This window comes from Corvus moneduloides, chromosome 1, assembly GCF_009650955.1.
Source record: "Corvus moneduloides isolate bCorMon1 chromosome 1, bCorMon1.pri, whole genome shotgun sequence".
Lineage (NCBI taxonomy): Eukaryota > Metazoa > Chordata > Aves > Passeriformes > Corvidae > Corvus > Corvus moneduloides.
Genome location: NC_045476.1, coordinates 9,842,749 through 10,383,528, shown reverse-complemented (window position 1 = coordinate 10,383,528; position 540,780 = coordinate 9,842,749). Strand labels below are relative to the sequence as shown.

Here is a 540,780-nt window from a genome sequence, read left to right as displayed (position 1 = left end):
CTATTTGTTTGCCCAGCAAAACTGGGCAGTGTCCCCTTTGTGCTGGTGTTCCTCAATAAAAAGTGATGTTCGGTGATGGCTGCAGCAATGTTCATGCTGAACACATGGTTTTGTGTCCTCTTGGGCATGATGAGAAAGAGTGAATGTAGGAAATTATGCGCAATTTGAGCATCCAAAGGTTACTTATTTGTCACAGAAACTGTGATTCATTACGCTTTCATCCTAAGGCTTCTTTAGAAAATAAGATTTCATGAAGTTTTAAGTTTTCTAATATGCTTATACTTCACAAACCTTTAAGCTAAAACCACCTGTTCCGGTATAGCTGAGTTTTTATGACTGCAACCATTTAAGTCAGGGAAGTGATTGAATTTCAAATTTTGCTGGTGTATAGATGAAAGCAATGTTATGCACTTCATCTCTGCTTTTGAGAGAATGAGCTCCATAACAGCCTGGTGCCATCTGGTTACGGTAGCTCGGTTACTGCATCCTCCTCTCATCATGGATATATCTTGGCAGATATTTCAATGCCCAACATAAATTGATCAGGTAGAAATTTAACTCCTGTGGAAGTGGCACATGGAATACAGTTCCTGAGCTGTTGTGCCGAATAAGCACAGAAATCCTGCAAAGAGGCTGGTTGGCCTCAGCTGTGCCATCCATCCTGCCTGTGTGCTCCCTCACATCTGCACCCTTGATGGTCTGAAAAGTACCAAGAAAGAGGAGGGTCTGGAATAGGTCAGGAGCTGTTGTACCAGCAGTAGAGTGGAAAAAGGAACAGGAGTACAGTTGATGCCCAGATAAGACTGGCGTGGTGATGGTCCTGGCAGGAACACTGTATTACAATCAGCCAAAGTAAACTGACTGTTGGTACAATTGGCTTATGATAAATGGAAGGCAAAAATCTTGGCTTAGATGTTGCCTTGCTCCCTCCAGCCTATGTGCCTCCAGTCATCAAGTTTGGTCATTTTTGAGCTTTTTTCTCACAATGGAGAGGAGAAAAGGTCCAGTTTCTTCTTTAGTGTTTTTGGCTATTATGTACAAGCTGTAGATGTGCTAAATCTTAGATCTCTCTCATGATACATTAAAGGTCTCTGTGCATCTTGTCACAACTGGTTTGGGAACAGTTCACTATTTTGCAAAATGGAGGGCAAAAGGGGTGGGTATATGCTGGGGAAGGGAGTCAAAGATAAATATCACTCCCTAATTTTTCTTAAATTCCCATCAGTTTGAGGAGCAAATTGCCCTCTGTGTGCTTGTGTTACGCACGTAGGGTGTGGAAGCCATCCTTGCAGCCTGATGGCTTCACATCCCATTTGCTGGAGGCAGACAGCGTCTGCAGAGCAGTAAATCTACCGTGGCTAAGGGTGCTCTGAGGGAGGAGGGATAAATGTAAGGATTTAGAGTTGCAAAACATGCCAAAGCTGGGCAGATCTAAGAAGTCTACATGGGTGGAATTACTGATAAAATGAAATGTGTCTAATGTCTTCCAAAACAAAGTCACATGCACGCTCTCCGTGCAGTTTGAGATGTCAGCCCAGGTAGAAGCATGAGTGAGATTCAGCAGGTCCAGCCTGTCACCTCCAAGGCTCTGGGGTCTTTTCCAGGAACACACAGTTCATAGGCTGTGGCTCATACCAGAAACTTTCACCACTTTTGCTCTTTTGTCTCTGACTCCAATGTACTTAGCTCGAGTTTATGGTGTCAGCATGGAGTGGAGACAGCTCTGCACGGCAGCGGCTTGCAGCTCTGACAAGCCAGCCCTGTGTGGGGTGGGAGGCAGCTGGTGCCTCTTCAGCAGGAGGGTAGCAGGATGCACTTCGTGATGGGAACAGAGGTGGGCAGTTAAATAAACTTGGGGTGGGGGGAGAAGGCCTTTTTCCTAAATGGAACTTCTTGGGATTGTGGTGTCTGTGGCTGGCCTGACCTATACAGTCTCTTACTCAAGGCTCTTGTTCACCTTTAGAAATGGGCTGTGTAAAATTCATAGTAATAATTTTCCTTCTCGTGGTATATTCTCCTTTTCATCTCTAATGATTCAGTGCTCTCTCTTCTTGGGAGCTGCATCGCTTGTGGTAGGTGGCAGATCCCTGCTCCTAAGAGTTGCACCTGTTTTCAGAAATAAAATAGACTCAGCATTTTGAAGTGTTTCAGTTTGCTGGAGTTTTATGTTTTGTCCCACTCATTAAAGCAAATTTGGTACTCGGAGGAGGATTATCTAGGTACATGTCCAAAACTACAATGTATACAATAAATTCAAAAAAGTATGCTCTGTCTTTGAATATTTACAGTTGTTGCTGGGTTTATGGTATTTGTCTGATATTTTCTTCATTTCAATGTTTGCTGGAGTCTGTGTCCTTCCTACATACTGGCAACACGTCCATCTCCTCTGGGATGACTCATGCTGGTGCTGAGGGAGGATTCCTGCCTTGAAGCCATGGCAAGTAAGTGCTGGAGTGACCTGTTGATTCAGACAGTGGACACTGAAGTGACAGATTTGCTAGAGTGATTTTCTTAGTGGATTTTACTGCTTGAAGTGCCAAACAAATGCTTCCTTGGTAGCAAAATCCGTTTCAGATAAACCTTTTTATTTTGCTTGTCATTTGAACTAGTGATTCCCATGGAGACAGAAGCTCAGCCGGGCTGGCTGCCGTCCTGACTGTTGATCCATGCTTTCATCCCAGCCTAGGAAATCTGAAGGCAGTCACATTGGTTGGACACATGGAAGTTATGTGCCGGATCTAATGTACACTGAGTTTGAAAATTAAAAAAAAAAGGCAAGAAATGCTCTGTGGAACTCTTTTTTAGTTCTGACATGGAGAAGGTGATATAGGTACCACAAGTGGTTCTGGAACAGGAAGGCAGGGAAGTACAGCAGAGCTGGACTTGGCAATACACCTCATGCAGGCAGCACACCTCATGCTTCACTGTTCAGCCTCAGCAGGTGCTGCTGTCTCAGTGGTTCTGACAACCCAGGATGCAGCAGACATTAGCACTGATTTGGTGGGAAAAGTCACTACTTTGTTTCTGCATCAAATTACGTAGAATTGCCTGAAATCAGGTGTACAATCCCCTTTTCCTGTAACTTCAAGCTGTAATTTCTATTGAGGGTTGCTCTTTAACTGCAAAGGGGTGAGTTGCTGATCATCTACTGTGTTGCTGGCCATGTTTATCAAAGATTGGTTTTGTTGGATGTTGTAGACTTGGTGACCTCGACAAGGCTGGAGAAATGGGCCAACGGAAATCTTACAAAATCCAGCAAAGGGAAATGCCAAATCCTGCACCTCCTGGTGCAGGAACAACCCCACATACAAGCTGGGGTGGTGGAAAACAGCTGGAAAAACTGCTTTGTAGAATAGGATCTGGAGGCACTGGGTGGGCAGGAAGTTGGACGGGAGACAGCAATGTGCCCTTAGAGTACAGAAGGCCAGTGGCATCCTGGGCAGCCCTCAGAGCATTGCCAGCAGGTCAGGGGACAGTGATCCTTCTCCTCTGCTCAGCACTGGTGAGGCCACACCTGGGCTGCTGAGTCCAGCATCTGGCTCCCCTGTCCAAAAAAATTCATGGACACATTGGAGTGAGTGCAGTGATGGGCTGTGAAGATGATTAAGGCATTTGGAGCATCTGTCACACAAGGAGAGTGTGAGAGCTGGGACTGCTCATCCTGGAAAAGAGCTCAGGGAGATCTTGTCCTGTGTACAAATACCTGATGAGGGGAGGAAAGGTGACGGAGACCTATTCTTCCCAGTGGTGCTCAGTGATAGGACAAGAGACTGTGCACAAACTGGAACAGGGAATTCTGTTCAGGCAGAAGAAACCCCTTTGGTTTTTTTCTAAGGATAATTGAACACTGGTGCAAGTTGCCTAGAGAGGATGTCTCCATTTGTGGAGATACTAATTCTCAACAGAGACAGCCTCACCTGATCCACAGACACCTTCAGGTGTTTGGCAGCATTTCCAGGGACATCTAAATGTTTTCTGACTTGATTCCATTTCTCTGAGAAGCGGTGATTTAAAAATTCCTGTGGACCAGGAAGAGAACAGCAGGCTGAGCCAGATGACTTGGGGATTTCTCATGCTCCATGGAGCCTTGGGCACCGTGTGTGCAAGACATTTCCCCATTCAGATGTATAAAATAGTGTTGGTCTCCTCTGCTTCTTACAGTTGTCTTCCCATCCCTTGCCCACAACTGCCAAGACAGACTGAGCTCAGCATGGTAAAAACTCCCCAAGCAAATGACACTACATTTGACTTGTAAGCTCTTAAATGGGGGGTTGTGTCAGGCTGTTGTCTGCTAATACAGCATAAAAGAGAAAGGGACGTGTATATAATACACAGAAATTAAGTTACAGATTACCAGGCAGAGGTTGGGACTCAGCTTACAGATGTACACAAATTGAATTGTCTGCTTGGTCCATGGAGATTGGATCAATAAGCAATGGAGCCTGGAGAGCTGTTCTTCTGCATCTTGATCAGCTGAATTTTGATTCTGTGTCTTGGATGTGCTCAAGTAGCTCTTCAGCTCTGTTGAAGTATGAAGGCACACATTTACACAGCTTGTGTAGACACCTGTAGCTCAAAGGCTTGAGCTGTGAACTCCATTTCATATATGCAAATGACCAAGTGATGCAGTATTTAGTAATATAAAAACGTGTAGCAGGTTTTTAACAACCTCAATGACAGTCTTTGTTAGGAGATGGCTGCAACTCATAGAATGGTCTTCTATTTGCTATTAAACATTTCCCCATTCAGCACAAACTATAGAAACATAGAGCAGTTCTGATCTGAAGGGATCTCATGAGGTACATGGTGCTAATAATGCCAAAGAAGTGGTTTCAATCCCCTCATGGGCATTTCACTGAGAGGTGGACTTGATGCTCCTTGTGAGTCCCTTCGAACTCAGAATATTGATTCTGAGGTCTTTGGTTCAACATCTTGCTCAAAGGAGGATCAGAGCTTGTTTCTTAGGGGATGGTCCATCTGGGCTTTGAAAGTCTCCAAGGATGGAGACTGCACAACCTCTCTGGGCAATCTGCTCTGATGTTTGACTGCCCTTTTGGGGAAGGATTTTTTCCTTAAACCCTTGTGCCTGTTTCCTCTTGTTCTCCCTCTGTCCTGCAGTGCAGATCCCAGCTCTGTTTCCCAGATAGCTCCCCACAGGTATAGGTAGGTAAGTTTCCCCAAAGTAATCCCACCTCAGTGCTGACCAGCACCAGCTCCCTCAGCCTCCCTGCCCAGGGCGAGTGCTCCAGCTCCAACCACCTTGGTGATCTCTTCTGGACTGGCTCCAGTTTGTTGTTTTTATTGGCCCAAAACTGGAGCCAGTACTTGAGCTGCAGTCTGCCTTCCAGAACTTTTCCATGTAAAGGAGAATTATTCTAGTTGCCTTTCGCCTTTGCGTAACTGGAGACATGAAAAATTTCAGAATTTTGCTTCCCCTAAGAGGTTGTGTAATACTTGACAAAGTCTGAAGCGAGACAAAGAGGCTGCTTATAACCCTGATCACTGCTCCTCTGGGTTGATAATTACTTGTTGTTTGGGTTTTTTCTAGTACCCAGTGGCTGCTATTATGAGACAGTAAATTTTTGAAAGTATGGACTGCTCAGTATAATAGGGAATGAAGTCTAGAAAGGCCTTCAGAAAATGAATCTGTTGCCTTCCTTTTGTTCCCTTAATGCCAGACAGATTATTTGTTGTGTTCATTTTGTTTCCACAATGGAAACTACCCTCCCAAGCAGTCTAGTCCAGTGTTGTCCTGACCTTACCCTGTTCCCAGCCTCCTTCCTTGTCCAACTTCAGCCAACCATCCTGGCCCTTCTCTCTGCTCCTTTAGGGTATGGGGAGGGAGTCTGAACTAGGAATGAGCAGGAGCAAAGGAAGGGACAGTCGGGGAAAAGCTGAATAAAGCTACAGCTCCTCAGAATTAGGAGGGTGAGGAGGGTTTTGGTGCTCTGTACAGCCCCGTGTGCCAGCAGGGCCATGGCCAGCGATGGAGGGAGGCTGCACAGCCTGGCTGGTTGCCCTGGCCCCACCAGCCCAGCCCTGCTGGCACCAATATGGTACATTTATTTGGAATGTCTCTCCCAGACAGAGCTGGCTCAAGTGAAATGCTTTGCTGGCATTCAAGTAAGAGGATCATTCCCTGCTGGAATTTTACAATCCACTTCATAAAAAATAGTGTTGTAGTTCTGGTTTGCGTTGCAGCTGCTATTTAATCTGGTCAAAGAGAAAAAAGCCGAGAACTTGTACAACATGATTTATGATGTTGTCAGTGTTTTGGCACTTATTTCAGCTGTATGAGTTATAAAAACCAAAGACCATGTCTCTGCAACCTGAAGAGTGACTCTTTGCCAAAGCTGTATCATAGTAAACTAATGCTCTGAACACCTTTTTGACTGCATCTGAGAATACTTTGCTAGATGGAGCAGTTGCTTTCCCAAAGTGTTCTTCTTCAAGGACTAGGAAATTAGCCCTGCCTTATAAGTACACTTCTAGTGCATTAAACCATTGACAAATGCAGTGTAGCCATTTGTCGTGGTTTAACCCCAGTGATCTACCCAGCCCCACACAGCCACTTGCTCACTCCCCACCAGCGGGAATGGGGAGAGAATAAGGAGGGTGAAAGCTGGAAAACTCATGGGTTGAGATAAGGACAATTTAACAGCTTAAACAAACACCACACACAAGCAAAGCAAAACCAAGGAACTAATTGACTGCTTCCCCCAGCAGGCAGATGTTCAGCCATTCCCAGGAGGGCAGGGCTCCATCACATGCAGCCGTGACTTCTGAAGACAAACCCCATCACTCCAAACTTTCCCCCTTCCTCCTTCTTCCCCCCACTTTATATACTGAGCATGATGCCACATGGTCTGGAAGGTCCCTTTGGTCATTTGGGGTCACCTGTCCCAGCTCTGTCTCCTCCCACCCTCCCAGGCACCCCCAGCCTCCTCACCAGCACGGCCATATGAAAAGCAGAAAAGGCCTTGGCTCTGTGTGAGCCCTGCTCAGCAATAACAAAAACATTTCCATGTTATCAACCCATGTTCAGCACAAATCCAAAACACAGCCCTATGCTAGCAACTGTGAAGAAAATTAACTCCACCCCAGCTGAAACCAGCACACCATTCTAAACTTGTCTGAAGTGGGCATCTGATGGCTCAGTTTATCTGAACTTAGTCATCTGGATGTGGCTCAGCTGCTCTGTTCAAAGTAAATCATCTGGATGCATCTGCTGTTCCATCCTCCCAGCACTGGACTGTGCAAAAGTGGGCAGAGCTACCTCAGCCACAGCATCATGGAATGGATTGGGGTTGGGAGGGACCTTAAAGACCATATTGTTCCAAACCCCTGCCATGGGTAGGAACATCTTTCACCAGCCCAGGCTGCCCAAAGCCACATCCAGCCTGGCCTTGAACACTTCCAGGGATGGAGCAGCCACAACTTCTCTGGGCGTTCCAGTAGCTCATTTTATCCTCACAGTAAATGTGTGTTCCAGTAACTCATTACCTTCACATTACCCTTCCTAATATCTAACCTAGATCTGCCCTCTTCCAGTTTAAGACTGTTACCCTTATCCTATCACTACACTCCCTGATGAAGAGTCGCTCCCCATCTTTCCTGTAGACCCCCTTTAGGTACTGAAAGGTGCTCTAAGGTCTCCCTGGAGCCTTCTCTTCTCCAGGCTGAACAACCCCAGCTCTTTCAGCCTGTCTGCACACAGGATGTTGTGTGGGAGAGTGTCAAATGCTCTGCACAAATCCAGGTAGATGACATCAGTTGCTCTTCCATTATCCACCAGTGCTGTGGTGGATATCCACCAACTCCATCTTAGAAGACAATTGCATTTTTCAGGCATGATTTGTGCTTAGTGAAACCCTGTTGACTTACTAGACACCTTATTATTTTCCATGTGCCTTAGCATAATTTCCAGAAGAATCTGCTCCATGATCTGGCCAGGTGCCACGGTGAGATTGACTGGCATGTAGTTTCCCAGTCTTCCTTTTTTTTCCTTTCAAAAAATGGGGTTGTGTTTCCCCTTTTCCATTCAGCTGGAACTTCCCCAGACTGCCATGACTTCCCCAATATGACAGAGAGTGGCTTAACCACTTTATCCAACAGTTCCCGTAGGTCCCACAGATGCAGCTCATCAGCCTCAATGGACTTGTGCTCCTTCAGGAACCTCTTGGATTGCTTATGCCCTGCCATGTTGCCCCTCCAGCAGGTACTGGGGTGGTAGAAGTCCCCCATGAGGAGCAGGGCTTGTGAGGCTGCTCCTACCTATCTGTAGAGGGCCTCATTTGCTTGGTCTTCTGTTGGAGCAGCCTGTAGCAAACCCCCCCTTATAGGGGTTACCTGTCCCTGCCCTCCCTTTAACCCTGACCCATGAGCTCTCCTCCATCCCCAGGCAAAGCTCCAGGCACTCCAACATTGACATAGAGGGCAACACCCCCTCCTCATATCCCTTGCCTGTCCTTCCTAAAAAGCCTCTATCCTTCTATTCAAACTCCAGTCACAGGAGCCATCCCTCCATGTCTCCATGATGCTGATAACATCATGGCCCTGCTGGCCTGTGCGCATCTCTAACTTGTGATAAGCTCGTATTTGACAGAGACAAAGAACACACGTGGGGCTGATTACTGCACATTGCCTTCTGGTGACTGTGAGTCTCAGCCCAGAGGTCTGGAGAGAAAGCAGCATCCTTTTAGGGGAGTGTCTCTCAAAAGAATTAGTCACCAGTGTTGCTAAATCAACTAAGTGTCTCTCAACCACTCTACTCATACTTAAATCCATCGTTGGAAAAAGGGATTTGCCATAGATAGCATATTACTATGCTATTTAAGAGTACATTAAGTCTTAAAATTACCAAGATGTGGCATTAAATACTGAATTAGCAGTGTCAATTCTCTTTGACCATAAGTAATGTGGTTTCCACTAAGCAAGAAATCTGCAGATAAAGATTTGTAGGATCCTCTTTATATTTTACAGTACTTAAGAGATTGTCCAATTTCACAGATATCCTCGGACAGAAATTTCCTGGCAGCCTGGCACACCAGCCTTCTCCCACCAGCTCGCAGTGGAGAGCTCAACATGTTGTTTCTTGGTGTTTCTGTCCCCGGGTGGCCCAAGCGAACCACCCACACAATGTCAGTTCCACACAGGGAGATGCTGAAGCCCTTTGTGAAACAGTCCACAAAACGGCTTTTTGCTTCAGAGAGGTGCCTGCAGTATTTTCTCGTGTGTAGATACCTAAATGAACACCATGCATCACGCTGTCTTTTGCTGGAGAGTTAGCCAGTGCTGGGGAAGCTTTAGTGATGTTTTAAAAACAAAGCACCAATTCCTTGATTGTTTTAACAAAAACAAAGAAAATAAATGCTTTCGTGCACATTTAAAATGAGTTTGCATCCCTTAGCTTCTCTTGCCCTTTATTCAGTCAGGTAACAGGTGGATTAAACCACCCCCCTCAAACCCCACCTCAGGCTCTGGGGTAAAGGTTAGACCTGTGCTGCTGGGCTGCAGCTTTGGGTATTTTCTGACACCAAGGAGGGAATTCCCAGAACTTTACAGGCTAATGTTATTGTTGGTGATCAGGGCTATAATTAGGTTTTTGAGAAGACTTGCTGGGAGATTTGTCTTGAGCTAGTCAGGGCAAGCTTATTGACAGAGCCAAATAAGAATCTACTGGCTATGGCTGTGGGAAGAGGAGGCTTCACTCCTCCCTGCATCTGGCAGTGCTCCTGCAAGGTGGGATTAAAATGCATACTTGTGGGACACCACGCAGAGCTAGGATTGGGCAAATACCCCTCTGTTGTTGTGTACACCTTGGCTGGGAATAGAACATAGCAGGCTTCCATCTAGGTTGAGGGGTTTTAGGTTCTTCAGTCTCCTGAGGCTGAGGAATGGTGATGATGTTTTCAGGTTGGGTGAAATGAGAGCTTTTTGGTGGCAGGAAGAAAGCTGCATCTGTGCTTATGGAGGCACAGCACCCCAGGATAGAGTGTCTTTGGGGTGACCTGAGTCAGGGGCTGGATGCCCTGGTGGAATCTGTTCCTGCTGCCTTGGTGCTTATAGCTTCTCCCAACAGTGTTTGGGCAGGCATCAGCAGGAGGTTCCCATCACACAGCTTTGGGTTTATGCCAGGGATGAGTTCCAGCACAGTACAGGTCCTGGGTATTTTAGCTCTCCCTGAGGGGACAGGTGTTGATATTCACTGAAAAAAAACCATTTAGGAATGTCAATATATTTTATGGAATGGAATTATTTTCTAATTAAACTGTGCAAGCTTAAAATGCTACGTTTGTGTACTTGTGCCTGAATAACTGCTCTTCTCACAAGACTGTGGTCTTCCCAAATCTGGTCTTTAAGATTTCCAAACCTTAGCTGTCCTCTCCCCGTGTAGTTATATATTTTCATAGTACAAAAAAATATTTTAATTAGTGTCACTCAGAAAAAAAAAAAAGGCAGGAAGGCTGGGTCTGCACTGGTTAGGGATAGAGCACGGAGTGATGGAGGACTTGCTGTGGGCACTGCTGCCTGGTTGTCTACAGCACTTATTATGTACAGATATAGATCATGCTGGTTCTTTCTGGCCTTCAGTCTACAAATCTCTGCAGAAACCCCCCCTGCCCCACACTCTCTCAGGCAGATGGTGAGGCAGATGAAGAGCAGAGAGGCACCACTTCAGCAGGTGCCTTGTTGGTGCCAGAAATTTAAAAAAGCAAGTTGGGGGAAGGAAAATGTGCAACAGCATGGGCTGAAACTTCCCAGTGAGGAGCTCTGTGCTGCAAGGACACACAGGATGGTGTCTGGGGGGGAATGGGGACTGTGGATCAGTGAATTGACTCTAACTGGAGGGAAAAAAGGAAAGGAGGGAAAAGTGCGACCCTGAGGTGCAAAGGGCTGGGATGGTCTTTTTCATCTTGAGCACGTTGTTCATCTCTCACTAGCATGGGGAATGGGGAGTTTGTACTGCTTCCCTGTGTTAGGTGAGGATAACAACATCCCTTGAGAATCCCTGTAAACACTGTGGCAACACAAAGGACACAAACATCTCAGAAAAGTGCAAATTTTGACATGCCAGGTGAGAAAATTAAAATGACAGAGAAGGCATCTGAGAAGAGGGTTGGTACCTGGGATCACAGTGATTTTAGCAATGTCTAAATGAGAAGGAAGGATACTGACAGGTCGGGGAAGAATCAAGGATATGGGGAGTGGCTCATCAGCTGAGAAAGAGGAAAGGCCTCTCTAAGTGCTGTAGATCTGGTTTTCCCATGGATTTGGGAGGCTGGTGACATACAGCTGGTCCTCGAGGTCTGTGCAGCAGGAGAGGTGATGTCTTGCCCAAGACACCTTCAGCACTTTAAACCCAAGTTCATTAATAAATACCACAACACTGTACATATTCTGCTGTTTATTGGCGGGAGGAGAGACGTGACCTTTTTGTGTTCTTTCCCTCTCCCTGGGAGCCTGATGGGCTTTGATAACCCACTTAATGGGTGCGTGGGCAGCGGGTGATGGCGTCAGAGTGACGAGAGGGAAGCGGTTCATTCCATATCCTCAGTACTACAACACTCTAAAAATAAACACGTCTCACGTCGGGAGTCTCTGGCTGTGCCTTGGCTCCTCTCGGCTGTTCCTCTCCCTGGTGTGTCTGTCAGCGCTGCTCTGCAGCAGCTGATGCACTGTGCTGCCTCTGAAGCATCTGAGTCACCAGGGACCGCACTGCGGGGTGGTTTTGCATGGCTGGGAGCACAGAGGAGCCGTGGAGCAGTCATCAGGCCTCACTGCTGGAATTTCAGGGACCAGTGCACCCGCAGCAAACAGCTCCTCTGGGTGCCAAGCTGTGAAGCAGAGATTTGGCCTCACCCCAAATCTACACCAGCGGCAATGAATGGAGAGTGGGTTTAACACAACACACCTGGGACAGGTCGGCAGAACTGTGCTGGAGGAATGGAGCATCTTTGCTGAAGAGCAGGGGCAGGCAGGCAGCTGAGCTGGCTCGGGTAGGAGGATGTCACAGGCAGGGCCTGACCAAGGATGGTACCAGAGGTGGTGGAAGCAGTGGAAGAGGGGATCTATCCCCATGGGTCATGTCAGAACCCTGCAGTACTCACCACTCATGCTCTGAGCAAACATAGCAGCCCGGTCCCGTGGTGCAGCTTGGACTGGCAGTGCCCTCAAACACCTCACCATGAGCTGTAGCAGCAGAGGGCATGACATGGAGCTTGGGCACATGCTCAGCTTGGGACAGGAAGGCTTGTCTGGAGAAGCAACACTTTGACAGGTGACATATTTACACACAGCAACTGTAGGATGGTTGCTGCAAACACAAACATGAGAAATAAAACCCTGGAGGACCCTGTTGCTGTAAGAAAAACACAAGTGCCATCACTGTAAGAAAAGAACATCCACCATTGTCCCCCTTCCTTTCCTTGCATGTCAGACGTGGGCTCAGTGCATCACCCACCTGGGACAATTCAGGCCAGTGCCCATGGGCCCTCACTGGAGCAGACTGGGCTGGGCTGGGCTGGGAAGAGGTTGTGTTTGGGCTGTGATGTTTGTGCCACCAGTGAGACCAGCAGCTGCTTAGTGGCACCTGCTTTTGATGAGATCCTCCTCACCCTGCCCATGGAGCTGTCACTGGCTCTTCAGCCATCTCCTATATCATTCCTGCTTCATCTTTTCTCCAGTGCTGAGCTGGGACTCTCCAGCCTGGAGAAGACAAACTGCAGAGGGATCTTTTCTGTGTACTGAGGGGAGTCAGGATCTCCTCAGGGTATCCAGAGAATGGATGACAGGCAGTGGACACAAACCAAAACACAGGAAGGTACATCGAAATATAAGGAAAAGCTGTTTTATGGTGAGGAAGGTCAAACACTGGATCAGGTTCCCCAGAGGTTGTGGAGGATCCATTTTTGGATGTACTCAAACCTGATAATACCCATCAATGAGAAGCTGCTCTGGCTGACACTGCTTGGACAGAGGGTTGGACTGGATGATCTCAAGAGGTCTCTGGTGTTTCCAGCCAATGTGTAGTTTGGTGGTCCTGCTCCTTCATCCCTCCCCCAGCTCCTGCTGGACATGTGACCTGAGGCACAGCCATGCACAGTTTTCAGCAAGCTGTTTCTGGTGCTGTCTTCCTCCCCATGAAGCCCCTGGGTCCTCCCCTTACAGAGCAGCATCAGGAGAGGTGGATTCCTCATCTTCACTAAAGCTCAATAAAGTGGCGCATTATCTCTGGACTGAAGGAGATTGAGTGGTAGGTGAGGGAGAAGGGAGCTTCTCTTCTCTTTTTAATTGCATGTGTGACATGAAGGCAAAACCTGTGGCTTCCATCATTGCTCTCCTGAGCTGCTTTTTCTCAGAGTTTTTTCCTAAGATGTTAACCAGAAGAGGCTAGGATTCTTTTTAAAATAATATAAAAAAGGCTTAAACTGGTAGCAGGTCAAAGACTTTAGCATTATTTCAGGCTGAGATGGCATTAGAATGTAGCAGCTTACTGAGGAGATGGGGATCAGTCTCAGGCTGCTGTGGCACTCCTTTGGCCAGGCAGATTAGTGATGAATGGGAACTGGCTGGGCTGGGGTCAGTGCAGGCAGCTGTCCTGGCACAGCACTGGTGGAGCTGGGCCTCCATCTCATGGGGAGGAAACAGAACACTGACTTATCCCTCAGCACCCTCCAGTGTGATCCTGTGACTGTTCCTGTCAAAAGCAGCAGCCTGAACCACATCTGAAATGTTCTTGTGCAAGTGTAAGGAGCACACACACGTGTGTGTACCTGTACTGCTCTTTATGGCACCCGGGAGTTGTCCAACCATCCTGAGAACTGTTTCCATAAAGAGGAGAAAATTATGTCAGAAACCTCATTTTCTGTGATCCTACCGTGTTTATTGACAAAGAACATGTAAAGTGTAACTGCATCACTGGAGTGACTGAAGTGAAGCTAAGTTTCAACCTCTGATGGGCAGAGATGAACCTCAGAAGTGCTGTCCCCCAGCTTTTCCATCCAAGCTTGCCTGTACCAGATGCCTTTTCTGTGTCCTCTTCCAGTTTTTAACCTCTGTGTCACTACCTTCAGACAACCCCCCCGTACCTTGTTTGTGCTGTGTTTTCAAGTGAATTCAGGTCTTGGCATTTAGCTGTGGAATTATGATGATTTTCACAACCTGAAAATGTAAAAGGAGGCTGGGGCTTCCCACAACTAGCTGGAAAAGGGAGCAGTGAGCACGTACTGTGCTTACAGCATGCTTTGTGGGGGCCGTAACTTTCCTGGAATGCCCTCCTCTACCAGCCTGCAGCAGCTGGTAGATATAAGAAATAAGAAGTTTCCATTTTCCATAGTTTCTTCCTACAGAGTCTATGTCAGATGTTAAGTCCATGAGAAAAGTAGGGAGCAGAAGAAAAAAGAAAGACAACTGATGTCCTCCTGAAATCCCAGTTTTGATTTTGGAGGAAAGACCGCAGCAGACCCTGATTAAGTGTAGGATTTGTCCTGTTATCTTTTCTTCAGTAGCAACATCACATCTCACTCCTTGCATCTTACCTGAAGCTGCTCTGCTGTTCTACCCTGCATCTCCTCAGTTGCAGATCCCCCTGGATCCTCTTTTTGGCAAGGCACACCAAAATGTGCCTTTCCTGAAGAACTTTCCTGGCACCTTGCACTGCTTGTGCCCTATATGAGCAGGAATCCTGTTTGTAGACAGATACCAGGAACTAATTGAAAGATAAACAGACTGAGAGAAGCAGAAATTCAAATCAGTTTTCCTTTCTGTGTGACACTGAACAGCTCATCACCTTGCAGAGCATCGAGCTGAGAGGGTAACACACTGAAAAATTCATGTCAAAGTTCTGAAACATCCTGATTTGGAGGCACAAGAGAAATAGATCAGAAACAAGAATAAGCATTTTGAAATTGAGTAGTTAGGCAAAATGTATATAATCACAACTTGCTGTCTCAAAGGGAGGATGTGGCTTAAAACTCTTTGTTTTGTCAGGCAGCAAAGACAAGAGGGAAAACTTACTTCTGATCACTTCTCTTAATTTCTTCCTCTGTGACTGTACAGAGGAGGAAAAGGTGGGGGGGGAACTGTGGGTAACATGGCATTTTCAGGGTGTTGTTGGTGCCCATGGCAACTCGAAGGGAGCCCAAGGCAATGTCTTTTCAGAGGGATGAGCAGTTGGTCAGGAACCCCCATTTGGTGTGTTGCCTCAAGGAAGGACATTAGGCCTTCTAAACTGCAGTCTGAAGGGAGGCGAGGCCAGTGTGACACTGCTCCATGGTTCGGAGAGCTCTGCCTCTCCTCCTGTGGGCCTCTTTCCCATTTGGTAGCCAAGCCTGTTAGTCCTCATTAGGCTGCCTTGGCACTGGTCACCTAGGGGCAGCTGAGTCCCAGCCCTACACACTGGTTTACCGGGATCTCAGCATCATCCTCGGGCTGCATCAGTCGGCCCTGTTGAGCCTGGACCAGTCCTTCATCTCCCTTTCACATCATCTCCCATTCCTGTTTGTACCTGGGATGTCCTGGAGCTCTCACCTACTGTTGGCAGCTCAAAGAGCAGGTGACAGCTCCTCTGTTTTACAGAAGCTGCTGAAATTACAGCAGCATGGCTTTTCCCTTACACTTTGTTGAACAAAATGCTGTCAAGTACAGGTGCACACAAAAGTGAACGCTGGCACCGGGAGTGCTCCTCAGCTCAGCCACCTTTCCCACCACATTTTTGGGAGAGAGTTGTCAGGGTAACAGGTCTGACTCAGCCTGACAAGGTGGTGTTCAGAGGCAGAGACTAAGAGCAAGTGTGAATTAAATGAGGTTCGAAGTGTTCAACAGCAGGCACTTCCCCAGTGTAAACATTCTGTCTGGAAGCTTTGTCAGGTTTTAGTCTAAAGGAAGCAGCGAGGCTGGAGCAGACACATCTTTGGTGGAGATACACCTGTCCCAACCTGTGGCACGAGGCCGTGAGCTCCTGCCTTACCCCTGAGTCTCCTGCTCTTGGCAGGTCTGGGTGCAGTTTAACAGCAGAAGCAATACCACCGTGTCCTGTCCCCAGCTCGCCCTCTGCAGTGTCACGTCTGGCTCCCAAAAGGCACAACAAATCCTGCTGACAGTGGCTCTTGTGGCACCACTTTTCCCGGCATGCTTTACCTAAACCAAAGCATACAGATACAAACAGTGTTTTCTCCCTCCTCTTCTACTTATCCAGCGCATTTCAGGAACGAAATTGCAGGCTCCTTTCCTGACATTTAATTTTTCTCTCCGGCACTAGAGGGCAGACGGAAGGGCGGTGGAGCCGTGCAACCCTGACCCGTCTCAGCAGCTATGCGAGGGTGCAGAAATAAATCTGGCTTGAAAGGCTTTTCCCTTCGCCCATTACGAGCGCTCATCAAGAGTTGCATGCCCCAGCCTCTTTAGCGCTATTAAAGTTTAATAGTTCGATGCTGCGTTTCAGATGTAACACAACGCGAACCCCGCTTGCTCCTGGGCAGGCCCCCCCGTCTGCTCTGGACATAAAGCGGGCAGCTGTGCTTTTTGTAGTTTGGGAAATGACTTTGTGTGATGGAGAACTTGCTTCTTCCCTCGTGGCCAGGCTGCCTGCCCGCCCTAAGCAACCCTTTCCTCTTGTCCCCCCGCCCAGTGCTTGTGGGAGGGTGTTCCGCGGCTCCACAGCAGGGCAGCGGGGAGGAAAGCGGGATGTACAGGGCGCGATGTGCCTGGGGATGGTGATGGAGCCGCATCACAAGCCAGGAAATACCAGCTCTCAACAGGCTCGGAGGATTTCTCATTAAACTCCCCGAAGGCAGGGGCGCTTTCATGGGGCGCACAGGCGGATGCCTCATCACATGCTTGTTCTCTCTGCCAGGGAAGCCCTGTCTGAGAGGCACCAGGGCTGCGGCACGGAGGATTACACCCCGCCGGGATGCCCCGGCTCCCAGACTGCCTTTGTGGGGAGGAGAAAGGAGCATGTGAGCGGGAGCACCGCTTGTGCCGGCCCCGTGGGATGTTTGCTCCTGTCCCTGGATAAGGAGGAGACCTCTTGCGAAAGGCACGGTGGGTTTAACGCCGGGGTTGCTCTGGGATGAGGCAAAGCAGAAACCAAGTGAACCAGCTCCTCCTGCTCCCCCAGCTGCTGCTATTCGATGGCTGAAGGGCGAGGGGCAGATGGCAGCCGACAGCAACTCCTGTTGAACTAATTCATTTTATTCTTAGTCAGATTTTTGCAACGCCTGTAATTAGCACGCATGATATAAGTAATTATTTAATCGACAAATAAGACTAAAAATATTCTTCCTTTTGATTTTTCATTCAGTTCATCTCCTCAGCATATCCCTTACTAGGATGAAATTATCTGACATTTGTGGGTAATGGAGAGAAACTAAATTTCTTACATTCAAGTGAAACTGCACTGAAAAGGGTTTTCACAGTCTGCCACACCTTTTGAGTTAAGAATTTTTGTTCTGTTTTCTACCCAGGAAAAGGAATCTCTTGTATCCTGGCAGTAAAATGGACACCAAAAGAGCTAGTGGATACTCCACTGGTCAGGACACTTAATTTGTGGAAGAGCTGACACTGGGTTTATTGTCTTCTCATTCTCATCTCTTATGCACAGTTTTTCAAGAAAAGCTTTGTTCTTTCAAACAAAATTTTGTTTTCAACAGGTCAGCATTTCCTGAGTGGAGAGAACAACTGTCAAATCTCCTGACACATCCCACCACAGGAGCTCTGAATGCTGAGGGAAGCTGGGACCAAACCCAGCGCTGCCTTGCCTCACCTCATGCTGCAGCAGCACCTGGGAAGGAGTGATGTCCTGGGTCCCAGCTGTGCTGAAGCTCTGTGCAGACCCACCACAACACTGGTCATTGCCTGGGCTATCTTGCAGTGTCAGGATGCTGATATATGCATCCTGGAGTTAATTTAGCAGCTCAGTTTTGTTCATGGTCTAATGCATTGCTCTTCATTCCTGGCCTGTAAAGGTCCATGCTGCTGACCCTCAGGAGCCACTGCAAAGTCCAGCTCCTTCTCCTGGCCCTAGGGGAGATGAATGGAAGGACAGTACCCAGGAAGAGGTGTCTGTTGGACCTGAATTCTTCTTTATGTTTGGATAGTCGACACTTCTGCAGTGAGACCTCATGGCTGAATTAGAATTTGGTAACTCAAGGACTACTGTCCTTCTGAAAACAAACCTCAGAAACTGGTTAATAGATGATACACAGATTTTCAGGTGAATAAGTAATCCATTGGCTGAAATGGATTTGTAAGGGTTGCTTAGCAAGTAACACATACCGTGATGGCAGTGAGGTTTATTTCCCAAATAACATGCAAACCCAAAAATGTTTGCCATAGACTGTGAATAAAGAGCAATTGAACAAACCAGAGCAAAATGTGTGCAAAGGGTGTCCAGGCTGTTGTTTCTCTGTAATGTTGGCAAACTTTCAGGGGGCTGAACAAATCATTGTGTGTTTTACCCAGGATAACATTCGGAAGATGTCAGGAATATATGTCCATAAACACAAAGATGTGGGACAGGCACAGGAAATGATCCCTACTCAGAGGGAATGAGACTTATCACTTCTCCAGTGGAAACAACCACTTTCAGGCAAAAGGTGTTTGTGTTCAGTGCTGTTGGCCTTAAACAGCTGCTGAGCACTCCGCTCTGTTCCTTAATGAATGTGTCTAAGGGTCTCATGGATAGGAAACTTGAGTTTTACCTCTGATACTATTTCTGTATAGCATAAAAAGTACCCACTACTTCAAAATCCCTGCAGGAGAACAACTAACAGCATGTCTGTCTCATGAGATCACTCTGTGGGAGAGGTACTCATCCTTCCAAAATTTCTAGAGTCCAAGCACCACCAGGTCCTCTTACTGCTTGTCAGAATAAACCAAGGCTTGGCAGGTCATAGACTGCTCCATTAAATATTTTGGTTAATAGAACATTTGCATATTTCTGCCCTATCCTTTTGCTTCAGCTGGAAGCTCTTTAGGGCAGAGACTTAATTCCTTCATCTTCACCTAAGGGGACTCCTAATAAGGTAAAAACATGAAGGAGGGTGGCACAGGCTGCTGTTGTTTGAACTGCCTATGGAACTGGTTAACTCCCCAAATTGTTTTGTGATACTGTGCAAGTGTTTCCCAGGCACCATGGCAAAGGATGAGCATAGTCCTGGATAACAAAGGCTTCCTCCAGCCCTGGGTGTCAGTCTAGGGCTCCATCCTAACTCAGCTGTGTCATCTCTAGCACACAAAAGGCATCATTGTCGTTTGTAGTAAAACTGTGCACTCAAGACAGCTAGAGAAATGCAATCTGAATAACTAGTGTATGTTTGCTGAGGAAAGGGATAAAAGGAAGCAAAGAGGATTTCTGTGAGCTTCCCTGTTGCAGGGTGTGATACCACAGCTCTGCTGCTCTGACTAGTATTTAGGAAGTGAGGAGAGCACTTCCAGCACAATTCACAATGGCAGCCAGGGCACAGAGTGGCTGTTGGCTTGGCAGGAGCTGCCCCAGGGCACAGGAGATCCCAGCCTGTCCCTCCATCTCTCACACACCATCGCAGCAGATGGCCACCTCCACAGAGTGGTACCTGCCACTTCTCCACCTGCCCACTCTGCTCTCAAAGCCTGCCTGTCAAAGCCTCTGCCAAAAATATTCAAGTAAAAAAGTGTGTAATTTAAATTACTAGAGGAGGGTTTGGGATGAGCTGCAATCCATGCCAGCAGTCCCAGTGGTGGCATTCCCCAGAGAGGGGACACGGCAGCCCAACCCTGCCTGACCGCACCGCAGTTGACAGCTCAGTCACGTAGACCTGAGGGGACACCAAGAAACCTTTCCAGGTGTTTATCACCTTCATGGCTTCAGAGACCAAGGGGGCTGTTGGCAGAGCAAGGGGGTGCTGGTGGCCCAAAAGGGCTTCTCTACTCTCGTGTACTTCAGCACCCTTATGCTGGGAGCTCCTTCTGTGTAAGAGGGGAAGGGGAGGAGAATCTGTATCTCTGAGCAACCGTCACTGTTTCTTCTTCTTAAAGCCTAAAGATAGACCCCATATGGGCTCTGTGCAGCGCAGGCACCATACATACGGTGGATTTTTCTCTTGGCATTTTTTCAGGCAGCAATAGACCGATGGTGAGAGGCATCCCAGTGGTGGAGCCCACTCTTCCAAGAGCCTTGATAATGAATGCATTGGAGAATGGCTTTTCTGCCAGGTCAGAACAATAAAATACACCTCTATTTTGTCAACTATACCTTGCTAATATGACAAATATGACATGATATTGCATAATGATCTCACCAGCCTAGAGAGGAGAGATGCACACAGGAAGGGAAAGCAGGAAGGGTTTGTTTCCCACAGCACCTGGGATAGATGCAGAGGAGAATGTCAAAGCTGGTCCTGCTGCCCAGCAGGACATGGCTGGGCTCACTGAGACAGCCCCAGTTTCTTGCATAATGCAGCAGCACAGACAGCCCCTTTCCTCTTCCTCTCCACAAGGAGAGAGACAAAGCTGAGGGAGGTCTGGAGCTCATGGGAGGGGAAGGAAACACTAAGGTCTGATGGCAGTGTCCCCTACATGGGGAGATAAGCACAGGTGATGCTGGTGCCCAGCACCACTGCCCTGCCCCTCCTGCAGTGCCTCTCCTGCAGTCCCAGAGCCCTCCGTGCAAGCCCCATCCCTCAGATCTGTCCTGAGGGAACTTGTGGCACACGGCATCCCTGTGTGGCAGAGGGACCATGCTGCTGCTGAGGGCTGTGATACCCAGTGGGTTGGCCTGTGTCTGGCATGTTTTCCAGTCACAGCCCCCGCCTCATCCATTTCTGGGGGTTACTTACCCAAAAACACACAGTCACTGCATGATAGAAGTGCAGGGCTTCCTCTGTGGGGAGATGAAAGTGGGGATTGCTGAGTAGCTCTTATCTCAGTTTGAAAAGCCAAAAGAGATAAAAAAATAGATCACTTTCATGTGGTTTTGCAGATGTGGTTCTGTTAGCACAACTTGTATCATTCGTACTGTGGTTACAGAAAATAACCAATTCCTAGTGACTATTGCCATTTCCACAACGGTTTTTCAATAGCCTTTGGCATCTTCAGACTTCTACTGAAATGACTTCTGCAGTGATGGAGAGAGGAAAATTGTTCCAGGGAATGATGGACACCAGACCAGAAGCTTTGTTTCTGTTTTGACTCGTTTTACCTTGACGTTTCTGTACCTCAGGTGTGCAGCCAGCATGCAGACCTATGGAAAGGTGCTCTACAGCCACCTCTAGGAACCCAACACCCTGGAGGTTTTTGCATGATCCAGGCATGGAAATTAGAGCAAACACTGGGGCTGAAGCAGGAGACTTAGCCAGGAAGCAGTGTTTGCAGGGCTCGATCTCCCACTGCTGTGGTTTGGTTTCTGTTCATTGCACTCCCTGCTCAGCAGGCACAGGGCAGGAGGGGAAAGCTGGTCCTATGGAAAAACCCGGGGCAAACATGCAAACCAGTGGAAAAATGCAAAACACAGAATCCAAGCATGGAGGCTCCCTCCTCTGATCATGCATAGCATGGTATGGCATTTTTTAGGGAAATAACCTGTCGTGGCTTATGTGCACCTGGAGACACAACAGCTCCAAGACATAACTTTGCTTTTCCCTGTGTATCTGTAATAGCTCCCTGTGGTTTTGGATCTCAAAGAACCTCTTCCAGTGGGAATCACTACCCAGCAAAGAGGAGTTTCTCAGTGGTTGCAGTGTACAAGCAGGATGTTTGCTCCTGTTGCACATTTGATGTGCACATAAAGGTGCCTGTTCTGGGGACAGCTACCTGCACACAGCCATTTTCCACTGCTCATTTTCTTTTCCCCTACCTACTGAGCTGTGAATTCCCTCATGCACTGATGGAGCTACTGCTCATTAAAACTAATCAGCTGAGCAGATGCTGAAGAAAATAATGGGCCGGGAATAAAGAGAACATTGGTCATACACCGCCAAAAATCTCTGCAACAGGCTTTTGTAGTTCACTGAGTTTTCATTCTATTCCAAATCAACATGCAAACCAGCTCCACCAGGAGGAGAGCAGTTCAATGAGGAAAGGGAACTTCAAATTATGAAGGATTGATTGCCAAATGCTACAGAAGGGACCCATTATATGGAATATTCTGCACCGAACAAAACCTGCAACGCAGTAATGGATGTAAGTGCAAGTCAATCTCATCCAACTGCCACCACAGCCATAATTGGCAAAATGGAAACTCCCTGCCCATGCCCTGAACATCTCCCTGTGATACTGGAAGCTAAGAAGGATGATCTCGCTTTCAGTAAGTTGATACATGATGCAGAGTGGAACTGAGCTCAGAAAATGTCCTACATTAAGTTAATATTCAGGTTTACAAATAACTTAGGGCCAAAATTAGCCTTCAGTTGCATTAGTGTAAATGCAGCACAGCATCCCTGGGTGGATGGGATTTTCTGGACTGTAAATGGAGGGAGGATTTGGCCCTTGGAAGGCTGTAACAGGAAGAAGGGAGAGTGCATCCCATTATCTGGCTTTGCAGGGGAATTGATAGTGGTTTCTGTGCAAGTGTGATGCTCCAGACGGCTGGTGAGAGCGCTGCCAGCAGCACAGGCGAGGCTCAGGTACAGCCTGCAATGCAGGAGCCCATAGGGGAGACTGGAAAAACACAGCAACAAAAGGTGGGGAGGCAAAGCCCTGTTTGCTAAGGAAATTTGTTCTAACGATTCCGATTAAAAGTCAACATAAGCACATTTCTAGCATGTCAAACATACCTGCTGTTTTCCTGGCAGGCATGCATGAGGGGCTTCATATTTCATCTGTTTACCTTGGTGATGCTGCCTGATGCTCTCTTGCATCAGATGTCCAGATAAACACATTTTCACACCTAACAAAATTTTCTCTTTTTTCTTTATAATTTTAATTTGTAATAAAAAGCATGGAATCTCTTTAGCTTATGATTCACATTGACAACTTTTTGAAATGTTGTATTTGTGATCAGTATTGGATTTAGATGCAGAACAGAAGAAATACTTGGTAAGGTTTTATTTGAATACAGCAAATATTTTTGGTGACATTATTATCAAACTAGCTCACACATCTTCCAGAATCCATTTCCTCTTTCTCCCTTTTCTTGTTTTTTTTGCATGTTCCTGAATTTTTTCTTTCTCCTTGATTTTGTTTGCATACTTTTGAAATCATGTTTATAACCAAGAGCTCAAACGATTCACCATTAGAGCTGTACAAATGGCAAATTTTCCAGTTTAGTGGCCAAGCTGGAAAATGAAGGGTGAGTGAACTACGTGCATTTGGAGCTAATTTGAAATACAATATTTCTTCACTAGCTAATTTTTACCACCTTTAAGAAGTCAGCTCAGCATCAAACAAGAAAACGCTGCACTTCGCAAGGTCATGAATCCATCTCTCCTGATGTTTTTTTGTTGTCTGAAAACCTTCGCTGGGCTTCATTCCCCAAACCTGCATTCTGTGGAGGTGAATGAAAGAGTGCTGGAAGGAGAGAGGATAATAGCACAGGATAAGGAAGAGACACTTTCTTGGAAACAGATTTCCTGGGGCTGTAAATTGGGAGTGAAGCCAGGCTGGGGGATTAAGGTCTGAGTGTCCTCATGCGTTTTGTGAGTTCATCCAGATTTCCACGCTGGGGATATGTCCTTCTGTAATTAGTGGGCCTTAAGCTCAAGTCTGAATAGGAAGCTTGTGAACAACCCTTCCTGGAGCCAGGCTTTTGTAGCCTTGGGACTCAACTCTACTCCGTCTCAGTGTTGCTAAAAGCGAGTTGTTCTTTTTGTGGAGCTGCCAAGAGGAAGCACTTGGGACTGTTGGGAGAATTGAGTTCCCAATGCAATCTTAGAACAAAGACTTTAAATACCCAAATGCCCAAAATTCTACATGTCCTCTCTTTTCTGCTTCTCACCTCCCTCTACATATTCCTCTCTCTGGCTCTTTTGGTTTCCTCCTTTTGCCCATGAGAGCCTTGGTTTACTCCCTCAAGCTCGGTGGATGGAGCAGCTCCTTCCCTCCTGTGCAGCCAGCAGAGGGGGTGGTGTGGGTCCCCTTTGCTTTTTATATGAGTGGTACAAAGGTCACATAGGAACATCTGTTTCCTAAATAATTATTATTCCCAATGAGGATCAAATTCACAATGCATATGTGCTGCAGATTTTAGTGGTGTCCCGGTGGCTCCTGAAGCAGATCACAGCGAGGTCAGATGGCCAGCACATGGGTGGCTTAAGAAGACAGGGTCTGATTCTCACATCCTACAGAAGTCTTGGGCTGATCCCTTTTTCTCATCCGTAGTATCTTGCCCAGGCTTTTCTTCACCACCCCATTCACTGTCATATCCCATATCTACTGCATTTCTCTTTCTCCTATCAGCAGCTCTTTTTTCTTTTCTAAGCCTATTTCTTTCTGTTTACTTCCCTTCATCATTCCTGCTCGTCTTTACAATTTTTTTAATGTTTTGCCACCTTTTCTCTGTTTATATTTTCAGTAACCTCAATCCTGTGATGGGGGAGAAGGAATAAAAATAACAACAAAATCCCTTAGTCTTTTCATTTTTTAGATCAAAGATGACTGAGCGACCAAGGAGGAGAATTCAGGGCAGCCTTTGATGCACATTATTGATGTTGGCTTAGCATGAAAATCTCCTTGTGCTATATTTGGGCCAATTATCAGAGGTCCACACAATTAACCTGAGACACACTAGCCCCATGTGAAGCAATGAAATTTAAGGACTAGGGAGGTTAATTCAAATCTTAGATGTTTCTGTCATAGGAGATTACTTACCCCGTTCCTTTGTATTTGTTGGGAATCTTGTGCTGAAGGTTTTGATATTGCATTGAAGCTGTGCTTGGAGCCTGGCTCTCACTGATACCCCTGACTGCCTGCCTGCTCCACTGGGCTCTGAGCATTAGAGGTGCTTTGGCTCTCACACATTCCAGCTTCCCATGGGAAACGCTTCACTGGCATCTGAGCTTCTGCAGCACCCTTCACAGCACTGAAACACCACCTAACCTCCACAGCCACCTGCTTATATTGTTTGGGTTTTTTTCCTTTTTCCTCTTTGTACACAGTTTCTGATGACCAAATTTGGGTCAAGACAAGATGTCACACTGCAGAGACAGGAATCTTGAAGACCCACAGTTTTGTGTCCAGTGGGTGCCGGGGTTTTCTGACTCCTCAGATAACTCCGTATTAGCTGTAGCTATGCATATAATCCTTCTTCTCCATGCAGGACTTCTGAAACTGCACTGGTGTCCAACCTGGCACTCCCCAGGACAAGACAGAGGCACAGTGGAGTGGAAAGCTACCAAAACAGTCAGGGAGACCTTTCTTTTTTTTTAATTCTCAGGCCCCAGTGCGTAATTTCATTCTGTTAAGATATGTCTCAGATGCACAAAATGATGTATCCAGCTGCCTGGGTCTCTTTGGGATCATTCACTCAGAGCTGCTGTGAAAAAAGACTCCTCTGGGGCTTGCTTCCTTGGAGCTGGCTGGTGTTTCCACCAGAGCAGGTGTGTGTACACCTGGAAGATGGCTCCCCCCTCCCTCAGACCATCCTGTTCCAGTGCTTCCTTCTCCACAGCTGGCTCTTCCTGCTCAGAGGCAGGACAACCAACCTCCTGCCTCTTTCTCCCCTTGTCCTTGAGAGCAGAGCTGGTCCCATTCATCTGTGCTGTGGCACTGGTTCAGTGCTAAAAGCCAGCCTGAGGTGCACCAGCCAGTCTCCAGAGGAATGGTCTGGGGTTACAGTCCAGCAAGAAGGTTTGTCTTGCAGGTGTCCCAAAACTTCTCCTGGAAGAGCACAGAGAAGGTCTGGATTGCATCAGAGCCATACCCTCTACTCACTCCCTCTCCAGGGGCTGTGGAAACTTCTCTTATTACTTGTAGTCTGGCATGGAGCCTTCTGGCATACCCAGCCATCCTCCCCTTTTGTGGCCTCTGACAGAGGCAACTTGACAGAGCTCTTACCTACACCTGACAGGTCAATAATCAGACAGCACTGGGCAGCTGATGTGGTTTCCTACAAGGACCTTCTCAGGAGCTGAAATTAGCTTCTGCAATCAGGTTTCTTCTGATGGAGAAGGAAACATTCCTTTGCACCCCTGGGCATAATCCCATATTTCAGTCATGGACGCACCGTTTGTGGGCTGGGGGCTCCTTATCTCTTATTCCTTTTTTACACCCCCACGTTATGATGAGAACTTTGTCAGCACTTCTAAGTGTTGTCCTTCTTCCCTATTTGTACAGTCCATTGTTTACCAGCTGGTGTGATCCCACTCTGATGCCATGAAGATTTTTGCCTTTTCTTTTATACCCCTGTTATACCCCTGTTATACCTTTTTACAGCTTCTGTATTCCTAGTGCTTTTTGCCTACATTCTTGGACTTGTTTGTTAAGCTAAGAGACTAAACATTTTAGAAGCTTCGTAGCTAGGGATCAGTGTGCCCCAGACCCCAAGGTCCTCTCCAGAACACATTCTGTAAACCAAGATAGAACCATCCAGGGGAAGGTTCCTTGGGGAGGGGGGCTCACTTGAGCCTCTCATTGGGGAATCTTTGATAGATATGCTAATTAGTAAGACCTATAATGTTATACCCAATGTTGGAGGGGATCGACACACATGGGAGAAGAGAGACACAGAGACACAGGGAAAGACTCGGTGGGGTACATCTCGATGCATATGACCTGAACGTGTACACCTAAGGATCCTTAAGAATAAATACCAAGGTAAAATCCCTTTTCCCCTTCTAACCGTGTATGCCTCTTGATTTTAAGACCAGGAAAAGGCATCACTCTGCCTTGAAGAGAGCAACCTCTGTTTTAGGTGGACTCAGATCCCTTTTGAGATGTCTGATTGCCATTCTCAGCAATGAGTTAAGTCATGGTGAACGGCTGCAGTTCAGACTTTTGCTGCACTCATGGTAATGAACTCACCTCAAACTAAACAGATTTGCCTTCTGTCTTGGAACAAAAAGGCATAAAGAGAATTTTTACCTGTTTGTGCCTTGGCATATGGCAGCTATGGTTTTCCTTAGCCCTTTTTTTGTTTATTATATAGGTTTTTGTTTTATGTTTAACTTTGATGGTATGGACAGAGATCCATCAGCTTATTTATCTGCAAAGCACTTTCCTTTCACACTGACTGGGCTCAACAACTCTGGAGTGTTTCAGAAGACTGGATGGCTCGTTACTTACAGGATCATCAAAGTGGGAGACAGATAACAAAAAATAGTCCATTAAATCATCCAGCCCCACCCGTGTCAATAACTGATTTTCTTTTTTACTTGTCACTGGACTGTTGAACCAGTTCAAACCCACCTGCCAGCAGAATTTGTGGAGATGAGCAAGCAGCAGCCCTGCCAGCTGGGGGAGAGCTGGGTCTCTGCCTCGGCTCACACACTGTGTGTCACCTTCACGGCACATCCTAGCAGGAACACCCAGGGCTGCAGGGAAGGGTAGCAAAGCAAACCAGTCCCCCTCGGGGTCAGGAGCTCCATGCCAGGGCTCAGGCAGTCACAGGAGCTGCCTGTAACAGGAGCTTGGTAAATTTGTCACTTCTTATTCTAATGCAGTTTTGCAGATGAAAAGAAGATTTGAGTCCCCAAGGCTCTCCATCTGGCACCTTTCATGAGCACTAAATAATTTAGTAAAGAAAGTCTTTACATGTTCAATCCTCCCTTCCTATATCTGGCATGGCTCAGTCAAAGCCCTCTTGAAAATAAAAATGCCAGAAAACAATGCTTTCTGAACATAGTCTGAAAACCAAATATTGTTAGAGTTGAATTCATCTGACCTTTGGTCGCTGTTCTTTGTTAATGTCAAATCTACAGAGTCTTAAAACCAGACTTACACCCATTGTAATAGCTTTGTCTTTGCTAATTGCCTATGCTGCAGTTTGGATATCTTAGCAGGTACTGCAAAAATTCCTTTCTTTGTCAAGAAGTTCCTTATTTCTTTTTAGATTCTACAATTTTCTCAAGCATGGTTTCTAACTGCAGTTTTCCTGTGCAAGATAGTTTCTTTCTTTCCCCCTATTCCTTGTGTTCTTTCAGTTTTGTATAGAGAAAGAACAGCCTGCCTGAGTTTCACGTCCTAAATGCTCAAAAAAAATGGTCAATGTGTCTGGACAACTAATTTGAGAAGTCTTCAGAGAAAATTGATTTGAAAGCTAGGGGTGCTCAATACTTGCTGAAAAGAACCCTGAAAACCAGAGAACAAAACACATGCCATTGCCCAGGTATTTCGAGCAGGGGATCTATGGCCACCAGTGTTTCTGAAAGCTTTTATTCTCCTTTCCTTTTGTCTTCTCCAGGCACAAAGGATACAAAGGAAAAATTATATGACTACTACTTCTAAATACTCATAGATTTTCCAGTGTGCCTGCAACAGTGGTGTCTGGGAAGCAGTGATGGGATGCCTGTTTTTTGGGGCCTGCCAAGAGGTGTGAGGTTGTTCTTCCTGGAAGCCAGAGGAGGCTCCATGCTGTGGGAAGGGAGGTTACTGAAATGGGGGGATGTGAAGCCCTGCTGAGAGGGGCCCTCCCTGGTGAAGGGGACCTTCTCCCAGATAAAAATACATTTATATTCAAGGAAAGGTGTTGGACAGATTGTATTGTGTGGGAGAAAGGGACAGCACTGACTGCAGATGTTCAGAGGAGCCTTGGGGAAAACCATTTTTAATGAGCCACAAGACGCACTTTTTGAACCTGGAAGAGTTTCTTATTCCTCTGTCCAATTTTAATACGAGTATATTTACTCCAGTTAAAAGCCCTATTCAGCAGGTCCTTACAGCCTGTTAGAGTCCCTAGGAGCTGAACACATGCTGCAGTGCTTCCAAAGCCATGGATTTTAATTTCCACCCCCCCCCCCCCCCCCCCCAGTTTCTGTGTTCCTCAGACACTGTTTTGTGCATGTACCAAAGCAACACCAACCAGTCAGTAGAGCTGCTCTCAGATCACAGCCCTCCATCCCGTTCGTTTGAAACCTGCAGCCTCTGCCAACTCAAATCTCACCAAAAGCCGCAAGGAAATAATATTTGCCTGTGAAAGACACAAAAAACGGGTCTTCAAAGGCTCGGTGGTGCGTTCAGTCAGCAGACACTCACTCCCAATGTGTCTGGGGAGGGTCCCAGGCTGGCAGAGCCTGGCAGACGGAGCGCGGCGGGAGCAGCGGCGCCGGCTGAGCTGCACGGGAAAGGCTCCACAGAGAGACGTGTGTCCCACCAGGGTGACCGACCCAGGCCTGGTGGGAGCAGTCAGCTGGCATGTCACCTGGCCCCACATCCGAATTCTGACCTTGCCAGCTGCCCTTCTCACAAGTACTATCTACTCTGCAGAAATTGTCCCCGTCCACAAGGCAAAAATTTTAAGGAGGCATCATCTTGTCCCTCTGTCCATGTGTGCACTGCATGGTAGAACCAGCTTACCTACAGCCTAAAGATCTGCATCTCTAAGAAACCATTTGTCCAGAACCTTTGGTAGGGATGTGCTGGATAAATCCTGCCATGTCCTAGTGGGTTAGAAAATGGTATTGTATCCTTGGAGCAGGAACTGCCTCTCGATTGAGCTCACTGCCCCACCAGGAGCAGTTGTATTTAGAAACCAAGATCCACGTTTGGTGCTATGGCAGTCAGAACATAATGTGGGTGAATCAGGCTGCGCAGGGAATTAGAGGTATATTTATACAGCTCACCTCCCCACACGTCAAATTCCCTCTCTGAAGGAGAAGCTCCAGTTTTCTGGCACACAGACCATTTCAGAGACAATGCTAGGAATACTGTAGGCTTACTGGGAGACACGATACTCCCAGCATTTCCCAAGCTCATCAGCGAGCAAATGGAAAACAATAGCTTCTGGAAATGCACGTTTTGGGAGCTAGGAGCAGCAGAGCAGGGCAAGTGAAACCCAGAAGTTTTGCAGGGCCTTTTGGGAGCCCAGGTAAAAGCTATGGTATTGAAAGATTGCTGGAAAGAGAAAATTCTTGTATATTAACATAATTGCACATAATTACACCTTTGATCTTGTCCATCTTTATGAAATAGTGAATGGGGGACCCTGAAGGAATTCAAGGAAGAAATTGCCTTATTGAACCCTGCCTGTAAACTGAGGTCCACTGTAAATCATGTTCCTCTGCTTCCAGTGCCTCACCAGAAGGGCTGAACTGCCCTCAGTGCTCCCAGCCCCATTAATGTCAGCTCTGCAATGAGCTCTGCCAGGCCAGTGCTCACAGGGAAAGCAGCATAATCTGACTGCTTGGACTGCACAGGTCTAGTGACAGGGGCTAAATTTTTCTTGTGTCTCTGCATCCCATAATACTAATCCCTGACTGTGATTTACCTAGGATAACAGACACTGCTCCACTAGCTGTTCTTACAATTACATGTATGAAAATTAAGAATAAAACCATATCATTCAAGATTTAAAAATAAGGCCTTTTAATTTTATCTTTGATTTCCTGGAGAGCTGGAATGCAACTGCTTGTATAACTCTCTTATTGCAACATGAAATGTTTGTTATCCTGATCTGTGTTTTGAGAACACCAGGGGCAGTTTTACTATACAAATAAACAAACAGAGGGATGAATGGAAATTCTGTTCAATTGAGAGTCCCTCATTGATAAAATACCTGTCACATACTTCTGCCTGAAGCACACAGACACGCTTGTATAGCAATGTGGCAAGTGGTACACTAATCATATTCCAAGTAAGTCCTAAAAAGGAAAATTCCTACAATCTTCAAACCTATAGAGGAGCAGATGGATGATGGCAAACTAAGTGCTTTACTGGCTGCCTGCCTGCCATCCTCTGAACAAGGGCTAATAATAATACCACTTAAAAGAGCCGCTGAAAGGTTAGATTAGTTTCACTGCTGCAATTTGCAAATAATCCAATATGTGAGTTTACTACATCCTTTGCTTTGACCATGGTCAACAAATTCCTGGGTGCAGTATGTTTGCTCACTGATAAGGGCTCATGCTTACCTTTCAGCAAGAAGAAATCAATAGATTGGATCTGGGTCCTTGTGAACTCACTGACAAAATACAAAGAAGTTTCAACAACCATTTCTTTTTACAACTCCCTGTTTATTCAATCATGGACCAGGGATGAAAGCCTGCTCCCACTCACCTTCTGGCTTTTTCTGCAGATTTTTCAGCCTTTCTTGACAGGAGTTTGGAGCCTTAAGTGTTGCATGTGAATTGAGGGAAGCATTGTCTCACCTTGAACTCCTGGGCAGGCATGTGGTAAATCCTGGAGTGGTTTGCACAGCTCTGCCACAATGCACAGCCTGTTCTGCCATGGCCAGGGACAATGGAGACCTTCGCTGCAACCACACTCCACCCATGGGGATTCGGCCTTCATGCTGCCCCTGGCCTGGCCAAAATACTGCAGCCATTCTCATCACCAAAAAACAGTCCTGCTCTGAAGGAGGCAAGTGTGGGGTCAGCAGTAAATGCAATGAACTCTCTCTCATCAGGCACCAAATAGAGACAGGGCTACTGAAATTAAATAGCTGGCAAATAACTCTGGATTTATGGGCTCCAAAACGAGGAAGTTTGGTTTCTCTCTCTTCTGTTCTCCTTCATTTCTTACATGATGAGGTCTGTGAACCTTTATGTCCAGAGCCATGAACTCCCATTGCCCTTCCTCTCTCTGATGGTTAATAATCTCAGATTTGGATTTTGTTAGCATAGAGGGAAGGCCATGTTTTTACGTGAAACCGTCACTACAGAAGCTACATCAGGAAACAAAATTATCTTGGAATGACGTAATATTGTGGATAACCCCAGCTGGCAGCTCAGTCCCACACATCTCTTTCACAGGCCCCAGTGGGATGGGGGAGAGAATCAGAGGTGTAAAAGTGAGAAAGCTCATGGGTTGAGATAAAGAGAGTTTAGCAGATAAAGCAGAAGTTGCACACACAAGCAAAACAAACCAAGGAATTCACTCATCACTTCCCCTTGCCAGGCAGTTGTTCAGTCATCTCCAGGACAGCAGGGCTCCATCATCTGTAGTGGTGACTTGGGAAGGCCAACACCATCCAAGCATCCCCCCTTTCCTCCACCTTCCCTCAGCTGTTACTGCTGGGCATGGTGTCATACGGTGTGGGACATCCTTGAGCCAGCTGTCCTGGCTGTGTCCCCTCCCAGCTCCTTGTGCACCCCCAGACTCCTCACTGCTGGGGCAGTACAAGAAGCAGGAAAGGCCTTGGCTCTGTGTAAGCACTGCTCAGCAGTAACCAAAACACCCCTGTGTTATCGGCACTGTTTCCAGCACAAATCCAAAACACAGCCCCACCTCGCTACTTTGAATAAAACTTACTCTATCCCGACCAAACCCAGCTCATTTTAATTCCAAATAAATGTCTGAAGACAAGAAAGAAGAGGCTTGGCACCTAGAAAAATGACCGTGGCACTTGGATCTGTTCAAATTGACCAGTGTGGCAAGGAAAGCACTTGCTTCCTGAACATGACATCTCCATGAGTCTAAATGGCCCATTCTGCTCATTCTGTTAATTTCTTCACTTGTTTTCCTCTCTCTAATCAGCTCTTTAGAAATGGTAATTTCTTCCATTTTAATTGTGAGTAAGCAGGAGCCATCCCAGCTGCACCCTCCTTGCCAGCTCCTGCTCAGACCATTGACTTTCTTGGTGAGAGGAGCAGGTTTGGCCCATTTGACAGGAGTTTGGTGGCCATATGACTCCTACAATCTCCTGGGCAGGACAGGCAGGCTGTGATGCTCTTGCCACTGGATGATGTTACTAGCAGGCTTTCAATCCTCTTGGTCATCTTACTTTTTGATACCGATGTGACATCTCTGCCAAGCAATCCAAGCAACACAGGCAGGGCAGGTATTTACTGTACAAGGACCTTCTTATACTAAATGGAAACAAAACAAATCACAAACCCCACCCATCACGCTACACTTTGCAGACCCATACTCTGCAGAGTCAATGAATATTTTTTTCCCTTGCAAGAACTGCCAGCCCTCCCTAGGGAACCACATCGGGCTGACACATCTCACTGCACTCTGGTTTCCACAGCAGTCAAGGCTGATGCAGAAGGGACACCCAGCAGCACACAGACACCCAGTGACATCCCCACACACAGCCCAAGGAACCACAGCAATCCCATGCTGACCTGGGAACTGAACCCAGCATCACCAAACAGACTGATGCAGGACTGTGTTATTGCCACTGCTGTCAATACTAACCCATCTGTTTGGACCATTTAATACTTTCTGTCACTGAGAGGTTCTGCATTGCTGGTGCTTGCAGCCAGCCTTTGAAATGTTGCAGAAGGAATCCCTGGAGCTATGGAAATGCATTTTCTTTTCCATAACAATTCACCTAGATTTTGCTGAGTTATGAATTTTGAAAATGGCAATTTCTCTTCTGTCCTTTCATGTTTCCCCTAGAAAAAGTTAGTAGTGGATTTTCAGGCTAATTGATCCTGACTGTTCTTGTGCCCCAAAGCACGTCTACAGAGCAGGGCTGGGAGTGCTGGGAGGGGCTGCTCCAGACCCACGGACTGGACAAGCTCGTCCAGCAAGGGCACGGACAGAGCCTCCAAGTTAGGAGAGCAAGGGTGAGCTGGGGTGGCCTCAGCTGCCTTGTGAGCCCCTTCCAGGTCTGATAAGCAGCTCTGGCTGGGCAGGATGTTTTGCAAACATGGAAAGAGACACTTGGCTTCTTCAATCATCCCCTCTCCTCCTGTTTCTGGGTTTGTGACTCCTCATCCTGTCAGCAGCTTTGCACAAGCACCACGTGGTGTGACCAGACCTGGGCAGAGGTGGCCAAGGTGGTGGCAATGCCCAGGAGTCAGTGTGCCCTCAGCAGTAACACTGTGTATTGAATGCACACACAAAAAGACAAGAGCAGACATAAAATAATTCCGGTTTTACCTCTTTTTTTAAAAATTAGACAGAAAGTGACACTTAGCAATACATTAAAAGAATTCTATTTAAGCTTCAAAGTCATGCATTGGAGATGAAAGAAAGGGGTGATTAGTGTGCAATATTATTCTGTCCCCTATCTGCATTATGCTACAGAATTTAATTGTTGAATCACTTGTGCCTTGGGGACAGTCCAAAATGGGAGTTCAAGAGGCAGAATCAAGACAATTTTAATGCAGCATTAGTTTCTCAACATTGCAGTACACAGGTTTTGCATCCTGAGTAGCTTTTTTGAATGTAATTTAAAAATTAAGAAAAAAAATGTCTGCAGGAAAGGAAGTAAGGAAGTACAATTATTTATGAATGGGAAACTGAGATGTGGAGCAATTAAGAAAGCTGTTCAGCGTCACATAAAAAAATGGCAGTGGAGAGGAAATTAAACCTAGTTTCCCAGCAGAGTTTTTGACTGCAGGAAGCTGACCCATGGTAGAATACTTCTGTGTAAATCTTGTTTAAAATAAGATGGTTTTTATAAACAACTTTTATCTGAGATGCCTGTGTTTTTAAAGTGTTGGACTGTCTCCTGTACTTTAAAAGAAAAATGTCCACGTCCTAAATCATGTGTAACAATGACTTGAATAATATAGGAATGTCCTTTCCGTATTTTCTATTATCCAACTTATTGCATTCATTTTCTTTACTGCAAGGAGAGTTAAGAAAATGATGGCACTGGCACAAGCCTTTCCCACAGGCCACTCTTCCCTCCACACTGCCCTCCTGGTCATGGGGGCTCTGCAGAATGTGGAAGTCTTTCTGTGCTTCTGGTAAGTGATGCTCAGCACTACTTTCCAGGAAAAGTAATTGTCCATTAGTTTTCCATCTCTGCCTGTGTGCACACAGTGAAGGCGAGCCTGGCAGCATCAGCTGACCCTGGTGAGGAAGGAGCAAGGTGCTGCAATGCAGCCCACACCAGGACCCCACCGGTGCCCCTGGCTGACCGGGAGAGACATGATCAAGGAAACAACAGCATCTGGAAAGCAGTTGTGGGGTCTGCTTGTCTCAAAAATCCTTCTCAGTAGGGAAAGGCTTTTGTGGTGTGTTGGGTATCCTCTCTGAGACCTTTCCATGGCTGAGGAGCTGCTGTGAAGCAGCTCTGACAGCTGAGCGTGAAGCCTTGGCCTCACTCGTGAGGAAGCTCAATGGTGGGGTCTCAGCTGCTTCAGCAGAAATGTTCTCATGGTTACAACTCTCTTTGGTCCTTCCTCTGCTCATTTGCAAAATGCCCCATCCAGGTACCCTGTGCCCACCACAGCACCTGTAGCCTCCAGGGAAGGACAGCATAGGAGGGCAAACAAAATGTGCATTTCCCTTCTGCCAGGGTGGAAGGGATCCTAAGAGGCACATTGCCCCCACCACTTTTTCCCCAGCCTGTTTTCAGCTCACAGCTCACAGAGCACAGCTGCTTTTCCCTGCAGCCCTCTGAGTTCAGGATCTTCCTCTCCTTCCCTCCCTCTGCCAAGTGCCCAGTCCTGATCTCTTTGTGTACAGCAGCACCCAGGTAACTCTGCCCAGGGCCCACATACCTGGGCACCCTCTGGTGATGAAACAGAGCTGGGAGCCAGGGCAGGCCTGCCAACGGGACCTCCCTGCCATTAATCTAACCTCCTCCAGGACTGCAGCCCTGTAACTGCATCCAGCTTTCCCTAGGAAATGACTGCGAGCTTTGGGGATTTTGTTCCATCCCGGGATACAGTTATGCAGCCTTTGTTTGTTTGCACAGATTTGTCTGCCATCAGCTTTGTGCTTTGTGCAAGCAGCCAGGCAGCACAGCTGATGGCAGGCGCCGAGGTTCCTGGGCTCCCACAGAGGTACAGCTCTGTGTTTATGAGGGCTAACGCTGGAAGGGTTAAGATGTATGTCTGAGCCAGCAGGGATAAATCAAAAAAATCTTCTCTCTTCAGCTTCTCTTCATCTACATATATGGCCTTCAGCTCAGTCTCCCACCAGATTACAAACGCATCCTCACAGCTCCCTGTGAAAGAGCCAGGGCTTGACTGAATCTCTCAGAATACTTTAGGTACAAGATCATCCTCCCCTTAGCTGGAACCCTGAATAAAACCATCCTGATGCCCAGAAAGCATCACTTAATCAGTGCTTCTTTTTTTTCTGCTTTACTCATTTCTGCCACCAGGACACCTGGTATGCACAAAAGCCTTTATTTACTATGAGGGATTTATGGCACAGCCAGAAATGGAACAGAATGCTACTTGATGCCTTGAGATCACTTTGCAGCTCCCATCCCACACAACCACCTTGGAAACTGTGAACTGCTTTGTGGCCCCTTTTGCAGAAAAAAATCCATCTTTCCCAGACTTTCCAGGTCACACTCTCTTTTTCAGCCTCCTGCAGCTGTATTCCCCTCACAGGCACCGATGAGTAACTGCAGAAAACTGGAGACCCCGGTCAGTACTGTTGGGTAAAGGAGAGGTGAGGAAATGAGGAAAGCTGAGAGAGAGTTCTGTGGAGGTCTCTGCAGTGCCTCAGATGTTTTCCTGAAGTTCAGGACAAGTTCACTGAAGTGACTGGGATGTTCAGCAGAGGAAGAGGATCAATCCTTTTATTTCCTCCTAGAGTTGTGTCTCACTCTTGGAGAGGTGCTGACCATGGCTTTCTCTTCATGGCAGACAATGGGTGAGAGGAGTGATGCAACCCTCAGCAGGAATAGACACAGACCTCTGAAGTGACCAGCACCCATAACAACTGGATTCAGGCTTTGATTTTGCAGCTCGTCCCAAAGGGAGTCAGGGGCTGATTTGTATGGTGAGAATCAGCCATGGGCTCATACCCAGAACAACAAGCTGGACTCACCCCAGCACTCATCATCCCATTGGGATGGATGGATGGATGGATGGATCCCAGCAGTACATCAGACAACAGGGAGATGAGGAAGATGAAGGTTCCAGTTAGCTCCATTTGACACTGTGGATTAAGGTCTGAATGTCTCCCTGCTAAAGCTGTACCAAAGGCACTGCTGAACTTCCTTGTGTCTCTCATGTTGTTCCCTCTCCATGACCAAATGAAAGTTGGACAGTTTAGTCATAAACTCCTGGGAATCTGTGGAAGTCAATGACAAATTCCAGCCAGTTTGTAACATAATTAATGAGCAGTTAATTATCTTGGATGGGAGAGCGTCCCTACAGGACTGCAGTTTGGAGAGACAATGTACTCTGCAAAAAAAAAAAAAAAAAAAAAAAAAAAAAAAAAAGATAAAACTGTGATATTAAAAAAGAGCTTGTTTTCAGTGAAACAGATGCTAAAATATTACAAATACTCTGACAGACTAAGCAAAGCTACAAGCTGAAAAGGAATCCTGTGTGTTAAAAACAGGCTTTAACACATCTTTCTGAACTGCTTCTTCACCAACTGTCTTGCCCCAGCAGTGGGATATCTGAGCTGGGCTATGGTCTCTTCAAGGGTGTAGTGCAACCTGTGACACAGAAAATAATTCCTGCCCAGCACCGAGCCCAGACAGGTATTTTTGCTTTTTTAGCAGTGTCCCACACTGACTGCAGCAGGGCATCAGCTCAGCACCAGCCTGGAATCCCACCACCTGTGCTCATGCTCCCCCAGGAGACTGGTGATGCTTCATCACCAATACCAACCCAGGGCCATCTCTGCCCTCACCCAGGGGCGGACTCTAACCCTGCAGTGTCATCCTGTGGCTTACAGTGCAGTGTCTAGGTTGGAGGCTCCAGGCTGGAGGGGATACCCTGAGGCTCAGGAGTATCTTCTGGCCATTTTTGCTCAATCCACTGTTTTTATTTGGATGATCTCCATGCCAGGGTCTGCTGTGGTTTGTATGCGGGGAATAGCAGTTGAAACACACCTTGGTCACTTTGTCTATCTCCTGGGCCTGCCTTAAGGCTGGATGTGGTGACATTTCCATGTTATCCAAATTAGACCCAACCTCATCAGATCCCAACTGCTTCCAAGAAAGTGCAACATCACTTCTGCTTCCTGCAATCTCCCAGGCACATGTGACCAGAGAGGATTTTTCCTACCACAGCTTACAAGATCTGGTTCTCACTGCAGTTTACCCCAGGCATGCTTGCTATTCTATTTTGTTCCCATCTTGTAGTCTATATTTAGGACTGTTTGCTGGGTGTGCCATCATACACCTGCTTCAATGAGATGCAGGCAACTCCATTCTTACTCTTGTTTCATTGCTAAATCACTAATTCATTTTACATCAAAATGTCAGACAGGATTTTGAGAGCCTTACTGACAAGCATGAGCATTTATTCATATAAATGAACTTCCTTATGTTATGGGTGTGCTTCCATGCCCATTCAATGAATAAAGGAGTATGACCTCTCAGTCATGCTCTAATTTTGGTTCTACCCATTCCAGATTCTCTCAAGACTTCCAGAAAGTCACATCTAGACCTGATTCTTTCTGAGACTGACTGGAAGCATGTAGAAACACAGGCAAAGAGCTCAGTGCCAAGGTACAATCTTGAAAGTACACACATAAGGAAAGAGGGAATGTTGTAGGTTGTTGGGCCAATTTGTCCTTCACATCAGATGCGGGACAGATTTAACCCTTCAGAGTGTCACGAAGAACACAATATATGATGGTTGACTATAATTTGAAGAGAGGACATAATATTTTCTTAGGACTTTCTCAAAGTCTGAGGAATCTGAGAAAAACTATGAGGTTAAAAACAGGGGGCAAAGCAATTATGGCTAACTCGCAGCCTCGTATTTCTGTGGAAGATCTAAGTAACCCATGTACTACAGGAAAGACTAATTCCCAGTGCAGTGTTTCTTACCATTTCTGCAAATGTTACTCCCTCCTTGGTTTAAAGTAGTTTTTTCTGTACAAATCACTCTTCCAATACCTTATATTGACATACGTTTCCATCTCCCATATATATATATGTATAGATATACATATATTTTTACATATATATGTTCAATCCAGATGTATCAGTCCCATCTCCTCTTTTAATATCAGTCTTGGTTTATGACCTCAAGTAATTTGCAAGAGAAATAAAGCTTGTAGTTCTGAGCTTCTCATTTTGGTTTTAAGGCCACAAAACAAAACCTAAACTAAAACTTCTTGAAAGGATTTTAGGATTTTTCAGTCATTAAAAAGATGGTACCTCTTTCCAAGGCACATTTTGCTAGCCGTGATAGTCACATGTTGTACCAGCATGTATCTCCTCTTCTGATTTATTGGTGATGGATGTTAAATAAATTTGTTCTAGGAATTAAGTTGGAAAGCAGACAGACCAGCCTTATTGCATTTTAACTTGTAACTCTGACACTGCCCCTCTTTTCTATGTTTGAGCAACTTGAACAACTTTGTTTTAATAGTTTGCATACAAAACATATACTGGCATGTCGTCATTTTAAGTAGAGTTACATTTTGACAGCAGGGTGGTACAGCGAATGAGGTGAGACGAAAGAGTCCTTGGTTAAGCTCTACATAACTGACTAATGCTCAGATTTTAGGTTCCCACTTACCTTTCACTGGCTGGAAGTAACCGAGTGGGTCAATTAATCCTCATAACAGAAAGCAATTGCATTGCTGTTCCAATCCAGGCTCCAGAGAAAAAAAACCCACTGTGTTGTTTTCAAAGAAAGCAACTGCTGTACCAAGCCAGGGTCTTGGACAATTTATTTAGTGTCAATTTGTGACAGCCCCCAAGATCTGTGCTGCCATGTCTGTGCATTTAATGTCATGGACCTGGACATAATTGCTTGTCATGAATGTTGCAAAGTCCATTAAAGAGCTTTTTCCCTTCAGGGGAGAGCAGAGCTGCACCTGTGATCCGTGTGGCAATGGCTTCGTGTGCAGAGACCTGAGGCAGGACTTGCACATCCTTTGTTCCATGGCCCATCAGATATCAGATATATTATATATATATATATGATATATTATATATCATATACTCCTATCACCTTAAGCAGCTGACAGATTTGCCCTGGTGGCCTTTTGAGGGGTGTGCTCACATGGTGGGCAGGTATTTTATGGTTCATTATCTCTATTGCAAGAATGGTCACATGCATTGTACACTGAAAACTGTTAATACTCTGCTCTAACAAGAAAAGATTATTAGATAGGAATTATTAGATAGCAGATTTCCTCATTAGTCTTCCCATTATGCTCACCACCACCTGAGGTCTATAGCTGAAAGAGGAGGTATGAACACACTGGGTGTGGTGGTGCCTGGCTTTAGACAATGAGCAGACTGAAGATGTTTCCTACCCACAGGTAGGAGCTGGATAACTCCTGGGTACCTAGGAGGTGAGGGGAGATAAAGGTGTAATTCGAATTTTTTCCTCAGATTGTGTTGCCTTCTTGTCCTAAGTCCCCTCCAGGAAAAAGTGAGGACTAAGCACTGCAAAAAAAAGATTGTTACATATGCTTTTTTCTTTTCAAAGAGGAGGCAGTTCTCATTATAGCCAGTAATACAATGAATGGAGCATTTGCCCAGGATGTAGGTGATAGGTTAAATTCCTTTCTATTACTGTGGAAATGTCCCACTGATTTCACACATATTATCAGTTCTTCTTTGATGCAGTGAATGTGCACAGAGATCAGATTGTGTGTGCTCCTCGCACACTGTCCATTTTTGCCGGCTTTAGCTCCTTCTTCCCATGTAGACTTTGCATCATATCTTGTCTTTGAAAGTATTAATAGTTTCTTTGCCACTACCTTGACGCTGGGAAGCAACATTAGACCCCAAAATAAATCTGTTCAGGATTCATTTAGACAGTGTCTTGTTTCATTTTCTGTTTTATTTAAACAAGCCATCTTTTACATATGTAAGTTGCTCTGTATGAACCTTTATATATGTGGGCCTATGAGTAATGCCTCAGCATCATGTAAGTCCCTGAGGTTTGTTTCCCAGCATCTTTCCCTGTTGGAGGCAAGAGGAGTTGGCCACTGAGTAGCATTAGAGAAAAGAGAGATCAATTCCCATGGCAGCTGCCTGGAGAGAGGAAGGGCAGGGCGTGTGGCTGGCGTTTTATTGATTGCAATGCAGGCACACACCTTCCTATGATGCAGTGCCACTCCAGACTGACATGGGAGAGCTTCTCTGATGGGCTCTGAAGGGTTGATGGCCTCGTACCTGCTGAACATCAGCTGTCTTGCTTTAGTGAGCGTGTAACTGGGAAGCTGCAGGTGCAAAGCTTGCGGGATTACTTTTGAGGTACGGATGTAGAAAGACTCTTCACAATACAAGTAACAACACACAGGTGGAGGTGGGTTTGTTACGAATTCATGTCTTTTTCAGAGGCCAGATTGCCATTCCTCAATCATGACTGCAGTGTGGCTCCAGCACAGGACACAGAATCACTGCAGGTTAAGCACAGGACACAGCATTCCTGCAGGTTAGGCACAGGCCCTCTGCCACAGATTCACCACTTTCATACACATTTCACCTGCATAGAATCCTACATCCCATGGCAGGGACAAGGGCTTTTGCTTGGTGTGTGAAGCAACAGGAAACAAGACTGCTCTGGATCCGTCTTGATAAAATTCCCAGTTTTGCTGTAACTTCAATTGCTTGCCATCTAATTAGCCAGCACACTTACCAATGCTCATTCAGATATGACTGATCTGGGGGAAAGCTGGTGCTTCTAACCCATCATTTGCAACTGTATGAGATTGCAACTGTATCAGATGTCCCTTATGAATATGACTGACAAAGTTTAATAATTAATGTTTCAAAAAAAATGAGCTGATGAGGCAAACAATACTCATTTCCTTCAGTGAAAAATCAGCCTTTCTGCTTAATTCATAATCATCTGCCTTGAATTATAACACAACAAAAATTATTTCTTCCAGTCTTCTATATAGAAATAGGAAAAGAAATAATTATCGTGTGATGACGGAACTGCAAAGGGTATCTTTAGTTCAACCATGTAGTCTGCTACACTAGCCACATGTGAATTCAATATTTTGATTTCAAATGAGAGCACTTACTACATTCCTCATTGTATAAATGATTTTGCCGCCATTGATAAATAGGATTATGTAAAGGCCTGACTCATGGGATGCTGTATTAAAAAGTACAAATTGATGGGGAACATCCCATGAAAGGCCTCAACATTTCTGCAGATTGAATAAAATTATCAAGAAATTGCAATCACAAGTTTTTCTAGAATATTTTCCTTTTAATACTGAATGACAGACTCCCTTAAAGTAGCATGAAAGGAAAAAATTCAAAATAAAAGAGTCTGTTATCCTAAATTGACCCTTAAGTCCTGTTTAGCAAAAAAAATATTAGGAGGAAGGGAAAAACAGGGCTTCCAGGAAAACAATCTTATCAAATTCCTGACTAGTAATTGTATGATGAATTGTATGGTAGACCATAATCTCTGAGAGTGGCTCTTTAGAATTATATATCCAATTCTTATCAGGAGTGGTTCAGAAGAAAAACTTTATGCAAAGCTGATACTGCTATTTGTCAAATCCAAGGTTTCAGTGGGAAACATCATTGCTTTTTGACTACTATGAAATGAAGAAGAAATGTTATTGTTGGTGTTCCTGCTTTGTCTATTATCTTTATAATGAAGGAATGATATCCAACTCAAATACACTTTAGTTCAATCACTGATAAATCAGGAGTCCCTCCCATACTCCCATCAAAGATTCTTGAACATCTGCAGAATCTGAGCTTTGGTTTTTAAACAAAATCATTTCTAATCTCTGTGCTTGAAGAGGAAAATACTTCAACTTTCAAATATGAACCGAGTGCAAACTGATGCTATTCTCTGTTATGAGCTGAGATAGTAAATCAATAGCCATATGAAAGATGAAATCCCTCCCCATCTCCCACCTTTCATTTCAGGAGGCTGAAGACTCTGAAGATTGTCTCTGAAGGGTGGTTTTAGTGTCAATGTTGTTATCAATTTATTTTTCTGACAAAGGCTGTGAGGAACCTGGATATAGGACTGAGAGATCCTTCTGGGTCACAGAATTGACCTTCCTGCCACGGCAGCCCTACAACACACAGCTCTCTCCAAAAATGGACAGTGCTACTTTTTTTAATCTAACTTGGTTTTTTGGCCCACACTATTCTGATTAAAGGCTTCACTGCTTCAGGGTAGCAGGTACTTTCTTCTAAAACCAAGGCCAAGTCTATTCAAGATCAGCTTATACCCATTTGAGAGTGTGCCAGCATCACTCTGAAGTGTAAATAGTTCTTCCCCTTTCTTGATGTTAACCCCACGATGCATTTAGCAGTGATCACACCCCCCTCTCAGTCTTCACTAGCCAGACTAAACAAGTGAAGGTCTGTAAGTCTCCTTGGAGCTGGGGGCCACTTCCCTGATCCTGCTGGAATTGTGTAGGCTATTCCCAGTAAGACTCACCAGTAACGTTATGTAAGTGGCAATAATATTATCCTGGTTTTGTTGGGGAAAGTCTCCTGAGAATCTTTCCTTTTTTTTTTTTTTTTTAATGCTGGCAGGTCTGAGAAGAAGAAATTAATAAGAATTATCCAGACTGATGAGGTTATTTAAAACATGCCTGTGAGCACCCAGCTAACAGAGTGCCAACTCTTTTGACCACTGAGACAGAACTGGTGAGTCTGAGGTCTCCAGGCATCTCAGAGCACACAGAGTCTGGAAAGAAAAAGAGGAACAAGGAGCATTAGTTATTATTTCTTAAGTATTTGTTTTTGTAATACATTTTTTTAAAGCCCAAATTCTCTTATCATATTCATTTTTCCTGCCCTGGTGGTGGCACTCTTTGCTTCACAAGAGAAACCAGTAAGAAAAGCCAGGAACTGCACAGAGCAAGGAGGAGGCTGGTGCATGAGAGGATCTGGTAAGCCTGGCAGGGAGGAGAAGGAGCTGGCAGAGAGCAATCCATCCCAAGGACACTCCTTGTCACAACTGTGCCACTGCAGGGTGCTCCTGTCAGCCCAGCACTCTATATCATCTATCTGAATGGTTGGCTTATGACATGGCAATGTCCCCACCATGATGGGAACTTTCAGGAAAGATACATGACAATAAAATGCAAATAGTGTATTGTCTCTGAAAATGCCCATAGCTGAGTGGGCAGCATAATGAGATTAATTCAAGCTTCTAAACAATATCACTGCTATTGGTATTGATCTGGCACCCATAATTGGTATTAATGGGCTGTATGCACAGTTTAGTTACTCCCTTCTAAAATATCACCTTGAAATTTTCCACTGCTGATAGCACGCAGGGGTGGGTCCCTTTCCAGAACAGGTAATTGAAACGTGGCCAGAGACAAAGGAATGGAAAGCAGCAGAGATGGAGACAGAACAGCTATGCAAGAGTGTCTGTAATAAAAGAGGAGAAGAAAGACAGAGGATACAAGGGTACTGAGATGGCCCATACTAGGGACTGGCTATATTTGTATAGAACGATCATGTCACTTGCTGGGGACTTCTCAGTTACACAGATGCAGGATAACAATTAGCTTTTGCAATCAGCTTGGCCCAAGAGAAGTGCGCTGGTCCTCTCGCTAAGGTGAGGCTCCAGCAGCAGGAAAAGGGCCAAGCAGGCTTTGTGCCTCGACTCACACAGACCCGAAACTGCCCAACCTGCTTTTGTTGGTGGGCAGAAACATCGCCGAGGGGAGCAACCCCGAGCTGCGCTGCTGGGAACACCCAGCCACCACTAGAGAGAGCACTTCAGGTCTTGTCTCAGGCAACACGGAGCTTGCACTCAAGTACTGAGGTGAGAACGTCTCCTTGTGATCCACTCAGACCTGCTCCACTAGCGAAAGGTTTAACTTTGACCCACATGTAAAGCACGGCGTCTGCTGGGTTGGGCCGGTGGAGATGCAATTCAAGTTCTATTATGGCCAAGTCCATAAAGACGCCTTAGCCTGTATTTAAAAGCACTTCCAATAATCTCCCATCCTTACAAATTCTAGATTAAGCTAAAAACACAAGCTGTGTGGTCTGATCACTGAGAGTGGGCACTCAGAACCTCTTTCCCAGTGTTTCATATTGGTCTAGGGGCAGGTAGAAGCACCAAGCCTTGATCTTGGGGAAATGAGTGCTGTAACTCAAGCTTAAGTAAAGAAACATTTCCATTGCAGTATCTTTCCCAACCTTATGAAGAAAATTCACATGCTTGCTTCCCCAGATTTTCCACAATTGGTTTTCCTACCCTTTTTTTCTGACTGTTTATTTTCTCCACCTGTGCTAGCTTGAATCTATAATTGCAAAGCTCATCTTCCAGTGTCTTCCAGTCTTCCAGTGCCTGCATTCCACAGCTATCGATCTTATTGAAGATGACAGGGTTTGCTGTCCTCATAAACCTCCCAGAATGTCCGATAGATACACAGCACTCTGGAAAATTTGCTGACAACCTGCAATCTTCAAGAATCCCATAGCAAAAGTAATTAATGTAACCAGAAATAAGAAGGAGAGATGCATGTTATCTGAATGTAATTCCAGCGTCCTCAGAACAAATTCCTTGAAGTGCTTGAAAGAAATCTGATGGGGTGCAAGAGTTGTAGAGTTTTCTCACTGCCCAGGAAACATGGTGCTGCTTTTACTGGGCTTTGCCTGTTAATTCTGTGCAGTACCACTGATAATACTCAGACAGTTCTTACTGTGTGGGTAGGACTAATGCAAGATGGTGCTGATGCAAATATAGCTTGCTTGCTGAAAGTGAGCTGGAAAATTGTTTCACGTGTTCACTAAGCTATACCCCGTGAGGCACATAGCAAAATGCATTCAGAAGTGGATGTTATTTCTGTGCATCAAGAACATAAATTAGAATCCAGGTTTCATAAAAACAGCAACAGATGTATCTACCAGAATGGAGAGAACATAGGTTAAGACAAACAATTGAATTTCCCCAGTTTAGTGAGTCGTCAGAGACCACCTGAGCCACTGCCCCTAATCATGTACATGTCCTTCCCCTCTGGTAAATGTGAAGTAAAACACTGAGCAGAACTGATTTACAAGCTGGCAGGAGTGACCAAGTGCTCCATGACACTGGCCCAGCTGATGTCCAGTAGTGTGTCCAACCAGGACTCACATCCTTCTCTGCAAGGTGGACACTTAACTTTTTCTGGTTCAAACTCAGGAAAATCAGCTGCTACCAGCACCCTCAAGCTCCAGTTCTGGGAGAGAAGGAGCACGTGCCACTGTTCACTGAGGGGCTGCCAGCCCCTCTGCTGGCAGCTCAGTTGCTTTGTAGAGACATGGATCTCCAAAGGTCTTTAAAGGTTGCTCTGATCTGTAGTGGTGCTGAATACAGACTCTTGCTGTGGATTTAATGGGATCCAGAAAAGCTCAGCATTCTTGGAAAACAGTCTGCTTAAATCTGTTGGCATTAAATATTCTCAAGGGGTTTTTTTCTTGTACTAATTGCCTAAGGTGTTGAGTCAGCATTTCAGTGCTGGGATAGTAGACAACAAAGCATTTCTACCTCTGTCTGCACTGAACCAGTCACCCTTTTCATGCAGTGACAAAGACAAAAGATAATCACAGTCAGGGTACACTGTTCCTAACTTACACATGCAGCACTGGATATCTCAAGAGCTCTCATTACCTATTCACTGAACAATACAATGATTTTTATTCTCCAAAGAAAGATGTGTAACTTGCTAGATGGATGCTCCTGTGGATTTAGAAATCCCCTTGAGTACCAGCAAGCCCAGATGCTGAAGAACACTCAAGTTTCAGGGCTTCTTCCTTTCCTCAGGACCTCTTGCATATTACTGAGCATGGTGTGATTTTTGTATGAAAAAAAAAAAACAAATAATAGCCTACATCCACTGTTTGCAAGAGGCATGGCTGAGTACCCAAGTGCTCTACATACTAAACTCTGTGTTAAGGTTTGTGGTGAGCTCCATTCCATGTTCTCATTTTAACCATTATTGCATCCCAATTTCCTGACCCTGTACGTCCTACACCGTCTCCCAACATGAACTGCACTGGGTATGATTTCATTAAAGACAGAAACCATCTCACTACATATCTTAAAGATACTTCTGCATCAAAAACTACATTCTATCTTTCTCTCTGAAGTAATTTCTATTTGAGGCATCTAAGTCTTGATTAATGCACATATATATCTGATGCAATGTGTCAAGTATTCTTCTCTGTAGCCTTTTACAGCATGATTTGACAACAAAATGTCTTTGAATATTCATATGAGTACTAGAAAGCCTATTAATGGTTACAGTTTGGGAACACTTTAAACCAATGAGATGAAGGTCAGATTGGATGGGACTTTGAGTAACCTGGTCTGGTGGGTGTCCCTGCCCATGTGCTAGATGATCTTTAAGGTCCCTTCCAATAAAAATAATTCCATGACTACATGATTTTTCCACACATCAGTAGCTTTTACTCATGTATCAACCCTTTTGGCATTGGCTATAATCTTCTAGTTTTTTGACTGTAAGTGACCTACAAAGAGGAAAAAACCTTTAAGTTCCTTTTTTTCTGTTCAATTTTTTTAAATAAACATGACTTCTTGCCTTTATCCCTTTCTGCTGAACTTGTCAGAGGAGAAAAAGACACTGGAGTCATGCAAACTTTTTGGAAGTGGATGGTGGGCTGAGGAAGGAGACCTCAATTACTGACCCAGAGAGAAGGGCCATGGGTCAAGCCCAGGTGTGCTGAGGTGTAGGGCCTAGCTATGGGGACTGAGCACTGAGAAGGAAAGGGTTGAAACCCCCACTCCTTCATTAGAGTTGGAAGGCAGGGAAAAGGTGTCTCTCTCTCTTGCCCTCCATCAGGGAAAGCCAAATGTAACAATTCTGATATATATTTACCATAAAAAAGCAGAGTAAAGAAAAATTGTACATTTTTAATCTTGTGTTTGAGCAAAAAGGACACAAATCCAAAACAAGCAAAATTCTCACTAGTTATCCAGTACATCTCTCCACAACCTATGTAACTCCAGTTGAAAGCAGGAGGTATTTATTCTGTCTCCCTAAGAAAAACTAAGGCTCTTAATACACTACCAATTAGAGTTAGAATTATGTATGGATTGTTTTAATGGTTTATTGACGTGCTAGTGGACTAAGTACCTTGCTTTATTAGTATCATTTAAGTCTGTACTAGAAAAGACATTTTAGAATTTCATTCCTAATAGCAATAATAATAACAATCTAGATTTTTGAAGGAAAGGCAAAACTATCTATCTGTCAATTCCACAGTACAACCACAAAACAAGCAATGATCCTAAAAGCATACGGAACTCTGAGTTGATCACAGAAGTGATAGCAGAATAACTCAGGAGTTTCTAAATGCCACTTTGTCCACAGTGGTAATTTAACATTTATGTGATATCCCTAAAATAATCAATCATATCTGCATTATACAGAGCATTTTTTTCTGATGTATGCCTTTCCATGAACTTAGCCATCACATTTGTGCCCCAGCATTACCCCTTTCACTAAAGTGTAAGTAGATTCCAATCAAAAAATTGTCCATGAGTGGCTACACTGTTACATACAAAAAAAAGGAAGGCTATTTTGTTGAAAAGTATCCATTACATACAATAACAGTGATTTGTTTTGCAACATCTATTTTATGCTTTCAAGCTACATAAAAAGAACACTTTTCCTATTGCACTTAAAAACACAACACAGAAGGGTATTTACTTCCCTTTCTGTAACAGAAATAAGCACGAAGGGACAAAACTTTGTCTCATCCTTTAAGGTGCCTGGAGAAAGCTGAAATAGTGGGGCAGGTGGTGAGCCATTCCTGTGTAACTAGCAAAGCCATTCAGGTGTCACTAGCAGGGGGTGAGCACGTGCCACCAGGTCTTGCCATTAATGTTACCTGGGAAGGTGAGTAAACAGCAGTTCCTAGGAACAGGAGCATTTCACATTCCTTGCTTGCTCCGAGCCTAAGACCCCACAGCTCTGTCCTCACTCACCTTCAGCACCTCCTTCAACACCACTCCTGAGGGACCACCCCCACAGGCTCTCTCCTGCTTGCCACTTCAAGGTCCTAGAATATTCAGTTGTCCCAGCCCAGGCTGATCCCTCATCCAGGCTGAGCAGGAGGTGCAAACAAGCCCCTGGGACTGATGCACCCTGCCCAAAGCTTTGGGTCAGAGAGGGCCTTTGCAGAAGCAAAGTCTCAAAGAGCACGAAGTCCCCAGTTTGGTGGCTGGGGTCCCAGGTTCCAAGGGAATGTGAGGAGTGTGGATTATGAGCGGCAGCGAAGTCAGAGACATCTGGCTTTAGAATTGAAAGATGAAGTTGGGGATCTGAGACAGTTGTCCCTGGTGTGTTCAGAAACCAAGGACTTTGCCAAATGAAAACATTACATGAAAGTATATATCAAATTCATGTGATCTGCATTTTCATCCTGCAAATGCACTCAAGCAAGATATCAACTGGTTATTCTGGCTAAAGACATAACAATGTCCTCTTCCCTTGTATGTGTGAAATAGTCACATCAGGACTTTTTTCAAAGTAAATCCCAGAAAACATTCTATAAATATCTGGAGTTAGCTCACCTGTGCTGAACCAATACCACAGCTCAGAGAGGGGTGAAATCTTGAAAAAACTATGAATCAAATTCTTTCCTGCAATACAAACTCTTTTATTATTATTTTCCAGAGGAACTACGTATAAGAAGACCAAGGACCCAAGTTAACTCCAATGGGAAGAAGTTTTTCTTACCAATAACAAAAGATGACAAAGCATCAGGACATTTAACAAACTTTCTATGCAAAGAAGGTTGAGGAAAATGAAGTAATTACTTGAAATCTGCCCCTGGGCAGAATTTCATCTGCATAAATTATTTCAACAGTGCATGACACTAAGTCCTCTCTATTACAGACAGTCACACCAATTTAGCTGGTGTAACCATTCTGACTTTGGATTAATGGCAATTTTACTTAATCTTGGTTTTGATTTGTTCCCAACTGATGCAAGGTAACTGATATAATCTTGGGGTCTCCTCCCCCGCCGTGTAGCCCTGGGAGAGGGGCCCTGAGGGCACAGACACGGGGTTTCCCTGCCTTGTTCCCCGTTGGTTGGTTTGTGTTCCCTGCGCGGGCAGAAGGACCCTTGGTCCCGTGACTGGAACAGTTCCTCGGCAGAGCCCGGCCATGCGGCTGGAGAAATAAACATCTCTGAAACAGCTAGCAAGAATCTGTCTGTCCATATATATTTCCTTTCCACGGGACTCCTGGTTTGATATATGTATGTTGCAGTATCCCCACTGCAACATAATGGTGGAGAATTGTGAGCAGAACGATCCCCGATCCCTAAGCGACTGATTTGTGTGAGTAAACCCTGGAAACTTTGGATTCCTCTTCTTGGTTTTGCTTTGCTATTCCATATCTAAACTATGGAGGAACCGTGGGAAGACTCTTGGCTCTCAGAGCCGCATATGGACATTTATCTTAAACTTAAAATGATTCTTGAACAACGATTTATAAATTTTAGCTTGATTCAAGCTCAAAAAGAACTGAAACACTTCCTGGCATGGTTGTTTAAGAACTTTTTCTATGTTTCTTGGGATTTAATTCTTACCAAGGGCTTTTGGAAAACTGTTTGGACACAGTTAATACTGGAGTCAAAATATATGCCGATGGAAGAATATTTTCGTGAATATTATTTAGTTACCGAGACGGTTGAGCAATGTCAGCTGTGTCCTGGCGAAGGGAAGCCTGGCGCGGGGACCGTGCAGCCCAGGCCACGTGCACCGAGCGCTATGCGAGCAGCAGCGAGGCAGTTCCCGTGCGCGGGCGGAGCCACGCGAGCCGCAGTGTCGGTGGCGGAGCGAGGCACGGCGGGACCCGGCAGTGCCCACCCGGCCCCGCACAGCGTGTGGTGGAGCGAGCCCCGTGAACGCCCGACTGAGAGGGGCGGTGCGCGGGCGGCGGCTGGCGGCGGTGGCGGTGGAACGGAGCCGCGCCCAGCCGAGACGTGCGCTGGAGCAGGGCGCGGGGGAGTCGTCGCTCGGGGGCCCGGCCGAGACGTGGGTACAGCGCCCGGCAGCGGCAGCGAAGCTGCGACCAGAGGAGGCGACGCACGGAGAACTGAGCAGCGCGGCCCGGCCCGGCCCGCGCAGCCCCGAACGCAACCCCGGGAAGAGCGCGCAGGCACCAGCAGCCCCGACAATTCCAACACGGGAGCGACCGAAGGAGAGAGCAAAGACGCAGCGAGACAGAAAACAGCAGCCACTCGGAAAAAGATCATAGTAACTAAGACCTTAGGGATAGTAAAATGGTATAATGTTAAGCAAAATTATGGTTTTATAACAAGGTGTGACAACCAGCAAGACATATTCGTGCATAGAACTGCTATTAAAAAGAATAACCCTGAAAAATGCATCCCAAGCTTGGGAGATGGAGAGGTGGTGGAATTCAAAATTATACAAGGTAGAAAAGGGTTACAAGCATCGCAGGTCACTGGGCCTGATGGTGTTCCTGTAAAAGGCAGTATATATGCTAAAAATCGTAGTCATGTTAGACAGTATCTCCATTGTAAGTCCCCCCTACAGTCTCCCTTTCCTAATTCCACCTTTCCCTTTTACCCTATGTCCTATTACTCCCAGTGTATTCCCAATCCGTTTTTTCATCCATGGTTTCCCTCACAAAACCGTGCTTTTGCCAATTGTTTCCCCAAAAATCCCTTTCCAATGCCGAATGGGGGATGAAAAGGGGGAGGGAAGAAATTAAACCCTCTCCTGCCTCAGTTTCCCCACAAAGCATGCTCAGAGAATTCTGTCTCCCTTCTGTCAGCCCTAAGATGTTCCACAGAATCTGTTTGGACATTTAAAGACTCAGGAGGGTGGCTTGTTTTGTTTTGAAACTGTTCTTGTTATGTTTATCCAGTTGTTTTCATTCTCCCTTTATTAAAATAAAACGGGCGAGGTGTTGGGGTCCCTCCCCCGCCATGTAGCCCTGGGAGAGGGGCCCTGAGGACACAGACACGGGGCTTCCCTGCCCCTGCTCAGCCTCGTTCCCATTGGTTGGTTTGTGTTCCCTGCGCGGGCAGAAGGACCCTTGGTCCCGTGACTGGAACAGTTCCTCGGCAGAGCTCCCGCCATGCGGCTGGAGAAATAAACACCTCTGAAACATCTAGCAAGAATCTGTCTGTCCATATATATTTCCTTTCCACGGGACTCCTGGTTTGATATATGCGTGTTGCAGGATCCCCACTGCAACAATATAACTTCAGTTCAATTTGAAACAAAAGTGGTTTAGATAGTTTTTAACTAAAACTGCTTAGAAGCAATCTGTAATCCACTCCCATGTGACCTGGAAGCCTCACATCAAAATAAAGATGCTCATATACCAAAAATAAACAAAGGTTTGAATTTCATCCCATCTATTTTTTTCCCTGCTTATTATTACCCAGACAAACCCAAGGTGAGGTACTCAGTTGCTCCCAGTGGTTCAGCAATTCATACATCTGATAACATTGCAAGGCAAGGCAAGAGTTCTCCTGAAGTGATGCTGGAGAGGTTTTAAAGGTCAGTAAACAGATCAGCTAAAAATCAGACCAAGAAACAGTAGCAACAAAGCAAGAAAAGAGAATAAAGGAAGATCAAGGTATGTGATTGAAAGACTACCTGCTCTTGGATGCAGGGTTGCCCTGTTTGGGGAGTACTAAGCTCTCCTGCTTTCTTCAAAAGGCAAGATTTAAATCCCAGAAATTGAAAACCTATCCCTCTTAACTGTGGTGGAAGGGCATTTTTGTAAAATATCAAGGACAGTCTTAAAACCAGAAGGAAATACTGGAGGCATTTTTATGCATAGGAATTGTCTCAGTTCTTAAGTAAAATTGCTTTCTTACACTGCTAAAAAAAATGTTTAATGTTAAATAAATATGTTATCTGTGGAATTCATGGCATTCCCTGGAGAAACACATAAGTACTATTAAATAAGTGGTCCTCACAGCACCTGATGACATAAGTAAGTGTTATTCTGTTTCTACACAGCTAGATGTTACCCCCTTCTCTGGATGATAACCCCAAAAATTAAATTATTTTACTGTTAGCTCCAATGCTTCTGGAAGCCAACAGACCTTAGACAGGTGTCTGTACTTAAAAGCATTAAGAAGATGAAGAAATAAGTAATTTTACACTTTGGACCAGAAGTTTCCAGCTGTCAATCCTGACCTGAATTTCCCGGACTATTTAAAGCATAAATGTAAAAGCTTGTCACTGAAAGTTAAACAGTATAAAGATGATTAATCTGAGCTTCTGACGTGGGGTTGTAGGCCAGTGATGTTGTGTTTGTGGACTTTTAGTATTTCCTGGTAAGAATAGCTCCCCGGGCCAGAGAGAAGAGGGGGCAGGAAGCAATGTCTACTGTTATTAAAATGGTCTACTGAGCTCATGCCTTTAAGGAGGCTCAGCCAAATAAGTAGTCAAACATTAACCTTTTTAGCTTAGAAAGGAAAGAAAAAAGTCCATGCACAATGAAAATCCATACTGTGGTAAGCCCTGTCTGCAGCCCTGATGCTGCCCAGCTGTTTGGTACCCCTCTGCTGCCAGATGTGGCTGCTCACAGTGGTGCTCACCATGGGGTGCATTTGTTCACACACTGGGGACACTGAGCCCTGGTTTCTCATTTGAGAAGTACATAATAATTCAAAGAATAAGAGTCATTTAGTCTAGAAAAGACCTTTAAGATCAAGTCCAACCATAATTCATTAATTTGCTGTGTAAGCAAGGTGAAGACTAAATCGATGACCTAACATTTGCACAGAGCACACAGAAATGAAAACAACTGCTGGTTAGTCCTGTTTCCAGAACTGAACTCAACTTCCACGTAATTATTTAACAAAAATTGACATAAATTCACAAGTAAGGAATTCGTCTTCTATGCCTCCCTGAGGCAGTGATAGATCATGCACCTTAAATAACAAGTGGGGGGGTGTGGCTTCATGTTGGAGTCTTTGCCTGCAGAACCAGGTTAGTGCAGTATTCTGGGTTTTGCACTCGTGAATCAAGTAAGGAAACATCATGCAAAGAAGGAAACTTCTGGCCTGTTTCATTGATGGCCATGTAAACAGCAAACACTCTCCATTTAAAGTCTGGCAGGATTTTTTTTGCAAATGGCCAGTGAGAATTTTTTCAGGATAAAGTTTTGAAAGACAATGGCAAGCCAGATCTTCCAGAAAAAGTATTTCTATGAAGAAGCTTGAGTATAGTTCTCTTTAAATGTTCTTCAGGTCTCAGCAAGTCCTAAAAGACTTTAGCTCATAGAGAAGTTGGTAATGCAAACTTTAGTATAGAGAAACGTTGAAGACATCTGTCAGAACCTCATGGTAATGTTAGAAGGAATAAACTCCCTTAAATAAAGTATGGGAGTTTTGGGACAGGACCAAATTAGACAATTTTCTCAAAAAAAAAAAAAAAAAAAAATTAGCTTGCCTATGGAAATTGCTCAGAGGCGAAGAGCCTGGCCAGAAGGAAACAAAGGTCTCTGGACAGCTGGGAGGAATGAGTGTTGACTTCCCAGAGGGCATCCCTAAGGTTGAACTATGTTTGCTGGAGGCTGACCAAAATGTGTACTTGGTTTTTGGGAGCAAGTATCTAGAACCAGTTGAGCCCGTACCAAAGTGCACAGACTAAAAGGTGATAAAGAGCTAAGACTGAGTACTAGTTATTTGGATTTATCTGAGTTACATTCTTACATGGATTGTGATGGTGAAAGTGATGATGACAGCAGTATTTTCTCAAATGTAAAGTTACTGCCTCAGAAATGCAAAAGCTTTCTACTTTCAGAAAGACAGAAGAAATCAGTTGATGCAGGTAAGTAGTGAGATCAGTAATTGCCATACGTTTACTGCCATTTGTGCAAAATTGCTAATGGTGGATGTGAGATGCAGGACAGTATGTAATTGGAGCAGATCGTAAAGATAATCATAGCACACTTCTCAGATTACAATTCAAGCTTTTTTTTTTTTTGGTTACTAAGTAAGAAAAGATTGAAAATGAAAAGGTGGTGCCACAGACATTGTGAAAGTGTATGAGAATATTTCCACTGTTGTTCAGATGGGCACTATTTTTGCTTCCAAGAGTCACTGATAATTCAGGTTCTACGTCTTGTTGGCATAAATGCTTGAAGTCTTAACATAATAAACTAGCTCCCATGTCAGCTGGGAAAACAAGTAAGAAAAGATTGAGAGGAGTGTATTTTTTCTGTGACCAGTTAATATTTAAGTCACAGAGTTACTGAAATGCTTTGGATGTACATCTGTTACTCTGCACTAACAAAGAGTAACCTATCATCCTGATTATTTTCAAGAAAGCATGAAACTCTGCTAGGACTACCCCAAAATATCAAAAACATTCAAAAGTGGAATGTTTTGAATTTTTAGAATGCATCATCACTGCAGATGGTAATCTTAATCCTAATTTTGTGTGATAATAATCAAATTGAAATGGAGTTAATCTACCTCATGTAGTAGAAATTGGGCAAGATGGTCAATGGTTAAAATATCCTTTTATTTTTATAGAAAAATAAGTATTTTTTCCTCATTTCCTGAATAATTTCCCATTTCTAAGGATATTTCTTCTTGTCTGTTGTGTATCCACAAAAATATTAAGGCATGTTCAAACAAGAGTTTATCCATGTCAGTAGAAAGAATCTTAAGATATTTTCTGGGTATTAAGAGTTATTTTAATACATTAATTGAACATTAACCTGTTTTAATTTTCATGTTCTTTAGGTAAGGTAAAGATGGGCATCTCAGAGAGGCATATTAGATAACAGAATATTACTTATATTGGTTTTACAATGTGTCAACAGTTTTGTATGACATCTTAAAGCACCAATCTGCCTTTTTGTTGCTAAAAATATGATAGAATGAATTAACTTGAGGGCAAGCTATTAAAAATCACTAGTTCCTTTTTCATCTATGAATGTTTTCCTTAAAAACTTTACAGAAAAAACCCCAGAAAAATGGAAAGGAATTGACTCCAGGAAATTTGCTCTCCTATACTCAACTTCATGTTTCTATTTCAGTAGATCGAAAAAATCACTAAGAAGTTTAAAAATTTTGTTGAAGAAAAGCTGGTGGCTTTTCCAAAAACTGTAAGCATCACTGAAGCTTCAAACCTTGATGAAAGGGTGAACAGCTATTATTCCTGTAAGACCCGTGGTGTGAAGAGAGACCAGCTGTGCATGTGTGTGTTGGGATCTTTTACTATATTACAGAATATTCTCATGGAATATTCTCATAGAATTTAGGGGCATTTCCTATCTCCAGATGCCAGTTCCCTCAATTTGTCTGAACTTGTGAAATGTGTTGTCAATTCCTACCTCAAATAGAGCAGTGGGGAGGATCTTTATTTTGTGTAAACAGGCTTTGCCAGACTGCAGGAGCCTAATAAACATGTCTTATGTGCGACTAACTTTCAAACCAAAGTTAATTTAAACTATGCCAAGAAAACCTTTTTATTAGATTTTTGCTTTTAATAAAAAGAACTATGTATGAAAATTAATAAAATGCACAAAATACCACTGTAAAAAATACCTTAAAAATGAAAATAATCAAATAGTTCCTTTATGAACAATGGAAATGCAGCATGGAGAGAGAACTATCTAATAAATTAAAGGAAAATATATTTCCCAAGGTTTCCTTTTCCTTCATTTTTCTGTGCAGTACCTCACATTTAGCCAAGAAAGTTCCCTTTTATGCATCTTAGCTCAAATCCAGTTTCATCAGCTTATGAGATAATATGCCAAACTATGTGCAGAAAGAGCTCAGGCATGAATTCATGTTCCCTGCTGCCAGCTGTGCTACGAGGCCAGTAAGCTCTGGCACAGGGACAGGAGGAGAAAGGAACTTCACAGTTCCCCCACTACCAGTGGCATAAAGGAAGAAAATGACTGAAGGTTATGAAGTTTCCTCTCAGCTGTCCAGGGCTTGCTGCACACTTTCCTGTACAATGAGGTAGATCAGTATATCCACAGTATTCATTTGGCTTTCCTTGGATTCACTTTCATAAACCGCAGTGAATTAAGAGAGGGACATCTACATTATTTCAAAGTATTAAGGCAAATAATCAAATGCCCATATATGCAACAATTTACATCTGCCACATGCCCATGGTAATTAAATGGATCTGAGGTGTCTAAACAGCTTGGAGAAATGGAACATTGTACTTGCTCAAGTGGCACAACAGAGAATGAAAATCATATGTGAGAAAGGCTGAGTGGCTTTCCTTCCCTTTACCTTTCCTTTCCCCTTCCCCTTCCCCTTCCCCTTCCCCTTCCCCTTCCCCTTCTCCCTTCCCCAGGAGAAAAATTAGAAGAAATGATTGGATGTAATTTTTAACTGTGAAAAGAAATTTGAACCCAACTTGGAAATAATTATGGAACCCTTTGCATGCCATTCACGGGAAACTTGATTAATTTATCTAACTAATTAATTCTTTTGCTATTTACAGTTGGCATCAGGTAGCCATCCAAACACATTTTTGGTAGATACAGCAAAAGAATAATACATTTCATGATTTGTTTATAAGATACAAGCAGACAGATGAAAATAGAGGGAATGGAAGTGGAGAGGTGAAGGGGAAAAAATAAATTGACTTCAATAGAGAAAAAGAAAAGCAGTATGTCTTTGCATAAGCAATGCCAGACAAGCATGTTCATCCCATCCCACAGTAGGATTATTTCCTACAGCATATTCACGATTGCTTTGTCTACTCTGGTTTTAATGTTTCAAATTATGGGGATTCCACCATTTCCTTTGAGAGCCTCCTCTGCAGTCTAATGCTGCTCATCCCTTGGAAGCTCTCCCTGATACATGTTTCACTGCCTTTCTTATTTCCATTACATTATTCAGTTATATCCTCTTTGCTCTGCTTTTTTCCCCACTTCAACTTCCTTGGTGCTTCCGCCTGTCAAGCCATCACTGGCAGCTGTTTGGGCCATCTCTTGCTGATGCTTCAAAAGCTGAGTAAGCGTTTCTGTAATCTCTTCTTATAACCCAGTCCCTCCAGGCAGCTGATTATTTTGGTTGTTTTTCTGTGAATACCTCCTGCTTTTGACTACTTTTTTTTGGTTACATTGGCCAAATCCCCACTCCCCCCTTCCTCAGACTGAAGAGAAGCTGACCATTCATTCACAGACACATTCCTCTTCCTTTTGCTAAGGCGTGCAGGAGACACACACATCATTTTAGGTGCTTTAAGTTAAGGTGAGAGCATCTACACAAGAGTTCTTTCCTTTCCTTAAATGTTTCTATTGCCTTGTCCCCTTCCTAAAGTTGTGATGCTGGGAATGTTTTCTAGTATAGACCTGGCTTTGTGCTAAATCTGCAAAATGGATACTTCTTTTTTTGTGAGAGAACCAGGAAAAAAATTTTACCTAGGCAAGGTCAATTCTATGTGGTCCCTCAGAGGTTTCACTCAGCTACCAATACCATAAGGTGATTCATAGTCACCAGTAGGATTTGACCACTACATAAGTATTGTTAAGTAAAAATACACTTCTTTCTGACCATGCTAACTAATCACTGCATCTGAAATGCAAATAGTATCCGGCTCTTCTTGGAGTCTGGAACTTTCCCACCTCACAACCTCTTACTTATAAACCTAAAAGGATCCATGAATAAAGATGAACTAGGTCAAATCTCCTGACTTGCTTCTTTTTCATTGTGGTATCAGTGTTTCATCAAAATCATTGTGCAAATTTATATGCTTGAGATTTCCTTCCTGGAGTCTGGGCTCTGATACTTTGCATAAGTAAGAAATCTCTCCTCTCGAGATCAGCTCCAGGGGAACAAATGGGCTTTCCAAAGGAGGCTGCCATGGCCCCATGCTCATCCCCATGCTGAGGCTTGGCTGTTGGAGCCTCAGGCCAAGGCTCTCATAGCACTCACCTCTGTCTGTAGCCTGCCCCAGCTGATGGGGTGGCCCTGCCTGCCCAGGGGGCCCTGTAAACCCCAAGACCCTCCACAGGAGCCAACACACAGGACATTGTCTCGGCTGAGTGTTCGCTGAATTCAGCCATTTCCATTTCTGCTGGATGACATCCAGACCCAAGTGATTGCTCTTCCTTTCAAAGCACCCAACAGCTGAAACCCTGGGCTTGTCATGGAAGAGCCAAGAAAATTCAGTCACAGTAATATGAAAGCTCAACTATTTCTCTTTAGGTCCCTTTATATAGCTTCATGAAAGGAAAAATTTGGAAAGTAGTATAAACACCAGCAGTACAGACTCTGTAATGATCAGGTAATGAGTTAAATAATCATATTGTACCAGGACTGGGGAAGTAAAGTTGCAACTCAGAGACACACATAGGCCAAGGAAGCTGGACCACCACAAAGCCTTCCCTTGCCTTCCTCTTGACTGCCTCCCTCATACTTGAAAAAGCCCCTTCTGCAGAAGGGTGATACTTTCAGCGTATTTCATCCCACATAACACAACAAACAAACAAAACTCAGATAGTCAGGTAGAAACCCTGGAGCATATTTGGATTTAATTGCTTTTCTTTGTTTAGATCTGGATGTAGTAAACAAAAAAGACCTGGATAATTTTTTGAATGTCTGTATTTGAAACATGCAGTGCTCAACAAAGGGCAAAAATTCTTATTCCTGTGTAGCACAGTGCTGGGGGAGAGGCATTTGTATAGTCCTAAATAATGTGTGTCACCATGCTTCTGAAAGCAATGGCCCTGCTCAAGGGAGGCTGACCAGGTGGATTTCCTCCTCACTGCATTGAAGAGAAACCCAGGAAAGGTTACTAGAAAACAACATATCTGACAATAAAACAAACAGCAGCACCACAAAATTAAGGGACTTCGTGTGCTCAAGCCTTGCTTACAGCAGGCAAACTCACCAAAGTATCCCAACCAGTTCTGCTGCTGGTCTGGCTGGAGTGATGCTGGCATGGGCCATGGCTGGGTGTGAACAGCTCTCCAGTCTGGGGCTGGTAACCCGTAAAAACACTGGAAACCACCAGCCCTGCACACTCTGCAGGAATCACTCCAGTGCTGATGCCTGTACAGCACAGGTGGTAACATGATGTAATTTGGTTTCGTTCCACAACGTAATAAAAAACTACTTTGTTTAGTATAGTCGCAGCCTCAGCTTTATCTTTTGAAGAAACTCCTACATCCTTTTCTTTCACTGACTAGAACAGTAAACTGGTAAGTCAAGGCTGATCTGGGGATGATTATGACTTTTCCTTCCTGCTAACATCGTGTACCACAATGTACCAAAGACCTGTTCTACCTTTGGGACTCCCAAGGATTTTTGAAACCATAGGTGTTGTGGTGTCTTGCTCTTTCTTGTGAGGGATTAAAAAAACTCACCAAACCCAAACCAAACTACTAACCCCCAGCCCAAACAAAAAAAAAAAAAAAAAAAAAAAAAAAAGAGGAAGAAAATATGTACAAAGGAAAAAAAGGAAGATGTTCCTTGTGGAATATAATTGTTGATTTGAAAGGTAGTTTTCTTAAATGTTTTCAAAACATTCCTTCTCATGTTGGAGCGGTGTAATTGAGAGTCCTCAGTCCTTTTTACCCTGTTCCCCAAATACTGGCTCAGCGTCAGCTGGTACACGTGTCAACTTTGTTCTTTTCCATCATATTACATTTGCTACTATTCACGGCAACATGCACCCATGGTTTAGTGATATACACACCAGAATTGCCACGGCTTGTTTGGAATAGAATAGAATTAGGATTAGAATAGAATAGAATAGAATAGAATATTTTGGGTTGGGAAAGACCCCTGAGATCATAGAGTCCCACTGTTAACCTGACACTACGTAGTCCTCCACTGGCTGTATGCAGAGAACAGGAGTGAAAATAGGGGTAGGCTGGAAGTTGTTCGGCAGGTGGAGAAGGAAAAAGGGGCACAGGGCGTCGGAGTCGAATCTCCGCCTGCCTCGAGCACATCACTCCTTCCCCGCCTTCATCGGCAAAACGGGGACCTGCAGTCCCTCTCCCGGGAGGCGGGCGGAGCGCAGGCGGGCGCAGCCCCGCTCGCCCCGAGCCCCGGCCCCGCTCGCCCCGAGCCCCGGCCCCGCTCGCCCCGGCGGCAGCGGCGGCCCCGGTGGGGCGGGCGGGGCCCGAGCGGCGCGGGGCGCCCCCTGCGGGCGGCGGCGGGGCCCGCGGTCACGTGGATGTGACAGCGGCAGTGCCCGGCCAGCCCCAGTCGCGGCAGCGGCACCGCAGCGCCAGCGCCGCCGCCAGCCCGAGCCGGGCGGGGACAGCGGGGCCGGGGCCGGGGCGAGGCCAGGGGGGGAGCCGCCGCCGCGGTGCCGGGCGGCGGCGGGCGGGGGGTGGGCCGGGCGCGGCGAGGAGCCGATGCGGAGCGATCGCGGGCGGGCGGCGGGAGCAGCCATGGCGGGGCCCCGCTGAAGGAGGCGGCGAAGGAGGAGGAGGAGGAGGAGAGGGGAGGAGAGGAGAAACCTCCGCATTCCCTCCCTCCGCGCCCCGTCCCCCCGCGCGGACCGCCCGCCCGCCCGCCTCCCCCCTGCATGCCCGGCTGAGACCGCGGGGAGGACTCAGCCACCCGCCGCGGCCCCGCCGCCTTCCCGCGCCCCGCCAGCCGCGGACAAAGGGGGAGAGCGGGCAGCCAGAGGAGGGGAGAGCCCGTCCCCACCGCGCGAGCATGGCGGACCGCAGCCTGGAGAGCGTGTCCCTGCCGCTGGAGGTGCGGGCCCGGCTGGCCGAGCTGGAGCTGGAGCTCTCCGAAGGTAAAGGCGCGGCGGGGCGGGCGGCGGTGGGCGCGGGCGGCGCGGCAGCGGCGCGGCACCCCCGGCCCGCTCCCCCATCGCACACCCTCCGCCCTGCGGCCCTGCGGTGCCGGCCCCGGCCCGATGGCGCCCGGGGGGCTCCCTTGACGGCCCCTGCCGCTGGCGGGGAACGCGGCGCGGGGGTTTTGTTCTACCTGCGAGCCCCCCGCGCTCCGCCGCGGCGCGGGCGGGGGCGGCAGGGGGGCTCTGGCGGCGGGGCTTGGCCGCGCACGCGGTGGTGCGGGAGCTGGAAAAATCCGTAGGGATGCCTTGGAGGGGCTCCTGCCCTACCAGGGAAACGCAGCTTCACGGAAACGTGCCGTGTACCTGCGTGGCCGCATCGAGAGACTCCCCCGGAGTCCACGCAGCGTGTGTGTGTCGGCTGCAACAAAACACCCCCTGATAAGGTCGTTTTGGACAATACCAGTGAAGTCACTCAGACGAAACGATATATATTTTTTATAATTGCGGGATTTTTTTGAAATGTATAATTGAAAGCTTGTGGTGGCTTCTTGGCGTGGTTGGTTGTGATGCTCCGCCGGTCCCCGGGCTGGGAAGGCGCGCACGCAGCCCGAGCTGTTGCCGTGGCAGGGAGGATGAGCAGGAGCCCCAGCCCGCCCTCCGCTCCTCAGCCCGGCTCCCGCTCCCCGCTTCCATGTGTGTCAGCGCCCGGGCAGGAGCGAGAGGCAGGCAGCGAGGAGTGCCTGTCAGTGTCCTCGCTGATGGGCACTGAGCGACCAGCGTCGTGGAGGCGATTTTAGTGTATCAGATGTAATCGGTGCCTCCCGGAGGAAGAGAGTGGGGAGTATTTATTTATATATACCAATGCTAGCGTTGGCTCTTTCCTGAAATGCAAATCTGCTATTAGCTGCCCCCTCTTTTTTGTTTTTTTTAATAATGCCCCCAAATATCAGGGTTCATTCACCACCAAGAGGGTACAGCATTTCATAGAAGGGACAAATGACCCAGCGTGTCCCAAATTAGTTATTGGAAGTGGTCGATATATTGAGCTGGCTGTCTGTCTTCTGTCTTTTTGTAACGGTTTGTAAGGGCTCCGAGCCAGAAAGTAAAATGCGCTGGAGCCAGTTTCATCAGCAGGGAGGAGCTGATGTTGACATTGTATTTTCCTTTTAACGCTTTGAGGGTGGAGAGAATGAGCTACTGAGATTGCTTGTGGCTCTCATTTCTGTGCCTCCCCCTCCCTGAGGGTGCCCTGTAAACTTGAAGTAAGATGAGTTAAATACAATATTGCCTTTCTGTGATGCACTGCCAGTCCATTGGCCCTCATCTGTGGTAGTGAGGGTGGGAAGAGCCGTTTATATATCATGGTACATGTAATGTTGTCGCTTTATGCAGAAAATGCTTCTTGGTGTGTGTCACATCATTGTCTACACACCAATGAGATACTAATTAAAACAGCTGTTAGTAAATGCTTATAAAAAACCCCAAATCAAACAGGCATAGACCTTCAATAAATATGCTAATGCAGTGTACCAAAGTTGTAATACAGTTTTACGGTGCAGTTTCTGTTGCTGTAAGCATAATCCAAGAAAGCTCTGAGGAAGTGGGACATGGTTTGAAATTGGGCATCTGTATCTGCACTGCTGTAAATTCTCTGCAGCTAGATCTGGAATGAGTTTAGCCCACTGACAATATCTTTCCTTATTTAACTGGTGTTACACCCGGCGGACGGGGTGGCTCGTGTTCTGACTGTGGCAGCCTAAAGGATCAGTTGGAACTGGGAGGCAGGTAAAGAACAGGCAACATCACATTTTCTTTGTCTTCCCCCAGGCTGCTCTTGGTGTGTTCTTAGTCAAGAACATGACAGTGTTCAGTGCCTGAGAAAATGAAATAATTTACTGCTTAAAGCTCCTACCTTTAGGCAAGGTGCAACTGCTGGCCTGTTCTCAAAATTAGTCCCTACCGAGAGTGGGATCAGTAATTTGTACAGTTTTATTGTGCTGTAGAAGTCTTCTCATACTCTGGCCATGCTACTCTTGAGTTAGATGGTTTTCAAGGCAACTTTGTGTCTCTTTACACCCTGAGCGTGCAGTATCTTATGCTTGTGCTTTGCTCGAGCGTAATGAGCCGAACCACTGCCTTCATTCACTGAGATACATTTAGGCAAGTCCATAAAAGTTCACAAGATTGAGGTTTTACCACGTGTTCTGCTCATGATGTGTTAGGGTGTCTCTGCTGCCTTTGTGAAGCAGGAGACTTTTGAAGGCAATAGGCAACTGCATGCTTAAATATGTATTTGGGTCTCATCGATAACATTGGGAGCAGAGTGACTGCTGTAATTTATGCCCCTTTTAAAGTGCTTTCCCGAGTCTGACTTGCTAGGAAGATGTTTTTTCAAGTGCTGCATTTCTGAAACGTATTTGTTGTATTGAGTGTGAGTTTTTTATTTTTGCATGCTGTGGGTCTTCGAGCTGCTGCTTGCACCCAAGCCACGTGGTTCTCTGGTGCCAAATCCTGCTATGGACAGTGAAGCTTTAGGAACAGCTTCTGAAAGAGAGCTGCTGCTTTGTAGGAGAGAGAGGAGCACCAGCAGGATTATTGCGTGGTTATTCCTCGGCTGTGAGCTAAAGCTGTCTCCTTCCTAGCTCTAGGAAGTGTGATAGCGTGGGTCCTACCCACGCAGTGCATCTTGAAACTGAACATAAGATAGCTGGCGTCCCTGTGCCCAGACCTGGTTACTGTGCCACTAGCACAGCAGGCACTGTGCAGGTGTTGTAATCAGTCCTCGCTGGTAGTCATCATCACACATTTCAATTTGGCCGTGGTATTTTTCCCCCCCCGGTGTAGCCAAAATCTGAGTTCCTTGTTCAGCTGCACACTGGCACTCGGCATAGCCTCACTGGCAGCAGGGATGTGGCAGGAGAGCCTCAGGAAGTGTCTGCTGGGCAGATAGCACGTGCTTTGTAACCCATGGAGCAAAGTGCCATTTTTTTTTTTTTTTTTTTAAAGCAGCTGGCACTGCTTGTTTGTTGAAAGGGAGGAGGAAGGTCAAGAAGGCATTTAATGGTGTTCTGCAAAGTTTGTGACAATAGTAACCTGTTGGTTATTGTGGGCAAGCCACATGCCTTCCACCTCCCCTTTGCTGTGGTCTGAATAGGCTTTTTTTCGGTTTAAACAATGCTATTTAAAAGGTACTATGGATGCAAACGAGAATAACCATGTTAGATTTTATTAGTTTCTTTAGTATGGCTTGGAAGGTGAAGATCAGCCAGCTCAGAAATACTTTGCAGGTTCCTCTGTGTCTGTGTGCAGGTTGCCTGCCCCACAAGGAGCGAGTGCCAGAGGTAGCCTGACACTCTGAAGAGTGTTGAGAATGACGTTCATGGTGATGTGGTGGTGTGTAGTGTTATATATATTCAGCTTAAAGCATCAACAGCACACTTCTTGTTGGTGTTTTCACTTCATTTTGGGAAGGGGAAATTGCTGCTGTGCTTCTCAGGACATAGGGTCTCAACAGCACTTTAAATTTTATAAATATTGGAAGTTGTGGAATCATCCTTGATCCCAGATGTTCTGGAGACATTTGTTTTGATGTGTTTGAGTGAATGTGCTTGATGCTGGTATGTTACATACATGTTCTTTGACACTCTGGTAGTTTCCCTGAGCTACTAAAGCTTGCATTGAGCAGAAGTAGCCCTTCTAGGCTGATGCAATCAACATGTCACTCTGCAGTAGCTGTTCTTCAGGGCTGCTTAGGATTTTACGAGGTTTTAGTTTTCTAACGATGTATAAAATTGTACTGGGTAGAAATAGATGAATCATCCTGTTTTTTAGAATAGCTTGGGGGCTGTTAACTGAAGAACTGATTAAATAAAACCAGGAGTCCTGAAGTTTGCTGTCTTATTAAAAAAAAAAAAGTAATTCTACAACCCCTCCATTCTTAAAAATACTTAAGAATTAAAAAAATGCCCCCTCCCCCTTTTCTCATTTTGCCCTCAATTTAAGGGTGTACAAGGTTAAATTACCCTTCCAATTATTTTGTGAACCAAAATTAATTGGAGAAAGATGCTCTATATTTCTTCCAGTATTTTATCCAAGTGCCAGATAACATAGCAGAAACACTTAAAGAACCACAGACACCGCATGGAAAATGTGAAAACCATCCTGTTCAGAAACTATTCTCCCTAAATTCCTTATTATACTTCCAGTCCTCCTTCTTTTTAAACATGTGAGGTATAGCAGGTTTCTTGTTTTGAAAGTCTCAACTTTTCTCCAAAGAGCACTTTCAAAAATAGTCTCTGCAGATCTTTAATAAGTGATTACTTATTCCCAAAGGCTCTGGACGTGCAGTCACCTAATTAATTTGGTCCTCTGCTTTCACTGTATTGACTGGCTCAATTATATTTGGTAATATTGCTTGGGTTGATTGAGTTACTCTCTGGCCAGGTTTATTATTTTATTAGGTATTAGTTATGTCTTTTGTTGTCTGCATGTAGTTGCTGGGTTGGGACCAGAGATGTGTAGTTAACTTCTCCAGTTATTATTTCTCCCTAACATTTGCCAGCTGAGTCTTCACTCGCAGAGAGGTTTTAAAGTGTGAAAATTTCAATAACTAGCACACCTCTGTGATTTGGGACACAAAGTCATCCTTTTAATTCACTCCTTGAGAGATAGTGCTCTGCTTAGCAAGTGAGTATCACCTGTGAAATGACAGAGTGTTAATACTTCCTGAGTTTAGGTGAGAAATGAACTAAGAAATTCAATACTCACATTTACTTCTCGTTGTTTTTTGAGCTGTTAGGATGCAGCTGGCTCATGTCAGTTATTTTTTCTGACACAGAGAGGACTAATTTACGCAAAATACATAAGGCTGAAATTTTCATGTAAGTTATATGGAAGACTAGGGCTTTAAGAAAATATACTGGATATCATGTGAATTATGATGAAATCAAGAGCACTGTCAACAGAAACCTTTTTTTGTAAGATGAAGCTCCTCTCGTCAGCTATTTTGTTTCTCTGATCATGCTCAAGTTGGAGAGGGACAATAACTTGATGATTTTAAAAACAGATTCAATTCATTAATGAGTTAACCATTTGTATTTTAAGGCACTGGAATTTGAAGAATTCCTTTTTTAATTTAAAATATTTTTTATTTGCCTCTTTCACTGTGCTATTTGGACTTAAGGGCTTTTAGTGGGTGTCAAAAGAATTCTCAGCCACTCATTCAGTTGAAGTACATGGTAATGCCTTGTAAAACAGTCTATGCAAATCTCCAGGATGTTCCCAGAACAGCTGTCCTGAAGGCATGCTGTAAATATACCTTCACTGCCAGCTGATGTTGAGCAGCACTGATGCCCAAGGGTTACACTTAATAGATCATGCAGATGATCTTTACTGTATTACACAACTGACATACTCTAAACACTTTTCCCAGGGATGTGTGAAAGTTGCCAAGGGGGTGTCAGTTTTATAGGCAAAGCGGGGAGTAAGCAATGTGTTTCTAACGAGAACACACACTGCAAGGAGCTGCCCTTTGCAGCTCTAGGGTACGTCTGTGTGGTTGGGCTGCACAGAGCAGGGAGCAGGAGCCAGCACTGCTTCCCTTTGCCAAACCTGTGTACACCTATGGCTTCGAGTCAATGTGCTGCCTTTCCCTGGAAGGGTGTTGACCTGCTTTTGTTTTCCATCAGAAGGGGAATGCAGTCATTCTCATTCCAGCAAACCAAATATCCTTTGGTATCAGAGGAATTCAGGTTTAGCACACCTCTTTCCTTTGTATTTAATTTTTCTCCAGTTAAAGCATTTGCATGCCGTATTAAAGCAGAGATAATAAACTAATTTTTGATGCAGGGTTTGGATTAGGAACAGCAAAAAGATCACTATTTCTCTGAAGGGATATCAGCAGATTCCTTTAGGTCTTCCTAGCTCAGAATGGATGTTTGTGGTATCATATAGAGAATCCTAAATGTACCATAGCTCTCCTATACTTAAAAATGCATTGATTGCGCTTTAATTTTTTAAGAGGCTATTTGTATAACGCGTCAAGCAGGACATATAATTTTTTAAAAATAACTGCTTTAATTCCCCAGCAACTGTCAGACAAGATGAGTCACTGCAGTGTAAGAATTCACCACAGCGCATCACAGATTTGACACAAACTCTTAATCCATGTAAAATTATTCATGTATATTCCCCTATCTTCCCAGTGGGTGAGCTTCATTTTTGCCAAACTCATGATGATCCTATTCTGCCTTCTTTCTTCCCCAGCCTCCTTTTTTTTTTTCTCCTTTTCTTCTTGAGAACCTCCTTGCAGTCAGTAGCCACAGCATGGGGTCTGGATGGAGCAGTCTTTTCCTGGCTTATGAGGAGCCCTTCCTGATTGTTAACCACAGCTCCTGGTTCTCTCCTTGACTGTGGTGGTGCGGGGGCATTTCCAAAACATGATTGCTCTCTGCAGAATTCTGGTCTTTCCCTGTATTACTAGGATAAACATACACTAAAAAATGGGAACTGGTTTTATTTAACTCCACTTGGTGCAGTGCATTGGAGAATTGCTCATTTTAGACCTGTGTAAATAAATATTTTTTTTTGGTTTTTTTTTCTGCCCAGTAATCTTAGCTAGGGCTTCTAATTGCTAGCCAGTATTATTTATCACTAGGATTAAGTACAACTTCAAAACAGGTATAAAACATACCGGGGACACCATCATATTCTGCAATAAACCAGCAAATATAGGAGTAGAAATACTTAAAGCAATACAGCTTGAGACAGATGCTGGGAAGACCGTGGCCATGGCTTTAGCGGGAGCCTCTTGCCACAGAAGAGGAGGTTTCTGCCTTAAAGCCATGTGAAATCCTAGCAGGGCTCTCTGTGCATGGCTCTCAGGGGATGGAGGGAGGTGCTTCTTGCAGTCCCTTTTTGGAGAGCAGAGTCATTTGCTGGTTCCTGGCAGTTTGGTAGGCGTAGTCTATTTGACGCATAACCTGCAGTGCTTAGAGCGGCATCGAGTGCTGGGGTGTGGATAATTCCACATTATTTTACAACACAAGTTGATGTTGAAAAGTATATGATGTCTCAGTGATCTCTTTTTAAGACTATTGTGTTAAGTGGTTAGATAACTAGAGAAAGGACTCTCACGAAGGATCTTGATAACTTGGAAGAGAAGGTGTTTCCTCTGACTTTTGATGGGGCTGTTTGATTTCCAAAGACTGGATCATACGTATACTGTCATTTAGGATGCTTAAGGGGGTTTTTGCTTTTATGTGCATGGCTGGGTCTGCAGAATGATGGCAGTGGAGGGGACAGAGGGATTCTTCAAGTGTTGTCTGCTTATGTAAGTAAAAATGGATGTTAGGACTTGTTTGGTCCTATTTCTTTCTAGATCCAGAGTCCATATCTCCAAACTGTGACATCTGCAGTTTCTTCATTCAAATCTTGGCTTGCTCTGTATGTAGGATTAAAATATCAAAAAAAGATCTTGTAAGCCTGGTCTGGTAAGAGCTGCTCAGAAGCCAGAAAAATGTTTCTTAATGAACTCTGTGACAAATACTGAAGTGTAAGTAATGGAGCCTGATTTTTCACTGGTGGGCTGGTGGTTGAAAGTTTGCCTAGACCAGCAAAAGTTCAGAGACTTTTGGTTGGTGTAGGGACCCAAACAAACCCTTTTTCCTACTGTGTGGATGTCCATGTGTCCATAAACAGCCTGGCAAAATAGAGAGACCGTAGCAACAGTCTCCTGAGAGAAAGCAGCCCTGGACTATTCCATCTGCGTGGACCCTCCAGAAGGAGTTGAGTGTTCACAGGATGGCCACAGGGCTGTTGCATCTATCACTGCCATTAATGGGAAAACGGGCCGACCTGGTCTTTGGACTTCTTGTATCACACTACAGAACCGTTCTGGAATTGTACAGAAAATTTCCTTCTGGTAATAGCGAATAATAAAACTTCACCTTTTTTCTTTTGAGGGGATATCTTTAGTTGTATTAAGTCATATTTTTTGTTGTTATAATTGCAAGGAGAATGAGCAAAATTTAGAATTTTGTGTGTCATGCCTCTTATCCTTATTGAAAGAGATATTCAAATAATCAAGTATTTTTGGTGAATAATTGAACAATTATAATTGTCATTGTGGTGACATGCAAGCAGTTCAAATTTAGTGAAGAATCTTGAAATAAAAATTGTGTTTGAAATGCTAGATTTCTTTGACAGATGCCTGAGGATGAACAAACAACATTTACCTAGTGAAACACCACAATGTAGGAATATCCCTGCTCTTCCCTGAGTGATGATAATGGCAAACCCCCTTGCTGAATTTGCTGGAAGAGCTTAGTTTCATTTGCTATATTTTTTAAGTCTGAAAAAATAATGATTATATTCTCTAGAAAATGCTGTAGGTTTTCTGAGTGTTGTGAAATGAAGGGTTAACCTTTTTTAGGAAAAAGTGCTGTTGGGCTGTGAGTGATTTTTACTTGTGAGAGGGAAAATAACAGGCAGTACTTTTAATTTACTCTACTTTAAATTGGCTCCATGTTGTAATAGAAAAATTTGATTTGTTGTGTTGAGAAACAATGGGACTATTGGCAGGTAAATTTAATCTTTTTTTTTTTTTAATGATGAAGAAAAGTCTTGTGTTTTATGTTTATGAATTTTATGCTGTTAAAGTTTGACACATCCCAGTCACAAGGTTATATCCTTGTCTCTTACAAACTGGCTGACTCTTACAAGCTGACTTTAGTCATCTGAGTATCCATACCACAGACTTGGGAGAATTGGACAAGCAGTTCAGAAGAGATCTGGAGGAGTGACCAAGAATAGAGGCTTGGACTCTGAGGATTAAAGCAGTCTTAATAAACACTGTTTACCAGGAGAAAAATTGGAGTTTATTTTGATTATTTGAGAAGCCTTGTGTTGGGGATGGAGGAATACTTTCTCGTACCACAAAGCATTAGCAGTCCAAAACACGAGAAGATTGAACTCCTAGGAATGGAAATTAGACAAATGGAGGTTGAAGATAAGACAGAAAATATTAATAGTGCTAGATAAACACCGAAACGCTTGCATAGAAGAGAAGACTCAACAGCTTTCTAAAAAAAAATCTACCCACAAGCAGAACTGATGGAAGGCTCCTTCCTAAGACATAATAAATGTAAGAAGTTTGTGTGTGTACATAGGTATGTAAACCACAGAAGCTACCCTTGACCAGAAATATACTGGTTTAAGTACTTTTGTAGTGGCATTTTATAAATGTTTTAGTCCAATATTATGATATATGTTTTCCTGGTAACTCCAAAAGGCACTGCAACGTCTTAGAATTTCAGGTTTAGTATGTTTTCAGTATTTTACTAGAGATGACTTGACATTTACTTGCAGGAGTAGTTTGTTTTAAGTCAATATTGAACACTGTAAGGATGTGCATACATTACAGTTTGAGAGGGTATCAAAGGCAACCGCTGTGATAATACTTGCTTAAATACTGGCTACTCATATATTTGCCTGTAGCTCAGGGGACTTCTGTATAAGCAAGAAGTGGCAGAAAAATAACATTTTTAAAAGCTTCTAAAGTTTATTGTACTTTGCGTAATCATTGGTTTTTATGTAAAGGTATTGTCCATTGTAATAATTTGGATAAAAAATGAAACTACTCACTTCCTCTGAAGATTAATTCTTCTTGCATTCTGTTCCTAGGGTTGCTGTTTGATCTGATGCCTTTGCTTCTGCCTCAGTGGCTGACTGTGGTAACTTGTATTTGCTCTTCATTGCAGTGATAGGTGAAGGGTGTAGGAGCAGCAAAAGTGACTCTGTGCCTTTGTGCTGGCACCTGAACGTCTGTGTTTTGTTTATTGGGAGTTTCACAAAGCTGGTATCTTTGACCTCCAGCAGTCACTTCTGGAGCAAGGTGAAACAGAGAACGTATTCCTTTGTTTGCAGTGGGAGAAGATATTTGCTGTCGCTTAGCCCTGACACTGTTCTTCCTGAGCACAATCATGCTGTGGCTGGTAGTGTCTGCTGGTGGTGCTTCTGAGGAAGATGAGGGCTCCTGGCAAGTCTGATATTTCTTCCTTGGCTTTGAAGGTCAGCCTCCTGTCTGTTTTTTGTTCTACAAAAGATGCAGTGTGGCCGAGCCAGGTGACTGGGGTCACCTTGTGAAAAGTGAGGAAGCTGTGTGTGGGATACATTGAGCCAGAAATAGCCAGAGCGATGTTAAATTTCATCTTTGACTGCTGGACCTTTCAGAGACATTTGGTAACTTGTGGAAACCTAGGCTGTTAGAGCTTTCTCTCCATAGGATACCTTTCAAACAAGTATAGGAAGCTTGGACCCTTTCTCATCAGTGCCAGTTTTTCTCTCCTGGGAGGAATCCCAGCTGGTTCATATACCAACTCTTTGTACTATTCAAGAAATACTCTGGGCTCTTTTCTGTCCTGAAGATCATCCAAAAACCACAGCATCTCTGAAACATAAAGTCCTCTTCCTCTGTAATGCTATTAGTCATTCCTTGGTGCTGGTCTGGCTTTGGCTGACCTGCGAAGTGCTTTCCTGTGTATTTTGATAAGGTAATATCACCTGCAATGTTACGTCTATTGCACATCATTCAAAATGTGAAATTGCACATGTATGTTTCTTCAAATGCACATTGGCTCTTCAGTACTGTAATTAGTTACTTCTGGTAAATAACAAATATAGTTTCAGATTTGACTTTCTTTATGAGCCATTCCAGTGCTGGATATATGCTAGAAATAATTGCATGCCTCATCTGCCAACTTGATTCTTTGTACCTTCTTAGGGCCAAAGCAAATTGAGTATTTAGGACTAGATTAGACTGAAATTGGGAAGAAGAAGCCACCTCTTCTTTAGAGTGAGCTTTCAAAGCATGAACAGCTTTGTGTTCTGAATTTTAGTGTTTTTTTACTCTGTAATAAATCTGCTCTAACTCAGACACCCAAAGAAGTCTCCCCTGACTTTTCCCTAGAATAAAAGGTTCGTTTTGCTAATGGGGATCTTGTAAAACGTGATAGCATCTACCAGCTACCATTTTCAAACTACCTAAATGTCTTACTTAAGTACTAGTGAAACATATTATGTATCCTTGTCCCTCAAAAATTGCTCACATAGTTGTGTTAGAGTTAAGAGAGGATAAAGCATCAAAGTGGCTGCATCCTTCTGAAATACTGTGGCACCTGTTCTTCTCCAGGCTCTTTTTGAGAATATAGTATGACTGTTGTCATGGGCTGGGTTACCCACCTCACTGGTTTCTGCATTCCACCCCTGAGCCCAGCACGGACAATATAGCAAGCACACCTCACAGAGCTGAGTTCCTAGGAGAGCACAGTAGGAGTTACAATAAAATTACAATAGGAATTACAGATGAAAGGTGATTGAAGTCTCCCCAAAATAGCAGTGTGGAAGTACTTCCAATGTACAGGCTGAAGCTTCATTTTCAGGGGCTCGAATAAGGAGGGAGTATAAGTTTTTCCAAAATAAATTCTTGTATTTATTTTTTCACTCAGAATGAAGTCCAGTTCACCTAAAAATAAATGGCAAAAGCTATGCTGGCATCAGGACTGCACTAATGGGTGTACTTCCCTTAAAGCTATGTCTGTGAATAGTCAGAAGCAGTCTGTGATATTTAAGGATCTGTGCTCGGGTGTGTGGCAGAAAGAAACAGATACTTTTTCTTCACTTTGTGTGTAGTCATTGGTGGTACTATGAGAACATTTTGCGTTTGGGACAGAGCAGTTACTTATATGGAGCAACAGGCAATGATGTACTCCCACTGGAAAGATGGGGACCTCATTCAGGCCTGGGAAACCAGTCCATATTTAGAGAATTTGTTACCTGTTTGCTGGAAGGCACTCGTAGCATTTCTGGTCCTTTGTGAAAGGTAATACATGGTTGGTATCACCTGTTTGTGTGTGACAGAGAGAGAAAGCCAGCATATGTGCCTTTTACTTTTGCTTTTAGCTTCTTTTCACCTTTCTGTCTGTTTTCCCCCCATTGTTTACTTTCTGGCTTTCTTCTCTCTAAAGGCATCTGGCTGTGGTGTGGCCTGTCAGGGTCATTCGACCATCCTGCCCCACCTTCCTTGGTCATCTCTCTTTTCACCACTACTTAAACAGTAGACTTGGTGCAGGATCACCACGTAGGTAATTCATGTGATGCCCCTTTTTGCAACTGCTTCTTTTTTTCACATGTGAAAGATTGCTCTTGAGGCATGTCAGGGCCAACATGTTGCAAACTGAAATCTTTTATTCTGAAGTTGATTTCAAACAAATTTTTGTCTTGGAGTAACAAACTTGTTAACTGCTGAAACTCACAGTCTGTAGAGACACTAACTTAGTTATGTGTTCTGTTAGTCATGCTTGATGTTTGCTTTTTTGGTTATTGATGTTTAGTTCTACTTTGTCATGTTTGCTTAGAGCTAGATTTGGATATCCTCCATGCAGTGCAAGGCATTTATGGAAAATGTGCATCTTAAATTTCTTGAAATCTGATCTGGAGCTAAGTCATGACATCTATTTTCCATCTAAAAATGCATTTCTCTTAATTATATCCCCATTCAGTGTGGGTGGGGTTTTTTTCCCCTCAATTCACGTGGAACCCACACTAAGCAAAAATACAGCTAATAGAGCCTAAGATTGTAAAGAAACTACTTGCAAAGAGCTGGCAATGCTGTCTACATGATGAAAGTAATTTGAATTGTTCAGGCATAAAACATGGATTAGAAACTGTATCTTCAAATCATCTTTGCATATTTATGAGTACACCTGTTATATAAGCAGTGGAAAGTGCTGAGATTCCTCCAGCCCTCTGCCACGGTATGCAGGGTGAAGGAAAACAAGATCATTTGTCAGTTTAAGTCTTTCAAATCCAAAGTGGAGCCTTATCTGCCTAATAGCCTAATACCAGAGAAAGATACTGTTTGTGTTCAGCAGGGCTGTGTTCATGTGACTGTCAGGGGCTGAATTACTGCTCCCAGTGCTATATAAAGATTCCTGCTCCCACCCTGCCCCTCCCCGGCACTGTCATTTAGCACAATGTGCAGCATGGCTGTAATACATCCCTGACATACTGAAGCGTGTCTCCTTTCACACTTGTATGTGGAAAAGAAGAAAAAAAATAAAGGGCCTTCTTCTTGGCTTCTGTTAACTTCCTAGCTGCGGAGGGTTCAGCGCCAACTGGGGCAGAGTCATGTTACTTGCACCTATTTTCCAGCACCAGGCCTGTATTGAGGGGAAGAGTTGGGTTGTGTGATCGCTGTATCCTGCACCTCTTCTCTGCTCAGTGCAAGTGCTGTGCCCACTTTAGCCTTTGGTGTTAATATGAGTACCCACAAAATACAGCTTCCTGGGGACCCAGACTTGGAGCAACAGGACTGAGGGTGCTGTATGATGTGGTGTGAAGCTGGATTTTGAAAGTCCTTTTCCCTGTCACTGCTGCCTTGTTGCTGTTTGCAGGTGGGTTATGATTCCAGTGATGTCTGGGTTTACAAACAAAAAACAAAAGCAAAAGAAACAAGAAAACTAGAAAAGGAAGAAAATATCATGGACTTTGTTTGTTTTTCCTTTCCCTGAGTAAGTTTATTTTTGTAGCATTTTAAAGTTGGATCAATTCAACAGTCTGCTATAAAGTGCAACTTCAGAAGTAACTGCACTCTGCTGAGAACAGGGCTCTGAACAGTATGCATGGAGGAAAAGATGGATGCATTGGGAAAGGGTGCATGTATAGAAACATCTAAATCCAGTTTTTCTGCTGAATAAAATAATTTATATAACTACACTGAACATAAGGAGAACATTTTGTTACTGTGAGGCACTGTTACAGCTTGCACAGCATGGTTGTGGACTCCCTATCCTTTGAGATGCTCAGAAGCTGTCTGGACGTGGTTCTGGGCAGCATGTTCTAGGTGGCCCTGCTTGACAGGGAGAGTTGGACAAGGTGACCTCTAGAGGCTCTTTCCATCCTCAGCCATTCCATGATACGCCCTGAAATTTCCACCCTTTCACATATGTAATTGTAATTTCACATAAGTAATTGATAAGTAATTTTGTGCTTCCCAGCATGTTTCTCGTGGATCACAAGCTGTATGTGGCTCTTGGAATGGTGTACTTGGCCTCTTCTGCAGTGTGTTCATACCTGAGATCTGCTGCAACACCAGGTTTTAAAATTCTGGGATGTAATTATGCCTTGTGCACTTTAGTGATAGTCAGCAAAAATACACCACATGAGAGGTGAAGCACAATGCATTAAACAGGTATTTGGAAATTGTTTCCTTTAAAATAATGTTACTGGTTTTTGTATGCAAAACTTGATAATGGCAGTAAATTTACATCTTATGTAAATGAACTAGAATCCAAGCATGGGTAAGGGTGCTTGTGATGATTTTAATACTGTCATTATGATCATCACTCAGGTATATGACTGTCAATTAAACAATTCCTGTTTTTTTTCGGTATGATGGAAGTATATGCTTGTTTATATCTGTGGAAAAGTATTTCCTTTGGTTCTGTCAGGAGCAGGGAAATGAGCAGGATTGAATGGCTTTGAAAATAATTTTGTTCAATTACTTATTAACACTGATTTTAGATATGAAAATACCTTGAATGTTGATGAGATCTTTTATTATTTTTATTGAAATCTGTTTTGAGAGTTGTATGCAGCTGTAATCATGCAGTTAAATACTGCATATTTTTTCAAAGTTTCACGTCAGTAATGCACTAATGAATCCCCCTGGCAGAGGTAGAAATCAGTCACCAATACTTTGGCATTGTAGAACAACCCCCAGTAAAAAGCCTTCTTCTGAAAGCGGTTTGGTGGCTGTGGTCCTCAGCTGAATGTTTGGCCTCAAGCTATTAATGCTTTCCCAGCCACCAGGCTTTCTTCTCTTCTCTATAAAAAGTGAAACTGGACTGTATTTTTTGGAGTATGAAGACAGCTTTTAAATATGGAAGAACTCCCATATCCACATTGTTTCCTGACTATTCAGTGAGCAGCTGGACATAGCTTTTGTGAGAGAAAGTTATGTAGAGTATGGTCCCAGTTCAGCAAGGCATTTTAGGCATGTGCTTCAGTCTCATTGATACTGCCAGTTTAACTTAAACCAAATTGTCACACATGGAGAGAGATATTTGTCTCCTGCATGGAAAAAAGAAAATTGCTGGCATCTTCATTGCTTGCTTAAAAAAGAGAGTCAGTGTTAAATCAAGGGATCAACAGTCTTTCTTTTGGATTACTGAGTAAATGGAAAGGGATCTTCAAGCATTTTTTGTTTAAATGATGCTTCACTATATGTTTAAGGTCAGGTCATTAGATGAAGAACAAAACTGACCATACCTGTGTCTCATTTTCTGTGCTTCCTCGGTGCTTTATTGAATTTGTAACAAAAAGAGAGTAACTCCATGAGGGTGCGTGTCGGCTGAAGAATTCAATCATACAATACATGTTCTGGTGAAGGATACACTCAGCAGCTTGTCAGAAGCCACATGTCATGGAGAGGGGCCTCCTGTCTGCAGCCAAATGTGTGAAATCACCTTAGGATCACAAGGCAGGTCCTTGCCTTCAAGACAGTGAGGAAACAAGGGAATACAGTGATTACCTTTCCTCCTAAATACAAGTTGATCTAAGCAGCCATTTTCTGGAAAATGATTTGAAGCTGTTTCTCTTTACCTTTTGCTGCAAGGCAAGAATCATGAGGAAGCAAGGAAGAATTGCTCCAGCCTTGCTCCTTCTGCTTTTTCTAGTACTGCCTTAACAAAAGTGGTTCATAGCCCAATTACTGTAATCACCAGCCAAAGACAAAAATGCCTATCTCCTGCTTTCCAGGGTTGAGTTTGCAGCTCAAGGATCTGAAAAATCTGGATTCAACAGGGTAATTTCCTGAAGACTGTATTCAAGCCATTCTCTTATGGGAAAAAGAGGCAGTTGAGGGATGGGTGAGAAGATGCTTTTAATTTCATTGCAGGATTTTCAAAAACAGAATGGCAGAGGCCAAGGGATAGGTGTCTCTTTCTTTGTCCTTTGATGTTGTATGGCAAAGGCATGAATTGTTTCTGTTTTAGGAATTTGAGAGTGTATTGCTGTGTTCAACATGTGAGATAAAAGGTTCTGTTCAGGACCATGCAATACATTTATGACTATTTTTTTATTTTCATCTTCCTTTTACCATCCATCATGATGTTTTCCTAGTGTACTTGGAATCTACTGAACCTGGTCTGAAGCCTTATGGTTTTCCCACTGAGTTAGTTTTGCTTCATTAAACTGTATGAAAATGTAGTTGATTCAAAGAGCTTGGTCCTCTTGCAATATCCAGCATTTATGGTGGTTTAGTCCTCTGTGTTTCATAAGATCTGAAACAGAAGCTTTTGATTGTTTGTGTAGTGAAAGGAATGGCCTGCAAAGTCAAGTACACAGTTGTTTCTACCCAGTGCTACGGGGTGAGGAGGGTAAGAAGTTAGTCTGTCACTGATAGAACAATTAAAATTTAGACATAAAGATGTAGACAAGGACTATGTATTCCATTAAAGGCTAAATGTGACACATTAAGGAACTTAAGAATTTAGCTGTGGAAACATCTCTTTAGGCAATGATTTATTTTCAGTGATATTTAAGGAAGTAACTTTTGAAATGTAAAAACCTGTACACAGACGTCATTATTTTTGCAAGCAGTGTGTGCGTGTATGTAGGCATATTTAAAGATATAAAGGAATATACATTCATAGAAGAAGGGGAAGGAAAAACCTCGCACACTGACTCTTCAAATGAACAAATCTTCCCACTTAAGGGAATGTTATGGGAGGCAGCAGCTCCCTTAGGGATAGGCATGCGCAAGTTACCCCGTTCTGAGTCACGGATTTTTCCGCAGCTTTGTGGCTCAGATGTGCAAGCCCCTTCCCCACCATGCTCCCAATTCCTTAAATAGCAGCTGAGGTCAAGAAGGACAAGGGACAGATCACTGTCACTAGGAGGCCTTCTAAATCACACCAGGGTATGTGGGGTTTCTTGATGCTCAGTCAGCTGTCTGGTGCAAGAAGATAATTTTAATCCCATTATATTTATTGCTTCTCAGTAGTGTTTTGGCTTTTATACTGACTCACACCCTTTCAAAGGAGTCACCGATGCTCTTATTGTTAGACTTAGAAGATATCTTTATTACAGTTAGTTTTGTGATGTCTATTTCTATTCATTCACGTGAAATGAATTACAAGCTGCAGTTGCTGAATTTGCAACAATGTCTTTTGGCTTGGAACAATCAACCATTATGACCTTTGATACCTCAAAATACACAGTTAATAAAGTACAACTCTATTGTATATATCTTGAGGTTTTCCTTAATATGTTGTGCCTTTCCATTTGTGGTGTCTGGAGATGTGTAGGGGCTCTGGGTCTCACTGAACTGGAGCAAATTCAGACCTGTATAATTGGCTGGGAAAATAATGAGAGAGGGAAGATCAGTTTTGCAGACAGGGCCACAGACATACAAAAAGTTTTGGGTTGGAAGCAAAAGAGCTTTGAAATCCAAAGCTGGGTCAAAGACTTGCCCAGCAGCTTGAGGCAGAGGTGGATGCTGCTTCTGAGCCAGTCCTTCCTTTGTCCTTGGGCTGGTGGCTGGAGGTGCGTGCTCAGACCTCCATCAGTGGCAGAGGTAGTGCTGTGCCCTTCTCAGAGCCTCAGCAGGGCAGGCAGCAAAGCTGCAGTGGGTTCACATCTGACAGCTTAATTTGCTGATGTCCATGACCAGTTCTCCTGAAACATCTCTAGATGAGTATGTGCCCTTAAAGTTAAGTCCCCAAACAACATGTCATTAAGTGCTCCAGAATATAAATAATATATACCAGTAGCTCAAGACATTGAGCAGTGATTACCCCTGTACCCCGCCTTTTTTTTTTTCCTGTGATATCTCAAGGATTCATAAGTTGAGAGCTGTTTTGTTTGAGTTTTTCTTTCAGGTCATAAGAAATTCAAATGTCTGCTGATCACACACGGACATGAAAAAGTTCTCCTGGTATTTTGTACCTGATGTCTAATGTCTTGTGGATGAACTACAGTTCTTCTTAGATGCCATTCTTTCCTGTCCTGCAGGAAAAACTGTACTTTGTTTCCAGATGGTAGTTCTCCAGTGATGATTTATCTTTAGGTTTAGAACAGGCCCTTATGTTTGGGAAACTAATACTGTATATGTGTTCTTAGAACAGTATTAGATTCAGACATGAAGTTATGTATTATTGACAAACCTGAGGTGGATGCAACATAGTGCATTGAGGTTGGACACCATTATACTTTCAGAAATGGAATTGCTACTCTGGGAGCACTGTGCTACTACTTAAAGCCAAGAGCAAGTGTTACATTTTTCTCTACAGTCTAATATAAAAAGCTGTGGGGCATTTTATTGTGGATTGTCCTGTGAAAAACTGACTGGACTGGAAATTGCCGTGTGACATTCACATAGAAGAAATTTTTATTGGAATAGTGTTATAAAGTTGTGCAACTGTGGATTATTTTGTTTGCTTATGGAAATATGTAGGTACAAACATAGTTGTATGGGACATAGTTCTTTTATTATGGGTTTAAGTCGTATTGAAACCAATTGGAGCTGAAAGACTGAATATAAGTGGGCATATACACGATTAAGGACTCTGTTGTCCAGGGACAGATTGCCAAACTGGAACTAGAAGAAGAAAACATCCAAAAAGGGGATGTAAAAAGAAAGGATACCTGGATGATCCTAACAGAGTTCAACTGTTGATGTAAGGGATTCTGTACGAGAAAGACTATACAGGACATCTCAGCCATTTTGGGAGACTACACTGTGTTCAGCATTTTTTGCTCCAATAGAACTGAAGTGAACACAAAACCTCCTTCTGCTGCTATTTTTAATCCCCACAATCTTTCCAGTATTGACGTGTTATTGAGTTCTTTTGCCTCAAAGACTTTCACATCTGGAATAAATTTGTTCATTTTTAAAATCATCTAGACAATACTTGATTATAATACTGTAGTATTGTACACTGCAAGAGGAGTCCTAAAGAAGGAATAAGCTTGATGGTCCTTTAATTTTTTTTCTTCTACTGGACTAAATGCTTCCACTTTTAAAGCTGGATAAATAGTATTCTGGATGTCACTATAACTTTTTAAAAATGTTCTTTTAATAGGCAGGCACTACAGTCTTGGAAACACATGTTTCTTCTTATTCCCTCCTGCCCTTTTTTTATATCTGGCACAGGCAATGAAGGAAAAACAGTAATAGTGTCCAGTGGACAATGGGAAAAATACAGTATTGGACCATTTCATCAGTGGAGCTGCAAGCATCTGTTCTTCAGCACCAAGGCTTTGTTTGCCTTCAGACAGACTGTGTTGTTCAGTGGGATTCCCTCCGGTGGCATTGCCCCGGCCTCTGCACTGTCCCTGTGCTTGTGGGTGGAGCTGAGACAGCTGAGGATGTGTCTGGTACCCAACTGCACCAGTGCTTAGTTCTGTGCATTCGTTAATATTGTGATTATTATGCTGGGCTGTGAATTGAAGGACCTGCTAGCACTCATTCGCTCCTGCCACGTTTGCTGTGGCTTTCGTGGCTGCAGTCAGAGGGAAACAGTGGCAGCTGGATCCCAGCAAGAATGAGAGCATGCCTCTGCAATTAAACTTTACCAAAAAAAGATGCAACAGGATTGGAAATGTTCGGGTTGGTGTTCCAAAATACTTATTTGACTTTCCCACTCTGTTCCTCAGGGATTTTAAAGCCTGTGTCTAGTGTAAAAATAATTTTGAGGGTTATTTTTTTCATGTCGGTTATAATATTGAAAAAAAAAAGTTTGATTTTCAAGGTTTAATTGTGGTATTTTATCACGTGTTTTTTTCATGGCTCAGAAACATCTAGCGTTTGTAGCTTTTTAGATTTTTTCTGTTAATAAAAAAACCTCATCTGAGTCTGGAGTATGTTGAAGAGGATGAAGGATAGTTCAGACCCTGGAGGCAGCCAATGAGATGTCCACATCAGCCAACTATGAGTAATTAGTATCTGAAAATCAGGCATCAGTTTACACAAACAGCATTTGATTTCTGTCGCAGAGCTCAGGCTGGCATTATATGTGCAATATACACCTAAGCAATTCTTTAGACCATTTTCTCCACAATTTCTCATCATTAAGATTTGATATGTGAAATAAGAGTTCAATCAATCTGTTGTCTTTCCTACACAGAATTTGTGTATTTGTGTGTGTGTGTTGTAAAAGTAGCACCTGAAATCCTAAGCCCTCATTTGTCAGGACTGCCCTTGAAAATCACCCCAGGCCAGGGACGGGTCTCAGGTGCTGTGGTTGGGTGGCCCAGGCTGGCTCACATGTGGGTGTCTGAACCTTCTCTCAGCATTTGGTCATACCCAAAGTGTGTGAACAGTCTGTAATATGTGCTGCTCCCTGTGCCTGGGCATTCATTATCTGGGACAGTGATGGCTGTCGTGGGCCAAAACTGTGTCAGTGAGAGCACCAGCTGCCAAACAGAAACATGGGGCTGTGCTTGTGCTGTGCCCTGGCCCAGTTGTATTTCTTGGGTATCTCACTCACAAAGGAGAACCATTGTTTTTGAGCAGACAACATGATAGCAGCCTCAGAACTGAAGCTCTTGGCAAAGAAATGCAAGTCAATGGAAGAATGCAAGCCAGCCTGAGTACTATCCTACAGCAGCCCCATTTGCCTTGCTTTTTTCCCAAGGGGTAACTAAATAGAGCACTCACATTTCCTAGAAATTATCTGTTTAACAGATGGATAAGACACGATAAAATAACCTTGCCTTGAGAAGTGGAGGTTTCAGGTGTTCGCATTCACATTTTTTTTTAAATGAGAAGAGGGGGTATCACACAAAGGATTACTGCAGCTTCTGCTGAATACTGTGTGGTGCCAGTGCTGAGTTTATGAGCCTGTAGTTGGTGACCTGGCATGAAGGTGACTGCTTGGCTTCCTTATGAGGAGAGGTCATCAGAAGCAGGAAGAAGAGAATAAAACTGACAGAAAAATAGTTTCTGAATTGAAAGCATCTGGTTTTAATCAGAGATGCTAATAAATGCTTTTTCTTAGTTTTGACATTTTGGTCAAACTTTTTTTCCCTTTTTTTTTTTTTCCCCCATGAGCTGGTGTTATCACTGGATCCACCATGCAGTTTCAGAACTATTGCTTTTGATTGCATCATAGTGTTAAAACTTCTCGGTTTTAACCCAGGATATCTTCCTTAGAAGCGTCTGCAGATGACCCATTTGAATAAAATCTTGTAAATTTTAAGCAATGTAGATTGTAGAACCAAAAGCAAGTTGGATCAAGCTGTTTGTGACTTCAGTGGGTCCTTTTTTAGAATTTCACACTTGTATTGAGTGTATTTTCGAAGTCATGGGAATACGGAAAAACATTGATTAAAAAAGGCTGTCTCTTCTTGATTTTTATTTCCCGTTTCCTCCCTTGTCACATCTATGAAAATACATGAAAGAAGTCCCTTCAGGCCATATTCTTGTATACTTACCTCTCAGAGGACGAAGTTATGCTCAGGGGGAAGGAATTGACTCAGATATGTGACTTAACAATGGAAGTTTGCTATCAAGAAGGTATGAAGTCTTATTTACAGCTGTTTAAAACAGAATAATAACCAGTTATCAGTAAATGACAGTAATGACTGTCATAAAAAGGTGCAGTAATTCCATATTTAAGAGATTTTTTGTTACAGTCTTTTAATCTAAGAAGTAATAATGTTAACATTTGTGGATATGTAAAATATTTCTCTCCTCATTACAATGATGCATTCTTCAGTCTTAGTGTGTCCCATCTTAAAAGAAGTGAGGTTGTCTGTCAATGTGCTTCAGAGTAACTGGACTCCAGCTATTGGTGTCAAGGAGAATTTGTAATACCTGAAACTACTTGGGCTAGCATTTTTATTTTTGCTGTATTTTCAGTAAGGCCAAAAAGGGAAGGGGCAAAGGCAGTTTTGGAAGTCCAGTTATGTCAGGAAATCTGTGAAAGATGGTGTTGGTATTGCCACATACCATTTCTTCTTTCCTTTGACTGTGACATGATTTAAGAAAATGCTCCATTATGAGCTTATGTTAACCTGTAAGAAGGACAGTATTTGTAATAAATAAAATAAAAGTTGTCCTAAATATGGATGCTTTTTTCTTAATCAAAACATTTTAGCAAACATAGTATTTTCTGTCTTAGCAAAATGAAAAACAAACAACAGTGGAATAGCATGCCTGATTTCTATTCTTGTCCTGAATTTATACGAATTTGCTGTATTAATCTAGCTCCATTTGCTCATGTTGGATCTCTGTGTAGAAGACTGGTTTTTTTGGCTCTGTTGCTTCTTCTAAATGGGTGCCACTTAGTGCAACAATGTGCCTAATGGAGTCTAATTCTGTGATCTGCAGTTTTGGGGGTTTATTATTATTAATGTGTGGTTTCAGTGTTCTGGATATTTGTTTTTATGAATTGTTACAGTTTACTTTGTAAAATGATAAATAAAGTTAATAATTGACCGTGTTCTGCCAAGAATTTGTGTGTGTTTTGATTTTGGTTGAGTGACAAACTAAGCAGCCCCTGTGTATATCCCTGAATTTTCTTTTGCTGTTCCAGCCATAGATGGGTGGGGTTGCCTCTCAAGCATTTTGGTGGTACCATGCCACATCAGTGAATATCCTTGTGCCACATCTTCTTACGTGCACTGGCAAAAATTTCTTCCATGTGTACAAAAATAATTCAGCATTAAAAAATACCTTTGAAGCAGTGGCACTGTTAAGAACAGTGTGTATCCTGATACGTGTTTCGTGTTTCGTACTAATTCGTAGCTCATTCTGTGTGGATATCATCCTGGAATGAAAATTGTTGGCCTAGCTGTGATGATGAAAATGTAAGTTAGTTAATTTGCCATAAAGACCATAGAAACAGTATGGTCAGATGACATAATCCCAAATCTCATTATTAAATCACTTACGTCTTGCAAAGGAATGTTCTTACCACATATTAATTTTCAGTGGACAGTGTTTCTTCTTGTGCTTGAAATAGTGCATTGTGTTGCAGAAAACAGTGTCACACAGTATCAGGCCAGAAATACAGATGGAAAAAAATTCTTATTAACATTCATGTTTTCTGCACTAGTTCTGGGCAGCATTATCTTCCTTTGGCTTCTCTATAAAGATCTGCTGTGACAACATTTCATATCATCCTTCCTATTTCAGCACGTCTTCAAAATAATAACAGTGTTACAGATACACCTTCTAATTTCTATGTTAGTATTTTCCCTTCCTCTATAGATTCTGTGTAGGGCATATCCTCAGTGTACATTTAGCTGTGTCCTAGCTCTGCTGACAGCCACAGGTTTAAATGTCAGTGTTCTAATTGGCGTTGTTTTGATGCAGAAAGTATCAAAGATATTCTTGAATTCCTTGGAAGAGCATTCTGCCTGCACCCCTGGCAACAGTGGAAGAATTTCAATACCTTCTGCATCTGCTCACTCATGTTGTAACTGCAAGGTTTAAAGGAATGATCCCTAAAATTTGGGATTAGTTGGCATTATTTGGTGTTTCCTCTAAGTCCTTTTTAGTCAAAGATGATTGACTTGTGGAAAGTGTGAATTTGCTTGTTTATATTAAAAAAACCATGTTATTAAAATTTTTAACAGCACACATGCCCATTTTATCAGTTTCATCTTCAAAAACAACCTAGAAGCTTAATGTGATTTGAACATTTTTGGACATAGTGTAGGCTCTGCAAACTGAATATAAAAGGTGCCTGAGGGTTTTGGAGTCACCTGGCTGAGACCAGTCAGAATGGTCTGATCCCTCAGATGCATGACTGCACCTCTGAGCATGAACAGGGCTTTGCTGAAGGCATGAGGGTGTCCTGACATCACACCTAGGCCATTTTTCGTGGATTTCACGTGACTGTTCTTGTGAAAACCTGCTGCTGTAGTAGCACTATTGGCTGTCCATGGAGGGCAGTTGGGTGCAGAGAGCTTGGAACACCTACACTCGTTTGCCATCTTACCTGGAGTGTTGGTAAGGTCTTTGGTAATGGTTGACTGGGGAGCCCAGGGTTTGAGATTGAATGTTTACATCAGCTACTACAACCCCCCCACTTCCCTTAAGTTATTTTTCCCTGCATCCTTTTTCCTTGGAGACAAATCATCCCATCCTCAAAGCAAAGCCAGGCTGTTTGCTCACGAGGTGTGGGGTGACCCATGTGTGACACCGCGTCTTAGCCGCAAAGAGCTGCTATTCTTGGTCTTGCACTGTGCCTTATGGAGTTGTCTGCTCCCTAAATAACCACTGCAGTTACTCGAGGTCTAGAGATGCAAAAAACCCCTTCACAGTGCAAAGGTAAACTGGCCTACATTGCCAGGAAATTGCTTACAGCGTGAAATGCTATATTTCTGTCACTCAGGCTAAAAGATTTGAGGCTTTTTATAAGGTTGCAATCAGTTTTATATGTCTTATTGATTTTAGAAGCCTTCTATGACTCTGTTGGCTTAAAAAGCTGTTTGACCTTCAGATAGTATATCTAGTTCACATTTGTGAATTTTGTTAGAAGGATTGAGAAGTATGGGGAAATTTTAATTGTATTTTTAAATTATATCATATTTATACTTTTAATCCAGGTCTGTAGGACACAAATTAATATCGTAGACAAATGGTAACTTATTGCAAACCACTTCTAAGCAGATTGAACATCAATGTCTGTTTTCAGTCTTGCTCCAAAAGTATTATGGTCTGATGACTTGAGAAATGGAGACTAAAGTTGATCCAATATTATATCAACAGGAAGCTTAAAAAGATGCTGATTTTGTCCAGTGTGAAACAAAATCAGACATCAAATTGTCATATTCCTAGATAATACCTCTGGATATGCGAGGAAATGATGTGGTTTCTCTTTTCTTACTCTTTGTGTGATAGCTCAACGTGAAGCTTTCAAAATTTGTGCAGTGGAGACTGACCTATTTTTCTTTCATTATTCTTGTTGGGAGCATCCTTGCTTTTGGTGAGTGCAAGGCTCAGTCACAATATGGAATGATGTAAATACATCCTGTATCCCTTGAAGACAAAATTTATAGACCACATTTTCTCCAGCTGAAACTTCTGAGTGAGTCCTAGCTCAGACAAAGTCAAGGCAGAGGTTTCATCTGTTCCTTCATCTGTTCCCTTGGAGCCTGGGTTTAGTCCCAGTGGTGGGGTGGGTATCAGCAGAGGAATGGGTGTGATTCCATCCTTGCCAGGTTCACTGCTGCTGGCACAGACATTTCTCCACAGCAGCCTGGGAGCCATGCAGGGCTTTGTGTGCACTGTAATGTGTACAGCACCAGTGTTCAAATGCAAGAGCATTTGCTCGTGTTAGAATATGAGTCTTACTAAATCTCAACTGAATATTCTAGAAAAGTGAGTGTTCTTTTAACAAAATGTCAATTTCTTCGACACTTGGACACTCAGAGCAAATGCTTACTTGTTTTACTATCAATTTTTAATCAACTAAAAATGTCAAAATCACAGAAGCATATCAATGTGAGAGTATCACTGAATGGATTATTATTCTAGAGATGTTATTCGTGCTGCCTTATGATACAGACGGAATTATAATGCATTTGTTTGTGAGGATGAATACATCAACAGCACTGGTATGTCTCTCTCTGCTTGCTCATTCTATATTTTTACTCCAGGGTTTAGACTGCAGAGGAGACTTAAGAAAGTATTACAAACATTTTACAGATCTCAGTCTCTAAACATCAGTTGCAGTAAATGTCTGCTACTGAGCATGAAGACAAAGCCTCGAAAATCTGTTTTTCTGTTTGTTTTTTTTTTTTTTCTTAAAATTACTAGAGCTATAAAAAACTGTCCTTTCCTGGATTGGCTGCCTGGTTGCTGGCATGGCCTTCTCTGTAAGAGAGGACTGGAACTGTGTCAGTGGGTAGCTTGTGCCTTGGCTGACAAGTAGCTTAAGAACTCCTAACGAGTGGCTATTAGTAGGCAGATTGAGTGATGTGAATAAAATCATACTGAAAGGTACCATAAAAGCACTTGAAATATGCAATAGAAGTAGTTGAGTAATATGTCTTTGATATAACTGATGATGTTATTAGTCTTAAAAAGTCCTGCTAAGATAATTTTGGAAAGTGCTAAATACATACATAGAAAAATAAAGGCAGTGCAGAACTCTGCAGTACAAGTTCCAGCTGTTCCTTTTTGTTATGACATGCTTTTCGGCCAGATGGAGATTGTGACCTTACTGTTTGTTAAGTAGTACATAGCTCCTCTTTTTTTATGTGAAGTGTGACTACTTTTTTTAATACCATGGATTTTTAGCAGTAATCATTGAAGTGGTGGTGGGCATGACGTGTGTGCATGCTGCTTAAATACGTATGGCCAATTAATTATGAGTGCAGAATCATTTGTATGGAGAAAGGAAATGTTAAGTAAAATAAAAGTAAATTTATAGTTAACATGCTATAAACTTCTGTCTGTTACACTGTCTGTGCAAGGAGGTGTGCAGCTTCTGAATAGTGTTGTAGCTTGATAGTATTTGCTGTCTACAAATTGCAAAAGCAAATGGAAATCCTGTGTTGCATAGAGCAGTATTTCACACACTGTGTGCCCCAAAAGCACGTGAACAACACAACACAATATTGTACAATAAATAAGAACAATATAAAGATAATTGGAACAGAGACCTAATAAAAGAGAAAAGTTGTTAAATAGACTCTACAGGAGTCTGAAACTGTATCCATATTCAAAACAGGAGTGGAAAACTTAATACTGTTGCACAGTGGCAGGCTTTGCTTGACGCAGCAGTTGTCTCGGGAAACTCAAGATCTGTTTATAGGGTAGTTTATAGCTTGTACTGCTTTTAAAAGCTGCAGGGGAGAAAAGAGTTAATGTCTGTAACAATTATTTATGGCCTTTTCTTTGTTACTTTCTCACTTCCAGGAAACAAAGCTTTAAACAAGGACAAGCTGTTGAAGGGATGCTCTAGATCCTTGGTAGTAACAAGGGCCTTGCTATTGCTACTTTAAAAATTACCAAATTCTGATATCAGAGCGTTCTCACTCTCTTCTTTTCACTTCATTATCATCTGTTGAACTTGACAGAGACTAATTCATCATTGCTGCAGTGAGGTGTGGAGAGGAGCTACAGTCAGGATGCTGTTGTGCAAGGGCTGCACAAGTACCAGCTCCTGCTCTGAAGGGCCCAGAGCAAACAGGCAGCAGAGGGTTGGGTCTGCAGTGGGAACAGAAACTAAAAATCGAGGGCTGACTTCCTTACTGGCCTGGTACCCTGTGAGTGCTTGTTGGTTGCCAGATTCTCTGCTGTCCCATCAGCTTGGAGACTGTCCTCCAGAATCATGGATTTGCTCTGCATAATGTGCCTGGCTCTTCCCATCATAGCCTTTTTCTCAGGGTTCAGCCAGTGCTGGTAGTGAGCTGACACCTCTCCTTTTCCCATGTTCTTCTTATTTTCATCTGGTGCCCTGCACAGGGCCACTCTGCTGCTGGGAAGGCTCTTCTCAGGAACAGACCAAGGCTGCAGCTGTGAAGAATGGAGGAACTGCTTAGAAATCTCCCTGGGCATCATTTGGTAAGAAAGCAAATGCTACTTTATATTTACTGCCAGGCTTTAACCTGAAGGGTCCTTCTTCCCAACTATTGCCAGTAAAGGTAAGTTGTACCCTCTTTTCCTTGCTGATTTTCCCCACTGAAGTTAGATCCTGCGTATCTTTCACATGAGCTCTTCTGCTTTCATGTGATGTTAGTCAGAGATCTCCCCCAGGAGATCTGGCGGTGCTCTGTGTGAGGCTGGCACATGGAAAATGTGGGCAAACCACTTCCATGGCTGTACGTGATCACTCTCATCAAAAGGAGGATTCTGCAGTACCTCTTAAAGGGTTTTCAGCATTTTCAGCTTAAAGAACTTAAATATAATTTTGTTGAGAAAATATTTCATCGCTTTCACAAATAGCTTTTATTGATACAGCTGTTTTTCTTTAAAGAAAGCACTCTCTATGCCCTCATTTCCATATTAATGGGATCAAAGAATGCCCTTTGTAGCTTTTGGATGCTGCAGGAATGCTGACGTTCTGATAGCAAGTAGTCAGACTTGCAGTCATCTTTCCATTTAAAAAGGTAACAATATCTGGAAATGGTTCTAAAGGAAAATCTCTCTGTCTTCAAAAAAAAAAAAAAAAAAAGAGTTTTTGTCTTCTGGGTTGGACTGTAGTTGTCTTGTGGTGTGCTCTAACTCCAGCTCATTTGTTTCCACTTCTGTTTTGGATATTTTCCAAAATGAGCTTGATTAGAAGAGATCATGGAAATGCCATGCTTGGATATATTTAAGCCATATAAATACATACAAATACAGTGAAGAAACTTGCTCAGTGTTCAGACCAATTCTCAGATGCTGCCAGGACTAATGAAGGACTTACCATGAAATCCTTTTCAGTCCTACTTCCCCCTCTCCTAGTGCTTATAATTCTGCATGCTGCAAGTCTGGGGCTGTGGGTGAGACCTTATCCTGTTCCCAAAGCTACATGCAAATCTGTTGATTCTTACGGTGTGCTTTGAAGTAGTATCATGTCCTGTCTAGATGATCTGTTTGTTTTTCAAGAGATATGCATTCTGTACAAGGACAGTTTTACCCAGTATTCAGGCAAAGTAAAAGGCCTGTTGGGAAATGCATGGAAATGGGTTTTAACACAACCCAACTTCTTTTTCCTAATCAAAGCCCGAATCTTAGAGAGAAGCTTTCGGTTACATCACAGTGGTACTTTTGGTGCTTCATCAGATAGCAGCAGGTGGAGGAAAAGGGATCTTTTTGACAATGTGAAGTGTCTGCCATTCAAATTCTAACAAGCAGAATCACTTGTATTATGATGAAGATTACTATAATAGTAATAATTATTATTATTGTTATTATTATTATGACAAGAGGAGAATATGGTAGTGATCACACTATGTGATAATGCTGTACACAGTGTCTTTGCATTTTAGCAATGATGAAATGTATTTAGTAGATGTTAAAAATACAGCTCCCTAGCTGGGAAGTGACAGCATGACATTCTGGAGACTGTGTTCAGGTATTCCAAGGTCATTTAACTTCATTTTGTGCGTTGGTTTCAAAATGGGCAAGCATCCTCAAAGTACTGTGTACTGGGTATGTGGCTTCATAGTGGGATGTGCTCTTACAAGTGGCAGTGTGCCTTTTTTACATTCTGTTGCTGTAGCTAGCGAACAGTGGCTTACTGTTTAGAAACCCATGGTACTGTAATTTCAAGTGTGCAGAGGGAATGTAATCTTTGAAAGAACGGAAGTTTTTTTGAACCTTTAATGGATTTTTTTAACAGAGAGAAGACCATTTCAGGCTGTGGCTGAAATGCATTGCTGGAAAATTCTCTCTCTTGAAAACTTTTTCTCACCTTAGCTCCCTACTCTCCAGAGACATCAGTAGAAAAGTCCCCTGAGGCTCTGAACAGCAACTAAATTTTCATTTTCATTTGTTCTCCTTCAGAGTGTCCTTGGGGCTTCAGAAACTTAGAGGATGAGAGAAGAGAGATGCATCTGATCTGAAGTGATAATTCTCATGGCATTTTGGGATATGATTCTACAAGACTCTAGCAGAAAAATTCTGCCCACATTGGATCTATACTATCGCATCATCTTTATTGAGTAGTAGAGATTAAAATCTAAGACAATATTTAGTTAACACATTTCGAATTTAAACTCAGGTGTGCTATTAAAAAAAAAAATCAAATCTAAATCCACCAAAGGCAAATGATTAAACTTTGGAGAAAAAGAAGTATTTCTGTGTGTTAAAGCACATACAGAATGGCACACTATTTAAGTGCAATGCATTTGGTTTCCATGACGTCTTATCCTAGCAACACATTTCCATGTTTTGTTATTTTCTGTTCTGCCTGCGTTTTGCTGCAGAAGATACAGAATGCAGCGTGTCAGTTGAGGTCTCTGGGTGATACTATTGTAGGAGGATTAGATAATTCTAACAACAAAATATGTAGCTAGGATGGTACCTTCCACTTTGATGTGTAGACTTCTTTAAAGCGAGAGTGCAACAATGTTAAATATATTAAATCTTAAAATACTGCAATTTATCCATGGACACAATTTAATTCTAATTTATTTTGAGTATCCACAGAATTTTCTTGTGTATTTTATTGATTTTTGTATAAAATTTCCTGTGATCTGATGTTGTCAGTCAGCACTGACTTTAGAGAGACGTAAGATTTGCACAGCTTCTGTGGAGGTGAGTTTTGGAAGTGAAATTAGAGTTGTGTGGTGGGAGTTATGAATTTGTCTGTGTTTTGACACTGTGTGCCAAAGGGCTTGAAATGAGATGGCGTTGTCCTTCCTGTCCTTAGTAATTCCATGTAAGGATTGAAGAAACATGTAGTTCTTCAACTAAAAAGAGGTCAAATACTTGGTGTTTCCTAGCCTGGCTGGCCAGTTGCTGGACCCTGAAGCTGTGCTGTGTAATTGGAGTCCTCTGTAGTCCCTTGTTTCTGCTTTTCTGCCCCCAAGACTGCTGGTGGTAATGAGTAGGCTCAGATGGGATCCAGCATTCCATGAGCTCAATCCAAAGCCTTTGGAAGTGGTTCTGAATCTTTCCACTGATTTCAGTGGCACTTGAAACCAGGGCCTGTGTTATTATCTGAAATCTGAAAGCAGGCTCCCTGCCTTGAGGGTCACATTTAATTTAAACAAATAATTTAAATTACCTTGTAGGACAGGGATCTACTCTGTTCAGGCTGTTGAATCAGTAAGACATGCATTTTCTGTGTGAATAACTGCTCCATACTATGATTCATGGCCCAAGCAATGCTTAGCATTGCAGTTTTGCCATTGAGCATTGTGAATGAGACTGGAGAGGGTATAAAAGCAGACTCCTTACACTGTAGCAAGATACTTGAAACCACCAATTTAAAGACTATCAGCTTCCGCTCTCTCGCAGACCCTTTGCTGGGTCGCCTCCATTTCAGCTGAAATTCTGTTTGTGAATAAATAGGGAGTTGTAATGGTTGTAAAGATGGTGTGACTGAGCTGAGGCTTGACCCAGTGGAATTCCTTCTCCCTCTGTTTTGAATCCAGTTTGAATTTTTTCATATAACTTCCTCAGGAAAAAGCAAATAAAATGAGCATTTGAAATTTCCACCCAGGTCTGGCTGGTCCCAGTGCCTGTGTGTTGTGGTACAGCAATGCTCTGTAGCAGTTTTGCATTTAGGATGTGGATGTAACAGTAAAGTTTTAGCTGAGGTTCTGGTCATCCCAGCTCAACCAGAGTGTCCTCGGCTTTTGAACTCTACTCAAGTTCAAACACATGCAGCATCTCAAGTAAAAATTCCAACTCTGATATAATATTGTAGTGCCTTCGAGGTGACAGTGTTTTATATATAAAATAAAACCTACTCAAATTTATTTGCATTATAAAATGTTCTTTTGAACATGTATATAAAATGTATTTTGAGATTGCTGTGTGGATTATGCTATGCAGCAAAGAAGGTTTGTTGACAGTTTGATTAGCCTGTACCACTAGATTTCTAGTTCCTTTATTTTCTGTAAATACATAATAACATACCAGTTAGTTTGAGCTCCAAGGAATATCATTAAATCAATGTAGATCAAAACTGAGTCAGACTGTGTAATGGTTTCGTAATCTGGGAATTTTTCACTAATTCAGTTTTTAACAGGAATTCTTTAAAAAAAGACTTTTCATCTCATCCATCATCAGTTTACGTATGCACAGAAATAAATGGTTATTTGGATATGTATTAGTATGAATAACATGAGAATATGCCTGTCCAGATTTCATCTGTTTTCACTTCCATCTCTTTAAGAAACAAAATGTGTAAGTTATCAAGCTTTAAAATCTGGCATTGAGACACGGCGTTTTAATATAAGTTATTGGGACAGAGATTTGACCTCCACATGTCACTGCTAGCAAAGTGCTGAGTGAGACTTGGAGGATGAGGAACTCCAGGTGAGAGTTGCCAGTGCTGCCAGGTGGGGAACGGTGGTCATGGAAAGAACTCTGGGAGGGTGGGAGTAGGGAGAGCCCAGCCTAGGGCTGCAGTTCAGTGATAAACCAGCTTTCTGCAGTGATTCCTGCTGCTCCCTTTTCCTGGGCACTTGCTGGTGTGCCATCCCTGCTTCTCTGTGCCAGGGGATTGATCTGGCTTGAAAACTGCAGAATTGTGTGGCTGGGTCAGTTTTGATCCAGTCAGCAGCGAGGCTCTTCAGAGAGTGTATCAGTGCAGTGCTGGAGGAGCAGGAGCTGTAGGAGTGGCAGAGGTGGGAAGCCCTTGTTAAACCATGGCAAGTGCAAAACCAGAAGCTGCTGGTGAAGCAGGAGGTGTGCTAACAGCAAGAGGAGGAAAAAGGGAGGAGAAATGGAAGCCTGTGGGGAATGCAAGAGAGATGTGAGAAGGGTGGTTAGCACCTGCAGGAGGTAAGTGGGATCATAGGCTCAGAGTGTGAGGTTAATACACATGGTCAGTTGGTAAGTGGCTAATGAAAGACTTTGCTCGTCTTCCATCACATACTTGTCTGTGTCCTTTGTCTGATTGAAATGGGAGTGAGAGAAACACAGAGACATGTTTTGTATATGTGAAAGTATCCACAGGAGATGCAAAGGCATTTCACCTCACTTTCAGGAGGCTTTGTTTTGCTCCTTGAATTAAGGAAAAAACCCCTACAGCACACAAGTGGATGTTGATTGGTGGGTTTGGCCATCAGTGGAGTACACATGCATTGATCTGATCTTTTCCTTCCAACATGCAAAGATATTCTAAGGTAAATATTGTCTATTTCTGAACACTGTTCCACTTCTCTTTGAGACCACAGTCATTTAAAAGACTGTTTTATTTATCTTTATTTCATACTATTTACAGATATGTTTATCGACATAATTTACAACCTCCAGCTCTGTATTCTCTTGAATTTTTGCAATACCTTATTGGAAGAGCACAAGGTGAAATAGAATGTGTATTATTTAATATTCTATGTTTCTTACTAACAATGGTTAAGAGTTGTTGAGGTGGACAAGTTAACTCCTGAGACACATTTAGCAGTCGCTTTTTAAGATGGGTGTCATGGAGCACAAGTGCTGATTTCTCCATCCCTTGCTGTACTGGGCTTTTGTTTCTCTGGAGATGCATTTCAGTGGGTGTGGAGAGATCTGAATTCATGCACATGCACTTTGTACCACATTCCTGCCTTAATTTAGAACCTCTTGGAGACCAGCTGCAGCCTTATTTAAAAAGAGGAGAGGGTGGGTGGTTAGCGATGGAAGTGTCCTGTGGAGTCGGAACAGTCAGTTACAGTTGTGAATGGAAGTGCTTTTTATCTTGTCTTCAAACTGTGTGGTATATATCTTAATTTTTCAAATTCAACACTGCCTTGGAAAACGAAAGCTACCATTTCTAAAAAATTATACCAAGCAAGAAACCTCTAATGAGATAAAATAGAGAGAGATGGGTGCCAGTCACAAGATATATTAGAATTTTACTAATGTCTATTAAATTTAATAGCCTGTTCAGTAGAAGTAGAGGTGGTTATTAAAATGGCAGGTGTTAAGTGCAATGTTTGGCTACTGGTTCTTTTAGAACTGCCCTGCCAATATTTAATATGAAGAAACTATTTCTATAGTATAATTGTTACAAAGAAATGGAACTTGTAGGATGTACCATTGGTGCACTTTTCCTCAAGAAAACAGTGGCAGAGGGATTAATGAGGTGGTGCTGGGAACTTGCTCATCTTTTGAAAACAACCTTTTAGTCAAAACATGATAAGCATGTAAGGGCAGGGGAGAGAGGTCACTGTATTTGCCAGTTTGTTTCTAAACAAGCTTGTCAATTAAGGCAAAGCAAGCCTGGACCCCATGACTTTACCTGCTGCTTTTACCCTCTGAGTTCTCTCTCTGGCTGCCAGCATTGTGTGAAACCATCCTGATTTGTTTGGAACTGTTCATTGTTGCTGTTTATTTTTTTGTCTTCTCCAGTGTTATCGCCTGGTATGTGACTAACCAGTTCAAACAAAACAGTGCAGAAATCCTTCCCCCAGCAAGAGGGAAATAGAGTTGGCTTTTAGTACCAAATTTAAGGTTTATTTCCACAGAGTTGGAATTGATTTTATTGGGCAGATCTTCAGGGGCTTTAAACTTCTTCATAGGTGCAGCCTCCTGTGGAGATGGAGAGGCCTCTCCCTCCCTGGGTAGAGCTGTTCTCTGCCGGAGCTGCTGACTGACCCAGCTGGGGGCTGGAGCCCCTTCTGCTCTCCCTGCGTCCAAAACTCTGCAGTTGTCAACCAGGTTCTTGCCACCCTGCAGTCTGAAACAGTCTGGTGTCACTGCCCTAGTGCCAAGCATATCTTCAGCGATCAGAATTACAGGTCTATGCATTTCTGCAGCTAAGGCTGCAACCTGGTAATTAAGTGATTTTCCTTTCTTAAGTAATGGGCTTACTTTGCACCTGTCCTCATCCTTGGGCTTGTGGCTTGGGAGAGGGTTCTTATAAGAACAAGGGAAGGTGAAGGCTTCTAAAAATGCAGTAGATAGTTGTGACATGTTTGAGGAAGCTGATTAGCCGTAGCGTGAAATGACAACTAGGTTAAAATTACAGGATTTCAGATACACTTGTCAGGTTCCATACTGTGCTTTGGCTGTAAGCTGCAGCAGTGCCTTACCAGTAACTTCAAACACTTAATTCAGGTGCCTAAAACCAACGGTGTAATGTGTCTGCTGTGTAGCATTCAAACCTGATGCTTCAGAACTGGTGTTCTTGTGAACATGGCATAACTAAAGCAATATTTGTTTTATCTGAAGTAAGAAGATGCCATGAAATGTAATTTTGAAGGTGCCACTTCCCATAAAAATTGATTGACGTTTTGCAGTAGTCAGACTTGAAGGGCTGGATTGTGCCACTGTGTAAAAGGAGGTGGGGCAGGAGATTAATCTTCTCTGGGTGCCCTACAAAGAGCTAGGCACATTCAGACTGTAATAATGCATTTTCGTTAAACTGGGATTTCATTCACTAATAAACTCCAATCAGCTCCTGTGGCCAAGGTCTTATACCTTGTCTTTCATTTTCTCTGCTTTTCTCTTGACTCCGCCAAGCTCATTTTAAATTCTATCTTCATTCTTTTGGTTCCTTTTTAGATAACTTTGGTTTAAATGATAACTTGGTTATTTGATCTGTTTAATCTTAAATTGTGTCTTTTGGGCCACTCTTGTCAGGTTTTGTTTTTTTCTTTGTTGCTTATTGTTCCTTAATTAGAACCTCATTTAACTTTTAAGGCTGGTGAGTAAATAGGTGCTTTTTTCAAGAAAAGACCAAGAACAGTATTTGCATTCATGTAACAATTTCCATCCTAATTCCCAAGCTGCAAGCCCTATGGCTTTGCTGAATTGCAGCCACCTCAGAGGACTGTAGCAGCCAAGTAAAATGAGGCAGGAATCTGTTTTTTTTCCAAAAAGCCCCAAGCTATCTTCTTTGTCCAAGGCAGGCACAGAGGGTATGGATATTTAAGGTCTCATCTGAAGGATGCAAATGAGCAGACTGCTATGAGTTAGAGGTAATTAAAACCACATATTGAGATAATCAGCCAATTCAATTCTTGCTTTATTGCAGTCTGTTTTCTAATCCAAGGGACTTGTTTTTCACAGTGTTAAATTTTCCATACACTGACCAGTGCACAGAAAAGGTAGCTGCAGGTAGCCTGCTTGCGCCAGCAGAAAAGAAATGTGTTTGTGAGCACGAATGATTGGCATGCCAGTGTTTGCAGGGTGCATTTTTGTGAAGTTGTGTATGGACAAATGGGGAACACATGAAAATCTGCTCTCAGATATTTTGTTCCTCATGAAATATGGAGCAGAGCTGAGCCGTTAGAGTCTTTGGTCACTTGGAAATGCTCAGGGAGAGGATTCTTTACACCAAAAACTATAATACCATCTTGTCTTTCTTATGCCCGAGGAAGTGAGTAATTTTCAGTGGCTGGTGGTGGTGAGTGTAGTTAAATCCTTGAGAGGCGGGAGGGTAACAACGGCCTTTTCCAGCAATGGGGCTGTGTAAAACAGTTCCTGTTTTAATGTGCACGTTGCTGTCTGTTGTAGTTTTGAACTAACGCTTCTCACGGTTCTTGAGAACATTTTCGTAGGCAGTGTAAGGTGAACTGATAATGATTTTCGTCTCTGAAAATTGGGCCGTTTTTCTTTCATTTTTTTCTCTGAGTTTGTGATGGTGACTGTCCCATCCTTCTGCACTGTACAAATGCCATGGACTGTGAACTCCTCTTGCTGGAGCAGCAGCTCCAGCCTAACGCTCCCTCTCAAGCCCAAGTGTGGGACCAGGGCTCGGCTACACACTGTCCCCTCTGCAGCAGAGCTGCCCCAGCTGCATCCGAGCTGGAGGGGTCATTTTTCCAACACGGACAACAACTGCTGCCAGGATGAGTCCTTAACAGGCATTTATTGCACTCCTATTTTTGAAGCTCCTTCTGTTACTTCATTCACTACAGATGACATGGTCCAAATGCTGGTCTAAGCTTCATTTGTATTTACCTCATGAATGAAGTCCCTTTTGCTTTGTCTGAACTTCTTTAATGAATAGCTGCTTTTAGGAAAGCTGGACCTTGGGTTGGAGAGGAATTAACCCAGAAGCAAGAACAGGAGCAGTAATTGATGCCACTGTTAATGGCTTTGCTTGATGTGGATAGCACTTCAGTATACCCTCTTCCAGGACTGGGGAAATGAAGGTGAAGTGAGCTAGAACAGTATTATTTCAGTCTTCTGAATAATGAGAGATAATGTGATGGCCATACACAAAGGATTAATTTTTGCCCAGCAAATTTAATTAATAACTTGCAGGAAGTCAATTTCTGCCTCCAGTCAAACGGGTGAAGGACAGAAGATCAGTTTTCCATCTGCATCTGGTTTCTGGCAGGTTTAAGACTTCAGGGGTCCTTTTTCTTCCCAGTGCTCACTACATTTGGAGGCACTTCCTTCTAAATATGTGATTGAGCCAGAGCAGGGCAACAGGTGGAACTGATTTTGTTAAATCTTATCTCTGTTCATTAATCTCAAATAGTGCTATGCCAAAGTGTCTGTATAAAAGCAATTATCACAACCTATCTTTCCAAATCTGTATGCAACAGCTAATATTTTGGCTTCCTTCCCTCTGATGCTGTCACGCTCTGGTGCATCCCGTGTTTTTGCCTTGTAAGACTTCATCCCAGAAGAAAACTCTGGAGGATGTTTCAGTTTTTCTTACACCTTGTGGCAACTTCCCACCCCAATAATGGATTAAATCTATTTAACTGGGTTAATTGGTGTTCGCTAGAAAATAAATCTGTTCTGGCAAAGGGGTTGAATTGCAAACTGAAGTGACCTGTGTTATCTAGAGATCTTAACCCTCAGATAACATGATGCAAGGGACTTTGTGTATTACTGTAACAGGTCTCCTTAACAAGGAGGGATTTTCCGTGCCTAGGGAGTTAGCCTAGGAGGTAGAAAGCCTCAGGTTGAGTTTCTGCTGCAAACAGCTCTGACACCGCTTCCTGGTGTGCAGAATGGGAATGAGGTACCTCCCTGGCCCTCAGCAGCCTTGCCAGGTGTTTGCAATATTGGTGTGATTTGTGCATTGGTGAGAGAGGAAGGTCTATTTAAATGAGGATCATGTAAATAGGAAATGGGTTAGTGGATAGGAAATGGGTCAGTGGTTCATTGAATGCACGGGATTATCTTCTCTTTATTGTAGAGCTGAACTTTCTTCCTAACTTCACAAATCTCGGCTTTGATACCTCTTTATACTCTAAGGAGAAATCAGGCATTTGAATTACTGCTCTTTCTATGATTCTTTTTCTTATTTTTGGATGAAATTGAGTTATTAGTTTACTCTTTAGCATTTGCTACAGACATAAGTGATAATATTTAATATTGACTTACTGTCTGACAAAAGGAAAGCTCTGGGAGTTGCATTGTAATGCTTAAAATTATTATTAGTAGTGAAGTTGTCTTCAGGGTTGAGCTCCATTTTCCCAACTTGCTTCTTTCACAAAATAAGCAAAGGACGTAATATGACATCTTTTCCTAAAAGGCTGTTCCCCACGAATAATGTGAGTGAGACTGGCACTATTTTAGTTACTTTGAAGCTTTCCGTGAGAATCCTCTGCCTTGTGTTTAGGAATCCTATTGCAATTCACCATTCCCTCATCTTGGTGGCCTTGGGTTTGTGTGTGGTGTCATGGTGGGTTATTAATGAAACTTAACTTCTTCAGTAGAATTTATGTGGAAGTTTGTATTTCAGAGACTAGGACCTTGAAGGTCCTGCCCTATAGCTCGTTTGGTTATTTCTGATGACTGTGAAAGCATACTCAGTTCATTTAGGTGCAGTACCTTTTGTGACTAAACTAAGAAATCAATCAATAGGCAAAAAGTAGATTCTTTAATTATCTTCCTCTGTACATTGCACAGTGATGAATTAGCTTACTATGCAATTTCTTAGATCATGAGGTATAGTAGTTAGGAAAAACTAAGTTCATTATTTACGAACAGGCATTGAGGCCATTACCAATTACTTGCAGATTCCTAGTTACAGGCTTTCTGAAGGGAGAATACAATTCTGTAAAGGTTCCAAGTAAAACTTTCAGGGATTATTCTGTAAAAAGTCCTTAGCCTTTCACACCTGAGGTGTGAAAATTCCTTCAGTTTGTTATCTTAATTAGTCATTAAGTGTATGATAATTTTTTTTTCCTGATTTCTTTTTCTGTGGAAAATGTACGTGGCTTCTACTTAAAAATAATTTCAGAGTGACAAAATGTCCTGTGTCTTAGGAACTCTCAGCAGGTCAAAACAGATAGGCAGAATAAGCTCTTGGATTTCTCTTGATGTACTTTACTGAAGCTGTCATTTCTTTCTGAGCATGACATCCTCATGGAATATAGAGCATAAACAGGAATCACATATTTCATAAAAAGATTGTGTTTCTAGAAAGGTTATGTGGACAGAAAGTCTTCATAAACATGTTCTCAGTTCTTGCCTGAGCCACAGAATTCCTTTAGGAGCTGGGCTTGTTCTGTTTGTAGTGTTTGTTTCCATTTGCTAGCTCAGTGTTATATTGTAAGTAGAAATTCCACTAATGGCTACTGTTTTCAGATACTGTGGAGGTGTGGATTTGGTAACTATTTTATTGGTAAGGTATCAGTGATACTTTCTAGAGTTAGTAGTGAAATGCTCTAAGAGATGCTTATTCAGGATCACAGTGCAGTAAGAAACTCGTTATGGAAATTTTAAATTGAAGCTTTGCCTGTCAGAGTGAGAAGATTTCTGTCCGTAGGTGCTCAAATGTTCATATCCAGATGTTCTAAGGGAAGGCAAAGTGATTGAAGTAATTGTGGGCAATATCAACAGTGTATTTCTTTGTCAAGTTGTTAAGAACTGTATCAAGATGTGTGTTACTGTCATAAATCTTTTCACCCAGCAGAAATCAAAAGCCTGAAAAAGCAGTTTTTGGATGGTATAATCACAGTGGCTGGATTGGGTGGAACCAAGGTGCTTGATTCAGTTGTTGCTTTGCCTCCTCTGCAGATGCAGTAAGATACATTCAATTACTCTAAAACAAACACCAGTCACAAACACTTAAGTATTTTTTTGTAGTGCCCCTAGAAAACTGTGTACTAGTCCAGAAGAAGTCTTAAAATTGTCAGCAGCTGTGCTCTCTGGTTGGTAGCAAAAGAGGAATCACCATGTTGTAGCAAAACCACCCTGGTGGAGGCATGGTCATCACTGCTAAAAGAACTGTTGTGGTTCAGGTTCTGACTCTTCTTGCAGTGGCAAAGGAACACTCACACTCAAACCAGACTGATGAAGGTTTGGAAGCTCCTTTGGGCTTCCTTGAGAGAACTTTGGTTGATGTTGTGTATTGCTTCTTCCATAAAAGGTAGTAAGGGGACAATATTTCATTCTCCTCCTCATTTCATTACTGTTAGGAGGCAGAATTAGTAGCAGTTCTGAAGTCAAATGGGAAGAGCAAACCTGGCAGTCTTTTTTTTTTTTTTTTCTTAAAAGTAAAATTGATTTCTGTGGAGAATTGGTTATAATGTGTTTCCACCTTTTTTTTTGAATGAACCTGGTGATTAATGATACTGCACTGTTTAAGTAATATTTTCCCTGTTTCATATTTTCTTTCTTTTCAAAAATAAAAAGGCTGTATTTTTCTCTTCTTACACCTACACTTGAAGTACATTTTGGCAGGATATATGGATTTGAAATATGAAGCAAGTTTTCTGAACTGTGTGGCTAGCTAATAGTAATGCAAATTGGTTACCTAATGAGGAAAAACATCAGAAGATTTTTGTTGAAGGGTCTACTGAAAGAAAAGCATCATTCTAAATCGCAGCAGGGTCAGCCTAAATTCATCTTACAGCATGTCTGTTCTCTGCAGGATCTTGAGCTATTTAGCTCAGGAGATCAGAGAGAGATGCTTTGAATTTTTGTTTTCCTCTCTTATTTGTTTTCAGTGTGTACTTGACACCATATTAGGGTTAATTTTATGAATGGCTTGGAAGGGCAGGCCTCATTGATTTCCTGTGGTAATGGAGCTTGTAAAGCATTAGTCCCTTCTGGAAGTGTTCCCTGTTGGTGGGGTGTCTGCAGCGCTTCCCCAGCACGGCCAGCGCGGCTCTGCCTCCACGGAGAGGTTTGGCTGCGGCTGCCTCGTGCTGAGAGGGGAGAGGCTGCTCTGGTTCGTGCCCTCCAAGGCATGGCAGGGGACTAGGCTGCAGCACTGGCAGCTTGCTGTGCTGGGTTCTGCCCTTCAAATGATGCTGTGCTGCTTCTCTGCTCTCTGCTGAGATGCCCCAAACACAGTGAAGGAATTAGTATGGTGGTAATCGCATGGGCTTGTGTCTCAGGATTCCTCTCAGCTGAGAAGGCTCATCAGCTGCTCCTTCAGGACCAGTTTTAAGGTGATTCCTAATATAACACAGGATTTTTTCCTGTGTTAAGGCACCATTTTATTTTGGGGTGAGGCAGTTTCATCCCAACTGTAAGTTTCTTAGGGAAGGAGTGCTTGTCTCGGGACAACAAACTGTACTCCCACCAAGATACTGCCTCCTCACCTCCAGGTCTTCAGCATAAGTCCTTGGGAAGCCCAGCACAGGGCTGGAGTCGCAGGTAGTCCTTCTCCCTGCTTCATCTACCATGTGGCAGAGAGAAGAAGGCAGAGATCCTGCCTTTTGGCGCAGAAAGCAAGTAACTTCCCAAGTTTGTGGAAATCCAATACCTTCCCATCTTAGGTCCTACCTACTCTGTAGACTTAATTACATTTATTTTTTAGCATCTTCCTTACTAGTGCAAATGTGGTGCTTTCATCCTGAAAGTGATGCTGATTTATCTGTCTGTTAGCAAATCCTCCTGTGTTCCCCACTCCAGAGGGAGGAGAGACAGGTTCTAATCTTGTATCTTTAATCTACCCATCTAGGAATGCATCTCCATTTGTTCCTTAAATATGAACAAATAATTATTTATGTATTTCTCTAGAGCTGGTAGTTTCAAGGTATCTCTATCCACTGGCTAACATAAAACCTGTTGTGCACTTATGATAAACTGTGATGAACAGTCTGAGATGTAAGCTCTTCCAAACTATAAACTCTGAATATTAAATATTTCATCTTGTGTTTACCATGAAAAACTTAGTTGCAAAAGCTCTGGTTGAGACACTTTTAGGCATTTCTAATAGGTGTTCTTGTCAGCACTAACACATGCACATGTGCTAAATATAGAATGCAAATTACCTGTTCTGTGCTGCAATAATTTTTCTAGTTATTGTATTCTTAGAGCTTCATTTATTGTGGTTTCTAGGCAAGCAATTACAGAAAAGTGAGAGTGAGGACGTGGAAGAAAATATGGCTTTCATTGCTACTTTTTGATACATATATATTGGTATTTTGTGTCTGCAGAGAATCGGATACAAACCTACCCTTTCTAGTTTGGTGTGTTTGCGTTTCTGGTTCCTGTTGGATCTAATGAAAAGGGAACGGCCGTTTAACAGCAGAGCAGGTTTTAATGTATGACTCAAGCAAAGTGTGTGAGCCCAGAGAAGCCAGTTGCTTCTAAGAAATGCAAATTCCATGTAAAACGGGAAGGAATAGAAATGCACCATTGGAAATGTGCTATTTTAAAATTAAAATGTGATTAGAGGCAGTGTGAAATTGTGTTAACGTTGACAACTGTGGGTCTGTTCTCAGGAACAGTCGCTGCAGCTTGGAGGGCTGAGCGTTTTCAGCTGCTGGGTTCCTTGCTCAGGGCTCATTGCTGCACATGGCTGTGGCTTTCATAGCCAAGTGGCAGAGCTGTGAGTCTTCCAATACTTATTCCTCCTGCTTTGTTTCCTGCACAAGCCGTTCTTCTTTCATAGGATAGTTGTACTGATGCCTTGATGGGGCTGCCTAAAAACAGAGGGTAGACAAAATTAAGAGGATAAAAGCGGGTGTTTATTGAAGGGCCTCCAAGGTACTCTTTGGGCAGTCAAAAGCCTTCAGAAAGGCTACACCCTCAATGGATGACTGGTCACGAATTTTTCATACTTTTGTAAGTTTGGTCCATTTGCATATCTGGGTTAATTCTTCAATTACAATTTCAGGTAATGAAGTCATTACTCCAAATTTGTTGCCCCCCTTTAGAGGCTTTGTTTACATATTTTGGGGCTTGAGACAGTGAGGTGTCCTTGAAGTTCAGGCCTAGAGAGGATTTGTTTTGTCTGACCAGAACGGCAGAACAGTAACTAACAGGCTATATGGAGTCTTAGAGTTACACACTAAAGCATTACAGGATATGAAAAATATAAAAGCTAAAATCCTAAGGCATCAGTACCCATTTGGCTTGCATTGTTGTACCCATTTGGCTCCTTATGGAGTACCTTATGGATGTCCTTGGATTGGTAATGCACTGTAGCAAGTGGACAGGCAGTGTTTGAGGTGTAGGGCTTAGGCAAGGCTGCCCCTTTCTTAGTTCTGAGGTACTTTTCTCTGACCCTGCACTATAGGAGTCCTGTGCTTTTAGCAAATTGGAAGGAGTCCCACTGGAATCAGTGTGGCTGGACTGGCCATGCTTGGGACATTTGGGTCTGTCCACACTGGGGTCAAAAGATGTACATGACCAGGTAAACAAAAGTGAGGTCATGAATTAAGTAGAGACAAATACCCATTTATATCAAGGGTTGGAGTTGCCTACCTGGTTTACTGCTTTTGTTTTCAGGTAGAGATGAAAGATGTTGCATTGGGCAGTAATCCAGCCACTTGATTCATAACAGTGTCAACCATCCACTGTACTAGAGGCAGGTGTAAGACAGATGGAGGTTACTGGGGAGTCCTGGTATGCAGCAACTTGATTCTATACAGCTCCAACAGAACACAAGCCTTGCTAATAAATGCTGTTAAACCCCAGTATCTTTAAAACAGTCAAAAAAGCTCTTGCCTGGCCCTTGAATTGCTGAAAGAGTACATTGTAAGGTAATTTGCTATAAAGATCTCTTGAAATAATTTCAGCGTATTCACTGTTGGTTGCTCTTTCTAAACCAATCCTATTATCAGGATGTGAATTTGATGAATGGACAAGGCTCAGATTAGGTTCAGGATTGAATTTTTGTCTTTTCACTGCATGCTTTAGATATTCAGACAGTTCTTTATCAATCATGGTTTTATGAAAGTGAAAATTACTTGTTTATTGTTTTGTTTAAGGGCATTAGTTTTTTACTACCTGAGCAGTCCTCAGCTTGCCACATCACCTCTTAATACTAATTTCCTTTTTAGATATATCCAGGCAAATCACCATTTTAGATTCACAAATAGCTCTCTATTAACTTTTACTGAATCTATTGCATAATCTTCTGTCTAATACAGTGGTATTGATCACTAAAAAGATCAAGTACATCTTTATGTTTTCAGACAGTTTCAAAAATTATTTGGTCAAGTTTGTGAGACTGAAACTGTAGTACAATTTATCATCTAAAATGGCAAAAAATCATTCAGAGTTAAGGATGTAACATCCCTGAATTTGTTTTATGAGATTCTTTTAATCAGTGGCTGTGCCAGTGGCTTCCTGTGAGTCGGCAGTGATTTTGTTTCATGACAGGTTTTAGCTCCTTAAAAAAAAAAAAAAGGTTGCCAATCTGAATTATCCTTCTTGCTTTAAAAAAGTGGTGATTCATATTATCCACTCCTAAGATATCTCTTAGGATTTGCTGTGACTGTGGGAGGAGTTCAGCTGAGAGAGTCCTTCAGACGGAAACTGCCAAAGCTTGCTACTTTAATCATTATTCCTAGTGCAAGTTACAGGCTTAAGCCTATTATTAGTTTGCATACAAAAAAACTCCCCTAAATATATAATTTGACAACCAACTCCTACAAATTACCCATTATCCATTTCTTTAAAAACTGTGAGCACTTCTGTATTCAGGCCAGTTTCATGCTTGCTCTTAGTCACTGTCATGGGGCTCTGTGTTAATTTGACTGGAGCTGGCAGATGCAGGGTGTGCTGCTGAATGTGCTCGCCAGAACCTCATACGAGGTTAGTTTGCAAAGAAATAATACAGGATTTGTTTTCAGAGAAGCAGACTTTGGGTTCAAGTGTTTTCCTTTCTTTGCATTCATCCAATGGCCAGCTGCACAAGTGTCTCTCCAATTTTAGGGCTGTACTTCTGTTTGGATCTCCAAGTTTAAACCTGAGCCTACAAGTTGAAATGCCTGACTGTGGTTTCAAAATCCACTAAAAAAACAGGAGTAAGTTTTTTTCTTTGTTTTTCCATTCTTAAGTACAGCCTATTCTGTCAGAAGTTCGTGTGTGGTATGGGGTGGCTGTTTTATTCAGAAAGTCCCTATCTGACAGAACTGAATGGAGTCTGGGGACAAAGAGAGTTACTTTCCTCTGTCCAAGGAAAGTGAAGGAATACTTTCAAGTGTTTCTTCTTTTGTTTTCCTGCATAATGGTATAAAGGCTTTCTTTTACAACCCATGGATTGAGTTCAAGGCTGTTCAATAGCATGTCTGGCTCTGGCCTTTCACGTTTTTGAACATAGATCCACAAAGGAAACGAGAAGGGAGCAAGGGGTGCTTCCTTCTGCCAGTCAGTCCAAACCCAAGAGCTGGATGCTCAGAATTCAGTAGGCTGATATGAGAGACTCCAGGTCATGAGGCTGGGGCAGGTCACAGTGAAAGGGGCTGTGACTCAGTGATGCTACTGAAGGGCTAGGTCTCCTTCCATGTAAAGCTCTCCTAGAAGATCCCCTTTGGGGTCACGGCTGTTCTTTATCAGCAGAGACTGGCTGCCTGTGTCTGAAATCTGAATGACAGCGTGGTTCAGACCCTGAGCTACGTTACTTGTCCATATGGGGAGCACAAGGTAGGAGCCACTGGATGAGCTTCCTGGTTACACAGCAGACACCAGCTAAAAAATAAATGGTTAAAAGCAGTGAATAGTGGAGTGTGTCAGGGAAGGTTCAGTTCTTCAGTTCTTCTTCAGTTTCCCATGTTGGAGAAAGGAAAGGTGTGAACCAAGCTCACTGTACTGGAAGTAGCTGCCTGGTGTGTGATTGAGCTGCTCAGAGGTAAGAAAAGAGTGGTCAGAGGTCAAGGGGATGGCAAGCCTTTAGCAAGGGTTGAAAGGTATAAAAGGTCCTAGTAGCACTTGCTTGCTTGAAAGGAGATTAAGTCCTGACATTGACATCGGCTGGATCACTGGAAACACTGAACACGTTTTGAGAGTGCTGATGCCACCTGCTTTAAGAGGGAACTTCTGTGTTCCATTCTTAGGCAGTGTTGCCATTTATTTCAAGTGCTGACTGTAATGACTGAGAAAGCCATTGAAAATTTGTGCCTAACAGAGCAAATAATTGCATAAGGATCAAGCCTGTAATCACTCTGAATAAAAACTGGAACTTGAACTTGAAAACACAGACTTCTGCTTGTAAAATCCCTCCTTACTTAATGATCATTGACATTACCTTTGGATTATAAAGACTGTATCATTTCTCTCTGATAATTTTTTGTTCCCTTCCCTGCTGCAGAGGTAATGGGTAGGATCAAGTAATGCGAGGAGCAAGAACTGACCAGCAAAAGTCCCTTTTCAGCATGTATTCCTGATGGAAAATAATGGTGTCCAGAAGCAGGCTAGGGTGATTTCTAGAGTTCGGCTTCATTTTTCTGTGGATTTGAACCAAATTAAGAGAACAAACTCATTCCATGTGTCACCATTAGGATTGTAAAGGAAGCAGGATCCTACTGTGTTTAACCATGTGAATGAACTAAGCTTTTATTTCTTCCCTGATTAAAAGGCTCTGAGCTTGTGATTTTGGCATTGGCCTTTTTTTTTTTTTTTTTTTAGCACAATGGCTAGAGTAGAATGGAAGGAAAATTGAAATGTGAAAGCATGGCTGATGCACACACTCCAGTCTCCATCCCAGGCTTTGCCAAGCAGCAGTTACGTGCTCACTCTCTGTAGCAGGTGTTATAGTGAGACAGTGCCTTTGGAAACAGCAAAATAAGTTAGATGTAGACTTGCAAAACCTTAAATGTACTTAGTTGGAGAGCAGTAACGAGGTGAGAAAGGATAAACAGTAGTTCAGACACTGCAGAGGTACCTCCTGTTTGTACGAAGTAATTGGAGTGCCATGGTGAGAAGAAGTCAGCTGGTCTCTTGTAGAGTACTTAACAGCCCATGCACTATGCTGGTTCCTTTCCCATGCAATCCCCAACTGTTGTCCTTAGTCCTGGCCTTTGTGTGGGGAATTAGTATCTGTTGAAGCAATTTTGTAAAAAAATTCAGTTAAACTGGGTCAAAATTACAATGACATTTTTATAATCCATTTACTCCTGATTTATTACTTCGTTAAGCAAAAAAGTAACCCAACACATCATGTCCTCGAGAGCTTTGTTATTAAAATCTGAATAAAATGTTAAATTTTGAGGCACTTGAGAATTTTGTCCCCAATTACATTACTGGCCCGAATAGAAAAAGTAAAAGCTGAAATAAAAACATTAAGGCATTTTGTTGAAGAGGAATCATACTCTGGTTTGTCTTGCAAAATGAACTGCTGGTGGTTTATGTTGTATTTGGGGAGGAGGAACTGGGATTGGAATATAACTTTAAACTGAGTCAGTGGAGTCTTGGACTCTCTTGGAATGGCTGTCACCAACTATGACACTTGTGTCCCATTTTAATTTTGCTGAAAAACTGGTTGTGGATGTAAGACAAACCTTTCAGTTTGACCTCCTTTTTTGATCTTTATCTTTGGGAGACTAAGAGAAAAACTGAAAGTAAGACTATAAATTAGAGCAAACCTTGCTAATGAGACCTGGTTAATTACATTCATTTGCATGCCTTCAGTGGTGAGGTGAAATTTACTTAAACTCTGAATTCTCTCCTTATGTGAAGGGCTTTCTTTTTATCTTTTGTATCCAAGGCCACAGCATGGATCATGAATTGACATTTTTAATAGTTTGTAAAATACAATATCTTAATTTCTGGTGTTATCCTAATTTGTCTTCACTTGCTTTTAAAGGCTCAGTTTACAAGCAAAGTAGGGTGACAGTCTCTAGGAATTTTTGTTATTACCATGTTTTGTTGAATGTGAAGAAACTCCAGTGTATTTGACTTTCACAGTTAGTGAAAATCTTTTTTCTGTGTACTGTTCACACTGGTTACAAGTCAGGAAATGTGCTTTGGACACTTCCAGTCTAGAGGTATTCTCTCCACCTGATTTGAAGAGCGGTGTATCTTATTCAGAAAGCTCTATGCCATTCACGCTCAATATTGTTCACTCATGTGACTTACATGTCATCAATTGTTTTGCTGCCTCAAGGCCATTTTGCACATGGTTGGACAGTTAAATGTTTAAAATGATTTTGGGAAGGGCCAGGAGCTATAAGAGTCGTTGGATTTCTTACTATTGTGTTTGAGATGTTACAAGCAGCAGTTGTGTCCTGTGCATCTGAGGAATGTGGGTAGGTCAGATAATCCAGCCAAGGGCGGAGGGGCCATTTTGCGGTTCCTCTGTGACAAGACCTCATTAGCAATACACAGTTCAGCCTTGGTTAAGCCTGGTGGCAAATGTGCCATCTGCTTGCAAACAATCTTGGATCCTGCCAGACCTGTGTTCAAAGACATCCCTTAGATCTGTCCAAGCATCCGAGTCCCAAAAACGCTCTCAGGGAGGTGACAGTTGTGATCGCGGGGAGCATCACGCAGGGAACATCGAGGTGTGGATAAACTCAACAAAAAAAGAAGGAAAACCCACACATAATATAAAATTAATCTGCGAGTTCTGCGAAGTTATTCCAAGAAAACATATGTACAACATAGTAGCACTCAGGTGAAGTAAGCAAAATGAGGCTTCAATTATAGCAAGTAAAGTAAGTGGTGGAGTGTACAGATATATACTCTCATGCCTGGGAACTGAGACTAGTTGAAAACAAATGAGTTTTATGAAGAAATTTTTCCAAGAGCAGATTATTGTGTAGTGGTTTCCTGGACCTTCACTACAGCTTTGCGTTTATAAGTCCCTGTTGTCAGGGTTGGGATATTGGACCAAATAGCTGACTAGTCCAATCTGATATTCCAGATCTATTTTGAAAAAAAAAAAGGAGGCTGAGCAGAAGGATACTGCAGTGTAAATCATGATAGCAGAAAACTGTGTTTAATGAAAAAGTTATTTAGGATTCATATAGGAAGAACATGGAATGAAGCATTTTTATTGCGGATAAGAAAATGCATAAAGCAAAAAAAAGCATTGTTTAACTGTGTGGAAGATTGAAGTTGAGCAATTTGAGATTTTAATGAGTCAGGAATATGGAGCACCAATACACTGATATTTCAGCTTAGAAATATTTTGTTGCTTTCTTTCTTTAGCTGAAATGCTGCGCTGTATGTGAATTCTAAAAATACCACTCTGAAGTCCTGTTGTCAAAATAGTTTTCCTTTAAAACAGAACGTAACAAACCAGCATTTGTACTATCCAAAATTATGTTTGTGTGTAATTATGCATTTGAACTATGCAATTGAACTCATAATCAGAGCCATGAAAGGTAGGTTTGCACAGTGCAGTCAGTCTGTCTGCAGGGCTGTGCTCAGCTCTGCTCACCTGCTTTGCCAGTTAATAGGGGCTGCTCCCCACATGGTGACGTTGCACTCTGAGTAGAGGCTGTCTGTGTAATGCTAGAGACAGAAATAGGAATGAAGCTGGCAAATTTAGAACTAGTGGTATTTTAGGGTGAAGTGGTTTTTTTACTTACGGTCGTTTTATGTGTGGAAACTTTGGAAACTTCGTGGTGGTGTTGATGGTGGTGGTTTGGGGTGTATTTGTGGAAAGTTGGTTGTCCCCCATCCTCCTATTTGATGCAGAACTGTGCCCCTGTGTTTAAATCTTTGGTTTTCCCAAGTGCTAACTGAGGCCTTGTACACACTGGAGGGATCGGTGCTATGTTCTGGATTTGTAGGAATGAGCTTTGTGACAGCAAGTTACAACCAGAGAGAGAATATTTCCACCCAATTATTCTCGCAACAGTGAATTTCCTATAAAAATACCACGGGGATAATTTTTTCTTTACCTGTGTGTGAAGAAAATCTACCTGTCTCTATTAAAAAATGTATTTATAAGGAAAAAAACTCCTCTCTGCTTATGGAGGTTTTTTAGGTGAGAGACTGTAACCCCTTTTTTGTGTTTCATGTCCAGTTATTTCTTTCTCTTCCTTTTAAAATTGAGTAATCTGCATTGTCACTCCTAATTCTGTACAACAATGCAGGTCCTGTTTCAATCCTATTTAGAACAATAAGATAACCAATTTGCTGCTAAACAGCTTGACAGACTGTTTAGTTCTCCACGAGCTCTGAGTGAGTGTCAGACCTTCCAATGTGGTATTCGTATGTCAGCTGCAATTTTATAGATACTCTTTACCCCTGTAAGTATATAAAGACATTAGGTGGCAAAGAGAAAGTGTTTGTTGGTATTCTTCTGGAAAGAAAGGCAATTCAATGTTTACAAAATTCGCATGTCAAAAAGACAGAGTTATTAATGTTTTATTTTTGTGAAGAGAGATTTGAAATTGTTTCAGCTTCAGAATAGAAGAACTGCATCATAAAATCCTGACACTAAATTAGGAAAGGATTATGCTGAAGAGAAAGCCCCATTCATTGCTCAGAAATCCTATCATAGACAGAGGGAGAGGACCTTCACCGTTGGCTGAACGGGCTGGAGATTTTGTGCGTGATGTATTGCACCGTTTTATGACAGATGCTCATTGTTTAATGACTTTTATACTTCAGCAAAATTCGTACAGCTTACTTTGCTAACAAAGACTAATTATTAGAGTTAATATGCCATCAGCAATGCACATTATAGGCTTATTGGATTTGAGAGCTTATGTAACATTTTCAAGAAAACCTAAGCCTTTTATTGAAATAGGTGTATTTTCCTTTTTTCTACCTACAAAATAATAAGCAAACAAATCTGAAAATGCAGAAAGAGGGAAATTGGCAAACTCATTCTTTGAAAAGAAGTCAGATTGTTTGCGACTTGTACAGCTACTGTCTAACACTGTGCCTGATGATCATAATTGGTCTTTCAAACAATAGATACAAATTAATTGACATTTCTATCTGGCATTCGTCTAGGATGTAAATATGGGCTTTGATTGCAATTCAGATTACTCTGAAATTTAATATCTGGTTATAATCAGAATTGCTAAAGATGTCTAGCTAATTTAATTGACATAATTTTTATAACATCTCTAATTTTATGTTGATGTCTGAGGTAATGACTGCTGAGTCACCTCTGCCTTGGGAGGCTTTTAAAATAAAAATGACGATACACAGGACTCAGTTGAAAACATGTAAAAAAAAGAGTTTATCTCAGTTTTTCCCTCTCTCTTGGTAGGTTGCTGGAGGGGAATGAATGAAATCTGGAGGTGTACAGTGGTATTCCAGCCCTATCATTCCCTAGTAAAGATCAGCATGAAAAAGCAAGTGGCTCATTTGTTGGACTGAATCATTGTTACTTATTTACAGGACCAAAATAGTTTCCTTCATATAAAAAAGCCTTCAGCAAGTTCTCCTCAGATAGGAGGATTTATTTATGAAGTCTCTCTGGGATAATGTGGGATGATTCACTGTTTTTGCTACTTGCCAAAAATGACTCCAGCAGATTAGTAGAATTTAAGCTATTGTAAGTACTGGATAACTTGTTAAAGTAAGCCAGGGACCTAATTCAGCTGAAAGTGCCAAAGGGCAGTTAAAAATCTACCTGATGGAGACGACTTGCTGGTGGCGGGGTGTGCTGGTTGGCTGCTGACATCCCTGTGTTGCCGCAACCAGTCCAAGCTACTTGGGTGAGAATAACTTTCCAGTGCAGAAATGAGGACGCTGTCATTCCCTGGCCTTCCATCTGATGCAAAAGCTTAAAAATTTCCTTAAGTCGGCTGGAGTAGAGCTGAACATCAGTTTATGAGCTAAAATTATCTTGATTACTTGACCGTGGAGATCAGTCTCCTGACTTTGACTTCACCCCATGTCTCCAGCTGAGGACAAATGCGTGATTGTGTGTGGAAGATGAGAAACCAAACTGACTGCTTAATTCAGGATGTGCTGACAGACGGACCCTGTTCCTGATTTGGGGAGGAGGGAACTGGAGGGAAGCTGGAGAAGCAATAGGAAGGGGGGAGCTGTCGGCAGTTGTGCAGCCGAGCAGCTCTGGGGGCTGTGGGCACTGCAGGCTGTGCCTGAGGTGTGGCTGAGTGCACAGACCAGTGCTCAGGAGGCAGCCATCTATCTGACTAAAACTGGGGTATTATTGCCTTCAGTTCTATGAATGTATTATGTTTTATCCCTTGAAAGGTAAAGGCTCAGTACAGAGGTAGTGATTGCCAAGATTTATTTTATCCATGCTCTGTGTCTGTCTGGATTCCATTTGCAGAAGGTTTCTCATTTCTAGTGGACTACTTGAGTTTAGGCTTAATGTGCTCTTCTCAAAACTCAGATGTTCTCTATCAACATAATGGTTGTCTAACAAGCTATCCATCCTGCTGCTCTTGGATTTTCAGTGAGCTTTTCAAATGTCTGAGAAGATAAAGCTTTCCTTAGAACAGAAACTACCTTCCTCAGTCTAGTCGGGTGCCTTTTTTTTCTTTCTGGTTTGGCAAGTGCCAGCAGATGGTATCAGATATGAGAAGATCCATTCACTACGTTGTCAAGGATGTAAGGCTTTTGCAAACAGTAGGATATATCCAGGCTGCCCTGCAACAGTGATTTGGATCACCTCTGGCCATGTCAGAGGGGGTGGTCGCAATGTTTGTGGGCAAACCATCCCACCTTCATGCTTTTGTAGGTCCTATAGAGGGGCAGTGTGTCATGTATTATTTGAAAATTGTTTTAAAATGGGAAGAGTGGATTAATATTCCCCAGAGAACAGCAGGGGGGTCTGCTGATGTCTCCATCTGCTCATCTCCCTCTCTGAGACATGAACCTTGTCGTGCTCAGGAGCAGTGTTTTCACAGAGGCAACCATCATTGCTCTGACATCAGGTGTCTAATAATAACTCCCTGGCAAATCATCCTCTCTTCTGCTTCACCCACTCTTAGTCACTATACCAGTTTCTGTAGGCTACAAGTAGTAGGCTATTTATTAAAATCAGTAACTAGTGAAAAATGGTTTTCTTAATCAAGTTTCTCCTGCCAAGAATGTAAAATCAGTGAGACCAATTTTAGGTGCCTTGAATCTTGTCCAAGTCAGATTACTTGGCAACTCAGTTGCTTCCATACCTTCCATGCACATTCCAGGTGCTGAGGAGCACTATTTGAAAATTTGTGGTTATTAAAACTAATGCCTTAAAATTCTTTGTAAGGCAATAAATGTATTTGGGTAGCATCCTCCCTGTGTCCCATCCACATCTGGCACTGCATTGCATGGTAGAGAGTCTTCATTTACTCTGAAGGAGAGGGTCAAGGTTTTCTGGGAATAAATCACCCACTTCCTTATCCCTCTCACCTCAGCATTGCCCATGGGGTCATGCCTGGAAATGCCAAGGGGAAGCATGAAACTGCTGAAAGCCTGCCTGTAGGCACAGCGGTTTGTGGTTTTTCTGACCGTGTCGACTTAACAGGTCAGTAGCTGTGCTTATCCTGGTTTTCTAGGTAAGCTCACTTGTCCCCAAGTTCTTGCAGGAATGTGACATTTCACTTCCTTTTTATAATCTGTCACTGATTGACAAGCTCTTTGCATGGGGGAGCTATTCTGACAGCAGGGGAGCAGCAAAGCCAAGCGCTCTCTCCTTCCCACACAGGCTGGACCTTGTCCTGCCTTCTGGGAAGGACGGAGAACTGGGAATGCCCTGGAGAGCTGCCTTGAATGGGATCCAGAAATGTGGGTTTGTAGCAAAAAATACCTTTCTAATTTAGTTTGTTCAATTTATAGGTCAATATCCTGCTATCAAAAAAGAAAATGAATTGTATATATTGGAAGTTTCCCAGTGGAAGATTATTTGTGAATAGAAAAGCTTATGCTACTGTAACTCATTGCTCAGAAGCAATGACAATTTTTGACACCACATGGCAATTTTAACTGGAGGCTGTCTAATGCCCTGGAGACTCCACCACATTGTCATTTTACTTCATCTTATCTGCATAGGTTTGTCAATGTGCTAATTTATGGGAATGTTCCTCTTTAATTTCTGCACCATCCTTTTCCTGTATTCATTTTTCTATTTTTAGTATAAACTCATGTTTTTATGGAGTATAACAGGAGAGGGAGCACAAATTAAAAATTTTGAATTTTAGAGTTTTTCCTCCAAGTTGGTTTATGCTCTGTGTTTCTGGGCCAGCTCCTTATGTCCTTGTGTTTTAAAACTGAAGAGTAGACTTGCTACTCCCATGAGTATCATAAGTTTATTGGTCTTCCTCTTAGGTACATGACATTTTAAAAATAATTGTATTATCAGAGTAATTTCTGGGAGTATTGCTCTTTTTGTCAGGGCATTTTGTGCCTCGTTGCACAGTTATGTTTTTTCTTCCAACTTACCATTTTTTGTTCATTCTGGCTATATTGCTAAGGTGTTTTCTGCTCACAAATTAAAAGAAAGAAGTATCATTCAGTAGTCTTAGGAAGGTGCCAGTGTTGAGCTTTGAAACAGTCTTCCATTACTGGAAAAATACTGATACTTGGCTGAATTTAGGGAAGAGGAGGGTTAAGGGTTTGGATTAGCCTTTTTTGCCACCTGCCTTCTTTCAGCCACCTTTTGTACCTCTGAGATTCAGGGCTGCTCTTTGGCGCAGAAGGGGTGTGTTTGACTGATGAGCTGACTGGTTAGGGGAACGTGGTTTTAAAAACTGTCTGCATTGAAACAGCTGGAAAACATCTTTCCCAGTCCAGCTTCAAGAAAGAGTAATAGATGTGTTTGACAGCATTGATATTTCACTACCAATTGCTGTTAATCATTAAAATTAATGCAAAAAACGGTGCAGGGAAGCGCCGGGACATAAATGGGACTTAAGTGTCCATGGAAGAGACAGACAAGAGAGGGGGCTGCTTGTGGCTGTGTGAGCGTGCTTGGATAAAGGACCATGATGGAGAATCTGGGTCTGCTGGTCTGAGTGCCTGGAGGGTACTGAGTTGGTTTATATTTTATTTATTTAATTGCTTTTGTGAAAGGGCCGGTGTATTTTTATATTGTGTGCTATTGTGGGGCTACATTATAAATACTTTATTGGAGGAGTAAAATATCATATAGCAGTAATTTCATCTTCCTGTGTTGAATAGTCTATCTTCTGGGGATGTTAAAAGTTGTTGCTGGTGTTTGATTATTTTACTTTAATAGGTCATCTGGAGTTTTAAATATCTTGCGAGACCTGCTGTAAGTTTTCTGCCTGAGAGAGAGTTTGCTGCTCTCTTCTTCCCTTACAACCACACTGCTTTGCAGCTGCTGAGCCTCTGTGGTACTTGCTGGTAGATGAGATGGTCATACAAACTGCAGTGATCAGACAGCTGAGATAGGCACCTAGGACCACTGTCTTTTTAGTCCAGGATCAGGCAGTAAAGCTTTATTTTTACTTCTTTTTAGGTTTTCTGAATTTTGACTTCTGTCTGTGAAATGAGGAAGGTGGGGCTGATCTGTTGGGGGAGTAAAGAAGCTGGAGCCAGGCTCTTCTTGTGGTATCTAATGATAGGACAAGAGGCAATGGGCACAAACTGAAATACAGGAAATTCTGCTAAAGGACAATAAACAAAGTAGAGAACTCTTCATCCTTAAGGCTATTCAAAATCCAACTGGTCATAGTTCTGTGGAATTTACTCTGAGCAATTCGGCTTTGGGGAGAGGAGGATTGGACTAGGTGATCCCCAAAAGTCCCTGCTGGCCCCAATTCCTTTGTGATTCAGTGAATTGATATGAAGAGCTGATGTGGGGGCTACCAGATGCTGGCATATGTGAATGCAGCATCCACTTAGATCTCTGAGCAAAACAGTTGCAAAGATATTGGTGAGTCAGTTGGCAGCATGGCTTGGTACAGCCTGTTTGTATGGACATCCCTAAACTGTCTTTGCTTACTGGCCATGACTCTGGGAGGTGTTCATACAAGTTTGAGAAACTCAGCTTAAGTAGGTTTTTGGGAGAATTCTTTCCTGTGTTTCAGGATGTGAATCGTCTTGCACTGCCCAAAATTAGGAAGGCTCTCCACCCACAGAAATATTTTTGAATATATATCCATTAGGTGGTTTTGTACTTAAACAAATGGGTTGAATGCAGAGCCTTGTGAAAGGCCAGGTAGACCTTTATAACCCCTTTGGTTGCTCACACATCTTCACGCAGGTTAACGTTAGCTGTTAACAACACAAAGGGGAAAATCGTGCACAGGGCTGACTAAAATGAAAGTTTTCAGGCGTTTGAGCTGCAGACTCCTTGTTGCTGTTTTCAGTCACAGGAAGAGATGTACTAGATCTGACAAGCCCAGCATGTTCCTGGCCAGCACAGATAGTGTTAGAAGGGGTAAGCACAGGGCAGTGCTTCCCTGGTGAATCCCCTGAATATCCCACAGTTGGCCAGCCGGAGGCTTTCTGAGCTGTTAGCTTGGTCATCTTGGTCAATAGTCAGCCATGAACTTACTTCCCCTGAATTTTTTCCATAAAACCATTTATACTTTTGGCCTCTGCAGCATAGAGTTTCACAATTTAATTATTTTGTTTGTGTGGAAAGGTCCTTCCTTTTGTTTTAGTTTGATTCTTTTTTAACGCACTGAACGATAATTTCTGTGAATCCCCATGAGTTTTCTGTGTTTACAAGAGAGGGAATAATAATTCCAAAAGTTAGATAAAATGTGAAACAGCTAGAGAAAATATCCTCAATCAGATGAACCTTTGGCTTCATCCTGTGTAACAGTTCATTCATTCCTGTAAATAATTAGGTGAAATTCCTGTAAAATCCTGTAAGTAGTTCTTAAGAAAGTGATATTCCAGGCAACTGGGCAGCTGGCAGCTCCAGTTTTTGCATTGACTTCCTGTCTCTCTGAGAGTACATTAATATTTGTTGGGTTTTTGCCTTTTACCCACTCTTCAACATTCAAATGAAGTATCTCAGTAGGCAACAGCATCCAGGAATAAGGAAAAACCAGCACATAGCCTGAAGAGTTGTACAGTTTGAGAAACTCAGTACATCTATATCTGAAGGATTCAAGATTCATTTGAACAATAGGGAATTAAAATGTTCCCAATTTTCTGCGTATTGCTTCTCTCTTCAGCTTTCTACAGTGACTTTGAGATGTGAAGAGGTGGAGTGAGAAATTAATGCAGTTACAAAATATCTCAAAGGTTAAAAAAGTGAAATATGTATTCGTGGCTATTTCTGTCCTGACTCCAAAACAACTGAATAAAGTGAGAACAAGAGATTAGGAAATGGCATTTAAGAGCAGATTCATCCAAAAAGGGAGTTGAAAATTTTGCAGTTTACTTTCTCTTGTCTGGGATATTTTAATAGAGAATATTCATTCCTGTTCCCCATGCTTTTAACCGGTATTATATCACTGTACTTTTTACAAAGGTCTTATAAATTTAAGAAGAAAATTGCTGTGGGAAAACTAATGAGATCTTTCAGAGTGTCACACTCAGAATCTGCTGTAGTAGCCAGATACCAGGTGGAGTTCAGCAGCAATGGCAGCAGGAAGGGAATTCATCTGGGTCCTACTGCAACTAGTTTTCAAGCAGATGATTTTTTTTTTTATTATAAATATCCAAGATTTTGTTTATCATTAAAAAATGTCCAGGCTTGTATAGAGAAGGGTATATTTGGTGGCGAGGGTTTAAAAAAGTTGGAAATCTATTCATGTTCTTGACAAAACAAGGAAACCTCACACTTGATGGAATACCTCTGTTATACCGAAAGTGTCTTAGTGTATGGTTATCTGATCATAAGAAAATATAACTGTCCTAGTTTTTGGTTTTGACTCAGGATGGAAAAACTGATGAAAGTCTGTGAGAGGAAAGATAACTCTCCTTTTCTGGCCTCTCATCATCACCACCCACAGCCCCGCAAGTGTGATTTTGCCAGGGTTAGTTGAGTCTATTGTTATGTGTAGTACTTGTGTTTACCTTACTGTAGAATAGTGGGAAAAAGAAATACACAGTATTTGAACTGTGTCTGTTGTCTTTTCAAATTCTGTTATACTGTGTAATTTCTTTCAGCTAGCCAGTTTGTTAATGAGGGCTTCAAGTGAGGTTATTTACGGCTGTGATACAGAGGGATGTTTAAGGTAGCATTCTACATTGATTTGAGTTGGTGCTGGACTTCACATGGCTCAGCTGTTGCAGTGTTGCAATGTACACAGCTTTAGAGATGTGTATGTTGTAATGGGTTCATTATCTGTGGCCACTGGATCTTAGCCTCTTAATTTAACACTGCTGCTGCTTTCTCCTAAGGAATAACCAGTGTTTATGTTGCAACTTCTTCCTGTGTAATTAATGGTAGGGTTTTTGTATTGACTCCAGAGAGTCTAAATGGCAAAACAGAAGACTAAAAGGAAAAACGTGCTTCATAAGGTGGTTGCCAGGGGTGGAATTAAACTATTGTTATTAGGGGAAAAATAGTATAAAAAAAGTTGCATCATGTCAGTGTATGTACAATCAGGAGAACCTTATTTGTGAGATAGCTTTGGTTACTGCTTCCAAATACTATGGAAATAGGGTATCTAAAAAGTGAAGTTATGTTTTCAAGATTGTTTTGAAGCATGGGATTAAGCAGCAAGATTAATTCTGTATAGGATCAATTCACAAGGTTAACATGAGCCAACTGGATTTTCTGAACCAAATGTAGTTATCCATAAGATGCAAATTCAGGATTGTGTATTTTCACAGACCCTTTGCAATTAGATTTTTAACTCCTAATTGCACTGCTTTTCCATACAGCTTACCACTGAGACTTTAAAATGTGTCCCAAGAAAAGATTTGAGCTAAATATAGCATGTCTTCTTCATTTGAAAATGAAGGCACGGGAACATAAATGTGTAAATGACTGCTGCAATGTGGAGCAGGAGAGTTACTGAATGGCTCCTCTTCCTCCCTCCTCTCTCCCTTCTGAGCTGTCTTTCTGCCTCTTCGGCTTGAGCACCGTGAGTCACACTGATGTCATTCCCCACGCTGGCAAAGCAAAATTTGGCAGATCCGTGACTCTTTCTATTTTTGGGATTTGGGGATTTTTTTGAGATTTGGGGTTTGGTAGCATTGTATACATTTGAATATAGGAGTAGCAGTTTTACTGTTGTGTTACACCCCCCCCCGCCCCCCATGACTTGTTATGTCACACAAGTGATGTTTTTCCCATCAGTAACACCTGAATGATACTATTTTCTTGAAGTTTTTTCTCTTCCTTTGCCTGCTCCTTATTAACACTTTTCATTAGAAGTGATAAAGCTTTATCAGTTAAGAACTATCAATACAACAGAGCAGTCCAGAGCCTGGAGGTTGCTGTTCTGGAGGCTCCTGTGCAGTGTGAGAACTCCAGCACCCGCTGTGTTTCTCCCTGCAAGGATCATTTTTTTTTATTGAAATGGTGATGATCCCAATGCAATTGGATATTTCTGTTTGAAATACCTTTTCTGTGGAGGTTCATCATACTGTGCTGGTTTTTGAAAGTGAAATTTGACATATTACCAGCTCTATTGAAAGTGAGAATGCAAGTTGCTGAAGCTTAAAATTACTCACTGTGCTGAAAGAGAATTTTTATTAAAGGAAAACAGTGCTATTTCTTCTGTGGTGAGCAATGCTTAATGACTGATGCATCAGCTACGAAAAACCTTCAGTTTCCAGGTCTGCTGCAAAAACTGGCATATTGCAGTTGGCCTTGATGATCCTTGTATGTCCCTTCCCAATGAACTATCCTATCCTGTCCTATCCTGTCCTATCCTGTCCTCTCCTGTCCTGTCCTGTCCTATCCTATCCATCTCATCCCATCCTGTCCTATTCCTCCTCTTTTGTAGTTATAATTAAAGATATTGCAAACTAGCTTGTACACTGAGCTAACCACATTTTCAACTATCAGTGGGTTGCCATAATTGTCATTTATTTTCCCCCAAGTGGTAGGAGTGTAGTCCATACATGCATGCAAATTCTGTGTAACATTGCCAAAGGATGACTGTTTCTTCTTTTTCCTTCTTGGATTTTATTGAAGTGCTGGGTGTCTGTCAAGCTCACTTTTGCTCAATGTCTAAAATTCTTTGGGTCCTCTGCTTTGCCCTGTGTAAGCCCGACCATAACAGGACACCTCAGGGATTAGTTTACTCACAACACACAATGAAGTAGGTTGTGACTACACCTGAATGTTAATGGCAGCTGTAATAAAACACTGGCATTTCACACTTAATAAAGACCTTTTCAATAGCCTGGGGATGTAAATAATTGTGTATATATGCTATATTAAAAATATTGCTGCCTTCGACTTTTTGATCATGTAATAGAAGTAATGAGACAGAAGTCAGAAGCTGCAACCAAAGATAATATAACTAGGTGTAGTTCTTGTATTTTAAGGTCATAACTTATGGAGGCACAAACAGTTTAGTCTTTTGAATATTGCTTCTTTCACATTGGAAATGGAAAAATTTACTGAGAATAATGTGGCTAAAATTATCTAAAGCATGTGGCATGCACTCAAGAGAAAAGGAGTTAATTAACCAAAAGACTTCAACGGGGTCTACATACGGCATTTAAACTTTTGTAAGCTCTGAATTTTGGATGCTGTTTAGTGTGCGCCTAATTAATTTTCATTCAGTGAAGGCAAAATTCAATGTGGAAAAGTTTATTGCAGTAATCTTGTAATAAGAACATGACTACAGACAGAACTGATCAGTATTTAAGGAATATGCTCTTAATTCACTGTGTAGGCTGAAAGAAGGAGGCTGAGTTGGAAAGGTAGAGTCAATAGCTCAGACACCAAAATGCTTTCTGATTGCTGCCTCCCTTTTGGTCTTAGAATTTTGAAATTACGTTGTCTGTTGTAGCTTAGATCAATGACAGGAAAACCAGGGAAGATCCATGGTGATGATTTTAAATCAACCTCAGGCGCGGTATTGCTGCCGCACTCTGATGGGGAAACTTGGTCTTGCAAAATTGTGGCCATTCTTTCCTTGGTTACATTTGTACAGGACTACACATTTACTTGGGATTATTCAAGTGTAGGTGGCTGTAATGAGAATTGAATTCTCTGTCTTTTGCAAAGCAAAATGCTTGGTGCGGTGTGATGTAACAGTGTCAAAAGTCTCCTTGTTATCCCAAATAAATGAAACAGATTTTCTTGTTAAGAACATAAATGTCAGCATTAGAACCAGCGTGTTTACTGTGTGATTAAGAAGTTTCTCAACAAAAGTTTTGTTCTTGCTTAATGAAAAGAACTTCACAGTCGATTAATAGCATTAAAACTAAGGCTGTGGAAAATGGTTTTAATACCAAAATAATTGTTTAAATTGAGGCTTAATTACAGTGATTATAGTAGTTCTTATTGAGTGATAATACATTCCAACTCAACATTTTAACTGGGTTTTAAGTATTACTGTGTAGCTCTGCCACAGTAAGGGTTACTTTGTTTGAAAACAACATTTTGTGGTAAGAAAGTAAAAGACTAATTTGATTCATATGTAGCTGGTGGTTTTGTTTCATACAAGTTACCTCCAGGATGGAATGCCCAGTGGTGTTCACAGGGGCGTTTCCCTGATGATCCAGAATTGAAGGAAGAATGACTTTCACTTTATTTCTGTTTGTGACTACTGCTCACTCAGTGTTTTCTGGGTAATGTTACAGTTTTTATTTCTTCAGGACGGGTTGTTGTCCAGGACAGGAGGCTTTAAGTGCTTCTTAAAGGGTTGGGTTTTGCATATTGCATGGCAATGGATTAGAGTTTGAGCAAGTCTTTAATTCCATGTGCTGCATATCTGTTGTTAATAAATACTGAGGTAGTTGTGATAGAGACAGAGGTGTCCTTACAGTCACAAGTGCCAGCGTGTTGCCAATGGGATGGTTTGTTATGCTTCATCCTTGCCAGTTTTAAACACTTCTTAAATTCCTTGGCCAGTTGCTCCTGACCTCTATTTTCATTCTGTAATTGTATTTTTTAATGGAGTGAGCCCCATACAATAAGCCCAAGAATATGTTCCCTACAGGGTTTAAATAACAATGTTTGGGAAGAAGACATTGCCTTTTTTTCCATGCAATTCATTGGAATAATTTTGTGCATTGGAAAAAAGTCTTGGGCCTAAAAGCAATGGTGTCTGGTGTGGGTTGAGTTCAAGGTTGTGACCAGCAGGCTGCAATGATGTCCAATTTTGGCAGAAATAAAAAATTTAACAGGTTGTTTTTTTTTTTTTTCCTTAGTGTGATTTGATTTATGTTCTATTACATGTGAACAGTTAAGACATGATTCTGCTTAAATTTAAACTTGCAAGTATTCCCACTGGCTGTAATGAGGCTGCCCATGCTTGAGTGAAATGTAGGCATTTGTCTTCCCAGAGCTGGAAGATGGTGGAAAATGCTCTCCTGCATTTGCAGTTTTATGCTGGAAAGGGGAGGATGGTCTCAAAAATGTAACCAGTGCACTAACAGCTGCAGTATATTTAATTTTCAAGTGAACATAACCATCTCACACCAGTAATACTATATATTTAATTAAGTTGATTGCAACAATTTGTCGCACAAACTATAACCATTGGACGCATCAGATTAAATGCTGCATTTTAGAATGGGGCATTTGATAATTATTTTTAGTCCTTTGTTGTAAATATTCATGAAATTTTTGGTTATATGTATATATATTTAATTCAGAAGTGTATACACTTAATCTCCTGTCTTTTACTTTGTGCTGGGCATAAATTAAATGTTTTGGACTCTGTATGTCAGGAGGTAAGCTTGTCCTCCTTCAGCTTCACACTATTTAAAGAAAGAGAATTGGCTTATTTTATTTTGTTAAACTTTTAGAAGAATTCAGAATTTAGGAATAACATTTTGAACAATGGTATATGTCTTGGGGTTTCTCAAACTGGGACAGTTTCAAAAGAAAGCTTAGAAAACCTTGGTTGAGTCAAGTTCAAATATGAAAAAAGCAGGAGATCTGACAAGTTATTGATCTTGGCGATGCTTTTTCTAAGAACTGAGTGTTGCAAAACCTAATTAGTGATCTGGAAGATAAGTGGCAATTAAGAATGGTCAGAGCTCCTCAAGCAGAGAAATGAAAGTTTACATTCAGCAACTGAGTCGAACTGAATGGGAAAGTGGCTTGGGTGGCTGCTCCTTTTCCTGGTTAGTGCCTGAAGAGAACAGATGAGGCAACACGGCTCACAGCTTCACATGCAGCTTTAGGCTGGGTTTCCTTAGCTTGCCTTCCTTAGAAAGAATGTCTTAGCTAAAGGCAAGTCAGAAAATGTACCCTGAGATCAGAGCTGCTTTATCCTGATAGATAATTTTAGTAGCGGGACCTAGATATGTCTTTCTCTTTCTCATGGATGTTGTAGTTGTGAGATGAAGAAACATTGAATACCATAAATAGTGGTAAAAGCTCTTCACAGAATCCCCATTATACTGTTGTATTTTATTTAAATACACCCAGGATTTGTCATTGTGTATGTTTTTATAAAAACCTATTTTAATAAGAACTGTGGTTGAGAATAATAACCCCAAAATTATTAACCTCCAAATAACCTCATTGTCATGTAAGACAGATGACGGCTTATGCCCTAATGTATTTTTTCAGACCTTCCAACTGTGGAAAAAGAAGTATCTCCAAAGCCTAATATATACAGTTGCTGATGTGCCTGGGGGGTTGCAATGCATACTGCCCTAGTGTATTAATGTATGTAGTTCAAATTCTCTTTATTGTTAACTTGCCAAAAATTTAGCATTTCTATATCATTAACAATGGGACAGTCGATTTGCATTTTGGCACAGGGTTATGGTTTTGGGCCAGACTGTACAGCTGAGAAGCTGGTCTGGTCTCTGTGGCATTGGTAATTGAGATGTTACAGAGTTTCACAGATAAGAGCTGTCTGGATCCAGACAGTGGAACCTGAAACATTTTTTGTAAAGAGTAATTTTTACCTCTTTGATCATTGGGGCAATTAAATCCCTGATTTTACAGTTATAAATAGTTAGCTGTGCCATTTCTGACATCTGTATTATGTCCACTGTCTCAAGGGGCCCTTGTGTTTTACCAAGCTTGTTTGACTACATCCTTGCCATGAAATATGATGTCTTTTTAAAAATTATTTTTAATTTAAATTTAAAGGTGGCTGAGCAGTAGGCCCTGATGCAAGTGATATAGCCTCTTCTCTCTTCCCCTGAACCACCCAAAAATCTTGCCTTGCCTTGCTCACACTATCTTATACATGGCAGTGGGTTTCAGGATTTCATAGCCATGAGAAAAAATGAGAAAATGTTCTGAGTTCTATCTACTCCTCTTTACATCAGGCTGAGGGCCTGCAAGAGCAGAGGAGGTTTGATTCTTCATATACTGTTTGGATCCCAGTCATCAGTCTTGGGAGGGTGTCCTTGCACACGGTGAGCCCTCTGCCCCAGGGTGGGCTGTGCTTCCTCAACCTGCCCTTCCTCTGGGCTGATTCAATGCTATGTTTGTCATGGCATTCAAATCTTGTTGTTTATAAAGGTTTACTAAACACTTGAAATTTATTTACTATGTTGTAAGACACATTTTTCTTCTTGCCTGGCTTTCACTGCATAGATTAGTGTTTTGCCAGGGGTATTGCAACACTTCACTATTTAAGTGGAGTGTTACTTTATAATGTATTCAAGCCAGTGCAAGACCTGTTGTTTTAATGCTATCAAATCCTGGTGCATGGTGATGGATGCGTTACTACCCAACAGAAGAAATTTTCGTATTTCCTGAAGCTTTATGTGCAATCTGGGAATTTAAATTAAAAAAAAGTCAGGACCTTTGAAACAGTGTACTCTTTGCACCACCAGTGTCACTGGTTTCCTTCAAGGGACCTTCAGGTTTACTGGCTGCTGCACTGTCATCCTCATTCCCTCCCCCTGGTCTTAGTACATCTTTTATGGTTTTATCTGGGCTGTTTACTAGGTAGGAGTATACTGCCAAAGGTGTGTAAGAGATCTAGTCTTGCTAAGCCACCTTGGGCATTTTTCTGATCTGGAGAGAGTAAATGGTGTAGATCCTTTAATTTGGTAGTTCAAACCACTGCTGTTGAATGTTGTGGAAAGTAAGAAGCTGGGGCAATCATAAGAGTTTACAATATTAGTAGACATGAGAAATGAAAGCTGGTACACAAGATACATTATTATCTCCCCCAGGTATGAACAGGCAGGGTCAAAAATAAAATGATATATCTGGTCTGAGCTACCTTGGTGGCATTTGAGGTGAGACAGAAGGAGCCTTGTCATTATATGAATCGTTCTAGTTAATCTCTCCTGAAGGAGCGATATAGATGTGCAGTGCTGATCTTTATTTATGTTTAATACAGTCAGTGTCAGGCCCAATCACTCCAGTTTATTATACAAAGGTATAAAAAGAAGCGGTTTTTACCCCAAAGACTTTACATTCCATGGTCAGAAAAAGTCCTGGTGAGCAGACATCACAGAGGGGGTGGCAGGGTAAGGAAGGTGTGTGTATTGTAGTGTTGACAGATCTCATGGCTACGCAAGAGTCACTCTCAAACCACGGGAAGCGCTTGGCATCTTGCAGGATAAGGCCTCTCCAGGTCGTCACTCAAATAATACCCTCTTTATTATACCAGTGATAAATGTCTTTTGAGTGCACTCAAGAAGCAGCTCCACTGCTGTTGGTAAGAAATGCAGGTGCTCAGCATCTTTGAGTTATTAATTTAGAAAGAATGAAACACAGAATACCTGTGGTTTTTGTTGAACTGTTTAATTTGTCTAACCTGTGTGCATCCTTTCACCTGTTCCTTGAAAATACATGTAAATATGCTGTATACTGACTGTCCTGTTGGCTGTTGTAACATTGCAGGAGCATAATTGTGTTAGCTTGTGGAGGGAATATTCTCCATACACCCAGAAGCACTGCCTGGTAGTAGCTAGGGCCTTTATATGAAGCTATCTGTGTGAGGGCAAACTGTATCAAGCTTTGGAAGTTACCTGCTGTTTGCTATAGGATCACCCAGGTCACACAGGAATGAAGGCACCACAGTGTGGTTTGTCACGTGCTGGGATTTTCATGCATTCCTGCTACTTGGACAGAAATTTTCTGTCCAACACATTACAGCTTGTATTGCATGTACAATTTAATTTAAAAAAAATGGTATTTAAACAAAGTGTTTCTGTTTTGGCATCTCTCTTCTGTGTATTCTTTCAAAATGTGAATATAGAACACAAAAGAGGCTTCCCATAGAACAAAAGGTTCCAGACTGGTTGTGATAGCTCAGCCCTGTGTAGCAGTAGGGCTGAAGGGCTACATTCAGTTCTTACCCTGATCCTGGCAGTTGAGTGGAGAATATTGGTTTATTTTGGCTAATGGCTGCACAGAGGTCTTGGGTGGACTCTGTCAAAGCTATTGAAGCTGTGAATCATCTTGTATAAGGTTAGATAGCAGTTTGGGTGTCCACCTCTGATCAAATCATACTAGGATCCCTATGTAATCAAAGGAAAAGAACAGTTTTTTTTCTTGGACACGATTCACCTGATCTTTTTTTTTTAGACATCTGAGGGTCAAGTGAATTTTGGTCCAGGAGTGTCTGTCTCTATCCATTGTCTAGGAGTGGAAACCAGATTAAAGAGATGGATTCATTTGACAAAACTGAGACATCCTAGCCAGAGAATCTCACTATTGATTTGTGCAAGGTTTCTGATCACGCCCCAGATGGATTGACTCAGTGACTCTTTCTACTGCCAGACAAAGGAAAAATGGGACAGGAATTCTGACTAAAACTTCAGTGTGTTCCAGAAATCCAAGTAACCTGATAAGTGGATTTTAAAGTTATTTTAAGTACTGTATATATAGCCAGAAAGGTAGAAAAGAAGGATTTTTTAAAAAAAATACATGGCTTTTAATGCAAGAAAGAATGGATTCCTTTGTTACAGCTGGAATAGGATTTGTTTGTTATAGTCAGAACAAGTCCTTTTACTTTAGACTTCAGGGGCCTTTCAGTTCCAAAACCTGCTTTACAGATTTTGCAGCTATCCAATTCCAGACTGGTAGTCTGTGGATAGATGCATCACAGACACCACTATGATGCAGGGATGTACCATAGCTGATTCTCCTACAAGACTTGCTTTCTAGAAAGGAAAACAAGAAAAACCAGAGCATTTTTTCATGGCTGGACTGCATTTCAGATAATTTACAGGTATGTTCTTCTATTCCTGGGTCCCTAACATGTCCAGAAAAGAAAGGGAACAAACCAACACATTCCCAGTTCCAAACTTGCTGGGAGCTGTTTTGCTCAACACACCTAGAAAGGCCCACCCCTCTGGGATGCCACCCCAGGTGGGACATGTTGGATGCTCCCTGCAGGGTTGACAACACGAGTGCCGTGGACAGGGACAGCGGCAGGGACAGCTGGGGAGCCCTCCCTCTCTTTGCAGAGGGGTTTCAGTCTCATCTCCATTTTGGTCTGCACCCAAATGTCTGTGACCAGTTACTGATGTTAAGAGGGCAGTGTTGGCTTCAGTGCAATTAAAGTTCATTTCACAATTAAATTAATTTAACTGAATTGGTTAAAGCCCTTTCAGCTTGTGGGGTTGTACTCTCTTGTTGTAGGAACAGAAGTTTCTTACAAGGTATTTACCTACTCATATGCTGGAAATGTTTTGCATAATGCCCAGAAATATAGGAAACTTTAGGCACTGAGTTAAAGTGTCCCTATAGGTGCTTGTAAGGATGTTCCTGAACACTGCTGAAGCATCTTCACTGCCTACCATATCTTGAAGTAGCAGTTGCTTGCTAGGTAAGTCATACTGGTACTTTGGTATTGTATTTTCTCAAATCTACAGAAGGCATCCTAGTTTCCTGGCATTCAAAATTAAATCTGCCTTGGTTGTCTTCATTTAAACTACATGGTAGGCACCAGCCCACTGCTTAATTTACATTTTCATGTGATATTTAAAGAAAAAACATTTTTGCCTGAATGAAGTTTTCTATTAGCATAGAATTATTTTAATTTCATTACAGAAATATTTTTATTGACATCATAGGGACAATTTAGTATCAGTGAAGCACACAATGTTTGGCTTGTAAGCAGCAGAATTTAACATGTGATGCAATTTAAACAAAAATACAGATTTGTAGATCTTTTTGTCCTTTTGAGCTCTAGACTATGCTAATTTAACTAGTGTTGTGTCTTGTATTGATTATAGTGCCTTTAGATTTTAATGAACATTTGCATCCTTGGCATTTCAGCTTTGGAAAGCTAACTGCATTTAACTATTGGCAAACAAAATCATTTAAGGGTTATTGGTGTATTTGTTTATCAAGATGTTTTTAAGTCAGTCTTTCAACCATTCACAATTGTTCTCTGAGCTGGCATCCCTTGAACACAAGAAATCACTGAAGGCCATCTGTATCTCTTCCTGACTTGAACGGGACTGTTCTACAGTAACTAGATCCTTTTGAAGAGCTTCTGGCCCATCTCCTGAAAAATGGCAAGGACTGGAACAGGGGAAATTAAAAAGAATGAGATTATAATTGGTATTTTATGAGCACTTGTGAGGTTTGTGTAAACTCTGTAGCTGCAGCAGGCTGGATCTGGTCAGGTGGGAAAGGAGTAGAATAATATGTCTTGGATGAAGAAATGTTACATAATTCCCTACAAAAAAAGGGTTGGAATCAGAGATTCTGCGGCACAGTGGATTGTTTATGCCTGAATTGTAGTGGTTGTACACAGTGAAGTTTTTTTGGACTTGAGCTTGTATTTGTCAGTTGTGCTTCCCAACCATGATGTTGAAATACAAGTAAAAATGCTAGGTTCAGAATGCCTTTTTAGTTCCAAATTACACTAAATTTGCCCTGGATTTGCCCTAGATAAATCAAACTAAACTATTGAAACCAGAGAGGCTTAGGGGGTTGCCTTCAGAAATGAAATCATTGTGACTTTTTAAAGTTAATACTAATTCTGACCAGTTGAAAAAAACCTGTACTGAATGTAACTTAATTATGCAAGTTATTCACATAATTGAAAACACATTAAGGGCCTGGTTGAGGGAAGGGTGTTTGGGAAGTTATAATGTGCCAGTCTGTGGCTTTTAGTGGTCAAAATAATTCATTTTAGGGTTTCTGCTGGTCCTGTTTTGTTTTGAAGGTACTTCCAAGGTCTTGGCTGTTGATCAGGAAGAAGAGAAAAGGGATTTAGTGATTGTGAAATATGTTCTCCTGCTGGTACCTGATTTTGTCCCTTTGAGCACCTGTGGGAATTCACCTGTTGGCCTCCCTCTTGGATGTGTTTCAGCTGCAGGAATGGGTGAAAGGAGTGTATGGGACCTTCACCCATACCTGTCTCCCGAAATGAGACTGCATTGTGTGTCTGCCTTGGCAGTCAGTTGGACACCTGAAACTGGTGGTATTTTTTGAGCTGGCCGAGGCTGGGAACATGACATTGAGCTCAGCTGCTGGAGGAGAGAAGCAGCTTCAGTAGCAATGCCTCTGCCTAATGACCCAAATGAGGTTTTTTTGTCCTCAGAGGGAGTTGTGTTCACTCAGCCAGGACAGGGCCTTACAGTTGGGTCTTGGTCTCAGTAAAAGCAGGAAAGCTGTCACTTCTCAGATGGACCCCGGTCCCACCAGTATAGGTGCAGGTGATGGGAATGAAGAACCCAGTAACCTTTTCAGACAAGTTCTCCAAGCTTTATCTGGGAGAGTGTAATGGTAAGCAGCCTCTTCTGAACAGTGTTTTTGTTGGTGGTGTTCAAAGATACTTTTCTTGCAGCCCACCAATGTGACTCATTAGTAGGAGTGCTGTTTTAGCCTGTTCTGTCTGACTCTTTAAAAAGAGCTAATAAAAACTTTCTCTAAAAACCCTTGTGTGTTTAGACTGGTCATTTCAGTGGCAGGGCTCTTATTTGTTTGATAAGATGAATATATGACGTAAATCCAAAGACTGAAAAAGGCCAGGAGAGGGGTTTGTTGGTAACAGAGCCAGCAGGGTTTCTCTCAGAGTTAAGTTCTGAGCACCACTCACATGTGAATTGAATGTTTGTTACTTTGTGCTGCTTTGCTCTTGTTTAGACACAGAAGCTCTTGTACCCTGGGATGGGATATGCACTGATTCTGGCTTGCCATCGCAAAACTCTCGGAGCAGCAGTAAACTTGTGGTTTCTGCACCTGTCTTCATGGATTAGTGCCCAGAACCTGTAATTAATGTGAGTCCTTGTGTGTCTAATTTGCCTTGAAAAATTAGACTTTCACCCCAGAATGCACTTGGTGCAACATTCAAAACAGCCCATGCAGACTGTGGCACTTGATGGGGCTGGGTGAATACACAGTGTGAGCTGGTGGCACCGACTCCGCACTCTCACATGGAACAACAGCACTGGCTCCCTGGGTGGCTTCTTGGCCTGCTTTTGCCTGCGTGTCCTGCACTGGTTGCATGTCCATTAGGAAATCCCAGGTACTTGTATTTGCTCTGTGGGAGGTCCCCCTCTCCAGCCATCCCATGTGGCCTTGTGGTGACAGCATGAGGCAGAAACAATGCAAGGAGTGTGTTTTGGCAGTTGTCCTAGAATCCTTCCTAGAAAGAATGTGAAATTGCTTGTCAAGGAGACAGATGGGATTTGCAGGCTGTTGGGCACAGGTAGTGCGTGGGCTCTCCCTGAGCGCGGCCGCCAGGTCCTGGCACGGGCCTGGAGCTGGGGCAGCTCCCAGAAGCTGGCTGGTACTCCATGGGTATCATCCGTGTGTTGTTTCCCAGGAGGCACCTTGAGGTGCCTGTTAACTTTTAAGCTGGTGTGTCCTAAAAGGCCTCTGAAGGGCACATGCATAGCAGTGTCACTCTAAATTACAGTAACCAGCTTTGTCAGCCTCTTTTGTAGGTGGATTTGATTCACATGACAGGTGATGAATGTGGGAATGGACAAGGAAGGGTTAAGGGATATGGAAGTTGTCAAAGAGTTAGAGCCTGACTTCCCAGTGAGAACTGTTGTCATTAATTCCACTGTATAAGTGGTATGAATTTATGAATACTGTGAACTTACTTACCAAATTAAGAAATAATAGGAAGTATGATGCACACAAACCAGAACAAATTGTCAGGAGAGATGACTGAAAAATACCACGTTAGAAAATACCAAGTTTCAGCCTTGTAATCTAGTTTTAAACATGAGAAATTTTTAAGAGCTAAGCAGCAATAGCTGTGGAATATTTGACCAACAGCTTTGTCTCTGTTTAGCTGACACCAAATGCCAGCTGAGCTCTGTTGATTGTGATTTTATGCTTTCTGGAAAGAGTTGAATTGTGAGCCTGCCAGCCCCTGAAGACAGAGATGGTAGGACTTGTTTTCCAGAACCAATTTCTGGAAATAATGGTCAAGAAAATATGTGGCAAGTTGTATATACTCACCATGATGTTGCAATAAGGGGACTCTGTTTTAACAGGATTTTTGTAGTCTTTTTAGGAGAGTTAAAGGTCACTGTGGCCTCAAGATAATGAGGTTTTTCTCTTGGTTTCTTTTCAGCTGGGATTTCACCATGTGAGTTAATTGTCGTATTTGGTGAGGATGAAGTAGTGCACACAAGTACCAACTACCTTGAACTTATTACAGTCATGTTTTATTTTAACCAGGAATCATTTCCATGCTTGGGTAACTCTGATTGCCAAACCCATTTAGTCCTTGCCCAGTGTGGATCATGAGACTATGTTTATGAAATTACTGAAGTGAAACTACTGCAAAATAGTATAGCAGGCGATTTTCCCGATTTTTCCCAACATATTTTTCTTTGTCTCTCTGCTGTAATGTAGACTATGAAAGTGACATGAATTTGGGTTTTTCTTGTATCACCTGGAGCTGCAAAGTAGAGCTTATGTAACAGAGAGGTAGAATAATTGAAGGAGCAGTACAACTGCTGAGATACACAGTGCTTGATGTCGTTTATGATAAATGTAGCTAATTATTTTGCTTTTAGTGGTGAAATTAATATAATCTGTCTGCAGTGTTGATCTAGACAAATGCAGTTGTAATGTTTTGTTCAACTCAAACCTTACCATTAGCTTTTGCATACTGTTGAGGAGGAAAACCATCTTCCCTGGTCTGAGATGTAATGGATTCATACTGCGAGTTTGGGTTGGTCACTGATTCTGCTCAAGCAGGAGATAGACATTTAGGCACCTAAATAACCTTTTTGTTCCCCCAGTCTGTACAAACAAATAATATATTAGCTTGCAGAGATAGTATTGTCACTGTTGAAGTTAAGAAGTTGGCTGTTAGGGTTGTTGGCATGCCCCTAATGCCATTCTCGTTTAAATTTTCTAATCCAGGGTGACGCACACATGTCCAGGCCCCATAGCAGTGACAGAAATGTGCTCCTGTGGGTTGGCACATCCCTGTTTGGAGGAGGGCTCCGACAGTGCCTGGCAGCAGGTTGGGTGTTGTGCTCTCCTCTGTGGCTCCTGGGTTGTCATGGGGATGTGTTTTCAGCTGGTGAGCTGAAGCAGAAGGGGGTTGCACTTCAATCTGTGAATCAGATCTTACGAATGCTGCAACAGTATCACATAAAGTTTTGGAGGCTTCGTAATTTTAGGCAGCTCTTAAGAATAATTTTTTTATGAGGCATGTTGTCTTAATATGAGACCTAAGGATCATATTTTCCTTCTGGAGGAGGTTGGTTACTTGAATAAATATTGCCTTGTCTTGGTCACGTATTTTCAGTACTGATCAGTCTTACTCAAACATGCTTTTCTTTGCATGATCAAGATGCAAGGTCTTCTGCCTTTCCCTGCTGCTCATTACAGCTCAGAAGCTGAAGCAAATCAACAGTGTAGGGACAAAAGAAGACTTAATTCTAAATGGGTTCAGAGTGTATCAGCATCAATCCATCAGAAAGGAAATCTCAAATCCATGAAACCATTGTAGAAGCTGGTCCCCAGCTCTTGGCTAATTTCCTTTCTTCAGTCCCACTAAAATAATTTCTTCAGTGTTACCTGAATATTCAGTCAAACTGAAAATAAATCTCAGTAATGTTTTATTGGAACAGAAATCTTGCTTTCATTTTCTTTATTAGAAAGAGGAACAGGTTTGAAATTTTCCAAAAATAAGGCCAGAAGAGCTCTTTTTGCATGTTATATGTATATCATAATATCCACTTTAATTACAAATTAAAGTGAGAAGAAAACGATTTAAAAATGAAACAGTATAATTTTTATTTTAAATAACTTAAGCCTTCTTGATGCCTTTGGAAAGCATCAGCAAATCCATTTACAAAGTAACTCTTGATTACTGTCTGTCAAGTCATCTTTTCCTTTCAGAGAAACAATCTTAACTTGATTTCACTTTTGTTCTTGTGACCACTAAGCTGATTTCATCTTGCTAACAATATGCCATGTTATTACTGTACCATAAAAAAAAATTCCTTAAGTCTTGATATAGTAATGGTATTCAGTTTCCCAGGACTGTCAATTTATTTTTTTATTTTGGAGATAGATATTTGATAATACAACAAGGTTGTTGGTAAAACCATCTTAAGAGCTACTCCTGAAAAATGCAGTTAGTTAATTTGGCTCTCTGTGCCAAGGAAATGTTACAACACCAACACACATAAATAATTGGTATTACTTAATCTCTTCCGTTGTCTAAGGCAGCAAAAATACTTCTTACTAATCTCTGGACCAATCCCTTGAGTATGATGTGAAGAATCTTAATAAAATATCAAAATCTTGAACTCGCATTTAACTAAACCATTAGCATTTGGACTAAAAATGCTGTCTATTACATCTCAGCTTTGTAGCTGCATTTCAAATCCCCCCAGGCAGATGAAGAGTGAGGGGTGTTGACTATGCTGTGGAGATTCACAGTTTGCCCCAAACTCCATGAGAGGTGAAGAGCAGAACCCTGGAGTCACCTGTGCTAGATCTTCCCCATCTTTCTGGTTCTGACTCCATGATTAAATTTTATTTTAAAACAAGTGTCTTTTCAAAACAAACACAGCTGGAATGGTTCTTTATGACCCTTTTCTGTGTTTGTAAAATTTGTATTTCTGGCTGTTTAAATGCTATAGGAAAATGACCAAAATTCCTTTAACTTGTTTTCTGGCAGTATCTTTGTGCCACTTAGGAACACTTGTGGTTTTTTGTCATTGCAGGAACTATTAAATACTGGGTTTGGAATAATTCAGTTTACTGTCCTTCTGAAGAAGATACAGGTTTCATGGGGCAGGATTAGGAGTCTGAAGAGTAGACATAAGAACTGAAGGTCGTATTTGATCTGGCACATTTTTCTGGAAATGGATCTGTTCTGGCCCAAACCACCCGACTGCATGGATGCAATGATTTCTCTTGGTGCTTTCTTTTGAAGAGGTTTTTATTTCCTTGACAAAGTCAATTTTGCTTCTGTGATAAATATAGGCAGCTCTGGATTCTGAGATGAACAGATTAGAAATACATGTTGAAAGTACAGTAGTTTATATGTATTATGAAGAGAAGATGAAGTCAGTACTGTATCAAATAAAGGGCCAGAATGTATGTGCTTGATTGTGGAGTAGGGGAACCATCATTAAATGACAAATTTGCTGGACTGTTGACCAGAGTCTTGAATACTGGTGACAGTGTCATCATCTGAGATGGAGCACAGACTGTAAGTAGCTTGGAGAAATGTAAAATGCATTTTTTTCTCATTCCACAACAAAAATTTCATTGATTTCTGTAAGTATAACTTTGCATAAGGCTGAAGTAAAATAATTTCCTCTTTTGCTGCGCTTCCTATAATTGCTCATGTTTAACCAAAACTTGGATATTTGCAAAATGGTGATTCAGTGCAGGGAGGAAGTGCAGTAGAGATAGTGCTGATATTTGTAGAAAACTGCTTTGAAATCTGCTTTTTCTGTGTTGATGGAAAGATACTTTTTTACCCTTTTCTTAGTGAACTAAGCAGTGATTGGAAGGAAGTGGGAGAACTGTTCTTTACTACAAATTTTCCCCCTTTTCTCTCTTGTCTTGTTTTCTGGCCAATTGACACAAGGTTTTATCAGTGCATAGTACCAATTGGAAACTTCTGAAGCTTTTTATGTCTTGCAAATGTCCTCCCACATCTCTTTCTTCCCCCGCAAGCATAGATGAGAATGAGAAAAAAGTGAGCAAGACATTTAGGTAGAGGATGGTTTAACAACCTTTTTTCTGAATAAAAGCAACATTTCTTTCACAGCAAATGACTTCAGTATCATTTTTGGTAATATTATTAAAACTATTAAATAATGTGCTCCTCATTTAAGCTAGAAGAACCCCACCAGCAGACTGGTTAACAGATCAAGGCAGTCAGCTGATGAGCCACATATGGCAGAAACTGCTGCATATGAATTGTTAATGATCTTCACTGAGGAAAATAACCTTCTTCCTGTTGGTATGGAGCCCAACTGGAGTGTGGAAAAATCCATTAAATGTATGAAGATTACAGTGAGTCAGACTTCATATTCTCTCTCAATAGACTGTTGTGTGAAACAGTGATTTAGAAATATTTTCTGCTTTCTATTATATTCCTTGGTATCATTTGACCCTGGAAACACCGTACCAAAGGTTGGATACTCATCTGTGAGGCAGAATCCAAAACCTGGGTTGTCTTAAGAAAGGTCTTTGCATGGCAGCATTTTACTTGCTGTTGCCAGTGCTGAGCAAAAGGGACTTGATCTCTCTTGGTCAAAGACTGTTCCACCTGCTGGCATGACCCAGAAGGGTTTGGACATCCATGTCACCACTTAGGGTAGGTCATGGAGAGCAGCCTGGAAGTTCTGTCTTGTAGGCAAGCAAATCGTGGTGGTTTAACAACGCTGTTTTTGCTTTAAATGAGATTCTCTGGGGAGAGAATTAGAACTGCTTTTAGAGTTGCGATGTAGAGCATCCCCCCTCCTCTGTTGGTAACATCTATGGCTTTGCAGGGAAATGTGGATGTGGCCAGCAAACCCTATGAGTCCCTATGGAGCTCGCAGGAATAGGGTCTTGAATATTGTGCCTTGGGGAAGCTTTGCTGTCGTGAGCTCTTGCCTTGGTGTTTACCCTGGTCCCCTCCTGTGTGGAGGTAGAAGTAAAGGGGAAAGTTAATGGTGAGGAGTCTTCTTTCTGTCTTCCTCTGGCTTTGGAGACTCTTTCCACATGTGCCATTGAACATGTTGCTTGTACTGGTGGGAAGCTGTGGGTGAGAAAAACTTCCCTGTGCTCTGAGAAAAATGAATTTTACCACGGAGTTACTGTTTCTAACTTTCTACTGGTTTTAGACGTATTCTGCTATTATCATTGTCATTATAGTAAAGGAACTGCAGTATGCTTGGTTGTAGGCCTAAAAGTAAGGGCTGTCTGTCTTCATTTAAGAGTGAAATGTGGTACCCAAGAGCAACTTGCTCCTTCACTGTCAGTGCCACTGAATGTACTGTGCCTGAATGTGGGATGAATTCAGGAGTTACTTTTAGCAACCTGTGGAGCTGGGTGTGTGGGACCCCAGACAGGCAGGCAGCTGGATGGGCAGCTGGCAGAAATGCCTGACCCAGATTGTCTCTGTCTCGTGTCACTAATCCATTATACTTGCCAAAATATTTCAAGTACTGTAAATCTTCTCAGTAAAATTAAATGACAATGATAAAAGTTTTTCAGGGAGATTTAAATTCATCATCTTTGAAGACTGTTTCAGTTAAATCTGCCCTTCTGTAATTTTTGGTTGCATTTACAGCAGAACTATTTTTGGACAAGGGAGGAAAGACTGGCATAAAGGGGCCACAAGTGCTAGTTTTCATTCCAACTCATCATCAGCAGGTACTGGAGATTTGTTTGAAGAGCAGAACATCACTGCAAGTTTATCAGTTTAAGAAACTGAGAAAAAAAGTGGAATGCATGGAAACGGAAGACATTATTTCTAGAGCTGTAACATCAGCCCCATTTAGTGCATTTCTGAAACCCTTTCTTACATAACACCACTGGGTAAATTCAGCTCTGCAGAATTTGGCCTTCAGTAAATATTTTTAGATCTATTTATGGTCTGTTAATATGACAGGGTAAAATTTTTACAACAGAAATGCTTTCTCTCTGCAGCTTCAAGTATTGTCTGTTTATTTTAGGCACCAAAGCAATTTTTAGCTTGACTTTTGCATCTCTTAGGATGGCGGTGCTAATGTGGTGTTAGCAATGGGCCTAATGGTGCTGTGTAAACCAGAGAGATTGAAGCTTTGATGGAGGTTTCAGCCCTAGCAGTCAAATTAAGTGATAGTTTTATTTTTATCACTGAGGAGCAATAAACATATCCCTACAACATGACTGTGAAGTTAATTTTCAGAGGAGATCTGCACTCCCATTAAAACATACGGTTATCTGGCAGCAATTGTTTTCCCTGCATGGCTTCTTTTTAGAAGGCTTACGGGCTATTTATGATAAAACTGTCAAATTTTGTATCCTCCTGTTTTACAGATTGCCCTGGGCCAGGATGTATTTTAAGTCCCGCCTGTGGGTGTTACGTAGTTGTGCCGCCTCAGGTGAAAATCTGGGGAGGAACCATGACTCAGAGGTGAAGAGTAGGATTCATCTACCTTCACTCAGATGCCCAACTCTGAGGTGCCTCTGTCGGAACCGGTCCTTCTGGCTCTATTTGTAGTTCCCTCTTTTTAGGAGGGAAGCAGCCGCCTGCCAAGGGTGACTCACCCCGGGCTCCCTGCGCACCTGGGGCAGCGGGCGGTGCTGCTGCGAGGGGACCGACTCGGCACCGCCCCGGTGCAGCGGGGTGGGCAGCTCTGGTGTGCATGGCCAGCAGCTGCCAAGGTGGCCTTGCAGATACACCAGGACTCATTACATTTGCACGGAGAATTGCAGAAGCAAATTATCAGCTGTGCCATGTCAGAGGACACCCTTGGGACTGGTGTCTGACGTTCACAAATTCCCCTTGCCCACCTGTTTGCAGCTCGAGGCTGCCTTGGTCTTTAATCCCCATTTCCTAGGTTGGATTTGAGAAGGCTAGGAAGGGAAACACGCAAGCAGGTATCTGCTTGGACTGCATACCCCTTTAAGACTGTATTAGAGCAGTGAAAATCTAACTTTTGAACTTCTGCCTTCAGAAGAGGGATCATGTATTTTATCCTTGATGCTTTCACATGTTACAGAGCATGTAAGATAGAAGGAACTAGTGAAAGGTTTGGATGTTTGAAATATTTATCTCCGGTTTTATTTTTGTTTTGTGGTAACACAGGTATGTGCAAATAAGCTTCCAAGTGTTTAATCTCCATAACAGATTGATTTGAGTTGTTCAGCCAAGTTGGAAATTTTTTACTGTTATCTTTGTATCCATCATCACAACTTCAGTGGTTCTCCATGATACTTTAAAATATTTTTGTTTCTAATGTGTATCTGATATGACTACAGTTTATCATCCACCTTCCTTGCCTACATAATGCTAAAAATGGGGGGGTTTGGTATCAGATGAAAATTTATGGCTAGTTCAGATAAAATAAAAATCTGTTGCTTGCAACTAGTTTTTTATTTACTATTGAAATGTATTTTATAGAGTTTCTGTCTCCAAGGCTTTAATAGAACATCACAAGTTGTAACACTAAAACATTGATTCTGCAAAGAATGGTTACTGGAGAGGAATTACTCCAACAGGACTGTGCAAATGGTTTGCTTTGTTTTTTCTCTACTTGGGGATTAATTTTTGCAGTGTATTAGAAGATTCCCAAAGAAGTTGTTAGTAATGTTTATTACATCATTTCTCCAGTTTAGGGATTTTTTGTAAATTATTGCTAGAGCCATTAACGCAAGACTTGAGATGAAAGACTGTGTAAAAGTGCTGCAGTTGATAAAATTGCACAATAACTTGCATATTAGATATTTTGGAAATCTGAATACTGTTGTTCTTACTTTGGTCCCTTTAAGGACGCATTTGATGTGATGTCACCCAAAGCGTGCACAGGCCTCCTGTAAGCTTCAGCCCTGAAACACTGAGATGTGGAGCAGTGTGAAGTTCTGTATTGCCCTGTGGCAGACCTGTTAGCTTAAGGCCATTTGTAGGAAGCCACTGAAATCACATTTTATGTAAATAATATTAATTAACAAAGATGTGTGGTTCTTTCTTGGTATAGTGGTGTGAATGCAATTTTCTTCACTTACATACGAGTGTGTCAGGTTGTTACTCTGAGGAGAGCTTTACCACTGTAGCATTTTGGTGTGGAGAGGAGGGACAAAACTCCTGCTGTGATCCAAATAACACTCAGAGCAGCCCTGAAATTGTGGCTTGGAGCAGTACAATAAAAAGTTTTAGGGCAATGTTTTTCACTGTCCGTGTAGAGGGAAATGCTGTGATGCACACTGGCACAGTTCCCTGGTGATGTGTGTCTTGGGCTGAAAAGCAGAGAGGATTTTGATTTAGGCTTTGCTCTTGAGGCTAATTATTTGCTGCCTTCTGGGTGTTTGTGCTCTGTATTCCACAGTTCCCCTCCAGGCTCTTCGCTCCTGTCTAGTTTCATGGGATACTGACTCTGTGCCATGGTGCTTCCAGACTCAAGACACCTCTATCTCTGCTGGGATGTGTTGCATACACATGCTTCAGAGTTCCCAAAGGCCAGGGGAATCTCACTGGTCCCACTGGAGCGGCTTCAGGGTTGGCAGCCAGGCTGTTGGTCTCAGGGAGTCCTGGCTGTGCAAGGTCAGGGTTGCCCTCCATGCAAGGTGCCACTATTGGCGTATGTTCAATTAACAGCTGTGCTTCCTTATAAAGTTGACTGATTCCTTAACTCACTAAAGGACATGTGAGGTACCACACTGTTAGTTGTTACACTGACAAAACACAGGAAACACAGCAGTCAGTTATAATGCTGCTCATACCTGTTTTTTGAATCCTATTTTAATAGTTATATCTGTTGAAAATAAACATCTATTTGAATGATTCATTTTCTTCAGGCTACATAAAGTGATGTATTGAATGGCTTTTTGTTAAAATGTAATTGCTGGTGTTTGAGGATAAAAGAGTCAGCCATGTCAGAGCCATGGCTAAATAATACCTTAGAATGTACTTTACATGTATAATCTGGCATTGTCATCTCAAGTCAAAGCTGTACTAATTAACCATTGCAGTATCTTGGGGAGTTAAGTTTGTACTTGAGATCATTCTGTAAAATTGTTTTAGTTCCAGGCTTTGCCAGTAATGACATCTGGAATCATTAAATGGGAACTATGGGTGAACCTTGGTGAAGTCCATGGAGTGTCTGTGGGATGTTTCTGGGTTTGTGTGGGCTTCTTTCGCTCTCTAATTATTATTCTTTGCAAGTAAAAATAAAAGAGATCCGTAATTAAAATGTTCTGGTTTTGAGCTTTTGTCATCTTGAGTTGGTGGGCAGCACTGTTGTATCTGCTTAGGTGACAGAAGTATGGTTTGTGAAACTGGGGTGACTAAGGAGGCTGTCAGGGAGAGGGCTGGGAGAAGTCATTTGCTGTGGTAGAAAAAGAGAGTGATTTCTATATTCTGTGCAGAAACAACGTAATGGATCTAAATTTGGATTCTGTTTTTCTTATTTTGGAGGCTAAAACCCTTTCCATTCCTACTGCTCATCTCCACTCTCAGGGCAGATTCTACAACTGAACGTGCTGGCTGTCTCATTTCTGTGTTTATGCACTGTGGAAATTAAGTGGTGCGAGTGAGTGCTCGTTGTTTTCCTCGGTGCCAATTCATCCTGGTGAGATTAAGCGGGGGAGGATCGGCTGGGCAGAGATTTCTGTCGGCGGGGCTCTGGATTGCCGGCTATTCCATGACCCACATACGTCGGGCCCCTGTTGTGACACGTGATTTTTCAGCTCTTCAGTGGAAACCGATGGTGCACAAAGCCCCCTTTGAGATGTGAATAGATGAAAGGAGATGAAACAGCTGGTTTGGTTTTATCCCATTCAGGTCAGATTTTTTGTAGTCATCATGCAGCATTAATAGTAATAAAACCAGCTGTTGTATACCAGAAAACTTGCCGTAAAAGGGACATAATTACAGAGGGGGGCAGTACTGTCATTTAACCGGTTCTTACTTCAAAGCTGAGATCTTAAGTTTTAAGATCAGGAATGATGAATGGCTATGACATTACTATTAAAGTATTTGCATTATTGCTTTTGTGCTTGAAAGGGGGAGGCAGAGATCATCCTTGATCCTAGAGTGTCATACAGACATACTTGAATGCATACATATGAAACATCTCATGTCACAGAGATAAATGACTGATAACTAACTTAACTTCCAGCTCTTGACGTTTTAGTAGAAAAATAAGAAGCCTGGAACAGTCAATCAGCAAAACTAGGAAGGTGTGAGGTCCATAGCGGAGAGAGAAAGAGAGACCTGTTGAGTGGAAGGAGAGGGTATAGGCTGTGGAATAACATAAAAACTCCAAGCCAGTGCATTGGCCAGACCCTTCTCCTTTGGCTCTCCAGCTTGTACCCTTTGGCAACTAGTAACAAAACCATGAAGGGTCACCGGTACCAATTGTGCCAGGGGTAATTTTTTTAATGGAAAGCATAATAAATTCAGCAGTTGAGTACAGCTACATATTATACTGCACACAGGAATCTGGATGCATGTGAGCCAATTAGTGAAGACTGATGCAAATCAGGATTTGATTGTAGATGTTTTAAACCAATATTAGCTATATTTAGCCTAATCCTCTCCCGAGCTACGTCTGTTACTCTTGTCTTCCGGGATATGAATAGATGTCCTTCTGCAGCAGGGTATTTAGGATAAGGCCTTCAAGTGAAGCCTGGGAATTTTGTGTTAAGAGTCCCACAAATCATATCACTGATTCCGTGTAGAAGATTCAAAACCATCTGATTCCTTCTAATATGTCTACCAGTTCTTTGACTTCACTCTTATTTGGGAATTCAGTAAGTATCTAAGAGTTCAGGAAGAGATGAATCATACCTGATCATGTTCACAAATGCATGTTGAGATCACCTATAAAGTTTTCTAAGCTCATTGCCTACGTGTATACACCTCCCAGATAAACTCCCAGTTAAGGAATTAACTTCATTGGATTTTGACTCTCCCCCCCATGATTTTTTTCTTTCAAGAACTGAATATGAGCTGTAATGTCTTACTATTTTCTAACTCCTAAAATTTTGTAGTAATTTCATCTTGTGTAGCCAAGCATGGAGACAAAGCTCTACTTTTAGGTTAGATGAGAAATCATAAGGGCAGCCAGAAATCTGAAATGACTTTGAGATCCAGCTCTGGTTCCATGTTATTTTAGAGGCATTTTGAACTCTGGTTCATACTGTCTGTAATCCCCACCTGCCTTGTGCCAGGTGGTGGCATAGCTCCTCTTAAGAAAGGTGTTGAGCTGCTATTCCCATCTGATGTTAGTCAAGTGGAATTGAAAACAATATGATGATTAAAAAAAGGTTATAATCTGTTATCACCTAAAGAACTCCAGAGAAGTATTTGATGTGGACTTTAAACTTAATGGCTTGGCCTTGCCAGCGTTTGGTTTGTATTTTAGATCACAGGGTTGACCAGCAATTGTGCAAGAGGTTTTAAGAGCTTTTTAATATGAAACAAGTGAAAAGAAACATAGGAAGTATTTCTTTTATTGTCTGTCATGCATGTGATGATTGCTATCAAACACAAACTGAACGTTATTATTTGTAACTTATATTTGTTACCCGACTCATGTGTTAGCTGAGTTGTTTCCTGGCTATAGTGATTCTTCTGTGGTCAGTCCTGCAGCAGCACTGGTGAAACCCCCGGGGCTCCTTCCCCAGCTGCTCTGGGGTGTGTGGCTCGGAGAGGGGGGACCTGCTGGGCTGAGGCAGGGACAGAAGCGCACGGGGACAGCAAGGGGCATTTTCTACCTAAATGTGGGAAGTGCCATCCCCATATTGATGAAGCAAACCTGAGACTATTAATCACCTGTAAATTATGCAAAGCAGGATATTAACTGAGGGTATGGCTGTTTTCTAGGTACCTTCAGTGCCAGCTGCTGTTTCAGGTCATTGGTTTCCTACACCTGCTAATAGACATCTCAGGTTATAACTTGAAAAACTTCTTTACTTGTAGGTGGGTAATATGAGCTATGTAGCTACATAATGGTCACAAGGGTGTGTGTGGGAAGGTGTACGTGTGTTTATGGATATAAAGTAAATATTTATGCTAGCAACACCAACTCAGTTTCAAGTAGAACAGAGAGAGCTCACTGGCGTCTTGTATTGACTGTGAAACTGTTGTGGAAAGATTTTCATTTATTGCATATGACCTATTAGCCCTAAATGCAAACTGGCCAACTTATGACATACCCAGGGAGGGAAGAGGGAAAGGCAAGCATAGGTAAGTTTCTTGGGCTCCAGGAGTGAAGAAACAGGGCCTTTCACCAGCTGGGGCAGGGCTGTGTTGCAAAACTGGCTGCAAAGAGTCCCAGCAATGGTTGGGAGTAAAAGCATAGATGTTAACCTACATTGATTGTACAATTTGCTACTCTGAAAATTTAAGTCATGTGTTCTATCTTTTTTCCTGAGGCTTTTCTCCATTTACTTGTTTTAATCTCCCTGTTTCACTAATCCTTGCTGAGTATAAATTGTCTTTTAATACCAGAACAATGACAAAATAAACTTAGTTGTACCTGAATGTTTTCTTTCAAAAATCATGTTATTTCTTCCTCGTGCACAACCATTAATGTGTGTCCCATTTGGTGACTGAATGTTTTATTCACTCCATAGTGCTAAAGAGCTGGTCTAGCCTCTAGAGGGATTTAAATAAAGTGGTTTAAATACTTTTCTCTTTTTTAGGAATATAGTCTTCAAAGAAAACAACAGCACTGACATAGAGTAAGATTAAAAACCCATGAGGCTATTCTTGTCAACTTTAATATTCAAAATTCAGAATATTTAATGTTTTCAACTCCATGGGAATTCTTTTCAGCTAGATAGCTTTCTGAAAATGTTTTCAGGGTGTCGTGGTTTCAGCTGGGATAGAGTTAATTTTCTTCCTAGTAGCTAGGACAGTGCTTTGTTTAGGATTTAGGATGAGAATAATATTGATAATACAGTGATGTTTTAATTGTTGCTGAGTAGTGTTTGCACAGTGCCAAGGCCTTTTCTGCCTCTCACCCTATCCCACCAGCGAGGAGCTTAGGGGTGCACAAGAGGCTGGGAGGGTACACAGCTGGGACAGCTGACCCCACCTGACCAGAGGGGTATCCCACCATTGAGGGTCATGTTCAGTGTAAAAATTGGGGAAAAAATCAACCAAGGGCTGCACTTGGCACCTGGCTGGGCATTGGTCAGCAGGTGGAGAGCAACTGCATTGTGCATCTCTTGTTTTGTATATTTGATTATTATTAATATTATTATTACTACTACTACTTCAATTTCTGTCCTATTAAACGGTCTTTATCTCAACCCATGAGTGTTACTTTTTTCTTCTTTCCCCTGTCGCACTGGAAGGGGAAGTGAGTGGGAGGCTGGGTGATGTTTAGGTACCTGCCTAGTAAATCCACAACAGTCTATCCAAACCACCAAGTGTGCAGAATGCAATAGAAGGGTGATCTGTGAGCACACATTGGTAATGCTGTGGGATCAGTGGGCTGTATCCACTCTCATTAATAAAAATCCTTCAAAATTTGCACATTTTTGCTTTCATCAGACATGTGACTTCACTTTATTTGTTTTATGGGATCATCAGCAAGGCAGACAAGCAAGACTTGTTCATCTGGTCATTTATTCTATTGCATATCAGAATCTTTGTGTGTTTGCAGCTGAGTGGTGATGTGAAGCCTGTTGCTTTGATGGAGAAGGTAGTGTAGCTTTCAAGAGGTCAGGCTGCAGAAAACTGGAAAACTGTTCATTAGCTTCTTGAGCGAATGCACACAATGGGCATCTGACCTAATAAAAGCAAAGCTACATGAGTATTACCCTAAAGAAAATAATAGTAGTGTTTTGTGCATCACTGGATCTTACCACGTTTGCTGGACATTGCTACATTAAACAGAAGGATTGTCCCTTATGGTTCACTTTGTTTTTCTGCTATCTGTTGATTCTTCTAATTAATGGCAGAAAGTTGAATGGGTAACACCAGTGAAGACTGTTTTTTAAGCATCAACCAGATTCTTGGTTTTCTTGGATCCCTAACATAGACAAAAGACTGAGCCCCACCTTAGCAACAATTACCTATATCCCTTTGTGGCTTAATTACAAAAGGGAAGCAGGAAGACTTGTGTGCTTGGGTACCAAGTGTGTGCTGCAGATTCCTGCTGACGTCTCTGTTGTCTGGGGTGATCGTGTTACCCTGACAACCAAGAACATCCCTGTTTTCGGGCTGGTCCCTGAATCTCTTTGTATTTTACAAACATCACTATTTTTTGTTAGAAGTGCACCAATTCTTTCTTGCACACTCTGCAAGTTGGACATTACAAACTGTCCCAGCAGAACAACAAAGAGATCTCCGTCTAGGAAGATGGATGACAGACTGCCTCACCACATATGTACCACATTTGCTTGCCAGACCCTGACTCCTTTGTACTTTCCTCTAAAGCAGTTTTCTATATTATAGCTTTCCTTTCGTTCTGCAGAATGTAGTGATCCCAATTAAAGTCAGTTCCTGTGTTCTTTCTTCCTCGTTAAATGTTTTGTGCTTTGTTAATTTTGGTCAGTCTTACAGTGTCACATGGCTGAAGCAATGAGCAAAGTGACCTGTTTATTCTCTTGAAGCAGTCAAAAATAATAGAAAATAGAACCAGGGGGGAAATAATTTAACATTTCAAGTCCTTAAGGAAATCAAAGGCTTTTGTAAATGTAATAAGTACATAAATTTTCTACAGAAACTATGCATTTGAAAACATCCCTGCAGACATCAGTCCGGATTTGATTTCTTCCTGAATCTCTTTTTCTTAGTGCAGAGGAAGAAGTTTAATTACCTGGTAAAGTATTTCTTTCATATAACAGATCACTTTAGTTTCAGAGAACTCTATACTGCAGGCCAGTGTCTCAAGAGCCTTGCATTTTATTGAAAATAAGTTTCTTATTTTCAATAATTTACAGTTATTGGTTTATTGTCAAAATAGAGAACTCTGGTCAATGTGATTTCTTGGTTGCTTGTTTCTACAAATTGAACATAAGATTGTGAAAGTTTGTAGATTAAAGGAATGCCTAATACGTGACAAAAGTCTAAATACTGGTTCTTTGAAAATGGCATTCCTTATTCAGGGCCTTTTAAAGACTTCTAGCTGAAATATGCATCATCTGTGAAAAATTTGCCCTGTCTCCAGATGCCAAAGTGCCAACCCTATAAATTGAATGTCAGACCATGTTTTTTGTGGCTCACACATTCCAACCAGGAATAGCAGCTTTACAACTGGCATTTAACTAACAGGTCTAATAGTGTATGACCCAGAAACAGTCTAGTTTCTGCTTTCAGTTTCTGTTGGATTTTGCATTGCAAAGAGCTGCAAATGAGGAGAAAAGTAATTTTAATCTCTAAAGCAGCCAGGGCTAATCTGGGTGTCACATGTAGAGCATGTCTATTAAGAAAAGGTGGTTTTCTCATATCTGCTTTTCTGAGCATCAGCACACTGTTTAGACCATGAGACTGGTTTTCCCTGGCTAACCTTCATGAATAAAGTGGGACTTTGCTAACTGTGAATTTAAAAATAGTTCCGTTTTCCCTCCCCCCAGAATATGTTAAAATAATTCCTTCCGTTTTCTTAAATGGAACTGCTTGTCAGAAGATGTTCAGATGTCAGCAACCATCTCACATCTTATGTGGATCTAAAATGTTACTGGAACTGTCACCATTTGTCTTTGAAGTTCTCTATTTTATCTCATGCACAATGTGGTAACTCCTCATTTTGAGAAGCTGGGCTTTGGGAACTGTTTGCTGTGCAGCTTGGGCTTGAATTGTTGAGATCCTTGAGCTGGTGCACTGCAATGGAGGTGGAATTTATGGTAGTAATAGAAAGTGGGATTTGTTGAGGTTTATGGTCCTTAGGTCAAAGCCATTTCACTTGGGATTGCAGAAAGAAACTTTACTGTTAATGTTCTTAGGAAATAGGGTTTGGATTGACCTAGAGAGATTGTCCAGTCTGTTCCTTGCTCTTGTCTGGAATCAGCTGCATAATATCTCATTTGAGTGATTTATAAAGCCTTTACCTGGCCACTAAACAGGACAGAGATGAAACATTCTGGACCTCTGTCATTCCTTGTTAAGTAACTCCAGACTGCTTTAAGAGGTGCTGAGATAATGTATAGTGCCCAGAGCTGATTGCCAGGTTTTACCCGAGGTCTAGCAAAGCTGAAAAAGGTGGAAGGAATATTCAGGTACTTTGCAAGATAAACACCTGTTTGTATTTCCAAAATATGGTAATTGACTGTTGTGCAATTGCATGGAATTAGTAATGTGTGTCCTGCAGGAAACCAGTTGTTGCCCATTGTGTAGTTTTGTGTGTGTGTGGTGTTGTTTCCTTTCACACCGAACCAAATAGCAGGCTAAGTTTGGATAAAATATCAACAAAAATTTAGGCTACGAGTAGCCTCTTAAGTCCATTGAATTTCCTGTTTGCTGAAAACAGATTATAGGGATGTCTTTCGGAATAATTTTATTTTTTTCAGCAGAAATGCCCTGCTCTACTTCACCCCCCAACTGCTCTAAGCAGTTTTCCTGTGGGGTTAGGAATATTGATTTTTTTCACTGATCATGAAAACTTAGAAAAAATGGAGTATACATCCAAATTTGAATTTAATGAATATTTCTAATGTTTTCTGCTATTACTCCTTCATCTTCCCCCTTTCCTCCCCTTCATTTTGTATGTGAAACATGTAATATTAAGTAATTTTTGTCTTATATGACAGAGGCACTTAAGCCCCAGTAAAATCATTGGGCTTTGCACAGGGCTGTTTATTCTTACTGACATGAACAGGAAATGCACTTGTGTGTCTTAGGAGATTAGATCTCTGTCTTTTCTTATGACAGCTCTCCATCATGTTTTATTCATCATAAATAAATGAAACTACTGCTGTTAGTTATAATTATTTTAATGTTTACTTGTGCATTTCAATAGATGAGGTGCTCAAGAACATGGGAAAGATTTTGTTCTTTTAAACAGAAAGAAAGTAGAAATCTGCAACCTCTTTTTTTTTTTATTCAGGATGACATATCACACCAAAGCTAGTGACAGGTGGGCAGAAATTAAATACAGCTTAGCCTCAGTACTCTGTCTACTTCCTTGAATTTGCAAGTATATGATAATGTTAGTTCCCAGCTTTATGGGTTTTATGGCTTAATGATTTTAAATCTAGAACTGAAGGGGAAAAAACCCCATTTATATTATCATTTTATTTCAGAGTTGTCTAAAGTCTGATGTGGTCTTACGGTGGTTGTTAGGGACTACCAGGTCACCATACTGAGTGTTCTGGAGCTTTGGCCATCACACTCCAAATGTGAAACTGAAGTTATGGTTGCCATATCTTTGTTCCACCATCTGAAGTAGTCAAAGAAATAACCTGAATGCAAGATGGTTTGCAAGTTCTGTGGGTGCTGGAGGCAGTAGAGGAATGGAGATGAAGATATAAGACCAGTTGTTTGTGAATGGCACTTTGATTTCAGTACAAACATTGGCGAGTCAAGGCTTCTTTCTTGACTTCACCCCCTTTTACTCTACAAAAATTTACATCAGCAATTCAGAAATTACTGCTTTCTTTTTTTGGGAGCTGGTGTGCTGTGGTGATGGTGGGTGATCTGGGAAGAAGAAAACAGGAGAGTGATAGCTTTAAAATCTCCAGTGACACCAAGTGCTAAATTTGAGATCTCTGTTTCTAAGTACAGTCCTTGTGCTAAAGGCTAGGAAATACAGGAAAGTAGTTTCATTTTTTCTCCCCAGCCTTAAAAGCATCAAGTTTTACTTCAGTAAGTAAGTCTCCCTGCATTCCTTTACAAGGAAACAATTGTGCTATTATTAGCAGGATTAGCTGAAAAAGGCAAATATGTGGGAGTTTGGTTCCTGGTTCTGTTCCGTTTTCTTTTTTTTCCTATGACTGTACCTTCACGAGCCGCAGGCTTTTGCATATATTCATCTGTGTAGGCACAGCATAGGCAATGGCTTCTGTGGTACTTGCTTTAAAATGCTCTACAGTAAACTGCACAGCAATAATCTTAAAGATTTGATTTAATAAAATACTGTGATAGTTTCATTGTGTATTTTTGACAATTTCTGAAGTACTGCATTTGCTGTTTTTTAGGATAGACTGTGGCAAATCTTGCGCATGGAGACTTGTACTTGGCAGTTGTTGTAGGAAATCGGCAGGACCCTCAGGGAGGAGGAGTTGGTGCTCGAGATTCCTTGGGGAGGTGGGTTACTCAGAGGGAATCAGAGCTCTTGGGTGTAAGCAGTTTTGTTTTCCTATCACTGTAGCTGTACTGTGCAAATTGACTTAGGCACAGCCTTTGATGTGCAGTTCATCAGGATTCAGGGGCTTCTTCAATCTTACCCTACAGCAGCAGGTTTCCTGGAGGCTGGAGCACACTCTCCCAAAACGCTGATTCCTCACTTTACGAATACATCCAGTGAGGTGGTGACTAAAGCCAGCAGCAGTATAGCTTTGTAAGCATTGCTTTGCATGCAGTATTTCTTTTTAACTTCTGGGATAAATTTGCTCCTAATGTGTGATAAAATACTGAGTTGAAGGTATCCAGCAGAGACAGTTCATACTTGTATTGCAGTTTTTGTGTCCAAACTCTCCAGAAAGGCTTCCAGTGCTTCTTTCTGCTTGATGTAACACGACGAAGTTGATTGCCGCTGACCATGATTGTCAGAACTCTCGGTCTGTATTTTATCCTTTACGTGTTTCTTTGTTTATCGAGAAGTGCTGGCTACCCAACCTGTGCCAGCTGTCCCTGAATCCCAAGGGAGTGTCCAACAGCTGTGAGCAGCTGGAACAACTTGTTCTTGGGCCAGCCCTTTCCTTGGCAGTGCCTGTCTCTTGCACACCCTGGGCATGGTGGAGCAAGGCTGAGGTGGCTGAGGCAGATACCCCTGTAACCCAAGGAACTGCTGGGCTGTGCCCTCACTATTTGCGCTCTGGGTAGGGCTGAAGACCAACCATATATGAGGATTTTCCTATTTTCCCAAGTTTTTTGGCACCTGTGAAGCAATTCCCTTGGGAACCACTGTATCCTTTTGTGTTGGTTTTTTTCCTGCCAAATTGTACATTAAATACGTAAGTACTGATGTGGGTAGTGGAGAACAGAGCATGTATATGCATATGTCAGACATATTTTTTTACTATTTTTGGCAGTATGTTTTCTCTGCCTGAAATAACATTTTGTATTGCTATGTCTCCATTGCTGCCAATCAAGCTTCTTTCCTTTTCTGTTTGTAGGGTCTTAGGTTTTAAAGCTAGAAAGCAACATTGTATCCTCTAGTCTGTTCTCTTGTATCACATCGGTCATGGAATTTCATCCAGTTATTTCTAACTTAGTTAAAATGTAACTATTCAAAATGCCTTTGGTTCTGTTTAAAGAATTCTAGCTGATCTTTCTGCTTCCCTCTTGCTTGCCTTCTTCTCTTTCACATTCAGTAAGTTTGTCTTCTGGTTGAAATTTTTGCTTTTTTATGTCACATCTTTTTTGCCTCACTGTGGTTTCTCATTCAATATTAATGTCCCTCTGATTTTGTATACACTCTCCAATGGGGTATGGATCAGGAGAAAGGTTTTATCCTTGTTCCCTAAAATATACTCCTAACTGCTAATGCTGCTGCTCCCAGTAGTTAATGGCTGCTTGGCTGAAATACATGACTGTAGCTCTGCTTGATCACCTAATTGTGCTAAAAGTATACTAAGGAATTGGTATTTAGGGCAAGTAAATGTTACCTTGAGATCCCAGGTAAAAAAAAAAAAAAAAAAAAAAAAAAAAAAATTGCCCTAAATGGGCAGTTCACGCTTCCAAGCCCTGTTATGAGACTTTGCAAACAGGGACTGCTGAGTTAGTCATTCTGCCCTCCTGGAAAACAAACAAACAAACAAACAGGCAAACAGAAGAACAGCTGCCAAGTGGGGCTGTGCCATGTGAATGCTGCCTGCGGTCCTGTCCCCAAACACGGTGCACGTGGTTCCGTGGGGTACCAGTGCTCAGGCACAATTGTTGAAGTTGCATATGCCATGTAGTTATTGCAGTAATTCAGTGTCAAGTATCAGGTGTTTTCTTTATGTGATACCTCCATCTGCCTCTGAGGGTAATGGGAACCCTGCTCTGGAATAAGATTTCTCCTGATATAAGCACAGCCCTGACAGAAATTTATGGGCTGTACTCTTCCTTACCTGGGTGTGTTCAGGTGCTTTTCACTGCTTTCAGAAATACCAAACTTTGAGTAAAGTGTGTTTCCCATTCTGTGCTTTGTATAAGATGACCCAGCACTTAGTCTGGCTGGAAGTCTGGAACCATTATCACTGGTGTACTGGTGGAGGCAGGCATGGGGTGGGGAGCAGGGACTGGGTGAGCCGGCAGCCAAACGGCGCCTCTGGAGAGCCAGGTCAGTAGCAGCCTGACACTGGGAATTCAGTTTTATAAGGACTTTCCCCCAAAAGGAGTCTGTGGGACTCAACACATATGTCTGACTGTAGATGAATGCAGTCTGTTGTTGGCTGTGTGCATTAGACCCTCGTGATCTGTATCATGTGAAAATACAGATTATAATTGATAGAGGGATGCAGCCCAGAGCCACAGTCTGGATGTTGCTGGAGTTCAGCAGCATCTGCTATAAAATTGTGGCCATTTGGGTAGAAACACATCTTGGTCTTCATTCTCCAAGACAGGAGAGTTTAGGCATGTGAATAATCTTGTCTGGACTGAAACGTTAGTAATTTTGGCCAAGGTTTTATTTTAATGCCACATTTTGTACAGGGAGATTGTACAAATAGTTTACTGTTACCAGGGAGTATAATAAGCACTACTGAACAGCTGCTGGAAACTTCAGGCTGTTTTAGTGGTTTTTCTTTTTCTTTTTTTTTTTTTTAAACACGGACTATCAATTTCAGCCTGGACTGGAACCAGTGGCCAGGTGGTGAATGTGTCTGATAAACTGCTCCCCTGCCTCATTAGATCACCTGTGGAAATGTCTTTCAGTGTGACAGATGTTTACAGGTTAGAAAACAGAAAACATTTGACTTCAGTTATTTTCAGTTACTGAGTTTTGCTAGGAATGGGAGTGGGATACCCAGGAAATGAATCCAAATGGATGTTAAGGGCACTGACTTCCTAGTCTAGTATTACCCAAGTGGGAACAAAAAACCATGTCAGTACATGGCTCTGTCTGTAATTATGTAACACTGTTTAGCTGATGTGTGGTTTTTTAAAAAGTACTGTTTTTTTGACAATGGTTTGATTCTCCATTTGCAGCTCAGGATGTTGGTGACTACAGTGGTAAAGCTGAAGTTCTTGCCTCCTGTAAATTTGTTGTGGAGGCTTAAAAGTTATTATATATTAAGTTTTTTAAAAGCACATTTTTCAGTGTAATCAACCATTGTGTATCTTGTTATTTCACTTAGGAGGTATTGAAAAGATTAATTCCCATACTGCTCTTTAGTCCTGATTCTCAGCTTCAGACCTGACAGTGAATCTCACAGATTTCCTTACACTGGGTGCTGTCACAAGCTGCTGTGACCCTTTGGAATGACTGACTGGCATCTGCAGTGTCCAGCCAGGACTTCACTCTCTCAGAAAAGACTCCAGATCCAGAACTAAGTTTAGTTGAAGTGACCATAATGGTCAGGCATTTTCACAGGAACTTGAGAGACGTAAATAGTGCCATCTCAAGAAGGTTGTCATGGGTCAATGCAGTTTTTGAATATAGCTAAATTCCACATTAAGCTGTCAAGAAGAGTTAACTGTGAAGTTTTGGAACATTTTTCTTAACACCCAGATAGCCTCGTAAATTGTGAGATTACATCTCACAATTCACAACTGGTTTCCATTAAAACCAAAATAAAATCATGTTCACATTAAAAGTTTTGAAAATGTGAATCACATATATAGCTAACAGTTCAAAACCACAAGAGAAATAATCCAATTTGATTTTTTAAAAACCTTCATAATTTGGTGACCTAAACTTAAGATTTTGCACGTTAACTTGTTATTTCTAGATTCTAAAAATGTCAGACCCCCAGGCTGATAATTTTACTCTTTCTATTATGTGTACTTCAAGTGAGCTCATTCAAGAACAAACATCTTTCTAGAGTGTGCTGAAAGATACTTGAACTATTTTCTGAATGCAACTCAGTATCAATGAAATGACATAATGTTTTAATAAGGTTATCTTCGTTTAGTTTATGGTGCATTTTCAGAGGAAGTTTGTGAAAGTCAGTAAGAGATATCTCCAAGCCCTCAGTTGTCTGTCAACCAAAGAGTTGTCTGGGAGTTTGCCTTAAATTAGTTTAATCTCTGTGTATCAGTCGTGTCTGTGTTTCAAGTACTCTAACATTTACATTTCAGGATTTTTAAATTTGGACTTCCTAATCCAAACCTTTCTTCTTAAAGCCTGTCCTGCAAAGGGTTTAAGCCTAATAGAAAATTTCATTTTAGCTATCATTTATTACTCCAAAGCCTTTGGGGAAAAAATGTCACACTGCTTCCTTGCCAAGTACAGTAGCTTTATTGAAGAGGAAAAACTCCCTTGGGATGATTATGAAATATATTTATTACTCTTAAAATGAACTTTTAAATGTTTCAGAGAGCTGCTGACAGGAGTAAGTGTACTCCTTAGATACCTTGCTATCACCTGAAAAATACAGCATTCTGTGAGGCCTTCCCAAATTACAGATATCTGTAAGATCTTGTGATATCCACCGCAACAGAGGCCTGGACTTTTTTGGATCCCCAGTTTGTGATCATACCTGAGGGAAGAGTTGGTGGCTGCATTCTTATGGGTGGTTGCCAGCCTTATGTGGTAATTGTTGCTAATCACTGAAAGCTGCAGCATGAACTTTCCACTGATCCATCAGTGAGAGAGAGAGTAGGGAAGTGTTCCTTGCCCCACATAGCTGGTACACATCTCAGCACTGGGGTTATAAATAAAATAATAGGAATTGATGTGCAGCATCAGCCTTGTCTTTGCTCTAAGTGGTGGGTGTTCAACATGCCACTCTGCCCGGTCAGGTAGGCAGTGCTTGGCATGGCAGCACTGCTGGGATTGCTTCCACAAGGGAACATCTTTCAGCTCCCTGTTTTCAGGGTGGGTTTAAATTAATTTTGCATGCCTGCACATTCATAATGCATCTGTTTACATGTAAAACTGAGTTTCAGCTTTAGTCTCAGGCATTGAACTCTACTGCAGTTGCCATTTCTTTTAACTAAGTCTCTCCTGGGCTGCAGCCCAAGCAGGGAGACCAAGCAGTTTTGCTGTAATAGAAAAAATATCTTAATTTCTTCTGGTCATGTGCTAAATGGTCTCTGTTCTGGGAACAGCTCAGGGCCCTGTGTTGGAGAGATGCCATGCTCTCTGTGGTCTGATCTCAATGGAGGGCAAGAAAATGAGGCTCAAGCAGATGCATTTGTTTAACCCAAGGCATTGCCGACGGTGTGGCACAGATTTACAGGACACACTGTCTTGATCTATGTTTCCTTAGGTATTTGTTTTCTGCATCTAGTAGACACAGCATACAGTGGCTGGAGACTTTCACTGAGCCCTTTTGCAGTTGAGTTTGTCTTCTGAGGATCCACATGTTGGTAGTAGAGAAGGGAATTTCAGGTGCACTGCTGCTCACCTCACTGCGCTGCATTTCATCAGCCGTCACACTTGCATCTCCCTGGGCACCGAGGCTGGTGAGAAGTACAGCACAATCATCTGTAACTCCCTTTGTGCACTTCCTTTCCTTGAAAGGGCTCTGTGAAACTGAGCTGAAAAGCTCAGAGAAAATAAATACTTCCAAGTGACTTCTGAGCATATAATCAACCTATGTAATATTATGACTGTTAATGATGCCTACTCCTTTCAATTATTTGTGATAATCATTGGTTTCTTTGATTTTTTTTTTTTTTTAATGTGTTTCCTAGAATAACTCTCAACGTGATTGAGATCTCTGATGGTTGTCGCATTGCAAATAACCTTAAAATATTGGGTAGGCCTGATCTAATAGAGGGCATTGGAGAGTAGGCACATGGCTGTGTCTCTGCTGTGGGAGTTTTCAAAGGATCTGCAGTTTGTCCAGACTTTTAAAGTGATTATACTGTGTCACACTTATGAATGGGGTGCAAAGGCTTCTGGGGAGGGGAAGGGGTTTGCTTCTTTAATGAGTATGTTTTCAAAGAAAAGTTACATTTCCTTGTCACATGAAAGAAAGTAATGTGTACACAAATGCTAGCCATTATTTGGGAAATGGCTCAGGCTCAAAAATTCTGGCTGGAAACCATTAGGAAGAAAAACGTTCTCCACCGTCAATTAATGCATTGTTTTTCTTTTCCTTTCATGTTACTAAGCAGGCCAAGAGATAAGGGGCCAGCTGTAATCCATCTTGTCAGATGAGTTAAGTCACTTTGTGTTATGCCGGTCATCTGGAAAAAGAAAACTCCATTTCTCTCTAAGCTTGATTTTTAGATCGTATTTTTCAAATTGTTGTTGCTTTTACCTAATGTTCCTGTATTCTAACATGTACTGATTGAGTGTTCTGATCCAAAAATATATAATACAGTGCTGCCTTTTGTTAATGCATGTTTAGTGTGATACTTAAAACCAGCAATGCCAATTCTGGTAATTAATTGCCCTCTGTGTCTCGAGAGCTGCATCTTCATCACTGACTGTAATTACAGAGGATGGGATTTACAGGGACAGTTTGAGGTGCTGGTGCCCTTGGCTGGGGCTCACACCGTGTTGGTTTTGCCACCTCCAGCAGAAGGGCTGAACAAAGGCTTTGGGAAATGATGGTAAGACTTGGCAGTAACGCCTTCAACTTTTGCATCTCATCTGTCATAGCCCAGAATACCTCAGTGCCTGTCCTGCAGCCTGAGTCTGCCCAGTTACACCACTGGCAATACTGGAGCTGGCCAGCTGTAGTGCTGGTTGTTTCCTGAGTGTTGTTTTCTGTAGTACCACTGGTGCTCAGGTCCAAAGGGAGGGCTGAATGTGGACTGTGCACCTTCATCTGCTGTACCAGAGATCCCTGTGTGTGTGACTTCCCCCTCTGTCCTTCACTCCAGGTGCTAAGGCAAGTGATGGCAGAAGTTAGTGTTAAAACCAGTCTTCTCCACTGTCAGCTTTTGCAGACAGCCCTGACCATGGGGGATGTGCGACAGACCTTGAAGCGATACAGGTTTGAGTCCTGTGAGCTCCATATCATGGAGTATTGGCAGGTGAGGATAATAAAGCCCTCATATCCCTTGTCCTGCCCTCTTAGCATTTGTATTTTATTGAAACAGTAGAATCAAATCCAGTAGCACTTGTCTGATTTCTCTTATGTATGGCAAAGGTTTTTTTGGGTGCAAGAAAAGATCTTGATTTGCCCTTTTAAAGAGTTACAATGTAGGCATTTTTGAATGCCTTTGCTGAAGTGCTGTCCCCCAGCTCAGTGCAGCTGTAGAAGGCCCTGGCATCTAGAGCCTGTGTTATGCACTCATAGAGTCCATTTAAAATAGTGTTTTGCTTCTGTTTCACCCAGATTTGACTAACACAAACAGAACACATTTCCCAGAGTTAAACTCATTGGATTTTTTACACTACCAAGTTGATGACTGGACCATAGGAGATCCCTCACCAGTGTTACGGTGCGTTGTCTCTGCTGGAAATGCTGACAGTATCCAAAGTCAGAGGAGAGCTAACTTGTGGGGAGCAGGTACCATGAAGCTGGTTCTGCTGTCCAAGGGCTGTACAAGAGAGTGGTAAAGACACCTAAATGTAAAGCAGCTGGAGCTCCAAGGCTGCACACGCTGCATGCTGCTGGCATTTCTCTGTGCATGGAAAGGCTGTGGCTGCCCTGGCAGCGGGGCCAGCTGGCACAGTGGAGCCCGGGCCGGCACTGCTGAGCCTTATGGTCCGAAACAGGTTGGTCACATCCCAGCTGATGGATGGCCAGAGACTGGCTTGGGAGAGCACTGCCTGGTTTGGGGCCAGGTGCTGCCAGGGGCCATCTCCCACCGTGAGAGTGCAGACCATCAGGTTCCTTCTCCCGGGAGCATTCCCTGGCACTGCTTAATGTGCTGGGATAGATGGAGCCTGTGATCCTCCAAGAATGATTTTATTAATATGAATCTTATGTAGGAGGACAGCTCTCATTTATGAAATAGGTTCAGTCTTGTGTGGGAAGCTGAGGAGAGGAGGAAGATGAGAAGAGGGATTTAACCCCTTGATTGCTGACAAGCTTTCTTGAATTAAAGAGGAGACTGAATAAGTTATTGCTGTGTAACATCAGGGAAAGTTTGCATAGGTCATGCATTGGCTGGGACACATAGCTCTGCTCTGCTGCCTCTGAAGTAGATGTTCAGTAGTTTGGTTTTGGAAAGAAATTTGGAAAGAAATGCACTTTGTCCTTCTGTCTGGCCATATTTTTTCAACTGAAATTTCAAATTTAAAGTTGAAAATAATTCTTCCTTTTGTGTCAAAGATGCTTTTATTTTTATTTGGTTTGACTTTATTATCCCACAGATATTGGGGGGGTGTGGGGGGGGGGGGGGGTAATGCAGAACACAACACAGCCTGTTGTGGTGGTTTAGACAAAGATACCTCTATGTTTCTCCAGCACTGAAACTGTCATGTACAACTCTGGAAGTGGAAATATATTAAGGACTATTTATGTGGTTGAGTTATTGAAAAAGATAGAGACAAACTCTACCCAGCACCTCTGCCCAGTAACATGGGAACAGACTCATATTCCATTTGCTTTACTTGGTCTTTATGGTATCAATTTTTAAGAATAAGTTAAATAAAAAATCTGTTCTGTTTGCTTTTAATGCATGGTCAGGGTGTCTAAGAGCAAACATAGAATCAAGAGCAGACTTAGTAGTCTTGTTCCCATCTGCAAAGTATTTTAGCTTACTGTGTTGCATTTCAGTCTAAACAAGTACATAACTTTATTAATATCTACAGACTTGCTTGATAGTCCTGACACTATAATATAAGGGAGTTATATTGTTTATTATTGGGTTTTGGAGTGGTGAGCTTTTTCTCATATTTATTTGTGTGTGTGTGTGTGTGTGTATGTCATTTGCGGAATGCCTTCATTCCTCTTTTTATCCCTCTTCCCTGGTTGTACGAATTATATCTAAGGTTGTATAATCCTCTTCTTGTGGTGAACCCATTTTAGTATGTTTCTCTCTTTGTCTTCTGTCATCTTCAGTTGTCTGAAACAAGAGACCACAGCCAGTGTGTGTTTCTATCCCACATTTTCCATGGATGAGATGTGGGCAAGGAATCTTCCTCAGCAAAAACTCACTCTGTACAGAAGCAGGATGACTTCTTAGCAGATGCAGTTAATGATGCTATTCATTTTAATTCTGTTTCAGAACAAATATAGTGTGGTTTAATCTGTGGCTGGCAGGTTTCTTCTTTTGTAAATCACATCTTCTGAGGCTATTTACATGAGATTTTCTTTTTTTCTTTTTTTTTTTCCTCTCATCCTCTATTTTTGGCTACAATCTGGAGAAAAAAAAATCTCCATCAAATAGATAATACCTCCCACAACAGCTTCCCAGGGCTAAATTGAAGAAGAGAAAAATAGAAAGCTCTGCAGAACTGAAAACCATCAGAACACGACAGTCCTGGAAGTTTAGTTTCCTGCCTTGGAGGATACTTTGCATTTTGCAGTTGTGCATTTCTTGTACTACTCCTTTGCAATGTTTCCTAAAGATTTCTTAATATGTGACTGTGGGGCTAGAAAGAGTAATTGATAGTACATCGAAAGAACTTTGTTAAGCTGGCAATGTTAAATGGATTTCTTGGTTTAGGTTTTTGCGGTTTTCTGTTTCTTTTGTTTTAAGCTAGAAAAAATTCAAACAGTTCTATTTAATTCAGGGAGTAATATAAATCTAGTAGAGATTGTAGTTGAATTACTTTTCATATGGTGGAGAGAAGAATGTGCCAGATTATTTTATATTTCACAGAAAACATTGTTACATCAGTGTTATGTATTTCATCTCAAATTTCTGCCTGATGAGTGCCAAAATATTATAACAAAGCAACTTAATAAATACCCTTCCAATATTTAAAAGCAAAATCAACCTTTGATGTTTTTATGTGAATGTTCCAAAACATCATATTTAGTGCTGTTAATTTATGCTCTGAGAAAAATACAGTCTGTTTGTTCAGTCTACAAGTGTGAAGGTTAACAGTAATCCTTACCAATTCATGACACTGGCCATTTTGAGGGCAAGTTGCAGATCCTGAGCAATATGTGATGTAACCAGTGTAAAGAAAATTTCTATTCTTGTGCAAGATATGTATATAATATGTAAGAGATTTCCAGATTTTGAAGACCTTGCAAATTGATGTGTGACTGTTTTAATTAGGAGCATGCCAATCCCACCTGTCTCTTGGGCATCCCAACATCACAGATTCTGAACAGGGTGATTTTTGTGATTGATTATCCATTTTTGAAGAGAGTTAGAAAAGAAGTGTGCAGGTTAGAAATATCAGCAAAGCATTCCTCTGAAAATCAGAGGAATAAAAGGAATTATTTTCGCAGAATTAGCTCTTTTCTGATGCGTCTTCAAGCCTTTGGATTGGCCCTGAAATGTTTTGATCTGAGAAGATAAACTGATTTTGTTTATGTCTCATCTGTAGTGTTAAAAATCAGTTTTAGGTATTAGCGTGGAGCAAATTTCCATGGAGAGATTTCTGTCAAGAAGAGGAAATCATTGTGGTTAATTGTGGTGGTGCTGGCACAGGCTGACTTGTTAGGAGCAGCCAGTGGATGTGAAAGGTTTTCCATTGGCGTGTGAAGCTGCTTTGCAGCCGTCCTTAGGCCCCACAGTAATGACTTCCACAGGTAATGGCAATAACATGTTTTGTGATCCAGTTTCCTTTCATGAACTATTATGAAATAGTCTCAAAGTAATAGTACTGCATTTTTGGCATACTGGCATCATTTTGAAGTGGTATGGTAGGTACATTACCCATAACAGAACGGCCTGTAAAACCTGCATGTGTATCTGTTGAGCAGGGTGGGATTCTCCTGAAAATCCTACCTACAAACCTGAAATAAAATAGAAAACTTCATTAGACAAAAACGGCAATATTACTATTTTCTGCTGTTCACATAGATACTAAATGGAAGTGGTTAGATTCAGAGTTACTTCAAGGAGTAAATAAAAAAAAAAGGGAGAAATGGTTAAAAAAACCCAAAGAAGTAAAGTTGGATGAGGTCAGAAAATAAACAAGTTCTTGTTAATGAATACAGTGGAAGGAACCATGATATGAAAAAGCAATTTTTTAGAAATCAGCTTTCAGTGAAGAGATAATAGTGATAAGTGTGTGATATAATGAGTGTTACCAGGATGATGGGAGAGTGTGTCTGGCCAGGGAAATGGGATGGTGCTGCCTTTGTATTTGGGAGCGTGATTTGCTGTAGGATGCTGGGGCAGGGCAGGAGGCACTGCCATCTGCAACGTGCAAAATCATGAAAAGAGGTTCAGGATCATGACAAAAATAATCCAGTTGAATCTTCCAGTGTTGTTTGAGTAAAGATAACTCCTGTGTGACAGCTGAAGCCTTTCAGCCTGACCTACTGCTCTGCTGCTCTGTGTCTGCAACAAAAAGTCCTGGATGTTGATTCTGGGGCAGTGGGGTGGTTATTAAATTTGTACTGCTGAGGCCTAGATGCTGCTCAGTAGGACAACTCCATGCCTTTAGTAGTTTTGTGATACAGTTTTTTTCTGAATTAGGGTATTTTCAGATGTGAAGTCACATTTTCTTTAAACTCGTGTGCTGCATGGGGCAGGGTTGGTGGAGAGGCTGATTTTCCTATTTTGTAATTTTCTCTCTTCCAGATAGAAGAAATACAGAATGATTTTATTTTTACAAAAGAAATAAATGTATTCACTTACTCTTAAAGCCTAAGGGTAAAAAGAAAATCAAATGTTTTGGGAACTGGCAAGACTCATTTCAACAATAGCTCCCTTTGTCTTGTTTTCATATATGATGTTTGGACTTTTTTTTTTTTTTTCCCATGGAGCATAGTTCCCTTTCCTCCTTTGTGTACAGATTTCTCTGGTAATTATGAGAGCTTGTCTGTTTGAATTTGTCACATTTTTGGCAGCCAATGTTCATCTGCAGACACTGTTTCTGTAAAGGAATGGCGTACATGAAGCATGCAGAGGGGACTAAAGCTCTTTTAATTCTGAGCAAGCTTCTAAACCCAGACCCAGACACCAAATAGAGCAGGACAGGCATCCCCATGTGCTTGTGGACACTGCTCCTGTATCCGTGAATTGCTGTGTTACTGTTGTATTTCCTCTTTCATGTAAATGAGACCATATACAAATAAGAGATGCTCAGTGATCCCGCTATCAAACCCCCATTCTTCAAAAGCATCCTCCTCCAATCCTTCCCCATCACTTCACCCCAGGCTTTGTTCATGCGTTAAAACCGGTTCATAACAGAAGCAAAACACACACACACTGACATGCACACCTCACATTACAAATATAAAGGGAAAATAGCAACTGCTCAGGCTGCCAAGAGAAACCTTTGCAGAGATGTGCTGCAGTGGTTGTCTCTGTCTGCTCTCTGACTGCTGGGCATCACCAGGGAGAGGGGGAGAGGGAGACTCCTTGCTCTCCCACAGATGCTTAATTGGAGGTTCAATCTGCAGCCCAGTGCTGAGCATTCACATCTCTGTATGAAGTCTGGGCAGACTTCTTGCAAGGCATCCCAGGATGCAGTGTGTGAAGGGCAGGGCTACCTCTGCTATAGCTCATTTAATCTTTCTCCTCCTTTAGTTTCAATTCAGTTTTGGAATTAATTAGAAAAATAAAAAGGAGCCACCACACATTTTCCAGTAGCTTTCTGTCAGGGTAAGAGAAATGAGCTGAGTTACAAGTGTAGTAGCTTATTGTTCTGACTATATAACCCTTTGCTCTGCTCTGGTGATGAAACAAATAGCCCAGCAGGTAGGGGAGCAGTTTGGGATAGTTTGATTATTTTTTCTTTTTGAAAAGCTGTTTTCCTTCATGCCTTATTGTGATCAGGTATTTCAAACTACTCTTGATCTCCTTAAAAAAAGAGTTGGAGCTATACTAAAAAAAAAAAAAAAAACAAGTTATTTTTCAACCTAGTTTTATTTATGAATTTCATCAAAATTTTGCTGTCTCAGGATATTGGTTGTATTGTTTTTGTCAATTGGAATACACAGCTAGACAACAGGAATTACTAAAAAAGTAGGAGAACAAAACTATATACTGCAGTTTTGTGAGCAGATTGCATTTCATTTTTTATGTACTTGTTATTACACGCATCCTGTTCATTTTCTTCATGTGAAGGTTTGCAAACTCTTTTTTTTTTTTTTTCCCAGGGAAATGCTGTTCAGTGAAGCTGAGTTTGGCTGCCCATTAAGTGAAACCAATCTGTTGACAACTACTAATGGGTAGAAACAACTCTGGCAGTAGTTATTTAGGTTGGAGTGATCTGAAGCTTGTCTTCTGATAATAACTTAGAAACAAATAGTAGCTTTTTTGTTGTTGTTGTTCTTAGCAGCTCTAATTTCTAACAGTTCAGAAAACAGAGTGAGTTGGGCTTAGAAAATGTAAACACAGGTCATCCGCAGCCATGTTGTGTTACATGTAGTTAGAAACATAGAGAGTGTTGATTTGAAGGCAAACTAAGTGGTTGTCAAATTATAATGAGAGGTCAAAAGTGTCATTTTAGTTAAAGAAATTGGTTTGGTTGATGTGTGTTCCTCCTTAGACAAGGAAGGAAAAATAGAGGCATTTTACTGCTTTTAATAGTTTTTAAAGGCATTGTGTTAGGTAGAGATAGGGGTAATAAAACTAATGGAAATACCATAGGACGTTGTAGCAGATCTTCCTTTCATTTTGGCTACACCAACATTTCCATTGGAATAGCTTCCAGTGTGAAAACTGCCTCCAGAACTGTTCAGGCTGGTTCTGAAATAAAGAACAAGGAGGAATTTCTTTTTACCCATAATAACCATGCCTTTTTTACATATCAGTAACCCATAACAGGGTCTTACCTTTTGGAAATCTTTTTCTGGGCTAAAAATCTAATTTTTGCCAAGTTTTTAAGCCTCTCAAGAAGTAGCTTTCTGGGAGGGAGTGCTCAGGCTGCTTGAAGCAAATGTTGGGATGGTTTAGATTAGGTAGGAGGTGAGGACAGGAGGGAAGGACAGTTGGAATCTGCCAGGAGAAAGAAACTTGGGCAGAATGCAGGTCTGCAGCCATGCCAGGCAGTTTCAACTTTGCTTTGACTCATGGGAAGCTGTGGATGAATATACAGAGTTAAACCTGGGAAAAAATCCCAGCATGAAGTTTCCTGGCCTCTTTCCTTCGGTGCTCTGTAAGATACAGCCTCGCTGAGTTGCTTTTCTGGCCCCTGAATGAGCCAAGGGGAACAGGCACCCTGTCAAGCCCCAGTCCCTTCCTCTGCTTGGCAGAAGTCACCTTCGTGCCTGGATTATGAAAACGCATCTTTAGTGCAACAGTTAGAGGGAGGAAATTCCAGGCGAAGTTTGGGACAGTGCTGTTAGCTGTAATATTAATCAGCTCACATTGGGAAACCATTCATGAGAATGGTGCTAGTTTTTTGGGAAATACTGCAAAGCAGCTGCACACCTTCTAGTGAAAATAAGTGCTGTGAGTCTTTCAAAACTGCCTCCATTAGGGTTTCAGTGCAGGAGAGTTTTCTACATCAGATGAGCACAAGCACTGAATTTGGGGGTAAAGCATCTATTCTGTAACATTTAATGTGGGGGACTTTTAGAAACAGCACACATTTTGCTGTGAACTCTTGACTTTCCTAGTTGGCCTTTTAGACATGAAATGCTTTGTATCTAATTAAAAAAAAATTCTCCTGTGAAGAACATGGGTAACATCTGATTCCTTACATACCGTATTTTCCTGGATTGGAGCCTGTCAGAGCTCCAAGGTCACACGGCCATCTTTCCTCTTAGAAATCCCTGCTAACTATTTAACCTTGATCTTCACTTTGCAGTGCTCCCATGAGCGTGTGACTTGTGATGGAATAACTTAGCATGCTGTATCCGTAGTCATCACTGCAACTGGCAGCGAGGGGATGTGGTTATTTATAAAGCCATAGGCCATCACACAGTTTTAATAGACATTTGCTTCCACATTTGTTTCCATTCAGATACTAAAAATATTAATCTCAGCTGCAATATAAACTGATTTTTTTTGATAACAATAAGAAAAGCTCACACTCAGAAATGCTTTTAATTATTTAAGAGATTGAATTGTGTTTTTTGCATAGGTGCAAACTCTAATTAGTTTCCTCTTACTATTCATTTTATGGCACATGTTTTTTTCTGAAATGACAGAAGATCATCAGACTAAAATTTTGCCATTGTGAGGAGGAAAACATGCAAATTTTTAGTATACATTTCCAAGATGCTTTCTATGCACAGTATAGTGACAGAGCCATGTGAAGCATCTACTTCATTTGCTGATTTTTTAGTGTTGCAACATTAGGCTTAAATTACACTGCATTGTATCACTTTGAATTTTTCTTGGTTTGTTTGCTTTATGAGGGGGTTTAAATTGTACTTAGAGTATATTTTGTACACTTCTGCCTGTCTAGAATGTTGGCTTCTTCGGCTTTATTCTCTCCACTTTCTTTCTATGTCTCCAAGAGTAATTTCATGTAAAATGAATTTGTTGTATAAAATCTGTGTGCTACAGTGCATTATAACTGAGCTTCTTTTCCTCTGAGTGTAGGAGGCAGGTGCTGAAGGAAGCAGGAGTGATGCAGTGAACTTCAGACAGGTGCTGTGTAGGAAACCTGAAATGTTGGAAAGGTGTTGAAAGACAGGAGACACATGCCTGTGTGCCTTTGCAGTCATCAAGACATACTGATAGCTCTTAAGGGGAAAATGAGGGAAAATTTACAGTGACAGTAGTACTCCAGTAGTGTAGAGTACATGACATGCTGCCCTTTGGATAATTTCTTTCGTGTTCTAGTTTATAGACTCTTCCTCTGCTAAGTAGTTTGTTTTTCAGATGTCACTGAGCATCTGCAGCCCTCCTTCAGGAGGAAGGTTGTGTCTGTGTGTGGACACAACAATTGTAAAAGTCAGACCTTCGGTATTTAGATGGAAAGGGTCAAATGCAGCAAATGGGTGTTCTTTAACCTCAGAATCCTGAATATATATTCAGTGAATTGCCGTTTTTTTAATTGAAGATTTTAACCTAGTTTTAGCCAGTCTTTTGAAGAGGCCAGAATGCCAGAGGGCCTTTAGACTTGCAGGTGAAGCCCTACTTTTACTGCCTTTTTCCTATATGACTGAGGATACCAGCATTTCTGGAAACAGCAGTTGACTAAATATCCAGATGATATTTTCTGTGATTTTATGGCTCTTTCTACTATATGGTGGAAACATTTCTTGAAAGGACAGAGTTGGTGGAGTAAGAAGAAATGCTCCAACATCCCCATCCAAAATCCATGTCTGCCTTGGCACTGCATGACAGAAATAGGATGTTCAAATTCTTCTTTCTTTCCAAGAAGCTATTAATGTTGAGCATTGTAGACAGAGAGCCTCACCTGGTGTTTCACGTCCTGCTGGGCTTCCTTCTGTGCTGCTCATTCCTAATCTCCAACTCTTTTAAAAGAAGACTGTGGAAGAGGCTGAAGCTGAACAGTGCATCTGATTGTTGCTCCTGAGTCATCCTCACTTTATCCCTAGCAAATCTGACATAGACTAAACCTGGACAGAATGAATCTATCCAGAGGACTAGCAGTGTAAAAGGATGTGTCCAGTGAGGAGCTCTCTAGATCCTTTTACTAGCCAAAAACCTTTTTTAATTATAGTATTTTCCAGTCAATCCACCCCTTATGCATCTTTCTCTGTGTACATAATGGAAAGCAATTAACTATCAGTGAAAATCTAAATAGCTCTTTGGTAACTGAAATTTCAAATACATCTTGTGGCAGACCTGAGCCATGGGTCTGCTGAGAAAGGCTGAACTTGGCCATCCTCTTGATAATGGGTTGTGATTCAGTAGAAATAGCTGATGTGGCTTCCCAGTCCTGGAAAATACCCTGCTGGTGTGCTGTTCATAACTGATATTAAAGGTTGTGTGTCTGGGACAGAAAGGGAGTTCATTCCATGTGTTCAGATCATCAGGAGGTTGTAGGGAAGAGCTGACCTGGTATCTTTTCATTTTTGCAGGGCTGCAAAGTAACAGTTTAAACTGCTAAAAATTTTCTTTACTAAAAAGTGGTTACTAACCCAGAAACAGATTATCCTCCAGCCTTCGGTGGCGATTGCTTCAGGAACCTGTGATTGGAAGAAGGAAGAGGTTTTCTCCAGCACTTAGCATTTAAGTCAGTTTGATAGGTTGGGATGGCAGCTGAATTTAGGTGTCTGGTGCTAGATGAACCCTGAAATACTTCTTGGTGCTGTGACCTGTGTGATTGTGGTATTTGTGTGTTGACACCCTCTATCTCAATGTTCTCTTGTTTTTGGTGATGTGTCACAAGGATGAGCTGGACATGTTACAGAAATACATCTGTCTGGGTTTTGTTAAAATGAGGGATTGCCGAGCTGTTTCCATGCCATGTGCCTTGTAGGCTTTCATTTACTCAGTAGTTCATCTTCCCTTGTCTTATTCTAAAGTTTTCAACCCTTGCTCAGATCCTGCCAGCTTCTATTTAGAGAAAAGGAGGAAGTTTGCAGTACATGGGTTATTTTCAGCGTTAACCTAGGCCCAAACACAAACCAGGAATTCTAACTGGGCACTGAGGACTTCCTCAGAAGTAGCCAGGAAGGGCCATAACATACAGCTTGGTGTTCATACAGGTCAGCTGGTGGCAACAGAGGAAGAAGAAAAGCTCACAAGCCAGACATTTTCTGGGAAAGAAGTGACTGAAAGCAGCCCCGTGGCCCCAGCAGACCCAGTCTCATCATTCCTCACTGGCACCAGCATGGCTCTGCCTCTCCATCAGTTCCCATCTGCCCCAGCTGCCAAGGCTGGGTATTTATCCATTGCTGTCAGGACAGAGAAGGGACTTCATTTGTGTGCCATGAGCATAGCAACAGAGGACTAGACAGCAATTCCAGTGTTTTCATACCAAACTCTTCCTTGCAAACCAAAACTGAGTGTGGGAGAAGAATGGGAGGGGTGAAGATCTGGTGGAAGTCCTCCAGCAGCCAGCCAGTGTCCCAGCTAGAGACCTCATTCTGTTTCTCACTCTTCCGTGGGAGGACCATTGAAAGGGTCCTCCTTAAAACTCTGCTGGTTCACCTGTGCTCTGTAATATCACACTATGAATACATGGTTTAACAAGTAAACAGAATTTTAAGCAGATTATACAGACAGTTGGAAAACACACAAAAAATCTCAAAGCCTCAAAATAGCTGTTTTCAATTTTCACTGCTTGAATAGAGTTTCAGAAGGATTTAACCTTTGTTCTTTGATCATGGCACAAAAGAATATATACATGCAAACGAGGAGGCTGAGGTAATGATTATATGCAAAGATGCTGCTAAGTATATAATTAAAAACTGCCCTGTGAGACACCCCCAAATTTTATATCCTAATTTTATTTTATACTGCCATTTAGAGGAGGGATGAATTCACCTCTCCCACGCACTCTTTGCACCTGTTTCATATAATGGGCAGATTCAAAATTCATCTTTATAGGAAGTCTGCTCTGTATTATTCAGATAATATTATGCAGTATTTGTTAACCTAAATTTTGCCCCCATCAAATACTTCAGTCTAGACTAATTGGCTGCAGTACTTAGCATTTAAATTATCAAGCAATAGGGTCTGTGAAAATTGATCTCCAACGTTTGATACTAATTCTTTGTTTCCTATTTCTTCACTGAGAAAATGGCAGCAATTGTTCTGCAAAGCTTGAAGTGAAGGAAATAAGTGTAGACTTACAGCCACATGAACGTCAGGAAGAGATTTTTATTGTATGACATGGTTATTTTATGTGATGGGCTGCTGAAATTAGGAATTCTGTAACTTTGGAATCATAAAATGTCACATTGTAACACACATCATGTAAAGTTACAATATGATGAAGTATCTAAAGGTAATATTGATGAACCAAGGCAATTCTGCAGTAGTCCTTGTAGTTTCTGTCCTGTCACTAATATTTTTGTACTCCTATTTGTAACTTCTATGGGTTTTCTTCCCTAATACCACTTGATGTCTCTTCACATTTATATGTTCTGCAGAATAGGGCCTTGATACCAGCAGAGACGTCTGTGGCAGTGCAAAGACTAATAATAGAATTTCAGGAAAAATGAACTGCAGCAGCCAGGTTTTCTACTGAGAAAGGTGGGAAATTTACATTTGCTGGGATTGTCTTTTTCCTAATTCACAAATTGCTGCATTGTTTTGAAATAACTTCCTGTGTAAAACATATTTTTCTTACAGAATCAGACCTTCAGTGCTTGAGATACTGGAGAAATTCATTGCTGTTCTTCCCAGGCAGAAGCATTTCTCAGAGCTGTTAGCAATAGCACTTGCAGCACATGTGTTCCTGGCTTCTCCATCTCATATACCTCCCTTTTAAGGAAAGGGAGGTAGGGTTGAGGAGTACCAGATACACTTATTGATCCTCAGTGTCTAAGATTATGTCTAGATACCCAGTGTGCTTCTGTGACCCTTGCTGTAGTTGCATAGGTTCCAGCGATGAAAGCTTCTAAACAAAATGGGTATTTGCACTGATAAACTCAGACAGAGGAACAAAACAACCCTGTAGATGTGGTGTTTAACAGGTACTCTACAGACTGCAGTCAGAGCAGACTTCCAGTGAGGTTAGATCTGAGCAATGAGCTTGTATTTGGGAAGGGGATTCCTCCTGAGATTTTGGAAGCTTTATCAGAAAAGCAGAGGGGCCAGCTCGTGACCTAGGAGTTGCAGAAGAGGAAGAGAAGCTGTTGCACTGCCTGCAGTTACCTGATATGTAACACAAATTATTGCTCTTCATGTGGTAATATCATCAAGGAGCCATGCTTCTGCACTAGGAGCCATTTGCTATAAATCCCAGTTTTATTTGTAGCCCTTTATGGCTGTGGAACTGCTTCCCTTTCTCAGTTCAATACTTCTAGTGCTCTGTGCCATAAGTTACGTACTTGCATTTCATTAATGCTGCTCACAGTTCATCTCATTGGAAGGGCTGCGGTCCCTCATCAGATTCTGCATCTCAGATTCTGGTCACGATGCTTTCGTGCTCCTTGCTTGCTGTATTCTCATCTGGCACAGGATCCTGTGCCTGCAGTGCACTGTTGGCATTGGGCTGCCCCGTAATAACGAATGATTTGTTGCTGGGTCACTTGAAATAACAGGCTGCCTTCTCTCCTGGCACTGGATTTTCAGGAACATGGTCTCTGCAAGGAGCCAGCTCTGTGCTGTCCCTGTAGCTTTTGCAGAGAGTGGGAGACAGTGGAGGGATGTGAGGACCAGCCACGCTCTGGGCAAGGAGGCTGGAGCCAAAGTGGGGCATCCCAGCACTGGGTCCCCAAGGCTCTGGGTGCCCCGTCACGTACACGGCATGTGGCTCAGGCTTTGTGGGCTCTGCGGGAACAGCGAGCTGCAGGAGAAGCTTTACTTTGTGAATACAGAAAATAGAAGGCAAAGGAGCATGGGTGTTTCATGCACTGGGTAGCTGTAATTACAGATTTGGATTCCTGGCAGCATTTAATGCACTGGAGGAGCCAGGGCCAGATGGGCAGAGCCTCCTGGTGCCTACCAGGAACAGTTTCAATGCATTTTCCTAGTATCAATCCCCAATTTGTGCAACTTGGTTTTTGTTGTTTTTTTTTTTTTAAATTCTAAATAGCAGCAAACAAATGGCAAACTCACATGCCTCACACAGCGTCCCTTCATTGCTGTTAAAATAGTGGCACACAAACAGAAATTGGAATGACTTTAATTTATCTGCAATGACCACTATTTATTTCTTGGGGGAAGAGGAGGTGTCTTCCTTTATAAACTTCTCAGCTGTCTCCTTAAATGTACCCATGTGAGAGTCTTGCAAATAATAATGTAATTGCTGTTGTAATGAAGTTGAGGTAACAGATGATGGAAAAATGCTACTCTTCACAGCCAGAAAGCAAAATTCAAAGGGCAGGTGATGTGATTTCCTAAGGTTGTAGAGGATGTTCATGCAGGAAAAGGGTTTTGAACTATCTTTGATAGTACCAGCCTTTTCAAAATCAGGTGTGAGAATAAGGCTTAATCCCATCCATTTGCAAGGAAAACTTTGTCATCCATTCCAGTTTGCATTAGGAATAGCCTTCATTTAATCAGTTTTGATTATCACAGCTAAGCTTTGGGCACGTGCTGTGGAAAGTAAGCCAAGGTCACATAGACCACCACTATGTGAATGACCTGCCTGGGAACACACTCTGCCCTCTGAGGAAGGGGAGTTCTCTTGTTCCACCTGCATTCTGGTTTCTGCCACATCAAACAGTGTCCTCAAGTGTGGCTGAACTCATGATTTCAATGCAACAAATCCTTACTAATGTACGGGTATTCACTCTTACACAGAAATACAGATTTAATCACATTTTTTATCTAGAGCAGAAAAAGTCATTTTTAGAGTATGTTATTTGTAGGGTTTATGGAAGACAGTTTTGCTTTTTTTTTGTCATTACTGAAGACCATTTGTTGTTTTACATATCAGTGACTATAACAGGATTGACTGGTGTTTTGGCAAAATTCTCAATGAGACACAAGCAAATTAGTTATTTCCTCTTCTTGACTATTATGTACTGTTGCTCACTGCCACTGAACAGTTACTGTGGATTAGTGGGTAACAGAAGAATCAAGCAGGTATGTGAACACTGCATAGGGGATGGAGGATCTTCCTTGATGGAGGTTGTTTCTCTATTTACCTGTCACGTTGCAATCATCCTGATCTTGCCTGGAGTGCAATCCTTGCAGCAGATGAGCAGCAGCTTCAGAAGGTGGGGGCTGGACCCCATGCCTTTTCCTTTTTTGTTCGCTTCCTGTTCTCCAGTGATGGTGTGACAATACCACCTGTCTCTCTTCCCTAGCTCCCCTCCCCTTTTAAGTAAATCAATAATCCTCAAGGGGTGGGGCTTTGGCATACACTAGAAGTTAAAAATCAAGGGAGGAGGAACATGAGCACGGTACATATCAATCTCACAACCTGGAGGCTGAAGCCAAGATTATTTATTAATGCTGATGGTAGCAGTATTGCTGGACATAAAGTAACCGATGATTTAGGCAAATTGTAAAAATTAAGTTTCTCAATAAAAGTGTGTAAATCCTCATTCAGCTTTGGCCATACTGCCTGTGCTTCTGCTCCTGACAGGGTGGCCAAGATAAATAGAGCTGTGCTGTTGTAAGAATGACCCGTCTGTGGCTGGAAGAATTGGCAACAGTGTTCTGAATCAGTTTGCATGAAGGAATTACTGTGAACATCTAATTAATAGATTTCAGGCCAATTTAGTATTCAGAAATAGTATATGAACAAAATATTGCCATTGTTTTCCTTTCCTGCCTGCCAGTTGTAATTGTTTTTCGCATGTTTTCATACATGGTTGGAATCCTGAGAATAATTCAGGAATAATTCATTACACCTGTTCCATAGCATGATTAATCAGTATGATTCAGAGAGACTGGCTGTATGGTCATTAGCATAAATAACATGTTATTTCTCTTTTCTTGATCAGATGATTGTTCTGCAACACCTTGTGGTCCATGATTAGATAAACCTTGTCCAAGAGCTCAACTGCTTTGCTCAAACATTTGAATAGAGTACTTTTTGATGCAAACAGACTGAAGAATCACAGGAGAAATTTCTAAATTCTGTAAAAGATTTTACTTAATACTATCTTGAGCAATCATTATCAAACTCACTATTTTCTTAGTGTTCATAGAGGTATTTTCTTAGTGTTCATAGAGGTGCCTTCTTTCCTAATGGAGATCTGTAGGCTGAAATGTCATTAATTGATGCAGTGAAGCTGATCACATTAAAACATCAAGACTTCACTTAACTTTCTGTGGCATTCCTCCTATGGTCTTGTTTGAGACTGGCACAATAGTCTAAAAATGTTGGCAAAAATGCCATATAGAGGCAAATAATAATTTCTATAAGCCTGCTGTCTACAGTTGGTAATACAGCTGTGTGCAGCTGTCCCTCCCTGCCACAGGGGCATACAGCTGACACGTGTTGCCCACTTTGGTTCACCAGATCGCTCAGGGCTTTTTTGGCAAAGCTGCTTCCTTGCAAGTCAGTCCCCACTCCATATATTTCTATAGGGTTATTCTGTATGGAATTCAGGACTTCTTGCTTGTCATACTGAGCTTCAGGAGGCTCCTGACAGACCATTCCTCCACCACACTGACCACCTACGTGGTCCCACGCATGGCCTTGCTGAGGGCATACTCTGTCCCACTGTTCAGGTGATTCATGGAGACATCCAGCAGTGTTGGCCCCAATGTCAGTCCCTCAGACACTGCTAGAAACTGGCCACTAGTTGGACTTTTACTGCTGGCCACCATCCTTTGAGTCAAGGATACGGTCAATTTTCCACCCACAGTGCCCATTTTTCTAGTTCCTGTCTCATCAGTTTGGCCATGTGACTTAAAGAAAAAGTCTGTGTCTCAAATACAGGACTCTCAGTCCTCTGCCCTTCTACACTGAAACCTCCTCCAAACAGTAAGGAAAAGTTCATGAGAAAGATACTCTAGAGAAACGGTTCTTTTTGTAGTCGTGTTACATGCTTGATGATGATAGATGCTGTCTGAGAGTCAGGTCTCTAGGGTCTTCATCACCTCTGCAGCTCAGACATCTGGACACATACCTTCCCAGTTTGTTGTCCCTCTTCTTGGGTGAATTATGACTTACATGTTCTCTAGCAAATGGAGATTATTTTGGCAGTCATTTAACTAGCAGATCTGATTTGTCACTAATTCCTCTTTGAGTTTGTGGGTCCCTCCCATTAAATACAGGGACAGGGCTCCTGTTGCCATCGCTCCTTCCTTTTAGCAGCTGTTCCCAGGGCTGAGGCTCAGCACTGATCTCCTTTGCCAAAATGAGTGGGCAGGACAGTGTCTAAAAGGAGGTGTGATTGCTCAACACCAGGGGGGAAAAGCTTTGAGACCAACACCTATGTCAACACATTTAATATTATATGCTAGGGTGATGACCATATGACTATTTTGTGCAGCATGTATGAGTTACAAGTACTGAACAAGAAGTTTTGGCCAAAGAGAATTGCAGAAAAAAAGTAATGCAAATGTTTCCTTTCAGTTATCCCATTACATTTTATTTCTTCTAGTCACCTTGAGTCTCCTTCTCCACTTTCTTTCCATTTTTCTCTCCATTACTTCTGCCATCAGGCTGTACTCCTCCTGTTAGGAACTGGGAGTGTGTTTTTAAATACAGATCATTCTGTTAATGTCCAGGTGAAAGGGTTGCAGCATGGTATGTGAGCCATGGAGATAGTCCAAGGGTGGTATTTACATTTCTTGTTAACAGTCTCCTCAAAACCTAATTTAGGATATCATGGAAACTGATGGAGTCATGTTGGACTGCAGATCAGGGCTTCCTGCAGCCATTCCAGTCAGTTCTAGCAAGATGAAAATGCTGTTGCAGTTAATGATATCAAATAGTTCTTGCTTGCTGTGGTAGCTGGGAGCTCTGTGGCAGAGCTCATTTATAATAGAGCAAGAAACTCTATGGAATGTTAACAGTCAGAAATAGATACCTCTGGACACTTGGACAGGCCTGCATTTACCCTAATTGTGTTTCATGCTTCAAGCAAGTAACTCCCTGGGTTTTAACTGAAAAGTTCAAGGACAGACATCTGATACTTTTTCTTCTTTTTTTTTTTTAAATATAAAATGCAGTATGTAAAACTTAAGCATCAAATGTTGAAATAGTGAAATTTCTTTAAAACATACATTTAGATTGTCAACTTAACAGCAAATAATTTACAGGAAAATTAAAGCTGGATAGGCATGAAGAGCTTTTAGTTTCACATTCCATTTGGAAAGTGTTTTACTTGAAGGAAATGGAAAGAATGAGGGGGAAAAAAGTGTATTTTTTTAAAGACAACATATTTGAATGCTGAGGAATGTAGACAAATGTAGACCAGGCTGTAAATTAGATTGATGTGGCTGCTTTTCCCTCAGATGGAGCTGGAGCAGTTGTCCAGGTTGCTGAGGTGGAGTTTCCCCACAAGACTACACAAGTGGTGCCTCAAGCACATGATTTAGGGTGAAAGAAGCTATGTTTGGGAGGACTGTCATAAATGATTTTCATTAGTACCTACACATTGGGGTCATCTCTATACCTATTGCAGGCACAAGTATGTTAAGCATTTAAAAAATATATTTTAGAAGTTTAAGATCGGGCTTTAGATATGCTCCATTTCAATGCAAGCAAAACAAAGCTCATGAAGAATCCCGTGCATGCTTTGTCCTTAAATCTAAGCACTGTTCTCCTCGAGTCAAATAAGTACAGTTTCCTTGGTGATCTTCATGTGTCAAGTACTGAAGATTTAACTTTCTGTTAATCCTTTTCTATTTTAAAGAAAGTATTCTTAGCAAGAATCAACAGAGCTTGCCAAAGGCATGTTATTAAATAATGGGTGGTCCAAGTGTAGGCTTGTGGGTTAGGGTATCCAGAATTTTTTGCTTAAGCAGGCACTTTTTGTACTTATTGCATTTTCTTACAGATATCATAAGTTACTAGAAATTATATGTTCCCATTTTATTATGAAAAAAAGGAAAATTTCCATATACTGGTCTGTGAGGTTGTGTCTGATTTTCAAAGTTAGGAATCTGCAGATATTTGCATATACATAAAAAGTAAAAATAGGGGAGCAATAAATTCATATGTGTGTATGTAATTTCTAAAACTCGTGTCTTTTGTGGTTAGGAAGTTTTACTCCTTATGGAATTGCTGTTTGAGGATTCTGAATTCTCTTTATCTGCAAGCAAACTTGAGTCCTCAGCTATTCATGTGTGACTCCATTCTCTTCATACCCCAGGACCACAGTAATCCTATTAAAACCCCTTACTGCTGTCTGTATGCCCTAGTGAAATTGGAGGGATGCTTTGGGCAAGTTCTTGATCTAAGATGGAGAGAAACAAGTTGAGTCTGAGTCCAGGCAGAGGCCAAGGTTCTGGCTGTTGGGTGAAAATATGTTTTGTTCTTCAAAGGAAGCAACTGTGACACGGTGGTGTCTGAAATCCTTCAGCACAAATCCAATAATGTTAATCTTATAAGGTACTTCTTTAGTGCAGATACTCCTTTACTTTCACTGTATTGTTTCTTCTTGTCCCTTGCAAAAACAATTTGCCAGAAATTGAGTTAATAAAGCTGATGGTAGTGACATGTATACGAAGAGTACGCAACAAGTAAGAAAGGTACATGAAAATGGAAAGTGGGATAGAAATAAGTTTTTTTCCCAGATGTGGCAAGACATGCTATGTGGACTGAAGGGTTCACAGTCTAAAGTGAGGTGATGAGAAGCAGCAGAGAAGAGGAAAAGAGTGGGCAGTGATGCAAAATTCATGTTGTGTAGTCATCCACATAAGAATATGTTCACACCTTCATGGGGTGACTCAAGGTGTGGACTCTGAAGATAAGTTGCAATCAGAATTTTTCTTTTAAATACTTTCCCTTGAGTGTGAAGAATGTGGAATGAGATTAAGAGTCAGAGAAGGACAGGTGGAATGTCCAAGGGCCAGAGGTAGTAGAGCAGATGACAAAGGCTGGGACAGGTTGTCTCTTTGTCTCCAGGGAAGCTGGAGCTCCTTGCTGGAGGGGCAGCTGGAGGGCCGGGGAGTGGGCAGTGCTGGGGTCAGACTTGCTGTGTGGACACCCTTCATGGCAGAGACTGGAGAGCTGAGCAGGCCAGGTGAGCCTTGCACTTTTCTCGTGCTCTGCCCACAGAATTTCTTATTTTCATCATCCTCGCAACTGGGGAGGCCACCCGAAACCGTGAATGAAGTATGGGACCTTCTCGTATCAATGCTTGTCACATCAAAGCAGAGTGTCAGGAGAAATCAGAGCTGATCTGATTTTGTCATCACACCAGTACTGGGATGCTTGCCAAACTGGACTAGAAATACAGTCACATTCATATTCTGATAAGCTAAAAACAGATATACTTTCAATGGACTTGAGGAATCTCTAGGATATTCTTTTAAGTCCAAAGAAATATGATTCCATAAATTTAGTCTGAAGGTGGGTGATCCTGTTGTATTGTGGCTCTGCCCTGGGTAGGGAGGGGGAATATGCAGAGATTTCCTGAAGCAGAGATCAGATCTCTCCTGATTTTTCCCTCCTTCTCTGCCATGCTGGACATGTAGATGCTGTGTCCCAAAGTAATACAGCTTAGTTTAAATTTTGTGAAACTAAGACATGACATGTCATGAAGTCACCATTGCCTTGGCATAAACTATGTCAGTCATTAATGGAAACGTAGTTAAGTGTAACAGGATTTCTTTTGTTAAGTATTCTGCTTATTTATGTGGCCTTGCAAAGATGATAAAAACTGCTGGAGATTTTCCCTATCCTGCTCTCTTAGTTATCTACCCTCAGATCACCCATAGCACAAAAGTTAGTTTGCTTTTTTTTGTTCTGTCAGCCAAACATAATTCAGCTTTTAACAGTCTTGGAGTCATTGTAGCTCCTATTTCCTCTTTCCTGTCTCTTTACCAAGTCATCAGATGGCAGCAGCTCCAGCATCAACTGTCAGTTTTGGAAGAGCAAGTATATTTTAATGTCTTTCTTTGAAACTCACCCCAGAGGACCGGAGGAGAGGTGAGGGCAGCCTTGAGGTCCAGAGACAGCTCTCTGCACACGTGGTTGGATGTCTGTGTAGCTGTTGGCTGTAGAAGGGAAGCTCTTGGCTGTGGTGGCTCCCACCTCGCTAGCAGGTCCCTTTGGAAGCGTTCCCTGTGAGGATGCTTTCCTAGCAGCTATGCTAGGAGCTCCTGGCAGAAGGGTGATCTGTGTGTGGTGCAGGGAGGTGCAGTGCTTTGCACACTCTGCTGTAGGTAAAGCTCTTCTGTAATCACCTCTTAATTATATTGCTTTTAGCTCTCAGCATGTTTTCTTGGAGTCTTTAGCCAGAATTTGATGCTCACTTTCCTATACCCATCTGATAAATGGAGACATAGATTTTTTTGTTAGAGAGATTGACTGATTTCCTTCAATCATCTGCTGCAATTACCCATTTCTTAATGATAAGAAATGCTTGATTGATACGTGGTTGGCAATCTGAGACAAGGCTGTAATTATGAACTAGAAAGATTGTGCTTCCTTTACATTTGTGTTCTTTAAAAAAATAATCTTCTTCCCATCATTTTCTCCATTAGAAAAAAAAAAAAGTGAAGTATTGGCAGGATTGAGCAAAAGTTGTTCCAAAAAGCATTGCCCTGGGGAATCTGAAGGAGTTCTGTACTGAGAGCTACTTTCCTTCTTCTGTCTCCAGTGGTGGCATCCAGAAGCACATAATTTAGGACATGAATATTTTCCTTAGATGTTTATTTCCTAAAAAGGTGGAGGCTCTAGCTGAATTCTTAACTTTCTGCCATGGTTTCCAAGATCAGAATACAGTACCTCATATAGTTTGACACCTTACAAGTTCCCACATGCCATGATAGTGTGTCCAGATACAATGTGCAGATGGACATACAAGCAAATAGAGCAGTAGATTAATTGCTCTGCGTTTTCTTTATGGTATCATCCACAGTTCCTTAAATTCGCTGTGCATTTGCCACAGCTCTTGCCAAAAGTGCCCTCCAGCTGCATTGATGGAACACCATCAGCTCCTGCTGACAGGAGGGAAGTGGTGTCCTTGCTGCCTTTCCCAGGCAGAGCTCCCTCCCTCCCCTCCCAACTGCAGGTCTCACAGGCTTTGTGTAACAGAGCTGCCTAAAGAAGATTGCAGGTCACTTCACCAGTATTAGCCCCTGCACTTTTCACACCTCCAGCAGCATGGATAATCCATGCCACAATAAATCTGCCTCTCCAAGTCATATCTTTAAGGAACGCTCAAGCTGAGGCCAAGAGAATGGATCTACCTTTGTGGCCAAGGACTGTGACAGTCTGAGCCAGAAAAGCCTCGTTGTCATAATGGACAACATTTAGTTCCTTTCATCATTGGAAAACCAACTGGGTTTGGTTTTTCTCAAGTCATGTGTCCTCAAATTTATAATGCAGTTCAAGAATGCAGTCTGGAAGCAATACAAGGTTTTTCTGTGGAGCTTGCAAGAATAGACAAACTTGCATTTTGGGACTGACTTATGTTTTTGTGTTCCCCTGTGCCACTACGGGAGAGGAGGTAGTGAATTCAGGAGTGAAGTTAAGCTCAGGAATAAGGGAGGGATGCAGGGAAGGTGTTTTTAAGTTTGGTTTGATCTCTCATTACCTGCTCTCACTTGGTTGGTCATAAATTAAACTAATTTCTCCAAGGTGAGTCTGTTTTGCCTGTGGTGATAACTGGTGAGTGATCTCTCCCTGTCCTTATCTTGACTCATGAGCTTTTCTTTGTATTAGCTGATGAGAGGAATGGTAAGAGAGGTTTTGGTGAGCACCTGGCATCCAGCCAGGGTCAACCCACCATCAAAAAAAGCCCCTGAGAAGCCCCACCATATAGTTAGTTAGTTATAGTTATATTTTTATATATATTTATAATACATATTTATATGTTCACTGTTAAGTAGGAACTAAATATTGCAGTTCTGTCGAAACACTGAAATGAAAAAGTGATCTACTTGTTTGCTAGTTCATTAATTTAATGTTTCCCTGGAATAAAAAACCTTTCCAGTTTTAGAAACAGATAGGAAAAGTGTTCCTCACCTTTCTGTGTTGGTATAGCTGACAATCTGGTCAATCTGAATTTAGCTGTGAAAGCATTTGATTTCTTATCTGAACAGTATCTGCAGTGACGCATCTCAATTCAGAATATTAAATTTCCCCAGGCTGGAGACCGGCAATGAGTTATTACTCTGAAAAATGCTTCAAAGTAAAATAAACTGCTTTGGAAGCGCTCTGACTCCTTCTAGCAAGGAGCTGCTGGAGGAGCTGCCAATGGACTTGGAAGGTGCTTTGCACCCACAGTGCAGTCAGGGAGCTGAGATGGGGTGGATGGGAGCTCATTGCTCAGCTTTGCTTTTCGGCACCACTGCGTTCCCAGGGAGAACAGATGGCGTAAAGTGTTTCCTCAGTGGTGCCGTGGTGCAGGAATATGAAAAAATACTTCATTTAAAACACGGTGCAAGAGAGCAGGGAACTTCAGACTGTTAACCTTCATCCAATCTTGCTTAACTCAGAGATGTGGATTTATTTGTAAGCATGTTAAATAAAACTAAAATCACATGCAGTGTTGTGAAAACCTGAACAGAGTACAGTAATACAACAAAAAAAGTAATGTATTTGTGCATGTTAAAGAAAAAAGAAAAACGATCAGTACACAATTAAGAACAAATACTATGCCACGAAAATATTTGTTTTAACCAGATGGTCTTAAGTAATGCAGTCAGAGCTGTGGTCACAGTACATTAGTTTTGTTTCCATAGTAACACTAGTTTGGCAGACTGAGTTATTTAGATCTGCACTGCAGTGTTCATAGCAGTCTAATCCTCATATACATGCTTTTTTTGAAATTGAAAACGATACTTAGGTGATCATGCACCCTTAAATGGGTGCAGACATCACGAGAAGTCAAATTTCCCCAAAGCAAGAATGTCCACATGTAAAAATGGTGTTTATTGAGTAACGCTGGTGTTACTTTTGTACTAAATATAGTGTAAATAGAAACATACAACTATAAATTTAAATATAAGCACTGGGCTGCCTTTTGGGCTGGTGAGCGTGCTGGAGGTAGCTCTTGAGTTGTAAGGGACAAAGCTTACTTCTAACTTTTCTGTTCCTGTGAAACTTTAAAGTTTCCTGTGAAACTTCCATTTAAAAGGAAAATAACTATAATCATCTAATCGTAACTTATGACATGCATACTGATATGTGTTGAGGAGTTGAATTGTGCAGTGACTTCCAAGGTTTTTCTGTCAAAAGAATCTAATTTAGATATAGTAAATCAAATTATTTGGCATGATAATTTGTATGCTTACAGAATAGGCCCCAGATAATTAAGAACAACGGGGATTTGTGAAATTTGGACTCAAACAGTTACTGCCAGATGGCAACAGCTAGAATTGTAATACATTGTTTATTGGAGAAACAGGACAGGTACCACAGCACTTTGAGACACAGAGTGGACGTCCAGGGCATTCAGCAGTTGATGTACCAGCTTATAGCCAGCACAACAGGACTAATTACCTGTATCTTTTCTAAGCTGGTCAGTTTGCACACTTTCAGACATTTAGAAAAGTATTATTTCCTTGAAGCATAGATAGCAAGATGATGGATTTTCTGTACACTGCCACCAAAAGTGACCTTGGCTGTCCAAGGTGCTCCAAACCAGCAGTTTTCCTTTTGCCCCTCGGCACTCCAGCAGCACCCTAATTACATAAGGCCTTGAGGCATTCAGAAGCAGGAAAGGATTCAGAATTGGCTTTAACAAGTTTTGACAAAGGCCAACAATCTAGTTAAAAACAAATGTGCTCTCCTTTTCAACCACAAGTGAAGAAATCAAACATAACTTTATCTTATTTCTTATTGATCATTAAAAATAAGAGAAAAATATTATCTTAAGGTAATGTTACTGTGTATGAAGTACATGAACAGCAAAATTCTTACTTTTTGCATTAGTGTGTTGAGCACAAAAAGAGAACGTATTTTACCTATAAAATTGTGTGCCTGTTTTACTTTCTCCAGGGTAACTGGCTTGCTTTTCATTCAAATTATTAGCGTCCAGTTATTTTTAAAGTTGTTTTAGGAAAAAAGAAGGGTTGTAGGGGAACATTGTAATACTTGATGTGTAATTTCCCTCTGCCAGAGCACAGATGCTGGTCACATCCTTATTTAAATTTGAGAACCGTGCACTAGGCATCGTGGGCCCTGCAGAGGAAGAGTCACACAGTTTGTATGAATTGGGTTTTCCATTAATCTCTGGAAATGCCTCTAACTCTGAGATTCTGGGCAGGCGAAGGATTTGTATGAGGAAGGGTCAGGAGTGTTTACTTCTGTCATGTCAAATCTGTTGTACATAAAGAAGTGGTTTTTCCACTCGTTTTCATTGTTTTCCATAAAATTAATGTCTTTTAGTAAACTTTAGCCCAGTGGCTTGCCCTTTGCTTTGTGTTTTGAAAGCTGCTTCTTGGAGTTTGTGTTGCAAAATTATGTAGCTGTGGTTATATCTGTGAACAGCATCCTGTAATATAAAAAGTAATTTTAGAGCAAAATGAAGTAAAGATGTAATAAAGGAAAGCATGCATAGTATTTTTAATACCCCACACGGTGCCTGCGTGTTGCAGCATACACAGAAAATATCATGACGCTTTGGAGTCACCTTGAATACGTAAGGAGTGATGAGTTTAAATCATGAACATCAGTTTGGAAATGAAGCAAATAGAAATATTTTTATTTCCATTAGAAGAAACACCTGAGAATTCAGTGACTGAAGGAGGTTGGGGGAAATTATTTTGAACTGCTTGTTATGGGCTTTTTGCTTTGCCTTTGATGTAACATTCAGTAGAGTTTACAGAAATAGCTCATCTCACAAATAATTTATGTCCCATTGATCTTCTAGATCATCCTGAACTAAGAAAAAATGTTTGTGGTCCGTTTTTCTGCTCCTCCTATGGTTTCATTGTTGGGTGGGTTTGTTTTGGTTTTGTTTTGCTAAAACTTTGCTTAGCAGTGGAAGAGAAGAAATTTGGTTTTCATTTCTGAGTGGGAAGTATATGCTAAGGAATGCCTTTGCAGGGCAATAACTATTAGTAATAGATTTTAGAGGAGAACTGCCTTAGGGGGTGTGTTGGGGGTGCAGGATGGGGCTCTGATGGCTGTACACCCTGCCTGCCAGGCAGCTGGAGGTGTTCTGTGACACACAGCAGTGATGTGGCTACCCTGCACTCAGGTAGAGTTGTCTGACATTTGGCTGGCTCAGGGCAGCAGACTCAGCCAGCCCACCTTCATCTTCAGAAGATCTTGGTAGAAGTGCACCAAGTGTGCACTTGCAATTCTAAGCTCTTAAGCAGCTTTCATATTTATTCTGGGAAAAAAGCAATCAAAGAAATGTCCACATTCTGAAGGATTGCTTTAGAAACTTAAGTAGTGCTGTGAGAAGGTGTGATTGTATTTTACTGGTGTAGTGTGTGAAAATATGACAGCAAAATACAATTTTAATAAACATTTCTAAATAGAATTTTTTGCTTCAATAGGATCTTTCATTGAAATAACTTCAGTAAAATTTATGAAATGAAAATATGTAGTAACAAAGCCAAAACCAGTTTCTTAAAAAGGGAGCACACACCTGACTATGCTACTTTCTCCTAAATTGCTAAATCCTATCATAAACTTCCATTTATATGCTCCAAGTTAGAAAAACAACAACAAAAAAATCTTTCATGGGATTTAGAAAGCACAAAATGACCTGAATTTAGGTATGCACAATTTGGTAGCACACAGCCATTATACAACCAGCTCCCCAGTGTGCTCTGATCCAATTTCACCCCCATTCCAATTGCAATGAACTGTTGATATCACCTTTAAATCCTGGTGTTTAGATTCAGTGTGTTTTGATGAAATATGTTTTAATCGGGGAAGTGAAGACCCTGTGATTTTTGATTTGTTGCCTGCTCAGGAAGGAAAGGACCGGATCCTGCAGGAGGTTAAGCTGGAAGCATGCGGGTTTTGTGATTGATGGCATATCATTCCTGATCCAGTGCTAGAGCAGCAATCATGAGCTCTGATTTAGACTATACTTATCTCCCCCACCAACAGACATCTGTGTCTTTTGAACTTGCAGGAATAAATTTACACAGGAATGAACAGGAACTACAGGAGTTTAGGCTGTGCCAAGGTGAAAAGCAGAACTTTTAAACCGAGCTGTTTCTTAGGCAAGATGGCTTCACCACAGCTAAGCCAGCCAAAGAAAGAGACCACCACGTGATGTTTGGCACATGTATTAACTTCTAACACCTTTAAATATACTGACTTATCCTATCTAACCACGTGAGGTGTCACAGTGCCACACATACATGCCATCCATAGCAGCATGCAGTGCAGGAACATTTTCCGTGGTGCCTTGATATCTGCTATCAGTTTGGCTGGCAGATAGACTCAGTACAGCAATTAGCTGAAATAGTGAGAACTGGTAAATGCATCAAAATAGTTCATAACATTTTGTCATTTTAAAGCATCTTCCTGCTGAGCAAGTTATGACAGTCCTTCCTTGGTGCTCAAAAATACCAATGACCTGAGCAATGTGATGGTTTAATTAAACAATGACATGGGATGTGGAAGCAATACCTTGAAACACTTGAGCATGACTAATTTTAAGCATGTGAATATTGTGCTTGTGCTTGGCTGTTGTCTGCTGAATTGGAATGGCAGGCTGTCAAACTGATAACTGCAGCTACCAGGGTCAGCTGAGGGCTTAAGCATGAGCTTAAGCATCTTCGTCTGCTGGTGCCAGTGGTGGAGCAGGAATACCATCCTGGAGCATTATGGCCTCTGTCAGGGTGGCTCTCTTGCAGTTCATGTGTGCATTTCTAAAGCATTGCAGATTTAACTCTTTTAGCTCAGTCTTCTGCTTCTTCAGCTCTTAATATTTCTCCAGTATTGTTATTTTAAACAGCAGCCAGTTTCCTGTTCATGGAATGTAAGCACACCCCATTTTGCAGCCACATTAGAAAACTTAGAAATGTCTATCTTATTTTTAATTCCAAGTATCTCTTTCAGCTGTAATTTGTATAGAGCATTCTTTGTCTTGTTTTTTAGCTTTTTATCAGTAGTGTTAAGTTGCTTCCAGAAGGAAAAGATGCACTATTGAGTAAGTAGGTCAGGGGAGCAACCAAATGATGGTGTTTCTGCACAGAAATGAGGAGGAGAGGTAAGACTGGGAGTGGAAAGCTGCTCTGAAGGAAGACAGGTGTCTTCTGGCATGGAGGGATGTGTGCTGCCCGCAGAGGTTGCTCACCATGATGATCTGCACACTTAATTTAGTGCACACATCCAGCTGAGAGATTGACTCACATAGGTTGTCTTTCCTAAACAGCAGAGGCTTTTTTCTACATTTAAATGTACAAAACCTGTTAATGTGCAGTAGTGGAACAAAATTATCTGTGAGAATGAGTCTCTTCCCACCTAACAGAGCCTCAGTCACTTCTGTAAATTAGTTGTGAGAGTGGTGATAACTCACTTGAATGCACAAGGTGTAGCTGCTGAAGGGTTCTGGGAGATGGGAGTGTATTAAAGGTAATTGCTGTAATGCTACTTCAGCTGATTTCCTTTTCTTTCAGAACTCAGGTTACAGATTAAAGCTTTGTTTTCAAAGCCATTGGCCAAGTGTTGTGTTCTTGATATGTGTTACATTTGTAGTAATGTAATCTTTATTTGAATTATTTGAAATCTTTCTGATCAATGTGTACACAGTGATTGTAAAAAATTGTACAAACTGAAGTTATTATGATGCTTGACAAATTTTTCTCTTATTTTTTCTTAAAATTTTCTACCTTGTTTCCCTACTTTGAGAAAAATTCACTTATTTTCTAAAAAAAAACCCAAAAAACAAACAACCCCAAAGATTGATGATGTTACCGTGGAGATGCAGGAATGGAAAAATAGAATGGTACTTAGATTAAATGTGTATACTTTAAAAAGCATAGAAAACACTGCAAATTCTTCATGCAAGTTTCTTTCTTTAGGAAGTTTTTGAACTTTATTTCTATGCCCTATAGAAGTTAGGACCATCGTCTGTGTTTGTGGGATGGAGGAAGTCTGAACTACTGACAGTGCCTGCAGAATAGAGTTTTGCAGTTGGCTTAGTTCAGACATTTTTTAAGCAGAGGCTGCAGATGGAAGAATTTAGTATTGCAGGCCAGATGTGGCTGAATCTGTGTGTGTGACTAAATGTCAGTGGATCACTTACACGGTCATAGATTTCAGTATATTGTATAATTAGGCAATAGTGTTTAGACCATTCCTGTTTTGGGAACGGTTTCTCCAACCTTGCCAAGGAGTTAAAATGCTCCACAACTGAAGAAATGCAGAAGTTTTTATGTTTCACTTGGAAACTCCTTGACTGGAAGTCCCAGGTGTGCAGAATTTGTGCCAAGCCTTTCTGCACTGGGCTGGGCTGGCTGCAGGACGCAGAGAGATGAGCTGTGGGGCTTTGAAAACCATGCTGTATTTTAGGAATCTGTTTACCTGATGTTATGAAAAATACTAATCCATAAAGAGCCTGTGGAGAAGTGGTCCTTTTTCCTTGTAATCCCATTTTTTCCTCATTTCATATTTAAATTTTAAATACATTTAACTTTTCAACAGTTCATGTCAGAGATTTTAAATAATTACTACATTGAGCTAAAGATGAATTTTTAACCTCTTTTCTTCGGAAGCAAAGAACATGCAAATTTACAGTTATTTTCTGGCCCAGTGCCGAAACATCTCTTTTGTTACCATGAAGGAAAATAGAAAGGTTTGATTAAAACCTTGCTCAGTAATTAAATGTCTGTAGTTTTTTTCCTGTAGACATTGTTCCATTTTGGTGGTACTTGTAAGGCAGTGTAAAATTTTTATAAATATCTTAAATGAACTCCCAGACAGTTTTCATGATTTTTATACTACATTAGCAATTACAGAAATACGCTGCAAAAATAATAAATGGCTGTTAATTGCAAGCATTTAATTGTGTAGATTATTAATTTAGCATGAAGGGCAAGTAACGGTCTATATTCTGCTTTCTGTTAGAGAAGTCTTGCATATACTTTTAAGTTCTGTCAGTGATTTCATTTGGAGTAATGAATGATGTATCTGCTACTTGGATCTTAAAATGAGCACTTGCTGAACAAATTTATTAATACACAGCCCTGCTTAGCACTACCTACTCAACATTGCCACTGAAAACCCAGGTCCGAGCACCCTGCAGTAAACTCTCTTGAGTTTAATGACATTTTTAAGCTATGTGATGTGTAAAGCTTGTAGAATAACTTGTATTTAATGGGGCATTCAGGAAGCATGGGGGATTAAGGCTACTTTCATGCAGAGGGAGATGGAAAAACAATGTGAAAACCACGAGGGGAAAAAGGCTGTGGAGCAGCACATGATTGCTTGGGGTGGAAGTTGATTCTCCTGAGCTAAAATTAACTAGATCTTTTGCAAGGTTTGCTTACACATGGTTACCCCATTGAATATCTGTAGGATGGTTTGTGCTGGTGAAAAAGCCACAACCAGTATATTTGTGTTTCCTGTATTTAGAGCTTGCAGGCAGCAGTGCTTCAGGTTCAATTTTTAATTTGCTCCGGAGAAAAGACATTGCTCTGGATAGAGAGTTGTCTGGGGAGGGTTTTGGCGGTGATGGCGCATGGGACCTGCACTAGGAGTGAGACCTGATGCTTTTCAACTTTAACATATGAGATAGAAGGATTCTTTAAATTCTTCTTCATGTTCACCCCAGGTGGCACCCTCTTCTCCCTCAGCTTCCATTCCACCGCCGCGTGGTGCTGGGTGCCATTTCAGGGCCCCCTCTCTCCTGCTTCTGCCTTTCCTGGCCTGGAATCACGCTTTTATTTGTTTTTTCCCCCCTCTTTTGTACTTTTTCTCCAGCTCATGTAAAGCTGCTGAAGGACTGCATAATTTCTGTAGGTTTGTGTGCAGTGTGTCAGGTCCTTCACTCCTTTTGCTGCAGAGATGATCCTTGTGAGGAGCCTCTAGATTTATATACATAGATTTATCTGGGCCTCAGGTGGAGAAAAACCCTTTTAACTTCCCAGTTCTCTTTTAAGGGAACAGCTCAAAACTGACTTATTTTAAGCAGAAACCAAACCCTGGAATGCAACCTATAACTTTTGAAGGAAGCTGGAAAACTCTTTACTCAGGAGGCAGCAAATGCTGGTGCTCCTCAGGGTGAAAATGCTGCATGTCAAACACATGGAAATTAAGTGTCAGTGAATAGCTACAGAAAATGTAGTAATCTGTGAAAGTATACAAATCTCCTCTCTACATTTACTTCTGGGATGTTTTGCCAAAATACCTAACTGTGATTATATATAGTTTAACAAAGGCTGTGCAATCACCAAGGACGTCCAGGTTCGGTCAGCTGATGTAAGTAGATGTAACAAGCTGTTCTTCAGGATACAAAAGAATTTCTGCATAGACAAAATCATAATTTAATAATGTGAAAGCAAGTGCTTGCTAAATCAAGGTGGTAGCTTCTTTTCTTTTAGGTAGGAATGCTTCCATGCTAATGTCAAAGCATGAGTTCCATTTCTGCTTGCAACATTCCTGTTTTGAAATGCATTAGTATGCCAGAATCCTTCAATTTGAGGTTTAGTTTAAAAAAAAAAGAAAATGGTTGAATTTTCCATCAGCTGTTTTTAACTTATATAGAGAAAAAAGAAAGGTTGGGAGATGTTTTGTGGGGTAATGTAACAGCATGTACTAAACCAAAATATTTGCAGGGAACCAAGAAGTTTTTGGACCTGCAGGTCTTTCATTAGAAAAGTATTGTTTTGGGGATCTCTGCCTCTAAATGCCGCTGCTCTTTGACACTGTTTCTTCCTTCCTTTTTGATGGTGCTAGTAAGAAAACCAGGGCTGTGCTGCCTTTTAAATTTCCCTTTCATCTATGCATGCTGTCTTCTACGTCATACTGGAGTTCTTTGTGTGGTTGGAGCGTACATGACAGGAGCACTTATTTCGCCTTAATTAGGGACAGGCAGTGGGCGTGAAGGCTCCTTTCGTAGCTTCGAGACTGTCATACACTCCTCCAAACAACTCAGGCAGTCACCTGATGCAAAACAGCTCCTCTATTTTTATATAAAAATGGATATTTAAGTCTCCGGCGGGGGGCGTGGGGGGGATGCAGTGTTTATTATGCCCCTGGGAAGGATTGTACTTGACAATTGGCTGGAAAGTCCTTGGTGGTCAGCAAAGCTGCAGGAAAAGGGTTTGATTTTTTGCAGCTTGGGCAGTGTATGGTGACTGTGAGAAAGCCTCCATTGGCTGCCTGGCGTGGCTGCTCCGCTATTTACAGACAGCCAAGCTGCAAGTGGGAGCTTCAGCTCTAATTCAGCAGAATGCTGCCAATCCTTTGCAACATTATTGGATTTTTTTGGTTGGTTTGTTTGTTTTCCTTGTTGTTTTTTTCCCCCAAGCTTTAGCCCTTAGCTATGCATTTTAAGCTTTTTTTTTCTCACACATCACCCTGTTGACTGCAGCAGTGTCAGCGTAGCCCTGGTGAGGCCAGAGCAGGACCAGCCTGTTGAAGCAGAGGAGGAATGTAAAACTCCTTGTAATAAAAATAGCCTGCTTTATATTTTACATGTAAACTAAACTTTGCCATTGGTATGGGACTTTGCCAGGTATGCATTCCATCTGCTTTGTGACCTCTGCAGGACTAATGCAAATAGCAGTTGACTTCAGATAATTTCATGTTATTTAGCTCGTTAATTTATGTCAGTCAAAAGACAGGAGGACTTTTCTGCCAGCAATAAATTAGTTTCTGGTATTGATTTACTGGTAGTGACATGGAAGAATGAGGAATGACATTTAGTATGGCTATGTCAAAAACTATTATCTTAATATCACAGAGGTCAAATTTTAATAGCAGCTGCCATGCCACTTCCCTGAATAGGGAGTACTTCCCAAAGTGTGGAAAAAATACATTGTATTACAGGATAATAACTGGTGGGAAAGGCTTTTTTTATACTCCAGCAGCCCTGCTTCTCTCTGGATCAGTTGAGATCACTATGTACCACTCAGAAGAGGGTATTTTCTGGTTCCAGCAGAATTGCTGGATTCTAGACATGCCTTCAAGCCATCTGGCCACATCTCATTGCATTCGAAGAATGCTGCTGGGCACGTTTAACTAGGTCCCCATGCCAGGCTGCTCTGGCTGGGATGCTGCTGGGGGGGCTCAGGGGGGATGGACGCTGCCCTACTGCAGGATATACAGTTTCCTCGGAAGGGTGTAACTGACTTCCAGTTTATATACATATTTTACTGCCTGTAATCTTTTTATTGGAAATAGTTTTTCTTTTCTTACGTGTATCTGGCTTTCTTTTTGAAGACGGTGGGCTTTCAGCATTGACTGATAGCATTTTGAAGAAATATGCCTATGGTGTATTCTGTAAAACATTTTACACCTATTTAAAAAAAAATCCGTAAAGGTCTTCTCTGCCACAGATTATACAATGAGAACTTTGAGTTTTCATGATGTGTCGTGTTTGTGCAGTGAAGATCCTTGCAGATGAGAGGTCTGTGCAAGGCTCATTAATGTTCCATTAGTGCAGTGTTAGTAGGTCCCAGGAGTTCTTTTATTGATGGTGGATGTTTACCATTGCTAGTATTGGGTGGAACAATCTCTCACTTCACAATATTGTTGCTGATTGTTTCTTCTCTTTTGTCTTAATACTTCCTTTTATTTTGCTTAATCTGTTAATCCTTCAGCCCGCTTACATTTCAGAAAATACCTTGTTGTATGTAAAGTTGTTACATTGTTTTTTAAGAAAAAAATGCACAAAGAAAAAAAAAAAAGTATCTGTCTGACCTAAAGTTACATAAAGAAAGAAAAATGAAGAGTTTTGGGTTGCTTTACACGTATACATGACTTTTGCACGGACACCTGTAGAGAAGCAGCTTCCTGAAATTACACAGTCTGTTTTATTCTTCAGTATATTCATTTTAGTTGCATAAAAGTAAGTTGTGAATTCCTACAAGCTTTATGGCTCTCTTTATAATTTTGTAGCTCTAGAAATTTTAAATTGATGCTGCACAATGAGTGATCTGATTGTGTTACTTATTTTTTTATCTTTCCTATGACCTTTAACCTAAAACTGTATGATTAAAAAGTTAAAGTATCAGTACTTGGATATAGTGTTCTTTTAGTAATACCTTTTAATATTTTTGTAATTTCTTTAGATCTGTTAATTCTGCCACTGTAATTTGTCAGAAGTTGGACTAGTGGTCTTAAGCAGACATCTTTACATTTATGCACTGGGTTACATTAGAAAGAGTGAGTGCATGTGAGAGGTTTTTTCAAGGTTTCCCGAGGAAGTGGGGATCTACTGCTGGTAGAGGAGCACAATACACACTTGCCAGATAAAACCAAATTTGGGAAGAAAGAGTGGTGCATAATATGATGCCTTTAGGAACTGCTTACATTTTGAGGAAGAAAACTATATATATATAGACAATTTTAGAGAATGAAATAACATGGTTTTTCTACATGAAGTGTAGTTGCATGAATCCAAAAATCCTAATTATTAGAAGATGTAGCATGCCAAAAAATGTGGCTTTTTCACTATAACTCCTTTCCTCAGCTTTATTTCTCATTCCGTGGTTGGCAGATATTCCTGTGCTGTGATTGGTAAATTCAAACAGAATTTCTTTCATTTAACTTCAGCTGCTAAGTTCAGTCCTAGTCAGTGGATGTGGATGGAATCATCCCTGGAGATTCCTGTTTTATAAACCTATTTTAGGATCCAGTGAATCACCAGCTGAAAGTGCCTGTCTCTTATTGCTGATTCTAGAGGAAGCATCAATCATTACTGCAGAATAAATGTCAACCATATATATGGCTAAATTAAATATCATGAATCCAGTGTCAGGACCAAATTAAAAAAACTCCACATCTTCATTTCTAAACTGCCCAGAGTACCTCTCCCAGCTCCTTCCATCAAAGGAGCTCTGCTTTTTTCCCTTTTCACAGCCATCTCACTAGGCATTTATACTCGTTCTTTAAAGTGTTTATGGTTCACATTACCATAAAATGATAGATAACGTGGCATTGCTTAACTGGTGGTCTGTATTGCTTTCATGTTTACAGGCAACCTTTGCCTTCCAGGGTTCCATAAAAGAACTTGCTTGGTTCACTCCCATTTAATATAACTACTTGCTTCTTTCCCAAGGTATTTATTTTGGTGAGATTTTAGTTTTTATGGTACCGTGTCACCTCATTTTTGATATTGTAAAGGACTGAAAGGAACACTTGAAAGGAGTTGCTATGACTGTTGGTTTACAAAGATTTTCCCATTTTTTTGTTAGATGGCTATTTAAGTGCCTTTAATAGTTTTGTAAGCACTACATCTTTTTCTTCTTCCCTGTTGGCTGCTTTTTATTTCCAGCACAGATATTTCTCCTTCTGCCAGATACTGAAGGTGTAATTACCCACAGTGGATTGCACCGAGAGCTTGCAAAGAGAGGATCATCCAGACAAACCAATATTAAAGTTCAGCCATTTACTACCAGTGGGCAAATATCTTCTGTTTGGTCCCTGCTGCTGTACTGCATTAAATAAAACATGGTAGGCAACAGAATCTCTTTCAAATCTTTCTGTTGTCCAGACAGTGCATCATATTTTGGGGCCCTAAGCATATAAAACCCAACTTTACCATCTGCCTGCAAATTCTGAAAGCATTAAATGAAATGTGTGTAAAGAAAACAAGTCAAGAACCCTTTCATCTTATTCCCAGTTCATTTATTTTAATTTTGTACTTAAATATTGTACCAGATTATCTTGATTGAAAAAACCTGGAATTTAAAAAATGACCAGGTCTTGTTAGAATTGCATCTCTGATGCCTCCCTCCTGAGAAACGCAGCTATTTGATTGTGCTTTGTTATTTTCTTTCTGCATCTCCCACAGCAGAACTCTTTACAGGATAAATAATGTAAGAGAGAAAAACAAAGTGGCACACTAGGACACATTATTCAAGGAAGTGATGTTGCAGAGCAGCATTTGGGTTGAATAAAAACGATTATTTATATTTTCTAAGTACCTGCTGGTTTCCTCTGCCAGGAATGTGGCAGTGAACAGGCAGGGCTGGGGTGGCTGCTGCCCCTGTACTGAGCAATGAACTCAGTGTTCCCTGAGCTGTAAAGTGCCCAGCACGGGGCTTTGAGGCAGACTGGGTATCAGGAAAGCTAAAAGCCTTCTGAGGTGGGAATGAAGTCTTTGGATGTGCATAAAATAGCTTGATTCAGGTCTTAAAAGTAAAATGCGTGATTTCATAGTGGGCTGTGAATGACTTTGATACCAGATCTATAAAGAGTTTGAGACACATTTTAAATTTTGTTTTTCTGGAATAACCCCTGGGTAAGTCAAAATGCATTGGATTTCGTTGCTGCACTGTAATGGGAGGTGCTGTGAGTGAGGGCTGGTGCAGGGTGGCTGGGAGCAGTCCCTTGATGTCCTGTTTGTGCCTGGGAATGGTCTGATCACACATGTGGCAGTGGAGAGGTTAAGTCCCTTTGGCCGCTACCAGCGTCTGCTGGCAAGGAAGGGAGTTTTCCAAAGTTTTGCATAACAGGACTATTGAACAAGTATGTTTTGAAGTTGTCCATGCAGAAAAGCTTTCTGCTTTAGCATGTCTGTCCTTTCAAAGACAAAATGAAAGTAGCATGAAGCTTGGAAGGTTAAACACCTGCATGGTGAAGTGAAACATTATCATTTTGATTTAAAACTGAATGTTTCTGCTCTTAATTCCAGAGATTGTGGTGTTTATTGTACCAACATCTGGCTTTTGTCTGTGTGTCCACAATACTGAAGTAAGTTTATAATTAGTTTTCACTGCTTAATGCTTTCAGCTCCCAACTGATAACTTCTTTATCCTCATCCTCTTGGGTCATTAGATATTGCTGGGTTACTCTTTTTTTGCTGGACTTTTTTTTTTTTTTGAGCACTAAGAGAAGCTTACATTTTACTTTTTTTTAAACAGACTTCACAAATAGTTGAACTATAATTTTTACAGATGAGCAGATGACTGCCTTTAAATGTGCAAGCCTACAATAACATGGTTAGGTTGAACTAAAGAAGTCTAGCAGATATAATACAGGACTGGCCAGGGTGTGGCTGCTACTGGGGCATGGTTTTTCTTCCCTCTGCAGGCATGTGCGTCATCCCTTTGGAGAATATAGAATCAATCCATTGACAAGGCTGAACACCCAGCCTGCCTTGCCAAACCTCAACGTTTGTGAGCAGCCTGGCTCTCCCACTGGGTTTCCAGGGCTGTTGGCCCAAGGGGAGGATTTTTCCTGGGCTTCATCCGCTGCTTTCCAGGCTATCCCATCTGCAGTGGGGCTGGAGCCCAAGCTATCTCCTCCATATGCTCTGTTCCATTCCTCTCAATTAGTCCAGCACTTTGAGAAGGAAACTTACTGGAAAGAAGGGTCTTACTTGAATATCTGACATAAAAAAGATACTGGAATGTGCCAGCTGCTTCTCCTGTGCCTGCCTCTGTGACTGCCCTGTAGCCAGCTGAGCAGCTGGCTCTAGTCTCATCAGATGATCCCAGTCATGGCTCCTGACTCTTCTTGCTTTCTAATTACATACAGGCAAAGAAAAATTTAACAGGAGTATATATTTAAACAAGTTTTTTCTGGTATTGTGCCATTTTGCACCAGCTATGTTACAAGCAATATGCAGAGCCAATGCCAGAATATGCAGAGCCAATACCAATGCCAGAACTTACTGAAAAATAGAAAAGGGTTAAATGAATTTGGGAAAACCTACAATATATAGACATTTGCAAAAAAACAAACCCTAAGAAAAATACTATTATTGGCCAAATGATGTCTATAATAAGAGAATTATATCAATAGAAAATGCATAATGGAAAGAAACTGTTTTCAAAAGGAGACAGAGTAAACATTATCAGCTTCTTCAGGAAAAAATACCATGCTGTCCCAGCAGATAAACCACCCCACAGGAAACAGTGATGGAAAGAATAAGAGGGATGGGTTTTGGCATTTCAGAGTCCACTATCTAAAGGCTACAGTGTGACAGGGAGACCTGTGTGATGACTGCTGGGTTTCTGACACTACAAAAGGTATTACGTGTTTCAGGCAGGCATATCTGATAATTTAGCAACATGAAAATGTAGCAATGCATCCAGTGTTTAGTGCTAGAAGAGCCCAGGCACCATTCTACATCAACAGTGATGAAACGGGGCTTAGCTGCAATATTTTGTTTGCCTGTATTTCTTTCACCGAGCTGTGGAAGCTGTTTCTGTAGCTTTAGTTATCGATGTCACCTTGCACTGTTCAGCTGCTGTAGTGGCTTTGGCGGGGGTGATGGCACAAAGGACTGCACTCTGCCTAAGTACAGAGGCCATGGAGGGAAATGCGGCAGGGCCGGGGAGCGCCGAGCCCAGGGAGAGCTCTCATTGATTTCCTCTCACAGGCTGCTGAATGCAGCACCGAGCCCCTGGAGAAACCTGTCCTGCTGCATATATATCACTGGCCTTGACGTCCCAGTGTGGGGTACACAAAATCAGGGAGTGCTTGGAAAAGGCAAGGTGTTTGCTGCTCCTCCTCCCCTCCCACCTGCAGGCAATCCTGCTGCCCACCCTCCTGTTAAATTGCAACAATGAAAAGAGAAGCATGAAAAAGACCTTTGCAAATGGCTTTCTGTTTTTCAAAATTATGTGTGCTAAGGGAGAAAAAAGTGTTTAAAAGTGAGTGTTAGGCTTTAAATGGAGGCTGGTGGTGGAGGGGTTGGAGTGGTGTGCTCGAGCAGCAGGGGTGGTGCCTCCTGTGTGTCCGCCTTCTCCTGACCCTGCTCCAGAGCCTCCCACCATCATCCAGGAGGAGAACTCCAGTGGCCAGGTAGACATTCCCTGTTTGTGGGGGTGAGGCCCCTGTTGGAGTATATTCACACCAGTTTAAGGCAGGAAGAGCAAAGCTCCAGCTGCACTCCTCTGCAGGCTTCCCTGCCTATCAAATCTTTGGGAATGCAGCCTCATGGCTTTTAAATGTGAAGGTCTCTCCTTTGGAGTTGCCAGAGGCAGTCATTGCATACCTCATACTTCCATGGAGCAGCATTGTGATGACTGGGAACCAGCTGGGCTTGTCTCCACATGGGGAAATGTGACAGCCTCACACCCTTGTGCAGGACAGATGGCCCTGCTGAAATGTCAAGCCGAATAAGATTTTAAAATAGTGGAGATTTTTTTTTTTTTCCTCCCAAATAAACATTTCTTAGGCTTTCTGTTTTCAGCTGAAAATAAAGAGGTTTGTTTTTGCTTTCCCTAGCTGGCAGAATGCTCTGTGACTAGCTGTAGAATTTACACTAGATTGAGTAACATCAGAGTCTTGCCGAATTGGACCAAAACAGAAGTGGCTGCCATGAAGCACTGCTTGGTGTGACTTTGAAGCACAAGGATAAACATAAAGGGTTCTTCAGTGACACCTATACTATATTTAAAGAGTTTCCTGTGCAAGTCTGCTGTTTTTAAAGCTGCTTAAACACATGAGGGGCTCCAATTTTAAATACCAGTGTACCAGTCATATGTGGTGCTATGTGAAAATTTTTATTTTCAAGTTTGGTTGGAAATTGGGTGGTGAAAGCAATGTTTGATGTATAATAAGCCTGTAGTTTTTCAAATACGCAAAGAGTTCTGAACTGAGCTTGAAGTGAGATTGATTTTGGGGGGAAATAGGGCAGAAGACTCCATGAGCACAACCTGTGTGCAGGCCACACCAGAAATCCTCAGCCTGCGAAGCCTTGCTTTGGCTGTGGAGAGTTGTCACAGCCTCTGGATCTACCCCCAGTTATCACTGCCAGCTTTCAGCAAGGAACACGTGGTGCTTCTCTACACAATTACCTTCCATAAAACATGTTTCCTAGCCTCGAGGAAGGTGCTCTTTCTTGCTTTCAAACCCCCATGAATGAGGGGCAGCCTTTTAATTACGCATACGCTCCTTTTCTTTTATATTCACCCTAATGCCTTTAGTAATAACATGTACTTTTTAAGAGCTGTGTTTCTATGGATTTTCTGCTGTTGTGTAAGCCCTGTCTCTTCTGCAAGGGAAGATATCTGTCCTCTGCCAATGCTGATTCAGGGCAAAAGGGATGCAGGTGCTGGAGTAGCACAGGAAAATAAGTGTGAAGAGTCCCTTGACCCACCTGGTCATCCGACTTCCTTCCTAAGAGGACATTTCCTCTAAAACATGTATTAGGAATGGTTTCTTTATGTTTGAACTATGTGGGGTGTAAAAGGAGACATGGTGGTGTCAGAGAGGTAATGAGGGCGAGATCTGCTTTGACTCAGTATTCCTCATTCCTGAAGTTTCTGTAGGATTTTTTTGAATTACATTTGAAGAGGACTGTTTTAAACAGACCAAAAAGGTTAAAAAGCTTACAGGAAAGTGATCAACAAAGGAGTGGAGTAAGTATTTTGTAGACTTCTCTTATGAACTGTCTATTGCATAGATGTTTCTGGTTGTGGAGTACTGCACATGATTGCCTGTGTGGTTCTTTCACTCCTGGTATGCTTATGTTTTTTCCTTTCTTATTAAAAGGAAGACTTAATATAATAACTACATTGTAATTTCTTATGATTCATTTATTTTTGAATGGACACAAGTTCTGGAGCACAACTATCTTTGTGGTCAGTAGGAAGAGAAACGTTGAATCTCACAAGCTGTGCTTGGTAGCAGAAGGAATAAATTCAATTGTCATGTTACTGTAAATATAACTTTTAAGAATACACTTGTTTGCTTATTTACAGACCTAGGCAGACATAAATTGAGCAATGCTGTGCAACATGCAATGTAAATATAATATACATGCGCACAAAAAAATGGTCTGAAAAGAGGAGTAGAAATTTGAGAGAAGTGATACATGTGCAAATACAAGAGCATTGTCCTGCTGTAATGAATTACTGTCATGTACAGTGAAGAAATATATTGCTACCACTTTCCCAACAATCTTCTTTCCTAACCAGTCTAAAGACATATATGCAGCTGCCAACTTGATGAAATAAAAATTTGTAATGCTTTTATATTGTTACTCCAAGGAAAAGCTTTTTACTGCTGTATGGGGAAGAGAGGACAATAAGTTCTGAGCCACCATTTAAATAATTTTATTTTTCAGTTTAGAAAGCTGTAGATAAATTTTATTTTTTTATTTTAGAAAGCTGTAGATATATTTTACAGTGTTGCTCTCTGAAAAATGCAGACTTGAGCTTTTGAGTGTCACCGGTAAAGCAGTAGGGTGACGAGAACAAAGAAGATCAAAGAAAAGTGAGAGAGTTTATTTCAAAGACATCCATAAAAATAGTGGGGTTTTAAAATTTTATTAACAATGACCTGAATTAGGCTTAACTAATTTGGGTTCCAATCTTGAAAATAATTTCATGCATGCTTAACCTCAGTCATGTTTTTTGTCAACTAATTACCTCTTACCTCTGTTTACAAACTATTAAGTAAGCGTAGAATGTTTGCAAAATGAGCACAATAGAAAAATTGATAAAAACCACAGATATGCTAATGGGAAAAATCAGGCAGCCACACAAAGTATAAATATTATTTCACCATTTAGCACTTGGAAATTCAAAAGATGTTAATTCCATATCTTTTCAGCTACTGCTGAATTTGATGAAACCTCTTTTTCACCTGAAGGAATAAACTAAAAATAACCAAGCAACGCAATTGAAAGTTAGTGGAAGAATACTGAACTTAAATGAACATTGCAGTAAATTGTTGAGACCAAGTAGATTTTTGGCTTAAGGCCAAAAGTTGTTTGGTTTGGCAAGAGTTTTACTGGTGCTTGGCCTATTACTATTACTGGCTATTTGAATATATATTACATTAAAGTATTGAAAATAATTGAAGTACCACACACAAAAAGAATAAGTATCAGCATGACAATTAACTGCTATAAAGAATTCGTAGCAATGTCCAGTAAATCACAACACTGTCATTTAAAATCCAAGGCAGAAATCTTGAGTTGTGACTTCTATGATAATATTTAGTTAAATCAGGCTTACACAAGTAAAATTTTAAAACTGCAACACTAAATAACCCAGGTGAAAGGCAGGACCAAAGATAGTGAGTCTCTTCCATGCATCACCTTCTTGCTAATGGAGAATAGATTTTTTTCTGGGATGCGTGTACTGTGTGTAAATGCTATAAAGCAAAACAACAACTGAAGAACAGAGGCACTGTACGTTTTGCCTTTGAGTGATTGACCTCTGTGGAAGTCATGCATGTTAAACTGAGATGCAAGCACGTAATGCATGTCAAGGTCGCTGCTCGGTGGCGCTGCTGGCACTGCCACACGACTTTGACAAACACCCACCCGGGTTTGTATTCTTTCCAAATTCCCAACCTGCAAATTAACTTGTTTTGTATTGGTTTACTTGGTGGGCAAGAGCTGTATTGAAAGGTCCTTTCACCTGGAAGTGAGTTGGAGATGCTGTTTTAGGCAGACTGTGGTGCAGGCTGTGTCCCATATCAGGTAGTTCACAAGGACTTCTGAGCAGAGCCAGCTGAAGAGGGGAGCAACCTTTATTGGATACCTGGAAATTAAGCTTTTCCACTACATAAATGCTCATCTACTTTGTTTCCTCCTGGAGCTGAATAAACACAAATTTAAATTCTCCCAAATCTGAAGTTTTTGTATGATTTCTGTACAGAATCCAGATGTAGCACAGCTTGAATAAATCAGATTTGGGCTTGTCAGAAAAGAGCTGCAAACCTTTGGTTAGCCTCGCCTCAGTTTTGAGTCCATCAGTGTCAAATCAGATGCTGTAAGAGAGGTTTTGGTTGCTGTTGATAAGAATTCCCATGAGTTTTAATTCTGCTGAATTAATGTCTGGTGTACGTGTGAGCTGAATTAAAGCAATCACCCGTTCTTGCTGCGTTGCCCCTTCTTTGATGGACTTGCCCCTTAGGTCATTGACCTTTCCCTGCTTCTGTTACCTCTCAAATGGGGAAAGCAAAGCCAACCCATCCAGGAGAAATAAAAGCAAATACAAGAAATGCAAATATAATTTATTTGGTATACAAATGGCAGTCTCAGAGTTCTTGCTAGTGAAAAGAACAGGGAAAGCCAAAGGGCAGAAAAGTCATTAGAGAAATTATGTGTTGATTCCCTAGGTCCTGTCTCAGCTCCTGGAGGAGTTGGGACTCCTCCAACATGACCTGGGCTTTGGGTTATTGAGTTGCAATGCCCATAGAGTTCTTTATCATCCCATTTTCCAATGAGCATGGCATTTCTGACAGTGGGGGATTTTCTTCTGACGACAGTTATGGAGGGGAAGATGTTGTGACTCTTTCCCACTCTTCTCCTCACCTGGGCTCTAAACAACATTGCAGGGAAGCAGCTGCGATCCTCGTTCACTTCTCCATGCAACTCTTCCATGCTTGTGTCTGCACTTTTATTCCATGGTGCAACTCCCCAAAGCTGCAGCTGGGAGGGACCAGCACTGGCCAGATCCCAGCAGTGACATCAGACACCCACAGTGTGGCTGGGAGCTGGTGTTTTCCTTGTTTTCCCCTTGTCCTCAGCAAAGGCAGCCGACCTGGACACCCAGCAAGCTGACTGGGCTTCTGTTTGGGAAAGGTCGTGCTCACAATGGGCACACTGGGGCTCTGCCTCATGTGACAGGCAGGGAGAAACCTGCGCTGGGTCACAGGGAGCCGTCAGTTTTGGAGCGATGAAGGCAGCTTTGTTTCCAAGCAGAAGGTGTTGTTTGTCCAGCCTGTGGCTCGAGGTTGCTCCTTGTGTGTGATGGAGGGAGCTTTGTGCTCCTGCTGGGCTGTTTGCATCCCCTGCCAGTCATGCCCTCAGTTACACATGGGCTCTGGAGAAAGGACCATCCTTCCTGGTTGCAAAAACATCAAATTACACCTCGCCTTTGCTGAAGATGGGCCATTGTGTTCTGAGCTGGCAAATCACCCAGCTTAAATAAGCTTTAATTTCTCATAGGACCCTATTGTTACCCTGCGGTAAAAGCTGCTGTGGGAAATTTCCATGATAACAGTGTAAATTTATACTCACTTCTTTCTGGCACTGCCTGCATGGCAAACACCAGCAGGAGCAGGGACAGTCCTGCTGGAGCTGTCTGGCCATCTCCTGCTGTGTGGTGCTTGAGCTCCTTTGGTTCCCTGGCTCCCTGGCCTGATGGTGGGGTTATTTGTGCATATCTGTGTCTGTGTGTGCTGGTCTTCTTCCCCTAGTTCACAGGATGGAATCATGAGGGCTGCACTGAAGGATGAGGAACAAATTTTGTGTATATGTTCAGTACCTTGGCACCAAACAGGTACCCTGAACCCTGGGTAGTGCTGAGGGAGCAGAACCTGGTGCCTTGTCCCAGGTGCCTGGTGGAAGTGAGCCGTGTCATCCCAGCCATCCCTGCCACTGTGCCAGAGCCTGTCAGCTGGCACTGACAGCCCCACTCTGCAGCCCGTGCCCTAATCTGACCCTCAGCACTGGGAACGCTGCTGGAATCTACTGTTCCACAGGCACTGCCCACTGCAGGCACAGGCAGGGCACTGAACTTCTTACTTAATTTAAATTCCCAGCAGAGCAGCCACGTGGGCACACTCCAGCAGGCAGCAAAGGCACGTGGCAGTGTTTGCCTGGCTCACTGGGAGGCCTTTGTGTGGGGCAAGACCCTGGATGTCACTGCGGGGAAGGGGACCCAGAGCTGCTCCCAGCTCAGTGCTTCAGGGGGGAAGTGAAATTGTAGTTTTGAACATCCATTGAAGCAATCTTAAAGCTTAAGGTGTGTAAACATATACATACCACACAGACTTATTTTTCCATTTCAGTGTGCACTGGTTGATTTTTTTCCCCCTGCAAAATTCCTGGGCTTTATTTTGACTCCATGGGCCTCTCTGTCTTGAAAAGGTGCTGGCAAGGGTGCAGTTCTTCACCATGTAAAATTGCATCGTGTGTTCCCATTTTAACACTTTTTTGCAGTGACTTGTGAGAAGGGTTAATGACTATCTGAAATACTTTTGCACCTTTTTTCTGTTAGATTATTTTATTAGATTACAATCTTATATTTCTATTTGATTATTATTATTATTATTATTATTATTATTAGATACTTTTCTATCAAATAGATAAAGGGTCATTTTTATTCCTTTGCAATGAAAAGGCAGAAATTGCGTAGGCAAAATAATGTTTTTGAGACAGCTCTGAATCCATAAGCTTCTATTTTAGTCTTGCTCAGGAATGGGGGAGGTCAAACAATTTCTGAAGTGTCCTGTAACTTCATGTTTCTGAAACCATTGAATCAAGAAAGTTTATTTAAAACATTTATTTTAATTACTTATACAAATGTTTCTACAATAACTTCCCATTCTTTTTGATTCAGAGGTACAGAGAAAGAGGGTGTGAAACCATTACATGACTTCACCTTTTGTTTCTTGGTTAATGTTAGTTGCGAGACACTTTGGAAATACTTCACCATTTTTTTTCTGAAGTGTAGGCTGGAAATCATGCTTCAATGTCTAATAAATGCGTGCTCTCCATTTTAAATATTCTGGACAAATCTATTATAATGCTTTATAGCTTTCTTTTGCCTGCATAAAAACTTAAATGTTCCTGGCTGTAACCTTGTTCCTGCTTTCTGGCATATTTTTGTTAAAATCTTAAATCCAGTGCAGCCTGGAAAATCATTCACTTTCTTACCAGGAAAACCCACGACTGTGCTTTTAGGTTTCTGTCTTTGTTTTACAAAATCAAACTCTCTTGAACTTGGCCATAGTGGTAGTTTTCATTTTACTTTAGTTGTCCTCCTCCTCTGTGACTTTTATTTTATGATTTCAAGTAAAATGTAGAAGAGATTGGCAAACAAAATCAAACGAAGCTATATATTCTAAAAATACTATAAATCCTCTTTTTCCATAGTTCTGCCCTCAGCAGCTCACAGTGTGGGCACTGGCACAGGCAGCCAGATGCAGAGATACTTGAACTCGTGCTTCATGCAGGATTAGAGTATATTTGCATGGGGGTGTGAAGGCTTGTGGATCTCCAGAAGATGAAAAAGCCATGCCAGTGGATTGTGTAAAGCAACAAGGGGAGAATTTTTTTCCCTGTCAGAGCTGCATTCTAAATCAGTTGTACCCATGGAACCCCTTCTGCACTCACTGCAGGGCTCCAAATGCCTGCTTGAGATAATGGTACCTTCCTCAGTGTTGCCTGCTCAAAACCCAGTGTAACTTCTTACCAGTGCTCTAAATTCTTTGGTTTAAGCAGCATCCTTTGCCTTCATCATGCATGGGACTACCTTTACCAGCCATCCTGTCTGTGAGCACTTCAAAGGCAGCATGGAGCTTATCCTGAGCTCTCTTGCAGCTCAGCAGGGAGGAGAGAGTTAATTGTATGTAACTACCTATTTTCCTTCTTCTTTTTGTTCCAGTCTTTTGACAAGTCCCTTGGGTGATTTTCTCTCCAGAGTGGTCATTTTCCCTGTCCCACAGGTGTGCTTTCAGAGGCTCTGCCATGGATGGAGACTTCCTCTGCAAACTTCAAAGGGTCTTTTAGAAGCTTCTTGAAAGTTAACTACTTGGTCTGTTTTACAACAGACTTAAAATACTTTATAATTGGCTCAGCTGATTTTTACTTTTATTTTAGTGGGAGGAAAGAAGGGCATGGACAGGGTAACTATCTAGCAGAAGTAAAACCTGCAGATAATGCAACTTCCATTGTTGTCCTATCAGTCTATTTATGCACCCAGCAAAGGTGATTAAAGTGTTAAAAACTCTCATTACATTAAAGTCTTTGACTGTCCTCACATCTTTGGTCATGCATGGAGAATGCAACCACCTCCATTTCATATTGATGAAGTCTTCACATCAGCATGTGTTTTATGTATATGCAAATCCCTACAATCAAGCCAATTATAGATGAGCTGCACATTCACCATCCTTTGCGGAGTGACCTGTCACAGCCACCACACTGGTACCAGCTGAAGCTGTCATGTGCTTTAGTGACTGGGAGAGTCACATGGGAAATCTTGTTTTTTAATTGAAAACTCATTTCTCCGAATTAGAACTGCAGTTCAAAAGATTTCTCACGCTTACTGGTGCATGTGTCTCACCTTCACAAGTCTTTGTTTCATGGATTAAGTTGACTTCCTTCAGCTGATGATTGCATAGGATATATTTTTTCCTGGAATATCTATTTTTTAATTGAAAACTCAAAATAAGTAGGTCATACACAGCTTAGTGTTTAGAATGCTTATATATATATTTAAAAATACACTAAATAATTTAGTTGTGAGGTAAGATGAAACACAAGATGTCAGAGGAAAAAAATCTCATTACCTGCAGTGTCAACTGAGGAAGCTTTGAATTGCTTTTCTTTTAAATTACTATCTTGCAGCTTCAAGAATATGTTCATATGAAGAATGAAAATACCTGCTAGTTTAGACTGCAGATAAATTGTGTGATTAATATGTGCTTTAATTCATATTCTCCTTCATTTGCCAGAAATACCCATGCTAGTGCTTTGCATGCATAAACAAAAATCACACAAATGTAGCAGGAATTCCTGTGCCCAACTCATATGATTTGTGTACTTGCTTAATGAAACAACTGGGCCCAAAATGACCTGTATAGCACAGGTCCCTTCAACTCTTCACTTCTTGGAAGAGTGAAAGTTGGAATTACATCATCTACAAGGAGAAGGGAGAAATTATTTGCTCATGGAGAAAACCTAGAGAAAACAGACTGCTGTTTGTTCCTGCTCCTTAAACTGTGTCCTGGCAGTTTGACAGCAGTGTCCAAATAGCCACCTGACTTTTTTTCACCACTGACCTCACACATGCTGACTGATAAGGAGACATGATGGAGGAGGCCCGAGGTGACAACCTCCTTTTGTACTCCAGGCAGTACCTGAGATGCAGTTAGCAGTGATTCAGCCGAGATCTGCTGGGGGCCGCAGGCTTCTTGATGAGCCTCCCTCAATGGTCAATGGCAGTTGATCCTTACCCATTTTAAGGAGAATACAAGCCAGTGCTGACAGCAGCTTCTGCACTGTGCCCGCGGCTGGAAGCAGATTCAGTGAAGGAGAGAAGACAGAAGATCTGAGAACTCCACCACAAGAGCCATAGTGCCTTGCTGAAATCATTCATCTCAGCAGAACAGCCTGCCTGTGCTGCATCACCCACTACCTAGGGATGGATGATTAGGGGAAAAACCCAGCACAAGTGGGGTATAATGTTACTCTGGCCTTATAGAGCCTCCTAGTTTCTGAGAGTGAGAGGCATAAGTTGTTTTATGTCTGGTCCACCATGTGTCTGGACCTCCTTTTTCTATAGATCCCTTTTTGCAGCTAATCTTACTGTCGCCCTGTAGAGCGTGCTGGAGCAGTCAGTTCCATATGGGAGTGATGTGACATGTAGAAAAGTACTTCTTTATTCAGTTTCTTTCAAATCTGCTGCTTAATAGTTATCTTGGGGTATTTATTTCTCCTCTTTTATTAAATGGGAAACCATTGTATCGCCATGTATCTGCTATTCATGATTATATGGAAATCTCTTACATCTTCTGGGAGGAATGTGTTTTCCTAGACTTTCAATAGACAGAAGTGTTTCAACAGATCTGTTCACCCTCACTGTCTGTTCACCCTCACTACATCCTCTCTAAGTGCACTGCAGTGTGGGCTCACCATGAATTTATATGACGATGTAAGTTTGAAGTTCTCCAATCTCTACTAATGATTCCTGCTATCTGCTTGCTTTTGGCTTCTCGTTATTTCCCGTTATATTTCACAGGCTTAATCCCAATAATTCACACCTTTTTATCTCATTGAATTGCAGTAGTTATGTTACTGTATAAAAGAGATGAATAAGGATGATTTTTCCTGTTGTTTTAATGATCTTTTGCCTGACTGTGATGTTTACCACAGCTCAGTATTTAATGTTACTCTCTGTGGAGATGATTGAATGCAACCTCTTGGGACAGGTCCTTTCTTCTGTATCAGAGAAGACGTGAGTATCACAAATGTATTTGCTCCTATAGCTTTTCGTGGACAAAAATGTGAGCGAGCTGGTAATGATATGCAACTAACCTTGCCAGGACTACAGAAAAGCATTGTCACTTATTAATCAAAATGATCCCGTAGATCATAATCAGGGAGCTCAAGGAATTGTCAGCCTCTGTACTTGAAAGAGATGTATAGTCTCAGTCCAGCCAAAGTGAACAGGTGTTTTTAAGCTGCCTTTTTTATGTGTGCAATATAAGCTGTTTGTGTAGCCTGGTGACCTATGAAAGCAAGAAAAAGAGAATGCAGAATCTATTTAATCATCAGAAGGGAAGAAAAACATCATGTTCTTAAAGATTTTCTACTTTTTTAAAGGGTAGTTTGGTATTATGGGTAATACACAACCTGGAGATCTGCATTCAGTTCTCACTGCTGCCATGGACTGCCTACATGACTTCTGGCAAGTCACACTTATTTTATTTCCTCATGTATTGAAGTAAGTATAACAAAAGGATATGGTGCCATGATGCTGCTGATAGTTACTATTTTACATGGAAACATTTGCATTGAGATATGGCTACTGTCTTGTACAGAATAGCAATGCAAATGATCCTGCACAGTGGCCTCAGACTGAAGGAGACAAGGGCTACTGCATATCTTATCTGAATGATTTGTGGGTAGATGGATGTGCAGAGCCTGTAATTTCCATGGCTTTTGCAATATTGGGTGGTGTGTGATTTGAGAAACCATTTTATCTAAGCTGCATCCCCATGCCAAACAGCAGGGCCTGTACATGCATGCAGATACAAAACAGGTGAAATACTTTCCGTTAGTTGCTTTAGGAAGGCAAAATCTCAGACGCTGTTGCTTCATAAAGTTGTCCTTCTGTAGTATTGCTTTCTGAAATGAATATATATCTACAAATACTTGTGTAGTTCTATCCTTTAAGGAATAATTTGTTTTGGTTTTTAATTTTTTTCTGACTTTCCTTCTTTCTTTGGAACACAAAAAAGGAAGATTTATGTAAAGCAGTGATTTGCCATCAACTTGCCTGTGGTTGGGTGCCAGAGAGGTGGGAGTTTGGGGATAAATCACCTTCCTTGAATTTTTTCTTATGAGATAAAATTGTGATGAATAGCATGATAAAGCCTTCTGCACCAATAGCCAAGGGTTTCTTAGATGGGTTTGTGAAGAATATAGAAATGTCTGTTCACTATCTAGTGTTTCAATTACTGTATTTTCTGTTTAGTAAATGCTGAATGTGATGTGAACAAAACACTTCTGTTGTTAGTAAATGCAAGCGAGGAGGTTAGAGCAGTTCCCTTGTGTCATGCCCTGGTAAAGAGTATAAATCTCAGTATTCACTCTGGAACTGGAACTGGAATGCAGTAGTAATTTCTGTTTTTTAGAAAGAATAACATAAGATTGTATAGAGAGATTTACACAGGAAAACTCATTCACATCACAAAATGAAGTCACATTTTCCAAGCACGCTAGCATTTATTTCTGTGAGAGCAAATTACATATGCAAGTAACTACACAACAGTATTCAGAAAGCTGAGCTTTCAGAGGCTTTTTCTTTTGAGTCCATACTGGGATTGCTGCTTACAAGAAACACAGGCTGTGGCTGAAAGGAGAGGAAGTGTAATACTAAATTAGGTTTGTATAGATGAGAACACAGGCAGCCTGCATGTTGTCTAATGTAACACTGCTTTGCAACCTTGAATTTTCATGAACAACAGAAATAGTGTTATTTGCTGAGGTTCACAAATCTGCCGTCCATCTCCTTCATTCTTCTGAAGCTCATTTTTTCTCAGCCAAAACCACCACACTTCATCCTGTGCCTTGATCCTTGTGTTCTGTGATTAAGAAGGGAGCAGCAGAAGAGTTCTGCTCTTGATGTCTTTCAGGGACCTCATTGCTGTCTATAACTTCATGGTGAGGGGAAGAGGAGGAACAGACTATGATCTCTGCTGTGTGCTGACCACTGACAGGACCCAAGGGAATGGCCTGAAGCTGTGTCAGGGGAGGTTTAGGTTGGATATTAGAAAAAGGTCCTTCCTCTGGTTGGGCACTGGAACAGGCTCCCGAGGGCAGTGGTCACAGCACCAAGGTGACAGAGTTCACAAAGTGTTTGGACAATGTTCTCAGGCACAGGGTGTGACTCCTGGGATGTCCTGTGCAGGGCTGTGAGTTGGACTCAATGATCCTGGTGGGTCCTTTCCCATTTAGGATACTCTGTGATTCTGTGGTTGCATGTTTCAGCAGGGCCTAGGGTACAGCAGGAGTAGGCTGAAGGTTATCTGCCTGTAGCTGAAAGAGAACAGGTAGAGGCTAAAAAGAGGAGCTGTAGGTAGTCCATATGCCATTTGGGTGCCAAGGTTATATCTGGGTTCCCCCTGTCCCTCTTCCCTCCCTATTCTAGAGCACAAGGTAGTTTTGTTCAATTTTTAAGTTTACTATGGCTCTATATTTTAGGCTTTCTCAATGTCTTGACAGCTGTACCTCAGACTTTCCATTATTGTTTTACTAATTTCCAGTTATTATAAGTAAGGTATTAATTGATTATATATTCATGTACTTATTTATTATTTAAGATAAATATAAAATGAATATATATCCTATTATTTTCAACTCTTTTTAGATACCCAGTGCAGCCCATAGCTTTGCTGGAGGCTGCATCCCAAGTTTTATCGGATTCTGTTGGCCCTGTGTTGGGGGGTGTAGCCAGATAAGTAAGTAGATTGCTTACCTGAAAGTCTTCCTGAGATTTACTGATGAGATTTTCTGGAAACTGTGCAAACACTCTTGGTGGGAGCAGAACCTGGTGAATCCATTACTGAATCCATTGCTGAAGATCCATCAGTGTATTAGCAATGCCCATCATTTGCTGTGTGAGGAGAGAGAACTGCCAAGGTTCCTGCTTTCGGGGGGAGATGAAGGGGAGAAAGGGTCACAAGCACTCAGGTCACTGAGGTTCAGCTCTGTGTGGAAACCTCATGGTTGAAAGCAGTGGCTGCCTGCAAGTTTGGTTGTGTAAATCCTCTGTAAACCATAGTAATAACATCTCTGGGACCCATGGAGGCTCCATCAGTGACTTGGCAAACTCTTAAATAAAAGCAAACAGTGCCATTTTCTGTAGGACAAAGAGATAAGGCTGAGAAGAGAGGACTGTAAAGTTGTGGGTGGTATAGTCCTGAATAAAGTGCATTGAATTGACCCTGATGGGAAAGAGAATTCACAAAATGACACTGGTTTGGAGGAGAAAAGGCAGTAGTGAGCTTCAGACAAATCTGTGATACTCTTTGGCAAACAAAATTGCTGAACTGAATTTTAGGGAGGCATGTGTGGGGTTTATGTACGTAAGTCAAGGCCTGTGTCCCACTCTGCAATCTTCAGTTGTAGTGTTAAATACTTTGGCTGCAGCAGGGCAGTGATTTCCCTTGGGAAATAAAGGATACTTTGTGTATCCCCTTCTGATCGTGCATAGCAAGCATCCTTATATCTTAACATCTTTTCCTGGCTGGTGTCCTCCTGGTCTCCTATGAGAGAAATTAAATAAGCGCCTTGATATGCTGCGAGAGAGGAAAGAGAGCAAGCCCTGCTGCAGTACATCTGATATTCCCTACATGTGCAAGCAGAAGGGAACTGTGGCCTTGGTGTACCTGGGCAAAACATGGGCTTGTCTTTCACTGAGGCCATGGCAAAGGTCATTCATCTGTCACATGGAAAAAGAGTTGTGATTGCTCTCCAGTGACTTCATTGATACGGTAAAAGTGAATCCAATCACCTTCTTGATTAGGTGACCAAAAGACAAACAAGCTGAGCTGCTTTTTTTTCCTGTAATTTCTTCATACATATGTATACAGAGTGTAACTTCTGAAATAAGCCATTATGCAGTGCCTGACTTTGCAAAAACTTGTGATTTTTGAAGGGGCTGTTTGACATACAGCTTGCGGAGGTTAAAGTGTAAAAATGTATACACAGCCTGATGTATAAAACTCAGGGCAAGTGTTTATTCGTCGTGGAGGTACAAATGCACTGCTTGTTATTACACATTATTTATATTCCAGTGGTACTTAGAAGCTGCAGAAAAAAGTGCTGTTCCAGGCTCTGTGTGTCCTAATATGCTCTGATAGTGCACCTGAAACTACAGAACAGGTCAGCACTACACGTTGATGGTTTCTGGATCAGAAGTAGTTGGTTTTGTAAATTAATGTAATTTAAAAGAAAGACATTTCAGTGTTTGTTCCTAGGAGCTGTTAGCCTTACAGGAGCTCTTTTGGCAAATGGGAGCTTAACCTAAGAAAAACACCGTAGTCAATATATATTTAAAAAAAATTTTTACTTGCATCCTGGTTGTCCGTGTTCCTTCCCTTATTCAACCATTACCAACAGTGGCCCTCTAGTACACAAAGATACCTGCAGAGCTACTCCTGAATTTGCCTGGATTTTTAAGGGCGTGGGCCAGTCTTACCTGGACATACCAGCAGACTACCTATAATCAGAATCCAGGTTACATATTTAGTATGCTCTTGTATTTCGAGCCCTTGCAGAATTTATGAGCCCAAAGAGTTAGTGGTTTTATGTTGTATCATAATTTTGTGCAGAAGAAGTCTCAGATACCTTTACATAAGACATGTGCTTAAACACCAGTGCAAACGCAAGTTGAAAAAGGAAGGACTTTATTCCTCCAGGTTACTGGGATGGGTACTAATTTCACATTGGTGCTCATTGATGCAACATTTGCATTTGATTTTTTGACAGTAATCCTGTATTCATGGAGAACACTTGTATAGGAGTAGCCATGTCTAAAGAAATCAGCAAACCTTTTGGGTATAGAGGCTTGACTGCATTGCTTTTTAGATTTAAAAGGAAACTGTCCCAGGATTGTTTCTTCCACCTTCCTAAACAAAAAGTAATTTGGTAGTCACTGGGGAGAAGATGTGCTGTTGGTGAGGTTTGGACTGCTACTCTCTCTAGTTTCAGCTCTTGATTCTCTAGTCTCAGTTGCTTATATTTTTATTTTATATATGTGTGTATATATATAATTTCAAAGAAATAAGGAAAAGGAAATTTTATGTGTATATCAGGTTTAAAATCACAAGCCACTAATGTATTTAGAAATATTTATACACTAGCCACTACCTTAACCACTTTTTGGAGAGAAGTTGTAGGGAAGGGGTTAGTAAGAGTGTGATACATATGATGGTATTTTTCTTTTTGAAAGATTTGGAAGAGAATCCGACAGAAAAACTCAGTCCTAATGATGACATAATGATTGATGGTACTGAAATTGCAAGCATTATAAGGAAAGCTTTTAGCAATATAGAGATTATTGATACTTTTTTTTTTTTTTTTAAATGTATGAAGTACTCCAAACATGTTCTGCATGGGATATATGGCTTTTTATTTTCCTTTTAAACCTCTGACCTTGGACCACCTTATTATAAAAGCAGATCTGTCAAGTTTCCTTAGTTTAACATAGCTAATCTCTACGTTTCGGAGCTGATAAGAGGTTGTAAAACCTGACTCTGGGATAAAGGTGTGTGTTCAGAGTTTTCAAGATGGAAACAGTTGGGTTGGGAGAGAGATGTGAACATGGGTGTCGGTAGTTGGGGTACCTGGGCAGTGCTGCACAGGACTGGCAGCTGGGAGCCACAGACTGGGAGCACTGGGAAACCCCAAGCTGGAGCACGATCCAAGTGTTTCTCCCTTCACTACCCACTGCCTTGCATTATCCACAGGGGAACTGACCTGTGGCTGTGGTAGCAAGGTGAGACTGATGAACAGCATGGAAAAAACCTGTATCTAAAGAGTCTTGAAAATCTGGAAATAATTATCTTGCAAGGAGGAACTGACAAAGTGTGTCAAATAATGAATGCTGCAGAGAAGGTATGTCATGAACTTTTCATGGCAGAGGGTAGGGGGATATTTAAATAACTTAAAAGTTGGCAAATTGACACTGAGTGTAATTACATTGTGGAATTAATTCGTCATTGAAACTCACTGAAGATTCGAAGATTTCACCAAGATTCAAAACTGGATTCCAGTTTTCCCAGGGACGCAAAAGCTACTCTGAGCTGTGGCAGTGGTTTTTGTAATGTTGTGCTCTGAGGTTTAGGTGAATCTCTTAATAGCTTTTGATATAATGACACTGTGAGAAGGGTAGATTATTTATATTTTATCTTTGAAACTTTTTGCCTTACTATGTCCTGTAAGTAATTGTATGTGCTGAGAGACATGAAAGAGCATTGGAAGGGATCCATTCCTCCATTTTTGACACTGAATGGGATCCAATGTGATTGTTCCTGTGTTTCTTACACTTTTCCATCCATGAAAATTAATGTCTTCAGACATCCAAAGCATGACATTATTAGAAAAGTGGCAGAAACCTTAGTTGCCGTCAGGAAGACACAAAGATGATGCGTCTTTCCATCTTAAATGTACAGGTTTTCAGATGCAACTCACTGTTTTAATTATGTAACTGTGGTGGGGATCACCTTTAGTTAATGAAAGCATCTGATCCTGGTTATGCTGTTCTTGTTTGAATTACAAAAAGGAAGATTGCAGTGAAAACTGAGATGTTCAGATGGGGAGGTCAGCTTTGCAGTGCTACCATGGTAGGAAGTCATACAGTAGTGATTGCATCATATGGAAATAATGAGGAATTCCTGTGGGGCTGGGCAGTGAAACTTCCAAACTGTGTGCAGAGGGGAGCAGTTGCGAGGTCTGGTGTCAGCCTTGGCTGTGGAAAGCCTTAGCTGGACTCAGCTGATCCAGGAGGACGTTAGGATGAGCAATACCTGAGATTGCAGATGATTAATAAATGTAAATTTAAAAAAGGTTATAAACCTTGTGAACATTAAACAGCAAGGGAGTGATTGAAGACCTTTGCAATGCTGCTTCAGTACAACTGCGGGTCTGAGTGAGGCCAGCCAGTGCTCAGGTAGTGTGTGGACACCAAGATGTGGACACCTGTGAAGCAGAGCTGAGCAGCTGGTTGTTTGCAAGGCAGAAAAGAATGTAGATAAGAATAAAGATCATTGAAGATGGGATTCTGGCACAGCCTTACAGCATCAGAGCCCACTGGAAAGAAGAGAGGAATGAGGAAAATAGCAAGTCTGGGTAAGAAATAAGCAGAAAAAAAATAAGGCGAGGTTTATGCCTAGTCTTTCAGGTTTATCCAGTTACATCTTAAGTATCACCTGGTCCAGCAGCTGCTCTGAATGATGTATTCCTCTGCCCGTGTGGATTTACAGCCAGGGGTCTGTTTGGATGTGTGGATCTGCTTGTGTAGGACAGTAAGCAATGGTGTACCTTAAGGAGATACTTCATCTGTGGTTTTGTCAGGTTTAAGTGGACAGTTGTCCACTCACATGGGGCAGTCGGGTCAGCAGCATTTGTGGGCCAAACAGGTGCCTGAGGACACAACTGCAGGACTGAGGATCTTGGACGGCAGTACAAGGCCGAAGGCTGATAGCTGGTCACATGCATTTCTGTCCAAAGCAATCTATGTGGATGTGCTGTCTGAATTATGCTGAAAATTCAGTGTTTTGTGGGTATTTATAAGAGTGTGTAAATCCTACCTTGATTCTTGATTTCTTAGTTTCTTAAAAGATGGCCGCCTTCCCAGGCTCTGCTAGTTCTATTTCCCAGCTAGGACTTAATAACAGATTATTAAATCAAGTCTCTTGTTGGTTTTCTGCATGTTAAGTAATCTTTATTGGCACTTCTAAAGTATAGCTGTATTATAAATGTAAAAGCAAATGGAGTTCTGGGTTTTGTAAGGTGTGTTATTGATGTTCCTTCGGTCCTCAGGCTGGCATGTTTGCCAATTTACCTGTGGATCCACAAAATGAATAAGCCACAAGGGGAATTCCTGCAAACCAGCGAATTAACAAATATTTGTGATAATAATTAGCTACTTTTCACTGCATGACAATTGGAGAACAAGAGCAGAAGAGTATATTTTGACATATTGATACAGACATTCATGGGCTTTCTCAAAAACTTGTAAACCACTAGCCCTGTCCGTGAAAGCCAAACTCAAGTGCTGAAACTTGTCATTGTGGGAAATGGCCTTTGCAAACGCCTGCTTGTTAGAAAGGCAGTGCTGGTTTTGGCTTCTAGCACAGGTGAAAATGAACACTACTCAGTAAAATTTTGCTTGCTTTTATTTTAGTAAGTATGGCTATGATTTAATTCCAACTTTTTTTGAAAAGTACTCTGTATTGCAGGAAAGAATGTGACAAGGATGTGAAATTAGTGGCTTTTTTTGGATTGAAATACTTTATTATTTTTTGAAATCTGGGGGAAAAATCTACAGAAATCACAGAATAACCTCATTAACGTATGAAATAAATTGTGAACTCAGAACTGAGGAAAAAAAGAAAATGTTTGCACATCTGGCTTACCACAGCAAATTTCCATATCTTGATCAGGAGAAGTTGTAAGCTGGAAACGGAGAAAAAGAAGAATGAGAGTATGGAGATCTGATTTTCCAGCTGCAGGGAAGTGTGTGCCCTGGACCTAGCAGAGGCTTGCAGATTTCCGAGTGCCATATTTCACAGGCTCTGGAGGGTAATGCCTCCTATGAGAGCAGCTGCTTTGTGCCAGCATCAGTATGTGCTATCACATTAGGTCTGTAATAATGTTACAGACCTTTAGGAGCCTTCAGAGGTGAACAACAGCAGGGGAAAAAAATGGAATTGTCAAATATTGTGGAACTTGTGGAGAACAGGGACATCAATTGTGTCTTGAGGTAATTGAAGGTATGCAATTCTTTTTCCTTTCAAGTTGTTTTGCAGGCTTAAGAGAGTAGGATCTGAGTCAGCCTTTGGGTAATAGGAGTCCTTGAGTCAAAGGATGCATATTTCCAGTGCTTCATAAACACTTTGCCCACATAACAGGAGAACAACGAGCTGCTTTTGGGCTTTTCTGTTCCTTTAGTAAAATGCTTGGAATTGAGTTGAGTAATCAAATGATGTTAATTTATCTTGCTGTTTGAGGTCCTTGTGGAACGGAGTGGGAAAATGACATGAATGCATTTTAGGTTATTTCTTTTAAAAGTGGAATTTCAGTGCTCTGGTTCATGTGGAAATACACTAGTGACCGTTTTCAAATGTAGTTTTTTATGTAGAAAAGATGAAGTGATCTGGGCATCTTATTAACATGAATTGCAGTTCATGTATTGCAAAGGCCTTTAAATAGCTGCTTGTTTTGTCATATCTGGCTGTTGGATCAAACAGACTGTCAACAAAATGTATTTTAACATATCAGCCTAAATTGCATTTGCAGGCTGTAAAAAAAGGATTAATTTTTCTGATTTCTTGAGACCAGAGGCAGATTTAATTTACTCTGCATCACTAGGATAGGTAGATCATTTTGCTCTGCATACATTTTCCTTAGTTTTCAGGCCCAGATTTGGTTAAAAATCTGAACTGGGTTTTCTTTGAACTGCGTATTAATAGAAATGAGTGTTTTGTTTTTTCATGTTAGCAGGAAAATAAATACTTCCAGGAACTGTGCAGTTTGGGAAGCCTTTGTCTTTTTAGAAACTGTTTGTGTAGTGATTATTATATATTAATAACAGTGGAAGAAAAATTTGCTGAAATAGGCAACTAGGTAATATCAGCACTGGAATGCTAAAAGCAAAAATTAAATACAGGGAGGTAAATTTAAACTTGATAAAACACAACCTGAATTATCTTTGATAAGGTAAGTTTTGCAAAACTGGCTGATCTCTTGGTTTTTTGGGGTAGTTCACTTTTTTTAGACAAATGAAGTTTGTCTACCAAGGAACCAGGAAAGCCAGTAGTATAAAGCCAGGATTAAATAGAAAATAACTATTTCAAGTAGAAAAGATCGAGATCAGTGAAAAACATTCCCTCAGAATGGTAAAGAGGATGCTATAGCAGCTTGAATTAAAAAAAAAAAGAGTACAGCTGAATTTAGTTCCAGGTGAGACTCAATTCTTCCTGAGAGCATTTGACAAGCTCTGCTGCAGTACACAGGGCTCAGTGACCCAGGCGTTCCCATGTATTTGTCTGACACCTTTTAAGACCTCCTGAAGGATAAGGTTGGTAAAATGGGAGGTCACTTCTTCCTCAAGTGGAAGTGAGCAGTGAGGTTTATGAATAAAACCATAGTTCTTCTCTCCACAATGCTTCTTCAGGGAAGGCATCCCTTCCAGATTGCTCTGTTTGCTCCCCAAGCAGCCTCTGTGGTCTGTCTCACCAGTCAGCAGTTCACCACTGACCTTCAGTGGGACAGAAGTAAAATACAGATGGTCTGCTTTGGGGCTGGTGCCTCATGTGCTAAAGTGAAATACTGAGGCACAAAATGATGAACCAGTTTCCTTGGAAAGACAGCGTCAGTATTTATGTGCTGTGGTATTACAGTTCAGAAATTCCTGAGTGTGGTGTTTTCTGTGTCTTGCAGTAATATCAGTTACTTTTCAACTGTGTGAGAGGTTGTCATGGGTTAGCAAGCATAGGCCCGGAAGTGATGTTCTTGCTAAGGGGTGCTTACAGCTTCCTCTGTGACCTGACAGAACCTATCAGCTGGCCGGTTTGAATATGTACAATTCTTTAAGCCACTTAAAGTTGTGGCCGCCTCTGTGATGCACACTTAAGAATCGGAAACTCCGAGGCAGAGCCTCTCTGTCTCGTTTCCGCTGCTGGGACAGGTGGCTGCAGGCCCTGTACGGGGGCCAGCGGGCCCGGCCCAGGCCCTGCTTGGGCCAGGCCGGGCTGGGCTACGGTCATCCTGGAGCCGATGGGCCCTGTTCCACCCGTGGAACCCCCCTCCCCAGCCCTGCTGTGAGCAGCCAGAGTGGCTCGGCTCCCCCTCTCCACTGCAGCCAAGATTCAGCTGAAGCTGCACCGCTGTCCAGCAAAGATCATGTTACCAACAGCAATAAGCTTCATTCCAGCTGCAACGCCTGGGTGAGATTAACCCTTTTAGTGCTGTGAAGAGCTGAAAATCTGAGGGAAGTGAAAGAGGAGATGCTTAAAGCTGAAATTCTTTTGTAAAGCTATGATGTATCAGAGTACCCGTTGTAATTTCATGAAGATATGGGGGGTGGAGTGTTCAACTCATACTTGTGATCTCAGCACCTGTGCTGAGATAGGCAGATGCTGACGCAGCTGTAATTTCAGGAGAAGTTTGAGCAGGGAGAGATGGAAGCGATGAGGACTTTTGCTCCAAGTGGGAAAGGGGAAAACCTCAGTTCCTAGAGATGCTCCCAGAGATAATCCTAAAGACGAAGATGAGGGAGACCCTTTGCTCCCAGGGAAGGAGAAGGGCCTCTGTTCTTTGAGATGAAATGCTCCCAGAGATGGGTGAAGAGAACTTTTGTTTCTGAACAGTGCAACCTTAAAATTGTACCCCAAAAAAACCTTCAAGAGTGGACCCTCGAAAGCAGTTGTGGGAAAGCTGCAAGTTGGGGGAAGGGACTCACATGCGAGCAGAGAGACTCCTCTTCCTAAATGGACTGAACAAAGTTATTTGGAAGTGGGCAGCTGTCTCGTTGTGATAAGGCATTCATAGCATGGACAAGAGACACTCCTCTTCCTAAATGGACTGAACAAGGTTATTATGGAAGTGGTAAACAGACTGAACATCTTAAGGGTTGTCTTTTTACATTGTCACTTGGAGAAGGGAGGAAGGTGGGGGGAGGAGAAGAGTTCTGAAGGTGTGGTGTGATTTTTTTCCTTCTTTTAGGTCTGTTAATAAACTTCTTTATATTCTTTCAAGTTTGGTGCCTGCTTTGCGTTTCTCCTAATTCTTATCTCACAGAAGATAAACAGTAATGAGTATTTTGGGCCAAACCACTACACTAAATTGGTGGTTTTGCCCGGTTACAAACCCAACCCGCTACAGAGGTAGAACAAGAGTAACACAATATTGCACCTGCTTAGGATTATTTGGACTTTGGAATGTGTGTCAGAGGATGTTGATTAGATTGATAAAATGTACCTGAATGCAACCTCCTGCTTTGTCTAAGTTGTAAGTGCTCTTCTGCTTAGTCAAACCTGTGTTCTCAGGTGAAATAAAGTAAGAGTCCATCACAGCCATCATAGCAAGAAAGTAATTGAAAACCAAGAAGAAATACTGTGGAAAGAGGCGTGGGGTTTTCCAAATTTACGCGACTTTATGCTTTGTACCATGTCCAGCCTGTCTCACAAAATAAAACTGGTGAAGATGCCTTCATGTATAAGGGCACGTGTAAGTGCCCGTATGTGCTTACAATAAAACTAAGATTCCTTTCTCCTCAAGATTTGAAACAACATCTCACCTCTTAGGTAAAACCATTGATGGCTGTCTTTTAATTCTAAGAAGCAAACTCGGAATGAGGTAGTTTTATTTTGCACAAAATAGTCAAAAATCTGCTGAGGCAGAGAGGATGTGAGTAACCATTCAATGTTGTTGCTAGAGTGCTTATCACTCAGAGCAAGGGTGTTCTCTCTGATCTGCTGTTCTTACCCAACAGGTTGTTGGGCTGTGTGTCTGAGGAGATTGTTACCTTTTGGTTGCTTTTAAAATGAATGTGTTTCTATAATTTTGGGGGATTTTTTTGAAGGAAACAAATTATTTTACTCTTGTTGGAAAGCTTGAAAAAGAACTGGAGTTACTGGGGACTAGAATGCAGGCAGCAGGAATGTGGGTTAGGTTTTTGGGAGAATTGCTTATCAGAACTTGGAGATGTCTGGAGGCTTCCTTGAGCATTTCATTGTTCACATTAATTACCCTTGGGCACTTTGAGCTTATGAGAGACTTGGTTCTCAACTCTTGGGAGTAGGAAAGCAGATGTTGGATGTATCAGGCTTTTATGAGCACTAGGCATTTATGATCCTTGCTTGCAACAAAGTTTGTGATAGTACAGGAAATATCTTATTTACTGACCTTAGTAAACTAAGCACCATCATTTCAGGAAAAAAAAAAGTGAATATTGCCATGGAAGATATTTATGTTCCCTTCATAAATCTTTTTTTTTTTTTTTAGTTCTTGAAAGTCGTATGTGTCATGTAGCAAAACATGGTGCATTAAAATTGTAGACCAGATTATTGAGCTCAATGATCTCCCAAGTGATACATTTTTAAAGACATTATGGTCACTCAGCATAGTTGTCATGGTAATTCCAGTCCCTGTTCACAACTACTTAAAACTCCTCAATATTCTTCCACAACCATTAGTGGTCTTCAAATTGTTTTAAAAAGCGAGTATTCCTGCTTTAGTTTTCCCGTGGTAGTTAAGATATCTGTGCTTTTCTCTCTTTGCATCCAGCTGTCAAAGTATGTGGAAATTTGCATTTGCATGAAGAGGTTTTTTGGTGTTTTTCCCCAGAAGAGGTTCTATTTTTACAAAAACTGTGGGAGGAGATTTGGACATTTTGGCATTCTAATACTACAGTACAACTGCTCTAAATACCTATTTTTAAAATCAACGTCATGTCTTTAACCCACATTAGGGTAAAATAACATTATTTTAGATATTTTAGATATAATCAGTTCTATTATCGACTAGCATAACTAATACCAAATACAAAAGCTTTATAGTGAACCCAAGTCAATAGGGAGAATGCTGCAATATATCAGGTAAAAACAGTTCTTTTATTTTTTTTTCAGCATATGAAAACAGGACTTCCAGATTTCTGTTCTTAGTTGAAATTTGGGAAGAGATCTGCAGTCATACTGTGCTGCATCAATGTACTGGGAGCAAAATTATGGATGAAAGATTTAGAAGTCTGTTGATTTTTGGAAGATTTGTGTTCTCTTCCAAGAAGATTCACCCATTTGCACTTTTTTGCAAACTTAGTAATGTCAAAAGTAGTGAAAAGATGGTTAAAAGCACAAGGTTGCAAGCAGGAGAATTATTTTCGTAGGCTACTTCCTAGAGAAGTAGCAAAACTACGAAATTTCACTATTAACGAATTTTACCGTTTTACTTAGATATTACAGATTTTTCCTTGTGAAAAGCCTTGAACATCTTTTTCTACCCAGAGGAGCAAATATGCACACAGACTTGTTTGGATATGTATTCTCTATTTTGTTTCATACAGCTATTATATGTTTCTCCTTTAGGATTCCTCCTCCTCCTGCTGCTGTATTTTTTTTTTTTTACAAGGCATTTTCAGGGCTGGGAAAAAATCGGGACACAAATTTGCAGTACACAGCACAGCATTTATGGAAATGGCTGATTTGCTCTGAACTGCAAATTCTAAATAATGATAAGTGGAATTACTGCTGTAATTATCTTTCTGTAGGGAACATTTCTAACTTGAAATATAAAGCCTGCCTATTAAATAACATTTATCAGGAATGTTTCCTTAGGCATACTTTTCAGAATTGTATTTTATTTTTATCTTGAGCAAGATCTGACTCTGCACCGTTTGCGTTAGAGACAGGGAGAATATCTAGAACAGGCAAATGCCTCATAGGCAACAGGAAAGCCAGTGGAGAGATGAAAGATGAGCTTCCAGCAGCTGCAGAAAGGATATACACTTCAAGGGTGCCCCATAAGCCTTATAAAGCAATAAAGGAAGGAAAACAAAATTATGAAGGGTCCTAACAGTCATAAATTTCCAAAAATGGCAAGGATTGCTTTCATTATATAAAGTGTTCGTTAAAGCTTTAAATAATGAAATAAACCCTTGACACTGAGAATGGAAACCTTCACTGTTCAACCAGCCTCTGTTTACTTTACAATAATCCAGGCCATAAAAGTAGTGCTGCGCAAATTCCCCGTTCCGAGGGAGCTCCGGGATGCCCGAGGACCACACAGTTCTCCGGCTTCAAAGGCACGGGGTCTCCGGCAGCTCGCCCAGCTCCTGGCCCGGTGCCACGCCGCTGGCAGACACCGCTGCTCCCAGCCCGGCCAGCCCCGAGAAAGTCGGAGTCACAAAATCCCTGGGATTGTTTTAATTGCCTTAAATTAGGTGTTTTGGGGTTCCATGTGGGGTCCCTCCCCCTTTTTTTTTCTTTCTTTTGAAGCCCAGGAGTATTTTGGCTATTGGAAAAATGTGCTGAAGACTTTGGGACCAGAAAGTAAGTGAGGAAACTCATTAAGGGGTCTTCTGGGATTCAAGGTGAAGATACTAAAAAATGGCTTCTATATAAAATTATTTGCTGCTCACACACTTCTTTAAAACAATAGAGTTTGAATTAAAACTAAGCACTTGGCAGGTTATGCACCAGATACTTAATTTCTCTAGCAAATGAATGGGAACGAATTATTAATTTTGAACAGGAATACTTTCAAAATTTGGAAGACCTTGAATCTCTCATTTCAGCCCTTTTAAAATAGTTTACCATCTCTGTTAATAGCATAATCTGTTTAAATATTTTCTCCTGAATTAAAACCCTCTTTAGGAAAAATTAGAAGCTTCACATTTTAAGTACACATCGGTCATTCTTCCTTATCTTTCACTGAAACTCAGCCATTTTCTTCTTTACTTGCAACAAGCAGGAACAAAATGTATCCTTGGGGGGAAAAAAGGAAATCAAATATAGGTGGGTAAAATTGTCATTGAAACCTTTAAGCTACAGCATAATCTCCTTAAAGGCACTTGAGCAGTTCTGTAATTTATGGCACTGGTTGCAGTGAAAGTATGGGATCCCATTAATTTTTCTGCCCACTGCCATAGTTTGCCATTTATTTCTCCATCCTACTTCTGAGCAGTTTTATAAGCTGCTGCCGTGGTTAAACATAATTTTTAAAAGACATTGGAAAAGAAAATTACTCCTGATATATATTTTTGTGTTCTTGTACGTGTTACATGAGATGTATTTGTGGAGTTTTGGTATCTCTGTACTTGCACCCTCCAAAATGAAATCTTTTGTCTCTTGGCATATTTTTGGGAAACCAGACAGGGAGACTGTCTGCATCATGAGTGGGAGAAGTAAATGACTCACAGTTCTCTTTATGAGGAGCTTTGTTTCATTCAAATCCCTCTTGCCAAGATGCTGACACTGAATTTGAGTCATCAGCAATAAACAAGTCGTACAGAAAATTGAATCTTTAGAGGGCAGAAAATCATGGGCAAAGGAAAGACACCGGCAAGCTCTGTGTCAGTCTGTGCTTGAGAGGAGTTACTGATTGCATTATTTCCCGTGGTGGATTTTTACATAAATGCCTTAAACTAATTCGAAGTCCCAACCTGAAATTTCATTTTAAAAACATGTATGTGTACTGAAAACAGCAGCATCAGTCAGCCTTTGAGATCAGGGAGTATAAAATTGAGTTTTCACTGCACTAAACAAGGTGATTTTGGTCCCTGGTTTTGTGAGCTTTTTACCTATGCTGTGTCACAAAAGGCTGAGATCAGTAAGAATTTTTGGGACCTTACAGGAAAGAAGAAAGATGTGGTGAAATTTAGCTTGTATTGGGCTTTGGGGTTTTTTTTCCCTCCCCTGTATAATCCAGTAATTTTGAATGAATTTACTTCATATATCATGGTAGCAGTTCTTCAGTACTGGACATGTTTGTTTCCAGAAGTGATAATAGATCAGCTGATAGGTAGTTCAGTTGAAAATGAAACTTCTGTACTATATCAGCTTCAAGAATTTTACTTTCATGAAAGCAGCAGAGCACCTTATTTTTTTGTGGTACCGGTGTTTCTAACCACTCTCAGCTTTGAAAATGCAAATGCTTTAAAGAGGGGTGGAAATGCATTGATATTTTCATGTGGAAATATTTTCACATTTAATAACCTTCCCTTCGACAAAACACTAAGAAGTCAATAATTTGCCGATTACAAAATGTGCCTTTTCCTTTTCATTTTAAGGTGTGATTCAGTGTAGGACATGACATATAAATGGATAGAGCTGACTCATGGAGAGGCCTGGAAAGGGGATAGGATCATGGGAATGACTTCAACACTTACAGGCATTTCTTGCTCCTCAAAGTGTCTTGCCCAATGTGGAGTATCCCCAGTGGCTCTCTATCACCTGACGTTCCTTTCCTGCTCCTGACGGGTTTGTGCTGTAGTTACATTGCTCTGACCCACCTGCCCCAGCTTTACACCACTGTCTTTTAACAAGGCACAAATCCAGCACTTTTGAAGGAAAGAGGAAAACCCAGTAAATTTTCAAAGAAAACCCAGGGTCTAATGCAAACAGTAGCAGTTGTGATGACCATAGTCGAATGAACTTACACTCCAGTGTGGCTTTGCTAAATATAGCTACAGAAGACTTGTTGTCTGCGGGCGCTGGTGTCGGAGAGCATTGCCATCTGCAGCTGGGGAAGCTGCAGAAACAGGGGTACAAATCACAAATAAAAGAGATGGCAGTGGGATTACAGCAGAGCCCTGGTTCCTGTTCTTGGCTCGACTGGGCAACCTTCCTCCTTGAAGGGGTGGATGGTCTTTCGTTCGTGCTGTCCTTTTCATTGCAAATGTGGCATTTTCCCTCTTGTGCCTGGAGAGAGTCTTAAGACTTATTTCACTAGAATTGAAATTGTTTTGGTGAAAGAGGGTCTTGCACGCCTGTTGTTTAGCAGTCCTTGGACAGCCAATTTCAAATATGGAAAAAAGCAGGGTAACATTTGCTCACTGTTGGTGCATTCAGGTCTCTCAGGCTTGTGCTTTGCTCTTCCATGCTGACCCTCAGGCACAGCACCCCACAGGGAATACACCTATGGCCTCCCATGGTGGAAATCTGTCAGATCACCAGTGGAGGGAGGAGGAAAAGAGCAACCTGTCCGGGGGAAAAAACCTGGAGAGTGCTGATGCAAACAGGAGGCTGAGATCCTTGGGTGCCGAGAAGTGAATGCAGCCTGGGAGGAAGGGAGTGAGGGGGAGGGTGGGGTCCAGCTGTGGGATGAAGCTGAGAAGTAGCAGAGCCAGCTGAGAGTGGACAGAGTGCTTGGGAGCAGAGCCAAGGCCAGGGGATGGGGCGAGAGCCGCGGTCGAAGACGGACACACAGAGCAGAGGTCTGCAGGGAGCTGCTAAATGGAGATGCCACCTTTCAGCTGCATGACATTATGTGATGTCATGTCCCTGGAATACCCATCCCCAGAGCACCCTGCAGCCATGTGCTCCTTCTGCTCCTGCACGACCTTAGTGCTGGAGTCTTGTCATCATCCTTCCATCCTGGCCTGGCCTTTTTGCCTTAAGCCTGTTGCCAGCCTTGTCCCCTGCTCATTCCAGCCTGCCTCCCCAAGTTGTTTGTACAGCATTGCAGCCTGGCTTGGAAATGGCACACAAAAGCAGGCAGGGGTGTCATGAGAGGAAAGCTGGAGAGTGATGCAACAAGGAGATCTAAATTTGCAGAGGCGTTGGAGAGTGAGTAGAAAACCCAACACATACTGTCTGCTCAAAGGACATTGTGGCTGAGACCCTTTCACCTCCTTGTGTCTGCTGGCTTTTCAAGAGAAGAGTTAGTTAAAAACAGAAAGGTACCATAAATCCTTTCTTCCCAGGGCAAGAAAGTATAGTTCCTGTTATCCTGTTGATACTCTCCAAAAGCCAAGACTAAATGCAGTATTGCACTGTGGAAGAACATGAGCTATGTGGACCCAACTGGAAAGGAATCCTCAGATGATAGATGTAAAACTATCACATTCATTTGCAAAGGAAGGAAGGACATAGTCCAAAGGTCTTAGTGAAAACTGAGTGAATGGTGATTTATGGTAAGAACAGAGTGTAAGCCTACCTAACCTTTGGTGAGCTGTGTTTAGTATATATTAGGAGCTTACACAATGAGTTCAACATAGCTTTGAAATGCAATAGTTTTACATATGTCATAATAATATTTTAATAGTTAATGAGCTATTGTTTCTAATTTAAAGTCAGTCTACCTGAAAAAACACAAATGAATATGAATAGCATTAATCCTGATAAATAAAGCATAATACTTCCCTGGACTACATGATACATTTGACTTCCTTCTACCTCAAAATGGTGAAAGTGATGCTACAATGAAATTGTGGAGATTTTATATTTTGCTTTTGCATGTTTTTTGTAGTTGGTGACTTCGGAAATGATGGACATGATTATAGAAAGTTTAGTGATAATTCCAAATTAATTTGCTCTTTGCTCCTGAAGCTGAAATATTCTCATATCAAATTGTCTCAAAAACTCATTTATTGGTGATTTTTTTGGTGGAGTCAGTGGTCTGGGGAAGGAGTCACTATTGTTTCTGCTGAGAGTAACTCTTTAATGGTGAAATTCAAAAGAGTGAGTCTGGATACCAATTTGACTGAAGGATTATTACTGACCAGAGATAATACTGGATTTTTATCTTTCACACTTTAGTGTCAAAGAAACTGCTTGTTCCTGTCATTTCGTTCCATTAAGGACAATATAGGTTTATAAACTAGTGGAAGAAACTTTAAGGCAGGAATGGGTGCAGGTTGCATGAGCCATGTCTGGAATGTATAGCTTGAGGTATCGATTTGCATGTGTACGTACTCCCATGTGTGTGGAAGCACCTGTTGTTAATAGTTTCATATCTAAAATGGCATTGCCAGCTTGTACATACCACAGTGGAGCAGTGGTTATCCATACAGTATCTCTGCTCTCCTAAAAGAGCAATAGTAAAATAAGAAGGCAACATTTTTACTCAGGATATGTCTGGAATGTGTGAGACTTTGGTGTTGATGAGCACAGGAAGTCAATAATAATTTGTTTAGCAACAATTTGAAAGAAAAATTTGTTCACATTTTATAATTTTCAAATAAAGCAAACACATTTTTTCATTAAAACTTTTTAATGAAGTAATATCTATTGTTACTGTCTGGTTTATGAGAAGCTGATGATTACAACGGAGAGGGAGCTTGTTTCACTAGCTTGAACACATGCCAGAAGTGTTCAAAATGGGAAGAAATGTGCTTGAAAAGTCAGTGGGTTTGAACTTTAGAGGCTTAGGACCTCTTTGCCAAGTCTGCCACTTCTTCCCTGTGTAAATATGGGAATGTTATCATTTGAAGTGCTTCAGTCTCACTCTCCTCATGTAAAAACACAGATATTTTAGCAGGCTTCTTTTGTAGAGCAGTTTGAGATATAGTAGTGAAGAGTATAGGTGTTATTTTAAGGACTGTTTTTGAGGCAGGGCCGAGAGGTTGGCTCAGGACACTGGAAGAGAGGTTTGGAGAATTTTGCCTCCTTACTGCTTACTGGAACCATTCCCAAGAAAAGGTGTTTCAGCAAGGCGTAGCATTTAAAGATGTTTGTATGTAGTTATTGATTTCTGACCAGCAGACACTGGTGCCAATTTAGCATCCATTTGCCAGAGCAGCTGGGTTTGAAATGAGTGTGTTGTTCCCTTGGCAAACGGTGTCCTTAGGTGAAGGTTGAGCTCAGGGATGGAAGAGCACAAACAGGCTCACGTTGCTGTGTCCAGCTGGACATTACAGCCAGAGCTCCTCTTCTTTTTGTGGTTTCCACCCTCCTAAGCCCTCAACGTTTACAAACATAGAAGTTCAATGTTGCAACGGAGCTTCAGCTGCATGAGTCTCACAATAACAGATAGGCCTGTTGGAAGGGCAGGGAATATGGTGTTATTTAAAAAATCTTGTAATTGTAAAAGCTAACACTCTTTTTAGTGTCTGGAGCACCTTATGTTATAATATATATGCACATATTAAATTCAGTGTTTAGCTCCAGAATCAGGACTGTATCTCTGCTTTGGTGCCAAACCTCTCCCGAAGTCTAAGAAGACTAAAAGTATATGTTTTGTTCTACACGTCTAATTATGCATAATTTTTTGTTAGAAAAGTTTTACAGAGAAATAATCTTTATAGTAAAAAACCACAGCTTACCTGGGGAAGCTTGAGACACAGTGAAGTGTCATTTTAATTGAATTTAGGAAATACAGACGTTTGTCTCCAAATTTTTTTTTTGATACTTAAATGGAAAACCAGATAAAGACTCTTTATGATACTATATTTTAGTGGATCTGTTGTACATCTGTTTTGTTTTGGTTTTGTACTGCTCAGAAATTAGCTAAAATATTTATATTGCAGAAATGATATAGCATCAGTTTCAAGTCTTTTGTGCCTTACATGCTCGATTAGAAAAAATCCCATTAATGATAGAAAATGCTAATTAACGATGTGTTTTGCCAGCCACTACAAGCCCACACATTCTATATAATTCATTGTTTATTAACCTGATGAAGGTCATTGCAGCTTTTGAAAGCTTGTGTGCGGCACACCAAAATGGTTTTAAAATTCTGTGCTGCTGGACTTTGGTGCTGAAATAAGTCAATGTTTGGTATTTTCTTGCCAGAATGGCTCTGGCCTAAATTGAGTTTTTTCTGGGTGGAATGATCATTCTGTGCTTTTCATTTGTTGATTCTAATTGTCAGGACAGACGAACAGTGCAGTGGTGGCTCAGCTGATGGTGCTGCCATTAAGCAGCTAGACACTGTCTTTATCCACATCTTATTGATTTTCCTTTTCTTTTCTTGGCAGGTGACATCACACAGAAGGGATATGAAAAGAAGAGATCAAAATTAATTGGGGCCTACCTGCCACAGCCTCCCGGTATGTGTATCTGTGCTTGCGATACATGAAGATGTCAAGTGTACTGGTAGTTGCCACTGTAGAAATCTGCATCTCTGAAGAAATATATGTGGCAGAAACAAAGCTATTGTTATGCAGAATAAGCTTATTCCATCCATTTTATGTGTATTTTTATATATATGTCTGCTTTGATGTGTGTGTACATTTTTTACATACGTTGGTGTGGGTTTTTCAGTCATGTCTGGAAAATTAAATCAGCCTAGGCTTGTTAGAGAGGCATTGTTTGTTGGAAGGAATGCAAGAATCCAAAGGAAAACGTGATGTCCTAACTCATTAACATCTCAGCCATGTAAAGTTGATGTAAAAAGTGAAGTCTCACTTTTGAAGACACTAGAGAAACCATCAATAACCCTAGAGTTCAGCTTGTCCTAAGGCGAGTGGGCAGCTGACCTTTTACACATACATGGTTTTAGTATTAAGGGATAGGCTGCGTGCACTTGCCCAAAAGGTGTAAAAATATCTTCAAACTAAATTTAATAATGTATTGCTTCATTGAATTTATTTCATATATATGTATAAGAACTTTCTAGAGTTCTTTCACTCTTGTGAAGTTCAATAGTAGCTGTAGGTATTGGTGTAGACCTCTCTTCTGTCTTGGTCTCAGCGGAGTGTGCCCATTCATTCCTGGTCTCACTGACCTTAAACAGGCTCTACTTGGGCTTGGCTGTTCTCTGAGCCTTGTTTTTGTTGCAGGCCTCGGCACTAGTTTCCTCCTTCTTTTACAGAGTCCTTCCTTTTTAGTGGAATTTATGGGGTTTTATTTAAACTGTTCCTGTGTGAAGGCACTGCCTTGTTCTCTCTTCATCAGGTTTATATATATACTGTCTAGCTCCATAGCAGAATGCTGATTTAGTGCCTTTAGATTTCACTTGGTCTGGTCCACTGGTGGGAACTCCACAGAAGAGATCAGTGTTGCAGACACCTGTGTTTTCTGAAGTGATACAGCCTGGTTTGAGGGTGTCTGTGACATTCCCCAACCGTTGGGAGCCATTAGAGAATGAAGCAAACCAAATCAACAGAATTACAATACCAGAGGTGCAGTTTATTAAATTTCTGGGTGTTTATTGGTCTAACCCGACTATCAGACATACATTAGTCTTCACAGCTGGTTCTCATGAGACCTGCTTAGATTTGCTGGGTTATGGAGAGCCTCACAGCAATCCTCAATGCAGCAGTGCAGTTGGTACCAGCATCTGTTTATTTTTTTTAGTTGTTACTCTCCTTTCTTTACACAAGCAAATAGAGCTGTTTCTCCAAAAAGCTCACAGTTTTCTGGTCAACCTATATCTATGTGTGAAACTTCTGGGGATTCATATGCATGTAATGATGAAAAAGTGAATGTGGAGAACCCTCACATTTATCTTTCAAGGTCTCTACTGTCATACTTAAATTTTGCATTGTAAGGAGAAGCAGAGGGATCTCTGTAAGCCAGTCCTACAGTGAGGTCCATTGAATAATTTGAAGAGGTCATGATTGAGAATGTAGCTGATTTAGAGCTGTTTTAAAGATGGGAGAAAATGGAATGAACATTTTCTGCTCAACCAGTTGCTGGAAAATCCCACACAAGGAATGTGAAACGTGGATAAGTGAAGGAGGATTATAATAGGATCAAGAAAGAGAAGTATTAAAATACTGTCCACTGTTTTCTTGTAAATATATTAAGCTCAATCATTTAGCTGATGTCTAGATGAATTATTTTATTATAGTGGAAGACACTGCTTCTACTGTATTATTTTCCTCCAGAAACGGATCCTATTTGTGCTTGGCTCTTTTGCTGTCTTTGTACTTTTTGTGTGTTTTGTTGTGTTAATTTTTGGACAAAACTTGAAAAGGTTCGATTTGATATAATCCTTCTAAGTCCTTACTCGTCTGAATGGCTTGAAGTCCCTGCTCACTAGGAAGGGGGAGATGAATCCTTTCCAGGAAGAAGTAGGATGACAAAACAGATGCTGCCTTTTGTAAGCCCCTGTTCATGTCTAAACAATCACATACATGACCAACTAGCCTTTTTTTTAAATTTTTTTTTTTTTTGTAACCTGTTTTGATGGGGAATGCAAGAATTTATAAGGATGGACTCGGATCTTGGTGTTATAAGGGAATAGAGGTTTTAGAGATATTTTAAACCGGTATGGAAACAGACATGACTTTTGCTGGGATTGGAGACTTTGGGAAAGGGCAGGGATTTGCATTCTGTGACTGCATTCAACAAACTAAAGGAAATCCTAAGGCATTTCCCCTCTTCTGGGACATCCAGTCCTCCCGCTGCACCTTTGCTAACATTCCTAACGCCCATGTTGGCAGAGTGGAACATCGACCCGCGTTGGCTCCGTGGGTGTCCTGTGGTGTCTGTGCGTGCGTGTGCGTGTGTGCTCTACTGCATGGGGGCAGCAGCTCCACTCGTTGCTGTAACAAATGTAAAAAAACTAGACGTGAATTAATTAGTTTTTTTCAACTTGTTACAGCAGCGAATGGAGCTGCCGCGGTACGGTGTAGACTGCAACACAGTGAAGGAGCTGCCAGAAGAATGCTCCGCACTGCCAACATTGGTGTCTGTGACATCCGGGAAGCGGCCGCTAGAGAGAGAGCAGCCAGCACAGCAGGAAACCGGCCTCTCTTTTATTTTCGTTTTGGTGAGCACGATGAATGTATCTTTTCCAGTCCCTATCTGTATATAACTGTGCCTCATCTGGAAGCCTCTGTTAGACACCTACATCAGTAGGATGAATATGGGGCTGCCAGTTGCAAGGCAGGACAACCAACATCTGGAAGGCCGTTGCTGATTCTGTCTGCCTAAGAGTGAAGTGATGGGAAGGGAGAAGGAGTAGCTCTTCTTAGTAACATTTGAACGTATTAATGCTTCTCTAGCTTCCATACCATGGATGCTTTGGAGGAGGTTGCATACAATAAGCTGGTGAAACACAGGAAGGCGTGTGTTTCTAATTCCCTTTTTGGCACTGCCTTTTATAGAGCTCTAAATAGGCCCGAGCTCACCAGATTCTGGAGGAAGCTGTAAAAATCTAAGCACCCCTAGTTCTATGCTATTTTCAAGTAGAGATCTCTGCCTGAGCTCTGCTCACATCCAAGCCATTCAGAAGCAGACTGACTTCTCGGAACAGGCATCAGGCTGGTAGAGCAGGCTGAAGGAAGAACATTCTGCAGGGCTACATCTCTGCAATGTGGACTCGCAAGGTATGACTCCAGCTGTGCCTGAAGAACTGTGCCCTTCCCAGATATCCGTCCCTTTGGTAGGACCTGTGGCTGGCGGCAGGCATTCTGCTTTATCCCTGCATTTGTAGGAAGGCTGCAGAGGATCCACAGCCCCTCAAGACACCAGATTTTCTCTTGCCAACCATGTGGGCATATGGAGGACATCACACTCTTGCCTGCATGCTTGTCCACGATCACACAGGCAGTCCAGACATGCTGTAAGAGATGGCTGGAGGGAAGATAAGATCTGCTGTTCTTGTCTCAGGACAAGACATACCTGTAAAAAGATTATCTATTTCAGAAACCCTTTTCCACTAATTTTCAAACCAATTTGCTATATTACTATGGAGGACAGAGATCTATAGTGGATTCTGACTGTGTTTGTATTTCTCCTCTTACACAGGGCTGTTCTAGGTCAGGTTCCCTCTGTCTGACAAGCATAACTTTCTCTGCCTGAGATTTTCTGCAAAATGGGAAGGATTTAATGTAAATTGCAATTTCAGGTTTAACAGTGTTAGTGATATAAAAATGTGGTTTACATGTGATAAATGTAACCAGTAGAAGGTCTGTAGACATATCTGAACACACATACATCTATGGTCTTTTTGTCATGCTTATTGGGATGCTGTCATTTTAGAAAGGGAGAGCTGTTACTTTTCAGGAGTGGGATTGATGAAAGATAAAGCCAGACAACCATGTGGTTGATACTCCTCTAGCTGATGTAGGAGCTGGCTCTTAGGCTCCCTGTTTCTGACAGGACAATCCCGGAGAGTGTATTGTCACATGCTGTACAGCAAACGTGCAGTGAAAAACAGGGGATGTGCCATATCCACTGTACATCTGCAGGCTGACTCTGCAGTGCTTGCACAGTGGGTCTGACACATCCAGATGCTGCACAGACTGCACATATGCAAAGGACATTTGTACTGTTCCAGCCGGGCTGTCAAACTTCCAGAAATCCGGAACGGATATGCTGCATTTGGCAGTGTTAATGGGAGAAGGGATGGGGGGAGCCCCCTTTTTCTTTCCCATTAAATCCCCACCTGCTTTAAGTCAGGGAGACAAAAGTACAGCTTTGTTTCCTCAAGATGCTTTCTCAGGATGTGAGATTGTAGCTGGAGATGTTCTGTGTGCAGAGTAGTTTTTTTCCTTAGTGTGCCCGTGTGTCAGACATCTAAAAATAATAGTGAATCCAGACCTTTATGTCTGTACATATATCCCAGTCCCTCTTGTGCAGTGACCTTTCTCTTACTGCCTTTGTAGGGGGGCCATGACAGCCAAGAGCTGAAGTAATCACTTAAACAGGGATTTATTTCACAGTAACTTTCAGAATTTTATCTTGATTCGATCAGTCAGTTCTGGGTAAGATAACGTGGACAGCTGCATGCACACTATTAAGAGAAACCTTCCCTAGAAGAAAAAACCCTGAAATTACCTGCATTCCCCATAAGCTGTGGCTTTGCCCAATTTGCTTCCAGTTTTTTGCCAGGAAATTTGATTATTCATTCACAGAACAGAGACAATGTTGTTATCAATTAAGCATTGCTTCAATGCTTATCAATTAAGCTTAGACATGGGTGGTTCATTCTCTCTTAATCAAGTGCTGTGTCTCCACTAGATTGCTTTCTGCAATTTCCCATCATTGGTACCACCAGTGTAGCTCTATTTGTAGTGTAACCATGTGGACCAGTCATCAGTGCTTTATTTATTATGGCTAATAAATCTGTGAGATGTGGTGCTTAAAAGGCACCTGCTGTTCCTTTCACAGGCCTAGAGACAGATCCCTGCACCTCCTGCTGCTGGAGCCCCAACAGCACCAGCTTGGGAACATTTCAAGCTATGCAGGGCAGAGGAGATAATACATTTGCACAGAAGATCCCTTTGCCTTACGAAAAAACAATTTTCTGTAGAATTACAGGAGCCAATTTCCATAGCCTCTCTTATTAGCATGACACATATGTTAATATATATCTGTTATCTGTGCACATATTTGCATACCTTCTATGTGTATGTGTGCATGCCTTTGCTTTCAACTACTCCTGCTGGTGAGTCTTAAGGCACTCCAAGTAAACTTGGTGATTACAATTTCAATTTTCCTTCCACAGACATTATTTGTATTGCAACATTATTTGGATTGCAAAGATTGCAAGGAAATTTGATTCTGAAAAAATACTCTCATGTATTCATTTTATTAATACTAAAAAGTATTCTTATCACATCTGCCTTCCTAATTCTCAAAGATCTTACCAAGGGATAACCATGATGGGGCATTTCAAAGTGTGTTGAGAACGTGGATCTCATTGAAAGGCATATGCATTGCACAACACGTGAGCACATCCCTGAAACAGTGTGACAGATGTTTCACAGATGAGAAACTATAATGCACAGACAAATGCTTAGTAAGTCTTGGGTTTAAAAAAAGAGTCTGGTTTTGAATTGGTGGATGCCTGCTTAGTTTGGATAAAAAAGAAGGTACTGAAAGCCTCTGAGAAGCACCCCGTGAGGCCATCCCTTAAGGAATGGTGGTTATTGTTTTGGTTTTGCCACCATGACTGGGAGTCCAGTTACCATTTTGTCATTCTTTGGGTTTTGATGGCATCTGTATTTCCTATTCTGCACCAAGACTTCATAATAGTAAACCTTGTTCAAACACAGAGCAAAAAAAAAAACCTTCCTTCACTTTTCACTCTACTAGTAAGGCAAAGAAGTGGTTGCAAGGGAAGAAATGAGTACACAATGAAATCAGTTAGTAATGCAGGTAGTGATTTCAGCACGTGGTGTGTTGTTTTTTGGGGAAAGGATATTTTTAGTACACATCAGACTTGGTGTGTTTTTCAAAGAATTTGAAGATTTCGAAGGAAATACTTGTTGATGTTCCTGGAGAGCATCTGCAGAACATAAGAGCATAGGAGGAAACATGAAAGTGTTTCCTCCTGTGGTCTAAAATATGACAAGTGGGTAAGGAAAGGTGTGTCAGCCAGAGGTGAATGATAGATGGTAGAAAGGAAAGACACCACTGAGGGCCTTAAAGCTTAACCAGTGCTGGAGCAGAGGAGGTGGAGCCCGTAGAGGTGTTTGAAGAGCTGGGTGCTCAAAATGAGAAACTGCTGGAATTCACAGTGCTGCCCGTATTTGTCTGCAGTGTGAGTTGACCAGCCCTTTGGTGAATGTATTTGCTTTGTGAATAAGTAGTCTTCCTTTACATATTCTCCAAAAAGAATCTTCAAATGGTACACTGCAGCTGTGGGACTGTCTAAAGAAAAATGGAAATCAAACATCATGTGTGCACTGGAGCAGTAATGTGATGTCCACCATCACTGGGATAAAGGAGAGAAAAAAGAAGCCCATGATACCCATGCTAAGCTTGAACTGAAAGCTAAACCTTTCAAGGAAATGCTGGAAGGCAAAATTGAAATTTTTATAAGAAAAGAGGATCAATTTGAAGTATGTTCATTGTTTTAAGTCAGGACTGAGAGTAAGCTCACCTGTGAAGGAAAAACTTTTAATTAAACAAATCTAATCAGAAATAACATTTTCCCAGATTTATCTAGCAAAAACTGGCTCCACTTTCCTGGATGCCTTTGGTTAGAAGTATTGCATTTTAAATCTCCCTTGGCTTATCCAGTGAATTCATTACTTAGTTGTACATTTGATCATAAGAGTTAAATGCCATGCTAAGTAACGAGTTCCATGGGGGTGGTGTGACATTTAGCCTGTTTACAAAATACATGGTGTGTTCATACCTGGCTTTGCTTTTAAAGCTGAGCCATCACCCTTTGCATAGAAGCTCAGGAAATACTGTGAAGGGAAGGTAAATACTGTTTCTTAAAACTGCACTGCAAGCACTGTTTGCCTTCCTTCCCACTGGCCCTGGAGTTGTTTGGTTTATCCTACAGCTCTCTCTCCTGGGGGCACACATTGTAAGTTAGTTTTAGAACAATAAATATAGCCTGTGTCTAAGAATGCCTTCTATTTCTTGTCAGTTAGACATTTCAGCTTTTACATATTTTTAGATGCAAAAATTTGACACAGACATAGGAGTAAGAGATTCATCAAAGCAGCTTGTCAGCTGTCATTAAGGAAACAATTGTCCTCTGTCAGAGAGGGCAGTGTAGCTATTGCCATGTTATCAGCACACAGAGTTGCAATTTAGCTACAAAAAGGAATAATAAAGAAAGGAGGAACAAGGGTGAAGAAAAAAAAAAAAGGTGAAACCTGCTTCCAGCTGACAGTTTTGTACTTTCCATGCACTTAGAAATAAAGCTATCCAGCTTGCAGTGGTATTGCTTAAATAACTTTTCTGAGGCTCTTGCATTTTTTAGCTAAATGCAGTCAAGACAAGATCCAGCTTGCAGATTAGGATTTGTGGATTGATACATCTGCATTGTCTGCCTATGAACCTTGTGTTTATGCTTCCATTCTTATGTGAAGAGATATAGTTAATTCAGTTGATGAAACCCAAAGAGCTTTTCAGTTTATTCCAAAGTAGATACCTCCACTGACCGCTTGCACAGCTCTCAAGGCTTCACTGGACTTATGGAGTTGCCTGATGATGGGTGTCTGATACTGTTCAGGGCTCCCTACGGTACTGGAGACATCTGCACAGAGTGAGCACACGTAAAACAGGACTTAAAGGGGACAATGCCATTCTGGTCAAGCTGGATATCATAGTCCACAACATCTGCAAAGAAATCTGACACCTTTGTTTAGAGTCCTGAGTTCTGGTCTAGGTCTCTGTTTTTCATGATGGGAGCTTATCTTAAGCACCTTCTTGTGACACCTAAATACAGGTGTCATAATCTGCGAGCTGAATCCCACATTAGGAGCTTTCATTTGTATTAGGAACACATCTGTTTGCTCCAGTGCACCTGCTGATGCCTGTGTGTAATGTGATGACCATAAAGCACTGAATTCTCAGTCTCTCGTATAAAATAACTGTGCTCCAGGTATATATATTTTGCTGAAATTCTTCATGGCTTGCAAAGAGTCAATCATTGGTGCTAATCATGCTTACCTGTTAAAAGTCCTGCTTCAGCTGCAAGACTGGGGTAGACTATGGCATTATTAAGAACTGTGCCACTTTGACAGTGACTGTGAATGTGTCTGTGCACAGGGCACTGGCGTGACACTGTCTTTTCTTTTGGGAAAGCCATTCATTGCTTTGCCACCTCCTTAAATTTAGGAATCGATCCAAGTATGGATTCTCAAGCTGCCAATTCACAAATGCATCTGGGCGAAGCTGCACTTGAACAAACATTAGTGCTTAACTCACGGACCCTTGTGCTGACTGTGAAAGCTATCCATTTTTTGGGTTTAGTTATGTTCAGAAGTGAAAAAAAATATATTCTTGTTACTGCACTGTACTGCTGGAGCCTTCATGGAGGTGAACAATTCGCCTGTTAACACTGCTTTGTTATTTGTGGCAACACTTCACTGATTTCATGGTACTCATTATTCTGCATGGCTTTTACTCCCACCCATCGCTCAGGAATGGCAGTGTGTAGGTTCTTGCTATTGTGTCCTTTGTCTCACACCATCGCTGGTGCCATGGGAGCCAGCGCATGCACAGGAAGCCAAGATGTGAGTCCAGGCAACCCAGCTAATTCATGCTCCAGCCCCTTTAGTAGAGAACTGTCATTCAATTACTTGCTGTTTCTCCAAAGTGGGGCGGTGCTTTGTTTTTTCACCTTAGAGGAGCATAATACAAAGAGGCGTCCCCACAGGTGGCTGATGGAGAGCTTCTCTATTTTAGCACACAATTAACTTCCTCATCTTAATTGGTGTTATCAGTGAGCCAAGTTCATAGGTCCTGCTCCACACTCGGGTAGGGATTTATTCACTGTTTTTGTATATATGGACAAGTGACAAGTGGGAAGTAAAGCCATCAAATGATCCCCCTCATAAGACATTCTGATATTCTTCTTTAGTTTTCTATAGCCTTTAATGACTACTGGTGCAGGATGATGAATTGGGTGTCCCTCTTTCCTGACTGTATGAAGAAACTTCATGTTGCCCATTGGGTCAGAACTGACTTACCTAAAAGAACGAACACATGTATACAAAGTAGAAGGAACTAAAACTGCCTTAAGTGTCTCGGTTTTAAGATTAGACAAGAGACACAATCACCATGGTGAACTGAAGTAGGGAAGAGCCCTTGGCAGTGTCAGGGAGTGCTGTGGGCAGCAGTGCTGCCTGGCCAGTTGGGTGTCCTGCTGTCTTCTGCTATGACTGGGTCAGTGTTTGATGTTATCTTATGTGCACTGTTTATTTTACACCTGGAAAATAAAGTTTGTGCACTGCCCACAGCTGCAGAAAAGGGAATGAGACACTTGAGGTGTCTCACAGTCACTAAGCCAGGAGAAGGAAGCCACAGGCTTGAATGTATTTTGTCCAGTGGCCTGCAGGCCTCCTTGGAAGATTTCCCTCCTACAGCAGTTGTGCACCTCTGAAACGGATGCTTTTCCTCACAATTTAATTTCCCCTCGATGTTTCTAAAGCCTATTGCATGTGGTTTGGTTGTTTGGAAGATGCAGTTAATCCCCTTTTTTGGTGTCATCATGATGTTATACTGCAGTGGCAACATCACAATGATCTTTGTTTGTTTTTCTCCCCATGACATTGCCCTACACAAGTCACTTGCCAGGGGAAATGTGGCACTGCTTTCTTAGCAAAACCCCTGTCACACAGTGTCAGTTTTTGGGTGCGTTTTTTTAGGATTTTTGTGAATATGTGTGATTTCCAGAAATTATTTCATTCCTGATGATGTAGATAAGGACTGAGATGAGTAATGGTGCTTAGCATCTCATACAGATTGAAACATAATTTTTGGAAAAATTTCAGTCAAAATTAGTTATATTATTAACTGTATATTGCTCATTTTCAGGGTGACCAAATAAAGAAGGAAAAATCCTGAATATAAAAGTGAGGAGAAAGTACTCCTTTTGATTATTTCAGTGATTTAGAAGTCAGGTTCACCTGACTTAAAGAATATAAAGGGAAGTGAGAGCAAGTGAAATTTTACAGTAGTATAGTGTGGAAACAGAGGAGTTAAATGAAGACATTTTATTTGATTTAGGAGTGTGAATTATTAATCGCAATCTGAGTAGAGGAAAATTTATGGATTCAGTCTGTCTTTTAGGCGCCTATGAGATTTCACTCCAAGCATGTTTTTTAGCCAGCCAGCCATTTCTCCACAAAATCAAAGCAGACTTGACATCGCTGATAATCCAAAGATTTAAGAGAGAAGCTGGATTTAGAGTGCAGTTTGTTTCCACAAAGAAATAAGCATACAATGCCAGCCTTTTTCAAAAGATGCTTTTTAAGAAGTCCATTGAAACCCAGCTGAGACTGATTGAAGCAATCACAGGATTTTCAGTTGGTCTCTTGTCTACAGAAAAATTCTTGTTTCCACAAATGTAAACTCTTAGCCCTCCCCAATAAGCTGGCATTGAACCATTCAGAAATAGTAGTGGAGAGTTTGTACATTATGTTTTAATTGAAAAATACAAGCAAATTTCCATGCATTGTTTTGTTGAATCCAATTTCAAGTTATTAGTCCTACATTTGAGCCCTAAGTGCAAGGGACCAGTTTTTCTTCTGTTTTTACAGTTGAGCATACTGTGTAACTACTTCTTAAAGGCAAAAAATCGTAGGAAAGAATCAATTTAATTTTGTCAGGTACTCCTGGTTCTTTACCCCATGCATAACTCATCCAAGGCTCTGTGCTTTGTTAGCTCAAAGCTGAGCGCATCTGCTGGGCTTGTCTGCTCAGGTTCTTCTCTGGAAGAGAGCAGGGCACCATATCATCCCACTATTACAGATGCAGGTTTGCTTTCTTTTCCTATTGTTTGCTTGAACTTTCCTGCTTAAGTCATTGCCTTCACTCTTCTCCGGAAGCTGTCGAGGAGCATCAGTTTCTAGAAGTGTTTATGTATGATGCTGCTGTTATATTGCTACTGTAGTTTAAGAAGCTTTCAAGTAAATACTATTGGAAAAAAAAAGCAAATTCGCTATGGGAAAGGGATTAATAAAAGGTTTGAATCTTAAAATACTGGACGTTTAGGCTCAGCATACTCAAATGCTGCAGGTTTACAAGGCTATTTTTGTTGTTTTGCTGGAACAGATTACTAGTTTCAGCCTGGTTTGGTGCAGTTACTGTTTACTTTCTGACCATGTTGGGGTCCCTCCCCCGACATGTAGCCCTGGGAGAGGGGCCCTGAGGGCACAGACACGGGGCTTCCCTGTCCCTGCTCAGCCTCGTTCCCATGGGTTGGTTTGTGTTCCCTGCGCGGGCAGAAGGACCCTTGGTCCCGTGACTGGAACAGTTCCTGGGCAGAGCTCCGGCCATGCGGCTGGAGAAATAAACATCTCTCTGAAACAGCTATCAAGAATCTGTCTGTCCATATATATTTCCTTTCCACGGGACTCCTGGTTTGATATATGCGTGTTGCAGGATCCCCACTGCAACAAATGGTGGAGATTTGTGAGCAGAACGATCCCCGATCCCTAAGCGACTGATTTGTGTGAGTAAACCCTGGAAACTTTGGATTCCTCTTCTTGGTTTTGCTTTGCTATTCCATATCTAAACTATGGAGGAACCGTGGGAAGACTCTTGGCTCTCCGAGCCGCATATGGACATTTATCTTAAACTTAAAATGATTCTTGAACAACGATTTGTAAATTTTAGCTTGATTCAAGCTCAGAAAGAACTGAAACACTTCCTGGCATGGTTGTTTAAGAACTTTTTCTATGTTTCTTGGGATTTAATTCTTACCAAGGGCTTTTGGAAAACCGTTTGGACACAGTTAATACTGGAGTCAAAATATATGCCGATGGAAGAATATTTTCGTGAATATTATTTAGTTACCGAGACTGTTGAGCGATGTCAGCTGTGTCCTGGCGCAGGGACCGTGCGGCCCAGGCCACGTGCACCGAGTGCTCTGCGAGCAGCAGCGAGGCAGTTCCCGCGCGCGGGCGGAGCCACGCGAGCCGCAGTGTCGGTGGCGGAGCGAGGCGCGGCGGGACCCGGCAGTGTCTGCCCGGCCGCGTGCAGCGCGTGGTGGAGCGAGCCCCGGGAACGCCCGACCGAGAGGGGAGGCGCGCGGGCGGCGGCGGGCGGCGGCAGCGGTGGGACGGAGCCGCGCCCAGCTGAAACGCGCGCTGGAGCAGGGCGCGGGGGAGTCGTCGCTCGGGGGCCCGGCCGAGACGTGGGTGCAGCGCCCGGCATTGGCAGCGAAGCTGCGACCAGAGGAGGCGATGCACGGAGAACTGAGCGGCATGGCCCGGCCCGGCCCGCGCAGCCCCGAACGCGACCCCGGGAAGAGGGCGCAGGCACCAGCAGCCCCGACAATTCCAACACGGGAGCGACCGAAGGAGAGAGCAAAGACGCAGCGAGACAAAAAACAGCAGCCACTCGGAAAAAGATCACAGTAACTAAGACCTTAGGGATAGTAAAATGGTATAATGTTAAGCAAAATTATGGTTTTATAACAAGGTGTGACAACCAGCAAGACATATTCGTGCATAGAACTGCTATTAAAAAGAATAACCCTGAAAAATGCATCCCAAGCTTGGGAGATGGAGAGGTGGTGGAATTTAATATTGTACTAGGGAGAAAAGGATTACAAGCATCGCAGGTCACTGGGCCTGATGGTGTTCCTGTAAAAGGCAGTATATATGCAAAAAATCGTAGTCATGTTAGACAGTATCTCCATTGTAAGCCCCCCCTACAGTTTCCCTTTCCTAATCCCACCTTTCCCTTTTACCCTATGTCCTATTACCCCCAGTGTATTCCCAATCCGTTTTTTCATCCATGGTTTCCCTCACAAAACCATGCTTTTGCCAATTGTTTCCCCAAAAATCCCTTTCCAATGCCGAGTGGGGGATGAAAAGGGGAAGGGACGAAGTTAAACCCTCTCCTGCCTCAGTTTCCCCACAAAGCATGCTCAGAGAATCCTGTCTCCCTTCTGTCAGCCCTAAGATGTTCCAGAGAATCTGTTTGGACATTTAAAGACTCAGGAGGGTGGCTTGTTTTGTTTTGAAACTGTTCTTGTTATGTTTATCCAGTTGTTTTCATTCTCCTTTTATTAAAATAAAACGGGTGAGGTGTTGGGGTCCCTCCCCCGACATGTAGCCCTGGGAGAGGGGCCCTGAGGGCACAGACACGGGGCTTCCCTGTCCCTGCTCAGCCTCGTTCCCATGGGTTGGTTTGTGTTCCCTGCGCGGGCAGAAGGACCCTTGGTCCCGTGACTGGAACAGTTCCTGGGCAGAGCTCCGGCCATGCGGCTGGAGAAATAAACATCTCTCTGAAACAGCTATCAAGAATCTGTCTGTCCATATATATTTCCTTTCCACGGGACTCCTGGTTTGATATATGCGTGTTGCAGGATCCCCACTGCAACATGACCATTGGTGGCTAAAAATGACTGTACATATTACTATAGTTCCCTTCCCACAGGAACTAGTTTCCACAGGTTAGTATTGTGTTGTCACCAGCTGACACCATCCAACCTGATGAAGTTTTAGATGATACATACTAAGTTTTCCTAGGAGCCAATTTGCAGGAAAGTTTCACTGTCCACTGCAATGGTGTCTGCCTTTATTAGCTCATTAAAATATTTCCTAAATACTACTTTATGAAAAGTCATCTGTTTGTGGAAATAAAAAATGCCAAGCTTACTGTCTGTTTGCTCTTTCTATGTTGTCCATGACCCTGGAAAAAAGGTTTTTTAGAGACAACCAGGAAAATAACCACATCAGAAAGGCTGACCAGAGGCAAGTAGAGTGTAACCAATTGACACGACGCGCTTTAGGCACTGAATGTTCATTTTCTACTTGTCGTGTATGCTGAACTCCTCCTCACTATAAGCCTTCCAAAACGCAATCAGAATGAGCTGTTTGGTGTTTTTTCATTGATGCAGGGGTGGACCAGGCGTTACCACAAGAACGTCGAACTCCTGTCACTCCATCCTCTTCCTCTCGGTATCACCGTCGCAGGTCCTCAGGGTCACGGGATGAGCGCTACAGATCGGGTGAGTGGAACTGAAGACCCCGGAACTGGAATGAAAATTTGAAATGTCTCATTCTGTTCCTCGCTTTTCTAAAAAGAAGTTTGTTGTAAACTCATGTAGCTATATATGGGAAACATTCATTGTGCGAACACAGAGACACTGTCCAAGCGTGAAGGGGTGGAGCTACAAAGCCAAGATACATCTGGAACTGGATCTGGCTGTGAGTGTGAAGGGCTGCTAAAAGGCCTTCTACAGGCACATTAGTAAAAGAGGAAAGAGTAGGGAAAACATGCTGAATGGGGCAGGGTGACAAAGGGCATGGAAAAGGCAAAGATAATTAATGTATCCTTTGCCTTGGTCTGTACTGATGATATCTGAGTTCTGGAATCAAGGCATCTGAGACCAATGGGAAAGTCTTGAACAATGACAACCTACCCTCTGTGAAGGAGAATCAGGATGGGGAATATTTGAACAAACTGAACAAATAGAAGTCCATGGGACGTGATGGGGGTGGATCACTGACCAATGTGATTGTCTGTCAGTCAGAGGAGGTTTCTGCAGGCTGAGAGAAAGCAAGGTTCATTTCTGTCTTCAGGAATAGCAGGACATAGCATCTGGAAAACTACAGGCCAGCCAGACTCTTCTCAATCTCTTGAGCAGGTGGTGGAGCAAATAAAGCTGGAAGCTCTTTTAAAATATATGGACAAGGCAGTGATTGGGAGTAGACAGTATGGATTTACAAAGTGCTCTTAGTAGGCTGGTCAATTCTTGATCTGCCCAATAACCTTCTACAATGAGATGACTGCCCTGGAAGTTGAGGGAAGAGCAGTGGATGTTGTATGCTTTGACTTTAGTGAAGCTTTTGACAGTGTCTCTCATAATATCCTTGACAAACTGGTGAAATATGGTTTAGATAAGTAGACAGCAAAGTAGTCTGAAAATTGGCTGAAATATTGAGCTCAGAGAGTTGGAATGAGTGGTACAAAGTCCAGCTGGACACCAGCCTCTAATGGGTACTGTAGGGAGTGAATACTGGCTCCAGTACCCCTTAATAGCTTCATTAGTGACCTTGCTGGTGAGACACACACCGGCAGATGATACCAAATTGGAAGGAGTGGTCGATATACCACACGGGTGTAATAGCATTTAGAGGGATCTGGGCAGGCTGGAGGAGTGGGCAAACAGGAATCTAGTCAAGTTTGACAAAGGAAAATGCAAATTCCTTCCTGGGAAGGAATAACCCCTTGTACTTTGACAGGTTGCTGGAAAGCAGCTTGGCAGCAAAGTTGTGGTGGACGTGAGCTAGGAAGGTGCTCTTATGGCAAAGAAGGCCAAGGGCCTCCTGGGCTGCACTCAGAGGAATGCTGCCAGCAGGTCAGGGCAGATGATCCTTCCCTCTGCTCAGCACTGGTGAGGCACACTGGGAGTGCTGAGTCCAGTGCTGGGCTCCCCAGTACAAGAGGGATATGGATGTACTGGAATGAGTCCAGCAAAAGACCACAGATGATTAAGAAATAGATCCTGTGATATGTGAGGAGAGGCTGAGAGAGCTGGGGTTGTACAGCCTGGAGAAAGCTCAAGGGGATCTTATCCCTGTGTATAAGCTACATGATGGGGGAATTAAAGAAGCTGGAATCAGACAAGAGACAGTTGGCAGAACCAAAATATGAAGCATTTGATTTAAGTATAAGAAAAAGCTTTTTTTTTTTCTCTAAGAGAGGTCAAGCACTGGCACAGGTCGCTGAGAGAAGTTTTGGTGACTCCATTCTTGGAGCTATTCAAAACCTCATTGGATGTGGTCCCAAGCAGTGTGCTGTAGATGACCCTGCCTAGAGCAGGGAGTTGGACTGGATGGTCTCCAGAGGCTCCTGCTGACCTACTCCAGTCTATGGTTCTGTGGCACAGCTGAATTTTACTGTACTGATTCCAGTTTGGTAATACTATAAGAAAATATTTAATTTGCAGTATAGCAAGTTGGGAACATCATTATGCCCTAAATAGAAGCACTGATTAAAGGAAGATAAAATTAATTTCAGAGCTGAACAGAAGGGTAAAAACTCATTTCCAAGTGAATGGGATCCAACTTTCTTCGTGATACTGCTCCAGATATAACACAAAGTGAAGGAAGTGATTGGTTTAAAACTGGTTTATAATGGCTTCTCACAACAAGAAAGACATTGAGGTGCTGGAGCATGTCCAGAAAAGGGCAGTGAAACTGGCAAAGGGTCTGGAGCACAAGTCTTGTGAGGAGCAGCTGAGGGATCTTGAGGTGTTTACCCTGGAGAAAAGGAGGCTCTGGGGAAACCTTATCACTCTGTACAGCTCTCTGAAAGGAAACTGGAGACAGATGAGGTTCAGCTTCTCTTCACAAGTAACAAGAGACAGGACAAGAGAAAATGGCCTCAAGCTGTGCCTGGGGAGGTTTAGATTGGATATTAGGAAAAGAATTCTTCACCAAAAGAGTTGTCAACCATTGAAACAGGCTGCCCAGGGAAGAGGTGGAATGACCATCCCTGAAAATGTTCAAAAGGCATGTGGATGTGGCACTTAGGGATGTGGTTTAGTAGTGAACACGGTGGTGCTGGCTTAATGGTTGGTCTTGATAATGTTGTCTTTTCCAACATTAACAATTCTGTGATTCCATAAAGGAAAAGTGAGCTCTGAAACTTCTTTACTCTTACCTTTGAAGGTGAAAACTGCATGCACTACACCTTAACAGGATGAAGGGTAGGTGTGCTCAGCTGTTGTTTGAACTGCTTCAGGGGCTGCTGCAGTATGAGCATCCTTCTCAGATAGCAGCCTGAGGCCATGGACTGGTTCACCTGGTGCTGCCTCTTCCATCTGCAGAATAAGGGAGCCATAGACAGCAGCACCCATCAACCTCTGTGGCAGAGAGATCCTGGTGAGCTGAGAGTCAGAAGCCAGGGCCTGATGGTTATGGACGGTCTCGAGGAAAGTAAATTTGGCTGTGGAAGCTCTGGATTGTGTTTGAGAGATGCCTCTTGCTGGATGCAGTCAGACTCATTGTGCTGACACAACTGGAAAATTGTAGAGAATTCCTTATTAAACCTTTTGTAACATATCTCTGGTTCATTCCATTAGTCAAAGAGCTTGCCAGTCCCATTTAAAGGAAAATTAAATGCTGAATGTGGCAGAGAAAGTTCATGTGTGTCCAGACCATTCTGATAAATTTTTAAAACTCCCTCCTCCCCTCAGAAACCCCGGGTTCATACTGTAGATGCTGCCAATTTTTTGTTGAATAATGGTTGTGGTATCTGCATAATAATTCCTTGATATATAAGCTCCTAGAAGCTTCTCCAACATTACACTATAAATGGTCTGATTTCTACCCAGTGCTTTTAAATAGGTAAAAAAATACTATTCCTGAACTTGTCTAATTTGTGGGTGTGCAACACATGGTCCTCAAATCTCCAAGCTGTGACTCGCCAGAGCAGTTCTGTTAGAAACATGTGCATTTGACTGTGAGTCAAAAGTCATCTGCTTGAGCTGTGCTTGCTATTTGTAAGCTAAGATGTCGAGTCAATTTGGGGATGGGCAAAAGGAGACATTATGCGTATCTTCACTGTGTGCCTCTTCTGAGACCCCAAGAGTGCTCTCTGAGTTGGTGCTGCTGCCCCTGGGTTTCAGTCACTGCCTGCTGCCTTAAAAGGAAGGCATTTGTGCAGTGAAAGGGTACATAAGGTCCTGTCTTAGGGATGGGGCGAGTTGCAATTACATATATACATATATATAAATAATAAAGATGTAAACTTTGTTGCTGAGAAGTAAGGAATTCAGTGTAAAGGGCTGTTATTAGGGCAGGAGTTTTACTTTAGCAGAGTAAAGACTATACTATAAATTCAGATCTTTCTTGTTGCTCTGAAAATGTCCTCGGTGTTAAAACTGAAAAGCTTGACAGTATTTTGGGGATTTCTGGCAAAGTTTTGAATTCCGAGCTTGGTTGCTGTATAGCATGACTCCTCAGCAAGTCACTGAGCTTTCCAGCAAATTGGTTTGAACAACTCCTGCATCTTCACTCCCTCAAAAGAAAACCAAATGTAGAAAATGCCAGTGAAGGTAAATGTAAATACACATTTTAATTTTGAAAAGTTATCAGAATCCTCTCCAAATTTACTTTCAGAGGAGATTTGCTACGATACAGTGCAATGTTCCTACCCTGTCCTGTGTTCTCCCATTCTATGTATTGCCCCTGTGAGATCAGAAGTCTGTTTCTTTCTGTAGGTTGCAAACTTGCAAGTCAGATTTCATTCTGGCTATCTTGCTTTCGGATTCAGATTTGCTTCAGGTAGAAGTCTTTGTTTCGCTTGTTGATTTGCTGTGCTTAATACTTCAGCATCTCTGCTCTGATCACATTGTGATTGTTAGATCCTAGCTGTTACCCATTTTGAGTGTTTGTTATCATACTTGGCACATCTACTTGGAAAAAGCCCAAAACAAAATGAATGCACACTCTTTAACCAATAAGGAATTCACATCTAGGAAAACATTTCCCTTCCTTAGTGTTTTTGCACAGTTTATTTCAATTAACATCTGCAAATAGATCTCCCATTCCAACTCTGATCAAAATCCTTTTCTGTCTCTTCTTGGTAAGGTTTTCCTAATTGGAAGTCTAAGATTCTGAGAGTCATCCCGTCCTCCTTCCATGCCTTTGCTTTTTACATGGATTTAGATGTCAGCAAAGATTGTTTAACAAACTCTCTTTGGAGACTCAAAATCATTGCTGCCACTAATATCACCTTCAACTTATTTTCTTGTATTATGCAAAATGTCATACTGTGACATTTTTAATCCCTACCTATTTTCTTACTTCAATCTTTTTTTTTATCATTATTTCATTAATGTTGTAACTGATTTTTTCAGCACTATAATTTTGAAAGCCTGGGTTCTATGATTTTATGTTTTAAATAAAATTGACACTTGAGTTTGTGGACACTATTTTTTCCCCTAAATGTTCCTGGTAATTTTTTGTTTCAAGATAATTTGATTTTACAATTCAGCCTACATTGGAAATTTGCTCTAATTCTTTAAAACCAAAAAGGTTTAAAATTTCCTGGCTGCTTATTTTTATACAGAAAGGGAGCCTGAAACCACTATGTTTCAAAATGTCAGCTTTGATCATTTTTCAGATGTCTAAAGAAACAGATAATGCTATAAAGTGTAGTAACTGAATTAGTGCAGGGTTAAGCTATATTACTTACTTCATAAAAATGTGGCAAATAGTTTAGCTGATATTAATCCAAAAGCATTCTTTGATTTGTTTACTACTGAATTAAAAAATCTCTTAGTATTTACTCACTTAGAAACAATATTTGGAAAGGTTTGCCAAGTGTAGATCATGGCAATGTTTTTCTCTTAGCAACTGCCATTCCTTATCCGGTGCTTGTACTGTAACATTGTCTGGGGGCTCAAGATGACACTGAAGCCAAATGGTGTTGTAGGCTGGATCAGTAACTTTTGCCAAGAGGCTTTTCTGGCCTGGTGGGTTTTCAGGCAGGAAAGCTCAGTCAGAGGAAAGCTGGCGTGCACAGCACTTGTGGCTCTGCATGCAGAATAGATGTCAGCACTGGGCTTGGTCTGCTGAGGGGACTGCAAAGTCGGACACAGACTGGAGTATGAGTTAATAATGGTATGTAGACGGAGCTGCAGTTGGCCATACAGCTTTTGTCTCCTTAGTGCCATTTAGAAACTAGATTTCTTGGGTACTTTTGGAAGCTGCAGATCCATGGATTTGGAATGGCATGTTGAGATAAGGAGATAGGAATAATGTGGTGGAGTAGGCAAGTGGGTAATCTGAATAGTCGAGCTTTCACACTCTTGCCATGCTGTCTGAATGAGCTTACTCAGTGGAAGACTGAGATTTTCGGAGGCTGTTGTCCCTCCATGCAGTCACTAGGGACCTGTTTGCTCACTGGTAGCAGTGGCTGCATTCTGCTCTTGCTAACACTGAAATCCCTCATAGGAGGACCTGAAGTTTCTGCCACCATTATTTAAAATGCCATCACATCAGCTGTCTTGCTTTTGGAAGAATGGTCTTAACTGATTTGGAGCATAAAACAGTGAGCTGTAGCCCCTCCACAGTGTAGCCCTGTAGTGACCGTCCTGCTGTAGCTTGGCCTCTTGCCCGTGGCTGCCGTTGTGGTGGCTGGAGCTGAGCTGGGCTCTGCTGCCACGTAAAGGCTGCAGTGCAGTACAGCAGCAGCTGCTGGGGCCCTGCCAGGTGACAGAGCCCATGGGCAACTGGGCAGGTCCTTGGGATAAGAAATGGTTTTCTTGGTCACAATAAATGTCCCACAGTTCTTTGTTTCCCAGCTGGTCATGGTTTGTGGGGCTCAGAAACTGTCCCTCAGGCACCTTCAGCACCTTTCCAGAGAAAAAGTATGTTATCTTCCCTCAGCTGGGTGTTCAACACACAAGGAACTGAAACATCAGGTCCTTTCCAACTTCATTTTTCCAAAAGGACACCATGTGGCCTTTAGATCAGGCCAAAGCAAGAAGCCTGAGTTCTCCGTCCTGATGCTGAAAACCAGAGCACCTTCTCGTGTGCCAGGACCTGGCTTTTACTGTTTCCACACTTGTCAGGAAAAAACCCCACCTAAAACCAGGAGGTATAACACAAAAAATGTGTACCAATAAAAATTAAAAACTAAAAAAAAGGCAACATTAATTGATAGGGAATGTGGTGTAATATGTTCAAAGGTACATGTGTGTGTTAGGAATGGGATAGCGTCTCTAAGATTTCTACTGCACCAGAATTCTCCTCTGATGAGATAAGGATGGGACAAATGGGTTGGGCCAAGGTTTTTAAGTCTCTTGTTTCTCATGAGCTTTGTCATAGGCCTTGAAGATGACCGGAGCACTGCCTGGAGTAGTATAATCCTTAAGAAAAATGAGACCAATAAGCTCTAAAAACTGAGTTTTCCAGATGTCAGCAATGATATGGGAAGTAGAAGTGTAAGTGAAATGGTGCTGCCTCTGTGGCTGGGGGTTCATGGTGTCCTAGAGGAAAGACCAGCAAATGGGAGCATATGCACTGCATGGACTCAGTGGGCAGGTTTTAAAACGCACAGCAGTGGGTGAGCACAGAGCTGGGAGCTGAGAAGTGGAGTGTTTGGAGAAACACCATTTGTGGAATCAACATCTCAGCTGGTAGCATGGAGGAAGGGTATGGCCTCTAGGGTGGTTGTGGTACCTGCACTCCCAGCTGGGAGAGTACCTCCCTTCTCACACTCTTCTGCTGATTTTTTTTCCTGTACATTTAGGTTGTGGAGATGAGAAAGAAAAAATTGGTCTGGTACACTTGGAGAGCTGTCAGCCCCTGCCCCAGAGATCCCAGCACTGCAGGGAACAGCCCATTTTCCAAGTGCACTCAGCACTTCTTTTAAAAGACATCTTAATGTAGGAGATACTTGGAGGTACTGCCAAAACAAAGGCACCCTAACTACAGCTCTCACAGATCAAATTCCTGAGCCACTTTTCCCACACTGGTGTTCAAAGGGGAAAAGACAGAACAACTTATACTGAGCACGGGATTGTTAAGCTTCAGAACAAATCATCCCAGGCCAGATTTGAGGGTTATTTGAAATAAGGTAGCTGGGAATGAAAGAATATTCCCTGTAGACCCAGATCCTTGAGATGCTGGCACCAGACCTTTGGTAGCTGAGCTGCTCTGCTCTAACCATGTATTCGTTCTCATTTACCATGAGGTAGGTGTGTGTATGAGCCCTAACAAAGGTAGGTGACATTTTGTGTCTTTACAGCTTACCTCATGGTGATTTGAAAATATATGGGTAGCTTATATTTTGTGGTTTTGAGAGGACATTCAAGATCTTGCTCTGCAATCCTGCCAGAACTGACAAAAAAGAATTACACTATGAAACTATGTGAGTTGTGCATGGTAAAGGATGGAATGGGAAGATCTGAGACATCATTTTTACTGAACCATCATCATTTAGCGTTTCTCCAAAGAATAAAGAGAAAGAAAAATGCGATTAATGTGCTATCTATTAGGATGGGACTGCATAGAAGTATTCATGTGGCTTGTCGTAAAACGATTAATATTTTAACCCTTGAGGTGGGTGAGGGTTACTTGTAAGAGTTAATTTGAAGTCATTAACCTGGCTGTAAACAGACTTATTCAGAAATTAATTATTCTCCTATCTGATTTAGCTTGCTTACAAAGTTAATTTCAAGCTACAACTCAATCAGGGGAAAAAAAAAAAGTTGAAGAAAAACTCTGGCAAATATGTAATTTGTATGACCACATCCTTGCTTTTGACCCAGCAAAAAAAGTTTGTGAGGATAAGTGTAGAACTCTTGAGGAACATTCTTAGAAGATCTCTGGAGAGAGACAAATATAAAGTTAGTTTAGTTCAGATTGCATAGTAAGGGGACCTGAGATGAGATCACTGTGTGAAGCTGACTTCCAGATTGCATTACAAATGGGACAATAAGTAAATGGAGGGATGGAAATTATTAGTGGGAGACCTGCATGTTGGGGTTTTATTTCACTTCTGGGTAGAGTTAATATAATTTAAAAACTCAGAGTTTTGAGAAAAACATTTTAAAATTAACTTTATTATAATACCTGAAGAATCCAAATTAAAGCAAAAACTATGCCTTTCAGCAAAACCAGCAGTGAAGTCATAGAGAGTTCAGTCTGCTGTTTTGGTGTCCTCTGTTTCCAGCATGTAAGCTCTGTGTCTCTCAGCTTGCCCATACAGCTTTCCCAGCCACGTGTTGAGCTCCTCCCTTCCTTCCACTCAGAATTATGGATTACTGCCATGCCAGCCAAAGTGGAAGATGACAGCTATGCTTCTCTCCTTTAGAGTTAAGCTTTCTGACCACATGAAAACATACCAAGCATCTGGTTTGTGCATGTGTGCAGCAGGTGGGGACAGAAAATGCTCGGGAGGTGCTCAGCATTGGCTGAAGGATGGCACAGCCCTTTGCGGAGTGCACAGAGCTTCCTGCACCAGTGGGACTTGCAGCATCCTTGAAAAGCCAAGTCTTTTCCAGTGGCACATTTATGGGAGTGCACATCTTTTCTAAACCACTGACTTTTCAATGCCAAAAATGGTACAGATTAACAAAATTCAGCCCCAAAATTCATGAAAGCAGAATTTTCCCCTGCATATCCATGCATCCCCAGTTCCCAGTAAAGCCAGAGGCCTAGTATATATAGCTTAAACATCCCAAAGACTGAAACTTGCACACATAAGTTGTTTTTTGAAAGGTAAGCAATGGTTTATTTCTGCTAGTAACCTCCACAGCCCTCCTATAAATGAGAGTCATCTTAGAGCAGCTGTTCTTGCTTTCAGTCGTGTGTTGACTGTTGTGAATGCCATATTTCAGAATTAATAGCACACCTGCTTCCAGATGGAGAAAAATTAGGTGTCACACTGTTTGGGCCGTGTGCTTTCCTATCTTAAAACCCAGAGAGATTGTGAAAGTGTTCTGAGACTGCTTCATTATAGCATCACCCACAGCAAAGATCTGTTATTATATGGACTCACTTTCACATTCCCAGGGGTGAGATGATTTCCCAGGGACTGATCTGTGTTGGGTGAACACAGCAACTTTTATGAAATCACTTGCCCCGTATCTGCCTGAAAATAACTCAGTGCTGTCAACCCAGGACAACTAAAAGACAAAACCCAACTGTAATCTGTTCTGATCATACCACATTTACCATGTTTCACCCTATTTAGTATGTCCTGATTGCATTTCCAATAAATGTAGCTACCAAGTTATCTCTATTCAGAGTATTTACAAGCCACTTATTAGGAAATGAATTCTCAGTGTATCCTTTGTTTCCATGGTAGCTCTAACAAAGGTCTGATTAAACTCATAAGCAACTTTCGTGCTTTCAACTACTGGTTTCTTATAAGACTGCAATTACCAACCTTCTCCCTGTATAATTACTTAGCATACAATTCCTATACTTAGCATTGTCTTATCCAGAATTTTCAGCCAAAATCCACCTTTGATAATGCTATTTTCCTAAAATATCAGCTGTCTCCCTGTAATAACTAGAAAGTGTTTTGATTATTCTGTTGCACTCTGTGTTGATGCAGCAGAAAATGCCCTTGCTCCCATTGCCTCTTCTGTCTGTTCTTCCAGCTGTTTTCCTTGTTGCCATCCCAGATGCTTGCTTCCCTATGACAAAGATTTATTTGTGGTTTTACTTATTTGTTAAATGTCTGACTTCAGGGCTGATCCTCTACTGCAATATAAATAAGACATAACTATGTATTATATGTACATAAATAACCTCTAATTAAAAATCCTTTGGCATTCTCAACTCATTAGAACAGAGCATCGGCCTTCTTGATCTTAATAATCTGCCATTCTCTGAGTGAGTTAGTTGTGTTTGAGGACTATCCTGTAACAAGCAAGGAGTCTGAACCTTCTCAGTCCTTAGGCCTGTCTTACTCCCAGTTGTGTCATCCATCATGTTACCAGGAATTGGCTACTAATGCAAAGGAATAAAGATTGTTTCCAATGGCTAGCTCAAAACACAAAAAAAAAGAAGATGACAAAAGAGCTCAGGGGAGAAGAATGAGAGGAATTACATGAGCCAAAATGAAGAAACAGAAGAGATCGATGAATTCAGACCACAACTAGGTTTGTCTCCAGGCAGTTTTATTCTTCCAGGGGTAAGTCCTCTGAAAGGAGGGGTGGTAGTAGTACCATTACCTCACAACAGGCAAACCAGGCTGCAGAAGATGGTAGGGACTCTGTTAGGTAATTCGGCATCTGTACAGAAAAAATTAGTCAACAGCTTTTTTTTCATATTTGTGTTTCTTAAACAGCTGGTGATTGCATATGAAGGCTTTATAATTCCAGCAAAACTGAAAACGTGAGCAAAACCAGCAGAAGGAATATATTTTGTCATAAACAGAGGCAGGAGCAGATTGTACAGTCTCGATTCTAGCAGTGCACGACTCCCGTCTACAGCCAGTCTAATTTCTTGTCTTAAAAAGGGACAGGGCTGCGTGGCAAATGAGATACAGGAGAACTACTTGACACACAACTGCAAGACCTGATTTAAGTACAAAAGAAGATAATGTTTTTCTTTTGTGTGCTGAGGCATTTTATGGAAGGGCTGTGAGGAAAAGTTTTATGATGTGGAATTTTTTAATGAAGCTGTTGCTTGTCGTGGGAGGAGCACCCTGTTCTCTGATCCATGCAGAACTCATACCCAGATCCCTGATCTGTGACAAGGTACTGCTTTGCTTACAGTATTTTGAGTGTTTGACATACCTATGGAGAAAATGCAGCTAATGTTGAATAAAGGAAGCTGCTGAGGCATGTTAAACTTATATAGGGGGAAAAAAAGTAACCGCCCCTCCACCTCGAGGAAGAATGCAACTGTAATTTGTTGAATAGGTTTTTGTTCTTTTAAAAAAGAAGATCTGAAGAAAAAGGAGCAAGTTCATTCTGCTAAAATCTACAAAGGTCTGTAGGAGGACTAGGAATTTGCAGCATATTTCAAATGTCTCAGTTCCAGTTCAGGGCTTTAAAGGACACTCTCTCTGGCCCAAGTAAGGGATGGGCATCCCTGTTCATGGGGTGTAAGGGGTAGGGTGAGTCAGGATTATGCTTGGTGCCAAACGAGGATGCACTCTTTGGAAGAGTGCTCTTCTAGCAGCTGTAGAGAAACACGAGATACTGCAGCAGGGCTCCATATGTGGAGCAGGAAATGGCTGACCTTGTTCATCACACAACAACTGGTTTTTGCTTCAGGAAAGGAAGACTGATTTGCTTGTGGAGACAGCTGAGCCTAGAAGGATCATACATACTGTCTTCCCCAAAGGAAATGACTAGGAGAGTGCAGCTTGTCATAGAGGGAAGTCACCACTTGTTCTAAGTATGCATATATTTGTGCAAGAATGAGAGAAAATATGTTCCCCAAAAAAAGCATCATGAAAAGTTCCAAAGAGATTTATATTATCCCAGAGCCAGTTAAAACCACCCAGCTCAACTTCTGACTAAATAAAAATTTGTAGTGTTCTGCCCATGATGCCTTATCCTGGTCTTAAAATCAAGAGTCATACATGGTTAGAAGAGGAAAAGGGATTTTACTTTGGTATTTATTTTAAGGATCCTTAGGTGCACATGTCCAGGTTATATGCATTGAGATGCACCCCGCCCAATATGCCTCAAAAGATCGGGTATAATATTATAGTTTTTACTAATTAGCATATCTATCAAAGATTCCCCTATGAGAGGCTCAAGTGAGCCCCCCTCCCCAAGGAGCCTTCTCCTGGATGGTTCTATCTTAGTTTACAGAATGTGTTCTGGAGAGAACCTTGGGGTCTGGGGCACACTGATCCCTAACTACGAAGCTTCTAAGATGTTTAGTCTCTTAGCTTGACAAACAAGTCCAAGAATGTAGGGAAAAAGCACTGGGAATACAGAAGTTGTAAAAAGGTATAACAGGGGTATAAAAGAAAAGGCAAAAAATCTTCATGGCATCACCCAAAAAAGATTTCGGGTCATTGACAACATATGGAATAAATGGTTCAAGAACACTGTGAACAAGGAGTCAAAAATATCAGGAGTCTGAAATTAACAGTATTTATTTCTGTATTTCTGGGCATTACTATTTGACCTTTGACCACTGCCCACCTATCAGCAGTTAATACAGCTATCTCCCAAACATCTTCTGACATCTAGTCACCCCTTTTGAGAAAGGTGTCCGTATTAAGCTGGTGCTGTGCAGTAATGTCTGTTTTAGTGGGTTTGGCTTTTTTCCTAAACCTTTCCAGTTAAGTCAGGAGCACACCATTGTGCCAAGTTATGAGATAAACCAGATGAAGAGTGACTGCACTAAGCAGAGCACCTCCCAGGAAAGCTGGGCAATTCATCCTGCTGATGGCATGAGGAATTTGCAATAGATGAGAGTTTCTGGTTATGGAGCTCATTGGCCAAAGCCACAGGTCATCATCACTCTGGGAGCCTGAGCTTGCGGACCCGCATTCTCTGTGCCAGTTTTAATTTCTCTCCCCTTTGTTTTGAGACCTCATCTCTTGCATAATAACAGATCATTAGTTCTTTGAAAGGAAACTTTCTCTTTACCAACTGCTTGTTTTTACAGTTCCACTTCCTTTCCATTTCACTTACTGACTTCACTCCCAAAAGTATGCTTGCCCTTTCTATCCTGTCACAGAAAGTAAAGGGAGAGAATAAACAAGTAAAAATGCTTGAATACAACAGGGAAAAGACTGGGGACAGAGCTCTTTTGTCTGCAGTTTACAGCCTATAAGAAATACGTCAGGTTGAATGCTGAACACCAGGTTGATTGGTGTTAAGCAGGAAGCACAAGTTGAACAGTGAGTTTTCCCAAGCATTTCCCATTTATTGATTCTTTGAGTACAAACACACAAATTGGATTCAATGTGTGGCTGGCCAAGCTAAAACAGTGGAAGACAACAACAGATAAGTCACTGTGCGTTAGTTCCTACTACTGTAGACAGAGGTGATGATATTTTACTCTGTGTTCTAGATTTTCTGTTAGGACATTCTTGTGGAAAAGCCAGGTGGGAAGAGTAAAATGATTTTTTACCTACAGGAGAGCTTTGAAGGGTCAGGATCTGGAGTAGTTTAATCAGCTGTAACTGTGTAGTTAGAATGTTGCATGAAAGAATATTTCACCTAAAAGTGTGTTTTTTCCACTTAGATACAGGACTTTCTCAGAAGACTTGAGTGCAATTACATCAAGGTATATTTGTGTTTGAAACTGTATCAGAAGTTTATAGTAGGTGAGAAATTACAGCAAGCAACCTTATAAGGAAATACAGAGAAGTGTTCTTTTTATGGGTTTTTTTTTTTGTGTGTTGTTTTTGGACTAAGTTTTCATACTTGAACAATTTTTTTCAGGAAAAATTAATGAGAAATCTGTGTTTTATAGCAATACTCAATCACAGTATGATGAATTTAGTTAGTCTGAGCATGCTAGGATAGATTGAGAAGGAATTCAGACACTTTTGTCAGACCTGCAAGACAGGGGCATCACCCTACCCGAGATGGTTTGAAATTCTAATATGATGTTCCTGCTGATACTGTGTGTGATATGTGGAGAATACAAACTGCTTTGTGATGATGGGGTTCGGGGGGAATAGCAGTTTCCTGTCCCAAAGGAACTTGGATACATCTTCGCACTTTGTCCCAATGAGCATCGAAAATGTGGCTTCCTTTCTTTAAAGAACAAGGAGCATCCAGCTACTATTGTATAAATTCCTGCGGCAAGTCTCCTCGTATTTTTTCAGTAGCTGTTAGGGACAGATTTGAGGAAGCAGTGAGTTACATACAAAATGATGGACACCACAGCCCATCTTTCACCAAGGTGAAGGGAAAGTGCTACCACACTCCTGTTCAAATTCATGAGAAGCAGATCACCAGGGACACTGGTGGAGAACATACATTTCAACTTGGATTTAAATCCATGATGCATGAAAGTACAAGAAGAGATTGTTAGTTGCATTTTGGTTAACATTCCCTGTGCTACATAAGAAAGTTGGCTCGTAGATCAGAAATGCAGAGCTAAAGCCTAGAGAAAAGCAAAGCGTGTGCAACGTGTATATCTGAAGCTGGTATTTGCTGGGAACAAACCTCCTTACTGTTTTTGTCTTGCTGTGGTTACAGGATATTGTAAGCCATGAGTTGTTCTCAAGTATAATTCTGAAGTATCAGTCTGGCTTTCCCTCACCTCTCTGATTTCTCTGTACTTTAGGTCTTGGTCTCTGGGCATGAATGGCTTGAATGCTGTTCATTAGCTTATCCAAGTCCCACTCTGTACAAGACTGTCCAGACAGGTTAAGAGCATTTTTAGAACCTGCCAATAGGCTTTTGCTCCAAAGGAAGACCATACAATCTATATATTCATTATATGCCTAATTATATAGTTATTCATTCTTTACCTAATCCTTAGCCATTCTTTATATGCATAAAGGCACTTTGTTTAGCCAAGAGTTTTATTCCTGAGAGAGAACATTGTGAAAAGTTTTTCACCCAAGCTTGACTGTTTATGCTGCATTTTATTCTTCTCACCCTAAAACCCTGGAAACTCTTGTTGATGCTCCCTGGACCATCTCTGGACTATCTGTCCTCAGCATTTTCTGGACACGTGTCCTGGGTTTTTTTGGTAGCCTCCATAGAGTAATGCCTTCTAAATATTTGAACTTGCAGGCTGGGCTGGGAGCAGGTGTGCATGTTCCTTCTTCCCAGTCAGCTTCCCTCTTGTTTATTCAGAGTTTCTTATCTTTGACATTGTTTTTGCTTTCCTGTGAGGCTTTGGGTTTGGTTTTTTTAGCAATCTATAGTGTGGTTTATTCCATGGTAGCCCATTACAAATAAACATATCAAGAATGTGTCTTATTGAGAAAACAGTTCAATTCCTGGACTCCTGTGGACTCATTTGAAAATTAAAACCCTGCAGAGTGTTTTTAATTAAGCTGATGAGTCTACCTTCTTATATCAAAACACCATCAAAAAAGAAGTCAAAAATTGACAAGTTATGATTCAGTGTCCAGCTGTCACTAAGCATTTTAATGATTTTCTGTCAGCTGTCCTCCTTTAAAAAACTTTGGAAGAATTTCTTCTCCCTCCTGACAAAGTTAAAAAACAATCCTATGTACAATAATATACAAATAGTTCCTCATGTGTTGATCAGCAAAATTTATTTTCTTCCAAAAATTCTTTTTTCCAAAAATTGCTGTGGAGTGTTGGTTTGTTGAGCTTTTTTAAAGGGAAAGCTTTTTTTTTTCTTTTTTTTTACTGCTAGATATCTAATTGCTATCCTTTGAAGGAAAATCAAGAATTTTCCCTCTTTAACAGATAAGAAACTATTAGGGAGCTTGTTCAGTCCTGTGTACCTTATTGACATTGGTGTGAAATGAGCAGATAGGAATTTATCTTGGGGTCATGCTGTTAGGTAAAGTCTTAGATTGTTTATTTTCATAGCCTGATACTTTTCACATAAATTTTCTTATAGTTTTCACATAAACTTTTCATCAGTTTTTAATTATAATTAATTATAAGAAAACTTTCTGCTTTAAAATAATGACAGGAGGGAAATTATTCTCTGGGTTGATGATAACATTGGTCTTCCTTCATTTTGGTCCATTGGCAGCACGACTCTTTCATCTTTTGAGAATGGTTTTCCAGCTTTGCTGTTACTTTTCTTGCTTTGCTTTGCTGCTATGCTCATCCTCTTCATGATTTAAAACAAAAGAAAGTGACTCACAGAAGCAGCTGGTAATGTTATTTTTCTTACTCTTCCTTGTTGTACTTCTAGTGAGAGGTGCTTAAACCCTGGCTGAAGATAGGAAACACCATTATTGGAAATAAGACACTGCAGCGCTTATCATCTAATGCTTCTAATCATCCTTCCAGATTGTTACAGAGGTGTGATTCAACCAATGCTTCTTTAAATAAGGAGATATATAGATAGATAGATAGATAGATATATGCGCTCTTCTGTTTCCTGTTGCTTTTCTTGTGTCACACTGCCCATTCAGAGCTGCCGCCACATCCATACAGGAGTAGGATAATGACTGCGTGCTGCCAACCCAGCCTGTGGGGGTGGTCTTCAAGCAGATTCAGCAGCAGCTGAAGTGGGATCACTCTGGATTAGACCTGATTCACTGTGCTCCTGCTTCACAAATGGAAATAGCTAAATTATGCACCCAAATTGCTGTATTTTCTACAGCTGACCAGTGGCAACTGGTTAAGAGGCAAGATATCAGATGGTCAATATATGTGGCAACTTTTTTAGCCACAAGAAACTTCTGTTGGCTGCCATGTCTTTTGCATACATTCTCCTCGTGTGAGTCTTGTCCCAAATCCATAGAAATATGCAGACAAACAGTGCAAGGTAGTAAACTAAAGGCAGACTTATTTCAATGTGTAGTTATAGTAGTAATTCAAAAATGGTGCTTAAAACAAAGTCATTATCAAAAAGGCACTCGCATCTTTTTGACACGGTAAATAGCCTTTTTCGAACTTTGGGAGGCAGGCAGCTATAAATACATGTGAAAAGTAGAGAAGCTGTCCACTGGCTATATCCCCAAGGAGAAGGGATCTGTTGGATACTGCGGAGTGGGCTGGTGTGAGCTGTGTGCAGCACCTGCCTGAAAAGCACCAGGTCTGTGCTTAGAGTGGTTTTTTCCTCATTCCACCTCAGGCCAACCTTACGTAGTACTTATTTTTCTGTGAATAATGCCAAGTGACAGGGGCAGGAGAAGGATTTGGGAATGAGGGACCTGTTGCCATTTCTGTTGTGGCATTTAACATACCTCTTACCCTTCAAGCAAATGTTCTTGTTCACTTACTCTGTGTGACTTTTGTGTAAATTGGAAACCTTATTTATTTAAAAAATGGACAACAATAATACACCACAGTTCCACTGAAAATGGCAATGGTCACTGAAGTAACAGCTCCTGGTTAAACAAAGGTTTGCTCTCGGGAAGTGATGTTCCTGCTCTTCAAATACTGCAACACTGTTCTGGGAATATCATACAGCACAAAGGGCTTGTTTGTTGGTACAGCACTTTTCACTGTAGCTGCTTTTTCTACAGTGAGGAGAACTCCTGCAGTTCCTCTGAGATCCCATGTGTTCCTGGCCTTCCATCATGGGATGTGCGTTGTCAGCCCAGCTGGCACACACATGAACCTGCAACAGGTGTGCTGGATGGGCAAAGAACAGCTCCTTTCTGTCTAACTCTGGCTTCAAACCTCTTTCCTTCTAGATGTCCACACAGAAGCAGTGCAGGCAGCCCTTGCTAAACATAAAGAAAGGAAAATGGCAGTCCCCATGCCCTCAAAACGACGTTCATTGGTGGTGCAAACATCAATGGATGCCTACACACCTCCGGGTGAGTATCTCTCTATTTTTAAATATTAAATTGAATGAGAATTTTTAAAATGGTTCTTTGTGCTGCTATGAGCTGCTAATCTGTCAGCATAGATAGAAATGGAAATGTCATTTGATGCACACCAATCTTCATTGAGGTATGTTTGAAGAGAAGGTGAACTGAGTAGTGGAAAAGTCAACAGGGACAGTTCACATGATTGCTTTGCCCTTGGTGATACCTTAGCTTGCACCAGTCCTTTTAGGCTTACAAGAACCTAACTATGGCCAGCTTGTCATTCTTTATGATAGTCTAAGTTCCCTTCACGTTTCTGGTTTATTCCCTAACAATGTAATCTAACATTGTCTTAGCAACTAGTTGTGCCATTCCTTTTCAAGTTTATCTGCTTTTTTTACCTACTAGATTGTGAAAATACCTCATATCTCATGCTTCTCATACTCACTGAATCCAGCTGGGACTCCCATTTCACTGAGGATTGGTCTTTGTACAATTGTATAAGTGTCTCACAGATTTTGTGGAGTGAGCTTGGGAAAGTTTTTTTTTTGTTCTCTCCTGGCTGGAAATCTTCAGAAAATTCTGTGTTTAACATTACAAAGGAAGACTTTAATTATCCTTTTTTTTTTTTTTTTGTGTACAATAATACACACGCCATGACCTTAGAGCAGGAGATGTGCACGGTTAGCAACTGACTTAGTTTCAGGGTTTTCAGTAGTGCAGTTTTCTCATTATGTTTGCCTGCCTTCCTGAGATTTTCTTAATGGCACTTTCTTTAGATTTGTGATGTGAATATGAGTTATTTCTATTAAGAAAACCCCAAAGGACTGCAAGCTAACAGGCTGTTTTTAATTACTAGATACTTCTTCTGGTTCAGAAGACGAAGGCTCTGTACAGGGCGACTCCCAGGGAACTCCCACCTCAAGCCAGGGGAGTATAAACATGGAACATTGGATCAGTCAAGCGATCCACGGCTCTACCACATCAACCACTTCCTCCTCCTCGACACAAAGTGGAGGCAGTGGTGCTGCACACAGACTAGCTGATGTTATGGCTCAAACTCATATAGGTCAGTATAGAGATGTGTTGAGTGTGTCCAGTTTAACATGAATTTTGACTCTCAGGTTCAGCTGATGCTGCTACATGAAGTCTTACAGAAGCCTTTCCTTTCTTCTTTGCTTTTTAATATTTACATGTATTATATGGAGAGATAGTCCTACGTTCCTATTTCAGGAGGGGAAAAACATAGCAGTTTGGATTTGGGGGTAAACTTATGTTGTGGCAAACAGGGTCTAGCTATTGGTTACCAAATACCTTAAAATGTACAGTTCTGTGACTTCCGTTACTTAGCGCTATAAAGGATCCTCTGTAGGATTCATCAGTAAGGAAAATCAGTGCATGCATCATTAGGGATTGCTTGCATATGAGTTTCCCCCACTGCTGCACCACTTTAATTACATAGCTTGAGTGATTTTTGATAATTCTGTTAACAGTAGTCCTCTTAAACATATTTTTTTCTGCCCTTAATTGAATTTAGAATACTTGAACTGGGATATCTAGCGATTATACTCCATGGGAGAGACCATTATATAGCTTCAGAAAAGGGAGCTGTTGTTATTAATAGCTTGTTTATTTCCTTTGGAAAGATCCTAGGAAGTCAAAGCTTTCTTTGCATTAGGGCTAAGCTTCACAGACATAATTCCTGAATACTGTGCCATTGACCCTAGTCTTTATTGACATGAGGCAGCTATTTGATTGGATATGCGGAAAGCAAGGCTTGATTTCCTTTCACTCTTCAGCTGCTCATCATACAAGGCACTTGCTTTGGGTGTGTTCTTGCTGGGGTGTGTATTTTGGGCTCTCACTGAAAATCTGTTGAAGTCTGTGTTGGAACAGATAAAGCAATCTTACTACTGTCTTACTACAGTTTATGTGACTGTTCTCAACCTTTTCAAGTGTATGTAATGAGATACATGAAAGCTTCTTCAGTATTCCTGGTTTTATGTGCTGGAACAAGAGTACATATCCCTTGGTTTTTGCTATCAGTATAGCTTGATGTAACACCTGTATTTTCAGTAATCCTCTCATCGCGATCTGGAACTGCTGAATTGCAGTCAGGGGAAGAACTCGTATTGTATTCATAAATTCATGCTAAATGAATGCTTAGAAACTTGTTTTAGAAACACATACACTTGGAAACACATTAATCATTGCATTTGATTATTTTCTGTGACTTCATCTTGAAATGCTACAGGAAATTATAGCATAGAGAATTAAATTTATCCAAACTCTGAAAGGTTGCATTACTCACACACCAAGTCTTAATGTGTCTTTAAAAATAGCTTCTTTATAATTTGACATTTTGGTAATTTTAAATCTGGCACAGTAAATCTTCTTTTATAATCACTAAGTTTGTGGTAAATAATACAGCATTTATAGAGCTAAATTAAGATGGCACTATTCTGCAGAAGAGGGAAACTACTATTTTTTATACTTGTTTTATTGTGCCTTGTTGTTGACTAGAAAGATCTTGCCTTTGAAGGAAGCAGCTGAGCTTACCTCAGTGTATGCATATTTTCATTTGTTCTGACAATAGGATACCTTAAATTGCAACTCTTCTTGGACAGTAGTTGAGGTGTAGTAATGTAAAGGTTGTTTGGGCACAAAATATGAGTGATGAGACTGGGGTCTTATGGTTGCCATCAGTCATTGTTGCTAAAGTCACTGGAAATGTAAGAGAAGCTGCACAGTTGATAACTCTAAGATGTATTTCTTCATGGGTGAGCTGCATCCTTTAAGAATTTGAAATTAAATTGCTATTTTGTTTCTTTCCCATCCAAGAAGGTAAATTTTGCATTTAAATGTATTCTAAGAGGTAATAGATTTGGAGTATTCCTACAGAAAGCCTGGCTCTTTGCAGGGCAGTGGGCCAGTGATGGTGAATGAATACATGTCTTTGGCAGGAGAGTAGATGAGAGAGAAGAGTAATCCTGTTCCTTAAAGTTCCTCAGCTACCAGAGACAGTTTTTTCTTGGTCACAAAGAACATACGTTACCATGGCTTGATGTTTGGTCCAGGGAATTCTTCTCCAGAGACAGGCCAGCCTGCAAGAGAGAAGGTGCCAATTTTACTCTGAAGGTGCCAATTTTAAAAATACAAATTCAAAGTGCAACAGGGAAGACCTTAATGATAACCCAAAAAAGCCCTCCATTCTGATATCCACTAGGATTTTACCTCCAGAGTGCATCACAGAATGAAAGGGAGATTTTTTCCAGTTTAAGTATAATAATGCAGGCCTGAAAAGGGATTTGATAAAAAGCTTTGGCTACAATATAATCAGAGTTATCTTTGTGACTCATTTCGATAATTTGCGTAAGATATGATATGCTTTTAATGTTATACTGTTCATTTAATTTGATTGCCGCTGCTTTATTGTGGCCAAAGTTTTAGTTTGGGATAGATATAATTTTAATATTTATTCTCAGCTTTAAGATGCTCAGCTGTCTGCATTAAGCTACAGGGAAAGTCTTCAGTTTGGCATAGGTGTCACAGTTGGGTTCAGTAATTCTTGAATTTAGAGGTCAAACCAGTGAAATCTGTAAAAAAAATCTAGTGTTCTGACCCTTCTTTGGGTCAGTACTGTGCATATTTCTAAGATCTTTAACCTTTCTTTTGTTGGTATTACATGGTTTGGATTTCTGTGTATATAAAAATCAGGGACAGAAAGCACAGCCCAGAGCTCACAAGGTTCATGCAATGAAAATTACACAGTGCTTGCCTATGACTGTAAATCTTTATAGTTAATCATGTCATTTCAAAGTGTTGATCCTATAGATGCATTTAATGTTTCTTTTATATGCTTCAAATATGTTTCTGTTTGAAAATCAAAGGCTTCTATCCACATTAAAGGCTACATAGATTGCTAATCAAATAAATATAAAAACATGTGCCATAAGCATGGCTGATAGTTTTCAAACAACTGAAAATTCTTGTGTTCTGTGGGGAATGTTAACTTATACAGGAGACTAGTTTAAAATACAATCTGTCACCTGGACATCAGTACAAGAAAAACCCAGCTACAAGAGCTGCATCTCTGACCCTGGATTTCCCTTCCCTGACAACCAGAAGAGCCAGCTCATTTGGGAGTAAAAGCTGCATTTTCTTCAAGCACAGCGTTGCAGGAATGCTTTTTGAGTTCCCTGAGACTTTTCAAATACCTGCTGCTTATGTGAGCTTCCGAACCTCCACTGGAAGTATTCCTCCACTTCTTTGCCTCTCCTCAGACGTGGGGCTTTGTCAGTGCATGGGCTCTATCCCTACATGAACATGCTCTGCTTTGTTGGGCCTTTCTGATCTTCATGAAATGGGGTAAATGATGTCACTCCAGTGGAAGAAATGAAGAGAGCCTTAACTGGAAACAGCTGTTCTGTCTGTGATCCTCTAATGCAAGGATATTGGAAGAGATGGGAATAGGAGGTGAATATGTATCTTTGATGGAGGAAGTACTTTGAAGTCATGCAGCTGTCACAGTTTCTACTTTTTAGTGAACAGATGTGTCAGGATCATGATTCTTAATGAAAGCTCAGACAGTTCTTTGAGTTACCTGACATAAGACCAAGCAACTCTCTACAGATCGTGTCCATAGCCAAAGCTTGGATTGAATGTTCTATATTAAAAAAGGGTACATTTCACATAACATAACAATTATCTTTTTCTTTAGAAGTCATTCAGACCAAAATTTTGTCTGTATGATTTTCATTTCTCCAAGCCTGACTCTGAGACATGAACTGACCAAATATTTGTAAATCTAATGGATGAAACTTAGAGGTAGATACTGCCATGATAAGACATCTGTAAAGCAGATACTATAAAGGAACACGTCAAGACAAACCTTAATATTCCTCTTCTTCGGGATAAAAGTAAATAGCAGCTGGGCACTAGAACTCTTTGACTGACCTGTGGTGGCAGCCTTGGGTAGAGAGCTTCTTTTAGGCAACTTCAAGTGCAAGTGCTGTCTGTTCAAAAGGAAACCCTTTTACAAAAGAGCAGGACTCCTGTTATGTTCTTTCCCCCTCCTCAGCACCATGTGTAACAAAGAAGAATTTGGTTTAAGCGCAGAGTTCTGAAGGGAGAACATCCCTGCTCATGTATCTTCTGCCCCATGCATTAAAAAAAATTTAATCTTTAACTCCAATTCACTTTGCCCTGTAAAGTCTGAAAGATGGAAATACTTCACTGGAAAGATGTAAGCAAATACAGCTCACTTTAAAAATACCTTCTCATGTTATTGATAGCTGACTAAGTACAATTATTTTCTTAGTCATGATCTCCCATATGCATAGCAAAACTGCATTATAAGTAAAGAGAAAGATAAACATCAGCATTTTTTAATTCACTTAGTTATTGAGTAATACAATCATGATCTATAAAAAGCTCTTGCCACTTAACAGGAAAGGGCAAAAAATTGTGCTGAGTCTAAAATAGTTGATAATGACAAGAAATTTAAAAGGAAGACATTATTCAAGCCATTACCAGCATAAGCTTCATTGTTCAATCTATTGTATTTCAACTGTCACTTATAGCACAATATAAGGTGTTTGTTCAGTAAAATTGTAACAATGGACATGATCAGAAGCAAAAGCTCCAACTGGACATTTGTAGAATGCACGACATTTTGAGTTGGTCAAAAAAAGCCATTTCATTTTCCTCAACCAGATAATATGATTGGGTGATAGGATTGAGCCCTTATGATGTTATGAATATAAACATTAAATAACAGCTGCAGACATTAATGTCATGTCTTAAATTTTCATGATGATTCTCTGTCAAATGCTACCTTTAAATGAGAACTATGCAAAGTAAGTATCTATTATAGCATCCTATTCATGTATGTGTAGCAAAAAAAATTAGTTTTCTGTGTTGATGGTGCATAAATTTGGGATTGAATGCACAAGAATCACAGTGTTTCAAAGTTCAAAACTCATAAAAATGAAAATGCTTTATAATTATGTTTGAAATTAAATTTACTGTAGAGGTTGGTGTTCTAGTACTTATGACATCATAATACTTAAAGAAAAGGTTTAATAAAAAGCACATCTTGAAAACAGTACTGGAACATGATGACATTTTTCCAGAATTTTTTTGTTTTGAAAGACTCTTACCCTGTTGTAAAATAGAATGCATTTCTCTTCACTTCTGTGGCAGCAGAATGACAACCTGCCTTCTTTTGTAACTCAGAGGCTGCTGGGGATCATTTATGTCAATTGAAAGAAAAGTTGTTATTTGCTTGTGGCGTTTATCTCCATCTAATCTAATGCGGATAAAAACCTGCAAAAAATTTATGAGACAACCTATAAAAATAGTACAAATACGTAGGAAATAAAGACTCAAACTTGAAAACATGGGAAGACGAACTGTGGTAGCATGCTGAGTTATCAGGCCATGAAAGAGAAAGATTAGCTCTATGGAATTGTTCAGCAGTGCTGGCATGAGTCAGACCAAATCGTGTTTGCCTTCTGGAAGGCAAGGCTTTGTTATGCGGAAGAATTGAAATATCTCTGTCTAAAAATAGTAGACAAGCAAGTGTCCATGAAGAATGCAAAGTTCATGTTTCTTTACATTTTATTTCTTGCCTCTAGTTTCCAAACCTGCTATGATTGACTTTTTTCCTTTCTTAACTAAAATTGACATATTCAAAATACAGAGGTTATGAAAGTGATATGCATTGGCACTTGCAAGTGATTGACAATGTGCTGTGTTCTTTTTACTTAGAAAAATCAACACAATAATGCAACAGAAGTGTATTTCTCTGGGTCTTTTCTGTTTGCAGATGTCCACAAGCTTTAAGTAAAATCAGATGTCAGTGGAGAACCTACAACCTAATTGTATCATTTTCTTAGCCTATCGCTTATGTGATTGCAGATATACAGCCCTGTTTTAATCAGTGCAAACTTTATTTATTAAAATCATGCTACACATTGTAGTTCAGTACCATCATTTTATGCATTAACTTTAACGCCTGTTCAGATGTTGGGGAAAAAACAAAATCAAATGCTCACCTTTCCTCTGCCCTTTGCTTTTCTGCCTTTTGACACTAGAGGTACATGGTTAAACCTTTTAACTTACTTTTCACAGAAAATCATTCTGCCCCTCCAGATGTTACCACTTACACCTCAGAACACTCAATACAAGTAGAAAGACCACAAGGATCCACAGCACGGGTGGCACCAAAGTATGGCAACGCTGAGCTTATGGAGACCGGTGATGGTATGTCACAAAGCAGAACTGGGGTTATTTTGAGTATCCTGGACTTTTTAGTGGTTACTATATGCATCTGCTCTTGTTTTTTGGGTGTTCTTTGTGATTTTTTTCTGGGCACTTTTCACTTGTAAACACAAAGCTGCAGGCCCTTTACAGTTCTAAAATAAGCTGATATCAATGAAGATAACATAGAGAAATATTTCTTAATCAGCAGAGCTGACTCCCAATAGAAGTTTGGCAAAAACCCCAGAGAATCTCTTTAGATTTGCTATTATCATGCTGTCTGGTTACAGCTAGTCTGTTTTTTTAAATGGCAGAGAATGTGACATGCTAGGATGGATCTTGAAAATTAACGTTTGATGTTTCATTCTCTTGAATTTTTTTTTTTTTTTTGAAAAACAGTTATTTGTAAACCCTTCCTTATTTACCGCTCCTCTTTTCTAAAACTTACCAAACAATATTTCAGCACAGCATGGAGTTGTTGACCAAGTGTACTGCATCTAAACTTAGTAGCTTCAGCTCTAAACACCACTTGGTAAAAGTTTTGGAGCCAACCTTATGGAAGGGTAAGAAGTTGAAATTCCTGCAATGCAGTGACAGAAAGCTATTAGTTCAGGAACAGATGACATTGGAGAGGCTTTGCACTCGACTAGAGAAAGGGAAGGGGGAGGTGATTGATGGGACTATATTATAAAAATGCCCCTTGCCCCAGGCTGCTGCTCGGAGCAGTGTTTTCTGAAGTGCTGTATGGGCAAGCATGCTCCCCTTGGAGATTGCTGGCTGGTGGGATTGACTGCAGGGATGTTCAGAGAATACAGGGTCATGCTGAAATAATACAAAGACGTGAACCATGTTTAAGATGGGTACCGGATGGATGTCCCCTGCAGTGTAAAAATAACCCAGAATAAATGACAGGGCAGAGCCTATGACCCACACTCCTCACCAGGCTGCAGTCTAGTCAGACAACGTTGGTATGGCCCATGATCATGGGGAGGGCGAGTGCCAGTTTTCTCACTGACCATTGCTGAGGGAATTCCCTCAGGGTACTGACATTTGGTGTAGGGACATTTTTTCCACTGTGCTTCTCTCCCTCAGTCTGTGTGCTGTTTCCCCTCTAATTCTGCAACCTCGCTCTGACATTGTTGTACTGGTTTTATTCACATTAGGCATCATTGTTCCTTTTTGCGTGTATGTTTTAATGTTAAATACTTGAGTCACGGTATGGCATGAAACTGTAGTTGTGGTGGCCTTGCAGTCCTGGACTTTTTCTTAGCCCACCTGACGTCTGGTGGGTGCAGCGTAGCTGTCGACTGATGTCTCCATTGATCCCTGTCCTGCAGGAGTACCAGTGAGCAGCAGAGTGTCAGCAAAGATTCAGCAGCTGGTCAATACACTAAAACGGCCCAAACGACCACCATTACGAGAGTTCTTTGTAGATGACTTTGAGGAATTGTTAGAAGGTAAAATGACTGTTTTTCAAAAGGTTTGGGGATCGCTTATTAAAACTCTGTAAAATGTTTGTCTCCTACGTTGACTTTCTAGTAAGCCAAGTAAGCCCTCCCTGTACTGGCAAGTACCAAAAAAACCATTGGTATTCAGTGGAAACTGCTTGTAGTACGCTTAGACATAGTGCTGTGGAGTCAAAAGTCTCTCTTGTTTGCTCAGCTCCTGGTTCTGCTTGCAAAGAAATGATAGAAGAGAATACAGGGAAGCTTTGTTTTGAGAACATTCTTCTGTGGCTTGCAGCCATTGCTTTTGAACACCAATATGAGAAAATCTATTAGTGAGGGAGCATGTTAAATGTTTTACACATCCTTTGTGTAACAGTGAAGTATGAAAAATGAACTAAATGTAAAATAGAAAAAAAGATGCAGTCAATAAATGGAACTTTTTTTAAAAAAGACCGGTGCTTTGAGGATTAAGATTTGCCAGAATGTGGAAATTTAAATAGTCTTCACAGGAATTTATAAGAAAACATGTAACAGAACATGAGTTAAATCAATCTGTTACTTGTTACAGTACATTTTTGTCAGTAGTCCTGCAGTTCATCTCATTACTGCATTTTTCCCAGGAAAAAGTATTCTCCATCTCTCTTTAGGAATAAAGAAATGTTGATTATTTTGAAGATAAATATATGCATGCTGCCTCAGCAGTTTCTTTCCCTGCTTGTAGAACTCCTGTAAGAACAAGGACTTTTCATTCCTGAGGTGCTTCAGTTGCTTGATCTGTGTTAAAGTTAAAAGTAAATTATTCTGTTATATTTCTCTGTTACTTCTCAATACCTTCTTACATGTTACTGTTTTCAGAATATTTTGCAAAGGTAACTTATTCTCTTGATTACACAGGTGTACACAAGGTATAGAATTCACATGGTAACTGTATATCTTTTCATAATCATAAGTTCAACAGCCAGATCCAAACCAGCCAAAGCCAGAAGGAGCTCAGATGTTGGCTATGCGTGGGGAACAATTAGGTGTGGTTACAAACTGGCCGCCTTCCCTGGAAGCAGCCTTGCAGCGATGGGGGACCATCTCACCAAAAGCTCCTTGCCTAACCACTATGGATACCAATGGAAAACCACTGTATATTCTCACTTATGGTGAGCACTCTTCCAACTATTTGTGCTTTTATATATTCTGTGCAGTGTCTGTGTATAGTAAATGCATAAACATATAGTGAAAAAAGCCTTGTAATGATGCATCTGTTCTGTTTGTGAAGAACTCTGAAGCTGTTGATGTCTGAGTATGGGTTGCTGAGATGTTGTAATATGATTTATTTCAGACAGAGGAAAAGAGCTGAGTAGATACACCCATGGAATAACAGATTATAAATTAAAACCACTTTTCAAATAGAAATGCGTCCTAGGGCAGATTTTCCTGAAGATTAATGTCTAAATCCATTGCTCTTGGATCTCGCCCAGGCTTTGTTCTGCAAAAGCCTAACCTGGTGTACAAAATTCATCAGCTTCCTGAAGAAGTTAAATCGGATTTTTTCCCTTGTTTTCTGACATTGTAGTAAGTGTGATTTGAATTATTTCTCCTGATGGGTAGTTGTACAACTAGCAAGTATACCCCCTAGAAAGAGATTTACCAGGATATATTTCAGTGTGACCTTTGGTATGTTGATGTAGTCCAATGTGTACTGCCTGACAGTGTATTGCAACCAAGAAAGGCCAAATAAAAATAAACATAAGGATACCTCTGAAAAGTAACTCCCATATTGCTTCTAATTTTGAGATGTTCTGGGAACATTTGGGAGATGTTCAAAGGAATTATTATGAATAACTGTCAGACTTTGAAAGTGAGTTGGAACATTTCTGTATGCTACTGATATGGATATAAAAAATTGTTTTTTCTTTTTTTATTTCTACCTTCTCAGGGACTTGGAGTTCTGTGCAGAGAATGTTGTTACATGCTGTGATACAGAGGTCTGTCTGTTTTGTTCAGTGCTGAGCATTCATTTCCATTCAGGAGTCAGACTCAGTGATGGTCCCTGGCCAAAAAGTTGTCTGCTGCAAGTTTGGCACTGCAAATATAGTTAAAGGCTTTTAAAGCATAAGAGCACCTTTGCAACTGAGGGTCATGCATGAAACACTTTCCCTTCAGGTACCTTAGAGTTAAGAAGTGACTTAATTTCAGGGGCAAACATATGATTCACCATTGATAAATGTTTTTCTTCCTTAAGGACATTTACTTGGAACTAGGGAAGAATTTTAAAGTTTGCAATTACATGTTTGCAGAAGTCATGTCATCTACTGAATGCCCTAAATAAATTGGACAGGAAAGGAAATTAAGCTGTTACTGAGAATCAGACCATTTTTCTGAATTTGAGATTCTGTCCAGAGAGTCTGAGCATATGTCCTGCTTTGCCTGAGGCTCTAGGGTGAGCAGATCAACCCAAGGAACATATTTGCATGGCTCATGGAGCCACCTAGCCTGCTTCTCTGTTCTAAAATAACTCTCTCCCCCTTCTACATTGTCTGAATCTTGAGAAAAGTAGGACTAAAATTCATGTTTTCGCACCTTTCATTTGGCAGCACTTTGGGATGTGGTTTTCCTGTTGCCTTTCGGTAGTTTCTTGAGGTCAGAAAAAAAATCAGTTCTTTTTTTTTTCTTCTTTTTCTTTTTATAGATAAAAGAAATTACAAACCAAAACATTTCCTAGATTTACTGAATTCTTCTCTGCTAGGTGCATTTCGTGCTGACACTCTCTTTCATGGGAAATGTTCATTCACTATGCCATAGTAGTTTTCTTAAATGAAAACTGCTTTGGAAATGTCATTAACAATACAGCCACCTGCCGTTTCACTGGTGACTTTATGAATGATTTTGCTGGAGCTAGTCCACCTTCTGTGCCTGCAATATTTTCTAGCAATGGCAGGCATGACATTTTTTGAACTCGAACATTAATAGACATTAAGCCTCGAAATCATTAAAGACACTCCTACTCATGAGGTTTTATCCTTGTGCATAGTTCCACTGGCCATGGTAGTAATAAAATTTTGAAAGATGAGCTTAGCTGCAATCCTACCACATGGTATTTATGTGACACTGAATTTCCTCATGTGCATGCTATGATCAGGTGGCTAAAATTTTAGTTATCAACCCTGACAATTTTCAGTAGCCTCTAGTTTGTACTTCACAGTTATTTTCAGGTTTTTTGTTAATTTAAAGCAATACCATTACCAGGAATTTTCATATATTTCACAAATGTTCATGAGTTTTAAGAATAATTTTAATTTTCCAGAGGTTTGGTTTTTGAGACGTTGTCATCACTTGCACCTCCTTTTGAATATTTAACCTTTATTTACTGTTTTTGCTTCAGTCTCTTCTCACACCCCCTTGTCTTCCTGGGAATCCTCTTCCTTTATCCTCCAACTTTCCAGTTAAGGGGAGGCTTCTCTTTGATGTCTTTTGATATTGTTCTCAGTATCTTCTCCAGTTTTCTGTTCCTGCATGGATGAATTGCAGGTTTGCCTTGCCACTTTCTTCCATCTTTCCAAGATGGTTTCCAGGAGTGTCTCTGTAGCTATCAGCTACATCAAGACCCATCTTGAGTAGGAGTTCTAATTCCCTCAACACCATGCATATTTACCCCCTCTTTCATGGGTTGTTGTAGACAATATTGCCTTCCCATCCATCTCTTGGGCTGTAACTAGAGTACCATACACAACCCAGACATTTGCTTCTTTGTTTATTTTACAGCCATTCTGTGTCCAAACCTTGCAGGTTATTTTAGGAGGAAATCTTTTCAAATTGAGACCTTTTGCTGCATCTGCATGGTGATATCTCATCCCATCTGTGACCTTGGTCTCGATTCTTACATCAGGCTCTCTTCTGGCCCTGAAAAACATAGTGCTGACCTCTTGCATCTGTCCAGGATGCTTTCTTATTTGCCATTGGTGGCCTTGCATGCTGGAAAGGAGCTCTGAGAATCCACAAAATTCTGCTTCTCCAAAGTCTTTCTCACAACTCCTTTGCTGTCCCTTCCAGAGACACCTTTGAGGGCTCAGACCAGACGTCAAGCTATGATCTGCTGTGGCAGACAGGGGTGGATGAGTGTTGCAGGGACCACCTTGTGTGGTTTACTGGAATTAATTTCTCCCCCTAACGGTGCTGATGTGGATATGTGTTAGTGTGGCTTTGGGTGGTGAGAGCTCTAGATTATGAAGGGCTTCTGGGCCAAAAGGGGAACTAGTTTAAAGAAGTTGCACTTCCAGCTGTTGCTTAAAATCACTGCTGCTCTCCCATTTCTCTGCAGGAGTTCATCCCATTTGTAATGCTTTGTATCTCCTGTGTCTTTTTCAGCATGTTTTTTGAGCTTCTTGTCTTCGTAGCATGTCAGGACTGGTTTTGTCCACATGTCTCAGATTACTTTAGATAGAATAAATGTATAAATGCACTTGCAGACTTGATCCTTTTTTTCAAGCAAGTGTTGGAAGTGATTTGCCTCAGTTCTTGTTCTTGTCAGTGCCCCAGTTGTAATCTTTATTTAATGTACTCAAAATTCTTAAATTCTTTCTAGTGAATGAAACACTATGAATATTACTTATTTCTCAAATATTTTGTTCCTCTGGGAACTTGTTTAAGTGGAGAACATCTTAGTTAAGTTATTCTCAATCCCTTTATAAATCAAATCACTGAATATGCATAAATTGAAATGTCTGAGATATGGGAAGGAAATATGTCTTTATCAGGTTTTATGGGAGTCTGAACTCTGGCTAGAAATGCAATGTGTGCTTTGAGGAAAAGGAAAACAATTTCTGGCTCAGACAAAGTTAATCAGGGTAGTGAGGCATCTGGTTTTAGTATTAATAATGAAGCACTTAGTGGTTTCTTAGAGAAGAAACTTGAATAAAGGACAAATAAATCCTATATAGTTCTTATGGTATCAGAGCTACTTTTCTTACTTAAAATGATTATTCTAAGGAGAACCAGAAAAGCTGGGGAAAAAGTAAAGGGTTGAAAGTAATTTATCAATAACAAGTTTTGAGCTTTCTTATTGTAACCATTATTAAAAACAACAAAACGAGTACCAGTAAACTTTGTCTGATTCAAAGAATCTCATTTCCTTTATCTAACACTTTCTGTAATCAGATTTTTTAAAACATACTTTCAGTATCTCCGATGTAGTGTTTCCGACATCGGAGGCCCACTAGAGACAGCAAGGCTCTCAAAAAAGAGCAGAGGTGACTCTCTGGGCAGAAGACTGTTTTTTCCATTTGGATTCCGTGGAGAAGGAAATGCTTGGAAAATGGCAATTTTTTTCAAATGAATTGCTGATTTTAAAAATAGCTCTAAAGCAACTGTAAACACTTCGGAGCCAAAGTAATTCTGACTCATCAGGGGTGATGTTGCTCCTACTGGAGGTATCCTGGCATGCCTGAAAGGTAACAACAGGCCAGAAATAGCCAACCCAAGCCGTTCTGCACCTAGTGTGCAACCTGCACCCCTGTACTAGTTTGAAAACAAACTAGTGGGAGATCGCAAGTCAGAACTATAATTTAATAGGAAAATTAAAATAAATGCAATAGTACAAGAACAGTGACAGAGTCAGGATACAACCTGACACCCTGTTAGTCAGGGTGGTGGTAGCAGTCCAGATGAAGTGGTTCTGTTGGAGCAGTGATCCTGTACAAGGATCTGGTCTTCACCTGAAGGTCCAGTAGTAGCACTTATTCTTTGGGAATCCAGTAGGTAAGCCTGCTCGTGCTGTTCCAAACCCCAGATTATCTCCAGGTGGGAATACTTGGCTCCTCTCCCCTGGCTGATGTAATTCTATGAGTCCTCTCCCCTTGGCTCCTCTCCCCTGGCTGATGTAATTCTATGAGCCGTGCAGTGGGTCCTTGATGGCCCATCAAAGAGAGATAGTCCCGGAGGGAGTTATCAGGGATGAGTCATGGTAGGAGATAATGAACACTACCCCACCTGCTCTAACAGCTTGTGAAAATGATAATAGAATACCTATTTTTGGTTACATCTTACACTGTAACCTAGGACACCCTCCCATACCTTTCTGTGAGAATCTCCTAGGCCAGGAATTTCACAATTATCAGCAGGAGAGAGACAGATTTGAGATGCTTCTGACCAAGCAGCTGCATAACCAGACTGCCCTTACCTCGGAAATAATGCAAGACTCACAGAGGTATGGATAGTCGTCCATATGGGTTTAAATCCCCAGACAGGTATCAATCTTATGGTTGTTTGGTATTTTAAACCTTTGTTTCTTTAATAAATAGACTGAAAATTACTGATTATATGGTTCAGACTGCAGTATCAAGACTGTAATTGCAAGGTTACCTCTATTCTGAGTATGTCTGGTGTCCTTCATTCTCTGCAACAGAACATTTCTGTTCTTTTTCTTTGGATTTTTTATCCCAAAGAGCAACAACTCCGTTTGCTGTTCAGGCTGGATCTAAAGAACTCACGAAGAAAGGATTACCAGAGTAGTAAAGCTGCGACTATTATTTTGCAAAGCAGAAAAAAAGCCCCTTTACCTGCATAGCATTAGGAAGTTTGCCATTTACACTAGATTTAATAAATGCTCTTGTTTCTGTTTAATACAAAGAATGTCATACTGTGGTATTGAGAAAATGAATATTTGACAAAATTATTTGCAGTTAAACTTTGGCAGTCTCGCAGTTGCTGTGCACGGAGATTGGTAAGCAACCACTGGTTTGGCTTTGTTGAATTAGTGCTGTGTGGTTCTGAAAAGCGTCCTGAAGATGATCAGGAAATTTCGTTGTGGTTTGTTTTCTCTCTGTATTTTCTCCCTGATACAGCTTTTCTATTAAAACCTTCTTTACATTCAACACAAACATTTAGTACTTTTACAGATTTGGAAAGGAAGAGGAAGGGGACTTACTTCAGTGTCATGTGGAAAACATCTAATTTTTCTTAACAGATCCCTTTTGGTGTGGTTTTTAACACCTTGTGGTTTTCTTTACCTTCATAATGTGTTGCTTAACCAGATGGGACTGGGTATTAACTACTTTTGCTTGCTAAATTTTATTGCCATCTGAGTAGACTTAAAAAAAAGAAGATGACTGAATACAAAATATATAATTGTTGATGTGGAGTTGCTACTGCTTAACTAAATCAAAACTCCACTGGCAAGAGAAAAGGGACTGGCTCCACATGGGTGCTAACAGTGTTTGTCACAGCTGCCAGAAGGCGAGATGCCATTTTCCATTCTGTCCTGCCGAGCATTCCTGCACATGTGATGTCTGCCAGATATGGCTCAGATTCAGAGGCAGAGTGCTACTTGCTGTTACTCACTGGACGGTGGGAGCTCTCCGCTCAGTTTGCAAGTGTGTGAAGAACCTGAAAGGCCTCCCTGCACGAGCATGCTGCTAGGGCATGAGAGTCTGGCAGCAGCCCTCTGGCAAAGTGACAGAAGTGGCTAAGGGAGATGTGATCATCTTTAGAAGAAGATATATTTCAGTAAATAAGCAATTATAAGTTAGGCAGTGATAGATGGAGAGAAAAGCTCAGTTTCTTACCATCTTGTGGAGTTATACAAGATTTTGGAAAGCAGCACCACAATTAGCTCAATGGGAGGTAGAAACAAGGTTAATAAATTGTAGTAGTGACATAGTATGCATCAACTGCCTGTTGTTGGGGTTTTGTTTTCCAAAATCAGCTAGGGGAACTCTACCAGTCTGCTTTGTATGGGAAATAGTTCTGTGACCTGAAAACTGAGGAGTGATTTGTGTTCTTAAACATGTAGTGCCTTATGTTACCCATGAGATGTGCGTGTGACTGGCAGTCCCAGCACTGGGTCTGCAGAGCCAGGGCCTCTTCCAGAGGGAACCCTTGTCCCTTAAACACCACTGGACACTTCTGTAGATGGCATAACAGTCCTTCATTTTTAGATGCAAGAAAGTAGCTGTTAATGTTTTTCTAGTGAGATTGGGGCCTGACAGGCACAAATCCTGTCCTGGTGTGGTGAGTAGGAATGTTGTTTGCAAGGACCCTGCTGCAGTGGGGATGGGGGCAAGAATGTCAGGAGCAGGAGGGCTCACAGGGTCTGGTGTTTAGAGCAGGGAAGCAGCAGTTCAGCTCCAGGCTCCTGCACCCATGCTCTGCCAGCTGTAGAAAGGGCCAAGGGCAGCTCCCTGCAGCAGCAGCATGGCTGGGAAAGAGGAGCTCTGGCACGAAGCTGGGATACGGGCTGCTCCACTCACTACCAAATGAAGCTGTTGCTTGAGTTTCCTGCATCTGCCCCCTGTCTTCAAGCCAGCTCAAAAGATTAATGGCAGTGTGTTTATCTGAGGAGGGCTGGTGCTTCACTGAACTCGGGATGAGGACAATGGGACGTATCCCCAGTGGCCGCAAACAGATTTCCTCTGGAGCCCATGTAATGAAGTGATTTAACCCACATGAGGATGGGCCCTAAACCCTGTCTCAGAGCCAAAGCCTTGGATGGAGCACAGCTGGCCTCCTCGCCAGGCCTCCCACTCCCACAGCACAGATGTGGCACTGCGTGGAGGTCACGGCAAGGTCGCAGCATCAGGATTTGTGGGAGAGGTTTTAGCAATCAGCTTTTTTCCCAGCAGCATCTAATCTCTCAAGTTTGCAAAGGAAGAATTACTCTGATTTGCAGCCTAGACAGAACCAAGGAAGGAAACACTTCAAAGATTTCCTTCTTTATAACATCCTCCATTCCTCAGGGCTGTTATCCTGCAGACGTTGAGTCCTTTGTGTTTCTCAGTGGTGTCGGGTTGGAGAGGGCAAACAGCCAAGGTGACAAAACAAACCCGTGGTTCAGTCCACATCTGGTCAGAAGTTCGTGCCCCATCCAGCAGCCGCTGATCTGGCCCTGATATCCATACATTCCTAGCTCCAGCTTCTGCGTTACTGCTCCTTTTGTGGCCCTTGTTTAATTTACTTTTTTGGAACACAGCTATATACCCTGCTAGAGAAATTACAGACTTCCTGTTGAACACAATTTAGTTCAAGATCTGCGTGGACTCTGCTCTGTTTGCTCATGTGGGTGCCTGGGGGTCCCTGCCTGCCTGTGACAGCCCACACTGGAACAGAGTTGGCAGCAGCTGAGGGCAGGCAGAGCCTGCAAGGGTTGGAGTGACATTATAGAGTTTATAAGGTCTTTGTGTTCCAGCCCCTTCCCAGCTGAATGCAAGCAAGCTGCTTCACTCCAGTTTTCCACAGTTTCACACTCAGAGGCACATGATACATGATGCCTCAGATACTTAACACAAGTTGGTATCACACCAGTAAATAGAGAAGGAAAGGGCTGTGGTGACAGAAAATTCGAGTCTTTTCTAGCCACTAGAAAATATGGCCATTTTTTGTGCAGTTCAAAGTGTATTCAAACAGAAAGGTGAAGAATTAGGAAGGGAGCCTTACATTATCTGTGTCTTAGAAGATGAAATAAAATTTTGGCAACAAAAGAGCATCAAGACAAAACATGTTTAAACTTATTTAAAGCTTTACCAGAAAGTACTCCTTCAAGTTTTCTTAGTCTTTGAGAGAACTTAATTTCAGCATTTATCCAGGTCTCTTAGGTGGAGATGATTGTACTGCATACCTGGGTACCTCTGAAAGAATGCATCTAGATACTGTAATATTATAGCCCTTAGATTTTAAAGAAAATATTCGATGGCACATTTGATAGATGAAAAATTAGTGTGAATGTGTCACAAACGTAAATTTAAGATTTGTAACAGATTTAATCTTTATAGCTCAGACATAACTTTTCACAGCAGCTCCTTCAATGTTCATTTCAAGCTTAAAAGTGTTTTTTGTAAAGATGGTTCTCTTTTGCAATTCAGAACTTTTGCCAGGCTTTTGATTTCCATTCTCCAATATTCTGTATCATTACTAATTGCTCTTTTAAGTTTGTTGCCACTGAAGCTTAAAACTTTAGGAGAAAGAGTATTTGCTTTCTTAAGGCATCCTTTTTTTTTTATCCTCCTCACTTGTCAAGTTCAAGCGTTAACTGTAGCAGCACGGATGCTTTTGAAGACTTTCTTTCCATCAAATGCAGGTAGTTCTGTCATAGTCCTGTGAGAGTTAATCCTGCAGACATACTCCTGTATCTGTGCTGAGTTCCAGTGAAACAGAATTGTGTTCCTTTCTGAGCAGCAAGACAGTTCAACATGCAAATACTGGCATAACTTTAATAAATTAAAAACTTCGCAAAGCATAGTTTGATGATACAATATTACTGTTTTCATAAGAAATATTGCATTTAGTACTTTCTCTGTAACAAGCAGCAGTGACTCTTCCAATTTTCCTTAAGTGAGAAAAAAAGAAAATCTGGCCTTCTCATCATACTTTATATTTACATTGGATTTGCACTTAAAAATTATTCAGTAGTATTGCATTTTCTAACCAGGATGTGGAGGAACTTATTATAGCAACTGCTTGGCTTAGTTATAAATAGCAATACTGCATGTTTGGTGGGCTGAACTGCTGAAATCCATAGGTAATCTGTTGTCAGAACCTATTATCGTTTCAGTTATTGGTGGGCATGAATTAAAGATTTGTTACTGTCAGACTGAATAGTGCTTAAAGACAGTACCTGGGGGCCAGCCAAGCGCAAGGGCTGTTAAAGTTGGTATTGCTCACATGGAAGTAACAAGGCCTCTAAACAAAGGGCATCTGGAAGAGCGAAGATGCCAATCACTTGAAGGACAAATGAAAGGCCTGTAATGTGAAAAAAGAGGTCGTGGTGAGAGAATTTTTCTTTATTGAATGCTGGGGTGACGACTTGATAAGGATTAGCTAAGAGTGGTGCTGGAAAGGTGAAGCAAGGGAGAAGAGAGACAGTAAGGAGGGGATACCTGGGGAAAGTGAAATGAATCAGAGAAGGGAGGATATGGGAGCAGGTGAGAAGGAAAAGCCAAGTTAAATGGAAGAAGGCCCAGGATTAAAAGTGAAACAGCCATATGGATGTGCTAAGGTTCAGAGGGTCCCTGCTGCTTCAGTGTGCCCCTTTAGCTGTGGGGTGTTTTCTGTTTGTTGGGGTTTTCTTCTCTTTGCCTCTGCTTCTTGGGAGTCCTTTTCTTTTTCCTTGGTGAGAGAATTGCCATGGTGAAACTGAACATCACCTCAAGGTCAGTCTGTGCTGAAATGCGCCGTGTCCAGCTTGCTACATCTGAGGTGTTAGGGTGATGTCTGGACTTGATGATGTACCAGCCCCTTCTGACAGTTAATTTCAGAGTCAAGATCCAATTTTCTCCAAAGTAAGAAACTTCTGCCAGAAGGAAAACTATTCTCACTTTTCTTTTTTTTTTAAGTACTGCTGTCTTGAAAAAAGAAGTTCAAAGAAAACTTCTGATAAGTATTTAAGTATTTCCACAAGTCCCAGTAGTGGTGTCATATTTAGCTGGAAAACTAATATAAATGTTCCTGCTGTGTGTTTTCCACTTCTCAGGTATTCTTTCTCTTTAATAATCTTGTAAAGCATAAGAATTTTTATATTAATTTCAAAAATTTTGTGTTAATAGGCAAACTTTGGACCAGAAGTATGAAGGTTGCTTACAATATACTACATAAATTAGGCACAAAACAAGAACCAATGGTACGACCTGGAGACAGGGTGAGTATCTCAATGATTTTTTGTAATAGTTCAAATCCAATGCTGACAAAGAGAGAATGAGGTATTTGGGGTGCTCAGAAGAAATCAGTGAAATAATGGGGTGTGGGATAGGGTGCTGAAATCTGCTGTTTACTGCCTAAGACTGATCATTCAGACAGATGTTTTGGACTGCATAATAAGTAACATGAGCTGGTACTCCCTGAATAGTAACTTGAAGTTGTGGCAACATCAGCAATAAACATTCCCATGGAAAGTGATTTTTGGACATTGAACAACAGTCTGTTTAGTAAAAGCTTGCTCATGGAGCCTGGAGGTGTCATGTGGATAAAAAACTTACTTACTGATGACTTTGTAGTTGATGAGATGGTAGAAACAAGAGGAGCGTTGTGGAGGACAAAGACAAGCAATGTCAGCACATTTTGGCAGCCAGTTGAATAAATAAATGACGCTGACTGGTAACAGAGAATATTTCCATTCCTGGTTCTGACTCTGATGCAGCTACTGCTAGAGGCTGCATCTAAGTAAATGGATAAAGCCCACAGAGAGCAAGAGTTGCAGAGGTAGCACTTGAAGATGTTAAATGAAGACAAGAACATCCTATGGTTTTGCTAACAATGTACTTACAAACCTACCCCTTTGTCTGCCAAGGCTGGCTGAGCCTGCTGCTCATTTTCTCTGCCAGAGTGTGTATAGAAAATTCCACAGGTCCCATTCCAGTTTGGATCTAAGCTGTGGAATGGATATTCCAGAAAAAATTTGTCAGAAATGCAAATTTTAGTCCTGCCCTAGTGCTTAGTGTTCTGAGCATGAGATTAAGTTTCCTCCCTCCAGGGTCTGACAGCAATTCTCAAACTGTTGGTTCACTTGATCCTCTTGTGCCACATGTGAGAAACATGTCTGCTTGCATTACACGTCTTAGGGCTTCAAAAATGAGAGCATGCAGTAATGCTTCCCAGAAGGAAAAAAGAGGAAAAAAAATAGTGACAGTCCTTCCTGTGTTTCTTTTTGAAATAAATCATAAAGAAATTAACTAAAGGATCTCTGGATCCTTAATCTAAATTGCTTCCTACGATGGCGTTCAGCTAGGACTAGGATCTGAAGACTCTCTTTTACTTGACTTACAAGAGTGTCTCTAAGCAACAGCAGAAGCAGCAAGTTTTTCAAGTGTACACATCAAAACAGTCCACCCAGAAAGCTCCAAAGGAATAAAGTTCACATACAGGCAACGTGCATTTCTGTGTATCTATTGTGTGCTGCCTGCCCATCTTTGTAGTCATTTTCTGCAGTAGTCACTGGCATCTCCTAACATTTAGAAAGGATTTGTGGATAGTTCAGGCTAAAGCTGGAAGTTTAACTAGCACAGGACACGTAAGGAACAAATTGCAGCTCTTCTAAAATAAGTCCACCTAGATTAAAGTGAAACAAATGTTTATAGCTGAGTGCTGAAAGCATATGCTTTGTGTTGTAAAAACATCTTGCCTGGCATCCCTGTGTAACAGGAACGTGATCATTTGAGGCAACTTCACATTGAAGATGAGGTGTTACAGCACTTCTGATGCTCTAGGCTGTGATTCTGGTGGTTACACCCCTGTCGTAATAACATAAAAGCTTTCTGACCTCTTTGAAGGTGACTTTATTCTACATAATGTGTCTTGTGTGACAACACTTAAAGGTAGTTTTTAAATACTAAATGAAATACAGGCACATATCTTTGGTCTTTTCCAAATGAGAATGTATTTGTTTCCTTATTTTGATAGATATAAAATAGTTTATATTTTCCTTTGAAAACACCTTCTGTCAATACAATCTCTGTTTTTCATTACCATTACTACCTAATGACTACCATTACCTCACCTCTTAGGTTTTTTGTCTGAGCCATAAAATAAATGAACGTGCCTGCATCTCCTTCCGTGTTTCTAGTCTTGTACGTGGCAAACTGCATTTGCCTTCTATAGTAGCTTCAGAAATTTAACCTTGCATCACCCCAGACAGCTGCCTGGAAATTAATCTTGCTCTCTGAAATACCTACTAGCTAACCAGATTCTCTGTTAATATACACTGTATGATTTGTTTTTCTTCAACTTTATCCCTTTTTGCTTTTACACACATTATTTATTTATTTGGTAAAGTCTGTTAGTGATTAATGTTTTTTGGAGAGGAAGTTAGTGCCTCATTCCCACTGGACTTCAGTGATTTTTTTTTTTTTCACCTCTGTCAGCTCCTTTTCAAAGATTCCCAGCCAAACCTTCACTGCCTTTGTGTAAGCAGAGACCAGTGCAAAACCCAACAACCCTCAAAGTATATTTTGGGATATTTCAGATGTTTGCTGGGCTCAGCAATCTCTACCATCCCCTCTGTGCACCTGGCAAAATCCCTCTATTTCCATTTGCATACAGTAAGCTCTGCACAGCCATCTCCAGCACTTGGATTGTTTAACGTGCAAGTGTGTAGATAAAGTAGCGGTGTATTTGCTCTGACTCTAAAGAATTATGAGTTAAATCTTCAGCTTAAAAACCAGATATTTTGGACCCACTTGGACAAGGCTGGTTAGATTTCTTCTAGTTTGAAGAAATCAAGTTGATGTATGGAAGGTTATCCATACATGGATACATATGGAAGGTACATACATATGGAAGGTATCCATACATAGTATGGAAGGCTTTGAAGCCATGTGAAAATTCTGGAAACTCCCAGTAACTGAACCTTGGAGCATACATCATGATTTTGCTTCAACAAAACTGCTGTGCATGTCGAAGCAGTCAAAACTCAAGAGCTACCAAATAGTTTTAGCAAGTTTCAAGGTGCTGTGATAGTACAGCCTTGTCCTGTGTGTGAGCCCAGAGGAATGAGGTTTGAAATCATTTGCCATGCCTTTGCATGCCACTGCAGTTGACTGTGCAGGAGTAACCACCTGTGTTACAGCTGTTTAGGACATGAGCTGAGAACGCCCATCTGACTGAACCGGAACAAAATCGCAGAGAGGATCCAGCCACTAAGGTCATTCACCAGTGAGAGCAGTACTGTTGCCTGCCCTTGCAAGGAGAGCTCTGGGCTCTCTGAAGCTGCTGGATCCTCAGCAAGGCTGTGAGCCCTCCTGTCTCCTTCCCCTTTGTCTGTGGAGGATCTCAGGCATTGTCCATGGGGCCTGCAGGAGTTAAGCTGCACAGTTCAACACCTACTGAGCATTCCGGTGATCTGTGATTGGTTTTGGCATTCTTTTATCTAAATAATTCCCCAGCCCTAGCCCTGAAGCTGTGAAGTTCAACAAATCCACACCTAGGCTGGCATGTGATAGGGCCAGCTCTGGATGTGATGTTTACTTCTAGATACCAGTTTTTGTGTGTGCACACAGCACACAGAAACTTTACACTTGGACAACAGGATAGTCCTAAAACAAAACTATTGCATGAGGCAAAGTATAGTGAAACAAAACTATGTTAATGATTGACATAATGGCATCTTAAGTCTGGGTAATCTGATTTGGTCACATGTACACTTCAGTTTTAGTAACCTCAAGCAAATTACTACATTAGAATCTGAAATTCTTTTAATTCCATTTGCTTGGTTATTTAACACCGGTAAAACAATCAGTTAATTCAGAACCAGATGAAAGGTGTTGTCAATGTAGGAAACAATGCAGCATGAAAATATTTAACTACATCCCAAGTGAAAATACTCATAAAAGGAATATTTATCAAAATAAATTCCTTCTGATTCCTCATTCTCTGTCATTAGGCATTTGAATAGCTGTCTTAGAAGTGCTCCAGGATCATCTCCATCCAAAAGGAAGCATGGAAACTCCAATTATCATTATCTGACACCTAGGATGAAACATTATTAATGCACATCTCTCTCTTTCAGGTAACACTCGTGTTTCCTAACAATGATCCTGCTGCTTTCATGGTGGCGTTTTATGGCTGCCTGCTTGCGGAAGTTGTGCCCGTCCCAATTGAAGTGCCACTTACAAGAAAGGTGGGGAACTGAGTTTCTTCTCTATGCTCCATTTTAGAACTTACATCAGAATAAATCACAACTGAACACAGCTTTTGAGTACATTTTTGTGGTTAGCTAGCTCTGAATCTGAGGATACCAAGATAGTTCTGTGTGGTGAATTATATATAGTTTCTTCTTTTTTGTGATGGAAAATCTGAAGATGTGCTTGCAGTTTCAGCAAAGGCAGGTCTGCATGGAAAATGAGAGGAAAATTTTTCAAGAGGACAGCTCTGCCAGTCGTAGATAGATTATCTTTGTTGCCTTTTAAAGCCTTCTGGTGTTGGCCACTGACAAAGAATCATTGGCAACAACTGCTGATTTTCCACCTGTCCCTGCAACCCAAGCTATGTTATAATGCCACTGATGCTGTGTGTGCTACTTCAAAGCACTTATGGAAATGCCTTCTCCTCTGTCTGTATGTGCATATGTATTCCAAAGCTTCTGTCACCATGGTCACCTCTGCCAAGGGTGGCACTGGAACAAATTCAGCTCAGGAATTCTCGCCACAGAACATACATTCATAGAGAAAACTGACCACTTCTAATCAAAAGCCTTTCACATCCAGTGTTGGTTCAAAGATTCTACCACGTATCCCAGAGAAGTGTTAGGAGGCAGATAGAGCAGTTCCAGCTGGAAAGAGTGTCTGGGGGTAGTGAGGGGAGGATCAGTGGTGGAGGTGAATGACAGCTGGGTCACTTACATAGATTCTGCAGAACTTGCATTTTTTTCTGAGGATGTGTGCCTTGAAGGCTGTAAGTACAGCAAAATGTATTTATTCATTACAAGGGTTTTTTTGTTGTATCCCCTTAATTTACCATGTTTGGCTTCTCCTACGTACCCCTTGTATGATCACTTTTTTATTAGCTAGCACTAATAATGCCTTGCTTTATTATTTGGTCTGGACTTGGCCATACAAAGAGTGTTTTTAAATCCTTACAGGCTTTCTTTTTTAAAGTAAATTGTTTTGGAAAATGTTGACTGAAGCCATGAGACGTTTCCAAGGAAAGGGCTGAGCAAACGTATTGCTTTGGTCAAACATTTTCAATGTTTCAGGTGTCAAGGGTTTTTCTTTGAAACGTTCCAGTGTTAGAGCACCCTGGAGCAGAAGCTCAAATCTTTGTTTCATGGACAGGAACCCTGCCTTTCAAAAGAAAGCCCTGAAAACAAGATTGTGAGCCCTCATGAAGGCTTTGCAGTTTGCACATCTCACACAGCAAATTAACAGCTCGAAATAACTGGAGATTCCTTCCTGAATGAACCTGCTTGAGCCTTCCTCACCTCTGGGAAGCTGAGCTGACCTCAAAATTTCTTGATTTCAATCATGCATGTCCCAGCCAACATCTGTGGTGGGCTCCTGCCATGGTGAAACCAGAAGGTGGCAGGGACAGAAGGGGTGGGAGCCGCAGGAAGGGGCAGGTTGATAAACTGGGGAAGGAGGAGAGAGAGATGGAGGGAGGGAGTGGATCAGACAACAAGAGGCCATGATCCAGCTGAGCAGATTTGAGGGCCACTGAGCAGAAGGAAGGACCAAGGGAAAGAGGAGACAGGATGTGCCCCAGCTTAAACTGTCTGAGACTGGAGGAAAGATGCAGGTGAGCTGGAAAGGCCATGCAAGGGGAGAGGATGGGACCTCAACCACCTACCTGCTTTGGGGAGTAGGGTTATGCTGTTCCATTTCTAAAATGTTGTATTTGAGAGCACTGAGAGGTGGACATGGCTGTAGAACGAGGATGATTTTAGTAGGAACACATTTCATTTGCATTGGGCTCTCATTGTGCCTTCACATCTGAGGGCAGTACCTGTAGTCTGAGGCAGTTGCATAACATGGTGCATTATTTTGATAAAAACCAGAGATTTTATATGCATCAACAAAATAAGGCTGGCAGAATATGTACATTTTAAGATCTTGCAGAGTGCTCAAATGGGTAAATCTGCTTTCATTCCATGAAAAAAAAGCAACATGGTTTTGAGGGTTAAAAAATCTGTCTTTCCCTGTTACTATTTTCTGAGGTTTAATGACATTTTAAAGCACATAGATAGGCGTAAATTTGATTTATTTTGGAACATCTGATACCACATCCATCCAGTAAACTATAAAATCCAGCTGTCCAAGTAAATACTCTGTGTCAAATGAATAACTTACCCTAATTTGGCTGAACCTCTTGGGTGTTTGTTTTTTTTTTAAATATGTGTCTATATATGGATATATAAATATACACTTACACATGTATATATATATATATATATATTTATATAAAGGAATATATACAGACTCAGACTGTTTATCTTTTGCCACAAAGTTTAAATATCAAATTAATAACACAATAACAGAGATGTCAGTTAAAAAAGCAACATGATCTATACTCTATAAATAAAACTATGCAATCTCACAGCATATACTATTGCAAATATCTTTGCATTTGTTTATATGGAAAGGCAACTGGAGTGGAAACAATGAGATGAAAATCGTGTTCTGAGTAGTCCCAGAAGGAATACCTCTGCCTGGTCAAATGGCAGTGGATTGCTTCTGGCATCCGTGGGAAGATGTCATTCCTGTCATCACACAATGGCCTAGACTGTTCTGTTATGCTTTCCCATTATTTGTTCTGTTTTCTGCATGCTTCAGTACATTCTGGCAGTGGACATCCTTTGGGTTGCTTTCTGGAAGACAGAGATGTGAGCTGGCAAATAGACCAGCAATTCTATTACATTTTATATTGTATTATACTATAGGCTTACAGAATAATAAACTGATACAGGATGAGCTATTTCAGGTAGTTATATTAGCAGCCATTTCTAATATTAAAAGTTTGTATTAGCAGCTTTAATAGTGTTCTACATTTTCATAAAGAAGAGTTTTTCACAGCTCTGTGCAGAATTTTGTCCCTGGCATTTTAAAACTGGCAGTAATATTTGCAGCCAGGTAGACTTTTGGCTTACAGATTACTCTGCAGACATCTATACCCATATGGAAGTAAGGGCTTTTGCTTTACCAGCACTTAGATTTTGTCTGCATTCCCTTTTCTTTGTAGCATAACTGTTATTTTTTTAGGATTTTGACAGGATTTTCTTCCCAGTTCATTGTTAGGTGAAGGTCCATCTTGCCTTGCTCTTTCCTTCTGTATCCCACCTTTGTGTTGACAGAATACCTAGAATATCCCCAGGACTGCAGGGCACGTTTGACCTGGCATCTAGGATGGATTGTCTGAACATCCAGCAACCATGCAGCATTTTCCAATTTTATTCTCAAATGCTTCCTAGTGTTTGGCAAAGAAAAATTGGAAATTGGAGTTCATGGAGCATGGTTTTGCCTCTTTAGACTTGGGACATCAGGTCTAAAATTAAAAACTGAAATCCCAAACCAACTCTTCATTCTAAAAAGCACCAGTCAGGGGTTCTGCACTCATTGTAACAATAGAACAAGCAGTATTTTTATTTCTCCTCCTTTCCCTACATTTAATACCATTGCAATGCCTTTATCATCAACACTCCCCAAAATTGTTGTAGCTAATCCTCATCCCTTGTCTTACAGGCTCTGTTCTCTCAGAATAGTGTCCCTTTCTCCAAATTTGCTTATGTTTCCCAAACATTAGCAAATAATATGTCCTATATAACATCTCTTCCTTCAGAGCAGCCACTTTTGTTAATCTTGTCTGAAGCTGGAGTATTACAAAGTTTCATTGTATGTGTGATATGATGTGAATTGCAAACTGTATGTCATAGAATGTGCCATCAAAGTAGATGAGATGGGAGTTTCAACATGTCAAGTTCTAGTTCAAACAGTGATTTACTATGTCCCTTATGAAACAATTTTAAAATATGGTTTTGATTTATTTTTCTTTATGTTTTTTAGGTCAATGTTTTTTTCCATTTGATTGGCGCCATGAAAAACATTATTATTCTGCTCTGACACAGTCAGGGGAGCTATTCAGTTTTAATCTAAAAATAACATTTTTGTCCTCCAAGCACATTCGTAGTTATGCTCAGTCACATGCTGTGAACATAGGAAGAAAGCTGTCCCTCACAGATCTTCATGGCCTCCTTATCACAGGCAGAATTTGTAGCAGAGTGTGTGTGACATGAAAGCATGTAAAAATTAGTTTCTCACTTAAAATGCTATTTTGTAGCCCGTTAGATTTAATGCTGTGTGTGCTTTCAGCAGGCATTTCTGTGCTCTTCTGGATGCTGGCTCTCACTGTATGATTGGAAGAATTGTGCCTGTGTATTGTCATAGGAAATCTGGAGATATCCATTCCAGGACATTTAGGGGTTTTTTTAAAGGATGCTTCATATAGGGTAAAACTGTTTTTCAGGAGCTCTTTTTATTTAATCCTGAAAGGTTATTAAAGCTTCGACATAGCCCGGGAGGTAGATCTCTTCCGAGACAGTAAATTGTCCCAGTCATATATTTCTTTAAAAGAAGAGTTCTAGTCTGAAGGAGATACACCTTGACATCTTTCCTAGTGTTTCAGGGATAAAATGAGCTTTGCTTTCTCTCAGCTTTACTCATTGTAGGGCTGTAGTGTGCCAGAAACACTGGAGCTCTACATGCTTTTGAACATCTTTTGACAATGCATCTCTTTCTCCCCTGGATTTAAAATATGTATAAAATGTTTTATATATTCTTTTCAGTGGCATAGTCTTCCAGTCCTTCCAAAGAATCTAAGTTCCCTGAGCTGCACCTGAGCCCCATGTGCACACTGCTGGACCCTGTAAGCCTTGTGCCTGTCCGTCCCTCTTCATACGCTTCAGCAGTGGAGCAGTAAGAAGTCCTTGCTCAGTTTGCCACAGTGAATCTCACACCCTTAAAAGTTTGTGTTTCCTTATTATATTTTCAAGTTTAGGAAATGGTCGTTTCCTATAGAGGATACCATATTTCATGCGGTGTCCCCTGCCAAAAATAACTACTGTCTTGCTTTTATTAAGATTTCTGGAGATTAAGATGCTCATAGTTGCAGATTTCACATGCAAATTGCAGGCAGATACCAAAGCTGTTGTCTGAAGAGACAACTAATTTCTTCATTTTAAAGCTGGTTATAAAGATTTTTGTCTGCACTGTGTTTAATTTTTATTAAGGTCTTTGTGTTTTTTAAAAAAGAGGGTTTCCTCAATGCCTTTTAACTTTTGGCTCAGAACTGGTGATGCTTGGCCTTTACATCTGGTCATTGCCCTATTTGTTCTTTACCAGCAAATTTTTGTTAGGGTGAGGGCACTGGAGCTCAAATAAGCATTGTAACAGAAAACAAGATTAGTTCAGTCTGTGATGCTCCACCACATAATTCTCATTTTGAAAGCAGTCTGGGATTTGCAAGTGAACAGAAGTAACCTTTATCAGACCAACCTTTGCACAGGCTGTCTCTTCCTTCCTTCCTTATTAGATAAGGACATGCACTCTCACTCACGGAGACAGGATCATAATTGTTTTCCTTCACATAGATACTCTCACAAAGCATTCTAGAAATGACATTAACAGCATGCTGAAATGCAACCACACGTGGGATTTTTTTATCCAGACAATGAATTATCACTCTCTGCAGCAGGAAGAAGACAATTTGCCTCCAGGTACTGGTGAAAACCTTTAGGGAACCTTTAATAAAAGTCTTTAGAGAACTTTGAATGGCTGCCTACAGCAGAGAGGATTTCTGGCTCACTTCATCTGAAAGATTGATCTCTCTAGGTGTGTGCAGACATAGTCTAAAGCTATGCACACCTCATTTTTCATACCGCAGCAAGTGCTGTGCCTTCAAGAAATGTAAAATGATAGTTCCAAAGTCAGCTATTGGTCTCAGACCTCATGCTACAATACCTCAGCTCTGTGTTTTGCCTTCTGCCTGCATTCTGTGTCATTTCAAACTGTGAATTGTAGAGGATTTGACAATAAGCATCTCTGGCAAGTCAGTGAGCCCTTGTCTGCAGCTGGGGCTGTGTTGAGTTGTATCACCTGGTCTCCACTGGCTTCCTGAGCTTTTTCCTACCCCCACAAGATTCAGCAAAATAAAGCATTCATGGCAAGTGGGGGGTTGCCAAGTAGCAGATCAGCATAAATTACCAAAATAGCAAGTAACACTTCTGACAAACCAGTGTGTCCTGAAAATCTATTCTCTTCTCAGGTAGGAGAGTGATTCTATTTAAGAGGGGAAGAAGATTTGGTTGGCTTTTTTTGTGGAAGATTATTTGTTTGTGTCTTTTTGCTACTTAAAAAGTAGTTTTCACCTTTGCACCCATTCATTTCACGTTACTCAAAAGGCAGGCTGATAGCTTGTCTGTGAAATCTGAAATAATCATTCCCTTTAAAGTGAGTAGCCTTTTTTGTGGCCCACATGGAAGCTTTGACTGCTTCAAGCAAAGGACTGCACTTTTAACTCAAATTTCATTTTTCAAAAACAAGTTTTGCCCAAGGTCCTCACTGTTCTGGGCCTGTCATGCTGAGGCGTAAGGAACAGCAAAGACTGTTGTGCTTGCATGGTTGAGTATGTAGGTAACATTGTGGTGTGTCTGGGGGGTGTATAAAGGTTTCAGATCTTCCACCTCCTAGCTGTCACTCCAGCGTCTCAACACCACTTGAGTAGTTAGAAACAAGTTCTGTGGGGCAGCAGTTATCACAGAAGCACTGGCGTGGGGCAAGGGATGTTGACCCCTTCTTTATGTCTCTGTTCTCTGCAGTACTTTTAGATTCTGGGTTAGGATGGAGCCAGCAGAAGCAGGCAGAAGGTGAGGATAACTAGTTACAGGGTGTGAGAGACTGAGACTGAAGGTGGAATCGATGGACACTGAGTAGGAGAGTTCCAGAAAGCTTCATTGTGTTCAAAATCCTCAACTGGAGCTTCTATGGCTCTTGACAGTGTCTGTCACAGCACTTCTGCTTCAGCATCTTGATTTGCCTTTTTCTTGCAAGGCAGGATTTAGTGTGGCCACCAAAGCATGGCATGGGATTTGAAAGTCTGTAAAACACACTGCCCATGCCTGATGAAATTCTTCCAATCTCTTGTGGCAGTGTTACATCATGTGATTGTTCAGTCATGTTTTCCTTACAATTGAAAGAATATCTGTGCAGAAAAGAATGGGGTGAAGATTTTAGTGCTGTTTGAGGTGGGTTGTTCTGATGTAAAGCAGTCTGCTATTACAAACTGTGGCATGCATAGATTGTATTAAGAAATCTTTGTATGTGTGTGAACTGCTACAAATGAATGATTAATATTTATGTGGACATACTCTAAGACAGTTGATACTGCACTAAGGGAAAGCGTAGTCATTCTTTCTTGTGTTATCTGAAGAACTCTACACTATTAATGCAAGTTTCTTTTCCCCGTTGTTTTGTTTTGGTGTAAGAAGAGTTTGACAGATGATACCCAGGAACATGGTATGCTGATGCTCTAAGGTCCGCACTTTCTACTGGGTTTCCTTATGTTAAATTTCTTAATGGAATTTGTTAGGTTAATTTCTGCTTACAAAGTTCTGCATTAAATGGAATTTCCTTGGTTGAGAATTGGCATTTTCTTGATATAGTAGTGAAACTGTAGCAGTCTTTTATAGGATATACAGTTACAACAATATTGCAATTTAAAATTGAGATCAATGCAGTCTCCATTCAATTATAAAATTTATATGCCTTTTTTAAATTGGTAGTTAGAAAGTCATACATATATTAGTAAATATTTATTAGACTAAATTTAATGGGAAATTTTGAGCAATGGTAGTATGAATCTGATATTTTAAGGAACTCATGACCTCCCTTTATAGATGATAGAGTAGCAGGTCTCAGAAGCTGTGTCTTGACCAAGGAGTGGTGTTCTCTGTGGAACACTCCAGCCTTCCTCTTCCTGACATTCCTTCTGAGGGACCCTCAGGGAGAGCCATCTCTCCTGCACTGTTCAGGCACCCACATTTCCTTCCTCTGAGCAGACTCCAAGAGTGGAGACAGAAGGTCTCATCCTCATGTGGAACCAGGATTAGATCTGGCTAAGTGCTTGTCCCGTAGGTTTGACAACACAGATGTGGACGAGCTGACATGAGAGTCAGTGAGGACAGTAATTAATGCTTGACAAAACCCATTAAGTTCTGGAAGTCCCACTGGTGCAGGTGTGGTGGAGCAAACAACATGCTCCCCAAAGTGTTGTTCATGGAGACACCAGTATTATTCTCTGTTGTTCAAAGGATACTCTCATTGTCTGGTTTTATATGGCGACAGATGATACACAAGCTTAAGTTTAAAAAGCCTTGCTGAAAAAATACTTTTCTTTTTTTTCCTGTTTTTATAAGCATTCTGGCTACAGTAAGCAAAAGCAAATGCAGTAATTCTGGATGGAAGGAGTTATATAGCATAGACTTGACAGATCAGTTAATTGTCCCACATTGCTTACTCAGCTATCAAAGGTGGGATAATTGCTGCTATATACATATTTTGAGGTGGTATGGAAAAGTAAGCTTTTGCTTTTCCTCTGTTCTCATTGCTTCTCCATTTTAGATAGTTTTATTTGACTACATAAAAATTGCATTAAGAATTAGTCAGTTAGGCTCTGGGGCTTTCTTTCCATCATACAATTTTGCTTTGAATAAATCAATAGATCAAGGCAACTGTTCTGTATTTCTGGTTGTTTCCATGGTTGAGTGTGGTCTATGGTTGATTTGAAAGATATTATAATTTGATCTTTTAAGTCTCTTTAGGCGGTTTTCAGTAGAACCATTCTGTGAAGAAAGGGTTAATACTTCAATGTGCATTTACATCTTGGGCTTTGCTCTGTTGAAGAGCTGAGTGGATAGATGTAAAGTTCATAAAAGAGTAATGACAAGACACTACACATAAAGCAGACATAATGCTGTAGGAGCACAGCATCTCCTAAAGAACAGCTATGGCCTAGACTTGGAAATCATTACATGACTTCTTAATCTCACTGCTTCTATCCCCTTGATGAAAGTAAAATGTAATGAGCATACTCTAATGGGCACTTGACTGTATGTAGTGCTCCTGAAACATGCCTGTAACTACTGAATGAAATGGTTATTGACAGATCAGGTTAGCTCAGCATTAATAGGGAAACTCTCACCACTGTACACCCATCCTAACTTCTTAAAGGTTGAAAGCTTTTTCCAGGTGGAAGCATCTGTAGTCCATATTATTTCCTAGAATTGTCACAAAATCACAGAATGGTTGAGGTTGGCAGAGATGTGTTAAGATGACCTAATCCAGCGCCCCTGCTCAAACAGGGCCACCTAGAACAGGGTGCCCAGGACTATATCCATGGTAGCTGTTGGATATCTCCAAGTATGGAAACTCCACCACCTCTATGGGCACCTAGTGCCAGTCACCCTCCCAGTAAAAAAGTGTTTCCTGATAGTCAGAGGGAATCTCCTCTGTTTTGGTTTGTGTCCATTGCCTCTGGGCCTGTCACTGGGCAAAGAAAGGAATAAACCTGACTCCATCTTCTTCACACTCTCCCTTCAGGTGTTTGTTCACATTGATTAGATCCCCTGCTAAGCATTCTCTTCTTGAGGCTGAGCAGTCCTAGCTCTCACTCTTTCCTCATAGGAGAGATGCTCCAGTCCCTTCATTATTCTAGTGGTCCTTTGCTGACTCTCTCCAGTAGCTCTATGTCTTCTACTTGGAAGCCCAGAACTGGTCCCAGTGCTGGAGATGTGCCTCACTGGTGCTGAGGGGAAGGATCACCTTCCTCAGCCTGCTGGCAATGCTTTGCCTCGCACAGCTCAGGATGCCATTTGCCTTCCTCGTGCCAGGGCACGTTGCTGCTTCACACTCAGTTTGGTGTCCACCAGGTCCTCGAGGTCCTTTACCGAAAAGTTGGTCTCCAGACCATTCTGGTACAGGAGGTTGTTCCTCCACAGGTACAGGACTTTGAATTTGCCTTTGGTGAACTTTATGAGGGCCCTGTCTGGCCGTTTCTCCAGGGATCCTCTCTGATCAGTCAGATCAGACATTCCTCCCAGTCACTCGTCATTTCTGAAGAGATGCAAGAGCAGATGCCATCTGATGGCTTCTGCTCTCTTTATGATTTATGCTGCTACAGACAAGGGGATATGTAGCTTGTGGAATTCCTTTGTCAATGTACAGATGAGTTTTGATAGTCACCTAAAAGGAAATCAATTTAATGGAAAGAGACTGTTTTCCTCTCAAGATAATGTGCCCAAGGACAAAAATTATTTCAGCCTGTAATCACTTCTAATCAATTCCGTGCATTTTGTCATCTCTTAGGATGCTGGAAGTCAACAAATAGGCTTTTTGCTTGGAAGCTGTGGAGTTACTGTGGCCTTGACCAGCGACGCATGCCATAAAGGACTGCCTAAAAGCCCCACAGGGGAGATACCACAGTTTAAAGGTAATCTAACCCTAGTTTATCATGGCTCTTGCTGGTCATTTACTACAACAAGTAATTGCACTTGTTTAGTGGCTGTGGGTGAGGGTCAGGCCCATGATGAAACACTTGCCACGGGAGCAGCTGTCGCTGCTGGGACACCACTGTCCTGGCATGTCACTGCTGGCAGTGATGGCTGTGCCAGCCTCATGGATGGAGAGCGGTACCAGTATTCCCAATCCAGTTCTCTGCTGGCTCAGCCAGGCTGCTGAGACCATCTGTGGCCACAAAAATTAAGCCAACAGACTTAGGACTGTAGTAGACAAGAAATATTCATATGATTCACTCCTTTAGTGAAGTGTAGGGACAGTAACTTCTGACAGGGGAGTGGTAATGAAACTGCTTGGGTCACTAACAGCTTAAACTGCCCAGCCATTCCCTCAGGGTCTGCCTAAAAAGACCTCAATAGCTGTGTTAAGACAGCAGTTCTGCAAAGTCTTCTTTCTCAGACTACACTGAGGTTCAAAGGAAGCAATGTTTAGGTAATGGTGACACAGACCTTTCAAGAATAAAACTCTGGCAAGGAAGACTTCTGTCTTGTCTTATCCAGCAGAAACTCAACAAAAGCTGGCTTTTGTTTGTATCTCAGGCTGGCCAAAGCTGCTGTGGTTTGTCACAGAGTCTAAACACCTCTCCAAGCCTCCTCGTGACTGGTTCCCCCACATCAAGGATGCCAACAATGACACAGCTTACATTGAGGTGAGTTAATGAAGATGCATCTTCTCCTCGAATCATTACATATGGCTCTTCTGGGTTAGGTAAACATCATTATTCATTCCATAGTGACAGAAGCAAAGAACATCCTGGTTTAGCCTGTTAATAAGTAATGTTTTCTAATAAATTTGACCAATACTGAGTTCAGAAAAATCAATGGAATGTTAAATTGCATTTTGGGTGTTTCTAACATTACTGTTTTTATGTGGCTGCTGCAGTATTATATTACACTTGCCTTGACCAATCTTGGTTCTGTTCAGTGTGGGCTTGCCCACTAGCCTTGGGAGTGGCTCAGGTTCACAGTGAAGCTTCAGTTCTCATATCACAACCTTCAGACCCTTTGAAAGAGAAAGAATTTCTTGTTCAAATGCTTGCTTGTCACTAACTGCTTTATGAGTCACGCTCCCCACAACAGAACAGCATCAGGAAGGCAAAGTTAGCAATGCTTTTGAATTTAATTTTCCTCTTTTTTTTTCCCCCCCATAATTTTCTCCCCCTTCTGCATAGACTCAAATGCTTTGAATTCAGTGGTGTTAGTATTGAATTTAAATGATTCTTCAATGGGACTAAGTGCAAGTGAATGGACCAAAGGTGTTTCCTGTCTTTGTGCAGTCAGGATACTGGGCTAGAGAAGCAGAGATGTCTTCATTCTCAATCTTGCTGATTATCTTTATCATGGAGAAAGATAAATGTTTAATTTATTATCTGCCACTGATAGTTCTCAGACTCTTGCATAAAGTTACAAAAATTATTTCAGTAATCACCAATGGCCTCCTGCCTCTTTTCTGCTGCTTTCTCACGAGTCTCATATTCTTCTGATCAAAGAATTTGTGTCTTTCAGACTGCATACATATAGATTATTATCACAGCACCCAGCAAGGATTCTGCAGTCAGCTCTTACCATATGCCTTACAAGATGCAGAAGGGAGAAGCTTGGGTTTAGTGGTTGGCCTATAAAATCTAACATGTAAACACTGAACAGACTGAACTAGGTTATTCTCTGCTAAATCTAGCCAGTCCATTAGTCATTGACATGATCAGAATTGTTAGAATTATGCCTGTTTCTAAACAACACATGGATTTCAGATATCAAGCCTGGGAAGCTTCAGTCAAAAGAGAAAGCCTATCTGAAAAAAAATTCCTTTTTAACAAAGAGATGCCTCCAAAACTCCCCAGTACTGCTGCCTTCTTAAAATAGAGTCATTAGATGTGTCCATCATACACCTGCAGAGGAAACACTTTAAACATAGCTATTAAATAATGGAAATAGGGCAATTATTTCACATTGACTTTCCCTACTTATTTCATTTTAGTACAAAACATGTAAAGATGGAAGTGTGCTTGGGGTAACTGTGACAAGGATTGCACTGCTGACACACTGCCAAGCTCTGACCCAGGCATGTGGATACACAGAAGGTAAGGAGTGCACTCCCCTTGCATCATCCTTAAAATCAAGTGGGAATTGTAATTCACTTCTCATCAGTCTCCTATCTTGTGTTTTACACTGTTCGGTGCCAAAGGCTTCTAGGTTTAAAAACATGATTCTTTTTAAATTTATTTCAGGAAATATGTTCATGTTTAAAATATCTATAGGAGAGGTACAAATAATGTCTTAACCAATATAAATCCCGCAGCGGAGATTTACTTTGAAACTTAACCTTTGAGGTCATCAGTCATGTTACACTGAAGCTTCCTTCCTTTGAGTGGGTTTGCCTTGGGTCAATGCCATGCTCTAAAAAATAAATTCTGCTTTGTTTTCATTGGACAGCTGAAACAATTGTGAATGTACTAGATTTCAAGAAGGATGTTGGTTTATGGCATGGAATTCTTACAGTAAGTATGTGTTTTTATTCTCTCTGGATATTTGAAAAGAAATTATCCTAATATGCTTATTGCTGTCACAAACTGGGATGTCCTACAGTTTCTTCTAATACAATCTTTTCTGCTTTGAAAGCAAAATAAATGTGATTTAAACCCGTGATCTTCTCCTAGTGCACTTACCCATAATGAGCATGGTAAAGACGTCAGAGTATTTTTATGTATCATGTCAAGTACTGTGGTCCCATTCTTATCATGTTATCTCACCAATATGTGATTTTGAGATCAAACTTTATAGCAGAAACAAATCAAATTAGTACTTGCTTCTATAGGGATATGATCCAATGGCATAGTTCTATTGCTCCTGACTAGCTCCCCTATCAAAACTCCCACCAACAGATGTTTTTGCTAACATTGAAGCATTCCCAATACTTTAAATTGCATTAATTTTCTACTTAATGTTGGAATGTCTTCCTCAATTGACATGGGAGACAAGTGACATATTTTTAAGGATTGCTTCTAAAGGTGCTGTTGCAATCAGTGACTGATAAAATGTTTACTATTCACTGATCACTTTAAGAACAGATGTCAAGTGTTGAAGGGTCATTGTTTGGGGTTCCCATGATTTTGGGGGTCCCTATGATTCCCAGTGATCTGTTTTTCCCATGCAGTGTTATACTCTTCTTACTATCAAAGTGCAGTAATAACAGTTCTGAAGCAGAAACAATTAGGCTTAACACCCATAAGTATCTCATCTTTATCACTGGTTGAAAGCAAGTGTCTAATAGAGCTTTTCTGTGCCTTCCTTTGCTATTGATCTTGTTCTGAACTTCATTTTTTTCAGTACTTGCCTGTAAGTGCTTTTCCTGTACCTGTGCTTATGCCAGACTGAAAGGAGAACTATCTTTTGCAGTTTCCAAGTGTTTAAATGACTAATTCACTGGGACACTTAACCCTTCTTAGACCTAGGTTTTCCAAAACAAATACTGTATTTAACCTGAGCTGCTATGAGGGGAGGCGTGTTGCCCTGAGGAGATATTTCTAAATGGTAACAGAAGTAAAGCAGCAGCTCATTTACAGGCTGTTTGTTTAACACTGAGAAATCACCAATGCAATTGGTGGGCTCAGACTGAGAGATCAGTTTTGGATTTGTCATTGGTTTCACTCAGCTGCCTTTTCTAAACTTCCTGGAACTTTTCATGACCTTGTTGAAAATACTGGAATTAGCTCACCCGGAGAGGGACTAAAACCTCCTTCATTTATTTTCTGTTAAAATAAATTGATCTCTGCTTAGTCTAGGACTTCAATTTCTTTGTCTACTGGCTTTTAAATAATTTGTGCCCCACTACTATTGGTAGCTTTTAGTCTTCCCAGAGATGGATTTCTGTAGACAGATATCTTGCTGCTTGAGCTTTTTAGTGCAGTGTTCATATATATGGCAGTTTATCAGGCTTAGGGATAATATTTACCTACAGAGCAAACATGCAGACATTCTTCACCCAATGGTTTATTAGATTTTTTTGTATTTAGAGTTTAAGTATGAATAGAAAGAAAATGTTTCTTTTCAGTACTGCTTAAAAGTTATGGTCTGATTTGTCTAAATCGTTAATCCTTAATTAAAACACTGGAAAATGGGTGTCTTTTTCATCTTAATGTAGGTAGCTAGATAGGAAAAGATGAATGCCAGCACTGACAATAAAATAAGCACAGAGCAATTTGCATAGATGCCCCTGCCCATAACACAATATAAGTAGTTACCACAATTTTTGTCTGAAACCCTTTTATTTTTTTGATTTCAGAGTGTCATGAACATGATGCATGTTATAAGTATTCCATACTCCTTAATGAAAGTGAATCCACTGTCATGGATACAAAAAGTCTGTCAATACAAAGGTAAGGAACAAGAATATACAGAAGTTTGCTTGATAGTCAAACTCCAAAGTGCAAATTGATAACACATCCCGTCTGTCTAGCTTTCATATGGTGTGTTAGTAATTTTGTCATTGTTATTGCAGCAAAAGTTGCCTGTGTGAAGTCCAGAGACATGCACTGGGCGTTGGTGGCACATCGAGACCAGAGGGACATCAACCTCTCCTCGCTGCGGATGCTGATAGTGGCTGATGGTGCAAACCCATGTAAGCTCTGCTGCTGCACTTCAGGAGAGAACAGGAAGCGGTTTCTGTCTTGCCTTTAAAGTTTCAATCTTCAGCTGTCTTAGCTAAAATATTTGCAAAATACACAGTTTGTCTACTACAAACTGTGTGACATTTATGGAAACAGTAATTAATTTGGGATTTTTTTCAAAATATGTTTTTCATTAGCTCATCCTGAAACAAACTTGATATTCCATATAATGCAAGTTGCAGTAAATACAGGTGTTTTTAACATCATAGTCATGTAAAAAGACTGAAGCTATAAAAGTTGAAGCAATGAAGACCTTAAGCTATAGAAAAGATCAGAACATTTGCTCTGAATGATGATTCTCACATGCAGAAGTAACAGAATTTTAGGGGAATACTTGTGCTACTCTAGAGAAACACATCTGAATCACTTCATGACAATTAACAGCATGAGCTATTTCTCTGTATTATTTAAGATACACGTGTACAGGTGTTCTACTTGTTTGTAGTAGTTTAGTAGTTTGGTTGGAATTTCTGAATTAAATCTTTAATTTCCCTCATCCTAAAAAAGAACACTGGAATGAAATTGGTACTGTAAATCTAGCAGTAATGGCTTTTCTATGTAAGCATAATGAAAAGACATCATGTTCAAAATTTAGTCTTTATTCCCTGTATGCATATGTACAATTGCATATACATACATATATGTAGTTGTAGCAGCTATGATGTATTTCCCTGTGGACATGGATCCTTTAAAAATTATTTCCCCTGAAAAGCCTATATATTAATAGTAAATTTGCAGCTTGAATAGCATCACTTCAGGAATCAAATTATTTTTCTCCTCTGATTTTTTGTTATTTTTTTTCTTTACCCCAGGGTCCATTTCTTCCTGTGATGCATTTCTCAATGTCTTCCAAAGTAAGGGTCTAAGGCAGGAGGTCATTTGTCCCTGTGCTAGTTCACCAGAAGCTCTCACTGTTGCTATTCGAAGGTACGTGTTATTCCAGTGGAAATAGACCCCCTGAATGTGTATATATGGTAATTTGAAAAAAAAAAAAAAAAAAAGAGAGAAAATTATTCAAGTATGAATCTGCATATTTAACTTCTACATGATATGTATAGTTTGCAATTTGTTTATGTCCAAGGAAGACATATAAGAAGAATTTTTAGAGTAATGATTTAACATCAGAATGCTTTATGGTTCTCATTGCTGTAATTTTATCTAACTTTAAATTAAATAAATGGAAATGCAAAAGCAAATTCTGTAAATAAAAATGTAAAAATGCCGCTGTAAGTGTAAAATTAATTAAAATGTGAGAATTAAGTGGAATTGCCATCAAGGAAAATCATATTCTTAAGTAGTCTGTTTAAAGAGAATTATGACATTCTGCAGGTTGTTTTTGGCTGACAGGCACTTTTTAACCATTCATCGACTCTCAGTAATCATCTGGAAATGCTCTTTGAATCTGAAGAATTTGTGCCTAGAAATAAAACAGATAAATTCCACTAAAACTGCTGAATGCTACTAAAACTGTTAAGCCTTATGTATATACAATCACAGGGTTGTTCAGGTTGGAAAAGACCTTTAAGATCATTGAATCGCAACATTAATCCAGCACTTCCAAGCCTTCACTAAACTGTGTCCCTGTGCCACTTCCACACCTCTTCTAAATACCCAAGCATGGTGTCTCAGCCTCTTCCCTGGGCAGCCTCTTCCAATGCGTCATGACCCTTTGGATGAAGAATTTTTTCCTAATGTCCTATCTAAACCTCCCCTGGCACAACTTGAGGCCATTTCCTCTCACCCTGTCACTTGTTACTTGGAAGAAGAGATGCACCTGGGTGCGCCCTCCTTTTAGGGAGTTGTAGGGAGCAATAAGTTCCCTCTGAGCCTCCTTTTCTCCAGGCTGAGCCACCCCAGCACCCTCAGCCTCTCATAAGACTTAATCAGCAGACTCCTGTCAGGAGTGCTGTAGCACACAGTAAATGGTGTAGGTATTGTCTGTTTTGGCAGAGTTCTCCAAAAATTGTACCTTGGACAGTAAGCACTTTGTTTTTAAGTTCATACTTCTGCAGCCAATTGTAATTGTTTCACATGTTAGAACATGCAGTATAAATGTGTAAAGCACTAAAATAGCATTAAGTAAAATACTTCCTGCCACAAATTCTTAAATACACTGTCCAAGTGAAATTTAACTAGGTTTTCAATTAGCTTTCCAACAGAACATTACAGGAAGAAGGGGATGAGGCCAAGAATGTGGTTGACTTTCAGCCACTTCATTATTAGTTTAAACCATCTGAAAGCAATCCATCAGAGACTTACCCTGTTCAGGTTAGTTGTCTTTGTGTGAACTACAGGACTTCAGAGAGCCCTTCATTCAGCTGCATCAGCCTGTTCTCAGCTTTATACCAAGAAGTACCAAGTGTCTTTCTCTTAGATGAGTTTCCCTGCCATAGGCTGTGCCGGCCTTTGCTCTCTTGGAACAAGCTCTTGCTTTTAAGTTCAGGGAGGAGGTGAATGAGTAGCAGACATCGCTTGTGCTGAGCACTGAGCAGGTTTTGAATTTCCTGGGTTAGTCCTGGAAAATTTGGCCCAAATCATAGGTTATAAAGTGGGAGAACTTCATAATGGCGTGGGTGGTGTGCCCTTTCTAGATGTAAGCCTGTAGCCCTCTGAAGCACTAAAAATTCATTTCTGAATTAACTAGCATTGAGAGTTTACAAAAAAAATTATTAGCACATAACATTGTGGATAATTCAAAATAAAAAGAAGGCATTTTTATCTTCAGTGCGTTGCTGTGTAATTACCGAGCAATTCTTACTGCAGTGTATGTTACTGAACACATATCTCCTTTTTTTTTTGAAGTCTATTTAATGGTAGGATAATGCTAGATGAACTTGGGAGATGTAGCATTTTTCATTTCGTTCAAGCCATCTCCATTGACAGTAAAGACATTATCATACAAGCTCCAAAGAGTTACTACTGAAGTATGCATTAAAATGATTCCCTGCAGAGCAGAGATCCAGAGAGCTCCCTGTTAATGTTCTGGCTTTCAGAATCTATGGTGTATTTTTACTGAACTTCCTACGAGGAAGACTAACAAAACCAGTTCTCAGTTGAAATACCCTTACAGTTTAGAGAAAGACAGTAATAGACTCGAGGTACTTCAGCCTTAGAGCTGAATCACAAAGCCTAATATTCAAAGGGATGTGTCATGCAAATAATTCATGTTATTCCCCTTTGGTTTATTGCATGTTAGTCTGAACCCACTTGCTTAAGGGAATGCAAAAGTTTAAGGACAGGTTTTTTTCCTGTTTAAATGGCTGGCAAAAAGCAGTGGTCAAATAGATTGTATCTGTAAATGGTAGTAGGAGCTGCTCTCAAAATGCTTTGTGTGATAAGTAGTGCAGGAAAATGGATGTGATGAAAGTCCAGATGGCCTCTACTTCTGGAAGTCTGTGAGAAGCTGTGTGTGCCTGCAGGAGACCTTTCTTCTCATAAGCACAAAATGTGTGTTTTGGGGAGCAGGCATGAGAGAAAGTTGATCAATAATGTCACTGAAAGTTCCTTTTACATGATGGGAGTGTTATTTATCACAGGTGCTTGTTTACTAGGGCCATTTGTTATGCTCTAATGCATTTTCAAGCGTGCTCACATCCTTCTTTGTTGACAATGTCACTTGAGAAATATGTCTCATAAAACCTATTAATTGAAATTTATGGAGCCCATCAGGGCAAGGCTTACGTGAGCAGGACTGGCTTAGGCCCATCTAGTATTTTAAGCACAGCAGAGGAGAAATGTCGTATCAAAGGACATTATCTGTTAAAAAATAGTTGTGTTGTGATGGAGTATTTGGGGAAAATGCAGAACTGTGAATTAAATATTAGCTATTTTATCCATCCTGAAAAGAGCTGGAGCCTGCTCTTCATGGATGCATTATCTGAACCCAAATCAGCACCACGTCACCTTCCAGTTTTGCATTTTAAAATGCAGGACAGTGCACGAGTCCTTCCGGACATGAAAAGCTCTGACATTCCCCTGACTTGGTAACTTGCATACGTCAACACTGGTTTACTCAAGCCCCACTCTCCATAGGTATAATTGTATCCACTGGTGCAGCAGGTGGTTTTATACTGAAACAAGCTGACAGGCATCTTGTGTTTATGCTGTGGAATTTTACAGCACATAGATAATGAATCCGAGCAAACTGAGGCGTTACCAAGAAGCTGCATCCACAATATTTTGACCATGACTGATGAAGGCATAATTTGTTTTAATATTCATGTGGTAAATTAGAATAGGAAGAATTCAATTATATGCACTAAAATGAAGATGGTAAAGTCCTTGTCTCTTCTCCAGATACTTGACAGTAAATCTATGCCAGGTTGCCTCAAAATAGATAACAGGTAGAATTTATCAAGTTATTTACTGATCAGTTCCAAATATGTGTAGTGTAGTTTCCTTACAAATTGTCTCCACCATCTTTCAGTCTTTTAAAAATGAGGTAAAAGGTCTTTACTTGGATGGTAAAGCAATCTTTATAAAAAATGAAAATTAAATACAAGCTGTTTTGGGTAAATGTTAGGTGTTACTTGCATCTCAGCAGCCCCATATATGTGGGTGGGTACTGAATGAGAGAGAGAACAGATGTAATTACTTAGAAATGATGGAAAACCAGGATTTTATCGGGCCTAATAGCAGGGGAAAAGAAGGTGAAATTTCAAACTCTGAAACAGAGGAGTATTTGCAATAGTAGTCCATTAAGCACAAGTAAATGTTTACACCTGCCTGATGGTGCACTGTTGCTCTAACTCGTGTTTGTAGGCCAACAGATGACAGCAACCAGCCGCCGGGAAGAGGAGTTCTGTCCATGCATGGTCTCACTTACGGTGTGATTCGAGTGGACTCTGAAGAAAAGCTGTCCGTCCTGACTGTCCAGGATGTTGGCTTAGTGATGCCAGGAGGTGAGAAACTTCCTTTGAAACTGAGTATGTGTCATCAATTTAAGTAATTGGCAGTAGAAAGTCACAGGTGAGCGTACTTTGTTGCCAGACTACAAACTTTGGGACTACAAGCTCCTTGAAAACATTTCAGTCGAAAAGCATTACCTTACAAAACTTCATGGTTTGGAAATCCCAAGATTTCTTGTCTGCATTTACCTCAGTGTCTGTCTATGCTTGCATTAGCAGCATGTATTAAGCAACCTGCCACCACATCAGAACATCTGTTCCTTAGCTGCGAGATGTTGGTAGAGAAAATAAGGAAGTTAAAGTACTGTGGCTATAAATATCCATAAGTCCAACCAAGACAAAAGATTTCAGTAGGGAAAGTTTTCATAGCCCGTGCTAAGGATCAACAAAGTTGCTATCTGAAAGCTTGCAGAATGTTTTTCCCAAGGTCTTGTGCTATCACCCAGTTATTATATAGAGGGGGTATGACTGAAAAGTTCATGTTGATAAATTCAAACTGAAACCAGTGCTTCAGAAGAGGAAGATTACAGTTTTCATAAGACAGCTACATTTAAATGAGATGCTGTGGATACTAGAAAAAGCTATATACTGTAATTTTTCATAAGAGAATGCTTGTTATGGACCAAAGCAATAAAACATAATGATGCACCTTATAAAATTTCAGTTGAACAACTTAAAGGAAGATACGATTGGTTGTTGTTTAATAGTTATCATACAAGATATTATAATAGATGTGCCATCTTGCACTTCATATTATGTTCTGATAGTTTTAATGAAAATGCGTGCTCTTGTTTATCCTCTGAAAGGTCATTAAAGATTCTGTACACTTGTACTTAAAAGATGTGTTGATTCCTTTCTGCTTTCCCTTGATCATCATATCCTCTGCAACTACAAAACATACCAATGCTGTACTCCAGCTCCGCAGATTATAGCTAAAGCAGCACTCCTGATTCTTGCTCAAATGGTTGACATGAAATAGTGCTTCTTTCTCAGACCAGTGCTTTCTAATCCCTCCTGTTTAGCTCCTGCTGTTTCTGCAGGCCTGTAAGACCAGACAGAGGGAGTCTGAGCTCTGATAAATTCTCTGTAAAACAACCATATTAGTCTGCTGGAATATCTTGATCTTTCATATGGCATTAGTTGCTACTTTCTGAGAGGTGGATTTCGTGGTTGCCTGCCTCCCTGGCTGTATAGTAATTATCAAGGGCTCCATTAGGGTATTTCATTTTGCACTGACTGAGGCAAATCTGGTTTTCAGTATGCAAAGCTGGGAACACAATCACATTTCACAGCAATATTACAGATGAGCTGCAGTTTCAGAGAGCAAAGCAAATAGGTATTGTTATCAATGTAAGGACTGAGTTTACATAAAGGTCCTTGCATTCTTTATATAGATATTATTTATAATATAAAACCACTTGTAATGTTGAACACCATAATGTTCAAGAAACTGATTTAGACATTAGCCTACATGTAATTAATTTGTTTATGTCGGCTCCACCATGATGTCTTTCCCACAGCATTTATGTTATTCTGTGGTTCATTTTATAATATTTTTGAATTCCTTTCTTCTCCCTCTAGCTATAATGTGTTCAGTGAAGCCAGATGGAATTCCTCAGCTCTGTAAAACAGATGAAATAGGAGAACTTTGTGTATGTGCTATTGCAACGGGTACATCATATTATGGACTCTCGGGCATGACCAAAAATACTTTTGAGGTAAGTTGACCAAAAAGTGCTATACAAATTCCTTCCTTTTGAACCTTTTCTGTTTCAAGGCAATATTTGTCATAAAATATTGATAGTAACAATATAAGAATAGCAATATTAATCAATGGTGCTTGTGGCTTGGGACCTGTATTCCAGCCAGATAATCTGCACTGAAGCCCATTTCATTAAGTGCAGTAGTAGATCTTTATGGGAGTTTAGTTTTGGCTCTGAAGAGTTTTAACTTTAATTTTCAAATAAGATACCAGGAGCTGAAAAAATCAGAAGGAAAGGAATAAGAAAGACCAAGTTCAAAAGGTAATATTGTACGAGTTTATGTGCAGAATTTGATTATGGCAAACACTAAGAAAGCTGCTGGGTATCTCTAGAAAGCAATTTTCAACGTTTCCACAGCACTTCCAACATTAAGGCTTGTATTTATACAGAATCCTGACAGATGTAGTCTTCAAGAGAGGTATCTGAAGAGCAAAGAAACCTTTTCCTGATGAGTCTCCACCTGCTTTTGTTTGAATTGCCTTAGGTGAAAGCCTTTTGGCTTTGTGGAATCTGTTTCCTGACTCCAATGCACACAGCTGTACTGATAGCTCTGTAGTACCTGCTCACTTGTTATCATTAACTTCTGCTGAAGACGGTGCAAAAGGCTGAACAAATTAGAGAAAAAGTAAAAAAAAATTGCTTTTTAAGCTACAATCCTTTTCTCATTTAATATTTAAGGCAAAAATTAACACAGATACATTTAGGTTTCCCTTAACAAATTTTCTGTTATTACCACTTTTAATAGACTAATGTGACTAATATATTCTGCAAAATGCAGAGCTGAATGTTGTAAACCCTGCACATTATATAATTAATGCAGACAAATGGTTATGATTCTACATCCTGCTGTTGAAGTCAGGAATCCTACTATGCAATTGTGATCAGAAATTTGTTGATAGTTGATTTTTGTGCTGCAAGTACAATTGGCAATACCCAGTGTGAGTGATAGTCCTGGATTTTACACACTTCAGGGTAGAAAGGTACTCACAAGTACTTGCCCTAATTGTGATATCATTCATAATTCATAACTGTCAGCTGTTTAACAGCCTATTTAGACTGATTTAGACATACTTTATGCTAAGCAAATAAACTGCCATTGAGTGAGCAGGACCACTCAATTTTAAAGTTAAGCATGTTCTTAAGAGTCCTCTCCAAGTGGATCTCTATTCTGTTTTACTGTGTAATTCATGTTGCAGGTATTAGAGAGTCAAAGAGGTTTGTGTTGCTGAAATGAATTATGGCCAAGGATGCATAAGCATTAAATCTGTTCAGTAAGAGTCACCCATGGGCATCTGGCAGCAGAATTTGGCAGAATTGACCTTACTTTTTAGATGAGCCTTCAAGAACACGATTAGCCATGGCCTTCTAATTGCAATTGTCTTTTTGCCTTTAGACTATTAAAGTTTAAAGAAATGACTGCAGGAAAGTGTGGTTGTGTCAGAAAGCAGCTCAGAGTAGCTCACATGCCAAAAGGATAACACTGTACTAATTAGGATAGAAAAACCCATAGTAATCTATCTGTGGAAGTCACGCATGTCTGGTATTCAGACCTTTAGAGAGGTGCTCTATAGGGCTGTATTTTCACTTTCAGGTGGGCCACAGAAGACTTTATCACTAGTATTCCGAGAACTCAATTGACCCTAAATAAAAATGTGATCAGCTGGAAGAGTCATTAATGTGCTGTACCTTAAAATAGCTTCTCTTCTAGCCTGCCTATTTCTTACACTGTGCTGGAAATGGGCATGAGGTACTGAGAAAAACCTCTACTGAAATGTTTGTGAGTTAAGCTCTCAGTTAACCTGTACACACCACTTCAGGTTGGCAGTCTGCTCAGCATGGGTTTTTATTTAATACTGTTGATGTTGATTTGTATATTTTTTTTAAGGCCATAAATGATTTATGGAGTCACAGTCACGGAAAATGTGTATGGTAAAGAGTGGGATTGAATTTGCTGGAACTTAGGTACACACGAGTGTAGGAGTTTCCTGACACTCCCTTCATGGTCAGTGAAGGATAAAGAGCATCACCAGTGACCTATTTACTTTTTTCAGAATAGCCATCTGAGAGAAAATGCCTGAAATACTTTGCAGCCTGATCTTTATGTATGGAACTGAAGACCCCTGTTTCTGTTTTGCAGGTGTTTCCTATGACCAGTTCTGGCGGCCCTATCACCGAATATCCTTTTATAAGGACTGGACTTCTAGGCTTCATAGGACCAGGTGGACTTGTCTTTGTTATTGGCAAAATGGATGGTTTGATGGTTGTCAGTGGAAGAAGACATAATGCTGATGACATTGTAGCAACAGCACTGGCCGTGGAACCCATGAAATTTGTCTACAGGGGGAGGTTTGTTTCTTTCTTTTCTTATCTTATGTAGAAATCTTTATTTTGCTTAGACGGAGTGTAAATGATCCAGGTGCTTTCAGAAAGCAGTGCCTGATCTGCACTGTGGTTTCTCTCCAGTTCTGTTCATATCGCCTGAACCAGGAGACAGCTGAGGGAAGCCCAAGGCAATGTTGAGGCAGAATTTGGATACCAAGGTCTTGAAACTATGATTACTGAAATTTCCAGTTGAACAGCTGATTAATTCTGAGGGTGTTGGCTCAACAGTACCCTTTCTGTGTGAGCTGAATATTTCCAATATGCCTCACACTGAAGTTTTTGAATGTGAAAGTGGTTCTTTGTGTGACCTGTCTCATGTGCTGAAACTGAGCAGGAGACATCTAAAACTTCTGAAGAGCCTCATGCAGTAGCACGTGCTCACACTCCATTGCATGTCAGACCTCTCACAAAATGATGTTGCAATTACTTTCTTCTAAGTTGGGGCCAAGGAAGGTGCTTATGCTGACTGTTATATAACAGCTTAGCAACAACCTTGGTGTGACCCAAGTTTAGTGCTTTTCTTATTCCAAGAATGTTCACTTCTCAATCCTGCTCTGACATCATGCTTGTATATACATGACTGTAGAACAAAGCCTGATGTTTCTACTCCAGAACTTATCCAAAACTGTTCTTGTAGCTTTTTCCCCATACATTTATTAGTAATTGACACACCAGGAGTCTAATAAATAAAGAAGTCGTACTTGTAGAAGATTAATGTAGAAGACAGGTTTTTCCCTCTGTCCTGGCACTAAACACTCTTCTCTCCTTCTATAGAATAGCAGTGTTTTCCGTGAGCGTGCTACACGATGAAAGGATAGTTATTGTTGCTGAGCAAAGGCCAGATTCCACAGAAGAAGACAGTTTTCAGTGGATGAGTAGAGTTCTCCAGGTAATGCTCTGTATGTACGTTTGGAAGCTATTTTTTTCTTGCTTTATATTCTTTTTATTGATCTTTCAGATCCCTAAGGTAACTGACATTTGTCTTTGACTAATTGTGAATCCATCTTCAGTTGCACTTGCTCTTAATGAGCACAAAATGAGATTCTTCTGAGTGACAGTTCCTATCTGGTCTGCACACACCTGCTATAAGAAAACAGGAATGAATTGAAGTAAATAATAGCAATGAGAGAGTAGCATATGGTTTATAGGGATATTCATTACTTTGAAAGGGGAATGAATGAATGAATGAATGCATTATATACTCTTACTGTCAAAAGCTACCAGAGTCTCTTACTAAACAGTTATAAGCATGGATACAGAGTTGGCCTCACCCAGATTTATATTTTTAATGGGTGGGAGAGAATTACGTGTTTCTAGCGTATTATGTTGATAGCTAAAATAAACTGGATGAAACTCAGCCTAAAAATCCCAATTTCCCTCCACTGAAATGAAGGGAAGTGATTGATTAGCTCAGATCTAGGCATTTACAGGGAGGATATCTTCTCAGAGGGATACCTATTGCAAAGAATCCCATTCCAGCAGTCTGGTGAATCATGCAGGGCACTGTGATGATCCCACTTTGGTGGTGGTGTCTGACGGTTTGACCAGAAGATGAATGTTACTGTATACTAAAGCATTCTGATCTTCTCAAAGCATTAGGAAGCCCAAGTTACAGCAATATCAATACTATACTCAGTTTTTTTCGACTCTAATGTCTCCACATAAAAAATTTAGATACTTTAGACAGGGTCATCTTCCATCTCCTCCATTTCTGTGGTTAAACCAATTCACACTCAAAAGCAATAGATTTAATGGAGATGTAGTCATATTAAGTCTGTTGCTACCTTGTGAAGTGGTCTCAACTCTGTCTACAGTTGGTGTCCTGTTACTTCTACTTCCCTTTCCTAACTTCCTTTCTGTTCTTCTGCAAGGACTCTTCTCAGTAAATGTATTGCAAACATATATTTGCTTTACCCAAGAGCCAAAGAAAAAGATCCCACACAATTCAGAGATGTTTTTATTCATTATTGCATTGTACTGAATAAGAAAGGGAATCTATCTACTGTACTATTTGTTCAAGAAACTGAACAAATAAACTTTCATCCATCTCAAGACAGGGTTATCTGCTCTCTTGATTCAAAAGACAGCTACATTTCATACAGTTAGAGGCATCTCATATTCACAGTAGATCTAAATCAATACCAAGAAAAGATAGAACCTCTAGCTTGTCCATCACACAGAAAGCCTTTGAAACACCTAGTAGCACCTAGGGCATATATTGTAGAAGAAAAAGCTTTGGGTTTCCCATGCTTCGATTATTTTTGTCAAGTAGCAGGCTCCTAAAAAGGTTGAAACTCTGGACTTAGCACTTGTCCTGTTTAGTCAGCTGAGCATCTTTGTGACTTTTACAGAACTAACGTCTTACGCAGTCATAGCCAGTAGAATTCTGTACTGAAAACTGCAGGAATCCTGTGTCCCAATACTCCTGCCAGGAGTCAGCCGCGTTATTCTGAGTCTGATCAAGTCCCAGCAGTGTCTGAGAATAGTAGGCCGTGTATCAAAGTACACACATGTGTGGCTGCTTTCATCACCCACGTGTGAAGCCTGCAACTCTGGCATGCACCACTATGTGAACAAAAAGTTTCTGTTTCCACCACAGCTGAGAGCAGAGATGAAGGACAGAAGCCAGGAACAAGTGGGATGTTTTGTGCCTCTTCCCAATCAGAGTTTTAATGACAGATGTCAGGAAGTGGTAACCAGCTGTATCTGAATCATCTGCTAGTGAGGCACAACATAACAGTCTGTGTCATGACTCTCAGTGAAGTCCATGATAACAAACTCTATCAAATTGCTACTTGATTCTAAGGCTATTTGTGAGTTGTCTGACACCCTGTGAGGGCTACCCTGTGCCAGCCCTGCCCTGCACTGCCTGCTTCTGCTGCACCTTGCTGTCTCTTCCCTGCAGTTGAGCTGTCTTGATTTGCAGAACCCTTTTTTCCAGTGGTTTGCACATATTCTGACTCTCCTGACCCATTCTGCCTCTTGGCAGGGAGCTGAAGGATGGTAGAGCTACTCTACCTATGGGTGTGTGCTGGACTGTAGGCTTTAGCAGAAGGATGGTTGGGAGGGAGTGGTCAGGCTGGGGATGGAGCTTCTTGAGAGTAGAAGGGTGAAGATCCCAGATCACCCAGCAGTTCAGTCAGATAGATCCTAGATACTCATCTGCTGCAGACTGATCTGACCCTTCAGGCAGTGCTGTAGTTCCTGTGTTGGCAGGCTGGATGTTCATTTTACCAGTGCCAGGACTTGACAGGACTAAGTAAAGCCAGGAGATCTACTGCAGCACTGGAGAGTGTTTACCCAGAGAATTGTGTCAGAATGAGAGGTTTTCTCAGCTCAAACAACACAGCACTGTGGACTCTGCACAAGTTTGGGTATATCTTGTCCGTTTTCATGATGAAAGAGAGGGACAGAGATTTCAGATACTGTTCGTCTCTGGCTGGACAGAGTCATTTCAAAAACCAAGCCATCTCATCAAGAGGCATAAATGCCAGCAGTATTAAAATTGACTGGTACTCTTCTCCCTCAAAATTTTAAGACTCAGTTCACCAGTTGTCATCCTTGTGACAAAGTCATTCCCTGCTTCAGAAATGTGCCAAACTCAAAGGTGATGGGTTTGAATGACACATGATATTTTATGTGGCCTTGTGTAGCAGATGTTGCTCTCAGAGACAGTTCAGAAGTTACTGGGGAATCATTGCATGCACCCCTCATCCCACCCCAGCTGGGTATTACTTTCCGCTCACCAGCTATAGGAGCCATGGAGTTAAATGTTTGAGTAAAAGTGGTTACTTGCCCTGTGATGGTTTTCCTTCAAACTCACGTCAGGAGAGGATCCCATGATTTATCACTGCTTTTCAGAACCTACAAATAACGTTATGATTAGTAGGTTATGATGGTTTCTGCCAGAATTGTATGTTGGCTGCCATAAATATTTCACTCTTGCTGATCTTCCGGGTGGTGTCTGTAGACCAGCAGCAAGGTCTTCCAATTCTGCTGTGAGAACTACTGCTGCTAAAATTCCAATGTTTTTAAATGAGTCACCGTTTTATTATTCTTTCTTATGAAAGTTTGAAGTCAAATCAATAAGAAATGGAGCAAACAGAAGCCAAAAGCAAAGCATTGCTTCGTCTGTAGAAGTAATCAGTAATTTATTGGTCTACACTTTAGTACATATATAACTGTAAGTGATTATTTGATGCTCAGAGTATAGATTGTATCTTCAAGGCAGCACACATATCAATTCACTTTTCTCACAGTTTAAAATTAAAAAGCAAGATAAGTAAATTGTATTTTTGAACATTTAACTACTCATTAGAGCTGCTATTTAATTTGTTTCTCAGTTTGCATTAGTGTCTGAAGTTGGTTTTCTAACACTAATGCTGCAATTTTTGTTACCCTTATAAGGAAAATAACTCCTTCAAATTTGTATGGAATTAAAATCTAAGTGTGTGGATATTCATGATATTCATATTTAACTCAATAAATTACATAGATACTGTATGCTACAATTTTCTTGAAAGTGATGCAATTTAATTAACTTGTCAGGCAGTGAACATGATTGCTATAAGATTCAAAGATGCTTCTTTTTCAGGTTTTTGTCCAACAGATTTTTTTCAAGTGGATAGTTTCATAGTTTTCCCTTATATATTTCCCATTCCTGCCTGAAAATCTTTTGCACTGTGATCAGGGAATGAAACAGTTATTACCTTATAAAAAAGTAAAAAAAATTCACAAGCTACATACATCGTTAGGTATAGGGGTTATTTGAAATTTTGCCTTGCTCAGGAAGATGGACTGGATATTAAGTTGATAGAAATCCTTTGAACTTTAGCTCTAAGGAGTGCACCAATTTAAAGCAATTTCGCATGGCCTGCCAACCCATCTTTGTAATAAATCTCCACAATACCTGCTACTAATGTGTGCTTAAGAGGGATAACAAGGTAACATTTCCTAATAGATTTGTGTGTATTTATCACCAGGTTTTTGGTTGCTTCTTTATCTGCTGGAATGAGTGTAACAACATTTCCGTCCACCTGTTCCCAGTGAAAAGAACCTCCTTATCACTGGCATAGCTGAAGTGTCTTTCCATTGCCAGTTCATTATTAGGGCTGTTTTATGCAGTAATTCAGAACAGAATTAGAATGATGAAAAATTAGCCTTTCATTAAAATCGACTTCCTGTGTGGTTTTTTAGGCAATAGACAGTATTCATCAAGTGGGAGTCTATTGCCTGGCACTTGTCCCAGCAAACACACTTCCCAAGACACCGCTGGGAGGGATACACCTGTCAGAAACCAAACAGCTCTTCCTGGAAGGATCTCTGCATCCTTGTAACGTGCTGATGTGTCCCCACACCTGTGTCACAAACCTGCCTAAACCCCGGCAAAAGCAACCAGGTAAGAGGAGAGAAGGCAAAGGGACTCTGACTTCATGCTGTGTGTTTATGGTACTGGAATGGAGCAAAGTCGAGTAATTGCTGACGCAGGTGAGAATCAGCTTGATTGGCTTTCCTCTGAAATTCTCCGTGTGTGTCAAGGACATCACTGGTGTTGCCAGAAGGTAGAAGCACCTTCACAGAGAGTGCAAGGGAAAATGCTGCTAATTCAATAAAGATAACATTTTTATCACTCTACAAGGCACTGCTGAGACCACACCTGGAGTTCTTTGTAAATTCCTCTTCAGTTATGTTTGAAGAGGGTGGACTGAGACCAAATCAGAGAAAGATAAAATCCTGGCTTATTTTGAAGGCTGAGTTTGTAAACTAGAAACAGAGAGGAAGAGGACTGTTGACATTAAATAGTGTGGGAAGAGCAAGTACTTAAAGTACTTTAAGTACTTTTAAAGTACTTTAAGTACTTAAAAACTGGTCATGAATAAATGAAACCAAAGAATGAGTGGTTTAATCCCCCACCTGAGTGGGGAAATTCTATATTACTCTTACAGCAGGTATATTAGAGGGAAAACCCTAACTAGTTTTAAGATTATTCTTCAGAAGTTCTGCCTCTTCATTAAGAGAGTTGGATGATACAGCGAGGCACTGTCTCAAGAGATCAAGAAATCCCCTGTGGCCTGCTGTAGTCCAGTCACTGGTTACTTGTGCCCAATGTACAAGCAAATTTTAACAAATTTTTTTTGCCTTTGAATCCAGTTGCAGATTATAGTACTCAGATTAATTTCAAGGAGTTCTGGATATGTAGCTTCAGGCTTAAGACTTGAATTCAGCTACATTAGACTAAGTGTTGGTTATTTTCCACTTTGAAAAATACCTTGGGATTAGAAGTGGGTTTGCTCTCTGGATCTCAAATATGGAGGCTATCCATCATGAACTCAGTGCAAGTTTGCCTACACCGTCAGCTTTTCTTAAACCTTTGGACAAATGTTTCAGAATCAAAACCATAATCTCAGTTTGTGGATACTGGGAATGCCAGAGGTTAACAGTGACTTGCACTAACTTAATGGAAGCAATGAGGCCTTTTACGGCAGTGCTCACTTCGGTATTTCCTTATTGCTGCACCGCAAAATAATTGCTGAATTAGAATCAATGGAGATTGTTACAGATATGTTATATATACATTAAATATTACTATGGTAAAAGTAATGCCAGGAGCACAGAAACAAAACTTACAGTATCACATTCTCCCATTTAGTGTTGTTGTGACATACCCCGAGGGCATTGCTTTTATAATTTTAAAGCAGAGTAGTCTGTAGGTGCTTTTGATTGTACATTGTCTAGTTACTTACATTACAAACAATCACTTGGACATCATAGACTAGAAGAAAAGCCTGGTATCAATTGCAGTTGATCAGTAATCCATGCTGGAGAAGCAGAAAACAAATGCCAACATGAATGTTAAATGGTATTTGTGAGACAGGTATTGTCCCCTAATGGCAGCAACAAAACATCAGTGAAATCCACCTCATGGAGAAGTGTCAGCTGTGACGTCTTTTCTTCTGAAGCTGTTTATCTTCACTCTTGATCTTATTCTAGAGGGCTTGCATATATTTTATCACACGCACCATGTGCCTTCCTAATCCCTGTCACTTCATGTCTATAGCATTACAGAAGTCCTAATACAGATGCAACTTAGCCCAGGGAACCAAAGAGGGAAACAGGAATGTTGTCCCTCTGTTTTGAGGCACTTGAATGGATATGCCTACAGTAAGAGCTAAATTTTCCAAAGATTCATCATATCAAAACAAGCTGTGTCTCTGGCTGTGGAGACCCCATGCTAAATGAGATATGTTTTGAGAGGATGAATCCTATGTATCTTCCAACAATCATTTCTGGTCCACAACCGAAGTTTGTATCATCAGAGATGTGCTCAAGGTTTGGTTTTGTGGACAACAGTGAGGAAAACATCATGTAATGCAAAAAAAATGACATGAATTTTCATCCACAGGGAAAGTATTTTTATTGCACTTTGCATATTTCTTCTTTATTCTAGAAATTGGCCCTGCCTCTGTGATGGTGGGGAACTTGGTCTCTGGAAAAAGAATTGCACAGGCCAGTGGTAGAGATTTGGGGCAAATAGAAGATAATGACCAGGCCAGAAAGGTAAGCTAAACTTTTCTGTTACAGCTTATATTTAACATCGTATAGTTAACTTCATACATATATAGAATTAACATCATATAGTTGACATCAGGACACTTAGCAGTACAGAGATATGATGGATGATGATGATGATTATTGTTATTATTACAAAATTTGTTGATGGCTTCTTTTTAGTTAATGGATATATTTAATATTTCAGAACCTCCTTTACACATAAATATGAAATAGACATGAGGGGAGGTCACTGCATTTCATCTTTATGGATTTTTTGAAATAAGTTTCCATGGGATAACAGAAAAAATGTGGTGGGGCTTCTTCCAGAAATCACCCTCTATTATGTAATTTTTACAAGCTCAAGTGGAATCCAGAGAATTTTGTTTACATATATGGTCCTGACCTTATTTGTTATTTCAATCCTGGAAAATTAAGTTGAAATTCAGCACTTTTGGGAGTATATGTGAGTAATTAAATTAGTAAGTTCTAAACTATAGAAGTACTTACATATTTATAGTAAGAAAAAGAGAGGAAGCTAAACAATTGAATAGCACTTAAATTCAGAGGAATCAGTAAGAACTGTGTTATTGCTTTGGAAGTATGTGCAGCAATATATCATCATCCCAGCAGTGGCTTCACTTCCAGAGAGGCCGCTGCTACCGTGCAGAAGCACCTTGCTATAAATGTGTGACGACAAGAGAATTAATTCCTGTTTAATGCTTCTGGGTACTGTGACCTGGATTTTAAAGCCAAGAAGTTGTTCAGTGTCATGATTGTCACTCTGCTTTATTGCAGTTCCTGTTCCTGTCAGAAGTGTTGCAGTGGAGAGCTCAGACCACCCCTGACCATGTGCTCTACACTCTGCTCAACTGCAGGGTAAGAAGCTGAAGCCATGGCTCCAATAGGTTTGGAAAAGGCACACTGGGATTTCAGCAGCACCTGCTTGTGCTGTGGCTGGATGTGACCTTTCTCTTCCTTTTCCCACTAATACTCAGCTGTTATATTTAATGTTCACTAAGGCAAAAAGAAAAAGAGAATAATCATTGCCAGTTGTCAAGATATAGATTGCTTTTGTATCAGACAGTGTGCCTTACACATTTCTCATTTCTTTTTCCACCACATGCATGTTGTGTGTGAGCTGACACTGCAGATCTGTTTCAATACTGTTGAATCTGTTTCAAATCCATCCCTATGCTGAATAACAGTGTTTAATACTGCTCACCATCCTGATTTCCAATTTGAAAAGCACAGGCTTGGCAAAACCAAAGCATTTTCCCTAAATAAAGCAATGGCTGTTGTTTTTGACATTGGACCATCTGGGGGGAGGTGTGAGAATGAGGAAAGGAGGTGAAGAGAAGAAAATGTATGTCCTGAATACAATCAAGTCTGCAGAGGATCCCTAATAAATCTCTCTGCATAACCTACATGGGGTGCCAGGCTGGCACAGCATTTCATTGCTTACTAAAATTGAATTAATGAATGTGATGAGTGCAGAACTTGGCTTTGTTAAGAGTAAAATTTCCTTGCTGTCTGTAGTGTAACTTCTTTACTTCCTGGATGATTACAGATTACAGATGACAAAAAAATAATTCTCAAGACCACAGAGAGAATTAAAGTCTGATTTCAAACCATTCCATCACAGTACATCTACACATATCTATCAGATCTGGGAAACATACATAGTGTGTGAGAGTCTCCAGGAGAGGCGTGGAATAGTGCTATTCCCTGGAGTAGTAGCTGGTGTTGTCTCAGCCCATTGTGGTCTTTGTGCGACTTGAATGGGTTCTTAGACCTCCAGTAATTTGTGAACCTCTGTGAAATCACTACTTGCAGTATTTACAGAATGTGCTTCTCCATTTTACAGTACTGGTACAACGTTCAGTTTGAGGCTACCAGTAATCATTAAATAATTTTCTAAAAAATTCAGATTAATATCTCATATTTGTGAATATGTGAAACCTGACAGATAAATAGTGAAGTAGTAATGTATTTTTTTATGGCAAAGTAGAAATCTTGAGAGGCAATGCTATTTATAAGTTCAATATTACACTGTTGAAGTATTGCATTGCTGTGTCCTGTAAGTTAGGAGCAAAGGTGCTGTGAGAAAGAGTTGATCTGTACTATGGGATCCCAGCTCTTCCACACAAGACCATTGCTTTTGAGCTTTAAATAAAGCCAAACTTCCCATGCTGGAAGAAGGGTTCAGACAGTGGGAAGTAAGGACACAATGTGCAAAAAAAAGGATTAACAAAACAAATTCTCATTCCATAGAAGTGAAAAATAGTTGGATTTTGAAATACAGTTTATCTGTTACTCTCAGTGAAGAGTATCTTCTCATATGAAATTTGTTTAAAAGATGTAATGCTTTTTGGGGAGAATTAATATTTTATAGAAAGGGATGGCAGGTTTTGTGGGGTTTGCAAGTTTTATTGCCCATCTTGAATTTTAGTTCTGATTTGTAAATTTTCCTATTTTATCTTTCTTGGACATTGTCTGTACACTTTGTTCTAAAACATTCAAGCATCCTGCAGTGGATGACTCATAAAAGTCTACTGAGATTAGTGTTTTCCTGTAACCCAAGCTTTGAGAATTTGAAATATTTCAAAATTAGGGCAGTACATTGTTTTTAGTGTGTGTCATGAAGGATTGCAACACCTTTACATTTCAGGATAGCTCATTAAAGGCCCAAAGGGAGCAGTTGTCTGATGCTTGCAAGTGCTTCTTGTCCAACAACAGGATTCTCCTTCCCTACAGTTCATATAAACAGTGACTTCCCACTGGTTCACTGGCAGCAAGTGCCAGAAGTCTTAAATGTAAACAAGCTTTGCACAAATTCACATGGTTTGCAGCAATTCCCTATCTGTTGGTAGGAGCTATGCTTCTGATCTGTGGTGGGATATAAAGGGTCCTTCTTCTCATAACCATTGAAACAGGCAATTTCTTGAAAGAAGAAATAGAGAGTTTAAATACGTTCCTCCTGACGGGTCTGCAGTGGCAGGACAGCCAGACCTCAGGCTGCTTTGGCCTACTCAAGGCTGGACAGCTGGAAGTCATCTCTGGTCCAGCATCCATAGAGTTGCATATGTCCTTAGAGGAAGGTTTCTTAGTGAAGTGATCTCCACATTGATCAAAAGACTGATTAAAATTGCCTGGAGTGCAATTCAGTGAGTGTGGTTGCTGAGGCTGATGAAGAGGAATGCTGAGCCTGACTTTGCCCATTTTATTTTCCATTGGGTTGTGCTCTCTGTTGACAGTTTGCAATGAAGTCTGTGAGTGCCAGGCAATCCTGGTAACATGGCACTGCTTGCAGGGCTTCCCCTTTGGCAAACTGCTCCCTCCTCTCTGAAGCCTGGTCAGTAAACTTTGCAGTGGTGACTAAGTGGCTAAGTGAAAAATAACTGAACTTAGTGCTTCTGATAGAAGTGCCAGGTGTGCCAAAGCAGTACCGGAGACCGAATTCCTCTTTTTCCACAGAACAAGTACACAAGCCAAGATGCAGCCCTTCCCATACTGCCCTGTCCTTTTCTTCCAGCCCAGACCTGGCCTGACCAACTCTAGGTGCAACCAGTCTGTCCTGCACATTCATTTTTAGACTTCTGAGGTGTCTGCCTGCAGTGGTAGTGAATTTTGTGATATAGATGTATATATTTTTCTAAATGTGTATTTGTGTGTGTACATATGTACACACACACACACACACACACACACATATATATATTTAGGAAGTGCAAGAACTGTAACACTCATTCAATTTAAAACACTGATAATTTTGGGTTTGCACTATTTGAAGTGCTTCAAAAATGCCAAGCTCATGCTGACCAGAGTTATTCAAATTAAACAAATGCCTTTCTTCTCTCTTTGATTTATATGCAATGTAAGTGCTTATCTTGTGTTCCAGACTAATTCTTTTCTCCATCACAAAGTATTGTTTTCTTCTGTGTCTTTTGTCTCTTGTCTTTAAAATATTTCTGCTGGGCCATTTGGCTCCACTCCAGCATGCAGACAAGAAAATGCAATTTTCAGAATTGCTGTCCACAGATGCTCCAGTTTGCTACAGAGACCATAAAGGCACTTCCCTGGCTGCAGCAGGAATGCTGCCTGTGTAGCAAGGGAAGTACAGGTTACATAGGCAGGACATTAGCCCACTGCTGTACTGCCTTGGTTGGTGTCACGGGTTCGGTTTGTAACCGGGCAGAAACACCAATTTAGTGTAGTGGTTTGATCCAAAATACTCATTACTGTTTATCTGCTGTGAGATAAGAATTAGGAGAAATGCAAAACAGGCACCAAACTTGAAAGAATATAAAGAAGTTTATTAACAGACCTAAAAGAAGAAAAAAAATTATACCACCTTCAGAACTCTCCTCCTCCCCCCACCTTCCTCCCTTCTCCCACTGACAATGTGAAAAGACAACCCTTAAGATGTTCAGTCTGTTTACCACTTCCATAATAACCTTGTTCAGTCCATTTAGAAAGAGAAGTCTCTTCTTGCTCATGCTATGAAAACATTATCACAACGAGACAGCCGCCCACTTCCAAATATTGTTCAGTCCATTTAGGAAGAGGAGTCTCTCTGCCTGCGTGTGAGTCCTTTCCCCCGACTTGCAGCTTTTCCCGCAACTGCTTTCGAGGGTCCACTCTTGAAGTTTTTTGGGGTACAATTTTAAGGTTGAGCCGTTCAGAAACAAAAACAGAGGCCCTTCTCCTTCCCTGGGAGCAAAGGGTCTTCATCATCTTCATCTTTAGGACTATCTCTGGGAGCATCTCTAGGGACGGAGGTTTTCTCCTTTCCCGTTTGGAGCAAAAGTCTTCATCTGGTTCATCTCTCCCTGTCCAAACTTCTCAGGAAATTACAGCTGCGTCAGCATCTGCCTATCTCAGCGCAGGTGCTTCTGCTCACGAGTTGAACACTCCACCCCCCATATCTTCATGAAATTACAACAGGATACTCTGATATATCATAGCTTCACAAAAGAATTTCAGCTTTAAGCATCTCCTCTCTCTCTTCCCTCAGGTTTTCAGCTCTTCACAGCAATAAAAAGGGTTAATCTCACCTCGGCCTTGCAGCTTTGCAGCTGGAATGTTGAATTTTTCTTATCGCAGTGGAGAGGGGGGAGAGCCGAGCCGCTCCGGCTGCCCACGGCAAGGCAGTGGGGGGGTTCCACAGCTGGAACAGGTCCATGGCTTCAGGATGGCCGTGGCCCGGCCCGGCCTGGCCCAAGCAGGGCCTGGGCTGGGCCCGCTGGCCCCCACTCGGGGCCTGCAGCCGCCTGTGCCAGCGCTGGAAACGAGAGAGAGCTTGGAGGGGGAGTTTGCCTATTCTTAAATGTGGATCACAGAGGTGATCACAACTTTAAGTGGCTTAGAGAATTGTCCATATTCAAACTGGCCAGCTGATAGGTTCTATCAGTTCCCAGAGGAAACTGTAAGCACCCCTTAGCAAGGACGTCCCTTCCGGGACGATGCTTGCTAACCTATGACAGTTGGGGCAGAAGCACTAAGGGCAGAAGGTACAGAGAAAGGAACAGAGAACATTCCTCTGCCTTACAAACATCTTTTTTCCTTCCAACTACAGTTTGGCCTAAGGCTGAATGTTTCCATATTTTAAGTTGACTGCATGACGTATTGTGGCTGCCCCTCATCCCACAGCTTCTAAGGTGAAGAGGAAAATAGAGTATCAGCACATCACATTATGTCCTGTGACATTTATCTTTCTTCCTGTGCAGGGAACAATAGCCAACTCGCTGACATGTGTCCAGCTGCATAAACGAGCTGAGAAGATAGCTGTCATGCTGATGGAGAGGGGACATTTACAGGATGGAGACCATGTTGCTTTGGTTTACCCACCAGGTAAAGAATTGCTGTAGCTGTACCTTGGTACTCCTGGAAGTTCATCAAGATCCTTCAGAATGGTGCTGCATCAGTGGTGCTGCCATGTACACCCTGTTAATTGGCAAAACACAAAATATTTGCCTTATGCACATTTCTTTGAATTTAGTCAAACATATTTAAAAGGATCTCTCTCTGTGCATACACACAGATTTTATTTCTTTGGGTTCAGATTAAGACTAACCTGTGTTTTTAAAACATGTCTCTTACAAGCTACTTTAACATTTCTTGTGTGTTGGTGAAATAAACAGTCTGATTTAAGGTCTGTAATGTGATATTTGGTTTGTAAGGACTGCAAGACACTGGTTATATCTATAGTTATAGGAGCAGTTTTGCAATGGTCAATATGGGAAAACCTTTTCCACAAAAGAAGACTAGTACTTTAAACTTAAGTGTTTGTTTCTGTATTTCACTTCCCATGAATGAAGCATTTTATTGAAGGAACAATAACCTACCAGTACTGCAGATTTTCTTCCACTGAAAGAATAAACCATCCCCCACTGTCATCACAGCCTGTGTATAGCACCAGGGAGGTGTCAGGCAGCAGTATCCAAGGGATCTTTCTACTGTCGTCTGTTCAGCCTCCTTAGGTAGCCTGAAGGGTGCTGTCCCTTGTCTATTACCTACAGTCAATATTTATATGGGACAGCACCTAATTTTATGTTAGAGCCAGGATTTCAAAATCATTACTCCCTTTTTTACTGTAAAATTTCAGGTAGGTAAGTCAAGGCTGCCTACGTCAGGTTAAAAATGGCAAGAGAAAGACAGTATTTTATGGAACCTCCAGATGTTTTTTCTGCAGCTGATAGGACCAAGCATCATCCTACTTGGTCCTTTTGCGGGGACATCTCTCTTCTTGTGCACTCTATAAATGTAAATTTAGGAAGATAATTAATCTGTAGAAATCAGTCTTTTTAACAGGTCATTTCCTGAACATCAAAGTGGAGTTCTCCTAAGTGTTGATATCTGGCTGCAATTCTGTGTGTCGCCTGTGCTTTTTCATGCTCAGAACAGTGCAGTTGAGAGGAATCAGTGAAGCTGAACAAATACTGACAAGGGGCTGAAAAAGAAGTCTGTTAAAGGGCTTAGTCACTCATTTAACCTTCTGGGTTCAGTTCCAAGTTCTATTTATGCTGACATAGGAGTCTGTGATGAAATGATTTGATTTTCAGGGGAGGCTTTCTGCTTTGTTCTCCATGCAGGGATAGACCTGATTGCGGCGTTTTACGGATGCCTGTATGCGGGCTGTGTGCCAATCACAGTGCGACCTCCACATCCCCAGAACATTGCCACCACCTTACCCACAGTGAAGATGATTGTGGAGGTGAGCAGACACCACAGACTGCACGAGTAGATGAAACGGGTGATGGGTTTGTGTCTTTAGGAGCAGTAACTTGAGTAACTTGAGTGGTGGTTGGGTTGAAGAGTTGTATTCCTTCCAAGGACCCAGGACTTCAGTGTGTTGCAAAATCAACACTGCTTGACAACGTACAACCTGCTAACTTGAGCTGTCACATTTTGCCCCAGTTACGTGACTCCTTTCAAAAAATGTATTTAAAGTCCTTTGTTATATTTAGCTACATGCTAAAAGGGGTAGGATTCCTCACAGGCAGCACCACACTGACTGTTGAGAAAAACCTCAGTGGGAAGTTTATCCTAACCTGATGGCATGCTCACCTCTGAACATCCAATTGTTCTGCATTTAAAACAGTTTCAAAGTTCTGTTGTGAAGATGTTGGTCAGTATTTCATTTCATCTAGGAAGGTGTTACTCAGACTTTTTCATTCAGTGCTTTCTTTTAGTATTTTGGCTTTATCTAACGTTTAGCCTTTGTTGCACATAAATAACTGCAATGTGCTTGTTACTGAGGGAAATAAAAATAGTTGAAATTAGATAGCCCTTTACATCTGGCAGTTTCTAATATATTGATTGGAATTCTGAAGAAACAAACGTGTTTTTACCATCGTTACTTTTCAATTAACAAGTAGTAGAGATAGTTGTATCTTTTGGCTTTCCTTATGGCATCAGATGCCACAAAGTATCAGAAGAGGTATGAGAAATTGTCCTGTTATTTTCAAGATTCTCATTATTTAATATTTTGGCACTCGGTATTTTTAAACATCAATTGTTAACATATAGAAGTGATGTAAAATGTGTTTCTTTTTCCCTTGATGTTTAATAGCTAAACGAGATCTGTTTGATTTCATGATAAACCCTGATAGATGTAAGCTGACTTGTATTCATTGTCTCTTCAATAGACTAACTTTAAATAAAATGTTGACATTTATTAGCCATATTAATGCCAGTTTTACTTATAAACCTCTTGGCTCTGTTTTACACAAGAACTTCTTTCAATTTTGAGATTAATGGCCTTGTAGAAAATAAAATATTGCGGCTGTTCTTTCATTGCCAATGGAGTCACACAAATTTCCTGATGTGATGGGGTCAATGCCTGCTCTAACATGTTGTACGTCTGCACTGCACATTTTGAAGTCAGTCAGAATGACTTCTGAGTAAAATTTGGCCTACATAATTGTGTTTTTGTGATGACCTAGTAGTTGTAAGGTATAACTGAACTGAGCCCCATCTTGAGCAATTGCTAACCTGTACCTAAAATATGTTATTTCTCCTTCCCACAATCCCTATGTGTTTACCTCTGATGTGCAATTCTCTGGGCATGGATATTCTGTATTTTAATAAACCTTCCAGATTATGTAATTCCTGAGAAAGCTTCTAACCACCAACTCTTGAAATTCCTTTTGTTTGATGCCTTAGTGTCCCAAATCAAGATTTGCATAGATTAAAATGTAAGAATTAATTTGCCTTGCCATGACAGTAAAAATGATTGGATTGAGGGGTGCTGCAGTGGCTTTGTTTGTATCCACTTTTACCTTGAAATATTTAGACTGTTTATCTATAGGGAAGTAATGGGATTAGAGTGTCAAGAGATTAGAGTTTGGTTCAGTGATGTTTGTCCAAATTTCCAAATTTCTGGTGTTGTATAAAGTTGACTTCCATGAGATTATTGTCAAGAGAAGCTGTTCTCTTCTGCTCAGTGGTAACATTTAGTGTACATATGATTACTGATTTCATTAGGTTAAACACTGGAAATTTAGTGTGCAATGAAATGTTTCATTTTCCTTAAAGAAAAAAATTACTCTTCGCAGCATTTGCACAGATTTTCAAAGTTTGGGTAAAAGAAGAAGAATGTTGCTTTTCAGTTTTTCCTGTGTTTTATCTTCAGTGATTTCAGTGTTCATATTCATGTTTGTCTGAATTCCTTAAGGATATTAATTTTTTATAATCAGTAAGAAATATTCTTATAGTTGATACCTATGAACTTTTAAAAATAGCAAATCTAAAAGGAGAATTCAGCATGTATCATCTAAAATTCAGTGCAGATGGTATTTGCAGTAAGCTCACCATTTCATTTCTTAGTGCCACTTGCACAATTTCTGTTCTAGAGCTACTGTTGCCAATATCAGAAGAGTTCACAGTGGTTTATCACTAGCACAGGAACTGGAAATACATGGCTAACGTAACACTGACTTAAGATAGTAAAATTATTCATTAAAACGTCAGACTAGGTTTTTGTTTATCTGAAAATATTGTTTATAAACCAAGATATATTACCATCATATAGGAAATGTTTTGGACAGTCTTCTTTACTGACACTTTGGGGTGAGAGCTGATTCAATGAGTTGGAAAGGTCATGTTCTCACTATTAAGGTGCCTGTAATTTCATTACAATGCTCTTCTCAAAGTGCAGTTTTCATGTAAGTTGTAAAGCTCACATGACTTTGTCTGCTTCATGAGCTGCATTTTTTGAGCAGCTTCCCACCTGCTGATCAGGAAACATAAAATTGATACACCTGTGTCCTGTTCTGGCAGAAAATAAGCCACAGTCTTGCCCATTTTCATGGGAGAGTTAATTAGTATCCCATCATGTTTTTATTTATTTCTGGATTTTCTAGGTGAGCCGCTCTGCCTGCTTAATGACTACGCAATTAATATGTAAATTGCTACGGTCGCGGGAGGCGGCGGCAGCAGTGGATATCAGGACATGGCCTCCAGTCCTAGATACAGGTGGGTGCTGGGCTTAGGGGACCTCTGACTCTTTTGTCACCGTGTTTGTCAGTGACATACACACATTTTCTGTCTCTGTCTCCACCAGACGATTTGCCAAAGAAGCGGCCTGCACAGATCTACAAACCTTCTAACCCTGAAACGCTTGCTTACCTTGACTTCAGTGTCTCCACCACTGGCATGCTGGCAGGGGTAAAGGTAGGGACTTGTGTTAAAGCTGCCCTTCTTGCTGTCCTGCCTGGCTGGCAGGTGGTTGCTCCTAATTTGTGACTCCTTGTGATCTTTGGAACTAGGAATTGAAGCGCTTCCTCCCTTGCAGTCATTGTTTGATTCCATTGACATTAAATTATTTCTTCTCTACTTGCTACAGGACTGTGTGTGGTGGGTTTAGCCCATCTCCTCCTCCTCAGACTAAAAATTTCATTCCATTACTCCTGTGCATAGACCACTAGTTTGTCTGCCCGAAGCATTTTTCAACTTAGGCGTCTGTTATTTCCGATCTGTGAAGGAAATGAGACTGTCATCGTTTTCCTGCTTGTTCCAGCGCCCATTCATTGCTCCCTTCTTGTTGCAACTCAGCTACTAGCCATTGGTTTTCAATATTCTCTTCTTCATGCAATTGAGGGACATGATGATTTCTCTGGTATATTCACCTAGTACAGTACTAGAGTAAGCTGCAAAAATTCATTGATAGATTCGTTTGATAAGGTCAGGCATTTGAGCTCTTGAAATCTATTCTGCCATTTTCTCGAGCCCTCTAGCCACAATTCATCAAATCTGTTTTACCTACCTGCTGATTTATGTATCATCTCACTATTGGTTTCACCAAGACAAAGTAAAATCACTCTGTTATTCCTACTTGTTACCTCCTTACTCCTATTTGTTGCATATCCGAGGATTATGATTACTTTAGCAATCTCTAGTGATGTATCACACTCAGAGCCTATGTTGAATTCCTCATACTCTTTGGTGTTATCCATCTCTTTGCAGAAACTGTCAGCATACTTTATAAACAAAGTAAACACCATTTTCCCCATTTTCAGGTGAAGAATTTGAAGCACAGGGCTGGTGAAGTGACCAGCTTGAGGCTGACTGATGGTTAAATGGTTGACCTTGCTGATGGTCACATATTGGACACTCCTGCAACATTCATTCCATCTAACTTTGAATAGTACAATGCCTACAGATGTGGAGTGGTCATTGGGCTCCTCACCAGCCAACACAGAGAAGTGGGACTTTTAGGGTGTAATTTATCTGATTTATCTAAAACATCTGTTTTTTAAAGGAGCGAATGTCACATAAGTCTTCATTTCTTCTAGAGGCCTCAAATGATTGTTTCAGATGCAGTCATCTGTATTAAATCAGGTCTGAATTACACTTTATCAGACTTGCAGAAACGACTGCTAACTATGCAAAGTGAGTATCTGGGAATCTTCAAAGATAGTCAAAGGCAGGACAAGTCGATGAGCCTTTCTTAGTGTGGCTAGAGGGAAATACAGATAAATCTATCAAGGAATTCTTGATTAGCTTCTAATATCTGGGTCACAGAGCCTGCAGGTCACTGACTCAGCAGGTTTATGTGAACAGTTACCATCCACGACATCATCACTAATGATTAATTAATTATAAAAGGATCAAAAGAGGCCACAAGGCTTATAATTCATAATGCGGTGGTACTAAATTAAAAGAAATGGCTAAATAACTCCTGTGCCTCCTGAAAAGTTGGTAAATGTTTTGTAATCACTTTGAAAGTAGTAGATTCCACTTGTGTCACTCTCAACATTTTCAACAGCTTGCACACAATTTTTATGGTGTAAAAATTCACAGAATAATTATGATTATCAGTTCTGTATCAATAGAGTTTGGTTTAATCCTGGGTGAAAAAGTGGTCTTGATTCAGCTTGAGCAGAATTAATCTGCAGACTGCAAATGATCACCATACAGACACCCATACTGAACTGGTCCTTTTGCATCACTTGGAACACATCCAGCCTCAGTTATGGCTGTCATTGGAATGGAGAAAAAGTCACTTCTGGAGCTTTATTCCCCTGTTTACTTTAAGATCAAATAAATTTTACCTTCCAAGTGCCCATTTTCCTCCACTGACTCTCAGTGAGCAGTATATAAAGCAACCAGCTCCCTATGTGGCAGAGATCAAAGGTTTGGCAAGTTAAATCCTATTCAGGATGTGTTTCTAACACTGGTGTCTTTCTTGTTACTAGTAGAGAGGACAAACATTAAAAGATATTTTCCTGTTCTGTTGTCATTACAACTTGTAAGTCAGGATGGGTGAGTGTGGAAAGCATCCTAATACTAGGAAAAAAATCAAAATAATTTCCTTTGGATCAGGTTTTTTATTTCTACTTTCTGCTTGTTTTATCTTTGAGAGCTTTCTTACCAAAATTTTAGGAGTCTTTTTCTCAACTAGGAGCTGGATAACATGCAGATATTTTACAGATATTTATTTACAGAAACTTTGCTAAGTTTATTGGGATTTTTAGGGCTGAATGATTAGGTCCTTAGTACTGTTTTGCTGGCAAAATTCCTTTCAATTTAAAAAGTTCATTGGCATTTTTTATTTATTTTGTTAAGAAATATGTACTTTAAAATATGGTCCTGATGATCAACAAAATGTTTAATTCAGTCATTAATTCCTTTATTCTTCCAGGAATTGTAGCATGTTATCATTAGCTTTGCATACAGCTTGGAGCACATCTTTAAACCACTCACAGCTTTCTTCCTAAATCACTTCAAACTTACCATTCATTGTCTCCTCTCCCCTTTCACAATTATGTGGATGCCCTCTTGAAGGAAAATTATGTTTTCTAAGATATAAATTACCTGTGTGCTTACACTGAGCATAAAGTCAATATTTACTTGGTGGTTTTATCCTGTAATTGATGTAAGCACTTGGAACAGTCTGAGATTGAGCTTTCCAATGACACAGTTGATCATTTTAATTGCTTTGCTGTTGTCTTTCAGATGTCTCATGCAGCCACTAGTGCCTTTTGTCGTTCTATTAAGCTGCAGTGTGAGCTTTATCCCTCCCGGGAAGTCGCGATCTGCTTGGACCCCTACTGTGGACTTGGGTTTGTCCTCTGGTGCCTCTGCAGGTGAGGCTTCTCCTCAGCCTTTTCTGAAACACGGTTTCCATTGCACTGTAGCACAACAGAACGGATGATGTGAGTGATGAAAGGATGGGAAGAACAGACAGTGCCTCTGGGACTGCCATAGGCAGTTGGAATTGCTGGAAGCTATGCAGAACCTGCTGTGTGGAGGATGTCGCGGGTTCGGTTTGTAACCGGGCAGAAACACCAATTTAGTGTAGTGGTTTGGTCCAAAATACTCATTACTGTTTATCTGCTGTGAGATAAGAATTAGGAGAAATGCAAAACAGGCACCAAACTTGAAAGAATATAAAGAAGTTTATTAACAGACCTAAAAGAAGAAAAAAAATTATACCACCTTCAGAACTCTCCTCCTCCCCCCACCTTCCTCCCTTCTCCCACTGACAATGTGAAAAGACAACCCTTAAGATGTTCAGTCTGTTTACCACTTCCATAATAACCTTGTTCAGTCCATTTAGAAAGAGAAGTCTCTTCTTGCTCATGCTATGAAAACAGTATCACAACGAGACAGCTGCCCACTTCCAAATATTGTTCAGTCCATTTAGGAAGAGGAGTCTCTCTGCCTGCGTGTGAGTCCTTTCCCCCAACTTGCAGCTTTTCCCGCAACTGCTTTCGAGGGTCCACTCTTGAAGTTTTTTGGGGTATAATTTTAAGGTTGAGCCGTTCAGAAACAAAAACAGAGGCCCTTCTCCTTCCCTGGGAGCAAAGGGTCTTCATCATCTTCATCGTTAGGACTATCTCTGGGAGCATCTCTAGGGACGGAGGTTTTCTCCTTTCCCATTTGGAGCAAAAGTCCTCATCTGGTTCATCTCTACGGACTGAGGTTTTCTCCTTTCCCGTTTGGAGCAAAAGTCCTCATCTGGTTCATCTCTCCCTGTCCAAACTTCTCATGAAATTACAGCTGCGTCAGCATCTGCCTATCTCAGCGCAGGTGCTTTTGCTCACGAGTTGAACACTCCACCCCCCATATCTTCATGAAATTACAACAGGATACTCTGATATATCATAGCTTCACAAGAGAATTTCAGCTTTAAGCATCTCCTCTCTCTCTTCCCTCAGGTTTTCAGCTCTCCACAGCAGTAAAAAGGGTTAATCTCACCTCGGCCTTGCAGCTTTGCAGCTGGAATGTTGAATTTTTCTTATCGCAGTGGAGAGGGGGGAGAGCCGAGCCGCTCCAGCTGCCCACGGCAAGGCAGTGGGGGGGGTTCCACGGCTGGAACAGGTCCATGGCTTCAGGATGGCCGTGGCCCGGCCCGGCCTGGCCCGAGCAGGGCCCGGGCTGGGCCCGCTGGCCCCCACTCGGGGCCTGCAGCCGCCTGCCCCAGCGCCGGAAACGAGAGAGAGCTTGGAGGGGAGTTTGCCTATTCTTAAATGTGGATCACAGAGGTGATCACAACTTTAAGTGGCTTAGAGAATTGTCCATATTCAAACTGGCCAGCTGATAGGTTCTATCAGTTCCCAGAGGAAACTGTAAGCACCCCTTAGCAAGGACGTCCCTTCCGGGACTATGCTTGCTAACCCATGACAGAGGATGAGGTTTGTTTGAGCGGGGCATGGCCATAGGTATTTAGGCTTGGAAGTAGAGAGCATCAACACAGCTGCTCATTGACGTCCTGCCGCTTTACTGCTGTCTCTGCAGAGTCTGGCTTGTTTCATTTGATGAAATCAGTGCTTTACCAGTATTACCTTAAGGAAGGGGTTTCCTTGTGTCCTCTTTTTCATTCTCTTATCTGAAAGCAGGAGTAGATATCAGGGGACTTCCTCATTTGTGGGACTTTCAGGATATGGTTTTTGCAGACACAGAAGTGTGGTTTTTTGCAGGTACTTTTATGGTAATAGTGAAGTTATCAGAGAACAAAATGTTTCTAGTGAAATGCGAATCAGCTTTTTTGGTTAATACATTTAGAAATAACAATTCTGTCTATCTCTATACTCCAGGGAAGCTACAGTTCAGCTACTGAAAGCAGGTCTATTAATTTTTTTTTTTTTAAGTTGGCTGGGTTGATGCAGAGGCAAAGGAAAATAACTGTGGGAGTGTTGATGGAGCCCATTTTGATGAAAGCATCTCAGAGTCACAGTAGTCTGATATCTTTGCACTCTCCACAGAAAATTCTTTGGTGTTAGCAGTTCTGCTATTTTTAGTTACTAAAATGAAGATAATCCATGGCATTAAAAATACTTTGGATAAACTTTGTACCAATTTACTAAATAGCTGAAGGAAGTATTATTTGATAACAGCTGCAACAACTTCTTTTCAGCAATTATTGTTATTTAAAAGTCGGCTATTGGCATGCTTTATTGCCCTTTTAAAATATTTGTTATTATATATTAAATAGGCCAAAGATTAACAGTATTATCTTATTCATTCTTGATCAGTTTCTTTTGATTTAAGTTATACTTGCCTAATAATATTTTGAGTTTTACATAGAGATTAGCATTGCCTTTGTTTTGAAAAACTTTTTGGTTTTCAGCGTTTCATTTACCCAACATAAAAGTAAAACTATTGAGGCTGCAGAAAAAAAACTTCAGAAATTTTGAGATTTTAATTAAATCACTCTGTTTTAAGTTTAATTTTTTAAACGTTGGTTTTTTTAAAGTCAGGTGACTATTTCTGATAAAGACTCGAGTGTTCCAGCATGAACTGATGTCAGCACTGTTAGGCCAGGGAAGGACTGTACAGCACCACAGGAGAGTTTAGCTAAGGAATGTATCATTGTATAGGATAGTGGTGGAGCACACAGCATCCAAGAATAACTTCTATGCAACATCATAATAGAGCCATAAAACACAGACAAATGTTGACTAGTCTAAAACCCAAGTAATTTGTGGTGCCTGAGACTCTCCTGAATACAAATTTTTTTCTTCTTCTTCTAGAACCATTTTTCCAACAAGTATGCATTTGCTGCCCTTAGGTCCTTCCCAATACTGATAGTATTCAGCCTTTCAGAAGGAGAAGATTGTTTATGACTGGCAAGTGAATTAAGGCAGCAAGCCTCTGGGAGAAAGCAATCAGAGTCTGCGGTCATTTGTAGCTTATAGAAGGAATAGAAAATTTTATATACCATTTTCAAAAAAGAGGAAGGAAACAAGGGAGTTGAAGGAACTGAGATCAGGCCAGCAACACTCTAGTCTTGTGAACCATCACATCAATCTCTTCTTTGCCACAATCCCCTGTTCCTATTAAATCAGAAAAACTTCGGGCTGCTAGAATTGCGATTGTCACTTGGAGAAAGCTGGCATCAGATACAGCCTAATTAATTCCACTTACAAACCTAATTTCCATTTCATTACTATTTTAGAAATGAGTATTATTTGATGTCATAGGAAAAAAACGCATCCTGGAGTTTACAAGGCTCTTACTGCTCATAACTTAAAATTTTGTGACTTTGCATTTTACCCTTTGTGGTTCAGTATAACTGGATCCAGACAACATTTCAACCCAGATTTCTAACCCAGAGAATCCTGCTCGAAACTTATGATTGTCTTGTCACCACTTCCATTAACTAAATTAATATTTCTAATGGCATATGGAAATGAAGTTAAGTCTTCAATTTTTTATAAGCTAGAGGCTTTTGAGAGTTAAATAGGAACTCTTTGTTTTAAGAGCCCAGCAGGAAGCAAGAGAAACCTCCTGTGCTGGGTGCAGTTAAAAGTACATTTAAATTCCTTTATTAACTAGACCAAAGGAGGCATTGACTAAGGAATTGAAAGAAAAACTAACCTTTTATCCCCATTGTAGGTGCTTAGACGTTGTGCTGGCCTGCTCCACTACGGTGCCCCAGAATGCCCCATTCTGTGAGGTCAAAGCTACTTAGGAAAGCTGCTGGAGCATGGAGCCAGCCCTTTGGTAAGTTTGGAATATATTGCATAGTTTTGCAAAGTTTTTTATTTTTAAAAAATTTATTATTTTATGGCCTAAAGGTTATAAAATAATAAAGAAAAGAAACCTTGCAAAGCAGAGCAATACATTAAAAAGAACTGTTCCCTCTAAACTGGCCTCATGCTCCAGCAGGGTTTCCTTGGAACCTTTATCACTGAACATCAAGTCCTGGGTGTGGCAGCAGACATCAGCCCCATGTGAGTTCACAACCCCCTAACTTCCTAATTTTAACGAGTTCTTATTAATGATTCAATAAAAGAATACATTATCTTTGCATTTTTCTCTTTAATAATCTCATTTATCCATTCTGAGAAGGTGATCCTAGTATTCCGACTTGCATTGCATTACATTTTAAAATGTATTACATTCTTTAAAAGGAAAAAAAAAAGCCAAAGACCTCAAATGTAAAAAAAAAATGAATTCTAAATCCCATTGTTCAGAAATGCTTCCTGAAATTAAGATGTCCCTGTCTTAATGATTGTCACTGTGGGGCAGAATAGAGCATTCTGCAGTTCGTTAGTGAGGATTCACTTAATTGATAGTTGCTGAGTAATGCAATCGAGTAAGAATTTTCCTTCTACTTTAGCCCAGCTAAGCCAACTCAAATTGCAGTTCTACTTTTACTGCTGGAAGACAGAATTGTCCTTGCTCAAATTAAAATTAAGTACATTAATAATTTTAAATAAATTTTATATATATTCTCAGACACTGAGCTTGTAATAGTGGAAGTCAGTGAGACTCAGACTGGACCAGAGGAACTGAATTTTCTGGTGCACAGTGGCCATGCAATAAATAACACGATTGCTGTGAAATGGTCCAGGGAAGGCTTTCCAGGGAAGGTGCTTTCTCCTATCCTGCTCCTGCTGCCTCTGTTCCATAGCATGAAGCCAAAATCCACAGTGGTACTGCCAGGTAGCTTCTGCTGCAAAAGTCTGCAAGGTTTCTTAGTAACCAGACAGGTGGAACTGTGCAAGAAGTGAGCAAGGGATTGCAACACCAACAGGAGAACTGCATTTTAGGAAGGTTTATTTTGTTAGGAATCACTAATTATTGTTAGGTTTTTTAGGCTAACTTGAAGATAACTGGCAGGCATGAGCATTTCCCCCAATTTCCAGCCCATGTGCAGCAAACTAAAGGCAAGACTGCATAAAGAAGCCTAAATCCCACATCAGAACTGGATAACCCTGGCATGGGAAGTGAAGGATATGAACATAAACATCTGTCATGTATTTTGCAAAGTGCATAATTGGCCCAGGAGGAGTGTGAAGGTGTGTTGTCTGCCCTCATACTGCTGTGTGCCAGTTTCCTGCAGAGTCTGTTGCCAGTGGCAATTTGTGGAAGAGGCAATTTGCTTTCCTTCCACATTATAACAGTACTGTTAAACCTCCCTCAAGTCTGGAAGGTTCAAGGGCAGCTGAAAGCCCTGAGTCACCTTGATATGTGAGTTCTGAGATGAGCTGGCAGACTTACTGTTATCACCTCTGGAGACATGCCCGTACATGGGGGAGTAAGTGGGGCAAGAGAGATGGTGATAAGGAACCAGAATGATGCTAAAGGCTGAGCAGTGGCCTTTTGCTGTCTCTGGTACTAATGGGTTATCTGCTTACCATGTGCAGTCATGTTCTTAGAGTGCTGTGTGCCAGCCGTCATCTCTGGACTTTGCAGGTGGTGGTTACTTTTTCTCCAAAAGTCCATTTTTTTTAGTACATGGTGGGTCTCCAGAACTGAAGATTTAATTTTTGCCCAAGTCCTTTGAAGCCCAAGAGAGATATATGCCTAAGCACTGTCCTCTATAGCCTGTACTGCCCTCCCTACAAGCTCTGGTCCAGGTGATTGTGAAGACTTTTGCTCTACCAAGCACCCAGTTCCCATACCTGTCCCTCAACACCAAATGCCAAATATCATCTGTAGAAATGCAGAAACCAAATGCATATGCTTGACAGGATTCAGCAGTACCCACCTGCCTCCTCCAGTGAAGTGGGAAAGCAGCTCATGTCACCTGGCAAGGACCCAGGGGTAAGGGCAGTGGTGGGTCAGTAACCTGCCAGAATGCAATTGGAAATTGCACTTGCCATTGTCAGCACTTATTGGCCTGCTGAAATTTTTGGAACTATAATAAAACCTCAGCTTTTTCTGCTAATCTGCCTCAGCACAATATGGGATAAAGCTCCAATTCAGTGGAACAGTTAAGTGCCAAGAGGTCCTTCCAGGAATCTCCATATGCTGCCAAAACAGCCTGCCAGCAGCAGAGCCAGTGTTGTGATCAGATGGTGCCGTCTTACCAAAATGCATCCTGGTGCTTTTACCTGGAGGATTCATGTCCTTGGGCAGCCCTTGCTTAGTGCAGGCAGACAAGGCTCTTCACTTACTGCCACAATCCAAGGCTTTGTCCACCACATGAATGCTTTTTTCCCCTGGATTGCTCTGCAGTTCCCTAAAGGAAGACAACATTTCTAAAAGGTGATCTCCCACCTCAGCCACCCTGGCATTTCCCTCTGAATCTGCATGCCAAAAGTCATTGTGACAAGGGATGCTCTGCACTGTGTCTGCTCCTGTTGTCAAGACTTGCATCAGGAGGTGGATACTTTTGTGATGCAGTTTTCTGCACCAATGGAAGAAACAATCTTGATACAATTCCTTCCCAGTATTTACATAACTAAATCTTGCACCTAGTCCATTGTATCATATATTGTTGCAATCTCAGAAAGGGGAATTTAGGTTCAACAGTTTATATTTAAACTCTCAAGTTTTCCCAATATCTCATTGATCCCCCTGCTGCCGCAGTGTTCACCGTGATTTTCTTTGTTCCTGTATGAGAATAGCCAAGCTGACAGCTTAACCATCTTAACTATGATGTTTCAAGGTGAGATGGAACTGCCTCACCTTGTTCAGTGCCTCAGTTTCAGGATTAACTCTACCATACCTAGAATTACATGGAGGCAGCATTGACAGAGCTTCCTATGGGTTTGGAACCATATCAAGCTTCATCCAGCATCTCCAAAGCAGCCTTGCACAACTGCAGTTTGTTCAAGCCCATGGTCCTCTGTGTGGTGTTTGGCATTCATGATAAGCAAATGGCCTCTAACATCTCACAGTGATTTGAAACCACCAGAATGGTAGAAATGCTTCAACCAGCTGTGCCAGGGTATTTTTTCCTCAGCTTCTCTTCACCAAGACACAGGTGATAGCTTCTCAGGGGGGTATAAATCTGTGAATTTGCACAGATATGTAGCTATCAGGAGCATTTTGTGGCTTGGACTGAAACACAGATTCTGCATAATGTTTCAGAGATTGATTCAGGGAGCTGAGCCAAGTTATGGTTGATGTCGTGGTGACCAGGTGCTGCATAAACCACTTCAGCTGTGGAACTGGCACAATCACCCCACAATTATGCCTTTGTAGTTCTTCTTGTAGCTCCACCAACTGCTCTAGCAAATCAGAGGATATGCATGGATTATTAAACCACAGTTCAGTAGGCAAAGCCTGTGTTGGGCAGGAAGTTTCCAGGCATGGTATCAGCTGGCTGTAGGTTTGTGTATTGCAGACAAGAGCAGCACATGTGAGGCTTTCCACCACAGAAAGTTTCCTGCCTGCTAGATATTTCCTTCTGCTAAGCAGTTTGATCCTGAACTCCATAGTATTTTTGAGGCATTAGAAAACTCAGAAAACATGCAAGCAACATCTTAATTTGTTTCAGTCTAACTGGAGTAATTTTTTTAGTCTAAGCCTGATCATAAGAGTATTTGTACCCCTCAGTCTGAAGAAGATGGGGTTTTTTGCATCCAAATCCTCATGCTTTGCTGCAGGACTGTTGGTGGGAGCAAACCCAAGTATCTTTCTTGTCCATAAGTTGGTCAAGAGAGGTAGACAGTTCATCCCCACACATTAGTGTTGCTGAGGGGGAAAACATTTGTCTTTGGTGTAAATTCTGCTATTTTAAATGATTTTCTGGTAAAATACATTTGGAATCAATTTTTTGTTTTCCTACCAAAGCAATGCAGCTTTCTTTTCCCATTTTACTGTGGAGTTTGTGGGAACACTTTTCAGTACAGGGATAAAGTTTGTTCTTTTGATTTGGTTTTGATTTTGGTATGTCTGCCCAGTTGAATAAGTGATACTTAAGGGATCTTAATGTGGTTGAGAGTAATAATTCTCTGACATTTGACACCCTGGCATCATGTTTCCTGAGGTATTTATTGTGCAGATAATTATTTTCCCCTGATACTCGTTGCATCAACTAGAGAATTTCAGGGGCAGGAGGAAGGGTTTGAGAGTGAATCTCTGTATACCATATTTGTACAGATTGGAGCCCATCCCAGGCTTTTACATGAGTGGTTACAGCTTCCTGTTTGTAAGAATTATGTATTTACCAGACAGATTGCACACCTTGATTCTTTGTGAAGCCCTAAGCTAAAAGGTCTGTTGGTCTTACGTCTCTGAAAAACTTAATAGAATTGGCTAAGAAAGAAAGAGTCAGATATTATTTATACTAAAAACTGGTACTACTCCCTGACTGGTGTGATCTTTCACTTGAGCTCAGGGCATTCCCCTTTCAGGCTTGGGTAACATTGCCAAGATCTCTTTTCACATGTTTATGCAGCACATGCTCAAGGTTCAGAGATACTTACTCTGATTCCACAAAAGTGTAATGGTTCATTTGCCTGCCCCATGCTGTGGTCATCGTGTCAGCCCCATCCCAGAGCACATCTCTCCATGGAAGCCACTGGTCATGAATCACCCAGAGTGGCATAAATGGGGACAAGCAGTCAAAGATAAAATTTCTCCTCTATGATAAATGAAATTGTTTGAACTGTAGTTCATACATATTCCATGACATCATCAGGCTCCTACTTCAGTGGAGACCTAAACAATTTGCATTATTAACTGCTGTTGTGGCTGGACTTGTACACCTTTTTTTGCCTTTATCGTACCAAGTAAAGACATCCAGGTCACACAAACCTTGCTCTACATGGCACAGCTTTTGAAAGCACTCTCATCTGGGTTTGGGGGAGTGGGGGCACTCACTAACCGAGGAGGGAACCTGTGTGAGTGTGTGCAGCCCATCTGCAAAAATTGCAAAGGTGTCCTGATGTCCAGTGTTAGAGAGATGCTCATTTTCCTGAAAATAAAGTTCCATTTCATGTCTTACCTCAGACACTTGGATTTGAAAACATCGACTTTACTTTACCAAGCTGGCATTTCAATTTTCAAGTCACAAATGAAATTCTTTTGTGCATGATAAATCTCAGGGGCTTTTATGGTCCTTTCTCAGAACTTCTATGATTTGGAGGCTTTACGCTGTCACCATTCAAATTGGAAATATCTACAGAATACAAATTGAGATGTGAGTGGACTGTAAAATTGATGGTAAATCTGCCTGAGTGAGATGAGTGAACAACACAGAACCCATGGGAAATAAACTCATCAAACTGGGAATATTTTTCCCTTGGGGAAAATCTTAGATACCAGAGAAATTAGCTCTGACATAATTGTTTCCATCAGGGCCCTGATAAGTGTATTTTAGCAGTATTTTTCTCAGTGAGTATCCAGTATACAAGAGGTGTAGTATATTTAAGTTTCAAAAGTTCATGAAACTTTCACAGAAGAAATTTAAAGTCGCAAGGGTTGTTGAATTGGGGCCAAATTTACTCCCTTGAAAATTATTGCAAACCTCTTGCTTCCTTTAGCAGGAGACAGGTTTTTTCCATATTAAGCAATAAAGTACTTTTTTAGTCAAGGTCTCTTAAAATGCTAATTACTCAATCCAAAGTATTTGTCAGCAAGGCTTAATTTTTATTAATATTATTGTACTGCTTATTCACACCATTTATAACTGAGCTATTTTGCTCTCTTTGGTACAGTTCTAACAGCAAAGTCCACAGGAATTTTAAGTAAATTAGTAGTTTAGGAGCACATTCTGCCTGCAGTTCTCATGATTCATCATAGACTCTGAAAGTATGACAAAAAGCCAGGGTTAAACATCATGTTATACTTCTGGAGCTGTGGAGCACTGTAAGGCTCCACATGGTTCATCCAGTGCTGTGATAAACTGTCTATTCAAGCTCCCCATGGCTTGTCTATGGACACTGGTGTTTAGTGTGTGTTAATGAATCTTGTGTCTTGCAGCGTTTATTCAGGACACCAGTCTATTCTGATTCCTCCCTCAGAACTGGAGACCAATCCCGCCCTGTGGCTTCTTGCCGTGAGTCAGTACAAAGTGAGAGACACTTTTTGTTCCTATTCAGTCATGGAGCTCTGTACTAAGGGACTCGGGTCGCAAACAGAGTCACTGAAGGTGAGTGGTTCTGCTGTCCTGCACGCCCTGCTGCCTGTATGGTGGGGTTTGGGAGCCTTGAACACTCTGCTGACTGTCTGCTGTGAGGAGAAAATCATCAGAGGGCACAGGCAGCTTCCACAGAAGCCACGTTACTCCTTGCCAAAGGCTGTGTATCAATACCAGTCATTCTTCTGATCACAGGGCTGTTAAACATCAAGGAAAGGTTTTTATTTACCCAGGCTTTCTGATCTGTGTTGCAGCCTGTGTTGATAGGCAAGTGTTGGAAAACAGAGGTGTAAATGTCCAAGAGCCTCAAGGAGTGCTACATAGTGTAGTGTTTTTTGAGTGCCCTGGTTATATGAAGTACTAGTTTGTTTTTCATCCCTTTAGTTAAATAATCACATGCTTGAAAGTACTGTTTTGTTTTAACTAGGTGGTCCTCATTGTATGGAGAGGAGGGTATATCTTCCTTTTTCCCCCAGAATTAAAAGCCAGGTAGCCAGCTAAATATCTGAAATCACCTGGAATTTCCTGTGTGCTACTGAAATAAATTGAATCTTGAGATACTGATATTTATGATGTCTCCAGCCTTTACCATTCTCGCTTAATAATTTCCTAATCAGTTTTTCCAAGTCTAGACATTGCTTCCTGTTTGCTGTTATTCACTGTCGTCTGAATTAATTTGGGGAAATAGCATCCCCTCCCTTCAGAATTAGCATGCCTATCATTTCCTATGTGCTAATGTTGAGATGACAAGCAAGTATGTGCATCTTCAGCTATTAGAGTGTCATCTGGCCATCCGGCCTCCAGGAAAGATGGAAACTGTACGGATACCTTAGCCTGTGTTCTGCTATTCCTCTTGACTCATATTACCTGCATAATACACTTAAGAACTACTGTTTTGCATTAAATCTGCCCATTAGTGGCCTTTGTTACATTTTGACTTCTTTCTAGGCAAGGGGACTGGACCTTTCACGTGTACGGACATGCGTAGTGGTGGCTGAAGAACGACCTCGAATAGCTCTTACTCAGTCATTTTCAAAGTTATTTAAAGACCTGGGTCTCCATCCACGGGCTGTCAGCACATCACTTGGCTGTAGAGTTAACCTGGCAATATGTTTGCAGGTGAGATTTTTCACTCCTTAAGCTCAAAGTTATTTAAGGAAATGGTTTTCAGTAAGAAGCATTCATTGTATTTCCTTTGGCTGTTTGGTCGTAGGCATACTAAGCAAATGCATGTGGTACTTAATGTTCTTGCATACAAAGGTAGTAAATTTCTGTTACTTTGTCAACTACATCCCTCTCATGTTGCAATCATAGCATTTATTCTGCCCATGAATACAGTAATTCAGAAAGGCACCTGACAGTGACAGAATGTGTACTCTGTCCTCCAAAGCCAGTATGTAATCATGTCATGTAAACTACAGTTTCCAAGTGTTTACTTCAGTATGTTACCAAATGGATTCCTTCTGTTTGTGAAATACTCCCAACCATTACCTATTGAACTAGATAGATATTTTCTGCACACAAGGAAAATTATTTTGCGATATCTCTTCTGTTTTGATCCTCTAATGAGAAGAAAATTCCCAAGAATAATACAGGATGTAACATCCATTCGCTAGGAATCTTTATTGAGTCATGATTTTAATGACTGATGGAGAACTGTAGCTATCCGGTCTGAATTTCTGAGTAGTGTCTAGTTTTTCAACCAGCGATAAATGCACCAAGAAAACAGTTTTAGGCTGATCTGGAATATATTATTTTCTCTTTGAGGACTTCATGTGATGGAAGTTAACTTGCTTTTTTTTAAGGTGTTCCATTTTTAATTAATTTTGCCTTATTTTTAGTTTAAATTTATCTGGCATTAGATCCAGCCTTTTTTATTTTATTACATTTTTCAAATCTAGAATAAGAATCTCATTTCTGTCATGCATCTAATACACATCTTAATTTTGATAAATAGATAAAACACCTTAATACATGCTTTCCTGATCTCAGTCTCATTTTTATGACTCTTGATCTCCTTCTGTCCTTCCAAATCTGGTTCCAGAGTTTCACATATCCTGTAATAATACCATAGGTGTCCTACTCAGGTGTAATATGTTTTCTAATTTAATAACCTTTTAAATACTAAAAGAATCTTCTTCTGCATTGGCAGCTGCTCTTGCTGGGAAGTCCCATATCCATTTGTCATCTACCATGTCTCTAACCTCTTCAAAGTCACTGTGTCCTCAGTAGGACTTGCCTGTACTCTGAGTGGTCCATACCACATTTCAAAGCTGGCAGTTACCCCTGGTTTACATGAAGGATTTCTCATGAAGGTCACATGGGTACCTGCTTCAGTGTGGAAGTCACAACAGATCTTGTCAGTGACAATGCAGATAAGAATCTGCTATTCCTTTTCTGATTGTAAATGTAAATATTTTTTATTTTATCAAAAAAATCTGACAAATACAGGTTATGTGTTCAGCACAGACCAGTGTGTCTGTGCCTGCTTTAGCCTCTTGCCCTTTTTAGTGTTACCAGGATATGAATACGAGGAGGTGTGCCACACCTCCAGTACTGCTTGCTTTCTCTCTGACTGCAGCAGAGCATCCCTACAGCCTAGGCTGTCTTTAATTATTGCTGTCAAGCATAAGACACGGCAAAGCTGAGCAGGGTTAAAAGTCATTCTGTGGCCCAGAGGTAGAGTTGTTTGGTTTGCCATTCTGTAATTGCTACCATAAATATTCTCCAGGAATAAAGTTTTAGAAAGGAGTGGAAGGAGGTAAATGATGCCATACCTCCATTGGGAACAGTTCAGAGTGGGGCCTGTCAGCTCTCCCCTGCTGCTGTGGTGGAGCTGCTTCTGAAAGACAACTTTTCTGGCTTTTGGTAGATGCAGGGACCAGACTTGAAGGATGCCGTAGATTAGAAGGGAAAATTTTTAGCTGCAGAAGTTTGCTTGTCAGTATTGAAAATCTCCATTTCAGATGTGCACTGATCTCTGGACTGTTCATGCTGATTGTTTCACTTAGAAGTTTTTGGTTTTCTATTTTGGTTTGTGACTGAACAGTGTTGGGGGCACACCAGTGGCTGGGCTCCTGCTGAGCAGTCCTGCACAGCATCAGGGCTGTCCCCATTTCTCTCTGTGCCCCCTGAGCGACCACCCCACTGCCCTGCAGCAAGCAGGCTGGAGGAGAAAGAAGCTGGGAAGGGATAAAGCCAGGAAAGCTGTCCCAAGCTGACCTGGGATGTCCCATATCACATAATGTCATGCTCAGCATTAAAGAAAAAGGGTGGTTGGTCTTCCAAAGTCACCATTTCTCCGAGACTGGCTGGGCATCGTTCTGCTCAAGGGGGGTGATGAGTGATTGCTTTTGCATCACTTGGGTTTCTCTCTCTCCTTCACTCTTTAAACTGTCTTCATCTTGACCTGGGGGTTTTCTCACTTTTGCTCTTCCTGTGCTTTCCCTGTTCCACAGGGAGCTGGGTGGGTACTGAGCTGCTGACTAGGTCAACCCACTGCAAACATGTAGGAAAGCTGACTACACGTAGAGAAACTGGAAGTCCTAATCAGCATGGAGTTAGACTGGATTATGGCTTGACTATGTACATCTGCCTTTTGATTGTGTTAACTCCTTAGCTGAAGGTTGCTTCTTAGATGGTTCTTTACAGAAATTCTTGAGTTGTTGAATCAAACTGTAGAAGTGGGTAAATCTCTGAAGGAATGTTATTAATGATAGTGCCTATGGATTTAGGAACAGCACGGAATGTGAGCCTTGAGTGAGATGGTTAAACAGCTGGGCTGATTGTACAGTTTACTGTCAGGCTTCTTGAGTTCTACTAAGATGTGGCATCTCAGTCCGTAAGATAAACTAAAAGACAAACAGTGTCTAAAGAGTAGTGTGGCTGGAATGGAGAAAAGCCATTTCAGGACAGGCTATTTGTAGTAACATTATCCTCCCAAGCAGAATTGTTTTTGAAGCATTTGAGCTGAGCCTTGTTTGGCAAGTTTTAAAGGTGTTTGAAAAATTACTAAAGGTTTTACTTGCAAGCATCACCACAAAACATGTCATCTTGGTAGAGAATATAAAGATAGAGGCTTGCGTGTTTTGAAGCATCTGGCAGTAGGCATTGCCAGGGACTGGATACTGAATTAGATTGAATGCTCTTTCCAAACTGTCTGGAAGTTTATGGCTAGTGGTATTCCAGAATAGCTTGTGGGCTATTCTGTTTTCTCAGCTGAGGAACAAAATAAATTTTAATCCCCCATCAACAATATTCCTACAATTAGTATTGTCCCAAATATGTTCCAGAAATGGGTTATGATTTCTGGATTCTTCACACTGCATAAAACTACTTCTCAAGATATTTGAGTCAATAGCATCTGCCTTTGCTTTTTTTCTTCCAAGTTATGTCATCTATGAGATCAGCACATGGTACCTGGAACACCATCTTCCACAGGGATAATGGTGATCCAGTCTGTTCTGCAGTGTTTCTAAAATATGTATCTACTAATCACCTTACTAAACATATCTCAGTATTCAGCTACTGACCCATACCAGCAAAAAAAGCCTATCCAGGTTTCTTCTCTAAGGGGTACCTCTAACACAACCCGGGTATTATCTTTGATACCTTCTTGATTTCCAATTTTGTAGACAAATCCAAGACTCAAATGTTTCAAGGGAAAGGTATACTGATTTTTCCAGAAAGCTTTTACAGTTCACCCCTCAAAAAGGAAGAGGAGGAGGGTGTGTATGTACATTTATGTGTGTTTGTATGTCTGTGTATAGCAGAATTTAACATTTTATTAAAGATTACCTTAAAAAGGAAATCATTGTGATAATCCCTTTGGTACAAAAGAGTCTTAGTCTACCAAATTATCTTAATTTCCAGGTTGTGATCACTGACAGACTAATGCGTTGTCATTTGTATTCATTTTCTTTCAAACTGAGAGCAAATTTAGTATGCTTCCTTTGATGTAGTCATTTTGGACTAGATTTTTAGAGATGTGCTTTTGAAAATAAATAATTCCCTCCATCTTTAGGCACTTAAATACTATTAATATCTGACCTTTTATGGCTGTATAGTCAAAAATAATGGTCCAGGGATTAGTGAGATGAAAAGATTGCATCTAGCATATTTTAATTCTCATTAACTAGCATCTTAGCATTCTCAAGAGAGAGAGAAAAATAGATATGAAAAGTAGCCTGTTTCTTACAACAGCACAGATGGTTCTCTAGGATTTTAGCTAATTTCCATTTAAACACTTGGAATAAATATTTTCATTTTATTCAACCTGCTACTCAATTTCAGTTGAGGGAAAACTTCTAGAAGTTGTTAATTTTCCTTAGTTAACCCTGAAAATGTACTAGCAAATCTGTCCAAGCTAAGGAGAGCTGGATTCATCTTGCTTCTTTTCTATCTCCTCTAACTGAGACTGCAAGGTTAAGTGAGTTATCCCATATCCATCAATAGTCAGTGGAATCACAGAAATACTTCAAGAGACATCTCAGGTACCCATCTGGGGATGGGATCCATCACCATCAGGAGATTCTTCCTACCTTATACTGCACATTTCTTCTTTGATGGCTGAAGTTACATGAAATGAACTCTTTCCTCACTGTCTGGCAAAGGAATCTTTGTTACTCAATTTAGGGCTTAAAGTCAGTATTTCTTTTTACTTAGTGATAGATCACACTCTCTGAGGATCTTCTATATTAAAAGTAATAAAGGGTAGGTCTGCAGAGTGTGCTGCAGGAGACTGTGCACTGTGTCAGAGGTATGATTCACTCTTAGCAATGTACTACAGCTCTGGGTGAGCTCCCTCAGATTCTGCTTTCCCACCTTTGCTGTGAGTCATGCCATGAAGTTCTTTTCACAGCTCCAGCCGCTGTGCTTGCGGAGGTGAGATCGCCAAGTGCACACCAAAAATTCCTTTTCTGAGCATCACTGGAGCAGAAGTAGACTCGGAGTAAACACTGAGGCCACATCCTTAGATAGTGAAAGAAAACCCAAAACCCCAGTTATATTTAAATTCTTAGGACTTCTAATAGCCTAGTTCCTGGTTTTTCACTCTGGGGAGGGAAGAAGGGAGAGCATGCAGCTTGGCCTTTGACTTGACTGGAAATTAGGTATGGACTGAGTCCTGGCACGTGGTCAGCCCTACAGCTGACTTTTTGGGGTGGGCCTTTAAGCAGTTGTGACCCGCAATGTTTTCCCAGAGAATAAAAGCCTGCCATATTGCTGAGATTTGCTCAGACCAGGGATGGTTCACCAGTGGCAGCCTGTGCATGGGCAGGAGATTTATTTAGTCCAAGAGATGTGATTTATGATATAACCATTTTCAGACAGAAAATTCTGTATGTCCCATTTTGTTTCCTTGAACACTACCAGGCATGTCCTAAGTAAATATCAGATACTCCAGAAGTTGTTTTTCCCTGTTACCAGCATAACAGATGCTCTCTATCCCTGTCTCTCAAAATAAATGTGCACAGACAAATTGAGTCAGTCATTCTGGTCTTGGCTTAGACTCTGCTTCTTTTGAAATACTTTTCAGAGTATTCCAGCTGCAACTGGCCACAGAAGGATGGTGCTGATAATTCCGCTGCTGTTTCTCAAGCCGTTCTGTAGTTAAAAGTCATATGAGACTCTGGTACTCTCAAAATCCTTTCTGGACCCGCAGTATAGTCACAGGCAATGAATTATATAACTGCTGGATTTCAGTAATTCTCTTGCTTTCTTGCAGTTACACTGCAGTGTTCAGCCTGGATTATTAGTAATACTATTTTGGGGCACCAATGTAATAAGCAGATCCATCCTATTTTGTTAAAATGTTTCATCTTCCTTTGCAACAAAAATAAACCTGTCTTAAGGTGTTGCTGTGGCAGCTTCCTGCAGTCTTTAGCTCTGCTGGCATTCAGAAGTCTGGTGAGAGGAACGTGGGATGCCAGGGCTTTCAGAGCTGTTTGTTTTCACAAGTTGTAGGGCAAATCCCACAGCAGCCATCTGGTGTTAGATACTCCACGTGATAGTAGTGGCTTAGGACTAGGCACTGCTGAGGATTTTTTGTCTCTTTGCTGAGCTATCAGTCATGAAGGAGAACTGATGGGGTTTTATCAGCTTTTAACTTTATTGTTCTTTATATGTATTAAACTGTTTATCATAACAAATATGAATGAAGACTTATTGGGCTCTGAAGTTACTCTATTTATGATCTTCCAGTAGTTAGATTATGCACCAAGCCTTGATTTTATTTCACTGTAGGATCAGGTTAATCTGTATGCAAGAAGGTGTAAGTATCTTTCTCTGTTGTATACTAATTTTAATTTTTTTCCTAAAAGAGAGCTTACTTTTGATTTCCAGAGTACATCACTTACAAACTTTTATTACTAGTGAAATGGCAGACCTGGAACTCTCACTGGATTAAAGTGCATTTAAATAGCAGGGCCTTAATGTTTAATGACTTCAAAAACAAAAACAACAACGACAAAAAAAATCAGTATGCTAGACACGTGTTTTCCACTAACATTGTCTGTAGTGTCCTAAAACCATTTAAGTCTGTTTGTCCAAGGTTAGCAGTCTACAGCTGTCTCTTCTGTTGCTCTACTAAAATGTTGACACCTCATTTTTTACTTTTTTTAACCTTTAATGGTATAATGGTTAATTTGTAAAATTCCTGTGTTTGACATTGTTTTTCTTTTATTTTACTCCCTGCTTTTTGCATTCTCCTCTTTTTTTTCTCCCACCTTTCATTCCCATTTTTTATTGTTATTTTCGTCTTGTGTTACCTTATTTCCTTCTCTCCCTCATCCCTGCTATTCCTGCTGCTATAGCCTCACAAGCTGGGGAAGCTGGCCGAGCAGGTAGGGGATTTTCATGTTCCCTCAATACCCACCTATCAGCTTCCAACAGTGGGACAGACTAGAAATTGAGTCTGGAGATTTGGGGATTTTCAGATCCTTCTATAAAATTATAAATAAGTCCATTATAGCTTTATCTGGATGCAGGTTTCATCAAATATTAGATGTCCATTGTAACTATTTCATTCATGCTGAAAATAATAAATACCATAGTGATTGTCTTTGATTTTCCAGCTTGACTGTTTCCATTATTTTACAAATCAAATCAGCTTTAGTTTTATTTTTAAAGATAACCAATTTTTCCTTGGTTTTGTTTTTTTCTTTTCAACATTGCATATATTTAAAATAAGTTCTCCACTCAGCACTAGTCTGTTACACTGCTGAGTTTACCAGTAGACTGAAAATCGTGTTGTTTATAGCTAGAGAGGATATTGTACCTTGTATTGTGTATAACAAGCTAAAGAGGCTAACATGCATGTGCAACTCTATTACTCCTGTTCTCCTCTGGTGGTGGGTGATGATCAGTACCTGTGCAGTAAGTATCAATTGGTAGTGGTAATTCTTTTCCCCCTTAGATACAAAAATTTCCTATTTGTGGATCTCCATTGCAACTTTTAGTGCTCAAAAAATTGTGGAACTACCAGCCAGCACTGCAGAAATGTAAAACTTAGCCCTAGATGTGAAGATTCCTAATGTGAAGAATTATACTCTACAATGTAACCCAAATGGGACAGAAATCACTAGGAGTTGATGTTGCCTGCTGGTTTAAGCAGTAAATGTCTAAATAACATGTAAAGGAGTTTGTACATCTGGAGTTTACCAGGTTTAGGAGAATTCCTCTGCTGAAAGAAAATTTCTGACATTCCAGTGGTCCAAAATGAAGTTGTGCTTTTCTTCTAGCTTTGTGCTTAGCAGTGGCACGAGGTCTGCAGCAGAGGGAAGAGCCCTAGCCCAGAGCATTGAGAATTCACATGATGTTCAGTGGTGATGAGTTTGAAGTTTTGGATAAGGGCAGATCATAGCAGGCTGCAAAACTGCAGAAAAGCTGTGGGTGGAAAGGCCTAAAGACTGCATCATCTCTGCATGAAAGGAAACTAAAATTAGTCTGCCTCTTTTCAAGTAACTAAATATTGTGACATAAAGCAAGGATTTAAATTATGCAGTGGAAGACTGAAAAGGATCAGAATAATTGCTTAACAGACCTTCAGTCCAGATTGGTTCATGTCATGCGTGCTACCTTTACTATCTTTAGCTTCAAGTATATTCTCTGTTGCATGTATGGAAGACTCTCAGTAAACCATGCTTCACATTCCTGACCATGTGCTTCTGCCATTAAACTGTGTCTCCTCAGCGATTTCCGCCTTCCTTTATATGGCAAAACGTATTTAACATTTTTTGTATGTATCCATGTGCTGATTACTTGGCATTTTGTAGCAAATAGAACCTCTGTTGACATGTGTTGATTAAGTAGTCTGACTGCTTGATGTTTTTCTGAACCCCAAGGTGACACGTACCTGATGGTAGGTATGTTTCCAGTGCTTGTTCTGATTCTGTAAAGCTGATCTTTGATGAATACCTTAAATATAACTTGTCATTTGATTAGCATAATTAGCACTGAAATGAATGTTTGGTTATTTGGGGGGTAAAACTCTTTTCTCCTCCCAGCCCTCAGGTTCTGATTAGCTGATGTTGTTGTTTGCAGGGAACATCTGGACCAGATCCCACCACAGTGTATGTTGATATGAGGGCACTGAGGCATGACAGGTCGGAACCACCTTTTTCTTTTTCTCTAATACACACAATTAACAGAGTTTCTAACAAGAAAACAGCTAACAGCACACCTCACGGATTCTGGAAACCTTTGTAATTCTCATAAATAATTTGTGTTGACTCCTACCAGCAAGCAGACATAGACATTTATAATAATTGGTTAATTAATTTTACCATTGATAAAACTGAGGCATCTGACATCACTACTGCAGTGGCTAACAAGATTCCTTGCCTTTATTGCCATCAGGATTTCATGACACTTGTATTCAGGTGGTGCAGCCTAGCCAGTCCCATGGGACTGGAGTCCTGCTGGGCCTTTTAGCTTCACAGAGGTGTTTCTCCTGGGTTGGCAGCTGTTTTCCTGTCAGAAGACCCCGGCAGAGTTTCCTACAGTTCTTAATGCTGCAGGACTATGAGGAGATGGATTATTGGCTTCAGCCACTGTGAGCGATCACATTCTGTAATTGTGGGTATTTTTCAGTTCCATCTTGAGTGTTAGATGTGTATACAAGAAGTGAGAAATAAAATTTACCACTTAGCAATTGGAGGGAAGCTTGAGATCTCAGTTGTGATTTTAAAAAATACCCATGCACATATATTTCTGTTTTCCAATACTCAGGTCACGAGTCTCTTTACAGAACTGTAACAAACCAAAAAGTTTTCTATGAACTCTGGAAAAGGTGAACATTTAATTAACAATCCTGGTTCCCTTAAAAAATCATTATCCAAATAGGGAGTTTCTTTGTTCTGTTTCTTTCATCCTTCTTAAAAGCTTAACAGAGAATTTGCCCCCCAACTTTGGCTCTGTCAAAGTGACCAGTTCAGCTTGCAGACTACAAACCTCAGGGTACAGCAGGCCCAAATTACTTACCGGGTAGTTAGGTCAGATAGACATGTAGATATTTTCTTGTTGCACAGGGAGTTTGGCAGGTAGAAAAAAGGAGCTGCAATATATTTGACTCACCATTTCTTTATTCCTTTCACAATGATTCCAATAAGAACACTTTTGTTTGATCTGTCCTTTGGGACACTGCTGTCTGCATAACCCAGCCACAGAAGTTTGGTGTTCCTGGCCCAGCAACTGCAGTAGTGACACAGTCCATGGTCGTACTAAATCCAGAAAAGAAAAAAGGCCTTTTCTATAGAAGGAGAATGTAACATTCACAGTGTAAAAATTATAAGTAATAAAAAAACATGTTATAGAGAGATGAATTAAGACTTACTATTCATAAAAGTTGCATAAACCATGGGTATACTATTTCGCTGCCTTAGCATATCATTGAGCAGTAGGCATCATTATCGAGATCAGGCTTTGCAGTGTGTTAATTTATATTTAGTGACTAGTTCTACAGAACATGAAAGATGATCTTTACAGCTGGTTCTCATATTGTGGTAATGTAGATTTTAATTTGATGGTTTAAAGCTGTGCCTCATTAACCCAATCCTGCGGAATTTAGAATTAGATCAGTGGGTCATAAATTAAGGGAGAAAACAACTCTATTTGATATAATCTCTTCACACTTGCTGTGTCTAACCATTTTAGTGGAACTGAATGTCCCTATTACTTACCAGTAACTGAAAGATTCCTGTAAATAGCTGTGAGACCACAGAGTAGCAACCCACAGAGTCTTTGCAGGCCAGCCAGTCCCCCGACAATATGAACATTTTACACTGTACACTTAATGTAAGAAAATGTTTTTCATAATTTATATTTTAGAAGATATTTTTCAGGGTCTGCAAAAGACTGAACATATTTTTTTTCTTGGCATGATAACACTCTCTAGTTGCTTCAAAAAACAGCTGTAGTTCATCTCTTTGAGATTATTCAAATCCTGTTCACATCCATAAAAATTAATAATCAGTTTCAATACAACTATTTCAAGCTCATCCGGTAATTATGTGCTTGCGCACTTCACAGCTTATGAAAATGTCATTTTTTTATAGGAATTTAGGTCAAAATACCTGTGCTAGGTACAATCTTTGTGGAGATCTAGGGGTGGCTGTTCGACCAAGCTAGATGTTTCTTTCCTTCCAGGTCTCCCTGGATTTGGATGGTTTGCTGCTTAGGTCAGGGTGGAGGTTTTCAAACACCTTTTTGTGTGTCCCTGTGGGATTTTGAGTTACCAGCCCACTGGTTTAGCTACTGGAAGTCTGGCCATAGTACTGGGCTCACCTGGTGGTTCAGGATACTTGTTCCAAGGGGTGCAACCACTTGGTCAGTGACTGGCATCAGTTCTGACACTGGACAAAGGCTTGATTGCCTGGCTGTGAGCATCTAGTGCAGTTCTAGATGCTCCAGCCTCACTAGTAGGGTCTCTCATGGAGTCATGTTGTATTTGTTAGCCCTAATGAGTTGTCCCAGGCACCCTGTGCTGTCTCAAATGGCATTAGACACCTATTTTTGGAAACTGAGTAGCACCCTAAAAGCAAGAATATACAGCTCTGGCTTGCTGTTGGTGACAGGATATCAGTGTTGCTGTACTCGGCATTCTAATGGTTTTCTAAACCATTTCTAAAAATCAGGGTGTCCTCAGGATGGCCAAGAAAGAGTGAGCAAACACAGGCAAGTCTCACACAGGCTTTTAATGAAGAAGACTTGTGTGCTATCCACCAAGTGGGTGATGTGCCCCTGCAGTGCAGTTTACAGAGGTTAACTCGGGTCCAAAAGGCAGAGTAGGTGGATTAATGCTTCCCAGCACAGCACAGAGGCTCCTGGCTGCTGCCTCCCTGAGCAGCTCAGGCCATGGCCCTGTGCCCACGGGCATCCTCAGGGAGGGCCAGGCAGCAGAGCTCCGGGCGGGAGCACCCGGTCAGGTCATTGCTGCATTTCTCTGCCTCTGGGAAAGCAGTTTTATTCCCCCCACCCCCCAAAAAAGGAAAATAAATCAAATAAATGTATACATATTCTTGTCCTGCTGTCTAAAGTGCTGGTTGTCAGACTGTTCCGTCATATTTTTGACCAGTCATGCTCTCCTCAGAAAGCTTTTCAGGTGGATAAGCTCAAGATACCTAAATACTCTAAAAGCTGAGAAGTACTTGGAAGATAAAAAAGGGAGGGAGGGAGGGAGAGAGAGAGAGAGTTTTCTCATCATGCCAAAACACCATCTACTTGAAAGATGGTGGCATTTACAACATTTGCAGCCTTTTGTACCACTAAAGATTTAAATTTAAAGCCCAAGCATCCCTTGTATCTGGATTGCTCTAAAACAATATGTACACATGTTTATAAAATGTCCAACAAAAAATACATATCTGAAATTAGAATAAAAATTTCACAGCTTCTTCATCCTTAACAGCAGCTTAATTCTTGGTAGAAAAACTATTTATTGGCAAAACAAGCCAATTCATCAAACTGAGAATAAACCAAAATAAATCTTTCTTTCCATCAAAAAGGCAAAAATATTTTCAGGTGTTCTGCAGCAGGTCAGGCTGGATTCTCAAATGTTTCAGTATATTTGTAAACATCCAAAACCATATATTTTTTTAGACTCATTCAAAACTGTTTTCAAAATGTTACTGTTTAAACATGGTAATGCATATTTTGAAATTACCTTGAATTTGAAACTAACAGGTATGAATTAGAAATAAAATGGCATTAAAAATATTGAAATATTTCGACTGCTTTGAATTTTTTCTCAAATTTTTAACACAGAAATTTCTTTTCCTGGGTATCTGTACCTTTCATATTCTAAATGTTTTATAGAGAATTTCCTCAGAAATTTTAAATAGTGAGCTGAAGGATCCGTCTGGTGACATTGAGACCATTGATCTTCTCCTAAAGTTGAAACTTCATGCAAATCCTGTAAAGATAAGCATCCCCTTGCATCCTAATACTCTCTTCTATATCAAAACCTTACCCATTAAAAAAAGAAAAAAAAAAAACAAAAAAAACCACTGTTCTGCCCTAAGCAGAGCAAGGAAAGATCCACTTTGATATTGAAGTTTATTTTAAAAAGGATAAGAAAAGTAAAAGGAAACATATTCATTGCAATCTGTCTGCCCTCAAAAGCAGATAAAAATGTCACCAGTCTTCTTGTTCAGTAGCAGATAGTGACAACTTACAAGCTTTGATGTAGTGGAGGCTTAGGCTCCCAGGGGGAGAGAGCCACTAACCAAGCCACAAATGTATTGATGAAGATTGGGATGCCATTTTGTATTTGTTATAGACAGTTTCCCCTTATTTTTACTACAAATTGTATTTAACCTGTTTATTGAACTACATCCACATTTTGTATCAGACTGGGCAAAAATGAAGACTTTCAGCCAGTGTTGGTAAACACTGTTTTCTATTTGATGCCATCTCTAATTTCATACATGCAGGCATCCTTTCCCACCATGTCCTTCTTACCCTGTCTTCAAACCCCAGTATACCCTTTGGTGAAATAATAGGTGCATTAAATGATCTTTTAAATTATTCAGTTTCATCTAGTTAGGTCTGTAGGGTAATAGAAATGGAAAAATTAATTTATTAAACTCTTCTGTGGTTTACTAGAGTTTCTTTTGAGCAACATGTAATGGTGAACTGCTGGGATAGACAGACATGGTGAGGCAGCTGGCACCAAAGAGGGACTCAAATCCAGGTGTGGAGTATTGTCAAACAGACCAGAAGCACAAAGATGTATTTGGGTTCAAGTTTTTAATTTTTCAGTCTGGCTGTTATTCAATTTGTGGTTTGTGATATCCATAGTCTTTCACTGAAATACTCCCACTCCATCATCAGAACAATTATTTTAACCTGATTACCCTCTATATTAAACAAGCAGTCTGTGGAGCTGTACAAAATAGGTGTCTTTTCCCATGTGGCCACTGACATCTCCTTGGAGTGATGCAAATTAATGTAGCTCTTAAAAAATATGACCTTGTATATACTTCATCTGTCATTAGCAGACTCAATTTCTTAAGAGGTCATTTGTGTATTGTACTACCAGTAATAAGCAAGTCTTATTTTTTGCTTTGGATTCTGAGAGTATTCAGAGATCTCTGAATTTCCTTCAGACTTGCTGACATTGTCTCCCTGACAAAGGCGTTTTCAGAGGGTGGAAATTCTGAATCTCATTCCTCAAGAAAAAAAGGGAACACTTGTAGCATTTCAAAGAAATGAGAAAATTGTTACTTAGGATTTATTTTTATAGATTGCTTATACACTGAGCCCAGTCTCAAATCCAGGCTCTGTCAAAAGGAATCAGTAAAGCTTTGGCTTCATTTTAATATATTCCAGCATTTCAGACTTCATGCAGGAGCAGAAAATTAGCCTTTTATTATGGCTGTCAATTGTTTATCCTTCTCCTCTGCATTTTACTGAAACTTTCATGTTGTGTATGCATTGTTTTGGGTAACACCAAACAACAAAGCCACAGGAGCTTTTTTTCCTTATTGTCAAACACTTCTCCTCCATCTACCTTGAAAAATACTCTTATTAAAGGGTTATTAAAGAACTCCTTAGCTGAGTTGTTAGCTGAGCTGTAGCCACAGCAGTGCTCTGTAGCACAGTCGCAGCGTAGAGGGGAACCATTTTATATTCACATGAGATGAAAAAGAGACAGAGGGGAGGAGTCTCAGAAGGCCACGTGCTAATAGCAAGTGACAGTGAAATAGGTACCTTTTGTGAAACTTTATTGATTAATTATATTTGAAAACCGTTTGCCAATGGTAGCAAAAGAGAAACTTGGAAGAGTGCTCCCTTGATGCTGGGGGGAGCAGGGCTTTTCCAGCTCCTGGAATGGGTTGCAGTGTACAGAGCCCAGTCACAGGTTAAAGAAAATCACAGTCCTCAGTTGCTCACTGCGTGGGGTCCAAAGGGGTGGTTAGAATCCATCACTACCCTCTGTGACACCCAGCCAGCATTTCCCTTGCAGTGAGACTCTGTAGGCAGAGGGTGTGGGTTGTTTTGAGGTGTAAAGCTCCACGTACCTGGTGAGCTGTTCAAAACATAGACCTCCCATGTCATTGTCCTCAGAGTGCTTTAGACACAGTAAGCTCATTTAGCAAATGGAATTGTCAAGTGCTACCTCCAGCACTGCCATTCCTGTCACCCTGAGCTCCAGGGATATTTTCATATGGGTGGCTCCAATTCCAAGCTTCACACAGCACTCCCCAATTCCAAGTTCCATACATTACCCATACTGTTTTATAGTTGTCTGTTGCTTTAGCTGTTTGGATTTTTTTTTCTGTTTTCACAGAAACAGTTCTTTCATGAAAGTGAAAAGATTTGCACCCCTATGGAGTCAGTAAAAGTAGCTCAGTTGAGAGAAAGGCTTGAGGTCTTTAAAATAAAGCCTGAGTCCCTCAAAGATTTAAGTACAAAAAGAAATGATGCAGTTTGGTTTTGAGGAGTCTTTGTAGAACCGCCTGGCTTTTAGGCATTTTGCCTATTAGCTTTCAGAATCTTATTTATGAGTATAAGCTGTTTGTCATGGTACTGGCAAAACCCTCCTTCTTCTTTGTGTTTTTCCTCAGAAGAAGATACAGCCTTGGCCTTTTAGCAGTATTGTGCTTTCTTTCTGCCATGCAAACACTGCTGTCTCAAAAATCCTCTTGGCATTGTTTCTGATCTTTGGGAAACAAATCTCTCAGAAAGAAAAGTTAATTTGGGCTGATAAGCATCATGTGAACACTTGCAGTTCTGACTTAGAGAACTCCCAGTCTCTCTAGAGCGGAGGAAAGGCTGTCTCTTGCTGTTCTGACTGCATCAGGAGACAAACTTGTTCAGTCTCCGTACACTGAATAGTCAGTGATTAGGAATAAAGCTGATGGCCTGGGAAATGGAAGAGGAGCAAATACTGTTGAAGAAATTGTACTGTTTACTCATAAGGATCCAGAGTTATAGCCAAATTTGTAAATATACCTTTTGAAGAGTTTTGAAAGATGCTTCATGTTTCCAGGCATAACACAACTTCTGTGCAGGGCAGGAGAAAGGGAGAAACTTCCAATAACTAGGGGAGTGGGAGCCCTACAAAGTAATTTGTGTGCTTTCTAAGGCAAGATTACTGATTACTGAAGTATTTCCTCCATTGACCCAAGTCCATTTCTTCCTTGATAAAGTCATCTTCAAGGGATAAGCATATCATGATTTCAGTGGAACAGGACAATAAGAGTGGGCTCTAAGTATGGTTTTTGAGAGAGGATGTGGTTTAGCATACTTTAACTACAACTCAAGAAATTCCAGTTGTATTTCCCTGGAGGGCTTAGGGGAAAGGGAATACTATTCTGTGTACCAAGTAAGACAAAGACAAAGGGAAAACAAAAACCTGTACCTTTCCAGGAAGGTGGGTGTACTGCAGTTGTGCAGTTACTGTCGTACTGTTTGCAAGTAACATTTTCATGTCATTCTTCAAGTATGAGTAAAAGAACTAGATGGAAAATGGTTCCATTTTTGTTTTTACAAACCAGTTTTCATTGCAACTGGGTTGGTGTCTATGGCTCAGACCCAGGGAGCCGTGACTGACCCAGAGAGAGTGTCCCAAAAGAAGTCTGTGGTGTTCCCTCAGCCGCCGGGGTGCCTCTGCAGAGGGGTGCCTGTCCCAGCAGGCTGTCAGCTCTTTAGTGATTCAGCGAGAGTGATTTCAGCTCATGTTCTGTGAGGCAACCCCAGGCCAGACCAGGAGGAGAGAGACAAGAGGCTCGTTTGGCGGTTCTGCGTGGGGCAGCTTTATTTGTCCCGCTCCCCGCGAAGGGGAGGCCAGGGACGAGCTCTCCGATCTCTAAGGGAGAACAGGGTAGCTCTTATAGGGATACAAGGGTGGGTGTGAGAGGGTAGAAGCCAATGGGTTACAAAGAGTCTACATAGGGTCTCCCAGAGGATCATGGTTTCATTTTTCTCTCACCCTCACCACAAAGTGCTGCCTTTTCCAAGGGGATCTTGCTGGGAGGTTATGCAACCTCCTTATCTCAGCAGGCCTCCCTCCAGGGCAGGGGCTGGGCACACCCCACAAGTTTTGAAGTTTAACGATAACTTTGCCGAAATTATAAAATTTCAGTAAAATTATTGGGAATTTCACTGCTTATTAGGTTTCCAACATATTAAAATACACCAACATATTTATTCCAGAAGAGTGACTGACGCTGTTAAAAAAAATGATTTCCCATTTCCAGGTATACCGAGCTTCTTTGGTGTTACTGGTCCTTCTCTTTCAATCATGCTTCTCCTGGAAGCTGGGAATAGATGAAACAAGCTGGCTGCTCACATTTCTGAGGAAGATTTGTTAAAAATTCTTCCTTTTTTGTTCCCTACAAGCCATACTTCTTTCTTTCTCTGTCTCAGACTTTGCCATGAGTCTAGCTGTACAGTTACAGGAATGTCTTAATAAAATAGAATTTTCATTCTTCCATTTTTTTAATGCAAATACAATGTATTATATATTTGATTTTTGCAGATAATATATTCTGAAACAGTTTGCTTTCCTTCATTTTGGTATATACTGTTAATGGAATGCTAAACACTGATTCTTTAAAAGTGCCAAGTGATCAACATGGGGTACATTTGCTGAGTGGAAGAAAAAGTGCTGCTTTCCCATACTGCTGCCTTAGAGGGCATTTCACAAGGCATCTGCTTTGGAAGGGGAAATACTTAATGAATGCATGTAAGATTTGGAACAAGCCTTTGTGGCTTCTGCAGCCCTAGCCACAGACTGTGCTGTGCTATAAGAGATGGAGCTTCCTATGTGCTCTCCACCCATCTTTCATTTCCCTCTTCTCTTGCCAGCCTTTGCAGGAGGACAGGGCCTTTGCCATCCCACACACTGTCAGTTTTTTGTGACAAATAATTCAGCACAGGGTGCTGTGCTGCCAGTTACCCCTGGGAAATGGGCTCTGTCACCTTTGGGACCCACTCCAGCTTGCCAGCCTCAGGCACTCGTTTGGCTCCTGTTGTCAGTGAAGTCTCTGGCTGAAGGAAAACTGAAGGAATGGTTAGGCTTGGGAAGGGGAGCTCTGAATAGTAAAAGCATCCTTTATTTATATAAGGATACATCACTAATTTGGTTAGAGATGTAATACCCTCTTAAATGGCTCCCTTCAATAGATCTTAATATGTTGCTTCAAGCCTCACTTGTCCTTTTTAGTATGGCATATACTGGAAGTGTCTGTGAGCAGAAGATGAGCTTGCTTAAGCAGAGTCTCAAGCAGCCCAGCCAGGCTTCCCAGTGAGTCTCCTGTGACAGGGCAGTCCCTTTTCAGTGCCTGCAGGTGTACAAGGCACTGCTGCTCATGGCACCGCTGACCTTTCCTTCTGAGTGCTCATCTGCAGTTTTAATTGAGCTGAAAAAATAGCTCTGTGTGTTGGTGTTCCATGCACAGGAAATGTCCCTGGTTGTTGTTAAGCAGAACTTTCTGCAGATTTTTTCCCAAAAATGCAGGGTGAGTCAGCTAATGGTGGGAATTTTGGAGGTTATAGCAAGAGAAGAGGACAGGTTAAAGAAAATTACTTGAGTTCAGAAATTCTTGTTTGATTACATTGTGGGAATCTAGAATATGAATATTTCATTAGCAATGCTAAAATAATTTCCATCATTTGTTAACAACAAATAAGCTAATTCCATTATCTAGGGATATTTTCAGATCCCAAGTTCATTATAATTAAATTTTTCCTTATATGTGAAGCCTCTTTAGAGATTAGGACTGGGAAGACAAAGGGTTACAAAATAGAAAAAGCATATTGCATTAAACAGAATTCTCAGATCACAACTGTGATTATGAAAAGTGCTGTAAAAACAATTAGTGATAAACACATGTCCTGGGACGTTTATAATCTGAGTAAAAAGATAACAGCTCTGAGCAGCTTTATGCCTGGTTTTGCAAAGCTGAACCTGAAGCACAGAGAAAGGTAATGCTGTACCTGATGGTGCTCGAGGTGCAAGGTGGGAGAGCAAATTCTCCAGAGTCCTGGTTCACTGCATTCTCTTGAAATAGTTGTATATTGTGCTTTAAACAATGTGCAAAGTTAATTTAAACAAATTTAATGTGTGATGACAGTTGAACATTTTAAAGTACTTCAAAGCTGAAAGCAAACATAAACGTGAGTTTTTTTACATATTCTCATAATCTTTTATGATCAAATTGCTACTGCTTTTTTTAATCTGTGAAGCTTTGAGTGTTCTCCTCCTGAACCAGAGTTCCTGCCCCATTTTGATTCATTTGCAGCTTTCTGAACTGCCTCAAATCACTGTGTAACTTTTCTGCTTCTTTGTTCAGTCATCTGAAGGGTTGGAAGGTGTTTGCTTTTGACCTCAGGGAATTTGGCACATGAAGTGTTATTTAGGTTTATAGTGAAGGATTCCTTTACATTAAAGGAAATGATTTAGTACTAATTCTTGTTGATTATCAAATTAACAGGATTAAGATATGTCCTAGGCATAGAGAAAGTTTAATGGTTGTTCATTTGGTTGGTTAAAGTTTGCCTAAATCCCAAAGTCCCTTTTTCAGTCTCAATTGTATTTATCTATTATTGGAATTTATCATGTGATAGGAGAAAAACTGCTCTGAGGAAACCAGGATGATGCAGGAAAACTTTTTCATTGTCTACCTTTTCCCTTCAGCCTAAGTGTTCAGCTGTGCAATTTTCCTACTTTTCTGATCTGCTGTTTGAATACTGCATGCCATTTTGGAAGGCAGAGCTTAAGTTCTTCGATCCATATTTCCATTTTTTGGTAGAATGAGCTCATTGACTTGTTAATTCTGGAATAGCTTATGTAGAAGCATTTTATTATTTGAGTAAAGAGAAAATGCACTGACAGGCTTGAGTGTCAAAGAGCCGTGACCCAGTCCAGGATCCCACTGTTACCTTCAGTGTCCATCCTTCTTCTAACTATAGAAAATGAGAAGAGGCTGCGTCAGCCCTTTCCCATCAAAAGTCTTATCCAGGCACCATCTCAGACTGGACATTGATACATATCTGAAAACTGTTGATGGCAATAGTTTGTAATGATTTGAGTCAGAACTGGGAAGTCATTGTGCTGTGGATGTAGCCACATAAAAGGTTTCTGCCTTGCAATTAGATTTTCATTGCAGTTTCTAATGAATTAGGTAGTTGGCCTTTTTTCCTTGTAAAAGACTATTGTGTTGAGTTCAGAAGAGTCACTTTGGGTAGATCCTTTTCCGCTTAAGGAAAAAGAGTTTCCAAAGTGGTCAAAACACATGAAGTTTTTAGTTTTTGCTCATGATGGTGGTCAAAACATTTTCAGTTTGGAGAGTTAATTAACTTAATTTAAAAACAAAACAAAATGCCCCGAAACATTAAACATCAATAACCCTGTTTTTCTGACCTGCTACATTTTTTTTTAAGATTACATTTACAACTTCTGTAATATTTAACTTTTTTGTTCCAGTTTAATACAGAAAAATTTTTAAACTATCAATAAGGAGGATCTTACAGGATAAGAAAATACCCACTTTTCCCCCACAAGCTTAACTTCTAATGTAAGATGACAGTCAGTAGGAACACTTAAGAAACAGGGCTGGAATGAAACCAGAGACCACTGGCTGTTGCTTGCTACCACAGAAACTGTGGGCATGGAGGGGACTTCTACACATTGGGTTATATGTTCATCACATCCTGTCTAGTTTCCTCTAGGCTTTGTTGCTGAAGATTTTCAAGAGTGGCAGCATCCAAGAACAGATGCTGAAAGAAATCAGAGTGCAAAATAGCTGGTATTAAAGAGTTGGGCTTCCAGGCTGGCATGACTGCAAAGTGACATGGTGTGAGAACTGCTCCAGACAGGAGGAAGGGCTGGTGGGATAGGCAGGGAAATAAGAGCTGGAGATGGTGGAAGGTTCAGTGCCCAAACCTTACTGACAAGATGCTGGCACATGGGCAAGGAGGAAGAGGGCAATTACCATGGCTCAGCTTGAGGCAATGGCTATAAAGGAAAGAAAAAAGTTTGAGACGTGAGGTTTGGCCAAGTGTAGGGTAAAAGGCAATCTCTTCAGCTGAGTTATGTTGAAAGGGAATGGGGGCACTGGGGAAAATCTCCTTTGAGTTGGATGTGGAGAGGTAGAAATAATAAGACAAAACTAAGACTCGGTCATGCCAAGCATCGCAGAGTGAAAAAAGGTTCCTGGATTTGAAATAAATTCAGCTGATAAATAAGCCCTGAAAGGAAGTAGAAGAAGCCCCATCATTTGAAATACTTTAACAGAAGTAGACAAAGCACTCAAAAGTGCATTGCAGGGAGCAGTCTTTTTTTGGCAGGGAGCAAGACTTGGATGACCTCATAGCTTCTTTCCATCTTCATTAGAATCACAGAATCCAAACTCTTTCTCAGAGCAGCAGCACAGCCGGCTCTGAAGGATTGCCCAGGTTTGGCACCGTCGTCTTGCTTAGTACCACTGTGCTCGTGCCAGCACCTGCAGATTCCCAAAGCAAGAGTTAATAGCTCTGCTGACAAACTCTCTGATTAGTGTAAAGCACCAGCAAGCTGTGCAGTGTATTTTGGAGAGTTTTCATCACCAAATGAACCAGATCTAAAATGGAGCATAAACAAAATTTGCAGTTTCATGTAAGGTAGTTGGGCAGAAAGACATGGTTGCTGCATTTCGATACCGCTTCGCTGCACAGTGATGGCAGTCACTGGTTAGTCATATCTGGCCAGTTCTTGCTCTGAAGTCAGATTTCAGTCCTACTTTTCTAGAGTAAGTGGTTGATATAAAGAAGATGAAATCTGTTCAATGTATTAAATTGTAACAAGAGAAGAAGTTTGACACATACTGGGGGTGTAGCTGCATTCCCCATTAAATCCCAGTTGCCAGACTCTGAAACAGCTTTCTCAACTGTACAACTCCAGTGAGAGAACTTTTTAAGAAAAAGTTCTTAGGAACCAGTGGAAAAAAGTTATGAAAAATATACTCTCCTGTACAATTCTGTGTAAATATTACAGTTTCACTGTGCATCATCCCTGGTTATAGCTTTGCAACAATGAAACGATTCTCAAACATCTTCTGTCTCCCCCCTCCAGTGAGACATTTCGGTGGGGGAGAAACTCTGTGTCTGCCCTACATTGGGTCTCTCAATTATGTTTTCCCTCTCAGCTTGGCTGCAAACCACCAGAAGGTGCAAAAGTAACTTTCACACCCAAGTGCAGCATGTTTTCTCCCATCCACTCGCTTTTCAGGCTCTTAGCCCAGTCTGGCTGTACTGCCATGTTCTCCTCTGCCTTTCCCACCAAGACTAGAAACACAGAAGAAACAGCAGGAACGCTCTGTACTCACTTTCTAAGAGATTGTTTTCATTCCCAACAAAGAGCTCTGGAGCACTGCTGAGAAACAGGACTTGCCCTTCCTGGACCTGCGCTGCCTGGGAGCAGGTTACAATTATTTGTGAATTTGGAGAGGGTTTTCTGTCATTGTCCTAGGGAGGCTGCAAGGAGCCGAGTGCTTCTCAGCCAGCATCACCTGGGTAATTCAGAGGTGGTGTTTTTAAGGGTCTGATGGGCCCTGTGCTCTGCATTTTTAGTTTGCTTGCCAGAGCAGCCTTGATAGTGATGCTGTTTACTCAAGAGGGAAGAAAAGAAGTTTTCAATTGTGTCTGTGTTTTTCAGTGGAAAAAGGGAACTCTCTTGGGGAAGAGTGGGAAAAATTGAATTATTTTATGCTGAGGCACAATAAAACTAACTTTAAAAATTATTGCCTAATGCCCATAATTTATTCACAGTATCTAGTCCCAGTAGAGTTAATGAGATTATTAAGCACTTAAAATTAAGAATGTGCATGAGAGTGGGTAACATCAGAATCTCATGTTTGGCTTACTTTTTTTTTTAAATATCTTAGTGGCAAAATATTTTTTATTATTTTGAATTTGTTAGAGGTTTAACAGTGTATTCCCAAATGGATTGTGAGCTTGGCAGAAACTTTTTAAAAAGGGATCCAAGGTTTTGGGTGCTAAGAAGACCCTCACAGAAAACCTCCAGGAAATGCCGTTTCTATGTTTAGTGCCGTGAAAACTCTGTAGGGGATGTGAGGCGGGAAGCACAGAGTGGGAGAGGTTTAACAGAGCTGGAAAGTGAGAAATTGCACCTTCTGTGGATCACCATGTGCTAAAAAATCAGGCAAGGTTAAATGCAATAGGTGGAGAAGGGAACTAGAAAAATATGCCAGTGATAATAACAACAAGATGGGAAGCACAGATGCTGAAAGCAAAGATGGAGATTGTCAGATTTATAACTGTTGATTCATTTCCAGTAGTCATTCCACTGACTATTGAACGTGTTGCTTTATTATTTGTGATTTTTGCTAGGCCTGGAGTTCAGCAACACTTCATGGAGGCATGTCTTAGTGACAGGAAGGGAGCAAAGGCCGGCAGTATCTGTGGGCAGCTGGACAGTTCTGACATACACTTTTCCTGCCCCAGAGGTTTTTTCTATTGTTATCCAAATAGAATTCTCTTTAAACCTGTCTTAAATTGCATAAATTGCTTCCTGACCTTCGTTACACCATCACTCTTAACAGTGCTTGTGACTGAGGTTTTCTAAATTGTCTTTTTTTTTAAAGACTTTCTCAATTTCACAAAACATTCAAAAATAATACGTAAGATAACTCTGTCTGTTAAAGGAGGTACCATGTGGTTGAGATGATAACTATTTCTGCCAAGAGTAGCTATCTGTCTGCAAACACCTATCGAAAGTTTGGAGATGTTAATGGTTTGGAAGAACTCAGTTAAGGCATTTTCTATTTCTAGACTAATACGGATTTTACAGAACAAAGATACGTATATGAAGGCAGAAATATATAGGCACTAGTAGCAACTGGTTTTTGCAATATTTAATTTCATTTCAGTACATACAGTTATTTTTAAAACCTTTACCGAATACTCCTAAATACTTATGATTTGGCTGCTGTTTGTGTGGTTGGGTGCCATTTTGTTGCCATTTGCTGCCACAAGCCTGGCTGATGTAGATGTACCCTTTATAGAGCAGCATTAACTTAGCCTTGCACACATTCATTTTAGAGAAGCTCCCACGGCCTGGCTTTCTGCTGCCCTGTGTCTGTGTTCCTGGATGAACAAATGGATGCTGTAGCTTCACTGCTTCTGCCATGAATCCAGTGGTAGCTCTACTGCTCCTCAGCTGGTGGGAGGCTCAGCAGTAAATGTAGAAAACACAGACATGTGTAACACCTGTAACACAACAGTGTAAACAAGGGCAGGATAACATTAAAGGTAACACACAGAGGAGGTAATCAGTGCTTCAGGCTCTGTCTGGGAGTTTAGTGGCAGCTGAAGAAGTGTTGAAAGGTGGTTCCTGTTACACACCTCATAGGCTGGGTGGCAGCTGCCTAGCTGTGCCTGCTCCACACAGTACCCCTAGTAGGTACTTTACAGTTTACATCCTTTTCCTCTCAACACGACTTGGAAAAAAGTCTGAAATTCCTAGATGTTTGGGTTGTATCTTTCTGTTAGTGAGAGGAGCTGTTCACACTGATGTGCAGTATCTCAGTGCTTAACCCTGCCCCATTCATCAAAGTTGAGAGACTTCCCAGAACTGCAGATAAAACACTATCCACTATGCCTGCCTTGACCTCAACAGTCTCAGCTTTTATAGAAGACTCTTGGAGCAAAGAAATAGGGAAAGGAAAAAAGAGGAAAAAGATCTTTTTCCATCTTCTTTATGCTTAGGGTCTGAACTTGCCAAAGCTTTGTTCTTCTCCAAAGAGACCTCCAAAGAGACCTCTAGCTGGGGTCTCTCTGTGTCTCATCCCTCCTTTCCCAAACTGAGCACTGTGATACTCTATAAAAAGACAAAACAGTCTGAAAAAGATCTATTGTGACTGCTCCTAATAGACTCAGTTTTATGCTCAGCTTATCGGGATCCAGCCATCTCCACCCATCTGCTCCTGTCTGTTTTCTTGTCTTCTGACATTTCATCTTTACCTTTTACATGGCTGGCTTTTAGGCATCTTGTATTGTGGGGTTTTGTCTTTCTGATACCCAGAGCTGAGGGGAGGAAAGAGGTAAGAACAGCTCTTTGGACACAAGTCCAGATTTAGCTTGGCTAAGTGGATTACAGATAATGTTCAGGAGTGGGAAGGTTAAGGTTTTCATGGTTGTAAGTTACTTCCTTAGGATACAGGAATAACTAGATGTTACTGAATTTTCTTTGCCATGTACTGGCTGAGATCATTAGCTATTTTGGAACTTGAAAGTCTCTTGCATTCTAACCTGCGGAGTAGTTTTCTAAGGTTAAATGAGAAATTTCCTTCCAGAACATTTTACCACTGAAGGAGAGATGACATTCCAGTTCGCTTAGTGGGGAAATAAGTTATCTAAAAAAAGAAGAGAGACAGCCAGAAAGTTATACTCTGAGAACGGATCTGATATCAGCAGTAATAACATTTTTCATTAAATGATTTTTTAAAAATATTAAAATGTTTATCAGCCACTGTCCATTGAAAATAATTAACAGATTGCAAATGCAGATTTGAAGCTGAGGCCAAGTTATGAGTTATTTTGATATGATTTTGATTTTAGCTGTTAGCTACTTGTGGAATGTGGTTGCTCACTCAGCTCAGATGCTTTTGTGTCTGTGCCCTGGTTTTTATGATGTTCTTGTGAGAAATCAGTATTTTAGATCCCTCTTGCCATGAATAAATTTGTGCATGGAATTTCATTTACAAAAGTCTATCGAAAACAAATAAAAGGCACCAACTACATTTGAAGAATTTATTATTTAAGAAAATGTTCACACACATCTTTTTTCATTATTTTCCCATCCATAAGTTTTGACTAATATTAAATATTGGGTCTGATTATGTTCTACATAACAGGATATAAGCTTCATCTCTTCCAAAAATAACATTAAACTCTGCAACCATTAACCATTCCTTTTAGAAATAAATGTTAATGAAAAGCAAATAAATGCAACCATGTATTATACGTATTATTTTACAGAGTTCGTTTAGTTGAAAGAGGATCTCCACATAGTTTGCCTCTCATGGAGTCTGGAAAAGTAAGTACTGAAAGAAGATTTAAGTGTAACTTTTATGGTCAATATTTTCAGTTAATATCCATTTCTGTTCATTTTTACATGAATGTACTGCTGGGGAATGCACTATCAGCTGTACAGATTGATGTCCTTCCTTTACTGTGGAGGTTACAGCATGATAGCAGTAACTGATGCATTACTGCTCTCTCAGAACCTGTACCTTGCTCTTTTATGCAGAAATCAATTCCTTCTTTTATGCAAAAAGAAGGTATTTCATCCCCTGCATGTCCTTCCTGAAGCAGCTGACAAATGTGCTGCTGGTGCTGGCAGTTCCATCAATGTAGAACCCACCTCTAGTGAGAGCTGTTCTGAGATGACCAATGCTGTGCTCATGGGCCACTGCTCACCTGCAAAGGATCTGTCCCTGCTGGGGCATGGCTGTGGGGACAGGGTGAGGACGTGGGAGCAAGCTCTGATGCTGTGGATGCTCATCTAAAGCTTTCTGTCCATACCTTTGCAGACACCCATGGTCAGAGGATGCTCCCTTTTTATTTTGGGGGTCAACATCCACCTCTGTAGTTGTTGAATGTCCATTACGTGAGGTATTTGGCAGGTCATCATCCTGGGAGATTGCATGATGCCTCTGGCTTTCTCCTTGTTTCAGGCCAAAGTTTCATTGGGATTTTTCCTATCCTACTACGTATTCTCATAGAGACAGGGACCATTTGGTCTGACTTTTGTTCTGCAGGTGAACATTTCATTTCTGAGGAGGTTTATTGACGGAACAGCTTTCACAAAGAGAAGCAGTTTTGTCACATCTCCCAAATATCTCAGAATTTGTCACACCTATGGACTATTTTTTTTTTTTTTTGCGCTACAAATCTACCTTAACTTTTAAGGATTTCTTGTAGTTCCTAATGAAGGTTCTTTGGGGACAAAGTGTCAGCATACAATTGCAAAGGTGGTACCTGCTTTCTTACTGCCTCATGTTTTCTTTCAATAGATCCTCCCAGGAGTACGTATCATTATTGCTAATCCAGAAACAAAGGGACCCTTAGGAGATTCTCATCTTGGTGAGGTGAGTCATGAGAACCAGAACTTTGTATGCTCTGAACTAAATTGCAGAGACAAATCTATTGTTGTGCATGCTAATAATTTCCTATGATACACCTTATCAAATGCCCAGTGAAGAAAACAGTGAATTCTACTGATCTTTATAAAATGTTACTTGTGTCATTATTAAAATTGTTAGTAAATTGTTACTAAATAGTAATAGCTCAAGTTAAAAATATGAAAAAAAATTTGCTTTTGCTAACTGTATTTTATACTTGGTGCTTCGCTAATTCTGATGGAAGTTTACATGAAAAGTTAGGTTATAGATTAGCTCAATTTCAGCTAGATGGTTTTCTTGTGCTGTTCTTCATAATTGTGCTTCATTGCACTGAAGTACTCTCATTAGCTCAGTTGAGCAAGGCTATATGCTTTTCAAATTTATTTTATGTTTCTAGAGTGAGGAAAAAAATTATGTTATTTCAAGCACTTAAAATCTAGTTAACAAAATGAAGAACATGTTTGATCATAATTAAAACCACAATCTAATTTGTGAGTTTCTGTAAGAGTTCATTAATTTGAAATCATAAAAATTTCCATGATGCTTTGAGTTCAATGGAAAGAATCCTTCTCCATAGGTGAAGGTCCCTGGCCTCACTCTTTAAAATAATCTGTCTGTCTGGTGTTCATGGAGGATGCTCTGCTGGGGTAAATACACTGAACCAGGAGTGGGGAGCTTGGCTCAGATCTGCCCTGCAACTTCAACAAAAGTAGATTGGGGTCTCTGTGCCTGGAACTGGCTCAGTTATGGATTCAGAAACAGATTTAAAAGACATTTTTAGTATTATCTAGCTATGACTAAAAATATTTGCATCAAAAATTTTCAATAATGCTTCATTCTTGAAAGCTACTTTAATTAATACCAGTATAATTGCTTTTAACTTAGATATGGGTTCACAGCACTCACAATGCCAGTGGGTATTTTACCATCTATGGAGATGAATCTTTGCAATCAGATCATTTTAACTCAAGACTCAGCTTTGGAGACACACAGACTATTTGGGCAAGAACTGGTTATCTGGGGTTCCTGAGAAGAACAGAACTCACAGATGCAAATGGAGGTAAGAGCTTTCTCATCATCTAGGTCTATGCAAATAATTTGGATTATTTGGAGGGTGACACTGTGTCTCTGGCCCTGCGGTACCTAACATGCTCCATCTGTGAAACCTGTAAAACTGCAAAAAAGCCTTAGTTAAAAGAATCAGAAAATAAATCAGAGGGCAAGATTTCCCTGCTGAAATAGTTGCTTTTCCTTTGCTGGACCTCAGGTGCTATAAATCCCCTCCACCAGTGACCTTTTGGCACTGTTAATGCACCCAGTGCTTCTGCTTGAAAAATATGAAATGCAACTGAAAGTGCCATAATTTGCTCTGGCAATTGTGTGCCCAGGAAAGCATTTGTGCGGATGGAAGAAGCCTGGTGGGAATCTGAGCCCTGTCCCTCCTGTGACCACCACCTCCTCTGTTATAAACCTCTTCACAGGAGCTGTCCATTCCTCAGACCTTCCTGTCTTTAACCCCACAGGGCTGGTTACTGAAATGTAACAACAAGCAGTAGGCTGCAAGAGAAATTATAGAGTGTTTGGGTTTCTGTCAGGAAGGTACAGGATCCTCTTACTTGTTTTAATGAAATTCTTCGTCTCATGTACACATATAAGTGAACCAGTGCTGCCAGGCACACAAAGTCTGTGCTTGGGAAAACAGTTTCTTCTGTGATTTTTGCAGAGCACAGTGCCACAAGCAGCTGTGGCTGAGCTGGCCAGGGAAGGCTGTTGGCCAAGTAGGGTTTCCAGCAACACTGTGAGCGCCTCCAGGGGTGATCCCAGGGCCATTAGAATAGCTACTATTCAGCCAAAGAAAGAATTCATCAAACCTGAAAACATTTTAGTAATCCATCTGGATTAGGCCTGCTGCCTAATGTTGGCACCCTCTGAAGAGGTTTACTTTGGTTTGCACAGGCTTTTTTCATTTCATAATGATAGCCCAACTTTAAGAAAATTCAGGATTCTCTGAGGATATTGCAACTTAAGCATTCAAATAGCTTAAGTATTCTCCTAGCAAAAAGTTGCTCCATTCTCCTCCTACTTACAGCTCCCAGAGCAGAAAGTTCTCAGCCCTTTACTAGGTAGAGCTCATATTGTCATTACAATACCACTACGCAACTATCCAAATTCTTGCAAAAAAGAGTCAGTTATCTGCTATAAGCAAATACTTTTTGTGACTAGCATGTATTGTTTATTTTCAGCCTAGTATCTTTTAAGAAGTGTAATTTCAGCCTCATTTATTTCTTTAGTAGGTCAAAAATACGGGCTATAAAAGTGTTATGCTTAATTTACCTGAATGAGCAATTTGCTATCTAGCTATAGCACATGTTTTTAGTTTATTGATAATCACCTTTGTAATACACCAAAAGCATCTGTAGTGACCATCTCAAAGCAATTGGAAGAACGTCAGCCACACTGTTAGGATTAAATTTGTTCTTTCTCTTTGAAAAAACAGAGACAAACAAGGAACCTATTGTCTATTCAGAGTGCCTTAAAAAAAATGAATCTGTTCTGCATCCACCTGGGAGAACACCAGGAATTTATGCTGCTGTCTTTGGATAAAGATTTCTGCCTTTGTCTTTTTCAAATGGGAGTAGTGTTTCTGCCTTCCTTTCTTCTGTCTTTTTGCTCTGCATTGCACTTCAGTAATGGAAAATGCTCGTTAGTTCAGAAATCACTTCGGGGTTTCAGAAATTCAAGGACAACTTACATTGTACTTATTTTACTTAATTCTGAATGTGAACATTTATATAATTTAATGTACTGGAGAATAGAATCTCTCTTGTTTTTTTTCCCTCACCACCAGAACGCCATGATGCACTTTATGTGGTGGGTGCATTAGATGAAGCCATGGAATTGCGAGGGATGAGGTACCATCCGATCGATATTGAAACCTCTGTAATTAGAGCACACAAGAGCATCACAGAATGGTAAGGATTATATAACACCAGGGCCCTTATAAAAAGCTGAAATATCTATAATGTCTAGGTTTTCTCCTTGGATATTGCAATTGATCCAGAAAATGGCCTGTCAGGATGGTCACAGGATTTATAACCCAGCTGCCAATGTGTCCTTAGGATGAAACTTTTCTCAAACAGATTTAATCAGAAAGGACTGATTTCTGATAAGTTCATTCAGTATGTTTCTTTCTTTTTTTTTTTTTTTTTTAAGGAGTAAGCAAGCAAACATTTCAAATAAATGAACACTAATAAACTTTATTAGTGAACACACTGTTATTTTTTGAATGGGTTATTAATAAATGAAGTAGTGATCAAATCAAGGTCACAATGGAAATTGAAGTGGTAAATCAATGAGTTAATAATGATGTTGTCTTAATCAATGTATCATCCTCAGATGTACACAGCAAGTAATCATTTCTTGAGGCCGATGAGCTCAAATTGCTTTTCATTATTCTTTCATCAGAAGACTCAGTCAGGTAGTTGTTCTGTTTTGATACAACCTTTGCTCAGCTATTCACCTTTCAACCAAAATGAATCTGTCGCAATATCCAGAGCAATTTAGTGCATTTTTCTTTTCAGTCCTAGCTGCAGAGGTGTGGCCTGAAGCAGAAAGATTAATAATGAATGAAGCACAGCAGCTGAACTGGTTTTCTTTAGTACAAGACTTTGCTTTTTTCTTAAATATCAGTTAAAATGAATGCATTTAGTTGCTTGGCCGAGTGTAACTCAGGTTTTGCCTTATTGCCTCCTCCTAGAGCATCATCACTGCTGGTATGGTCTTGTGCCAGATAGGCACTACACAGGGAGCTGGGTTCTGTGCCTTCATACAGACCAGTGTGAACACTTTAGGAATGTCATGAAATTCCCCTTGAAAATGTGTCAGTACCAGCAGTTCTCAGGTAAAGCTGTTTAAGGACTGCTCTATGATAAGATGGCCATAGATTCATAAATCGATGTGTTCTTCAGTACCTGTTTGTCAGAGGTTTGTGTCCCCTCAAATTATGAGCTCACAGGCAGTGAATTAAGTAGCCATATCACACTGCAGAAATGGGTTTCAGTACCAAAAAATGCTTGAATTATATTCCTGCTTTCAAGACTGCTGAGAGCACTTTGAGGATCCTTTTTGTTTCACAACCATGGAAATTCTGAGTGAGAAAGTGACAACTGAAAAAGGGTTGGGGGTAAGCTGGAACAACCAGAGAAAAAGGCCACTGAATTTCTGCAAGAAGGTAGAAGTACGTGCAGATAATTCTCAGTGCCTTCACTCTTCCCAGTAGGTGGGTGATAGTGTACAAGGCACAGGACTGAGAATTCAGAAAACACTCTGTACTGTTGCTACCCTTTGCTCAAGGGCCAATATTTAAGGCCAATATTTCAGGGTTGTTTTTCCTCAAAAAGAGAGATTGCTGATGAATTAGATGTGTCTTGGATGTGGTCCCTGTAGAAAAGGGACACACAGTTATTCAGAGTGACAAGGTCTGGTTTGCTCACAGTTCCCAGCCTCTTCCTAACCAATGCTCTGCCAAATAACCATCATAGAGTTTTCATTCACAGTCCTTGTCCTGACTGTCCTTGACTTCTTTCATGTAACTTCTCTTTCAGCTTCTCTGAGAGACGCTCCTTTTGTCTTTGCGACACACGCCTTGACAAAATAATAGCCAGCTAACTCTTTTTTTTTTAATTTATAATTTGTATATCCCTTTCTGTGGACAGGGGCATGAGCCTCTTTTCTTTTTTTCTTTTCTTGTTTTTCTTTCCTTTTTTCAGTTACAATGCCCCATTAAGGATTTAACTACATAAGTTCCTGTTGCACACAGAAGGTGCTGGGCATGTCCAGTTGATAGATTGTAAAAACAGCCTCTGAGAAACGCAGCTCATTTTGTAACACTGGGCACCACTGAGGGACCCGGGGGTTTGTTGACTGACATGTGATCCTGCTGGGCAGCTTCTGTCATTGAGGATCAGATCTGAAAGGTCATTTAAAATTATGCTCGTCTCTTAAGAAATTTTAGCACAAAATCAAGAACCTCTGACCCTGGACTTCCTGTGTCTTTATACGTAACAAGAGTGGCACAGTCTGGTTTTACTGTGAGGGAAACACACACACCGGGCATTTTGAAAGTGTTTCTAATACCACAAAATACATTGAAAAATAAGGAATGTGTTTTAATTAAAGCACATGGTTGACTCATTTAAATGTCAAAGTCTCAAAGGAGGAACAGAACAGAGCTTCCTGGAATTTGCTTAGAAGTGGTTTATACACAAAGCTACACAAGATATTTGGAGAAGAAAACAATTAGGAGCTTCTTTCCCTGGAGGTGTTTTGACAAGTTCCTTGTTTTTCCTGTAGCATTCGGTGACACGGAAGCAGCAGGAGGGGCCATTCCCAGCTCAGTGCATTGACTGTTTTCCATCTATTGGGTGTGACTTGATTACTGTGACTCAGTTATTTCTTAAGGAAAGGGCAGCCTTCCTGGTCCCTAGATTTTTGGTTTGAGTTTTTTTATTCATCAGGGCTAGAAAGTTATGTATGCATAAGAGATACACACTGGCTAATGTATTTCATCTCAACTAGTAAGAACATAAAGAGCAATATTTCCTTTTACTTCCAGTGGTCACCAGTGAGTTAGAACCATGACATATGAAATGAGTTTTAAATTAAATTGAAGCCTCTTGGGAGTGTCACTGATTTTAGGACTTAATAGAAGCTTCATGAAAATTTTGGGAATCAGTTTTCTGAATTCAGACAAACTAGTTTATTCTAACACATGTTTTAGGGACCTGCTCCTGAATCTTGCTATTAATTGCTTTCTCATGTAACGAGCTAACAGCAGTTTCCAGGCATGGTTTCAAATGCTAACTTACATTTCAATGAAACCTACCCAGGGTTTTTTTGTTAAAATATATATAATACTAATTTAGATGTTTGTACAGCAATCAATAAAAATTCCAGGACCTCTCTGGAGATGGTCACCTGTGCAGTCTGATACATATATTCAGCATCAATCAACTTACTAAAATGTCTGTAAAAACATAATTACAAATGGAAATTCATTTCACAGCAGTACTAAGTCAAAAGGGGCCTTCTCAGCCTTGCTTTGACTGCTCATTAGTTTTCCAGATCAATAAGCACATAAGAATTCAATCAAATAGTACTTTGGCAGGATCTGAAAATAATTTTTTTTTTAGAGTAAGTACTTTCCTTCTAAAATCCATTCTGTCAAGCATCAACGTAGAGCACATTTTCATGGCTAATTTTTGGGCTAAGTAAGATATGGTTCCACAGTACATGGATTTTCAGAGCTGTCTTAGTAGGCTAAAACAGTGCACTTCTGTCTCAATCAAGCATTGACCTTAGGGTAAGAAGCTCTTTTTGAAGATGGCTTATGTACATAATATATTCTGACTTTCAGATGCTTATGCTCAAGACAGTTCTGGGAAGTTATCCCCTGATTTTATGAGGTGAAGGCAAGAAAAGTACAGGGCTTGATGTATGGCTTACATGTGTAGAATATTATTATTTATTCTATGGAATAAGTTAGAGGAAGAAGTGTCTTAAACACCTGCAAGGAAGAATGAGATTGCTCTTTGTGACTCAGCTGTGCTGACCTCCCACGAGATGCAAGAGTCTTTGGAGACACTGGAGATATGAGGAGGAGGATGGAGGGAAGCTGTAAAACTACTCTGGATGGAACCATACACCAGACTTTGATATCCTCCCAGCCTCCGTATTTGGAAAGATAAATGCATTATCCTTAGCCAGAAATGGTCCCAGGTAGCAGAACCCAAAATTTACCTGCTTTGGCTCCAGGACTTAACCAAAACTTTGGGGTCTTACAAAGTTCTTTTAGCAAAGAAGAGATACTGGAGATAATGGCATTCCCTTGACTGTCTCAACTGTTAATCAGGAATGTTAAAACTCCTGTCCCCTTAAACCCAACAGAAATAAAACAGCCAAAATAAAACAGATGGAGAGACAGCCTTACTTCTGTGGAAACCAATTGGTCCAGAAGAATTGCAGCTTTTTTGTGCTGAGCTCTGCCCTGCCTGGACAGCAGCCAGCCCATTCCCTAAGTCGCACAGCCGTGTTTGCCAAGCAGGCGCAGGGAGGATGGCCCCTCCCCGGGCACCCCTGTCTGCCTGCACTGTGCCATGTGCCTTCCCAGGGCTCCACACCCCTTCACTAGCAGGCGTTATCCTTCAGATCTTTCAGCTCAGCCTATGCTCCTGCTGTTCTTCTTGGTGCCTCCTCTCTTAACCTCCTTGGTTTTCTGGGCTGCTCTTCAAAAAACCCCAGAGAAGACGCCTCCACACACACATCACTCCATGACCACAGCAGACCTGTGGCACTTCCCTGGCTTCAGAGGGAACCACATGCTGTCGTAGTCCCTCCTTACACGGCAGGCAAGTTTCTGTAAAGTTCAGCCTAATGCTTAAAATTGCAGCAGTATTAAAGAGAGAGCTCATGGGGCTGTTCTGCCCTTGCCTGCAGCATGTTCTCTCTTGCTGCTCACACTTTGTGCTGAGCACACTGAACAAGCCCAAGGAGCTCCAAGAAAAGGTAACCAAGATGCAAGAAAAAAGATAAAAAATGAAATGGATAAAAAAACCCTACCACTAATATTATTTTTTCTTTCATTCCAGTGCGGTGTTTACCTGGACAAATTTACTGGTTGTTGTAGTTGAGCTGGATGGATCTGAGCAAGAAGCTTTGGACCTTGTTCCTTTGGTCACCAACGTGGTCCTGGAGGAACACTATCTGATTGTAGGGGTGGTGGTGGTTGTGGACATTGGTGTAATTCCTATCAACTCCCGTGGAGAGAAACAACGTATGCACCTACGAGATGGATTTTTGGCAGACCAGCTAGATCCCATCTATGTGGCCTACAACATGTAGTCTTGTACCTTAAAGCTTCCATGGACTTTACTATAGATGTATAAAATTTTTTTGTGTCCACTAAAAAGTGTGCAGATAAGATGCTGACACTCATCAGAATGGAACTGTTTCTATTACGACTTTTCAAAGCAGTCACGATTGGCAGGAAATAAAATGTGAAATGTTTTCTTTTATCACTAAATTTTAGAAAAGAAGGACTATGGGGTAAGGCCCTTCAGTGTGTTGGAAAAGCCCATTTTAAACTTTTTTTTTTTGCTTATTGGACAATACTGCTTTTTGAGTAAATGTGGCTTTGTATTTTACATTAAGTAAGCTGAAGTAGATTTTTTTTTATTCTGCCCTCCAAATGGATTATTTTAAAACAATTTGCATACTAATACAAATAATTGTTTCCTTCATTTGTTTTAATATATCATAAAAAGTTGATGAATACAGATCCATTACTAACTTAAGCCATTTTAGATCCCACATCTTAGGAAACTATGTAGTGGTACGAGGAGAAAACCCAAAGTAGCACCTTTCAATTAGAAATTTTGCAGCTTTCTGTCAGAGATGCTGAAAGCCCAAAGGCCAAAGAGCCTTTGCTGTTAGCGTTAGAATGGAAGAAATTTATAAATAAGGTGTATTTCGGCAATGAGCTTGCAAATATCTTTGTACTAAACTAAAAAGATAAAATAAGTTAACTACTACTTCTGTAATTATGTACAAAACGTTTAATTTATTTTGATCTCTTTAGAAGTATAAAAGAGAAGAAACATTCAAGAATATTAAAATCTTGAAATGTTTGCTAATATAAAAACAAAGTGTTGTATTATCTTGAGTGGATAGTATCACATCAAATATATATATATGAAATATAAATTCACTAATGACAAAAGATTTTAAAGTTTAAAATGCAGTACTTGTCACTTGCATGGTGTCTCCCACTGTAGATAATCAAATGTTACTCACGGATTTTTTGGAAAAAGAAAAAAAGCAATCCTGGGTTGCTAAGTATCCCTGTCAAAAAGAATCCTCTAGATACCAGCAAGTGGAATTATTGCTGCCTTTAAGGCAGTGAATGAATTTAAGACTAAAAATGCACTACAATAATTTTCTTTTCTTTGCCATGGAGGCAACAATAAATATTCGTGCTGGCATGTGCATACACTTGTTAGACTTAGAAAAGGCAGGTTGAGGAATAGCACTGTTGTCTAGCTGCAGAACTTTGTTGCACAATTTTTTTCATTGTTTTAGTTGGTGTTTTTACTGCTATAAGGAAAAGTTTTGGGGTTTTTTGCACAGAGTCATCAATTCGCCTCTCAGCTAGGACATGTAGCTTGGTGGCCAACGCATCCAGTTTACATTTACAGGAAACGATTGTTTCAATGGTCTTTAATTTATTCCTTAACGGAGAGGAGCGTGTACAGTCACTACCACCCTTTGGCATGGATCGTGCATCTGCTAACTAGTCCCTAAACGCATTGAAACATCAGAGGAACCCATCTGCCTGGTTAAGGAACGGAGGAGTCCCGTGGTCTCCAGCCTGAGGCCATCACGGGAGAAGAGTAGAAAACATGCATCACAGCTGCCTTCATTTTACTACCTTTGGAGAAAAGAGGGGTTTGATTCCCCCGTTATGTTGTCTTCCCTGCCCCCCCTGCCCCCTTTTTTAAAACCTTCCCCTTCCTTCATGTGGTTGTAACTGAATTGACCTGTTTGTGATCAAGAGTGGGATTTACCAGCTGCAGTCCAAGAATGCTTTTCTTATTTGTCCCAAATGACGTTCATGTGCTGGCTCTCATTACCGGATATGCATGACTAAGATTGTTGCAGGGCAAATGTTATCATGTTTTTATCACGTATAAGGGAGTCTCAATGCTGGGTGTTAAAAATCTTTTTAAGAGGTAGGGACATTTTAGTCTGCATGTACAGTACAGAGCATCTTGCCACATCAGACGCGTTTTCTTTCAGACCATCTTTTCCGCCCTCACTGTCCTGTGAATAGCCCTATTCATGCTCTGCAGACCAATCCCATACTTTGTTAAATCATTTTCTGCTCCCTAAAAAGAATAAAATCTGTTCTTAATGGCAAGTTGTTGTAAGGTTTCAGACAAGATGTTGATTGATTACAAACATAATTGCAGTGTGTGAACTAACTTGTGAAGTCCTGCTATCGCTGATCTCAGTACTGCAAAACAAATCTCGCTGTCGTTCAAAGCATCACTTTAACCTTCACGAAGTCAACTTTGCATTTGTAGAGAATAAAAGAGCTGCAATGCAGTTGTGAAACGCAGTTAATAACAGCTCTCTTCTGCAACCTGTCATCTGTGGTTGTTAAATCCTGAGTTAAGAGAAATGATAAACTGAGTTTCTGGTTTTGTTGTGCAAGCAAAAGGAAGGAAACATTTAAGCACCATCAGACTGAGCAATAAAGAAGGATTGTTCTGTATTAGAAACTGTACTGTAGATAAACCATTCATGAGAATGTATAAAATGTTTGTCTTGTGACCTTGTGCTTTTGGAGTCAGACAAAACCATGTAATCAACTCGATGCACATGCACAAAAAGAGAGGGTACACAATGAACATTTAAACACAAAACTAATCAAACAGGAGCAGATTCCTCATGGTGCTTGTTTATTATATATATTTAATCCTGCTTGACACTTTACCCAAGGGAAGACTGTCCCTTTTATCAGTTGAATGTTAGCAGCGTTATTTCATAGAGTGTGGTGACTGGTTAGAGAAATTCATGTAACTCAGCCAATCACAGATTCAAACAAAAATTTTTATGTGCAAAGGACAGCAACCTTCTTGTATGTTAAACCACCAGTACGCTTTGTACATCTGTGATAACGCCTGTTTTATATTCAAATGAACAAATAAAAGCTTTTATTTTTGTTGCTCTGAAAATATCAGTTTCTTAATTAGTCATCTAAAATGGAGCTTCCAAGAGCTGCGGATGCTCAGTGGAGGAACATGGAGAGCTATACTGTAATTTTATTTTGTTTACCTCTCTTGTTGCATAATTTATTAGTACAAATCATTATACTTTTAACAATGTTTAAATACTGGTGTGGGCATTTATTGCTGAAAGACTTTCATATGGCAACAAATGTTTTTTGTGAAATGTTTTTTTAATTCTTTTTAATATATTCAAATATACTGTTCACATTTTTGCTGAAAGTGTAAAGATTATTGTAAGCTTGGTAACATTTTGTGAGAAGCAATAACAAGCATTAGTACTGTAAAACTCCTCAAATTTGTCACTTATCACTTTTGTTGCAAGGTCTTGCTACTGACATGCTGCTAATCAGTCACCTAAGGAAGTTGCTGATCCAGGTGTTACAGCTCTGATGGAACTTTCTGCCACTGGAAGTCTATGGGTTGCTGCTTGGTCACTCACACGTGGGGCTAGAACCTCCCTAATGATTCAGTAACCTTGAGTGGCCAGATGATCCCTCCTGGAAATGTGAGCTGCATGTTTCCATTGGCTTTTTCCAAAAAGACCTTGATTTCAGATCTGGCTCCCAGCTGCTGAGTAGCAGCTTCTCCAGGGAAGAGGTTTGGCCCCAACTCTCGTTTTCCAAATGTGATTTCGAGGGGTGAAATTGTGAGTCCTCATGTCTTTGGAGGCCTGTCTGAGAAATTCAGGGTATAAAATCCCGACTCTGATGGCTTGGATTTCAGGTTGCTCATCACAAGAGGTAGGTGCAGTCTTGTGGAACTACAATTTCCCTGAGCAGAGATCCAAAAATTGTGGGAAAAGAGATGGCAGAAGGAAGAGGATGGCAGAACAGCAAGTAATTCCTGATTCAATTTTACAAATTGTTTCATTAAAGGAAAAAGGGGTTTGATTTTTATGTTAATGGGATTAGGGTTTTTAAAAGGTCAAAATATTTCATATCCACAATTTAAAAATTATTTTGGCAAAAGGTGGCTGTAACACTGCAAAGCTGGTGGGAAATCTCAACAAAAAAACCCCTGTGAGATTAGAAGAACCATGAACAATAGGAACAGCATAATTTATTCATTATCATGATACTAAGAATGTAAGAATTGGAAAAAAAGTTTGATAAAAGACCATACAACTTTCCTTTTCTGGTTTTCAACACAAAGATTTCCTTTATGCACTGTTATTATCAAGGGGGGAGGGAGGGGCATGCACAGAGATCAACAACAAATTCTTACCAGTTGCCTTGTGAGCAAAGCTGAGTTTGGGGGAGCTTTGAGCTTTCTCCAGCACAGCTTCTCACAGTCACCTGCTGGGCCACAGAACCCTCTGCACCCCTGGAGAGGCAAATCTAGCTGTGGCTCTTGCCTGGGCACACTCATGTTTGAGGGGGCTGGGCTGGGCTCTGGGTGGATGGGCAGTAGGGAAGAGGTACAGCCTACAAGAGTCATCCCAAGGGGGATGGACCCCACTGTCCCCAGCGTAAGAGCCAACCCTGATTTTGAATTTTTTGTTGCTTTGTTTTATTGGAAGAAATTTTTGCTTTAAAACTGAGATTTGAAAAGGAAAAAGAAAAAAAGTAACCAGATTCTACATGGCGAAAGTAGAAATTAATCATTTTGTTTGGGGATAAAATATAAAATAATATATTGTTAATTTTTTTAAAACATAAATGTATGGGGTTTTTTTACATCTGGAGTGCTCCATTTGGTAGCCCACATTCCCAAAAGCTCTCTCTCACCTTACCATGATTTAGGGTTCTCCTTTTCATGGTTTTCCTTGTCTCTTTTGAGGGGTATCACCTTAAAGCTGGTACAAAAACCATCTAAGCTTTGCCTCATTTGTGCTGCCCCTGGCTGAGGTCAACATCTCTGAAGCAGCAGCTCCCCCTTTCTTACACAACACAACAGGATCAGGCCATCTCTGCACCTTCTGGCATCATCCTGACACTGGGAACTGCATGGCATTTCAAATTCCCTCAGGTTCACTAAGCAGGTCGTGCTGCATCATGCCAGTCAAAGTCAGTGCTCTTTACCTTTTTCTGGTCTGCACAAACAAGATTTCTTCAAAGCCAAAGCACTGTTGTATATTCTCTATGATGCACATGGGGCCAGTGGGGGGCAGGGGGGGAAGTCTTTTCCCTGGGAGCCCACGACACAGCTAATAATAATTTTTTTTAATGATCGCCAAATCTTCTACAGCAATGGCCAGTTAATGGGCAGATCCTAAAGGCACAAAGCTGATCTTGTTTTAATTTTGTGCTTTGGTAGATTGAGGCTCATAGGCATGTGGAGAGTAGCTGGAGGAGGAGACAAAGCTGATGGAATCTTCACAGGAAGTGGCTTCCAAGTGTGACTGGCAGCACATGGGAAAGGTTTGGAGATGCCAGAAGAGGCACCAAGAGCTGTACTGAGCTATCAGGATAAACACACCAGTGCAGGAAGCCACAAATGAAGGGCAGTTTTAGGAAAAATATTTGGGTAGAAGAGGAGGCCAGGAAAGAGAAGATTGTGCATATGGAAGTAAAGATCAAGCAGTTGAGAAAATCTAAACCTGTGGCATCGGGCGCCCAATTTTAGGGGCCTCCTAGGGGAGTGCATTTCAATCAGGAAGCTCCAATGCTGGGACTCACGTCGCTGCTCTTAGCCCTGGATTCTGACTGGAGGCTTGGGTGACCTGCCCCTGTTGGACTGAGCCAAGGGCTCTGCAGGAAGACTCAAGAGAGGAGGTGTATAGAGGTAGAAGGACAGACCTGTGCAAGGCAAGGACAGAGTTTATCCCAGCCCCAACGGTCTGGGAAACTAAAAAAGAACCAGATCTGTATCAGGTAAGTGGCAGGACTGAAGAACAGAAACTGGGAGAAAACAAGAATAGGAAAAGCAGCTGCATGCAAGAAGAAAATAATGTTTCCGTGAAGCCAGGTCGGGAGAGGAGTATGGCACGGCTAGTATTCACAGAGCAGCAGGAGACGAGAATTTGAGCCAACAACTGCCCAAAGGAAGTGAGTGGCTGAGGAGGTACAAAGGAATTAAACTTTCCATTGAAGCCACATGTACTCATTAGCATCTCTAGGATGCCTCTCCCAAACATTTGGGTTTGGATACTTTCCTGAAATCCACAGGAGAATTTTTTTTGCATACCCCCCCTCTCTCCTAACCACAAGTAGCTGCAAGCTGGGATGGGGCTGCACCCTCGTGTGCCTTTGCAGGGTCCCTGCGTGGCTCAGTCCGGGCTGGCTGCTGCAGGGGCAGGGGTGGACTTGCACAGCCTGAAAAACTCTCTGGCTGCCTGGGCAGGCACTGGGCATCCACCATGGAAACCCACAGCTCACCCTGCCAGTCCAGGGTGCAGGGCCACAAAAACTGAATGGGAATGTTTAAGTTCTTCTCTCACAGCTCTTTGGTTAGCAAAGAGAAAGAAGTGTGGTCTCAGCTATAATTTTTTTTTTTTCCTTCAAAGGAGGGAAGTATTTTTTCATCTTGGAGCAAAGCCTTTTTACAGTACAAGAGGTTTTTAACTGCTGTTTTAAGCAATAATAAAATGGCTATTAGAGATCACTCTGTTATGAAAATTTTCTAACAAACCCCATGTTTTCTTAAGTGAAAACTTCCATTAAAAACTCCCATTTCCAGTGGATCACCTAACAGGCTGTAGCCTTGCTCCAAACTGGTCTGACTGCATTTTGCTATGCCTGCATGAGGCACGTGTGCTGTCGTTGCACTTTACTTACAACTACCAGCACCATTTATTTCTCCAGCACGATAAAGCCAGTGCATCTGCAGGAGAGACACAAAGTCAGGATGCAACCTGTCAGTTTGGGATGTAGCAAAGTCCCGTTTTGATTTGGAAATGCTGAGCTACTGGAATAATAATAATTAGGTCTGTAATGGGATGCGGGATTCCAGACACTGCTTTTCTTCACCAAATGGTGATAGCAGTAGTTGGGAGAGGTGGAAACACTCCCTCTGCCCAGGGAGGTCCTGAGCAGGATCACAATTAGGAGAAAAAGAGGCAAATTCTGGATAAGCTGTTACTAGAAGACCATAGATAGGTTCTGTCTCTGCAGATGATTCTGCACAGAGAGTGTACTTCTTCACGAGCTTTGGGCTAAGAGAAAGGCTCTGGGAGTGGATCTAGTACCAGGGGCAGAGGTCGACAGTCTGGGCTGTGCCAGGCTAAGGAGGAGCTTGGGAAGCCTGTGGCTCTTAGCCTTGAGCTCCCGCTGCTCTCTCGCTGCAGGGCCCCTGTCTGTGGCAATTGCTGCTTGTAATTGTCCGTAGCTTTCAAAGGGAGGCTCCTGCACCAGGACAAGCCCGAGGTGGCTCGGAGCTTTCTCAGTGTCTGTGGCACTTCAGGACAGATCCAGTCCCTGCAGCAGGGACCTGCTGTGGGAGCGGCCTCCTGTTCCCCTTCCGGCACCTAAATCTCAATGTCACCCCACTGACTCCAAGGCTTCCTTGCAAGTGCAGCATTGCCCCCACCCAAATTCGGCAGAGAGAGGCAGCGGGAACCCCGCTGGTGGGAAGAGCTGAGCAGTGCTGGGCTCTGGCTCGGCGTCCAGCGCCGAGTCCCAACAGCTCGGCCAGCATGGAGCAGCTCCCTGCTGTGGCAGCCCCTGGCACTGGGGAGCCCAGGGTTCAAATGCTGCCCGCTCCAGCATCAGTGGGAAAACAGAAGCAATTGCATGGCTGAGCTGCACATCTTGCGTTTCTTCGGGGCAAAACTAAAAGGCTTTCTAGCCCTTGTGGTCTTTATGGACTTGTGAAAAGATAGGAAAAGGCTCTGTCACTCAGTCAAGCGTTGTGTCAGCCAAAGAAATTCTCTCTCCAGCACGTAATCCACGCATGGCAGAGTTTCTGGCCATGATTTTCCTGGAAGGAGCCAGTGTTGCTGCTCCTTGGCGAGGCTGAGCTGCAGGGCTGGCAGCGGGGGATGTCCCTGCCCATGCCCTGGGCTTTGTTCTGCTCCCTCCTCAGGCACAGCTGACCCACACAGCTCCTATGCCTCCCAATGAGGACAGTGAGCAGGATGCCCCAAACTGGCTGAGGCATAGAGGTGTGGCCCAAGCCACGCAAAACCCTCTTTCCTGGTGACAGGGACTCAAAGAGCTGCTGTGTGCAAGTCACCGAGTCTCTTTTCACTTTTAATGAAACCATTTTTCACATTGAAGGCTCTATTACAAGGGACAAAAAGCACATTGCTGTGGCCAAGCATGGTGGGATCATGGCTCAAAACTGGCCCATGCTCCCATGGGAGCATGAGCAGGGGAGAAGCGGAGGTGGAATGTGGCAGCAAGTGGGGCCCCAAGCTGCCTACAGTGGCTGTTTGCCAAAGATACCTTTCCTGTTAATGAAGTAGTTAAAAATCAAAATGCTCTGGCTTTATTAACAAACATTATTTTCTGCTGCAGAAGTCCTTTCCCAAACACTACTAAAGCATTTTGTGTAACCAGATGCACAGCATCTTCTGATGCAGAACTCAGTTTATTTTTAGGTATCTCTCTAGGGTAAATCCTATTTCCATTGAAGCTTCACACCAGCTTACTTTTCACTCAGTGAGTTTACAGCAGCTGGCCAGTGGCTTTGTAAACAAACACATCACTCTGCCTTTTATCATGGAGTGTTCTTGCTCTCTTGGCATTCCTTCTGAATAATCTTCAATTATCAGTTTCCTTCTATGTACAAATTATCTACAAAGTAGATGCTGCGCTTAATTTCAGCCTCTTCATTGCTGTTTGCCACGCCTGAAGGGATGAAACATCCCTTCTATATCTCACTCGTGACTCCAGAGTCAAGGGGCTGGAGAGGTCCTGGGGCAGGCATGGCCATGGGGAGCAGGAGGGACAATGTAGAGTTAATTTTTTCTTGGTTCTCTTTCTTTTTCTGATTTTACAATTTTGAACATCTAGTAACCAGCATTTCTTTTACAAAGAGCGTTACTCAGAGCCTATCATACTTTTGAGCCTTTTGACATCTGGAAATAGGTTTTATTAAGGATAAACTATGGGGTTTGGAAGATCCAAGATAGTTGGTTTTATTCCTTTTACATTACCTATAATCATTTCCCACTTAACCCCAAAAATATTCTAGTATTCTCACAAATGGATGGACCTTTCTGCTTGCAGTTGCATTTTCTTAACGTGAAACAACACAAGAAGGGCCTCTTTGGTTTAGATACCCCCCGCCTCAATTTGATTTATGAAAGCATTTGAGAAGTATATGCACAGATCATATATGTACTCTCACTCAGGGAAGCTAAAATTGACAGGGTGGCCCCTAACTACCAGTAACAAATCCCAAACATATTTCACATACTTGATCATTTAAGATTGTGAAAGGCAAACAAGCCATGAGCTGGGCAGCTCACTCCACCTAAAGGAAGCAGGAGGCAGAAACCACAGCTTCTCCTTATTAAAATAAAGGAATAGCCAGAGTTTAAAAAAACAATAAAAATTAAAAAATTAATAGTAATAACAATGTTAATAATAGGAAAAGCCAAAATAAGTCTTTCAGACTGATGCTCTAGGAGCACTGCCTGCAGCGGTGATGCTGCAGGAACTCAGAGAAACCCTCACTCACCCTGAGATTCCTGATGGAAGGAAACTTGCAGAGTTGGGGCAGTGCAAGGACAATTCTCCTCCTCTGCTCTGCCAGCTGGCAGTGACAGGGCCCAGTGTGGGACAGTGGTGGAGTACAGCAGGTCACAGACAATCCATGTTACACAATGCAGGTGGGAGGCTGCCTTGGCACATCCAGAGATCTGTTTGATCCTGATGCTGGCACCACTGCTGTCACCTGAACTGGCAAATGCACATGGGGAGAGGAATGGAGGAGCATTTGCACTGAGGATTTCTGCCATTGGAGTGCTGATGAGCTTGGAGAGTGACTGCAGTCATCAAAAAAGGGGAATGCCCTGGGAGGGGAGCTGAAGGGAGATGCTGCTTATTCCTGATCCTGCTTTACCAGCTTACGTGATTGGCTGTGCTGGCTGTTGACATTTAATTGAGTTTCATCAAGATGAAGGAATAAAATTTGGCTCGTGTAAGAACAGAACTGTTTGGATTGTGAAATAATAAAAGAGACTTAGAGGGATCCCTTAGGACTTGAAGGTCTTTCCAGGTCTTAATTTCCATAGGGAAATTCTTAATTGCCATACTGAAACCAACTCCCAGTGTCCCTCCTGCAGCCCTGAAGTCCCAGTGGAGCTCCAGGATGACCCACTCTGCCTTTGGCTTGTCCCCACGTGGCCCTTTCTCTTGGGTGGCCGCAGGATGTGCTCCTTGGGCCCTTGGCTCCCTCGGGCACCTCACTGGCAGCGTTGTGGCGAGTGAGGGACTGAGCTGCTCAGGGCTCAGCAGGAGAAACCCCACTGCACTCAGGTGAAGCTGAGCTCATGCAGCCCCTCCAGAGGGAACTACTTCATTGATAAAACACACAACAGGCGCAGGCTCAGGGCTGGTGACCGGGTGAGGGCGGAGGCAGAGTGGGGCCTCTGGTGAGGGGAAGCACAGGGCAAGGCAGGGCTGAGCCCCAGCCTGGCTGCTGCCAGTGCAGGATCTGGCTTTAAAACCAGGACTTGATGGGCGCAACCCCCAGGGGCTGCTGGCTCTGCATGGGCTGAAAAGATTCCCTGTTGGTGCTGTTAAGCCATGTTAAGTGCTGAAGCCCTTGCATGGCCCTGCCAGCTCCCCTTGAGTCAGGAACAAGGTTCCTGGGAGTTCAGGCCCAGCTCCCCACGCACAGCCCCGGTCTCGCTTGGTACAAGTACTAACAGCAGCCTCATGCCTGCCCACCCCAGGATGTGAGGACAACTGGCCAAAATCAACACAGATACTTTCAATGAGGTTTTTTTAAATACATTTATTAACCAATGTTAACACATTAAATGACTCTATATATTGCTAGTCAGAGCAGCTTACAAAATGCCAGAATGCATCATAAACTGGACAGCCACAATGAATAATTACAATGTGCATAGTGGCTAAGCTCAACACTTTATTATAGCTTTATGATTTGCAGAAAAATTAATTTTAAATCATGATTCCTAAAACAATCAATTGTAATTTTACCTAAAACTTATACAAAACCAGGCCACAATCTTTTTTTTTTTGTTTTGTTTTTTTTCTTTAAAACACACAGTTTTCACGCTGTAGTAACTTGGAAATGTGCAACCGTGTCAACAGAGACAAAAAAGCCAAAGTAACACGAATCTTACTTTCATGCAGCTATCAGTTAAATATTACATATTCTGGAATGATTTTACACCAAAAATATTTTCACAATAACTTGCTTTCATAGGGGTGGATCGAAGTTTTGGAACTTGTAAAGTAATCAAACAAGATTGATTTTTAGTTGTGAAGTGTTTTACAGTCACAACACAGAGGCGACAAAAGTTAATTACACATTTATCAGGCAATAATGTAGCTGTGGTAATACAAGTTACCATCTACTTACTATTTTTTCCAATCAACTTACCACTTAATTTCTGCAACATATTGGGCATTATTTGGCGGTATATAGTCAATTAACTTATATCACCACTGTAAGTAAAAAAGGTCAGGATTTCAGTGGTAGTTCACAGAAGTCTTAGTTATATTTTTGTCTTTACAATGACCCTGACAAATCCTAGAGAAAACTTTTTAAAAGGCTTTCCTCCTGATTCTTCAGCTTCCATCGTTCCATCATGTAATTGCTTTCAATAAATATCAAAGATCTAAATAAATATTTACAAATTATTCCTCTAACTTCTCAAAAAATAGCTGGATGATTAATGGGCATATGACTCAGTCTAAGACCAATCTTTGAAAAAAACTAAAATGTGGAGACACTTTAAAAGAAAAGCTATTTAAGTAAGCTTTACATCTATTTAAAAAATTGTCTCTGAACATGGATGCAATTCATATATCTATATATAAAACAAACAAAAAGAAAATCATTTTTCAACTATCGATCCATTCCTATTGGTAATGCTTCTTAATCCAGACATTCCGCAAAATACAGACTTTTTACAAATCACGGCATCTTTAATACAAGAAAATTAACATGCATTATTCTTCATTCTGAGTACAGTGATGGAGCTCATTATTAGGCAATGACCCATTACTACAAACATAACGGCTTCTGTGAAACTTAAGTGCTTTTTCTCCTTTTATTATCAAGTTATGATGGACCAGGTGACACCAGATAAGAGGTGGTCAAATGATGTTGAATTGGGGAGGCTGAAGGGGGGCGCAAAAAAGTAATTTGTATGCCTCCAAATTCCGAGTAGGAATAAAGGTAGTTGGGTTTTTTTGTTTGTTTGTTTTTGTTTGGGTTTTTTTTGGCTTTTCTTATTCTTGTTACAAGCACTCATGTTAGAACAAAAATGAAATGTGCAAACTTCAAAATTTAAATATTCATTTTTCTCTAAGATCCAGCTCAGTAAAAGATTACCCCAGTTCCCTGTGATTTTAAACTACAAGATCAAAGCTAATATTTGTTATAAAAGTTATATATTGAAAAGAAATAATGAAAATAAAACACAGTTGGGAAATATTTAAGAAAAAATACGCAGGACTAGCACCTGCTGTGTCAACCCTGTTCCCTAAATTCAATCATGTACCCACTGGTATAACCAATAGATAATGCCTTTAAACAGTAAAATTAAGCTGAACAAAACCAGCTCAACAAGGTTAAGAAATAAATGTTACATCAAGGTAGTATGCTTTGTTTTTCTGAAACAGTTCTGTACTTTTTACATTCAGATCTAGTTTTTAAATGTTCCTTTTGTTAAACTTGCATCATTTTTTTGTTTTTAGATCTGCTGTTTTTAAAGATTAAAATATCTGTAAAACCTAAAAATGTCTTAAAATTTGCTGAAAATGCAACAAATCCTCTAGTTTAAAATTATTTGCAGTAACCTGCTCCCACAGATGTTCAATTTATTCTGCCGACAAAATTTTGGAGGAGCATTTTTAACAGAAGACTGAAACTACTGTGCAAAATTTCTTTTACCAAAAGTGTTTAAAGGCTGGTGCAAAATGGGAAGCAAATTCTAAACAATTTTGGCTTTTCTTGGAAACAAAAACCGCTGTGTCTGAGAATAGCAATCATCGGGGTGCTGCTCTAGGGGAGGAGTAACTCTTTCATCTTTTCCTGCGGCAGGTACGTTTGTGTTCGGCATGCCAGTGCTCCTGCTGACACTTGATGGAGCAGTAGGAAGTGTTCCAGCAGCAGTGGTACATGGCCTCCTCTTCACAGTTGTAGCACTGGGGAGAACAAACGAGATGGGATTATCCCCCTGGCAGGATCCCTCCTCACCAGCTCACCAGCGTTCCCCCAGCCCTGCACACACCAGCATGTGAGGGCATTTTTCACACATGCTGAGTGAAGCAGCAATCTTCAGCACATCCGCACAATGCCTTCCTATTTTCCACAGTCTGGATTACTGCTTTTCAAAAAATCATCTCTTGCTTAAGAAAACTCATGTCTCAGAATGGTGGACTGACGTTTTTCAGCCACATAGCCCAGGAACCTCTTTTACCCTACATTTGTGTAATAACACCCTGATCTACGTCTTAAAAGGCTACAATAAATCAGCAGGAGCTGCTGGCGTGAGCAGGCTCTACACAGGCTGGAAAAATTGGTGTTTCTGAGGCTTCTTTGTAAGCCTGACCTGTCTGGAGGTTGCTGGGGAAGATCCTTTCGGTCTAGAAAATCTCAAAAGTCACAACAATAACATCCCAGGAGTGAAGAATTATTGGTTTGTTATAGCCCATCTGGGGTCAGCCTGCAAGGAGGCTGCTGTCACTGGGGTTTGCTGACTGCCAGGCAGCACTGCCACCTCCTGAAGGGAAAACCTTGTGCTACTTCAGTGCTACTGAGCAGATCAAGAAAGTGTTTTTACCTCCAAGTCTTACATAAAACCAAGAAGGCCTGTTGTACACAGATTGGCTGCCTGGGCTTGTGTCCTTTGTTGTGCCTGCCAGGACTGCACAAAACTCCTCAAAGAAAGATGCTGCACAGCCCGTGATTTATGCAGACTTACTTGGTTCTGGGGAAAGCTGCAGCAAAGACGATTGCTACCTTGGAACACACAGAAGGCCCACAGCTTTCTGGTAGCTGGAAGAGCTACTTGGAAAATAGCCCTTTGGCTTCTGAGGAACTAAGAAAGGGAATGCAACGTGCTGGTTAGCACTATGGGTGGCCATCAAGGAGGTACAGCACCCACACAGGCAGTGTGTGTGCCCTGTCTTCAGGTGGGTTTATGCCCCTTGAGGGAATGCTGCAAAAGCATTAACTGTCATTTTGACAAAATTCTATAAAGCAAGGTGGCATTGCTATGAAAGGTACCATTTATACTTCTGCATCTTGGAGAGCCAGCTTCTAACAACATCAGATTTGTCTTTCGGAATTTGGTCTGCTCAAAATCAGAAAGTATCTTTAGGAATCCAGTCTGAAATGCTTATTGTGTGATGGGGAACAGGGGGAGGGATACCACACAGTCTGTGCAGGCTGCTATCAAACCACAGAATAACACACAATTTACTTTTTATGTTCTGTCTAGCTACAGCTTTGCTAATAAAACAGGGAATTACAAAAAAACCAAACCCAACTGCCTCAAAAGAAAAACCACAACAACCCCCACTACTGAAAGACAGGTCCAAGAAAGCCAACATTTACATTGGCTAAACTGATACCCATTTATTTACATCAGCAATAAAGGGACTGCCCTAGCTGTGTGAGAAGGGAACCTCTCCATTTTCCTTTCATAATTTAGCTCCTGAGAAGTTTATTTGTAAAAATGTCTGCAAACAAGTGTCCTCTCAAGAGCTGTTTTCCTGGTTTTTCATGTTGCTGGCGGCCCACAAGCCTGTGGGAGCCATTAGGATCATCTGCTGGAAAGATGCAGGGAACAGCTGTGTCTCTCCATTATGTACAGCATGGGCCTCAGCCCAGAGACCAAATTCACATCTGCTGGCTTGGAGAGATCAAAAAATGCTACGACAGGAGAGGACAACTGATCTGTGGATCCTGCACTTCCCTTTACATATGCTGGCCATAAGTGTGGGATGTAAATCTCCACTTAGAAAAGGAAAATAGTGTCATCTGTGCTGGTACCAGCACATGTGGCACTGAAGGCAAAATGCCAGCTAGCCTCAGGCATCCTCTTTTCTTTTCCTCTTTCTAAACATTATCAATCACTCGGGGTTTTGTTTTAGACAGTGCACATCACAGACAATGCTCATTCACTTAAAGACCACCTGTTGCAAGTTAAAATAAATATATGTGTAAATAAATTTGAAAGAGAAAAAAGTTAAAAGCTATCTATAGAAATGACCTATGCACCAATTTAAATAAGGCTTATACACAAATAAAAGAACTTGGAGAAACTAAAACAGAAACATTAAGACCAGCACTCCAGCCTGCACCCTGGAGGCCATCGAGCTGCATAATCTCATTATTGTTATTCCTGTCTTTACATTTCTTCCTTTTGTTTGCTATTTACTTGAGGTATCTGTATAAAACCCAAATTTTCTGGAGGTGTAAAAATGAAATTGGGCTAAGCCAAGGGTATTGTGACCAGCTAGAGAAAGAGGAACTGTTATTCTTTAACTATGCATTAGTCTCCTGAGGGCTGGAAGCACATCTTCTCATGTCCCTGTATACCATCAGCAAAATTATCCCTTCATCCCAACTGGACTTTTTTTTAGGTATGAGAAAAAGACAAATATAGTGCGAATAATAGCAGCTGTATTCCCAAGCCTAGACATCAGCATTACACAAAACCAGAGGTCTCTGCTCCTAATTAAAAAGCAAAGCCACCAAAACTCATTTAGTATGTGAGTTAATTACATGAGATTTTGGTAAGGAGGTATCATTATAATAGCAGCATACAAGTGCAGTACTACACACCAGGGACTGTCATTAGTATCACTGAAGGAAGAATCACTGGGGAGTTGTGTAATTGGACCAAGTCCAGCTGCCTGGGGCTGTGTGTTGGCAGGCAGATCCATCAGCTTGAATGCAGAGGTGTTTATCCTGACCCTCCCTCCCTCTCCTGCCACATGCAAACCAGCTGCCTGCATGATGCCTTCATTTAGGGCGGTGATTGACGGATAGTTCGAGGCCACAGAAATAGGCAAGACTGTCAAACACTCTATCTTTTGATTGTTTTGCTCAGTAGAGAGGCTTTATGCCCTTGTTAATAAACTCAGTGATGTGGTATCAGGGCATTCTCTGATTAGTCTGAAGGATATGTAAAGGCACATTGGAGCAGATAAAAGTAAGTCCAGTCAGTCTCTTTAGAAAATTCTGCCTTCAAAACCACCAAAAAGCAGCTAGAGCTAAGAGTCCAGTCTCACAATCAAGTTATTGTGCCTGAGTTACTGCATGTCAGTGGAATGGTGACAATGGTTCACATGTGTGCTCTTCACTTGTGACAACAGAGCTAATTTGACATATTCTGTAGTGGGCAAAGGCAATTCCATTTCCCTCTCCAGTGCGACAGGTGAGCACATGCACACAGGCACCAGCAGCTGGTGACACACTGAACACAGTAACTTGATCAAGTCAGAGTCATAAATAACTTCTCTGGTCAGCAGAGACAGGTAGACAGGGAGGAATCCTCTTATTTACAGAGACCCAAGCATTGCAGCATCATAACACCCACAGTAAAATCTCTGTGAGGAACAGAAATAAAGACTCTACAGGAGTTCTGGCATGTGAAGTAATTCTTCTCTTTCCAAAAACCAACTGTGATAGTCAGCAACTGACTGTCTCGCCCGAGTATTTTTTCCACTCTTCTCCAGAGCAGAGTTTTCCCTGCAGGGACCATCGTTTCATGTAAGCACAGGGACTAATGAGGCTGAGCAGCAGCAAAACAGCCCTTCATAGCAGAAGGCAAATGGGGCTGCAGGGGGCTGGCAGGACTGGCTGTCCCTTGGCTTGTGCCATCTCCTGGAGGCTCCCACTCCTTCCCAGCCCCACCAGTGCTACAATCCTGTGCCCACCCCTCTGTGTGTTACAGACAGCTGTCACAGTGCTGTGTGACTTCCTGAGCAATGGCTTTCACTCCCCTGTTCTGTGAAAATTAGCATAGAAATAGCGGAGTCTGTGTGTGTGCCAGGTCCCGGCTCCTGAGCAGAGTGGTTTCCACCTGCACTCTGCTCCTGGAAAGCAGCACAATTTATGGTGCTTGCAGTGTTTGGCTAGGTGGTGTACAGTCATGCGGGAGAACACACTTCCAGCCTGAGAAAACATGAGCCACAATCCAAATAAAACCAGGGAAAAGTTTGTGGCATGTAATAGAACACTAAGTTAGATGTGTATTTTCATGTTTCTAAAGGGCAGAGCAACATGGTTTTTGTAGTCGATGCTGAAGATTTGCACTGAAGATCTGAGCGAGGGAGAGGAATACATTTCAGAATGTCATGTCTTAAATACAAAAGAATATAAAAGAGCTGTAGAAAAAGCAAGGAGAGGAAAAGGCCAAAAGGATATCACTAATAGCCTTATTAGCAGGGGAATACAAATTGATGCAGCCATATATTGTACCCTCTGAGGCCTCAAGATCAAAGGAACGTGAACATAATGCAAAACATGTCTTCTATGGAGTAAAACTGCATATAGAAAAAAATATTTTTGATACTAAGATCTGATTGGACTCTAGAAGATGTTGCTGTTAACACTAACAAATTAAGGTGGAAAGTAATCAGAATATCAAGTTGAAATCTGGAGAAAATTTGAAACAGTAATATGAAGGAGAAAGCCTTAATACTGGAAGAGCAGTGGAAGAGCAGTGCAGTTAAAAACAAGGAAGAAATCCCCTTCAACTGGCCTGAAGGATGCATTATACATTTGCACTTACTGGTGATAAATTTTGGACACTTACCCACTGCTTCTTCTTGGTCTGGGAAATCAGTTGTTTGTGCTGGCCTGCTAGTTTCTTAATTTCTTCTAAAAATTCTTCTTTGCACTTCTCCTTTACCTGCTTACATTTTCTGTCCATCTCTCCTTGTGCGTTGGCCACAGCTTTATTTACAGCCTGCCTTTTCTCTTCTTCCATCTCTGTACGCAGCTGCCAAAGACAAGTCAGCAAAACAAGTCAGGGGACAGCTATTGGAATTGAAAGTGTCTTATTTAAACCTCTACTCTTTAAACCTCTATTACTGATACAGGTGGAGGTCACCTAATTGGAGATTTCTCCTATTTAGGAAATAAAAATTTCTCAGTTAGAACAAAATTAGATTTTATCAAATAAAAATGTCACTGTATTTCTACTCTGCTAGGCATCTACAATAAGCTAAGTAAGTTCTATGCATATTTGCTCAATGATCAGTTTACAAATTTATGAATTTCTCTTAAAAAAAGATTTTGTTTCTTCCAAATCTACAACTGCATATAAATCTATAGCAAGTGCACAATGGGAAATACAAAATTGAACATCCCTGAGTTCATTAAGAGGTACCTTTAAGTATTCATTGTCAGTGAGGTTCCTTTGCCCTTGCTCAGGTATCTAAACCTTTGGTGTCTTAATCCTACAGGATTAACACTTGAACTCCCTAGGTTCATTTCACAGTCCTTCATGCAGAAGGAAATTAATCTTATTTTAAGACAGGTACTTAAGAGAGGTCAGACAAATCATCCTCCAAATTGTCCTGCTCTCTCCAGCCAAAGGTGACCAGGTCAAGTTTAAGACATTGAATTTTAAACAGGTTATTATTAGATAAGAAAATTCAAACAAATTTCAGTGACCCTATTTGATCTTTAGGTTAGAAGATTGACAAAAGAAGAATTATTTATGACTAGCAGTTAAACAATGACATTGTTTAGAATCACACTTGACAATGGAGAGAAAGGCTTTGGAAACAGATACTCATGAATGAACAATTAGTTTCAGTTTTGGATCACAAACTGATTTCAGTGGACAAGAATCAAAAAAAGTCAAGAGTTTTCTGTTTAAAGTAGGCTTGTTGGTATAGAAATGGTCTAAAAAAGCAATAATGGAGAGTATTTTTATGTAGTCTCTTTGGAAAAGGTTTTTTATTCATTTTGGTAAGAGCAGTTGTTAAAAAAATAGAAAAGAATGTGAAAAAATCCCCAAAATCCCTTCTCAACCCTCAAGTGTAGGTGCTGTTCAACAAGTGTTACCTTTTCCACTGCCTCTCGCACAACTCTCTCAGTTTCTCTTTTGTGATCAGCTTTCATCCTGTCCTTGAAATCGTTAAAGATTTTGGTGTATTTGTCATGGCACATGTTCTGACACACTCCATCATTACTGGTCTGGGTGCTCCGATGCAGCATTTTTGGAGAAGAGGCACTTAACTTCTTGGTCTGAGTTGAGACTGAAACTTTTTCAATGGGCTGAGGCATTGTGGGAATTTCCTGGCTTGAACTTACTGCTTCAGTTTCAGGTTCTGGCTCCTGCAGAGAAAGAACAAACTTGTAAATCAGATATCAAAATAGAAAAAGTCAACCTGTTAACTGTTCAGTTCCCCCTGAAGGAAAAATGTTACATGAATAATATCAGTGTAATTAATGTGAAAGGTGTCTGTTGAAGACCTGTAGTGCTAATGGGATGTGGGATCCCTGTGGAAAACCAGCTTGAGAGTGGGTAGGCTCTTGGGTCAGGCTTTTCTGACTTCAGCCTGGAGCCCTCCAAAAGGAAGCACACCAATGGCCTCAGGATGCCACACTCCCCAGCCTCACCTCCCCAAAAGTATGACAAACCTCAGAGGCTATGCTGACCCCTTGGGATTACTAGAGATCTGCTAGAGATACTTTTCCCCACAATATTCTGCCTAAAGAGACTGTAGTTGCATAGCCAAGGCTCCTGAATTGTTTTGGCAAACTCTGGGCTTCCCCTGGCCCAGCAGGCTCCACTGGAGTCTGTAATATTCCACTGATTCCATAGAACTGCTGCAAAGATTGATTAGTACTTCAAAGGTCCTTTGAAGATGAAAGGCTAATGAGAGTCTACGTCTTGCTTCCAATAATATAGAACTAGACTTGGATGACCACAGAAGCTCTATATAATTACACAATTATCAAGAAAGAAGTCACAGTTACTGTAGTGTACTGTACTGAATTTAGCTGCCTGTGCTATTACCCTGTATCACCAATTGCTCCTGCTCTTTAGAACAGATCGAAGTTACACTCCTGGAATCACTTATTGCTATTTGAAGTGTCTCAAGACACAAACAATAATTTTTTTTTTTCAAGTGAGATGTTTGAATGCTCATTTTACAGTGCAGAGACAAAGCCTTGCTCAGGACTAGACTTTGTGCCTGTCTGTGTGATGAAGCATTGCTCACACCATTCAAAAGCCTGACTGTGTATTCCCTTTTGCAATCAATTACTCTCTAAGAGGTCACTGTGATTGACTTCTGGATCACTGATCAGAGCTAAGAAGGCAAATGTTAAGACATAAATATATGAAGCAAATTACAGCATTCGCTTGACAGAAAACACAATAAGAATGGTGAGACATCCTCCTGTAATCTTCCTATCTTGCACTCAAACACAGTTTGTGCCCCAGGGAGCACAGACTGTGTCACTGCCTCCATCAACAAAGCTGCCTCCTACGGGGTCAGGTACAAGGGGGGGGCAGGTGCCCAGGAATTACGAGTGGCCACATCTGTGTTCCAGCCACCACAGGGAGCTCTGGTGCTACCGTACCTGCACCCTCCTCTGCAATGGCACCCCGAGTCCTCTTGCAAGGAATGGACCTATATGCAAATTTTTCTTAGCATTACTCCTGCAGCTGGAACAAAGCCAGGAAAAAGTCCTTCACGGTTCGGAACAGATTTACGGCTCTCTCTCTAAGTGCCCCCTTGTGTACACGCGCAATAACGCAGCCCTTGGTTCCCTGATCCTGGCGTGTGCAAGCGGGATAAACAGAGAAGCCCCATAGACAAAGTGGATACGGTAGTTCATAAACTTTACAGTCTGGATTGCACTTACTAATTTCTGCTGTTTATGGACTTACTGATAGCCTGAATTTGTTATTAAAAAAGAAATGTTGTAAGCTGACTTCCTTTATTCACAATACAGAATGTTCCCATGATGACACACATTACTTACGTGTGGGAGGCACAATTACATTTGTTAGCAAGGAGGACCAAGTGTGGGGCTGGAACTTCCAAGACTAATGTAAAATCAGTAAAAGGTGACTGAAACTGAAGGTGTGTCTATTAAAATTTCAGACTTTTTGTACTTGTTATCTCTACAAACACAATCATTTAGGTCACTCACTTCTTTTTTGAGTTCCATACTCTGGTTACGTCGTCCTTTCTTTGCTCTTGGTTCCTGAGTAACCTTCAGCTGTGAACATTAAGAAAAGCATATTGAATCAATCCAAAAACCAGTTCATGTAAGCGGCTTTCATTGTAACATGACCAATGTGCCCTTTATTTGTGATTATTTGCAATTTTTAAGGTATCAAATAGAAAGTTTAATTAAATGTTCTTAAATGAGAAGTGTACACATTAGACTTTCTATGTTATCACTGATGACTATGAATGCACAAAGGAACAAAATTAATGAACAAGTTCTAATATTTAATATGCATTTGCTAAAATATTCTTAACCATTCCTTTCTTCATTTCACACACAAGCTCAAACACTCGTTTTCTGAGATATTCTGGTATCAGTGACCCATACTTAGAAATCAGATCTTGTTTGATGCCAGAAAACAGCAGTGATTGTAAAGCAAATGTAAGTATGTAAATATGGTAAGAACATCCAGACTGGATTATAACTGGAGGGGTATGGAACTTAATGCTTTAGAGTAAAAGTCACTCTCACAATAGAAACAAGGATGAGATCTAAGTTGATGGTAATTATCTTACGGTGCTTGTAGAGAAGTTCTTACGCCTGCTTTTGAAGCATGCAGTACTAGCTAGTGTTAGTAACAGGATACTGCAGACTACAGCAGAACAGTGAGTTTGATGGCTACTCTTGTGTTCCTTTATCTGGGAAACCAGTAAAACAGGTATAAGCATTTGCCAAGTGAAGGATGAACAGATGGCATCGAAGAGAAAATACATAAACAGACACTTCAGACCCTGTGACTGACACTTCTGAAAAAAATGTGAAAATACCACTGTTATCTTTTATTTGTGACCATTTTCCTGTTTTACCACAGGCTGTTGAATGACTGCACACAAGACTTTAAACAAAGGGGCTACAAAGGGTTAGCTAAGCAAACTAGGCTTAAAAACCCTAAAACCACTTTGATAAGGAACAACCTCCCACTACAACATACAGTTTTATAAACTTTTAATTTTTTAGTTCCAAATTGGGTGATAGACCTGTTTGACAAAAGGACAAAGGAAGAGAGTCAAAATACACCGATTTTTTTTTTAATACAGACTTAGAGAAAGGATAGTGGTTTTAAATGAGAAAAGATGCTGCCAGGGAAAGGGCTGCCAAAAATACAGAGAAGCGTCCTGCAAACTATGAAAACCTTACTGCCAAGTCACTAGTAGTGAATATACAATACCCTCTTGGACGATGAATGACTAGTAAAGATCAGCTATGATAAGGGAATTTCCACATGGAAATACAAGGTTTTGGATCTTGGCTGTTTGTTCCCTTTGTTACAAACAATGCAATTTTTCTTGTTTTGCAGAATTATTTTTAATGACTTTAATCTTGCTGGTCACATGGTCCCCAAGTGCAACGTTTGCACCTAACTTTAGTTGGACCTGCTGAAAATGTCACAGCTGGTGTTACTCATGGATCTGAAAGCAGGACAGAGTCCAAAGTGAACATACTCCAGCTGTGAAAAGGCTGAGCAGCTACAGGGCTGGCCCTTGACAGGGCTCCAAGAAGGCAGTGTTGCAGTCCATCTGATATCTGTGACATTTGACTTGACCATTCCTATTTAACTTTAGAAATCTTGATCTGTCTCATCAAGGTGCTGTTAAGTGACAAACACTTTGAAACTTCCCAAAGGTCATCCAAGAAACTGAGGAAAGAGGAAAATCTGTATTCTTGCTATTACTGAGCTACAAAACAGAGAGACAATAAGCCTTTGAACCCTCTTGTCATCACAAACCTGCAGACAGCGCACAAGGCTAATTTAATAGCACATTAATCAAAAATATATCATCTTCGTACTCTTTAATGAATGGCCCTGATTGCTAATATTGTAGCAGCACTCACTTGCTCATTGCTAGTGGAAGAGATACTCGACTCTGCCTCCTCTTCCCCTTTGTCCTCATTCTTTGATTTCCAGAATCTCCCCTCACGAAGAAAACGCTGGTGCAGTTCCAGCTCATCACAGGCCTTCTTCCATCCCATACTGCGTTTCACGTGCAGCCGGTGGATGTTAACTGTGATATCTTGAATGTTTTCAGAGGGGATCCAGGCCCTTTTGAATACACAGTACAGACAGGTTCAGAAACATTAAATAATACAGGTGAAGGATCCTGACCTGAGAAACTGACTTCAAAAGCAGTTTTTCACAATGGCCGATCACTGACAATTCCTTTTTACTTTGATTTCTTTTTTTAAACTCAACACACTCGAAAAAAAATGGACTGCATACTGTTAGACATTTTTGTTATTATAAATACTTGTTAGCTGTGGGTGCTATGGCTAAAAGTCTCCCTCATTTTTGATGAGCCACAAACCTTCCCCAGTACCATCTCTTACCTGCTCTCTTGCTAAATGCCCTGAGTCAGACACAGAAACAGTTTTGATCGGAGGTTCGTATGCTAATCCAATTTAGCTCTTGACCTCCTTGCTAAAACTGTCAAGGAATGTACCAACTCATCACCTGGAATAGAGACATTTTGCAGCCTGGGCCCCTGTCTATCAGGACTGAACTTTTGTGGGGACTGTCATGTTTCTTTGGACTGAATTCATGCCAGTGACTTGGTTCCAAAGTTACTTTGTCCTCTTAAATATGTTCCGAGAGTCCTCAGAGAGTAAGATGGGCAGGTCTTGACATTTTGAAAGTTATACCAAGCACCAAGCTTGAACATTGAAGATATAGGGTCAGTGCCATGCACACCTGCCTAACAGATTAAATAATCAACAAATTATATGTTTGTGAACAGATTCTTTATTCTTGCAATATAAATTTAATTTCAGTGAAGACAAAGAAACAATGCCAATTTACACCAGCCAAGAATTTGGCCTTTTGTCCAAGTCCAGCACAGCAATGGCACTCTAGTTAAACATCCTTTGCCTTTTGTATAGCACACATTTAAGAAGTTGCAAGCACCTCATCCCACAGGTGCCAGGTTACTTTATTAAGTAGTTTTAAACTGTGTGAACTCAAAGCAAAAGATTACTAAAGAAATAAACTGCATTTGTAAACACATTCAAGGTAAAAACCTTTCTGTGACTGAGGCACCAGTAAAGATCCTTTGCTCACTTTATGACTATTAGAAAGTCTTGGTAGTTCATATAACATGTGAAAAGATGTTATATACTGTGAAAGTTACACTGAAAGCAATTTAAATAAACAGTCTCCTAAAACACTGTTACGGAATTGTCTAGGCCCTTTTGGGGTGCACCAAAATATACCACCTCCCAACAACCATGAATTACTTTGGAAATGTTTCCTGTCCTCACATTATAGGCACATAAATGAAACATTAAAAAAAACCCAAACAACAGTACATCCACTGTAACACTGCTACAAACTTCCTCAAATGGTGAACAACCAACTGGAGAGAGAACCAAAAGCTGATCTCTAAGAGTTAAGTTTCCAATGTAAAGAGTGATTCACTGAAATTGCAAACTGGCTCCCAGCAGGAGGCCTGTCAATGTTCTAGCAGTGAGACACAAACATTTGTGATATATATCATGGTACTAAACCACAAAATTGCAGTGCCTCAGCTCAAATGAGAAACTGCACAAAGTCAATACTGCTGGTAGAAGGAGAACATTTCTGCCAATTTTCACCTTGGCCTGGATTATCAGGCTGCCACCCATGTGAAGCTGGGCAAGTGAAGCTGAAGTTCACTTACTGTCTTTAATTAAAATGGCATTAAGGAACATCCTTCTGGCAACTGTGGAAAGAGAATCTCTGAGCCATTTGGACACTTCACATGTGTTAGACTGAACTTTAAATTTTCTGAAACCATTATGGGAAAGCATTCAGTATTTCTAATGCTGGCAACAAGCTGAGCCAGGATTTACAACATGATAGATGAGATAAATTCTTTAATATTGTTTGTAAAAAGCAGCACATGGAATTAATAAATTACCTTTGGTGGTGATGGCCAAAAAAGCGGACATCAACTTGATTGTCCTCTTTCTGCATGACTTTGGCTGGCCAAAACCCAAAGCCTTTCATTTTGGCCCAAACCAACTCATGATTAGGTATCTGGGAAAAAAGTTGGATTTATTAGTGGATATGAAATATTCTGCTGTAATACTATGCTAGTACCTTAAAAATATGGTTACTGTTTGTGTCTAGTGCTTTTTTCATTTTTATCTTCTTACAATACATTTCCTTGTTAGAGATATTGCTTGTATCAAAGTAAAAAAAACCCAAAACAACAAAGTCTGAAAAGGGTATAACTGTCTATTGAAAACAGAGATCTTAAGCAGACTAAAAATTAACATGTCTTTTTAGCTTCATTCAGGAGCAAAATTTTAGTTCTGTAAGCTCCTTATTTTCTTGTGAAACTGTTGTAACCGGCTGATACCCAAATTTTATAACCTATATTGTTACAGCTTTGAACTTCAATCAACACTTCACTTGTGCAAAATATCCAGGCTTACAGAGTCTTAACTATGCCTTTGAAACAAGCCCCCTGAAGTGGAATATTCAGTGCATTAATGACACCAAAACTGCAGGCTTTTATACAGAAAAGCAAACAAATAAAAATCTGTGTCAGCAACATACACAAGGATAGCAGAACCAATTGTCAGGTCGCGCATTTGACAAATAGAAACAGTTCTTGCAAAGCTGCAGTTCATCCAGCTGAAAAACAAAAGAAGGTAAATAAGCAAAAAAAATCCTATTTATGTGATTTCAGTAGCATCCCTCTCCCTTTAGCAGTAAAATTTTTCAGCCCTGCTTGGTAATTTGGTGGAGTTACTTCCGTCCATGCAAACTAAAGGTGTGAAACTGAGGTGGGATGTGAGAGGCTGAAAGACAACCTGAAGAAACATTCTTCATGTTTCAGAAAACCCAGGCAGAGGGAGAAGACTAATTGACATATTAATCATCTATTATAGATGAAATGCAAAGAATAGTTCTTAAAATTCATCAAATATTTAAAGTACATTGTGAGAGAAGTAATTCAACTGTACAAAAGGAGAAAGTGTGCCAGCTCCTCAGCTGTATTTTTTGGTGTCCTCTGAATGTGGAGAAATGTTTTGATGCCAATTACAGAGTTTAGTAGGAATCTCACCTCAGGTTCAATTTGTATTAGTAAGTACAATTATTTCTAGTCCAAATATGTATTACCTGATTATTTTCAAAATTAAAATTTGAATATCAGTGTTTTTAAAATTACAATCTAGTTGCAAAAAAAAAAACCCCAGCAAAACCCCAACAACAACTACAACTGCAAAACCCAACCAACCAACAAAAAAAAACTGAAGAAAAAGAAAAAGGAATTCTCGATCAGCTGCTACAGAGTCAGGAAAAAATTTATAATTCAATTGCACACCTTTTTTTTTTTTGTAATATGAAGAATAATTTCTTAGATTCTGAAATGAAAATCAAGTATCTTAACTACATCTTGGTTACTTGGTAGTACTTACTTCATGGCAGGTGTCTTTGTAAAGCATCCTTGCTATATCAGCTTGTTCACTGTCCGCTATAAATTAAAAATAGATGGTATAAACAATCACAGTATGATCACAGTGCTCACAAAGATTTGCAGCTGTCATTGCTGTGACTTTCATGCTATAATTGTCGTGCTTAAGAAGACAAAACATAATTTAATCACTTGGACAGCCCTTCCATTTAAAATTTTCTAACATTCAGTTCAGTATTTGTTTTCTGTGTCACATTTATATTCAACAATACTGCTTTTACACCGAACAATACAAGCACACATCTGAGGAGGAGCAGCAGTAGGGAGACACAGTTGCTCTTAGTATGGATTCAGTCTCTTTCTCTGCTTATGTCTTAATGACACACGGCAGTTGTCCTAAAACATGGCCCTCTGCTCTCTGCTCTGAGTGATGCTTCACAGACTGTTTATCACTGAATCTCCCTTTACACCCATGTATTCCTCTCCTGCCATATTCACATCTTTCCCCACCAGCCACAGTGTGAATCTCCTGGGGCTGCAAACAGACTGGTGCCACCCTCCTCCCAGTCTCCCTGATGGGGAGGCCACGTCTGCAGGGGAGAGCCACATTCTTCCTGAAATGATGGCTCTGGAAAACAGGACCTGGCTACAGCTTCTGAGATGGTGGTGGTGTTTTTTGACTTCCAATCAGTCGCTCATTACCTTCCCAGTGCCTGTCAGCTTCTCCGATGGCTGTACCTTCACACTGCACCAGCAGCACACTTCTGGTGTGGATGCAGCTACATTTGCTGTCACAATATGGCAGATATTGCCCAAAAGTAAAAGAAATATGTCTATAGTACATGTTTCTGCTGACACAGCAGAGAAACCCTACCGTACCCTAGGACAACATATGTATATTGGCAAAAATCTGCAGTATAGACTGACTTAGGACTTTCTGAAGAAGGAACAGGATGGCAAAGGTGTAAATTCCCACTAAGAGGTTTAGCCAGGGAGGATGAAAATAGTTCTGTAGTAGGTGGGCCAGAAAAGACCCTTACGCACTTTGATTTTTAAAGGCTTTCAAATGACTTAATTAATACTTAAGACTATCTAATACCAAATTCAATCCTGAACTTGTGAGTTTCCTACAAATAAAGACGAATCAAACAAGGCAAGCAGTAAATGTAGTATTTTACCTCCATAGAAAATCACCGTGTTGTGTAGAAGAAGTTGAGCATCTGCTTTGAACTCCTCATAACTCCTGTACTTTCCTTCATTTACTTTCTACACAAAAGAAAACACAAGACTGTGAGAAAACTCTTAAAAGTGCTGTACCTGTTTATGCAGAGAAGCTTTCACAGAAATCTGCATTATGCAACACAGATCAGACACTGCCTTTCCTGCATACAAAAGGAATACTTACAACTCTTTGACATGGTTTGTTAGTACCAGAGCACTGGCTGAACTTTTTGCAATGGTTCCTTTATGCAACGCTCAGAAGTAAAATAGATTCTTTAATACTTCACCAAGTTTAAAAAAGATTTTCCTGGTTGTACCAAGCTGAATCTGGAGTAGCTTCAGCATAAGGTGTGGCCCAGAACATTTGTTCAAACTGAAATATGTTCCCTGAGGTGAACATTTTGTACCTTAAAATATCAGCTAGTTTCAAATCAATGTTGACTGCCTTTAAACGTCCAAGATCTTCGGTTGACAGTCAGTGCTTTCTGATGCAAGCTGATTGTCCCAGTCTTCCAAACTCATAACAAATGCCTACATGGAGCCATGCAATTCATTTTCCTAGTATGGCCTTTTGTCCGATAAGGAATGCAACATTTTCAGTTGTGCTCTCTCAAGAACATCTATGACAATTGCAATCATCAAACAAAACAACATCAGCTTATAGAATGCTATCAAGGCCAAAAGACCTTCTGTGGAAGCAGCAGAAGTTGACAGAGTGAAAGGAAGGCCTGACCTATTTTCAGGCCCAACCAGTGTTGCCAGCACTTCTAGACAGGCAGCAGTGCTGGTGTCCAAAACTGTCAGTGAAGCTATTGTTTATGCATGCATTTTAATAATAAAACAAAGGCTCTTCACATCTGTGGTTGTAAAGGGCAAGATATACCACAGCACTGCATAGCAATCCAGTTGCAGGAATGAGTAAAGATGAGTATGCTGTTCATTATGGTCATGTGCAGTTGATTTATATGAGTCATGATCAGACCTTTGGTTCAGAAAAAAGGGACAAAATATTTATTAGTACTTTATTTTTGGAACAATTAATGCAAAACAAATGTTTTGGGTGAGTCTGGTTTTTCATGATGAACAAAATGATTGGTTCTTTATGAATCATTTGGATGTTTATAAAGCTGACACCTACACAAGGGCATAATGACTGAAATTGGAATATGGTCAAGAACATTGGGCCAGAGATGCAAACATAGGCACTTGAGTCTCGTTGATTTAGTTAAACAGTACTTTCTCTAAGATTTTAGCTACCTGCAGCTCCTAGTAAAACTTTAGCACAAAAAAGAATTGAGGATATTCTGTGTCTGAAAACTAGGCACCACTCAAAATGGTTTTACTTGGTAACATATTTATGAGGAAAAGTTTGAAATGTTAAGCTTCCATATCCAATGCTGGATACAATACTGAAATACTCATCATAAAGAGAATTAAATAGGATTAGGACTTTTTAGACCTTCACTGTTAAAAGACACAAAACCAGTGTGTAATTTAGAAAGCAAGTCACTCTACCTCCTGTATAGTAGGAACATCAACAGCTGAGTGCACCAGCCTTCGATACATTGGGTGTTTGTTGTCCTTCCCTTTCTTGTTTAGATCTATAGCCTGAAAGGACCACGAGACAGTGTTTATTATTGCATTAAGAATCTGCTTAAAACACATAAAAGGAGATTAGAAAATGCAATAGTTTGGAATATTTCAGGTGGGGACTACATAAGGGCAAACTGGGGATCACAACCCATGAGATTACGTGTGTCTCAAACCTGAAAAATGTCCATGTCAGAGGAACCACAGGCCCATGGCATAACCTGCTCCTGTCAGGGCGATACTGATCCGAGCCATGGCGCCTGATAAGTGTATGTGGAAACACACACTGCTTGTGACACAAGAAATAAAACCCACCCTCTTGCAGCCCTCCTCCCTGCACAGTCACACTTGAGCAACCACAACGACCCTCCACAGTGCAGCACAACACTGAATAAACCTCCCTGTCTCACACTCACCCGCTCCTTCATACGAGACACTATGAATCGCAGGTATGTGCTCATCTCTTGTTTACTTGTGTTTTTCTTCTTGATACTCTGCCAAAGAAAAACAGGATCATATTATTATTTTAAACTTGACTTCAAAATCCAGCCAATAAACATTTTCTCTGCATTAACACTTAATTTGAAAAGGTAACTTTGAATCACATAAAACACTATTTCTTAGGGAAAATCTTTTCTGGGAAATTAGTAACACTAACACGCCACAACAACTATATGTGTTGCTTTGAATTATGTCTGGGCTGAGAACTTCAGCTACAGAAAAATCACAAGTTTTATTTCCACTGGTATCCATAATAATTTGTCAAAACCTCTCATAAAAAAAGTGCCTAATTAGAATAAAGCAATGAAGAAAGGCATTTTAGGGAGCAGCTTAAAATTTATTTAATGGTCTTTTCATTAGCAAGCCATTAATAATTTTAGTAAAATAAAAAATAATTTTTAAAATAATATCCTGTACCATCTAAAAATTATGTGCTTACTAAGCAAAATGACACCACCTGAGAGGAAGTCTAATTGGCTCTAGCCAGTAGAAACTCAGAGCACTTTTTACTGCTCAAGAAACATAGCAGTTTGGGATTTTTGTGGTTCTTCCTTAATAAAATTTAATCTGGATTCTGGAACACAGATGACTACTTTTTAGCAGTTCAAGATCCAGAGTTTTTGCCTCTCATCTTAGACTAGTATAGAGACTTAACCCCACCCTTCGAAGTATAATCAGGCTAGTGAGAAGCCCTGCATACAGAAAACGTGCTGCTAGAGAGAAGGTGTCTCTCTGCAAATGCCCAATGTGCTCTTACAAAGCAGCCTTTCTAATTCCGGCTCACAGCAGCTGTGCACAGTTCTGCATGGCCTTACAACAGCTGGCTGAAGAGTGCTACCTCCTCCCTGCTTTTACCTACAGTAGCTTTCCAAAACAAAATCATGGTGAAACAACAGCATGGGTTCCAGGTTTATTATCCTGAAGTGTTTCTAATTGCCCACATCTCTTGCAAGACATTCACTCCTCCTCCCACCTCCTTGTGCACTGACTGCCAAGATGAGTCTCCCCTTCTCATGCCCCATTTCAGCACTTGTGTGCAACCTGTGTGGACCAAACTGGCTGTTACATCCTCAAAATCTCATGGTCTTTAGCAAGGTCCACAAAATTGTGCAGATGATGGTTGCTTAGCAAACACAAGAAAAAAACGAATGCATGTTCCAGTAGGTAACTCAAAGAAGTATGAGCCTTAAAAATTATCAGTCACTAGAAGTGTGCTATTTTTCATTGAATTAATTGTATGTGACTCTGAACATAGGGAGCACACAGAGTACAGAGCAACTGCTTTTACAAATTTACTTGGCAAGGGTAAAATTACACATCAGTGCAAAAAAAGCTGATAGGATTTGATTGTGTCTCCCCTGTTTATATTCCTCCTGCAAGACACTGAGGAGACTGAAAATCACAGGCTGTTCCCCTGTGCTATAGCAAACTTGCAACCTGTACATCTCAGGATTGTACTTACTACCTCTTTCTTAAAACAAAACTGCACACAGCACTACCTGCAAAGCTGCTCATTTGATTGCTTAACAGCAATTAGAATCATTACAAACTGTGCTGAAATACCAGTTCAGTCACGAACCTACTCAGATTCTGCACTGTGCATAACAACACTATAGTTTTCTCCTGACTAGGAAAAACTCTCTGTTGTGGAAAGGGCCAGCCCCAGGTATTTCTAATACCTACAGTTCCTTTAAGCATTATTTTCATAATATTAATGGTTGCCTGATCTTCCTTCCAAACTCTGGACTGACAGAGAATTTTATCTTGCACTATATATCTGAATCACCTTCTGTATATTCATGTTTCACTCTGACTGCCGTGAGAACGTGCATTCTGCTGGAATTCAAATCACCTGTTCAGTTTCTCATAAACCAACATTGCTACTGCAAATGAAAACCCAAATGTGCATTAAATTATCTGCATTATGAAACGCTGCTGTCATTTTGTCATTTCAGGCACCGGAGTGCTGCGTGCTTGCTAATGACACAGCATTTTAAAAGACTGAAACTTATAAGGACATAATAAAACTCACTTGCACTGACTAGTCCTACACCTCTTTTTCTGACATGGCTCTGAATTTATCATCCTTTGAAAGTATTTCAGAATTCATGTGAACCATTTTTCATGCCCTGCTGGGCAAGACAGTTTGAAAGAGACTGTTGAGATAGATGGTTTACAGTCTTATCCTTCAGATCATAAGAAAAGATAGATAGCTAGCTTTGTATAGTTATTGATGTCAGCAATTAATATCATCTTAAGCACCAATGAAAATGATATAATTAACTTGCCAATTCTGGCAAACTTTGATTTTTTCACTTTTCTTTCAAATCCCTACACTGATTTATTTTAAGAAAAACTTGATCTCCATGTTCCTCTACTAAATTTTGAAAGGTAATAAATTTAGAGAATTGGAGCCTATGAGCCAGCAAAATGTCTTTTTATGGCACGGTTGCTCACCCTTTGTAGAAAGCAAGTTACATTTCAACCACTTCATTCACTTTTCAGCAATAATTAGCCATTTAGGAGGTAGCAATCACATTCTTCGGAAGTTATACTGCAAAATGTGTAATTTTTTAATAAAAAAACCCCTTCTTTGTATTTTGAAGACTTGTAGTGTTCTCAGACAAGTCAACCTAGAGCCACTTAAAGCAAGAAAATAGATAATACTAGCTGGGGACTATGATTTGCATAAAATCTATTTATATTGCTCTGACACAAGATAATATACCCACTTTCAAGTCCCTTTTTTGGCAGAGCACTATAGAAGCAAATATAAATGAAAATTAAGTTTTCATTTTTCTAATTTCCTACTTTCAGGAAACAAAAACAATGATAGTGGCAAGATCCACTATCTTTTCCCTGTCAGATCTACTAAGATACTCAACTGCAAACCTTGTTCAAGTTCAAGTTTCTTTCAAGGAGACTGCTGAGATTCAATCCAGTCCCCAAAATATCAGGATCCTTATACTTGTAGATAGCCTATTTGTGGGACAAATTATCTTAATATAAGACTGTACTAGGTCTGGCTAGGATGAAAGGAATTGTCTTCACAGCAGCTTGTATGGTGGTGTGGTTTAGATTTGTGCCCAAAACAGTGTTCATAACACATGGATGTTTTAGCTCTTGCTGAACAGTGTTTGCACAATGCAAAGGCCTTGGCAGTTTCTCACTCTGCCCCCACAGTGAATAGATTGGGGAGTACACAAGAGGTTGGGAGAAGACACAACAAGGCAGATGACCTGACTAACCAAAGAGATACTCCATGGCATATAACGTCATGCCCAACAACAGAAAGGAAGAGGAGGGCCTAGGGGGAATTTAACCATCTTTAGGTCAGGAACTGTCTGGGCATAGATCAGTCCATGGAGTGTGGGCAGTGATTGCCTTTGCACCACTTTTGTTTTGTTTTCTTTTTCAGCTGGGTGTTGAGGAGACATGAGAGAGCAGCCGTGTGGTGCTCAGCTGCCTGCTCAGCTTAACCTGCAACATGGACAACTCCTCTCATTGCTTTAGAGAAATCTGCAAACCTTCTGCTCTGAATCAAGGTAAAGTGAAAGGCTTGGTCAGGCCCAGTGTTTACACAGGGGATGTAGGAGTGAAGTAATAACCTTCACAATAGCAATCCTCATATAGAAGATTAATGAGATTTGGTAGGTGAAAGGCCAAGGCTGCAGCCCAACTCTCTTCTTGTGGGTGCAGGAAATACCTTGTATTTGCCTTATTCTCTGCAGCACATCTGTTTCTTCTGGTACCTGAAGGTTACATTGCTCTTTATATTCAATATTCCAGATTAATTATACTGCCGAACTCATAAAGAGGGTAGCAATATATTGCACAGCACAGGTGTGACTTATTTAGCAATTCTGACATGCTTATAGTGCAGAAATTCACTGCAAGACTTTACAAACCACATGAGGGTAGAGCAGCTAGGGGCACTTCCAAGAAACACTCCATCCTTCAGTAGCACCAGGGATGATGGAAGTGACAAACCTCAGCACTCTGAGTTAGCATGGAGCTCTCAACTCCCAGGGTGGCAGTGGCCACTGTGCTGCAGTTGCTGCAATCTTTCATTTGAAGAGAAAAAATAGGAAATCTCTAAGAAATGCAAGGTGTCAGTGCCAGCATTCTGTCTAGCTGTAACAATTTAAATTACATTTGCTCCCTTTAAAGAGGTTTCCATTTCCCTATAATCTCCCATTAATGAATATTTGTCCCTTCCTCCCTCACCTGTCCTGTGTATACACACATCAAAGAGCTGCATCTCAGTTCAGTGATGGATTATGTGAAGGCTGCTCAATGACAGATACATGTTTCTAAGGCATCCATTGCATTTTCAGAAGCAATTCAGGTTTCAAGGGGTCTATTTGCAGAGGGGAACTATGAGCATGAGTCTAACATACACTCACCACTGCCCTGTAGAAACTTCTTGCTTTACACACTAGCCCTTGGACTCTTCCAGGGCTTAAATTGCCAGAGGAATTTGGTGCTACATATGGAAAGCTTTACCGCTCTGCCACCCTCTTAAACTTCCAACCCTCAGGTCCTCATGTTTCCGGTACTATTAAGAAAGGTATGCAGGCACATGGAATGGGTCTCAGAGCAATCAATGCACTATGTGCCCTAAGTATCATACAGAAAAGCTTCTGCATGAGCAAAATATGCCCTAAGACTTGCCTCTTTCATGGTCAAATGCAGTAAAACTAGACTTTTAAAGCATCAGGTGCTTTTGGAAATGTTACAGCTGAATCCACAAATTGATTTCTACTTGTATGGTGCATTAAGCACTTTCTGAATATGAAGTATCATATGAATTAAATATGCTTTTATGTGCACAAAGAAGGTGGCAGGAGGCTCTAAGTGGAGGTTTCCCAGTTTCCTCACTGCTGTGGACAAATTCCTTTATACTTCATTCAGTATGTCCTATGTAGCACCCTGTTCTGTCAGCTCCCTGATTTACTCCAGGGTGCATGGGAGGGACCTGCTGAGAACTAAAACCTCCTCAGGTGTGGGCTCTGTGCACTGAGCCATGTGCTGCTAAAACTGGTCCTGCACTAGGACTTCCCTTTACCATCAATCCATGATTATTATTTGTGTGACCCCACCAAATCCTGTTTCAAGAATGTGCTTCCCCATACAGGTCTCTAACAAACTCCTACCATAATACCATAAAATAAGTCAATAAATTAGTATTATTTCCTCCTTCCTTGTATTTTGCATTAACCACCTTGACTGACAGCTGGTACCTAAACCCCCCTAATCTGAGCACTTGAGCAACTTCACTTAAGTAACCTCCATCTTTCTGTGCTTCTAACTTTCTACTGCTTGTCATTCTCACTTGTCAAATTTTGTCTGAAGTCGATTGTGAACTGCATAATGGTTTATTTTTATGTAGTCTAGGAAATGCTCAGTACAGTACCAGAACTCAGAAACAGCCTATTTATAGAATACTTATCAGCACAGTACTTAATATCTTAAACTCTACAGATTACTTTAGTCTCCTATGTATAAACCCCAGGAATATTGAAACACCCACTACGATAGGTAAATTGGATATAAGTCCTAGCAAAGAACATGCATGGAAGACCAATCTGATCACATGATTGTAAAAAAATTTAGGAGTCAAGTGAAAACACATGAATAATTCTTTCCTTCTGTTTCATGAATCAAAATCTATTTCTCTAGGACAAATGATATATCAAAATGCTGAATTTTGCCTTCCTATATTTTTTTTTAAATTTGGATTTTTAGAGAAGAAATAATAATAGTTACACCAACATGTGATCAGTATTCTCCTATTCATAATTTTGTATATATCTATTCCCCCTCCAAAAAGTTAGTATTTTGGCAGTACCTTTTGTAGTCTTTAGGTACTAAATTAACAGCTGAAGAAAATTAATTCCCTTGTTTTATCTTATTGAAGAGCAGCAATAAATGTACAAGTCTCCTTCTCCTTCAGAAACTGAGCTGACTAACCCTGTCTTGACTGGACTATTCCAGTAGTGAAAAATGTGATCTCTAAGCTCATTCAATATTACGTTTTTTTCTTGTGACCTGCCTACCAGGAATTTTGCTGATAATGCCAATTTATTTCACTTAAGACAGTGATTAGTCAAAAGTCAGGGAAAAATTTCAGTCAGTGCAATGTGGTTTGAATTGAACTTTGTTTGACTTTTGACTCCTGCTGAGAGTTATATAGAGTAGAAATATATTCAGAGTGGTACCGTCAAGTTAAAAAAAGAAACAAATGAGGAACTGGACATTGTTGTTTATGGATGCAGTGGAGAAAAACCATGAGCAGGCAAACATAGTTGAGAACAAGGTATGAAAGGGCTTGTTATAAGTTATATGGGAGGAAAAATATTTTTTAGTTATGAACAAATCCTTAGCAATGGCTTTTATAAGATAGTTCTGAGTAGTCAAGTGTGCAAGATAAAGCTGCACAGGTTGATCAAACTAATACAATGAGAAATTGTGAAATGAAAAATCCAAAGGCTTGCTGACCTTGGCAGCATTATAGAAGCAATCTTTACATAAGAATGAAGTGTTCTTAGATTATTTCTCCCAATATATTATGTTTTAAACACACTTTTACTTCACTTTTGTAGAGCTTTGAAATCTCCAAGTGAAAAGTGCTATGTCCAGTTATGAGAATTAAATATGAAAATATATGTATCTCTTTGTCCCAGCTATCACTTTTCTTGAAGGTACATATTTACAGCTGATAATGCAACGTAAATCCCCCATTGCCCTTATGCAACTTGGTTAAGCTCTGTTACGCCCTCTGGACATCAGCCAGGGCTCTCTCCACATTATTAGTTTTTTGAATATAGGCCACTTTCTTGCCTTTAAAATGAAATTAGATCAGTCATTTCCTAGGAGGGTGGGGAGAAAGTAGCAGAATACTGAAGGATGAATACTGACGCAAGGATGCTGACTCCCACACTTACAGGGACTGTGCAAGCCTCCTTAGTCCAAGTTTGCAGAATTAGGGCTTGAAGGGATTTGAATTAACAACAACAAAAAGAGGAGCTGCTGGCACAGAGGGAGGAAGGATGCCATGGCATTCACAATGGCAATATTCACAAAAATAGGTTGATCTTCACCTAAGCAAGGTGAACTTTGGCACTAAGCAAGCCAAAGGCAGGAAGTATTTAAGAGCCCCCAAAACCTTTCCTTATATTCGTATAACGAAAAAGGAACCAATATGCAGAAAGATAGGCAGAGAGCACATGGCTCAATTTTCACAGGACTTTTTTTTAAGGTAAACATTTATTTAATATCTTTGCCATAAAGGACATCAAGGCTTCAGGATGAAAGTCAAACTGTTCTCCAAGCTGACGTATCGGAGCATATTTCAAGCAATGATTCAGCATTTCCACTCTGAGGACATCCATGTTACAAGATGTTATAAAACCACCTCATACACAAGGTGGCATAAACCATCTACATTCTCTACTCTCACCAGGCATCATCTAAAATTCCCAGCAAACTAGAGTGAAGACTAGATGCAGTTTACCTAATTTTAACTATTTATAGGAATTATTAATATTTATAATAACACCCAACAATTATTAGAGATTTATTTAAAAATCTGAAAGCAATTCATTTATATATGGTCATACTTTGTCTTTAAAAGAGGGAATATTGACTAGCTAAATTAAATGCTAGCAATTCAATATGGAGAGATGCAGTATTTGTCTTTATTCTTAACAGTTTATTCCCTGCCACTACTTCTTTTTCATTACTTTCAACTTCCTTGAGGCAGGCTTGATTTTCTTGCTATTTCCCTAAACCCTGAGAGCTCCCAGTCTGAGGCAACAGGTTTTTTAGAACTCGTTCTAAGGTAACAGCAATCAAAAAGTGCTGCTTTGAAACAAAGCAATCCACGTGTTTTCAACAACTGCTTCTCCATCCAACGAAGTGCCTGAAACCTCACATTCCCTGCGGCACAGATAATCTTAAGAGCAGTCTGCTGCTCTACAGCTAAATCCAAGCTTTTGCAAAGGAATTGCCTCTCCCTCCAGCAATCCTAGGCAGAGTGGAACTGGCAGTTTTATGCCTTTCTGTACCAACAGTTTTATCTGAAACGTTCGTATGCATTATTCCTTCCACAGGAAGGGAGCCTAGCTCTGTAGGAAGCCTAGTGAAGTGCTCCATTTGGGGAGGTGATACAGAGATGAAAACAGCAATAGGTATTTGGCTGATTCAAGGCTAGGTACCATCCTGACTAGAATGTTTAGTCTTCTAATGACACATAGACAACATATCTGCCCATTCTTGGAAAATATATAAAATATACTTTTTGCTGTCTCCCTACCATACTCATAAGAATAGCATTTTTAAAGAAAAAGCAACATAGATATGGACGCCCTGAGTGAAATCCAGATTGCCCTTTTTGCACCAACAGAATCCACATCAGTAAATGAAAAGCAGGATTTAACTCCATATTTTTGATACTGCCTTCATCAGTAACATGATTGTGGCTTTATAACGTAAAATATCATTCCAATAAAATATTAAGAATGCAAGTCATCAAAATACAAAAATGATTCATTACAATGACGTTAAGTAAAAACAGTAGCATTTTATACAGCAATTTGTTTACTCTTGTCGAAAGTTCCCACACTTTACTGCACTTAGGTGCACACACTCTGACACAGGGTACTGTGCAAGTAAAACTTGTTGGAGTCTTCAAAAATAGCCATCTGCTACAGGCACCACATTTTGGTACCTCTGCATAGATGCTCTAGGTATGTACCATCATTTCAATATTCAGTTCTTTACCCATTAACCTGGCCAGACCATCTGGACACCTTAATGAATCTATTAATGAATATCAATCCTCTAATCAGCACATGAAATCTCATAGGTACTCACCCTGCAAACTGGGCACTGCCAGTGACTACTGCTGTCTCTAAGCCTGAACTCATCAGACAAACACTTGGAATGATACACACGAAAACACAGGTCACATATCAACACCTCTCCAGGCAAATGGCATTCAAAACAATACCAGTCATGATTTTCTGTTTCCCAGTCCTACAAAAAATACAAAATATTTTGGTATGACATTCTGTCAAAATCTGCAGGAACTAAGAACAAAATTGATATGTCTTGAAATCCAGCAGCAATTAGACATTATAAACATTTTAAGTGGTGTATAATGTTTAAAAAACAGGGGAAAACCTATGTGCTTAAAGATCTTCATCAATTTAATACACACTAACGCCAATAAAATATGAATGCCAAGTTTTAGTTTTTTCAAGTGTCTGATTAGTTACAATTTCAAATATGAGCTCTGTCCACAATGAAAAGTGGGTTTGTTTTCTACCTTTGTGTAAAACATTTGTTGACCTCTCTGTATTAGACTGCAAACAAAAGTTTGTGCACCTCAACAGACCATACCTATTTTCTTGGACTATTTCCCTTAGTTTGATTGTTACAGTATATTTTCAACTGTAATTTTCTGAAGGGCGGTCCCTTCCAGTCTCTACTGTCTTAAAACTGACAACTTTTCAGCATTGAAGTGTTGAGTTACAAGAAATAAATGAAATCATGAACCAATTACTGCAAGAAATGTTTCTGCTAAGCAATCCCAATGCAATTCAAAAAATATAAAATGTTTCACTTGCCGTGCTCAAATAGCACCAGGCTCATTCCTGAAACATTCTACAGAAGACAAAGGATATGGTTCTGTGATGCACAGATGTCTTTAATATACTCTTCCTTGAAAATTCACCCCCAACGGCCAAATTCTGACCTTTGAAACATGTGCACAAGCTTTGCTGAAATAAATGAGAGCAGCATGCATATAATTTGGAAGCAGAATTTTGCTCTAGGAATCTATAGTTCTAAAACCAAGCAGAATTGCCAGTGGCCACTGTTAAATGTTTATGTTTGTTATCTGAAATGCCACAGTTTTCCCTACACTTAGAAGACAAAATAGCTGTCATATCTCAGATAAAACTCCCAATGCCTTTTCATGTCAAATGTCACTTTTCAATGGGTTCAGATCTCTGAAAAAATTACTCCTATTCTTCAATAAATTATCTCGGTAAAAATCAGATCAAGCTATTTTTAATGTCATGTTGTAAAGGTGGAGTTAGCAATTCCCACCAACTGCCAGAGCTGGCATTTGTCTGATTTTCATTATTCTGTGTCTGGGAACTACAGTCCTTGTGTGAAAGGTCTCCTCCAGCGGAGCAGCGTAAGAAGTGCCACACACAAGTGGCGCTTCCAGTCCCTTCTGCTGAAGAGCAGCCGTGTTGTGTACAGAACTCATCTGACCAGAGCCCCCATGAACACAAGAGATTCTGGGACAGCCTCAACCCAAACTGCCTGCACTAAAGTTTATGTACCATGAATGTTGGATTGCAGGGGCAGCAAGTTTAGAGGAGAAAAACTGCCCTATGGAATTGTAACCAGTGATTTTTGAACTCAGAACTTTGCCCTCCTTTGTTGTGCAGATTAACAGAGTAACTTGACCTGTTATCATTTCTCCTAATTTCATTTTATTGGCAAATTCTGTATATCTCAAAATGGCATAACACCACCAAATTTGGCTGTAAAGAACACTTTCTTGTTTCACCAAATCTTTCCCCTTCCAAAGTCCAGTGGCCGTGTACTTTGGGAGTCCTTTCTTTAGGATATTTTGTAAACAACTAAAGATACTGCATTATTGGTGAACTTGATTTGCCTGCAGACTGAGAAAAATCAGGATAAAGTAGTGGTTTTTATTTCTTTTATATTAACTGTATGTATGAAATGAAAAAAAAAAATCAGGTGGCAGTAATGGGCCAATTAAGCAAGAAAAATAATCAGTTTTGGTTGAAGGTATGTTAGATAAAAATTAAACTGAGAAGACCCTAACAGGTCCTGCAATTTCACCACAGAATCAGGATACCAGGATTCTTAATTTTTGTTTGCACTAGTTACGTATTCCTATCTCCCAGATATTCCATTGTTAAGAAATATGCTGGCAAAGAGATGTGGAATTTCATAAACATACGGAAATATATTTGCTGGCAAGAAAAATCATACACTCAAGCCAGAATCCATGACGTTAAATAAAACACCAGAAGAAGCTTCCTTCAGTATTCACACGGTAAAGTTTTGAAAACCTCATTCTTTCTAAATACAAGGTTTTTCACAGAAAAATGTTTTAGTTTAATGCAGTATATTTAGTGCATAAGTATACATAAAACATTAATTTGTGCAATATATTTGAAAAGCTAATAAAAAAAGATTTAAAAAGGAACATAACCCTTGTGGACAACTGCCCTATTGACTTCAATAGCGAGGTCAGAGGAATTAATTTTCCTCCAGCAACAATGAAATGCTGGTCATTGCTTCTCTCGGTTTACCTACGTGTGAATGGGAGGGGAATGTGCTCCCAGCACTTTGTTGGTTTGGGGTTTTTTTGTTTTTTTTCATGCAGGAAATGGGATTAGTTTAAGTGTGCCCAGCTCCGGCTGCCAGCGCTCGGGGTCGGGCAGGTCAGGGCGCTCCTGCAGCCGCAGGCGCGGCGGGGCTGCAGTTCCCGCTCGCACCGCCAGGTGTCGCCGGCCGCTCCCGAAAGCAGCGGCCCAAGGGCGGCCGCGGTGACAGCGCCCGGAGCTGCGACATCCGAGCGGCCGCGGCCAGCCCCGGGAGCCCGCCGGACACACGGCACGCACACTGAACCCGGGACCGGGAGTGATATGGATGATGGTGGTGGCTAAGAGAGTAGACTAAGCTATCCTAATGGAAGACAGAAACGTAATAGAAAATATGACAGAATTCAAAACCACATAGTGCAAAAATTGTTCACCTTGTTTTTTGCTGCTGTCTGGGAAAAAGGCTGCATACCGTAGGCCTTTCAAAATAAAAACAAAACAAACTTTGTATCTATACTGTAAGCCATCTGATTATCAGGATATACACAAGGCTAGAAAGAATTCATGCACAGTGACCAGGAAATCAATCTGTTAGTTCTAACTTTTGGTTGCACACATTTCCTCCTGCATTCCTGGAATGCTACCTGACACTTTCACCACATTTTACTTCTTTAAAATATCCCAAATATGATTAAAAGAACCCAGCACCCATCATTCTTATCCATATACACACCCACCACCAGGCCAATTTAAAAATCATCAAGAATATTAATGATTGTTAATTAATGCACTCTCTTTGATACATAAACCTTCTCTGGGCATCTAAAAAAGATCCTTCTAACATAATTTACTGCATAGGGAGTGGCCCCACCAAAATTAAAGCAACACCTTTGCTGCATATTATCAAAGGTTAGGCTATCATTAAAACTCACAGTCCGTATTTGTGTATAAAAGGTGAGACATTTTCCCAGGGCCACGCAGACTGAAGGAAGGATCTCCGCCACAGGGACTCCGTTTCCTGACGCAGGGCAGGGAAGGCCTCCCAGGTCACTGTGCTGGCAGACAAAGGGAATCCTCTGCTGCCTGCCCAAGTTCAGCGGTTCAGCGGCACCAGTGACTGGCCCCGAGAGGGAGCGGATTTGGCAGCAAAGGTGCCTAACTCAGATCCAACGGGAGGCCTTCCCCCTTCGTTCTGCCCAGCTGCCTGCTGTGTTTGTAAATCTATGCATCAGCCGGGCAGCAAATGTGTTTGGGGGACTGCGTGTAATAGCCAAAGAGCTATGCTCTGTTAAGCAGAGTGGGATCTTGCAATCATATGGGTCACATGTGGTCACTTGTTCTTTATATTCAAATCTGTCAAACATTGTATCATAAAGGTCACTTTGCACTGACATAAATAGCTGAGATTTCTCAGCAACATGAGCGAAGCACTGCAACAATTTCAAAAATACAACTTAATTTATGACCGGTACGTAAGCTTACTTTTGTTTGTCATTTGTCTTAAGTAGGTTGTCTTAAAGAAAATACATACATTTATTCTGTAAGTACAGAAAAATAACACGGAATAGAAAATGTCAGGCTATCCAGAACATTTGACAATTTAAATACAGATAAACCCAACAGAAAGGAATGAATCATCATGTCGTAGCCTTTACTGTAAAATAAAATACATAGTTGTTGTCAAGGAAAGAATAATTTTAGTGCACAAAGAAAATGTCCATTATAATGCAAATGTACATGGAAAAGAAATGCTTACTCATTAGTAATGGAGATTTACTTAGCTGTAATTGAAATAGGGAATCTGTATGTTGGAGAATGTGACATCCTGCTGTACAATTAGCATACCATTAAGTAGGAGATGTGAAGCACATACTGACAGTAAAATTAACAATAACTTAAAGGTCACAATTGTAACTATTAGGTCACTTCCATACCACAGCAAGCCCGTAATTATTGTAAAAAAAAATATGTTAAAACAAGTAATAAATTTTCATTTTCATATAAAGTATATGTAGGCATAGCACACGAAAACAGTATAGCCTCCTTTCTTACACTTTGTCTAAAAGGACCACTTTGCCTTTTTATAATGCACATTCCATTAACATAGCTCATTTCTTACCTGTTAATCTGGTTTCTCCAAGTCCCTTAATGGTAGCCCAGATACTCGGTATTAAGTCACTCTACTATCAGGTGGAGAGAGGAAAAGGGAGGGGGAAAAAAGCAAAACTCTATTCATGAAACTCCCCTTTATGGGGATTTGCTGGTTTCACACTGTTGAACTAGATTTCCCAAACAATCCAAATTATGGATATCCTTTGGACCCAACCAGTAAGCTAAAAAAAAAGGGTCACATATATGGGAAAGACAGTTATAAGTCAGTTACCCCTTTGGCACAATCATGTTTATTTGAGAATAATATACATACAGTTCTGTTGTCCTAAATTCAATATGATGCAAATGAAGGAAACAATTTCCCATGGAGTTCATGGTTCCCAGCATTTCCTGTGTGGCATTTGTCCCATAGCACTCTTTGCACGTTTTTTTCCCCCAGGTGTTCTGTTTTAAGTGCTTCTCCAGAGCTTCTTTAACGTGCATGCTGCTGTGGTGTTCCTCTCTCTCTCCCCCCTACACTCACGTACACACAGCTCCTTCCAGATCACCGGATTTTCATTCAGACCCACCTGTGCACAAACTCCTTGTCAGCCCTGCATGGTGTCTATGCTTTAACAGTCCCTAGAGCTCCAGCTGTCCAGTGGATAAGAAACTTAGAGCAGTTTTTCACTGGTCTAAAGGAAGAGTATTTGCAGACACACAGCAGACTTCACCAACTGTGTATTGTAACAATTTTGGTCTGTCACAGAGGTGGAATCTAGAATGGCAAAGAGGTCCATGCCAGAAGAAAGAAGTCGTTTACAAAATACAAATTATTTAAAAATGGTAGTATTTGCATGCTACATTTATTTCAAGACATCTTCAAATCACTAGCCCAAGATTTTAGTGTAATCTTTCCATGACTATTTCATAACCCTTTAAAGAATGTCAATAAATGATTTCCTACTATTTCTTAGATTCCTATTTCTTTAACATGTAATGAGATAGGCCATGCTCAATTTAAAGATATAATTTCTGAAGCAAATGTTCTGGATTCTGGTATTTTAGGATTTGGGAACAGCCATAAGGAACACTTCCATCTCTTCTCACCTCTATCAGCTTTAACATCAGAGTTCTTCACATTTCCCCCCCTTCAACTAAAAGAGAAGCTTTTAAAATCTTGTTTTTTGATGTTAGGTTTCTTTGCTGGCCTTCAGCAATTCTTCACTGGAACCCAACAAAGCTGACCACCAGTCCCTATCAAGTAGAAAGATACACTGAAATAAATGCCTCGCACATGAATGATGCTTTTTTTTTTTTTCCCCCACATCTTTGATTTTGCTTAGGTTTTGCAACGTGCATTCATCATCATCTGCTGTTGGGAAGTAATTCCTATCTTCTCTACTTAATCTTTCATATTTCAAATTTTCTGCTGTAAATTAAAAGCCTTTATTATACTAAAAAGTGGTGGTACTGCATTCTAGCATGGATGTATCTACCATCTCATTACTCTTCTCTGGTATCCGGGTCCTCTCCTTAAGAGGACTCAGAGTATGCTGCAGGAACCTATGCCCCCACAAAGCAGCATCTATTTCTGTCTAAACACGTTTTCCATTCTTAATAAATCAGTTCCTTTCTGTCTTTTTCAGGCAGCATCTGCTCTATCAAAGCTTTCTCAATTAGACATGAGCTTTACTAAAGGTAATTGCTAAAACCTTGCAGTACATCTCTATGACTCATGAATATCAGGAACCGTGGTGGGGGTGCATTACCTATGAGACTTCAGTCCTCCAGCAAAAAACCTGAAGAAATGCTTTTTACTTGTATATTTGTTGCAAATAGCTACTGCCCACTTCATTGGTCTGTTCTGTACTTCTCTTAAGATGTAAATACCATAATCTGTGCCCCACAAAAAAGGCAGCCTGAAACAGGCTTGGACAGGAGCAGTTGTTAGCAGCCCTTATGAGCTGCAGAAATGCTAAACCAGCATTTAGCTCAGCTTTGAAATGCCCCCCTTTGCCCATCTATCACTGCTTTTGCAATTCTGTTCAACTTCCAAGTAACTGCTCTGTAGTAAGAGGAGTTTACAAAGTGTGGCTGATTATCTGTAGAACTGCAGAGATTGGAGCCTTACTCCTTTTTTTTTTTCAGACAGTGTAAGTGCACGTGGTGCGTGCACACTGGCCTCTATTTTAAACAGGCTGTACCTCGCTGGGTACAGTAGCCAGTAAGAATCTCCAGATTATCAGGGGTTTCTGGCAGATGTACTGGTTTCCACTCAGACACCAGCATGCCCCAAATAATACCTGGGTTGAACAAACATAATGTGTCATGAAACACCATTCCCAGTATTTTTTCAAACGCAGTGGGGACACTGTGTATGTTTTTGACCAGAGGCCTTAGCCTGCTGTGAGGGCAGTCTTCCTACTGCCCTTTGGGTTAGCCTTCTCTTCATGCCACATCCCTGGCTCCATCTATTCCTTAGCAAGCATGAATCCTCCCGTAAACTTGCCTTCAGTAATCTGCTTTTATCTTTTCATCAGAACAATGATGAAATGGTTAGGCTTCAAACTGAGGAAGGTGTGATTAATTCCTTGATGGCTCAGAGGACTTACTCCATCTTTGCAGCAGGTAAATGGTGAGTTAGCCCTTTAATAAAGTATTTCCCTTTTATCATTGCTGTAAAGGATCCATATTTGATCAGGACAATTGCTTTCCAATGATAAAAGTTTCTTAGATCATCACATGTTTTACATTTAATGCTAGAGCAATGCTTTGGGGTAAATTCAGCATCAAAATAAGCTTATTTTCTCCCCTGCAGTTTTCCTGTATCCATGTGTTTACTAGATATATTTCTTCCTGTTTTGCATCTATGTTTTTCCTACTGCTTTTGCTCATCAAAAGTGCTCAGCAAATAAACATGCATACATCTCTCTTTCAAAGCCAAAAAGACTTCAGCAGCTAGAATCCCTTTGTGAAAATTGTTTCACTTTATCTTCTCCTTCTTTTTCTAGAAAACTACCACAGCAGGTAGCTACAATGTGTGCTTTTACAGACAGGATAATCTATTCATTCAGATCAGTTGCCTTTATAGATTCTTTTCTTTGTTGACCTGGGCTTTATCTTTAAAATGGATTCCCATAAACTGACTCTGTAGGACACTTTGTAGGTATTCATTATTCATATTTTATCACAAAGAAATCCAAAGTAATTATGATTCATGTCTTCACAACTATTGAGGCATCTTGCTTTATTTCAAGTACAATTATTTATTTGTTAATTATGGCCTAAGTTTTAGTGCCTCAGCAATTAATTGGAATTTCTTGTTTTACATGATTTTTAAATTCTCTTATTTTAGAAACTCTTTCTATTCTAAAAAGAACCAACACAAAATCATCAGGCAGGGGAGAGACCAAAATGTCCTTTTCCATAGTGCATATTAAAACACAGATGTATTTATGGGCTTGTAACAATCCATTTCTACTTTCTTCACCGGTAACTGCTTCCTCTAATGATGCACTGATGCAGGAAGATTCAGGTGCTGCAGACAATTCCACATACTCTCAGAACACTTTTGGCTTTCTTTCACTGAATTTAATCTGCAAGCCTAAGTTTGTCTAATTAACTTATTGCCAGTTTCTCTTAGAAGTCTTAAGCTTCTGGCAGAAACCACCCAAGTCTTCTCTGGATTCGTGCCAGGACAGGTAGATTTTTATTCCCCTTCCTACCTTGAAGCTGTGTTCTGGACAACTTGGGGTGATAGGCCCCAAAGTACAGAGCCAGGCTCTAGGTCCCAATGCTAAAGAAATGAGGTTTTTTTCAAGAAGTGTAGTAGCATGTCAGCAGCCAAACTAACTGCTTTAAACCCCTGTCACACTTATCTCAGATGAGATGTGCTCCTGAAGTAATGAATAAATCTCAATTTCCTTCCTAAGAAAATCGTGTTTGGGTAGTAGCAGTGTACATTATTTAAGGTGAGACAATACAAGTATTCTCTTCCAGGATATTAGAAATAGGAAATAATTTCAAGTGAAAATGTTTTTTTCTTTCTTTACGTTCCAAGAGAGTTCAAGGTTAACAGAAACTTTCAGCTTATCTCCTCAGAAACTGGATTCACTCTGCTATTAATGTCACAAATTTTGACTTAGGTGGAGCCAAGAGGAGGTCTGTAGGCTATTTTCATTAGGGAGATAAATCAGTGATGGAGTGAAGTATTTATCAGGTGCAATGCTTTTTATTTCCTCATTATGGTTTTGTTCCCCTAGAAAGAAGGTGAATCCAGACTAGAAATAAACCATCTCTTTTCTTGTAGTTCCAAGTCTCCTTTCAAGAACTGTGAACAAAAATGGTCTTCTTCCCTTTTCTTGCTTAAAATATGTTTACATTGCTTCTCTGGTCTTATTTTGTAGTGTTTCTTTAGGTTGATGTTTCAGCACACACAGAAACACTTCATCTGAACCAACAGCAGAACCTCCCTCCTACAAAGGTTCCTTAAATCTCTTCCCCATGTGTCCTGTGCTGTAGGTGTGGCTGGTATTGTTTCAGCTGTCAGAAAGGCACGAGGACTGCCTTTATTGTGAATGAAGCACGAATATTAATAAGCCCATAAAAGTCAATGACATTTCATTTAGTGACCAGCATGACATAATAATAAAAGATTCAAATCAGTTGCCAGAGATACAGAGCATTTTGAACCCACAAAGTTAATAAAAACAACACTACTAGGTCAGGGTGGGCACAAAAAGGTGCAAGATGCTTATTTTCGGAACAAACTCAAGATAGACTGATCTCTGTCATTATTCTGTTAGCATAATTTAAATCCCATAATGGAACCTTCACACAGACTAGTCTGACTAGTTTACTTCAAACCAATAGGTAAATTCTCATTCTTCAGAACACCCTTCCAATCAGAAAAGAACATTTTGTGAAATCTGTGAACAACATTATCAGTATCTCAACTCCAGAATGGAGAGTGAAAGCTTCAAAGAAGAATACAGCATTACATCAATTGAATTTTTTAAAGTCAAGTTGGCAAAGCTGAGAGAGGCAAGTGAAGATGCTGACAAGGTTGTTTCACCAGCTTAAAAGAAGCAGCATCTCTCTGCCATCAGATGGAGTCTACTAGTGTCACCTTCAGTAAGGTGAAGATCCTGCAAACAGTGTGAACTCCCTTTCCAGAGGAAAAAAAATAAGGATGAGCAGAGGAGAGAAAAGAAATACCCCTGAACAGATGGGAAGAGAAAAACAAGATTGGAAAAGGAATGCAGAGGATTGCTTACTATTCTTAACCCATCTGGAGGCAGGAAGAACCACTGGAATGGCTGTGAGGACACTCTCATGAGCTGCATGTTAACAGCCTTATTGCAAAGACAGAACAGGGTCTTGGCTTTAATGCAGAAAGAATTTCTCATCCATGAGTTGGGAATTCAGAATTCTAATTCGCTTCTCTAGGACAAAATAGTCCATGTTTTGATTTGATGATTTGAAAATATTTGCTTTTCTGAACTTTCACATATCCACTAAATTTTTGGTTTATTAATAAGCAGAATCACATCTGCAGTTTCTGACAATAATTTGCAAGAAAATCATTGCATTTAGCACATGGCAGATTGATTTAATGGCAGTCTTTTGAAAAATTAAGCTCTGAATGATGGGACCTTACAGGATGGAAAGACAGACAAAAAAGAAAGATTCAAAGAGTTTCAGAAGCTCATCTTCCTTGAGTGTTCTTGTGTGACCAAGCTGGTATGTGGCCTGACCTCAAAGCCTCCTCATACTCTCCCTGATGTGTGGTAATAAGGGATGGAAGACAGTTTGAATTTTTTCTCTCATGGGATCAATCATTAACTCTTTGCATCAGTGAATCACCAACTGTAAAGAACACTGGTACTTTCACAATAATTAGGAATCTATCTGGAACATTCCAGCCTGGAAAATTGTCAATTTCTTCAATATGTGAAAAATATTAACTAATATGGCTTGGGCTATGTTTGGCTTTAGATCAGTGAAATAACACAGGACTTTACATTAAAGGCCATACAGATGGATAAGGCAAATGGAGAATTTTTTTTAAACACTGAAGGAGATTTTTCTTCATTTGGTGTGACATGTTCTTCCTCTTTGTGCTCTCCAGTTGTAAGAGCTTTCATGATGAAGGCACTGGCTGTCACTATTGCTGTTTCATATTATCCTTCTGCTCCTAACTGAAATGAATGGGATGCATATTAAAACCATTCCTCAGCCTAGTTATTTAGAAGCCCCTAGCTTGCTAGAAGGAACTGGTAGCTATTCAAGCTGGTTTTGGATTGAGGTTTGGTTTTGTCTGTTGTTGTTTGGAGATTTTTATTATTTAAAATTTATTTTGTGTACAGAAAAGATTCAAACCCTCACAGTGACAGTTCTTAAGCTTTTTACAATTATCTTCATATTTATTGAAACTCAAGATGACATAGACAGTTCAAAAAACAGCTTCTGGCTACCAATACTGACCTAGCATGGAAAAATCAATATAATTACAAAAGCAATTAAGCATGGCAAGCAAGGAATCAAACCTTTGCTCAATCTAAAGTAATTTAGATTAACACAAACATAACAGCCAAAAATACTGCTTTCTTAGAGACTGATCCTAGTAAAATTGAACCTGCAACACATCAAATCACAAAAATAACTGGGTGTGTGCCTAAGGTCACTTGGGTTAACAAAATCACCTTCAAGACTCACCATGCTGACAGTGGGTTACTACAAATGTTAAAATGATGGGAATACAGACAGAGCAGAGAGATGGACTATTTAGGCAGCCTTGTGACTTATCTGGAGTCGCTTTGGGCAAGCACCAGTACTTTCTCCATTTAAAATACCTGGAAAAATCCCCAGTAATGAATTAGCACACTGAGAATACATGTGTGTGTTGGGAAAAACCACATTGCATCTGTAATGTTTTCTGAAAACAGGAAAAAGCAATGAAACTTCCCCTCCAAACAGTATCCTCTCCACTAAACTAAAACATCTTTAGAGGGAAGAATTGGAAAGGCAATAATTTAGATAGAGAGAGGACCAAATAAACAGGAAAATGACTGTAACTGACCCCCAAAGTCAGACTTAACTAGCCAGAAGAATTGCTGGCTCTTTCTATAAGCAATCAATTAAATGATCAGAAAACAGAACACTGTAAAAGAGTAATTTCTTGAAAATATAATCACCTTTTATGCATTTTTCAGTGAAGAAATAGCTCACAGTGCCTTAACTAAGTGTGAAGCCTCACTCTTCACATCTCATTAGGGAATTTGGCCACTATGAACCACTTTTAAACCACAGCAGTGCTGTGGGATGTGTTGCAATCAGATGCAAACAATGAACTCGTGTTATGAACACATCTCCATTTTAGAAGAGCACAATATTGTTTGGCTTTATGAACACATGAAAATTGAAATTATATATTCATAAAGCCTTTCTCTGGGTCAGAGCAATTTTATGACTTTAATCATGAGGAGAAGAATTAGCACATTAAATGCTCAAAATAGTTCAGTGCACACTGTCTGTAGAAAAATGTAAATGAGTAAGACAAACTAACCCTAAAAACTGTATCTAACACGCCCATAAAGCCACAGGACATCGGTACTTAAATTCAATTTCTTTTCTTGGGGTTAGACTGAGTACTATTTTACACAGATAAAAGTACATAAAAATCATGGCATATCAGAAAATAGTAATGAATAGGTAAGAAGATTCATTATTATTTTCTTGAAGAACTATGTTTCCTTTCTATTTTATCAACTGCACTGAAAACATAGTTAACAACACTGATTTGCAATTTTTTTTTCTAAATCCAAAGAGAAAGGGGATTTTTTTTATGCTGATAGTAAGTAGAATGTCCAAATTCCAGAAGTTCTGTGAGAAATAGAAATAAAGCATTCAGAAAGAAAGAAAAAAGTAAACTTCCATTACCAGACTTCAGGACTGACATTTCCCTTGCAAGGCAAGAAGCTGAAGAGATTTTGTTCAATTGTATAGTAATGGCATCAACAAACAGAAAAATGCAAAATTCCTAACTAAAATCCTGAATAAAAATGCAAAAGAAATTCTTCTCTCATTTATTTTGTGTCAAATGCATTAATCATCTGCAAGATAAGAACGCCTGTAAGATGAGAACACATTTTGAAAATGTGCAAAACATCTGGCAAATGAGCAAACAAAATGAATACCTGCACAAGCCCTGGAGGTATAATATTTGGAGCAAAGTTCTTGTAGAGGTACCAACCCTTAAATGTCTGCTGGAATACAGTACATTTCGCTACTGACACCACATTTTAGATTTACTAACTTATATAAAAATATTTCTCCCACATGTATCTGACAGAAAAAGAGAATAATTTTATACTCTTAAATATGATCGTTATTTTTTTCCCAGTTTTTCTGAACATTAATTTTCATGAGCTGTCCCTTTTGGAAGAGCCTCCTGATGCCCTCAAACTGTTTTGTCTTTGCACCTCAGCTTGTTATTTTGTATGATATTACTAAATATATGAGGTTTTGCTTAATTTTTTTACCACAGCTTCAACATACTACCAGAACAATGAGAGCAAAGCAGTGTAATTTTTCTGAAGGCTAAGAGTAACCCTATCAGATATCGTGTCCTTACTACATAGATCTATCTTTATGTCAGCCTATTGGATAGGGCAAATGTTTGGAAACCCCTAAGCAAGCACCACAGATTATCAAATGAATCTTTTCCAAATAGAGCTGTGTTTTCATAATCTCTATACTTTCAATTATTGTCACTATTTAGCCATCAGTCTGTAGTCACCATCACAACCAGTACTTTCAGGTCCTGTGGCATCCTCTAGTCAGGCACCTCTCACAGTAACAGACAAAGGTGCTCAGCAGTTTTGTGGCCAAGGCCAGTAATTTTTTTACTTACAAAAATTCAGATCCAAAACTTCAAAAGTGTAAAAAAACACCAAGCAAATACTCAAATAAAAAAAGGGGGGAGGGATGATAAGAATGTGTCCCTTTACTATCTCCTTGGGGCAGCCTGTATTTTCTGACTTCCACTGTGGTGCCAGGAAACAAGCTAAAATCCAAAAGCATTCCTGCACTGGTGTCAGGGTGGTGGATTGGTTCTTAAGTCCTCTCTTTCCATTGTGAGCTTTCCAAGTTCCAGTAGTACCAGTCAAACCAAATTTGACAATTATGTCAAGTGCTAAAGTTCGATGAGCCTGAAATCCCTATTTTAACATTAATAACCCTGCTTCATAGAGTTCCATCTCCTCCAAGCGAACCTCCAAAAAGAATTCAATGTGTTTGCCCTCACTGAAATGTAGCTTGAGCTCATGGTTCAACAGTCATTAGTACCAGATTTGAGCAGTGCTGAATTACAAAGAACTACAAACTGCTTCTTGATCAAGTGCAGACAAAGCCTCTGTAAAACCATCCAGTGTGTCCAAAGCAGGAACATACCAAACTTCATGGGTTTGCACCAATTTTCGAAGAATGGAAAATACTTGATCTGATGTCGAGTGATGACAATGTCACTTTGTTACTCGTTAAAACTTTCTGAATAAAAGAACAAAGAGAATGACTTTATACCAAATCAATGTGTTTTGCTTCATCTGTCTGCAGCATTATGATTCAGTATTAGGATCAAAAAGTTGGGGTTTGGGTACTATTGCAGTATGGCCTGGATCAGAAGCTGATTCTTATTTTTGCATAAAACTGTTAAGTCAAGTGTGGTGCTCTGAACTACTGAGATGGCCACTACACATATGGTCACAGCCCAAAGTATCAGTGCTTAGCAGTCATGCTGAAAATGCAGTCAGTGCTTCTAACTAAAGGGTTATTCATAACGTGACTTTAACAGCATCTTCAGTCAAGTCAAAGACGACGCTTTTTTCTCAGAAATAAAACATTTGTGTAATTCTAATGACTCACAGGGAATTTACAGGCTGGTTATCTTTCAAGTTTTGTTAAACAAATGTTGCTAATAAGCAGCAGGAACATTATTTGAATGACTATATAAGAAATGGCTATTGTGAGGCATTTTGATTCTTTTTTTCTTTTTTTCCTTTCTCTTAGCAATAGAGGAAACAAACATACAGAGTACTTGAGATAACCACAGATCTGAGGCTTTATGTCTTGTTGAGCTTACACAGTTAATATCACTTCTAAACAGATAAAACTGATGCAAGAAATACCTAAAAGAGCTAAGCTGAAGTTTTGAAATGTCTCCTCCCAGGGAGAATAGTAACATACCCTTTAAAGGTTCCCTTGAGGGTTTCTAATGAAATTAGAATGAGAATCTTTACAGTGACATAATGTGCATTAAATACAATGTATTGAAATTAAGGTATTTCAATGCTTTAAATTAGTGTAAGTGGGATAATTTTGACGATAATGTTTTCTGTTATGGATATTGCTTGTTTCCACAAAACAAAAAATACATTGTTTCACTTTCAGGATCTTACTCATAACTGCAATATTGCAATGAGTGTTTTGGTGGTTTTTAGAGTTTTTCTGGGTTTCCTATAAATTTAATGTATTAGCTATGTCTGAGACAATGCTGACCCTTTTATCAGTATTTAATGCAATTTATATTCCAAAGCAATAGTTCCTAGTTCAGGTATTTTAAAGCTTTCCAAAACTCTTTTTGTTTTAAAGTTAGGAAAATGTTGTCTTGTAAATAGAGAGATGGGACTTCCAAACAAGACAAAGCTATTGTGCAAGCTTTTTCCTGGTCTCTGTGACAACCCTCACTTTGTGAGTGTGTTCCACCTCAGCTATGGAGGGATATCAAAAACATGCTTTTCTTCCCTTCACATAACTTCCAACCTATTTAAATGTATTTTAGTATTTGGAACAGTATTTGGATGCCTGTAGCTAATTTGCTACAAAAATCCATTCTAATTGAATGCCCTGGTGTTCATGAATATCAGCAAAACACATCTTTTCATGTGTTTTTGCATATAATTCTATAATTTCATGTTGCATTTCTGAAAAGGAGTTCTTTGCTCCTCAGATTCAGATTAAAGAAAGATTAATCAAAAGTTCTAGACTTCTTTTTTTTTTTTTTTAATGCACCACCTTTGGGATTTGAGAACGTCTGAGGATTTCAAGTAATACCAATAATATTTACTGTCTTCCTGTATAACTGTCGAAGAGAATACTACATAAAAGTGAGGGATAACCGAGTAAAAGACTTTGCCAGTTTTTCATAGCAGAAAACTCAGAATTCAAGAAGAGCAAGCTTCTATGGAATAGAAAAGGTTAAAAAAATTTAAGAGCGCATTACTTCCCTGCTCACGAGCACCAACACAGAATCTATAAATAGCTTTAAATATAAATTAAAACAACTTTCATGCTAAGATATCAGAAATCGTGATTTATTTTCTCAAAGACTTTATACTCACAATCTCATCTCCTGGCAACCAATATCCTTCTTGTTCAATACCAGCTTTTGACCCTTTACACCCCACCGTCAGGGTTTCCACAATGAGACCATCCTTGACTGCTAAACTCAGCTGACGTGTAGTTTCTTTTGGATGCATACCATGGACTCGAGACATATACCTGCACACAAAGCACAAAAGTCTTTTAAAAAGTGTTAGTTTTAAGCTATAAAATGTATCAGCAAAATATACACATTTTCAGATGAGTTAAAATAATACACAGTCTAAGTTTTAGATTGTTTTTAAACATTCGAAATTTATATAACTTCCCCCTTTACTTAAAATCAACTTTTTTCTCCTTGCAGCTATCGTGTACACACTTAGACAAGTAGTAGCACAGTACTCCTCTACCAAAAAAATCCCAAAATTAACACATACACTGTTTGGGCTTGTCTCTGCCACATCCATTTGTGCCCTTTAAATTACCTTAAACTTGCATGTCTCCAACACTTCCTATAGCATACATACTACAGAATGTACCAACGAATCTTTGTGATGCTTGTGTGTACAACACATTTACAAAAAATGCAAAATTTATATATCACATAGGAAAACCCAGCAGCTCAAGTTTCTGTGCTAAGTGGTTTTTCTCCTTTTCTTGAGATAACTACCATGATCACACTGTGACAAACTGCCTTGGTGGGAAAAAAAACATATGTAGACTTAACTGTGTATAGACATGAGATTCAGCTGTGTAATGTTGACCTTTGCCCAGTATAATTCACTTCTAGCCCAATGCCAAATATTAACTTGGAGTAAACAACATAAAATTATTTTCTCTCAAATAAAAATGACCTTTCTGCCTTAAATTCATTACAATTCAGGTTTTTTTAACAAAATTCTGAGAACATATCTAGGAGTTGCTGCACACGGAGAGCTGCAATCGCAGGCAATCAGCAGATAAGTGAATTGACTTGGAACCAATTATTTTGTGGACAATATTTTCCTAGTTATAGATCTGTTAAAGTTACAGAGCTAACTGAATTTCTCTCAATTTTTATTTCTCCAGGTATTCTGTCCTTACCTGTTTCCTAAGAGAGAAATCTGTAATTTGCCTGCTTTAAGACAAAGCTGACAGCTATAGTATCCTCTCATTCCTGCTTCATAATGAATTCCAGCAACCATGACTCCTTTGTGACTGTCATCACAAACACCTTCACAAAAAATGTAATTATGATCACGAGCAAACTCAAGAAAGATTTATTTTAAAGCAGTAACATTGCATGAAAAAAAGAGAGTTAAATCAGTTCAGATTTTTTTTTAATAACATGGCTGAAAGGAATTTTTAATGCTTTAGAAGTTATAAACTTACAATAAGGAGTGAAGACCATTCCAATGGTCAAGTCTTCAATCAACCCCTCTTTTTGAAGACATTTGCCTTTCAAACTTCTTGCTGTTTTGGATAAATAAAGGTATTTTCCTTTCCTGCTTTCTCTCCCAAGCTTTTGCTGGAACTGGTTCATGCTAATATTTTTGTTTTGCTCTAAACTGTATATAAAACCATACAGTAGATTTCTGACTGAGTGGAAGTATATATTGTTATAGTAAATTATACAATAATCAGAGCAGCACAGAGCATTTATAAATTTCTGCTTGGTATCAGAGGCATTTACATAAATGCAGCATGTTTTCAGGATCTTGAGTTTTATTATTTTAGGATAAAAACTCTTAGAGGCAGATGCTACCATTTACTATATTTTACAATGTCTACCACAACATGGTCCAAGCCTGATTGGTGTGTGCAAGCTAGCACTGTCTAAAAAGTAAGTAATTGATACAAAAAGAACAATATTCTATGCAAGTCTGCGTTCCAAGCTAATATATATGAACCTTCTGGTGGTTTGCACATAGGGGCAAGGGCCAAAATCAGAAGATAAGGCACTTCAGTTCTGTATCACCCTGGGTGGATGCTCATCTGCCCAACCTGATCCCTCTCGACTTTTACAGAAACCAAAACTCATCATGAGCACCTGTTCAAGTGAGATTAAACACCATAAATGAGTTTTCCAAGTTCTCCAAATTCCAAGGTCTGAAACAGGCAGAGACTCAAGTCTGTTTACTTCACTTTCAAACAGAGTGCAAGTGAACACCACTAGTCTGTGGAAGCATAAAGTGCTGAAGCTTTAAACCCACACGAAAACAGCTCATTTGCTTATATAATCATGTTACATGTATTTCGTGTGTGTGCACATATGCACATATTTATGCAAACACAACTAGCTTTTTAAAGTGCAAATTATCTTCATCAACATTTGCTAATGTTACTCTTTTTTCAGCAAATTTCCATTTTTAACTCAGTACTAACAACCTCCCCAACAGAGCCATAGCATTCATATGTCTGTAAGTAATTCAAGTCCTTAATAGGTCTCAAAATACGGAGAATAGGCTAACTATCATTCTTCCCATTTTAGTGACAGAACAAATCAGACTCTGAGCACATAAGCGATTTCCCTACACTTATATGGTGGGCTGCTATAGGTCTGAGAACAGAAATCAAGTATTAACCCAGTGCCATAACCCTCAGGGTATCCTACTGAAGGATGTATTTTGCACTGCATCATCTCTAGTTGCAGAAACTCAGTCCAACCAAATTTCTAAATGTAAGCTACAGGTTTCGTGATTTCTCACTGATATCTCTGAACAGAACAGATACATAATACCAACCAAAAAGCATTAAACCAGCTGTAATCATCTAAGAGGTTTAATCTGCCTATTTCCACTGTGGCAGGTTGTGCCCTAGTGAAAAGTAGCACAAGGCTCAGAATCACCCATTTCTCAAATCCAATCTGTGTTCTCAACCAGAGTGAAAGTACTGCTACCTACTAAACTGCCTCCCCATTTTCTCCAGCTGTAAATCAGGAGTAATAAATCCCCAGTGGCTTTTTGAAGAATACTTTAGTCAATGTTCAGACTGTGCCACTGGAGAGCCACAAGGGCTATGCTTTCTATTTTTAAAATAAAATGTTATCACCTTTCATAGGAAAGCACACATGTGTAGAGAGAATGGTTTTACTTCAAAGAGTAGAACTGCTGTTAGAAAAGTGCACCCTCCCCCAAATTTTTACTTCATTAAAACTTGTGAAGTGTACATGGCTAGATATTCACAAAGACTAAAAAACAACACTGTAAGGTTTGGATGAAAACTTATCTTGTTTCTTTTCAGCCAGAAGGACAGCAGGTAATAAAAGAAGTGACTAAGGCACAGGACTCAAATCAGAAAAGATCGTTAAAGTTCTTTAATAATGAAATGTGAAAAAAACTGTCACAACGTGAAAAATGCTGAAAACACAGAATAAGTTAATATCCAGCTCAGAGACAGAAAGCATGATGTCTGGAGTCCCAACTACTATGTCAGCCTCATTACTGGATCAGGGAAAAACAACATTGAAATGCCTTTGTGCGGAAGTGACACCACTAATCCAGGGAGTGCACGTCCCTTCCTGGCACTGCATGCACTGAAGCATCTGGCACCAGCAAGTTAAAAAACAAGTACAGGAGATAAAGCAATCCCCAATTGCTGTTTTCAACAAAACTTGATTAGCCTTACCTTGGAGACAGGGAGTTGAAGGAACACTGGTTTGTTACGCTCTTGCCCAGCCCTCCCTATCAACAGATTTTGGAGTGTAATACAACCCAGCCACAAGCAGTAAAGCAAATACACTCATATGAGTGAGAATAAGGCACAGAGACAAAGTAAAATCCTCTAAATCAGTAAACCAGCCCTAATCAGATAGGGGGCTGAAGAAACCATTTCAAAACTCTGCTAATCCGTACTATATAAAATGAGGGTCTGTCTGATGAAAAGTGGAGGTTAGGCCTGATAATCTGCATGTTAAATTCAAAATCTCACCAAATGAGGCTGCCCGTCTGCAGAATATAGAAGCAACTGAACTGCTGCTGAAAATTAGAGTGTTTATAGGTCAGTATTTTCTCAATTTATAAACTGGCAGTGCAAACCTCCTTGACATTAGCATAGAAGAATCTAGCAAATCTAGCAAAATTACAGTTTTTGGAACCAACTTTTAAGGGCCTAGTAATGCATGTTTTCAATTATTGCAACACCACTTGGAAGGCAAAGGCTAAGGATCTTTAGCACGTAGTTTGTTCATTAGCACCCTTAAACAAACCTCATTGCCATACCATCAAATGTATATTTAAATGTGGTGACCTTCAGAAACGATACTACCAACAGAATCAGGTAGATGCACATGTGCACACACCTAATATATGTGTGCATCTGTCTGATGATAAAAGAAAACCTTTAGAGGAGACTTACAGAGTATAATCACTAATAGATTCATAGATTGTATATGTATGTGATGCTCATCTGTATTTAATACACAAAGTACCAATCAGAGAAATATGAAACAACAATTTCAAATCTCTTTGGGACTGCAGATGAACATTAGTCAGGTGTAAGTGACAATAAAATATGGTCATATTCTTCTGTTTATATTATTATGTTATTACTGTTACCCATCCTAAAATCTTGACCACCTCTCAGACACCACAGGGACAGCCCAAGGGACCAGCACATGTGGAAGGAGGGGCCTCCAGCACTTCTCAGAGGGGCCACACAGGCACCTGCTGTACACCCCATCTGAGCCATGCTGAATGCTGGAGAGGAAAGAGATGCAGCAAAAACTGGGGCGGGCATTTCCAGACTCTCCCTCCTTCACAGCAACAAAAACTCCGGTAACTCATGGCACTACCAATTGACAACTGGATCTTGCCACCTCCCTTTGCTAAACAAACTGGACTACAGGAGTACCTGATCCGCCTCTAAACCACCTGCCTGCCCAATATATAGGACATTACAGAAGCACAAAAGTCTGTCAGCGTATCACCAATTCACTCCTAAAACTTCAAAATACTTTTCTCAAATTGCCAGTTTCCATGAAGTGTTTCTATTAAAAACCTATATCTAATATATGTGCTTCATAACACACCTTAAAACTAAAGAAAGAAGCTTGGTTTGATCTTAGGGGTGTGTAGGAAGCAGACTCTAAAGCTGTGATCACCATGGGAGCAAAACAGACACAGAAGTGGCCAGCACTTGCAGGGGATCAGATGGTGAACTTTCCACCTACAGCTGTCACACAGCTCACAACTCCTGCCTGGTGCTCTGCAAAACACAGCATGAAGCTAAACCCCGTCCCAAAGAGTTTAGTCTAGATAGCTACAAAATAGAGCACGTAAAATAGCTAACTCTGCTCCTAAAGAGTCCTCTTGAAGGCATCTGTGGTCGACTGAGAGGCAGCAAATGGTCTACATGGGCACTGCTGTACTGCAGCCCAAAGAAGAAAGCTGGACAGAGGAGGAAGGAAGGTTATTTAAGGTAGGAAGCTGACATGGGTATTTAAAAAAAAAACCAACCAGTTTTTCTGAACTCATAAGGAATTGCATTTTTGGCCACTTGAACTCAACCAAAAGAAAATAACCGAAAAATGTTACAGCAAGGGTATCTGTACGTAAAGACTGAAATAAAACACATATCACAAATAGCTGCAAAAATACAACAGTGTGGCAAGCGTAGGTAGATGTTAACTTTCATGGCAAGCACTGTGATCTTGGTCTGATCTCTCTCAATGCTGGATGCCTCCACCCTCCCCAATGAAAAGGGAAGTAGCAGCCTGCTGCTGCCAGCAGACTATCCACTGAGCAACTCATCCAGGGATGAGTTGAAAACTGATAAATTTGAGGTCTGATAAAATGAGATCTGATAAAATTGAGATCTGAGAAAATACAGCAGATACCATTAAACTCAACTGAAAGTCTGCCATTAATTTTAAATGTTACCTACAGGTACATAAAAACGTCCTAGATTCAGGGACAGACCTTAAGGAATAATACATAAAATAGAAGGAAAGCAGCCAAAAATCTGTTCTGAGTTTTATATTGTCTCCCTACCTCTAGTGAAAAGTGATGCCTTTTGCCTCAGTTCCAGGGCATGACAGCTATTTTATACAAGGCCCACACATTTCTTTTAAGACCTTTTTAAAATATAATTTGCAAAGAATAGGCCACTTGGTCATACTGAAAATAAAAGTAGAAGAGATGGCTGTGATTGATTTATTCTTTTTTAACAAATGCAGCTACATGGCATAAGAACTTCAAATACACAGGCCCAGATCTCGGGAATCCATCAGCTCTCCTTGTGGAAAGCCAGGTGAAGATCTGTGCTCACAGTTGTATCTCCAGGTCTCAGCCCTGAAGCTCAGGTTGCCTGCTCCCACCATGTAGCACTATGGGACCAATCAACTCCCATAAAACACAGCCTAAACATTATGGGTATTTGACACATATATTCCCCGCTTGCCAGAAACTGAGAGCTGGTCTGAGAGCTGAGACAACACAGACACACACAGGAGGTAGAGCTGGCTACAGTGGGGATGTAGCAGCTCACTTTTGTTTTCTAGGATACTTTTTGATGTGTTTCCACTTTCTGAAGTTTCAATTATGGATTATAGTCACTAAGATAAACACAATCATGGCACAATTTTCTTCCTCTGTATTTATATTCCACAATGAGATGCAGGTATATGAACAGGCGCACTCCACATACCAACAGCACATGCACAGACCAGGCAGCCACTGACAGGGCTGCTGCCTCTGCAGTAAAATACTTCTTACGTGATCCACATTTTATGCCGTCCAAAATTCCAGGAATTACAGAGAAACCATGCATTTACTTTTCCCTCTGACATCAGTATCTGCAACATTCATTTTGAAGACACATACACTATCCAAGCAGTAAGTGTTTTTAAAGTTTGTTTCATCTTTCCTTTGTAGTCAAGAAATTCAGAATTTGCATGAATATGGAATCTAATTTTGTGCAGTGTTTTTATAAAACAAAAAGAACGCATAAACTTGATAGTGAAACAGTGAAATCTAGCAGTTCAGCTAAATTCAGATCTGCCTGATGTTTGTGCTGCTGCTGCTAAAAGGAAGCTGAGGAGTGATCTCGTTTGTGAGTGCTTTAGATAGCACAGGCACCATGCATGCACCAATAATGGTAATCACCTGGGTCATTTCTGTAAAAAGCACAGTAATGTTAACCCAGGTAATTCCCTGATTCAGTAATTTAAACTCCCACTCTTACAACTTCACTATACACTTTAGATTGTGTAATCCACCAGTATGGCCATGAAAAGCAAGTAATTTAAGCACCAAGCTATTCAACCCTTATCCAGAAAAATTTCCCCACCACCTTCTTATGGAGGAACTTACCTAATAAATGGCTCTACTCCTATTTTCCCAACCTAAAAACCTGTATGTGACACTGCTGGTAATGCACATGTGTGTGCACTGGGAAACAAGCACTAATCATGCAGGGGTGCTGCATGCACAGGTACAATTGTTCAGGTATCTGCAGGGCCACTGTTCCATCCTGCTCTTTTCTTTGGATGTACTGAAGAGACAAACAAGTATTACATGACTCAGAATGTAACATCCTAGCTAATACCTTGGAAATGAAGTATTTAGTCAGTTCATACTAAGCATCTCAATTCAAAACATGTTAAAAAAATAAAGATTTGAATGCTTTCATGATTCAGTTTTTTAGAGCTTTCTATCTAATTTCCATTCTTATATGGGTCAACACCTTTTTCTTTCTGTTTTTGGGGGTGGTTTTGTGTGTGTGGTTTTTTTGTTAGGTTACTTTTAGTCTAGCTGAGTTTCAGAATCATCACTCTGTCACACAAATGTTCACCTTATTACCATCTAGGGAACAACACAATGGCTGGAAAAGCCACCAGGGCAGGGCTGCTGCTCTTGGGGATGATATTGTTTATATGAATGGGAATATGAAACCACAGCCTAAAATAGATGGCATGAGTAGTGCTTTGGAGATCATTCTCTCTCCACTGATTACAGAGAAAGCCTTGATGAGCACTTCAGGTCAGATAACAAGCTGTTAAATGGCCATGTCCCACTCATTTTTATCTCTTACTTCTAATAGAAAGTCACATTTATTTACAGCAAAGAAACCAAACATAAGCTAGAAGTTTCACTTTCAAATATTACAAAGATGTTATGATTTGAACAAAAACCATTATGGTCATGACATAAAAACTGGTTTGCTTTTAATAAGTAGAAATAAAATTAGCCTTTTATGTATTTTTCTGTGTAAACTTACACAATTTCAATACAAATATTAATAGAAATATGGAGTACATGAAAATGGGGACAGCGATTTTCAAATTAGTTCCATCCCTTTCCTTCTCAATATTCCTACTGGAGCTCATAATTTGTATGTATTGTATTAAACATTGGATATTACAGCTTTTATAGTAATACTCAATAAGGAGACTTTAAATGAGTATCCACTTACTAACAAACATCAAACAAGGAGTATGGCTGCTGTTAATAACAATGTGTTTGTGCTGTTTCTGTGAATCATTTTATTTACCATAGTCATGCTCAGCCCAGAGATGACTTCACCTACTGAATCAATGAAGAACATTGACTTCTGAGACAGAAAAAGAAAAATGCCACGCTAGCAATACCATGTAAGACCATTCCTAAGAGAAGAATTATTAAATAAGGAACATTAAATCAAGCAAAATTCATCAGAACATGTGAGCACCTATTTATTTTTTGCAGAATGAACTGTAGGAACAAGACGCGCATGCAGTATTATTTCTGATCAAAGCAAATGCACAAAAAGCTCCACTTCACCTTAAGCTCCAGTCCTTAACAAAATAGCCATTTATGCTAGACCCTTACAGGTGTAATGATTGCACAGCCAGCTACAACATCCTATCCATTCCCTGTATTCTGCATAAAGCAGGAAAAAAGGCAGCAAGGCTGGAGCAATCCGTCAGTCCCCTGGTGAAGAGTTTTCCACACCAGGCACTGAACTAGTCTTTGACAGCCAGCACTGGAAAGCAGACCCAGCAATTCAGGAAGCAACAGGGGACAATGTCTCAGTACCAAGTTGAAGGAAAAATCATCCCTAAGAAATTACAAATAACACTGTTGAATACTTGTGGACTTCTCTTTCTGTATTCCTTAAACCAGTTTAATTAATGTGATTAAATAGAATTGTTACACAAATTGAAGAAATAAGCTGTATCAATAAAAGAGCTTGATGGGAAAAAGAGTAATTATTAATATGCATTATAAACTCAAGATAATACTTCAAGCAAATCTACTAATTTAGCACTTTTAATTCCATGACTACTCAGAGCAAATGCAGATAGGTTCTTTATAGACTTTTTTCAAGAAAAGTTTACATTTTTTCCTGCATCCCTGTTTTCACTCTCCTTAGTCAAATAATCTAAAGGCAGCCCTTAAAATGGACCATTAATATGAGCAATATTAAAATTAAATAATATCCAAACCAAAAAATCATTCCAAAATCGTGAACAAAATTAAGATAAAACACCTTGTAAACAGATAGGTAAAAGCTGTATGATGAATGTATCTATCTACAGGGAACACAGGTGAAATTTAATGAACATATGCCATTGTAAACACCCCTTGTGCAATTAAATCACAATCTGTCATTCCTTCTTAAGAGTTTTATAAAATATGCATGTTTAGCTTGGTTTCTCACTTTTCTTTCAACTTTTTTTTTGAATCTGGGTATTAAAAATTGTTATTAGCTTGATGAGTATTACCTCATTGGTCAGTCTCAGTACAAATTTACAAGCAAAACTGTGTATCAGTTATGATGCAGGAGCAGGTAAGAACCCCTGTACTTTCCTGCATATATGCAGTTCTCAGTGTTCTTTTTGTTACTTTATAGAATATAAATGAGCTTTTGAAAATATAAAACAAATTTAACCTGAATCCATCATTTAAACTCACTGCGACGCCATCAGTATAAAAAATTAATGTGTCAAACAAGCCAAGCATTTTGGTGTCCAGCACATTTCTCTGCAATGTATTGCTATGCTTGTAACTGCTAGTTATGCACCCATAATACAATTTTTATATATGACCAAAGTAGTACTTGTACTAAAAATTTTGTTATTAGGGCATCAAATGATCAAATGATTTTTAGACTGGTTTTTGTTTTATTAATATAATGATTTTTAACTAAATTGGTCACAAATTGCTGAAAAAGCAGAGAAGACCTTTGTTTTCTGCAGTTTGATCTCTGACTAAGGATTTACAAGCCTTAAAACTCTAAACTCAGGTCATTGTCTCATTTTAACACAAAAAAAGTGTTCTGAGAACAGAAAAATCCCACACTGGTTTGGAGCTTAAGGAAGTAGCTGGAGTTCATAATGACAAACAGAGAAGGAAAATAAACGAAATTACAAAGGAGATTGACACAGAGGAGCCAGACAGAAAAAAAGCACCTTGTCTTTACCTGTAACAGAAAACACATGAGGAGGCATTGAAAATTAAGAGTTTTCTACCCTGTCACCACCCAGTGATGTATTCTGTAATGCATATTATCTATAATTCTGCCAGTCCTATAGAAACTGAAGTCAGTTTTCTCACTAGACAGGCTGCCTCTGGAAGCAGCTATGCGGACTGTTAAGGAAGTATTATGCTTTTTATTGTTGGACCTTGTACTCCAACTTTTGCTTACCCTTGCATAATCAGGAATTGCTACTACACTGCATGCACAGAAGACAAATTCAGTGTACTGGCCAGGGTTTCAATAACACTGTTTGCTTCAAATAGTCACATTTAAAACATACATGAAAATGATGTACAGATATAGAAAAGGAGCCAGTAACTCTGGTAAAAAGTGAACTCAAGTGATCACTGCATTCTCCTGCATAACAGGAGGATGCTCTACTTCAAACAGTTGCTTTCAGATAACCCTGCTCTCCAGCAACAAAAAGACAGATATTTTAGGGGAATAGCTTGACAAAGGATAAGAAACCAACAAAGCGAAAAAAACCATTTCTAAGCCTTTATTTCAATCAAAGAAATATCAGGGGCTACAATACTTCTTCTGTTCATGCAAAGTTTAACAACAGGATTATCTAGTTATAAATCCAGAGTCATCTGCTCTTCTAATCTTTCCTATGCCTTACTATTTTCATTTATGCATGACTATTTAGTTGCAACATGCAGAATACTAGGAGGATTTAAATTTTCATCAGGAGTACTATAAATAGTAACAGATTTTTTTCTGGTAAGTTTCTAAGCTTCAAATAAGCAATTTTGTAAGAATCTTGTTCTTCTGATTTTTTTTTCTTGCCACTTCACCACATATTCTTATTTATATACTTGTGTGATTATTCCCTATCCATTCAAATTGCTCATTTTCTTATTTATACCCTGTTGTGTTTATTCTGTACCTGAGAATAAATTGCTCATTCTCAACTTTACTTTAATCACTACTTCTATAAATTGTTTTCTGTTAAAGTAGACAGCCTAGAAAGAGAACAGCAAAAGAAGTAAGGCAACAAAACCATATATATGAACTTCAACTCTTCTCAGACATTGACTAGAGAAATTCCAAAGACTGATACTTGGAGAAGAAATCCCCTTCCTAGGTCCAAATGTCAAACTGAGAGGGTCACATACTAAATCTACAACTGTTAGCAACTCCATCTCAACGGTGGAACCAGAAAATCTCATTATTTTACAGTAATCTTTCATACTGAGTAATTCTTTTCTGACATGATATCCCATCAATGCTGATTAATGCCAGTCGGCACAGAGCTAAGAGAGTCTACTCTACACTGGCTTGGGATCTGCTCATTTCTGTTTGATGTTCTGACTTGGCTGCACCTACATTAAATTACAATATAGTAAGAATGAGCCCACAGAACAAATATGGGAAAAACAGCTATGACCGTTTAGGCACCTACTACTGGACCATCCTACTTGAAAACCAATTAAAAAATATTAAAGTATCTATTAATGAGAAAACAATATTTTTTTGTAACACCAATGGGGTAAAACAGCTTTCTGATTGATGAAACAGATGGTTTCAGTATCACTTTACTTGAAAATAATATAAAGTGTCCAATTTCAGCATTATCAGTTTTATCCCAGCTAGTGGTCTATTCATCAGCTTCATCCCCCCCAAAGTTGTGATACCTCTACCCTGTGTCTATGGCCACTCTTGGTTTCATTTCCACACTAACTTATTCACAGGCTCCATTCTGGAGAAAGACAAGTTCTTCCTCCAGGGAAAAAGCAAAGCATGGCATGACAGAGAACACCAATGTAAACCATGCCAGCACTGGCTCCCTCTGCCAAGGGCACCCAACCCTGTTGCAGCACGCTGTGTGTCCTCAGACGCCTCCACATCGTGCCCAACGGCGAACTATCGTGGCTCTATCTTCAGGTTTCAAGAATAGCATTGCTGTGGGCTGTGTTATTTTTGGCACTTAGAACTGAAGAACCACACACACATACAAAACAAACAAAAGAATATGTCAGGGCCAAAGAAACACTCTATGAGCTAAAGGCAATGAGGTGTAGACCCAGCATAACTGCTCCAGAGAGTGCCAGGGCATTCCCTGTCATGGTACACAAGATGGTAGAGACACAGCCTATACAAGAGACAGAGAAACACTAATCAACTTAATCAATCATGAAATGCAACAAAGGGAAAGAGAAAAAATCACAAGGAAGAATGTGCAGAAGAATTATGTTTTGGTTCTTTACATTAGTCTTCATGGAGTAGTTTAGAAACCAGAAAAATTATCATTTAACAATGAAAAAATCTTGAAAGCTGCCAATAATCGTTTTAGAAGACCAGATTTGCCAACTGGGTATGTTAATAACATTAACTCAATAGCTAATGAACTATGAACTAATCATAAAGATTATGAAATGTTCATATATTGCTACTGAGAAAACCAAATACTTTGTGAGAAAAGGGGTATATATTTAATTAATAGTTAATTAAATCTTATGAGTCCAATTACCTGTAAGGGAATTATGAAGAAAACACTGTAAAATGAACTGGGAGATTGGAATGGCCAAAAAAAGAGAACTTTAAAAACATGTCCGTACAGAAATACTTACCAATCTGCTATGCAACTGAATGTCAGTAATTTATCCTACTCAGCTAAATATGCATGCCTTTTTGCCAGTGTATTTTAAGGCGTTTTATTCCATAGAATCAATTCTTGAGGTTACCCCAAAACCAGAACAGATGGAAGATAATGAGGAAAAAACAGGAAGTCAAAGCATAGTTACAATTTTTAACACACTTTTAGGGATGAACTATTTTTCAGGCTGCACTCTTGACAGAGAATTCATAGGATATGGGAAGCTATTTCTTCACTAGTGCCTACAGCACAACTAATACCAATAATGCTCATCTAAATAATTGATACACTAGGGTCAAATTATCCCAATATCAAGTCTATACAGAAAAAGAAGTCATATTTCTTGATGAATACCTCTTAGAAATGTAATTTTGTTATTAAGAAATGTGGTGGGTTTAGAAATACTAGCTATTTCTTGTAGTCAAACTTTAAACTATTGCAATTCATTGACTTGAGATACACTGTGACAATATAAGCCAGGTGAGAATATTTATTTTCCATACCTTAACAGAAATGCTACTACTGCCTTCAAGTGAGCTCTATCATTAAATAAAAATGCATTGAATATACTGGAGCTTATGTACAAAGATAGGAACTTAAACATATATTTTAAAATTCTCTTCCAAAGGTAGTTTGCATTCAAAGTACTAATTCCTTTAAATTCACATCACTCTTGCTTCTCGTTAGTTTTGGTTTTCAGTCCTTCATTCAGTTTTCAAGTTACTGAAGAATTCTCTCCAACCCATGGAAAGTGCATTTCCAAATATAAGGTACCCTCACAGGTAGTCAATAAAACTGCAGAATCCCTTTCATATGATGATTTGTTGAGTGTTTTTTTCTGAGACATTGAGTCTGTGCAGTGTGGGCTCTTCCTTACCAATGCCTTAAGTATTTATATAATACTCCAATTAACTCTGTCATATTCTTGCCATTTTTACAACCACATGTTTTTAATTCTTTACAAAACAGACACCTTTCTTGTGTTTCTTACTGCTTCTCTGCATGCAATGACTTTTCTAAAAAAATTGTCAAAAGTTCAAAAAGCTTACTAATTAATTTCTTAAAGGCTCTAACTTGCATATTCAAACTTTCCAAGTGACTCTTCCCTTGATGTAAGACAGTTTTCAATCACTTCTAATCACACATTTTTCTGTTCTTGCCTTTCCCCCTCATCAATTTAAAAAGCAAAGTATACTTGATCTAGTCTGCTTTTAATTAAAGGACCTCTTTCCTTATAGGTTTTTCCTGATAATAACAGAAGTACCTTCTAGTGCTCTTGGCTCCTCCTACACTATCCTCCTACTCTTATGCACTCTACAGAAAATGCGTGCCTAGTTCTTTAGATTTTCCTTGCATACTCACCATTGACAGTACCTCCTGGAAGTCTTCCTTTACCCAAATAATCTTCTAACAATTATACTTAAAGTGCATAGATAACAATTTGCATACTTGCACGTGTAATATAAATTTGTCTGTTTTACATACTGAGTTGAAACAGTTCATAATCTACGAACAATGAACCCTCTTTTTGTATCACCAACATTTCCTCCCTGGTCATCAAAAGTAAGTGTTCCTTGAGATGAACAGTGTCTTCTACTCAGCACCAGAAGACTAAGAAAAGTAAGAATTAAATTATATTAAATTAAATTAAATTAACAAGAATATATAAAGGAGAGGGAGACAACCATGCTGAATTGCACATTAAGAGAAAAGCCAACAAATAGATTTGCTTAACAAACCATCTAATGAAGAAAGCAACAGTTCTTCATAGCAATTGCTGTAAAGATAGTTGGACGAACAGGTCACAAAAGACACAGGATGACTTTTCTCTAGCAGCAAATGAATGCTCAAACCAGGAGAAAAGAAAATCCATTCAAAAACCAAATCATGAATCATCTTTTCAACATGTGAATTTCTCTGAAAGTACCCATTTGTCATCCACTATATGACACATAGGAAGACTGTTACTTACCTTAAACATGGATTTATAAAAAAAAAATATTCTCTTGCTGTTTTTCTGTATCCTCACTCAGGAATATGACACACTTCCATAATGTCACTGTCATTATTACTTTCAAATACTTGTAATACGCAAAGCCACTCCTTCTGTCAATCCCAAGATGTTTTAACACTTCTAGAAAATGTTACTAATCCAAATATTAAAATCTTCATTTTAGCTCCAACTGTGTACACATGCTCATAATTTTCACTTTTGACCATTGGTTTTGAAAATTGTTAGTATTCATATGTTTGCCTGTATGCCCAGACACTGATGGATCTTTTAAGGAATTGCAGTTGACCTGACCAAATGATTATTGAGCCTGAAAGAATGTATCAGCTGCTCCGTTTTCATCAGAAGAGATATTCTGATGCCATGCTAATTTTGGAACTTTATTTTGAATATTATGTATTATGCATACTCATTTACTATGTCATATGTGTTTCTTCATCAACCACTAGTACCATACAGCAATTCAAAGGTCTTTATCATTTCCTTGTCAAAAGTTATCTCCTTAGGAATGTCACATAATAGAAACTAGATCAGTGTTCATCACTCTTATCTCACTGATGTGCATGGGGAGAATTTAAAATGCCCAAGCACTTTTTAGATTACTCTTCACTGCTAACACCTTGCACGTCTTTCTCAAAGTACTAAGGCTTCTTGCATTTCTGTTTAGTCACTTACTTTTCTTCTGATTACAAATGAGTCATACAATCTGGATCTAGACTTTTTTAAAAAATCAAACTACCCATCAAGTTACCAAGAGCAGTACTTCTTTTTCTAGTATCTAATTGCTTGTTTTCTCAACCTTGTTTGTAATGATTTGTCTGACCTAACTTTACTCAGCTAAATGTTATTCCCACTAACTTAAACTAGGCATCTCTCATAAGAGTGGGATGAATTCCCAGCTAGACATGCCTGTCTCCCTTTATTACATCTAAAAGGAGCACAAACAGCTAACAAACTCAGCTAATATGTAGCCTAAAGCAAGTAATTTGAAATGTTAAAATGGAAAGTGTACAGCATTAGTTTACCCACTTGTCTCCTTGGAGACATGATGAAAATATATATGCTTTAATGCATTCTAAAACTCCACTGCAACCTCAAAAGTGAAATTCCCTAAAACACAGACTCCTTCTCAAGCCCTCATGGAATTCCCTATCTCTGGAAAGGTGCATTTTGGTTTGATGGTCCATTTTTCTTCTTGCAGAAGCAGGGTACCCATTAATTCATTTGGGACATCATCTTTCTTTCTGCACTTCACTGTTCATTATGTTTGGAGAACCTGAACTGTTATACTTCTTCCACTTACGAAGCCAGTTTTGCCTGTCACTTCCACCCTAGAATTTCCAAACTCTGTCAGTGGACCGTGTCATGGACCACGACATAATGATTTTCACTTTGTTAGTCACCTGCACTGTTTATAATACTCCCTGTTAGTGGTCTCTGGCCTCATTATCAGTTCACATTGGTTCTGGCAACTGAAGAGTTGCCAACTGGTTACTTTAGTTCTTTTAAATTATTCATATTGATTACTTTGACAAATGTGACATACAGGCCGGCCTGAAAATGCAGACAAAGCAGAAAGAGGGACAAAGCCCTCTGTTTTTAATACAGTGGCTGCTACAAGTTATATTGCAGACTTTTCTGCACATTGCAAGCTCCACAGAACAAAGAATATATATTTCTTTGTGTATCCAGCACCTAATACACCTTGAAGAATATTTTAACAGTATTAATCACAGGTGGTAATCATCTCATGTCTTCTTTAATAGCATCTTACGCACTTCTCAGCAAATATGGCTTCTTATTTATTTGAGCAACCTAACACTTCAGATTTCTCTTTGCCTTCTGGAAAAGTCCTACTAGTCTCTCACATTTTCCTAAAGAAATAGATTATTTACAGATTTTATTGCCCTTTTGTCCTCAACTGTTATATCTACTTCTTGTATTTTGATCAAGCTATCAACTCCAAAATGCTAAATTCAGTTATAGCACTAGAAATGTTACATATTTCCTAAAGATGCTTATACAAAACAAATACAGGGTAATATTTCAATTCTGTGAATTAACCTCATTTTAGGCCCTTCAAGTGCCCAGTTTGGTAAATTTGGTTTTTTATATATAATTAATTAATTAGTAACATAGAAGTGCATGTAACTGTTTCACAGGCTCTAACAATGTTTACTATCTCTGTCTCCAAGGGCTTTTATTAGCATCAACCTTCCCCCTCACCAAGACTGTATTTGGAGCAGGTCACTTACTTTGTAATACGGTCAATGTTCGCAATTTGCTTCTGGTTCCGGATTATCTCTATAGCTGCCCAAAGATGCTGGATAGCCTTTGTATCTGCCTGTCGTCTCTTCGTTAGGCGTGCCATGACCTGTTTACCTGGTCAGCTGCAGCCAATAAACAAAAAAACAAAAAAATACACCAAAAGGTTAACCAAGAATTATGGAATAAATTACGTGAAGATTATATTGCAACAAACATGATTACAAGGAAAACTGTACTGTCGCGTAGCCATTCAATTTGTACACAACGACGTTTTCAAGTGCTTGAAGAGCAGTAAAAAGTGAAAAAAACGCAGTTTACAAGAACCCCTTTCACATCACGTAATCTATACAGAAGACAAAAGGAAAGCGGTAAAATATATGAAATCAATAGCAAATTACTCAACTTATGAAACTGGTTATAAAAAGTCACTTAGTTCATATCTCAGTTCCCTGTATTTGGTAAAAATGCAAAACTACCCCAGCCTGAAGCTGCCACAGCCTCCTGCATTGCCTGAAGCCCTTAAAAAGGGTGAGAGTGGTACTTGACTACATCATATGGCATAAGCACAAATTCTAACACAGAGAAAAAGCTGGACCCACAGTTTAACATACCACACAGTTCTTGGAGTATTACCTTCATGTTCTTATCGTTAATAGCTATTTTTAAAAAGTCCATTCTAAGAGGAGAAACTAGAAGTATATTTTCATGAATGATAAGTATTTAAAAAAGTATTTTGGAGCAGTTCCATTTTCTGTAACATGCTAAAACCCAACAGGACCAAAGTGCTTTTGATGGCATTTACCCATCTAACCAACCCTGAACAGGAACATAATGAGCATCTGGCTTTGTTTACAAATTTTCCAAAAGCTGGAGGCAATGAGTACAGATAAGCCATAAATCGCCTACAGCTCCACTACAGGCACCGAATCCCTTTTTAAAAGCTTAACGATGCATTTTGATCACTAAATAACTTTCTTCCACTGCCACCACTTTCTCAATGAAAAAATGACTGATTTATGGGTGCTACCAAGGTCTATAATTTATTTTAGAGCTCTGTCCTCGGAATGAACTCTGTGGTATGCACACGGATATTTGTAGCTAGCAGAATATTAACTTCAGTAACCCAAAATAATATAAAAAATGCAAAAACATTTCACCATCTGTGCAAAGTTAAAGATGGGAATTTAAGTACTAAAAGTGTCCCTGCTCTCAAATTCAGAAAAATGAAACAGATTTGAGTATTCCATCAGTTGCAGCAATGTCATTTTCAAGTCTATGGGACCTACAGGTACTTATCAAAGAGGGCTCTCAAGTTTTAGATCTGATATAAGCTCAGCAAAGCTCACTAACTTTACAGGTGCAATGAAATGAATAGCAACATTCCATTATTAAGGATAAGAAATTATTTAACTGCATTATACTTTATGTTATGTAGCCCATTTAAAGAAAAAAATTGGGAGAAGAAAAAAGATGATGTGAAGTGGTATGTACATGCCCAGGTCCATGAGGCATTCCTGGCTACAGTAGATATCAGGGAAGGGCAGAACAGAGCAGCACATGAGAAGATGTGGTGTGGTCACACATCGATCCCACATTTCAGCTTTAGAAATCTCCTCCCTCTGGGGATTAAAGCAAGGGCAACTAGAGGGATCTCCCAGATAAAAAGGCCAAGAACACAGTTTTGAAGGAAGGATAAGGGGGAATGTGACAGACATACAGCTAAGAGTGACAGCAGTAGATAGCATCGCCTGACAGTGATTCAGAGAAAGAAAGTCTCCGTTGGGAACAGTGGGAAAAGACACTGCATCTCTGTGAGCTCCTCTGCATTAATTTCACAGAACACGAGGCCACTGCAAACTAAAAAAAAAACCCTGCTAATTCGTAAGAGAAACATATAACCATTTTGTAGAATTTAATTTTTAAGAGAAATAGAGGAAAGCACAAAAAAAGGTTAGATCTTAACACAAAAAGCGCCAGTCTTTACAGACCTATTATTTTAGCATAAAATTTCTTTCCTAACACAGACATGACTGAAAGATCATTCTTCTTATTCCAGCTCTCTACAAACTCTCTGCTACAGAAGCTGTCAGACAATATGGCAGCCAGCAAGCCGGACATGGGGTCCCTTGCACAGCATCACATCCCCATGCAAGGAGCAAACACTCGTCCTTCTTGACCCCGATATCAGTGTGAAACAACAGCCTAGTTCTCAGTTTATTTAGTAATCCCAACTCTTTAAAAATAGCCGCTATTTCTGGCAGCCCAGCATATGGCTGCCATGCTAGCGTCACACCCAGCACAGGGGACAGCGAGGTTTTCTCTCGCCTCCACAACACCTGTGCCCAAGGGCCCCGGCACAGCACAGGGTCCTGGGGAAGCCACCTGCCACCTCTGCATGGCCCCACGGCCCCGCCATGCAGCCAGAGGGAAGGCTGGCCTTTGGGGATAAGGAATTCCCAGAGTAGGAGAAGAAGCCCATGCTTGAGGCAGGAAGAGGGAGAGTGAAGAACTGTAACCATGAATTCCTGAAGCCCTGTGGCTGCAGAGTGCCAAAAGCCCTACAGGATCACATCTCCTTTGGAATGTGCTTTCAGAACAAACTCTCCGACCGCCCCCTTACCCCATCCTTATCGTGCTGTGTTGGCTTGAAGCAGAGCCAGGCTGTGCCCTGTGCCATGGCTAACTCAGCCCTCAGGACAGGCGTGCACCTCCTGGCCCCGAATGCGGCAGGGATGTCACATCACTGAGCCAGAAGTTACCCCCCAAAACACAACCCATGTTGGTGGCCCCCAAATGGCTCCTTGCTGGCTGGCCCCTGCTCCCACTGCTGCACACACAGGCAGGGCCATGGCTCTTCTCTGTTTGTCTGGAAATAACAGCAGTATGGACACACATGGGATACAGCAATCACACCTGTTCTCTGTTTCCTTTTTTTGTTTTAAGATACAATAATTTTAGTAGGTGTTCTGCCTTCAAAGAATATACATTTCACTTTCATAACTTTGGTTTACTATTTAAGGGCACTTTCGTTAAACTCAACAGTTGACACTTTACTACTGAAATAGCAGTTCTTACACACCATATTGCCAAGAATACAAAAATAAGGGTTTTTTTCTAAAAGTCCAGGCTCCTTTAGTGTTATTTTAATCTTTTAATTGCACGGTGTAGAAAAAATAGAGTCTTTTTGCATTACAGAAAAAGATTAAAAGATTGTAGCATATTTCTTGCTGTTCATTGCAGTCACTCTTCCTCTATGGTAAAATTAACCACAACAGTCTACTCCCTGCACTCCTGCAAAAATATAAGCATTTTTCTATATTATTACAATATCTTAAAGGGAACTTGTATCCAACTACTAACAGTTCATACAATGCCTTTGAGTTCTACTTCCAAGCAACAGAAAATCCTCCCAGAGTCTCCACAGGAACAACTTATTCACGCAAATAGTAGTTTACATTTTAACGGGAGACACATTAGGTTCCTAAATCTGTATTTATCACTCCTGATTATTTGCTTATGTGTGGGTTCATACACACACACACACACACACACACACACAGAGGAGAGAACAAGCATAAACATGCAGTGTGTGTATGTGTAAAAATCTGTGGCTCAGAGGTTAAGTATCAAAAGAGGCTGATTCACCCATGCAGTGTTTTAAAGAAATTTGAAGTCTGGAGACTTTAAAACCACAATACTGAAATGTACATTTACATACAAATGCTTGACGATGTTACTCATCGTCCTCTTTTGTTATAGCATTCATTTAAAAATTCTGGAAAGAAAAATTGAAAGCTGAAGGAAACATTCATTTCCTTTGAATGATTTGCTGGGCACTATGCTCATTTAGCTATGGCACCCCCTGTCCATACAAAATTATTTGCTCCATGCCATTTCTGTCATGTTTTGTTAGCAAGTTTATGGTAGGACATAGCTTCTGAGAGAAAGATTGACAAAACCAGACGACTGAAAATCTAGGAAATTATATCAGCAGGATCTGTCTTAGGTTTTGTAGGCATCCATGAGACCTGCAGAATATAAGAAATATCCTCCTAACAGAAAAAGTTTTGTGTTTGATGCACCAGCTCACACACTTCCATCACACCCTCACTCACACAGGGCCCAAAGCAAATAATTTCTCTTCTCAATTTTCAACTTTCTAACTTTCCCTCATGCACACTGAGTAGTATGGTTTTACTGTACTTTGTATTTTGAATCCCTCTTTAATGTCCTAAACACATTTTGAAAAGTATACTACTTTACTGTATTCCTCAAGAGCCAAATGTTACCCACACTTCTCACAGGCAGGCTCCACAACCTGTGCTTTATCTTGTGAGTATACAAGATAACACACAGAGCACAGCTTATCTTCCCCAAGCCCCCAGAGCAGCCTCACTGCCACGCGGCAGCAGTGTCACAGCGGTGGCAAGGCAGACACTGTCAAAACAACAAGGCTACCAATCATTAGCACACACTTGGCTGAAGCAAATGCTGTACAGCTGTCTGCTGCAACAGTGGTGGATATGGAAATCTGAACTGCAAGTCAAAATAAACAAAAATCACCTTGCAGCATGTCAAGGAATTTAGCCCAAGGAACCTCCTGACCTGCTGCCTGCATCCAATTTAGCAGATACTATCAAGTACTAAGTTTAGCTAGAAACTCTCCCTACACACAACTCCAAGGTAGTCAAATCTTGCCACGTGTTAGCTGTTAAATACCATCGTTCAAGCAAATTATGATGCTTCTGAAAACTTAACTAATGAATTGGACTTTGCACTGAAGCAGTCGGCATTGCAGTTGGGTGCTGCTGCTCTGATGGGAGCTGCTAATTAAGAGCTGACAGGCAGTAGCTTGTTAAGTCTTGTGTTCATACTTCACTGAAAGTGAGGCTACCTGTGGGGCTCAGCCCTTCCAGTGCAAGGTCAAACAGGTTAAACTCCATCCCTGCTATCAGCCACCATTTGGCTGGGACTCCACATGCACTTAATTGCAATGCAAAGAAGGTTTAGGGAGTTGATCCTTGCCACTGCTCAGCTACTGGACGCTGCCTTTTGGCCTCAAAGCCCTGGGACTTGCTATTTTTTCTTCCACAATACACAGGGAAAGATTTTAGGCTCAACAGGAGGAAGAAACTAGACTCAGTCCTAGTTTTTGTGGCTTTCATGCTGATTTTGGGTGGTTTGGGAGCTTAAACACAGACCTAGTTTCATATTTATATGTACTTTATAATATGAGGTCTAGTGTTTCTTAAAGTGTAACTTTTTACAGTAAGCATAAACTGTATATATCAGCAGTACAAAGAGTTCCAAATGTTTAGCTTTGTTCTTGTACTAAATAGGAGTCTACCATTAAAATCCAGATTTGCAAGTTGATGCAGTGTTTGGGTCCCTAGACTTTATAAAGGTCTTCATTGTACTGTAAACTTCTGCAGCTTAAAATTTAGTTTACAATTTAAACTGCTGTTAAAACATATCTTTCATCACCAGTTTAGTGGGAGTGTGAACTCTTAGTCTTCCCCTCCTACAACAATTGTGATTAAAAGTGGTAATTATTCTATTTTTACATAGGAAAGGTACAGGTGAAAATGCCTTGACTGAAAAACAGCATAGGCATGCATGGGGCAAAACCAAGAGGTTTAATATTATATCTGCCTTCCATAGCTGGTGATTCAAAAATGTGGGGAGAAGGTGCTAGGGTGAGGACAGCTTTTGGTAGGAGAAATAATTCCATATTTTGCTTACTATTTATTTGTCTTCATGAGTGTGCAAGATTATAGACATAACCAAGAATTTAACCTCCTGGTAGAAGGAGACTCTCTTTTGTAAGAGTGAAGGTTATCAGAAATAAAGATTTTGCATACAAAGTAATTTTCAAATGTTGAAGAATAAGCAAGTGGTTTTGTATATTAGATATTTATTCTGGACTTAATCCCAATCCACTAAATCAACAAATGCCTTTCTGCTGACTGCCACATCCTCACAATGAAAAACTTAGGGATGTGTTGAGTGATGTTAGTGAAGCTGAAAAATGTAACAAAGGCTTGTGGCTGAAATAGGCAAAATTTCTTTGTTAATTAGACTAAACTCAGAAAATTAGACTATAAATTAATAAAACTTACTGAATTCTTCAGTTTGTTTTTTTTTTTTTATTAGGAGATTAGTTCAGGCTGTAATGCTGTCATTTTGGAAGTTATTAAAATACCGAATTTTGGATGTTGAATGTGTGTCATTCCTAATGAAAATCTTTTCATTTCATTCACCGTTAGCTTAAGGTCTACACAATCTATTCAAAAGAGAAAAGTTTATTAACATAATAATCCTAAATATTTCCCACGTGCAAGTGCAATACCCCTGCTGTTCTGTGCAGCTCCACCTTTTGCATTTCCCAGCTGCAAGGTTTGTAACCTTGATGTCATGCAACTTTCTGAGTGAGGTTTTGCATAACCCCCTGAAGTGCAGTACAGACACAAAACAGGACTGCATGAATACAAAACTGCAGAGTTTTGCTTCATTCTCTCTGAAATTTAATTTTTTTCCCAACTCCTGTGCACAGAATACATGAAAGCTTTTGCTTTTACCTTGTGCCATTTCAAGATGGCAGTGAGCCACTGTATAAATCTGAGCCAAGGACATTACAGAATTAAAGGCCCCAAGAATACTTTTACTACACATATGTGCAAGGTTTATTTTAATCCCTGATACTGCATTTATTTCATTTGTATTGTATTCCATTCATAATGATTAAGTAAGTGTCCTTCGCTGGGGCTAAAGCATACGGCACTTGAATGTTAAGTTCAGACATTTTGAATCATCAGTATACAAATGGTACAACTCTTTATTTTTCTTTTGGAGCCAAACCTAGACTTTCTTGTTTAATTAACTCACCCTGTTAGAGAGAACTTGACACAAATGTTGAGGCGCCGTCCCAAAAGAGAATTTCTAAAAGTGTAAGCGTAAATAGAGTAAAACAAAATCTGATCTGAAGCATCAACACAAGATGCTGAGAAAGACTGAATAATAGCCACATACCCCAAACAAAGGCTTGTCAAAGTAGTCTTCTTGTTTGCTATCAAATACAAATATATGTACAGGACTAAAATGCATTCTGCTGCTTCTCCAGCCAATCCCAGTATGGAATTTCACAGACAATAGAAAATGTCATCCTAATATTTGGAGAAAACTATCCTTTGTTCCTGTCTGGCAGAAATCACTGACTAAAACTTTATCTAGTAATGTAAGTTTGGAAAAGAGAAGCGCATAACTGCCAAAGAAAGTAATGTAGTTGAAAGAGCTGAAAGCAAAGAGCCAAATCTGTTACTAGCAATGTAGCTACACCAGCTTCTTTAAATGACTTTTTTGGTAATGGTCATCATGTTTGACTCTCGGTACTGTGCCTAGGTAAGCTGAAGCACATAATCTATTTTCTGCTATGAATCTGTGTTAAGACAAGGTTCTACATTGATCTTCTATAATAAGCAGTATTTTCCTTAATATTTCAACTTTTAATCAGTATCCAACACACAGAGAGCTAGTTTTTATAGCTAGTAAGAAAATTAATGGTTACATAGGAAGATCAAGAACCACACAAGTTTTTGTTTTACTGAGAAAATAATGTTTCAAAGCAGTTCTGGGAAGATTTAGACTGGATATTAGGAGGTATTTCTTTACCTGCAGGGTGGTCAAACACTGTAACAGGCTTCCTAGAGAGGTGAAAATGCCCCAAGCCTGTAAGTGTTTAAGAGGCATTTGGCATTTGCCCTTAATAACATGCTTTAACTTTTGGTCAGCCCTGAAGTGGTCATGCAGTTGGACTAAATGGTTACTGTAAGACTCTTATAACTGAAATATTCTTTTCTTTTCTATTCTACTCCTATTCTATATGACCACTAAAAATGCATACATTGTTAATGCCTTTATCAAACTCCTGAACATAATTCCAGTTAAAAAAAAAAATTAGTTTGGTTTGGTTAAGGCTTAATTAATGAAATTAAGTTACACGAAATAGTTTCCACAATGGAGCCTGCACTAGTGTAAGTTGCTTTAAAAACACAGTTCCTGAAAAGTGATGCAAGTTTCTCATGAAGGTAAACTTTAGCTTCCATAGTAACAAAGCCTCTTATTTTCAGGATAATGACGTACTAGACTAATATTAAATAGACTTTAAGCTGTTTACCTCAGAAGACTACTCATCTTGGGGCAAAGGAAATCTCTATACAAAAGATGGTCCAACACAACTAACTTCAACATCACTAAATAATACATGGCTCATACAAGGTGTAAAGAGATCATCCTACAGATTTCTTGTCCTCTATCATGAAAAATAATGAGTTCTCATCAGATTTGTTTATTTGGGGTTATCAAAAATAATGCTTGCACCCTAGCTGCTGTCAGCAGCACCCTGGGCTCGCCTGTACAAATGCACAGGCGTACGGACACAAGCAAGTCACACATACCTGCCTTAATATGAGAGGCTTGAACTAACACGTTTTACCCTCCATTTGCCACAGACTAAGAGCATCAAGAGGGTCAGTTACAGAAGATTAAGTGACACGTGGAGATAGGATCATGTTCTGAACCCACACTGCACACTAACACAGGCTCTCTGTGGTTTAACTACACCCAATACCAAATTCCATATTTTCCAAAGCAGCCTGAAGCTAAACCACTGAAAGATGTTCATAGAGAATCCATGGAAGGAGTTAACTCCTAATGAGCAGTCTGGGCTATTTCCCCATGTAGACAAACCCTTAGTAAATAGACGCTTCCTGTCCTTTCACTTGGCTATAGTAAGCAGAGATGATTAATGCAGCTATGCATCCTGACAGGCTCCAATGCTCACTTGGTCGTAAAACGGGAAAAATCATGGCCAAAGAAGGCTGATGGTGAGGGCTGGAATTTTGGTTTGGATGATAAATAGATGCCACTTTGATTCTGCAACTCCCTCTAATAACAAGTGATAGGTGGAAGACATCTTGGAAAATGCTAAGAAATATAAATGAGAAGAGTAGCTCCTTCTCTGAAAGCAAGCTTTTGATCATCATCTTCCTTTCTGGTCTGAAAGCTAAGGAGCTTGGTTGCTCCATAAGCCTCAACTGAACTGATGCAGTAAATTTCTCTGTCAGTAAGTAAGGTATAATAAATAAGGTATGCTGACATAAATAAATAAATGATTTTTCATGGTATATTAGCAGGGAATGTAATCCAGCATAAGGTCAGCTTCATGCTAAACAATGTGAAAGAGAGATAAATTTTCCAGGTCAAAGAGTTAGGAATGTATGGAGAAGTACCAAATAATGAAAAAGATAAATTCATTGCAGATTATGTAAGCTATATGGTAAAACACAGAGCTGATGTTGACTTTTTTCCAATATAACGTGAGATTCCAAATTGCTGGGTTTTCTTCTCTTTCTCTGAATTACACACAACTGACACTATCTTTACAAATTGTGATTCTGGTGGTAGCAACAGGACCTAAACCTTAGATGTTTGTAACAACTACTCCTCTGCCAGGCTGCATTTTTATTGACAAAAGGCAGCTGAATCAATTTTTGTTGCTCCTTAACAAAAACAAAGTCTGCCTGAACTTGTTTCTTTCAAAGCTCTTCTTTTTGGCTTCTCCCTCTCTACAAATAAAAGCACAGCTACAGAACTTCTAAAACTGCTCAGATATTGAATTATTTTAAAGTGAGTGTGTTATGCAGGCATGACCACTTTTCTCCAGCAGTCAGGCCACAAGCAACATTAGCTCAGAGGAGACTTTCTCTTGTCAACAGTCATCTCCACGAAAGCAGATACTATATACAGAAAACAAGTACAGTTCTGAACCAACTAAGGTTTCCAAACTAAAGCTCCTTCAAGGCCAATATACCTGGGCTTATCCTTGGAAACTTTCAGAAATACACTCAGAACTTACAGCGTTAAAACACATTGATCTGTAATGCAGGTAAGATGAGCCTAAGAAAAACACTGCCAAAGCTTACAGGCTTCTACAGCATTAATCAAAAGAAACTTCCAGGCAGGGAGAGGATCAAATTGTAAAATCTGAGCTTTAGATCCTGCCTCTGAAATTCAAGGTGAATATCAGAAATAAAGGACCTGAAAGTTTCATGCAATGCTCTCCCAGCTGTGGGACAGTTCATCAAGAGAAAGAACTATGCGTTGTGGAACTGGAAGCCTTTCCCCTAGTGCTCACCTTGCTTAGTTTTCTTTTCCATGTTTTCTAAAGAATGTATTTCCTAGGTTGGCCACAGACATCTGGCTTAAAAGTACAACCTGAAGTATATTTGGAGCATGTTGTCTCCTTCATACGCAGTATCCAAACTCACTAATTACACGCATTCCTACACAGCTTTCCTCTCATCCTGCCCCAAACCAACTCCATCATCATTCCCTAGTGAAGCCTTAATCCCTATCCATTTCTAAGGTACATTTTGATTTTTTTTTTTTTTTAAAATACCTCAAAAGCAGGTAATTTATCAAGTTTGCACTTTTGTACATCAGATTGCCCTCAGCTCTCCCCTCAAAATGTTCATGTCTGGACAAGGACAAAGCTTGCCTAGAGGACAATTTACAGACGTGAGAACAGCAGTTTTCACAGAAACCAATGTACAGTGAAAAACAACTGCATTCATAACTAAACGAATCCTGAAGTGGAAAACAGCTGAGTATAATCGTGATCCTTTTCATCTTTGCTGCAAAAGTTGACAAATGGAAAAAATGAAGAAAATAAGTTTCAAAACCATAAACTTTATAAAGAGAAACCTTAAAAGTCAAAACATTACTCAAACAAAGATCTTCCAAAGATCAAGCAGATGATGGAAGTATGTTGCCATTACTTCAGATAGCACCAGTTTCTCAGCAAACTTGGTAGCAGCTGACATCAAGAAAACCTCACCCTACCATTTCAGATTCGTATGTCCTTCCTATAAGCTCTTTAAAAGAGGCATGGGCAATATACCACTTAACTTTATAACCAGCTCTTGGTGTGGCTGATGGTGTGGCAGAGGTTGGGAAATGGGTTTTTCTGGCACAGAATTTTTCCCAACACTGTACATGTAATCTGGGACTGCACTCTCAAATTTGTTGGTCTGTTTCAAAGACCTGGGTGGGAGTTCTAGTGTGATCTCTTTTTATATATTTTCTATTACCTATAACGTTCAGATGCTTCCAACTCCTATTTCTCATCCTCTCTTACCTGAAGTCAACTTACATGTCCTTATTTTTTTATGTAGAGAATTCTTCTCAAGGCTTCTCAAGGACCAGCTGCAGGTGAACAGAATTACACATTTCTTTTCTGAAAATCCATTTCACATCAGCTTGATTCTTGCATGTTATATCTGTTCTGTACTACTTCTTTGGTAAAATTAATACTTTGACCAGTGGCTTGCTATTATATTCATATGCATGTCCATGGCATATGCTGGAGCTACAAAGAGCCCTGTGATGCTCTGGGATTACAGCACTTTCCACTTGTAGAATGATGTTCTGTGTCTCCTCTGGCAGGTGCATCTGAAACCTATTTCTTCAAGCACTGATGATGGTGATGTCGATGACACAGAGCAGATTACAAAGGCCCTTTAGGGAGGACATTACCTCCCCAACACTCAAGAGCCCTTCCTGCTCTATCATCATCTAGGGCCGAGGTTTATTAAAGGCAACAGGACCATACTGTTCTGTTCTCAGCCATTTCCTTTGGACACAGAAACACAGGATTAATAATTTCATCATCAAAACTTGGACTTCATTGTTCAGATTATTTCAGTTTTCTCTACTGCCAGCATTTGGCTGGGTTTTTATTTTACTCCTTTAACCTGAATGCACATGAATGATAGGGAGCTCTGACACTGGGACTTAGCCCTACAGGGTGGGGGAAATTCATAGATGTGCAGGACATAACTGAATAGTGTGCCATCCCTGTGGCTACCAACAGAAGTATAAACCCAGAAAAATTAACTAATCCTACCATCAGCTTCTCCCAAATTTCTAAAAATGTCATTCATGAAATAGAGCCTCCTGTTGTGATTTCTACAAAAATATTTTCTGAGTAATGCAAAGAAAATTAACTGTAAGAATATCATAACATTATGGTGTTATAACAAAGGCCAAGCCTCTTGACTTGAATTTTGGATTTACAAAACACTATTCTGCAGGAAATAAAATACCAGAGTTCTGGCTATCTTTCCTATCAATTATCTTATTTCATCATGTGGGGCTCTTTCCACCTAGGCAGAAGACGTGGAGTCCACTGTGCTGCAGGAGCACCTGCCTGGACTGACTCCAGTTGTGATGCCTGATGCCGAATGAGGCATTTCACTCTGGCCTACTCCACCAAGCACTAGAAACCACCTGAAACACAGTCTAACACTTCATCATCCTCTTAAGCTGCTCCCTGTCCTACAGGACTGAACACAAAGTGGAAACAGAGAGGGTAATTTGCTCCTGACAGGGTTTTTGAAGCTGGATTACCAGATTGCTTGATTTCAGACAGCTACTCCTCAGGAAAGTGGTTATTTTCTCGCAGGGGTGTAACTTTTCTTCTCATGTAAGTCAAATCCATTAATGAAGAACACCAAGTCTAAATCTGGGAGGACTTCGTAATAGTAGTGATGTCCTTACGGGCTTATATGCATGCTTCTCTTTGATACATTTACATACTAAAATTCCTTCTAAAATGGTTTGTGGAGTGTGCTCAGCCCCTATTTCTCATTTGTTTCATAGAGATTTCATTTAATTTTTCATTTTGCTTTTTTGAGTATGACAAGACATAAAGTAAGACTATGAGAGCTTCTCTTACATTGAGGAGCAAGGTTTCTTTGTTTCCATGACACTGAGGCCCTGGTGGGCGGCCACAAGGTGACCAACGCCTTATTCTACCCTATACCATGAAATCTAAGATGTTTTTCACTGTTTTCACCTCCATTCACACAGAATGTGTTCATCCAAGTGATGACATGCTGAAGGAAAACATACGGGATACTGAACTGGCCATTTTAAACTCAAGAAAGACCAAGGTATTGCTTCTAAACACTTCACATCTATTCCCCAAGTGTTGACTTTTACCACTTTTTTTCTGTTGCAGATAGCATGCTGTTTTATTTTTAGACAAGAGATTTCCTACTGAAATCAATTGTGGGTTTACAATCTTTGCTGAGCTCCAACAATAGAAAAAAACCTCCTTTTGAGGAGACTTTTCAGGTAGTGTTTGTCGGAGACTGCTGCCACCACAGTGGTCAAACTAATTTGAAGCACTACATTAAACCAGCTGCAAGAAATTTTACTGCCTAGTCTAGCAGCATGGTTGGTAAGCCAGACACTGTCCTGTCTTCATTCGTGCTCTTACTGCAGCCTTTGAGCATAATGGTTTTGGTGTGCTTAAGAAGACACTGACATTCATGTCAGTCTCTGGATTGCAGCTTCTGAGTTTATGACAGATGGGAAACCAACAGAGGAGTTAAAATCCTGTGAATCCACACACAGCTTATAGCCAGTAGCCATCTGGCTGGGGATCTACATAATACTACAAGAGGATGACAAAAAGAAAAAACAAAGGTAGTTTCATTTGCACTTCCATTTCTCATCCCCTTCTTTGTCCTACCTGGTTTGAATATACTTAATGATTGCATTACAAATAGTCTTTCAGCTATTTCATACAGGTTAAACAACTATTGTATTTTCTTACTAGCACTTTCCACACAGAAAAGTAAATTCAGTGTTAGGCAAGAAGTCCAACACATGACAGCATATATAAGGTTTTCCTATGGTAACAGACCAACAGGCAGCATTTAAGTAAAGTGTAAACATTTGAGGAAAGAGCAGAGAAGGGAAAGCACCAAGTAACTCCATTCAACAGTGCTTCCAGTTGCTCTAAAAGCAATTCCAGGCAGAAAAAAATGTAACACAGGGCCCCTAAAGTATAATTACTTAAGAAAAAAATGTGGCAAACAAAAGTTACCTAACCTGTTCAGAGAAGAAAGCAGCTCCTTACCCCTAAAATGTGCTGGAAAGGCTGAAAATCTGGTTTTCAAAGCAAGAAAGTAAAAGCTTTAGTAAAAAGCCCTTTTGCACAGCAGTGTGTTCAGCTGGCTTGAGACAGGAAACATGCAAACCTTCCTTACAGACAAAAACCCTTTTTTGCCTCAACCTGCCGAAATGTTTAGCTAGGCACTTTCAGCCCCTGCATGTTTGTTGGGGTTTTAGCTTTCTGAAAAGAGCAGATTTCTGATGTAAAGAAAGAGGAGAGCCAGTACACCAAGAATTCTTTTCCCTGTTGCAAAAATGAGAACATATTAAGCAACTCGAGAACAGGAAATAACACTGACAAACAAAACTGATATTCTTTCCATAATGTGGTCACTCAGAGGAGGGCATTTGAAACTTCATCTCCCCAAATCAAAAAATGTTTATTCTACTTTTGGCAAGGCTGCTGAATGCCTGTGTGCTCCCTCCTAGTCCAAGTGTTTCATGTCCTTTCAGTGAAGCAGATAGTCACACTAGAGTAGAAATGAACACTGAGCTGCACAGTTTTCTCATAAAGCTCTCTCCTTCAAAAAATGTTTTTATTGGTCCCAAGTTGGTTTGTGGAAATACAGTAGTAGATATGTGGGAATGTATTGGAGATCCCCTCAGCTCACCTGGGGCAGCTGGCACTGCAGGTGATCGGTGCCAAAGCTCCAGCTCCACAGCCAGAGTCCTCCTGCAGCTCTGTCCTTTTGTTAATGCAGCCTCCAACATGAGAGGCTGGAAAAACGGATTGAATGCAGACGTCTATTCCTGAGCTAATCACTCCACGCTCCCTTCACACTTGACATGATCTACTCAAGGCTACAATTCATCTTGTTGTGAAGCAGACATCGCAAATAGGTCAGATGAATTAAGCCCTAAAATTAACCATTTCTCTCCAGGGAAGATAAAGTGAAATTAGGATGAGAAGTTCATGTGGCTGGATTTAAATCACACACACTGCACTCAGGCTGCCTGTTTTAACCAGTGCCTACACTTGCCTAGTATAAAGTCGTGCTTACAACAGAATTTCTTGCATCTCAGCTAAGGGCCCTAGCCAGCATATTATTGATTTTGCTGCTACTTTGCCTTTTTTGGATTAAAAATTTCATCAATATGTTTTCAGTTTCCATATGGACATCTTTGAATAACTGAAGATATCTTACTTTCCCCATCTGCTTAAAGAAAAAGAAATGCAATTGTGTTTTTCATTGAGAAAGGCTTAAATAACCGCAATTTTTCCTTAAAAACCCTCAAACAAACCCAGGGATATTTCCTTTATAACCCAAGTAATATCATTGCAATTCGAGTAAAAGGGCTGATTAATGACAATGTCTGATATATACTATAATTTTCAATGGGAATAATGTGTATTTTGAATTTTTTTCTTGTCAGATTGAGTTTTTAATTAAGAAAAAGTGCAGTGTAAGACACTTTTTAATTTTTCTTGCAAGAAGTGTAATTTTAATAAATGTGGCTATCTATCCAGACAAAATGAAACTGCAATAGCATAACTGTAGAATTTTCTTCAGTGTTTCACAACAATACCTTGATCAAGTAGAAAATGAGCTAGAAAAAAAAATTAATATCCTTAGTTATTTCAAGAAGCTAACTTTCTCTAACTTTGACTCCTAGGTCACAAGGCTGTTTATTTCAGATCAAAGGTACTCTTCATTTAAAGTAAAGTACAAATTTTTCACCCCTTTTTATAACGTTGCAGCCTTTGTCCTCTATATCATATCACTACTGGAACCTTCATCTCACCCTCCTGCCTTTATCAACACACAGTTAATCAAATTTATTTGGTTGGTCTGAGCCTGGTTCCTACACCCATTTTCTGATTACCTCCAAACAGTTTAATAAGTTCAATAAAAAGAAACTGCAAACATATAAGCAGTAAAAAATTTCCATACTGATGTCTCTGTCTTCAATAATTTAAAATAAACATCTTCCTTTATTCCTTCGATTTGACTTTGACTTTTATGAACTCCATGGAAAGTTATAAAATGGAATGTAAAATAAATTTTAAAATGCTGAAACCCAGGTTTCAAGCTCTGTTCCCAGAGCAGCTGCATGCATATGGAACTACATCCCATGGGCCAGCAAGCCTGCTCACAGGCCATGCCCCAGGCCTTTGCAGGACTTCACTTTGGAGGGTGCTGGAAAAGCTGTTCAAAACGTTTAGGAGTCATCTCACCCTATAATTCAAGCCTACAGCCTTGGAAGCCGTCTTTATCTCTCTCTTTGATTTATTAAGGGTTAATGCTAAAACATTTCACTCTTACCTAATTTCCTAACTAAGACAAAACTGTATCTAAATTAATTCCTATAGGTTTTACTTACAAAGGAGGATCTCACATAGGATTTAACTCTGTATATACTCCTCATATTGCACGTTACATAAATTTTAACCAGCAGTTGCTATTTAGAGCAAACCACAGAAATAAAAAGATAAAGCAAAAATTAGATATAAAATACACTTCCATTTTTGTGTCAAAAGAAATTGCCTACTTCATGCATTCAGTTATCTCACTACTGCTCATAAAGGCAGGAGGTTTTTTGCATGAACTATAACAACTGATTTTTACAAAAGATTGGATTAATTCTCAAAGTAATGTGTAAAAACCATTCAAGTTCACTTCTATTTGATGTTGGCTCAGGCAATTTTGTGCTTTCGCAGCATCACACTGCCAGGATCTTTTGTTTCAGACCATGCCGGTGTCATTCAACATAGCAGCACAGGGAAGCAGGGCACTGTTCTGTGTGAACACTTGATACGATATGATGACATACAGAAGACTGCATCCTGCCCCTAACAACTGCTATGAGCAATGCTTCAGAGAAATTAGGCACTACAAATAGCCAGAATGAAGCTTACTAATTGCAGAAAGCTTTGCAGGTGACAGAGAGGAACGAGGCCTTTCCAGATGCTACAGGTAATGCGCTTACGTCTTAAATCACGAGATTTGATTACCCTTCTCTAGGCATGCTTTGCTGCCACTGTTATTAGACTTTATATCATCAAGCCCTTTTTGAAAATTGAACCACTATATTTAACTATATGACCTCCATGGTATTCTACAGGCTAAATTCCCACTGTCCAAAACATTATTTATACTTTATAAAATTACAAGTTACTCGTAAATGTCTGATTTCTTGATCTTGTTTTATGATGCTGAAAAAGAAGAAAAAAGAAACACAGCCTGATCATTTCACCTCTTATTTCATATTAATAGATATCTCAAAAATAAGTTTTTTCACTATTTCATTTCCAAAACAAACAGAATACACATCCATCCCACCCCATCACCTCACACACAGGATCTGTTACTCTTCTTTATATTATTTATGCTTCTATACTTTATAGGACTTTGAAAATTTTAGCATTGTAATGTTATGACTGAAAACATTAAGTCTTTCTCTCTTCTTTGGTTTTTGGTCTCTCTCTTATGGTTACCAACTGCAGCAAGATGACTTCCTGATACAATCCTTTAATCCAAACCCCTCTGGCAGGACCACAGAAGAATGAAAAGGAGTTCCAGAGACATTTTTTCCCCTTCAGCTATTCTCTTTAAGAGTTATGGATTTTTCTTTACTCTTTGAAGACATCTGTATTAAATTACGTACACAACAGTAATCCTAACAAACTCAAAAATTAGTAAAACAAAGATAAAATGGATTTAACCCAAAATAAACTGTTTGCTTAACATAGCTGAATTTACCGTTCTCATACATTAAACTAGATAAGGTATGAACCAGATAAGCTTGATTTCAGATAAAAAAAAAAAGAAAAAGAATCCTGTAGTTTATCCTTTGAAATTAAATATCCTTTCTGACCACACCAGTCAGCCTGTCAATGCTGCTTGCTGCTTGGAGACCAACAATTCTGGTTTTGTCTCCCACAGATATGCTTAATAAACCCTGGTTAAGGTTTCCTAAACACTTCTCTGAACACAAAAGAAATGGGCTTTGGTAAACAATTTCAGTCTCCATTCTCTGAAGAGTTACACCATTGAGGAAACAAAACCCCTTAATTACGATTTATGACTGCCTTTTCAAGGTTTATGACCCAGCTCAAATATTGTCTTCTGCTAACCATCCTGGCTGGGTCTCAAGGTTTTTGCCAGACCCATGGGCAAATCTCACGTAAAGTAAACTCCCTTCCTCTCACACTTGTCACATATGATGAGTTATAGACAAGGGATATGGGTCACTCTTAAAATCAGCTACATTGCAAAACAAAGTCCAGTGGACATTTGGAAAAAATCAGTCTTGGCTGATCTCAAATGACAGATTGTTCTTTGTTTCCACCTGTATGGGTTTTAGGACGCACATACACAGTTTTTGCATGAGTATGATGTGTCATTTAGCAGGTGGTATTTCCCTGATATAAGCAGAGCATGACTCTTGGACAGATATAATAAAAACTGATCTGTAATGGAAACTTCTGCTACATTGGAAGTAAAATGAAAATGGCAGGCTTGTTCCTTCTCATATGCAGTCACAGATGCAAACATGCCAGCAAAAATGGCTTAGATAAGCAGAACTTCTTTCTGTTAAGCAAATAAAGACAAACTGCAAACACTCCTGCAGAACAGGCTCCACACCAGGACACCAACACAGGAGTACCAGAAGAATGAGGAGAGCAGTGGTGAACAGATCCCATCAGTATCCTGTGATATTACGTGTAACTATTCTCATCGTAGAGCACGGTCTAAGCTGTTCTCAACCCTTTATTCTTCAGCCTCTCCAATAAATGTGAAATGAGAAAAAAACCCCAACATCCCAGACAAGAAACACTGAAGGCAAGAAAGTAATGGAGATATTACAGAGCTGCCTAACAATATCCACATAGGCTTGTCTGATGTGATACAATCCCAGAGCTAAACCAGGGCTACTGTAATCAGGCAAGAAAAAGAAGTTATCATGACTCGAAAGCAGATTCCTACAGAAGAAGGTTAGCTTGTGACTTCCAGAGCTGGAACTATGTCACATAACCATTTTTGGTGTAACTGGAGGCTTGGAAGAAGCCTTTCAACAGCAGGAATTCAGAGTGCAGCTGCACTTTGGTTCCCTAAAGCCAAAAGCAAATGAACTGTGATCTCAGATTTGTTCAATAAAACATTGTATTAATTTATTTTTTTAATTATGAAATCATACATAGGACATGGAGCTTTCCAAGCTCCAGATCAAGTTAATTTCAGTCATTACAGAGGCACACAGAGTTACTCAAACATTCAATTAAAATAACTTTACAGAACTGCATTTAGATTTTATCATCACTCTGATGATATCCAAAGCAAAACATAAAACAAAGGTCAAACTAGAGAACACTATGGAGCAAGTTAATACCCATGAAAAATGAGCACCAGGAAAACAAAACTATTCCCCAGTGAAAAATGGTAGCAGAGGATGTGAGAAGGGATGTTATTCCTCTCTTTTATTGCTACTCATCTAACAGAGGAAAAGAAAGAGAAAAGGAACTTCAAAATTTCTAACGGTAAAAAGACCACCTTGCCTTACCACATAACAAGGAAAGAAAAAGTTAGAAAAGAAGGTGCATGACCAAAATAGGACCTCACTGCTTGCACATCTCCCTCTCAAGATCCAGAACATACAGACCCTGCCATAGGTGATTTTATTTTTTTTCAGTTTGCTCAACAGTTTCTTACAAGGAAATAATTTTGTAATTGACTTAAGGCAAGGATTCTTTCTTAAAAAAAACCCAGAAAAAAGTCCTAATGCTTTGGTAATCTCTCTCTTAATCCTCTCTATACATTATCACTGGAAAAGACTTCCAAAACTGATTAATACAAAGATAATTATACTCATCTGTTCACCAGTGAGGAATAAAAATGCATTGGAAGGCAGCTAATACACAATATTTTCCTTAAAGAAATAAATTAAATATTCTTTCAAAATGCTTTCATATGTATATATTGATAACAATAAAAGCTAATGAATCTCACCAAAAAATCTCTAGTTGATTCCTTTCAAAAGAAAGTTTTTCTCAATTTTATAGAGTTTCTGCACACATTTGAGACAAGTCCAATAATCTACCAACGCATTTAATTATTTCTATTGCAGAAATGTTTAGATAGCATGCCTGTATCTGTGAGAAGGGAAAGGCCTCCTTGTTTTTACAGGAAAAATATGTAATATGTTAGCCATAAATTAGCATGCTACTTTGAGTAGTAACCATGAAAAATCAACCTTCATACAAAATTCAAATTATTCAGAAATACATTAATTTTAGATCCTGACCTTCTGGCTACCACTGCAGTGGAATGCAATTAACACTTTTCTGAGGCTCTCACAATGTATATTCAGAGGTTTTATGACTAAGTGATATATGAAATGATACAAGGGACTCTTTTAAGTACTGCAGACAAAAAAGAACATTGAAAAACAGTATCTGCCATGTTTACACACAAATATTCTGCATAAGCAAAGCCAAGCTAAACACATCACTGGGATAGTTTCTTTACAGGTTGTGAATTCAGACAAATATTATTTGCCTTGCATTAAAAATTTCACAGAATGGCAGAAGTCTGTAAACAAGCTAATGTTTTAGAACAAGAAAGTGAGGACAGAGGGTATTTTAAGGACTCATTTAAACTCTATTGTCATACAGGTCGGCAGAGTTTTCATAGTTAACCATACTTGGGCAGGATGCTGGCAGAGTGGGAGCTAAGGCCCCATTTCAGAGGTAGGTAGGTGTGTACCCATGCTGTTAAACATGCTGAGACTTTTTATTAAAGAACATCCAAGTACTTTAATAATTGAATTATTCTATTGCCAAAACCCAACACAAAGTAATTAACAATTGTGAATGTGCACCTAGGTTCTGTGCAAACATTGATGGACCACTGTAGGACAATCAACAGATGTACAACCTGAAACAACTCTTTGTGACATCTCTGTCTTAGTATTTGCAGTCATTTACGGAAGTTAAGATAAGATCTTTTAATACTTGGGCTATATAGGTGTGATTCACCAGGGCTCTTGACTACAGCAAGGTTTTCCTGGGATTCAGGAATGCTCAGCACCACCCTCCATAGCAAGGAGCTGTTCCAGGCCAATGCTGGAGCAGGTGATGGACAGCCCAGGCTGGAAGTGCTCAGCTGCCCTGCTGGAGTGCTGCCACTTGCACAAGTAATTAAATATTTATTCTAACATGGCACAAACCCTCAAATCCTAGATAGCTGCACATTCCCACTGGGAGAAACCCAGTGTCCGTGTGCCTCACTTACCCACTAAATGTAAAAGCTTAACATCATACTAGGCAGGAGAAACTAACTCTCATGTACATTATAAAAACCTCCAATGGACAAACATTCACCACTGTGATATTGTCCATGGAATTTAATTTTTTCTCATCCCTAAGAAAGCAAGAATTAAAATTACAGTGGATTATTTTTTTATTGTACTTTTACTGACTACAGAAAGTAAAACTCTTATAAAAACCAGGTATTTTTAAAAACCTATTTCCACTTCCACAAAAGAATCTGGAGAAAGGAAATTATGTGCTACATTTTCTTAATACATTATGCCTTCAGTGACCTTCAGCTCTGATGAAAACTGCCACCACTCATTTTTTTAATTACTAACACAAAGCTCTGGATTAGTTAAAGAGCTTACGAACTCTTCAATACTTCAAATACATTGTTAAAGGCAAAAATGTAAATGGCCTTCATTCATAACATTTTAAATGCAGGTGACAATTCTCACAATGGCACTGTAAGAAAGCAGAGGAAATCCTCTCAATGGGTTTGAATGACACCAGGACAGAAGCTGGCATGTCCAGACCAGTGTGAGAGGGAAGGACATGGTTGTGAGATGCCCACCACCACCACACAAAAGCATAAAGACAAACAGAAAGGCCCTTGTTCACATGCACCTGGCAAAGAAGAGGTCCCACAAGGTCAGGGCCTGAAAGGAAGAGAGCTCCTCAAACAGAACCCCACAAGTGCAGGAGTGGGAAATGCTTCCATTGGAGACAGCCTGGCAGCACTGCACTCAGAAAGCAGCATGATGATGGGATGGTAGCAGGAGCTGCATAGGGTACAAACTGGCAAAAGAAAAATTCCATGGGATGATTCAGGCTCATTCTGGAGGAGAAAACATTATCCTCCACTGGGTCATGTCCACAAGCTGATTCCATGGCAAAATCCCACAGCTCAAACCATAAGTGGATGTATTTGACCACTACTCAATACTGGATTTGTCATAGGATACAGAGCTCCAAGGTACTAAATATTACCAAAGCCCCAGAAAAATATTTAATTTCAAAGCTCATAGATAACCCTTCAAGAAGATACTAAGACCACGTGACTGGGTAATGCATTTTCTCTAGTGTAACTTCTAGCACCCTAAAGAAGTTGATTTTTTTTGTAATATCTTCCAAAAACTTCAAACGCCTGCCCACAATCTAAAGCTGAAGGAGTTGAGTCTTTGAAAGGTTAAAGGGCTTGTCCCAAGATCTGTAAATAGCAAAGACAAATCTCCAAGCTCCATCTCTCCTCCCTTACTCCACCATCATGAGTCAGAAATAATCCTGCACCAGAGCTTTATCCCAGGGATTACAGAAATTATTTTAAAAGACTGCATATGGGAAAAATACATAGATCTAAAATTCTGAGAGGAATTCTAAAGATTTAGATTTTAAGAGATGTAGAGTTTCAATTCCATCCTCTGCTCCACTTGCAGTCTCTCTTTTAAAAATCAAGAAACTCATTTCAAAATAACCGAGATGAATAAACAATCTTTTTAGCACAGCAGCAAATCAGGTAGATGGATGTCTTAAAGATATGAGTTCCAAGTTTCACATCTCATTACTGCCTACAGCCCTCCAGTCTCAATCCTGACAACAGCCAATAGCTTTTATGAATAAGCATGTTCTGGAAGAGACGCTGGACTATGTGGCTGATAAACAGACAGATAAGATGGAACAGAAATACAGAACGTCAAACATCCATTTACCACAGGTACCAGTCCAGGAGCCTGCAGTAATGTTTATGCAGATAAGAAAACAAAGATCAAAAAGAAAGCTATGCAAACAGTTTGGTTCTATTATTTATTATAAGATTTTGGCTTTGTAATTATAAATCAAATACAAACGTACAGCACTGCAAAGGAAATAAATTATATTAGATATCTATACATTAATATATTCCAGTAAACTAGTCTAAGGAACAAATCTAGCTGTAATTCAGTCAAGAATCTGTACAGAACCACACTATTAAATTTCTATTGTATGTGAAGAATAAAATGTGTTTAAGCAACACAGTTCTTCAAATCATATCAAAAGCAAAATGACTGCAAACTCCTAAAGCAATGTTACTAATTTATCATTGTTACAGCTTAAGAATGTAGCCACATCACATAAATTGCTTCTCCCTCATGTAGTATCTTTGAATCGCTCAATTTGAAAAAAAAAAAAAAAAGAAAAATCCAAACTGTATTACAAAGAGACTGCACTTTTATAGCACAAGAGGTAGCAGACGGTGAAACAAGAAATAATACAATGGCATGAAGAATTATAGGCATTTTGCATTGGACTTATCATTTATATGATAAATAACAAGTGCACAAAAATTTGAGACACTCGATTGTTTCTGTTGAAGAAAGAAATCTGTCTGGTATAGGGCAGCTAGTTGGAAGACAGATTTTTCAGTAATTCTGAAATGAAAGTAGTCAGTAACAGCTAAAATGTATCTCATACTACAAAATGCCTTCCTAACAATTTTGGGATGTTACAAGGTGTACGTACATCTACTTCAATTAAAAACAGGATAAAGATATTCAGAATCCTACACAACAGCTTTGCCTTCCCTGGATCTCATCCAGAAGGAGTAGTAGACTAGATAATTTTTTTCCCTCATAATTAAAAAAATGCTGGATTTCTCTTCCACTGAATTATATATTTCTCTGCAAATCTTTATTTTCAAAAAACAAGAAGACAAAGAACAAGGTAAACATCGAGGAACTTAATTTTCTTCAGGTAATTCATCACATTGATCCAATTTTTGTACCCTAAATTCTATTTCTCCCACATTCATGACCTGCTCACTGCTCTTCTCCTTAGCCGTAGTATCCGAGTACTTCTCTGCTGACTTCAGTTTATTTTAGTCATTTTCCCACACCAAGAGCTTTCTCAGTTGTCCAACGGATTTGCTATAAATTTTCATGGATTATATGCCACCTCCCTGACATCCTCCCCTCTCCTTCTTATATCTTGTTTCCTGCAGTCGTGGGAAAGGGATACAAGATGTTTCATCTGTGCCTGATTTTCTTGAAGGTCCTTACTGCCTTTTATTTCCCATTTGCCAGAATCTCAAAAAGCCCAAAGATTTTGTAAAACGCAGTATCAATCACTAAATTACAAATATTCTTTTAAATCACCCCAAAACTGCTTTGAAAGTTTAGTGCATATAGTGAACACGAAAATGATAATTAGAAGGAATAAAAAATAAACTGACTTATGTTTTTAATTGGCCACAGCTAACAGTTAGAAGACAGCAAGCAACAGAAGTACATATTGGAAAGCAAATCTCATTATTTGAAAATGCAACAGCTCTTTTTATTGGGAGTGTTTTAGCTGCTGTTTCAAGCAAGCTACATGAGGAAATGTGAAAAGTAATTATATTGTCTCCATGTATTCAATTTTTTTTTTAATTCAGTATTTTTAATAATTTAAGATCCTAGACAAGAAAGTTTTATTCTCAGTCTACTTTTTCTTGTTTTTCTTTAGAAAAGGAAAAGCTTGTGTAAAATCCGTGCAACTATTTTTTGAGAATGAATTAAAACAGACTGCCTGACCTGATAAGCCCTCTGGAAGACTCAGCTAAAAGTCTAAGAAACAGAAAAGCTGAGCTGAAGGAAGATTGCACTGACTATTCTGGTACTAAGTCTCCTGTCACATGTGCCACTCCCATCTTTTTTAAGTAGAAATGACAATGCATGGCCAATTGCTGACAGCCAGCTTCAACAGTATAGCAGATAAATTTGTTTAAGAAGGTCTGTCCTGCAGGTATGTCCAAGTTCACTTCCTGGCAGTGCTACAGGTTTGCTGTGACACCAGGAACGTTTTTTAACCAGTTAAAAAAAATTCTATCTATATTCTTTAGATTTCATAAATAATTTTTGGTTTTTGCAAAATGGAAAAAACACCAACATACACATGCTAATTACTGAACTCTCCAGTCACTCTTGAACAATGGATATTCAGATTCAATGAGTGAGCACTGAAGAAGTCATTCCTGTTTAATTACACTAAGAAAGAAATCCAAGAGGGTGTTTCCAAGTGCAGGGCTCATGTTCAAGAGCACAAGCATCCTAGAGTTGAAGCCTGGAACCAGACAATTTGTGTAACAATATTCAATTATCTCAAAAGCTCTGAGGGCAGGTCCAGATTGTATCACAGTGAATGCCTCAGTTCCTTGATGACAACAAAACTTCCGATGTCACAGCAAAAAGTAAAAAATGGGCTATGTGCAAATGTGAATTGACACACATTTCACTCTTCCCAGAGTCGAGACGTTCCCTCTGAATGACAAAATAGCAGAGCAGCGCTAATAAGAGAATTGCTAGCAAGATTAGTTGTCTCTTGGTGAAGATTTTAAGGAAGATATTTCTCTTGAGGAAAATGATGCAACTTCTCATGACATGCCTGCCCAAGTTATAAGCAGTTTCTCAATTTCAATGTAACATTAATTTAAGTTACTAAGTACAAAATTTGCTAGTTTTAGTGTAGCACTTTCTTTAAAGCTAATCAGAAAATCATAGTAGCAAGTGTTTTTCACTGTTTCTATGACCTAAGTGCAATGACATTTCCTGCTACTATGGGGGTACCAGCAACTTGAAGTTCCATCCATTTTTGCAGAGCTATTAAACAATTTAGCATATTAATTCTGCTAGCCTTTTGCTTTTGCACTTGCCTTCACTGTTATCAATACCACTTTCTCTCCATCTCTTCTCTTCTTCTAATTTTCTATTCTTCTAGTGCTAAAAGTATTGGCATATTATCTTTATCTCCTTCTGCCTTAGAAGCAGACCTGTTCACAGAATGAAATGGAAGTGTATGCCTTAGCAACTGTTCCCCTCTAATTTATACTCCAAATGCCTCGTAATACAGCAAAGTGCTGATACTGCTACTTTACAGGGAGGAAACCATGCTACAGAGAAGTATATTCAGAATCTGTTACAAGCACAAAAATGAGACTGGTAAATCATTGCAGAAACCTGATGAGTTATTCTCACCAGCCTGTGGTGGGCAGACACAGCTCCTGGATCACAATATTTCAGGTACAGTTCTCGTGAGGCTGCCAGTCATGTACCTGGCAGCAGGACCATGCTGATGCCACGAGGGATGAATAAACTCAGATCTCTGGATTTGGAAGAAACTGGTCAACAAGGAAGCAAACGCTAGCACTCAACACTGAGACGAGTCTCAACCTCCATTTTGGGAGCTCTCAGCTATCCAAAGCATAGGGTATAGGAGTTTTGGCTCAAAACCACATAGGAATTTTAGTGTGCAATCACAGGGTGAGAGGTTTGGCCATATTTGCCCTACACAGTACACACTTGAAAGCAGTCACAACATGACATGTGTGATATAGACATCATGACAAGTTCCTTCATTTGAAGAGCTCACGTTTAGATCCTACAGCCTGGCTTCCAATCCATACTTACCCACACTGGCTGTGTGTTGTCATCCTCACACTATTAGTGTGTCTTAAGTGGCTTTTTACTCTCTTCCACAGTCACCTCCCTCTAGACATATTTGTAGAGATCATAAGAACCACAGGGATTGATCAAAGACACATTTACTGAATTCCTGGTGCATGACATGAAGCCACTCAAATATATGAGATGCTCCACGGCTAAAGATGGAGAAAGGTAACATAAGTAACAGCAGAGTTCCAACCTCTCTGTTGGAACACCAACGTCAACATCTAATTCACAACAAATCTCAATCCTAAATTATTAATATAAGCAGGCTGTAAATAAAAGTAATAAAGATTAGGTATTTTTACTGACGCAGCAAACAGACCTGAATGGTTCAACCAGATGCCTTCCCATCTAAGACACCTGTAAGGCCCACAAATACCATTTCTTTCTCTAAATCAAGCTCTGACTAGAAGAACCGGCTCTGCTACAAGGAATCTGGAGAATCTTCTAATTTGAAGACAACATTAAGTATCCTGAGCGTTTCTGTTGTGCTGAAGAGAAGGAGTCCTAAGGAGAAATCTGTCCTCCGCTTGGGGCCGCTAAATTAGTAGTGTTGGCTAATTGAATCCTTGGAGGCAAGGGTCTCTAGCCTTTGGGATCTGGAACAAACCTCAGCTGAGCAAGTTACAGGAATTAATTTAGGGAAGACTGACCACATGTCTGTGCTCCAGCCTGAAAAGTTTGCTGTAATCTACTTTAGTTGATGGGGTAGAGAAAAGCAAACAAACTGGGCCGAGAGTTCTCACAGTACCTACAGCACACATTCCTCTACACTCAGTTTCGAGAAAGCAAGATGAGAAGAGTGGTAAGTACTCCATGGTGAGTAGCAGCTGGCTGAGGTTATTAATGTTTTTTCCACAAACCATCTTGGCTGAGGATCTTGTAGCCTTGAACGTTTTTATGCCCACAGCACTTTGTAAGATTTGTTTTTCATTTTCTTTTCATTTTATAGTTGGGGAACCATTACACAAAAAGCTGTGTCCGGAAGGCCTAGCTAAGGTACCCAACTTCAGCACCACAATTAACAATGGTGTGCAATTTAGGAAATCTGACAAGTGGCTTTTATCCTTTGCTCTCCACAAGGGCAAAATAATTACACTCAATAACTAACACTGTCCAGGCAATTCTGCTGGAAATAGTCCTGGGCACCTCCAGTTAGCTTACAGTCAATGCACTATTTTGGTGACTTTAGGCAAAACAGAAACAGTCCCCATCACACATTTCTACAATAGACAAAAATAACATGACCACATTAAGCTGCTTTCCCCTGTCACCCCTGATGAACTTCATATGGCAAACAGACCAAAAGCCCCCGCTGAGCCCCTGAAGCTGAATGTGAAACGGAAATATCACAAAAAAACACTGCCAGCATCCCAGAACATGACTCACACTGCGTAAGTACCAGATCACTACATTTAGAAGATTCTCGTCTGGTTATTTTGTGTGGATAGATCAAGCACTCTGAATCTCCATTTGCTGAAGGAAGCAGACTGAGCGCCAGGGCTCCTAACTTGGTAGTCACCTCCTGTGCTAGTTAACTTCAGGCAAGTCACTGCATATCTCTACACTACCATTTCCAAATGCAAAACTAATTACACTAATCCCTTTTCTGCAGCACTTAAACATCTATGGATGAAAAGAATTATCCTAAGAATATTAGAGCAAAGAAGTAAAATACTGCATGGGAAGCCAGGGCCAAGTCTCTTCTGTCAATCTATCCCTTCTGACATGTATAAACTCTTCAAGAAAGAAATTACTACAAAATGCTGTTTAAAATTGATGGACCTTCCTGAGCAGAGTAAAATGGGGAACTGATAAGGGAAAACCACTGATAGAAGAGAAGGAAAGATGTAAACTGTCCTAAGGGCCAGATTTTCAAAGATGTCTGCAAACAGATATGAGGTCCATTCATGATGAGATTTTCAGAACCAACGTTTATTTAGTGCCGCTAACATCAATTGCAGCTAATTAGTGCTGCCTTTGCAGACAACTGCAACTTTAATCACTCTAATCATTGAATCTGACCTCAAGTAAACAAACTAAAACAACACTGTTTAATGTTGCTTGTATGACTATTGTGGAAAACTTTAGACAGAAATGTGACTTTTAAACTGCAGTTTAGCAAGCCATAAATACTAATGAGATCATGTGCTGTTTTGTCTTGTGATAATTTTTTCCTACTAAAATCTTGCTTCTTTTTTTAACCTAATAAGCACATCAGTAGTCTAAGCACATTCATTGTTCAAAGTTTAAATTTACAGCTAAAATAAAGAGGTTGCTTACCAATAACCAGAATTGAGACACGAATTCTTCATGTATATTCAAACTACTGGGCTACATATGTGTCCTTTCACTTAAGACTAGTCTTGTATCTTTGCAACAAATAAGTATATAAGGTACTGACTGTGCCACTTTTGGTTTCCTCCCAACCATAAAAAGTCAGATAAATTTTAAAAATTCTGAGGGAGAACAAAGTAATGAAAATAGAAAACACTAATGTGAACTAAATATATTTTTTAGAAGTTGCCTGTTGGTAAATCACCTCTTTTTCTATTTTGAGTGCACTAGTACAATTTATCGTAGTGACTTCAACAGCTACACCTGGCCACAAAGCACCTGAGGGCATGGAGTCTTTTACAGAAACCATTCTAGTACTAAGAGCATATGGTGAAGCTACTGATGGATCTATAGATAGCATCACCTCCAGTACCTCAACTGTTTCTTAACAATGTTTTGTTCTCTAGAGAAGTACTCTGTAGTGACAGTGGGAGATTCATCTTAGCAGTCTGATAGCGAATTTTGACACAGTCACCAACTGACTTCGACAGTCTGTGTGGAAATGGCTGAACTGTTAAACCCCCCAGAAAACACACAATGAATAGCCTGAAGCATTTAAATGTGTGAATACAGAAGTAGACAACCCACAACATAAAAGTATAAAATAACAAATTCTGCTTTAGAGGCAGAACCAGCAATGAAATTTTTGAGTTTAAATAAAACCGGCTGATTAAAAAGTATAATTCTACCATGATTTGAGACAGAAAATGAAGAATGTTATTCATAGGAACATATGTGGCTCCTGCAAAAGCCTCTGAGGAAGTGGCCTTGATGAAAGCAGAAGCAGTAAACACCAAGCCCAAGACCTTAATGAAGCTAAGTGAGAATTCAAACTCTTTTAGCCTTAAGCAGATATTCCATAACAGCTTTAATAAATGATACAGAAGGAGGAAAAAAAAAAAGGTAAGAAGCCACATGGATCTCATTCCCATAATGTGCAGCATGTGGACGCTGGATGGCTTTCCTCATTGAAGTATTCCTGATTTTTTTTCATAGGAAAAAGTCCACAGATGACAAAAAAATATCCAGCTAGACAGACACTAAAGTGGGTAAGATACCTGTCTGTCCCAAAGCACTGACAAATGGGGCTTCAATCCTTTCACTTACACATGACAGGTTGGCTGACGTCACAAGGGCTTGTCATGGCATTTTCACTGGGTTTCATACAGAAGAAATAGGTAAAATTATTTAAGTTGGGTTACACAGGAAAATTCTTTCCAAAAACAAGGCCAAGCCATTGAACAGACAAAAATTAAAAGAACAGCAATTTTCAGAAGCACATACATTGTCGTAAATCTTTCTGTTGCGGAAGTACATAGTACATTATTTACTATTTTTACTAGAAATGAAGTTATGTAAAAACAACTACTAACAATAAGAAACACCAGTGTTAATATGCAAATTCTAAGATATCTTCAAAACAATTTTTTCCATTTCTAGAAAAACAAAGAAACCCTAAACCTCTTTTTGTGAACAATCTATTTGAGTTGGGTATGATTTCACTCACAAATACTAGTCAAAAGCACTTTTCTTGAAATCATTTTCAAAATGAAAACTGCTTTTCCATCTACTTCTAATATCTTTGTCTAATGGGGTATATACACACTGGATTAAACATCTCTAAATAAACAAGTTATTTTTAGGATAACACTGCGACAGTTCTTGTAAATATTAGACTGCTATGGTTATGCAGTATGGTCTAATACTGGATTATTTTGAAGTCCTCTGGAAATCTATTCTTGGTTAATATTGACTATTAATACCCATCAGTTTTAAGAGCAAGCTTGCAGCTTTGAAGCTCATATCTCTACAAAATAACTCTCCACAACAGGATGTGGCTTGGGTTCTTTTTCACCGACATCTTAGTCTACAGTAACAAACAGCAAGTCCTTCCTACTGTAATTTAAGCAGGATTCTGAGAGACTGAGTGGTAAATGATAAAATATGCCTTTGTATGTAGAAGAGAAACATTTCTGTGCCAGCAGTTGATTGCCACGTGCAGATCTGTGATTGCCTAAGTCCTTTTGACATCACCGCATAAATTGGCTCCCGCTCCCTTGTTGACACACATGTAAAATCCATGCATGATAACCTTGTAAAAATATATACAGTTTAACTACAATACAAACAAGCATTATTTCTCCCACCAGTGAATTATATCCATTCCTGCTGCATAATATATCATATGTTTAACAGTGCACACTACTCAGCAACTTAACCTATTTCATAAACTCTGAAAACCTACCTCTTCTATGAATGCTATTACTGACTATGCCACTTCATATTTTTTCTGTACTGTATCATGCCACACTTTATTCATGCACAAATACTAAATGTAATTTGGAGCAGGGATTTTCCTAACTTTTTTTATCCTGTGCTGTTATTTTATATGTTTCCAAGTACATATGCATTACTATTTAAATAAACAACAGTAACAAAATCCAGATGAAACTTTACAGAAATGTAGGTACTCAGAATGTAATTAGCCAAACTGGAATTCAGCCAGGCCAACATCCCTACTCTTGTGGAAAACACCAACAAATCATACAAATGGCTTGAATGGGTCAAAATCATAAGTACATAAATATATACTTTAAATGAAATTTCCAAACACAGTACACCATCATCTATCACTTTCTGATTATCTAGCACAGCTATCAAAGGTGCTAGAACTTCATTAGCAAACGCCGTCTCAAGGCTACCTCCATTGCAGCCTGCTGTAGTCTGAGATGCAGGAAGTGAAGGTCATCATTTAAATTCAAGACAAAGAGACTGTAAATCAGCACTTCTGCCCGATGTGGGGGTTCCTGCGACAGCAGCTCACCAGCAGCTCTCCACCCGGTCTGGCAGCTCAGGTAATTTCATAAATTCAGTGGAACTCAGAAGAAACGTTGGAAACCAGGGCTGTAATTTCATGCTGTCAAGAGCTCTTTTTGTTTCCCAAGTTTAGCAACATAGATGTGAAAATGTTTGATAACCACTGCAATATTGCACTTCATGTATTGTTTGATAATCATCTGGTCACCACACCCACCTGAACGGGCTGAGCTCACGGGGACGCTTGTTTGCTCTCCTGCCAGGACTTTAGCCTTCTTTAACACCCTGTCCTTTGACAGCTCCTAAACTGCAATTCAGCCACCCAAAGCTGCTTTTAAGAGGCATCTTCAGCTCTTCAAAACCTGAAAGTATGTTGCATTAACACTGACACTTTGCTTTTATTGTCACTGAATTCTCATTTTCCTTTGACATGCAGCTGATTTCAGCACCTTTCTTTCTTTAACCTCACCGAGTTGCCTTCCATGACTGAATCCCCTATTTAGTGGTAAAGAAATCCACAGTGAGGACACAGCACATTCGTCTGAGTTTGCAGCCCTTTCAATGTTCTTCCAAAAGGAAGAGAGCAAAAGTATCAGATCCCTATTTCAACTGGCTCAGTGAGGTCTTACTCAGCAGTGGGATGGCATTCATGAAACCTTTAGTCAAATTTCTCCTCTACTGTCGGACTCCTCATGTACATATATCATGACATTACTTCAAAAAAGGAATGACATCCCAGAATTCCCAGGTGTAAGTATAACAAGAAGTTGTACCAAAATTGTAATAAACTAACATGATAAAGCAGAGGAGCTATTAGAAGTTGGAGAGTGAAACCATTGAAAAATTCACTAAATAAACACCAAATAAGATGAACAACTGACGCTCTCCTTTGTTCAGAGTCTCCCTGCTGAATGTACAGAGAGATACTTAACACGATCATAGCCTCTCATCTGATGAAGCTTTCAGTGTACATCAGGAAAGCACAAGGAAATACGCCAAGGGATCCAGACACAAACAGATGGAATTGGCACGTCTGGATTCTGAGCCTTCATCGAACAAGAGGGAAATACAGTTCCCATGTTCATATGAAACACGACTTTCTTGTTCCACCTGCACTCAGACAGATAACAATACCTCACAAGAGCATGAACTTCCCTTTTCATCTCTACAGAGAAATAACTGAAAAGCACACGGGTGACCCTTTAAAAAACTGCTGGTGCCAAGTGCATCACTGCCAAGGAATTTACCATCTCTCCCTGGACAAGATACTTGCCTATTGCATACCAAGGGGAGATTTATTTCATTGTGAGTAACTCCCTCAGAAAATACAGGACACTTAAAAGCATCATGACATTTTCCTCTGCTTTTCACTGCCACCTATTAGCTGCTGCTACACTTATTTCCCTTTTTATGTATTTAGATTACTGGGTTTCTATAGTTGCAGCATTTAAGTCTAAGCTATTAAGTTTTCTAGTGCTGTTGACATAAAATACAAACTTCTCCCACTTTCTTTCACATTATTATACTTACAGAATAAGCCATTTTCAGAGTAATATTTAAATTCAGAAAGTTATTTGGGCTTATAATTTTAAAATGTGGCTTTCATTTTCATGCTCACAAACTATATCTGTTATGAAAATATTTCATAGCAAGCTGCTGCCTAATTAGATGACTTAAACTCTGTATTTAAAAGAACTGCCAAAGAATATAAAAATCAGATTTTTTCTTTGTTTGCTATGATGTGCTTTTTTCTACTTATATGATGTACAGGACAAAAAACAGTTGAGTGATAAGACCATGAATTCACATTGTGTTTTCCTTTATAATGTTCATCAGCTAACTGGGGTGTTCATAGGTTGTTTTTCTTTTTTGTTTTCTTTTTTTTTTTTTTTTCCCCAAAAGCAACATTTAGAAGCCAATAACCCAAAGTGTATTACTGAACACTTTAACAGTGTCCAATAGGTAGAAGACCTAGCTGCACACTGATTAAATGATTTAACTGCTAGATCAATGAATGCAGCATGAATTAAAATGGCTGCAAGCTTTTCCGGGCATAAGATCAGACCTAAAAAATAGATACCTTACTTTTTATTTCACATTTCAAAGAAAATGCAATAATTTCTTTTAAAAAGAAAAAAGATACGTGTTTTCCTGACAGAAATAACACAGCTTTATTCTAATATATAGTGACTAAACCATATATTTTAATTGTCAAAGATCTGACTACATTTTGCCATTCTCATACTGAATAACCTCACTCAAGGAAAAAGCAGTCTCTGCTCAGGAAACATAATGGTGTTAGGATTTGGTCCAAAGTGAACTATTATCTCACGCGTGAAGATAATGAATGTTAATTTAAAATAATGTTCTTTCAACTCCAGGGTTTTTTTCATATAATCAATCAGGCCTGAAAGTGTGTGCATGCGCGCTCTCTCTCACATGCACTCTCTCTGTCACTCACCCATAAATACTTCATTTTATATTCTCATTCCCAGAGATTCAGAAAATTTTCTGCAGGTGTAAACTAATATTGCTCCACTAAAGTCAACAGAGCTGCACCAAATGACATTAGCAAAGTCAGTGGTCCTGCCTCCTGTCTCCTGTGACAAGGCTGTACCTGACTTCCACTTAATGTCCATCTCACAACAAACTCTCCCTTTCTTCCTTTCAAATGTGCATTTCCCAGCTCTTACTGGTACTCAACAGACAACCACTATGGCCTTTCACTAACTCGACCCTCAAGGTCTCTTATCTCCACCAAATCCCTCAGAGAAGCAGGTATGACATGGCTCTTTTCTGCAACCTAGGAAGAAGCTCTCGGAAAGTGCAAAGACAAAAAGCACTGCAGTGGGAGGCTGCAAGGCATGTAGAGAGGACAGAACAGGCTTGACCTAAAAAGCAGTAGGCTTCAACATTACAGCTAAAATACTCATCTACTACAGGAAAGAGAAATTAACACATTAAAAAAATGGAACAAATAAAACTTCTACATTTAGACTATCGCTCCTGTAAAAACAGGAGCCATAATCTAAATTACTGCTGTTTGGAAATAGTACAGAAAACAAGTATTCTGTAGCTTTCAACCTCAGCAAATTGCCTGATTTTTGACACCTTTTTAGGAGACATCTGATGGCTGGAAACAAGACTCTGGATTACATGACATGCTAGTTTGATCAAGAAAGGCAGTTCTCCTGAAGAAGAGCCAAGCAGAAATTTGGATACCATTCCTTCCCACTGGCCCAGGAAACACTGTAACTGCTTATCCACTAATTTGGCAGAGCAAACCATGTTCAGCTCCTCACTCCTTGGTGCACCTGTACTCCAAGCATCTGCGCCACCACGCACCTTTAGCTGATATTTATTGGTATTTCCTGTGCCTGTGTGAGGAACAAAAATCCTTCCATTTTATTGAAAGCTCCATGTTTTCAGGAATTAGTGCTACAACTTAGGCTAATATTTGGTTGACCGGAAATGTGGGTATTTTTACAATACTTTTTAAAACTATTGAGAAAAAGAATATCAGCATGAATTTAAAAAATCAATAAAACTGGTTCCTGGAGATGGTTGGCTCTTAATCTGTATTTCCTAAAAGGTGCAAGTTCAATAAAAAGAGGAAATCTCATGTCTGGAACCAGAGAGAAGTTAGGAGTATGCTTCCAATTAGGACATTTACAAAGAAGCCTTCTGGGAGCCAGGAGAGTGGAAAGTGTGCAGGAAAACGAAGAATCTCTTTCTTACAACAAGTATTTCCTGTAAGTCTATTTACTTCAGGTCAGTGTAAGCAGAAGATGAAGACAAAGCTACAAAACTGAAAGACACAATTACAGATTGAGAGTGTCCATGTTTCTCACTTTCCAACACTGTCAGTCTGAAATGCTCCCAGGTATGCATCAGCACTCTCCTTCAGAAAGTAATGTCAGTGAAACAAAACATTTTCTTTTAACACGCAAACAAAGAAACAAACAATATTTTAATATGGCAGCTTTTAAACAGCCTGATATTCCATTCTAGTCAGACTGCTAAGAGGTGGGACATCCTGAGTTATCTGTGAGCAAAGTGTACATCCCTTCTCATTGTTCCTCACATTTCACTATGACCAAGAAAAGTTTTGAGAAAGCTATTTTTATTTGGGAAAATAAATTAAATTATCTTTTTTTTTTCAATATTAGTGCCAATGCCAAATTATTCAGTGTGCTGTATTATATTCAAGGGTCAGCTTGCATGTGATGACTGACACCAAAGCTTCCCGAGAAAAGGTCCATGCAGCCAGTTCTTAGGAACGTCCTAAATTCTCAACTATAGTTATGTGAAGCTAAAAATGGTGCCAATCTGGTTCCTAGGAAAACAACTAATAACAATTCTTCGCTTTTAATTAAAAAGAAAGAAAAAAAGTTTTCTGCAATTTTGAGTGTTTAACAAAGAAGGAATAGAAGCACAAGGTGAGGAGAACATTACCCACTCTAAACAATTTGTTGCATGGAGCAAAAAGGATTGCCTAGATTTGCCTACTGTTGTCAGGTAAATGATAAGAACAGGATGAATCAAGAAAACTTTCAGAATTCAGGTTTTTAATTTATGTTATATGGGAAAAAAAATTGATTACTTAATCTGCTTGCACATTCACAATTTCTGTAATTTTGAAACAGTGTTAAAATACAGTTTCCTGACATATCTGTTTTCTAGCTTTCCTAATAAATATATTATTAAAAATAAACCTTTCTTCTCATAATAGTATTGGCTTTTCCAGTAGAAATTTCTTCTTTTACCATTTTCTTTATCTATAATTAAGGTTTTCTATAACACACAGGATTTAAGATATACAGAAAATGGCAGAAATCACTAACAGTGATCACTAACACTAATCCACGTTTTCTCTGTTCTTTTCAAAAGCAGTTAATTCCCTCAAAGACTAATGTACATGTAGGAAAAGTGCCTTAGCTTCAATGAAAATCATCAATGTAAAATTTAGCATGTGCAAAAAACCCAACAGTCATACTGTTAATATTGAGAAGGCATAAAAATGCCCATGTAACACCGCTATGCAGCTCCATTAAAAGAATTAAAAATACAGCATTACATAAAATTGTATTGGCAAATTTTAACTGTGTTCTTCCTGGAATACTGGAGTCATACATAAGGTTTTAATTTTTAAAACTATTTTGTGAAACTAAACTTATTCATCAGTATGCTCCAAGGCCTATGCATTTTCATGCCTGTGGGAAACAAGTGCCTATATGATCAAGGTCTCCATCATTATATTAATATTAATCTATGGGTAACAATGAATTTTCTGCAGTGAATAGTGAATATCAATTTTCATCAGTGAACAATCAGTGACTGTGTGGCCTGTGATTACATTTTAAGAAATAGCAATTCCTTTGTTTTGATTTTGTACAATTTTGAACCTGGATCCTAGTAATTGCTTGGGGGAAGGAGATTATGCATAAACTCTGGGTTTCAACTTGTCTCTGAAGTCAATGACAGCTCATAAGACACTGATCACAAAATTAACAACCGACCAGAAGGAAAACTGGAGAAACCCCCCACCATTCTGAGGCAGAATTTCCACTTTAATTTGTGCATGTGAATGCACACACTGCAGTGTTATGCAAGGCACAGACTCTCTCCTCTTCGGAAGTTTTCTTTTACAAGCAATGACACCAAGAAAATAGTAATAAGGCACAAGCAGCCAATGCAGGCTTGGCTGGTGCTTGGTTTCTGACTTGAGAAGCATCTGTAATTGCAAACAGGTATCTGTAGTGTGAGATCCTCTTTTACTGAATGCATAAATGTTGTGTGAGACTTAACAGAAAATGATAGCGTGCTAAGAAAGATAAAGCTCTCAGATCAGTCTCTTAGATCTTAAAGATTTGTTGAGCAATAAACATATCTTACATACTTTTAATTTCTTTTTCACTGTATGCTATTTCTAGCTACTCTGGGACTCTGCTAATCATTTTCTCTCAACTCCATTTTGTTTCACTTACTCGCTTTTCCAGAAGGTTCAAATAAAACCTAAGGTTGACAGATAAGAATCACTCAGCTAAAATTAGTAAACTAAGTGCCATGTCCCGTGAGTCACAGCATGCAACTCCCATCCACCTCTCTTTAAAAGACCAGATAACAATGCCATGCCCTAAGTTAACGGGATCAAATACCCACTTGCCAAAACACTGCTTTGGAGTACTACACCTACTAGCAGAGTCCTACAGTCTGTAACCAAAACATAGTTCAGTCAGCTGCATTAAAATCACAGATGTGAATATAATGCAAGTAGGTTTAATATTTAACATATTAACAAATATAGGAGAAATGAGAGGTAAGCAGGAATATGTTTAACTCTTCTTTTTTTCAATTACTAGACCTCAAATCAATAGTATCCTATTATGGGTAAAAAATAAATTAGAGCCCAGTCCTTTGCATGCAAAAAAATGCAATTTCCACAAAAAAAAGGTGAATGGGATATTACTGGTATTTTTGTTGTATATTTAAATTAATTTTTAATGAACTAGTGGATTTTAGTACTTTAAATTTCACTGTGTCTGGTGTTGAAATTATTTTTAAGAATTAGTCTTATATAATACTACAAGTGAGAGTTGTATGAAGACTCATAATCATTAATTCACAATGTTTTATTCTGCAATTATTTAACCTTGGAATTTCAAACTGGATACAGTGTAAAGGTATATGCAAAGATATTCTGATTGTTAGTAAGTATACCAATAAACCATATTTTACTTATATTTTTAAATATATTTCTAATTTTGAAATTACAAGTATAACTGCCTTTTTAACCAATAGTATACTTTTCTCTGCATTTTCATAACAAACACTTTTGCATTCTAGTGAAATGTAAAATGAGAGATTGGAAGAAAATCAAAACCAGTCTTTTTATACACAAAACTCTCAATGGCTACACTTTGTTCTTATCTACATGGTATAGCTATGGGATCAGGCTCCAATGGGATATTACCAAAGCTGGCTAAAATTAGACACCATGAGCTTTAACTTGGGTTCATGGACATGTCAGTATGTATCACCACTGCGCCTGCTGTCGCCTGCCCATAGGACTTAAAAGACCCTGGTAGTTTCAGGGAGAAAAAAAAGAGAATAAATAAATATGAATGAAATCTTACTAAAATGCTAGGTTTACCCTTAAATTTTTTTTCATATAATTCAATATTCGCAGCATGATAGAAATAAACAAGAAGACAGAGTTCAGGCTTTCACAACTTACTTGCTGGCAGACATTGGTTTAAATAGATGATAAAATTGTGTTTAAAGACTACGATTGAAAATACGGTGAAAAAAATGGGCTTGCTCCAGCTCTGGTGTTTCTGGGAGCTGCCTGTGGAGAGGCCTTGGAAATCAGATGGCCCCGTGTGCCACAGGAGTTCAGCTGTGCAGGCTTGAGGCCACAGTGGTTATTGTACTGTACACAGCCACTCTGGTGTCAATCAGTCTACTCCCAGTTACCTGCACTACACCCAGGAATTAAGGGGTTTGTGGAGTTTACCACATTTGTTTTGCATTTCTTATACTCTCACCAATAACAAATAAAGAAATTCCTGAAAAATGGAGTCATTACGTCATCTTATAAATTACCTATTTTGCAGGCTGTACTCTCACGACTGGAAAATTAAACCTTAAAACAATAACCCAATTATGAGCTAAATTTACATTCAACTGATGAAAAATGATCCAGAACCTGACAAGAACAATCTTTGCTCACAATGTTTAGCACAAGCAACACTTGACAGCCTAAAATGTATGAGCTATATGAAAGATGACATACGTTGCACTGCCCAGCTACCAAGGGCACCACGCTCCAGGTACTACACACGTACAATGGGAGTGTTCACCACATCCTGAGACTAAACAAACCCAACAAAAACCGAGGCACAAAACCTTCTGCAGATAAAGAACATGATCTGACATTACCTCCTAAACAATCAGGGCAAGAAGAATGGCTAAACAAAGTCCTGTTATATGGAAGGAAAACCACTGCAATTAATAAAATCAGGGGTCAGGATTTCAAATAAATTTATGTATTTGCTGGATAGATATGAAAAAAATTGCTCCAACAATTCTGACCTAACTTTTGAAAAAATCTCCAAAGCCTACTTCATTCAGGAAAGTAAAACCTTGTGTGCATTTGGCCAGTAATTTTAAACAATTCCACATTTTACCAACCAAGTTCATCACTGGTGTGAGGCACGTATGCCTTGCACAGATTAATTTTGTTTATAGTTCTAGTTAGCATTTGTAACAACCCACATTATGGGTAAAATACAAGTTTTACTGACATTTATGCTAATCTGGATCCAGCTAAAAAGTCATTTAAGAAGCAAACCAGAAATTTCCCAAAAACATCTTCATCATCACCTTTCACACACTTTCACATCACAGCACACTTTCAGAACTTTTAGCCTGGACTGATTGACACTGCCTGAAGTCCTCATAGACTTCCAGAGATAAATGTTCTGAAACACTGTGGAAGGCAGATACTATGAAAACTAGTTACAGGTATGTCCAAAATTCGTGAACTTTAGCTGACTGAAGTTGGGTCCTCCATTTCAAAACATGTCTGCTAATTCTAAAATTCCCCCTCATTCTCAAACTGCGTGAAATGAGACAATTTGCTAACTAACTAGATAATGCAGACATCTATGGGGGCATTTAGTTACCTAAAATTAAGGGAACATCTTCAATGTTAACTTTCATCTAGTTCCTTTTGAAGTATTTTATTCTAACCCAGTGACTGCAGATGGCACAGTTCAGTGGTCCCCAAGCTGTGGTGCACTGGTAGAAATGCTCAACAGTCTAGATGGAGCCTGAGCCAGTTCAAGATGAGTTTGAGGCCAAATTCATAGTCCATCTTCTCAGGGAGCATCACGTCACTAACCACACCCAGTATGTTTTATTTACATGCAGGCAGAAATACCAAACCCACTTCACAGCCTTTCACCTTCTCACTTGTTTTTAAGATGACCTTAGGCTGAAAACATGATCCAGGCTCTTCTGCTGCAGAAGCCTCAGGTCATCCTGAACACTCCCTTCTCCTCTCTGCTCCAAGGCAGGGGAAAACCCAGGACACCTGAACAGTAGATGCCCACAGAATGTCTACTGCCTGCAAACAGTGTGGACACAACAGCACATGACCTTCCAGTCACATACCGGCTGCACAGCAATTCCAGTCATGAAATTCTTGTCACTCCAATAGTGCTCATTTTTTGTCCTGAAAAGTTATGAAGCATTGCTCTAGCTCATACTACAGAAGGACTAAGTCAAACTACTAGGAATTTTGATTTATGGTGAACAAACTCAATTTGGTTTTTTACATTTATATTTAATAGCTGGAAGTGCTTGCTTAGATTTAAAAAACAAAACAAACAACACCTTCAGAGGTGAACTGTAAAATTTTCGCTAAAAAGCTTCAAACTGTCAAAGAGTATCTTCTATCACCAACGTTTTCAGACCCCCACCCAACATCCACAGACTCACAACTCCCCTTACAAAGCTGACTTCAACACAAGACAATTTCCATCACACTATCCAGTTCATGAGGTGGAGTGGAAGAGTAATTTTTCTCTCTGAGACCTTTGCTACTGAAACCCATACCAAGTATCAGCTGCAGATGCAGAGACCACCATCCATAGCACACCCAACAGTCATCAACACAGTCACTTTTTTCTCCACTCACTAAAACCAAACTCATCATCAGCAAGATCAAGTGCTCTCTGTTGAGCTACTTACCCCGTGAACCATTCCCTTCCCTCCCTTCCCCATGCAACTATCTGGCCAAAGCAGAGAGGGTTTGTTTAGGCATGGAAAAGCTGACATTTTAAGGCCATAGATCCACAGTGGGAATTAATTAATGCCATAAATCCCATAGAAGTGGGAATTATGTGGTGGGCACTTCCACTTTTATACAAAACATTAGTCAGCAAACAATCTACTTCCCTAAAGACTTTCTGTAACACAGTCAAGAGTGGCTGATAATTATAAAAAAAAAAAAAAAAAGTGGAGAGATGCCAGGTCCTTCACACTGAAGGATGAGGAACTAGAAGAACCCAAAGGAGTGCAACCTGAACCACAAACTGGCATTTCTCCTCCCATTTTCCTCCCTCCTGACACCTGTCTCAGCATTCACCCCTAAAGAATTAAATGATGTCCTACAAAAGCAACAGAAATGAAAAAATATCAGCATTATCTAGGACAAGAAAGCATTTACTACTCTTTTTCTTTTCTACTGCAATAGGATCTTCTTAAAACTACAAAAAATAGAATTACTCCCACAATACAGAGACCATGCCAGATGATTCCAGGTTAAATCATAAAACCAACCAGCACTGAATTAAAGTTTTTTCACTCCTTTTCCTCTTCTCAAGCCACCCCATATCCAGCACCTGTAAAGTTCACAGAAGACCAAAAACAAATTCCCAAAGTCTGCTGGTTTCAGGATAAGCCCCAAAAGACACACGAAGTTTCCCAAATCTTTAACATCAGCATTTTACAGGGGGGCTGCTGTCTGGAGCACACGAAAGGTCAGGAAAGCGCACCGAAACTCCTCATCATCCTTACCACGGGCACTCCCACACCTACACTTCCATCCTTTCCCCGAAAAGAAAGGAGACAGGCCTCTGAGCAGCTCTGAGGGAGGCGGAGAAGGCGAACACCCCACAAAGTGCACCGAGGGAGTTATCTGCAAACACGGCTTCGGGGGTGCACACACACAAAGCTCCCCAGAACGCCGACAAAAGCGAGCCCGTCGACAAAAGCGAGCCCGTCGCCAGTTCGCATTCCCAGACCCGCCGAGTCCGGCACAGCCCCGGGAGGGCCCTTCTCGGCTGGGGGCAGCGAGGGCGCAGCTCCCGGAGGGCGCGGAGAGCCGGGGGGGAGGGGGGAGAGCGGAGAAATCGCCCCTTTTTCTCCCCAGGCCCTGCCCCAGAGCACACAAGGGAGGCGAGGAAGCCCCCGGGGGTGTGCCGGGGGACGAGGCTATCCCGGGGCCCCGGTGCCCCGCCGGGCGGCGAGGCCGTCCCGGCTACGGGGGTGGCACCGCCCGCAGCCGCCGGGCGAGGAGGGCCGGGGCTCTGAGTTCACCCTTTCCCCGTCCCCTCCCCTGTCCCCCGCGGGCACGGCAGCCATGGCCCCTCGCCCGGCCTGCGGGAACCCCGCCGTCTCTCTCCTGTGGAGCCTCAGCGCTGTCGAGCAGCTGCCATTACTCGGGCCAAGACCCGTCCTCCAAGCAGGCATCCCCCTCCCCAGCGAGGAAATGCGGTAGCGGCAGGGGTGTGTGAGCGAAAGGAAAGCGGGAGAGAGTGGGGAGCAAAGCGGTGGCCCCGCGTGTGGGAGAAAGCGGGACCGGGGGGTGACGGGGCCGAGGCCGGGCTGCACCACACCCTGCCCGGCCTCGCCTCTCACGCGAGTCCCCGGCTCCCCCGCGCCCTGCAGGCCCGCGCGGAGCGCTGGAAGCGGCGATTCTCTCCGGAGCGCCCCTCTCCCCACCCCACCTCCTCCCGCCCCGGCCCCGGGGCTGGCTGCAACTCGGCACGGGGGCACGGAGGACCCGCCGCCGCCTCCCAGCCGAAATTCGACCGGGGAAGGTGTGGGGACAAAAATAATCGCCGTTAATAATCACACGCGCTCCGCCGCCGTCCCCTTCTCCTCCTCGGTTTCCAAGCGGGCTGCCAGATAATCCTGCCCACTCCGAAAAATGAAATAATAATAATAATAAAAAAAAATCCCGCCTTCCATCTCCCCCCCGCAGCCCCACACATTTTATTATTAAGTATAATTGCTCCCCCCTCCTCATATGGCACCCCGCGGGGAAGGATTGCCCCCTCCCCTGGTGCCCAGCCCTTCCCCTGTCCCCTCTCCCCCATCTCCTTGGAACAGTGTGTACATGATTTTGTAGTTTTTTTAAGGCGCCATGTTTATAATCCTCCATCATATTAAAAAAAAAATCCACCCAGCATGAGACACGGCGTCTCTCGCACCCCAAAGCCAGGGAGGCAGACACAGAAATATCCACAGGGCTGTAAATTCACCCCCCCTCCCGCACACACACCCCTCCTCCCCAGACTTAAAAGTCTCTCTCACCTTGTTCTGCTGGCGCTGCTTCTGCTGCTGCAGGGGGGGAGAAGTTAAGCCAGGGGAAACTTTTCAATCCCTTCCCCAGGCCGCTGCTGCCTCCTCCTTCCACATATTTTTCCCCTCAGAGTTTTATTGTGTCTGAATTTTCTCTCTCTCTCTCCTCTTCTGTCTGTCCACAGTTCAGGTTTCTGGGGTAAACAGGGTTTAGGATGGTGCTAGGGATATTTGGGAGAAGGAGAACTCTAGTGGTGTCTGCTGGAGTTGCTGTTTGTTTCTTTTATTATTTTTTTTAATAATACATTTGAAACGGATCTTTAACTATTTATTATATCTTTATTATGTATGTATTTTGTCACAGTCTTCGGTCTGGACCCTCTCTTGTTGCAGAGGGAAAATGTGGTGCTTATCCGACTTGATACATGGAAATTCCTCCTATCATTAAGTCCAACTTGAAGAAATGACAGATAATGTTTTTAAAAGTAGACACTCACCTTGAGCAACAGAAACTAAAACATAGAGAATCAACGGCCTGTCTCAGAGTTGTCAACACGTCGTGAACTGTAGACCACAGAATCATAGAATCATTTAGATTGGAAAAGACCTTTATGATCATTGAGTCCAACTGTTAGCCATTCTTGCACTGCAGGGTTGGGAGATACATAGTAATACAAAATACGTAACTTTATAGGAACATATATGTAAGTAGCAAGAGAGCATGTGCGTTTTACACTGTTTTTTATGGACTGTGAGATAAATATTAATGAATGTCTAGGAAAATATATTCTGAAGTTTCTGAAATGCTTCAGGAATTATTAATGGATAAGTAACACACTTCACAATTAATTAACTTGACTAGAACTTTACTTTTATTAAAATATACTGTAAGCTTAATTCTATAAGCATTTATGTATGAAAAAAATGGAGCCATATGAGTAGTTGTTAATATTACTAAAATAGTAGAAGGAAATAGTAGTGCTAATGTTGAAAAAGATGCATCCATTGTGCCTGATCAGTCAAAGATTAAACAGAGTTTGTACACTGAACAGTGAAAGTTTCTCCTGTATGTCCAGTAAATAAGATTTCTAGTAGTGTCTAAACCCACACAGTTTCTTTGAGACTGCTGCATCAGGACTTTACGTCCACTTTGAAAATAAAATGCAAATAATGGTTAGTTGCACAGTTGTGATAAAGTCTTACTTCTGTTATGCATTTAAATATGAAAGAACATTTTACATTATCTAAAATAAATAGGAAAGAAAGTGCTGGTAATCTGCTTTCAAAGAGTGCTTGAGGCATTGGGCAGATACCCAATAGTGGTACTATAATTTATTAACTGCATTATATTGCTTGTATTAATAAAAAGCAAATGAAATTTACAGGCAATTTTTTTAAGTAAAAAGGGATTTACTGTCAATATAATTACAAAAATACTACCTTATTTTAAGCATTTATTTGTGATGTTTGGCTGTGATTTCGTTAAGGCATGTCATTTTCAAAAGAAGTTAGATAGAAATATATGCCAAGTTTCCATGGGATATTGCTGGCTTGCCTGTCTTAGCTTTCTTTGAAACCTTCTCTGTTCAAATTGCATCTGAGCTATATTTATATACAGGGGGAAGAAAAAAGAAGTTGGGGTCATTATAGTTTCTGCTGTTTCTACCGTGCAGTCAAGCCAACAGCACTGCTCAAGCCAGCATGGTTAAGGCACACTGATTTTTGCATCCAGAATCAGAGGACAAACAAACATAGCTAGCAGCCACATAACCATTTTTAATTCTTCACCCCAAACAGCCAGGTATCCCCAACAACTGGGTCGCCTGGGGGGATTTGCCATAACTCCAAAACAAAGCTCCAAAGCCAGTCTCAGCTTCTCTAGTGAAAGATTTATTGCTCTGCCGCAGTGCCTTCTCCTTACCTATGTAAATATTTATTTAAGGCAGAAGTTCAGCTATCTTCAGTATAAAGAGGTTTTAGCCCTTTATCTCTCACAGGACCCATAGAGAGCTGTCAAATAAATACTCAGGCCGCAGTTTCACCAGCATGGAAGCACATGGAGGGCAGAAGCCTTATGGCTTGCCTACCGTACAGGTTTTTACCTAGAGTCTACCACTTGTCAACAATCTCCTGTACTTAACATACTTAGAAAGGCTAGTCTGGACCACCTCCAAATATTTGTTTCAGGATACAAATATTTGATTTTGGAAAGAACAGGGTATCCTAATGCAAACATGTAGGGAGTGTCTGCAACCATAGCCACGTTATCTTCTTGAGCTGATGGGCAGTGAATTAAATCAAGTGTAGAAAGACAGGCATAGAGCTTATAAATGGGTGTTCATGGGCCAGGTTTGGGGATATTTTGATATCCTCACTAGGTCCCCTGAGTAACTGTTTGCATTATATAGCCTTCAAATGCCCGTTGAAGGGTAAAAAGGATGCATTTTTGTCTCGTTTTGACTTATTTTTATGTGTATTGTGAAGACTTTTCAATGCTCATCAGTGTACAGCTTTGAAGCCCGGCTAGCCGGGCTGGGCTAGCCCCGAGTCCTGCGTTTATCCGCAGTAGTTGGGTGTCTAACACGAGCCCTGCGGCGGGTCCCTCCCGGCCATTCACTTTCAGTGGGAGCGGGGGCCGGGAGCGCCGAGCCCGGCAGACAATGGGAAGGAAATCCCCCTCCCCCAGCTCCGGCCGCGGCGGGTTTCCTCATCGGCACGGGGAAATGTTTGTTCCAACAAAAAGCGGGCTCAGGGCCTTCTCCAGCCCCCCCCTCCCCGGGGCGAGGGCGGGGGGCGGTGCGAGGCCGCGGGGCCGCATTTCCTCCCGCCCGGCCGGGAAGGGCCCTGGCAAGGACGATCGGGAGCCGGAGCTCTGGGGCAGGACCGGCACCTCTCGGGCTGCAGTGGCTCGGTTGGGGAAAGAATTTGCTGGTCCAAAAGGTTAATCGTGAGGGCTCAAGTCGCCTGCTTGCTTACGTGGTTGTGGGGAGAGAAAACGCACCACTGCGTCAGTGTTAGAAAGAAAACATGATAAAGTTACTTCCTTCCGAGTAGAAAGTACTTGCCGTAGGAATACATCGTTCTGCCTGTGTGGTTTTGCCAGTAGCGCTGCACTGGTGTGTAAACAGGCGATTTGTAGGCACTGCTTCTCTTTGAAAGGGACTTGGAGGGGGGAGAAGAAGCTGCATAAACAAGAAACACAAAATTAGCATCATCCAGACCAAGAACATAATCTCCTGCCATGAATTAAGGGGCATACGAGGCAGGTTCATGGCAAAGAAATCCTTTGCAGGTTGGAGACACACAAACCATGACTTGGGAAACCCCTGAGCTGAATGCAGGCTCGGACAAGAATGCCCTGTGTCCTGGCTATAACCATGTTCCTCCAGGTATGTCCACTACACTTTTCAGATGGGAGAAGACCAACACTGCCTAGTAACATGCAGACTGGTAAACATGGCTCTGTTTTCCTTTTAGATGATACTCTTCCCCTCATTCTTTTCCAAAGATCATTCTATTTTTAGTTCTAATACTGGACAACACAATACTGTGTGTATATGACTTTTTATTCTTGCCATGCTCTTCTGCTATTCTCTTGCTTCAGTGGTGGTACAACCATCAAACCTGCAGGTGAACAAGTACATAGTTGCTGGTGTGTTCTAGGTACTGGGCTTGGTACCATGAAGTCATCCGAATGCTACCCTTAGGAGAGCAGGGAGTGTTGTGTACTCTCCATCGCAGCACTTGTGCTAGGCTAATGAATGCACATCCCTGCCTTCTCCAGGACTTTCTACCATCTTTCTGGCTGAACCAAACCCACCCACTATAAGCTCAAGTCTTTATCTTGCTTTGTAAGATAGCTGTCTTGCTGGTGGTGCCAGCCCACTTCACTGTGTACTTTACTCCCAGCTGCACTGAAACAAAAATAATTTGAATGTGTTTCCTGAGAGGCAGGTCTGCTGTGTTGTGATCATAGAAGTATTAATGCAGAAAATTAGTGTAAATTTTTCATCAGAACAAAGTTTAGCAACACAGTTTTCTTTGCAGTAAAAATCTCAGCTAGGCATTTAATTTAGGAATCTGGGGGAAGGGAACAAAGTCTTAATAACAGCAGGCTCAGGAAATCTATGGAGCTGAAAACAGTTGGAGGATGGGAGAGTCTTAAGGAGAAGGTTATGCTGTTCCTTTTCTCCCCGGTGATGCCTTAGGTTTTAGGCATTGTAAAGAAAATACCAGGCTCAAGAGGGGGGACACAGAGCAGAGAGCCCCCAGTGTCTGCTGCTCCATGAAGCTGTCTAAGGAGTGAGTTCAAGCCATCCAGAGGTGCTGTCCTTGCAGTCTTGACATGATGAGGATTGAAGTAGACTCTACAGCAGCCAGGATCCTTCTTCCCTTTTCAGCTTCCCTCTCCTTGCTCTGTCCCTGGCAATGTGTGGTGCAGGCTACCCACAGTGCTCAGAGGAGCTTGTACAGGCAGAATTTCTAAAGACATTCTGGGGCATTTGTTGAAAACAGTACACTGTGGGGAGGTGGATCTTTGGTCTGACACCCTATGGCCAGCACTTGCATGTGTGAGTTCCCTGTGGGTGTAACTGGTAATAAAAAACCCCACTCAGGACTAAGTCTAGCAAGTATAGATGTAGACTAAGATACAAAAATGCACTTTTTTTTTTTCTTCACTCTGTTCTGTCTTTACATTTTCATGCACAACTGGGAATAGAGGTTTATCCTAAAAAGTTTACCTGTGAGTAAACTGACATATGTTTATGACATATGACATGACATGTGTTTACACCAGCATTATGCTTCATGAAAAGTGTATGCCTGATTCAGCACAGAGTCTGCCAAAAGAAATATAGCTCCATATTTTTTATCTAATTCTAAACAACAGAGTGAGTTTGCACCAGTTTCATACTTTGTGGGAGAAAAAAAAGCTTTAATGTCAACTTCCAAGTGTACATCAAATTTATCTCACAGTGGTTTGTCCAGTGTTGGTATAATATAGGAAATTATCTATGCAAAATAAACGTGCAAAATTTAAATTTGATTTTAGACTGAAGTAGCATCTATTGTTATTTTATGAGGATGCTGTGATTGGAGATACATCATTTGCCAGAAAACCTGCTGTGACTATGAGGAAATAAGTAGTACCTTTTGCTATTAAATAACTACAGAACTAGAACTTTTATATGGAGGCATTATGAATGCCATAATTGTAGGGAAATATTAATTACACTGCACATCATAAATGCCAGCATAGAAAATAGTAAGAAAAAAAAAATCCTGTGTTTAAAGTAAGTGGAGTCCATCATCTCAAGACAGTGGTCATTCATGGATAAGGGAGGTGCATGCATTAGGAGCGTGCAGAGATGTTCAAGTGCTTTTAAAACAGAGTTTAGTTCATGACAAGCCAGGCTTAACCCATTTTGGTCCAGCACTGCCTTTGAGCTAATTAGTGCAGAAATACTCTGTCTCTGCCCTTTGTGTCAAAGCCTTCCATGTTCCGACTTGGCTTGTTAGCTCCAAGGTAGTGCTGGTCCTGGACTGGTTCCATGCATTCATGGGGCACTGCTCTGGGCTTAACAAGCCTTTCCAGTATACAAACTTCTGTCCCTGTACAGAACAGAGACATCCAGATGTTTCTGAAAGACACAATGTGTTGTCATTAGTACTTAGCTGGAGCTAATAAGCCGTGTTAGACCAGAGCTGATCACCAGTTGTGTCTCTGTACAGCTTTTTCCCAAGCTCCAGTTTCCAGGAATACACTCTTTTGCATAGCATTAGCTCCAGTCTCACACTGTTTATTTTTCCAGTTCTGATGCTACACAAAAGAGGCAAAATTGTTTCTGGAACAGAGCTGCTCTCAGATCTAACACATTGCCTGAGCTGAAGATCCCTACCAGTCTGAAGCTGGCCTGGCATGAAGCCATCTTCATGTGCTTGGAACTTTGATGTGTCCTGATATCATCTGCAGCTTGACTGCACCTCTTAGAGATATCACTGATTGGCTGTACAGGATGGGTTTAATTAATAGCAACATTTGTGTCAGTTTTGAACCATTATGGTCAGGATGAAAGCTAATGTAGGAACAAAAAAAATCCACATCTGTCATTCTGTGTTTCTGACACCTTATTTGAAAGCTTTTTATATTATCCAAAGTTAAAGATAATATGTTGGATAAGATTAAATAGTTTTGATCCATTATCACCAATTTAATTTTTGTTGCATTCTGTGAGTAATCACATGCTTAAAATCAATTGTAATATTCTAGTCTGATTGTCCTTTCGCTACCAACCTTCTTACACTGATGAAATTGGAAGAGAATGCCATGACAAGTTAACCAAAGTGGAACTTAACACAGTGAGACTGTTTGAAATTATTAGATTTGGAAAGAGTACTGGGACAAATAGATTGTGTATTGTTTGATCTTACATGTCATGTAGGATATGTATTATGTATAATTCACAAATAATAGATTTTATTTACATATTTGTCTATTTACCTATTTATCTTAGTTAACAGCTGCATTATGTTCAGCATATGGCAATGTAACACTTAAAGATGTCTCATTTTAAAAAAGGAATTTATTAACAACCTATTAACTTTAATAAGAATAATGTGGGGGTTTGAAATATCTTGTAAATTTACCAGGCATACTAATCAAAAGTCATGGTTAGCTAGTAGCAGGGTAACTAATTACAGTTACCATTGAAATAGTAACTTTAAATATCCTGCATTGCTGAACTTAAAAAGTCCACCTAATTTCCTTGATCCTGAATTAAAAAAAATAAAAGGAATCAGATTTTTACATCCTGTACATGTGTGTCACTCAGGGCAATTTTGATAACACATTTTCTGTTCAATACCTGCCCTTAATACATTTTTTAACATTGGGACATAAATCCACATATGCTTTATAGCCTCTTCTTAGTGCTGGACTAGTTCTAATTTTGTTCATTTCTTAACATAAAAGGAAAGATTTATCATCCCCATGTTTCAGTTCTTAACTATAGGTCATGCTACTTTTCATCTCAGTTATTTATGTGAATGTTTTCCCTTCTGGGTGACAACTATGTTGCATTCACTTTGGAAATGCTTTTGCCTTTGAATGGTTTAGCACAACTCCAAGGTGTTGGGACAGAGAAACAGACGTATTTTTCCTTCTTTCTCCCATAACTCTCTAGATATCAACGGAATCCTACCCAAGTGACAATTAAATAACATAATCATTCTTCTATTTAAAACTATTTTCTAATGCTATTCAGAAAAGTTGCAAACTGGTAGGTATACACATGATAGAGAACAACACAGTTCTCTGCTCATAAAAACTCAGGAAGCTGCAAGGAGTTTACAAAAAATTTCAAAGGGGATCCTGTAATAAACATCAAGCAGTAAAACATTGTAATAATTCCTCATAATATTATTATTGGAAAAGGGATTGAATTTCCAGATGGATTCTCCATTTGAAAAGGGGGCAGAGTTCTCCCCTATCCTCTTAGTTAGTGTGCTGCCTTTTAGAGTTAAATTCATAGTGCTTGATGATATAAAAACAGGACAAATCAACTCACACAAAAGTCTGTGTTTGAGTTCTTACCCTGGACTAATTTGTGTCTGTAAGAAAATTTTGCGCAGGTTTTAAATGAAACACTGTATCAATTAATTTACCAAGAAGGTGACCATTCACGTACAAAGTTGTATTTGCTTTCAGTTACTGAGCTGTACACACAATGCATAGGGGGAATAAGGAAGATAATATGTGGCTTCTTAAAATCAAAGGACTCTTGATTACTCTAGCAGGTGATCAAAAATATTAGAAGAGGCAAAAGAAATTCAACTCAAAACCCCTCTAAAACTAAAAGACAAACAATTTTTTTAAATAGCTGGGAGATTCAAACTGAACCATCTCAAAATATTTTATGCACATGTAAGGATTCCTGAAGAGACAAATGAACCCTGTTTGCCAAGTTGTAAGCAATGTCCAGTGTGTATGAACAACATGTTCAAGCAAGGACTGTAAGAATAAAATCTTCCCTCTCTTAGGAATTTAGTGGCTAGGAATGAACTCATAGTATCCTTGTGGTAGCAGTATGGCTGCTGGTATCCTTAATGTATGGGAATTCTGGGGTCAAGTGTCCCAAATTTGTATCCTCTTTTATATTTTACTGGTTAGTAAGGCCACCTAGATGAGAGGTGATACTGGTGCTAGCAATGAGCTACTCCTCCCTTTTCATTACTGCAGCGAAATTGTTCAGGTCCCCCAATGGTAAGAAAGATAGAACAGATTTATGCACACTATATTAAAACATGATCTCCACAGGGAAAAATTATAAACTACAAACCCCTTGCAGAACACTAATTGAATTGTTAAACTGTGTTATTTACAAGCATTTTCATTCAGTACCACGGAACTCCCGGGCTGAGGGGACATGGGGTGGTATAAGCTGTTTGTAAGCAATTAACTTGCCATGAAGCAATGGTGGCAGTTTTGTTGGAATGTCTTCATGGAAACAAAGTGTGATAAGGAGATATTCCTTTGGAGGATTGGAGTCGATTATTTTTGCCTCAGTTACTAGATTTACATGGCACAATGCAGACAACATTCTGCTCTTGAGTTCTAGTAGAACATTCCTGGGAGTGTTTAAGTCAAACCTGAACTCATTATATATGACAGAAATGTAATTGTACTACCTTTTTTTGGGAATACCTGTTCAAATATGATACTGAAAAATATAAAAAAGCCTTTAAAAATTGGGACGCTCACAAGCTGCTAAAAGTGTTAACAAAGAGATGCTTCCAAGCTTTCTTGCAGATGGCCCCTTCTTTAAAATAAAAAATAAATTTAAAAGATCATTCTTCCTTAGAGAAATGAAGAATAAAGACCAGAGTTGTATGGCTGCAGAATGTAAGACATGTAGTTTAGTAACTCTGAAAGGAGCCAATGGTCGTGTTGGATAATTAGTTGAACATGAACTTGTGTAGTTAATGAAAGGAGAATATTGTTGCAGTAAGTAAGGTAAAGTAGAATGGATTACAGGAGGTGTAAGGATTTGAAGATCAAATTAAAACCAAAAAGCCTTCACTACATTTGAAGCAGTAGGTCTACAGGAAAGTTTTTACACAATTGACTTAAGGTTTAGATGGTGTATTTGGACATTGTTGTTGTAGCTGAGACTTTTAAAAGAGGTAGCAAAGAATAAAATGACCTCTGTACAGTTTTTTAATAGAAGTTTGGGTTAGTATTTTGATCATAGGCAACAACACTTTCTGATGAATAAATGCATAAAATGTGTCCGTCACTGCTGTCTAGCCCTGACAGCAACCTACACAACATGCCTTACATTCAGGTGGCTAAATTCTGTTACCTCCAAAATACGATGTTCTTGACTAAACAGCCTATTGGAAATAGTGTCTGGGTTGTAATGCCCTTAAATCTGGCTTGGCTTTTTTTTTCCTCTTCAGAAACCATGTTAACCATTTAACAGAATCTGTAACTGTGTGCCAGTGCCTGTGCTTGGACCTTAGCACTCCTTTGTTTATCACTACAGACATCGCTTCTTTATTATACTGCCTGCACACTCAAATTAATAGAAATATGTGTGAGTTTAGTTAATCTTAAGAAAAGTTAATCTACACGGACAGCCCTAAAGTCAAAGCAGAATTCCAATAACCATTTCCCTAGACGAATAATTTTGTTGCTATTAATGTGAGCAAATTGTTTGCTACAACTGTAGCAAGCAGTGAGAGATTGATTGGAATGTGCATCCATGGAAATACAATTTACAATTACTAGAAGTAAATGTATCATGTCTGGTGCCTGTTAGTGTGTGAAAGACATTAATTTAACTGTTTACTATTTAGTTGTCTTCATAATATACATTTCAAAAAAATTGAAAAGCTTACTCTGTCTGTATGGAAGGCCCATGATTTCCAAGCAATTTGGAACTTCTGTTTCTTAAACAGCTTTTTTAACATGTCAAGACATGCATGAGTTAGCAAGCACAATAATATCTTAATAATTGAGCATACACATACAATCTGTCTTAGTTAACATCAGAAATGTTAAAAATAAATGTATAAAAATAATTTTTCTAAGTCAGAAAAGTTAATACAACCTTAAGCTCCTCATAGCCTTTGTTTTGAAAGAACACAATGTGAAAAATGGAAACTAAAGAAGTAGGGCCTTTATTAATAGCAGCAGCTGTCACGCATTCATTTTTTGTCTTTCTCAGATATTAAAAATGGCTAAATAGAATTGATTAAACTTTGCTTTAGAGCTGTCCAGGGAAGGAAGTAGCTATGACAGATTTCATCCAACAAATTACGTATTTTTTTAAATTGAGGCTTATAATAAAAATGGTTGGAGATGATATGCAGCATTCCTTCTGTGATACTATGAAATAGAGAGGGGATAGTGGAACTCTACTGCCATTTGTCATATTAGAGCCATAGAAGCCATCTGCACTCCAGAAAACTGTTGCTCAGCTTGCCTGTGGTTTGCAGGACCATATGTGTGAATCATTTAATTCAACAATAGAACACAGATCATAGATCATGATTATTTCTGTTACACAGAGATATTATTGATCTTTTCCTATTCCACTGTTTATTTTTGGAAAAATTATTTTGATTTTCAGACAGTCTAAATATTAATTGTGCTAGCATTTATAAAGCACAAGAAGTTGTAAGTAAATTTCACTGGAATTTTGGAAGGGGCAATGGGGGAAAAAATAGGGGTCTAGTCCCCAACGTCTTTTTCTAAACACATCAGTAGTAGTGTACGCATCTCTCATTTATTGAGGCCATAAAAGTTGTAGTACTTCAATATCTAAATAGAGATATAACAGTATATGTTTAAAAAAATCATAATTTTTTTGGCCGTGAACAAATGTCAAATCTTTAAACATGATGTGTTGGTAAAGAGACACGGAAAATTCAAGTTACACTGCCATTTTAAAATACCTGCTAAGAACCATTTGTAAATATGTAGAATTTTGAATGTGCTTTACAGACTATAGTAAGAGTTCCAGCAATGCCAGAATTTCTAAGTATAACTCTGAGAGTCCCAAAAAAAAAAAAAAGTCATGACTGATTTCTTATGCTTTCATATTTCCCCTGCATCTGTACAGTCAGACCGTCTGCTAGGCCACACTTTACATCTGAATTCAAAGGTAATTTAAAGCCCTCTTGAAGTCAAGAAAATGTAGCTTGAATGACACCTTTAGAGTTGTTCCATTTCTTCTGTTTACATTGAAATCTAGCAAAATAATCTCATAGATTTTGTGGCTGTTTTTACAGGCATGAATACAAAAGAGAAATAGGAGCTCACTTTTAATATTTTACAAAAATGATTTAGGAAGGCTGAACAGGAAACTCCATTCTTTCTAGCAACTCAATAAATCACTTCCATGCTACTAAGTTTCAAAGTTTATTGAAGTTCTCACTTGTAAATGAGATGGGGCCTGCTTTCTTCCTTGGGAAATTTTTGTAAATGCTAAGGTGAATGTGAGATGAAATAAACTTCTCTATGATATAGGAAAAGCCTAATCTGAATTCCAGTGAAACTGCGTGGAGAGAGTCTTCTGCCTTACATAATGGGAAAGAAGTCACAAATCACGTGCATCACTTACAGAGCCCATGCTGCATCAGACTGCAGAGTGATTCTTAAAAGAGAAAACAAGCATAAGCCCATGTATCCGGGCACAGTAGTATCCAATTTCTATTTGCTGTGGGGTAGTGTTGGTGACAGCCAGGAAAGTGAGGGCAGGAAGGACTTGAGACCCTGCTCAGCTGGAGCAATCAGCAACTGCAGAGTCAAGAGAGACACCAGGGAAAAGAGAGGCCTGGAGAGTAATGGGGTTTTTTAATCAACTTTGTTGTCTTGCTCATGTTCTATCATTTTATCTCGTTTTCCTGCCACTCTCAATATTGCTTAAGGGACCACCGACTGCGTGAGTGTTCCATCACAGAGAAGGACTTACGTGGACTTCACGGGAGGAAGGAAGACACTGGAGGCACAAACCTTCATGTCTAAGTGGACATTGCACAGGAGAGGATCAACATTATGCTGGTGTGGCCTTGGTTGAATCTGTAGTTTCAAATCTTAGAAACATTTGTCTGCAACTGGGTCAGTATTTTACTTTCTAAGATTTTTCTTCCCCATGTATTTTGTAAGCTATCAAAAGCTTGAGGGGGGAGGAGGGAACCCTTTGCACAAAACACTCAGCCCTGTATATTTTTGCAAAATGTAAAATAGATGCCTGGCAGGCAAACATAGAGTACATACTGCCACAGTAAACTGTGATTGCTTTCAAACCACTGCTTTCTACTTCACTGCACATAAATATGATCATCCTAACCTCTTTCCTTGAGTTTGACGAGAAGAAAATCACGAGACTTCCATACAAGAACAACTAAAAGGAAACTAATAAAGATCATCTTGGAGAGAAAGGGCAGATGGGGCTCACTGCCAGAGCAGTTGACCTTAAAGCACTGGTGCTCCTGGTGTGTATGGCCTAAGATACCATTCTCATTGCCAGCTCCCAAGATGAATAACTAACCAGGTCTGCATCTGAAAGTACTGCTTGCTCTGTCCTGGTAAGCCACTGCAAATAGAAAGGTGACCTAATTATACTGCCTGTGAATGCTTTCATGCTTTTCTATGAGAAAGAGGGATTTTATCATTTTGAGATATTTTGGGTTAACCCCATCAGGAAGATCAGCCCCACTCAATCACTCACTCACTCACTCACTCCCTCCCTCCCTCCCTCCCTCCCTCCCTCACTCACTCTGCCCCAGTGGGAAGGAGGAGAGAATTGGAAGGGTAAAAGTGAGAAAAGTCATGGATCAAGATAAAAACAGTTTGATGGGTAAAGCCAAAGCTCTACACACAAGCAGAGCAAAATAAGGAATTAATTCACTACTTCCATGGGCAGGCAGGTGTCAGCCATCTTCAGGAAAGCAAGGCTCCATTATGCATAACAGTGACTTGGAAAGACAAACGGCATCATTCCAAGTATCCTCTTTGTTCCTTCTTTCCCCGCTGTTATTGCTGACCGTGACTCCACATGGTGTGGGATACCCCTCAGTCAGGTGGGGTCAGCTGTCCTGGCTCTGTCCCCCCACCAACCTCTTGTGCACCCCCAGTCACCACTGCCAGGGTGGGGTGAGAAGCAGAGAAAATCTTGACTCTGTGTAAGCACTGCTGAGCAATACCTAAACCAGCCCTGTGTTATCACCACTGTTTTGGTCATAAATCCAAAACAGCACCCAGGCGGCTGCTATGAAGAAAGTTTACTCCATCCCAGCCAAAACCAGCCCACGAGATAAAGTTATTACAATTCATCATATGTCTCAAATCCCTTGAGAAGGGCGTTCAGTAGCTTTCTTGCTAAATGGAATACCTACCGTAACCATTGGGCACAAGTGCTCCTCTGATCTCTGCATAAAGTTCAATGTTGACTCCTCCATACGAACAGATGCTCAGTCTGGGACTAGTTTGCTAACCAAGGGAAGCAGGTTCTCATGATGTCCTCCATATGCAGGCATTTTGAGTGATTCTTTAAAAAATCTGGTTTTGAAGATGTGTTTCAGGGGTTGGTTCTATTTGTTGCCACCCAGGACACAGTCATTAATTTTCTTTTTCAGCCACTATTTTATTTGGGAACATGAAGCTGAGAACAATGATATTTAATTCTGATGGTTGGAGATTCAAATAGTGAAGAAAATTGCTGTTTTCCTAGTTACAAAACAAATTCAACCAATGACTACATTAATTTTGAGGTAGATCTTCTTTTAAATATTCTTATCTAAAATAATTTTTTAAAGTATTCTGGAAACAAAGAAGGAAAAATGAGAAATTCTGTTTTGGAAAGAGTGATGCTTTTAGTAGCAATATTCATATAAAAATTATTGTGTCATGAGAGATTGCTGGAGGTGATGAAGAGGAACTTGAGGAGATGGGAAAGGAGACATAATTGCCACCATGAAAACTTTTTAAGAGAGAAGGCTTTCAGACTTGGTGCATATCAGAGGTGGAAACAGCACATAACATTTTATTGAGGCTGGGACATTGCTGAATGTACTCCATCCACTTTAGTACACATATCAAAATGTAAGAAGGAAATCAAATCTTGCTATGGATACTGACACTTGTACATTGGAATGTATGAATTTGCCATCTATGAACATATCCATGCTAAAAAAACCTGAGTGCCCCTTATTTGCATGAACATCTTAAAAGACTGCTAGTTTTTCCTACTAAGTTTCATTGCAATTGTACTTATAAAAATAAAGTATAAAAATCCATTCACGGTGTGGTTTTAAGATTTATTTCTTATATCTTGTGGGGATACTTAGTCTTTGTTGGCTTCTTTTTCCACTTTTTGAAAGAACTTGGGAAAGTTAAGGAATATTTGCAATTTCTGTTCAGGTCTGTAGATTGCTTATCTTGCAAGGCTACTATCAATGTCAGTCCCGTGATTTGGCCTGCAGTATTGAAAAGGTTTTTTCTCTGTTTCTTCCAGATACTTCCAGTGTTATACTAGATCAGCTGTTGACAATATGTATGGGAATAAAGTAATGAGGCTCAGTTTGGAAAAAATAGCAGTACTGGTGAGAATATGAGAACACCTCCTGGGTTTGCCAGCGTGGCTTGAGGAGTTTGAATTGCCCCAGGCTGGGGGATCAGAAGGATCACTGCTGCTGTTGTGTCCCTTCACAGCACTCGTGTCTGTCTGATTTGCTGGTGCATGTTGCCAGCATCACACCTCTCAAGAATTCAGAGCTTGTTTAGCACAGAGTTCATACTTCTGCAGCCTGCTTGCTAAGAGGGAAATGCCAAATTTTTGAAAGCCCAATGTTGAAATGTAAGAAGTTTTTTACATTCATTTATGTGAAGATGAAATGGGGCATTAAGTGAGGGCTTATTTGATTAATTTATTTGGTAATTACTGGGTTTTAATTATTTCAGTTCTCAGATGCTAAATTTACTGGGCATGTGAGTACATTTCAAGGTAATGGGGTTTTAACTTTAAATAGTGATTTTGAAAAAAATTGAAAAGTAGGGAAAAGGAGAGTACAAAAAGAGATAAATGATTCTCATGCTGTGTTTTCCAGTCTGAGATAAACATCAGATAACAAACTCAGGCCCAAAGGGTATATGTTGGCAATCAATTCTGCTCAGCCAGACATTCATAAATATGATTTATTTAAATTATGTGGAGTTCAAGAAACATCTGAATCTTTATTTATACCTCTTGATTTGCCAAAATGTTTTGCTTAAAATCTAAGGCTATGAGGAAATATGATAAGAACTACTGTCACCATCTGTTAAAGGAGAAAACTTGACATATTTTTTGGAAGAAACATGCATATTTTCTTCTGAAAAAATATTGTGAAAGATTGCATATGTCATGGTCAAGGAGCAAAAGGAATGTAAAAAACATTTTAACCTACTCTTTATAGGCAAGTACCTAAAATATTTGTTTCAAGAATTTAGTGGGGTTATAGAGAAGTAATAAAGAATTTCTGTAATCTTCCACTACCTTTCCTTAGACAAATGTTGCAAGCAGAGACAGTTTCCTGACCTTTCATTGCTTTACCATAAGCAGTTTGTTATCACAAAAGTGGGCTCGTCTGTGCATGAAAGGGCTATTAATTCCAGAACATTATGGGGAAAAATAATGGAAGTAATTTTTATGTGAGGCAAATTACAAACAGGCAGGAACATGAGGTTTTGGCACATCTTAGGAGACTGAACTTCAAGAAACTTGTTGATCCCTATTCACAGTGGTCCCTGTTGATATTCTTGGCTTTCTTTTGGCTTCAATCCACTTTAGTACTGTTACAGGTAGAAGTTATGTGTTCTTTTAACTCTCAAAAACCATAGAAGGATTAGGCCCACATAGCACTAAATTCTTCAAGGATATATAGAGAAATTATTTTCCTTCCTAAAGGTCATACTCTGTTGTCTTTAGAGTTGGAGAAAGAAAAGACAGGGAGAAGGGATGTGATATGTATGTAGAAATATTAATTTAGTGTGCAACTTTAGTTTTGGTTCTTACTTGTATTTTATTGGATCATATATAAACATTTGTTATAATTTTATTACGTTGCTCTGCAATGGTTTCCTTCCCAAGCCCTTTTGGAAGGGAAAAGGAAACTAAGGAAACAAAGGAAACACACAATCATGTTTTGTTTGTGTGAGAGAGAGGAAGAGAGAGAAAAAAATTGTTGTTACAAGTTTTGTGGAAAGTTATAGTAAGATGGAGAGAGGAGGGTCTGCAGAGCATTTATTAGATGATCCAGATCCCCATTGCTACAAAAAACCAATGTAAGTGGCTCTGCTTGCTTAGGAACTGCTTGTGCCTATTGATAAACTTCAATGCTGGCACTTTGTTTCATTATACATGTATTTGTAGTTCTCATTATACATGTATTTGTAGTTTTAACAGTCAACGTGCTCTGCAAAAGGAATTGGGCTATCTAGATATGTAATAGGGCAGCTGGGCACTTAATTTTTTAACAATTGTTTCTATGTTCTTTAAAACCCAGAACACTCTGTTTTCCTTAAGAAACACTGTCCTTCAGCAAGGGATTAATCACAAACAAAGGAATAGTATTTGATAAATATTACATGTTGAAAATCACCAGGAGTGGTAAAATAACTAGCTGGTTCCATGGAATCCAAACATTTACAACAGGAATATTTTCAGGACTAGTAGTGGTAGTTAATAATGGTCACCTACAGGCATATAATACACCTTTCTGTCACCTTTGATTGTTCAATCTGTTGTGTCTGCAAACAATACAAATCCCATTGTCCTACAAGAGACAAGAATCTCAGAAGCACCCCTTTGGGGGTACTGCAGTGAGCTTGGAAGTAATAATAGCTTCTGAGAAGACACATCTATCACTACTATTCTGTTTGTGTTTGACTATCAGGAATGCAAAAAATACTGAAGTATTGCAGGAGATTTTATAGCAAAATTACAGATGAGATATATATGTCTGACTTGGCTTAGCTTAGAGGAATTATAATCAATTTTTCAGTGAAGACATTTCAGTGTTACACTTTTAGAAGCTTGTATTAATCATAACCCCTTAGGCACCTCCCATGCGAAGTTTTGGCATGAAGCAGGTTGCTTTCAGCTACACTTGTGCAATTCATCTGAGTCCAGTATGAAAGGCTTTTCTCATCTCACTCTCATGTAAGTATGATTACAGAACTGAAAGCACGACTGGGACCAATGAAGCAGGGTGCTGATGGAATTGGAGCACAAAGACTTGACATCTCCCTTCTTGACAAGGTACAATACCTAGACAACCACACTGAGCAGCACCTTTGGCAGAGCCAGCATATGAAATGCTTTCATTTAAAAAAAAAATCTGATAATAATAAATTTTTATTTAGACTTTCAACTGTAGGATTAAAAAGTTGTGTACATTCAGTGTTCTGCTGCAAGATTAGATGGTCTCTTCATTCCAAAGTGACTTGAAGTAGTGGTACCTTGAGATGTTATTGACTAAACCTGTCAATCCACTGAATGTTAAATCCCTTCAAAGGCTTACAAAAGGCACATCTGAAAACCTGGAAACTCCATTCAATGTCTATTCTTAAAAAATTGGGTTCTGAAATAAAGAAGAGGTTGCGTGGTCTAAAACCTGCTTTTGTTTCCATTTAACTGAAAGGTAAATATCTTACTGGTTGAAATGGGAAAAAGAACAGACTCTTGATGTATTTTATGTCTGAGATTTGCAAGCTTTTTTGCTTTTGCAGCACTCTGAACTATGGTGTAATTAAGTTATGCTCATAGGAGTTAATTTTTCAAATATAAAAAAATATACAATCCAAAGCTTTCTTTCAAGTTTTAGTCTGCATATTCCTGGGGATTTTAATGCTGTCTTGGTTTAGTAAGTTATATGTATATATTTTTAAGGACTTAACATTTAAAAAATTCAGCCTCTAGATATATATTTGTATGTTGTCTAATGAGACATTTCTATGTATATCTAGAAATGGAGATTATACCAGTTTTGTTATTTATGATTTAAGTATATGAAGCAATTTTTCAGAGGAAACTCATTTTCTTTGAAGAAAGGCTCAGCTGGCATGGGTTTACCCTTGGTTATTAGGATTAAGAATAAAATTTAAAAAGTGAATCCTCTTATAATAGGGCCAGATCCTCAGAAGGTATAAATCATAGTGTCTCAATGTAAGTAAAGCAAGCTCTGACAATTTACATCAGTTTACAATTTGACCTTCTCGCCAGAAAATTATTTCTCTCAAGATCATACTTCCTATATTTGTCTTACTTTGTGCCTGGCAGAGAATTAATTAACACATAATTGCTTTGGTGAACTCAGAATAAAACTTCTCTGTTCAAGAACTCTATTCATTTACTGATTAACCTGCTTCATGGCTGAGTTAGTTCTGCAGAGTCATGCTGTACTAATGACCAGAGCACAGGAACGTTGTCAAACCAATGAGGACAAGGTAGGCTTGGAAGTATTCCAAATTTTGTTCAATTAGTCACTGAAATTTCAGCTTTGGGGACAGAGCTGAAAAGTAAGTTGAAGAGAAAGTACTTAAAGAATTGGATTCCTATTCCAGATGAAGGGAGTGGGAGGGAGACATTACTGGATGAGACTCAAAGAAAGATGAATTAAACAAAAATGTGAAGAAATTATTTTTTTTAAAAACTGCATAAAACATGTTACTGATGATTTTTCATAGAATTGTGATTATTCCTTCTTTACTGTAATTTAATTTTGTTCTTCTCTGACACTGCCTATCGTACAATCTCTGCTATATGATGACCTGCATACATACAGACCATGCCTACATAAAGGCTCATCCCATCTAGCTCAGATTTTTTTTTAAAGTTTCCTCTTTCTTTTTCACAGCCTAGATTTATTTTATGCCACAACACACTGCTATATTAACCCATATAAAAATACTGTGTTTTAAGACCCAAAACTCTTGAAGGTCAATGAGGGGTCAATTGCAAATACTCAATATCCTCAGAGAGGTCCTGGAGACAGGCATGGTCTCTGGACACATGTTCCAAATCCATTAGCACTACTGAGATAATGGACACGTGCACTCGAAGGAAATAGGCTGCTCAAAGATTAGGGGAGGACTATGTTTTTCTCCTAATCTGCAGTTCTGTTGTTGATTTTTTTTCAATAGCACTCAGTTTAAACTTTCAGCAGGTGCAGTACCATTCCAGCTTCACACAGGCTAACACAAAAGCTGGATTTCGGGAAACTGGGCAGAATCTTCCTAATTTAGACTTTTCAGCTATTCTTTTTTAGGCTGCTGAGAATTATTGTATCACATGACTTGAACTTGAATGGTAGATACTAAACACATCACAAATGTGATTTTTAAAATAACCCTGGCTGTATTTTTTTTTTCTGGGCAAAAAAATTGATTTCAGCTTTACCTAATTGAATCATCTCTGGTGAATTAAATTGTATTGAAAGCTAAGTTCTACTTTTAGCTTTCACATCAGTTAGTAGATCAAGTGAAAGCTGTACCTATGAGCTTATTTTGACCTGCCAGCTCGTGTCAAGGTTGCAAAATGCCTGGACTTCAGTGTTATCTTGCATAACTTCATAACAGTATGAAAACTCTAGGTTTTCTCCTGTAAAGAGGAGAAACTAGTACTTCAATTTCTCAGACTCTGGAATCTGGTCAGTATTTTGATTTAATTTTGTGAGAAGTGAAACTCAATTTGTTAAGTTTCAAAGCGTCGTCAAAATGTGCGATAGAGAAAATCATTAAAGTTAGGTGCTGTTAACAAAAAGAATTTCAGCAATGTGTGTCTAACACTGTGAGGACAATACAATTATGATTGAGCTGTAAAAATTGTGAGTACAATTTTAATAATTTTTTAGATTAATATAATAATAATGTACAGTTTCAACTTAATTACAATGACAGATAAAGGTTGATTTGTTTGGTTTCGGTGGTTTTTTTTAACTAAGTACATTTCCAGAAAAACAACCAACCAGCCAAACCCAACAAAAATCGTTTCTGGCATTGAAATTTTTCAGTTTATTTTTTTAATCATTCAGTAAAATGGAAACCTTTTATGTCTATAAATCCTCTATATTGCACAGCTGGACTCTGATATTCTGCTTATTATGGCAGAACATTTTTGCAGGAGTTTCTACATACTTCTCAGTGAACCAGTGAATGTGGTTGAAAACCCTGCCAAATTCCAGATAACAATATATAATAATAATATACTCAAGATCTTCTAGTAGATCAAGAGGAGATTGGACTATTTTTTCAATCATTTGTCTGCTTGAAGCTCTTTCTCTTGGAAGAATGAGGAAAAGATCCTCTTTCCCCTTCCCCTCCCACCTCCAGAAGACAGTTATCCATGAAGAAACAGAAATCTTCGGTAGATTTCCCTCCTGCTCTACTGCAGTCACTATCACACCATGCAAACAACTTTCTGTTTCTAAGCTAGCACAGATGCAGGTAAATGTTATAGACTGTGCTGTGACTGTCATCAGCCTTTGCAGATTACAGAATGCAGCTTTAGGAAAGGCTTTGGGGGAGGTGCCTGTGCTATGTGTCAGACTTAAATCAATTCAGATAATGTAAATCTTGCAACAAGCCCTGGTAAAACGTGTTACAATTATACAACATGGACTAAAATGAAGAACTGAGACTAAAATGAGAACTATTCTTCAAATCGATACTTATTAATGTGTTGGTAATGTGTTTTTATGATGGGGATGGCATTAACTTAACCAAAGATTGGTTTACATTTGAGCCTAGTTACAGTAGGCAGTGGAGAAGCAGTTACTTTGTCACTATGATCTAGGTATAAATTCATCTTGTTCTCCAGATAGATAACTGAAGTGGAGCAGAACATAACCTCAAACCACATTTTAACTCCCTGTAAAAAGATGCTGAAGTGACTTGTTTAGCTGTAAATCTCTACATGGTTGGTGCCTGAAGTTAGGTAAGATGAATACCATAAATCAATGCTGAATAAAATCTTCTTATTTAGAGGTGTTCTCTATAGATAGTTCAGGACTTTGTATGTGACAGTGCATTCCTTATTTTGCGGTCAAACATCAAGAGACCAATAAATTTTCTAAATGTCCAGAAGAGTGGGAAGACACAAATCCTAAACCCTACTGTAGCAGATGCTCATTTTATGAAGAGTCACACAACTCAGTCACTCATCAGGGAGAGGTAGGCATTGTCAGTAAAAATAGATGACTTTACAAGTTAATTATATAAATAAAATATGCTGGAAATTTTAGAGCATAAATGTGGACTTGCTCTTTGATTTTTGAACTATATATCCAACCAAAGGACAGAAGAAAACACACTTATGATTACTTGTGCAAGTAAACAGTAATCTGAAAAAGTTTACCATGGGTATTGAAATTCATATCAGCAGAAATAAGTAGATGCAGAGATAAGTAGAAGCCTCTTTCGTTTCTGACTTTACATTTATATATTCTGGAATTTTAATTCTCAAAATGGATCAGATTATTAAAATACAGAGGTAACAATTTTCTCTTTGGAAAACAGAAAGAGAGCAAGGTCTGTGGAATAATTTATCCAGTCTGTCCTTCCATATGGGGCTGTGGGGAAGTGATAGACAGCCAGTCCACATCAGTCTGGGCTTTATATTGGACCTATCACAAGGGTATTTGCACTGCAATTCACCACTGCTTCCCCCCAGTTCCATTTAACAATCTGCACTCTGTCCACTCGACTTTGTGAGGCAGGGGCAGTGCACACTGATATCACTGTCACTGTATGTCAGCTCTCGGCCTCTTTGCCAATGAACAAAAGGAGCTTCTCCAGAGGAGGCAGTTGCACCTGTAGAATGGATTCCAGTTGGAGATCTCTGGGAACTCGGGGTACTCCAGGTGCATTGATTACTGAGGGAAGGATCTAGTTTCCTTGCTTGTTACCTTGTTTGCCTTTGAAGGTAATGTGTCTAATTCAGAAGAGGGGCACGGAGCCCTATATGACAAAATAGTTTAGAAGTCAGAATCTGCCATGGAACTGTATCTTTTTTACCTCGGCAATCTCATAAACTGCCTTTTGTCATTACTATGCTACTGACCCTAATTTTTAATCTAAAGTGTTTCAAATCCCATCACTGCTGGTGTTTTGATGAAAAATTTGAAATGGGTAACTGTTGGAAGTTTAACTTGTGGGTGAATCCGATTGAGAAGTTGATACAGAGCCTTTCACATGGCCTCGATAACAGTAGTGATAGGTAGCCCCAGGTTATAGACCCTCTTTTGGCTTCCAGACAATGCCAGTTTAAGTGCTAATTTTGAAAGCAGTATAAGAGTCACACCACCAACTACCTGAAGGAACTATTTTTTAAAAATGTCAATCTATTATATAATCAGTGTGCAGAACAATGCAGAATGTGAGACAAGCATCTGAGAACTGAAGGTAAAGCCTTGGCAGCTAGAAAGCTCCAAGAAACTTCCAAGAAAGTGATTGCACCTAGTAAGTCCTCCCTGAGAAACACTGCGTTCTGAAAGATCCTTTTCAGCAAATGAAGGACATTCAACATCTTCAAACTCTGCCAGCTTTCCCCCTCAAAAGACAAAACAAAAAAGTTAACTGGCTTTTTATAATTACCATGGCTTTTTCAAAATGTTTCCAATGTTCCCAGACTTGATCCTTGTCCAAAATGAGATACAGATGTTAAGAGAATGTGACTTTGTTACGTTTGAAAAAATGTTCAAAATTGCAGTGATATGTGAATGTTCAAAATTTCAGATGAAAAAACTAAAAGTAATGAATGACCTGTAGCTAATTAACTGCCTGATTGCAGGCATTAGTTTTCAGTAGCCTGCTATTGGAAATTGCTTGTAAGTCCTATTTTATAATAGTTGTAATAATTCTATTTCTCAAGTTTCAGTGCACAAACGTTACCTTTGCCGGTCACAAGATGGCAGTGTAAGAACATACATAGCATTTGTTCACCGACTGCTTGCATTGCCACAAAATACTGCCAAACTCGCCGGCATGTCCTTCAGGCCCTGGCAGCCAGACCCTTTAGTGGGATACGCTGTCAGCTGAGCATTGGGACTGCTCACACACCGCTGTCTCCAGGACCTCTCCACACACCCCTCCTCTTACGTGGCATCAGTGCTGGGGCAGGACAGGTGTGCAGAGAACCACTCCATCCTCAGCACACATCCTCCTAGAGTGCAGTCTTGCTAATCATCCCATGAGATTGAGGGATACTGTGTAAACGGAGCCTTTATCATCTCTCATTTCTTGAGCCCAGACTCAGCTCTCTGAGGTAACACTCTTATTAGTTACAGAGAAATGTCTTTAGCATGGTAGGGATAGCTATGACACAAGATGCATGAGGCTGCTGCTACATTCTAGAAGAGGCAGATGGAGCAGGCAGGAACAAGTGAAAAGTGCTGTGTGAAAGTCCCTGCTGTGTAGTGGATGGTTTGGGAACCTCCTTCTACCTCAAACACCATGTGAGAGACTTGTAAAAGTAATGGTAGATGTCATCACATGCTATTGCTCAACTATGCTGTGGTTTCCAGCACCATGTGTGCTGTCAGGACTCCTCTAATCCCTTGGGTTCTCCTTCCCATCTCTCACAGAAGTCCACAGCACAATGACAGGGAAAGTGTCTGAAGTGGGATGTACAGAAAAACAGGGGGCTGTGTAACCACCGCTCCCCCAGGATGTCCCATATAAACCCAATAAAGTGACATCCTGCCCACTCTGACTTGCTTCTATGAAAATAGGGGAGTGATTTCTAGCACCTGGCCCAGCTCTAGGCCATTTGTTCTGTGAAGGGACAGTAGCAGGGAAGATCTACACATGCTCCCGTGACAGACTGATGGAGGCATGTCTTTTGTTTGGGCTCATGCAGAGTGGTGTTCCCTGTACGTGTCTGCCCTGCTTGCAGGTGACAGAGGCCAAAGCCGTGGCACAGCCTGCACAGCTGCCACTGAACAACACATGGGACTCTGGAACGTGTACCCCCCTTTCATGGCGTGGAGTCCTTCAGGAAAAGGCTGCTCCAGCGTGGGTCCCCCAGGGGATTGGATGTTCTGCCAGAAAAGCTGCTCCAGCATGGGCTTCCCTAGGGGTCACAGCATCCTTTGGGCATCCACCTGCTCTGACATGGGGTCCTCCATGGGCTTCAGGGGGATCCCTGCTCCACCATGTATCTCCATGGGTTGCAGAGGTACAGCTGCCTCACCATGGGCTGCATCAGAAGCTGCAGGGGAGTGGAACACCTCCTCCCCTTCCTTCTGCACTGACCTTGGGGTCTGCAGAGCTGTTCCTCTCATGTATTCTCACTCCTGTCTCTCTTGACTGCTGTAGAATTTGAGAACTTTTATTCCCCCTTCTTAATTCATTACCCCAGAGGCATCACCACCACCACTTGGCCTGGGCCACTGGTGGGTCCTCCTTGGAGCTGCCTGGCATTGGCTCTATCAGACATGGAGGAAGCTTCTGGCAGGTTCTCACAGAAGCCATCTCTATAGGCCTCCACTACCAAAATCTGGCAATACAAACCCAATACAAGCCTGTTGAAGAATTAGGAAATAAGTTCTATAATGGTATTGTCAATGAGCCAAGGCCCAGACAAAAAAGAGTGAGGAGTCAAACCGGTAGTCTCAATCCACCATAACACAGGGTGTACGCGTGTTAGCAATTTATCTCTTTTCAGACAGCAAGGACATTGTGTTTGTTTAATTTTCCACCCTTTCCTTGACTAATCAAGCCATTAATAATGTACAATTTTTTCTTCAACAGATTTATAAGATACTTTCACCATATCTGTTCCACAAGCTAAGTACTTTTTATTTTGGTTTGAAAGTGAACTTACGCTTTTGTAGTGGAATGAATTAATAGTTTGGGCTAACTTGTGTTTGGTTGCTGGCCTATGTGCAGTGGAATAAGGACCTATTTCTTCCTATTCTCGTATTTTTAGGCTTTAAATCCCAGTTTGCTCAGGGACATTTCTGGTCCCTGAACCACTATTATCTGTCTGATGAATGGTTTGATCATTATCTGGCAGCACCTTTGCCTGTCCCAGGTAGGACTTTCTTTGCACCCACCCTGCACAGGACCTGCTGGCAGTGAGGACTGGTCAGGCCAAAGAAGAACTTGCTTGCAGGCCCTTCTTTTGGAGACAATGACAGTTTGCTAACACAGATACAGAGCACTCACTGCCTCTTGGTCTCTGTGCCCAGGCATCCCCAGTTCAACTGGGATAGACAGAGCCCTTGTGACCAGCATCTCTAGAGTCTCACCGCAGCTGAATACCTTGGTTTGACTTTCAAGCAATATCTGAATCTGATGGACAGAGCTTATGATCATATTTCTCACATGTTTTGGTATATTAGGTGAACATGTGCTTTTCACAACTTATTGTTTCTTGAACACTACCAAAGTAATTTTAAAAATAACAGAAGTGGTGAATTACAGGTTAGAATTACAGAAAATTCCATGTTGGAAGGGACCTCTGGAGATCATCTGTTCCAATCTCCAGCCAACAGCCAGGCCTTAGATTTGATTTTCCAGAGGATTGTCTAGCCAAGGAGTATTTCTAAGCCAAGGGGATTCCACTGCTTTGCTGGGCTGCCTGTTCCAGTGTTTAATTCTTCTCAAGATGAATAATCTTTTTTCTTAAATCCACATGAAATTTACCATGGAACAACATGTACCTGCTGTCTCGACCTGCTACTGTGCATCCTAGAGAAGAGAGTACTTCCAGCTTCCCTGTAACTTCTCTAAGGTGTTGGAAGACGGTGGCAAAGTATTTTCAGACCTTTTGGATATTTCTGTGTGGTTATGGGCACCCTCTGTTAGCTCTCTATGGTGATCAAATGAAATATTCTATGCTTTCAAAGGTTTTGTGAATCTATTTAATTTTGTTAAGATTCAGGTAAGAGTATTAAATGCCTTAAATGATGGGCTCAAAGCCCACATCTTTTGGTGGGAGCTGAAACAGAATCGAAATCTGCATCTTTTTAAGTCCAAGTATGTATGACAATTTCAAAAGAGCTTGGCATCTGAATCACCTGTCTGTCTCTGAGGATTGAAATCCTAACATCAGCTGCAGTGTGCAATGGTTTCATTGTGAGCACTGGAATATCATTTGATTGCATTTAGTTTTTCTTTGTCTTGCCAGTGTTGCCTCTGCTTCTTCTGAATTTTTTCAAATTAGCACGAGTCAGTAGTTGATCAAAAAAATAAATCAGGTCCTTTCTGCTGAGTTTTTTCTCCTATGTCTCCCTGTTTTCTATGGGAAATTTCTGTCACTACGCTAGCTATGCTGATTAGCCGAGTTGAATTTTTCATGTAGCACTTTTCGAATGAAGCTTCATGCAAAAGCAATAATGGCTCTTAAATAATATAACAAATTTTAAGAATAGAAAATAGCAGATGATATTATCAGCTGGTCAGAAGACATCAACATTTCTTTCATAATTCTTTTTTTTCCTTTTGTTGGAGCTGGGGCAGTAAGGAAAATGCATTTATTATCTTGTTATATAGGAGCTCTCCAACAGAGGCAGGAGTGATACAGCTCAATTTTCCAAGGAACTTCATTGTGGCCATTTATCACAGTCAGATATTTGACTCAAGTGCAAAAATGTAGAAAACTGAGGTTATATCAGGTCTCCAAGAAGGATTAAAAGTAACCCAAACAGAAGAGGAAAAAAAAAAAAAGAAAACCACACAAATTTCCTCTCACAGACTGAAACTTTATCTAAATTTGCAGCCAAGGTGAGAATATTTTCCATGGAGAAAAAGGATAAAAACAGGATGAAAGACATATGCTGAATCTTATTTTCCCCAGCCATGTGCAATCCAGTTTCCTGGTAGGGATGTTATGAATTGTGGAGCTGACACTAGGATCATTTCCACAATCTTTTTGAAAGATGGTATGGTGGAGTGGGTCTGTTTCATATGCTTTGGGAAATTAACAAACAATAACTGGGAATATGAGACAGCTGGACTATTTCTGAGTGACCTACTTTTTAGAATTTTTAGAGCCTGGAGGCAAATCCCAAACTTTGACCAAGTATTTCTAAGATACCGGCAAATTGCTTCTTCAGTTTAATGCCTGTAGATTCTGCATTGCATGTAAAGAAATGTTTGTAGGTTAAGGGTGAGTTCGGTCGGGACGGAGACGGATGGATCTCTATAGGCAGGTCTTGAGACACAGTCGGTTTATTGTAAAGGACGTGGGTATTGGGGCACTGCTCAGAGCTGCCTGACTCAGCTCTGAGCAGGCCCAAGAGAGTAAGCAGGTGAGAGAGAGAGAGGGGGTGTAAGAGCAAGAGTGGAAGTAAGAGTAGAAGAGAGGAATAGAGAATGTCTGAAGTCCTGGTTACAATACAATAAATCATCTTCTGTACTGAATATTCTAATTGTCACTAACCAATCTAATACAAGATACAAATCCTATAGCATTTACATACAGCCTATAAGAGTTCTTATATTACCATAGAGTGTTACATCTTAACTTCTGAAAACTACTCTTTGGACCCCTTCTGCTGAGCTAGTAGGGTCTGCTCTGACCCTTGGACCTGTTTGCAAGCAGAGGGTATTGTTCCATCAAGAGGGGATTACTTCAGTGGCCATACCATTGTTTTCTAGTTGTTCAGTAACTAAGACCTGGTATTTCAAAAGTGGCTTTCATTTCGATGTTGCCTGTAGTTTTCATATTCCCAAAATCTTTTGTCAGGCAATCATATTTCCAAGGTTTTCCTGTTTCATCTTTCCCAACATCTCCCCCTTTTCGATGGACAATTAAGATATTAGACATAGTCCTACTCGTCATTTTTTGCACACACTGAAGTATACAAGGTACTGCTACTAAAACTATAATTATTACTACTAGAATAATCAAGTCTATTTTACAGAGTTCCCTTAGCCAAGGTGCAAAGCTCCAACCATCAAACAAACTGTCTAGCCAAGACGGGTTATCTGTTGTAATTTGGTTAGCTAGGTCCCTTAGGTTTTGTAACTGTTTGTGAATGGAAACAGAATGATCAGATAAGTTCATACAGCATAATATTTATCAAAAGTAACATTACCAAAACCTTCTGGTAAAGGTATTCCAACTAAACAGGTTGAAACAGGTTTGTCAGGGCTTGTGTCAGATAGACAGATGGTATCGGAGCCTGCAGATTTGGCTAAAGCAACCCAGACATTTGTCTTTGGTTGATTTACAGGTAAAGTTTCATTACAAAAACTAAAACAAAAGGTTAAAAGCAACATGCATCTACACAAATAATGCTAAAACTCCATTCTTTTCTTGAGCTTTTTCTGGCAGACAATCTTCTCTCAGTGGTTCTGCCTAGTTCACATTTCAGTGCTGGCTTCTCGGCTTCCACTCGTGGGGTCACTGCCTGAAGTGGAACCGACAGTGGGCTTTGATGTGTGGTACAGCTTCATGTTCTTTGCCGGAATCCACTTGGTTCCTTCACCTGTGGAGAGACATGCAAATCCCTTTCCCCACATTATAAGATCATAAGGTCTTTTTATTTTTCCTGATGCTAAATTCTTAATTAAAATTAGGGGGTACTCCTTCAGTTTTGCTTTTTTGTTGTTTAAGAAATGTCTGAAGATGGGGGGATCAGGCTCTTCTGCAGAGCTATTCAAAAAATTAAAAACATACAAAGCTTTATTCAACCTTCTTTGAGGTGTATCCTGGGCTTCTCCCCCTTTCTGTTGTTTTAAAACGCGTTTTAAAGTTTGATGTGTTCCTTTTAGGGAACTTATTGGGAGTTGTTTAAGGTATGGAGAGCAAATGCCACTGTATCTTACAGCACTTTTTAGTTCTTTAATTTCGAGAGTGTGGATAGCAGCCCACATTTTAGGACTGTCAGGCTGTTGGCTAGCTATCACAGGCTTAATTAATAGACTAAGACTTTCATCTTTATAGATTTGGGGTCTTATTTCATTGCAATCTGTTAATTTAGAATAATCTGAGCGCTTCGGAGGATTTTTTGATTCAGAAGGTAGCGCTGACAAACTTTCAGAACTCATTTTCTCTTTCTGGGTTGCAAGATTCCCGTCGCTCGCTGGCGGGACTCTGGGGGTCATTGCAAACAAATCTGGCTGCTTTTCAGAGTTTACTTGTGTTAAAGCATCAGCTCCGGCAGAGGGGCTCTCTGTCTCCCCTGCCACTGGAGCTGCATCACTGCTCTGCGTTCCCCCCCGTTCGCGGCTTCTGAGGCGGGGCTGAGCTGCGCGGAGGGATACGGCTGGGCGGCGGAGGGATACGGCTGTACGGTGTCGGGGGACCCCGGCAGGGGCGGCTGCGGCGCGGGGATGGGACCCGGCAGGGGCAGCGATGATGACACAGCAGAGCTCGGGAGTGGCGCAGCCGATCTCGGTGGCGGCGGGCGAGGAGGATGCGCGGCTGGATGCGCGGCTGGTCCCGGGAGTTGTGCTGTGGTTGGAGAAGTTCGAGCGGACTGATACCACTGGTCTGGGAGTTGCAGCAATTGCGCATGCGTATGTTGCAGCGATTGCGCATGCGCATGTTGCATCATCAGGTCCGCGCGGCAGGATGTAATGGTGGCAGTCGGTGTGGCGGGCGGTTCAGGCAAAGCGGGAGATGGCAGGATTGCAGAACCAGGGGCTGGGGCTGCGGCCGCGGGAGGCAGGAGGGCTGGTGGCTGGATCGCGGCGTGCTGCTGCTGGAAGCTTGTAGGCTGGGCTGGGGTGGGTGGTGGCGGGGCGGCGGTGCCGGGAGGCGGGGCTGGAGCAGCGGCAGGAACGGAGGAGACTGCAGACCTCCGTGCAGGCAGCGCAGTACCGGCATCAAGTGGCTCGCGGGGCTGGGGCGCTCCCAGCGCAAGCGATGGTGTGCCGGGATCGGGGAACTGCACAGAAACGGCGGCAGGGGCGGGAGTAGATACAGGCGTCTGTGCTGCCACGGGGCTGGGCGACCGCTCGGGGCGTGCTGTGTGCGCTTGAACGGCAGGGTGGGGGGGTAGGGTTCCTGCAGTAACAGGGGGTGCCGGAGACAGCAGCGCGGCCGTGGCCGGCGCTCTGGGCACCAGTGTTTCGGGAGCGGCAGGGGACTGTGAAGACGCAGCAGCGGCGGACACGGATGGAACAATGGCTATCATCGGCGCCGTGTGGGGGGGGGGGGACCTGGGGGGCTGGAAGAAGGGTCGCCGCTTGGCTTTGGGGGGGGCCGGCTATAATGGCAGCCATGGCCATAAGCGGCGCGGCTGGGGGAGGGGTAACACCCGTAGGTAGCAGGGGGGTAGGCGCTGGCCCCGCCGGGGTACCGCCGGGGGGCGGGGCCATCATGATGTCAGCAGCGGGGGGTGGGGTAGCAGTGACGGCAGCAGGGGGGGGTGGAGCCGCGGTGACGGAACCGAGGGGGGGGCACGGGGGGGCAGGGGCAAGGGGCGGGGCCGCGGGGACGCTGGCACTGAGGGCGGGGGCCGCGGGGGCCGCGGGGGCCGCGGGGGCCGCGGGGAGGAACGGGATGGCGGGAGGGGCCGTAGGGTCCGGTGGGGTGGCTGGGGCCGGGGTAACGGGCGCGGGGGCCGCGAGCGCGGGGGGCGGGGCGGCGCGCGTCAGCCGGACCGCGGGTATCGGAGCCACGGGGTCCGGCGGAGGGGCGGGGGCCATGCTCCGCTGCGGGCTCGCGACGGCAAGGGGCGGACTCGCAGCCGGAGCCGGGCCCGGCGGGGTGACTGCTGCCGGCGGCGCCACCGCAGCAAACAGCTCTACCAGCGCTCTGCAAGCTGGGAGCAGCTGTGCGGCGGCCATATCCCGGTAGGAGATATTATTAAAGAGTTTAACTCCAACTGTGTCCCAAAAGTCTCTTGTAAAGACGGCTGAACGGTCAGCATTTGGGAAATTAAGTCGGGTCCATTCTAGAAGATTTTTTAGCTCATGTTTAGGCAACTGACTTGGACCAGAACTTATAAGTAAATGCTTAAGTTGCTTATAGAGATCTCTGTCATGGGCAGAGTGGGTTTGTCCCATTTTTTTAGACCAGTATGATACTCACTTAGACGATGTCGCAGGAGCAGCGTCCTTACTCAGATGACTGTCGTGCGGGGCTGGCAGGCACTCCACTCAGCACTCAGGACGCCGCTTTTCGGTCCTTTCCCAGAGCTCCGGTTTCAGGCGTCGCTTGGCAACGGCTTTCCGTGCTCAGGACCTCACGGGTGGGTCCGCACTGAGCTCCAGTGCAGGCGGTGCTCAGCACTACTCGCCTGTGCTCGGGGCGTGCGGCACATTTCCCTCCGCAGAGCTCCAGTCAGCTGCTTAGCAGCGTGTCCGTGCTCGAGGGGTGATACGGCAGACCTCCTCTAAGAGCTCCAGGGGGCCGCTGCGCAGCAGTGGCGGCCCGTGCTCGAGGACTGCCAGGCAAGTCCCTCCAAGAGCTCCAGGTAAACCCCGTGCTCGAAGGCTGCCTCAGCAGAATTACAGAGCTCCAGCTATTACGATGCGCAGCATCGGTATGCCGTGCTCACGACACGTTCTAGGTGGCTATAACTGGTCTTTTAGTTACCGTCCATGGAGAAGAGTCCTACAGATGGAGAAAGCTGAACCGGGCGTTCAATCACGTTGTGCGCCAGGCTGCAGGTGCTGGGTGTGGGCTCGGCAATCACGGTGGGCGCCAGACTGTAGGTTACGGGCGGGTTCGGTCGGGCGTAGACGGAGACGGATGGAGAGATCTCTATAAGCAGGTCTTGGGACACAGTCGGTTTATTGTAAAGGACGTGGGTATTGGGGCACTGCTCAGAGCTGCCTGACTCAGCTCTGAGCAGGCCCAAGAGAGTAAGCAGGTGAGAGAGAGAGAGAGGGTGTAAGAGCAAGAGTGGAAGTAAGAGTAGAAGAGAGGAATAGAGAATGTCTGAAGTCCTGGTTACAATACAATAAATCATCTTCTGTACTGAATATTCTAATTGTCACTAACCAATCTAATACAAGATACAAATCCTATAGCATTTACATACAGCCTATAAGAGTTCTTATATTACCATAGAGTGTTACATCTTAACTTCTAAAAACTACTCTTTGGACCCCTTCTGCTGAGCTAGTAGGGTCTGCTCTGACCCTTGGACCTGCCTGCAAGCAGAGGGTATTGTTCAATCAAGAGGGGATTACCTTCAGTCGGCCATACCATTGTTTTCTAGTTGTTCAGTAACTAAGACCTGGTATTTCAAAAGTGGCTTTCATTTCGATGTTGCCTGTAGTTTTCATATTCCCAAAATCTTTTGTCAGGCAATCATATTTCCAAGGTTTTCCTGTTTCATCTTTCCCAACAAATGTTGCTTAATATTATTGTAACCTTGAGGCCAAATCAGCTTTAAGAACAAAACTTGCTCTGTATCCAGGGGTCCTGAGTGTCAGACTGCTTGTATGAAGGGGGCATGTCCTGGTTTGTTTCATAAAACAAAATTATGTTTGCCTGTTTACGCAGCACCTCTTTGCAACACAAATCTTGGCTATGATGAGCATCTGGGGAAAGCCCCAGGGGCAGGAAGACCACACTGCAGGCATGTGATGTGCATTGCCACTGAATTTCATGTGCCAGTCTGAGAAGGCATTTTTATTGTTAAGCATCAGAACACAGCCACCAGTGTGGTGAAGTCTTCACAGCAAACCACCACATTTACTGACCTGTTATTTTTCTAGGACTCAGAGGGCAAGCAGGGGTTATGTTTGGGAGAACCAAAGGGAAAGGGTGCTCCTCAAGTTTTCACTCAGGTCACAACACACCGTGCTTTCCTTGCTGGAAACTGGGTCTTCCTTTGCTGAAGAAACTCTGTAACTGCATTTGAGAAAACAAAGGAAGACTTAGTCCACAAGCTTTGGGTTTTATTTTTGTTTAATACACATTCACAGAAAATTCACAGAGCACAGTGAGTTGCAATTTGCTATAGTTTTGTAGGTTAAAACAGGAAATACCTTTGCACAAACCAAGTGCTTGCAAGTAGATAACTTTCTGAACACTGCAGGTTTGAGCTGTAGCCACATTAATGTAAGTAGAGCAAGCTCTAACCAGTGGCTGTTTGTATAGATAACCTCTTCAGTCATTAGACTGCAAATTCTGGCCTTGTGTATTGGGTTTTGATGGCAAGGTTTTGGTCACAAAAGGTTTTGGGGCCATGGGCGGCTTTCAAGAGAAACTTCCAGAAGTTTTCCCCATGCCTGAGAAAGCCAATGCCAGCTGGCTCCAAGACAGATCTGCTGTTGGCTGAGGTTGAGCCCATCAGCAGCATCTGTAAGTGCCTCTGGATAACATAAGCAAGAAGGGTAAAAAACCCCTAAAACTGAGCAATAGCAGCTGGAGGAAGCATTGGGAATATGCAAGAGAAACAACTATGCAGACACCAGGATCAGTGAAGAAGAGGGGGAAAGTGCTCCAGGAGCCAGAGTGGAGATTCTCCTTCAGGCTTTGTTGAAGACCCCGGAGAGGAGCTGTGCCCCTGCAGCCCATAGAGCTCCACAGTGGGCACCTGGTGTCCATCCAAGGTCAGCCTACCACACTTTGCTAAAATCAATGATGAAACTCCTGTTAGCATCAGCATGGCCATAATGTTATCCAAAGAATCTCTTTTGAACCAGTAAAATCTTTCAAAATTCAGGAAACTTTAAAATGTGACCAGCCTTTCAGCAGATTTTTGTAAACTTGGGGTGGATTTGTAGCAAGAACATGTTTGCAAGACCCATGTTAATGAAATGTGCAGCAGGAGTTCTCAGCATGCACAGTGACATTCATCACTGTCAAACTCCCTCTTTGAATTCACATCCTCCCAACATATTAATGAGGGCTTTGATCTCAAAAGACAAATCTGACCCACAATTGAATTCATGGGGAGTTGCATTCCTCATGCATGAGTATAGGGAAACCTTGTAAGCTCCCAGCTGAACTGCTAAGGCCTTTGCAATGGTTTGTGTGTGTCCTCCTTACGCTGACAGCATGCCAAACCCCAGATTTTCTGCTTTGTATATTCAAAATAAATTCGTAAGGGTCCTGTATGTGCCAGCAAGATGTACCAGATATTTTTAGAAAGTAAGAGTGTCAAGAACAGATTAAAACTGTTGTAAAAATTTCTGCCAATGTTCAGCTCATGGGAGAATAAGCTTGTAGTTTTGAAAAACAGACCTTGTTTTGTCTTTATGCCTGGCATGACAAATCCTCTGTGTTCTGTAAAATGTTTTTCTCTCATTTGCTTCTGTGTAAACCTGAGGCTGTTTGGTAGAGACACAGACTCACCACGGGGTCCACTATAGGCATGCATGAAGACTGATGGAATTAATGAATGTTTGAAAATATACAATTTGTAACCTTGTTACAGTGGTTATGAATACCATAATTTACTTTTTTTTCAGTGTATATAAAATTGTTCTGGAGAACTGTGGAATTAATGGCACTCTTAGAGTTATTTTTCCAAATGAATATGAAAAAAATATTTAAGAGTTCACATAGTCTATCTCTAAAAGAAACACATCTCTAAAAGAATCTTTCATTTAATACGTATACAGAAACTAGACCAGTTTTCACCTATAAACTTCCTTTAAATAAAACAAATAACAGCAACTTTGCCAGTAATTCATTCCATAAATATTCTGATAAAGTCTCTTACAATGTTGTTTTTCTGGATCTCAAATATTCTGGAGGTAATAAGCTGGCACCTTGGACAGAGCTGACAGTTTGTGAACTCAAGCGATGATGACTGCCACTTTTTTCAGGGGCCGAAATACTTTCTGGTAATAATACATCAGATCAACTCATAAGAAGATTTCACTTGTGTTTCAAGCAGTTGCTGCTGGGGTGACTTATTTATTCCAACTGTTTCAGAAGTCAGAATATAAATCATATCCTGAGTAACAAAGAGCTGATGTAGCCTAAAACATGGTTTGGGTAGTATAAGGTCTTCAGGTTTTGGTTTTTTTGGAAGAAGTTTTGTTATTTTTTTTTCTATTTGGTTTTTTCATGATTCTTTAATTCCTGGTTTGGGACAATTTTATAGAGTACATAGAAACAGCTGTTTTTGTGGCATTCTGCCCTGATTTTCCTCATAACCATGAAATGTCATGAAGAAAAACAGTGGTTCTAATAATTTTGGATTTTTCCCATCCATACTGCTTCTTCAGAAGATATATTCTATCATTCTCAAACTTTCTTGCAGGCAGAATAAGGCATGTTCCTGCAGTGTCTCCTCTCCTAAACTGCTCCCTGCCATGCATCATTCACTTTACTAAAATTCTCATATATGTGCTGTCTCAAAATACCTTGCCTTCTGCTGTCTCTGCAAACTCTGGTGTCTGCAGGCTTCTCTGACAACTACTCTGCTCTATCCAACATTTGTCATCCATGCTTTTATTAATTCATGAAGAATATTACTGGAAAACTTGCCCTTTTTTTGCTTGCTTATAATCCTGAAATAAATAAGAAGCAAAAAGGGTACAAAACTATGTTATTCATTACCCCTTTTTATGTAAATGCATCCACTAGTAAATCATAGAATCATAGAATAGGTTCAGTTGGAAACAGCCTTAAAGATGATCAAGTTCCAATGCCCCTTCAAAGGGCAGGGACACCTTCCACTAGACCAGGGTGCCCCATCCAGCCTGGCCTTGAGCACTTCCAGGAATGGGGCAGCCACAGTTTCTCTGGGCAACTGTGCCAGTAACTCACCCTCACAGTAACAAATTTATTTCTAATATCTAATCTAAACCTGCTCTCTGTCAGTTTAAGGCCATTGCCCCTTGTCCTGTCACTCCACCTGTCCTTTCCACTTGGAAACAGTCCCTCTTCAGCTTTCCTGTACATCATAGGAGGAGTTGTTACCAGGTCCCTTCAGAGCCTTCTCTTCTCTGGGCTCAACAGCCACAACTCTCTCAGCTTGTCTCCATAGCAGAGTTGCTTCAGCCCTCTAATAATCTGCATGGCATCCCCTGGACTCACTCGAACAGGTCCTTCTCCTCCTTTTGTTGGGGCCTCCAGAGCTGGAGGCAGCTCTGCAGCTGGGGTCTCACCAGAGCAGAGCAGAGCAGAGCAGAGGGGCAGAATCCCCTCCCTTGCCTGCTGCCCACACTGCTTTTGATGCAGCCTTATCTGGCTTTCTGGGCTGTGAGTGCCCATTTCTGGGTCATTTTGAGCTTCTCATCAACCAATTCCCCCAAGTCCTTCCCCCCAGGACTGCTCCCAATCCATTCTCTGCACAGCCTGTGCTTGAGATTGCCCTGACCCAAGAAATTGCACTGAAGGATGTTACTTAGTGCATTGCTCCCTGCCAGGAAGTGGAGAGTGACTGGTGGAACCCTGATTGCAGCTCCAGTCTATTAGACTTTACACAATACATTTATTATCTTGCAATTATTATTTCACCTATATGACATATAAACTGGAAAGGCAAAACTCTTATAAACCAACAGATGAGAGCAATTTACAGAAAAAATAATATAAATATTCCAATTCTTCATTTATTCTCTCCTGGTTCTCAGAGAGCCCTGTGACTTGTGTTGATGGAGATTGAAAGGGCTGCTCACATTGCACAAGAAGGAAACCACGTTCTTCTGGCCTTTCAGAAGGCACACAAATGTCATATATTATTGCTCTGAAATATACTGGCCATGAAAAAAGAACCTGGCTTTGTCCCAGAGCCTGGGATCTAGTAGGAACCTCTTGGGATGAAGAGTCTAAATTTGTAAGCAGAACATTCACTGTTTCTCATCACATCAGCAACCAGAGTTTACAAGCTGAAGAGCACAGTGCTGACTGTCTTCTCCAGCTTTAAACACACTGACAGCAACTGAATCCCTCTGCATGCATTCCAAACACCTGCTCCTCAGCTCAGCTCAGCCACACTGTCTCATAAAAATGTATTCTTTATTCTTCTTTGTTGAATCCCAAAAAATAGTCACTTGAATCCTAGAGTTTATTTTGTCTTGCTAAACAAGCAATATACACAAAAATGCAAAGGTTACTTAAATGGGATGTAAGTTAAAAGCCAGTAGTCCATCTATATCACCTGAAAAACAGGGAAATTGAGACCTGGATATGAATATTTTGACTTGGGCTCATTTTTAAGATAAATAGTGCAGTTAGAAGGTGTGTTCATTTTTAAAAATTAATATTATAATTGTTAATGCACATATATTGCAATGTTAGGGTGTTGGATTATTCAGTTAATACCCAGATAGCAAACACGAATATGAGAGTTACGCAATAGAGAATCATAGTTACTTTAAATGTAAAATCCAATGAAAAATATAGTAAAGCTATTTTCAGATTCAGAATTGTTGTATTGTTGTGTCCCTCTGGCAAAATGTACACAGGTCCAGACACTGGAAATAAATGCAAACAGCCAGAGACTCTGAACTACAAACTCAGATGTTGTGACATGTGCAAAGGATGTGTATTATACTTCAGCATACTCATACCTTAGCACTGTCTCCATTTGTTCTTAGACAAAATTTCTAAAGATAGAAATACTACATACAGAGACAAAAGCACTGGTATCTAGAATGAAAACCACTTTTTTTCCCTTAATGATGAAAAATTGAAGATTAGTATATTTTAAAATATTTAAATATATGTCCAAGAACACATAGGACACAGGTAAATTCTTTACCATGAGGGCAGTGAGGCACTGGAAGAGGTTGCCCAGTGAAGTTGTGGCTTCCTCATCCGTGGAAGTGTCCAAGGCCAGGTTGGACAGGGCTTGGAGCAAGCTGGTCTAGAGGAAGGTGTCCCTGCCCATGGACAGGGGAACTTCAAGATTCCTACCAACCCAACCATTCTGTGATAGGAAGATGGAAAGATGCATTAGTGTCCCATTAAGGAAATCTTCTGGTTAGGTATGGTTGTGTATAGAGTTTGCAAAAGGCAAAGCAGAAATAAGAGATTCCTTTTCAAAAACATTTCAAGATTTTGTGAAAACTGTGACCCAGATAGACAGAATTTTCCACTTCCATTGTAGGTAAAAAAAGAAAACAAAAACCCCCAAAACTAAAGCTTGAAGAGTTATATCTTGACTCAAGGATATATGTTTTGGCGATCCAGTATTCCTGGCCCATCTCGTTCACCCATTTGCAGGACCTACCCTTTTGTGGACTCCTGTTTTGCTTTTTCTGATACAGGTAGACTCAGAAGAAGAAAATGTCTAGAGGAATCTCTTGTATTCAAGGTGGTTACTATATCTTGGGTGATTTGTCATGCTTCTCTTAGGTTCTTGGTGTGATTACTCTTTTACTAGATGCGTATCACAGCATTTTTAATTTGCTTCTGCATAATTATTTTTTGTAACTTCATTCATAGAATCATAGAATATTTTGAGATGGAAGGGACCCACTGAGTCCGACTCCTGGCCCTGCACAGAACCATCCCAAGAGTCATACCCTGTGCCTGAGAGCTTTGTCCAAATGCTTCTTGAACTCTGTCAGGCCTGGTGCTGTGACCACTGCCCTGGGGAGCCTGTTCCAGTACCCAATCACCCTTGGGGTGAAGAATCTTTTCCTGATATCCAACCTAAACCTGCCCATACACAACTTCAGGCCATTAAATGGGGTCCTGTCACTGGTGACCAGAGAGGAGATCAGTGTTTGCCCCTCTTCTTCCCCTCACGAGGAAGGTGTAGACTGCAATGTTTGCAAAAAACTTCTTTGGTTTTGGCAAATGCAGCAATACTTAGTTCACCTCTGTGTTACTAAGTCATTGTCTGCTCTTGCTCAAATACTTTTGAGAAAGGAACCTGTGAAGCTTTGTAAAGTTTTAATCCTGTCATTAAACCACACTTCAGGGTCCTTGGTTCTTGCTATTATGATATAAAAGAACTTAATGTCCCCAGCACTGTTAATTCCCTGCAGCTCCTCAGCTGCCTGTCAGGAACACAGCCTGTATTTTCTAAGCCTTTCTAATTGTCCTCTTTTCTGACAGTTACTGTTACTACAATATCTGTCCTTTATTTCAAGTATAAATGAATTAATTACTTCCAGGAACCCGAAAGAAGTATTTTTCATTTTAATGGATTTCATAATGTCTGGGAAGATAAAATTCCATTAAAAGCAGGGGTCTTTAAATATGAACCAGGGCACAGAGACTTTCTAGGACATGTCATACATCCATGGTTTATAACACTGTGGAATTTAAGTCTCTGGGCCAAATACTTGCCTGTGTGCTGAATTTTGGAAATATGAGTCTGACAGAGAAGCCCCTGCAAAGGGCACTTTGAATGCCTGGCTGTGCGGTGTTGATAGCAGTACGTGCTGTAGGAATCCTAATCATGGCTCAAGAGCTGCATAAAACCAGAGCAAAAATGCAGTCACTGCTTTACAGCACTGAAGATGCAAAATATTAGACAAAAGGCAAAAGGCTAATTAGAGCTAAATACTAGATGGAATTGCCCTCAGGAAAAGGTAGCTGCATTGGACTGTGAGGTTCATCTAAAGGGATGTCACTAGTCTGAACTGCTTCAAAACCACCCATTTCTAACAAAAAGAAGAAACAAGGTGTTTGCTTTCGTCATCTCTTCTCTTTGACTAAAATGGTGGTTGTCACTCTTTTGGTAGAATGTCTGGTCAGTCAGGAGTTTACTGGTGACAACCTCAGCCTTTTTCTATCTCCTGGGAAAAGTGGCCAGCTGAGGGGATGCTGGGATGCAAATTCCAATACTTGTTTGAATTTTAAGCACACCTTGAAATAAAATGAACTGACAAAAACCACCATGGTTAGAAAAATCACTGGTATTTAGTTCTCGGCTACCTGGGGAAATACAGCTCCATATCCATTCCTACTGGCATATGTTAACCTGTCTTTTCATTTTAAACTGTTCCCATTAGATGAAATAGACTGTGTCAGGTCTTAAATCTTCTAGATAACAGGACATGGCAGCTTGTCATTTAGGACAAAAATAACCTCTGCTCCACCGTCAGAGTTCATTACTGTCAGCTGGAGTAGAACCCTGCTTAGGAAGTACAAGTCTGACGACACAATATGTCCTCTTTGCATTTGTGAAAGGTTGTCTGTATGTTATAGATACACTTAAGATAAGCACTGCACGCCCAGTCCCTTCGGGGTTACAGCCCAGGCTGAAAAGACAGGAAAACTCTGACATGCAATTTATCACTGGAGGCTAAAATATTCATTGCCACCAGTTTAAACTCAGACTGTAACCTGTTTTAATCTGTATGTTTAATTAGATGGCTAAAGTAATTACTTTTCCAGGTATTTGATAAATTAAAGAAGAGTTAGGATGGGACCCTGTAGATGAACTTGGTGTTTTCAGATATGCTTCTGGATTTCCCTGGATTTCAAGATTGTTGGTGATTTCAGATAAGGGAGATGGCCTCGCCTAACCTATGCCAATATTTTTCCGGATGTTTGCTTGTGAACATGCCATCAGTGGAACTGAAAATACTAATAAACAGCTGGAACCACAGAAGGTAAGTGTTAATTTATTTTTACCGACCAAATTCATGAATACAATGTACAAGTCTAATATGCTTTGACATCCAGGCCCAGAACAGCAGCACACAAATATGTCACCACTACATTATAAGGAACAAAACACTCTTGTTGAGATCTGATGAGAAATTTTCTCATTAGTGTATTTTAGTGAAAGATAAGTACTAACAGCCTTGTACTCTGCATGAGCTGTCAGAACTTTCCACAGCTCTGGGAACTTGAGAAATAATAATAATGTAACATTAGCAAGTTTCACCTATTTGTTCAGTCCCTGAATGAAGAGATCAGCAGAGCAGCTTCCCTGCAATCTGTTGACATCATGGAAAACTAAACTTGAGTAAGAAAGATGAAGAGGGCATCAAAGCAAAGGAGGATAATGAAATTCAGAACCAGCCAAAACACAACATTAACTTCTACAACAAGGACAAATCACTCTAGGTACGAACAAAAGAGGCTGCCCACAACAGTTTTTGTCTGAAATTCACAGAAGGCTCTAAGTGGCCTACATTTCAGAGATCCTCAAATGTCTTGGACAGTCTCATTTTGGGCTGCAGAGTTGGGCATGTCAGTGATTGCAGAGAGAGTCCTCTGGGTAAATAGGTGCCTCGCTCACAGCTAAAATCCACCATGATTCTGGTCAGGAGCTCCTACATTTTCCATCTTGCTCAGAGCGCCAAAACACTCAGCAGGTGCCTGAACCCAGTGCAACACAGGACAGCTGCTGCTGCTTCCTCTCCACAAGAGGTGAGGAGGAGACACCTCTGCCAGCCTTTCCATAGGGACTTCGTGGGTTTGCAGTGCCACAGACCAACCCAGCAAGCTGAAGGACAGTCTTGGTGTGGTGGGGATTGCTGGAGACTGACAAAACCTCCAGATTATGGAAGAGGCTTCACAAGACAACTTTATCCTTAAAATTGAGCTATGGTGTAACCTCAAACACAAGAAACGTGAAGTAAAAGAAAAATGAATACACTGATTGCAGCCTTCTTCTGAGAGAAAGTTTGGGCTTGTTTGCCCTCTTGCAATAGTTATTTTTGTGTTTCTTAGTCACTGTATTTTTTATATAATGCTGACTGCATGTGAAATGTATGAGCTAAGTTGCTGGCAAGGAGTAGGGCCCAAGTGTTCTCTCTCTGGTGAGGCTGCTTCTGGCTTCCTACTGAGTTTTGGGGTCTGCTGAGTTTAGACGTAGATTAATTAACTCTTCTTAATATTTCTTGGTTTGTCTCTTACCAAGCTGAGATGAAAGGGAATCATGACCTTGCCTAGTAAACATGTGGTGAGCATCATTTACTGCTAAAACAGGCAAAGCATTTTTTGCTAAGCAAACCTTGGCAGTGATTACCATCCGCTCTTAAGTATTCCACCTGCTTGGCAGAACGAGATGATGAGCAGATGTAGTATTTGCCAGTTTGATGAAAGCACTAAAAAATAAAACCATTTATCGATCCAAACCATTTCATGCATGCATTTGTATATATTGCACAGTACACAGGGAATAGTTTTGCTTTTGGTTTCCAGTTGCAGTTTGCTGTATTTCTAACATCATTTAGGTCTTGATCAGTTTACAAAGCTTTTAGGGCTTTGATAACAGCTTTTCAAAATGGTGTGCTTTACTTGAAGTCTTGAAACTTTCTGAACACCCAGATTAAGGTATCACATTCTAACCCACCATTCTTGCTTTGTCCAAAGCAATTCCTATTTCTGCTACACCTCTCTAGACCGCACAAATTATTTCCTAGCTGCACTTCCCCAGTTAATGCAGCTTTGCACTCTATATTGTTTTCCTTCTGATTTCTTGCAGACATTTCCTGTTTTCTAGCTGCAAGCAGTTTTTGCTGGACTGCCCAGTTTTTGTTGGTCCCTTAGAGGGACCTAATTCCTTTCAGTCATTGAACATTGACCTTGGAATGACTTGACTCTTCCCATTGACTGTACAGAGCAACCTAAAAAGTCAACTTGACTTTTAAAAATCATCCTCTGACGCCAGCCACTGAATATTTAGGTACTGCAATGCCTGCATTGGAAATGCATAAACTTTCAAGAGGCTTCTTGCACTTTATAGATACCTGTGTAATTTTTAGGACAATGAAAATGCTAACACGTTTATAAGGTTAATGTTAATGTGTTAATATTTACAAAGTGCTTGCAGATATTTAAGAATAGATACAGACAGCTCTGCTATCTAGTGTGAGAATTTTGCAGCAAATTATTTAGCATTAAATGCTATATTGAATAATCTAGGTCATGGAAAGTAGTCTTTGTACTGGAGAGAGTTATTACTTCAAATTGTATTTACTGCCCTGAATAAAGTTGCACGATTTTTACTATTTACTTCAGACACTCAGTGAAGGAGGAAAAATGTGGAGGTGGAGAGTTTACTACTAGTGTGAAACACTCTGAGAAGACATTTGCTTTTAGAAGCTAAGTTAGTGTACTTCTGCATAGTTTATACTTGGCTGAAGCAAGCAAGCAGAAGCCATTTAGTCCTGAGAAATGCACATATTGCTCTGTGATACTGGTGTCATTTTTTGCTCTGTAACTATGCAGAAGTTTTAGTTATGGGGGAAGTTATGAGAAAAAACAGCCGTCTGGCACATGGTAGCTTAGCTTAAAGTGGGTGAATCAAAGTAAAACTCACAGTGTTTGTCATGCAGATGTATTAAGCGTCCAAAGGTCAAAAATATATTTATCGATTAACTGGTGTTAAAGAAAATATTAACTATTTGCAAACTTAGGGTACACTTGGGAAAAAAAAAAACCACTTCTGTAGCTTCTTTCTAAGGCATTATTTCATCCTTTGTTTAATGAAAAGACATAAGTTTACTTTTCCCTCTTTTGTTATTTTCAATAGAAAGACAAACTATGCACTTACTCAGAATACCAGAGTTTATGCAAGGGTGAAATCCCCACACAGTGACTCTTCAAATGCAGTATTTAAAAGCTACCATATACTACATTAACACTCCTTCAGCATTAGCCAAAAGATGGATCAGGTTTTTTTCCTGCTAGGAGGGATTGCGATTTTAAATAATTTTGGAATAAATGAAACAATAAAATTTTGTTGGCCCAATTATTCCTTTACTAGAGAAGTAACAACTTGCAGAACTTTTTTGAGTCAGGAGCTAGACAGATAATTCTTTGTTTAACTAGTTGTAAAGTCAGAAGAGCCTTTATTTGAAGTAGCTGTGTTGTATACATCTTACATTTGATGTATTTTGTCAGTAGCATAATCACAGGGAGATAGGATTAAGTACACTAAACTGAAACAGCCATATTTAGAACACATTCATATAACAGCTCTTTAATCTCTGATGGTCTCTAAAAAAAGGAGCATTTCTGGAGATTTGGATGGTTCCTGAGAAAAAGCAGAGTCCAGCCCGAAGGGGTCCAGCTCCTGGACTTCCTTGCAAAAAACACCCAGAATATAACAATCATCCCAAAGAGCGTTGTATTCCAATAAAACACCTCTGCAGCAAAGTGTCTGGGGTTTTATTTTATTTTATTTTATTTTATTTTATTTTATTTTATTTTAGAATGTCTATAGATTTTTAGATTGTAAAAGAGCTGAAGGTATGGAGAAGTGTTTCATATTTCAGGTTTCTTGCCAAACAGTTTTGAAGTGAAAAGGCAGCTACCCCAGTTTGCCCAAGGTACCTGGGAGGCACAGGGGCATTTCTCACCCTCTCATCCTCTCATCCTCTCATCCTCTCATCCTCTCCCGACAGCTGCTGCATTCTTGCACTTCAGTAATACCCACATGATGGCAGGAGAGAACAGACAGCTGCAGACACAATCTGTCAGGCAAGTTCACTTCTGGTATTTCTGTACTTTCTAAATATATCTATTAAAATATATAAACATCTGGAACTATTTAAATATAAATATATGAAATAAATGAATACATGTACATATATTTTTATATATAATGCATTTGTAAATATAGATTTCTGATAAGTATGAGGAAAACATGGTTTTAGTTTTGGATGGACCTTACTGTTCCTAGGAATCAGAGAATAGCAGAGATATAAAAATAATTGACTTAAATCCTCTTCTTACTTTCATTGCCAGAAGCTGGTGGTAGTTTGTTTTGCCTGGACTGTTTGCACTGGTAAATCTATGATTAAATGAGACTAGAATCAAATTCTGATAGGGAGAAAAACATACAATTTTGAGTACTCCCATAGTAAGTGAAACTCAAAGTTTACTAACTTAGAGCATGCTGCGCTCAGTAACTGGAAAAAACAACAAGAAAAAGTGAAGTTTGTTTTACCAATCCACATAGTTTTACTGCATACATTGTGCATACAAATGTTTCAAATCTCTCAGCCTCGCTAATCCAAAGTGATCTCAGACATGCAATGTATTTTTATAAGCAGTCTTGTAAAAATAATTTTTCTTGTATGTCTGGAAAGTGTTGACTACATTACAGACACTGCATCAGCTAATAATAATTACTGGAGTCAAAAAAAGGAAATTTAGACCAAAATTAGCAAATGAATTATATGCAGAAAGTTATCAGAAACTATGATTTTAGCACAAGACTAAGACCGTCTTCCCCAGAAATTCTCTTCCCACCTCTGCCATCTGATTCTTTGTACAACCCCAAATAAATCTAACCTTTCTGTTTCTTGTTGTCATGAAGATTAATTAGTGATAAGTTGCACAACAATTGGAAAAAACAAAACAAAACAGAAAATGCTGAGCATTGTTATGATGAGGTTGAAGCTCCTTGATTTGACACGGATGTACACATGGATGGCCTTTTAATTGCAAACTCTGTATAAGTGATACTTGCACAGTGGTTGATTTCTGATTGCAATTGCAAACTAGATATAAAAATTGCAGGTAGTTTTAAAAGTTAAATTGTAATTAAAAGTTATAGGCATGGGTTGTGACACTCAGTCATCTTCTCTTGGTTTGTGGAGCATGCCACTGTTCCAGAGTGTTACTGCAGGGCAGCTGCAACAGAGAGGGCACCAACTCATTCATGTTTTTTAAACACTGTGGTACCTACTCCAAAGGGTGAGAAATAGTGGCTGGATCACCACCACTTAATTATGCAAAAGAAGGAGGAAGGGTGTGGTGTGAACATCAGCAGCCTGGTGGTAGGCTGTGCTTTCTGGTCTGCTTTTCCAAAGAGAAAAGCAGAGGAGAAAGCATGACATGGCTGGGCCCACCTTTCTGGATGCAGTAACATCCAGACCTCCATTCTGGAGGACACACAGAGACAGTGTTGTGCTCCAGCCTCGTGCCTCTCCTTGTGCCCATGGGTAGAAAACCAGGACTCCAGTAATATCCAGACCAGGGAAGTGGGATTGCAGAGGGGTACCCTTAGACACTCCCCACCCTGAACCTACATGTAGTCTGCAGTATTCAAAGCAATCCATCAAACAGTTTGCTTTGCCATTTTTCCTAAGTTTCCCTCTTCCTCAGACACACAGACAAAACATTGCTTGAGCCAGCTTTGCTGGAGACCAGCAAACTTATTCAGGAGATGAATTTCTTTCTCTCCTTCTTACTTTCTGCAACAAGCACTTTCACATGTTCACTCATTTACATGCTTTGGTACTGGGAACTCATGTTATAATGCAATATGGGCATTTCTTTCTGACTACCTCAGTCAAAATATAGAGATTGAGGGATTCAAGGGCAGTGCTGGAGCACTGAGCCATACTTCTTGCAGAGCCCAGGCTGTGGCTGAAGGTGGGCAGCCCTTGCATCACCCTGGGTACAGGATGGCACTTGGGTACCAAAAGGTGGCTGTTTAGAAGCAGGGGAAAGAGCAGCAGGTGCATAAGGGGAAAATTACAGAAAAAGAGGATCAGATGTTTAGCATATGTTGACCTGAAAGTTAGAAATTGAGAAATAAATCTGTCTTATCCTGGAAAGAAAAATTAGTACATCCAGTACAACAGCTGATTCCCCAAACTGATTATTCCTCTCCCTTTCCCACCCCTGCAAAGGCAGAGGGGATGCTCCCAGAGGGGTCATTGACCTCCTGGAAAGCAGATCAGGTGGCTGTTCATGGTTTGGCCTTTACTGATTTTTCACTGATTGTGGGCCAAGCGTTACCCCTGATTGCAATTAGGAATGAAGTAACCTGGCTCGTGAGGCCAGCAGAGTTGTTCCCAATTCACAGTTCATGAGGGAGACCAGAGGCCTCTGACTTTCAAAAGATTTAGCTTTTTTTAATTTCAAAAGTGTTCAGGAGAGACTGATATTGGAAGAACAGTATTTTTTTACCAAAGTGTCATGAGAAGAACGACTGACTGAAATGAAGATGTTCAGTGCTAGACTGTAAGTTTGGGGAATATTTACTTTGTGTTACCTTTTGCTTGAATAAGCAGTTGTGCATGATGGATTTTGACAGAATCAGGGAGGATATTCTGAAAGGCAAAAATTATTTACATTTCACAGCTGACTGACTAATGGTCTGTCTCTCTATGCTGAATTCGGCAGTGTGAGCTTAGTCTCCAGTACCTCTCATCTAGCTGGGAATGAAAACAATGTGACTTTCCAGCCCAAGTGATTTGGTCAGGGAACTCTTGGTAGGGCTTTCTCTGGGAAATCCATGCCACCTCATCAAATCTGTTTGGCAGAAGTGAAGTCTGTGCCCTGCTCTGCTCTTTCTTCTGTGCCACCATGCCATGAAAGGGAGGTCTCAGGAATGTCGCTTTTGAAGACATTTGAAGAATGTCGCTTTTGGATGCAGTCTTCTTAATAAAGAAAGTGAGGTGATATATTTATTACCATTTTTAAGATATAGTACACCAGTATTTTCATATAAAGTTTCCAGTTAAGCTAGAAACCCCAAAATCCAGGTCAGTGGAGTTACATAAATCACTGCTGGTTCCCAAGATGATTGTTGACACCACTGCTAAACTCTTGCCACTAGTTCCTTGGTGAAATAGGCACCCTGGCCTGGAATATGCTGCTTATTTTACTGTACGTTACATGCCTAACATTACTTCTTTATGCATCTGCAGGGAATTCATTTTGAGGAGTCTACTGAGTAGTGCGTTATACCTTTAGAAGATTAGTTTAATCAACGTAGGTGGAAAAAAATGGGGCAAGGGAGACTTCTTTTGATCATTCTATATGAAGTTTGTTGACATTTCAAACTGAAAATTAATCTTCCAAAAGCAACAACTGTGAACTCCCCTAAAGTGACAGTGTGACTTTATCTCACTTTTACCACCTCAGGAATACATTAACAGGTACCTGACATCATTGCTTACAGAGCAGAATTAAATCTGGCTGTTCTGGAACAGTATTGATATAGTAAGACTGCACTTGCATAGCCACTAATAGCCAATAAATGCTACTTAATCATATTAGCTATTTTTAAATACTTAATTGTATCTACCTAAGAAAGAAAAACAGCTGACATTCCTTCCATATATCCATTACTGGATACTACAAATTGTCTTTATTCATAGTAACCTGAGATCATTTTTTTTGCATATGATTTAAGTGAAAATAAATGCCTAAATGAACCCCTTGGAGTCAGGACAGACTGACACTTTCTGTGTGGTATCATTTTGAGATCCAGATTTACGTGATGTATGATTACAGCGTGAAAACAGCGGTGTGGCCACAATTTTTCAAAGGCACACAGTAATATGAGATTTTTCAGGGCCTGAGTAATCTCATGTCTCTTTAATGCTACCTGCTTTTTTTGGCCCTTTGTCTGGTTGTTTTCAGTGATGCAAATGTGCCCAGCTCAAATGTGCCTCACTCCCAAAATTCTGACTACTCATATTCAGACTGTCTAAATGATGATGGAAGAACTTGGACCTTGTTTTCAAACAATAAGCTGCCTTGAAGAAGGAAAAACTTGAGGTACTAAGCCAGAGAGAGATTTTGAAAACTTTCAGAAATGTTGCTCTTCTGCAAGGGCAGTGTGGGTGCATCTCTGTGGATCAGAAGGTGTCTCCCTACAGCAGATGGCACATGTCCAAGCCTTACTTGGACTTCACTAGAGTGTGCTGAAGGCTGTCTCCCAAAAGACCGATGTAAATTGCTTTTAGCTATTGGGGCTGGAGAGGTCCTTCCTATGGCATTTGCAGTTGCACCATTTCCTTGTGCTCTGCTGGCTGTTGGGATGCTGCAGCACCGCAGCACTTAGGTGTTACTCTGACCTTTTAATGACTCTCTGTGCTGTACACAGTGTTGTCTTCACACTCATTCGTTTCAGCCTGTCAAATCCCCACAGGAAGGAGCTGGAAGAAACAAAGCTTTTCAGACTTGGGCCTCACACACTTGGTTTCTCCTTCTGAAAAGTAAATATTTGTGTAATAAGCTGCAGAACCCCTAAAACAGCTGTGACATGATCTAGCCATGAGATCTCATGAGCAGATCCAGGATGTAGGAAAGCAGCCAGAAAGATCTTGTTTACCCTGCTTTGAGAACATGACAGCTGGAATTATGGATAAAACATCTGTCTGAGAGGACATTTCCAAGTCAGAAATGTAGTGGTAGAACGTACAGCTGTACCTGCTGTGCTGGTGGTAAGGGTGACCAGAGGGGTGCAAGGGAGCCCTCCTATGAATAGCTCATTCCTGATACCAGGAATGTTGTGCTCCTGTGTTTACTCAAACTCGGCTCTCCATGGTTTGCAGAATCTGGCCTTTTCTCAGCCTCAACCAGCCCTTGGATGGCTCCCATGATTTCTGACCTCCCACTACCTTTCCTATGCTATTTATAGCACAACAGTTGGGGAACACTGTTGTGCATCTCTGTTGTATTTCTATTTTGAAGAGTAACTTCAGCTTTTATTTGCATTCACGTTAGTTCCATGAGTTGTTTGGCATCATGTGGCCTTTTCTAGTCAGGCTCCTTTTGCATGCATTTATCACATTGCCTCCTCCAGTTTTGTTTTTCTTTCCCCTGCCATAACTGATTCTCTCTGTCCTCCAGCTTTCCATTAGCTGTCTCCTTTGTTTAGAAAAAAAGTAACTCAGGGTATATTTCTTTCTTAAAAGGGTCATTTGTTACTAGGAAATAAGCATAGAGATCAGTTGGAAAGTAGACCCCAAGTCTTAGTTTGCTCATCTGGTTTCTGGTGACCTGTTTCTTTTAGATGCTTGTATCTTGTTTCAACACCTTGATCATTGTGCTCTTTGCTCATCCCCAGTTCATTTCTAACCAAGCTGTTCTGCTTTGTTTTATGCGTCTGCATTTCCTGTGTTTTCAGCTGCCCTCTCAGATACAGCCCTTCAGTTGCATCAGATTTTACCTCTTGGCTATTGTCATGGGTTAGCATAGCTACGGAAGTGATTTTCTTGCAAAGAGGTGCTTACAGCTTCCTCTATGACCTAACAGAACCTATCAGCTGGCCAGTTTGAATATTGACAATTTTTTAAGCCACTTAAAAAAGCTTGACACGCCTCTGTGGTCCACATTTAAGAATGGACAAACCCTGGGAAAGCTCTCTCTTGCTTCCAGCCTTGGGACAAGTAACTGGGCAGGGGTTGGGACACAGCCATCCTGGAGCCGTGCGGCCCTGTTCCACCCATGGGCCCCCCCCCGTTAAATGCAGACAGCGTGGCCCAGCTCTACACAGCCCCCCCAGTGAGGCCAAAGATTCAGCTGAAGCTGCCCCACTGCCCAGCAAAGATCATGTGACCAACAGCGATAAGGGAACTCCAGCTGCAGGGCCCAGGTGAGATTAAC

At 40.7% G+C, this 540,780-nt stretch overlaps 2 protein-coding genes across 7 annotated transcripts; one reads left to right on the top strand and one right to left on the bottom strand.

Moving 5' to 3' along the window:
- The first annotated feature begins 61,163 nt into the window (after positions 1–61,163).
- Positions 61,164–377,789, top strand: DIP2C (disco interacting protein 2 homolog C). 4 transcript variants are annotated; one of them, XM_032099479.1, is made up of 39 exons: positions 61,164–61,549; positions 227,546–227,617; positions 230,119–230,286; positions 241,783–241,893; positions 259,644–259,769; positions 260,620–260,829; positions 266,895–267,026; positions 268,361–268,480; positions 269,422–269,619; positions 279,994–280,085; positions 283,947–284,057; positions 294,286–294,409; positions 295,035–295,144; positions 296,473–296,575; positions 296,928–296,992; positions 298,777–298,870; positions 298,993–299,112; positions 299,974–300,088; positions 303,923–304,062; positions 305,650–305,786; positions 307,969–308,177; positions 308,988–309,102; positions 313,410–313,611; positions 315,661–315,770; positions 316,560–316,640; positions 321,491–321,614; positions 322,856–322,977; positions 325,628–325,739; positions 325,828–325,937; positions 328,722–328,852; positions 338,874–339,042; positions 339,979–340,149; positions 346,842–346,871; positions 348,571–348,632; positions 365,512–365,569; positions 366,549–366,623; positions 367,542–367,716; positions 369,505–369,628; positions 374,303–377,789. In XM_032099479.1, exons 1-39 carry the CDS (start codon positions 61,465–61,467, stop codon positions 374,553–374,555), a joined length of 4,866 nt encoding a protein of 1,621 aa, XP_031955370.1. In that variant the 5' UTR covers positions 61,164–61,464; the 3' UTR covers positions 374,556–377,789. The 4 variants fall into 4 exon arrangements, with proteins under 4 accessions (XP_031955370.1, XP_031955378.1, XP_031955386.1 ...); XM_032099487.1 differs by lacking the exon at positions 346,842–346,871 and having other exon boundaries at positions 374,303–374,622; XM_032099495.1 differs by lacking the exon at positions 230,119–230,286 and having other exon boundaries at positions 61,165–61,549; positions 374,303–374,622.
- Positions 377,790–385,328: 7,539 nt separating this feature from the next.
- Positions 385,329–490,876, bottom strand: ZMYND11 (zinc finger MYND-type containing 11). 3 transcript variants are annotated; one of them, XM_032099446.1, is made up of 16 exons: positions 490,664–490,876; positions 446,662–446,796; positions 429,380–429,539; positions 416,321–416,365; positions 413,389–413,550; positions 404,427–404,504; positions 403,936–404,028; positions 402,378–402,465; positions 401,204–401,259; positions 400,338–400,415; positions 399,694–399,812; positions 397,637–397,844; positions 395,723–395,791; positions 393,620–393,892; positions 392,361–392,546; positions 385,329–387,735 (listed from the first exon to the last, which is right to left on the bottom strand). In XM_032099446.1, the coding sequence occupies exons 2-16, from the start codon at positions 446,775–446,777 to the stop codon at positions 387,613–387,615; spliced, it is 1,854 nt and encodes a 617-aa protein (XP_031955337.1). In that variant the 5' UTR covers positions 446,778–446,796; positions 490,664–490,876; the 3' UTR covers positions 385,329–387,612. The 3 variants fall into 3 exon arrangements, with proteins under 3 accessions (XP_031955337.1, XP_031955345.1, XP_031955355.1); XM_032099454.1 differs by lacking the exon at positions 416,321–416,365; XM_032099464.1 differs by lacking the exons at positions 413,389–413,550; positions 416,321–416,365 and having other exon boundaries at positions 490,664–490,875.
- Positions 490,877–540,780: the final 49,904 nt, after the last annotated feature.

What these genes read in the sequence shown, in the direction of transcription:
- ZMYND11 (XM_032099446.1), bottom strand. Translation starts at nt 446,777, where the DNA reads ATGGCACGCCTAACGAAGAGACGACAGGCAGATACAAAGGCTATCCAG. An exon ending in GGCAGTGCCCAGTTTGCAGG is followed by an intron (nt 404,505 to 413,388) that starts GTGAGTACCTAT and finishes TTTCTTTGGCAG; the next exon opens with AGTATCAAGAAGAAAAACAC. An exon ending in AGACCAAGAAGAAGCAGTGG is followed by an intron (nt 387,736 to 392,360) that starts GTAAGTGTCCAA and finishes TGTTCTCCCCAG; the next exon opens with TGCTACAACTGTGAAGAGGA.
- DIP2C (XM_032099479.1), top strand. Translation starts at nt 61,465, where the DNA reads ATGGCGGACCGCAGCCTGGAGAGCGTGTCCCTGCCGCTGGAGGTGCGG. An exon ending in ACTGTATATTCTCACTTATG is followed by an intron (nt 269,620 to 279,993) that starts GTGAGCACTCTT and finishes TTGTGTTAATAG; the next exon opens with GCAAACTTTGGACCAGAAGT. An exon ending in GGATGAGTAGAGTTCTCCAG is followed by an intron (nt 309,103 to 313,409) that starts GTAATGCTCTGT and finishes GTGGTTTTTTAG; the next exon opens with GCAATAGACAGTATTCATCA.